This window comes from Podarcis pityusensis (genome assembly GCF_964106645.2).
Source record: "Podarcis pityusensis genome assembly, chromosome: 12".
NCBI lineage: Eukaryota > Metazoa > Chordata > Lepidosauria > Squamata > Lacertidae > Podarcis > Podarcis pityusensis.
In genome coordinates this window covers 4,449,008-5,024,228 of record NC_138037.1, presented here as the reverse complement: position 1 = coordinate 5,024,228, position 575,221 = coordinate 4,449,008, and the positions used below count along the sequence as shown (strand labels likewise).

General features: G+C 47.4%; 5 protein-coding genes and 9 long non-coding RNA genes across 24 annotated transcripts in view; 9 read left to right on the top strand and 5 right to left on the bottom strand.

Annotated features, from left to right (window-relative positions):
- PTH1R (parathyroid hormone 1 receptor) overlaps positions 1–18,303 on the top strand; it is a 128,346-nt gene extending 110,043 nt beyond the window's left edge. Inside the window, exons 8-13 of the mRNA XM_080974258.1 lie at positions 362–422; positions 1,054–1,120; positions 8,236–8,330; positions 12,314–12,455; positions 12,578–12,619; positions 15,352–18,303. Of these exons, the coding sequence (XP_080830384.1) occupies positions 362–422; positions 1,054–1,120; positions 8,236–8,330; positions 12,314–12,455; positions 12,578–12,619; positions 15,352–15,714 (770 nt within the window). The 3' untranslated portion in view covers positions 15,715–18,303. The remainder of the gene's footprint in view (positions 1–361; positions 423–1,053; positions 1,121–8,235; positions 8,331–12,313; positions 12,456–12,577; positions 12,620–15,351) is intronic.
- LOC308459223 overlaps positions 1–24,100 on the top strand; it is a 207,841-nt gene extending 183,741 nt beyond the window's left edge. For both annotated transcript variants that reach the window (XR_013977919.1, XR_013977920.1), the window contains exon 2: positions 20,624–24,100. This is a non-coding gene — a long non-coding RNA (uncharacterized lncRNA). The remainder of the gene's footprint in view (positions 1–20,623) is intronic.
- Positions 24,101–43,827: 19,727 nt separating this feature from the next.
- On the top strand, positions 43,828–45,778 carry LOC308459231. The gene is made up of 2 exons (XR_013977929.1): positions 43,828–44,127; positions 45,486–45,778. It is a non-coding gene; the product is annotated as an uncharacterized lncRNA (long non-coding RNA).
- Positions 45,779–117,005: 71,227 nt separating this feature from the next.
- On the bottom strand, positions 117,006–173,182 carry LOC308459161. The gene is made up of 3 exons (XR_013977823.1): positions 172,880–173,182; positions 169,786–170,682; positions 117,006–117,020 (listed from the first exon to the last, which is right to left on the bottom strand). It is a non-coding gene; the product is annotated as an uncharacterized lncRNA (long non-coding RNA).
- LOC308459229 lies at positions 117,535–175,278 on the top strand. The gene is made up of 2 exons (XR_013977927.1): positions 117,535–117,982; positions 174,732–175,278. It is a non-coding gene; the product is annotated as an uncharacterized lncRNA (long non-coding RNA).
- LOC308459234 lies at positions 141,363–145,049 on the bottom strand. The gene is made up of 2 exons (XR_013977932.1): positions 144,800–145,049; positions 141,363–141,735 (listed from the first exon to the last, which is right to left on the bottom strand). It is a non-coding gene; the product is annotated as an uncharacterized lncRNA (long non-coding RNA).
- On the bottom strand, positions 151,935–154,259 carry LOC308459191. Its single transcript, XR_013977880.1, has 2 exons — positions 154,018–154,259; positions 151,935–152,264 (listed from the first exon to the last, which is right to left on the bottom strand). It is a non-coding gene; the product is annotated as an uncharacterized lncRNA (long non-coding RNA).
- LOC308459179 lies at positions 162,145–167,599 on the top strand. Of its 2 annotated transcripts, none has more exons than XR_013977860.1 (3): positions 162,145–162,346; positions 165,219–165,418; positions 166,920–167,599. It is a non-coding gene; the product is annotated as an uncharacterized lncRNA (long non-coding RNA). The 2 variants fall into 2 exon arrangements; XR_013977861.1 differs by having other exon boundaries at positions 162,145–162,656.
- Positions 175,075–208,865, bottom strand: CCDC12 (coiled-coil domain containing 12). The gene is made up of 7 exons (XM_080974319.1): positions 208,732–208,865; positions 187,232–187,305; positions 181,827–181,906; positions 179,394–179,455; positions 179,228–179,262; positions 178,070–178,146; positions 175,075–176,824 (listed from the first exon to the last, which is right to left on the bottom strand). The coding sequence occupies exons 1-7, from the start codon at positions 208,828–208,830 to the stop codon at positions 176,745–176,747; spliced, it is 507 nt and encodes a 168-aa protein (XP_080830445.1). The 5' UTR covers positions 208,831–208,865; the 3' UTR covers positions 175,075–176,744.
- Positions 208,866–224,810: 15,945 nt separating this feature from the next.
- On the top strand, positions 224,811–444,298 carry NBEAL2 (neurobeachin like 2). Of its 9 annotated transcripts, none has more exons than XM_080973933.1 (55): positions 224,811–225,053; positions 304,990–305,078; positions 314,424–314,588; positions 323,110–323,191; positions 324,107–324,231; positions 328,607–328,689; positions 334,365–334,450; positions 336,554–336,860; positions 342,973–343,079; positions 349,580–349,648; positions 361,011–361,094; positions 363,917–364,015; positions 365,344–365,613; positions 367,059–367,372; positions 370,242–370,374; positions 372,802–372,921; positions 373,601–374,011; positions 374,934–375,026; positions 378,480–378,660; positions 382,130–382,263; positions 384,283–384,442; positions 385,908–386,010; positions 386,822–386,975; positions 388,530–388,688; positions 390,820–390,976; positions 392,200–392,285; positions 393,558–394,301; positions 396,218–396,393; positions 397,330–397,489; positions 399,059–399,196; positions 400,201–400,506; positions 401,732–401,881; positions 403,017–403,174; positions 404,880–405,004; positions 406,410–406,530; positions 408,334–408,491; positions 411,310–411,443; positions 412,400–412,507; positions 413,218–413,313; positions 413,987–414,111; positions 417,038–417,178; positions 419,246–419,376; positions 420,601–420,710; positions 422,072–422,189; positions 424,120–424,217; positions 426,251–426,370; positions 427,331–427,420; positions 427,903–428,012; positions 428,908–429,080; positions 430,424–430,518; positions 430,605–430,721; positions 431,507–431,668; positions 434,165–434,313; positions 435,469–435,604; positions 439,338–444,298. In XM_080973933.1, the coding sequence occupies exons 1-55, from the start codon at positions 225,003–225,005 to the stop codon at positions 439,437–439,439; spliced, it is 8,373 nt and encodes a 2,790-aa protein (XP_080830059.1). In that variant the 5' UTR covers positions 224,811–225,002; the 3' UTR covers positions 439,440–444,298. The 9 variants fall into 9 exon arrangements, with proteins under 9 accessions (XP_080830059.1, XP_080830057.1, XP_080830061.1 ...); XM_080973931.1 differs by having other exon boundaries at positions 396,215–396,393; XM_080973934.1 differs by lacking the exon at positions 224,811–225,053 and adding an exon at positions 278,884–279,016 and having other exon boundaries at positions 396,215–396,393.
- LOC308459212 lies at positions 344,764–352,174 on the bottom strand. Its single transcript, XR_013977905.1, has 3 exons — positions 351,785–352,174; positions 346,537–346,754; positions 344,764–345,245 (listed from the first exon to the last, which is right to left on the bottom strand). It is a non-coding gene; the product is annotated as an uncharacterized lncRNA (long non-coding RNA).
- A 4,122-nt stretch (positions 444,299–448,420) lies between the features above and the next one.
- On the top strand, positions 448,421–483,037 carry LOC308459110 (D-serine dehydratase-like). Its single transcript, XM_080974236.1, has 8 exons — positions 448,421–448,509; positions 453,333–453,481; positions 456,705–456,985; positions 460,368–460,545; positions 473,333–473,454; positions 475,423–475,612; positions 477,766–477,871; positions 480,459–483,037. Exons 2-8 carry the CDS (start codon positions 453,333–453,335, stop codon positions 480,546–480,548), a joined length of 1,116 nt encoding a protein of 371 aa, XP_080830362.1. The 5' UTR covers positions 448,421–448,509; the 3' UTR covers positions 480,549–483,037.
- LOC308459188 lies at positions 471,513–471,949 on the top strand. The gene is made up of 2 exons (XR_013977873.1): positions 471,513–471,653; positions 471,807–471,949. It is a non-coding gene; the product is annotated as an uncharacterized lncRNA (long non-coding RNA).
- Positions 483,038–501,960: 18,923 nt separating the features above from the next.
- Positions 501,961–556,807, top strand: LOC308459095 (tumor necrosis factor receptor superfamily member 16-like). The gene is made up of 6 exons (XM_080974192.1): positions 501,961–502,862; positions 530,244–530,376; positions 531,853–532,236; positions 549,411–549,633; positions 554,720–554,865; positions 556,422–556,807. Exons 1-6 carry the CDS (start codon positions 502,767–502,769, stop codon positions 556,724–556,726), a joined length of 1,287 nt encoding a protein of 428 aa, XP_080830318.1. The 5' UTR covers positions 501,961–502,766; the 3' UTR covers positions 556,727–556,807.
- The last annotated feature ends 18,414 nt before the right edge of the window (positions 556,808–575,221 follow it).

Here is a 575,221-nt window from a genome sequence, read left to right as displayed (position 1 = left end):
GGTGACTGAAGATATGAAATGAAGGCGACAGGCGAACCTCCCTGGGAAGAGCATTCCTCCCAACGGGGAGCCACCACAGAAAAGGCCCTGTTCTCGTGTTGCCGCCCTCTGGGCCACTCGTGGAGGAGGCGCACAAAGGAGGGCCTCAGATGAGGGTCTTAGGGTCTGGGTAGGTTCATACAGGGAGAGGCCATCCTTTTGCTATTGCAGCCCTGAGCCGTTTAGTTCCGCACAAAATGAAAACACGTCAGAGCTAGATGGACCCTATGGTCTGACTCAATATAAGACAGCTTCCTATGTTCCTGCAAAGTGACACTATAATTCCCCATTTTCACCCGCCTCAATTCCTTTTCTCTTCCAGGGCTCCCTGTTGTGTTTGTTACATTCTGGGCGACGTTAAGGGCGACGTTTGCAGACACAGAGTAAGTATATAAGCTACTCTTTCCCTTTCTTAAAGAGCCCGGGGCTCTATCCCAGCTCTTCTGCCCAGACACTGAGTCCAGCGCCAAGGGCCTTCTGGCGGTTCCCTCGCTGCGAAAAGCTAAGCTACAGGGAACCAGGCACAGAGCCTTCTCAGTGGTGGCACCCGCCCTGTGGAACACCCTCCCAGCAGATGTCAAAGACAAAAACAACTACCAGACTTTTAGAAGACATCTGAAGGCAGCCCTGTTTAGGGAAGCTTTTAACGTTTGACATTCTAATGTATTTTTAATCATATATTCAACACACACAAAACAGTGACAATTTGTTGTTGACGAAGGGCAGCTGGACATATATAGGGTCCCATTACCTTCAGTAGCTCAGGGCCTCATCGAATCTAAATCTGACCCTGACTAATTGGGGCCGGCTCACCCAAGAGGCAACTGCCTCGGGCGGCAGAATCCATGGGGCAGCAGAACTCAGTGTAGATTTTTATCCCTCTCTTGTTCCTGAGGTTGATCTTCACTCACTCCTCCTTTCCTGGCAGGGGGTGGGGGGCACTGTTTTGTGGTTCGCCTCAGGGGCCAAAATGCCCTGACTCTCACTTTGACGGCGTCCCTCTTTCCTCCCCAGGTGCTGGGATTTAAGTGCTGGCTACTTCAAATGGGTTATTCAAGTGCCTATCCTCATAGCTGTGATGGTAAGTCGAGAAGACTGGCGTCGAGAGAGGAGGAGAATGGGAGATTCTTAGTCTGGGAGGGGGGCTCGAGAGCAAACAGGGGGTGGGAGCAGGATGCAGCCAGGAACAGTGTGAAAGTTATTATTATTATTATTATTATTATTATTATTACTTATTGAGTTTGCAATGTTCTTCTAAGTGTTCACTGTGGTTTCTGCTTATTAAAATGATGCAACTTTGAGCCAGGTACAGTGGTACCTTGGTTCTCAAACTTGGTCCGTTCCAAAACCAAAGCGTTCGAAAACCAAGGCGCGCTTTCCCATAGAAAGCAATGCAAAACGGATTAATCCGTTCCAGACTTTTAAAAACAACCCCCAAAACAGCAATTTGACATGATTTTTACTCTCTAACGAGACCATCGATTCATAAAATGAAAGCAAGAATCAATGGACTGTACTGTAAAATAAATAAGACAGTATAGTAGATGATAAAAAAAAATTTTTTAAAAAATTCTTACCTGCATTGATGATAATCATTGTTTGGATGGGGGGCTTTTATCCATTTCCACAGTCAAGCAATCAATCAGTCAGTAGCTGAACTGGGTTCCACACAGTCACAAAAACAAATTAACCGAAAAAGCCTCAAAAACAAAAACGCAAATTAAATAGCAAAAACAAAAGCGCCAAACTTAATCCGTTCTGGAAGTCAAACGAAATTTTCAAAAACCAAGGCGCAGCTTCTGATTGGTGCAGGCATCCCGAAAACAGTAGCCAACAGCAGCATCGGATATTCGGCTTCCAACAAGAATTCAAAAGCCGGAACACTTACTTCCGGGTTTTTGGCGTTTGGGAACCAAGGCGTTTGAGTACCAAGGCGTTTGAGAACCAAGATACCACTGTCTTTGACAGATATTCCATCTGCCTCATTAAGAGTCACTTTCACAGAAGTATGCTTTCAATCTATTATTTTTATTATTATTATTACCCTTATGCGTTAATAACGTTAGCCAAGTAAGAGGCGACATGATTGAAGTTTATACAATTTTGCACAGCATGGAAAAATGGGAAGGTTTCCGCCTTCTCTTGTAACATTAGAACATTTGAACATTTTATGAAGCTGAACATTGGAAGATTCGGGACAGAGGGGGGGAATAGAGTAGCAGTTAAACTGTGGAACTCCTTGCCACAAGGGGAAGTGGTGGCCAACACCTTCAATGGCTTTAAAAGAGAATTGGACAAGTTCAGAGGGCAGAGAGCTATCAACGGCTTCCACAGTCAGAGGCAGAAATGCACAGTTCCTGGAAACCACAGGAGGGGAGAGTTGCTCTTGTGTTCAAATCCTGCTTGCCGGTTTCCTATAGGCATATGACTGGACTAGTAATGGGCCGTCGGCCTGTCCCAGCACACTCTTCTTCTGTTCTTAAATCACTCTAAACCAGCGGCTCTCAACCTGTGGGTCCCCAGATGTTGTTGGACTACAACTCCCATCATCCCTGAGCTTGCTAGCTAGGGGTGATGGGAGTTGTAGTCCAACAACATCTGGGGAGCCACAGGTTGAGAAAGGCTGCTCTAGACCATGAGGACTAGAGTAAGATTACCAGATTTTTTTTCAATGAATCCGGGGACACTTTTCAATTTCAATAAATAGATGGATTTTGTCAGGGGGCTGATTTGTAAATCCGGGGACTGTCCCCGGGAAATGGGGACGTTTGGTAACCTTAGACTAGAGCAGGGGTCAGCAAACTTTTTCAGCAGGGGGCCGGTCCACTGTCCCTCAGACCTTGTGGGGGGCGAGACTATATTTTTGGGGGGAATGAACGAATTCCCATGCCCCACAAATACCCCAGAGATGCATTTTAAATAAAAGGACACATTCTACTCATGTAAAAACACGCTGATTCCCAGACCGTCCGCCGGCCAGATTGAGAAGGCCATTGGACCGGATCTGGCCCCCAGGCCTTAGGTTGCTTACCCATGGACTAGAGACTTGCTTTATTTTCAGAATGCCATTCCCAGCTGCCTGTTGCAGCAAAAGGCTTTGCAATATCCCCCTCTCAATTTTTTTTTAAAAAAATAACTTTTTATTCAAAATTAAAACAAAACATATTATCCAGAAACATATCATCCTTTCCCCCCCCATTTTCCCTCCCTCCCCCTCCCTCCCCCCACAGAACCCCCACCCCACCCCCCAACTTCCCTCAGTTCCAGTCTTTGATTTCTCTAAGAATGCTGTTTTCTGCATGTTACACAGTTGTATAGCTCCTCAAACTATTTAGCTGATTATTATCAATAAAAAGTTTGTGAATGTTTATTCAAAACCAGCCAAGGAGTCCAGTTCGCTTTGTTGCGTCTTCAGATACTTTGTAAAGGGTTCCCATTCATCCTTAAAGTCACAGTTATCCTTGTCCCATAGCTTATATGTCAGTTTTGCCAGTTCTGCATAATCCATCAATTTTTCTTGCCATGATTCTTTAGCTGGGGTTTCTTTAGTCTTCCAGCCTTGTGCTATTAAAACTCTCGCAGCCGTTGTCGCATACATGAAGATGTTTTTCAGCTTTTTTGGCAGATCTTTCCCTCAATATCCCCCTCTCTAGTGACCTCCAGCCCTCTCTGCTCTCGTGGGCCTGCTCTGTCTGTCTGTCTGTCTGTCTGTCTCTCGCTCGCTCCAGATCGGACAGAAGCAAAAGGGCATCTAAGAACGTCTGCACCAACAGCAATCCGAACATCTTGCACTCATTTCCATAATGTATTCCGAGTGCAGAACAGCCGATCTCTCTCTCTCTCTCTCTCTCTCTCTCTCTCTCTCTCTCTCTCTCTCTCTTTCTTTCTCACTCTGAGGAAGCCTTTTCGGCTTCGGCACAGAGAAACCTCAGCCGCGGTTTTCTCTGCTCTATTGCAAAAGAATTCTCCCCCTTTCTCTCCCTTCCTCACCCCGGGGCACCCCAAAAACAAAAGGAAACAAAACAAAACTTGACAGGAAAGAGAGGTCACGTCGGGTTTGCAAAATCTCCCCCCAAAATGTTTTTGAACTATTGTTTTTTTAAGGAAATTTGCCAAAAAATCAACACTTCTGGCATGGGTTCTCCTGGACATTTTTACCGAATTTTTCTGAAAATCCACCCGGACGCTGTTTCTGACAGATGAATCCTAGATAAGTCCGGGAAATTCCAGACCTATGGCAGCCCTAAGTCAAGGCTACCAAAGTGACTAAACACTAAGTGGACCACAGCTCAAACACTGAATAGGAACATTTGCAAAAATGGTCCACTGCTCTGGGATTTTCTCTGAAGAACATCAACCCTTCATCTCATCTAAATCATTGTCTTCTCTTCTTTTTTCTTTTCTTTTTTTTTAAAGAAAATCTTTATTATTTTTCACATAGACAAATATACCTGAGTTACATAACATATAAAACGGAAAACGATACAAATCAATAGAAACAATAAATTAAGAAAAGATAAAGGAGCAAACATTAAAAAGTACAATCTATTACACTTACATGACAAATTAAAATATGTAACTTCCAATAGTTCTCATTATACTACTTGTGTTATCTTTGCACAGATTCCTATTATTCTGCCTTATACATGTATATATGATCCACTAATATATTTTATATCATTCTTGGTTAACAGTATCGCTCTATTTCTGCAAGTATCTAATTATTCATACAATACATTTTTAAGTATTCCTTAAGTATTTTCCATTCCTTATATATCTTCTGGTTTAACACTCCTCTAATTTTTCCAGTTAGTTTTGCTAGTTGCAGGTATTCTATCACGAGAGTTTGCCACTCTGTAATCGTTGGTAAGATTTCATTCTTCCAGTTTCTTGCCACTATTATTCTGGCTGCCGTGATTGCGTAAATCATTGTCTCCTCTTCATTGGACCATAAATTGGAAAGGCTTGTGGGCCCTGGCACTTCACCGCACTCATCCTGCCAGATTCCTCCGTTGTCGCCCCGTCTCTTCCACCCTGCCTGGATTTTGAAGCATCCTTGTGTGGTCCGGGCTGTTGGCACCTCCTCACGCCCAGGAAAAACCAGCCCGGCGATTTCCAGCAAGGAAACGGACCGATGAAGAAAGTCAGAACATAAGAAAGGCCTGCAGGATCAGGCAGGCCAGCGGCCCATCTTGTCCAGCACCCTGTTCTCACAGTGGCCAACCACCAGGTGCCTGGGGGGAACGCACAAGCAGGATTTGAACACAAGAGCCCTCTCCTGTGGTTTCTGGAAGCTAGTATTAAGAAGCATTGTGTGGCGAGTTCCCAAACTCCCCCCCCCCAGTGGAAATAATGACACATGACACAATTTTAAGGTCAATGGGCTAAATAAGGCCACAACTTTATTGGTTACAGGCGATGAGCGGTATTGGCTTAGGCATTGGTCCTAACCGACTATATCCAACTTCAGCCCGTCCGCTTGAAGTCCGGGAAGGCTTAACCACCAGTAGGGGGAGTCCTGCTGATGCACATCAACTAGGAACTCCCCCGGGGTCACCACTAGGGGGCGTGCCTTAGGCCCTCACCCCCCAGACTTCGGACAGGGCCACGCCCCCCCGGAATCCTTTATCGGACCACCCTTCTATATGTGGGGCAGGTGATGGCGCTTCCTCCCTTCTTCCATCTACAGAACAATACCAATGCCTAACCGCCAATACCAAGAAAGTTGTGACGATTGCTACGAGGGAGGCGAAAACCAAGTGGCTGGTGCCAATTTGCCAAGTGGGAAAATTCCTACCAGGCCCCTTAACGGCGACCAACCAAGGTCCATAGCAAGGTCAAGGACGACCTATAGGGCGGGAGGGTGGGAAAAGCAGGAACAGCTGGCGGGCGGCAAAGAGGGAGATCCCCGGCCGTGTCCTGCCTTAAATAGAGCAGGCCACGCCCCCAGAGCCAGCCGATTGGCTGGCCAGGAGGTGACGCGGTCAGGAATCCCCCCATCGCGCAGGGTTTGGGGCCATGAAGCCCACAACTCCACCTCCTTCGAATGGCGGAAGTGGCTTTGCTGCTTCCAACTGTGGAGGTATAGTCATCCTGGCTTAGTAACCATCGATAGCTCTCTATTCCATCTAAGTTGGTAGCCGTGACAGTTTCCTGTGGAGATGAGTTCCATAGTTTAACTATGCGGCCGAGTGAAGAAGGACTTTATCTGTCCCGAATCGACCAACATTCAGCTTCCTGAGTTCTAGAGTTATGAAAGAGGAAGATAGAGCTTAGGCTATCCACCTTTTCCAAACCAGTCTCCCAGATTTTCAAGGTGCGTGATGAACACGTGGAATTTTTGTAAAACTCAGGGAAGCTAATGTCACACGTGCAAAGCGCAGCCTGACAAGGCCCAGTTTAGGAAGACCTTAACGCTGGCTGTTAAAGGGGAGAAATGACTCTAAATAAGGTCCAAGGAGGGTTCTGGCAGGTTCAGTGAAAATGGGCTGAGTAAAGTTACCGTATTTTTCCCTCTATTTTTTTTTAAAATGATATTTCACAAAAAAGAGATCACATTAATAAAAAAATTAACAATAAAAAGCAAAAATACAAAATACAAAATACAAAAAAGAAAAAGAAAAAACAGTTAAAAACAATTCCGTCTTTTCATCACTTCTTTTACATTTACTTGTTTCCCGGACCTCCTCATACCTCCCTCTTTTGTATTCCGATTCAGTTTGTTAATCCAGCAATTTCTTTCCCTCCTTTTTAATCCCAATCTTTAATCTTAATATATTATAACATTAAATTTTTACCTATTAAAAAACCAATTTTTCAATTCTTTTAACCATTACTGCTAGAAACCGCTTAACTTCAATCCGTTATCAGTCTAACATTCATTAATTTTACAATATTTCTGTAAGTAGTCTTTAAATTTCTTCCAATCTTCTTCCACCGACTCTTCTCCCTGGTCTCGGATTCTGCCAGACATTTCCGCCAGTTCCATATAGTCCATCCTTTTCATCTGCCATTCCTCCAGTGTGGGTAGATCTTGTGTCTTCCAATACTTTGCAATAAGTATTCTTGCTGCTGTTGTAGCATACATAAAGAAAGTATTTTTCCCTCTATAGGACGCACCAGACCATAGAAGGGGGAGAACGGGGGGGGGGGGGAATTCTCCCCCTCTCTGCTCAGCGCCCCTTCAGCAAAGCGGCAGGAGAAACGGAGCCCCTTCCACTTTTCCTCCCGCTTGGCTGAAGGGGCGCCGCGCAGCTCTCCCTCTCTGCTGAAGCCGGGAGAGTCTTGCTCTCCCGGCTTCAGCAAAAGGAACCCAAAGCCTTCGGAGCGCAGTGCGAGTTCCCGCTGCCCTCCAGAGGCTTCAGGCGGCTATCCCTGAAGCCTGGAGAGTGAGAGGGAGTGCTCCCTCTGCACTTCGGAGGCTTCGCATTGCTATCGCTGAAGCCAAGGAGCCTGCATTCGCTCCATAAGATGCACACACATTTCCCCTTAATTTTTGGAGGGGGAAAAGGTGCGTCCTATAGAGCAAAAAATACGGTACATTTCAAGGACTCTGGCTGGATGAAGAGATGGGACGATGGGATGGCAGATGTTGCTTGGCCCAGAGGCTGGAACAGCCAAGATGTCTTGAAACATGAAATTTATTACGGTCAGAGACCAGCTTGAGAAACACAAATGGAACTACAATCCCAATAGCAAAACAAACATTTGAAACAATATACCACAAGGGATTTTAAGTTTAAAAGTGTGATAGGCATATAAACACAAAAAAACTTTAAAACAGACTACCTCAGAGAAATGACCCAAAGTCACCCGTGGATCCGGGTTTGGGAATTTTCTTAACAAACGAGATTGAATCGGGGGATGGTCTGCACCTACAGATCTGTGCGCAGAATCTGGCAACAGTCTGGGTCGTCTTGTGGTCTTTGCCTAACCAAGATGATTTATTTTTTCCTATAAATAATGCGCAATAACGCAAAGCTTTTTTTGCAAACTCTTTGGACTCTTCTTCTGCAATGCATTACTGAATAAAGTCTGACCAGTTGGGGAATGGGGGTGACCCTCCTTGAACCCACCTCCCAGGGGAATTTCTCCCGCAACAACTGACCCTTTTAGTAGTAGAAGCTGGAGAGTGGTTTCCAGAGGCCTCTCTCCATGGCAATATTTCAAAACGCTTTGTCTCTCTTTCTCCCCCAGGCAAATTTTATCCTTTTCATCAAAATTCTCAGAGTCCTCGCAACCAAACTCCGAGAAACAAACGCAGGGAGGTGCGACACTAGGCAACAGTACAGGTAAGTTCTTCGGGCTGTCCTACTCTGCAGGGAGGTTTCGGAGAAGGAGCATACCAACAACCAATCCATACTCGGTTCCGTTAAGACAAGGATGGGGAACTTAAAAAGGTAAAGGTAAAGGGACCCCTGACCATTAGGTCCAGTCGTGGCCATCTCTGGGGTTGCGGTGCTCATCTAGCTTTATTGGCCGAGGGAGCCGGCGTACAGCTTCCAGGTCATGTGGCCAGCATGACTAAGCTGCTTCTGGTGACCCAGAGCAGCGCACGGAAACGCCGTTTACCTTCCCGCCGGAGCAGTACCTATTTATCTACTTGCACTTTGACGTGCTTTCGAACTGCTAGGTTGGCAGGAGCAGGGACCGAGCAACGGGAGCGGGGATCCCCGTCGCGGGGATTCGAACCGCCGACCTTCTGATCGGCAAGTTCTAGGCTCTGTGGTTTAACCCACAGCACCACCCGCGTCCCTTTACCCCCAAATACTGCTAGACTAAGACATTGGCCATTGGCCATGCTGACTGGGTCTGATTGCAGCTGGAGTCCAACAACCCCTGAAGATGCTCTGTTTCCCAGTCCATGCACTATGAGACAGTATGATGGTGGTGCCGGCAAAGCCTATGGCAGCGATTGGCTGAGCTACCCTGATGTCACAGAAGGCAGAGGTTCCATTGGCTCAACTGCTGAATTCTTGAACCTTTCCCATTCATTTGCCTATTATTATCATTATTATTATTATTATTATTATTATTATTATTATTGGAAACAAGTGGTGCTGTGGGTTAAACCACAGAGCTTAGGACTGTGGGTCAGCAAGGTTTATCTTGCCTGGGCCGGATCGGTCCCGCAGAGATCCCTCTGTGGGCTGGATCGCGCATGTACCCGTGATTTTTGGCACTTTCGCAGACCCAGTTTAGCGGTTTAGCGCAGTGCATGGGTGGCTCAGTTCAGGGGCAGCTCATGGGCCAGTCAAATGACCTCCATGGGCCGCTTCTGGCCCGTGGGCCTTAGGTTGCTGACCCCTGCTCCAGATCAAGGGAACTAATAGTACCTAGGTAAAGGTAAAGGGACCGCTGACCGTTAGGTCCAGACAAGGCCGACTCTGGGGTTGCAGTGCTCATCTTGCTTTATTGGGCGAGGAAGCCGGCGTACAGCTTCCGGGTCATGTGGCCAGCATGACTAAGTCGCTTCTGGTGAACCAGAGCAGTGCACGGAAACGCCGTTTACCTTCCCGCTGGAGTGGTACCTATTTATCTACTTGCACTTTGACGTGCTTTCAAACTGCTAGTTTGGCAGGAGCAGGGACCGAGCAACGGGAACTCACCCCGTCGCGGGGATTCGAACCGCCGACCTTCTGATCAGCAAGTCCTAGGCTCTGTAGTTTAACCCACAGCGCCACCCATGTCCCTAGTACTGCTCTATTCTGCCTTGGTCAGACCACACCTGGAATACTGCGTCCAGTTCTGGGAGCCACAATTTTAAAAGGTTGTTGACAAGCTGGAACTTGTGCAGAGGAAGGTGACTGAGATGGTCTGGAAACTAATCCTGATGAGGAACGGTTGAAGGAGCTGGGTATGTTTAGCCTGGAAAAGAGGAGGCCGAGAGAAAATATGAGAGCCATCTTCAAATACCCCAAGGGTTGTCACATGGAAGATGGAGCAAGCTTGTTTTCTCCCCCTGCTCTGGAGCGTGGGACCCGAACCAATGGATTCACGTTGCAAGAAAAGAGATTCCAACGAAACGTTAGGGAGAACGTTTCTGATGGTGATGTGGACCAGTGGAATGGACTCCTTTGGAAGTCAGTGTGAGAGCCAGTGTGGTGTAGTGGTTAAGAGTGGTAGTCTTGCAATCTGGTGAACCGGGTTCGCTTCCCCACTCCTCCACATGCGGCTGCTGGGTGACCTTGGGCCAGTCACGCTTCTCTGAAGTCTCTCAGCCTCACTCACCTCACAGAGTGTTTGTTGTGGGGGAGGAAGGGAAAGGTGAATGTTAGCCGCTTTGAGAGGCAAAGGTAAAGGTACCCCTGACCGTTAGGTCCAGTCGCGGACGACTCTGGGGTTGCGGCGCCCATCTCGCTCTATAGGCTGAGGGAGCCGGTGTTTGTCTGCAGACAGCTTCCGAGTCATGTGGCCAGCATGATTAAGCCATTTCTGGTGAAACCAGAGCAGCGCACGGAAAAGCCGTTTGCCTTCCCGCCGTAGCGGTACCTGTTTATCTACTTGCACTTGATGTGCTTTCGAACTGCTAGGTGGGCAGGAGCTGGGACTGAACAATGAGAGCTCCCCCCATTGTGGGGATTCGAACCGCCGACCTTCTGATCGGCAAGCCAGTGTGGTGTAGTGGTTAAGAGCGGTAGACTCGTAATCTGGGGAACCGGGTTCACGTCTCCGCTCCTCCACATGCAGCTGCTGAGTGACCTTGGGCTAGTCACACTTCTTTGAAGTCTCTCAGACCCACTCACCTCACAGAGTGTTTGTTGTGGGGGAGGAAGGGAACTTTGAGACTCCTTCGGGTAGTGATAAAGCGGGATATCAAATCCAAACTCTTCTTCTTCTTCTTCTTCTTCTTTGGAAGGTGGTGGACTTCACTGGATGTTTTTCAACACCAGTCGGTTGGCCGTCTGCTGGGGATTCTTCAGCTGTGATTCCTGCACGGCAAGGGGTTAGATTAGATGAGCCTTGGGGGTCCCTTCCAACTCTACAATTCTATGAACTTCCTAGCTCTCTGCCACCTACCAGCCAAGCCGCCATGTTGGTTCTTAAAAGGGTCCTCCTGCAAGCAGATCTCTGCTCAGCCTTAACTGATCACAGCTACATCTCAGTAATATTGGCTAAGCTAGAGGTCCGCATTTGTCAGATTGGCCGAGTTTGTTTAGAAGAAAAAGAAGGGTGGGGAGGGAAGAGGGAACCTTGAGAACTTGGAAGGAAAATGTTTAATTTAAAGCAGGAGGAGGGCGTTTGCACCAGCTGCCATTGGCAATAAAAAAAAAAATGCCAAGCCTGGTTTTCCAGCCTCACCGAGGCCTATCATCTACCTATTGATTTATTACACGCTATTTGAGGCTTGTTACTCATTATGGTTTTGGAGGCTCTCGGCTGTTTTGTTTTGTTTTCAATGATGTTTTCCCCAACCTCCAGCCCCTATTCGCTGCAGAAGAGGCTGGGCCTCTGTGCGGCCGGTGCCCCTTCGTAATTGCCTCCATGCTGCGGCAACCATTGGCAGGGAATTTGCTGCCCCTCCCTCTCCCTCCTCCCTCCGTCAGCATCATTTCCAGTCAGTGTTCCTTCAGGGAGCACCGCTCCTGAATGGTACCAGATGTCCTCAGACGTTCTGAGGCGCTTTCTGCTACCTTTGCTCCCAGTACGTTTCCGAGCACAATTCAAAGTGTTGGTGCTGACCTTTCAAGCCCTAAATGGCCTCGGTCCAGTATACCTGAAGGAGCGTCTCCACCCCCATCGTTCTGCCCGGACACTGAGGTCCAGCGCCGAGGACCTTCTGGTGGTTCCCTCCCTGCAAGAAGCGAGGTTACAGGGAACCAGGCAGAGGGCCTTCTCGGTGGTGGCGCCCGCCCTGTGGAATGCCCTCCCATCAAAAGTCAAGGAAATGAACAACTATCTGACTTTTAGAAGACATCTGAAGCATAGATTTGATCCAAGGTGGGAAGAGTGCACCCAATTATTCTCTCCGCAGTCTTTACAGCCCTGGACAGTATTGTTTTTCCCCTGACCGTGCAGCTCCCAAACCACACACAAAGACCATAAGTTAATACACTCTCCACAGTACAATGGTAGAATGCCATCAACAGGTCCTTTGAGAGATTGTTTTTTCCAGAGGATTCTCAGAAAATATAACCTCTGCTGTGCTCTCTTCATCAGGTCTTTGCTGTTTCCTCCTCACACCTGGATATCGGTATTTCATTATGGTTCGTGGTTTGGAAACGAATTCAGTTCCTCTTAACGTTTTCCCTTTCCTCTCTGCTCTCTTCTGCAGGAAGCTACTGAAATCCACCCTGGTCCTCATGCCTCTTTTCGGAGTTCATTATATTGTTTTTATGGCTATGCCGTACACCGAAGTGTCAGGGATCATCTGGCAAATTCAAATGCACTATGAAATGCTCTTCAACTCTTTCCAGGTACGGGGTTCGCTGTCCACGAGGCAGCTGCCCTCTTCCAAACTCAGAGGATATCTGTGCGTAGGTGAAATAGCCGTGTGCTGAGTCAACATTAACTTGTCGTTTCTTCTTCTCTTTCCTAGGGGTTTTTTGTCGCCATTATCTATTGCTTTTGCAACGGGGAGGTAAGTTTCTCACAGACTGTGTTACATCTTCCAGAGCCCAACGTGGGTGTAGATTGTTTTCCTCCAAGCTTCCGGGAAGAAGCATTGAGTGGGTTGAAAGTTTCAAATGCTCCCTAATACAGTATTTGTTTTTTAAAAATACTATCTCCTGATATTCAGAGAGGTAGATCCGAGGAGGCAAAAATGGGGGTGAAGTGGGGGACAAACCTTTAAGAATCTGTCTCGTTGAGTTGCGGTATAAGAAGTTAAGCAATCTTGCCACTGCTGAAAGGATAACCCTCGAGATTGCCGGAATGAAAGGAAGAGCCAGCAGTACCATTTTGCAGGACTTTAAACACAAGATAAAAACAGTGACCTATGGAACTCCTCACTGTTGTTGTTGTTTAATCGTTTAGCCATGTCCAACGCTTCATGACCCCCTAGACCAGAGCACGCCAGGCACTTCTGTCTTCCACTGCCTCCCGCAGTTTGGTCAAACTCATGTTCGTAGCTTCGAGAACATTGTCCAACCATCTTGTCCTCTGTCGTCCCCTTCTCCTTGTGCCCTCCATCTTTCCCAGCATCAGGGTCTTTTCCAGGGAGTCTTCTCTTCTCATGAGGTGGCCAAAGTATTGGAGCCTCACCTTCAGAATCTGTCCTTCCAGTGAGCACTCAGGGCTGATTTCCTTCAGAATGGAGAGGTTTGTTCTTCTTGCAGTCCATGGGACTCTCAAGAGTCTCCTCCAGCACCAGAATTCAAAAGCATCCATTCTTTGGCAATCAGCCTTCTTTATAGTCCAGCTCTCACTTCCATACATCACTACTGGGAAAACCATAGCTTTAACTATATGGACCTTTGTTGGCAAGGTGATGTCTCTGCTTTTTAAGATGCTGTCTAGGTTTGTCATCGCTTTCCTCCCAAGAAGCAGGCATCTTTCCCGCCCCCCCCCCCAATATTTTTTTATTGTGTTCAACATGTAATTCTTTTTCCAACAATCCTTATTGTCACATTATAATCCCTTTGATTCTGCCAAGTCCTGACTTCCCGACCGCTGGTATATACATCACATACTTTTTATGTATATTATTGTCATAACTCTACTGTTTTACATTGGAGGTGTTATTCCAGTCCTGCTAGTGTCTTAATATTTTTGTTGTTCTCCTTTATATATTCAATAAATTTATTCCAATTTTTATCGTATCTCTGGTCCTCTTGGTCCCGGATCCTTCCTGTCAATTTGGCAAGTTCCACAAAATCTATCATCTTTTAATTTCATGACTAATGTCACCATTTGCAGTGATCATGGAACCCAAGAAAGTAAAATCTCTTACTGCCTCCATTTCTTCCCTTCCTATTTGCCAGGAGGTGATGGGACCAGTGGCCATGATCTTAGTTTTTTTGATGTTGAGCTTCAGACCATATTTTGCGCTATCCTCTTTCACCCTCAGTAAAAGCTTCTTTAATTCCTCCTCACTTTCTGCCATCAAGCTTGTGTCATCTGCAACTCCTTACCTGCACCTAAGAAAGAAATATAGCTCTCCTAAATGATGTGTTCATTTAACATATCTGTGCAAAATTGCACTAACCATTATTGTACAAGCATCTTCTCTCTGGGGCCTGGATAGCTCAGTTGGTTAGAGCGGGGCGTTGGTAACGCCGAGGTTGCAGGTTTGATCCCCGTATGGGACAGCTGCATATTTCTGCATGGCAGGGGGTGGTCTAAAGCAGCAGTTCTCAACCTGTGGGTCCCCAGATGTTGTTGGACTACAACTCCCATCATCCCTGAGCTCTGGCCTTGCTAGCTAGGAGTGATGGGAGTTGTAGTCCAACGACATCTGGGGACCCACAGGTTGAGAGAGGCTGGACTAGAGGATCACGAGGGTCCCTTCCAGCTCTATGGTGATGGTCTGCTTAGGTGAGATAGCCTTGGTCCACATGCTGAATAGTCCCTGGTCCTGAATGGGGTAACTGTGCCCCTGAAGGACCAGGTGCGCAGCCTGGGAGTCATTCTGGACTCACAGCTGTCCATGGAGGCGCAGGTCAATTCTGTGTCCAGGGCGGCTGTTTATCAGCTCTACCTGGTACGCAGGATGAGACCCTATCTGCCTGCGGACTGTCTCGCCAGAGTGGTGCATGCTCTGGTTATCTCCCTCTTGGACTACTGCAATGCGCTCTATGTGGGGCTACCTTTGAAGGTGACCCCGAAACTACAACTACTCCAGAATGCGGCAGCCAGACTGGTGACTGGGAGCAGCCACCGAGACCATATAACACCAGTCTTGAAAAACCTACATTGGTTCCCAGTACATTTCCGAGCACAATTCAAAGTGTTGGTGCTGACCTTTAAAGCCCTAAACAGCCTCAGCCCAGTATACCTGAAGGAGCGTCTCCAGCCCGGACACAGAGGTCCAGCTCCAACGGCCTTCTGGCGGTTCCCTTCCCTGCGAGAAGTTAGGTTACAGGGAACCAGGCACAGGGCCTTCTCAGTGGTGGCACCCGCCCTGTGGAATGCCCTCCCATCAGATGCCAAGAAAATAAACAACTACCTGACTTTTTGAAGACATCTGAAGGCAGCCCTGTTTAGGGAAGTTTTTAAGTTTGGTGTTAAAAACTGGGGAAAGTGGATGGATAAACCCAGCCAGGGGTATAAATATTATTATTATTATTATTATTATTATTATTATTATTATGTCCTTGTGTTGAATTTTTATTTTTAAGTAACAAGGCACCTTCTCTTTCTCCTCCTCGTCAGGTTCAAGCAGAGATCAAGAAGTCATGGAGCAGATGGACGTTAGCGCTTGACTTTAAGCGGAAAGCTCGTAGTGGGAGCACCACCTACAGCTACGGGCCCATGGTGTCCCACACCAGCGTGACCAACGTCACCGCGAGAGGCGGGATTGCCCTGCAGCTCAACTCGAAACTCCTTCCAGGAGCCCTCAACGGACACCGGAACTTGCCGGGATACGTCAAAAATGGCTCCATCTCGGAGAACTCTATGCCTTCCACTGGACCGGAACAGTACAACAAAGACGAGGAGTATCTCAATGGGTCGGGACTCTACAATGGAGACCGGCCAACGGTCCTTGTGGAAGAGGAAAAGGAGACGGTGATGTAAAGGGGTGGGTGGGAGGAATGGTCAGACGTCCAAAGGATAAGTGACCCAGGAAGCACTGGGTGTTCATAGGAAAACCCGGCCAATCACTGAATGCCGAGATTCTTCAGACATTTCCCCCCCGGTTCTTCAGAACGAGGTATCGAGTTCTGCGGGGAAATGCAGGTCCGCGGTCCGATCACACACACACACACACACACACACTTTTGTTCCCTGGCTTGCTCTCTCACTTTCTCACGGTGTTCATGAAGGCAAGGGTTCTCCAGACCCAGGAGAGCTCGTCATTCCCGGTTAAAATGAAGGAGATCCTCCGAGTTTACAAAGACAGGACTCGTGAGCTTTATCTGCCACTGAAAGAGAAACGGAAGAAGATGTCGTGCATCACGTTTTGGCGCCAAGAAAGTGAAGGGTAGAACATCATTGTCCGGTGGTGGTGCAAGTTTGCCCCAAGGCCTTCCTGAAAGTGACCGTTTCCCATGTTTATTGGAAAGAAACAGGGTTTGTCATGTGGTCGATCCATCCGAGAGGGGTTCAGCCTAATGAACCCTCATTCCTGGCTGTCGCTAACTGGGGTCTGCTCCCTGGAAGGGATTTACATAGTTGTTCCTCCTTTGATTAAGGTCCAGCCCTCGAAAGACCTGGTTGCATGTTCCTACAGGAAGCAGGAAACCTTTCATCTGAACAACATGGGGTTTTTACTCCCGGTAATTCACTTTAATAACAGCCAAATGGAAGTCATGGAAGGTCCTTTGTCTGAGCGGAGCTGAAATTTTGAGTGAAAGGAGTTGGTGCAATTGGACGGAAACAGCCGAGAGCTGGCAGCCTCATCCATTCTGTTTTGTGGGTTGCAGAGGGGGAATCTGCGCTGCCGAATTGTATGTGCTTTTTTGTCAGTTTGGCTGTCAATTTCATTGCCGCCCGCCCAGCGCAAAAGAATCATGGAAATTGTAGTCTGGTGGGCACCTCAATCATTCTTGTCCTCTGCCAGAATGATAATTTCCAGGATCCCTGGAAAATTGATAACCAATTTAAATCGGAAATGTAAAGGCACCCTGAGAACCAGCGGGGTCAGGTGGAAGTGAGAAGGGTTTGATAGCAGTGAGGGGTGAGTTACCCTATGAAGAAGCTTCTCGACTGGCCCATTTTGCAGATTCAGGATGAGGGAGACGCCTTTGGCCTTCTGGATACTGCTAGACTACAACTCCCATCATCTGTACATACCACTGGCCATGCAGGGGCTGATGGGAGATGTAGTCCGACAGCTTCTGGAGGCCCACCCCTGTACTAGATTCTGGGAGCCGCATTTTGGACCGTTGCGTTTTCAAGAGATGCTGGATCATATATCTGTACTGCCCAGGTGTTCCATATTCTCCAAGGATGAAGGGAAGTTGGCTAAAAGTCATAGGAAGGGCGGAGGTGATGGTGCGAAGCAGAGGGGGTGGACCCAAAGTCAGGTTTGCCAGAGGTGCTGCTGGTCACCTCTGCCTACCCAAAAAGCCATGCTGAATATCCTACCTCTGCTGTCATAGCACCTAATGGGGACAAATCACAAGACCTTTTTGGACATGGTGGTTCATGGTCGTCCAACAGCAGGGCCGGCCCAAGACAAGATGGCACCAAGGACAAGATAGCGCCCTCCAATTCCACTTGTAGAATCCAGCGGGGCTGGCAGTGAACTCATGCACAGCACCAAAAATGGGACAGCGTATCTCTACCATATCTGGGGGTTCAGTAGGCCATCTTAGGGGGTCCTGAGCATGCTTCCCTGGGGGACTTAGGCGAATGGTGGCAGCTGCTTCCTTGCCCCCAGTATCCTGGCACAGGTCAGAAATTTGTCTATGGCCTTGGCCACTGGCAAAGCACCAACCTCAACTGGCTCACCCAGGTAACCACCACTTGAAAACTGGTTGTGCGAATTGTTTCTTGAGATCTTCAAATTCCAAAGATTAGGGAGCAACTCAACCGCATCCACATTTACGCAGGCGTTAATCCCACTGATTTCAATGGGGACATCGTCTTAGGAACATGGCCCTGTTTGGGGTGGGAATGTCTGCCCTGCAGACGCCTCTTGATTTTATACCACTTTGATGGTCATGGGCTCCCCTAATGAATTCTGGGAGTTGTAGTTCAGCATGGAGGCTGAGAATGCTCTGTTTGGGATGCTGGGGCCCTTTCTGAGAACTACAGTTCCCTGGTCAGAGGGAATAAATCCTAAATCAGATTCTGTATGTAGCACAGATATTCTCTGTGGGCCACAGTCAGCCTCTTCTGTCTTCTCCTTTTGCAACCAAGCCAAACTCCGGAAGTAAAAAATCCCTTTGCTAAACTGTGACTGATGCATAACTTCCAAAAATTTCCAAACATGCTTAATAATAATCGAAATAATCTTGCATAAAACAATTAGGAAATCCAATATTTTAAAAAAGGCCCTATTAAAATGAGTTCCGTTGATATCCTTCCTTCACTCCCCATGGGAGCAAATTCTCCAGCACCTAAGAGCCTAGAGTCTTAGTTATTGTGGGAGAGAGTTAAAAAGACATTTAAAACTGGCTTACACACCTGAAGTGAATTTACCGTATTTTTCACTCTATAAGACGCACTTTTTCCCCTTCAAAAATTAAGAGGAAATGTGTGTGTGCGTCTTATGGAGCGAATGCAGGTTCCTTGGCTTCAGCGATAGCAACGCGAAGCCTCCGAAGCGCAGAGGGAGAGCTTCGCGTTGCTTTCGCTGAAGCCCCCGGAGCGCAGGGAACTCCCGCTGCGCTCCGGAGGCTTCAGGCAGCTATCCGCAAGCCTTCGGAGTACAACAGGAGTTCCCGCTGCGCTCCAAAGGCTTGCGGATAGCTGCTTGAAGCCTGGAGAGCACGAGGAGTAAGTGCACACCAATCCCTCTTGCTCTCCAGGCTTCGCTTCGCTGGAGAGGCGCTGCACAGTTTTCCCTCTCTGCGCAGCGCCCCTTCAGCAAAGCGGGAGGAGAAATGGAAGGGGCTCCGTTTCTCCTGCCGCTTCGCTGAAGGGGCGCTGAGCAGAGAGGGGGAGAATTTTTTTTTCCCTGTTCTCCCCCTCCTATGGTCCGGTGCGTCCTATAGAGCGAAAAATACGGTACCTTAATGAACCCAAGAGCAGATTTGGGGAATAAGGAGTGATGGAGCTGTCAAGTTGTCTGATTTCTCCTCTCTTCAGCCAGAAGACCCACCTATTCTGCAATTTTAAAATATAGATATATTGATCCTGTCCCCAAAAGAGGCTGAATGCTTCAGCCGGTGTCAGTTATCCAGATTTGCACAGTTGAGCTTATTTTGCATAATTTATTCCCTGCGTTTCCTATTTTGCATAATTTATGATGGCACGGCTAGTCATGAGGAAGGGGAGGAGCTAAAATGGGTCTGAAGCCCCGCCCACACACATCACCAGAAAGCTTATTCCTTCTTCATTCTGGCTTCTGAGATTTTGCTCTGATTTGCCTGTGCATTCTCAGACGTTCAGGGCTAGAAACTTGCTCTCTTTTTAAGGAAAGGAAAGGAAACTGAAATCAACAGGTGGTATTACGGTCCTGTGATTAAATCCACACACACACACCACACTTCCACAAAAGCACAACACGCAACTGGAGGTCCTTTGGGGATTTTTTAAGCAGAGGTTCGGTGGCCACCTGTCAGGTATTCTTCCTCTGTGATTCCTGCATTGCGAGGGGTTGGACTAGATGACTCTTAGAGCCCCTTCCAACTTTTAAAGTCTATGATTCTAAGTAAGGTAAAGGTAAAGGGACCCCTGACCATTAGGCCCAGTTGCAGACGACTTTGGGGTTGCGGCGCTCATCTCGCTTTACTGGCCAAGGGAGTCTGCGTACAGCTTCCGGGTCATGTGGCCAGCATGACTAAGCCGCTTCTGCGAACCAGAGCAGCGCACGGAAATGCCGTTTACCTTCCCGCCGGAGTGGTACCTATTTATCTACTTGCAATTTTGACGTGCTTTCAAACTGCTAGGTTGGCAGGAGCAGGGACCGAGCAACGGGAGCTCACCCTGTTGCGGGGATTTGAACCGCTTACCTTCTGATTGGCAAGTCCTAGGCTCTGTGTTTTAACCCACGGCGCCACCCGCATCCCTATGATTCTAAGTAGCTGTGAGTTTATACAAAAGCAGCTGGTGATGGAGTTGGGTAGGATTCTCTGTCATTGAAACCTAGGTCTGCATCTGTATTTCCCTATCACTTGCAAGCAGATCAGGGGGTCCTTGGCCGTTCTCCAACAAAATGCAGGGCCACAGCAACCCAAATTGGAAGATCTCTTTTCTTGAGAGTCCTGCCAGGAAGCCCCTTTTTCCAATCGGAGCTGGGGGCAAGGCATCTGAAAGCTTTCAGTGACACCCTAAAGCTTGCCTTCCATTGATGGTCAACTGTCAGGAATTCTGACAGTGGGAGCTGGGGCCCTTCCATCTCTGCAATTCTATGACTTTTCCATCTGTCTTTGGTTTCAACTGTGGAAGGGGTAGCTTAGATGCTAGCCTGACCGCAAACATGTGCTACCTCTGAGCGTCACTTCTGATGTCCCCCAATATTGCTATTCAGTTTGTTGTTTTCCCCGTTAAATGGAGATGTACCCACAACTTATTCCTGTGGCAAAATGTAGAATGCTGGAGAGACTTGGAATTGGGGCCACTGGCAGACTAGGTGTGCTTTGCTGGTTGCAGGAAAATGGCGGTGTTCATGTCTGCAGATGAAAGCACAGGGTGGGTTTTCCATTGCTCCTGGTTGTAGGAAACCCTCTGCCATGTGCTTAAGAACATCAGAAAAGCTCTGATGGATCAGACCCTAGTCTACCATCCTGTTCTCCAAAGCAGGATCTGACCACAAGAGCCCTCTCCCCTTCTGTGGTTTCTAGCACCTGGTATTCAGAAAGATTACTACTTCCAGGCTGGGATTAGACTTAGTTTTTACGTTGCTCCTCAATCTCCCTACAAAGTTTCTAATGTCAACAAGGCAAGTTCAGATCAGGTCCAAACTCTATTCAACATGCATTTGAAATAGAATCAACCCTATCTTCTCTTCCCAAAACGATGGTGCAGACCGCAAGGCAACTGACCTTTGAAGTTTGCACGTCTCTGAATTTTGCAATCGAGTTCTACAATCGTCGCTACAGCAAACATGTGTATGATTTGGGGGAAGTGTGCTTGAAAAAGCCTGTTTTAGTGGGGAAAAACGGCATCCGAAAAGCATGATGTATGGGGAAATTGCCTTCAAAAACCTGAATCTGTTAGGGGAAGCAAACAGCGAAATGCTTTTGCGAGAACTTTCCTTCTTCAAACAAATGGGCAATTAACTGTGGAAAGGCAATTAACTGAGCTGAGGTCTGCAGAAGAAACGAAACAGAGAAACCACAATGGACAGATTCCACCCAGCCCTAGCGATGAGGGAGAGAGTGTTGGACATAATTGCAAAGTAGCAAGGAAGGGGGGGGGCAGTTATATAATGAGAAACAAAAGCTGGAAAAGAGGAAAAGCGCCCAGGGGAAGCGCTTGCAATGGTGTTTGACTTCACACAGCATACTGAAGGCTAGTCATAGAGGGTAGGGGTGTAACACACAATTTGGTTTTCAAGAAGAGGTCAGGAGTTCTCAAAATTCAGGAGGAGGGAATGAACAACGGTGAAACAATGGTCCACACGGCCATTGCTAGCATCAAATTAAGGGGCATTGCACTGAAGTCAGTTCCTGTTGTGCAATTCAGTATACTTACTTTAGAAGCCCATGCATTGTTGTTGTTGAGTCGTTTAGTCGTGTCCGACTCTTCGTGACCCCATGGACCAGAGCACGCCAGGCACTCCTGTCTTCCACTGCCTCCTGCAGTTTGGTCAAACTCATGCTGGTAGCTTCGAGAACACTGTCCCACCATCTCGTCCTCTGTCGCCCCCTTCTCCTTGTGCCCTCCATCTTTCCCAACATCAGGGTCTTTTCCAGGGAGTCTTCTCTTCTCTTGAGGTGGCCAAAGTCTTGGAGCCTCAGCTTCAGGATCTGTCCTTCCAGTGAGCACTCAGGGCTGATTTCCTTAAGAATGGATTGGTTTGATCTTCTTGCGGTCCATGGGACTCTCAAGAGTCTCCTCCAGCACCATAATTCATGAAGTCACTTCCTGTTGTGCAATTCAGTATACTAACTTTAGAAGCCCAAGCATAGAGGAGCAATAATTAGGTGCAAACGGCCCTGAAGCATCCCTTAGCTTCTTCAGGAATGCATACCTGTAAGGAAGCATCATTACAAAGTCTGCATTGGTTGGTCAACATCTCCCAACATGTCTTCTTCTGCTGCTGCTGCTGCTATGGTCACACAATGGCTGTGGACCAGATCATATCCAGCTCACAGTCTACATTTCTCCCAAGGGGGTTGCTAGCATCTACAGCAATCATGTGAACTAGCTTTCAGGTCAAGGGTGGCCCCCCAGGACCTAAGGACATAGGCAACTGCTTTACACTGAATCAGACTTATCTGGTTGACCTGGTTCAGTATACTCCAGAAGTAGCCAATGTGATGTTCTCAAGATATTGCTGAACTGCAACTCCCATCATCCCTGAGAATCGGCCACTGGGGCTGGTGGGAGTCCAACAATATCCATAGAGAGAGAGACCCTTAAAAATCACTTTCAGAAACATCTGTCACCCAAACAAGCAGCCGACATGGTTCAGTTTCTTTTGAGTGCCAGTAAACAAAGCAAAACAAAACAGGGCTGTTACTGGCTATGAAAAAAAAAAATCAGGAAAAGGGAATTAGATGAAATTGCTGTAAATTGTTATAGTTTGGAGGTTTAATGTGAAATCAAGCTTGTTGGTGTCTCTGGTATCTTCTATCTCTTACATCGTGGATGCTGGCCTATATTACAGATGTATGCTCTGTATTCTTTTATTAATACCATTGCCAGAACAATAAACTTACAAACTGAGCTGAGCATCCATGTTGGCTGCTTCTGGTCTACAATGACCGGAAGTAGCTCTCCGGGGTTTCAGATGGGCTGTTCCAAACCGGGAAGTGTCAGCAGTTGAACCTGGGAACTTCTGGGTTAAAGGAAAATAGGGTTTGACTCTGGTCATGACCCATCTGTGTTGAAGCATGGCGTGAGAATGGCCTCTGTGGTTCTTGTTGTTGTCGTTTAGTCGTGTCCGAACTTCATGACCCCATGGACCAGAGCACGCCAGGCACTCCTGTCTTCCACTGCCTCCCGCAGTTTGGTCAAACTTATGCTGGTAGCTTCGAGAACATTGTCCAACCATCTTGTCCTCTGTCGTCCCCTTCTCCTTGTGCCCTCCATCTTTCCCAGCATCAGGGTCTTTTCCAGGGAGTCTTCTCTTCTCTTGAGGTGGCCAAAGTATTGGAGCCTCAGCTTCAGAATCTGTCCTTCCAGTGAGCACTCAGGGCTGATTTCCTTCAGAATGGAGAGGTTTGATCTTCTTGCAGTCCATGGGACTCTCAAGAGTCTCCTCCAGCACCAGAATTCAAAAGCATTGATTCTTCGGCAATCAGCCTTCTTTATGGTCCAGCTCTCACTTCCATACATCACTACTGGGAAAACCAGAGCTTTAACTATACGGACCTTTGTTGGCAAGGTGATGTCTCTACTTTTTAAGATGCTTTCTAGGTTTGTCATTGCTTTTCTCCCAGGTCTGTGGTTCTAGTAGCACCAAATTAATGATGGGTCCAGGCCACTTGTGAAAGAAAGCAGAAGAAGAGGGTGCTGGATCAGGCCAATGGCCCATCTAGTCCAGCATCCTGCTGTCACAGAGGCCGACCAGATGCCTCTTTTGTGAAACCAGCAAGCAGGATTCGAAAACATGAGCAACTTTCCCCTCTGGAAACTAGTATTCAGAACCATTGCTGTCTCCGACTGTGGAGCAGAGCAGAGCTATCCTGGCTAGTAGCCATTGACTACCCTTCCATGAATTTACGTAACCCTCTTTTAAAGTTCTCTAGGTTGGTCTCCTGTGGCAGGGAGTTCCACATGCACTGTGTGAAGAAGGACTTTATTTTATCTGCCCTTGCTCTTCTAACATTCGGAGATCCGTTTGCTCAGATTTTCCTCAATGGGAGCGAGTCTTCGTCTTTCTAGGTTTTCCACGTTTGTCACAGGAACAAGTTGACGGGTACAAGCAGCACTTAATCGGAAGTCTCCCTCGGCATAAAGGAATTATTCCCCCACCACCACGTCCCGTTGCAAATGCACAGACCTCTCCTCGCCACCCTGGTCCTCCAAAAAAAGGAAAGGAAAAATGATTTCAATGTTTGTTTGTTTGTTTCACGACAGATGATTTATGATGAAGAACATGTGTCTGGAGATGATTGAGCAAAATGCACAAGAATTGTTTACAAACGAAAGACATCCATCCGCAAATAAATGAGAAAAAGAGTCTGGCGTATGGTCTGTTGATTCCGTAATGGGAAATCGCTGTCACTTGAGATTGAAATGCGGGCGGGAGGGAATGTGGACTGGCGGAGGGGAGGGGAAAAGGGACGAGGTTTTCGGTGAGTTTCCAGCAGTTCCGCGCTGGAATCTGCACACGGTTTCTTCAGATGGCACATTCTGCAAGAAGCGCTGAGTCGTGGTCTGTTTCTTAAAACATAAAAACAGAGGGAGCTGCCTTTATACTGCATCCACCCGTTGCCAAAAAAAACTCCAGGTGTATAGAAGAGTTTTCAGAGAAACCCAATCCCCATAGCTGTCAACTTTCAGATTTGAAAATAAGGGATCAGCAGCCTCACCTGTCCCGGGGACAGTCTAAGGGATATCTAACAATCCAGGATAGCAGTGGGAAACGGTACTGGAATAAGGGAATTTCCCACAAAAAAGGGGAAGGTTGACAGCTATGCCAATCCCCCCCCTCTCTCTAGGAACCTGAGGGAATGGTTCAACTCCGAAGAAACTCCACAGATGATGATTATGATGATAAAATTTTATTTATATCCCGCCCTCCCCAGCCGAAGCCGGGCTCAGAGCGGCTAACAACAATAAAAGTAACACAGTTTACGTAAAATCACAATCAATTAATTGAAATACAGTGGTACCTCGGGTTACATACACTTCAGGTTACAGATGCTTCAGGTTACAGATTCTGCTAACCCAGAAATAGTACCTCGGGTTAAGAACTTTGCTTCAGGATGAGAACAGAAATCGTGCTCCGGCGGCGCAACAGCAGCGGGAGGCCCCATTAGCTAAAGAGGTGCTTCAGGTTAAGAACAGTTTCAGGTAAGAACGGACCTCCGGAACGAATTAAGTACTTAACCCGAGGTACCACTGTACATTCTAAAAACAAATCAAAATCAAATTAATGGCAACCATTGGGCTAGAGTTCTATGAGAATTACTGAAGGAGGGGGTCAGGCTGTGCCTTGGCCAAAGGCCTGGTGGAACAGCTCTGTCTTGCAGGCCCTGCGGAAAGATGTCAAGTCCCGAGGGCCCTAGTCTCTTGGGACAGAGCGTTCCACCAGATCGGGGCCAGTACTGAAAAGACCCTGGCCCCAGTTGAGGCCAACCTAACCTCCCTGTGGCCCGGGACCTCCAAGATGTTTTTCTTTGAAGACCGTAAGGTCCTCCGTGGGACATACCAGGAGAGGCGGTCCCGTAGGTACGAGGGTCCTAGACCGTATAGGGCTTTAAAGGTTAAAACCAGCACCTTGAACCTGATCCTGTACTCCACTGGGAGCCAGTGCAGCTGGTATAGCACCGGGTGAATGTGATCCCGCAGCGAAGACCCCGTAAGGAGTCTCGCCGTGGCATTCTGCACCCACGGGAGTTTCTGGGTCAGTCTCAAGGGCAGCCCCACGTAGAGTAAGTTACAATAATCAAGTCTGGAGGTGACCATCGCGTGGATCACAGTGGCTAAGTCAGGGCAAGAGGTAAGGAGCCAACTGCCTAGCTTGGGGGAGATGATGATGATGATGATGATGATTTATTCAACTTATACACTGCCCTATACCTAGAGGTTTCAGGGCAGTTCACAACAAGACCACAACATGTAAAATCAAATCCAAAGCAGTAACCCAATAACACCCCCCCCCAAAAAAACCCACATTCTAAAAGGGTGTTGGGTGTCTATAAGATCAACCAAAGGCCTGGTTAAAAAGGAACATTTTTGCCTGGTTCCTAAAGGTGTATAATGAAGGCGCCAGGCGAATTTCCCTGGGGAGAGCATTCCACAGATGGGGAGCCACTGCAGAGAAGGCCCCGTTCCCGTGTTGCCACCCTCCTGACCTCTCAAGGAGGAGGCACATGAAGAAGGGCCTCAGAAGATGATCTCAGGGTCCGGGTAGGTTCATATGGAAAGAGGTGGTCTTTGTTTTTTTTTTTTTAAATAATATTTATTAAAATTTTCAAAAAAAAAAGAAAATACAGAAAGCAAGAATTTACATACGTTCATAGCCTTATTTTCATATATCCGCTTTCTGGGACTCCCCCCTTCCCCCACCCCTACCATATTCCTTTTTCATATTGTTGGCTCCACAAGCTCTCAGTTCTAATTAAAAACTTAATTTGTTAAACCATTATTCGAATTTAAAATTTCTGCACTCCACATCAATACCCTTAATAAAACACAAAAAATTTCTTTCCCAGGGCCCACCCCATTTTCATTCCACAATTTCCCTTTTTTTAATAATAAAAACTCCCCCCATAATAAAAGTATCAGAAATAAGAAATAAAGGGTATAATAGATAAGACAAAGCTAGTTCAAAAAAAGAAGTTAACAAGCCTTTGGATTTTAGTTCTCCCCCCCTGTCCCCGGTTTAATTTCCCCCTGACCACCAAACCATGTTATCCGCCTGGGATTCTTACAATCCATAAATCACCTATTTCCCCCAACTCCTTGCTGGTTTTTTCTTTTCTTTTTTTTTTTTTCCCCCTTTCATAATCATTTTTAAAACACTTAACTTCAGATCTGTAATAAAACTCCCCCCATTGTTCTTTCCAAATTGTAGTCCAGTTTCCTCTTGTTCCGCTGCTGAAACGTTCTAATTCAGAAGCTTAGTAAGTCTGCAGGGATTATTATTATTCAGGAACAAAAACTTGCTTTCAGTCCCTTCCTTTCTTCAATAGAAAATTCTATTGTCTCCTTTAGCTGAACACCCTGTAGACAAAATATTGTTTCCGTTTCGCAGCTTTCCCAGAAGATAACCAGTCCTGTAAAATTCCAATGGTGTTTTTTTCACTTACGACCATCTTTGTAATGTCCCGAAACTCCTCTAGGGGGATTGTTATAACTTTGTCTTCTCTAGTCCAAAAGTCCGATTGTTATCCATATTTTCGCCATTTTGTATCCAAGTTTTAACAAATTGTAGCAAATTGTAACAAATTTAGCCAGCAAAGTTCTCATAATAAAATCCTCTCTGCTTTCCGACTTTGACAGCTACTTTGACAGCTGTCAAAATCTCCGACTCTTTTCACCAGGCTCTCTCTTCAATCACCCCGGTTCCCAGGGGGGGGGGGGGTTACGTTTCTTCTCCCTCAGTTCATCCTCCAGCACAGTTCTTATAATTCCCCATCGTGAAATTCTTAGTTTTTATCAGCAATACAAATCTTTTTGGACCTTGGTTGCCCCGTCCTTGTCTTGAAAGGTTTACAATAGGGGGGGGGACTGACTTCCTTTTTGGATCCCCCCCCGCTCGTATCCAATTCAAAAAGAAATTCTTTTTTTCCTCCTTTTAAACCCAGTTTCCAAATTGCTCACGGGTTGTTGTCTAAAAGTCCGAATTTTCAATAGAAGAAGTCAGCGCTCTCCGCCGGATGGCATGCGGCTGCGCTCGGCAGGGATAGCAGAGGACTCAAAGCACCACGCTTCTCCCCGGCACCCGATCCTTAGCCTTTAAAAAGGCTCCTTCACGAGTCGGGAGGGCGCTAGCGGTGCCAGCCGAGTCTCCATGTCCACGACCCTCGTGGCCGTGGTTTTTAAGGGTCCCCGCATCGCCGGTGCGGTAGGACCCAGCCCCTGCCGAGCAGACTCCCTCCGGAGCTCGGAGGGAGTCCGCCATTCGGCGATGGCGCCAACCCGGAAGTGGAAAGAGGTGGTCTTTGAAGTATTGGGGTCGTGAGCTGTTTAAGGCTTTATAGGTCAAAACCAGCACTTTGAACTGGGCCCGGAAACTAATTGTGCAGTTGGACCAGAATTGGTGCAATATGCTCAAACCATCTTCCTCCGGTGAGCATCCTGGCTGCCGGATTCTGCACTAGCTGAAGTTTCCGAAATGTCTTCAGAGGTAGCCCTACGTATAACGCATTGCAGTAATCTAACCTAGAGGTTACCAGAGCATAGACAACAGTGTATCTGAAGAAGTGTGCTTGCACACGAAAGCTCATACCAAGAACTAACTTAGTTGGTCTTAAAGGTGCTACTGGAAGGATTTTTTTATTTTGACTATGGCAGACCAACACGGCTACCTATCTGTAAATAGACAACAGTAGTTAGGCTATTTCTGTCCAGATAGGGGCGTAGCTGGGTCTCCAACTGAAGCTGATGCAAGGCATTCCAGGCCACTTTTACTCTTTCCCCCTTGAAAGATAAGAGCAGAAAGCACAATTCTATACATGTCATCCTGTACAGAGATTAGTCTCATATAATTCAATGGGGCTTCCTCCAGCCTTGCATTTAAGCACTAGCCTGGTCGCCTTGGGAGACCACAACCTGCATGCAGGCGAGCAAGTAGACTGGAAAAATGGGGATGAACTGCTGTTCCATCCCAGCTCTGCAACCCAGCATAGAAACAGAGTGGGCTGCAAGGGGAGGCCTGCCCCCCCCCAAAAAAAACCCACAGCAGAAAATAAGTTCTCTGCCAGTCCTCATCAGGCTAGTAAAAATATCTGCAGGCTCATAACTTGTGTAAGCTTATTTACAAGACAGGCTTGCTTCCAAGTGAGCAGTTATGGGACTGCAGTCTTTTACACAGTTGGATTGACAAGATACAGAGCATCGCCGACCTTCCAACCAGCTTGCTGGCATCAGTCTTTTTTTCAAGGCCGGCACTGCCGTTGGGCAAAAGGGGCATTTGTCCAGGGTGAACCCCACAGGGGGGGGGGCTATCCGTAGGCATGACAGTGATTGACTGTCATCAGTGATCCTCCCAGTTCATCGTTGTCTATACTGACTGTCAAGGGGTCTCCAGGGTTCAAGAAACACGGGACTTTCTCAACCTTGCCTGTAGATGCCAGGGGTCCAATTGTGATTTTCTGCGTGCAGAGTATCTGCTACATCACAACGCTTAAGACCCCCCAGGGGCACTGGGGGCAAATTGATGGAACCAAGGGGGCATTGGCCCAACAGGTTTGGGGGGGGCGCAGCTATGGATGGAGAGAAGCTCTTGCATTTGACTGGAAGAAGGAGAACGTTTTCCTACCCAGGATAAAGACGGGTTGCATGCTGAGAAATCGCCTCTCCCCAGAACTTGTTGTCTTCACAAGCCTGCTTCTATTTAAAATAAAAATAAAAAACCCTGTGGTATCTGGCCGGCATCTTGCTGGCCACTGACAGATGGCAGGCCATCTCTGGGCAAGCAGCGCCATGGGCACGATCCAAAATGGCAAGTCCTCTCTTCCCACAATAGATTTCGAGCCAACCTGTGGCCACAAGCACATAGGACCCCCTTTGCGCAAAGCCAAGCCAGTTTTTGGTGGGCATGGCGAGGTGGGGGGAGGCTGAGTTTATACTACGCCCCCCCCCCATGGTTAAACAAACTCAACTCGGTGACAGGGCCTGTTCCTTAAATGCTCCCTTTCTCCTCCATCTCCGTCATTTGGTCAAAGGTAACAGCTATGGATACATTTGAGGCTTTGTGCAGGAAAGATGGATTCAGGTCATGCATCCTAAGTAGCAGGGGGAGGGTTGGGTGGATGAAGAGGATGCACAGATCCTTCTGCACAGATCTTGACTCTGGGACAGTTTTATTGAAGCCACGAAAGAAAGGAAAAGCTCCAGGCATTCAAAACTGGTCTACACTCTGCATATTTGAACGGAGTACAGTCCGTGGAGCAGGCTGTCAGAACTTTGGTCAATATCTTAGTCTCCTCTCAGCCAGCCTACACCTGCCTGCCTCCTTATTCTCAGCTTCCTCATCCTTAAGACTGGTCCTGAAGGACCAGGTGCGCAGCCTGGGAGTCGTTTTGGACTCACAGCTGTCCATGGAGGCGCAGGTCAGTTCTGTGTCCAGGGCAGCTGTTTACCAGCTCCATCTGGTACGCAGGCTGAGGCCCTACCTGCCTGCAGACTGTCTCGCCAGAATGGTGCATGCTCTAGTTATCTCCCACTAGGACTACTGCCATGCGCTCTACGTGGGGCTACCTTTGAAGGTGACTCAGAAACTGCAATTAATCCAGAATGCGGCAGCTAGACTGGTGACTGGGAGCGGCCGCTGGGACCATATAACACTGGTCCTGAGAGATCTGCATTGGCTCCCAGTACGTTTCCGAGCACAATTCATAGGCTTGGTGCTGACCTTTAAAGCCCTAAATGGCCCAGTATACCTGAAGGAGCGTCTCCACCCTCATCATTTGGCCCAGACACTGAGGTCCAGCTCCGAGGGCCTTCTGGCGGTTCCCTCCCTGCGAGAAGTGAAATTACAGGGAACCATACAGAGGGCCTTCTCAGTAGTGGCACCCGCCCTGTGGAACGCCCTCCCACCAGATCAGCGGTTCCCCCAGTTGACGTGCTAGGCCTCCCCAGTCCCCCCTCACCAGTGAGGGTGGCAACAGCAATCTCAGCAGCCTGGAGCCAACCTGGTAGCGCAGTTGGCTCTGGCTGGCATCAGGATCTGCTCGCTGCCGTGGTGCCCGCCATTTTGCCTTACCGGAAGTCCCCATATGATGTGTCTTCTGCCATTGAACCAATCACACAACATTCATTCCCTAGTACTAAATCTACAACACTTAAAATATAAATCCAGGGACATTAAATGAAATCCAGGGACATTCCAGGGACGGATTTTGTCCGGCGACAGATTTGTAAATCCGGGGACTGTCCCCAGGAAACGGGGATGTCTGGTAACCATAAACTAAGGCCCAGGGGCTGGATCCGGCCCAATCACCTTCTAAATCCAGCCCGCGGACTGTCCGGAAATCAGCATGTTTTTATATGAGTAGAATGTGTGCTTTTATTTAAAATGCATCTCTGGGTTATTTGTGGGGCATAGGAATTCATTCGTTTCCCCCCAAAAAATATATAGCCCGTCCCCCACAAGGTCTGAGGGACAGTGGACCGGCCCACTGCTGAAAAAGTTTGCTGGCCCCTGGCTTAAATGAAAGCATTCACACAGGCTATGTGCTGCGCATGAACCTACTCTCCAGTATCCTCAATATCTTGCCATCTGAGGCAGCTGCCCCACTCTGTCTAATGGCTGAGCTGGCCTGGTCTTTCATGGCCCCTATCAGTACCCAGGCGCTTCCAAGCCCAGGGAGGGAATGTGTTTGTGAAAGAGGACTCTTTGTCGTCTCCAGCCAAGAGCTACACAGCACAAAGTTTTCAAGGCTCAATCTCTTCAATTGTTTTTCGGCCGATTCATGCCCTTGAGACTGACCCAGAAACTCCAGCGGGTGCAGAATGCCGCAGCAAGACTCCTTACGGGGTCCTCGCCACGGGATCACATTCACCCGGTGCTATACCAGCTGCACTGGCTCCCGGTGGAGTACAGGATCAGGTTTAAGGTGCTGGTTTTAACCCTTAAAGCCCTATACAGCCTAGGACCCTCATACCTACGGGACCGCCTCTCCTGGTATGTCCCACGGAGGACCTTACGGTCTTCAAATAAAAACATCGTGGAGGTCCCGGGCCACAGGGAGGTTAGGCTGGTCTCAACCAGAGCCAGGGCTTTTTCAGCCGTGGCCCCGATGGTGGAACACTCTGTCCCAAGAGACTAGGGCCCTGCAGGACTTGACATCTTTCTGCAGGGCCTGCAAGACAGAGCTGTTCCACCAGGCCTTTGACACAGTCTGACCCCCTCTCTCCTGTAATCCTCATAGAACTCTGGCCCAATGGTTGCCATTAATTTGATTCTGAATTGATTTTAAAATGTATAGATTTTAGAATGCTGTGTTACTTTTATTGTTATTAGCCACTCTGAACCCGGCTTTGGCTGGGGAGGGCGGGCTATAAATAATTTTTTTATTATTATTGTTGTTGTTGTTATTCTTTTTCTTATTGTTATTGTTATTGTTATTAAAGGCAAGCATTGGCAGCTATCTATATATGTCCTTTTGTACAATTAGCCGGGCTCATCCTGGAAAGGCAAAGCTGCTCACTGAACTCCTGAGATCTGGTAGCAGCTGCAGGTCTCTCGCCTGTCCTCAAAGCCCTACGTAGGCGCTGTGATTTTTCTTGTAGAGGCTGGTATAATTGGCGCTCGGCGGCTCGCTGCTGGTGCCAAACATGTTCTGTTACTTTTCAGAGGCTGTGGGAGATGAAGAAGACATCTCTCGGCTTGCACGATGCCAGAGATCGCAAACATGTGTGGAGCGCAAAGATGTCACCTCGCACATCTGACTGTGCCATCTTAATGCCTGCCTCATTAAAGCCTTCTCCCCTTCGGGGCAGGCTTTTCCTTGCAAGCATACAAAAAGTCTCACCTGCGCCGGCTCGAGATAGTGCAAATTCCTACTGGAGAGTCTCCCGCAGTCTACAGAAAGCCCTGCTGGGGTGAAGATCCAGGAAGAAAGACTCTCTCGCTCGAGCCCACTCCAGCTAATTAAGTTGCTTCTGCTGGGCTAAGTGACAGCCCATCTTCTCAGCCCCACAGGCAGAAAGCTTCCCTCAAAGCAATCTGCACAGCTTTCGACGTTCAGAGGTTCTCCGTCGCTGCGTACATCTTTGCACCTCCTCTGTCACAATATCAGAAATTGGTGGCATTTTTCTCACCTGGAATGCCACAAAGTCAGGACTTAACACCACTGCAAATGAAGTTGTGCCCACGCTCACATCTTCCTGGAAGCTTATCCCACTGGGCTCGGGTCCCTCAGGCCTCACCCAGACCTCCACATCTTGCATGGACCACTTACCTGTAACATCTTCCTGCTCACCGGCCCACATCCTCCAGTTCCCTCCTCTCATATCGCCTGGGCCTGCGTCCCTGTCTCCCAGTCCCCTCATTCTCTCCTTTCCTGGAGAGCCCAGCAACTCTTCACTCTATAATTCACAGCGCCACCTGTCTGTGGCCAAGTGAACTACTGCATGACAACATCCTTATGATTGTATGTATTGTAGAGAAACACAACTGGAAAACGGTACCCAAATCTGAACGTTCATTATTATCTATCTCAGCTGAACCCTGTACCTTGTTTCCTACAACCTGGGCTTTCTGTGGTGGAAGCAATTTGTTAAAATATGATTTCCACCTACAGAGGGAGTGGCAAGTGTTTTCAGTCATATCCAAGGCTGAGGTGCACTCTCATTTAGACAGGTGGTGGTGAAATTGTCCATTGGTACTAAGACCACTTTGCAACTTGACCCTCAGTTGCTAATCGCTCCCACACGGCCAGTTTCCTTAGACCCCCTTGAGGTGATCCATCAGCAAACACTTCCCAGCACTTGGTCAGGCCTGTCCGCCAGAAACATGATACACCAACACCTTTCCTCATCTTCCTCGTTAGTCCTCCTTGCCTGAAGCATTTCCCTTTGCAATTTGTTCTTAGCATTCTTGGGAGTTTCTTTGGCCTCTATGTTGTTGTTGTTTAGTCGTTTAGTCATGTCTGCCTCTTGGTGACCCCCTGGATGAGAGCACGCCAGGCACTCCTGTCCTCCACTGCCTCCCGCAGTTTAGTCAAACTCATGCTGGTAGCTTTGAGAACACTGTCCAGCCATCTCATCCTCTGTCATCCCCTTCTCCTTGTGCCCTCATTCTTTCCCAACATCAGGGTCTTTTCCAGGGAGTCTTCTCTTCTCAGGAGGTGGCCAAAGTCTTGGAGCCTCAGCTTCAGGACCTGTCCTTCCAGTGAGCACTCAGGGCTGGTTTCCTTCAGAATGGAGAGGTTTGATCTTCTTGCAGTCCATGGGACTCTCAAGAGTCTCCTCCAGCACCATAATTCAAAAGCATCCATTCTTTGGCGATCAGCCTTCTTTATGGTCCAGCTTTCTTTATGGTCCTCTATAAATAACTGCAAGTTTCAAAGGGGAGGGGGAAAAGGAGAGGGTCAGCTTTGTTTTTATTCAGTAGGATGCCCAGAGACGCATGGAGCTGTCAAGCCTGGCTAAATCCACTGCTTCGGGGCAATTTCATGCTCGCGCATTGCAGCTGAGTTCCCCCTTCTCTCTTTCGCATGCACTTTTAAGTAACCTGGCTGAGTAAACAAAGGGGATTGATTGTTCTTCTGCGCTGAAATGCTTTTCATTTCTGACTCTGCAAGTGGCACCACCTGGAGAGCCGTCAGTCATGGTTTGTGCACTGTAATGCAAGTTAGACGGAGCGGAGGCCGATATTAGGCCTTGATGAAACGACTGAATCTGATCATTAATCTACCTAGCCAAGTTAGCGGATGGACTTCTGCCCACGGAATGAGGTAGTTGAATCCAGCCCTGAGGCAGGAATGGGAAAAGGAGGCAAATTATGCGACGCCATGCCTTCAAAACTTATTTACTTTTCGACTGCTGTTGCAAGGATGTATCAATCTGCCTTTTCCACTATGACCAGAGGTGTAAGGATGGTCAGACCACACCTGGAGTACTGTGTTCAGTTCTGGGCATCACTTCTAAGAAGGATATTGACAAGCTGGAACATCTTCAGAGGAGGGTGAGCAAGATGATAAATGGCCTGGCAACCAAGCTTTAGGGTTACCATATGTCCTGGAAAACCAGGACATGTCCTCTTTTGGGGGGCCAACATGCCCATCTGGGTGGATTTTTACATTTTAAAGGAAATGTCTGGATTTGGAGGGATTTTGGGGGCTCGGGCAGCTCGGGCTCGGGCTGCTCTGCACGCTATGGCCACTGCCAGCCCAAGCTGGGGAAATAGGTGCAGCAGCAGCCCTATACGACTGCATGCCTCTTCCCCCAGCTCGGACTGGCAGCAGCTCGGGTTGTCCTCTTTTTTTCCCCTTCAATATATGGGAACCCAGAGTCCCATGGACTGCAAGATCAAACCTATCCAATCTTAAGGAAATCAGCCCTGAGTGCTCACTGGAAGGACAGATCCTGAAGCTGAGGCTCCAATACTTTGCCCACCTCATGAGAAGAGACATCCTACCCAATGGTGCAAGAGAAAACAAGCTTGTTCCATCTTCCATGTGACAGCCCTTAAGATATTTGAAGATGGCTATCATATTTCCTCTCAGACTCCTCTTTTCCAGGCTAAGCATACCCAAATCCTTCAGCCATTCCTCATAAGGCTAGGCTTTGTACATGTTCCAGTTTGTCAATATCCTTCTTAGATTGTGGCACCCAGAACTGAACACAGTATTCCAGGTGTGATCTGACCAGGACAGAATAGAGTGTAGGACAGATCGTGAAGCTGAGGCTCCGATACTTTGCCCACCTCATGAGAAGAGAAGACTCCCTGGAAAAGACCCTGATGTTGGGAAAGATGGAGGGCACAAGGAAAGGGGACAACAGAGGATGAGATGGTTGGACAGTGTTCTTGAAGCTACGAACATGAGTTTGACCAAACTGTGGGAGGCAGTAGAAGACAGGAGTGCCTGGCGTGCTCTGGTCCAGGGGGTCACGAAGAGTCGGATATGACTAAACAACAACGAAAACAACAGCAAACCTTACAAGGAAAGGTTGAAGGAACTCTTCCCCAGAGGAAGAGAAGACTGAGACGTGATATGAGAGCCACCTTCAAATATCTGAAGAGCTGTCACGTGGAAGATGGAGAAAGCTTGTTTCCTGCTGCTCCAGAAGGTAGGACCCAAATCGGTGGGTTCAAGTTACAAGAAAGGAGATTCTGACTGAAGCACTAAGAATAATTTTCTGACAGTGAGAGCTGCTCAATGGAGGAACAGACAACAATGGAAGGTGTTGGGCTCTCCTTCATTAGAGGCTTCTTGACAGAGGTAGATGGGAGCGCTTCTTCAGCTCAGAATTCCTGCATTGCAAGAGGTTGGACTAGATGACCCTTGGATCCCTTCCAACTCTGCTTTCTATGAAAGCAGCCTCCAATGTTCCGCGGGACAGGGGGTGGGCAGGTGTGGAGGACTCCCTGGTCCTGAATGGGGCAACTGTGTCCCTGAAGCACCAGGTGCGCAGTCTGGGAGTCATTTTGGACTCACAGCTGTCCATGGAGGCGCAGGTCAATTCTTTGTCCAGGGCAGCTGTTTATCAGCTCCATCTGGCATGCAGGCTGAGACCCTACCTGCCCGCAGACTGTCTCGCCAGAGTGGTGCATGCTCTGGTTATCTCCCGCTTGGACTACTGCAATGTGCTCTACGTGGGGCTACCTTTGAAGATGACCCGGAAACTACAACTAATCCAGAATGCGGCAGCTAGACTGGCAACTGGGAGCAGCCGCCGAGACCACATAACACCGGTCCTGAAAGACCTACATTGGCTCCCAGTACGTTTCCGAGCACAATTCAAAGTGTTGGTGCTGACCTTTAAAGCCCTAAATGGCCTCAAAGGCCCAGTATACCTGAAGGAGCGTCTCCAGCCCCACCATTGAGCCCGGACATGGAGGTCCAGCTCTAAGGGCCTTCTGACGATTCCCTCCCTGCAAGAAGCGAAGCTACAGGGAATCAGGCAGAGGGCCTTCTCAGTAGTGGCGACTGCCTTGTGGAACACCCTCCCACCAGATGTCAAGGAAACAAACAACTATCTGACTTTTAGAAGACATCTGAAGGCTGCCCTGTTTAGGGAAGATTTTAATGTTTGGTATTTTATCGCTGTTTAGTATTAATAATAATATTGTATTGGGAGCTGCCCAGAGTGGCTGGGAAAGCCCAACCAGATGGGCAGGGTATAAATAATAATAAGTCGTTGTTGTTGATGATGGTGATGATGGGCGGGGTATAAATAATAATAAGTTGCTGTTGCTGTTATATCAGGAGCCTTCGACTCTCAGCTTTCATTTTACAAAAACAAGTTTCTGGTCCATAAGATTGTGCATTTAGCAGTCGCAGTGCCTGTGCAGTCCCGGGGGATGGTACTCCGTCCCACCTTGTGTTGTTTTCTCTGCTCTGGCTGGGGACAAATCTCTAGCAGACACATCCTCATCCCTGCTACCAGATGTCATTGCGAATGAGAGATGGTGAGAGCCGATTCAGAGAACTTCCTTTATGCATCCAGACCATGTGTTTTCTCACTCAGCCAGGCAGAGATCAAGGAGCGTGGCATCTGGGCCACAGAATCCCTCCATCTTTCCTCATTAGGAGAGGAAGCCGAGCAAAGGATGCCGAGATTTTCAAGTTTGGGTCATTTTCCTCATTCCTCCTCAGACACAAACACGGCCCTTTGCCGTAAGTGAAACTGAGCTGGCGGAATGCTCTATTTACCGATCAGGTAAACAAAATAGGCTTTTGATCTGCACGGGGGACTTATTTGGAGCTGGCAGCCAGTTCCAGACTGCCCTCCGCTGGGTTTTGATTGGATTAACCTTCGGATCAAAGGCAATTACTGCACGCTCATCTTTCTTTCACAGACAAATCGGATTAAGTCGCATCCTCTGGAATTAGCCATTTCCTCATCAAAAGGCTGCCTTCCTGCTAACCCTCCTGCAACAAACATACGTCCGCGTTACTGTCTTTTCTCTGCTTATCTCAATATCATTCGCTCAGGGCACATAAAAACAAGAGCATTTTCTGATTTCCTACTCTGCCCAAATAAACCCCCTCATGCTTTGCTTGCCTCATTCTCACAACAATGTGCAGGCAGAGATCCACCCAACACAGGGGCGCCTGCCGCATATCAATAGGCAGGGAGTTCCAAAGTCTAGCTGCCGCCGCACTTTTTATATTTAACTGAAAGCCTTGTCTGGTCTTGATTGATTGATTGATTGATTGATTTTGATTGATTGCTGGAAGCCGCCCAGAGCAGCTGTGGAAACCCAGCCAGATGGGCAGGGTGTAAATAATAAAATTAATATTTTTATTAAAAGATCAAATTCTTACAAATTACAGGTATTACAGGTACAGTGGTGCCCCACAAGACGAATGCCTCGCAAGACGAAAAACTCGCTAGACAAAAGGGTTTTGCGTTTTTTTAGTCGTTCCGCAAGACGAATTTCCCTATGGGCTTGCTTCGCAAGACGAAACGTCTTGCGAGTTCTTGCGAGTTTGTTTCCTTTTTCTTAAAGCCGCTAAGCCGCTAAGCCGTTAATAACCGCTAAGCCGCTAAGCCGTTAATAGCCGCTAAGCTGCTAAGCCACTAATAGCCGCTAAGCCGCTAATAGCCGTGCTTCGCAAGATGAAAAAACCGCAAGACGAAGAGACTCGCGGAACGGATTAATTTCATCTTGCGAGGCACCACTGTATTATGGGGTACCTGCAGTAGTGCCTCGTCCGCCGATTGATGGGGTCAAGTGGGAATTTGTGTATACTAATTTGTGTATACTAATTGAAGTGTAGGCAAGACACAGTGATAACAGCAAGAACTTTTACTGAACTACATAGCTGGGAAACAGAGGCAAAGAAACTACTTATACACATTTCTGAAAGCCTGGCCACTCCCACGCCCAACGTTCCTGAGCCAGGTCACAGGCTCACCCTATTCATACACAGACACACCCTTAAGACAGGATTTGTCAAGGAAAAGACAATGGGGAGGCTTTTCCATTTTCCTTCGACCTTGCAGAGAAATATTTTGGAAGGGACAAAATGGTTTCAGGACTTTTTCTGTGGTTTTTCAAACATGTGGTTTATATATGCAGTTATGAACATTTTATATATATATATATATATATATATGACCTTAATTTTTTTATCACATCATGGCTGTGGGGGTGGGATGAGTCATGTGACACATCACGTGATGCGCCCCCCCCTTCCAATATGGAGAGCAAGCCGCGGCAGATTCCTTTTTCTTTTTTTTAAATGATATTTATTAAAGTTTCAAAAAATACAAGAAATACAAAATACAGAAAAAAGAGTAAAGTTTTTTAAAATATAACAAAAAAGTAAAAAATAAAAAAGAAACATACAAAATAAAACAGTTAAAAAGACATTAATTTTCCAAACCTATCTTCCCTAGACTTATTTCCCCGGACCTCCTCATACCTCCCTTTTTTGTATTCCAGTTCAGTTTGTTAGTTCAGCAAATCCTTACCATTAAACTTTTACCCAATTGTAAACCTTTTTTTTTTCATATCTCTTAAAGCATTACAGCTAAAAACCTCTTAGTTTCTATCCGACATCCTTCTAAGATTCATTAATTTTACAATATTTCTGTAAATAGTCTTTAAATTTCTTCCAGTCTTCTTTCACCGACTCTTCTCCCTGGTCTCGGATTCTGCCGGTCATTTCTGCAAGCCGTGGCAGATTCCTTTGTTCGTGCACTTTTTTTTTCTTTTAAAGTAAATGTTTAGGGGTACTCTCATTCTGACTCAAGAAAACCACCATTTTATAGTTCAGATCAGGGGAAATAAATACAGTAAATGGACAAAAGTACAAAGATTCACAAAACGTTTAGGGGTATGCGTACCCCTGCGTCCCCCCAGGAAAAAAAGCACTGTGTTTGTTGGTAAAAGAAAGCTGATCATTCAGAAAGAGGCTTTCAATGACAAGGGGCAAGAAAATTATCACCCACCCTGTGATAACGGCTGAAAACTGCTTCTTTTTTAAAAAAAACCACAAATTTATTTGATGTTTTCATTCTTGTACTCCAATCCACAAAAGTACCTTACAAACACATGACAAATTTGTTGTGCAGGCTGATGGACTAGTCTTTAGCCACATCATTGAAAATAATTACAAAAAGGCCACAAGTAAAAATGTTTTCTTTTTCTTTTTAAAAGTGCAACCTCACAAAAGCCCACTCATAATGTTAGTATTTTCAATTCAGTTCTTATCAAATTCTGCAATGCCATCAAATTCTGCTTAAACAACTGAAGTTTATAGAACGTGTTACTTTGAAAAACTGTTTTGACCATTCGACTTTCCAATGCCAGGATTTTTCCACAGAGGAGGGTTTTTCCCCCTAATTTCCTCCTGATGTGTATTTGCCTAAGAATAATAATAAATAAGTAATTGCTTGCTCTGAGCATGTGGGGAAGTGGGTGTCGAGTGCTCTCCTTAAATGCAGTCCTGATGAGATGCAAATTATCTCGGATTATCTGGCAACCCCTACCAGAGACCTGATGTAATTGCGGGGAAAGACTTAACACTTTTAAGGCCTTGCTGAAAAGTGTGAACATGGTTAATTGTCTGAGCGATGCAAACATTGTTTAATGTCTTCATCAGGAGCTACTTCAAAATCTTCTTTGCGCTAAGCCTGGGCGAAAAGTGAAGTGTCATTATCCTGATTTGCAAATTGCACACTTCTGATGGGTTGAAATCTGATTACGTGGAAGAGAGTGGAAGCTCTCGAGTTGAGTTCCATGGGCATTTCGTGAGGGGAAAGAGTTTGACAAAGCCTTCAGTTTGCCGCTTCTGAATTCTCCACTTTTGGAGGGCAAAACTAACTTCTTTTTTGTTTACTTCAGGGATGGGAAGCATCGTCAGCCCATCAGCATCACATTGTATACAATCATTCCCCATATATTCAATAAACATTTCCCAATCTAAACGTGTGTTCTTCTTGCTCTCTTATTCTATATGTTAAGTCTGCAAGCTGCGCATATTCTGTCAACTTAAGTTGCCATTCTTCTTTGGTTGGGACCTCACTCATTTTCCATTTTGGGGTTAACAAAATACGGGCCGTTATAAAGGTAAAGGGACCCCTGACCATTAACTCCAGTCACGGATGACTCTGGGGTTGCGGTGCTCATCTCGTTTTATTGGCCGAGGGAGCCAGCGTACAGCTTCCGGGTCATGTGGCCAGCATGACTAAGCCGCTTCTGGCGAACCAGAGCAGCGCACGGAAACGCCGTTTACCTTCCCGCTGGAGTGGTACCTATTTATCTACTTGCACTTTGACGTGCTTTCGAACTGCTAGGTTGGCAGGAGCAGGGACCGAGCAACGGGAGCTCACCCCATCGTGGGGATTCGAACCACCGACCTTCTGATCGGCAAGTCCTAGACTCTGTGGTTTAACCCACAGCACCACCCATGTCCCTTTACGGGCCGCTGTAGTAGCATACATAAATAACCTTTTTTGACACCTGGGAATTTCAATCTGAATTATCCCCAACAGAAAGCACATTGGTTTTTTTGTGAGGGGAGTACTTTTAAACATTTTTTTCAACTCATTATGGATCATTTCCCAATACTCTTTTACCCTTTTACAAGTCCACCACATATGAAAGAACGTTCCCTCTACCTCTTTGCACCTGCAGCACTTAACTGATTCAATCTTATACATTTTAGTATGCCTAAGGTAAAACTCTGGTTTTCCCAGTAGTGATGTATGGAAGTGAGAGCTGGACCATAAAGAAGGCTGATCGCCAAAGAATGGATGCTTTTGAATTCTGGTGCTGGAGGAGACTCTTGAGAGTCCCATGGACTGCAAGAAAATCAAACCTATCCATTCTTAAGGAAGTTAGCCTTGAGTGCTCACTGGAAGGACAGATCCTGAAGCTGAGGCTCCAATACTTTGGCCCCCTCATGAGAAGAGAAGACTCCCTGGAAAAGACCCTGATGTTGGGAAAGATGGAGGGCACAAGGAGAAGGGGACGACAGAGGGTGAGATGGTTGGACAGTGTTCTCGAAGCTACCAGCACGAGTTTGACCAAACTGTGGGAGGCAGTGGAAGACAGGAGTGCCTGGCGTGCTCTGGTCCAGGGGGTCACGAAGCGTTGGACACGACTAAACAACAACAACAGCGATTCAGTTTTGCAAATGCAAAGGATAAGTGAGTGTTGTTTCTCTTTTACAAGTGACCTTCTTGGTAGGAAATGTGACTAAACAACAAAGTAGGGCAGTAATTGTTCCTTGATAATTTGTCATCCCCCTCCATGATGGAACCTGGGGCGAATCGCCCCCCCTTTCCTACGCCCCTGTTCCAAACATCGGGTTTCCAAACTTGGCACCTCCACCCCAGTTCACCCACTCTCCTTTTCTCAGCGAACAGAGATGGCGGCTAACAGATTGAGGTTGAATCCTGACAAGACAGAAGTACTCATAGAATCATAGAATCATAGAGTTGGAAGAGACCACAAGGGCCATCGAGTCCAACCCCCTGCCAAGCAGGAAACACCATCAGAGCACTCCTGACATATGGTTGTCAAGCCTCTGCTTAAAGACCTCCAAAGTAGGAGACTCCACCACACTCCTTGGCAGCAAATTCCACTGTCGAACAGCTCTTACTGTCAGGAAGTTCTTCCTAATGTTTAGGTGGAATCTTCTTTCTTGTACTTTGGATCCATTGCTCCGTGTCCGCTTCTCTGGAGCAGCAGAAAACAACCTTTCTCCCTCCTCTATGTGACATCCTTTTATATATTTGAACATGGCTGTCATATCACCCCTTAACCTCCTCTTCTCCAGGCTAAACATGCCCAGCTCCCTTAGCCATTCCTCATAAGGCATCGTTTCCAGGCCTTTGACCGTTTTGGTTGCCCTCCTCTGGACACGTTCCAGTTTGTCAGTGTCCTTCTTGAACTGTGGTGCCCAGAACTGGACACAGTACTCCAGGTGAAGTCTGACCAGAGCAGAATACAGTGGCACTATTACTTCCCTTGATCTAGATGCTATACTCCTATTGATGCAGCCCAGAATTGCATTGGCTTTTTTAGCTGCCGCGTCACACTGTTGGCTCATGTCAAGTTTGTGGTCAACCAAGACTCCTAGATCCTTTTCACATGTACTGCTCTCAAGCCAGGTGTCACCCATCTTGTATTTGTGCCTCTCATTTTTTATTTTTTTTATTTTTGCCCAAGTGCAATACTTTACATTTCTCCCTGTTAAAATTCATCTTGTTTGTTTTTGCCCAGTTCTCTAATCTGTCAAGGCCGTTTTGAAGTGTGATCCTGTCCTCTGGGGTGTTAGCCACCCCTCCCAGTTTGGTGTCATCTGCAAATTTGATCAGGATGCCCTTGAGTCCATCATCCAAGTCGTTGATAAAGATGTTGAATAAGACCGGGCCCAAGACAGAACCCTGTGGCACCCCACTAGTCACTCTTCTCCAGGATGAAGACGAACCACTGATGAGCACCCTTTGGGTTCAGTCAGTGAGCCAGTTACAAATCCACTGAGTGGTAGCATAGTCAAGACCGCATTTTACCAGCTTCTTTACAAGAATATCATGGGGCACCTTGTCGAATGCCTTGCTGAAATCAAGGTAGGCTACATCCACTGCGTTCCCTTCATCTACCAGGCTTGTAATTCTGTCAAAAAACGAGATCAGGTTAGTCTGACATGACTTATTTTTCAGAAATCCATGCTGAATATTGGTGATCACAGCATTCCTTTCTAGGTGCTCACAGACTGTTTGCTTAATGATCTGCTCCAGAATCTTCCCTGGTATTGATGTCAGACTGACTGGGCGATAATTATTTGGGTCCTCTCTTTTCCCCTTTTTGAAAATAGGGACAACATTTGCCCTCCTCCAGTCTGCCGGGAATTCGCCTGTTCTCCAGGAATTCTCAAAGATGACTGCCAGTGGTTCTGAGATCACATCTGCCAGTTCTTTTAATACTCTTGGATGCAGTTCATCTGGCCCTGGAGACTTGAATACATCTAAACTAGCCAAGTATTATTGTACTATTTCCTTAGTTATTCTGCTGAATCATTTGCTCCAAATTCTTCAGGTCGGGCATTGTTTTCTTTATCGGAGAATACTGAGGCAAAGAAGGCATTGAGGAGTTCAGCCCTTTCTGTGTCCCCTTCTGTGTTCTTGGGGGACAGGGGGTGGGCAGGTGTCGGGAATTCCCTGGTCCTGAAGGGGGTAACTGTGTCCCTGAAGGACCAGGTATGCAGCCTGGGAGTCATTTTGGACACACAGCTGTCCATGGAGGCGCAGGTTAATTCTGTGTTCAGAGCAGCTGTTTACCAGCTCCACTTGGTACACAGGCTAAGACCCTACCTGCCCGCGAACTGTCTCACCAGAGTGGTGCATGTTCTAGTTATCTCCCGCTTGGACTACTGCAATGCGCTCTACATGGGGCTACCTTTGAAGGTGACCCGGAAACTGCAATTAATCAAGAATGCGGCAGCTAGACTGGTGACTGGGAGTGGCTGCCGGGACCACATAACACCAGTTCTGAGAGATCTGCATTGGCTCCCAGTACGTTTCCGAGCACAATTCAAAGTGTTGGTGCTGACCTTTAAAGCCCTAAACGGCCTCGGTCCAGTATACCTGAAGGAGCATCTCCACCCCCATCGTTCAGCCTGGACACTGAGGTCCAGCTCTGAGGGCCTTCTGGCGGTTCCCTCATTGCAAGAAGTGAGGTTACAGGTAACCAGACAGAGGGCCTTCTTGGTAGTGGCACCCACCCTGTGGAACACCCTCCCTTCAGATGTGAAGGAAATAAGTAGCTATCCTATCTTTAAAAGACATCTGTAGGCAACCCTGTTTAGGGAAGTTTTTAACATTTAATGCTGTATTGTTTTTAATACTTGATTGGGAGCCGCCCAGAGTGGCTGGGGAAACTCAGCCAGATGGGTGGGGTATAAATAATAAATTATTATTATTATTATTATTATTATTATTATTATCCAGCTTAACTCTGCCCTGGGCACATTATTAGTTTCCTGGGACGAAACACACTCACACCACTCCGAGTCAAATAGCCAGGCTTTTGATTTGCCAACCCCATGTTACTTTGCTCAGCGCAGCTCTCGTTTCCGGCTGAGCAAAGCCACCCCCAGCCCTGCTCTGCAAGCCGCCCACATCCCATCATGCTCCCTGGAGCAGCAAAGAGGCATTAAGCTTCGGGCTCAGCTTTTTACCGCCTCCAGGGTGTCGCTCCCATAAGGACAGCGGCGTGTCGTTACCAGAAGATGCCGTCGGCATGCGGAATGGCTGTTGACACAGGATGTCAAATGCTGCAATATGTCAAACGTTGCAGCGTGTTGGGGCACAAATCACCTTGCCGTGTCAGCAATGATCTCGCCGCACATTAAGCAATGTTCACAAACTGAGCTGCGTCCCCATATGCTTATTTGCCAAAGGCAAGGACGACTTCCCTTTGCACCTGTTCCTGAAAAACGGAGCTCCCTGTTTTGCCTCTGGTGCTGTTAGGAAAGACCAAGAGATATGGGCACAAGATATAGGTCATAATATAAAGTTTGAAGATTGGGAAAGGTTGTGGGAAACTGATTTAAAATTTGCAGACTGCTCTTTGCTGAAAGAAAATTACAGTGGTACCTCAGGTTACATACGCTTCAGGTTACATACACTTCAGGTTACAGACTCCGCTAACCCAGAAACAGTACCTCAGGTTAAGAACTTTGCTTCAGGATGAGAACATAAATCCTGCTCCGGGGCACAGCAGCAGCAGGAGGCCCCATTAGCTAAAGTGGTGCTTCAGGTTAAGAACAGTTTCAGGTTAAGAACAGACCTCCGGAACAAATTAAGTACTTAACCCGAGGTACCACTATACATGAAAATGATGTATAGATGGTATATAACACCAGTGCAGATAGGAAGAATGTATAAAACCGTTCCAAATATATGTTGGAAATGTGATGGAAAAAGAAGGGACTTTTTACCATATGTGGTGGGATTGTAGTAAAATTAAAAAATTCTGGGAAATGATATACAATGAGTTGAAGAAAATGTTCCAATTAACATTTGTAAAAAAAACCCTGAAGCATTCTTGTAGGAAAAGTCCTGCCAAGGAAATTGAAAAACATCTTCAGGTATGCGACAACGGCAGCAAGAGTCTTAATAGCACAAGGATGGAAGAATGAGGAAATCCTGACCAAAGAACTGTGGCAAGAGAAACTGATGGACTATGTGGAATTGGCGAAACCGACACACAAACTACGCGATAAGGACAACTGTGACTTTAAAGAAGAATGGGAACCTTTTGCAAAGTACTTAAAGAAACAACAAAATGAACTGGACTCCTTGGCAGGTTTTGAATAAACATACACAAACTTTTTATTGGTAATATATAGATAGATAAATTAAGGATCTTTACAATTTTATAATATGCAGAGAGCAACATGTGCTGAAAAACCAGAGAGAGGAGCTGAGGGAAGTCTGGGTGGGGGTGGGAGGTTGGGATTTTGGGGGGAGGGGGAGGGAAAGAATGGGGGGAATGAGGATGATGTGTTTTTGATATATTGTTATGTTGAAATTCCTAATAAAAAATATTTTTTAAAAAGGAAAGACCAGGGCCATCTTACCCATAGGCACTAGGGGCACCAAGCCGAGAGTCCGGGGCCTGAGAGTCAAGTCCGGGAGAGAGCCTGCCCATCAGTTGTAGCACCACAGCTGGTTTTTCTGCTGTGGGCAGCTCTGCGCCACAAGTTCGGGGGCGACCGAGCCAGCGAGATGTTGAGGCAGCCAGCCGGCTCTGTCCTCCTGCGTGCCTGGGACTGGGCAACCCGGAGAGGGGCACCGGGCAGATCTTTGCACCGCAGTGCCGCATATGCTTATGACAGCACTGGGAAAGACCTCGCTTTAGGCTACCATCCTATACCTATAGAACGACAGAACTGTAGAGTTGGATGGGACCCAAGGAGAAATCTAGTCCAGCCCTCTGAAAAGCAAGCATTCACTTATCAGACGGTGCAGCGATAAAACCGCTGGCACATTTGCAAGGCTAAGCAGAGTCCGGTATGGTTTCAAATTGGATGGGGGACCGCATATTGAAATTCTTGCATTGCAGCAGATTGGACTAGTTGACGCCTTTCCAACTCTACAATTCTATATTTATTTATAAAAAATATGTGTATACAGCTGTGTCGTTAAAAAATATCAAAGCGTTTTCCAGAAAAAAATAAAACAAGTCTACAATAATACTTGCCTTTTCTCTTACCAAAAAACCCTGAATGCTGCAAACTTTACCCAAAGGGGAGTTGCTCCATTCCTTTGATTGTTTGGGATTCCCTTTTCTAGACTTTTCCAACTCTGCAATATCCCCTTTGAGGCAAAGGGGTCTGAATTTTGCTGCCTCTCCCATGTCGTTGGAGGCTAGATCTTGCCAACTTTCTCATCTCCTAAGATTGCCTGGGGTTGCCATTTTGGAAACGGCTCACAAATAACCTGCGTTAAAAAAAACAACCGGCGTTTACCCATGAGCTCATATTTGGGGGTTTCTTGTTGGCATTGGCCAAGCTACTAATAAGGGGGTTGTGGCTGGAGGCTGACGTGTCCCCCTGCCTGTTGAGAAAGAGAAGACGCCAATCGCTTGGCTAATATTGGTTTAACATTTGAAAGACGCTTACGGAGCAGCGCAGAAGGTGCGCACTAGTGGGCTCTGTGAACTCTGAGGAATGTGAACACGATGAATGGACGTCTTGATAAATGGGAGCTCAGATAATACATCATGACGATGTATTATTTCATGGGCGGGGTTTGTAGTGCGCTGATCTTGTAGGCTGGGGGTTGGGAGCCTTCTTCCTCCGCTGAACTGCTTTCCCTTTCAAGGGGCCAAATTAATTAATCCAGAATGTGGCAGCCAGACTGGTGACTGGGAGCAGCCGCCGAGACCATATAACACCAGTCTTGAAAGACCTAAAATGGCTCCCAGTACATTTCCGAGCACAATTCAAAGGGTTGGTGCTGACTTTTAAAGCCCTAAACGGCCTCGGTCCAGTATATCTGAAGGAGCGTCTCCACCCCCATCGTTCTACCCAGACACTGAGGTCTAGCTCCGAGGGTCTTCTGGCAGTTCCCTCCCTGTGAGAGGTGAGGTTACAGGGAACCAGGCAGGGAGCCATGTTGCAGTGCTCCATGTGTGTTTATATGTAAATACAGTAGATTAGCCCAAATGCTGAGCTTCTGAGATCTGTTACGCAAGCTGTGAAGACTCTGCGGATCCCTAAGTGTGCTAGTGTCAGTTGGCATCGGTTGCTGTGATGTTTGGGCTGAAGAAAGCTTTTGAAGCTCCCAAACGATCGACCAGGAGGGAGAGAACATTCCAGTCAGGCATGTGTCTCTACCAGGGTCCTACTCGAGTGTAGGATGAGCTCCTGACAATTAGAGCTGTATTAATATTATGCTATCATTTATTTGTATTGTTGACATTAAACCTTCTTTCTGTTCAGCTGCATAAAGCATCGGACCTCCCCCCCCCCCTTCAACCCTGATGCAATGGAACAGACCACACTACGAAGTAAGTTTAAAAACCAATTTACTTACTAAATTGAGGTCACGGTCATGCATTTTCCATTAAGCAACAGCAAAAGGATAATGCAGGTAAAATACTTAGTTGAAATACAGCAAAAGCAGACTGCTAAGTTGAGAACTAAGGGATGCCTGCTTCTGTTGCATGGAGAGAGAGAGAGAGAAAGAGAGAGAGAGAGAGAGAGAGAGAGAGAGAGAGAGAGAGAGAGAGAGATGAACAGGAAACAAGCTTTACTCACTGCATTGCAGGGGGTTGAACTAAATGGCCCTTTGTGTCCCTCTCAGCTCCACAATTATATTATACTATAATTCCTCTCAGAAGAAAAGGAGATGTGACTTCATTGAGCCTACTCTAACAAGAAGGACTTTGTGGTCCTTAACCCCTTCATATACTAACTAACATTGTTAGGTTTGGCGGCAAATCTCCCACAATCGAAACTGCCCCCACAAGAAAAACTTATAACGCTGTAACGCGTTTTGGTCCAAAGGTCCCCCATGCGGTGAGCAGCATATTAATACCAAGAAAACAAAATAAAAACACAATAAACTACAGTAATAACTGAACTTTTGTGGCACAGAATTTGGATCCTGGGGGGATCTGGATGTTGAAGGATGTCCCTGTGGAGATTCACTGTGACGCCCTCCTTGCTTCCTTTCAGATGAAAGTCAGAACCACTCTACTTTGAAGTCTCGTAACAATTATGCTGCTCTTGCTTTTAACATTTTTATTTTAAAAACTATATTTTTGATAATAACCCTCTTTTATTTCTTTCATTGCATTGTATATTTTCTCTTCTAAGTGGCTCTGGGTCCTGGATAAATACTAATTTTATTTTTTCTATGTGATGTTCAGACAGCTCCACCCATACTGAGATACCCAGAGGAAAATGCTTAGCGTTTTGACACAATTGTCTGTAAGTACAGTACTTCATATTCTTTCAACAGGAAACAGGTAGCCTTTTAAAGGAAACCTCATTGCTGGAGGCTGTTATTTATTTGTGAATGACATTTCACTAAAAGCGTCCCACTCGCCCCCAGTTTTCTATTTCCATGACAATGTAATGATTCAGAATCCACGGACCCTTTGGTGGATCGCACCTTGCCATTTAAACACTGGAGCAAAGATCCAAGAGGTTATAAGGGTCACTCTCTGTTTCTCCAAGTGCTGTTGAGCAGGTGTTTTGCTCCTCTCAAAAGCTATGTCGAGGTGGAAAATAGATCTGACCCACGTGTGAGTAACTAACAAAAAGAATCAGCTGGGTGCCTAGATTTAAAATGTGAGGCTTTGCACAATCTCCAGTGAGAGAAAGCCCTCAGCAGAGTTAAAAACACTCTCAGAATTACGTAACCAGCAGCATAGCATAGAATGCAGGTTGTTAAATCTCTTTGCATATCCTGTTATATAATCATAGAATTGGAAAGACCCCAAGGGTCATCTAGTCCAACCCTCTGCAATGCAGGAATATACAAGGATCGAACCTACAACCTTGGTGTTATGAACACCACACTCTAACACACTGAGCTACCCAGGTTGACAAAAAACGCTTACCCCTCCAGCAATGAGCAGACCACACATTCTTAAGTTTAAAAGCTTTACTTACTAAATCTAAAGGTCTGGTTCATGCATTGTTCTATGCGGCAGCAAAGAGAACACCGGTACATTGCTCTTGGGTGCAAAATGCACAACAGTATGAACTACCTTTACATTAGGCCAGGGAGTTATACCCTGTCAATTGCAGTTCAGACATGTCGGTCCTGGTGGATTACGCAGTGAGAAGAGAGGAAATAGAAGCAGCTTCACTTCCTCCTTCATGGAAAAGAGTGGGGATTCCATAAAGAGGAAGGGGGCCAACACAGAGAGGGCTCTGTCTTGTTGCCACCCTTCAAACCTTCTTTGGTGGTGTCACATACAGAAGAGCCTCGGGTGATGATCTCAGGCTCTGGATTGGTTCATCTCAGGGAAGGTTGTTGGAAGCTTCCAGACAGGTAAAATAAAGTCCTTCTCCATGTAGCAGACTTTGAGAAAACATCTGAAAAACACCTGTTTAGGGAAGCTTTTAATGTTTAATAGATTATTATATTTTAATATTCTGTTGGAAGCTGCCCAGAGTGGCTGGGGAAACCCAGCCAGATGGGCAGGGTATAAATATATTATTATTATTATTATTATTATTATTATTATTATTATTATTAAATTTTGGAATTCAATCCCACAGGGGGCTGTGATGGCCACCAACTTAGATGACTTTAAAGTAGAAAGGTAAAGGTAAAGGACCCCTGACAGTTAAGTCTAATCATGAATGACTCTGGGGTTGCGGCGCTCATCTCGCTTTACAGGCCAAGGGAGCTGGCGTTTGTCCGCAGACAGTTTTTCCAGGTCATGTGGCCAGCAGGACTAAGCCGCTTCTGGCGAAACCAGAGCAGTGCACAGAAACGCCGTTTACCTTCCCACCGGAGCGGTACCTATTTATCTACTTGCACTTTGACGTGCTTTTGAACTGCTAGGTTGGCAGGAGCTGAGACCAAGCAATGGGAGCTCATCCCGTCGAGGGGATTCGAACCTCCAACCTTCTGATCGGCAAGCCCTATTCATGGAGCAGAAGGCTTTCAATGTCTACTAACTACAATGGTTAGTAATAGTGGCCGCCGAGACCATATAACACGGGTCCTGAAAGACCTACATTGACTCCCAGTACGTTTCCGAGCACAATTCAATGTGTTGGTGCTGACCATTGGCCTGATCCATACGTCTCTTCTCATCTTTTTTTTTTTTTAAGAGTTTATTTATTTATTTCCAATGCAGAATCATAACAAAAATTACAAACATTGAATCCAAAATAATACTATACAAACAAACAAAACGGAACATACAAAAAAAAAAAACAGAAAAGAAAAAGAAAAAAAGCAAAGGAAACAAAACAAAACTAAACAAAAACGAAAAAACACACATCTACAGAAAAAAACCATATCATTACGTACATTTACACATATTGACTTCCTTCCTTTGTTCTAAGACCTCAAAAAATTTACTCTTACTATATTGTTGTGTCTGGTTAGATTACTTCCATCTTTGTACTTTTTTTTTTTTATACACCATTTTTTTTTCTTTAACCCTGTAAAGCATCATTCATTACATACCAATATACTTACTCCAGAACAATGTTTTTTCATATACTCTTTAGCACAACCCCATTCTTTTAATAATTTCTGGTCCGATTGTCCCCTTATGAATGCTGTGAGTCTTGCCAGATTTATGTATTCACAAAATTTAATTTGCCAATCTTTCACTGATGGGATTTTCCTCCCTTTCCAGTTTTTTGCTATAAGCATCCTGGCAGCTGTTGTTGCATAAAGGAATACTTTCCTTTGATTTTCGGGAATATCATTTGTAATTAAACCTAAAAGGAATGCCTCCGGTTTTTTACTGAAAGATATTTTAAACATCTTTTTGAGTTCTTCGTAAATTTCGTTCCAGAATCGTTTAATAGGTCAGCATTCCCACCACATGTGAAACATTGTTCCTATTTCTTATTTACATCTCCAACAGGTATTCGATTTTAATTTGTAAATTTTAGCCAATTTTACCGGAGTTAAGTACCATTGGTACACCAATTTCATAACATTTTCTCTTATTATATAACATGCCATGAACTTAATATCATATTTCCATAATTTCTCCCATTGTTCCAGCCGAATCACATATCCTATATCACGTGCCCATTTAATCATAACTTCTTTTACTTCTTCATCCTTTAATTCCCATTCTAATAATAAATTACACATTTTGGATATATTCTTTTTTGAGTTTTGTAATAATACTTTTTGTAATTTTGATTCCTCTTTTTCAAATCTATTATTTTATCCTGATTAAATATTTGTGCAATTTGGTGATATTGTAACCATGTAGTACAGTATTGGGTCACCTCTTCATATGGTCTTAATTTTAATTGGCCCTGTTCTTCTCTTCTCATCTTCTTGTGTTCTTACATGGTGTCACCCACTCCGCACCCTTGCCACAGATGCTGCAATCTATATCCAGAGTCTGAAGCTGGCAAATGCTGGGAGCCAGGTGGCACCACTTAGGGACCAGGTTTGACCCAAAGGTCCACAGCTACTGGTCCTGAGTGCCATTGGATCAGGGCTTGAAGGAAACTCAGAAAGTATTAACCCTGGATAACTGTTCACCATGTAAACAAGTCGACAGCGACTGTGCTGGTCCTGGGGGCTAACCGAGAGGCGAGGTCCGAGTCCGGTCCAAGGTCGAGGTATGGAGGCTGTTCGTCAAAGCTGTAGCTGGGTCCAAGGCAGGGAGTCGGGTGGAGGCAGAAGAGCAGGACAGGGTGCAGGCAGGAACAGGCCAGCAACAATGTTGCTCCCGCAACTTGGGACTGGGGCTGGCCGGCTTTTATCTGCCCCGAGGCATAGGGCGGCCCCGGTCCACAGGTGACTTGCCTCTCCTGGCCTGGAGGCGAGCACTCCTCCTGCGGGAACTTAGTTCCCTCCGCCTCTCTGCCCTGAGCCCCTGCAGCTCAGGAGAGGCTGGAGGGTTACCAGACCCAGAGGCAACCTCCTCTTCCCCTGACGGGGCTGAGAGTGGAGCACCTGCAGGCAATGGGTCCTCCATCACCTCCGGAGCCAGAGCAGACTCAGCTGATGCCTGCACCTGAGGATCCAGCACAGGTGAGGACCCTTCAGGCTCAAGCCCCAGCCCCGGCTCAGCTGGTTCTGGAGGCGGGGACTCCTGTGCAGGCTGGGATTCCTCAGATTCAGCCTCTGAATCCCAGGCTATCACAGCGACACTCTCGCCCGGCCAATTTTGGAATCAGAACAGGATGCCCTTAAGTTGTTTGCAGGCAGCCATACAATATTTGCTCTGCTCCAGGTGGCCACCGAAGGCTTTAAACTTCTGTTCCTGTTTTCCTTGCATTTTCTGTCAGTCATAATCTCTGGGTTCCTCTCCCCACCACCACCACCACCTTCTGCCATCTCAGCAGCATACCTTCCAAACTGCTGAAAACAACTCAGTGTTTATGGAGCGCTCTGAGGTTCTTTGATGGGAGGACCAAGTTGGCGTCGATGTCCACTCGCCCCCTTTTAGGAAAATGCTGGCTGCATAGTTTGCATTATCGAATCGAGATCAGAGGCCTGGTTTCGCAGGATCCATGCCATGGTCCGCAAGCTGGACACGGTGGAGAGGTCTAGCTTGTTTACCCTGAAGCTCCTGCCCTCTGCATTTCTCTTGTCTTCTCCAGCCTGACCAATCCTTTGGGGAAGGGACGTAGCTCAGGAGAAAGGGCATCTGCTTTGCATGCAGATTTTTTTTTAAAAAAAATTATTCACATTAGCCAACGGCCATGGCAACATAAAACAAGCAATATACCGTATTTTTCGCTCTATAGGACGCACTTTTTCCCCTTCAAAAATGAAGGGGAAATGTGTGTGCATCCTATGGAGCGAAGATGCCATAGCCCCGCGACCCTCTCCCGGCTGGAGAGGTGACGCGCGGCTATGGCAGGAACCTCTACAGCCCCATGTCACCTCTCCAGACGGGAGAGTGCGCGCGCGGGGCTAAAGCAGCCCCCCGCGACCCTCTCCCGGCTGGAGAGGTGACGCGCGGCTATGGCAGGAGCCGCTATAGCCGAGCGTCACCTCCCCAGCCGGGAGAGCGCGCGCGAGGCTAAAGCAGCCCCCCGCGACCCTCTCCCGGCTGTAGAGGTGACGCGCGGCTATAGAGGCTCCTGCCATAGCCGCGCGTCACCTCTCCAGCCGGGAGAGCACTCGCGGGGCTAAAGAAGCACCCCGCGACCCTCTCCCGGCAGGAGCCTCTATAGCCGCGCGTCACCTCCCCAGCCAGGAGAGCGCGCGCGGGGCTAAAGAAGCCATAGCCCTGCGACCCTCTCCCGGCTGGAGAGGTGACGCGCGGCTATGGCAGGAGCCTCTCCGCTGCGCCTTTCCACTGCTCCCTGACCTGCTCTTTGGGGCTGGTGGTGGGCTTCCCCCCGCCAGCCCCAAAGAGCAGGTCGAAAGGAACCTGAAGCCTGGAGAGCGAGAGGGGTCAGTGCACACCGACCCCTCTCGCTCTCCAGGCTTCCAAGGTAGCCGCCTGAACGCACCCTAAACGGCACCTTGTTTTTAGAGCGGGAAAACAAGAGGGGGAAAGTTCTCCCCCTCTCTGTGCAGCGCCTCCTGCTGCTTCACTGAAGGGGCGCTGGGCAGAGAGGGGAAAAAAAATTTTTTCTTGTTCTCCCCCCCTCTAAAACAAAGTGCGTCCTATTGTCCGGTGCATCCTATGGTGCGAAAAATACGGTATGCAAATAAAATATATACAAATTTTAAAAAGACGACAATGGGTAAAAGGGGCAATCAAATGACCAAGATTATCATTCAGATAGGTAAAGGTCCAGTCATGATAGACTCTGGGGTTGCGGTGCTCATCTTGCTTTATTGGCCCCCTGCGGCTCCCAGTAGTACAGGTTGGGTTCACCCTCCCCAGGCTGGATACCTGGAGGTTTCCGCCTACCTCAGCCAATCGCCCAATCCTGCCTGGGGAGGCTGAAATATACTCTGAGTCAAGTGTGGATTTCATGCTCTTTATTCAGCTCATAGTAGTGAGGAGGAATGGAAGTTCCCCCAAAATGTCTGCTTTATATACATTATTTACACAATGGGCCCCACGTGATTGGCTAATTCCGGGATCCTCCTGTAGGCCAATCAGGTTGCGGATTCACTTCCACCTGGAGTTGGATTGGGTGGCTCCTGCGGACCAATCAGACTGCTGCATTGTTCTAGGACCAATCAGACTGCTGCATTCTGAATCCTATTGTTCTAGGACCAATCAGACTGCTGCAATTAGGATCCTATTCAACTCAGTACATAACAGAGGCGTTGCCAGGGGATTGGCCAGGTAGGGGGAGGGACCGCCCTGCCCACACAACGGAATCTTACCTGCAAAGCATCAGTTGGCTCCAGAGCTTCTCCCACCTTCCCCTCCCTCAGTTAAGTCTTCTTTTGCAGGTTAACCTCTTCTCCACAGGTACGCGGGCGCTGCTACGTCAGGGCTACTGTTGAAGGACTGGAAAGGAATTTTCTTGCATTGGCAGGTTTTGCCTTTCCCGTAGCAAAACGTTACAACTTCGGCAGTTTCAGGCCTTGGGCGGAATCCTTTAGTCTATCTTCCTAAATGGGAGGGGTGTAAAACGGTGACTCACGCCCCACTTGGGTGATCCCAGGGCTCCCCGTTAAAGGGGTCTTGAGGGGAGGCATTGGCCATACGCCGAGAGGTTGTCATTGCTCTCCCCTCCAACGGCAGCGAAACGGGGGGTGGGCTCTCTGCTTGAAGATATGTTCTCCAGAGCCAGCCCAATCCCCACACATTCTGAATAACCCTGATGTCTCCCAGATCCCCAGCTGGGGACTGGGAAGGCTAAACACCCAATGCCTGAGCCAAAGTCTCCCTACACCTGAAACTTAATAAAGTTGTGGCCAATTTTAATCCCATAGCATGTTGTCTTGAGTCATTATTCCACTCAGGGGTCGCCTGGGGTTGGGGGGTCTCCACCATAGCTGTCAAGTGTCCCTTATTTGAAGGGACAGTCCCTTATTCCAGCGCCATGTCCTGCTGCTGTCCCTTATTGATGGATGTCCCTTAAATGTCCCTTAAATGATGTCCCTTAAATTTCAAAGGAAGCAGCTCCTCTCCCTCCCTCCCTGCCGGCCAGGGAGGAGAGAGGCTCCAACTGTGTTGCTTGGCTGTGTTGCTCACCCAAAAAGAAGTCTAAGAACGACTGGGGGGTGGAGCTTGCATGCCTTGTGTGTGGCTAGTTAATGCAAGCTGAGGGGTTTTTTGAATGCTAGACGCCATTTTGTTGCACGTGCTGCTGCAAACTTTGCAGTGCAAAACCAGGCCGGGGAGCCATCTTAAGTTGAGGCTGTATAGGCCTTGTGGTGCATGTGATTCAGATTCTATTCAGTTGAACCTCTGGTTACAAAGTTGGTTGGACAGTGTTCTCGAAGCTACCAGCATGAGTTTGACCAGACTGCAGGGGGACAGGAAGACTGGAGTGCCTGGAACAGGTGAGGCTGCAGGTCCCTTATTTTGGCTGCTGGTCCCTTATTTTCAAATCTGTAAGTTGACAGCTATGGTCTTCACCTGTCCACGCAATGAGAATATATCACCGCCGACAAAGCGCCAGCAGGAGCCATGCCACGTCGGACGTGCCAACGTTTAGAAATACTTGATTCAGGCCGAAGAGGAAGACACTGCAGATGTTTCCTTCTCGTGGCTGCCGTCATGTCCCCCCAGGCGTTTGATGTTTGTGTGGATGTGAGAAAAATCAATGTTTGCGAAGGAGGGAGGGAGAGGGCGGGGAAGAGACCCAGACCTGATGAATTTCACAAAGCAGCCAAGCACGATAGAGGCCCCGAGTCCAAAAGAGAGAGAGAGAGAGAGAGAGATGTCTTTGGCTGGGGAAGCCAAGTTTTGAAATGCAGATCCTCATCCAAACCCGGCCAAGATCAAAGGGAAACCTCCTACTTGCTCCAGCAAGAAACGGGGGTGTTTTTGAGCATGGCATGGGACGTAAAGGACAGCTTGACCCCTGTGGCTGCTGGAAGTCAGAGTGCAACCAACCTGAGGCTTCATTTTGGGCCCGAGCAGAGTTCCTGCCACAGATGATGGATCTCTGGCTGGCTTGCTGCAAGCTCGTTTCTGCCGCAGTCCCACTGTTTGCTTAATACTTGAGTTATTTACAGCGATGATTGGCTGGTCTTTCCGAGAGAGAAACCACCCACGGCAAGGAGCAAAATGTAATAAAGGCAGGACACAGGGGTGCTGAACACGGCAGCGAAAGGAAGGCGAGATCATGCAGAATACTGCAGCACGATTGCTGACAGGAGGAGGGTCTTGTGCGCATATTGCGCCTGTGCTCAGAGCAGGGGCGCCAACTTGGGCCCCAGGCTATGGGTGCCACCGGATGTTAGCCTAGCAGCGCTTAGCTCTGCAAATGTGCTAGCAACTTTCAGGCTGCAACAAGTCATGCCATAAAAATTGGGGGTTGCCCTATACACCAAATGTTTAAAATATTTATTTCTTCATTTTGGGCTCAAAAAATAGGAGTCGTCTTATACATGGGAGCGTCTTATAGACAGAAAAATACGGCACCTCTTGATTGGAAAAGCAACAATAACCACCCTCAAAGCAGTTCACAAAATTAAGAATGTGGGAATGTTCAGGGTGATAGGACAGGATATATAGTTTATTAATATCCTTCCTTTTTTAAAAAAAAAAAAATATTTATTAGGGTTTAGAATAGAAATAGATATAATAAACAATATAACATATGTCTTAACATAATTTCACATTATTCTTTGGACTTCCTCACATCTCCCGCTCCCACTTTCATCATTTGTAACTTTTTGCCAGCAATTTATCATCTTATTTGCATTCTTATGTCCCATCTGTATATTTATAATCTTGTAATTCTCAAAAAAGTTTATATTTTCTCAATCTCACTTATTATCTTAGATCATCTAATTTAGTGGTGCTCAATTGTTTATGATCTAGCATCCTGCTTAACATTCACTCAAATTACAGTATTTTTGTAAATAAATCTTGAATTTCTTCCAGTCCTCCTCCATCTTCTCCTCTCCCAGGTCACGGATTCTGCCGGTCATCTCGGCCAGTTCCATATAGTCTATCAGTTGCATCTGCCATTCTTCCAGTGTGGGTAGATCTTGAGCTTTCCAGTGCTTTGCGAGAAGTATTCTTGCTGCTGTTGTTGCGTACATAAAAAATGTCCAGTCCTTCTTTACCACCCCTTTGCCGACAATACCCAAAAGAAAGGCCTCTGGTTTCTTTGTGAAGGTATACTTAAATACCTTTTTCAGTTCATTATAAATCATTTCCCAGAACGCCTTCACTTTAGGGCAGGTCCACCAGAGGTGGAAGAATATTCCTTCACTCTCTTTACATTTCCAACACTTATTATCAGACAGGTGGTATATTTTTGCAAGTTTGACTGGGGTCATATACCATCTATATATCATTTTCATTACATTTTCTTTCAAAGCATTGCATGCAGTAAAATTCAACCCAGTACTCCACAACCTTTCCCAGTCCTCAAACATGATATTATACCCAATGTCCTGCGCCCACCTTATCATAGCCGATTTAACCATTTCATCTTGTGTATTCCATTTTAACAGCAAGTTATACATCCTTGAAAGTACCTTAGACCTTGGTTCTAACAGTTCTGTTTCTAGTTTCGATTTCTCCACCTGGAACCCTAGTTTCTTGTCATTTTTAAAAACTTCTTTAATCTGAGCGTAATGTAACCAGTCTCGCACTTTATCCTTCATTTTCTCCAAACTCTGCAATTTCCAGTTGTCTCCATCTTTTTCTAGTATTTCCCAATATTTTGGCCATTTAGCCTCCATATTGGGTCTTTTTCGGGCCTTAGCTTCCAAAGGTGAAAGCCACCTTGGAGTTTTATTTTCCAACAAGTCTTTATATTTTGTCCAGACATTAAACAGTGATTTTCTGACAATATGGTTCTTAAAGGCCTTATTGACTTTAACCTTGTCGTACCATAAGTATGCATGCCATCCAAAAGTATTGTTAATCCCTTCCAAATCCAACACTTTAGTGTCTTCAAGAAGTAGCCAGTCTTTTAGCCAGCAGAACGCTGCGGCCTCATAGTACAACTTTAGATCTGGCAGGGCAAAGCCCCCTCTTTCTTTCACGTCAGTTAATATCTTAAACTTAATTCTGGGCTTTTTGCCCTGCCAGACAAACTTAGAAATATCTCTCTGCCACTTCTGAAAGCACTCCGTCTTATCCAAAACCTGAAGTGTTTGAAACAAAAACAACATCTTTGGCAATACATTCATCTTGATAGCAGCAATTCGGCCTAACAAAGAAAGTTTCAATTTTGTCCAACTGTCTAAATCTCTCTTAATTTCTGCCCAACACTTTTCATAGTTATCCTTAAATAGGCTTAGATTTTTTGCTGTTATGTTTACCCCTAGGTACTTTACTTTTTTAACCACATTTAGTTCTGTCTCTTTCTGAAACCGTTCTGACTCTGTGTCTGTCAAATTTTTCCCCAAAACCTTAGTTTTCTGTTTATTTAATTTAAATCCCGCCACCCGACCAAAGTCATGAATCAGTTGTAATACTCTTTTCGTACTAGACTCTGGCTCCTGCAGGGTCAAAACCAGGTCATCTGCAAAAGCTTTTAGTTTATATTGTTTCTGTCCGACCTGAATTCCTTCCACCAACCGGTCCCCTCTGATCATATTCAATAGCACTTCCAGAACCGAAATAAATAACAAAGGGGAAATAGGGCAGCCTTGTCGTGTTCCTTTTTCAATTTTAAACTCTTCTGTAACCACATTGTTAACTATCAGTTTAGCTTTCTGCTCTGAATATATCGCCTCAATCCCATTCTCAAAACCCCGTCCCACTCCCATTTCTTTTAGATTTCCCTTCATAAATTTCCAGGAAATGTTGTCAAAGGCCTTCTCCGCGTCTATAAAAATTAAAACTGCTTTTGTGTTTATATCTGTTTGCAAAAGTTCCAGAATGTCAATAATGTTCCTTGTATTAGCAAACAAATGTCTGCCTGGGAGAAAGCCTGCCTGGTCCTTGTGAATTACTTCATTTAAAACTTTTTTAAGTCTACTTGCCAAAATGTCTGCAAATATTTTGTAATCCACATTTAAAAGAGAGATGGGACGATAGTTCTTAAGTTGTGTCTTTTCAGCTTCCGACTTTGGTATCAATGTGATAAACGCTTCCTTCCACGACTCCGGCGCCCTCTTCCCCTCCATAATTTCGTTGCTGACCTCCATCAAAGGTTGTATCAAGTAATCTTTTAGTGTCTTATAGTACTTGGAGGTCAGCCCATCTGGCCCTGGAGATTTGCCCAATTGCATGTTCTGAATGGCCTGTTCGATCTCTTGTCGTGTTATTTTACAGTTCAGGATTGTCCTGTTTTCTTGTGACAATTTTGGTAATCCATTTTTTCCCAAAAATTGTTTAATCTGAGCCTTGTCTTGCGGCCCTTGAGTGTATAATTTCTTAAAATATCTCTGGAAACACTTTCTAATGTCCACAGGATTCTGGATATTTCTTCCTTCAATCTCCAAGTTTGTAACTGTATTTAATCTTTGTCTTTTCTTCAACTGCCAAGCTAGCAGTTTTCCACATTTGTTCGCCGATTCAAACGTTTTTTGTTTCATTAATTTGACCTTCCACTCTATTTCCTGGTTTATCAATTTAGAATATTGTGCTTGATAGAGTTTAATTTCTCTCAAAGTTGGCTGTGACTTAGGGTTTAATCTTAACTTCTTCTCTAATTCTTTTATTTTGTCCAGAATCTTGTCTTTTCTCTCATTTTGTGTCCTTTTCTTTACTGCATTCTGTTGTATCAAGAATCCCCTCATAACGGCTTTGCTTGCGTCCCAGACGATTCTTTTTTCCACCGTGGTGTTCATATTTATCTCAAAATAGTCCTTCAAAGCTTTTTGGGCCTTCTTGGTAATCTCCTGATCTCTAAGCAAGTTGTCATTCATCTTCCATCTAAAAGAGCCGGTTGGTAACAGTGTCATATCCATCTTTACTGCATTGTGGTCGGAGCAGGTCTTTGGGCAGATTTCCACTTTTCTAGCCTTAGGTGCCAGACCTCTAGATATCCATATTTGGTCGATTCTTGTCCAGGTCAGTTGGGCTTCAGAAAAGAATGTTCCTTCTCTTCCCAGGGGGTTCTTTGTCCTCCAGATGTCAATCAAATCCATATTGTCTGTCATTTCAAAAAAAGTTTTAGGTAGTCTGCCGTCTTTTGTAACATTTTGACTTTGTGACTTGTCCATGTTGGTTGATACGACCCCATTCATGTCTCCCATCATAATGATGTTGTTATAGTCCAGATAATCCAGCATAGTCTCATGCAACTTCCTGTAGAATTCCGATTTCCCTTCGTTTGGTGCGTAGATTCCTAGTATCAAAAGCTTCTCTCCTTGGTGTTGTATCTCAATTGCCAAAATTCTTCCATGTTCATCTTTAAATAAGAATTTGGGTGACAGGCTCTCTTTCGCATATATCACCACACCTCTCTTCTTTACTCGGTCCGAAGATATAAATTCCTGCCCCAGTCTTTTGTTTATTAACACTTTTCTGTGGAGCCTTGTCACATGTGTTTCCTGTAAACAAATAATGTCCAATTGTTCTTTTTTTAATATATGAAATATTTTCTTCCTTTTTTCCGGAATGTTACAGCCATTTATATTCCAGCTCAAAAGTTGCAGAGACATCCTGAATAAATCTGGTTATTTTTCTAGGGGTGGTATCTTATTCACAGGATCTTCAAGTTCCACAGGTGCCGGTACTGCCGGTGCTCCAGGCCCAGGGGGTAGTTCAATTCCTTTTTGAAGGTCCTCTCCGTATGTAGACAGGAATTTGTCTCTATCTTCCAGTGTTCTGATTTTAACCTTCTTCCCTCTAAAGGTAAAGGATATTCCTTGGGGGAATTCCCACCTAAAAGCAATTGAGTTGCTCCTTAGTAGTTTGACAAGTTCAAAATAGGCGGATCTGAGGTCCAGCAGTTGTCTAGGAATATCTTTGTAGATTTCAATTCTTCTGTCCAAAATGTCCAGTGACTTTCCGTAGTGTAGGCCCAAAATCTTATCCCTTTCCTCCTTTGATCTCAATGTTATCAAGCAATCTCTGGGCCTCTCCTTCTTTGTAAATCTTCCAAGCCTGAAAGCTGACACAATTTTAAAGTCCTTTTCCTCTAAGTTCCAAAACTTGGAAAATTCTTTAGTTAAGAACTCAGCTAGGTTGCCTCCTTCTGCTTCTTGTACCGACCTAATCCTTAGATTATTCTCACGGTTTCGCAGTTCTATCATAGAAAGATAAATCTGATGTTCACCTACTTGTTTGCAGAGTGGTCTTACCTCTTGTTCTAAATTTTCAAGTTTTTGACTAGTGTCCTCAGCCAATTTCCGATTTTCTGCTGTGGCCTCCGTCAACTGTCCAATTGCCTGTGTGTTCTGTGCAACTTGTCCAGTTAGTTTATTTAAACATTCTGTATTTTGATCAATCTTAGCTGTTTGCTCATCTGCTTTCTTATCCAAAGCTTCCACTTTCTTATCCAAAGATTCCAATTTTTCATAGATTAGAATAGAAGCAGATGATCCTGAGGCCATATCTTCCAATTGTAACTGCTCTGTTTCTCCCTCCCTTGCCTGTGGCAGAACGGCTTCTTCTACTTCTGAAGGCAGAGTAGGTACAGATGATCTACGTATCTGCGAGGCTGAGGTTAGGGTTGTCAAAGTTGTTTGTCTAGTTCTTCCCCTTCTTCTTGTGCCACTCATTCCAACGTTATCTAACAGTCAAGGTCACGCTGAGTTATTCCCTTGGGAAAACAGAGGCCCAGAGAAAACAGGAGGCCGGGAAAGAGAAAGTAAATGTAAAGTCACTGTTGTAAATCTCGAATCCTCTAGAGGGAGCTTAAGATGTCTTTAGGGAAGAATTCTAATGAAATTAGAGTCTAATTTAGTGTCCAAGAACCTTCAAATACAAATATTTAGCAGAGTTGATATTAACAGTCACTTTGTTTCAACCAGTGCTTACTGGTATTTCAAACTGTGTTTCAAAATAGCAAGTCCAAATACCCTCAGGTTGTTGCAAGTTCAGATACACAATAGCCAAAACTACAGAGCTGACAGCTCAGTCTCTCATGCAGCTCAGGCAGCTCCAGACCCTGGGTTTCTCTTTCCAATTGTAATTCCAATAGAAGACAGGTAAAACGATGCCAATAAGAGATGCAAAATCATAAACTTAAAGTCCTTACTTTACTTGAAAGAAAATTCAGTGGGTGCTCAGATCAGTAGGGTTAAAAGTTCTTTTTACGCCTCCACTCCTCCAGCTCCTTGCTTTAAGGTTCAATGACAGCGGAAGACGGACTTCCTGTTTCCACGTCTCTCCGCTTTCAGCCAAGTTCAAATATTTAGTCTCAATTTTTAGTCTCAAGTTTAAAGTATTCAGTCTTTACTCACAAGTTGTTGCCTTCTTCCGAATCGAAAATTTACAGGAAAAGGGATCAGCGCTCACCGGCAGCAGCCGCGCGGCTTCGCTCCGCAGATCGCGAAACGGCTCACAGCGCCGCTACCCCCCTCCACGTTCCAGAGCCCCTTACGGGGTTCCTTTTACGTTTGGGAGGTCGCTTCTGGCGCCCACCGAGCCTCAAGACCACAGGCTCTTGCTGCCTGTGGGTTTCCAGAGTGGGTCTCCGCTTCGCCGTAGCGGACGACCCAGTTTCTGCGGAGCCTCCTCCTCACAAATGGAAGAGGACCGCCATTGCCGTTCGCGCCGCCCCCGGAAGTCCCTATTAATATCCTTCCTAACTTGTGCTAGCAAGTTTCTTTACTTAGCAGAGTTACATTCCCCCTTTTACATGCACAGCAGGGAGCTGGTTGCAGGCTCGTGCAATTATACAATTCAGTCTATCTCAGACTGAACTGTACGTTCCTGGTAAGTTCCCTTGAATCCCTCTTAAAAGAATAAATGTGATGGCCTGGGATTCGGACTCGGAGGCTGAACCTGAGGAATCCTAGCCTGCACATGATTCCCCGCCTCCAGAACCAGCTGAGCCGGGGCTGGGACTTGAGCCTGAAGGGTCCTCACCTGTGCTGGATCCTCAGGTGCAGGCATCAGCTGAGTCTGCTCTGGGTCCTGAGGTGATGGAGGACCCATTGCCTGCAGGTGCTCCACTCTCAGCCCCGTCAGAGGAAGCTGAGGTTGCCTCTGGGTCCAGTAACCCTCCAGCCTCTCCTGAGCTGCAGAGGCTCAGAGCAGAGAGGCGGAGGGAACTAAGTTCCCACAGGAGGAGTGCTTGCCTCCAGGCCAGGAGAGGCGAGGCACCTGTGGACCGGGGCTGCCCTCTGCCTCAGGGCAGATAAAAGCCAGCCAGCCCCAGTCCCAAGTTGCGGAAGCAACATTGTTGGTAGCCAGTTCCTGCCTGCACCCTGCCCTGCCGGAGCTCCTGACCTCACCCAACTCCCTGCCTTGGACCCAGCTTCAGCTTTGACGGACAGCCTCAATACTGCACCCTTGACCTCGGACTGGACTCGGACCTCGCCGCACGGATAACCCACAGGACCAGCACAATAAAGATGCCACAATCTTATTCAAAGTCAATAAAAGAAGTTTACTCACATCAGTTCACAGTTGGATTCCTGAAGGCAGACTTAGTTACAAATATGTACATGTGGATCTACCCCATATGGAGGAATAATCCCAGTGCTTCTGTTAGCTGAGAGCTAGCAGAGCAGTCCTCTCTAGAAGCTGGTCAAATGAAGAAGGAAGTCAAAAAGAAAGGGAGGGTGCTGCGTGGCTCGTCCTTTTGTTACCTGGACAGGTTAGGTCACACCCACCTTCTATCACATGAAAAGGAAGGATGCTCCAGCCAGGAGGAACAGGAAAATTTGACTAGCTGGACCAAACATTCTCTCACATGTCCACTCTAGGAAAACAAGGAATGTTGTACAGTGGTACCTCTAGTTACGTACTTAATTCGTTCCAGAGGTCCGTTCTTAACTTGAAACTGTTCTTAACCTGAAGCACCACTTTAGCTAATGGAGCCTCCCGCTGCTGCTGCGCCGCTACTGTGCGATTTCTGTTCTCATCTTGAAGCAAAGTTCTTAACCCGAGGTATTATTTCTGGGTTAGCGGAGTCTGTAACCTGAAACGAATGTAACCTGAAGCATATGTAACCCGAGGTACCACTGTACTTGACTGCCTCTCATGGGTCACATCCCACAAAGAAAACCGTAACATCTTTAGTCAAAGCAATCAAAACATTTAAAAGGTTAAAACCAGGCACCACCATTTTAGATATCTTGTTAAGGTAAAGGGACCCCTGACCATTAGGTCCAGTCATGGCCGACTCTGGGGTTGTGGCGCTCATCTCGCTTTATTGGCCGAGGAAGCCGGCGTACAGCTTCCAGGTCATGTGGCCAGCATGACTAAGCCGCTTCTGGCGAACCAGAGCAGCGCACGGAAACACCGTTTACCTTCCCGCCAGAGCGGTACCTATTTATCTACTTGCACTTTGACGTGCTTTTGAACTGCTAGGTTGGCAGGAGCAGGGACCAAGCAATGGGAGCTCACCCCGTCGCAGGGATTCAAACCACCGACCTTTTGATCGGCAAGTCCTAGGCTCTGTGGTTTAACCCCCAGCGCCACCTGTGTCCCTTGCAGATATCTGGGTAGATGTGTGTAATGTTTAAAGCAGGAGCCAAAAAGAGTACAAGTGAAGACACCTGCCTGGTGTCTCTACACTAACGGATCAATTTCTTACAAATGTAGAGCAGGTCGTGTGTGTCGCACCTATAAGAGGACCAGTTCTGCAGAAAAATAGTCATATAAACAAACTCTTGTTTCTTTTGATCACGCTTCCTGAAGCTAATTGGTGTCATCATCATGCACCTGTTTTTAAAGAAGGAAGAGGGTCAATACCGTCCAGCAGAAAGCATAAAATCAATATAGCTTCAGACAGGAAGGCTGGCATTGCCCTCACTTTATCAGATATAACCACTGGAAGGAAATGGAGGAGGTGGCTAATTCCGGAGGCTGAGTTCCCAGGAGCTTTGGCTAAAGGTCAGCCTCTGGGTTCCTTTGCCCCTTGATTACTTAATGATATTACTTTTACAGAAATGTATGTCACATTTCCTACCAAGAAGGTCACTTCTAAAAGAGAAACAACACACACTTAGCCTTTGCATCTGCAAGACTGAATTGTTATTGGGTTTTTTTAAATGATATTTATTAAAGTTTCAAAAAAAAAGGTTACATAGATAAGAATAAAAAAAAATAGAGAAAAGAAAAATACAAAATACAAAAAAAAAAATAAAAACAATTCCATCTTTTCATCACTTATCTTTCATTTACTTGTTTCCCGGACCTCCTCATGCCTCCCTTTTTTGTATTCCAGTTCAATTTATTAGTTCAGCAATTCCTTTCCCTCCTTATTTTATCCTGATCTTTAATCTTAATATATTATAGCATTGAGTTTTTACGTATTGAAAATCCAATTTTTCCATATTCTTTTAAGACTGAATTGTTATTGTTTAGTCGTTTAGTTGTGTCCGCCTCTTCATGACCCCCTGGACCAGAGCATGCCAGGCACTCCTGTCTTCCACTGCCTCCCGCAGTTTGGTCAAACTCATGCTGGTAGCTTTGAGAACACTGTCCAACCATCTAATCCTCTGTCGTCCCCTTCTCCTTGTGCCCTCCATCTTTCCCAACATCAGGGTCTTTTCCAGGGGGTCTTCTCTTCTCATGAGCTACATTTCCGAACACAATTCAAAGTGTTGGTGCTGACCTTTAAAGCCCTAAATGGCCTTGGTCCAGTATATCTGAAGGAGCATCTCCACCCCCATCGCTCTACCCAGACACTGAGGTCCAGCGCTGAGGGCCTTCTGGTGGTTCCCTCCCTGTGAGAAGTTACAGGAAACCAGGCAGAGGGCCTTCTCAGTAGTGGCACCCGCCCTGTGGAACACCTTCCCATCAGATGTCAAAGAGAACAACAGCTACCAGACTTTTAGAAGACATCTGAAGGCAGCCCTCTTTAGGGAAGCTTTTAATGTTTGATGCATTACTGTATTTTAATATTTTGTTGGAAGCTGCCCAGATGGGCGGGGTATAAATAACCTGTAACCTCACTTCTTCAGGGAGAGAACCGCCACAATTTTATAAACCTGGGTCCTATTGCGTCACGGACATCATTTTTCTCAGAGCCCCGGTACCCTTAGAATTTAAGAAGAGCTTTGCAGGATCAGGCCAAAGGCCTGTCTAGTCCAGTATCCTGAGCGTACAGTGGACAACAAGATGCCTGTGGGAAGTCTGCGAGGAGACCATGAGCACAACAGCAGCTCTTTCCCCTCTTGTGGTCCCCAGTGATCGACACGGAAAAGATCCCTTCCTCCTTCTGCCTGCCAAGATTCCTTGGGCCCGTTGAAATGGACCTTCCTTGGGGGAGTTGGTTCAGCTCCCCAATCGCCAACTGAAATGTCTTCTGCTCGCCTCCAGCTTTTCTGAGAGGCGGTCCACGCTCTCCATCCTGACTCGACTTCAGTGAAGGGACCAGAGGTGGAGCCACGATGAGACAGACTCCTAACTGTGAGCTCGGCCGGTCTGGCCCGAGAGGCATCAATGCAGGTATTCGAGGAGGTTTTAACGAGACCTTCCTCCTAATTAAAAGGTCCGTGGGGAAGATCTTCCTGGACCTCAGTCCTATAGCAGAAGCCAGTACTGATCCTGGCAAGGGTTCCTCCGGGGGGAGGGGGGCAGGCGGTGAATATGTCAATAGCTCGGTTGGAACTAAGCACTCTGTGTCCAAAGTGAGCATCAATGCATATAATTGATTTGAGTCCAATTGTTCCCAGTGTGATTTTTCAAAAGGCCTATTGGTTTTAAATCCCATTAACAGTGATAAATGAAGAGCCCTTTGCAGAAAATTACAGGCAGAGCAATTTGCAAAATGGGTGCAACTGAAAACCACGGGCAATATTTGCGTAATGTCGCCTCCTTTGTTTCTCTGAATACTGCCGTTAAGGGGTGTGCGCTTTAAACAAAACAAAACAAAAACCTCAAATTATATGGAGATGGTATTGTACAAAAAAAAATATTGATGGTTTAAAACTGAAGCAATGTTGGGAGATGTATATCAATGACGGCAGGCGCGTCTCGTGGGACATTAGTAGAATTAAGTGTTTTGGAAAGCATTGGGAAAGATAAAGAGGCTTTCATAGAATCATAAAATTGTAGAATGGGAAGGAACCCAAAGGATCATCTAGTCAAACCCGCTGCAGATTGTGGGAATGTTGTGGATACTAGGAGAGGATATATTGATTAAATATTATCCTTCCTTCCCCACGCTAGTGAGCTGGTAGCAGAGTACGTTCCCCTGTATATTGCAGGAAGCTAGCTGGCAGATTCGTTTGAATCTCTTTTCAGTGGTACCTTGGTTTAAGAACAGCTTAGTTTATGAGCAACTTGGATTAAGAAGTAGGTGTTTTGGTTTGTGAACTTTGCCTTAGAATAAGAACATGTTTTGCTTCCTGTTGAGCATGTTCCATTTGTAAAAAAAAAATTATTTATTTTTTAGATTGGATAATTTTATTGTTTATTTAACATAATTGTTACAAAATATAAGCAAAATGTTACAAATGCATACATATATATTTCAAATAAGGACATATATATGAAAAAGGAACAAAAGAGAAGAAAAGAAGAAAAAAGAAAAAATAAAGAGAAAAGAAGAAGAAATGTTGGAAGAATTTCTTCCAAGTTTATTCTACAGATATCTCAATATGAAAACAATAATAAAATTTCATTGATTGAAATTTGTAAATTGAGTCCCCTGCTGCTATGGGAAAGCATGCCTTGGTTTAAGAATGCTTTGGTTTAAGAACGGACTTCCGGAACAGATTAAGTTCGTAAACCAAGGTACCACTGTACTTAAGCAATCCAATCTGATTTATGCAGACTGGGTTTGTTCTTGGTAAATCCCCTTTGTTCCCTCTTAAAAAGAATAAAGACACAACAGTCTTCTCTTAAAAGTGATAAGAAGTTTAGGTAAAGGTAAAGGGACCCCTGACCATTAGGTCCAGTCATGGCCGACTCTGGGGTTGCAGTGCTCATCTCGCTTTATTGGCTGAGGGAGCCGGCGTGCAGCTTCCAGGTCATGTGGCCAGCATGACTAAGCCGCTTCTGGCGAACCAGAGCAGCACACGGAAACGGCGTTTACCTTCCCGCCAGAGTGGTACCTATTTATCTACTTGCACTTTGACATGCTTTCGAACTGCTAGGTGGGCAGGAGCAGGGACCGAGCAACAGGAGCTCACCCCGTCGCGGGGATTCGAACCGCCAACCTTTTGATCGGCAAGTCCTAGGCTCTGTGGTTTAACCCACAGTGCCACCCGCGTCCCTCACTGCACCACTAGGAGGACATGAAAAACAGGATCTCAGAATGCTCCTGAGGAACACATTTGTTTTGAAAGAAACAAGAATGGATCAGTTTCCACGCACATACTTTGTGTTTTTTAAATATCTGACAATTTGAAGCACGCAGAGAAAGGCGCGACTTTCCCAACTTTGGCTCCCATTTCCATGAAGACAAAACCTATATTTCCAGCAGATCCAAAACTTGATCAAATGTTCCCTGTTGAACGCGAGTGTTTCCGTTCCAAGCGTCAACATTCATATTTTAATCAGTTTTTAAAGGACGTCTTAAAATAACACAAAACACGCTTTCTCACCATAAGACTGCATGTTAATTCCAAACTCGGCACGAACGCTACAAAACCTGTTCTATCGGATAAATTAGATAAACATAGACATCCCAGATATTTGACACCGAGAAGAATCTTGAAAATTATACGTGGCCTTGCCAAGCCAAATATCCCTGCCTGTCTAGAGTGTCTGAGAAAACAATTAATCAGCAAAAAAAGCTTGCTTTTTCTCTCCTGTGGGGTCAGTAATGAAGGCTTTCAAGGCTGCTGTTTATTAGCCCATCAAACCCAACTGGTTTGGCACCACCAAGGTGGAGAGGAATTTATGGTTCTAGTTTGTTTGGCAGCGTTTGGCTGGGGCTTTGAGCTTTCCGAAACAGAATGAGTGGGCCTGCAAAAAGGAAGGATGATCCAGGATGATGTTATCGCCATGTGATTAACACTTTCGTGGGTCCCCCCCCCCCAGCCTGGGAACTGTCTTTGAGGGCCATGTGCATTTAATTGCGACACTGTGCAGCCAATCAGAATTGTCTATAAATGACAACATCAATGCGCTAGATCAATGGGATAAAAAGGCCAGACAAAACCCGGGACCAGGAGGAAAGGACCCTGGATGAAGATTGGACTGTTTTTATTTCTTTTTTTTATTACTAGGATTGTTTTATAAAATTGATGAATGTTAGAAAAATGTTGGAACGAAATTACCTGGCTCTAGTAAAAATGTTTAAAGAATTATGTAAGAATATTATGGTTATGAGAAGTTGGTAAAAATAAGATTAAAGCTTTAAGTTTTAAGGTTTTCTATAAGATAAGATGAAAATAGATTAAGGTAATGTAATGACAGAATATTATGAAATATGGAAAGGATTTGCTGCGATAATTAATAACCAGGATACAAAAAAAGGGAGGAGGAGGAGGTCAAAGAAAGAAGGTAATGAAAGTCGAGGATTCGAGAATGATGGTTTTGTTTTTGTCTGTTTGTGGTGTATTTTTTGTTTTTTTTTTAATTTGTATTGTTTGATGTGGTATGTTTTTTCTTTGTTTTCTCTTTTTTCTTTTTCTGCTTTGTTCTTTTTTGTAATTCTAAAAAATTTTCAATAAATATCATTAAAAAAAAAAAAAGACAGAGCTATTCAGCCTGGCTTTCCATTTGAAAAATAAATAAATAAATAAATGACAACATCACAAAGCCAAGGGAGAACGAGGGGTGTCACATCCTCAGTGAGCACTGACCTTACTCCGAATTGGCAAATACTTTTGTTAAGTTGTGGGTGAACATTTCAGACGACACAGCGATTCTTCAAACGGCTCTTGTTTATTCACAGGCCAGAACAGAACTGAACTGAAGGGTTCAGCCAGCCTGCTTATATAGAGCTCCACTACAACGCAACAGTAACCACTTTCTGTAACTATCCAATCACTGAACGTCACTTTCAATCCCTTATTTGCATATGTGAACCTGAGTGAAAACTATCTACAGTATCCCCCTGCTGGCCCAGGGTGAGAACTTCAGTACATAACACCTTTCCCTCTGTTATAGGAATTCTAAGGTCTCCTGTATATAAATCATATGTTCATAAATTTACAAGGCAAACACATACATAAGTATATAAACTACATGTCTGAAATAGTACAGGTGAACAATCCTGGAACCATTTTGACTCTCCCAAATTGACCTCAAATGCTTCTCTGCAAGGAGGAAGGAAATGGGAAAGCCTCTCCATTGTCTCTTTGCTCACAAATCCTGTCTTAATGGCGTATCTGTGTATGAATAGGGTGAGCCTGTAACCTGAACTCAGGAACTGAGTATTTACGATCACAAAACAATGGCCGGGATGCCCAGGTAAAAGCAATCAGTGACCATTATCAGGTATCCTGGCAGATAGGTTTTCTGCTGTAGACCGTCCCTTCAGTGATGTATGTACAGTGTTTTGGGGGGTGGTCTTGAGCTAGAGGGGAGGCAATTTTATTTTATTTTATTTTCAAATTTTTTTTATTGATTTTCCAAATTTATAACAAACATCAAAAAAACAAACAAACAAACATAAATCCTAACTATAATAAATCCACTTTTGTTAACATTGTTAGGTGACTTCCCTGTATCCACCTGGCTTAGTTTCTATGTATATCATTGTAACAGTTTTCCAAAACTTATTTTCACATAAAGTTACTAGATCAATTAGCATCTTTCTTTCTTTTCATTTTGACTTTTATCCTCTACAATATTACATATTTAAATCCTAGGCCCATCTGTTACTCACAAGTAATTCTAATTAAGTTATCTTAGCATGTTTAACGAAGTAATCTTTAAACTTCTTCAATTCCTCTTGGTACTCCTCCTCCTTCTGGTCGCGGACTCTTCCGGTCAGGTCGGCCGGCTCTGAAAAGTCCATCATCTTCATCTGCCATTCCTCCACTGTTGGTACATCTTGTGATTCCCAATTTTTGGCCAACAAAATTCTAGCTGCAGTTGTGGCGTACAAAAACAATCTAACATCTTTCTTGGGCAATTCCAAACCTATTATTCCAAGAAGAAAGGCCTCTGGTTTCTTAATAAATGTATATTTCAACATTTTTTTCAATTCACTATAAATCTTTTCCCAGAAGTTTTTCCCAGGGAGTCCCTTCCCAGGGAGGCAATTTTCAAATGTCTATATAAGAGCTTAGAGGGACATGGGTGGCGCTGTGGGTTAAACCACAGAGCCTAGGACTTGCCAATCAGAAGGTCGGCGGTTTGAATCCCCATTGGATAGTGATCTCAAAGCTACGAACATGAGTTTGACCAAACTGTGGGAGGCAGTGGAAGACAGGAGTGCCTGGCGTGCTCTGGTCTAGGGGGTCACGAAGAGTCGGACTCGACTAAACAACTAAACAACAACAATACTGTACATATCAACATACCTACACACCTGCCCCACACGGACACCCACCAAGTGACTTGACTTCCAGCTGTTCTTGTTACGCTACTTTATTTTTCCAGCTAGCTGAAACGCATTTCATTATTTCTTTAATCTCTTCTTCTATCTTGACTTTACTCTCCTTTCACTCTATTTTCTGGATTCACTCAATATCTGTCAGGAATTCTACTTTTTCCACATAAATTTTGATGTATTCCTTAAAGATAGCCCACTTCTTATTCACTTTTTGTACCATATTTCCTCTCATCCTCCCTGGTAGTTCAGCAATATGGAAGTATTCCATCATTTTAGATAATCAGTCTGTTTTAGTTGGGACGCTGCAGCTTTTCCAATTTTTGGCAGTCAATAACCTTGCCGCCCTAGTTGCATACATAAATATTGGTCTGACCGTTCCTTTTATTTCCTCTGACACGATACCTAGGAAAAAGGATTCTGGTTCCCCCCCCCCCCCAAATGAAAATCTAAACATTTTTTTCAGTTCGTTATAGATATTTTCCCAGAATCCCACTATCTCTTTGCACTCCCACCACATATGTAGAAAGGTTCCTGCCCCATTGCTGCATCTCCAGCAGACATCACTACAGTTTTTATACATTTTTGCCAGTCTGACTGGAGTCACTATGCCCCAGTGCAGGTGTGCTGGTCCTGGGGGCTAACCGAGAGGTGAGGTCCGAGTCCAGTCCGAGGTTGATGGTGCAGTAAGGAGGCAGTCCGTCAAAGCTGAAGCTGGGTCCAAGGCAGGGAGTTGGGTGGGGTCAGGAACTCTGGCAGAAGAGCAGGACAGGGTGCAGGCAGGAACAGGCTAGCAACAACATTGCTCCCGCAACCTGGGTGTTATGTACTGAGTTGAATAGGATCCAAACTGTAGCAGTCTGATTGGTCCTAGAACAATAGGATTCAGAATGCAGCAGTCTGATTGGTCCTAGAACAATGCAGCAGTATGATTGGTTGGCAGGAACCACCCAATCCTGCTCCAGATAGAAGTGAATCCACAACCTGATTGGCTTACAGTAGAATTCCAGAATTAGCCAATCATGTGCAGCCCATTGTGTAAATAATGTATATAAAGCAGATACTGTGAGGGGACATTTATTCATTCCTCCTCACCACTATGAGCTGAATAAAGAGCATGAAATCACTTTGCGACTCTGAGTATATTTCACTGGCGACGAAGGTGGGATCCCGCTGAGCTGACTGCCACACACAGCACCGCAGCACCGCCAACTGCCGCACCGCTGCCTCGCACCGTGTATCCAGGCTTCAGCTCCGGGGCACAAGGAACTCAGAATGGCAGCCAACAGCAGCTTCTCGCCATTCAACCCAGCATCTGGAGACTGGGAAGCGTACGCCTCCCGTTTCACCTTCCTCCTAGAAGCCAAAGGGGTCACCGACGAAGAAGACGCCAAGAAGAGGGCGATATTCTTCAGCGTCTGCGGAGAGGAGACGTTTGAAATCGCCCGGGCTCTCCTTGCGCCTGAAGACGTCGCTACTGTTCCATACAAAACAATAATGGAACAGCTGAAGGGGCACTTTTCGCCGCAGCCCTCAGTGGTGGCTCGTCGAAATGCCTTCTACGCAAAGCGGCAAGCCCCTGGGGAAACCATAACTGGGTTTGTGACCTCTCTCCGCCAAGCCGCCCGGTTCTGCAACTTCTCAGAGCTGGAGAACATGCTTCGTGACCGCCTCGTCGGTGGCCTGAAGGATGAGAAGCTGCAACGGCGCCTCTACGCTAAGAAGGACCTAACGTTCCAGGTCGCTCTGGAGGAGGCCCTGGCAACAGAAGCTGCCGAGAGGTCGACCCAAGAGGCACGGCCGAGCCTGCCATCCCAACCGAGGGTCCACCATGAAGACCTCACCGACGACTCAGGATCCGACAGGGAGGAGGTGCACCGAGTACAGCAGCGCACTCAAGCAGCGCACAGACCACAGCTGCCTCGACGAGAAGGAGGGAACTGCGCGAGCTGCGGGGAGAGTCACGAGAGGAGGACCTGCCGTTTCCGCAACGCAGAGTGCAGGCAGTGCAGAAAATCGGGACACATCGCCCGGGTGTGTCGGGCTCGGCCCACCCGACACCAGGCATCAGATGACCAATCCAAGAGCCCCAGGTCCCGGGGCCCAACGCACCAAGGCAACTCGACGGAGCTCACGGACTTCCAGGTATACCAGTTGCCCCACCCCAACGTAGAGAAAATTTATGTAGAGGTACAGATAGAGGGGGCCCCATGCCGCATGGAGCTTGACACGGGTTCAACTCTATCCATAATCTCGGCAAGGACCTTAAGGAAACTGTGTCCCACTGGGGGTCCCAAACTCAGGCCGGCCCCATTCACCCTCCGGGACTTCCAGAAACGTAAGGTCCCCACAATGGGGGTGGGGACCTTCAGGGTGCAATACCGAGGGCGGACGTGGCAACTGGACTTGCTTGTGGTCAAGGGCCCCTACATTAGCTTACTGGGATTGGCATGGTTTGGACCACTGGGGCTAGCTGTCACCGGGGTGAACCACACTAGCTTACAAGTGGACGTGGACGCCATATGCAAGGAATTTCCAGGGGTTTTCGATGGGAAATTGGGACAGTATACGGGCCCCCCCATTGCGCTACAGCTTGACCCCGCAGTACGACCGGTCAGGCTCAAGGCCCGCCGGGTCCCGTTCGCCTTGGAACCCCGTATAGACGAGGAATTGGACCGACTCGTAGAGCAAGGAGTGCTGGAGCCGGTGCCTAATGCTCCCTGGGAAACCCCAATCGTCACACCCGTCAAGCCTAATGGTTCGGTCCGCATCTGCGCAGACTACAAATGTACCATAAACAAGGCCCTCACGGCCCACGCATACCCAGTGCCAGTGGTCAGCCATGTCCTTGCCACCCTGGCTGGGTCGAAAATTTTTGGCAAGCTGGACTTGGCCCAAGCATATCAACAGCTGCCAGTAGATGAGGCCACAGCAGAGGCACAGACGATTGTGACGCACAGAGGAGCGTTCAGGGTAAAGCGGCTGCAATTCGGTGTCAGCGTGGCACCAGGCATATTCCAGAATATAATGGACTCTCTCCTTAAAGGGATTCCTGGCGTCACCCCCTTCTTCGATGATGTGTTGATTGCCGGCCCCACACCAGAGGAGTTTGAGGACCGCCTCCGCACCGTTCTGCACCGTTTCCAGACGGCGGGTCTCAAGGTGAAGCGGAAAAAATGTCTACTAGGAGTGCCTCAGGTGGACTTTCTGGGATTTATGGTGGACGCAGAAGGGGTCCACCCGACTGGGGACAAGGTACGGGCCATTTGTGATGCCCCAGCGCCCAAGAGCAAGACTGAACTTCAGGCCTTCTTGGGACTATTGAACTTTTACCATTCCTTCCTTCCCCACAAGGCGGCGGTAGCGGAGCCCCTACACAGACTCCTGGACAAGCGGGCCCCTTGGGTGTGGGGCCAGCGCCAGGAGGCCGCATTCCAGGCAGTCAAGGACTTGCTTGTCTCAAACTCGGTCTTGGCACACTTCGACGAGAGGCTGCCGGTGGTGCTAGCATGCGACGCCTCACCCTATGGCATTGGAGCTGTCCTGGGGCACCAACTCCCGGATGGAAGAGAGGTACCGGTGGCGTACTTTTCCCAGACACTCAACACAACCGAGCGGAACTACTCGCAAATCGACAAGGAGGGTCTGGCAATCGTAAAGGGAGTAAAAAAATTCCATGATTTCTTGTACGGGCGGCCCTTCACCGTGGTGACTGACCACAAGCCGTTGCTTGGCTTGTTTGCCCCCGAAAAGCAGACCCCCCAAGTGCTGTCTCCTCGCGTCCTCAGGTGGTCAATTTTCCTTGCCAGCTACCAGTATGCACTGATTCACCGACCTGGGAAGGCGATGGGCCATGCGGACGCCCTCAGCAGGCTACCACTACCGGAAACAGGCCCTGACCCAGCACCTGCACAAGAGGTTATGAGCCTGGAGCTGCTTCCCGACCGCCCCATTCAGGCACAAGAAGTTGCACACCATTCCAAGAAAGATAGGGTCATCTCCCGGGTCCTGGACTGGGTGTGGAGGGGATGGCCCAGCAGCAGCCCCGGGCCAGAATTCGCCGGCTACACAACCCGCAAACATGAACTGTCGGCCCACAAGGGGTGCCTGTTATGGGGAAGCAGAGTCGTTGTTCCCCAGCCCCTCTGCAAAAGGGTCCTCACAGCCCTACACGAGACACATCCAGGGGTAGTAAGAATGAAGGCCCTTGCCAGGAGTTATGTGTGGTGGCCGGGGATCGATGGAGAGATAGAGGCCTGGGTCAAACACTGCCAGGCCTGCCAAGAATCCCGCCCAGATCCCCCAAGGGCCCCAGTCCAGTCCTGGGAGTCCGCCCGAGCACCATGGTCACGCCTGCATGTGGATTTCGCTGGCCCCTTTCAGGGGAAAACATTCTTCATAGTGGTGGACTCCTACACCAAATGGCTGGAAGTCGCACTGGTACCGTCCACTTCCACGTCCGCAGCCATCCGGGTACTACGCAGGCTGTTTGCAACCCACGGGCTCCCTGACACTCTCGTCTCAGACAACGGGACTGCATTTACGTCAGGAGAATTCCAAACCTTCACAGCGCAGAACGCCATCCGCCACATCCGTTCGGCGCCGTTCCACCCTGCCACCAATGGCCAAGCAGAACGCATGGTGCGGACCACCAAGGACACCCTTCGCCGCATGACGCAAGGGGACTGGGAGTACCGCCTTGCCACATTCCTTCTAGCACAGCACAGCACCCCCAGCTCAACGACTGGCCGGAGCCCCGCTGAACTACTAATGGGTCGGCGCCTTGCAATCAGATTGGACCGCCTTCACCCCGATAGAGCTCAGGATGAGGTAGTGGTGGGGGAAGGCAGGAACCCCCGGACCTTCGAGGCCCAGGACCCAGTGTACGCAAAGAATTTTGGGGCAGGCCCAGCATGGGTATCCGCCACAATCACCAGGGTCACTGGCCCCGTGTCGTACGAGGTGCTAACGGATGGGGGGCAATGCTGGCGCCGCCACTGCGACCAGATACGGCGACGATTCCCGGGAGAAAACCAGGAGGAGGACAGGTCAGAGGAGTCCCAAGGGAACAGCGGGGCAGTGAGGCCCATAGAGCAGGAGGGGCCAGCAGGAGAGGCAGAATCAGTAAATACAGAGAGGACCCGTGAGGCCGAAAGGACACCGGAACCAGAACCACGACTGAGCGAGCCGGTTGCACCAGACCAAACAGCCGCATCACAGCCAGCATCCTTGGAACACGAGCCAGAACCCGGAGCCCGGACCAGGGAACACCCCAGGCCACAACGCACACGTAGGCCGCCGGCATACCTTGAGGACTATGAATGCGACCTCCCGGGCAGGACTGGAACTTAGAGGGGAGGGGTGTTATGTACTGAGTTGAATAGGATCCAAACTGTAGCAGTCTGATTGGTCCTAGAACAATAGGATCCAAAAGGCAGCAGTCTGATTGGTCCTAGAACAATAGGATTCAGAATGCAGCAGTCTGATTGGTCCTAGAACAATGCAGCAGTATGATTGGTTGGCAGGAACCACCCAATCCTGCTCCAGATAGAAGTGAATCCACAACCTGATTGGCTTACAGTAGAATTCCAGAATTAGCCAATCATGTGCAGCCCATTGTGTAAATAATGTATATAAAGCAGATACTGTGAGGGGACATTTATTCATTCCTCCTCACCACTATGAGCTGAATAAAGAGCATGAAATCACTTTGCGACTCTGAGTATATTTCACTGGGACTGGGGCTGACTGGCTTTTATTTGCCCCGAGGCATAGGGCGGCCCCAGTCCACAGGTTACTCGCTTCTCCTGGCCCGGAGACGAGCACACCTCCTGCAGGAACTTAGTTCCCTCCACCTCTCTGCCCTGAGCCTCTGCAGCTCAGGAGAGGGTGGAGGGTTACCTGACCCAGAGGCAACCTCACCTTCCCCTGACGGGGCTGATAGTGGAGCACCTGCAGACAATGGGTCCTCCCTCACCTCGGGAGCCAGAGCAGACTCAGCTGATGCCTGCACCTGAGGATCCAGCACAGGTGAGGACCCTTCATGCTCAAGCCCCAGCCCCGGCTCAGCTGGTTCTGGCGGTGGGGAATCCTGTGCAGGCTGGGATTCCTCAGGTTCAGCCTCTGAGTCCGAATCCCAGGCCATCACAGCAGAGCTGTCTTAAGCATATGCTGCGCCGGAGTGCAAAGATCCACCCAGCGCCACCCCCTGGTTGCCCAGAGTTGTCAACTCTTTTTTTAGGGTGGGCTGGTGAGGTGCGCATGGCAGAGCTGGCCTGGCTGGCTGCCTCAGCAGCAACAGAGGAGCCCGAGGTGGCGGTGGTGGCAGCAGCAGAGCAAAGCTGGACACCTCTTGTGGGCGGCATGCACTGGGCAGCCCTCTTGATAGCTCACCAATCCCAGGCGCACAGGAGGCCAGAGCTGTGGCGCTCCGATGGGCTCTGCTCCACTCGGCAGCAGCTGTCGGCTCTTCACATCCCCAGACTTCAAATCTCGGCCTCAGACTCTTGGCCTGGTGCCCCTGAGATGCATTCTTGTTTCTTTCAAAACAAATGTGTTCCTCAGGAGCATTCTGAGATCCTGTTTTTCATGTCCTCCTACTGGTGCAGCGAGGGACGCAGGTGGTGCTGTGGGTTAAACCACAGAGCCTAGGACTTGCCGACGGGGTGAGCTCCCGTTGCTCGGTCCCTGCTCCTGCCAACCTAGCAGTTTGAAAGCACGTCAAAGTGCTAGTAGATCAATAGGTACCGCTCCGGCGAGAAGGTAAACGGTGTTTCCGTGCGTTGCTCTGGTTCGCCAGAAGCGGCTTAGTCATGGTGGCCATGTGATCCGGAAGCTCTACGCCGGCTCCCTTGGCCAATAAAGCGAGATGAGCGCCGCAACCCCAGAGTCGGCCACGACTGGACCTAATGGTCAGGGGTCCCTTTACCTTATATAAGAGCTTGCACACCAGTGTTCTGGGTTCCTCTCCTCCCTCCCTGCATGAGGTGAGTGGGGGACCCTGTTGCAACAGTTAATAAAGATCACTCTTACTAGCTGCTTTGTTTCTCAGTATTCTCTGGTTGGCCTCTGTTATTTTCTCCTACCAACAGAGAACCTGTCAACAAAGCAGGTTCCCAGAAAGCCGCAGTGGGAGCCAGGCCAGAGGGGGCGGAGCTGGCAAGGAGTGCTTTTCCGGAAGAAGGAGAAGGAGGCCAGCTGGGAGGAGCCCCGGGCAGTGTTTTTCCACTGGAGTTCGTCGTTGCAGACTCTATAGGACTCTATATGGGCTCTTAGATACCCCATAAGGAAAGGGAGCGGTATTTTTCTTATAACACCTCCCTTTGGGAAGCAGCCCTATGGGGGCAGACGCCCACTTTTCAGGACTGCCAAACACCATTGTGAAAGCTCTCTACCTTTCAGCAAAAACCCTAAACAAAATAACATCGTTCTCCTCTGCGACAGAGAACAATGTTTATATGAGCTCTGCTGATCAGCTCTTGGTGGGGTTTACAAGAAGTTTGTCGGGCAGTTAAAATCGACATGGGTGGTTTTCGGTTGTGGCTGGGGGGAAAACATCAATATTGAGACACCCATTAAATGGCGGTTATTAAATTGTTGTGGTTTGAAACGAGCCTCGTGATGGAAACTAAGAGGGGAAAACATGGCAAGGAGATTGTGCAATATTTAAAGGGAAAACAAGGTTTCTCAAGATCACCACGCCGCAGAGAAGAAAAGGCTGTGTATTGTACATCATGCATTTGAAACACCTGGCTTTCCCCCCAATGAATCCTGGGAACTGTAGCTTACCTCTCGCTGAACTATAACTCCTTGCACCCTTCACAATACTATAATTCCCATTTTTAAGTGCTGTCACACCTCATGGCGACAGCGCCACATTCTTCATGCCTAACACTAGTTGGGAATCATTTTCCCTGGACTGAGGCATTTAGTTAACCCTGACCATTAGGTCCAGTCGTGGACGACTCTGGGGTTGCGGCGCTCATCTTGCTTTACTGGCCGAGGGAGCTGAACCCTGTACCTTGTTTCCTACAACCTGGGCTTTCTGTGGTGGAAGCAATTTGTTAAAATATGATTTCCACCTACAGAGGGAGTGGCAAGTGTTTTCAGTCATATCCAAGGCTGAGATGCACTCTCATTGAGACAGGTGGTGGTGAAATTGTCCATTGGTACTAAGGCCTCACCCAGACCTCCACATCTTGCATGGACCACTTACCTGTAACATCTTCCTGCTCACCGGCCCACATCCTCCAGTTCCCTCCTCTCATATCGCCTGGGCTTGCGTCCCTGTCTCCCAGTCCCCTCATTCTCTCCTTTCCTGGAGAGCCCAGCAACTCTTCACTCTATAATTCACAGCGCCACCTGTCTGTGGCCAAGTGAACTACTGCATGACAACATCCTTACGATTGTATGTATTGTAGAGAAACACAACTGGAAAACGGTACCAAATCTGAACGTTCATTATTATCTATCTCAGCTGAACCCTGTACCTTGTTTCCTACAACCTGGGCTTTCTGTGGTGGAAGCAATTTGTTAAAATATGATTTCCACCTACAGAGGGAGTGGCAAGTGTTTTCAGTCATATCCAAGGCTGAGGTGCACTCTCATTTAGACAGGTGGTGGTGAAATTGTCCATTGGTACTAAGACCACTTTGCAACTTGACCCTCAGTTGCTAATCGCTCCCACACGGCCAGTTTCCTTAGACCCCCTTGAGGTGATCCATCAGCAAACACTTCCCAGCACTTGATCAGGCCTGTCCGCCAGAAACATGATACACCAACACCTTTCCTCATCTTCCTCGTTAGTCCTCCTTGCCCGAAGCATTTCCTTTTGCAATTTGTTCTTAGCATTCTTGGGAGTTTCTTTGGCCTCTATGTTGTTGTTGTTTAGTCGTTTAGTCGTGTCCGCCTCTTGGTGACCCCCTGGACCAGAGCACGCCAGGCACTCCTGTCTTCCACTGCCTCCCACAGTCTGGTCAAACTCATGCTGGTAGCTTTGAGAACACTATCCAACCATCCCGTCCTCTGTCATCCCCTTCTCCTTGTGCCCTCCATCTTTCCCAACATCAGGGTCTTTTCCAGGGAGTCTTCTCTTCTCATGAGGTGGCCAAAGGATTGGAGCCTCAGCTTCAGGATCTGTCCTTCCACTCAGGGCTGATTTCCTTCAGAATGGAGAGGTTTGATCTTCTTGCAGTCCATGGGACTCTCAAGAGTCTCCTCCAGTATAGGTACAGTACAGTATAGGTAGGTATTATACAGTATAGGTACAGTACAGGTAGGTACTATATAGAGTAATGTAGATATGCTTTATGTTATTAAAATAAGGTAGTGTGTTATGTATGTGTACTGTGTAAATGTATATGTATGTGTTTTATATGTTAATAATAATAATAATAATTTTTAAAAAGACAGCCCTGCATTGGGACATAGTGAAAGTAGAACTCAAGACAAATTGGAAGGTCTAGTTTATTTTCCAAAACAATTTCTCCTCTCTCATTCTCCCCCTCTCTTTCTGCTTCCTCGATGGGATCTCGCCCAACAAGATGTCAACGCCCTCCTCCCCGAGGCAGAGAGGTTCTGTGGCATCATTGCATAGGAATCCTCAGTCTCGGGCCCCCCATCAGCGGTCAGCCGACGGAAAGGAGGCGCTGAGCCCTGGTGACTCAGAAAAGACTTTCCACTCTCATTAGAGTTGATGGAGAAGGAAGCCCATCTCGCATATTGCCACAGCAAAATGTATCACGCTCTAAACATGTGGCTCAAAAGAGGGATTGAGAACAATACCAGAGGGAGGTCATAAATCTACAATGTGTGTGGGGTTGCCAGAAACAAAAAACAAGCCCACTTTAGGGGTGGAACCACCTTATTTCTATGTACCAACTGAGTCAAGTGAGGCTCTATTCTGCCTTGGTCAGACCACACCCGGAATACTGTGTCCAGTTCTGGGCAACACAATTTTAAAAGGATGTTGACAAGCTGGAACGTGTGCAGAGAAAGACAAGCCAGGTGGTCAAGGTTCTGGAAGCCACGATAGAACAAGCTTGTTTTTCTTCAGCTCTGGAGGGTAGGACTCGAACCAGTGGCTTCAAGTTGTGCAAGAAAGGAGATTCCGATTGCCTCAGAGCCAAATCAGTTCTATTAAAAATGTTAACGGAGAAATTTGAGGGCTCCCTTGGACAAAAAACAAGGGCACCAGCCAGGAATACCAGAGCAAAACAGCAGCCAGTAGGCTTGGTCTTTAATGAAGACTGTCGCGACAGGACTCCCACCTGCCACCAAGTGAAACAAGATGGAAGCCCCGAACAAAAGAAAGCCCAAACTTTTATTAGCTGCTAATCCCAATGTTACACCCCCCCCCCAAAGTACATCATTAATACATCATGCTTACATCATGAAAGGGGAGGTCTGGTGGCAGTAATCTGAGCATCCTGGACCCTGCCCCAAGGTTCTCCTTGCCCTCCACCAAACACCCATCAAATGTAACAAAAGCGATATTTATATTTCCCTGTTTCCCAGCCAAGTTAATCAAACCCTTTTGTCTTCATGTGGGTTTGTTATTTCTGAAACTGCTACCTGTCTGGCACTCAGGTATCAGGATGCCAGGGATTATCACTCAGGCAGAGGGGCTGCTGAGTAGCTGAGCTCACATGTCTATATGGATTTCTGAAGTTTTCCCAGTGAGCCACCACATAGATACATTTTTCAGTGAATTCTTACATTTGGTATCGTGCAGCAAAGGCCCTTTGAATAGATAGGAAGAAACTGTGATGAAGTGCTTTGTGGGGACAAATCACAAAAGTCACAAAAGTGATTGTGCTGATTTTGGTAGTGGGCTGCATGTGCATGCTTTATGCTGGAGGGGCACCCCCCCCCCAACCTATACATAAATTCCTGCAACAAAAACAAGGCTCTGTTCCCCACTATTGCAGAGAAGATATATATATAAAAGTCTGTGACTGGTTCTCCTTTTCTACAAAAGTGAATGAAATTTGCAGGCTTGGGGGGTCTCTCCTGAGTTGGTTAAGCCCCCAAATTGCAGGCAGATTCTGACAGCTTTGTATAGGGCACTTTAAAATTTCAATTATTATTTTTTAAAGGCCATTGAAAATACTTTCAAACAAATCTGGGAGAACTGGACATGATTGGCAGCCGTGATTGCTCCTCCTGAAGCCTGCTAAATTTCAGAACAACAGCTGCAGCGATTTTCCTGCAAGCTTCCACTTTCCAGGTGCGTTATAGAAGAATCAGTCAACCTCCGCTAGAGCTTTGTGGGCAATTGGTCTCAAAATTGCTGACATGCAAGATGCACACCCCACACAAACACACCTGCTGTTTGTAAGCTACCTGACAAGCAAATAGGTCTATACATAGATTTTTCTGCCTGGAGTCTTTAGAGTTGTTTGGTGGGGAGAACAGAAAAGCACTCATTTTCCTCCCTGCGGGTTTGTTTCTGGGAGACTGAAATGGCCTCCGATTCAATAGGTGTCCCAGGTGAAACTGCAAATCATTTTTGGGCCTGAGTTCAGGCGCTACCTGGTGCAGAGCTGTTTGCCCATAGAAAAGATTCTTGGACAGAGAGAGAAAGCGATTTGCAGCAAGTGGTATTCATAATAATAATAATAACAAAGGTCCGTAGAGTTAAAGCTATGGTTTTCCCAGTAGTGATGTATGGAAGTGAGAGCTGGACCATAAAGAAGGCTGATCGCCGAAGAATGGATGCTTTTGAATTCTGGTGCTGGAGGAGACTCTTGAGAGTCCCATGGACTGCAAGAAGATCAAACCTCTCCATTCTGAAGGAAATCAGCCCTGAGTGCTCACTGGAAGGACAGATCCTGAAGCTGAGGCTCCCAGACTTTGGCCACCTCATGAGAAGAGAAGACTCCCTGGAAAAGACCCTGATGTTGGGAAAGATGGAGGGCACAAGGAGAAGGGGACGACAGAGGACGAGATGGTTGGACAGTGTTCTCGAAGCTACCAGCATGAGTTTGACCAAACTGCGGGAGGCAGTGGAAGACAGGAGTGCCTGGCGTGTTCTGGTCCAGGGGGTCACGAAGAGGCGGACACGACTAAACAACTAAACAACAACAACCTTTATACCCTGCCCAGCCAGCTGGGTTTCCCCAGCCACTCTGGGCGGCTCCCAACAGAATATTAATAAACATAAAAAAGCGACAAAACATCAAACGTTAAAAGTCCGCTCCACTTCACCATGGGGAGGAGTTGCAGTGGACTGCGTGGCCACCTACTCTCCTCTGGGGGCGGGGAACGAAGTCCCACGTCACCTGGGGGATCCCGGCCACGTGTAGCGACCGGCCTGCTAATCCGCTGACTGGGTGTGGCTGGGACCATTTAAGCTGAGGCACGAGCCAGAGGGCTTCCTCCTGGTTCGTGTCTTCAATCTCCCGCCCCCCCCTCCCTTTTTGCAGGTTTTCTTCTTTGGCCTTGCTATGGACCTCGGTTGGTTGCCATTAAGGGGCCTGGTAGGAATTTTTCCACTTGGCAAATTGGCATGGGCCATTTGTTTTTTGCCTACCTCGTAGCAAACGTCACAACTCTGTAAGGTTTTGCGGTTAGGCATTGTCTGACCTTATGAGGGAGGTGTGGCCATCACCTGCCCCTCCAAGCTTAAGGGTATTCTGTTAAAGGAATCTGGGAGTGTGGATCTTGTCCAAAGCCCGGGGCAGTGCTAGGGCCATGACACGACCCTGACGGGAACGTCTGGGAGAACTCGAGTTGGTCTGCATCAACAGGGCTCCCCCTTCTGGTGGTTTACCCTTACTATGCGCAACGGGCAGGAGTCAGATATAGTCGGGTCCATTCAATGCCTAAGCCAATACCGCTCACATTCTGTAATCAATCAATAAAGTTGTGGCCAAATTTTGCTCAATAACATTAACTTAATATCCGTGTCCTTGGTGTTTTATTCTTCAACGAGGGGGTCGTCTCAGGTTCTCGACACGCAAACTTCCCTAAACAGGGCTGCCTTCAGATGTCTTCTAAAAGTCAGGTAGTTGTTTATTTCCTTGACATCTGATGGGAGGGCGTTCCACAGGGCGGGCGCCACCACCGAGAAGGCCCTCTGCCTGGTTCCTTGTAACCTCACTTCTCGCAATGAGGGAACCGCCAGAAGGCCCTCGGAGGTGGACCTCAGTGTCCAGGCAGGACGATGGGGGTGAAGGTTCTCCTTCAGGTACACTGAGCTGTCATTGCCTCTGACCATGAACAGAGAGCATAGCCATCATGGTTAGTAGCTTCTGATAGCCTTATCCCCTGACAGAGTGTGCGTTCTTGAGAGAATGATGTGCTCTTGCTCTGCTTTCAAGTTTTCCGAAAAAGCCACCTGAGAACAGGATGTTTCATTCAGCAGGACTCTTGTGTTATTATTTTCTCACGTTGGTATAAATCCCTTTCTCCATGCTGTTCTTCCTGAACTTCCGCTTTTATCCTGGACTTGAAAGCTTTGCCCTGCCCTTCAGGTCCTTGCATCCAGCTTTCTTTGGTGCCTTGCTGATTCGTATAGCCTTTCCAGAAGTGTTCTCTTTCATCTCGGTTTTTCAGCCACTATCTGCCTTTTGCAGCCTTGCCTATAAGATCCAGCGAAGGTGCCTTCTCTTGCAGCTCAGTCCAGTTCGATGCTTCCGGGGCAGAAGATGAGACCTTAGGAGGAGAAGACACATTTAGACCCAGAGAGGCACGGACTGTAGTGCGAAATCCGCAAGAGAATTTATTTGGTCCCACTGGGGTGTGGAAGAAAAGGAGCCGGTCCACACATGAGATGATTTGAAAGATGGAGATTTCTTTTGGGGGTGTCCTTTTCTCCTTGATGAAGCTTGTCAAACATCTCAGCAGAGCTTTCACACAGCATAAAAAGGAGGCTTCTGTTCTTCAGCTCAGTGGAACAAAAGAATGTAGAAGAAATCAGGTTCAGAAATTAGATTCAGCCGTCCTTTGAAATTGCACAGTGCATTCATATCTTTTTTATTGTTTATTTAACATAATTGTTACAAAATATAAGCAAAATATTGCAAATACATACATACATATTTCAAATAAGCACATTTACATGAAAAAAGGAACAACAGAGGGGGAAAAGAAGAAAAGAAAAAAGAAGAAGAAGAAAATAAAGAGAAAAGAAGAAGAAAAGTTGGAGGAATTTCTCCCAAGTTTATTCTACAAATATCTCAATATGAAAATAATAATAAAATTTCATTGATTGACTTCCACCGCTTAAACTGCACTTCCTATATACATTTTAAGCAAGATTGTATCTGTTATTCTGTATTTTTCCCATACAATCTCACACAAATATTCTAATCAATAAGTTTTCTAAATCTCTCATAAATCTATTCTGAACACAACCAGTACCTTACATTTAATCCTTGTCTACATAAATACTTTTAAGCATTTCCATTGTTTCTGGATTATATTTTTTTGTTTTTGTCTTACCAAATCCATCAACTTTGCTAATTCCAAGTATTTGCATAATTTATTTAACCATTCATATCAAAATGGGAAGTATTTAAAATATATTTGAAAATTAATAATACTGACCGATCTGTAGCGGCATTCCAATACAGGGGTACCTCGGGTTAAGTACTTAATTCGTTCCGGAGGTCCGTACTTAACCTGAAACTGTTCTTAACCTGAAGCACCACTTTAGCTAATGGGGCCTCCTGCTGCTGCTGTGCCGCTGGAGCACAATTTCTGTTCTCATCCTGAAGCAAAGTTCTTAACCTGAAGCACTATTTCTGGGTTAGCGGAGTCTGTAACCTGAAGCGTATGTAACCTGAAGCGTATGTAACCCAAGGTACCACTGTAACTCCGGTAATATCGTTAACTTGTTATACAGTTTAACTTATTTTTAACGTGATTTACACTTTACACTTGTTTATACTGAATTGCATTTGCCACTTTACTACCCACTCGCTGAGGCTGGAGAAGCAAAACTTTGAAAGGTGCCAGTCACGTGACATCATTATGGCACCGAGTGATTGACAGGTGAGTTGTCCCACCCACCCACCCACCATCCACCCACCAACCTACCTACCTGTCAGAGTTGACCAGCAGGGGTGGTTGGCGCCAAAAAGATTTCCCCATCCTTGTTTTAAACCTAATTTTCACTTGGCAGGGGCTGCAGCTGTTTCCCCTTCTCCACCAGACATAATTACCAACAAAAGGAGGAAAGGTTTGCATCCCTTGCCGCTGGCTCCTCCGAAAATTATGTTGGAAGGGCATGGATGCCAAAAGCACTTGGCTCCCCGTGGGCACTACACACTTGCCAAGGACTTTCGTCGCAGCGGGCATGACAGCTGGGGAAAGGGCACGTTCGTTTTCAGATCTGGCAACTCCATCTTGCCATTTCATAATTTTCTGCCTCTTGTTCTGTTTCTCGCCTTCCCCCTCAAAGAACTAAAATTCTTTTATTGATGGATTTTCATGAGAATACGTACACACACACACACAAGAGCGAATCGTTTAATCATAGTTAGAAGGGGACCCGGGGGTCATCTAGTTCAATCTCAACTAAAGCATCCATGACAGATGGCCATTAAACCTCTGCTTAAAAAAAAGGAGAGCCCACAGTGTTAAGTTGTGGGTGAACATATCAGACGACACAGCGATTCTTCAAACAGCTCTTGTTTATTCACAGGCCAGAACAGAACTGAACTGAAGGGTTCAGCCAGCCTGCTTATATAGAGCTCCACTAGAACGCAACAGTAACTATTTTCTGTAATTATCCAATCACTGAACGTCACTTTCAATCCCTTATTTGCATATGTGGACCTCAGTGAAAACTATCTACAGTATCCCCCTGCTGGCCCAGGGTGAGAACTTCAGTACATAACACACAGCTCGAACTCAGGACGCACGGGAGAAACATGCGAAGAGGAAGGCACGATTGGCAAACCCTCACCGGGATCAACTCCCGCCTGGAAACCAATGTCCGCACTGTGGAAGGACGTGTGGATCCAGAATTGGCCTCCACAGTCACTTACGGACTCACTGTTAAGACTGTGTTTATGGAAGACAATCTTACTCGGCTACGAGGGATTGCCAAAGAGAGAGAGAGAGAGAGAGAGAGAGAGAGAGAGAAGAATTCAGTCAGCTTGCTTAAACACATGGACTGCATGAAGTTCTCCTCCACTCTTAACTTCACAATCTCCTCCACAACCAGATGGACTAGTGGGCAGCGAGCACGGCAATAATAATACAGTGGTACCTCGGGATGCGAACGGGATCCGTTCCGGAGCCCCATTCGCATCCAGAAGCAAACGTAACTAGCGACGGCACGTCTGCGCACACGCCGTCGCTTTTTGCCGCTCCTGCACATGCACGTGACGTCATTTTGAGCGTCTGCGCATGCACGAGCGGCGAAACCCGGAAGTAACGCGCTCCGTTACTTCCGGGTTGCCGCGGAGCACAACTCGAACGCGCTCAACATGAAGCATATTCAACCCGAGGTATGACTGTAATAATAATAATAAAATAATAATAATAATAATAATAATAATAATAATAATAATAATAATTTATTTATACCCTGCCCATGTGGCTCAGTTTCCCCAGCCACTCTGGGCGGCTCCCAATCAAGTGTTAAAAACGATACAGCTTAAAATATTAAAAACTTCCCTAAACAGGGCTGCCTTCAGATGTCTTTTAAAGATAGGTTAGTGGCTTATTTCCTTCACATCTGAAGGGAGGGCGTTCCACAGGGCGGGCGCCACTACCGAGAAGGCCCTCTGTCTGGTTCCCTGTAACCTCACTTCTCACAATGAGGGAACCGTCAGAAGGCCCTCTGTTGTGCCCCAGTTCCCAATCCACGTAACGTTTTCAGGCCGTAATATTCGCAGTCCTTGTATTAACGTACGCTTGACACTCCTTGCACCGAGCAATCGTTCTTTTAGCACAGCCAGAGGCTTTGGGCGTTGAGCTTCGCCACACGGACAGTGCTCGCTTCGTCTTCTTCCAACGCGGCGGACAATTACACAGAAGCTTTCCTCCTGGGCTTTGCCTGCGGCTCCTGAAAGCCCCGGGTCCAGTGTCGTTTTGGCAGCGAGGCTGCATTCTGTTCCCCTATCTTCCCAGGCGTTCCAAGGTAAAGTCGGGTCCAGCAGGAAGCATGGTGGTTTGCTGCCAGAAAGTAGGCCAGTCAGCGAGAGGCAAACAGGGCCCTTGTATAGCGAGCGAGCGACATTCCTGGCACCGATCCCTACAAACACTTGATAGTCTCTCACCCTTGGATATCCAGTAAACATTTCTGTGAAATTAGCAAAAAGGTTGCAGCGGGGAAGGAGCATCTTCCAAGACCAAACTGGAACAGGGGTTTTATTGCAGTTCTGGGACAAGGAGGAGTGTCTGTTGATGCAAATCTGGGTCATGCCTCCTGTCGATGTTGCTCACCACCCTTTGGCCAGTGCCGAACATCTCGATCTTCCTTTGCCGTCAATGTGCAGTCATGTCCCCTTTCGTGAGACTCAAGCCACTCGGATCCTTTACTCCTTCATATTTTCCAAGGTTTCGGTCGCCTTTGTTATTTCACAGATTTTTCACACCGCTTGTAAAAACGATGTCAGCCCTCAAAGCGGTTTACAGAGAGGATAAAACTGTAAAATTATCAGTGTGTGCTGGGCCCGGGGGTAACCTGTGCAACGCAGTCCAGGACCAGTCCAGAATCTGAAGGTTCTGCTAGGAGTCAGTCTGACAGGGCCAAGGCAGGACATGAGGCAGGAAACCAGGCAAGGACAGGTACAGGATCTCAGGCAGGATCTAGCACACAGCTGTCTAGACAGCATCTTAAAAAGTAGAGACATCATCTTGCCAACAAAGGTCCATATAGTAAAAGCTATGGTTTTCCCAGTAGTGATGTATGGAAGTGAAAGCTGGACCATAAAAAGGCTGATCCCCGAAGAATGGATGCTTTTGAATTATGGTGCTGGAAGAGACTCTTGAGAGTCCCATGGACTGCAAGAAGATCAAACCTATCCATTCTAAAGGAAATCAGCCCTGAGTGCTCACTGGAAGGACAGATCCTGAAGCTGAGGCTCCCAGACTTTGGCCACCTCATGAGAAGAGAAGACTCCCTGGAAAAGACCCTGATGTTGGGAAAGATGGAGGGCACAAGGAGAAGGGGACGACAGAGGACGAGATGGTTGGACAGTGTTCTCGAAGCTACCAGCATCAGTTTGACCAAACTGCGGGAGGCAGTGGAAGACAGGAGTGCCTGGCATGCTCTAGTCCATGGGGTCATGAAGAGTCGGACGCGACTAAATGAGTAAACAACAACAAAGCACACAGCAATGTTGCTCCCGCAACCTGGGGCGTGGTCCGACAGTCTTTTATCTTTGTCGGGGTAGTGGCCGGTCCTGATCCCCTGGCAACTCACCTCCTTGTTTTGCCTGGAGGCGAGCACTCCTCCTGCAAGTACTCAGGTCTCTCCTTCTCTCAGACCTTAGTCTCTGCAGCTCGGGAGACATCGGTGGGTTACTGGACCCGAGACCGCCTCAGCCTCCCCTGACCCAACCAGTAGTGGAGCAGCTGTAAGTGATGGCCCAGCTGAAGGCAATGAGGTAATCCCCGCATCTGGAGCCAGGGCAGGCTCAAGCCCCTGACTCGGCCCAGCTGGTGCTTGTTGCAGGGGAACCTGTGCAGACTGGGACTCTTCAGGATCAGGCCCCAGACTTGGTTCAGATGATGCCTGAGGCAAAGGATCCAGTGCATACTGAGTCTCCTCTGGTTCCGAGTCCAAACCCGAATCCCAGGCCATCACACGGTGAAAACAACAGTTTTGAACATCCAAAAGTGAAAACCAGCAACAGTTTAAAACACATGTCAACTTTTCCCCTTCCGTGCTTCTTGCACCAGGCCAAATGGCAGACAGGGACAGCATAGCTATCCACGCATGGGGGGCAGGGTGTGTTAGAATTCCTGCTCCGTGATTGCAGTCATGGGATTGTTGTCTATCACATGACGGTGTATGTTTTCATTCCACAGAGTGGGAAGTGACGGAGACAGGATGTTTGTGTTACTGTGTTCTGTGAAGTGGGACTATCGTCCTTGTTCTTTTGCTCTTTGCTGTCTGATGCTAGAGAGAGAGGGGAAGCCATGTTGCAGTGCTCTGTGTGTGTTTATATGTAAATAAAGTAGATTAGCCAAAATGCTTAGTTGCTGAGGTCTGTTACGCAACTGTGAACACTCTGCGGATCCCTAAGTGTGCCAGTGTCGGTTGGCATCGGTCGCTGTGATGTTCGGGCTGAAGAAAGCTTTTGAAGCTCCCGAACGACCGTCCTAGCAGAACTGGAATGATACTTGTGAATAACAAACAAATGAAACGAATACCCTAATGGAATGTATGAAAAAAGGATACAAAATAAAACTGTGCGATAATACTATGACAATAGACAAAATATAATGAGAACAATTGGAAGTTTCCTGAAAAAAATTTATTCGATAAACATGATGTTGTATAAATCTTTGGTTTTCTTTTCATTTCTTATTTATCTTTTTGTTTGTTTGTTTTTTCAAAATTTTCTTGCTTTTAATTAGTGACGATTCTTTCTTTCTGTACTTAACCTTGTTATACTTACCTGTGTTGTATGTTTGTATGTTTGTATTTTAAACTAATAAAGATTTATAAAAAAGAAAAAGAAGAATCTCCTGAATGAAAGACCAGGAGGGAGGAAACATGCCAGTCGGGCATGTGTCTCTGCCAGGGTCCTACTCGAGTGTAGGCTGAACTCAGAGTGTTTTTACATGGGTAGAACGTGTGTTTTTATTTAAAATGCATCTCTGGATTATTTGTGGGGCATAGGAATTGGTTTTCCCCTAAAATAAATATAAACAGTAGATAGATAGATAGATGATAGATGATAGATAGATAGATAGATAGATAGATAGATAGATAGATAGATAGATAGATGATAGATAGATATAGATAGAAAGATAGATAGATGATAGATGATAGATAGATAGATAGATAGATAGATAGATAGATAGATAGATAGATAGATATAGATAGATTAGATAGATAGATGATAGATAGATAGATAGATAGATAGATAGATAGATAGATAGATAGATGATAGATGATGATAGATAGATAGATAGATAGATAGATAGATAGATAGATAGATAGATAGATAGAGATAGATAGATAGATAGATAGATAGATAGATAGATAGATGATGGCCCCCCACAAGGTGTGAGGGACAGTGGACCGGCCCCCTGCTGAAAAAGTTTGCTGACCCCTGAACTAGATGATCTTCAGGGTCGCTTCCAACTCCACGATTCTATGATTTACACGTTTGGTGTGATGTTTGAACCAGCCCCAAATCTCCCCCTTTCTCGGGCAAACTGAATAGACAGACTCAAGCTGCCCCCCCAAAAAAACCCAAACAATGGACGTTTTAATGAAAACTCTCGCACAGGAACTCCTGGGGCACCTCACAAAAGGCTCTGTTAAGACCAGAGCGAATGCACCCTTTCCCTGTATATCGGCAAAAATAAAAAGCTTCCGTGTGGAAAAGTCTGCAAAACAACCTCCCAGCAAGACAAAAGCAAAGCCACTTTTAAAAATACACCTCCATCAAGCAGGAGAACAAGAGTATCAATTGCAATCAATAACAGAGCTCAATAGCTGGCAGGCAGTCCATGAAAGCTGCCAGTAGCTGGACTCCGAAGCTCATGGTCACGGCTTTGCGAAGAGGCGAGAGAAATAAATGGGCTGGAAAAATTATTTCAGAGGTGAGCAACACCTGCCTGCCCGTGTAAAAGCACATTAAAGTTTTCTTTCCCCTTCTAAAGAAAGTCAGATAACACCATTTTCCTCTTGTAAACATATTTCCGCAAAGTGATTTTCTCCCGCTGATATTCCAGCTGTGTCAGCGCTGGTTACACAGGTGTGAGCTCTTCAGAGCAACAGGTAAAAGCCTCCTTGTCCTGTTTTGACTTTTGTTTAGTCTTTATTAAGAGAGGAGCAGATGCACATTCACAAACAGGAGGTGTTCAGTTCCCAAGGCTGATCTGGAGCTGGGAGGCCAGAGTTTGAATCCTCCCGAAGTTGAACGGGCAGCTTCAGGCCAGACACTGTCTCTCTAACAATTTTTTAAAAAATATTAACAATTTCAACATAACAAATTACCAAAACATCATCTTCATTATTTCCCCCCACCTCCCCAACAAACCCTCCTTCCTTCCCCCCTAAGACTTCCCTCAGCTCCTCTCTCTGATCTCTCAACCTATGTTAACCTCTGCATATTGTAAAATTGTATACATCCTTATATTATATTGTTGTTGTTTAGTCATTTAGTCGTGTCCGACTCTTCGTGACCCCATGGACCAGAGCATGCCAGGCACTCCTGTCTTCCACTGCCTCCCGCAGTATGGTTATATATCTACTGTGTTAACCCTCAATAAATTTGTGTAAAGGTAAAGGGACCCCTGACCATTAGGTCCAGTCATGGCCGACTCTGGGGTTGTGGCGTTCCTCTCGCTTTATTGGCCGAGGGAGCCAGCGTACAGCTTCTGGTCATGTGGCCAGCATGACTAAGCCACTTCTGGTGAACCAGAGCAGCGCACGGAAACACCGTTTACCTTCCCGCTGAAGTGGTACCTATTTATCTACTTTGACGTGCTTTTGAACTGCTAGGTTGGCAGGAGCTGGGACCGAGCAACGGGAGCTCACCCCATCGCGGGGATTTGAACCGCCGACCTTCCGATCGGCAAGTCCTAGGCTCTGTGGTTTAACCCACAGCGCCACCCGCGTCCCAGATAAATTTGTGTATGCTTATTCAAAACCTGCCAAGTAGTCCAGTTCATTTTGTTGTCTTTTTAGATAATTTGTAAAGCTCGGGCTTCCCCTGCCCCAGCCCCGTGGCTGGGGGGGAAATAAAAAATTTTTATTCATTTCCCCCCCAAAAAATGAGGTGCGTCCTATGGGCCAGTGCGCCCTATAGGGTGAAAAATACAGTACTTGTAAACACAAAAAATACCTTGTTCACTTCTTCACAATAACATGGAAACAGGGAGGAATTGCAAAGCTACTTTGTGGGTAAATTGGGGGGGGCTGGGAATTAAGCTTAAAACCCCAAAGCAGCCTTAACAAACCTGAAATAGCAGCCTGCAATTTGCGTCTCTCCTGGTGCGTAAAACTCGTACAGGGAAATGTCGCTCTCCTAAACGATGACATTTGAAAGCCATTTGAAGGGGGAACTGGCTTTCTGCTTGCAAAATGCCAAACCATTATCTTCATCAGTCAAAGGCAGCGCAATCGGTTTTACACAATTGCAGGAGAGGCCTGGAGATTTCCGGCTTGAGGTTGGCGATAGCCAGAACTTTTGATCGGGAAGCGACAAAGAGCGAATCCCCTAGAGAGATTTCGGCGTCGGAAGAGCTCTTCAGTCCCCTGGAGGAGAATCCATGTCCCCCACAGGGAACCTGTCAAAGCCAAGCTAATGTCAATCCATCTAGATTTGTATTTCATGCATGTTACCACTTGTAGAAGTGAAGTTACAGGGAACCAGGCAGAGGGCCTTCTCGGTGGTGGCGCCCTCCCACCAGATGTCAAGGAAATAAACAACTACCTGACTTTTAGAAGACATCTGAAGGCAGCCCTGTTTAGGGAAGTTTTGAATGTTTGATTATGTTTTTATATCTGTTGGGGGTCTTCTGCTGGTTCCCTCACTGCGAGGAGTAAAGTTACAGGGAACCAGGCAGAGGGCCTTCTCAGTAGTGGCACCTTCCCTTCAGATGTCAGGGAGATAAAGAACTGCGCAACATTTAGAAGACATCTGAAGGCAGCCCTGTATCGGGAAGTTTTTAAAGTTTGACATTTTATTATTTTGTTGTCTTTTGTTGGAAGTTGCCCAGAGTGGCTGGGGAAACCCAGCCAGATAGGCGGGGTATAAACAATAAAATTATTATTATTATTATTATTATTATTATTATTATTATGCATCTGGCTGGCTCCTGTGAGAACAGGATGCTGGACTAGATGGACCATTGGCCTGATCCATCTGGCTCTTAGATATTCTTGCACTTTGCCATTTATCTCTACTGCTTATGCACCTTCAGTTTCTTCATCCAGGACCCTCGCTTCTCTGCCTTTCCTCTATCTTCATTTCTCCAAGTTTAGCCTGCACAGATCTCCCAAACTCTCTTCACAGTTCTTGGTCTCCAGAGATCCCTTTCGCCCTCCTAGCTGCCATCTCCAGGACTTGCTCCAGTTTGCTAATTTTGCTAAAGATTCAGCCTGGCTCTCAAATGGCCTTTGTTTCCCGGCGTGTGCAAAGCCTGCCAGCTTTTTCTCGGAGACCTGAGCGGCGAAGATTGCAATATTTGCAGCGATGAGGTGCGGCAATCAGAGGGATTGTCTGATGAGAGGAAATTACCCAGCCAAGAGAGGGAAGGATGGAACGAAGCCAAAGTTTGGGCGAAAAGATGACTCTACTATTTCGAGGGAATCTTCCAGCACGAATACGGTCTCCACAAGTTCTCTCTTTATAACCTTTCCGATCAAACAATACAACAATACCCTCTTGAATTAATTAGAATAGGAAAGGTCTCTACACATCAAAGCAATACTTTCTGCGCTAAGAAATGCAAACTGACACTCTCCTCCATTGTTGTTGTTGTTGTTTAGTCCTGTCTTCGTGACCCCCTGGACCAGAGCAGGCCAGGCACTCCTGTCTTCCACTGCCTCCCACAGTTTGGTCAGACTCATGTTTGTAGCTTCAAGAACACTGTCCAACCATCTCGTCCTCTGTCGTCCCCTTCTCCTTGTGCCCTCCATCTTTCCCAAAATCAGGGTCTTTTCCAGGGAGTCTTCTCTTTTCATGAGGTGGCCAAAGTATTGGAGCCTCAGCTTCACGATCTGTCCTTCCAGTGAGAACTCAGCAGTGGCGTAGCGTGGGTTGTCAGCACCCGGGGCAAGGCAAGTAATTTGCGCCCCCTAACCTGTGGATTTGCGCCCCCTAACCCTAACCCCCAGATGTTGCGCCCGGTGCGGCCGGCCCCCCCTGCACCCCCCACGCTACGCCACTGGAACTCAGGGCTAATTTTCTTAAGAATGGATGCGTTTGATCTTCTTGCAGTCCATGGGACTCTCAAGAGTCTCCTCCAGCACCATAATTCAAAAGCATCAATTCTTCGGCGATCAGCCTTCTTTATGGTCCAGCTCTCACTTCCATACATCACTACTGGGAAAAACATAGCTTTAACTATACGGACCTTTGTTGGGAAGGTGATGTCTCTGCTTTTTAAGATGCTGTCTAGGTTTGCCATCGCCTTTCTCCCAAGGAGCAGGCGTCTTTTGATTTCGTGACTGCTGTCGCCATCTGCAGCCATCTGTCGCCATCTCTCCTCCATTAGAGGTTTGCAAATAGAGGCTGGAGGGCCCCCTGTCAGGGATTTTTGAGCTCCGATTCCTGTATTGCAGGGGAGTTGGACTAGATGGCCTTTGGGAATCCCAACTCCATGATTCTATACTTCTGTGACACCTGAGAGGTAATTCCCTGTGGTATCTCCCCCTTGAAGCGACTTTTATGAACCTGCTTTTTGTCTCCCCATTCTGAAACACACCCTCAGGGTGGGTTGAGTCCAGATCGGTTGGTTGGTACTGTCAGGAGCTCATCCTACACTCGAGTAGGCCTCTCCCTCCTGGTCTTTCGTTCGGGAGCTTCAAAAGTTTTCTTCAGCCTGAACATCACAGCGACCAATGCCAACGGACATCGGCACACTTAGGGATCCGCAGAGTTTGCGCATCATCCGTACCAGACCTCAGCAACTCAGCATTTTGGCTAATCTACTTTATTTACGTATAAACACACACGGAGCACTGCAACATGGCTCCCTCTCTCTCTAGCATCAGACAGCAAAGAGAAAAAGAACAAAGGACAATAGTCCCACTTCACGGAACACAGTAACACAAACATCCTGTCTCTCCGTCACTTCCCACTCTGTGGAGTCAAAACGTACACCGTCATGTGATAGACAACAATCCCATGACTGCAATCATGGAAGAGGAATTCTAACAGGTACTGAATACATGAAGGCGGTTCACACGAGCAATGATTAGAAGGATGTTTAAAGTGTTTGTGTATATATATATATAGAATATATATAATACAGTAGTACCCTGGTTCTCAAACGCCTGGGTACACAAACAACTGGGAACCCAAACACTGCAAACCCAGAAGTAAGTGTCCCGGTTGACAAACTTTTTTTGGAAGCTGAACGTGCTCCGTTTTGAGTGTTACGCTTCCGATTTGAGTGTTATGCTGAGGTTTGTCTGTTTTTGCTATTTATTTTGCGTTTTTGCAGCTCTTTTTGTTTGTTTTTGTGACTGTGTGGATCCCAGTTCAGCTACTAATTGATTGATTGATTGATTGATTGATTGATTGTGTAACTGCAGTACAGTGGTACCTCGGGTTAAGAACCTAATTCGTTCTGGAGGTCCATTCTTAACCTGAAACTGTTCTTAACCCGAGGTACCACTTTAGCCAATGGGGCCTCCCGCCGCCGCACGATTTCTGTTCTCATCCTGAAGTAAAGTTCTTAACCTGAGGTGCTGCTTGCGGGTTAGGGGAATCTGTAACCTGAAGCGTTTATAACCCAAAGTGTTTGTAACCCGAAGTATTTGTAACCCGAGGTACCACTGTACGTTGTTTATTGCTTTTATTTTATGGATCAATGATCTCGTTTGATAGAAAAATTCATGTTAAATTGCTGTTTTAGGGGTTGTTTTCAAAAGTCTGGAACAGGTTAATCCATTTTGCATTACTTTCTATGGGAAAGTGTGCCTTGGTTTTGGAATGCTTTAGTTTTGGAATGGACTTCTGGAACATATTAAGTTTGAGATTCTTAAACTTAGGGATGTGGGTTCGAGCACCACATTGGGCAAAATATTCCTGCATTGCAGTGGGTTGGTCTTGATGATCCTCGTGGTCCCTTCTGACTCTACCATTCTATGATTCTCTGCTTCTGCTCCAGGTCCTCCACAGGTTCCTTGGAAGGGAATAATAATAATCATAATCATAATCATAATAATCATAATAATTTTTATTTACACCCCACCCATCTGGCTGGGTTTCCCCAGCCGCTCTGGGCGGCTCCCAACAGAATATTAAGAAGACGATAAAGCATCAAACATTAAAAATGTCCTTGACATCTGATGGGAGGGCGTTCCATAGGGCGGGTGCCACCACCGAGAAGGCCCTCTGCCTGGTTCCCTGTAGCTTTGCTTCTCACAATGAGGGAACCGCCAGAAGGACCTCAGAGCTGGACCTCAGTGTCCGGGCAGAATGATGGGGGTGGAGACACTCCTTCAGGTATTTTAAAAATCAGTATAAACAAGTGGACCGATTAGCAGGACTTGAATAAATTCAGCAATATAAGGGGAAGTAGGAGATAGTTTGTAAGAAGAGCAGAACTTGGTAACAGAATATGCAAAAGAGAGGGAAAATAAAAGATACAAGAGAAGGAGAGGAAGGGAAGTCCTTAGGTGTATTATGTTGTGTCCTTGGTTTATTGTGGTTTTGTTTTCATTTTTCTTTATTTATTCTTTACTTGTTCTTTTTGAACTACAGTCATACCTCGGGTTACAGACGCTTCAGGTTGCGTTTTTTTGGGTTACGGACCCGCCGAAACCCGGAAGTACCGGAACGGGTTACTTCCGGGTTTCGGCAGTCGCGCATGCGCAGAAGCGCCGAATTGCAACCCGCGCATGCGCAGATGCGGCACTGCGGGTTGTGAACTCTGCGGGTTGCTAACGTACCTCCCGCACAGATCATGTTCACAACCTGAGTGTCCACTCTATAGGTAAAAATGCAAATGAAAATAACTTTCTTTTTTTTTAAAAAAAAAGAATTTGCCCAAGCCTTCTTTTAAAATGTTTTTTGATGAAAATATTTCTCATAAGGAACAAAAGTACATTCGGTGTCTCTGTGTTCGAATTGTGGAATTTTTCACACAGGCAAATCGCAGCCCATTTGAGACATTTTGGTTTTAGGATTTGTGGGGTTGAGGGAGAAAGAGGAGAGAAGCCATCGAATTTGATGGTCATCACTGTGCTCCTGCCATTTCTATATCCCCACACACACACACAAAAAGAAACCCCAAAATAAAAGAAACTATAAAATTAAGGAACAGGAGAGCTGAGAAACAATTTAGCAGTTCACTTTCCAAAGGAACGAGACAGCCTTAATCTACCTCCCAAAGGATAATGCACAAGATAAGCGTTTCTGCTTAATGAGAAAATAGAAAATGGATTCACATTGTTATTTGAAAATGAAAATGAGCAATCTAACTCTCCCCTGCTGCTGTTTCTCACTATCTGCCTCTTATCCTAGAGGTATCCTATGGCCATTTTGGCTAGCAGCCATTGATACCTTTGTAGCGTCCATGAATTTGTCTGATCCTCTTTCAGCACTGTCCAAATTGGTGGCCGTCCCAAACGCTTGCAAATTCCACCATTTCCTTGGTGTCCTGTGATGAAGTTCTTCTTTTTCTCTGTCCTGAATCTTCAAACGTTCCCCTTCAGGGGTTCTCGTATTAAAAGAGAGAGAGAGAAAGCAAGTCCTATCCCCTTTCCCCACACTGTGCAAAATTTTATACACCTCTTCTTCTTATTCTTTCTTCTTTGACAATCCCTTGTAGCCGAGTAAGATTGTCTTCCAAAAACACAGTTTTAACAATGAGTCCGTAAGTGACTGTGGAGGCCAATTCTGGATCCACACATCCTTCCACAGTGGAAACATTGGTTTCCAGGCGGGAGTTGATCACGGTGTAGATTTGCCCAGCGTGCCTTCCTCTTAGAGCCAGTGTGGTGTAGTGGTTAAGAGCGGTAGTCTGTAATCTGGGGAACCGGGTTCGCGTCTCCGCTCCTCCACATGCAGCTGCTGGGTGACCTTGGGCCAGTCACACTTCTCTGAAGTCTCTCAGCCCCACTCACCTCACAGAGTGTTTGTTGTGGGGGAGGAAGGGAAAGGAGAATGTTAGCCGCTTTCAGACTCCTTAAAAAAGGGAGTGAAAGGCGGGATATCAAATCCAAACTCTTCTTCTTCTTCTTAGCACGTTTCTCCCTTGCGTCCTGAGTTCGAGTGTCTTCAAAGCCCATGACACCTTTGGTAAAGGCTGTTCTCCAACTGGAGCGCTCGCAGGCCAGTGTTTCCCAGTTGTTGGTCTTTATACTATTTTTAAAGATTTGCCTTGAGAGAGTCTTTAAACCTCTTTTGTTGACCACCAGCATTACGCTTTCCATTTTTAAGTTCGGGATAGAGTAGTTGCTTTGGAAGACGATCATCAGGCATCCGCACAACATGACCAGTCCAACGAAGTATAAACACCACCGCCAGCTCCTCGAAAGATTCCATCAACGGTGTCTCCGAAAAATTGTACACATCACTTGGGAAGACAGGCAAACTAATACCAGTGTACACCTCTTATGTAGCCTCCAACACGCAGAAGCAGAAATCTGGGGTGCCATCATTTTTTATCGCAAGAGTGTGGTGCCCGTTTGGGTTGTGCTGATATTGCATGATTTTGCTCTGTCATTTCCCTGCCATAAAGTAGCTTTTCAGGCCTGGCGCCCAAAAACACACGTTTGGAGGAGCCACGCAAGATTCAGCCCCCCCCCCAAAAAAAGTGCTCTTTGGGAGGGAAATTAAAACCACCATAATGGGTTTAAGAACAGGTGGAGATGAGTCAGCGTATAGAGGGGAGGTCCAAAAAGTATCTACATGGTGCCTAGGGAACAATTTGCGCCTGAATATCAGCAAGACAAAGGAGATGGTGTTGGACTTTCAGAGGAAGAGAGGAGGACTAGCCCCGCTGTACATCGGGGAGGGCTGTGTGGAAAGAGTCTCTTCCTTTAAATTCCTGGGAGTTTATCTCAGTGAAGACCTTACTTGGAAAATAAATACAACCCAGGTGGTTAAGAAAGCCCAACAGAGACTCCATCTCCTCAGAGTATTGCGGAAGAAGGATGTCAATCAACATTTGATGATTTCCTTCTACCGGTCCACAATAGAAAGTGTCCTTTCCTACTGCATCACGGTGTGGGACGCTGGTTTGACATCAACTGATAGGAAGTGCCTACAGAGGGTGGTGAATACAGCACAAGATATTATGGGCTGTCCCGTGAATCTGCTGGATGAAATAGCGGAAGAACGTTGCCTCAGGAGAGTGAGGAAAATTCTCAGGGATGATTCACACCCTGGCCGGCACTTTCTTGATCTCCTGCCCTCGGGCAGAAGATATAGAAGCATGATTAGTCGCACCAACAGGGTAAAGAACAGCTTCTATCCATGGGCTGTTAGGCTGCTGAATGAAAAGATAATAACAGGGCAACTGACTTTCGGGTTTGGTGGGTGTGCGTCAGTAAACGAGGGGAATTAAGACCAAGAGAGCTGAGTGGGGGGTGCTCGTGTAATCTCACTGTATACAAGTTGTACAATAAAGTATTTCAAAATTTCAAAAAATCATGCCACGAAATTGTGCAAGGTCGCAACAACCAAAATGGCCGCCTTTCTCTCGCCACAAAAAACAGGACTTGCAGGGGACGCTCTTCCTCACCTGAACCAGGCTGGCAGGTCGGATTCTTATCTCCCATACTCCCAACCCCACCCCAGGAAAGACGGGAAAAAGTATTTCTTCATGCCACACAGAGTTAAACTCTGGAACTCGCTCCCGAAGTGATGGGCACCAACCTAGATGGTTTTAAAAGAGGGTTAGACAAAATTCACGAAGAAAAAGAGAGCTAGCAATGGCTTTCAGGTTTACCCCCCTTTTTCCCCCTATGAAACCTCAGAAAATTTCAAAACCAATCCCAAGAAAGGCCCATCTCTAATTCACTCACCCCCTTTTTAAATTTCAGTAAAGAATTCCTCAGCCATTTGGACCGACAGAAAGACATTTAGTGACAGAAACTAGCATCGCTTTCACAAAATGCTGGAAAGAGATGGGTTTTCAAAAGTGTGGAGGGGAAAGAAACTCCATAAATTTTACCGATCCGGAGTCCTGGATGCAAAGCAAGCCTGAGCTGAGGAGAGAAAAGAAAATATGGATAATTCCAGACTCAAACGAACCCCAAACCCTTCTGAAAACACTCAAAGCCATGATTAATAGGACGTGAGTTCCCGTTCGGTGAATCAAAACCTGTCTTTAAATTGATGAACGGCGCTACCCGCTAAGTTTAAAAAAATATATATCCATAATGCTCAGTACAGGTTGCTTCATTTTTTACCAAAAAAAGGTTTGAATAAGCAAAATAAACTGAGATAAAACCCACAGTGCCCACTGAGAAGCTTCTTTTTTTCCCCACCTCAGTCTATTTTGGCTGCCTGTCCCCCTCTCCTTGCTGTCCAGGTGTAAATAATTCCACAAAAAGAAATTGCTTTATCCACCAAGGCCTTGTCTGTCCTCATCGAAGGGCCATTTTTCACACTTGCTCTCTCCAAACCAGGGACCGTTGGCTCTTTGGATTATTATTTTTCTTTTCCTTCTGTCGGCTGTTCTCAGTATAGTTCCCTTTGCGGCCTTCGTCTCTTCCGTGACGGAATTTCCTGGTTTTTCCTGTTTTCTCTGCTCAGGGTTCACCTCACTAATTCCTCCCTCCGTTTTGAAAGCAGGACTGTTCAAAGTCAAAGGGCTGCATCTAACAAAGTCCTGCGCCTATTGAAATGAACCCACCAAAGCGAGTCATCATCATCACCATCATCATCATAATTTATTATTTCTACTCCGCCCATCTGGCTGGGTTTCCCCAGTCACTCTGGGCGGCTCCCAACAGAATATTAAGAAGATAATAAAACATCAAACATTAAAAACTTCCCTAAACAGGGCTGCCTTCAGATGTCTTCTAAACGTCAGATAGTTGTTTATTTCCTTGACATCTGATGGGAGGGTGTTCCACAGGGCGGGTGCCACCACCGAGAAGGCCCTCTGCCTGGTTCCCTGTAACCTCACTTCTCGCAATGAAGGAACCGCCAGAAGGCTCTTGGAGCTGGACCTCAGTGTCTGGGCAGAACGATGGGGGTGGAGATGCTCCGTCAGGTATACTAGACCAAGGCCATTTAGGGCTTGAAAGGTCAGCATCAACGCTTTGAATTGGTAGGGACCCCAAGATCTCCTGCAATGCTTTTGCAAAGTTTTTTGCAGATAAAGTCGCTCAGATTCAGAAGCAGGTAGACTCCACCGTGGGAGCAGGGCCAGGGCGGGAGAGTGCTAGAGTTCTGTCTAGTCCTGTTACATGGGATCAATTCCAATCTGTTACCTCCGAGGATGTGGACAGGCTGCTTGGACAAGTGAAACCGACCACCTGTCTCCTTGATCCTTGCCCATCTCTGCGGGGTGGTGAATGCTTCCCTCTGTGAGGGAGCCTTCTCTGACCCGCTGAAAGAAGCGGTCATTAAACCGCTTCTTAAAAAAACATCTTTAGACCCAGCCAATATGGCCAACTATCACCCAGTCTCAAATCTTCCATTCTTGGGCAAAGTGATTGAGCGGGTGGTTGTTTGTGGGGCATAGGAATTCGTTCATTTCCCCCTCAAAAAATATAGTCCGGCCCCCCACAAGTTCTGAGGGACAATGGACTGGCCCCCTGCTGAAAAAGTTTGTGACCCCTGGCCTAGTTCATCTCCACGGAAATTTCCAACGTTAAAACCCTTAGCAATACACATTCAGAGCTATTTTCCATTTCAATGTACAATTAAGCCATTATACTTAACAATAGGGGGAATATTTCTGAAATGCAGGCAACAACATCCCATTTCTGTTTAGAATCAGCACCCTCTGCCTTTTGCCAGATTTGCCTCTTGTGTTTCAAAGCCAGAAGATGAAAAAACATCATCAAGCCACAAGCAATTACTTTGGATGCTATTTATAACAGAAGCTTTGACCATGGTTATTAACATCACAGACATGATAAGCTGTTTGATTGTTTCTGAAGTACCTGAAACGGCTAGGCGCTGAACAAAAACACCAGCCTGACGTGCGGCCTTACAACCAAAAGAGGAATAAGAAGTATATCCTGATTGTGATCTACTAAAAAGGGATGGGACGTTTTCACACACACACACTTGTTGTTGTTGTTTAGTCATTTAGTCATGTCCAACTCTTCATGACCCCCTGGACCAGAGCACGCCAGGCACTCCTGTCTTCCACTGCCTCCCGCAGTTTGGTCAAACTCATGCTGGTAGCTTCGAGAACACTGTCCAACCATCTCGGCCTCCATCGTCCTCTTCTCCTTGTGCCCTCCATCTTTCCCAACATCAGGGTCTTTTCCAGGGAGTCTTCTCTTCTCATGGGGTGGCCAAAGTCTTGGAGCCTCAGCTTCAGGATCTGTCCTTCCAGTGAGCACTCAGGGCTGATTTCCTTCAGAATGGAAAGGTTTGATCTTCTTGCAGTCCATGGGACTCTCAAAAGTCTCCTCCAGCACCATAATTCAAAAGCATCAATTCTTTGGCAATCAGCCTTCTTTATGGCCCAGCTCTCACTTCCATACATTACTACTGGGAAAACCATAGCTTTAACTATATGGACCTTTGTTGGGAAGGTGATGTGTCTGCTTTTTAAGATGCTGTCTAGGTTTGTCATTGCTTTTCTCCCAAGAAGCAGGCGTCTTTTAATTTCGTGGCTGCTGTCACCATCTGCAGTGATCATGGAGCCCAAGAAAGTAAAATCTCTCACTGCCTCCATTTCTTCCCCTTCTATTTGCCAGGAGGTGATGGGACCAGTGGCCATGATCTTCGTTTTTTTTGATGTTGAGCTTCAGACCATATCTTGCGCGCTCCTCTTTCACCCTCATTAACAGGTTCTTTAATTCCTCCTCACTTTCTGCCTTCAATGTTGTGTCATCTGCATATCTGAGGTTGTTGATATCTCTTCCGGCAATCTTAATTCCGGCTCGGGATTCATCCAGCCCAGCCTTTCGCATGATGAATTCTGCATATAAGTTAAATAAGCAGGGAGGCAATATACAGCCTTGCCGTACTCCTTTCCCAATTTTGAACCAATCAGTTGTTCCATATCCAGTTCTAACGGTAGCTTCTTGTCCCACATAGAGATTTCTCAGGAGACAGATGAGGTGATCAGGCACTCCCATTTCTTTAAGAACTTGCCATAGTTTGCTGTGGTCGACACAGTCAAAGGCTTTTGCATAGTCAATGAAGCAGAAGTAGATGTCTTTCTGGAACTCTCTAGCTTTCTCCATAATCCAGCGCATCACACTCACACAAAAAGTTTCTCCATCCTCCCACTCAGTCGTGTGAGCAGGGACTTGCTCACGAGGAGGAAGAATTTCCCTCTCTGCAGCAGCGCTCTTTGCTCAACGGTTCATAGAATCATCGAGTTCAAAGGGACCCCCAAAGGTCATCCATTCCAACCCCCTGCAATGCAGGAGTCTCAACTAAAGTTCAGAGTGAGGCCACTCCTGAGTCTGTTCATCTAGTCCAGAAATATGTCTAGTCCCTACCAAGGTCAAAGTCACGCCATACATTTAAAGCGTTACTGCTTTCAACCTGCTTCACCCAGGGCCAGATTTAGGTTTGATGAGGCCCTCAGCTCCTGAAGGTCATGGGGCCCTTTCTATGTCCAGCTGTCCTTTGTCAACAACAAATTGTCGCTGCTTTTTGTGTTGAAAATACAGTGGTACCTCAGGTTAAGTACTTAATTTGTTCCGGAGGGCCGTACTTAACCTGAAACTGTTCTTAACCTGAAGCACCACTTTAGCTAATGGGGCCTCCTGCTGCTGCCGCGCTGCCGGAGCACGCTTTCTGTTCTCATCCTGAAGCAAAGTTCTTAACCTGAAGCATTATTTCTGGGTTAGCGGAGTCTGTAACCTGAAGCGTATGTAACCCGAGGTACCACTGTATGCTATGTGGTAATTAAGAACAGATTAAGTTTGAGAACCAAGGTACCGCTGTATATAGAAATGAGCAAACCCATGATATTTTAGGGAGCAGGCTAGCAGGCGGGGCCCATGACTTACATCCTAGGAGCCTACACAACACAAAACACTGTTGCTGTATGTCGGTTTTATTTTATTTGTTTTTTATCTTATATTTTGGAAATGTACATCCAGGGTTTTTTTTTTCCCTTTACATTTTTGGGAGGCCCCCAAGAGAGTGGGGCCCTAAGCTATAAGCTTGTTTAGCTTATACGTAAATCCAGCACTGGCTTCGCCCCAAAGAATCCTGTACAAACTATAGCTTGTTCAGGGTGCTGAGATTTCTTAGACAAATTAACAGGAAGGATTCGAAACCTGCGGGACCAGAGATTCTTAGAAGACTGGAGTAAATAGATGAACTACTTGAAAAGCAATTGTAATGAACAGATTACGCTAGTAGGACTGCAAGAAGTTCTGTAAGGAAGACTATTTGAAATATTGCAAGAAAGACTGTGAAGAGAATTATTAGTTCATGATAATTAAGAGTAATAGAGAAATTAAGAAATGCAGAATAAGTGATAATGAATGGAAAATCATGAGAGGTTGTTGACGGAAGTCTAAAATATTGTATAAGATAAGAAGTTATGTTTAATGATCGTTGAAAATGATATGTAAAAAAAACAATAAAAATGTATATTAAAAAAAATTTCTTAGGAGAACTTTTTAGGAGAGATTTCTTAGGAGGCCCCTATTCCCCTTGTTGTTGTTTAGTCGTTTAGTCATGTCCGTCTCTTTGTGACCCCATGGACCAGAGCACGCCAGGCACTCCTGTCTTCCACTACCTCCTGCAGTTTGGGCAAACTCATGCTGGTAGCTTCAAGAACACTGTCCCACCATCTCGTCCTCTGTCGTCCCCTTCTCCTTGTGCCCTCCATCTTTCCCAACATCAGGGTCTTTTCCAGGGAGTCTTCTCTTCTCATGAGGTGGCTAAAGTATTGGCGCCTCAGCTTCAGGATCTGTCCTTCCAGTGAGCACTCAGGGCTGAATTCCTTAAGAATGGAGAGATTTGATCTTCTTGCAGTCCATGGGACTCTCAACAGTCTCCTCCAGCACCAGAATTCAAAAGCATCTATTCCCCTTACAGAGCTACAATTCCCAGAGAGGCTTAGCAATCACTCCTTCTTCCCAGGAAACTCTGGGAAATGAAGGGAACACAAGTCTCCAAACAACTCCCAGAATGCTTTTGGGGGAAGCCATGGCTGTCAAAAGTGATATCATAGTGCTTCAAAACACAAGGGGTTGAATGCAGCCTTCAGATTCTGTGAAGGGAACCCTGGGCTTTCTGTGTTTTCGGCCGCTGAGACCCAAACATCTCTCCAAACATCACACACGGCTCATCCTTCCTGCGACAACCTGCGGTGCCGTCTATTTTGAAAAATTATTTGCGATTGCGCCATTCCGGCAACCGCCAAACGGTTCCATAAACGTCTTTGTGGGGAAAACCGTTCCATGAGGCCAGGCCAATAAATCACATGAAAAGTAAAACAGTCCTTCTTCTAGGTGGAAAGGGAAACGAATTAACCTTATTTGTCCATCAGCGATGCAGCCTGACAGATCAGAGGGGAAAAATAATGCCAGTGACAGCCAAGGTAATAAACAGTTTCCTCCTCGGCAAACATCGTTGGGTTTTCTCGCTCGTTCTCCATCCAAGCCCTTCAGCCCTTCAGTGGGCAATTTGTAATTGCGAATAGTTACATCAACATGTCAGGTGTCGGTGAAATAAATAAGCAAGGATACGTCAAACACATGGGATGAGGGATAGGGGAGGGAGGACCAAGAATTGAAATGCATACCCAAGAAATATCTACCGTATTTTTCGCTCTATAGGACGCACCCAAGCAAAGGACGCACCTAGTTTTTAGAGGAGGAAAACAAGTAAAAAATATTTTGAATCGAATCAGTGTCGGGGCTGAAGGGGGAAGCCCGGAGTTTCCCCATAAAGCCCCGGCATCCCCAAGCTAGAACAGCGAGACGCTGCACAGTGCTCTGTCTCGCTGTTCTGGCTTCGGGGACAGCCTTTCAAGCCTCCGCAGGGCAGCGGGGTGAAGGCACCCTGCTGCCCTGCGGAGGCTTTGCGCAGCTAACCCCGAAGCCTTTGGAGCGCAGCGTGAGATCCCGCTGCACTCCAAAGGCTTCAGGGATAGCCACCTGAAGCCTTTGGAGTGCAGCGGGACCTCGCGCTGCACTCCAAAGGCTTCGGGTTCCTTTCGCTTGCTCTCCCGGCTTCAGCGAAAGGAACCTGAAGCCTTTGGAGCACAGCGCAAGTTCCCACTGCGCTCCAAAGGCTTCAGGCAGCTATCCCTGAATAGCTGTGTGCGTCTTATGGAGCGAATGCAGGCTCCTTGGCTTCAGTGAAAGCAACGTGTAGCCTCCAGAGCACGGAGGGAGCGCTCCCTCTGCGCTTTGGAGGCTTTGCGCTGCTTTCACTGAAGCCAAGGAGCCTGCATTCGCTCCATAAGACGCACACATTTCCCCTTCATTTTTGGAGGGGGAAAAGTGCGTCCTATAGAGCGAAAAATACGGTGTTTGCGTTCCAGATGGACATCTCTGGGCTCCCTCTCTCTTCAGACAAGATCCCAGTGGGTTCGTCCCCTGAAGGTGAATGTTGAAAGATTCAGGACAGGTGAAAGGACACCTGTGGAATTCTCTCCAGCAAGAGGTTGGGACGGGCACCAATTTGGACATTTGAAAAGAGGGACAAAATTTGTGGCGGATAGCAACGCTATCCAACGGGGCTGGATTTAGGTTTGATGAGGCCCTAAGCTACTGAAGGTAATGGGGCCCTTTATATGTCCAGCTGTCCTTTGTCAACAACAAATTGTCGCTGTTTTTTTTGTGTTGAATACGGTGGTACCTCGGGTTACATACGCTTCAGGTTACAGACGCTTCAGGTTACAGACTCCGCTAACCCAGAAATAGTACCTCGGGTTAAGAACTTTGCTTCAGGATGAGAACAGAAATTGTGCTCTGGTGGTGCAGCGGCAGCAGGAGGCCCCATTAGCTAAAGTGGTGCTTCAGGTTAAGAACAGTTTCAGGTTAAGAATGGACCTCCAGAACGAATTAAGTACTTAACCCAAGGTACCACTGTATATGCTATCTGGTAATTTATGGACCTCATAGGTATCTAAAGCTATTTGCATGTAACAAAATATGTATTTTATCAAAATACAGTGGTACCTCGGGTTACATATGCTTCAGGTTACAGACGCTTCAGGTTACAGACTCCGCTAACCCAGAAATAGTACCTTGGGTTAAGAACTTTGCTTCAGGATAAGGACAGAAATCGTGTGGCGGCAGCGGCAGGCCCCATTAGCTAAAGTGGTGCTTCAGGTTAAAACAGTTTCAGGTTAAGAACGGACCTCTGGAACAAATTAAGTACGTAACCAGAGGTACCACTGTAATTGTTGAACTGAAATACTATTAAGAAGAAGAGCCCACACCGCACAAAACACTGTTGCTGCATGTAAGTTTTATTTTATTTGTTTTATATTTTGGAAATGTACATCCAGTTTTTTCCCCCTTTGGATTTTTTGGGGGCCCCCAAGAGAGTGGGGCCCTAAGCTATAGCTTGTTTAGCTTATACGTAAATCCGGCACTGCTACCCATGTCTACTAGCCAAAATAGCCTCTAGGATAAGAGGCGGTTGGTGAGAAACAGTCATGGGTAGCCTTCTCCATCATGATTTTGCCCAGTCCTCTTTTAAAGCCATCTAGCCTGGTCTCCCATCGCTTTTTCCTGTGGCAAGGAGTTCCATAGTTCAACAATGCTCCTAGTGAAGGAGTCCTTTCCCAAATCTTCCAGTGTCCAACTTATTGGATGCCCTCAAGTTCTATAGAGCAGGAGAGAAGCATTTTCCCTGTCTTCTTCCTCCTGGCCACATGTGATTTTACTTGTGTCATGTCGCCATTTTGGTCCATCGTGTCTTGAGACGGGCCCCAGAGAGGCGAGCGGAGGGCAAGGAACCCGATGTTCATTTGCCGAACGAGAGGAACAACTCGAGCCGGCCAGGGGAGGTGTTTGGTGAAACGCCCATCCATCTGTTTCCCCCCCGGCACGCAGCCAGGACAGTGGCCGGTGTACGGATGAGCAAAAAGGACACCTCGAGCCGCAGAGGCCATCCCTGTTGGGTCAACAGGACCTCTGTCGTTCCCCACAATGAAGTCGACGGAGAAGAGGGAGGCCCGCCAAGCGGGGAACGGCGAGGAGGAGACCTGGAGCAGTAGGGTGGCTGAGCAAAACGAAAATAAATATATATTTGGCTCCCATGAATCAAAGCCTGTTGCAATCAAAACAACTCGCCATCGGAGCGAAGGCCTCGGGGCCTCGTTCGTCAAAAATTATACACGCGGCAGAAAGCCACAGGGGACGCATAATTGCAGCATGGCCACAAAGAAAGCCTTTTTCCACCCCCTCCTGGCATCGGAGCTTTGCCCAGTGATGGGGGGGGCAGGTTTGCTCTGTGCCATCGGTAAATGCCTTTCCTATTCACCTTCCCTATTAATAATAATTAGCAGGGGTCGTTATTGACAGGTCAGGGTCGGAGAACCGGGAGGAAAGGGGAATCCGCGCCTTGCAATGATTCGGTCTTCCCTCCTGTGGTTTCCAGCAAAGTTGAGATTCCTGCGTTGCAGGGGGTTGGACTAGATGACCAGCAGAACCCCTTCCAACGCTACAATTCTATGATTCTAGGAAAGGGATGATGCCCCAGACAGCAGAGGTAGAGTGTAGGCCTTTGCGGTGGGTGCCCTGGTCCTCTCCAAAAGCTGTGCAAACTGGCTTCTCCTTGATACTATTTCTTGGCTATTTCTTGGCTTAAGCTTAAGAGACTGATTTGCTAATCAGTCTCTTAAGCTTAAGCCAAGAAATAGTATTCTCTATGAAATTGAATATCAATATACGTATCAAGACTTTGAGATTAGACCACTGAAGACGCCCGGAAAACTACCTTGGGAGTGGGCTACCTGCAAGCCCCAGTAAAAGGGCCCCATTGGGGGCGAACAGCAGCCTCTAGATTACCGTACTTGGACTGCCAGGGCGAAACAGGTGCAAAACGCTGGCCTGTCATCTACAACTTCATTAACATCCATCTACAACTTCACTAGCATCTCTCGGTACTGTGAACAACACCAAACTTACCTTTTGTTGGTATCTTCATGAACTTACGCTCTACGTGGGGCTACCTTTGAAGGTGACCCGGAAACTACAACTAATCCAGAATGCAGCAGCCAGACTGGTGACTGGGAACAGCCGCCGAGACCATATAACACCGGTCTTGAAAGACCTACATTGGCTCCCAGTACGTTTCCGAGCACAATTCAAAGTGTTGGTGCTGACCTTTAAAGCCCTAAACGGCCTCGGTCCAGTATACCTGAAGGAGCGTCTCCACCCCCATCGTTCTGCCCGGACACTGAGGTCCAGCGCCGAGGACCTTCTGGCGGTTCCCTCCCTGTGAGAAGCCAAGCTACAGGGAACCAGGCAGAGGGCCTTCTCGGTAGTGGCACCCGCCCTGTGGAACGCCCTCCCACCAGATGTCAAAGAGAACAACAACTACCAGACTTTTAGAAGACATCTGAAGGCAGCCCTGTTTAGGGAAGCTTTTAATGTTTGATGTATCATAGTATTTTAATATTCTTTTGGAAGCCGCCCAGAGTGGCTGGGGAAACCCAGCCAGATGGGCGGGGTATAAATAATAAATTATTATTATTATTATTATTACTTACTTAAAAAGATAAAGAAAGCAAAAGTCTGAGTTAAGCACTTGAAAAATCCATTGAAATCAGACATTATAAGTTCATCTTAGGTTGGGTAGTTCGCAAGTCTCTGTGGCTTTGCATAAAGTTTTGTATTTTTCTCAGAAGATTGAGAAAGAACGTATAATCATTTTGGTAATTACTGTGTGTATATTAGTCACCAACGTGTTGCATGAGTCATACTACTTCTATCAACAGCACAGGTTGCATTTTTCTAGTCTTATGGGAAACCGGCAAGCAGGATTCGAACACAAGATCCTACTCTCCCCTCCTGTGGCTTCCAGCAAATGGTGTTCCCAAGCATTGCTGCCTCTGACTGTGGAGACAAGGCAGAGCCATCGTGGCTTGTAGCCATCAACAGCCCTCTCTTCCTCCATGAATTTTGTCCAAACTTCTTTTAAGCCCGTTGGTTGCTATACCTGCCTCCTGTGGCAGGGAGTTCCACAGGTTAACTATGCACTCTGTGGAAAAGCACTTCCTTTTATCTGCTTTGAATCTTCCGACAATTAGCTACGTTGGATGCATAGCTGTCAACTTACAGATTTGAAAATAAGGGACCAGCAGCCAAAATAAGGGATTTTAGTCAACCAGCTGAAATACGAAGTTAAAAGGGACCAGATAATTTGGGAGAGCAGCGCCGGTTTTTAGCCCTTCGTTTCCAGAGGTTGCTGCTCAAGACATCAGCTGATGAAACACTGCAATTAAAGAACTACAAGCAGCAACCACTTTTCGCACAAAACGAAGTCCAAGCTACGAAGATGCTGCTGCAGTTTTGTATCTTTTCTCTCGTGCTCCATCTGCAGCTCTCAGTTCCATCAGGCGGGGCGGGAGGAAGGGGGGGGGAATAGCGCCCGAAGTAAACCTGCAGATCAGACCATCTATGCTAGTCTACCACCACAAATCTATGGGAGAAGCGCTTACGGTCCTTCCTCTGCTTTCCCCCGCTATGGTTAGCCCTTGGAACACCTGCCCGCGCCTCCGCCTCCTCCTCCTCTCTCTGAACTGCTTTCTCCATGGTTGCCCTCGCTCTCCTCTCAAGGCTCCTCAGCAATTCATAGGCCATGCCAGGTTGCCCATCTCATCCAGGTCCTTTGGTGGCGCAGCTGCAGTATGGCCTAGTGGGAGCGGCAGCGGCGGGCAGAGGGGAAGCCCCAGGCAGGGACGCCCAGTTCGGCGGCCGCGAGGAGGATGGCGGCGGAAGGGCCCAAGGCTCCCGCCAGTCCCGGTGGGGAGGGGTTCCCGGGGGCCGAGGCTGGTGAGAGGAGGCCGGAGGGGGGCGGGGCGGGCAGCCAAGCAACCCAGTTGGAGCCTCCCTCCTCCCTGGCTGGCAGGGAGGGAGGGAGAGGAGCTGCTTCCTTTGAAACCTGGGAAATTTAAGGGACATCATTAATAAGGGACAACAGCGGGACACGGCGCTGGGATAAGGGAGTTTCCCGCCAAATAAGGGACGGTTGACAGCTATGGTTGGATGTAGGACGCCCCTTCGTTGCCTATCCCCCGGTTAGACAGCCAGGCAAAAGAGCTGAGTCCCCTTATGCCCGATTTCCCTCTCGCTGTAACTTTCCACCAGATCCATCCTTTCAGCAAATGTCCTGGCCAAACAAGGAGGCACATGACATGCCTGCGATGTGTCACATGAAAACAGCTTGGCTTCCTAATGGGGGCCGTCAGTCATTCTGAGCCTGAACACGCACTGAGCAGGCAATTGCTTCTCCTGCTCCAAGAGGCACCACAGCTGGCAGCTGAAATCAGCAAGATAGATTCTTGCTAAGCATGCAAAAAGTGTCGCCCTGTTGCTCTCTTCCCCATTCTTGCTCTGATAGAGGTGTAAAATGCGTCTGGAAGAGGCGCTGTGCTGCCCTCTGTTGGATCCACAGTTGAAAGACATGTAGAATAGGTAAAGGTAAAGGGACCCCTGACCATTAGGTCTAGTAGTGACCGACTCTGGGGTTGCAGCGCTCATCTCGCTTTATTGGCCAAGGGAGCCAGCGTACAGCTTCCGGGTCATGTGGCCAGCATGACGAAGCCGCTTCTGGCAAACCAGAGCAGCGCACGGAAACGCCGTTTACCTTCCAGCCAGAGCGGTACCTATTTATCTACTTGCACTTTGACATGCTTTCAAACTGCTAAGTGGGCAGGAGCTAACTTGTCTTATACATTTTAGCTAATTTCACAGGTGTAATATACCATCTATACATTGTTTTCATCATATTCATATTTTGAAAAATTTAAATACCTTGCAAGCCAGTCCCACAGCTGCCTCCGGACCTGGAGGAGGAACGCACTCTGCACGTGCTCAGGAGCACATCTTGGCACCGCCCACTCACAGTTGCTCCATTGGCCCATACCCGTGGAGCTCCCAGATGGCGTGCACCACGCGCTGCGGCCCGTCGTCTGAGGCCAGGTTGGCTGGCAGGCCGCGCAGGCGGCACGCAGCGCGCCCTCCAGCTGCTCCAGCATGCCCAAGTGCACCACCAGCAGCAGCACCGAGCCGGGCACCAGGCACAGGGCCAAAAGGCACATCAAGCTCCGGCTGAAGCCCCACAACGTGCCCGTCACGATGCCCATGGCGCGGCCCAGACCCGTCGCCCGCCCACCCGACTCTCCGTCCACGGCTGCCCCGAGTTTACCTCAGCCGCGGCTGGTGAGGCTTTGGATTGCCTGCAGGAGCTTCCTGCAGCCAATCCGAAGCTGTGCCAGCGTCGCCGCCCACCCAGAAGCTGTGCCAACGTCACAGACGTCAGTCCCCGCACGGCGAGATGTCGACAGGGTGCGGGGACTGACCAAGCAGGCGGCAGGGTCCGTGGCCTGGATTTATGAGCCTGGGGAGCCACATCCGGGCTCTTAGTTTGCTGACTCCTGGAATGGAGTATCTTGCAAAAGGGTAGGATTGGCTGACACTTCTGTGTGCATTGATTCTGTGCAATAATTCTGAAAAGCATCATTTTCATTTTAGCACAGCATCCAGAAGGACGAAGAATTATAGATTTACTCCTCCTTTCTAAGCCAACGTTTTTTTACCACACGCCTGTTTCCCTGGCAAATTAATGAATTATACCTCATTATATTATAGCCGTAAAAAAAACCCCAGCTGTTGATCTGAAGACCGAGGCCTTATTTACTTTCCCCTGCTGGAATTCCCGGGACTCAGTCCAGAGATCAGGGGGGGGGGGGGTTTGGAGGGGTGAGCCAGTCTCTTGTTTGGCCTGGAAGCAAAGTCAGCTTTTGGCATCATCACTGGGGGGAAATGCACTGATTCCGAAACAAACAAATTCAGCCTCACTGACAGTTAAGCCAGCTCACTGGATAAAAGGATTCAATTTGTGGTCTGGTCCCTTCAGACTGACATCTTGTTTTTTGGGTGGGGGATATTTTGAAAGCTTTCATTGATGCAACAGCACAGCATTAGCGACAAGCGCGGTGTTGCAAGGGTCTGTCCTGGGCACATTGTCATTCAACAACTTTATAACTGACTTGGATGAGGTAATCGAGGGGACACTCACCCAATCTGCAGATGGTAAGGTAAAGGTAAAGGACCCCTGGACGGTTAAGTCCAGTCAAAGGCGACTCTGGGGTTGCGGCGCTCATCTCGCTTTCAGGCCGAGGGAGCCGACGTTTGTCCACAGACAGCTTTCCGGGTCATGTGCCCAGCAGGACTAAACCGCTTCTGGCGCAACGGGACAACGTGATGAAACCAGATTTGTGCTGGAGGTGTGGTAAAACAGAGGGGACACTTATACAGTGGTACCTCGGGTTACATACGCTTCAGGTTACATACACTTCAGGTTACGCACTCCACTAACCCAGAAATAGTGCTTCAGGTTAAGAACTTTGCTTCAGGATAAGAACAGAAATTGTGCTCCGGCGGCGAGGCGGCAGCAGGAGGTCCCATTAGCTAAAGTGGTGCTTCAGGTTAAGAACAGTTTCAGGTTAAGTACGGACCTCTGGAACGAATTAAGTACTTAACCCGAGGTACCACTGTACGTGTTTGGTGGACCAGTGAAAAAATCAAAAGCTACTAGAACATCGTACAGTGGTACCTCGGGTTACAGACGCTTCAGGTTACAGACGCTTCAGGTTACAGACTCCACTAACCCAGAAATAGTACCTCGGGTTAAGAACTTTGCTTCAGGATGAGAACAGAAATCGTGCTCTACACAGTCTACACAGAGTTAAATACCATCTGTAAATCATTTTCAAGTACAGTCATGCCTTGGGTTACAGCCGCTTCAGGTTGCGTTTCTTCGGGTTGCGGACCGCCGAAACCCAGAAGTACCAGAACAGGTTACTTCCGGGTTTCAGCAGTTGCGCATGTGCAGAAGCACTAAATCATGCATTGCTCCTGCACAGAAGTGCCGAATCTCCACCCGCGCTTGCGCAGACGCGGGTTGCAAAGGCTGTGGGTTGCAAACATGCACCCTGCAGGGATCACGTTCACAACCCAAGCATCAACCCAAGAAAAGGATCTAGGAGTCTTGGTTGACCACAAACTTGACATGAGCCAACAGTGTGACGCGGCAGCTAAAAAAGCCAATGCAATTCTGGGCTGCATCAATAGGAGTATAGCATCTAGATCAAGGGAAGTAATAGTGCCACTGTATTCTGCTCTGGTCAGACCTCACCTGGAGTACTGTGTCCAGTTCTGGGCACCACAGTTCAAGAAGGACACTGACAAACTGGAACGTGTCCAGAAGAGGGCAACCAAAATGGTCAAAGGCCTGGAAACGATGCCTTAGGAGGAACGGCTAAGGGAGCTGGGCATGTTTAGCCTGGAGAAGAGGAGGTTAAGGGGTGATATGATAGCCATGTTCAAATATATAAAGGGATGTCACATAGAGGAGGGAGAAAGGTTGTTTTCTGCTGCTCCAGAGAAGCGGACATGGAGCAATGGATCCAAACTACAAGAAAGAAGATTCCACATAAACATTAAGGAAGAACTTCCTGACAGTAAGAGCTGTTCGACAGTGGAATTTGCTGCCAAGGAGTGTGGTGGAGTCTCCTTCTTTGGAGGTCTTTAAGCAGAGGCTTGACAACCATATGTCAGGAGTGCTCTGATGGTGTTTCCTGCTTGGCAGGGGGTTGGACTCGATGGCCCTTGTGGTCTCTTCCAACTCTATGATTCTATGATTCTATGATCCACTGTACAGTAGTTCTCCTTCAAGGAATAACATGCCCCCTTTTTAACAGAATCCTCACTCATTTCCCCGGGTCAAATGACACAGTGTGGTGCAGTGATGAAAGGGTCAAACTAGAATGGCAAGACCCGCCTTCAGTCCCTCGAATGGTTGTGAGGCTCAGTGGGCAAAGCTGGGTTAGGCACTCCCCATCAGATGAGTCCACCTTACAGGGCTGCTGTGAGGATAAAGTAGGGAAACCGTCAAAATATCCCCAAGTCAGGGCAACAGAGTCAAAGCTAAACATTTTTGCCGACCTACCTAAATGAAGCATCTATTTAAAGGGCCTGTTGTTTTGTCCATGAAGTTTTCTTGGCAGGGATACTGGAGTGGCTTGCTGGTTCCTGCTCCAGGTGGATCACGTTTGGTCAAAAACTCTCACCTATGACCTGTCCATCCTGGGTGGCCCTGCACGTCATAGCTCATGGCTTCTCTGAGTTATTCAAGCTCCTTCGCCACGGCAAGGGAATGATCCTAGACAGCATCTTAAAAAGCAGAGACATCACCTTGCCAACAAAGGTCCGTATAGTTAAAGCTCTGGTTTTCCCAGTAGTGATGTATGGAAGTGAGAGCTGGACCATAAAGAAGGCTGATCGCCGAAGAATGGATGCTTTTGAATTCTGGTGCTGGAGGAGACTCTTGAGAGTCCCATGGACTGCAAGAAGATCAAACCTCTCCATTCTGAAGGAAATCAGCCCTGAGTGCTCACTGGAAGGACAGATCCTGAAGCTGAGGCTCCAAGACTTTGGCCACCTCATGAGAAGAGAAGACTCCCTGGAAAAGACCCTGATGTTGGAAAAGATGGAGGGCACAAGGAGAAGGGGACGACAGAGGACGAGATGGTTGGACAGTGTTCTCGAAGCTACAAACATGAGTCTGACCAAACTGCGGGAGGCAGTGGAAGACAGGAGTGCCTGGCGTGCTCTGGTCCAGGGGGTCACGAAGAGGCGGACACGACTAAACGACTAAACAACAACAACAACAACAACAACAATTTAAAGGGCAATTCATTTGTTTACAGCTGCCTGAAAGTCTGTCTGTCGAGAATTGGGGGGGGGGGGGAATCCCCTTAAAGCAGAAAAATATTTAATACGGATTTGGGATTCAGCTTAAGCTAGCCAGTATCATTATGGCTAGAGGAAGGCAGCAATTAGAGAACAAATTAGTTGGGAAATGGATTTTATTTATCACATACGGGAATAATAAGCTACAAGGCACACTTATTATTAGACAGGGACTATCGCTATTCCTTTCAGCGCCTGCTTAAAAAAAAACCCTTTTTATTTTAGCGAGGCTACCTAGGCATGTAATTTTACCATGCAATTTTAATATGTGATTTTAGTATCATGGTTTTTTAATTCCCTAAAGCTGAAAAAGTCTCCTTGATACACACACACACACACACACAATTTGTAGGTCAAAACCACCACTTTGCAGGAATGTGTCTAGAAATGGCCCTACTGTCCTAAAGTAAAATCTGCACGTCTTGCTAGAATGTGAGTCAAGGATGTGTGTATGTTAAATAAAATTATATTGTGGGTGCTTTAATTAACAGTGGGGAAATTTAATTCAGCGACTGGCCTGCAGTTTCCGTGTCAAAGTACTTTTGCCGCCCACTTGTGGTCTGAGAGTTTGGCCTGCGCTCGTCTGGAGGGTCCACTTAGCATCTCAAGAGTTCCAACTACCCAAACCAAACATTAAAAACTAGACTTCAGATACATGGAGCTATTATGGAAATGACAAGGGAGGGGGCACATCTTTAAAGTTGTTACAATGCTACAAATATGATGCCTGAATGTATCCTTTCAACTTGACAGCTCAGGGAAGATAAAGGTAAACGGACCCCTGACCATTAGGTCCAGTCACGGACGACTCTGGGGTTGCGGCACTCATCTCGCTTTACTGGCCGAGGGAACCGGAGTACAGCTTCCAGGTCATGTGGCTAGCATGACAAAGCCGCTTCTGGCAAACCAGAGCAGCACACGGAAACGCCGTTTACCTTCCCGCCAGAGCTGTACCTATTTATCTACTTGCACTTTGACATGCTTTCGAACTGCTAGGTTGGCAGGAGCAGGGACTGAGCAACGGGAGCTCACCCTGTCGGGGGGATTCGAACCGCCGACCTTCCAATCGGCAAGCCCAAGAGGCTCTGTGGTTTAGACCACAGCACCACCCACATCCCATTCAGGGAAGATACCTAGTGTTATGTACTGAGTTGAATAGGATCTGATTGGTCCTAGAACAATAGGATTCAGAATGCAGCAGTCTGATTGGTCCGCAGGAGCCACCCAATCCAACTCCAGGTGGAAGTGAATCCGCAAGCTGATTGGCCTACAGGAGAATCCAAGAATTAGCCAATCACGTGGGGCCCATTGTGTAAATAATGTACATAAAGCAGACATTTCGGGGGAAATTCCATTCCTCACTACTATGAGCTGAATAAAGCGCATGAAATCCACGCTCCGAGTATATTTCACCTAGCTTTATAAATTAGTGCAAAATCCAAACTGTAACCGACTCTCCTCATTCTAGTGCCATTTTAACCCTTAAAGAAAGGTGAATTTGGGCTCCACCTCCCTCCATGAACCAGGAAGCAGGAAGTCACGTAGGCAGCAGGAACAGGGCATCCCGTGGTAATTCCCCAAGCGTGAGAGCACATCCTCAGCCCCCCACCCAGGGAGTGACCAGGGGGGAAATACTAGACATCCTCAGAGGCAGTTGAGCAAGTCAGGTGTTCTGAAAGCCCATCTCCAGACAAGTTCTGAGGGCAAGGAGATGGAAAGAGTTTCCTTGTTCTTTCAGTGACAGGTACTTAAGAGGTTGAAATATCCTCAGAGTCCTGCAGTGATTTCATGCTCTTTATTGCAGCTTGTAAAACAGTGACTGATTTTCCTCCCAAACCTCAGGCTTTTATATACATTACAGTGGTACCTCGGGTTACAGACGCTTCAGGTTACAGACTCTGCTAACCCAGAAATAGTACCTCTGGTTAAGAACTTTGCTTCAGGATGAGAACAGAAATTGCGCAGTGGCAGCGGGAGGCCCCATTAGCTCAAGTAGTGCTTCGGGTTAAGAACGGACCTCCGGAACGAATTAAGTACGTAACCAGAGGTATCACTGTATTTACACAATGAGTCCCATCTGATAGGCTGATTCGACTTCCCTCCTGGAGCCTGATTGGTCTTCTCCTGCAAGCCAATCAGTTGTTGCATTCTAGGATCCTACCTAAGGTCCGTATAGTAAAAGCTATGGTTTTCCCAGTAGTGATGTATGGAAGTGAGAGCTGGACCATCAAGAAGGCTGATCGCCGAAGAATTGATGCTTTTGAATTCTGGTGCTGGAGGAGACTCTTGAGAGTCCCATGGACTGCAAGAAGATCAAACCTCTCCATTCTGAAGGAAATCAGCCCTGAGTGCTCATTGGAAGGACCAATCCTGAAGCTGAGGCTCCAATCCTTTGGCCACCTCATGAGAAGAGAAGACTCCCTGGAAAAGACCCTGATGTTGGAAAAGATGGAGGGCACAAGGAGAAGGGGACGGCAGAGGACGAGATGGTGGGACAGTGTTCTCGAAGCTACCAGCATGAGTTTGACCAAACTGTGGGAGGCAGTGGAAGACAGGAGGGCCTGGCGTGCTCTGGTCCATGGGGTCACGAAGAGTCGGACACGACTAAACGACTAAGCAACAACAAGGATCCTACCTGCCTATTGTTCTAGGATCCAAGCTTAGTACATAACAAAGGTGTTGGGAAAGGTGTTTGATAAAGTGACCTAATGTTGAACTTGTGTAACTCTTGTTTACCTCTCCCCATTTGTGACATGCTAGTGATGTAGTGATGATGTATCAATGATGCCTCTCGGATTGTATTCTGGGGAAAAGAGGAAAGTTTTAAAAGAGGGTGTCACCCCATGCTCGGGGTTCTTACTCTTGTGGGGACCTGTTGCGCAACAAGAAAGATCATGGTCTACTGACGACTGTTTTGCTCCAAATTGCTTGGCTGGAACTTCCTTCTTTTACTGACCCCAGGGACCCACAGGGGACTTACACCCCAATAAGCAAAGCTGTTGAGTAGTCTCTCACCCCGGAATTTTTTCCATAACAGAACGATTCTTATTTTTCCCTTTGATCCTTCGTTCCCTCACCCCCAACCTCGGCTCCTTGCTGTCATCCCTCCTACAGGATGTAAGCCAATCTGAATCTGATATACATGCATGATGTTTAGTGATATTTGCATCAATAGGGGAGAGCTGTGAGGCTCCAAAGTGTTCCAAGAGCAGCTGCAACTATAATCACAGCTGCAAAAAGAGGTGTTTTTGATACCTGGTGGATTACCTATGGTTTTGCCCTGATTAAGAAGCCTCCACATTTTAATTGGATCGTTATACAGTGGGAGCCCAGAGGCAGTGACAGGTTCCAGGAAATGAGGACCGATCTCACATTGAATGAAGAAGTACGGGGAAGCAAGCCTCTGACTTCCTGTGCTAGCTGTCAGAAGCATGTGTCACGGCTAAAAATTGACCGCTGTTTCTTTAATGCTAAAAGAACTAAGTCAGCATGAGTCAACGGCCTACAATGACTCACGCAACCTTTCAGCTAATTGTACCTGTATATATAGAGTGGTCATTGATTGTGTTGGTGTGGGTTGGTTGGTGAAAGCTAGTAGTGGTTGTTTTTTTTCCTTCTAATGATGAGCTTTTTATTTTTATATTAAATTGTGCTCTTCGGGCCACAATGGTTAAAATGTTGTTTTTCAATTTCCCTTTTTCCAGCAGTAGCCCTTTACAAGGAATGATGCATTTCTCACTTGTTTTAAACAACTGTAACCTTTTAAACATAACCATTATTTTATTTTTTAATTAATATTTATTAAAGTTTCAGAAAGAATAAAATCACATTAATAAACAAGAAAGCTAGTAGTGTTAATGTGTGTACAGTTGGTCGGTCGTTTTGCAGATAAAGACTTTTTAGAATAAAAGCAGAAAACACCATATTTTTTGCTCTATAAGACTCACTTTTTCCCTCCTAAAAAGTAAGGGGAAATGTGTGTGCGTCTTATGGAGCGAATGCAGGCTGCGCAGCTATCCCAGAAGCCAGAACAGCAAGAGGGATTGCTGCTTTCACTGCGCAGCGATCCCTCTTGCTGTTCTGGCTTCTGAGATTTAGAATATTTTTTGTCTTGTTTTCCTCCTCCAAAAACTATGGTCTGGTGCGTCTTATAGAGTGAAAAATACGGTACTCTTCTCTTGGACTCCTTTATGCCGACAAGGGTCCGAGGACCAGGCTGAGGAGACCAAGGAAGTCAGGACCTTTGCTTTTCCAACACTGACAGCATGTGCTTCCCAATTCGATGGCCACTACAGGCAGGCAGGGCCAGCCTGGGATGTTTTGCTATTTTCCAGGGACGTCCCTGATTTACAGAAGCTGTCCCGGAATGTCCCACTTTTCCTTAGGATGTCCCTATTTTCACCGGAGAACTGTTGGAGGGTATGGAGCTATCCGACCCCTAAGCCGTCTGATGGCTATCCTGTATAGAGAAGCTTTTTAATGTTCTATTATGTTTTTATATACAGTGGAACCTCATTTGTCAAACACCTCCGTAGTCAAACGTTCTGACTTTCAAACGCTGAAAACCAAGAAGTAACTGCTCTGGTTTTTTAATGATTTTCAGACGGCGAACATGCTACACGGCTTTTGTTTTGAGTTTCCCTGTTGTATTGAGGTTTCTGTATTGAGTTTTCAGGTTTTCGAAGGTTTCAGAAGTCGAACGGTCTTCCGGAGCGGATTACGTTTGAAAACCGAGGTTCCAATGTATGTTGGAAGCTGCCCAAAGTGGCTGGGGCAACCCACTAAGATGTGTGGGGTATAAATCAGGCATAGGCAAACTCGGCCCTCCAGATATTTTGGGACTACAACTCCCATCATCCCTGACCACTGGATCGATGGTCTCATTAGATAGTAAAATTCATGTTAAATTGCTGTTTTAGGGGTTGTTTTTAAAAGTCTGGAACAGATTAATCCGTTTTGCATTACTTTCTATGGGAAAGTACGCCTTGGTTTAGGACCGCTTTGGTTTTGGAATGGACTTCCAGAACGGATTAAGTTTGAGAACCAAGGTACTGCTGTGCAGTCCAATAATAGCCTCATTATAACAATACCAAATTATAATACAATTACTAATACCAATCATTCAAATACCAAACTATGTAATTTGGGTGCCCCCCCCCCATGTGCTAGAATTGATGGTTTGATGATTTTCTTTATTTCTGCATTCCAAAATCTTATTAATTTCAATTACATTCCAGTCAAAATAATAATCCCACATACAAGAACTGCAATATTAATAACTTCACTTCATGTTGACACATTAAATGATTTATGAAGCTGCAAGTGAAGCACTCAAACTATATCCTTGTTCTTCATGTTTGTGGCAATTATTCTGTCCGTAATGTTTCTTCCTGTCCCCGTAAAATATTATGTCTATCTTCCCCTGGTTATTGCTGTTCTCCATCATGCCTTGGGCGGAGCTAATATCCCATTGTCGTTTCAATAAATTTCTCCATTGCTTCACTGTTTTGCAACTTTAACAGCAGCTTCAAAAATCACACTGTCCCAATAAATAACCTGTTTTCACCATTTTTTATTCTTAGCCCGGGAAAGAGAGTGATCTGTCAAACTGTAGATGGCTCAGTTATGAATCTAATCAGTTCCTTGGCAAGTCCACAGATTCCTTTCATCAGGAAATGTCTTAAATAAATGGATACCCAATTTGCACCAATGCCAAAATGCATCAGTTGGTGAGGGCTCTTGATTCTGGCAAATGAAGCTTTACCAAGCTCATTTGCAGAGTTCAGCCCCGTAAGATAAGAAAAGTAGGGCTCATTATACCTTAACAGCTGAAGAATACTTCTCCATTTATCTCATCCATCCCAATCATTACCTCCTTTTTACATCTCCCGGCTAATGGGCGTGCGCTTTTAGCAGAAAGAACTTTGGGTTCCTTATTTTGCAAACCCACGCACTGTTTTATAGTCAGTCCTATCCCAACCACACACAATAAAGTACTTACCGGATCAGCAAAGTGAAAGAGAGAGAGGAAGCGTTTGCCACAGTGAATGACTCATGTTCTTATGTAGCTGCATCGTTTTATACTTTCTGGGTGTCTTGCGATCGCATTATAAAGCAGTTGTCAGCGCAAATGGATTCTCTGTGCAATTACACCTGCAAGGATATTGATACGTTGGAAGGACAAGAATATGGCCTCTGTCGATCAACAGATAGAGGACGTGACAACTCTTGCAACCTACAAACGGATCGCTTTCAAGTGGAGATTAAAGGTAAAGGTAAAGGCACCCCTGACCATTAGGTCCAGTTGTGGTCGACTCTGGGGTTGCAGTGCTCATCTTGCTTTATTGGCCAAGGGAGCCAGCGTACAGCTTCCAGGTCATGTGGCCAGCATGACCAAGCCGCCTCTGGCAAACCAGAGCAGCGCACGGAAACGCCGTTTACCTTCCCGTCGGATCGGTACCTATTGATCTACTTGCACTTTGATGTGCTTTCGAGCTGCTAGGTTGGCAGGAGCAGGGACCGAGCAATGGGAGCTCACCCCGTCGCGGGGATTCGAACCGCCGACCTTCTGATCAACAAGTCCTAAGCTCTGTGGTTTAACCCACAGCGCCACCCACGTCCCACAAGTGGAGATTACGTATGCACAAATTTAATGATATTTGGAACATATTTATTGAAATGATATTGACCCATGATTCAATATACCGTATATGTGAGGGAAACAATAAGTCCGTTCATTTCCATCTATGTTATATGGTTCCGTAACCTTAATGAAATGTTATGGTCTTATTGTTATTGTTTTCCTCTGCCTTTCAGAATGTTTCATATACTATTTTTCTTTCTTTTTCTCTTTTTCTTTTTTACTTTAACTTGTAATATTCTTCATAAAGATTATAAATATACAGTGGCACCTTGGTTCTCAAGCTTAATCCGTTCCGGAAGTCTGTTCCAAAAGCAAAGCGTTCCAAAACCAAGGCGTGCTTTCCCATAGAAAGTAATACAAAAGGGATTAATCAGTTCCAAACTTTTAAAAATAATCATCAAAACAGCAATTTAACATGGATTTCACTATCAAACGAGACCATTGATCCATAAAATGAAAGCAATACTCACTGTACTGTACTATAAAATAAATTAGACTGTATTGTAGATGATAAAAAAAAAAAATCCTTACTTGCACTGATGATAGTCATTGTTTGGATCGGGGGCTTTTATCCATTTCCGCAGTCACACAATCAATCAATCAATCAATCAATCAGTAGCGGAACTGGGTTCTACACAGCCACAAAAACAAATTAACCAAAAAAGCTACATAAACGCAAAATGAATAGCAAAAACAAAAGCACCAGACTTAATCCATTCTGGAAGTTCGTTTGACTTCTGAAATGTCTGAAAACCAAGGTGCAGCTTCTGATTGGTGCAGACACCCCAGAAACAAGAGCCGACAGCCGCATCGGACGTTCGGCTTCTGAAAAACATTCGGAAACTGGAACACTTCCAGGTTTTTGGCATTTTGAAACCAAGGTGCTTGAGAACCAAGGTACCACTGTACAGTGGTACCTCTGGTTAAGAACTTTATTCGTTCTGGAGGTCCGTTCTTAACCTGAAACTGTTCTTAACCTGAAGCACCACTTTAGCTAATGGGGCCTCCCGCTGCCACCCCGCAATTTCTGTTCTCATCCTGAAGCAAAGTTCTTAACCCGAGGTACTATTTCTGGGTTAGTGGAGTCTGTAACCTGAAGTGTCTGTAACCCAAGGTACCACTGTATATACTTGTGTTCTATGTTATGAATCAAACACTGTAAGGAGTTCTTTCTTTTTGTTTTCTAATGTACAATATTTCTTATCAATTAAAAATCTGGGCACCTTCTGAGAGGCACGCTGGCAATGTCAAAGAGACACTCTGAAGTTCCTTGGTAGACCTCATGGAGGAAGAGGCAGAGGCTTTGGGTTCATGGAGGCAGTGGCAAGCCGGCAAAGGTAAGTCAGTTGGTGGCAGGTAAAAGGTAAAGGACCCCTGGACGGTGAAGTCCAGTCAAAGGCGACTATGGGGTTGCAGCGCTCATCTCGCTTTCAGGCCAAGGGAGCCGGCCTTTGTCCACAGACAGATTTCTGGGTCATGTGGCCAGGAGGACTAAACCGCTTCTGGCACAACAGGACACCATGACGAGTGCCAGAGTGCACAGAAACGCCATTTACTTTCCCATCACAGCAGTACCTATTTATCTACTTGCACCGGTGTGCTTTCGAACTGCTAGGTTGGCAGGAGCAGGGACCGAGCAACAGGAGCTCACCCCGTTGCAGGGATTCGAACCGCCGACCTTTTGATCGGCAAGCCCAAGAGGCTCAGTGGTTTAGACCACAGCAGTCAGTAGAGGCAGTGCATGGCAGTGGTGGCAGTGGGCCAAGGCAGCCTGGGCAGGTGAGGGGTGGGGGCAGGGACAGAAAATGTTAGAGGGTATGGGAATCTTGCCCCAAGGGATCTGGGGGATTCCTGTTCCCCCACTAACCCATAAGAATACGCTTCGATCATGTCCCAACTTACTTGACTTTTCTCTAAACCATGGGTAGGCAAACTAAGGCCCAGGGGCTGGATCCAGCCCAATCACCCTCTAAATCTGGCCCACGGATGGTCCCGGAATCAGCGTGTTTTTACATGAGTAGAATGTGTCCTTCTATTTAAAATGCATCTCTGGGTTATTTGTGGGGCATAGGAATTCATTCATTTTTTTTCCCTTCAATCCTTCATTTTTTTCCTAAATCTGGCCCCCCACAAGGTCTGAGGGACAGTGGACCGGCCCCCCGCTGAAAAAGTTTGCTGACCCCTGCTCTAAACTGAAAAGCCCCACGGGTGATATGACCTTTTCTTCCTGAGGGGAATTAAATGCTACAACTTTTCCGTTCCGTGTTTACGATTCAGCCCCAAAGGTTCCCCCTGCAAAGAACTGATCGCATCCACCAGCGAGAACTTAAACCGCCAGAGCAAGAACGTCAAACTGCGGCAAGAGAAAGGAAAAAGGGGGAGAGGCTGTCGCGAATGAGTTGAGAACATTTGTATTTCCATCGCGAGTGCAGAATATTGCCTGCAAGCCAACAAAACCGCTCTTGTTTGAGTTGCCAAAGAAAAATATAATAAAACAAAGAAGAAGTTCACAAGACGAAGAAGTGATTGTCAGATTTTGCGATCAATGAAAAACATTATCTTGGATCGCTTCGCCGGAATAGCTCCGAGCTACAAATGTTCCTGTTTCCTCTCTCTTGTTCTTTCTCTCTGCTCTGCCACTGTGATTTGCCAGTAACTGCGATTGTTCACAAGACCCTTTCCCTGTTCACCGTTAACAATGAGGCCCAGTCGGACAATTTTGGGTTTAGGAGCGATCGCTATGACCCTAGGTTTGAGTATCGATTGCTCAGTTTGTGGGGCACTGCAAAATACAGGGCTTTCTCGGACAAAAGCCATAAAACTATTGCCAAACTGTGGCACTTGTCTGGAGTGAATCGCATCAACGTGGGGTTTTGGGGGTGATAGCTATGACCCTAAGTTTGAGCATCACATACTCAGCTTGAGGGTTGTTGCAAAATGTGGGGGGATTGGCTGCAAAACACTGCAAAACTCTGGCAAGAGCTTGTAGGGGATTCCAAATTTCGGGGCTGCGCTAGCTCCCAGTGGAGTACAGGGTCAGCTTTAAGGTTCTGGTTTTTACCTTCAAAGCCCTACGTGGCCTAGGACCCTCGTACCTACGGGACTGCCTCTCCTGGTATGCCCCGCGGAGGACCTTAAGGTCCACAAATGACAACATTTTGGCGGTCCCTGGTCGCAAGGTGGTTAGGTTGGTCCCAACTAGGGCCAGGGCCTTTCCAGTACTGGCCCCGACTTGGTGGAACGCTCTGTCACAAGAGACAAGGGCCCTGTGGGACTTGACAGTATTTTTCGCTCTATAAGATGCACTTTTCCCCTCCTAAAAAGTAAGGGGAAATGTGTGTGCATCTTACGGAGTGAATGCAGGCTGCGCAGTTATCCCAGAAGCCAGAACAGCGAGAGGGATCGCTGCGCAGCGCTCCCTCTTGCTGTTCTAGCTTCTGGCTTAGCCCCTCTGTCCCTTCCCCCACCTCCCGGAAAAGCCCCCAAGAGCCGCACACACGCTCCACGCGGCTCGTGAAAGGGAGTGCTGAGCAGAGCCTGGGATGCAAACAGGTTCTGCTCAGCGTTCCCTTTAAAGAATATTTATTTTCTTGCATTCCCCCTCTAAAAACTAGGTGCGTCTTATGGAGCGAAAAATACGGTAACACATGTAAAAGTGCAAGAGGGGGAAGTGGGGATTATTTCTCATATTTATGGAGAAATGAGGGGGGTATCAGAGGTGGAGGGCCGTGAGGAATGGGAACAGGACTGCTTTGTCCATCCCTGGCTCAAAATCACCATCAGGGAGACCCAGAAATTAAATTCCAGGCTCCTCACTCAGTTTGCAGAGGACGATCTCAAGTTTGATGGTTGCGTTTTAGTACTCCTGACCTCTCCGAATTGTTGAAGGCCAACCATAATTCTGAAAGGGGAGATGCACTTTGCAAAGACTTTGGAAGAAACAAATGAAAATTGGGAGTTCGGGCTTGGCAGAGCTGCAATCAAGTAGAGAGGCAGAGGCTATTTATAATCCGATCAGCTGCCCTGGCATAATGTCAATACAGAGTGAAATGAGACTCAAGGCCAAAGGGATCAAGGGTCACTCAATAACCTTGCATTTTTATTGCAGACCAGATTTTGGATGGGTTTTTCAAGTGGGGCATTAGGAGGGTTTTCGAAGTAGAGGATTGCATCAGATCAGAAGGCTGGTGGCTCCACCAGGGACCAGCTACTTACCTACCACTGTGTCTGCGTTTCTTCTTAAGAAATCAGCTGGGATAGCTCAGACGGAAGAGCATGAGATGCTTAATTCCAGGGTCCTGGGTTCGAGCCTCACGTTGGACAAAAGATTCCTGCATTGCATGGGGTTGGACTACTGCAATGCGCTCTATGTGGGGCTACCTTTGAAGGTGACCCTGAAACTACAACTAATCCAGAATGCGGCAACTATCTGACTTTTAGAAGACATCTGAAAGCAGCCTTGTTTAGGGACGCTTTGGTTTTGGAACGGACTTCCAGAACAGATTAGGTTTGAGAACCAAGGTGCCACTGTACAGTGGTACCTCGGTTTAAGTACTTAATTCGTTCCGGAGGTCCGTTCTTAACCTGAAACTGTTCTTAACCTGAAGCACCATTTTAGCTAATAGGGCCTCCCGCTGCTGCCGCGCCGCCGGAGCACGATTTCTGTTCTCATCTTGAAGCAAAGTTCTTAACCTGAAGCACTGTTTCTGGGTTAGCGGAGTCTGTAACCTGAAGCGTATGTAAACTGAAGCGTATGTAACCTGAGGTACCACTGTAATTGGAATCTCCTTTCTTGTAACTTGAAGCCATGGGTTCGAGTCCTGCCTTCCAGAGCAGGAAGAAACAAGCTTGTTCCCCTCTTCCGTGGGACAGCCCCTGAGATATTTAAAGATGGCTCTCATATCTCCTCTCAGTCTCCACTTTCCCAGTCTAAACATCCAGCTCCTTCAATAATTCCTCCTAAGGCTTGTAGGCAGGATGCTACCAAGGAGGAAGAAATCCTGCCTCCAAGGGCTGTGCCATAACTGTCATTGTTACCATGGTGGCGGTGGTGGCAGGTGATGCATTCCTTGGAAGCCCCTGTCGATCCTGACACCATAGACAGTCATCTCACCTTGCCTGGCTCTGGCCATTGAGACTGGAAGCTTGCAATAATAATAATAATAATAATTTATTATTTATACCCCGCACATCTGGCTGGGCTTCCCCAGCCACTCTGGGAGGATTCCAACCAAATATTAAAATACAATAACCTATTAAACATTAAAAGCTTCCCTAAATACGGCTGCCTTCAGTTGTCTTCTAAAAGTCTGGTAGTTTTTTTTTCTCTTTGACATCTGGTGGGAGGGCATTCCACAGGGCGGGTGCCACCACCTAGAAGGCCCTCTGCCTGGTTCCCTGTAACCTGGCTTCTCGCAGTGAGGGAACCGCCAGAAGGCCCTCAGAGCTGGACCTCCGTGTCCGGGCAGAACGATGGAGGTGGAGACGCTCCTTCAGGTATCCTGGGCCAAGGCCGTTTAGGGCTTTAAAGGTCAGCACCAACACTTTGAATTGTGCTCGGAAACGTACTGGGAGCCAATGAAGATCTTTCAGGACCAGTGTTATGTGGTTTTGGCGGCCACAACCCTATCTCAGGAAGTTTTGGGATCCGAATGTAGCTCTCCTATCCTAATCCAGAGAAACTGTGATGGCCTGGGATTCGGACTCGGATGCTGAATCTGAGGGATCCCAGCCTGCACAGGAGTCCCCGCCTCCAGAACCAGCTGAGCTGGGGCTGGGGCCTGAGCCTGAAGGGTCCTCAGCTGTGCTGGATCCTCAAGTGCAGGCATCAGCTGAGTCTGCTCTGGCTCCTGAGGGGATGGAGGACCCATTGCCTGCAGGTGCTCCACTCTCAGCCCCGTCAGAGGAAGCTGAGGTTGCCTCTGGGTCCGGTAGCCCTCCAGCCTCTCCTGAGCTGCAGACGCTCAGGGCAGAGAGGCGGAGGGAACGAAGTTCCCGCAGGAGGAGTGCTCGCCTCCAGGCCAGGAGAGGCGAGGCACCTGTGGACTGGGGCTGCCCTCTGCCTCAGGGCAGATAAAAGCCAGCCAGCCCCAGTCCCAAGTTGCGGAAGCAACATTGTTGGTAGCCAGTTCCTGCCTGCACCCTGCCCTGCCGGAGCTCCTGACCTCACCCAACTCCCTGCCTTGGACCCAGCTTCAGCTTTGACGGACAGCCTCAATACTGCCCCCTTGACCTCGGACTGGACTCGGACTTCGCCGCACGGATAACCCACAGGACCAGCACAATAAAGATGCCACAATCTTATTCAAAGTCAATAAAAGAAGTTTACTCACATCAGTTCACAGTTGGATTCCTGAAGGCAGACTTAGTTACAAATATGTACATGTGGATCTACCCCATATGGGGGAATAATCCCAGTGCTTCTGTTAGCTGAGAGCTAGCAGAGCAGTCCTCTCTAGAAGCTGGCCAAATGATGAAGGAAGTCAAAAAGAAAGGGAGGGTGCTGCGTGGCTCGTCCTTTTGTTACCTGGACAGGTTAGGTCACACCCACCTTCTATCACATGAAAAGGAAGGATGCTCCAGCCAGGAGGAACAGGAAAATTTGACTAGCTGGACCAAACATTCTCTCACATGTCCACTCTAGGAAAACAAGGAATGTTGTACAGTGGTACCTCTAGTTACGTACTTAATTCGTTCCAGAGGTCCGTTCTTAACTTGAAACTGTTCTTAACCTGAAGCACCACTTTAGCTAATGGAGCCTCCCGCTGCTGCTGCGCCGCTACTGTGCGATTTCTGTTCTCATCCTGAAGCAAAGTTCTTAACCCGAGGTATTATTTCTGGGTTAGCGGAGTCTGTAACCTGAAACGAATCCAGAGGATCAGGGCCGCCCTATGCCTCGGGGGAGATAAAAGCCAGCCAGCCCCAGTCCCAAGTTGCAGGAGCAACATTGTTGGTTGCTAGGTAAAGGTAAAGGGACCCCTGACCATTAGGTCCAGTCGTGGCTGACTCTGGGGTTGCAGCGCTCATCTCGCTTTATTGGCCGAGGGAGCCAGCGTACAGCTTCCGGGTCATGTGGCCAGCATGACTAAGCCGCTTCTGGCGAAACAGAGCAGAGCACGGAAACGCCGTTTACCTTCCCACCGGAGTGGTACCTATTTATCTACTTGCACTTTGACGTGCTTTCGAACTGCTAGGTGGGCAGGAGCAGGGACCGAGCAACGGGAGCTCACCCCGTCGCAGGGATTCGAACCACGACCTTCTGATCAGCAAGTCCTAGGCTCTGTGGTTTAACCCACAGTGCCACCCACGTCCCTGCTAGTTCCTGCCTGAACCCTCTCCTGATTTCCTCCCTGAGCTCCTGACCCGCCCTGGCTTCCTGCTTGCAAGCCTGTTCCTGACTTCATCCGACTCCCTGCCCTGCACCCATCTTCAGCTACTACGGACTGCCTCCACGTTGCACCTTTGACCACGGACCGGACTTGGACCTTGCCTCTCGGGTAACCCACGGGACCAGCACAGAGACTTTTCATTGAGGAGGCCAGGAACTGGACCTGGGAAATTGACTGAGGAAGGAGATGCGAGGAAGAGAAAGCGGGCATCTGTTTTTGTGCCAGCTCCTCTCAGAGCTTATTGGTACCCCAGCCCCATCCACTATCCTGCAGAAGCTGTAAATAATAATTTAAAAAGCAGCTGAGACGCAGAAGGATTCGAAGAAGCGAGCAGAGGTGCAGATGCAGTTTTATTAAAAGAGATTTGCAGAGGAGCAGAGGCAGATGGCGTTTGCAAAGGAGCAAGCTGAATACAGAAAACATCGCGCACATTCAGGAAGAGAGGAAATCGTGGAAAGAAAGAATCATCTCCGGTGTCAGTCATAAAGCAAGAAGATTGAAAAGGGAAATTGGGTTGTTAGAGAAACAGGTGGACGAATGTGAGTTTTTGGAGTTATTAAATCAGTGCTTCTCATTGTCTTTTTTTGTATCGACTTTCCTTGCAAGTTTATTAAATATAGAAAAAACACGAAGACAGGAGAGGAATGCTGGAAGAACAATTCTGTTCTCTTCAGCGGAAACTCGCCTTTGCAAGTTGTTGCATGTGTGGAATGATTTCTGAAAGTTCAGCGTAACTGCCCCACCCTCTCCTCCACCTGAATCCCTGCACCAATTCTACATCTGCCCCAGAGGATTGTGGGAACCCCCAAAGCAGATGAGGGGGGAGGAAAGGAGAGAGGGGGGAAAGTTCTGTTGTTTTTGCAGAAGGTATTCTGCCCGGACAGTGATGTAATTGGAACCTTTCTTCTTCTACTTTGGCAATCCCTCTTTTAAAAAAAAAAAATTTAATATTTTTTATTGATTTTCCAATAAAAACAGACAATCAACATATCCGAATCATAATCCAATTAAAAATACTAAACTAAAATGTTTTTTTTAAATGACCAATTATACAGTGGTACCTCAGGTTACATATGCTTCAGGTTACATACGCTTCAGGTTACAGACTCCGCTAACCCAGAAATAATGCTTCAGGTTAAGAACTTTGCTTCAGGATGAGAACAGAAATCGTGCTCCGGCGGCCCAGCAGCAGCAGGAGGCCCCATTAGCTAAAGTGGTGCTTGAGGTTAAGAACAGTTTCAGGTTAAGAACAGACCTCCAGAAGGAATTAAGTACTTAGCCCAAGGTACCAGTGTAGTACAAATTGTAATTATTAATTATTCCAGGCTGGACCTCTGAAGCATATCTCCAAATCTTCATTCCTGCCTCTTTTCATTGTTTTCATATTTTCTGCCTTCTGATCTTAACACTTTCAAGTTCTCTGTCCCTGGCTGCGATCCCTCGTAGCCGAGTAAGATTGTCTTCCATAAACATGGTTTTAACAGTGAGTCCGTAAGTGACTGTGGAGGCCAATCCACATGTCCTTCCACAGTGGGAAGTAAATGCCTAGATTTTGCCTGCAGCAAATCCTCCGTCATCAAATACATATAAAAATAATCCAATAACACCATTTATTAATGAGAAACAGCGTGTTTTTGCTCAAGTAATTAACTTCAAATCCCTAAACCGCAGGTAATACCCGGGGCTTTCTGAGCCATAATACCAGCAGCTTCAGGCAGATCCAGAATGAAGGCTGTACAGCCAGCAAAAGTCACAGTCTGTGGTTTTACGCCACTCGTGGTCCCAGGATGCCGTGTTGGCAGAAGAGCCCAATCTGACACCATCGCAATGTAAAATGAATACAGCACAGAGGAAGATCACTGGTTTTGTGTCTGGAAGTTCTAAAGTTCAACCTCTAGCATTTCCAAAAAGGATATTTGTAGCAGAAACATAGAATTGTAGAGCTGGAAGGGACCCAAGGGACATCTAGTCTGACCCCCGCAATGCAGGAATCTCAGCTAAAGCATCCATGACAGATGGCCAGCCAACCTCTGCTTAAAAACCTCCAAGGAAGGAGAGTCCACCACCTTCTGAGGGAGACTGTTCCACTGCTGAACAGCCCTTGCTGTCAGAAAGATGTTGAGTCGGAATCTACTTCCTTGTGACTTGAAGCCATGGGTTCGAGTCCTACCCTCCAAAGTAGGAGAAACTTGTTCCCTCTTCCGTGTGACATCCCTTAAGATATTTGAAGATGCAATGGTATATAGAGAAGGTTTTATTTGTTTACATACGCTTTATGGATAAATGCCGAAACAGAACAACAATATACGAAATGGACAAAGACAATGCGAAAAATTTAAAGGCGATATAAAAAAGCCAGAAGAAGGAAGGAAGGAAGTCAGCTCCTAGGAGCAAGCATAAATGTAAAATGTAATACAATATGTGTACGTGTAGTATGTAATTGCAAAACCAATAAAGATTAAATTTGAAAAAAAGTAAAAAAAGTAAAAAATAAATAAGATATTTGAAAATGAAAATCATATCTCCTCTCAGTCTCCTCTTTTCCAGGCTAAACATCCCCAGCTCCTTCAACCATTCATCATAAGGCTTAGTTTCCAGACCCTTGATCATCTTGGTCTCCCTCCTCTGCCCACCTTCCAGCTTGCCAACATCCTTCTTAAATGGTGGCACCCAGAACTGGACACAGTATTCCAGGTGTGGTCTGACCCAGTGACGTCGCAATGGGGAGCGGGGGGGGGCATTTCGCCCCAGGTGCCATGTCTGCGGGGGTGACAAGAAGTCACCCCGCAGGGGCTCGCGGCGGTGCGAGGAGCCATTGCGCCGCCGCAGCCGCATGTGGAGGATCCTCCATTTGCGGCTGCAGCCATGAGCACAAGACCCCAGCACCAGCGGCAAAACACTATGTACAGCAATGCTTGTGAACCCCAGTTACTCCATCCCCACTGAGCATTTTTGGAACCTTTTTCAACTCTACAATGTCCTTTTTGAGGGGAGGCAACCAGAACTGAAGCACGGTATTCAAAGTGGCCATCGCAGTCATAGAATTATATAATGGCACCGCCCAATTTCTCAGAAAGTTCTTCTTCTTCTTCTTCTTCTTCTTCTTCTTCGGCGATCCCTCGTAGCCGAGTAAGATCGTCTTCCATAAACACGGTTTTAACAGTGAGTCCGTACGTGACTATGGAGGCCAATTCTGGATCCACACGTCCTTCCACAGTGGGGACATTGGTTTCCAGGCGGGAGTTGATCACGGTGTGGATTTGCCAAGCGTGCCTTCCTCTTAGCACGTTTCTCCCTTGCGTCCTGAGTTTGAGTTTCTTCAAAGCCCACGACACCTTTGGAAAAGGCTGTTCTCCAACTGGAGCACTCGCAAGCCAGTGTTCCCCAGTTGTCGGTGTTCATACTACATTTTTTTAGATTTGCCTTGAGACAGTCTTTAAACCTCTTTTGTTGACCACCAGCATTACACTTTCCATTTTTAAGTTCGGAATAGAGTAGTTGCTTTGGAAGAAGATCATCAGGCACCCGCACAACATGACCAGTCCAACGAAGTTGATGTTGAGAAAGTTCACCCTAATGCCCGCTCCCCATTTTCTCATATCCCCTTCCACCCCTGGCTGTCCAATTTCCCTTTTCTTCTCCATCAAGTCTCCCTGTGAAAAAGCAATTTGAGTGTAATGATTCCTTGTTTTACAGCCTCGCATGTTGCGGTGTTGATTTCACTCCTCCAATCTCTTGCTCTCTCTCTCTCTCTCTTGCCTTTGAACCAACACCACCCCCAGTTCCGTGCGAGGGGACACCGTTAAATAATATTTATTATGAGAAAGTTAATGGAGGTTCCGACAACTCGGCTGCGAACAGAGATTTGCACATTTTACAGTGTGCTTTGTTCTGGCCTGTGAGCTGTAAAACTGGACAAGGAGGTGGGGGAAGAGGAAGAGAAGAAATAAGCGGAATTACCATATTTTTTGCTCTATAAGACTCACTTTTTCCCTCCTAAAAAGTAAGAGGAAATGTGTGTGTGTCTTATGGAGTGAATGCAGGCTGCACAGCTATCCCAGAAGCCAGAACAGCAAGAGGGATTGCTGCTTTCACTGGACAGCAATCCCTCTTGCTGTTCTGGCTTCTGAGATTCAGAATATTTTTTTTCTTGTTTTCCTCCTCCAAAAACTAGGTGCGTCTTGTGGTCTGGTGCATCTTATAGAGCGAAAAATACAGTAAGTGCAGGGAATGAGACAGATGAGAGTCAAAGGAAAGAAGGCAGCTCGCAAGGCAAGGAATCATAGAATTGTAGAGATGGAAGGGACTGTGAGGGTCATCTATTCCAACCCCCTGCAATGCAGGAATCTCAACTAAATAATTCCCTCACAAATGGCCATCCATCCTCTGTTTAGGTTAGGCTGAGAGAAGACAGCGATTGCAAGAGTATTGTTGGCCCAGAAATGGAAGCAAGAAGAATTACCGACGAAAGAAGAATGGCAGATGAAAATTAATGGACTATGCAGAATTAGGTAAGATGACAGGAAGGATGCGAAACCTGCAGGACCACTGATTTTGGATAAAATGGGCCACTGATTTTGGATATAATATTGAATTAGATGCATGGCATGAATTATGGAATGTAAATATGAAATTTACAACTTGTACAGCATTGAAGGAGAATCTATGGAAAATGATTTATAGGTGGCATCTTACGCCGGCAAAATTGGCAAAGATGTACAGAATAAAAATAAGAAATGTTGGAAATGTAGAGAGGCGGAGGGAGATCTTTACCACAAGTGGTGGACCTGTGGTAAAGTGGAAAAAAAATGGGAAATAATTTACAATGAACTCAAAAAAATCTTTAAGTACACTTTCTCAAAGCCCAAAGCCTTTCTCCTGGGATTGATGGGGAAGGAAATACAGTGGTACCTCGGGTTAAGTACTTAATTCGTTCTGGAGGTCCGTTCTTAACCTGAAACTGTTCTTAACCTGAAGCACCACTTTAGCTAATGGGGCCTCCCACTGCCGCCGTGTGATTTCTGTTCTCATCCTGAAGCAAAGTTCTTAACCCAAGGTTATTTCTGGGTTAGCGGAGTCTGTAACCTGAAGCGTATGTAACCTGAAGCGTATGTAACCTGAGGTACCACTGTAAAAAAAAAAAAGGATCAAAAACTTTTTCTATATGCCACGGTGGCAGCAAGAATTATGCTGGCCCAGAACTGGAAAACAGATATAATACCCACCACTGCGGAATGGCAGGTTAACATGATGAGTTAGGCAGAACTGGCCAGATTGTCAGGAAAAATACGAGACCAGGATGAACGGAAGTTTCAAGAAAGCTGGAGTAATAAAACTGACTGAGACTGAGAAAGCTGGAGTAAATATATGGTGTATATAACAGATAATTGTAAAACCCTAAAGACACTGGCAGGGCTGGAATAATTCTTACAACTTATGGTAAAAATAAAGTTAACTAAATAGAATATGCGATGTTAGAAATTATACGATACTTGCCAAAGGGGTGGAGGGAAGTCCGAAGCTCAGCAGAGCTAAAGATAATTATGTGACATATTTGTATTATAAGTGTATGTTCGATGAAAACAATAAAAAATTATTGGGGGGGCGGGAACGAAACCTGCGGGACCAGAGATTCTCAGAAGACAGGAATAAATATGTGAACTATTTGAAAAGCAATTGTAATCAACAGGTTACGCTAGTAGGATTACAAGAAGTTTAGTAAGGATGAACATATGAAATATTGCAAGGAAGGTTATGAAGAGAGTTATTAGTTAAGATAATTAAAAGTAATGGTGAAATTAAGAAATGTAAATTAAGTGGAAAAGATTGGAAAATTTTCGGGTGCGATTGATGGAAGTCAAAAAAAATTGTATAAAATATGAAATTGTGTTAAATGATTGTTGAAAAATGATATGTTAAAAATCAATAAACTAAATATTGGTGTATGCAATTTTTATTTCTTAATTATATTTAGTGGTAGTATGGTTGTATTGTTTTTTGTAACATAAAATCATTCAATAAAAATTATTTTTTTAAAAAAAAATCAATAAATATATATATATATAAAGAGAGAAGACAGCGATTGGTTCAATGTTACACCCAGTGAATGTCATGGCCCAGTAGGAATTCGAACCCTTGTCTCCCAGATCCTAGCGTAACGCTCTAACCACTACATCACACTGTCTCTCAGACCACCGACCTGATCCAGCATCTCGTGTTCCGGCGAGTTTTTGCTTGTCCATTGGCAGGCGGAGACAAATCCAGATTGTGCATTAAAACTGAGCATGTTGAGCACCTATATGGGAAAATGCTAATTGGAATTTACTGGCTGTAAAAGGGAAGCTAAACATTTATCAAGGATTTTACTCCCATCTGTCAGTGGCTGTTAAGTGGCCAATGGCCCATCTGCTCCTCTGTTTGCCATGGTTGGGGACAAACCCAGGTGTGCTTGATTCACACACGCCCCAAACCCAGACCATTTCCAAATTTTGCCCTAGAAAGTATTGATTGGATTGTGCCCTAGATTTTTCACAAATGTTTTTCCTTGCTGAGAGAGAGAGAGCTTCCAGATGGGTATTTTATTGTGGGCTGGATGCACCTCGTGCACGAGAGTTTTTCTGCAGCATTAATAATAATAATAATAATAATAATAATAATAATAATAATAATTTATTATTTGTATCCCACCCATCTGGCTGGGCTTCCCCAGCCACTCTGGGCAGCTTCCAAAAAAATGTTAAAATACTGTCATACATCAAACATTAAAAGCTTCCCTAAACAGGGCTGCCTTCAGATGTCTTCTAAAAGCCTGGTAGTTGTTGTTCTCTTTGACATCTGGTGGGAGGGCGTTCCACAGGGCGGGCGCCACTACCGAGAAGGCCCTCTGCCTGGTTCCCTGTAACCTCGCTTCTCGCAGGGAGGGAACCGCCAGAAGGCCCTCAGCGCTGGACCTCAGTGTCCAGGTAGAATGATGGGGATGGAGACGCTCCTTCAGGTCTACTGGACCAAGGCCATTTAGGGCTTTACAGGTCAGCACCAACACTTTGAATTGTGCTCGGAAACGTACTGGGAGCCAATGTAGGTCTTTCAAGACAGGTGTTATATGGTCTTGGCGGCCACTCCCAGTCACCAGTCTGGCTGGCGCGTTCTGGATTTGTTGTAGTTTCCGGGTCACCTTCAAAGGTAGCCCCACGTAGAGCGCATTGCAAATAACCAGAGCATGCGCCACTCTGGCGAGGCAGTCCGCAGGCAGATAGGGTCTCAGCCTGTGTACCAGATGGAGCTGGTAAACAGCTGCCCTGGACATTTGCACAAAATACCATACTTTTCCGTGTATAAGAAGTCCCGACGTATAAGACGCCCTCTATTTTGGGGGGCTCAAATTTAAGAAAATGGGGGGAGATGGCTCAGAGTTGTTGAGCTTTCTGGGGGGAGATTACCCAGGATTTTTTAGCTTTTTCAGGGGGGGTTGCCAGAAATCGCTCACCTGCACGCGTCTCTAAATCTGCCTCTCGTCTGTCCCCTCACCGGCAGAAGCTGTCAATCACCCACCCAATTGCCACCGCATCAGCCAATCAACACCAGCTATTGACGCAGCAACCAATAACACACCCCCTAGCCGCTGACAGTCGCAGCTGCAACCAATCAAACGTCCACCCTATGCACAATCCATGTATAAGACAGCCCCCACTTTTTAGCATAGTTTATAAAAAAAAAACCTAGTCTTATACACAGAAAAGTACAGTAGTTGGCCGCAAAATACATGCACATCTTACTTAATCAGTGCGTGGACAGGGGGCTTTTCCCCAGCCAGTTTTGGCTCCTCTTAAGGTAAAGGGACCCTTGACCATTAGGTCCAGTCGTGACCGACTCTGGGGTTGCGGCGCTCATCTCGCTTTATTGGCCGAGGGAGCCGGTGTACAGCTTCCGGGTCATGTGGCCAGCATGACTAAGCCGCTTCTGGAAAAACCAGAGCAGCGCACGGAAACACCATTTACCTTCCCGCCGGAGCGGTACCTATTTATCTACATGCACTGGCGTGCTTTCGAACTGCTAGGTTGGCAGGAGCAGGGACCGAGCAACGGGAGCTCAGTCCGTCGTGGGGATTTGAACCGCCAACCTTCTGATCGGCAAGTCCTAGGCTCTGTGGTTTAACCCACAGCGCCACCTGCGTTCCTTTTGGCTCCTCTTAGGTGGCACCTATTCTAAGAGAACAAGAGAGGCGTTTAAGATAGAGTTATTTTTCTAGAAAAATAGCACTGGCTCGGGAAATCTGTGCTTAGGGAAGAGTCAGGCCAGACAGATTTAATCACAAGTGCACCTCAGCCTGGTCATTAAACGCAGGATTAAACTTCAGGAAGACATCAGTTAATTTGGTGGAGCTGCAGAGCTGGGAAACGGGTTGGCTGCCTATGTTACAAATTGCCCTTGGGACACCTTGCAAGTAGAACTTACCAAATCACTGCCAGGATCTGCTCCGCATTGTACTAACTACATAATCCTCAGGGTCCCTTCCAACTGTACAATTCTATGACTCTCAGTCGCTCTCAAAGATCAGCCGCAACGTGGTCTCTTAGTGACATCTAGTGGCAAAGTCACAGCATCTTAAACTAGACAGCATCTTAAAAAGCAGAGACATCACCTTGCTGACAAAGGTCCGTATAGTTCAAGCTCTGGTTTTCCCAGTAGTGATGTATGGAAGTGAGAGCTGGACCATAAAGAAGGCTGATCGCCGAAGAATTGATGCTTTTGAATTATGGTGCTGGAGGAGACTCCCATGAGAGTCCCATGGACTGCAAGAAGATCAAACCTATCCATTCTGAAGGAAATCAGCCCTGAGGGCTCACTGGAAGGACAGATCCTGAAGCTGAGGCTCCCAGACTTTGGCCACCTCATGAGAAGAGAAGACTCCCTGGAAAAGACCCTGATGTTGGGAAAGATGGAGGGCACAAGGAGAAGGGGACGACAGAGGACAAGATGGTGGGACAGTGTTCTCGGAGCTACCAGCATGAGTTTGACCAAACTGCGGGAGGCAGTGGAAGACAGGAGTGCCTGGCGTGCTCTGGTCCAGGGGGTCACGAAGAGTCGGACACGACTAAATGACTAAACATCAACAGAAAGCACAGGGGTGGGGGTTAGCCGGTCCAGGACTTGGCCCTCCATCCTCAAGCTCCAACCTGCGTGCAAATAAACAGCCACGAGGCAAGGCGAGCTCACTCTCTACGGGAGATTTATTGATAGAAAACATCTCTCCTCCACCACCACGAGAACTGGGAAAGATTACATTGGCATCTGGAAAATTGGAGAGGCTGAAGAAGGGGGTGTCACCTCCTGGAGCCCCCCATCCATTTCTGCTGGGCCATCTCTGTCCCACAGGCGTGCCGAGTTCCTTGAGGTCACCCTCTCGCCCTCGTGGAGATGTCCAGGATAATGGATTCCTGCCTCTCGACCGGTTCCTCTCTGCTCCAAGAGAACGGCTCCTCAGCCTTTGAACCCCTGGGCCACGTTGGAGCCCAGAATCGCAATGGATCCTGTGTTCCAGCCCTTCCTCTTCTTCCCCTTCCCGGACCTCTGCCCTCTCGCGTCCTGAGATCGAGAGAGGAAATAAAAAGAAGGGGATTTAGAGTGTTATCACTTACTCAGAGAAAGTTCTTTCTCCCTCTCTCGAAACACTAGAATTCTGTTAAGTTGTGGGTGAACATATCAGACGACACAGCGATTCTTCAAACAGCTCTTGTTTATTCACAGGCCAGAACAGAACTGAACTGAAGGGTTCAGCCAGCCTGCTTATATAGAGCTCCACTACAACGCAACAGTAACCATTTTCTGTAACTATCCAATCTCTGAACGTCACTTTCGATCCCTTATTTGCATATGTGGACCTGAGAGAAAACGATCTACAGTATCCCCCTGCTGGCCCAGGGTGAGAACTTCAGTACATAACAAATTCTATTCAGAATAAGGGAATTTCCCTTAAAAAAAAGGGGGAAACATTGACAGCTATGTCTTTGATCGGTCCTGAATATTTCAACATTCAATGGATGTATCTGAGTTAAGAGAGAGGGAAGGAAAATTTTCCCTCTCTACTTTCAACTTGCTAGTATAATTTTATAAACTTCTACCATGTCTAACCTGTCAGAGGCCACATGGTGGAAGTGGACCCTTTCATTTTCTGCCACCCTGTTTTTAAAATGTTTTTTATTAATATTTATATATTACAAACACATGCCAAAAAAACAGAATTTAAATTAAACATGCCATATTGTATGCCCTTCACCCCCTTGTAACATGTCAGTGCTATAGGATAATCAATATTAATACATTTTTACTTCCCTTTGCAGTACAGCAGTACCTCGGAAGTAGAACGGAATTCGTTCCGGAAGTCCGTTCGACTTCCAAAACTTTCAGAAACCAAGGCGCGGCTTCCGATTGGCTGCAGGAAGCTCCTGCAACCAATCAGAAGCCGCAGAAGCCATGTCGGACATTTGGGTTCCAAAGAACATTTGCAAACTGGAACACTCACTTCCAGGTTTCCATAAACCGAACTTTCCATAAACCGAACTTTTTTCAGTCCTCAAAGCCAGATATCACAGGGTCATTTTGGGGCAGAAAGCCCATAAGGAGTTTCCACTCATTAATAAATGTCAACAAGGATTTTTCTCTAAGTAAACACATCAGCTTTGTCATCCCAGCCAAATCCAATAATTTCAATAACCGTTCTTCCATAGTAGGTAATAATAAACCGTTCTATCTTTCGCCACTGTGAATTATTATTACTTAAATTTCTAGACTGCCCTTCATCCGAAGATCACAGGGCGGTTTACAATATAAACAGAATTAGCATCTGAACAAGACTGTAATAGCAATCCAGATAATAAGATATGAGAACATGACCTAGAACAATGGTCTCTTTTGTTGCATCAGGATGTTAATCTTTGATAAACATCCATTATGTTGCCTCTGATTCCTCGTTGTCAGAGTAAAAAAGACGGAAAGGGGTAGTTTGAGTTACATACCTTCCAACATTTCTTTGATCAAAATAGGGACGTCCTATTTAATAATAATAATAATAATAATAATAATAATAATAATAATAATATCCTGGCCATCTGCCTGAGTTGCCCAAGCCACTCTGGGCGGCTTCCAGCATATATAAAAACATAATTTTTTTTTAAATGATATTTATTAAAGTTTCAAAAAAAGATTACATTGATAGGAAAAAGAAAAATAGAGAAAAGAAAAATAGAGAAAAGAAAAATACAAAATACAAAAAAAAAACAATTAAAAACAATTCCATCTTTTCATCACTTATCTTTCATTTACTTGTTTCCCGGACCTCCTCATGCCTCCCTTTTTTGTATTCCGGTTCAATTTATTAGTTCAGCAATTCCTTTCCCTCCTTATTTTATCCTAATCTTTAATCTTAATATATTATAGCATTAAATTTTGACCTATTGAAAATCCAATTTTCCCATATTCTTTTACCATTACAGCTAGAAACCACTTAACTTCAATCCAACATCCTTCTAACATTCATTAATTTTGCAATATTTCTGTAAATAGTCTTTAAATTTCTTCCAATCTTCTTCCACCGACTCTTCTCCCTGGTCTCGGATTCTGCCAGTCATTTCCGCCAATTCCATGTAGTCCATCATTTTCATCTGCCATTCTTCCAGTGTGGGTAGGTCTTGTGTCTTATCTTATATTACAAAATAAAACATTTTGTAATATAAGATAAATAGAAAATTATTGGAAGTAACAAATAGGCTTAGGGGTAGAATAAGAATATGTGGTAGTAAATATTAATGATGAGAAGAATAATAAAGGAGAAGAGGTTAGTTAATTAAAGGAGTTAATATTATTAGAAATACGAAATTGGAGAACTGTTATACAGGTGATACAATGAAATTCAGATAGAGGGGATTTGAGGAAGTCAGTTACCAATGTTAAGAGATTTAGGTATTTGAAGTAATAATTTTTTTATGTGTTTAGTTTATTGTCTTTGTTGTGTGTTTTGTCATGTGTTTTTTTTCCTTTTTTCTGTGTGAAAAATCTGGAAAATCAATTTTAAAAATTTTGGGGGGAAAACATAATAAAACAATGAGCATTAAGAAACGTCCCTTTAAATGTCTTCTAAAGGTTACTTTAGAGGGACGCGGGTGGCGCTGTGGGTTAAACCACAGAGCCTAGGGCTTGCCAATCAGAAGGTTAGCGGTTTGAATCACCGCAACGGGGTGAGCTCCCGTTGCTCAGTCCCTGCTCCTGCCAACCTAGCAGTTCAAAATCACGTCAAAGTGCAAGTAGATAAAGAGGTATCATTCTGGCGGGAAGGTAAACAGCGTTTCCGTGCGCTGCTCTGGTTCGCCAGAAGCGGCTTAGTCATGCTGGCCACATGACCCGGCCAATAACGCGAGATGAGCGCCACAACCCCCGAGTCGGCCACGACGGGACCTAATGGTCAGAGGTCCCTTTACCTTTACCTAAAGGTTACTTATCTCCTTGGCTCCAAGGTCACATGGCCTCCATCATTTCTTCAATGAAAATAGGGACATCCTAAGGAAAAGCTGGACCTTCTGGGATCAAATCAGGAACTTCTGTAAATCCAGGACTGCCCCTAGAAAATAGAGACACCTGGAGGGTCTGGCCTTACCATAGCTAGCAGCTGCCTTGCATCCCCTTGTACCATCCCTCTGTCCTGTCTTTGTACAATGTCCACTCCTTCCTTTGCCATCGTTCTTTGCTGGCTTGGCCTCGCCACGGCGGCTGCAGCCAAGACCCCGAGAATCAGGAGATGGAGGTAAATTCCCTTCATCTCCTACATTCGGAGGAACCAGGATTTTGCAAGGAGCTCTTGAGGGTGTTCACTGTTTCTCTTGCCCGGAAGGCGGAGCTCACCTGAGCAGGTGATCCCACGACAAGGGTTTCCTGGCAGGCCTCACAAAGGGAGGTTTGTGGCCGCTGTCCTATTTCCCAAGACTTGAAGCCCACCCTGCAGCAGAAAGGCCCCTTCCACAGGGCATCGCAGCAGGAGATGTTTCCCAAGAGCCTCCCATCACATCGAAGAAGACAAGGTTGTTGTTGTTTTAAAATAGGGCGGGCAAGGAAGGATTTTCAGGCCGCGAGAGGAGAAAGAGAGCTGCAAAAATGAGACTCTCCGGTTGCATCGGCTTCCATCGCCAGGAAAGTGATACGTGAAGCTCAGATCTGGCAAAAGGCTTTGCGGAATTTGATATCGTCCTGGAAAATATATCGCCTCCATCCTGGCAGAACTTTAGATGTGGATTCGTTTGGGACCGTGAGCTGCGGCAAACAGCCACGGCGGAATGAAAAGAAGAAGAAGAAAACGTTTTGCTTTGTTCGTTTTTATTCTTCTTCTGTGAAAATCAGTAAATGGCATGTTTCTTTAAAAAATAAATGAATGAAGTGGGAAAGTTGACCCGCCGACTTAAATCAGCGAAAGGCAAAGCTAAAATATTTGCTTGCCCTGTAAGGTGCTCTCAGCCCTCTGGAAGCCTAGGAATGCTTAGGCTGCGTTTCATGGGAATGCAAGTAGCCCTGTGAGATGATGGTGAGGATGATGATGATGATGATAATTTATTGATACCCCACTATAGCTATAGCTTAGGGCCACATTCTCTTGGGGGCCCCAAAAATTTAAAGGGAAAAAAACCTGGATGTACATTTCCAAAATATAAAACAAATAAAATAAAACCCACATACAGCAACAGTGTTTTGTGTCGTGTAAGGAATGGTCCCCGCCTGCTAGCCTGATCCTTCAAATATCACTGGTTTGCTCATTTCTATATACAGTGGTACCTCGGGTTAAGAACTTAATTTGTTCTGGAGGTCCGTTCTTAACCTGAAACTGTTCTTAACCTGAGGTACCACTTTAGCTATAGGGGACTCCCGTCGCCGCTGCGCCGCCACCACCCAATTTCTGTTCTTATCCTGAAGCAAAGTTCTTAACCCGAGGTACTATTTCCGGGTTAGCGGAGTCTGCAACCTGAAGCGTCTGTAACCTGAAGCATCTGTAACCTGAGGTACCGCTGTATAGGGTGCCTACATTCTACGTGGACTGGTTGTAACAATTACTTTGCTAAAATACATATTTTTGTTATGTGGAAATGGCTTGAGATACTTATTTGGTCCAAAAATTACTATATAGAATATAAAAGGTAAAGGTAAAGGGACCCCTGACCATTAGGTCCAGTAGTGACCGACTCTGGGGTTGCTGCACTCATCTCGCTTTATTAGCCGAGGGAGCCGGCGTACAGCTTCTGGGTCATGTGGCCAGCATGACTAAGAACCAGAGCAGCGCACAAAAATGCCGTTTACGTCCCGCCGAAGCGGTACCTCTTTATCTACTTGTACTTTGACGTGCTTTTGAACTGCTAGGTTGGCAGGAGCCGGAACCGAGCAATGGGAGCTCACCTAGTCGCGGGGATTTGAACCGCCGACCTTCTGATCAGCAAGTCCTAGGCTCTGTGGTTTAACCCACAGTGCCACCCGCGTCCCATATAGCATATATTCAACACAAAAAACAGCGATCATTTGTTGTTGACAAAGGACAGCTGGACATCTCAAGGGCCCCATCACCTTCAATAGCTGAGGGCCGCATCAAACCTAAATCCGGCCCTGGCCATGAGTGACTGACTTCTTTGGAACCAAGCTTGTAGAAGCTATGAGAGAGGCAAGGAGACACTGTCTTAGGGTTTCATGTTCTGCACAGCCTCCCTTGAAGACTACTGTGTACTATTTCTCTAAGACAGCAGCCCCCCCCAAATAAATAACCTCACATGCACACACAGTTTGCAAGGCTATCGATTGTTTAATTAGCCAAAGGTCTGGGAAAAGAGGGGTGTTTTTGGCTGGCGGCTAAAACAAGCCTTTGTTTCCCCCGAAAGACAACAGCACAGGGACGTTGTAGCGTCGTCGGGTTCTTGCAAAGCTGGTTCCACCTGTTTGTGAATTTCCCAGAAGACCACCGGGCGACAGGGGTGCTTTGATGCTGTTAACGCTTCCTTTTCAGATCGCCTCAAGACTTTTAGCGGCCTCTCAAGGCGCCGAGGCATCCTGGACGAATTGTGACAATCCTCTGGCCGTTCACCCATCTGACGAAAGCGCAGGCAAACCATCTCCATCTAGTGGACCTCCTGACCCTCAAACCCTGTGGAAGGAAAGTCCATGGGAGAATGAACATGGCAGAGTCAGGGGGTAGGAGTTACTACTACCCCTATGTGGGACGCGGGTGGCACTGTGGTCTAAACCACTGAGCCTAGGGCTTGCCGATTGAAAGGTCGGCAGTTCAAATCCCCGCCATGGGGTGAGCTCCCATTGCTCGGTCCCTGCTCCTGCCCAAATAGCAGTTCGAAAGCACGTCAAAGTGCAAGTAGATAAATAGGTACCACTCCGGCGGGAAGGTAAACGGCGTTTCCGTGCGCTGCTCTGGTTCGCCAGAAGCGGCTTAGTCATGCTGTCCACATGACCCAGAAGCTGTCTGCGGACAAACGCCGGCTCCCTCGGCCTATAGAGCGAGATGAGCACGAAACCCCAGAGTCGTCTGCGACTGGACCTTACAGTCAGGGACACCTTTACCTTTACCTTTACTACCCCTCCTATACCCACAACCAAACACACACACAAAAATTCTGAGCATATTCTGAAGGAGCGTCTCCACCCCCATTGTCCAGCCCGGACACTGAGGTCCAGCTCCGAGGGCCTTCTGGTGGTTCCCTCCCTGCGAGAAGCCAAGTTACAGGGAACCAGACAGAGGGCCTTCTCGGTAGTGGCACCCGCCCTGTGGAACGCCCTCCCACCAGATGTCCAAGAGAAAAACAACTACCAGACTTTTAGAAGACATCTGAAGGCAGCCCTGTTTAGGGAAGCTTTTAACGACTGATGTTTTAATGTATTTTTAATCTTTGTTGGAAGCCGCCCAGAGTGGCTGGGGAAACCCAGCCAGATGGGCAGGGTATAAATAAATTATTATTATTATTATTATTATTATTATTATTATTATTATACCGTACTGGTAGTTGTTTATCTCCTTGAAGTCTGAGGGGAGGGCGTTTTACAGGGTGGGCACCACCACCGAGAAAGCCCTCTGCCTGGTTCCCTGGACGCTCCTTCAGGTATACTGGACCGAGGCCATTGAGGGCTTTAAAGGTCAGCACCAACACTTTGAATTGTGCTCGGAAACGTACTGGGAGCCAATGTACCGTATTTTTCGCTCCATAGGACGCACTTTTTTCCCTTCAAAAATGAAGGGAAAATGTGTGTGCATCCTATGGAGCGAAGACGCCATAGCCCCGCGACCCTCTCCCGGCTGGAGAGGTGACGCGCGGCTATGGCAGGAGCCTCAATAGCCGCGCATCACCTCTCCAGCCGGGAGAGCGCGCGCGGGGCTAAAGAAGCACCCCGCGACCCTCTCCCGGCTGGAGAGGTGATGCGCGGCTATTGAGGCTCCTGCCATAGCCGCCCGTCACCTCTCCAGCCGGGAGAGCGCGCACAGGGCTAAAGCAGCCCCCCGCGACCCTCTCCCAGCTGGAGAGGTGACGGGCGGCTATGGCAGGAGCCTCTCCGCTGCGCCTTTCCGCTGCTCCCTGAACTGCTCTTTGGGGCTGGTGGTGGGCTTCCCCCCGCCAGCCCCAAAGAGCAGGTCGAAAGGAACCTGAAGCCTGGAGAGCAAGAGGGGTCAGTGCACACCGACCCCTCTCACTCTCCAGGCTTCCAAGGTAGCTTCCTGAACGCACCTTAAACGGCACCTTGTTTTAGAGCGGGAAAACAAGAGGGGGAAAGTTCTCCCCCTCTCTGCACAGCGCCTCCTGCCACTTCACTGAAGGGGCGCTGGGCAGAGAGGGGGAGAATTTTTTTTTCTTGTTCTCCCCCCTCTAAAACAAAGTGCGTCCTATTGTCCGGTGCGTCCTATGGTGCGAAAAATATGGTAGGTCTTTCAAGATGGGTGTTATATGGTCTCAGTGGTCGCTCTCAGTCCCCAGTCTGGCTGCCACATTCTGGATTAGTTGTAGTTTCTGGGTCACCTTCAAAGGTAGCCCCATGTAGAGTGCATTGCAGTAGTCCAAGCGGGAGATAACCAGAACATGCACCACTCTGGCGAGATGGACTTTGATGCAAGAGGTCCTTTATACAATATCTCAGCACCCACCTGTATTTCCTGGTTGCTTGCATCCTCGGGGCCTCCATCTCCTTCCCTCAAGATGGAGCTTCTTGGAGCCGAGTCTTCCTGTAGGGCAAAACCCCCCCACACCACCAAGCCCACCAGCAGCACCAGCAGCCAGAAGCTGAGCAACTTGTTGGGTCTGGATTTGGGCATGGCGACCTAGAGAGAATGAGAAGAAGGGGAGAAGTTTCAGGGCTGTCATCTATCCTCAAAGTTGGAAGGAAGTCCTGCTCCAGGGCGGAGAGGAACATCATGAAACCACCTCTTCAGCCGTTGGAACCTCAGGGTTTCCCCATGGCATGAACGTTGTGGGCTGACAGTTGGGTTGGGGCCTTGATGGGGGAATAAGGAATAAAAGACACTGCTGGCTTCAGAAGGACATAAGGAACTGCTTTGAATCAAGTCAGACCACTGGTTTATCCATATTTTCTATCTCCGCATGTGTAACAACTCTAACTTTTTACTTTTATATATATATATATACCTATGACTACAGCTTTTTAACAATATTTCCCCACCTCTCTCTCCTCCCCCTACTTCCCACCACTATCCGCCTTATCGCTTAAATATTCCTTCCAGATTTGTTCTGGAAGGAAGCGAGGTGAGGATATTTATAGCAAAGGTAACAAAAAAAAATAATTGTTATTTAGGGGAATTGAATTTAATTCTAAATTATATTCCGGAAACGTGGGAGATTACAAGGGGGGAAAAAAAAAATGAATGTACCGTGCTGTATTAGAAGCAAAAAAATTGTTTTGATGAATTGGAAGAGCTGCAAAAAGATTCCACTGAGCACATGGATTGATGATATGGGCAGATTAGCTACATACGAACGAACTGCATGTTGACACAAAGTAAGAATGGATAAATATGAAGAAATAGCAAATCTATATTTCAGCTAAACTTTGGAACTCCCTGCCACTTGAAATCTGGAAGGGGCCTTCACTATGCACTTCTTGGTGCCTGCTAAAAACATCCCTTAGGCAAGCCTGTCTGGATATTTAGAAAGTTGATGGGCGTTTTAATCTATTATTATTTTTATTGTTGTTCATTACGCCTTTGGATAATTTTATTGCTTTGTATCTTGCAAACTACTTTGACGGTTGTGGGTTGTTGTTCTTTCAACACTCAAGCAGTGTATAAACTTTATGAAATAAGTAAATATTACCTGCACTGACTAGAAGCTGCTCTTCAACATTTAAGAAAAGGGACACCCCCCTAATCCGACCCGAAAAGATCAGAGATCGAATCTGGAACCTTCCACGGACAAAGCAGATCCTCGACCGCTGAGCCAAAGTCCTGCCACAACAAAGGAATCTGCCTCATACATCTAGCTCAATACAGGTGGCACTGGCTGGCAGCATCTCCCCAGGGTTTCAGGCAAGGAGTCTCTCCCAGCCCTGTCTGAACATGTTGGAAATTGAACCTGAGACTTTCTGCACTCCAAGCAGATGTCCTCCCTTCCACTGGCTGTTCTCCATAACATTTATTCAGAATTTTGCAGAATTCAGTCCAAACCAGTAGCTTCTCCCAGAAAAACAGACAAACTTCCCAGTTTTAAATCAACTGTGTGCATGTGAGGTTATATTGGGGGTTACTGCCTTCAAGAAATATGGTTTACTGTACACAGTAGTCCTCAAGGGAAGCTGTGCAGAAAACTATACCCTAAGAGAGTGTGTTCTTGCCCCTCTCATGGCTTCTACAAGCTTGGCCAGTGCAAAAATGGTTCTGCTTATTTCCTCCTCCTTGTTCCCAGAAATCAGCTGTGAAAAGATGGGAGGGTTGGTTCTAGGACTAAGCTGAAACTGTGAAGCTCCTTGGTTATTTTTGCTCATGGATGCTGCGTGTCATTTAAGTTAATAATAATAATAATAATAATAATAATAATAATAATAATAATAAATGTATAACCCATCCATCTGGCTGGCTCCCAACAGAATTAATGATAATAATTAAAAAAAAGAGATAAAACATCAAACATTAAAAACTTCCCTGAAAAGGGCTGCCTTCAGACGTCTTCTAAAAGTCAGAGAGTTGTTTATCTCCTTGATATCTGATGGGAGGGCGTTCCACAGGGCGGGCGCCACCATCGAGAAGGCCCTCTGCCTGGTTCCCTGTAACTCACTTCTCGCAGGGAGGGAACCGCCAGAAGGCCCTCGGAGCTGGACCTCAGTGTCTGGGCAGAATGATGGGGGTGGAGACGCTCCTTCAGGTATACTAAGCTGCGGCCGTTTAGGGCTTTAAAGATTATATTTATAGTATCAAAATGTGGGGGGGGTGTATGTTACTATATTTGCTATTGTTTTGCCATGTTGTTGTGAAATTGTTTTGCAGCGTCTCTTTCAAATGCATACTCTACCAGCTTTGCTGATGAGCTGCTTTGTAATCAGTAAACACACAAGACGTAACCGGCTGTGTTCTTAGATAAATAAGGTATACTATTGATTGTATCAAATCATAGATTTCAACAGAAGTAATTCATAAAGTTCAACAAACGAACAAAGCAGAACTGCTGCTTTCTGCCTTCATCCTTGCAGGCTGTTTTTAAGCCACCCAGTTTACGAGAGTGCTTTTAAATTTCTTTTTGGACAAAACGAGGCCACCGACTTTTGCAAAAGCTTTATTGAGACATAAGAGCTGGAAGAGATGTGTGGAAACTCTCGAAGGGCATACTCTTCGCTCGTTGGGACTTTGCATTGGGATGGAATAGCCTCTGTTGTATCTCCTGGACCAGTCGGTGCTTCTTTGGAGACTGGAGAAGGACAGAGAGAAGAGGTTGGCCGAGGCTACGTTGCTAACAGCGAGATTTCTTGCAGCGACGTTTCCGTCGGTGACGATGAGGGATGATACTTGCTATTGTACTCCCGCATCCAGGCCTCCACCTCAGAACCCATCGACCATTGACGCATACGCACTTGTAGCAGCTCCACCTTGCCTGCAACAGAAAGAGCGGCGAGGATTTTAATAGCAAAACATTGGAAAGGTGATGTAATCCCCACAAAAACTGATTGGCAAAGATGATAGTATATTCAGAACTTCCAAGGATGACTGGGAGAATAAGAGGCAATTCTAACCAGAAATTTAGTAAAGATTGGAGAATGTTCAAAGAATATCTTAAAAAGCACTGTAATGACACAAATCTCCTGACAGATTTGGATTAAATCTTGAAGTTTGAGGAAATTATGAAGTAAAAAATTTTCATGATAATTAACTGAAAAGAATAATAAATATGAAGTGCGTATAGACTAGTAAGGTATAAAAAGCACAATGAGGTGAATCGGAAGTTAAAGGGTATGTAAGGTCAAATGAGGTGTTGTCAGTGTCTATGGTCTGTTTATGCCGTCTTTCTTTCTTTTTACGTTCTGTGTAAATTGTTTTGTAATAAAGAATCTTTTTAAAATAAAATAAAAAGTGAAACTAACGAAATGGATAAATTTGGAAATATAAATAAAAAACGAAAATAAAAGAAGGAAAGAAGAAGGTGGTAGAAAGAAGTGAGAGGCTGATGGGGCTAATCTCACTAGCCCTGCAGTGAGTTCGGAAGCTGCCTCTAGTATAGAAAACAGCAGCTAGGTGGGGTTCATTGAGACTCTGGCAGGACACAGACCCCTTGGACTAATAATAATAATAATAATAATAATAATAATAATTTATTTATACCCCGCCCATCTGGCTGGGTCTCCCCAGCCACCCTGGGTGGCTTCCAACAAAGTATTAAAATACAGTAGTCTGTTAAACATTAAAAGCTTTCCTAAACAGGGCTGCCTTCAGATGTCTTCTAAAAATCTGGTAGTTGTTTATCTCTTTGACATTTGATGGGAGGGCGTTCCACAGGGCGGGTGCCACCACCGATAAGGCCCTCTGCCTGGTTCCCTGTAACTTGGCTTCTCGCAGGGAGGGAACCGCCAGAAGACCCTCAGAGCTGGACCTCAGTGTCCGGGCAGAACGATGGGGGTGGAGACGCTCCTTCAGGTATACTGGGCTGAGGCCGTTTAGGGCTTGAAAGGTCAGCATCAACACTTTGAATTGTGCTTGGAAACGTACTGAGTGCCAACGTAGATCTTTCAAGACCGGTGTTATATGGTCTTGGCAGCCGCACCCAGTCACCAGTCTAGCTGCCGCATTCTGGATTAGTTGTAGTTTCCGAAGGTAGCCCCACATAGAGCACATTGCAGTTGTCCAAGCGGCAGATAACCAGAGCCTAAGGTGAAACAGCTGCCTAGGCTGCCTTTAAGCCCCCAAGCTGTGCCCAAGTTTCTATTGCAAGGGTAAGATAAAGGTAAAGGGACCCCTGACCATTAGGTTCAGTCGTGGCCGACTCTGGGGTTGCGGCGCTCATCTCGCTTTACTGGCCAAGGGAGCCGGCGTACAGCTTCCGGGTCATGTGGCCAGCATGACTAAGCCACTTCTGGCGAACCAGAGCAGCGCACGGAAACGCTGTTTACCTTCCCACCGGAGCGGTAGCTATTTATCTACTTGCATTTTGACATGCTTTCAAACTGCTAGGTTGGCAGGAGCAGGGACCGAACAATGGGAGCTCACCCCGTCACGGGGATTCGAACCACTGACCTTCTGATCGGCAAGTCCTAGGCTCTGTGGTTTAACCCGCAGCACCACCCGCATGGCGGGTTGTAAAGGCTATAAAGGACCAAATCATTCGTGTGCCCCCACCAGCTCTCCATCCTCACCTGTATCTCCTGCTTGGCTGCATCCTCGGGGCCTTCATCGCCTTCCACCAAAATTGCCACTCTTGAATTTGCGTCTTCTGGTGGGGCAGCAGCCCCTCTCAGCACCAAGCCCACCACTAGCCCCAACAGCAGCCAGACGCACCGCATCGCCCTCGAGGCGCTCCGAGGCGACGCACTACTCCTTCCGTCCGGATTTGGGGAGGGGAGAAGCTCCTGTTGATGGCGGAGGAGGTACAGGGAGAGAATGAGCCCCCAGAGGTAGAGATTTGGAGGGGAATGCGTTCCGCAAGCGGGAAGGAAGTTTCCAAAGCGATCGCTTGTTCTGGAAAGGGGAACTGAATTCAAGGACTAAGTTGGGTAAGAATCTAGCAGAAGAGACATGGTACTAGTTTGTTACGGAAATGACAAGGGGGGAATTATCTTTAAAGTTGTTACAATGCTACAAAAGGTCCACAAATAATACAGTGGTACCTCGGGTTAAGTATTTAATTCGTTCCGGAGGTCCGTTCTTAACCTGAAACTGTTCTTAACCTGAAGCACCACTTTAGCTAATGGGGCCTCCTGCTGCCGCCGCGCCGCCGGAGCACGATTTCTGTTCTCATCCTGAAGCAAAGTTCTTAACCCGAGGTACTATTTCTGGGTTAGTGGAGTCTGTAACCTGAAACGTATGTAACCTGAAGCATATGTAACCCAAGGTACCACTGTAATAGCTTACAGGTCCCGGGCCCTAAAGAAACCAGACTATCCTCCACCAGGGCCAGGGCCTTTTCAGTGATGGCTCCGCTCTGGTGGAGTGCTCTGTCCCAGGAGACCAGGGCCCTGCAGGACTTGATCTCCTTCCGCAGGGCCTCTAAGACAGAGCTATTCTGCCTGGCCTTCAATTTGAATTTGCCTGATCCTCTATTCCCTTTCCCCCTTTCCTCTTCTATGAAGAAACCCTTTCTGGGACCCCACATTTAAATTCTTCCCTAGTCTTATCACTGGCTCTAGTAGGACCAACTTGGCCAGATAGCCCTGGTGATTATTTGATGTCTACTGACTGGGTTTGTTTGTTTGCTTGCTTGCTTGCTTCCCCAAATGACCCCTGAATTTTTGAATTTTATTGATATTGATGATGCTGTTTTATGCTGTTTTTAAGTCGCATTTTAATCAGTGTTTTATATTTGCTGTTAGCCGCCCTGAGCCCGGTTTTTAAACCAGGAAGGGCGGGGTATAAATAAAAATTTATTAGTTATTATTATTAAATATTATGCCTGAATGTATCCTTTCGACTTGACAGCTCAGGGAAGATACCTAGCTTTATAAATCCGTGCAAAATCCAAACTTTAACCGAATCTCCTCATTCCAATGCCATTTTAACCCTTAAAGAAAGGTGAATTTGGGCTCAACCTATCTCCGTGAACCAAGAAGCAGGAAGTCACGTAGGCAGCAGGAACAGGGCATCCCGCCATAATTCCCCAAGCGTGAGAATACATACAAGGCCCCCCACCCAGGGAGTGACCAGGGGAGCAACACTAGACATCCGCAGAGGCAGTTGAGCAAGTCAGGTGTTCTGAAAGCCCATCTCCAGACAAGTCCTGAGGGCAAGGAGATGTCAAGAGTTTTATTATTCTTTCAGTGATGGGTCCTTAAGAGGTGTTGGGAAAGGTGTCTGATAAAGTGACCTAATGTTGAACTTGTGTAACCCTTGTATACCCCTCCCCATTTGTGACATGCTAGTGACAAGCCATGCAGGTGGTGCTGTGGTCTAAACCACAAAGCCTAGGACTTGCCGATCAGAAGGTCGGCAGTTCGAATCCCCGCGACGGGGTGAGCTCCCGTTGCTCGGTCCCTGCTCCTGCCCACCTAGCAGTTCAAAAGCACGTCAAAGTTCAAGTAGATAGATAGGTACCGCTCCGGCGGGAAGGTAAACGGCGTTTCCGTGCACTGCTCTGGTTCGCCAGAAGCGGCTTAGTCATGCTGGCCACATGATCCGGAAGCTGTACAATGGCTCCCCCGGCCAATAAAGCGAGATGAGCGCCGAAACCCCAGAGTCGGCCACGACTGGACCTAACGGTCAGGGGTCCTTTACCTTTTTTTAGTGATGTAGTGATGATGTATCAATGATGCTGCTTGAATTGTATTCTGGGGGAAAGAGGGAGGTTTTAAAACAGGGTGTCGCCCAGTGCTCGGGGTTCTTACTCTAAGGTTACCAGATGTCCCCGTTTCCCTGATTTACGAATCAGTCCCCATACAAAATCCATTGAAGTTGAAAAGTGTCCCCAGATTCATTGAAAAAAAATCTGGTAACCTTATCTTACTCCTGTGGGGACCTGTTGCACAACAATAAAGATCATGGTCTACTGACTGCTGTTTTGCTCCAAATTGCTTGCCTGGACCTTCCCCTCGGGAGCACGCCCGCCCTGGGCAGCGCGGGAATATGCTCTGCCACTACTTAATGGCACATGTTAAGTAAAGGTAAAGGGACCCCTGACCATTAGGTCCAGCCTTGACTGACTCTGGGGTTGTGGCGCTCATCTCGCTTTTCTGGCCGAGAGAGCCATTGTACAGCTTCCGGGTCATGTGGCCAGCATGACTAAGCCACTTCTGGCGAACCAGAGCAGCGCACGGAAACGCCGTTTACCTTCCCGCCGGAGTGGTACCTATTTATCTACTTGCACTTTGACGTGCTTTTGAACTGCTAGGTTGGCAGGAGCAGGGACCGAGCAACGGGAGCTCACCCCGTTGCGGGGATTCGAACCGCCGACCTTCTGATCGGCATGTTCTAGGCTCTGTGGTTTAACCCACAGTGCCACCCGCGTCCCTATGGCACATATTAATTTATCTTTAATAGCTATATCCCACACCTCTTTATGCAATTCTTCCAATTTATATTCCGCCTGCCCCTTCCACTTCCCAGCTATAAGAATACGGCTGCTTTCTGCCTTCATCCTTGCGAGCTGTTTTTAAGCTGCCCCGCTTACGAGGGTGTTTTTAAATTTATTTTCAGACAAAACAAGGCCACCGACTTTTGCAAATGCTTTATTGAGACATAAGAGCTGGAAGCACCGTGAGGAACCTCTGCAAGAGCTGACTCTTCGCTCGTTGAGACTTTGCACCGGGGTGGAATATCCTCAGTTGCATCTCCTGGACCAGTCTGTGCTTCTTTGGAGACTGGAGGGGGGCAGAGAGGAGAGGGGCTGCCGGGGTATGTTGCTAACAGGGAGTGTTCTTGCAGCGACCTTTCCATGCCTCATGTTCAGGGATACCTCCTTTCCATGCGTCATGTTCAGGGATACCTCCTGCTATGGCACCGCCGCATCCAGGCCTCCAGGTCAGAACCCATGTGCCATTGACGCATACGCACTCGGAACAGGTGCTCCTTGCCTGCAACAGAAAGAGCCAAGGTTGGCAATGAGAATAATAATAATAATAATAATAATAATAATAATAATAATTTATTATATATACCTCGCCCATCTGGCCCAGAGTTTTCCCAGTCACTCTGGGCGGCTTCCAATCAAGTGTTAAAAACAAAACAGCATTAAATATTAAAAAATTTCCCTGAACAGGGCTGCCTTCACATGTCTTTTAAAGAGAAGATAGGTGCTTATTTCCTTCACATCTGAAGGGAGGGCGTTCCACAGGGCGGGCGCCACTACCGAGAAGGCCCACTGTCTGGTTCCATGTAACCTCACTTATCGCAGTGAGGGAACCACCAGAAAGCCCTTGGAGCTGGACCTCAGTGTCCGGGCTGAACGATGAGGGTGGAGATGCTCCTTCAGGTATACTGAGCTGAGGCCGTTTAGGGCTTTCAAGGTCAGCACCAACACTTTGACTTGTGCTCGGAAACGTACTGGGAGCCAATGCAGATCTCTCAGAACTGGTGTTATGTGGTCCCGGCAGCCACTCCCAGTCACCAGTCTAGCTGCCGCATTCTGGATTAGCTGCAGTTTCCGGGTCACCCTCAAAGGTAGCCCCACGTAGAGCGCGTTGCAGTAGTCCAAGCAGGAGATAACCAGAGCATGCACCACTCTGGAGAGACAGTCTGTGGGCAGGTAGGGTCTCAGCCTGCGTACCAGATGGAGCTGGTAGACAGCTGCCCTGGACACAGAATTGACCTGCGCCTCCATGGACAGCTGTGAGTCCAGAATGACTCCCAGGCTGCTCACTCCCAGGATGGGGTGAAAACAGTGTGACCAGCAACGGGTGTGGGGTCTGAGCCCCCTAAGAAGGGCCAGTGACAGGTTCAATGAAGGATCCATTCAAGTTGGCACGCTCTCCTCCACAGGTGGTTTTTAACCACAGGTTGGGTGGCTATTTTAGCCATCACTTTAGGGGATGAATTTTTGCAAATTTCCTCATTGAGTGGTCTTCAAAATGTGGCTTATTTGGGTATGAGGAATTCAAATTTGCTATTATATTTGTGGCTAGACAACATTTAGCTTGGCATCATCATCAATTCATTTATACCCCACCCATCTGGCTGGGCTTCTAGCAAAATATTAAAATACAACAATTCATCAAATATTAAAAGCTTCCCTAAGCAGGGCTGCCTTCAGATGTCTTCTAAAAGTCAGATACAGTGGTACCTCGGGTTACATACGCTTCAGGTTACAGACGCTTCAGGTTACAGACTCCACTAACCCAGAAATAGTGCTTCAGGTTAAGAACTTTGCTTCAGGATAAGAACAGAAATCGGGCTCTGGCGGCGCGGCGGCAGCAGGAGGCCCCATTAGCTAAAGTGGTGCTTCAGGTTAAGAACAGTTTCAGGTTAAGAATGGACCTCCAGAACGAATTAAGTATCGTATTTTTCGCTCTATAAGACGCACCAGAGCACAAGACGCACCTAGTTTTTGGAGGAGGAAAACAAGACATAAAATATTCTGAAGCTCAGAAGCCAGAACAGCAAGAGGGATCGCTGCGCAGTGAAAGCAGCAAATCCCTCTTGCTGTTCTGGCTTCTGGGATAGCTGCGCAGCCTGCATTCGCTCCATAAGACGCACACACATTTCCCCTTACTTTTTAGGAGGGAAAAAGTGAGTCTTATAGAGCAAAAAATACGGTACTTAACCCAAGGTACCACTGTAGTTGTTTATTTCCTTGACATCTGGTGGGAGGGCGTTCCACAGGGCGGGCGCCACCACTGAGAAGGCCCTCTGCCTGGTTCCCTGTAACCTCGCTTCTTGCAGTGAGGGAACCGCCAGAAGGCCCTGGAGCTGGACCTCAGAGTCTGGGCTGAATGATGGGGGTGGAGACGCTCCTGCCTTCTACATTTGATGCAGAAGCATATTAACTGCTTTCGGAAAACCAAAGAATTTTAATGTTGCCTTCTTGAAATGTCAGGCAGTGCTAAACAATAATAGCGGCAATCAATAATAATAATATAATTGCAAGTATTTGGCAATCACGTTTAGAGATTTCTGTTCAGGTTTACACACATTGTGCTTGCCCAGCAAGACCAAATCATGATCTGGAATCGGCGAGACTAACTGTTTCAAAAGGTCTGGAGGAAATTTATATTCTATATGAAAGAAAATGGTAAACATTTGAAAATGTTTGTAGGTTTGAACTGAAACGCTTTGTAATGTGAAAATAAGCAACTGATTTACGTATAAGGAGGTAATTTTTATAAAAAAAGAAGACGTTTTAAGGTAAAAAAGTGGTTAAAGAAATGCGAAAATTTAGTAAAAGATGTTTGGAAGTTAGAAAGAAGTTGATGCTCTGTTTGAGCAATGCTTTAAGTTATAGATCCGTAAAATGAGATGTAAATAAATATGGAAACTTAATAAAAATTATTTTTTAAAAAAACAATAATAGCGGCAATCAATAATAATAATATGATTGCAAACCCTTGGCAATCACAGTTAGTGATTTCTGTTCCGATTTACACACATTGTGCTTGCCCAGCAAGGCCAAACAACAGGTACAGAAAGAGAACAGTGAAGACACCTTTCTGATTTCAACAGGCAGGGAGTTCCAAAGTGTGGGTGCGGCCAAACATAAAGATTCTTAGAAATGCAGAATGAACATTATGTGGCTCTTGCAACAGTGCCAGGAATCTTGGAGGAAATTCCCAGGTGGATCATCCAGCGATACAACTCCGCAGGAGAATTGCACAACACCCAAGCTGGTTGCAGAGACCAGGAAGGATCGCAGGAGAATCGGAGGCTGCCTTAATATACAGAGTCAGTTGTTGTTGTTTAGTCGTGTCCGACTCTTTGTGACCCCACGGACCAGAGCACGCCAGGCACTCCTGTCTTCCACTGCCTCCCACAGTTTGGTCAAACTCATGCTGGTACCTTCGAGAACACTGTCCCACCATCTCGTCCTCTGTCGTCCCCTTCTCCGTGTGCCCTCCATCTTTCCCAACATCAGGGTCTTTCCCAGGCAGTCTTCTCTTCTCATGAGGTGGCCAGAGTATTGGAGCCTCAGCTTCACGATCTGTCCTTCCAGTGAGCACTCAGGGCTGATTTCCTTCAGAATGGAGAGGTTTGATCTTCTTGCAGTCCATGGGACTCTCAAGAGTCTCCTCCAGCACCAGAATTCAAAAGCATCCATTCTTTGGCGATCAGCCTTCTTTATGGTCCAGCTCTCACTTCCATACATCAATACTGGGAAAACCATAGCTTTAACTGTACGGATCTTTGTTGGCAAGGTGATGTCTCTGCTTTTTAAGATGCTGTCTAGATTTGTCATTGCTTTTCTCCCAAGAAGCAGGTGTCTTTTAATTTCGTGACTGCTGTCACCATCTGCAGTGATCATGGAGCCCAAGAAAGTAAAATCTCTCACTGCCTCCACTGACTCTATAACAGAGTCAGTTATACTAATGTAAAAATCTATATACAAAGCTTAAAAGATATGCATTAAACATTTGCCCCTTTTTTAAAAATTCAAAGACCTTGGTTTGCTGGTTTGTTTGCAGGATTACAAGGAAGCACAAATGAGAAGTCTTTGGGTTCGGTCAACCAACCAGCTACAAATCCACCTAACAGTTACCTTGTCCCTTCCAACTTCACTTGGAAAGTCTGGTCTGGAGTCAGTGCTGGGTTACTCAAAAGGCAAGCTGACATAAGAGGAGCCTGCAGGATCAGGCCCATGGACCTGATCCTGGGCCTTTCTCCGTGTGTGACAGAGCCTTCCGAGTCTGCAATGATTTCCTTTTCACCTGGGGAGTTGTTATCACTCCATGATTCATTCACCTGGGAACTTCCTCCAGGATTCCTGGCACTGCGGAATTCACATTGTCCCAGGTGCCGCGTAATATTCATTCTGCATTTGTAAAGGATCAATATTTACCTTAGGGTGGCCGCACCCAGACATTGGCACTCCTCCCTGCCGATTGACATCAGTCTGGCACCTTCACTAGATTCTTTTCAGCGCCTCTTTAAAACATTTTTTTGTCTGGACAGGCCTACCCCAGATACCTAGAACATTTAGCTTATTGTTTATTTTAATCATTTCCCAAAGATTTTAAGCAGCTGCTTTTCACTGTTCTTATCGGAAATTTTGTAGTTTCATTCTTTTCATAAACCACTTTGGATTTTAATTTTTTTTTTAAGTAATTACAATCAGGTGGCGTGTAATTTTTTTGGACTAAATAAATAAATGACATATTTATTGACGGAATTGCCAGCAGAGTTTGATCTTCGGTGATTCATTCGCACATGGCCAGTCGCCACAAGAGGGACGTTTGCCCAAATCCTTCAGCTTATTCAGCCATCTAATCTTTCCCGTTCTTAATTCAATGTGTTGGTGCTGACCTTTAAAGCCCTAAACGGCCTCGGTCCAGTATACCTGAAGGAGCGTCTCCACCCCCATCGTTCAGCCCGGACACTGAGGTCCAGCTCTGAGGGCCTTCTGGCGGTTCCCTCATTGCGAGAAGCAAAGCTACAGGGAACCAGGCAGAGGGCCTTCTCGGTAGTGGCGCCCGCCCTGTGGAACGCCCTCCCATCAAATGTCAAAGAGATAAACAACTGCCTGACATTCAGAAGACATCTTAAGGCAGCCCTGTTCAGGGAAGTTCTTAATGTGTGACATTTTAGTGTATTTTTGGTCTCTGTGGAAGCCACCCAGAGTGGCTGGGGAAACCCAGCCAGATGGGTGGGGTACAAATAAATTATTATTATTATTATTATTATTATTATTATTCCTTTCAGTTTTGCACCAGAGATGTGGAACTGAATCCATTTTGTGGGCTGGATTATTATCTCCCACCCACCACCCCCACCCAGCTGGGCAGATGGGCGGGGCCACACACCTGCCAATCACCTGACATCACAATGCCGCCAGGTCACCTGCGTCTCCCGGCGCTGCAGATCAGCTGACGTTTGCGTCTGCTGGAGTACCGGGTGAGTCCCATGGGCCTAGCTGTGACCTTTCCTGCCCCACACATGGCATCAGGGGCAGGGCAAGTTAGTGTGGCTTGGCCAAATGGCCTCAGAAGCCCAATGGACCTAATTAAGTCTATGGGGTGGAAGTTCCCCACACAGAAAGGTGTCAGGGCCAAGTTCAGCTTCATGTTGTGACTCCCCTCTCCCAGAACCATAGAATTTTAGAGTTGGAAAGGACCACAAGGGTCAGTTACTCCAACTTCCTGCAATGAAGGAATCCTTTCCTCCTGACTTGTCTTCTTCTTCTTTGGCGATCCCTCGCAGCCGAGTAAGATTGTCTTCCATAAACACGGTTTTAACAGTGAGTCCGTAAGCGACTGTGGAGGCCAATTCTGGACCCACACGTCCTTCCACAGTGGGGACATTGGTTTCCGGGTGGGAGTTGATCCCGATGTGGATTTGCCAAGCGTGCCTTCCTCTTAGCACCTTTCTCCCTTGTGTCCTGAGTTCAAGTGTCTTCAAAGCCCATGACACCTTTGGTGAAGGCTGTTCTCCAACTGGAGCGCCCGCAGGCTAGTGTTTCCCAATTGTCGGTGTTTATACTACATCTTTTAAGATTTGCCTTGAGAGAATCTTTAAACCTCTTCTGTTGACCACCAGCATTACGCTTTCTATTTTTAAGTTCGGAACAGAGTACAGTGGTACCTCGGGTTACGTACCTTATTTTTCACACCATAGGGCGCACCGGACCATAGGCCACACCCAGTTTTTAGGGGGGGAAATCAAGAAAAAAAATATCCCCCCCCTCAGCCCCAAAGAGCAGCGTACAGGCTGCACACAACCTCTCCCTGCCAGATAGATCCCGCTCGCTGTTTTGGCTTCCCCTTTAGCCCCGTGCAGCCTCTACCTCCTGGGAGAGGCTGCGTGAGGCTAAAGAATCCATAGCCCCGTGCAGCCTCTCCTTGCCAGAGGGGTTGCGCGCAGCTATGGAACAAGCCAAGACAGCGAGCGGGATCCATCCCGCTCGCTGTTTTGGCTTCCCTTTTAGCCCCGTGCAGCCTCTCCTTGCCGGAAGGGTTGAGCGCGGCTATGGCACAAGCCTGCATTCGCTCCATAGGACGCACACACATTTCCCCTCAATTTTTGGAGGGGAAAAACTGCGTCCAATAGAGCGAAAAATACGGTACTTAATTCGTTCCGGAGGTCCGTTCTTAACCTGAAACTGTTCTTAACCTGAAGCAGCATTTTAGCTAATGGGGCCTCCCGCTGCTGCCGCACGATTTCTGTTCTCATCCTGAAGCAAAGTTCTTAACCCAAGGTACTATTTCTGGGTTAGCGGAGTCTGTAACCTGAAGCGTCTGTAACCCGAGGTACCACCGTAGTTGCTTTGGGAGACGATAATCAGGCATCAGCACAGCATAGAACCTGTAATGGTCTTTGGAAGGAAACTGACCATTGGAAGATGCTCCCAAGGGTACGGATAATTGGTCCTACTGCTCAGATTAATACAACTGCCAATACTAAATCATCCGTATTACTTTTGTCATACAGTAAGCCCGCAACTTATGCAAAGGTTTGTTTCCCCCAAAAAAACTTGAAGTCAGAAAGACCAAAAACGGAGCCATTTTCTTAAAAAGTAAAAAAAACACCAGCAAATTGTTGCTGTTGTTATTGAATTTATATACCGTATTTTTTGCTCTATTGGGCGCACTGGACCATAGGACGCACCAGACCATAGGAGGGGGAGAATAGGGGGGGAATTTTTTTTCTTGTTCTCCCCCTCAAAAACAAGGTACGTTCAAGGTGCGTTCAAGAGCAGGCCTTGCTGCTGCCCCCCGAGCTTGTGGGGCTGGCGGTGGGGGGAAAGCGCTGCTTTCCCCTACTGCCAGCCTCAAAGATCCCTGAAGCCTTTGGAGCGCAGCTGCCCTCCAAAGGCTTGAGGCTTTGGGGACATCCTTTGTAGCCTCCGCAGGGCGGTGGGGTGCCTTCATCCCGCCGCCCTGCAGAGGCTTTGCGCAGCCCTCCCGAAGCTGGAACAGCGAGACGGAGGTCTGCGCAGCACCCCGTCTCGCTGCTTTGGCTTTGGGGACAGCAGGCTGCTCTCCGCAAGCCTTGGGAGCCCGGCAGGAAGTCCTGCCGGGCTCCGCAGGCTTGCGGATAGCTTCCTGAAGCCTGGAATGCGAGAGGGGTCAGTGCACACCGACCCCTCTCGCTCTCCAGGCTTCAGTGAAAGCCTGCATTCACTCCATAGGACGCACACACTTTCCCCCTTCATTTTTGGAGGGGGAAAGGTGTGTTCTATAGAGCGAAAAATACGGTACCACCCTATACCTGGGGGTCTCAGGGCAGTTCCCAGAGTAAAATCAAGATATAAAACCACAAAAGACCTAACAAGAATAAAAACAACAACCGAATAGCCCCCCTCCCCCCCCAAAAAAAACACATTTTAAAAGGGCATAGGGTGTAAGTTGGGTCAACCAAAGGCCTGGTTAAAAAGGAAGGTTTTTACTTGGTGCCTAAAGATGTATAATGAAGCCACCAGGCAAACTTCCCTGGGGAGAGCATTCCACAGATGGGGAGCCACTGCAGAAAAGGCCCTGTTCTCGTGTTGCCACCTTCCGGATCTCTCAAGGAGGAGGCACACAAAGAAGGGCCTCAGCAGATGATCTCAGGGTCCGGGTAGGTTCATAAGGGGAGAGGTGTTGGGGTCCTGAGCCATTTAAGGCTTTATAGGTTGTGGGCTTTCTGTACTCCTCCCCAGCTTAGTTGCTGCCTTTGTTCCCCTTTCTAGCTCCCCTAGGCAAAGGCGATGTTTCAGGGAACTTCCTTGGTCCTTAAACCCCTGCCCCTGATTTTCATTCTCTCCCTGCAATTCCTCCGCCATCAACAGGAGCTTCTCCCCTCCCAAATCCGGACGTGGAGAGTCGTGTGGCGCCTCGGAGCGCCTCGAGGGCGATGCGGTGCTTCTGGCTGCTGCTGGTGCTAGTGGTGGGCTTGGTGCTCAGAGGGGCTGCCACCCCATCAGAAGAATCAAATTCAAGAGGGGCAGGCGATGGCAGCCCCAAGGATGCAGCCAAGCAGAAGGCACAGGTGAGGGCACAGAGCAGATGAGCAGGCTCTCTGGGGCACCAAGTTGTTTGAAATAGAAACTTGGACCTGACTTTCTAGCTCATAGTCAGCCTGGGTCACTGTTTCACCTAGGTGAGATGTTTGTGTCCTGCCAGGGTCTCACTGAGCACCCATTTAGCTGTTGCACTCTGTACTAGAGGCAGCTTCTGAACCAAGCACGGGGCAGCCCCAAGTACAGCGCATTGCAGTAATCTTGTTGGCATCTGTCTGTCTTGAGGGAGGGAAGGAATCCTGCACTAGTACTCAGCATCCTAAGGCACTTGCCAGGACACCAACACCTGCCTTGGGACCCCTTCATTCCGCCCTCCACCTCTGGCTTGGCATCCTGAGCAGGCAGGTAAGCCATTCTAATGATTTCCCACAATGCCCGTGACTTAGCATCAGTGTGGCGCATTGCCGGAAACCGAAAGCAGGGCTAGGCTCGGCTTCTCGGTTCTGCCGCTGCAACCAGAGAACCACATCCAGGGGCCACGAACAGAAGACAAATGGCCCTCCTCGAACCTGACCCTCATTGGGGGCTTGGAAATCCCACCCCTTGACTGACCACCTGGCCTCTTTCCATTCGCTTTATTTCTATATCATTTTTATTAAATCTCCAAAAATATTCCAAACTCTCTCTCTCTCTCTCTCTCTCTCTCTCTCTCTCTCTCTCTCATGTGTGTGTGTATATGTGTGTATCATTGACTTCCCACCCCTCCTTTCCTAATGTTTGTTTTTTACTCCTTTTTGCTGTTTTACAACACGTTTTAATTTTCTGAACACCGCTGTCATTAACTCTTTCGATAATCACTGCTTATATTTCAATATAAGCGGGCAGAGGGCCTTCTCGGTAGTGGCTCCCGCCCTGAGGAACACCCTCCCATCAGATGTCAAGGAAATAAACTACTATCTGACTTTTAGAAGACATCTGAAGGCAGCTCTGTTTGGGGAAGTTTTTTGTTTGATGTTTTATTGTATTTTTAATATTCTGTTGGGACCCACCCAGAGTGGCTGCGGAAACCCAGCCAGCTGGGTGGGGTATAAATAATAAATTTATTATTATTATTATTATTATTATTATTATTATTATTATTATTATCTCCTGCCAGCGACTTCATGTATGAATGATAATTTGATAGATAATCCATCTGTGGTCTCCATTCTCCCTTAAACACTTTGCCATTACGTCCCCTTCGTTTTTGCAGTCCATCCCACCATTTCAGCATAGCCCATCAGTTTCCTAAGGCATTCCTCCTCAGTTGGTCCTTACCCTTCCGTGCGTATAAAGTTCTAGCTCAGGAATAGGCAAACTCGGCCCTCCAGCTTTTTTTGGGACTACAACTCCCATCATCCCTGTTAGCTAGGGGTGATGGGAGTTGTAGTCCCAAAACAGCTGGAGGGCCGAGTTTGCCTACGCCTGTTCCAGCTGCTGTTGGCGGCCTCTTCGCGTTCTCACCGCCTCCCACGGATCTTTCCGCTGCAGGAAGCGAAGGTGATTCACGGCATGTGCTACGTGGCCAGATGCGTCAAAGGGCACTGGGACGTCAGGTGGAAGTCCGGGTGCAGGACCAGTTTGATCCATCCCCATCGCCTTCATCCGCCAAGAGGCGCTTGCAACCATCATGGCAGCTAGCAAGGCATCCTTTGTAGCCTCTCTTCTCTCCCCCAAACCAGCCTCCTAAGACGCGCACAAACTGGTCCAGGAAATGTGAACGAGAGCTGCCAATCTGGGCGCAAAGGCGCTGCAACACCAGAACGTTGCCTCTCCATCTATTGGAGAGGTTCGCCACGACGCTTCCTTTTAAAACTTGCCACGCACACTTTGCACAGATGCTGCCTCCCACGGAATCAGACCATCGGTCCACGAAGTTCAACGCTTTCTACACGGACGGGCCGTTTCTCAGAGGGCTGGAGGGAGCCCAGCATCAAACCCACCCAGGATTGAGTTAAGCATCTTCCAGCTTCGGCTACGAGGGGACCTGCCCGCCGCATACCCACCAGCTGTTTCCCCCAGCAGCAACAGAAGGACCACAAGCGACGCTATTCCACATTTTTCGTTCATTTTTGCCTAGGTACTTCTGTTCTGTGTCTGCTTAGGTTTCGTTTAGACGTACGTGTGCGTTGTTACTTTTGTGCATTAATAAACCCTCGCCTGTAAGAGTGCTGACTGCCTTTGGATCCTTAAAAGAACTAGGCAAAAGACAACAACAACACCTGGGCAGGGCAACCAGCAAATCCCTGGATTCCCAAAGATGCTAGGTTGGTTCAGCTTTGCTACTGACGTGGGATTTCTGTTGGGGTCATTATCTGGGAGACCAGTGCCACAAGAATGTGGACCGCCACAAAACTGCTGAGAAACAGCTTAGCAGGAACTGAGTAGCTGAAACAACTCCAGGTAAGGTGCAAGGAGGGCTCTTGACATACAGTAAGAAAATAAGATTGAGTAAGGGTTTTCAAGGGATGCGGGTGGCACTGCGGGTTAAACCACAGAGCCTAGGACTTGCCAATCAGAAGGTCGGCGGTTCAAATCCTGTGACGGGGTAAGCTCCTGTTGCTTGGTCCCTGCTCCTGCCAACCTAGCAGTTCAAAAGCCCGTCAAAGTGCAAGTAGATAAATAGGTACCGCTCCGGCAGGAAGGTAAACGGCGTTTTCGTGCGCTGCTCTGGTTCACCAGAAGCGGCTTAGTCATGCTGGGCACATGACCCGGAAGCTTTACGCCGGCTCCCTCAGCCATTAAAGCGAGATGAGCACCGCAACCCCAGTATCGGTCACGACTGGACCTAATGGTCAGGGGTCCCGTTACCTTTATTACAGCATTATGTTACAAGCACAAACAGGCAACCCTGGATATCAGGCAACTCACAACTGTGCATTGTGAGCACCAGACTCAGCAGAGTATACTGTATTTTTCGCTCCGTAAGACACACCTTTTTCTTCCTAAAAAGTAAGGGGAAATGTCTGTGCGTCTTATGGAGCGAATGTGTGGTCCCTGGAGCCGAATTGCCCAGGGGCAAAAAGCAGATCATGCTTTTTTTTAAAGAGGGAAGTGGGTGTTGAAACAAAGCCACTGGTCGTTTGCCGATCGAGAGAGATAAGGGACGCTAGAGGAGGCTGCCTGGGAGGCGGGAGGTAAAGACAGCAAACTTGCAAAGGGGGAAAACAGGAAGAGAAATTAGAAGAAAAGGAGGAACAAAAAACTCCAGCTCCAGCTAAGGAAAAGACACTAAGGGGAAAGACACTAAGAGGGAAGGGAGTGTTGAAAGGAAACAGCTGATTGGTGGGATCAGAAGAGAGATAAGGGACGCTAGCAGAGGCTGCCTGGGGGGGGGAGGTAAAAGCCCATGGATCCTCAGGATTTTTACATTGGGTCACCCCAAATTCACCATCAGATCACAAAGCATGTCCATGGCTACAGCCTGCACCAAAAAAATCACGCACCCACTGTTGCGTGGGGCCGCAATGGTGCAAAAACGTGGTTACAAAGCACGGATCCACATGGAGCCTCAGGATTTTTGCATTGGGCTACCCCAAACTCACCATCAGATCACATGTCTGTGGCTACAGCATGAACCACAAAAATCATACACCCACTGTTTCATTCAGAATATTTTTTTTCTTGTTTTCCTCCTCTAAAAACTAGGTGTGTCTTATGGTCAGGTGTGTCTTATGGAGCGAAAAATACGGTAAATAACGTGGAAGCTAGCTGCGAAGCATAACTCCTTTTATTTCTAATAGCTACTACAAACTAATGAACAACTGGCTTGCATGAGTGTTACATCTCCCACTCAGCCATCTAGTCACTACATATGACTTCAATAAGGAGTGAACACCAGGAACTACAGCAGCCTTTCGGGCAGGCTGGCTTTTTGAAAGCAGCTAAGGAGATAAACAAAGGTCCATATAGTTAAAGCCATGGTTTTCCCAGTAGTGATGTATGGAAGTGAGAGCCGGACCATCAAGAAGGCTGATCGCCAAAGAATTGATGCTTTTGAATTCTGGTGCTGGAGGAGACTCTTGAGAGTCCCATGGACTGCAAGAAGATCAAACCTCTCCATTCTGAAGGAAATCAGCCCTGAGTGCTCACTGGAAGGACAGATCGTGAAGCTGAGGCTCTAAGACTTTGGCCACCTCATGAGAAGAGAAGACTCCCTGGAAAAGACCCTGATGTTGGGAAAGATGGAGGGCACCAGGAGAAGGGGACGACAGAGGACGAGATGGTGGGACAGTGTTCTCGAAGCCACCAGCATGAGTTTGACCAAACTGCGGGAGGCAGTGGAAGACAGGAGTTCCTGGCGTGCTCTGGTCCAGGGGGTCACGAAGAGTCGGACACGACTAAATGACTAAACAACAACAACACACACACACACACCACCTTTCTGCCAGCTCCTGATCCAGATCTAGTCCCGTGCATTGACACAAGGTAACACACAAGTAATGCCTTGCCAGTAATAATGTTTATTGCTATAAAATTAGAAGCTCCATATAACAAGAAAATGAAACACAGAATTGTAGAGTTGGAAAGGGACCCCGAGGGTCATCTAGTCCAACCCGCTTCAATGCAGGAATCTCAGCAAAAGCATCCATGACAGACAGGCATCCAAGAAACCTTAGAAACCCCCAAGGAAGGAGAGTCCGCAATCTCCCGAAGATGGCTATCACTGACTGTGAGAAAGAATGTTCCTTTGCTGCCCTTCTCCGGCGGTGGCTGAAGTCAGGAAAGGGATTTAAGCATCTAAAAAGGCCTGTCTGGTCTAGCAGCCTTTCCCCACTGTGGCCACTCCGGTGCTCATTTTGGGAATTTCTCCAGCAGGATCTGAGCGTGACAGCGACTCTCCTCGTTTGCGATTCTCAGAAACTGATGTTCAGAGGCAATCTGCCTCCGACACGGTGTGTGTGTGTGTGTGTGTGTGTGTGTGTGTGTGTGTGTAACGTAGCCTTAGTCAACATAGCCTTAACTACCAGGAGCAAGTTACAGAAATGCAGGCATGTGGATCCAGTGTGGGCGTGAAAAAGCTTAGGGTGCTACAGAGCTAAGGGTCCACGGGAAACAGTCAGTGGGGGGAGGCGGAGGCGGAGGGGGGGAGGACCGGCTGACTTCCATTCCCAGGTGTTGCGGTTGTATTGCAATGCACGGTGTCTGTCTCATTGCGGAGCGGGCCAAACATCCCAGGTCTTGGGGTCGGGGGCTCTTCCTTCCTACTTTCCCGTATCCACTTTTTCCACCAGGCTTTAGCGACCCGTGCACCCTGATAGACAAAAGATGCCAAGAATTAAGAGGGGAGTAAGAGGCAGAATGGGTTCGCTCCGCCTGGTTCTCCCAGGAAACCCATAGTTGGAATCAGAATTCCATACAGTGAATTTAATAATAATAATAAATAATAATACAGCCATACCTCGGGTTGCGAACGCTGCAGGTTGAGCATTTTTGGGTTACAGACCATGCCAAACCCGGAAGTACCAGAACAGGTTACTTCCGGGTTTCGGCGCTTGCGCATGCGCAGAAACACAAAATGGCATCACGCACGTGCGCAGACGTGGCACTACGGGTCGTGAACGTGCCTCCCGCACAGATCACGTTCGCAACCCTGAGGTATGACTGTAATAAATTTTTATTTATACCCTGCCCTCCCTGGCCAGGGCTGGGCTCAGGGCGGCTAACACCGAATATAAAGTACAATAAAACGTAATAGAAAAAAAGGGAAAAGAAACAGTTAACTAAAATACAGCTTAAAATGTAGCCTCATTTTAGAAGTAGCCCATAAATCAAGACCATAAAGGGAGGAAACCTCAGATATTCACCAGAGCCAGCTATCCATGCTGGTCCTACTTGGGCCAGCAAAAAAGCCAAGGGAAAATTTATATACCAACTCAACTCGCCGTGTTTGGAGGAGGAGGAATGCTGCCTAGGATCCCAAGAACACCATCCCCACCGTCAAACATGGAGGGGACAAAAGACCTCCTGAGATGTGTGCAAACCTGGTGGCCACCTACAAGAAACGTCTGACCTCTGTACAGTGGTGCCTCGCAAGACGAAATTAATTCGTTCCGCGAGTTTTGTCGTCTTGCGATATTTTTCGTCTTGCGAAGCACAGTGTTGGGAAAGTTTTGGAAAAGCTTCAAAAATCACCAAAGTCTTTAAAAACCTCAAAAAAGGCTACCACACCGCGTTCTATGAGTTGCTCCTCGAAGTCAAGTCGCAACTGTATTAACGGTGTTAAGAAAAAGGAAACAAACTTGCAAGACGTTTCCGTCTTGTGAAGCAAGCCCATAGGGAAAATCGTCTTGCGAAGCAGCTCAAAAAACAAAAAACCCTTTCGTCTAGCGAGTTTTTTGTCTTGCGAGGTACCACTGTAATTGCCAACAAGGGTTTTGCCACCAAGTGCTAAGTCATCTTTTGCAAAGGGATCAAATACTTATTTCACTCATTATAATGCACATCAATCTCTGACTTTCGTCTTCTGGGTTTCTGGGGGTTTTCGTGTTATTATTCTATGTCTCTCACAGCTACAATAAACCTACCATTAAAATTACGGGCTGGTCATTTCTTCGCCAGAGGGCAGACGGGCAAATTTAGCAGGGGATCAAATACTTTCCCCCCTCGCTGTACCATGCCCACAACCAAAATGCCACAAATAACAGAACCCTATTCCCGGACCACGATGGCACTTTGGAAACCAACCCACAGATTTTCATCATTGAAAGATGTCCACCATCTGCTCTAATTGTTCTTTTTTCAGCCTTTTGCTGTGTTGAACAGCAAAGCCCGATCGGTAAAAATATTGCTACGTGTCACGCCGAACTCTGAGTGGTCCAAGATGCCGCCATCTCCCTTGGAGAGATCGTAATAATAATAATAATAATTTATTATTTGTACCCCGCCCATCTGGCTGGGTTTCCCCAGCCACTCTGGGCGGCTTCCAACAAAGATTAAAAATACATCAAAATATCACACATTAAAAACTTCCCTAGCAGGGCTGCCTTCAGATGTCTTCTAAATGTCAGGTAGTTGCTTATCTCTTTGACATCTGGTGGGATGGCGTTCCACAGGGCGGGCGCCACCACCGAGAAGGCCCTCTGCCTGGTTCCCTGTAGCTTTGCTTCTCGCAGTGAGGGAACCACCAGAAGGCCCTCTGCGCTGGACCTCAGCGTCTGGGCAGAATGATGGGGGTGGAGGTAAGAAGGTAAGAGGCTGCTGGATCAGGCCAATGGCCCATTTAGTCCAGCATCCTGTTCTCACAGTGGCCACCCAGATGCCTGTGGGAAGCCAAAAACCAGGATCCGAACACAAGATCCCTCAACCCTCCTTCCGTCTCCAGCAACTGGGATTCAGAAACGTTTTGCTTCCGATTGTGGAGGTAGAGCCGAGCCGTCATGGCTAGCTACCACCGATAGCCAAGATCTTAACCCTGAAGTCTCTCCTTCAGATACATCGCCAAGACTTACCTGCTGGCGCTCAAGGTGGGCTTCTTCCTTCTCAGGTGCATCTTCCGAAGTTGGTCCTCCTTCTGTGGCCGGCACTTCAGCCTCAGAGATGGCAGACACCACCAGGGTGACGCCGACAATCAGGAAAAGCAACCACGGACCTCGCATCATTCCTGGGATGTGTGCTTCGGTGGCTGAGCGTCTTGTCTTCTGAGAACAAGGCACGTCCTGAGCGCTTTTTAAGGCACTGCTCTGGACTTCCCGCAGGAAATTCCTTCTTCGGGGAGACGAGCAGGAAACGGGCTTTGCATGCAACCTGTCAAAATCTACATTTCCCGGAGTTTACCCAGCCAGGTTGCCTCACCAGCTAACAGCAGCCACTTCCTGGCCCAGCCCATTTTGCAACCTGTGTTTTGCTCAAGCCTTTGTTCACTCTAGTTGCGGTTACACCCAAACTTTCCCCCAAGAAACTACATGGCTTTCCCTCTGCCAACTTTTTCCTCCCTGCAAAGTAGGCTAAGGTAAAGGTAAAGGACCATTAGGTCCAGTCGTGGCCGACTCTGGGGTTGCGGCGCTCATCTCGCTTTATTGGCCGAGGGAGCTGGCATACAGCTTCCGGGTCATGTGGCCAGCATAACTAAGCCGCTTCTGGCGAACCAGAGCAGTGCACGGAAACGCCGTTTACCTTCCCGCCGGAGTGGTACCTATTTATCTACTTGCACTTCGAGGTGCTTTCGAACTGCTAGGTTGGCAGGAGCAGGGACCGAGCAACGGGAGCTCACCCTGTCGCAGGGATTCGAACCGCTGACCTTCTGATCGGCAGGTCCTAGGCTCTGTGGTTTAACCCACAGCGCCACCCGCGTCCCCTGCAAAGTAGGTTAGGCTGAGAAAAATATTTGGAGGTGCTGTCCCTATGACTCTGGCCAAACAATAAAGCTGTAGAACAAGTTGTTCTTCAGTGCCTGGCCTTATTCTGTCACTACTCCAGAAATATACTGGATGCTGCAATCGGCTTCTTGCCACTTTGCTGCTCAGTAGAAATCCTGTTATAATATACAGTGGAACCTCGGCTCCTGAACGCCTTGGGAGCCGAACGTTCTGGCTCACGAACGGACGAAAACCTGAAGTAATTGTTCTGGTTTTCGAACCTGATTTGGAAGCCGAACCCCTGGCACGGCTTCCGATTGGCTTCAGGAAGCTGCTGCAGCCAATCAGAAGCCACGCCTTGGCTCCCAAACTGTTTCGGGAATCGAACAGACCCCCAGAAAGGATTAAGTTTGGGAACAAAGGTTCCACTGTACAAGGTGGCCAAATTTTGTGCAGCAGCAATCAAAATACGACATGCAACGTTTAGCTCCCAGGATTAGTAGAATATATATCGACCGATGGGAAACTTCTAGGTCAGAAGAGTTTCCTTTCTGGAAAGATAAATGACCCCCTAGAACTGTGAGTTTTTTTATGTATATGCAATGTTATATCATTTTATCTTGTCCTGGGCTTTTAAATTTTGTAATCAGTGAGAGCTGGACCATAAAGCAGACTGATCACTGAAGAATTGATGCTTTTGAATTATGGTGCTGGAGGAGACTCTTGAGAGTCCCATGGACTGCAAGAAGATCAAACCTCTCCATTCTGAAGGAAATCAGCCCTGAGTGCTCACTGGGAGGACAGATCCTGAAGATGAGGCTCCAGTACTTTGGCCACCTCATGAGAAGAGAAGACTCCCTGGAAAAGATGTTGGGAAAGATGGAGGGCACAAGGAGAAGGGGATGGCAGAGGACGAGATGGGTGGACAGTGTTCTCGAAGCTACGAACATGAGTCTGACCAAACTGCGGGAGGCAGTGGAAGACAGGAGTGTCTGGCGTGCTCTAGTCCAGGGGGTCACAAAGAGTCGGACACGACTAAACAACTAAACAACAACAACAATCAGTGCTTTCGTCTTGATACTGGTCATTGACCTTACTTAATAAAATGACTTGATCTGAGAGGCAGATGGGAATCTTGGATCAACCACACCTTCACCTGCCAGACAGAATGTCTGCCTGATATCTAGTGGCTCAATGGACTGACTGGCAGGCCTAATCCAGCTTCCCAAAATTATTCTTCTCTCCAGAAAAATTCCATGCACGAAATACTGTGTCAGATGGTGCATCTCCCAGTTGGGTTTTTAATTTAATCACCCAGGAACATCAAAGAAAATACAAGGCGCTGCGGATTATCTATAGAACATTTTATTATTTTTTTAAAAAAACCTGCACGACTGAAGGCGAATCGATTAAAGAACAGGAAGATGGCCACAAGGAGTGGCATTGACTTTTCAAAGTTGGGAGCAGACGGGCGGATCTGAAAACATGTCGGAATGAAATATTAACATCCCAGGTGGCAATGCAAGAGAGGTTGTTATTTTAGCAACCCACAAGGAAGTGGCCTGGCCACAAAACTGTTCCAGGAGACACCTGCTGCCTTGCCCCGTGTCGGATGTGCTCAGAACTGATTGGTCCGTGGCTCTGCAGACTTATGCTAAAGTGGGACTGCCACTCAGGTGATGTTTTGCAAGCAGATAGCAGCAAGAACAACTTATCTATAGGGATCAGAGATCTGGGGTACAGAAGGACAGGGCCTTTCTAACCACAACCACTTACAGAACTGTGGGTCTTGGCCACGAGAGGCAGCCCAGTGCCTTAAGGCCTGGTTCCCCCTGGAAAAACCCTGACACACTCCCCGATCACAGCCAATAATTCCCGCAAGGGAGGGCTCCTGGGCTGGATTTTCAAAGCAATCTTGCTCTTTTGCCAAGCCTCAAATTCTCCACCCGAAATCTTGTGCCACAAACTGCAAGGGTCTTCGCTTAGACTGCGGCACGCACAGGACTGGAGGAAGGAGGGGGGTCCTGTGTCAGCCAAGAGCACGAGGGTCTCATCTTTCTTTCGCATAGCCGTCAACGTTTCCCTTTTTTTAAGGGAAATCCCATATTCCAAATAGGATTCCTCGCAAGAAAAGGGAAAAGTTGACAGCTATGTTCTTTCGCAAGGTTGAGGCGTGGCATTACTGGTAGGGAACTGCCTTCGAGAGAAGATTATTGGCAAATGCGCCGGGGACTTCCTATGGAAACTTTGCAAAGAGCTTTCTGTTGCATTTCTGGGTGTCTCCTGCAGCGCCACACTTCACAGCTGCTGGGCTGGGGATTTTGAAGCCTTTGAAACACAGGTACACATGGAAAATCTGTGCTAGATCTAACTACAGGCCCCTCAGCAGTTGCCAGAGGCGAGCTTGTTTGCAGAATCCAGGGTCCTTGCCCTGAGACCAACTCCCTTTGATATATGGATAAGCTACATTCAAGTCAGCCTCTTCCCCAACATGACTTTCTGGGACACTTCAAGGAAGTCTGCCAAGCATACTGGAATTGGCCTGCAAGAGACAGAGGACTCTCTAAACACCTGTGTGCTTTTGCATTATGAAAATCAACAAGGGAGAATTTCCTATTTCGTTTAAAATGCAGCATTTCATGTTATGATGTTTTTTTGGGGATGGGTGAGGTTTTCCCTGGGTCCTCTTCAGATATGTCTGTTGTACTGCAGGTATCCACAGGGACACAGTTCTGTAAGCGATTGCGACCCACTTCTGCAGGCTCCTACTTTTGGCCATCTTCCTGGTTCTCCCTTGCATGAGAAAAGTCCTCTGCCCCACTCGTTTGCTTGCCAGCAACGCCCCCAAGCAAAAGCCTGCCTGGAGAAGACGTAAACACCAGGCAAGCCCTTGCATTCTGCCGACTTGTGTCAAGCGTGTTTCGTCCCCTCGTTCCACAGCCCTGCATCCAGCACAGAGTCAGAGAAGCTTCGCTCAAGGGCCACCGAGGGCAAAGGAGAGCCTGCCGGACGGGCCGCCTCAGTCCGAATCGCTTCCCTCCTGCTTTGCTGAGTCAACCGCTGACGCCAGATCTTCCTCCTGGCCTCTTAGCCTCTCTCCTGCGAGGGAAACAGAAACACCACTCAGCAACTGTTGCCTGTCTGAAGCGAGCCCACAGTAAACCACACCACATATTTGTAGTAGTAGTAGTAATAATAATAATAATAATAATAATTTATTATTTGTACCCCGCCCATCTGGCTGGGTTTCGCCAGCCACTCTGGGCGGCTTCCAACAAAGTTTAAAAATACATTAAAATGTCACACATTAAAAACTTCCCTGAACAGGGCTGCTTTCAGATGTCTTCTAAATGTCAGGTAGTTGCTCTTCTCTTTGACATCTGGTGGGAGGGCGTTCCACAGGGCGGGTGCCACTACCGAGAAGGCCCTCTGCCTCGTTCCCTGTAGCTTGGCTTCTCACAGGGAGGGAACCACCAGAAGGCCCATGGAGCTGGACCTCAGCGTCCGGGCAGAACGATGGGGGTGGAGACACTCCTTCAGGGCTACTGGGCCTTTGAAGCCGTTTAGGGCTTTAAAGGTCAACACCAACACTTTGAATTGTGCTCGGAAACGTACTGGGAGCCAATGTAGGTCTTTCAGGACCAGTGACGTTAACTCTTTCTTAGAAATACAGGATCTGCACAGGAGTGCCATGCCTAATGAGCACAGCAGCCTTTCTCAGGAGGTCTTGCCCCTATGAGGCAGTTGCAGAAACTAAAGGTTCCTGCCTTCACACAGCTGCCTAAGTCTCCACCTCTCCAGGGTTTCCCCCAGCAATCTCAGACTATGCCGGTGTGCCTGCCTTTGCTCCTCCCACTTCACGCCTCTCCTGGTCCTGTGACACATGGGGAGCTTGTTGCAGCAGCAGCAGGAGGCATTCTGGCTTCTTTGCCAACCTGACTCATCTCTGCCTCTTGGCCTGTCAAGAATCCACATTTGGAATTCAAGCTGAGCTAGGTTTCCCTGGGGAAGGGATGCAACTCAGAGCATCTGTCCTGTAAGGAGGAGGTCCCAGATTCAACCCCTGCTGGCATCTCCAGGTAGGGCTGGAAGAAACACTTGCCTGAAATCCTGGAGAGCAGCTGCCAGCCAGTGTAGACCAAACTGGGCTAGACGGACTAGCCGTCAGGCTCGGTATAAGGCGGCTTCCTATGGAATGGGGCAGGGACACCAGGATGACAAGGGGAGGCGCAGAGGGCTGAGCGAAAGCCAAAACTAGATGGCGAAGAGACCTGTGGGATGCTCAGCACTGCAATGGACGCCTCCAGCACTGCTTCACACATTTCCCCGCAGACTCTCACTCACTTATTAGCTCGGCTATCGCCCTCTGGGTTCGCTTCTCCAGCTTCTCCAGTTTCTTAGCCACGTCCCGCTTCAAGTCCCTGAGGAGTGAGGGAAATGGAAACAAAATGAGCCCAGGCCCAAGGAGGAGACAGGGAGGCCAAGGCCCTGAAGGGCACCTATCTGGCCTCAGGATTACAAGTTCCTTTGGCAACGCGGCAGCAGTACCTGCGAGGAAATCAGAAGAGGACTAGGGCTCCTCCTGGGCTAGGCTGGGCGGCTGTGAAGAACGGACAACCCCTTCAGTAGAAAGGAGAAGGAAATGGTTGGGCTGAATTGTCAGTCCCTTGAGGAAATATTTTGATTTATATGACACACTTGATTAACCAAAGTGCCCAGGGCAGAGAACTGCACTATAAAATCCGGGTGCAAAATAAATGAACACACAGAGCTATTATGTACAGAAACATGGAAGTCTAGCGTCCACATCAAGGGAAGTAATAGGTTTGACAGCTATTCTTTAATTGTGCTTCCTGGGGGGCTGGACTAGATACCCCTTGGGGTTCCCCTTCCAGCTCTACAATCTCATGCTTCTATTAAAATGGCACAAACCCCCAAAGCACTGTGTGAAGAAGTACTTTCTCTGTCTGTTCTGAATCTTCCAGTGGCACTTGGGGTAGGTTTCTAATCCAACCCCCCTTTAATTATGTTGTGGAGGAGGATATTATTGGTTTGTTTTTACTCTTATTTTTATTATGTATTTGGTGTTTTTAATATTGCATTTTTATGTTGTGAGCCACCCGGAGATCTACAGGTGAAGGGCAGTACGCTAATATTAATACAGTGGTACCTCAGGTTAAGAACTTAATTCGTTCCGGAGGTCCGTTCTTAACCTGAAACTGTTTTTAACCTGAAGACCACTTTAGCTAACGGGGCCTTCTGCTGCTGCCGCGCCGCCAGAGCACAATTTATGTTCTCATCCTGAAGCAAAGTTCTTAACCTGAGGTAATATTTCTGGGTTAGCGGAGTCTGTAACCTGAAGCGTCTGTAACCTGAAGCCTCTGTAGCCCAAGGTACCACTGTACTACTAATAATATAAAAGCTAAGCAACCTTGCAGGCATTTTATCCCCAAATAATTTGTGCAGTCGCCCCGCAAACCCCATTCACAGCTTCATACTCACCAGTCAGGTTTCCTGGGCGCAAGATTTGCCAAGTCCTGGGAAAGTGGAGAGGGGAGGAACACAAAAGAATCCCTCGTTAAGAGCCACCACTAATCAGCTTTGTAACAAAACAGGCAGGGTTTTTAAAAACAGTTTCATTTGAAGCACCAAACATTCCAAGACATACCACTTCTTCGATGATGGGCTCGGGCTTCGCAGCCTCCAGCTGCTCTTTCACCTTGTCTTCCACTAGGGGGCAGAAGGAGACAGAAAGATGTTGCAGCGATATTAGCAAAGGTAGGAAAGATGGGGGGGGGGGTTGCAGGGACAGGTAAGGTCCACTGAAGGTCACAGAGGGAGAGAGGTTCTCTGGGAGTCCCTGGCGGAAGCATGAGATAAACAACATGCATGCTGGAGAGCACAACGATGCCCTCTCCAGATGTTTTGGACATCAGCAGGGCCAATGGGTGGTGCTGTGGGTTAAACCACAGAGCCTAGGACTTGCTGATCAGAAGGTCGGCGGTTCGAATCCCCGCGACGGTCGGTCCCAGCTCCTGCCAACCTAGCAGTTCGAAAGCACGTCAAAGTGCAAGTAGATAAATAGGTACCACTCCGGTGGGAAGGTAAACGGCATTTCCATGTGCTGCTCTCGTTCTCCAGAAGTGGCTTAGTCATGCTGGCCACATGACCCGGAAGCTGTACACCGGCTCCCTCGGCCAATAAAGCGAGATGAGCGCCGCAACCCCAGAGTCGGCCACGACTGGACCTAATGGTCAGGGGTCCTTTTACCTTTAGGGCCAATGGGAGTTGTAGTCCAAAACACCTGGAGATGGCACCAGGTTGGCCAACGCTGGCCTAGTCATTAAGAACCTCAACTGGAATCCCTCCCCGATCAGATGAACCGAGGGCGCAAACTTAAGCTGCCACGGCAAGACTCAAGTAGATCAGTTGGCAGAGAGTAAGCCTCTTAATCTCAGGGTCGCAGGTTAGAACCCCACAATGATGGGTCAGACTAGATGACCCTTGTGGCCCCTTCCAACTCTAAGTCTCTAAGACACTAAGATTTCTGCCAGAGGACCCTAGTTCTCCAGCGGCACTACAATTCCCAAAACGCCTTGGGGGAAAGACACAAAAAGCCAGTTCGCAGGTGAGACACAGGTGTACCCTTAATTCCCGTGTTCAGAAAAGGAAGGACCAATCCTCAAATATGTCTGGCAGGGCCCTCGTGAAGTGCTTTGATCACTTCTGCAAGCTTATCTGTTCTGGTTCATAGTGTCTTCTTCCTCCCCAAGGTCAGGTTAGAAGCAACTCTGCAGAGACGCAGTCCTTGTTTTGGACAGGGTCAGCCAAATTCCTGAATAAGAAGTCTAATCAATGGCAAAGAATGTAAACAGAGCCTTCTGGATGTATGCCAATGGCAAGTGATATTCAGAAGCATCCGTGCCTCTGACAGTGGAGGCAGAGAATCGCCATCAATAGCCCTCTCCTCCGCCATGAATTTGCCCAACGCTCTTTTAAAGTCATCTAGGTTTGTGGTCTTCATTGCCTCCTGCAACAGCAAATTTCATAGCTTAGCTAAACTCGGTCTAAAGGACTTCCTTGGATCTGTCCGGAGAACTACCATATTTTTTGCTCCATAAGACACACTTTTTCCCTCCTAAAAAGTAAGGGGAAATGTGTGTCTTATGGAGCGAATGCAGGGGGGAGGCAGGCAGGAAAAGCCTCCAAGAGCCGCACACAAGCTCCGCGCGGCTCTTGCGGGCTTTTCCCCAGGAGGGAGAAAGGACTGACGTGGCCAGTCAGTCCCTTCTCCCTCCTCGTAGAAAAGCCCGCAGGAGCCGTGCACTCCTTAAAGGGTGCGCGGCTCCTGTGGGCTTTTGCGGGAGGTGGGGGAATTGCCATAGCCACGCGCAGCCCCTCCGGCTGGGAGAGGCTGCGCGCAGCTATGGCAGAAGCCAAGACAGCAAGCGGGATAGATCCTGCTCGCTGTCTTGGCTTCTTTGCTCTTTGGGGCTGGGGGGGGGGGACCCGGGCTTCCCCCGGCAGCCCCAGAAGCTCTGGGAGAAGCGGACAGGCTGCGTGAAGAATGTTTGCTGCTCTTTGGGGCTGGGGGGGTGGGATAAGATTTTTTTTCTTGATTTCCCCCTCTAAAAACTAGGTGCGCCTTATGGTCCAGTGCGCCTTACGGAGCGAAAAATACGGTACGTAGGAGGTTCTTTGCTATGTGCCTTGAGAACCAAACAGGAGTGTCTTTTGCTGCCTGCAAACAACTGGTATTTGAGAGGCAAGGAGAAATTCTTCCTATGTGTGTTCTCTTTTCTTCTTACTTATTGTGTTTATATCCCACCTTTTTCCTCCAAGGAGCTCAACGTAGTGTGCAGGGTTTGCCCCCTCCTCATCTTATCCTCGCAACGACCCTGCGAGGTCGGCTATGAGACTGGGGCTGGCCCAAGGTCAGTAGGGATTTGAACTCTGGTCTCCCGGGTCCTAGCCCAACACTTGACAACTTCTACACTAAACTGACTCTCTTTGTGGGCTTCCCAAGAAGGCACCTGGTTGGCCGATGTTGCAAGAAAGATGCTGTGGTCCGTTTCAGAAGAGGTTCTGGATGCCCACTCACCTGAGGCGGGCTTCGCTTTGGGCACCACCCGCCCCTTGAGTTCTTCGTCTTCCGGAGTGTAATTCCGTAACTTGAGCTCCCTGGAAAGAGGAAAGAAGAAAAGAGGGAAGCTTCAGTCTGATGTCGCACACGGCTACCCATCAGCCTCCAACAAAGGCCACTCGCTTGGTGTCCAGCAAAGAGCGACTTGTTCTGCCTGGCAGGGGTAGTTTTGAGGGTGAGAGAATGGCAATGGGCTCCTAGGAAGGAGAGGCTGTGCCTGGTGCTTGACCCAAGGAGCAGCAGGCTGAAAGAATGGATTGTTTGGGGCCCAAGCAGGTACCGTATTTTTCGCTCTATAGGACGCACCGGACCATAGGAGGGGGAGAACAGGGGAAAAAATCTCCCCTTCTCTGCGCAGCGCTCCTTCAGCGAAGCGGCAGGAGAAACGGAGCCCCTTCCATTTCTCCTCCCGCTTTGCTGAAGGGGCGCTGCGCAGAGAGGGAAAACTGTGCAGCGCCTCTCCAGTGAAGCGAAGCCTGGAGAGCAAGAGGGATCGGTGTGCACCGACCCCTCTTGCTCTCCAGGCTTCAGGCGGCTATCCGCAAGCCTTTGGAGCGCAGCGGGAACTCCTGCTGAGCTCCAAAGGCTTGCGGATAGCTGCCTGAATTGCCCGGAGCACAGTGGGAACTCCCACTGCGCTCCGGGGGCTTCAGGCGGCTTCAGCGAAAGCAACGCGAAGCCTCTGGAGTGCGGGGGAAGCGCTTCCTCTGTGCTTCAGAGGCTTCACGTTGCTATCGCTGAAGCCAAGGAGCCTGCATTCGCTCCGTAAGACGCACACACATTTCCCCTTAATTTTTGAAGGGGGAAATGTGTGTCTTATAGAGCAAAAAATACGGTATTTGCATGGGGTGTCCTGGACTGGCTGGCTGTAGAGGAGTAGAAGAAGGCATCAGCTGGGGAATCCCCAAGGGAAGAAAGCTCAGAAGCAGAGGGTTGGTGGTGGGATGAAGATGGGCAGAAGGAGCGTGACGGCGTGCAGCAACAACAGGGAATGATACAGTATGAGATCTTCACTTGAAGTCTTATAAATTACAGAGCCAGTGTGGTGTAGTGGTTAAGAGCGGTGGACTCGTAATCTGATGAACCAGGTTCGCTTCCCCGCTCCTCCACATGCAGCTGCTGGGTGACCTTGGGCCAGTCACACTTCTCTGAAGTCTCTCAGCCCCACTCACCTCACAGAGTGTTTGTTGTGTGGGAGGGAGGGAAAGGAGATTGTTAGCCGCTTTGAGACTCCTTCGGGTAGTGATAAAGGGGGATATCAAATCCAAACTCTTCTTCTTCTAATGAGGGAGCGGACTGGGAAGAGGAGGTGTCGGAAGCTGAAGGGGCAACAGGGTTAAGTGGGCAGAAAGAAGCTGGGGCAAAGTGTTAAAATTCCTGCTCCGTGGTTGCAGCTATGGGATTGTTGTCTATCACATGACGGTGTATGTTTTGACTCCACAGAGTGGGAAGTGACGGAGACAGGATGTTTGTGTTACTGTGTTCCGTGAAGGGGGACTGTTGTCCTTTGTTCTTTCTCTCTTTGCTGTCTGATGCTAGAGAGAGAGGGAGCCATGTTGCAGTGCTCCGTGTGTGTTTGTATGTAAATAAAGTAGAATAGCCAAAATGCTGAGTTGATGAGTTATTTTACGCAAACTGCAAAGACTCTGTGGGTCCCTAAGTGTGCCGATGCCTGTTGGCAACGGTCGCTGTGATGTTCGGGCTGAAGAAAGCTGAGAGCCATTTTGGTGTAGTGGTTAAGAGCAGTAGACTCGTAATCTGGTGAACCGGGTTTGCGTCTCCACTCCTCCACATGCAGCTGCTGGGTGACCTTGGGCCAGTCACACTTCTTTGAAGTCTCTCAGCCCCACTCACCTCACAGAGTGTTTGTTGTGGGGGAGGAAGAGAAAGGAGAATGTTAGCCGCTTTGAGACTGCTTCGGGTAGTGATAAAGCGGGATACCAAATCCAAACTCTTCTTCTTTGAAGCTCCCAAATGAATGACCAGGCGGGAGAGAACATGCCAGTCGGGCATGTGTCTCTACCAGGGTCCTACTCGAGTGTAGGACGAAGAACAGTCCTGATGCAGAGGTTGGAAAGGAGTGGGGCCAGGAGACAGAGATGAGACTGGATGCAGCAACCCTGGATTTGGAGAGCTGGGAGAGATCTTGCCACTGAGCTTAGCTCTGTCTGTAGCAGGAGCTCAGAGCCTTACGGACAGGCAGTTTTCTGCCTCTGAGTTGGGAGGAGGTGGTGGCATAGAGAAGCAGAAAAGGAGGGAGCCCTGAAACCTGGGAGATCTTGTGCCGATGGACACAGAAACCAGCAAGAGGGGGACTTGAAAGCCAGACTGCGTTGCTGCGCCACAGACCCACATCCAACTATCAAACCCCTTCAGAAAGATGCCAGACAGCAGGAGGAGTGGGCTGCTTGTGCGTTTGGCAGACGTGTGGGGCAAAAATAAAAATTGGCTGGGGACTTGGGAGAGCATCTTTCTCTTCGTTGCTCTCCTTAGTGCAGTTGCTTAATCTTGCAGGGGACAAGCAAGGCGAGGAATGAAATGTTGCTAGGCAGCATCAGCACTTATTTGCTCAGGTTCCGCTCTTTTCTACCGCCTCTTTCAATGCCTGTTTCCTTAGAAGCGAGTCCCACAGAGTTCAACAGGATTTACCCCCTGTGGCCAAAACCTTCTCTCCAAGCAGAAACGATAACCGGTGGATAATTTCCAGGGTATGTGCAGTGAGCCAAACCTCTGGGTCTTTTTGGGCTGGCATTTTTTTATTTATTTACGGATTTATAAACTGCTTTCCAACAAACGTTGTCAAAGCAGTACACTGTGAACACACAAACATACAGACACACACAAACACACACAGAGAGAGAGAGAGAGAATATGTACAGTGGTACCTCGGGTTATGGGACGCGGGTGGCGCTGTGGGTAAAACCTCAGTGCCTAGGACTTGCCGATCGTATGGTCGGCGGTTCGAATCCCCGTGGCGGGGTGAGCTCCCGTCCTTCGGTCCCAGCTCCTGCCCACCTAGCAGTTCGAAAGCACCCCTAAGTGCAAGTAGATAAATAGGTACTGCTTTATAGCGGGAAGGTAAACGGCGTTTCTGTGCACTGCGCTGGTGCTGGCTCGCCAGAGCAGCTTCGTCACGCTGGCCATGTGACCCGGAAGTGTCTGCGGACAGCGCTGGCTCCCGGCCTCTTAAGTGAGATGAGCGCACAACCCTAGAGTCGGACACGACTGGCCCGTACGGGCAGGGGTACCTTTACCTTTTTACCTCGGGTTAAGTACTTAATTTGTTCCAGAGGTCCGTACTTAACCTGAAACTGTTCTTAACCTGAAGCACCACTTTAGCTAATGGGGTCTCTTGCTGCCGCCGTGCCGCCGGAGCACGATTTCTGTTCTCATCCTGAAGCAAAGTTCTTAACTTGAAGCACTATTTCTGGGTTAGTGGAGTCTGTAACCTGAAGCGTATGTAACCTGAAGCGTATGTAACCTGAGGTACCACTGTATATGCTTAACAATTTAAGGCACACTGATGATGGAAGAGAGTTCTACCAGTGACGGTTAGCTAAGAAAATTAAACAGAGCCTCCATCTTCAGAGGCACTCTATATCTGAAAACCAGATTCTTAGCAGAAAGTAACTGAGGAGGGCCGAGGGAGAGAGGGAGGGAGAGAGAGAAAGAAATTAAGAAAGAAAGAAAGAAAGAAAGAAAGAAAGAAAGAAAGAGAGAGAGAGAGAGAGAGAGAAATGGAGGGAGATGCTCACAGTTTATTTAAAAGGAGGAAATAGGAGTAGGAGAGACACAGAGAGCAGAATTAATAGACCTGAACACCCCAGAGAAATATGCAACAATGATTTTTAACCCTCCTATGCAATTGGGGTTATAACTAATCCCGGAGGCATATTGAAATATGCAAAGCATTCCACCTAGCCTGTGCAACGCATTTCCCCCACCAAAGCAGTTGGTGGTTCTGTGTTTCTTTTTAAATTCTTAGAGGGGAGAGGAAGACATTGGGGTCCATTAACATTCTGACTGAAGCAAACAACCAGTTTCATTTTGCATATCCAAGATAGCAGAGGTGAGTTTTAAATCATGGAGATTTATCTTCTTCTTCTTTTTTTAAAAAAAGGCTATTCCGCTGGGGCATGGTCATGTGTGTGCTATGCTCCAGGTGTGAGGTTTCTACCCATGCTACCACACCACCGTGGATCCTATGCTCCTTGTGAGTAACCTACGTGCGGCATCTCAGCAAAGGATCGTCTCTGGGTCTAAATGCAGAGTTAAAAACGGGTTGTGCCGCTGGGCCTTCCGTTCAATTCCACAGAATCAGAGCAATGCCAGGTAGCCAGAAACCAGCCACACGATACTCCATGCCCCCCAGGAAACCGCTGGAGGCTTGTTACATTTCTCTAGCCTGTCCAAACGGACAGGTCTGAATCCCTTTAATTAACCACTAAATGCGAGGCTCTCGCAGACCTGCCACACGCAATTAGCAGCGCTGCCTCTTCCCGGCAAGAGACCTCCCAGGAGAGTCCTTTGGGTGTCCTTTGGGAGTCCTTTGCCCGCAGTGTGGGGAGGAGGAGGGTGTTCAGGAGAGAAGCTCCCAATTCTGCGCTCAGGATCCATCCCTTGCCCCCGTCTCTGAAGACAGGGGGTGGGAGTTGGTACCCGTTCTCCAGAGCTTGGCATCTTATTCCATTTCATGGGGACGTTGTAAACCCCACTTGCATTCACAGTATCACAAGGAGGTATCATCCCCTCTGGGAAGCTATGGAAATCTCCATCCCTGGATGTTGTTGTTGTTGTTTTTAAAAAGAGAGAGAGAGAAGGGTGGAAAATGAAAAGAGATGAGTCAGTCGTCTTGTCAGGATGTTTTCATCCACAGGTCAGCTCAGACAACCCGAGCGTTTCTTCTCAGCTCAACATTTCAATAACCCTGTCTTGTGTTGTGGAACAGAGAAGGCACCGGCCTGCCTCTCTTGAGGTGCCTGCTCTACAGTCCGCTCCAACCGTTAGCCTTAATCAGCAGAAACGGAAAATGCAATATCAAAGTCATTCATTATTCACCACCCTTGGGATCGCGTAACAAGCCGCCTCGCGGCTCGCTTACCTCGTATGCTGTTTTAACAGGAAAAGCAAGTTTCCCTGTTATAAACAAGCTGGTTTTTCCTTTCCGAGGGGGCTGTGTGTGTGTGTGTGTGTGTGTGTGTCTGTGTGTGTGTGTGTGTGTGTGTGTGGAGAACACACAGTCCAAAGCTCAGCTCCTGATTTGCAAGCAGGGAGCAAACACTGACCTCTACGCTAGACCAGAGCCACGATACGGCTCAAATCCCAAACAGAGAGAGAGAGAGAGAGGATAAGCAGCAACTTACTTATGCTTTCCCATATCTTTCTCTTCACTGTCGCCTCGGAAATGCTTGAGCTCCGGTGCGCCATCATCTTTATTCTGTGGAGAGAAGCAGAGAAAGAGAGAGGGGGGAAATTAGGGGGGAGGAGAGCACCCATCAAGCCTGACGTTTCCCCAGTGCGAGACTTCAATGCTAAAAAAACCCCCAGGCCCGGTGCCTGAACTGCATGTAAATGATCCAGCAGGCCCAGGATTCTTCGGTGTCTGGGCTTAATTTCATTTCGCTCCAGGCTGAATTCCCTACTGTGACTTGTGCGCACAAGAGAAATGGAAGGTGCGCAAACACACACAAGGCCAGCGAGGAGGGAAATGAATTAGATGTTTGGCGGGTGCTGGGACGTGCAGAGCAAGTTGTGCGTTTGGGGACTGCTGTGGTCCAAGCTGGATGAGCAAAGCAAGTAGAAAAGCTGGCGCTGGGGGAGGGAGAGTTTGGCAGGGGGTGGCAGAGAACACACACACACACACACACACGAGTCACATGAAAGCTGAACCTGTTTCCTGGAACGTGACGAATGCCAGGATAAACTGTGGCTCCTTCTGTACTCTGGTGCAGCTGCAACAAACACATAAGAGCGAAGGGCAAGGGGATTCATGGCTAGATTGCACGCAGGGCTTTGCTGGGTTTGCGCCTTGCTTAGTGTCAGTACAGCTGAATGGGAATGTAGAATGAGATGGGGTTTTCAACAACAACAACAACAACAACAACAACAACAACTAGCCACCCACACAGCTGCAAAACAGGCACCCCCAAACTCGGCCCTCCAGATTTTTTGGGACTACAATTCCCATCATCCCTGACTGCTGGTCCTCTTAGCTAGGGATGATGGGAGTTGTAGTCCCAAAACAGATGGAGAGCCGAGTAGGGGGGTGCCTGCAGTAAAATACGAAAACATGTAGGAGCTCACAAAGAATAAGCAAACTGGAACAACTGGGTGCTCAATCCAACCATGTTTAAAGATTGACATTGACTGAGTAGCTTAAGCGTCAGGTCTTGTGGGTGGGGAGGGTAAAAAGAACCAAATAGAGTATTGTAGCACCTCGAAGACGTTTTTACGGCAAAACTGCCACAGGCTACAGTCCGCTGGGCAGCTTCCAACAAAGATTAAAAATACATTAAAATGTCACACATTAAAAGCTTCTATGAACAGGGCTGCCTTCAGATGTCTTCTAAATATCAGGTAGTTTTTTTTCTCTTTGACATCTGGTGGGAGGGCGTTCCACAGGGTGGGCGCCACCACCAAGAAGGCCCTCTGCCTGGTTCCCTGTAGCTTTGCTTCTTGCAATGAGGGAACCACCAGAAGGCCCTTGGAGCTGGACCTCGGCGTCTGGGCGGAACAATGGGGGTGGAGACGCTCCTTCAGGTATACTGGACCGAGGCCGTTTAGGGCTTGAAAGGTCAGCAACAAGACTTTGAACTGTGCTCGGAAACCTAAGAAGGCCTGCTGTGATGCCCTTCAAATCCAGGAGGCGGGTGGTCCTTGCTTTCAGGTAGCCAGAAGGAAGACCCCGCACAGGGCACCAACCTGGCAAGGCGATGGAAGGCACAGAATGTAGAATTATCCTGGCACAGCCTGTTATCCCCAGGCAGAAAAATGCCATCTCGCTAGATAGAACAGAGCAAAACACATCATCCCACGTGTCAGTTTTGTGAGCCGTGCTTGGAACTTTGGGCATTCATCGGCGCAGCAGATCTGGCTCTCATTTCAGAAATGTTTCTGCCCAACTTCTGGTGTTTTTCCTCCCCCAATCCTTCCTTGCCCTTTCCAACTGCACTATTGGGTTTCGTCAGCCATCTGGGACCTTTTTATCAGGGTGGGGAATCGGTAAGCTGATTGTTGCGTTCCGTGAGCAAGAAACAGATGGCGGGAGGGTCCCGTTTGGCTGCAGTTACACCAAGCAGGTGGCAGATGGCGACACAAGAGCCAATCAGGAGCTTGGGGGTGGAGCCGCACGCGCTCTCTCCAAGTCTCCGGCTCCTTCGCTCTGCGATTGAGTCAGGCATCCGACAGATTGGACCCCAAAACCCAGGAGATAGCAAACAGCACAACCTGTTTTCTAAAGATCACACACACAAACACACATGCACAGATAACAGGGAAGGGAGACAAGAAGCACACCATGCTTAATACAGGGGATAAACTTTGCAGCCCTTGGTACCGTATTTTTCACTCTATAAGACGCATTTTTCCCCTCCTAAAAAGATAAACTTTGCAGCCCTGGGTAATTGAGGAACGCTGCCTCAACCGCTCACAAAATTAAACCAAAGAATACATAGAGAGAGTCTGCAGGATCAGGCCAATGGCCCATCTAGTCCAGCCTCCTGATCTCATAGTGGCCAATAGTGGGAAACCCACAAGCAGGATTCGAACACAAGAGCCCACTCTCCCTCCCCCATCACTGCCTCCTGTGGGGAGGAGTTCCATAGGTTGTTGTTGTTTAGTCATTTAGTCGAGTCCGACTCTTCGTGGCCCCATGGACCAGAGCACGCCAGGCACTCCTGTCTTCCACTGCCTCCCGCAGTTTGGTCAAACTCATGCTGGTAGCTTCGAGAACACTGTCCAACCATCTCGTCCTCTGTCATCCCCTTCTCCTTGTGCCCTCCATCTTCCACAACATCAGGGTCTTTTCCAGGGAGTCTTCTCTCCTCATGAGGTGGCCAAATATTGGAGCCTCAGCTTCAGGATCTGTCCTTCCAGTGAGCACTCAGGGCTGATTTCCTTCAGAATGGAGAGGTTGAATCTTCTTGCAGCCCATGGGACTCTCAAGAGTCTCCTCCAGCACCATAATTCAAAAGCATCAATTCTTCTGCGATCAGCCTTCTTTATGGTCCAGCTTTCACTTCCATACATCACTACTGGGAAAACCAGAGCTTGAACTATACGGACCTTTGTTGGCAAGGTGATGTCTCTGCTTTTTAAGATGCTGTCTAGGTTTCCATAGGCTTAACCATATGCTAAGTGAAGATGTGGTGCTTTCTTTTATCAGTCCCGAAAGTTCCAAAATACAGCTTCATTGCGTGTTCTAGTGTTGTGAGAGAGGGAGAAAAACGTTCCTCTGCCCATGTTCTCCATGCAAGGCATGGTTTTATAAACTTCTAACACATCAATTCTTCCTCACCTCTTCTCAGAATGGGGGGGGGGGGGGGAATCCCAAACATTGCCACCTTTCTTCCTAGAGGAGTCGCCCCCTCCCCTAAATCATCCTCCAGAGCTTTATCTACAGGACTGCCTCTCCTGGTCTGCCCCGCAAAGGACCTTAAGGTCCATGAATAACCATAGCTTAAAGGTCCCAGGCCCTAAGGAAGTCAGACTATCCTCCACCAGGGCAAGGGCCTTTTCGGTGATGGCTCCGACCTGGTGGAATGCTCTGTCCCACAAGACTAGGGCCCTTTAGGATTTAACCTCCTTCTGTCGGGCCTGTAAGAGAGAGCTATTCTGCCTGGCCTTTAATTTGAATTCAGCCTGATCTTTTGTTTCCCTTCTCTTCCCTTACCCCTCACCTTTTATGAAGATCGCCCGCTCTGAGACCCCATGGCTATTTCTCCCCTGGCCTCCTTGCTGGCCCAAGTGGGACCAATTCAGCCAGCTAGCCCTGGGGATTATCTAATTGATTTTTGGATTTTATTGCTATTCATGTTTTTATACTTTATTTTATGCTGCTTTTACAATTAAGTGTTTTAAATTTGTTGTAAGTCGCCCTGAGCCCAGTTTTTGAACCGGGAAGGGCGGGGTAAAAATAAAACAATATTATTATTAATATTATTATTATTATTATTATTATTATTATTAATGCATCCCATCAGTTCTAAGGTCCTGCAATGGCTATCATTGCCAATGGGCTATCGGAGAGGATTGTCACTTCATGAAGATGTACAGCTTAAGCAATAAGGATGGGCGTTCCACCTGCACAGCTGGTTTAACACACACTCTCCAAATCGGAGCCTTGGCATGAAGAAAGAGACAGAAGACAGGAGTTATGCAGCAAGAAGTCAAGGGAGGCTCTGGCTGGTGTAGTCTAGGCTGCAACCATCCTCTCTTTTGGGGGGCCACCCCATGCCTTGACCCATCTGCCTCCACCGGAATCCCCTGCAATGTACAAGGGACTCTCAGGCGACCGGGGGGGGGGAATTTCAGGCACCCAGAAATCTGCAGTTATGGATCTGATATCTTTCCTATCCAATCTCTGCATAGAAGAAAGAGGCTTGCCAATTGGTCGGGAGTGTCGAAAACCGGTCGGGGATTTGCATTTTGCCCCTGCCCCAGCCCCGAGTGCGAGGCATGCAGGACTGGAAGATCCTTCAGAAATTCCCGTCTACAAGGGGGAAATGTGCTTATCTCCTTGTTGTTGTTGTTTAGTCATTTAGTCGTGTCCGACTCTTTGTGACCCCCTGGACCAGAGCACGCCAGGCACTCCTGTCTTCCACTGCCTCCCGCAGTTTGGTCAAACTCATGCTGGTAGCTTCGAGAACACTATCCAACCATCTCGTCCTCTGTCGTCCCCTTCTCCTTGTGCCCTCCATCTTTCCCAACATCAGGGTCTTTTCCAGGGAGTCTTCTCTTCTCATGAGGTGGCCAAAGTCTTGGAGCCTCAGCTTCACGATCTGTCCTTCCAGTGAGCACTCAGTGCTGATTTCCTTAAGAATGGAGAGGTTTGATCTTCTTGCAGTCCATGGGACTCTCAAGAGTCTCCTCCAGCACCAGAATTCAAAAGCATCAATTCTTCGGCGATCAGCCTTCTTGATGGTCCAGCTCTCACTTCCATACATCACTACTGGGAAAACCATGGCTTTAACTATACGGACCTTTGTTTATCTCCTTAGCTGCTTTCAAAAAGCCAGCCTGCCCGAAAGGCTGCCGTAGTTCCTGGTGTTCACTCCTTATTGAAGTCATAATCCTTGCTCAGTCGCAGCAGGTTGCTATGGAAATGATGGCAACCGCAGCCTGAATATTACGACTTTGCACAGCGGAACGAACAGGTGATGGGGTTGTGGCGGCGGCGGCGGCAGCAGCTGGAAAGGAAAGCAGTCTCCTGCTTCTTTTAGTCTGGGGTGTGTGAGGGGGCTTTTTCAAACTGAGGGACACATTCCCTTATGGGCAAGCACTCAGGGGCCACATGGCAGCAGCAGGCAGGGCCAGAGCCAAAAGTGGGCGGAGGAAGCAATATAATAATAATAACAACAACAACAATAAGCATTAATTAATTAATTAATACCCTGCCCATCTGGTTGGGTTTTCCCAGACATTCTGGGTGGCTTCCAACAAAATATTAAAATACAATAGTCTATTAAACATTAAAAGCTTCCCTAAACAGGGCTGCCTTCAGATGTCTTCTAAAAGTCTGGTACAGTGGTACCTCGGGTTACATATGCTTCAGGTTACAGCCTCTGCTAACCCAGAAATATTACTTCGGGTTAAGAACTTTGCTTCAGGATGAGAACAGAAATCATGCTCCAGCGGCGCGGCAGCAGCCGGAGGCCCCATTAGCTAAAGTGGTGCTTCAGGTTAAGAACAGTTTCAGGTTAAGAACGGACCTCTGGAACGAATTAAGTACTTAATCCGAGGTACTACTGTAGTTGTTGTTCTCTTTGACATATTGTGGGAGGCTGTTCCACAGGGCGGGTGCTACTACTGAGAAGGCCCTCTGCCTGGTTCCCTGTAACTTGGCTTCTTGTAGGGAAGGAACCACCAGAAGGCCCTCAGAGCTGGACCTCAGCGTCCGGGCTGAACGGTGGGGGTGGAGAAGCTCCTTCAGGTCTACTGGACCGAGGCCATTTAGGGCTTTAAAGGTCAGCACCAACACTTTTAATTGTGCTCGGAACCAAGGTAACATTTACCCTTCGTACAGCGTTCAAAATTTCGCAGGCGCATTTTGCACCTAGCTGTCAACCACTGGCTCTGGGCCGTTTTCAGACGCTAATACCCCATCCTGTAGAATTCTATCAGTTAAGGCATATTTTATCTGCACAGTCAGAATGAATTTCAGGAACCAAAATGCTTTTTCTCTGTGCAGCCTGAGCAGGAGCAGTGAACGATGTTATAGCTAATCGCTGTCGCTTGTCTTCACTTACCCCACTGCCTTGCCCACAGTTGTAAAGAATAGCCCTACATTATGGATGGTCTGTGTCACCATTAAGAGGCAGGAATAGGCCAATATGTGCACTGTTCCTGAATCAAGTGACTTTTCATCTTTAAGTTCTCTAAACCTTGCTCAAGGCTGTCCTCTGAACCGGCCAGATTTTTAACTGAGAACCAATCACAGTCAGTCCATCCTTTGAAAAATAAGACTTTAGAGCTGTTTTTCCCCAAAATGGCAACCAGACATTCCATTTTGGCAACTGTAAACTTGGTTTAAGGAGCCATTTGACACCTAGCTTATATACAGTGGTACCTTGGTTGTCGAACGGCTTAGTTTGTCGAACAAATCGGCTCCCGAGCTCTGCAAACCGGTTTGAGTGTTCCGGTTTGCAAACTTTTTTGGAAGCCGAACGTCCGACATGGCTTCCAATTGAGTGCCGGAAGCTCCTGCAGCCAATCGGAAGCCGCGCCTTGCTTTTCGAACTGTTCTGGGAGTTGAACAGACTCCTGGAACGGATTAAGTTCGACAACCAAGGTACCACTGTATCTGAGTTTCTAACACTGCCTTTGTACAGCAGGCTAGTTTCTGCACACACCCCTCTATTCACCGCCCAGGAAAGGAAGAGGCGTTATCAGTGTTCAAGGACACATTCCAGAGAGGCAAAAACATTTGAGGAAGATGCACAACAGGGCTGAGGGAGGTGCAGCTGATGAAAGACTTCAGGCTACAGGGAGAGAGATCAAGTCTAAGGTTTAGACCTGTGAGATCTTATGTGGCTCAGGACTGCAGGACCACCTCTCTGCACATCAACTAAACCAGACCCTTGGGGGGAAGTTCATCTTAATTCATGCTGGGGTTTAGAAACACTTAATAAGTTGCAATAGGTTTCTACTGCTCCAGAGTGTCTCTGAAATGCAATGTGAAAATGCGATATCAACACACACACACACACACACACAGAGAGAGAGAGAGAGAGAGAGAGAGAAAGAAAGAAAGAAAGAAAGAAAGAAAAGGATAGAGTGTCTTCTACATGTGCCCAAAGATTTGCAGGAGGCTACTAATAATGGCTGCCTACCAAGGGATGCGGGTGGCGCTGTGGGTTAAACCACAGAGCCTAGGACTTGCCGATCAGAAGGTTGGCGGTTCAAATCCCCGCGACGGGGTAAGCTCCCGTTGCTCGGTCCCTGCTCCTGCCAACCTAGCAGTTCGAAAGCACGTCAAAGTACAAGTAGATAAATAGGTACCGCTCCGGCGGGAAGATAAACAGCGTTTCCGTGCACTGCTCTGGTTCGCCAGAAGCGGCTTAGTCATGCTGGCCACATGACCCAGAAGCTGTACGCCAGCTCTCTTGGCCAATAAAGTGAGATGAGCACCGCAACCCCAGAGTCGTCCGCGACTGGACCTAATGGTCAGGGGTCCCTTTACCTTTTAGCAAGATCAGCCAAACTCTGTGGTTGCCTACCTGCTTTTTATATGGAGAAAGCTAACATCTCCCTACAAAAGGACCAAAGCAAAAGGTTTGCTGGGTACATTCCTCTGGTTTGCAAGAAACCAGTATGCTTACAAGAGTACATTAAAAGAGAAAGAAAAAAAACTGCCCAAGCAGCCATAATCCAGAACTCAAAACAGAAAACTCAGGCAGACAGCGCTCATTCCATCGCCTCCCTTTATCAGAGGCTGCAAACCTCCGCCCTGCCACTCCAAAGGGTGAAACATTCCCTTGGATTTCCAAGCACTCAAAAGTTGAGGGGGCAGTGTGTGCTGAAATGCAGGCCAAGAACCCGTCAGCAAAGCTAAACAAACTGGGAGAGGTTGGCATTTATATTGTGCAATAAAGGGGGCGTCCGTCCCCCCCCCCCCCCCGTGCAGAATAGGCACTAGAGCCCAGGGTGGGGTGGGAAAAAGAGCTGTTTTTATTTATAATTTTAATCGTGGTGATTTATTGCCACCACACACCCCCAAAGTAAATAGAGACACAGATACTAATGTTATACTTGCACCATTTTTGGATTCATTTATTTCAAACCGCTGGTCCTTCAAGTACCATACGGTGGTAGTTCTTTGGGACTTTGGGCAAAGCCCTTTCTCACCGCCAGCTATCAAATCTTCTGAATGGAGAGGTCCAAAAATTAATCTTGAGACCTTTCCGCATAGGGGAAGATGCTCCAGCATTGAGCTATGACCTCTCGATCTCCGCTCAGCAATGAGAGGCAGGATTTCCCCCCACCGCCCAGTGCTTTATTCTTGCACAGAAAAGTTTCCATTTTCTAAGTTCACCAGCAACAATGAATGGGCGCCAGCTGCAAATACCATCCTATGAAAGCTTGGCAGTTTCAGAGTCTTTAACTTGGTTTATAAAAGGCAAGTGCCGTATTTTTCGCTCTATAAGACGCACCAGACCACAAGACGCACCTACTTTTTGGAGGAGGAGAACAAGAAAAAAAATATTCTGAATCTCAGAAGCCAGAACAGCAAGAGGGATTGCTGCACAGTGAAAGCAGCAAATCCCTCTTGCTGTTCTGGCTTCTGGGATAGCTGCGCAGCCTGCATTCGCTCCATAAGACGCACACACATTTCCCCTTACTTTTTAGGAGGGAAAAAGTGAGTCTTATAGAGCAAAAAATACAGTAAAATAAACATGCCAAAGCAGATCCCTTTCTAGGGCAGCCTTCGCCAACCAAGCGCCCTATCTAGAAGTTCTGGACTACAACAGGCTTCCTCAACCTCGGCCCTCCAGATGTTTTGATACTACAATTCCCATCATCCCTGACCACTGGTCCTGCAAGCTAGGGAACATGGGAGTTGTAGGCCAAAAACATCTGGAGGGCCAAGGTTGAGGAAGCCTGGACTACCACTCCCTCCCATCATCCCTGGCCATGCTGGCTGGGGCTGATGGGATTTGTAGTCCAAAACATCTGGAGGGCAGCCAGTTGGAGAAGGCTGTTCTAAGTCATCAGTTTCCAGCGCAAACTGAACATTTTCTGATGCAGTTTCCCTCCAAAAAAAAAAAAAAACACCCTTCACTGCCCCCACCTTACAAGTATCTGTATCTCTGGCCAACTCACTGGATCTACTCACTAAATCACATGACAAGAGGGTGAATCGCTTAACTGTCAGGGGTCCTTTAGCTTTTATGTGTACCGAGGCCCCAATTCGCTTCCTTATTGTGCAACAACTGACTTTCTGCCATGTGCAAGAAGTCTCTTAACAGTCATTACGACAGTCACTTGCTACCTGTTCATTTAAAACGGGAATTACCAAGGACTGAATCAGGGACCTTCCTGCACGCAAAGTTCTGGAATTTCTCCGGTGTGACACACTGCTGGTTTCCCTTCCCAGAAGGTTAGAAATATATGCAAAAAGGTAGCTTCAGCTGGCTGCCAAATCAGCCAAGTGCAGAAGGAGGAGATATTAACAAAGAGATGTCCCATTACCTCCCCACCCACCCAACACCTGCACTTTTTGACATCACCGAAACAGCTATATGTGGGTGGGCAGGCTATTTAAAAATGTTTTGTTTTTTTAAGACTACTAATCTCTGAGTTTCTTTGCAGGGAAATGAGGAAGGCAATGGCCTTCTCATTTTTATGTACCACATAATAAATATTTGGTCTTGCTACGTTGTTGTTCTTGTTGTTGTTAATGCATCTTCTTCTATATGGCTTTTGGGATTTTTTTGACTGTGCCAAAACCGATTTTGGTAAAAGCTATTACAGTGGTACCTCGGGTTAAGTACTTAATTCGCTCCGGAGGTCTATTCTTAAACTGAAACTGTTCTTAACCTGAAGCACCACTTTAGCTAATGGGGCGTCCTGCTGCCGCTGCGCCGCCGGAGCACGATTTCTGTTCTCATCCTGAAGCAAAGTTCTTAACCTGAAGCACTATTTCTGGGCAAGCGGAGTCTGTAACCTGAAGCGTATGTAACCTGAGGTACCACTGTAAAGGGAAATTTGCAAATATTTAAAAAGAAACCATTTGCCACCAAACATGGGCATCCAAAAACCTCCTCTCAGATTTTGCGTTCAACATGCCACCCCATGAGCCCAGACAGTATGTCTGTGAAAAGCTAAACATTGGCTATGCTAAAAATGGGGAAGCCACTGCAGAATCAAAAACTGTGAGTTCTTCCCCCTTGTACCAGTTAACCGGCCATGAATGTGTCAACTGATTCTTCCTGGCTTGCGCAGAAGAGAGGGTTCAAACCTATCCTGTTATAAGGTCCTCAAGGGCAAAAGCTTGTTCTTGTGCTCTCGCTCTCTCTTCAGCCGTCTGTAAATAGCCATCCGTGTACAGCACTGCTGTGATATTAACAAATATTCAAGACAGAAGCTGCTATTTATATATATGATGTGAACACACATAACAGGTTAATTTCAAACAACACCAGGGAGTCGTTTGCAGATGTAAATCACATGCTTCTCAGATACTAATTAAGCATTCCCACTTGGGTGCAAGACACAGATCTAACTGTGCATTTTTGGAGTTGATCATTAACCTAGTTTCCCCCTAGTCTTCTCTTACCACCCGCCCCCCCCCTCACAATCCCTTTTTAAATCAAACACAAAAGCCCTGTTGGGGAAAGGCGGAGCTGCTTGACGAGGGATACAGTTCAATAATACAGGCCTGGTTAGCCAAGCCAGGGTTGGCATTTTAAAAGCAGAAAAGAGAACATGCTCTTCATGGGCATTTGATTTTGTCCTTTCAAAACCTGAAATTCCTTGAGGAGCCTTGGCTCTTCACAAGGGGAGTCGCTGCTGCTATCTTTGGATTGTAAGCCTGGAAACAAGAGGGGAGGGACGAAACTTTGGCTGGGAAATCTAACATTCATTAAAAGTGACCTTGGCTGAGAGCAACTCCTGCCCAGCTGAACACAACAGAGTTACGGTAACTCTGTGCAGCAAACCACTCAGAAATGTGCAGAAGAATACACCAGACCACTTGGCTACGACCAGGAAAACCAATTCTATGGCATGGATGGTTAGGTGCCGCAAGAGCCACATCGGTGGCCGAAACGTTAATCCTCCAAAACTAAAACCAGCTAGTTCTGAATGTAAGGGTCGCACTGGCTCAGGCTGTTAAGGAGGAGAATATTTGAGAGACAGACACTATACAAAACGGTCAAGGCGTGTTTAGAATTCGCTGCCCAAGATCGCAGCCACTACTGCATGGATCTTCAAAGTGCTTGTTGTTGTTGTTTAGTCATTTAGTCGTGTCCAACTCTTCGTGACCCCATGGACCAGAGCACGCCAGGCACTCCTGTCTTCCACTGCCTCCCACAGTTTGGTCAAACTTTAGTTGGTAGCTTCGAGAACACTGTCCAACCATCTCATCCTCTGTCGTCCCCTTCTCCTTGCGCCCTCCATCTTTCCCAACATCAGGGTCTTTTCCAGGGAGTCTTCTCTTCTCACAACGTGGCCAAAGTATTGGAGTCTCAGCTTCAGGATCTGTCCTCCCAGTGAGCACTCAGGGCTGATTCCCTTCAGAATGGATAGGTTTGATCTTCTTGCAGTCCATGGGACTCTCAAGAGTCTCCTCCAGCACCAGAATTCAAAAGCATCAACTGTGCTAGGTCCCAGGTTACATGGACACCCATTATATTTTGATGCCAGAATGTAAGAAGCTGAAACGTTTTTTGGCCTTGTGCACAAACCCGACATCTTAACCTTTTGGAAGGCTTTCCTGGCCAAGGGGATTAAAAAGCAAGTCGCTAGGTGCTCCGCCGGCAGAACATTAAGACTCTGACTACAACTCCCAGCAGTCTGGGGTGATGGGAGTCCACAACATCTGAAGGGGACCACGCTGGCTATCCCTGGCCTAAATTTCAGTTCTTTTTTTTTTCCTGACCCCTATAAACAATGACTACAAGGTGAATCCAGAAAGAGAGAAATAGCCAAGACTGGAAAAGTTAAGTGGGTGGGTTGGAAAAAAGAATACAGCATGAGTTCTTAGACACGTAAGGCACTTTGCTATAAAATTCCTCACTTTCCATGTACTTGTAAAATGTGTTTAGAAAGTTGTCTCGCAGCCTTGTTCCACATTTGTTATCCACATCTAGCCCTCTTTTGCTTCTTTATTTATACCAGTACACAGACTGGCGCCAACCGAGCTAAAAAACTTGATAGCAAGTTTTCAAAGCTGTCACGTCCTCTGTGCTCAAGGAGAGAGATTTCGCCACCTTTTCTGCCCTCTGTTAGCACAGTTTCTCTTTAACTCTGAGCAACGCTCTGCTGCCAAGACCCAGATTCTGCAGAAGAGAGGGAGGGAGGGAGGGATTGTGAACCATGTGGCTTCGGGGTTGCTCAAGAAATAAGTTACAAGTGGCTGGATTGGAAAGGTCTCCCGTCCCATGCCACAGAGAGGCAGCAATAGTACTAGCAGGGAATATTTCTAGCATGCATACAGCACCACAAACCTGGATAAAATATATAAAGGCTGCAATCTAGGACTGGGAAAACACTCCACAGGGCAGTTCCAAAAGTCCTGTAGCCGCAGATATCAGGGGTGTGGAAACAAGTGAGGCATAAACCTCCCAAAACAAGGGCCCTACAAAATTTGCTTAAGTTGAAAGCATGAACCAAGATTTGAAAAGCCCCTGGGCCAGGGAAGGTCACTGGCATGAAGAAGGACTAACGTTATCTCCATATGTATCCCTTTAGCACTTCTGAACAGCCTTCTGAGAGCCACACGCGAGCAGAGCAATACAGTGGTACCTCGGGTTACATATGCTTCAGGTTAGAGACTCCGCTAACCCAGAAATAGTACCTCGGGTTAAGAACTTTGCTTCAGGATGAGATCAGAAATCGTACAGCAGCGGCAGGAGGCAGCCCCATTAGCTAAAGTGGTGCTTCAGGTTAATAACAATTTCAGGTTAAGAACAGACCTCCAGAACAAATCAAGTTCTTAACCCGAGGTACCACTGTACATGCATTTCTTCCTTTGTGCAGGGACTGTTGTTGTAGCTTCTTTTCTTTATTTTTAATGCGAATTAAAATCCAAATAAGTCAAATACTTGTTTTAAAAAAATGCATTTCCTTCCCTTAAAAACTACCCAGCCTAAGCCTTGATAACGATCATTTGCTAAGACAGCAGAAAGTGTTTCATGAGCCAGCGAAACCAGGCTTTGGTTGTTAAAATGGAAAGCTATCATTTGTATTCTGAAATCAGGCAGCAACACAAGAGCTTCGCTTCCTGCCTTAGCCGGAGCAAACCACAGACCTTATCACACCAACGCAAGCATTCTCTTTCCTATTTTTCTCTGGGGCTCTGCTTAACGTGGCCTGAAGACGCTGTTCCACTTCCTCATGCAGTGTGAAAACAGGAAAGAAAACAGGAAATGCACAGCTGAACAGAGTGTCATCCCTTTAATAAGGCCTGGACAAAAAAAAAACCATCTCTGTGAGGAACGTGACTCACATTAGGCTTTATTTTGTGTCTTTTGGGGCCTATCGGGTCACCAAGATGAATCAGCAACTCCCCCAAAGCAAAACCAGAAGGAGGCTTTAGTCTACGCTGGGTGATCCAACATTCAGCCCTTGGAAGATGGCGGGAAGAGCGGGGTCTGCAGACAGCACTTTCCCACAGCGGCCGAGGGAGCGATCCTGTGCCATGCCGCTTTGGGCTCCCACTGGCAGCGTCAGTGGCATGGCTGTTCCAGAGCCGCCTCCAGCTGCAGCTCATTGTCCACTCGCCTACTCTCACCTGGCGGAGCGAAGGTGAGCCACATCTCCCTTCTTGGCCACCCCAACACACTGCCCTGGGAGTTCTTCGTCCAGCGGCAAAGCCCAGGTGCAGGTGGGCGCCAGAGTTAAAAACCCAGCTGCAGTGATACCTCCGGTTACAAACTTCATTCATTCTGGAGGTCCATTCTTAAACCGAAACCGTTCTTAACACGAGGCACGCTTCCGCTAATAGGGCTTCCCACTGATGCCGCACCACCGGCGCGCGACTTCCGCTCGCATCCCGGGGCAAAGTTCGCAACTAGGGGCTCCTTGGTTAGTGGAGCTTGTTACCAGAAATATTTGTAAGGAGGACGGTACGCAACCCAAGGTTCCACCGTATATAACCAAATGGCGACTTAAACCTAGGTTACAATCGTCAAAATGGACTGTCTAGGCCAGGGGTCTGCAAACTTTTTCAGCAAGGGGCCAGTCCACTGTCCCTCAGACCTTGTGGGGGGCCGGACTATATTTTGGAGAGAAAAAATGAACGAATTCCTATGCCCCACAAATAATCCAGAGATGCATTTTAAATAAAAGGACACATTCTGCTCATATAAAAACACGCTGATTCCTGGACCGTCCGTGGGCCGGATTTAGAAGGCAACTGGGCCGGATCCAGCCCCCAGGCCTTAGTTTGCCTACCCATGGTCTAGGCGCTATTTTTCCTTTATTTTCAAGGAACTTCGTTGTTGTTATTTGCTTGGAAGTAAGAAGCGCTGCATCCAGAGGAGCTTTCTTATCCTCAAAAAAGTGTGCCTAGAATTGCAGCTGGAAAGACAGATCGTGAAGCTGAGGCTCCAATACTTTGGCCACATGGTGAGAAGAGAAGACTCCCTGGAAAAGACCCTGGTGTTGGGAAAGATGGAGGGCACAAGGAGAAGGGGATGACAGAGGATGAGATGGTTGGACAATGTTCTCAAAGCTACCAGCATGAGTTTGACCAAACTGCGGGAGGCAGTGGAAGACAGGAGTGCCTGGCGTGCTCTGGTCCAGGGGGTCACGAAGAGTCGGACACAACTAAATGACTAAACAACAACAACAACAACAACAACAACAACAACAGGATTGCAGCAGTGCCATCCAGCCAGATGGATATGTCAGTTGCCAACCTAGCATCTAGAGATCTCCATATGGTCGCAACTTCGCAACACAGGATTGTATGCCTGGCAGATTTCGAGCACTGGCCCCACAACTCTGTGAACTTTTCTTCTTCTTCACGGGCTGCGTTTATTTACTGGCTTCACCAAAGCCTTGAATCATTTTGACTGGAAGCCGTCTAAAATAATTTATTATGATAATATTTATTTATACCCCATCTTTTTATATCCTGACAGGAACTCAATGTCTGCGTTATTAATTTTGCTAAATAAATAAGTATATTAAATCTATTAATTGTGCATTTAATTACATATATTCTATTAAATATATTGTGTATATTAAATGATATTAGCTATACAGTGGTACCTCGGGTTAAGTACTTAATTCGTTCCGGAGGTCCGTTCTTAACCTGAAGCACCACTTTAGCTAATGGGGCTTTCTGCTGCAGCTGCGCCGCTGGAGCACAATTTCTGTTCTCATCCTGAAGCAAAGTTCTTAACCTGAAGCACTATTTCTGGGTTAATGGAGTCTGTAAACTGAAATGTATGTAACCTGAAGCGTATGTAACCTGAGGTACCACTATACTGTGAACACTTTAACTCACGATATGGAAATTTAATTCAGTGTGTGGCTCGTGGGTTCTGTGTCAAAGTACTGCTGCGGCCCACCTGGTCTGAGAGGCTGAACCGCCTGGCCTGAAGCAATCCATTTTCCCAAGCTGTCAGAAACTTTATTAGTCAGGCTATTAATAAACGATGAGCTGTGGGGGTAGGCGGTTTATCTTGACAGATCACTTTATTCCTAACATGGATAATTCATAGAAGCCGCAACTTCTTGGGGGCACTGGCAGCAAGGAAAGCGCCAGCAAACCTTCAGCTATCGTATTTCTTTTTAATTAAGAAATAAAAGGTTTCCAAGGGACAAAAGCAGCGCTCTTCAATGACGGCATAGATGTGAAGTAGACAACAGCTTGTGAGAGAACAAGCACTACATGGCCTCAGCTGGGGCCAATGGAACCCCCCCTCCTCAATGTAGAATCACCAAGTCAGTTCATGTTATCAAGTTATTTCAGGATATATTGCAGATATTGTCATGGTACACAGGTTATGCATGAAGTACCCAATGCTAAACCTACACAGGTGTGCCCTGAGAAGATCTGGAATAAAGCGTTCAAATCATGAAAACATATGGACTGCCTATTATACTCTAGTCTGGTATTCCAATAGTAGTCAGCTAGATGCTCCCGGCAGTTCACAGCTGAGGAACGATGGAGCTAACAGAGTCCTGTTAGTTCCTAGTATCAGATTATCAAAAGTATTCTGAACAAGGGAGGTTTCCATTTTAGCAAATAGCCTCTGACAGATCTATTCCTTTGTGAATTTGGAAGTTCTTTTTTCAAAGGAACTTCTAGTGATACTCTTCATCAGCAACTGAATCTACTGCCAGTCATTTTCACTGGTGGGTTCAAAGCAGACAAATTCTTTTTGCCTTGCTACACCATTCATAATCGTCAAGCATAACTCCTCAGGATTCACCACCCCCCAAAAAAGAAGTCCCAAATGCTTATGCCTTCCATCATAAGGAAAATCCCCAATAAATATTACTAAATTATTATGGCGTGCTCTGGTCCATGGGGTCACGAAGAGTTGGACACGACTAAACGACTAAACAACAACAAATTATTCTATAGGCAAACTCCCTATTTACGCAGGGTAAAAGTTCTGAGGCATTTAAGTGAAATTGCATATACTGTATTGGGAACAAGATCGAAAAAGCCTGCAAACAGCACAACCGCTCCCTCCAAACCTCATCACTCAAACTCCAAATCTCCACAAGCCTCAAAGGCCGGTGCAAGGGCTCCCAAGATTGTTTTTGTGCTTTTTAAGAGCTGTTTTTGCCACTTTTCGTACCACTTCCAGGTTCGTGGCAATGCACGTATGCCTTGAATGCGTGTAAATGGGGAGTTTCCGTTGAGTGCTTTTAAAGTGTTTAAAGTGGTATGTGTACACTGTGCCAGTAATACAGATAAACGATCAATCTGCAAGTTATTTATCAGTATTATCACCCAGAAATTAAAAGAAAGGGGCGGAGCACACACAAAAACACTCTAGGCTGCCTAACGCGCTCAGAACCAAGCAGAAATTTGAACCCAGGGTTTCTGGTCCAGAGCAGTGTCTCTTTCTCTTGACCATATACTATATGAGGCATGTCCAACAGGTTGATCGTGATCAACTGGTAGGTCACCTCACGTTCGTAGTCGATCGCGGTCTAGCAATGATGCCTCCTCCCGCCCCCTGCGCTAGGGGTATCCATTGGCTCCCCCCCCCCAAAAAAAGCTCTATAACTTTGGCTTCCCCCTGAAAAAAAATGGGTAGATCACTGCCAGTTTTTTTGTATTGGGAGTAGATCACAGTCTCTTGGGAGTTGGACGTGCCTGTACTATATCATCAAAGAGATGCCATACAGAAATCCCTGCCTCCTCAAATCCTTCATATCATGGCACCTTAAGCTGCTCACACGCTCTTGGATTCCAAAACACTACCTCAAAAGGCCTTCAAAAGTTACTGCAATCTCTCCACCGCCCCCCAAAAAACACACACATTAGAGCTCATTTCTGAAGATCACAGAAGATCGAAGTCCCCCATACCCTATGTCAGGCACCCCCAAACTCGGCCCTCCAGATGTTTTGGGACTACAACTCCCATCATCCCTAGCTAACAGGACCAGCGGTCAGGGATGATGGGAATTGTAGTCCCAAAACATCTGGAGGGCCGAGTTTGGGGGTGCCTGCCCTACGTATTCCCATTCACTTCCTGTGCCCCAAATCTCATAACTGAGACTTGAGTTTTGGTATTCTTGTTCAATTTAAGATACAAAACTTTCTAGCTTGAGTAACACAGACCCTTAATGCTGGTAAAAGAGTCTAGTCCAAACCTTTGACAATCCAGGAAATCTACCACTACAACTCTCTTGCTGGGTTGCCATCTCATCTCTGCTTAAAAACCTCCAACGAAGAGACTCCACCACCTTCCAAGGCAGTCTATTCAACTACCCAATGGCTTGTACCACCAGAAAATTCTTCTTAATGTTGAGTCTTAATAATAATATAATAATAATTTATTTATACCCCGCCCATCTGGCTGAGTTTCCCCAGCCACTCTGGGTGGCTCCCAATTGAGTGTTAAAAACAATACAGCATTAAATATTAAAAACATCTCTAAACAGGGCTGCCTTCAGATGTCTTTTAAAGATAAGATAGCTGCTTATTTCCTTCACATCTGAAGGGAGGGCGTTCCACAGGGCGGGCGCCACTACTGAGAAGGCCCTCTGTCTGGTTCCCTGTAACCTCACTTCTCGCAATGAGGGAACCACCAGAAGGCCCTCGGAGCTGGACCTCAGTGTCCGGGCTGAATGATGGGGGTGGAGACGCTCCTTCAGGTATACTGGACCGAGGCCGTTTAGGGCTTTAAAGGTCAGCACCAACACTTTGAATTGTGCTCGGAAACGTACTGGGAGCCAATGCAGATCGCTCAGGACCAGTCAAAATCCCCTAACTTGTGAGTTTTGGTCATTCCCTGTAAAGCAACCGAAAAACCACAAATCTGCTGCACCATCTGTGTGGAATCCCTTTAAATGTACATACATCAGAGTAAGGATCCTTTTAATTCAGTATCATGTGGAAAACCATCTTGGCTGTGAGACCTGAGGGTCTGCTCCTGTCCTGCAGGCCTTTTTCACTTGGCCTGGAAGGGCAGGACTCTGACTGAATCCAGCTACAAAAGCTTAAGCTGAAAAGACTCTTGGGTTGGGGTGTTGAAGTTTGTGGGGTTTTTAAATCTTTATTACAGATACTGTTGTGATTTTTGTGCAAACTGTTCAGTTTAACTGCATATTTTTAATGACTACTTTTGTTACACTGTAGTTATGTTTATTTTCATGTTGCAAGTTGACTTGAGCGTGGTATGAGCTGTGGAAAGGTGGCTTACAAATAAAATTATGTATGTATGATTTGGCAATCATTTTTTTGTGTGTCTTACAAATAAACACACCTGCTTTCCAAAAGGAATCGCAACTTTGTATCCAAATTAGCATTAGCCACTTGCTCTGCTAATACAAGGATTTCTGCAAGTAAAACTTCCCATACTTCCTTCCCCCCACAAACCTCCTAAATCTGTTCTGAGGGTTCCCCCTTCCTTCAGAGCATATTTGGGGAGGCCCTGGGGCACACCCTGGGGGAGGAAAGTGGCCATGTGCCATTACACAAGCATAAATCCTTCCACTAATGCAGACTTGAGAAACTTGGGTCCCCAGATGTTGACGGACTACAACTCCCATCATCCCTAAGCACTGATATAAAAGTTAATTTAGAAAATCATGAGGGAAGGAAGTTGATAGTGTTATAAGAAAGTTCATGTCATATATTTATGTATATATATGTGTGTTAATGGAAAAATCCGAGGGCTCCCTTGGACAAAAACAAAGACACCAACTAGGATAATGTGGAGCAAAACAGCAGCCTGTAGGCTTGGCCTTCATTGAACTGTTGCAACAAGGTGCTCCCCTCACTTGCAGGAGAGAGGAAGGCCACAGGAAAAAATGGTGTGCAAGGTCTTAAAGACTTTTGAAATTCCCATCCTGTAGATCAAGCCCACCCCCAGAAACATCATGCATACATCACAGAAAGGAGGGGTTGAGGGAGGAGTTGTGGTGGTAACCTGAGTGTCCTGTCACCTGGCTGGTTCCCCCTTTCCCCTTCCCCATGAGTACTTTCCAGGTGACAGAGGGGAGTTTGCAGTTTCCTGCCCCCAGAGGGAAGAGCTGATTATTGTCCTTTGTTCCAGTCTGTGCTGAATCCACTCCCATATGCAAGTTCTTTGTGATCCTGGTGGTCTTCTGTCTAGGACCATCAGGGTTGGCATAGCAACTGGGCGGGGCTCCTGTGGATGTGCTGGTATGCTGAAGGGATTATGGGTGCCCTGTATCAAACCTTCCCCATTTTGTAGTCCTTCCTTCATGGAGTAAAATAAAAGTGGAACAGTGCAAATCCGATGTATGGTTGATTTTCTATGAATTTATAACAGAAGTGTAGTGTATGTAGTGTGTGAGTGTGAGTGTGTGTGAAGTTTGTAGAAACTGAATGATGGGGGGGGGGGGGTTTCCTGCTACATATAATGTTCACAAATGTACCAAGCAAATACATATATAAATATATAAAACCACATGCCTGAAACCCACAGGAAAAGTCCTAAAACCATTTTGACTTTTTCAGTCACTTGAAATATTTCTCAGCAAGGTTGAAGGAAATGCAGAAACCTTCCCATTGTCTCTGTCCTCACAAATCCTGCCTTAAGGGCACATTTAAGGTGTGAATAGGGTGAGCCTGTGACCTGGCTCAGGAATTAAGTATTATCATTACAAAAGAATGGCCAGGCTGTCCAGGTAATCGAGTCAAAGTGACCATTAACAGGTAACCTGGCAACAGGTAGGAAGCGGTCTGCCATAGTCAAAACAAACAAACAAACAAACAAACAAACAAATTCCTTCCAGTAGCACCTTAGAGACCAACTAAGTTTGTTATTGGTATGAGCTTTCGTGTGCATGCACACTTCTTCAGACAGTATCTGAATAACAATAACAAACTTAGTTGGTCTCTAAGGGGCTACTGGAAGGAATTTAAAAAAAAATAATTGGTAACATGGCAGACAGGGTAAAAACAACCCACTCAGATTTCTGTTGTAGACCGACTTTTCTGTGATGTAGGTATGATGTACCTGGGGGGTGGAATTGGGCTACACTCCTTCTGTGATGTATGTATGATGTTTCTGCGGGTGGTCTTGGACTCCAGGGTGGGCAATTTAAAATGTCTATATAAGGGCTTGCACACCTTTGTTCTGGGTTCCTCTCCTCCCTCCTGCGTTGGGGGCGGGGGGGGAGGTGAGGACCCTGTTGCAACAGTTCAATAAAGATCAGGCTTCCTAGCTGCTTTGCTTCTCAATATTCTCTGGTTGGCCTCTGTTATTTTCTCCTACCAATAGAGAACCTACAAAAGGACTCTCTTGGGTACCCTATAAAAGGAGCAGTTTTATTACTTAAAACCAGGCTTCCTCAACCTCAGCCCTCCAGATGTTTTGAAACTACAATTCCCATCATCCCTGACCACTGGTCCTGCTAGCTAGGGCTCATGGGAGTTGTAGGCCAAAAAAACATCTGGAGGGCCTAGTTTGAGGAACCCTCCTTAAAACAATAGGCTCCGAAGTGCCAGGGAGGTAAAGTGGAAAACATTGATGTGGTGATATATTATTAAGTAGAAAATTAATAATAAAATAAAATAATAATAATAAATAAAAATTATTTGTAAGGGGGGGGGGACAAAAAGTGACCTGGCAGGGACGGTCATTCGCCCCTCCCCCTCGGGATCCGCAGGGCTGAGGGGAGGCTTCGGGGCCCGATCCACCAGGGCTGCCTTCCTGCTCTCCCACCACGCCAGGCCGGCCTCGGCCCTGCTCCCCTCCCTCCATTCGGACCCGGAGCCGCCGCCCTTAACCCCTCGCCCCGCTCCGCTCCCCCAGCCGACCTGCCTGGCCGCCGCCGCCGCCCCGGTTCTCTCCCTCAGAGCCTTCAGCCGCTCCTTCCTCTTCAGCGCCTCCTCCTGCAGCCCACCGGGCGCCGCCATCTTGGCCCCTAGTGCGCAGGCGCAGAGCGGCGGAGCGCAGGGCCCCGCGCGCGGCGGGAGACCGCCGAGTGGTCGATGGGCGGCGTTGTGAGTGCGGAGGGAGGCGAGGCGAGCGGAGCGCAGAGATCATCGATCGGAGGAAAAGTGGGGGGGGGCGGGGATAAAATGTGATGAGGATTTAATTTTAATTTTATTTTGAGAGGGGTTAGTGTAGGTTGGGACGTAAGAGAGAAGAAGGTGGCCCTTTTGGTTGGAGGAGGGGCCTGTTCAGCCACAGTGCCTCTGACCATGCACAGAGTGCTTTCCTCACTCAGGAGGGACTCTGCGCTGGGGGAGTTTTCCTCAATTTTATTTTACTGTATTTTAATATGCTTTACTAATATTAAACAGAAGTAACAAACTAATCCAGAAGAAAAAAAGAAAATAGTAATATATGTTACATCACATCACAATGCATTCTTCTTGAATTTCTAACGACTTCCCGTCACTACATCATGCATCTATCACTTAGTCAATCATCTAAAGTAAAGGTAAAGGGACCCCTGACCATTAGGTCCAGTCGTGGCCGATTCCGGGGTTGCAGCGCTCATCTCACTTTACTGGCCGAGGGAGCCGGCATACAGCTTCCAGGTCATGTGGCCAGCAGGTCTAAGCCGCTTCTGGCGAACCAGAGCAGCGCACAGAAACGCCGTTTACCTTCCCGCTGGAGCGGTACCTATTTATCTACTAGCACTTTGACGTGCTTTTGAACTGCTAGGTTGGCAGGAGCAGGGACTGAGCAACGGGAGCTCACCCCATCACGGGGATTCGAACCGCCGACCTTCTGATCAGCAAGCCCTAGGCTCTGTGGTTTAACCCACAGCGCCACCCGCGTCCCAGTCAATCATCTAGCGCAGTACTTAATTTCGTTTTCTTAAATTTTGTCCATATTACGGTTTCCCCCCCAAGTTTTCTCATGTCATTTGTATATCACAAAAATAGCATGATAAATGTGGGGAAATATCCACAACATATGTTTCATTGTTTGTGGTCAATGTTAGGGCAGCTTGAGGGTGAGAGAGGCCCACCAGGGAATCATAGAATGGTAGGAAGGGACCTCCGAGGGAAATCTAGTCCAACCCCCCTTGCAATGCAGGAAATTGAAGACGCAGTCTAACCGGCTGATACCATACTGGACCCTGCTTCGCTTGGCAAATGTGCTAGCAGTTTTATTGCTGCGCCACTAACTTGCCATTGAGGGAGGATGTCTAAATTTTACAAAATATATAAATAACACCATAATTGAGGCTAACATCTGCAAAACAACAACAACAACAACCATGGATAAGCTTGTGAACCAATGCACTCTTATTTATTTATTATTTGATTTATTCAGTTTAATAAATAATAATAATAATAAATTTTATTTATATCCCGCCCTCCCCAGCCAAAGCCAGGCTCAGGGCGGCTAACAACAAACAAATAATCAAACAATCAAGTTTGCATTTACCCAGCAATATGCCCCATTGAATTCACCGGGATTTACTTCTGAGTAGGCATGCATATATGCCTGTTGTCTTTGTCCATGGAGTTTTCTTGGCAGGGATACTGGAGTGGTGTGCCGGTTCCTCCTCCAGGTGGATCACGTTTGGTCAAAACTCTCCACTATGACCTGTTCATCTTGGGTGCCCTGCTCGGCATAGTTCATAGCTTCTCTGTGTTATTCAAGCCCCTTCGCCACAGCAAGGCATGAAGGGGATTGCTTTTGAATTCTGGTGCTGGAGGAGACTCTTGAGAGTCCCATGGACTGCAAGAAGATCAAACCTATCCATTCTTAAGGAAATCAGCCCTGACTCCTCACTGGAAGGACAGATCCTGAAGCTGAGGCTCCAGTACTTTGGCCACCTCATGAGAAGAGAAGACTCCCTGGAAAAGACCCTGATGTTGGGGAACATGGAGGGCACAAGGAGAAGGGGAAGACAGAGGACGAGATGGTGGGACAGTGTTCTCGAAGCTACCAGCATGACTTTGACCAAACTGCGGGAGGCAGTGGAAGACAGGAGTGCCTGGTGTGCTCTGGTCCAGGGGGTCACTAAGCGTCGACTAAACAACAACAACAAAAAGGCATGCATATGCTTGCTTGGCTGGCATGCTGAGTAAAGGGAAGGGGGAAGGCCTTCACAAAGCAGCTGGCAATATTAGACGAGCCATTGATAAAAATTCAATGTTGCAAACAATTTTATACTGTAAAACAGGTAATTTCATTTCCATTTAAAAAACATCAACAACAACACCTGCCAACAGTTGTCATGCCAGCGTGCAATCTTGGGCATTCTGAATAGGATTTACTTCCAAGAAAACATGCCTAGGATTGTGCTGGATTTGACAATGGGGATAGGATTGCAGGTGGACATACTGCTTGAGTTTGAAGGCATTTCTATATCACTTTCTACAACAGAGAAAGTTTACTGGAAGGGAAATAGAAGTTGGCAAACCTAATCAGTATATTTCATAATAAAAAAAATCCTTCCAGTAGCACCTTTAAGACCAACTAAGTTAGTTCTTGGTATGAGCTTTCGTGTGCAAGCACACTTCTTCAGATACATGTTTTTGCTTATTGCTTATTACTGATTATTGTTTATTATGGAGAGAATCAATACACCTGGCCATTGGTGATTTATGTAGCACACTATCGTAGCAAACATAGACATGTCTACTCAGAAGTAAGTCCCACAGAATTCAATGGGGCAGACTCCCAGGTAAATATATGCACACTTATTTGGGAGTAAATCACCAAAGTATTGATTCTCTCCATAATAAACCTAACAATAATCAACAGAAAACAAAAGCTCCCTTTCTCTTGATAGAAATCAGGGTATCTTTAGCCATTACTGAATTGAAAACAAACTTTTATTATTATTTCCATTTGTGAGCTTCATTCGATGGAAGTTTTTTGTTTTATTTACAGCCCAGTTTTTTGTTTTATTTACAGTCCACAAATCTTGACATTTGCTTGGCGTGGGACTTTGGCCCACGTTTCTGAGCACGATTCAAAGTGTTGGTTTTGACCTTTAAAGCCCTAAACGGCCTCGGTCCTGTATACCTGAAGGAGCGTCTCCACCCCCATCATTCAGCCCGGACACTGAGATCCAGCGCCAAGGGCCTTCTGGCGATTCCCTCATTGCGAGAAGTGAGGCTACAGGGAACCAGACAGAGGGCCTTCTCGGTGGTGGCGCCCTCCCTGTGGAACACCCTTCCATCAAATGTCAAAGAGATAAACAACTACCTGACATTCAGAAGACATCTGAAGGCAGCCCGGTTCAAGGAAGTTTTTAATATTTAACGCTGTACTGTTTTTAACACTTGATTGGGAGCCGCCCAGAGTGGCTGGGGAAACTCAGCCAGATGGGCGGGGTATAAATGATAAATTATTATTATTAATATTATTATTATTTGGCCTCACTCAAAACGGAACCATTTCAAATGCACCCAGTTTTGCCTCTCTTCCACATTTCCACATCAGCCCTACCAGCGTGAATGTGCAAAGGCCGTCCTGATGTTACTGGCTTATTTCATCCAGATGTTTGCATTTTAAATAATTCAGAAGCCAGTGTACGGAGCAGACATCAAAGCAAAGCGAGAGGAGTTAGCCGTCAAAAAAAAAAACAAAGAAAGAAAAAGGATGAAGGACAGAGATTAATGCTTCTCCCTAGAATAAATTACTCAGCCTTTCAGAGGTTATTTCAGAGAGATTTTGTACGATGAGATACATGAATATGCAATGTTTGCCCTTGCGACTGACTTTTGTTGTGTTGTGATGTAGAGCGTTGATCTACAGACACAGATCACCCAAAAATGGTGCCTGCCTGTGTGTGAAACAGAGGAGGGGAATGAGGGAGGGTCCGGGAATTTAAATACCAGTATGTGATGCTAGACAGCATCTTAAAAAGCAGAGACATCACCTTGCCAACAAAGGTCCGTATAGTTAAAGCTATGGTTTTGCCAGCAGTGATGTATGGAAGTGAGAGCTGGACCATAAAGAAGGCTGATCGCCGAAGAATGGATGCTTTTGAATTCTGGTGCTGGAGGAGACTCTTGAGAGTCCCATGGACTGCCAGAAGATCAAACCTCTCCATTCTGAAGGAAATCAGCCCTGAGTGGAAGGACAGATCCTGAAGCTGAGGCTCCAAGACTTTGGCCACCTCAGGAGAAGAGAAGACTCCCTGGAAAAGACCCTGATGTTGGAGAAGGGGACAACAGAGGACAAGATGGCTGGACAGTGTTCTTGAAGCTACCAGCATGAGTTTGACCAAACTGCGGGAGGCAGTGGAAGACAGGAGTGCCTGGCGTGCTCTGGTCCAGGGGGTCACGAAGAGTCAGACACGACTAAACAACTAAACAACAACAACAATCTGAGAGAGGGTGGAGGAGATAGAGGGTCCGGGGATTTCAATAAGGAATCTGGCAGAAATATTTATCCTAAAACTTTAGGCAGGGACAGCCCATGAGATGCTCTTCAAATGTTCCTGGGCCACAGTTCCCATCATTCCTGGCAGTTGGCCATGTTAGGTGAGGATGAAGTAGTCCACAAACATCTAGAGAGCACTATCCAGGCCATGGATGGGGAACCTGTGCTGTGTGGTCCAAGACGGCTTTCCCTAAGTGCCGGCCTTATACCCGTATACCTGAAGGAGCATCTCCACCCCCATCGTTCAGCCCGGACACTGAGGTCCAGCTCCAAGGGCCTTCTGGTGGTTCCCTCATTGGGAGAAGTAAGGTTACAGAGAACCAGACAGGGGGCCTTCTTGGTAGTGGCGCCTGACCTGTGGAATCCCTCCCATCAGATGTCAAGGAGATAAACAACTATCTTATCTTTAAAGGACATCTGAAGGCAGCCCTGTTTAGGGAAGTTTTTAATACTTAATGCTGTATTGTTTTTAACATTCGATTGGGAGCCACTCAGAGTGGCTGGGTTCTGAGGTGATATTTGGTACTTTTGTTTTTGCAATTTTTTTTTGCGTTTTTGTTTGTGTGGCTTTTACATTTTTGTGACTGTGGCTTGTTTTTTGTTTTATGATTGACTGATTGTGTGACTGTGGAAATGGATAAAAGCCCCCCATCCAAACAATGACTATCATCAGCGCAGGTAAGAAAAAATAATAATTTTTATTTTTATCATCTACAATACTGCCTTATTTATTTTATAGTACAGTACATTGATTATTGCTTTCATTTTATGGATCAATGGTCTCGTTAGATAGTAAAATCCATGTTAAATTCCTGTTTTGGGGTTGTTTTTAAAAGTCTGGAATAGATTAATCCATTTTACATTACTCTCTATGGGAAAGCACGCCTTGGTTTTGGAACGCTTTGGATTTGGAACGGACTTCTGCAACAGATTAAGTTTGAAAATCAAGGTACCACTGTAGGTTTCTACAGCCGCAGCAGGTGCCGCAATCTCCCAACAGTTTGACTTCACCCCCAAAGGCACACCCCTCCGATACGATAATCTTTATTGTCATTGTCCCATACAGAACAACGAAACTGAAAAAATCTACACTAGACATTCAAAAACCAACAAGCCTGCTATCCCAGCTATCCCAGCCTGGTTAACCCCCTAAAAACTCCCATAATACAATATACTCCCATAGAGACTCCTTACACTGCATTAAAAACCAAAATCGCATTTGAATAGAAACTGTTTCTCAAGCGGCTAGTCTTAGTCTTTATAACCCTGGACCTTCTTCCAGAAGGCAGAAGCTGAAAGAGATAATTTCCAGGGTGCGCACTATCCTGCACTATCTCTGCAGCTTTCTTATGGCACCTGGAGACGTAGATTTGATCCAAGGTGGGAAGAGTGCACCCAATTATTCTCTCTGCAGTCTTTACAACCCTGGACAACATTATTTTTCCCCTGACCGTGCAGCTCCCAAACCACACACAGAGACCGTAAATTAAGACACTCTCCACAGTACAATGGTAAAATGCCGTCAACAGGTCCTTTAACAGATTATCTTTCCAGAGGATTCTCAGAAAATATAACCTCTGCTGTGCTCTCTTCATCAGGTCTTTGCTGTTTTCTCTCCACAGATGGATGACAACAACCTGCCCAGACTTTCCATTCATCATCTGATGCTCTTCTTTGTGTTCCCCCTCCGATAGACGTATGGAGGGGGGCAAGACAGGAACAGGCCTTTCGAGTGGTGGCTCCCTAGATGTGAAATGCTCTCCCCAGTCAGATGTGCCTGGCTCCATCAATATCAGCTTCCTGGCCTTCCTGTTAACTCAGGCATTTGGCTCTTAATTGAGGTCACATAACATGAAAATAGGGGACGCGGGTGGCGCTGTGGGTTAAACCACAGAGACTAGGACTTGCCGATCAGAAGGTTGGCGGTTCGAATCCCTGTGACGGAGTGAGCCCCGTGACGGAGTGAGCAGGGACCGAGCAACGGGAGCTCACCCCGTCGCAGGGGTTCGAACCGCCAACCTTCTGATTGGCAAGCCCTAGTCTCTGTGGTTTAACCCACAGCACCACCCGCGTCCCTTAGTTTTAGCTGGCTTCGGCTAAAACGTCACATTCCGTTCCTCGGTTTCCATTACGAAAAGAGGTTCCCATTACAAAGAACGGCTTCAAATGGTACCTCTGCCTCTCTTGCTAGCTGGAGGGTGTCACCTTTGCAAACTGATCGGCATTGCATTCCAAAGGCTGGAGAGAGCCTGGACCGTGAGGTACTATCAGGCTCCTTTGGGCCCCAGAAAGCCATTCTCACTAATCGAGACAGCCTAAGCTCCGCACAATATGATAGACACCTAGTGATGTTATGCACAGTTATTGGTAGAATTTTGCAACCACATGCTCTTATGCAGAAGGGGGATGTGTAGCAATGTCAACACCCACATGGCCTGCAGAGAAGCAGTGCGCTGGGCATCATGCGCTCTGCTAAGTTCCTTCCTGCAGTTTGGAGATTTACGCAAGAGCAGAGTAAGAAGAACCACGAAGGTTCATCGATTCTTCTTGAACTTTCATAGCTGCAGGTATTCCTTCTGTTTTAAAGTCATAAGAACATGAGAGCCAAGAAGAATGGCAGACGAAATTACAGTGGTGCCCCGCAAGACGAATGCCTCGCAAGACGAAAAACTCGCTAGACGAAAGGGTTTTTCGTTTTTTGAGCTGCTTCGCAAGACGATTTTCCCTATGGGCTTGCTTCGCAAGACGAAAACGTCTTGCAAGTTTGTTTCCTTTTTCTTAACACCGTTAATACAGTTGCTACTTGACTTCGAGGAGCAACTCATAGAACGCGGTGTGGTAGCCTTTTTTGAGGCTTTTAAAAACTTTGGTGATTTTTGAAGCTTTTCCAAAACTTTCCCGACACCGTGCTTCGCAAGACGAAAAAGATCGCAAGACAAAAAACTCGCGGAACAAATTAATTTCGTATTGCGAGGCACCACTCTAATGGACTATGCAGAACTGGACAAAATGACAGGAAGGATTCGAAACCTGCGGGACCAGAGATTTACAGAAGATTGGAAGAAGTATATGAATTATTTGAAGTGCGACTGTAATCAACAAATTACGCTAGTAGGAGTTTTGTAAGGAGAACTATACCAAGTGTTACAAAGCCTAAAAAGATAGAGATACTGGTTATGAGTCTGAAATGTAATAGGGGAAACAGGAAATGCATACTGAGAGAATAGATTGGAAAATTTTCAGACAGGACTGATGGAAGTCAAAAAAATTGAGTAAGATGTAAAAGTATGTTTAATTACTGTTGAAAATGATATGTTAAAAAACTAATAAAAATTAAGGTATATTTTAAAAAAATAACATAAGGACAGCCTGCAGGATCAGGCCAATGTCCCGTCTAGTCCAGCATCCTGTCCCCATTGCAGCCAACCAGATGCCAGATCCCACAAACAGGATCCAAGCATAAGAGCCTTCTCCTCGCCTGAAGCCTTCATTATACAGCAGGCTTCCTCAACATCAGCCCTCCGGATGTTTTTTGGCCTACAACTCCCATGATCCCTAGCTAGCAGGACCAGTGGTCAGGGATGATGGGAATTGTAGTCTCAAAACATCTGGAGGGCCGAGGTTGAGGAAGCCCGTTATACACCTCTCCTGTGGTTTCCGGTAGCCACAGGTCCTGTTAGCTAGGGATGATGGGAGTTGTAGTCCCAAAACATCTGGAGGGCCGAGTTTGGGGATGCCTGCTCTAAGCAGTCCCTATGTGGGATGAAGTGAATGGTGGGAAGGCCCAGGGTAGGACCTTTGCAGTGGCGGCTCCATACATGTAGAACTTTGTACTGAAGTGTATCTGTCCTTGTCTCTTTGGCTGACTAGGATGTACCTTTTCCAGAAGCTGTTTGAAGGAGCTATTGTGGTGTAGTGGTTAGAGGGTCGAACCAGGTTTTGAGAGACCAGGGTTCAAATCCCCAATCAGCCACAAATCTCACTGGATGGTCTTGGGCCAGTCCCTACCTCTCCTGCCTTGCAGGGGTGTTGTGGGGACACTGAGGTCCAGCTCTGAGGGCCATCTGGTGGTTCCTTCCCTGAGAGGTTACAGGGAACCAGGCAGAGGGCCTTCTCGGTGGTGGCACCCACCCTGTGGAATGCCCTCCCATCAGATGTCAAGGAAATAAACAACTATCTGACTTTTAGAAGACATCTGAAGGCAAACCTGTGTAGGGAAGTTTTTCATGTGTGATGTTTTATTGTGCTTTTAATATTCTGTTGGGAGCCGGCAAAAATGTTCCTTTTCAACCAGGCTTTTGGTTGATCTGATTGACATCCTATGCCCTTTTAAGATGTGTTGTTGTGTGTGTGTGTTTTTGGGGGGGGGCTATTAAGGAAATCAGCCCTGAGTGCTCACTGGAAGGACAGATCCTGAAGTTGAGGCTCCAATACTTTGGCCACCTCATGAGAAGAGAAGACTCCCTGGAAAAGATCCTGATGTTGGGAAAGATGGAGGGCACAAGGAGAAGAGGACGACGGAGGACGAGATGGTTGGACAGTGTTCTCAAAGCTACCAGCATGAGTTTGACCAAACTGTGGGAGGCAGTGGAAGACAGGAGTGCCTGGCGTGCTCTGGTCCAGGGGGTCACAAAGAGTCGGACACGACTAAACAACAACAACAACATTGGGTTGTTGTTTTCATTTTTATTATGAACTTTATTGGTTAAACCACAGAGCCTAGGGCTTGCCGATCAGAAGGTTGGTGGTTCTAATCCCTGCGATGGGCTGAGCTCCCGTTGCTCGGTCCCTGCTCCTGCCCACCTAGCAATTTGAAAGCACCTCAGAGTGCAAGTAGATAAATAGGTACCACTCTGGCGGGAAGGTAAACGGCGCTTCCGTGCGCTGCTCTGGTTCTCCAGAAGCGGCTTAGTCCTGCTGGCCACATGACCTGGAAGCTGTACGCCGGCTCCCTCGGCCAATAAAGCGAGATGAGCACCACAACCCCTGAGTTGGTCACGACTAGACCTAATGGTCAAGGGTCCCTTTACCTTTACCTATGTACATTATTATGTACTTTTTGATTTTGAATATTGAGACCCCTGGGTATAGGGTAGTATATAAATTCAATAAAACTACAAGAACAACTAGGGGGGCTCAGATGCAAAGGAAGACCCCAAATGTAGGACCAAGCAAAAAGCCCATCAAGCAAAAAGCCTGCAGGATCTTGTCTTCTGCAATTTCCAGCAAGGCCCATTCAGAAACATTGACTGTGGAGCCAAAGCTCTTGCATCTTTAACAGCTGTGCAGAAAATGGGATCTCTGCAGGTGGAACTCACTTACCTTAATTATCATATTATAACTTTCCTCCATTTATATCCTGCCCTTCCTCCTGGAGACCAGGAGCACCTGTGGACAGTCCATCTCCTGAAATCTTAAAGGTGCCCTGCCTCTTTGCATGTGGCCAGCCAAACACCATTTCTCTTGACCCTGGCTGTCATTCCCACACCAAACCACACACACACAACTGGACCCGTGTGTGCGACACAGGCAACATAGCCATTTCATGCACATTCAATACGTTCACAACATAGCTGTCAACCGTCCCTTATTTGGCGGGAAAGTCCCTTATCCCAGCGCCATGTTCCACTGCTGTCCCCTATTGATGATGTCCCTTAAATTTCCCAGGTTTCAAAGGAAGCAGCTCCTCTCCCTCCCTCCCTCCCTGCTGGCCAGGGAGAAGGGAGGCTCCAACTGTGTTGCTTGGCTGCGTTGCTCACCCAATAAGGAGTCTAAGAACGACTGGGGGGTGGAGCTTGCATGCCTTGTGCCTATCAAATCGGCCACCTTGCCTGGGGACTCGCCTTTGCTCAGCGCTTCCCAGCGGAGAGGTGACGGTGGTTTTCCTTGCTGCATCCCCTTTGCCGGGTTGCTGCGCTGTGAGAACCACCGCTTGAGACTTCGCTTGGCTGCTGGCTGGGATTTCTGCCTTTGGCTCGGTGGGGCTCAGAAGTTGAACATACCTGTGCTAGGATAAAACTTATTTTGGCTGCTGATCCCTTATTTCCAAGGCAGCTGGTCCCTTATTTTCAAATCTGTAAGTTGACAGCTATGGTTCACAACCACACGCGTTGCCGCGAACCTGGAAGCAACGGAAAGAGGGGGGAAAGGGCCCTAAGAGAGAGCGCAGAAATGGGAAAATGGGGTGAAAAGTGCCTAGCAATCCCACAAGCCTTTGCAAGTGTTTTCACAAGAGCCCTTGCACAAACCGTCGAGGTCTATGGAGAGCGTGCGTTTGAGCAAGGTAGCTTGGAGGGAGAAATTGTGGTCGCTTGGTTGATTTGCCACCATTCCCACCAGCCGGACAAGCGCTGCTTGTTTTTAAGAGGGTTTTTCCTAGGGTTTTCAGAGGCTTAGAGCAGGGGTCAGCAAACTTTTTCAGCAGGGGGCCGGTCCACCATCCCTCAGACCTTGTTGGGGGCCGGATTGTATTTGGGGGGGGGAAATGAACAAATTCCTATACCCCACAAATAACCCAGAGATGCCTTTTAAATAAAAGCACACATTCTACTCATGTTAAAACACCAGGCAGGCCCCACAAATAACCCAGAGATGCATTTTAAATAAAAGGACACATTCTACTCATGTAAACATGCAGATTCCTGGACCGTCCACGAGCCGGATTCAGAAGGCGATTGGGCCGGATCTGGCCTCCGGGCCTTAGTTTGCCTACCTATGGTTTAGAGCAGTGATGGCCCACCAGCTGTTTTGGGAATACAACCCCCATCATCGCTAGCTAACGGGACCAGTGGTCAGGGGTGATGGGAATTGTAGTCCCAAAACAGGTGGAGGGCCGAGTTTGGCCATCACTGGTTTAGAGGGTGTCTGCAGGCTTTTTCAATGGGCATTCCCAATATACACAGCGGGTGGTGCTGTGGGTTAAACCACAGAGTCTAGGACTCACCGATCAGAAGGTTGGCTGTTCGAATCCCCATGACGGGGTGAGCTCCCGTTGCTCGGTCCCTGCTCCTGCCAACCTAGCAGTTCAAAAGCACATCAAAGTGCAAGTAGATAAATAGGTACCGCTCTGGCGGGAAGGTAAACGGCGTTTCCACGTGCTGCTCTGGTTCGCTAGAAGCGGCTTAGTCATGCTGGCCACATGACCTGGAAGCTGTACGCTGGCTCCCTCGGCCAATAAAGCGAGATGAGCGCCGCAACCCCAGAGTCGGCCACGACTGGACCTAATGGTCAGGGGTCCCTTTACCTTTAAGTTAGCAAAAATGTATGAGTCAAGTCCAAATACCTGCTGGAAATGTAAAGAAAAAGAAGGTACCTTTTATCATATGTGGTGGTCATGTAAAGTTATAAAAGCATTCTGGGAAATGATGTATAATGAAATGAAAAAAATGTTTAAAATATCTTTTATTAAAAAACTAGAAGCTTTTTTATTAGAAATTGTAGGTACCGATATTTCAAAGGATCAGAAAAAACTTTTTTTGTATGCAACAACAGCCGCGCGGATGCTACTAGCCCAGAGATGGAAAGAAGATAGACTTCCGGGGTGGCGGGTGACAGAATATTATGAAATATGGAAAGGATTTGCTGCGACAATTACACTAGGATACAAAAAAGGGAGGAGGAGGAGGTCAAAGAAAGAAGGTAATGACAGTGGAGGACTTGAGAATAATGGATTTGTTTTTAAATGTTTGCGGTGTATTTTTGTTTTTTTTGAATTTGTATTGTTGGATGTGGTTTGTGTTTTTCTTTGTTCTTTCTTTGTTCTTTTTCTACTTTGTTTTCTTTTGTAACTCTAAAAAAAAAAATATTCCAATAAATATCATTTAAAAATAAAATAAAATAAAGTTCCTAGAAATGACAAACCAAACTGTTGGACTATGCCGAAATGGAACCAAGAAGACAAGAACTTTAAGAAAAAATGGGGGGAAATTACAATTTATTTAGGAAACCACTGTAAGTGGATGAAAACATTAGCAGGATTTTACTAACACTTGTAATGTAACAAATACTATGGACAATATGGACAGATTTAAAATATGGATTATGAAATAATATGCATCTGAAAATGTTGACAATAAAGCCCAAGGAGGGGATGGCGGGAAGTCTAGAGATTCAGAGAAATCTCTAAATGTTGATATTTATTTGGTATTGTTATAACTCTATACTTGTAAACTCAAACAAAAAATATTTTTTTAAAAAATAATAAAATCTTGCAAACCACTCCTGGGAATATGATTGGGAACGCAGAATAAAAGCACTGATAAAAATGATTTAGTCTTACAGTCACCATTAATCCAGTTTAGTCCTTGCTTGGTTATAAATGCATCAAAAGGGTAAAAATATTTGCAGATTCCAGCAAGGATTTCTGACAGGGTGTGGAACTGATAAGGGCTTGATCAGTTAAACCAGAAATCAAGAATCTTCCATACAAACTTGCTTTCTTGCCTATTTTTATACTACGTGCGAGTATCTAGCCACTTTGAAAGCTGGGTTACCTGTGAGTAAGCCCCATTAAACACGGACTTACTTTTGAATAACTTTGCACAGATTGCAGTAGATGTTAAGGTGGTCGGTAGTGTTACACAATTAAAAACATTTCCCTTTAACCAATTAATTAACCTATTATTCATTATTTTAGCTTTTTAAGTGTTGAACACTGGCTAATGCTTTGTTTGATTTCTTCTTATAGTTCTTTACTTTTATAAAAGAGAATACCAAAAAACCCCAATTAAAAAAACAACAACTGGTTGATGCCAAACCCTTAGCAAAGGCTGGAATCCTATGCAGAATTACTTGAAAGTCCTGTTGACCTCAATAGGTCTCAATAGGCCAAATTGCTTCCTGGAACTCAGCTGGGGTAACTTCTAAGTGGTGCTGGAGGAAGTTAGAGTTAAGAATACAGTATATAAAGCAGGGGTCAGCAAACTTTTTCAGCAGGGGGCCGGTCCACCATCCCTCAGACCTTGTGGGGGGCCGGACTATATTTTGGGGGGGGAGGGGAAATGAATGAATTCCTATGCCCCACAAATAACCCAGAGATGCATTTTAAATAAAAGGACACATTCTACTCATGTAAAAACATGCTGATTCCCGGACTGTCTGTGGGCCGGATTGAGAAGGCGATTGGGCCGGATCCAGCCCCCGGGCCTTAGTTTGCCTACCCATGGTATAAGGCATCGGTACTTAAGTTAACCCAAACATCACACGCCACAATCCTAAATATACTCAATAGGTTTGGTAGGCTGCCTACAGCATATTAAAGTCAGAAAGGAATTACTTTCATTTGCTTCTACTGTACTATAAAAAGGCAAAGAATTCCACTTCTTGAAAGCTAATAGCTGGATAGAATCTTTGGAAAGACTGTGGGATGAAGGTACAGTGGTACCTCGGGTTAAGTACTTAATTCGTTCCGGAGGTCCATTCTTAACCTGAAACTGTTCTTAACCTGAAGCACCACTTTAGCTAATGGGGCCTCCTGCTCCCGCCGTGTCGCCGGAGCACGATTTCTGTTCTCATCCTGAAGCAAAGTTCTTAACCCGAAGTAATATTTCTGGGTTAGTGGAGTCTGTAACCTGAAGCGTCTGTAACCCGAGGTACCACTGTATTAACTTTAGTGCATGCAATGCACTTAGCAAAAATGTGATGAAAATGTACAGATGGTATTTAACACTATCAAAACTTGCTAAAATGTGTAAGACCAGAGCTAGCAAGTGTTGGAAATGCAAAGAAAAGGAAGGTATATTTTACCATATGCCGTGGACTTATAAAGAGGTAAAGGCATTCTGGGAAACGATATATAATGAGTTAAAGAAAAGGTTCAAAAACCAGAAGCCTTTTTACTGGGAATAGTAGGTGAAGAGATACCAAAAAAAGAAAAAGATAAAAGACTGTTCATGTATTTTACAACAGCAGCAAGAATCCTTTTAGCCCCAAAATGGAAACAGCAAAAAGTACCAACGAAAGAGGAGTGGCAGATGAAAATGATGGATTTTGCAGAACTGGCAAAGCTGACGGGAAAAATCCGAAACCAGCGTCATAAAATATTCCAAAAGGACTGGAGTAAATTTATACAATATTTGAAAGATTACTGCAAGCAATGAGCATCACTAGCAGGGTTGCCCGAAGACTCGTAACGAAAAGCTCTCTCCCTTTTTATTTTAACCTAAATTTTAATGCCTTTTTGTAATGAGTGAATCTAGAATTGGGAAACGTATATAAAATGCAACGATATAAAGGTTGGTTTTGAAAGCCGTGAGGCAGGAGGGAAGGAAGTGGATGGGCTCTAAAGAGTCAGAGGGGTAAAGTGGATAACAGTGATATGATTGTATATTATTAAATGGAAAACTGATAAAAATTACTTTAAAGAAGAAAAAGCTGGTATTTTGGTATATTCCTAGTATTACAAGGGCACACTGGAGTGATTCTGACTACACACACATACGAGTTGTGGTCTGACTTGGCTGTAACTGCAATTGGGCTATTTTCCAACTATACTGCACCCCTAGAGAGGGTCAAGTCATAGTTGGGACCCCCGGGGTCATCTAGTCTAACCCCCTGCAATGCAGAAATCTCAGCTAAAGATTGCCGGACAGTGTTGTTATCACTGCTGTCCTGCAACGCGTTTACTCCTGTTTACGGAAGGATCCGGCCCCGAGTCAGCGCGCGAAGAGGGGTCGCAACTTGCATACTTGCTCAACGGGAGGGAAGAGTCCCATTAAACTTGTGCGCGTAGAGGTTTTGTTTCCAAGTCTAGACTCGCATCGCCACTAAGGTGAGAAACCCCTCCCACAAGAAAGTTACGTGTTTCTTGCGTTTTTCTATTGTAAACCGCCTTGTGACCCTCGAATAAAGGGCGGTGTAGAAATTCAATTCAATAAATAAAAGCCAACATTTTAAAAAAAAGCCAAGACGCACTTACCCGGGAGTAAGTTCCATGGAGCTCAGCGGGCCTTACTCCCGAGTAAGACCTGTCCGGCAGAAGGCAAAGCCTTGAGCGGTTGGAAGGGGGGGGGGAGTGGCAGCCGTTGGGGTCGCGATCCCAGGAGCTCGAGAGGCTAATTTAATTTAATAATAGCAACAATCCTTGAACCTACTCGGGAGTAAAGCCCCTCCTTTGAACTGAAGACCGGGCGGGGGGAAACGGGCATTTCAGCCCTAACTGCAAGCATCGCCGCAGGCCGCGGGGACTCCTCGCGAGTAAAGCGAGGCAGTTCTCCCTGCGTGAAGCTCAGGATCAGGCCCCAAACGGGGAGGCATTTCCCCGCTTCCGCAGCTGGCAGCCACGGGACTACTCTGAAGTAAAGCGCCTCGCCGAATCGGGGCCCCCACCCCAAGGGCGAGGAGTCCGTGCGCCCCCAGGCGAGGCTGCGCGCCGTGGCGCACACCTGGAGGAGCAGCGGCGGCGGCGGCGTTGTCGGCGAGGCGGCGGCGTCTCTCCTCCCTCGGGGCCGGGGCCGGGCCGCGAATCAGGTGCTGGGAGAGGAGGAGGAGCCGGAGCCGGAGCCCGAGGGCTGGCAGCGGCCGTCGCCACCAGCATGGCGGAGGGAGCCGAGCGCGGCGCCCGGGGGAGCTTTGCGCGCCGCTTGGAGTGAAAGGCAGCGCCGCGGCGCCGCGCGTAAAGTTGCCCTTGCGCCCGCCCAGGGGAAAAGGCGCCGCCGCCTCCGCGCCATGGATCTGGCCGCCGCGTGAGCCGGGAACGGAGGGACGGGAGGCGCAGCCGCCCCGCGCCATGGCTTCCAAGGAGCGCCTCTACGAGCTGTGGATGCTCTATTTTGCCAAGGTAGGCGCTTCCCCTTTGCGCGCGCGCTTGCGCCCCTATTTTGGGGGGTGAGGCTGCGCCCCTCTTTTTTTAGGGGGTCTCTTTCCTTCGCCTTTGGAAACACCTGCGCCGACTCCTCGGGAATAAAAAGGACCTCTGGTTTTGGGGGTACCTGACCCCCCACGTCTGTTGCTTGTTACACCTCTCCTAAAACCCTGCCTCTCCTCCGAATTTAATCCTTTTGTTCCTTGTTTTGCGTTTATTTGGGGTGCGTGTGTTGCACCCCTATTGTTTATTTCCTTCCCATCTCTGGGGGGTACCGGTTGCCTTCTTCTTTTGGAAAATACCCGGGGGTGGGGGGGAGGGAGAGGTTACCTGCTTGCTCTTAAGTTGTTTGCTCCCTCGCACCTGTCCGCTCCAAAGGAGAATCCAGGTAAATCGAGAACTCTCTTTCACCCTCGATTTACCTGCTCTTTCCTTTTGTTATCGGTTCTGCGGAGAAGATAATCTTCCGTTCCTTCCACCCCACCCCACCCCACTCCATCAGTTTGCTCCCCACCGACCTCTGCTTCTCCTTCGCACCTTTTGGGGGGGCACCTGCGGCTCCAATTTTTACTTTTGTCTTGGCAAGCTCCCAGCACCATGCCTTCCTTGGAGCGAAGATCTTTCTCTTTCTCTACCCTCCCCCCTTTCAAAACACTGAAGTCAGACCACAACACCTGTTACCTGCGGTTTAAAAAAAATCCCCACCACCATCACCAATCCTCTGGCTGGGAGATGCTCAGAATTTGAACCCGGTACCTCCTGCACCACTTCAAGTCCCGCTCAAAGTCTCCTGCACCCTACTTGGGTTACCTGCAGTCCATAATGTTTCTTACCTTGTTCCACCTGTCACCCCTTTCTTTGTTCCACCTGTCCACCCCCCCCCCAATAAATATTATATGCTCCTTGGAAAGTTCGCTTTGGTGTTGCGGTTCAAGATCCATGACTCCTCTTAAGCCCTACGAAGTTAGTCATCATGTCCCTTTAACTTCAGTAGGCCTACTCTTGAGAAGGTACAAACCTAGGACTTTCTGCCTTAAGTTTATTGGAGGGGACAGTGTCCATTTTCTGACCCCCTGCTGATGCCCCCCCAAAAAACTTCCTGGTGTGGGTGACTTTGGACCCAGCCCCATCCCCCTTTCCACCTGCTAACCCCCCAGTTTCTTTCATTCTCCTGGGAAATCTCCATGCCTGGAAGAGGCGATTTTTTTTCCAATGGGAAACTCGGGGTGGACCTTTAGTTTGCAGATAATATAATCGCACCCATCTCCATGCAGTTTCATGGGGTACTCCCCCAACTCTCCCACAATTACCTGAAATTCCTGCGCTTTCTATTCTTCCTCGCCAATTCTCCCGGCGCAATGTCTTTAAAGCACCAAAGGAATCTTAATTCCTTTGCTTCCCCCTTCTTGGGCGGTGGGTTCCTATTTTGGGGTGGGTATCTGTAGCTGCCAGAAAAAAAAACCCTAAAGGGGAGCATTTGCTGGGGGGGGGGGAGAGAAAACACCAAGCGCGGGCTCTCCTTTGCCTAACCCTCCCCTTCGCTGTCTGATGCAAAATAGAATTGCAAATTTTTGCAACCCCCTGCGGGTGCCAGTCGGTGAGCAGGAAGGTGTGCTTTCTATTGTGACCTGCGTGTCGTGGACTTGGGGAATCGCGGAGCAAGTGTGCGATGCGCGCGCGGGGGGGGGGGTGGATTGGACGGCCGTCAGGTCACCCCCCCCCCCTTTCCTTGCGGACGGAATCTCGGCGATTCACTCTGTGCAAAAACCATTGTTCCTTTTGCAAGGGCAAGGAGAGGCAAGGGATCATTTTGCGAGTTTCTCCCCCCATTTCCCTCCTTCCCAATTAACACCCCCCCAAAAAAAAACCAAACCTGAAGCAGGCCCTTAGGGAATTGTGGCGTAGGAGAGTCGAATAGCTAGTCTACTTCCTGGGTCCCTTTTGCTGTGTGTGTGTGTGTGTGTGGTTTTTGGCTGCTTTTTTTGGACGGGCTTTTGTTCCTGATCTCCTTTTTCTTGTCTCCATTTAAAAAAAGGGGGGGGGGCGCGTCTCACGAATGTTTGCATGTGCTCACTCCAGAGACACGTGTGCGTGCGTGTGTGTGTGTGTGTTGTCCGGATCCTCCGGCTGGGTTTTTTGTTTGTTTCCGCTGTTAAATAAATAAATTAAAGACACAATAGCCTGGAGAAGTTTGCTTGGGAGGCGGCTCGGAGCAAAGGCATAGACTCCCTCGGAAATCCTGCTTCTTGTATGTGTGTCAGTCTGCAAAGCATCTCTCCTCCCGAGGGGGAGGGAGGGGTCCCTTGCACGTTGATGTGTGCAGGTCGCAAATTAAGAAATTATTATTTAATTGGAAAAGCATATCCTGCTCTTGCCAATTCTGCTCAATAATTATTATTAAAATAATAATAACAACTTACTTATACCCCACCCAACTGGCTGGGTTTCCCCAGCCACTCTGGGTGGCTTCCAACACTATTAATAACAATAACAATAATAATTAATAAAATTATTTATACCCTGCCCATCTGACTGGGTTTCCCCAGCCACTCTGAGCAGCTTCCAACAGAACACGAAAATACAATAACCTACTAAACATTAAAAGCTTCCCTAAACAGGGCTGCCTTCAGATGTCTTCTAAAAGTCTGGTAGTTGTTGTTCTCTTTGACATCTGCTGGGAGGGCGTTCCACAGGGCGGGTGCCACCACCGAGAAGGCCCTCTGCCTGGTTCCCTGTAACTTGGCTTCTCGCAGGGAGGGAACCGCCAGAAGGCCCTCAGTACTGGACCTGAGTGTCCGGGCAGAACGATGGGGGTGGAGATGCTCCTTCAGATATACTGGACTGAGGCCGTTTAGGGCTTTCAAGGTCAGCACCAACACTTTGAATTGTGCTCGGAAACATACTGAGAGCCAGTGTAGGTCTTTCAAGATCGGTGTTATATGGTCTCGGCGGCCGCTCCCAGTTACCAATCTGGCTGCCGCATTCTGGATTAGTTGTAGTTTCCGGGTCACCTTCAAAGGTAGCCCCACGTAGAGCGCATTGCAGTAGTCCAAGCAGGAGATAACCAGAGCATGCACCATTCTGGCCAGACAGTCTGTGGGCAGGGAGGGTTTCAGCCTGTGTACCAGGTGGAGCTGATAAACAGCTGCCCTGGACACAGAATTGACCTGCGCCTCCATGGACAGCTGTGAGTCCAGAATGACTCCCAGGCTGCGCACCTGGTCCTTCAGGGGCAGAGTTACCCCATTCAGGACCAGGGAGTCCTCCACACCCGCCCACCCGCCTCCTGTCCCCCAAAAACAGTACTTCTGTCTTGTCAGGATTCAACCTCAATCTGTTAGCCTCAAGCAAACCTCATGAGCAGTTAGCATATTTAACGCACCTTTAAAGCACCCTAAAGATCCTAGAAGCTGTGTGGTTTCCCTGTTGCTGAACCTAGCACCCTTACGAAACTATAATTCCCAGGGTTCTTTGGGGGGGAAGCCTTGTGCTTTAAAGGTATGGCGTGTGCATAGCTGTCACATTCACTGTATGTTTACAGCACATTTAATGCACGTGGCTTCACTCGGAAAACCCCGGAAGCTGTAGTTTACCGCCTGCGGTGCTACAACTCCCGGCACCCTTGACAAACTACATTTCTCAGCATTATTTGCAGGAAGCTGGGTGCTTTTAATATAGGGTGTGTTTGCAGCCTGCACGTTCTCAGTGACCATGGAATGAAGAGGGGGAATCGGCAGGGCTGGGAAACTGGAGAGAGAGCAACGGAATGGAGTGCCTTAGGAAAGGGAGCGGCTGGCGGGGACCAGGAATGTGAAACACTCCACATTCCATCCTTTCCCTGCAGGGGTTGATAATTTACTGCAGGTTTTGCCAAGCTGGTGCCCTGAGATGTTTTGAACCATCAACCCATTTAAGGACCATCGGTGTTTAAGGTCAGTGTTGGTGCTGACCTTTAAAGCCCTAAACGGCCTCAGTCCTGTATACCTGAAGGAGCGTCTCCACCTCCAGACACTGAGGTCCAGCGCTGAGGGCTGTCTGACGGTTCCCTCACTGCGAGAAGCCAAGTTACAGGGAACCAGGCAGAGGGCCTTCTCGGTGGTGGCACCCGCCCTGTGGAACGCCCTCCCAGCAGATGTCAAAGAGAAAAATAACTACCAAACTTTTAGAAGACATCTGAAGGCAGCCCTGTTTAGGGAAGCTTTTAATGTTTAATAGGTTATTGTATTTTAGTGTTTTGTTGGAAGCTGCCCAGAGTGGCTGGGGAAACCTAACCAGATGGGCGGGGTATAAATAATACATCATCATCATCATCATCATTATTATTAACTTTCTCCCCCACCTAGCTACTCCTTATACACCCCTTCCAAAATCTGCTGTGAAGAGCTGGGTGAACCCTAGAATGGATTTAGGGGTACACATGGAGAGGAGAGGAGAGAGAGGGGAATTTCCTTGCGCAAATGGAACTTTTTCGCTGGGTACCACGCAGGGAATTGCATCAAACCAAGCTTTATGTAGGATAGACCCCTTGGAAATGGATGGGCCCAGGTTTTCCCTGTCCATTCACAAAATAAACGAGTTTATTTTGAGTAGGGCGAACATTGAACGCAACCCAGTAATTAGGAAGCTTGACAGTTTCAAAATCATAATTAATGTTTTCACGGGTGATTGTCCCCTCCGAGTGAGTGAATCGGGAGATCGCAGGCAGTGATTTGGGTTGTTGAAATTTATTCCTCAACAGTTTTCAGTACAGTCGATAGAGTCTGAGACTCTGCATCTTAGGGTCATGGGTTCAAATCCTACGTTGGGCAAAAGATTCCTGCATTGCAGGGGGTTGGACTAGATGGCCCTCGGTGTCTCTTCGAACTCAATTTCTATGATTCTTAGAAAAGGAAGGGAAGGACCTGCTGTTATCTTTTAAATGTTTGCAAATCCAGTATTCCAGGCGACACCTCTACATAACAGAACGCTTAAATCGCATTTAAGTGTGCCTTAATTTCCCCCCTTTAGTTATTTCGGGTTAAATACTTGTGGAATGCCCAGTGGAGGCAGCGTAGTGAGTGTCAGACTTGGAAGACCCGAGTTCGAATCTCACTCGGCCCACGGAGCTCACTAGATGTGACCGTGGGCATCACTCACCGCCTCTCAGCCGAACCTACCCATAGCTGTCAACGTTTTCCCTTTTTTTTAAGGGAAATTCCCTTATTCCGAATTGGATTCCTCGCAAGAAAAGGGAAAAGTTGACAGCTATGAACCTACCTCACAGGGCTGTTGCGGAGATTAGATGGGGAAGGGGGAGAACCGTGGGTGTTGAATAAATAAATACCGAGACCAAAAAGCAGCGCAGACTTTTATTTTTAGCCTTGTTTGCTGAAAGAGATCCTTTCTGTTTTCCAACCTTCTCAGGCAACAATGACCTGAATTAGGGCTGGATTTGCCAAGCCCCTCGTTAGACTAGTGGAGCGATGAGCTGGGGAATTTCCAGTCGCAAGTCACAGTTCTAGGGCAGCCGCCTTGTATTGCGTTCAGAAGGTCGCGGGTTCAAATCCGGGGACCCCTCTCTGCCTTCCATCCTGCATTGTGGAGAATAGCGCTGATTGCCTTCCTGGGTAGCTGCAGAGACACAAACCAAACAGTGTTTTCAAACCCTCAAAAAAGTGTTGTGAGGTTTATCTATTTATTTTTAAAATCTTTTTTTATTAGGAATTTCAACAAGACATTTTATCAAAAAATGTATCATCCTTAATTTCCCCCCACCCCCTCCCCATAAAATAACCCCCCCTCCCCCCTCCAGACTTCCCTCAGCTCCTCTCTCTGGTTTCTCAACAAATGTTACTCTCTTCATGTTACAAAATTATATGGATCCTTAATTTACCTAACTGACTATTGTCAATAAAAAAGTTTGCGAGTGTTTATTCAAAACATGCCAAGGAGTCCAGTTCATTTTGTTGCTTCTTTAAGTACAGTGGTACCTCGGGTTACATACCCTTCAGGTTACATACGCTTCAGGTTACAGACTCCTCTAACCAAGAAATAATACCTCGGGTTTAGAACTTTGCTTCAGGATGAGAACAGAAATCGTGCTCCGGTGGCGCGGCAGCAGCGGGAGGCCCCATTAGCTAAAGTGGTGCTTCAGGTTAAGAACAGTTTCAGGTTAAGAACGGACCTCCGGAACGAATTAAGTACTTAACCCAAGGTACCACTGTACTTTGTAAAAGGTTCCCATTCATCTTTAAAGTCACAATTGTCCCGTAGTTTGTGTGTTAATTCTGCCAATTCTGCGTAGTCCATCAGTTTTTCTTGCCATAGGTCTTTAGTCAGCATTTCCTCGTTCTTCCATCCTTATGCAATTAAGACTCTTGCCGCCGTTATCACATACAAAGTGAGGTTTAAAGGATGTTCTCTCACTTACGGTGCACGGTTCTTGCAATGCTGAAGCGGGGATCACGGCGCAGTTCAAAAAATGCACCTGCTGCCTTGAGTCCGGATAGCCATCGGAATCCTAGAATTCTTGGGAACCCCAAGGCTCATCTAGATGAACCCTACTTGCAATGCAGAAATCCCTAGCTGTCAAGTGTCCCTTATTTGGCGGGAAACTCCCTTATCCCAGCGCCGCGCCCCGCTGCTGTCCCTTATTGATGATGTCCCTTAAATTTCCCAGGTTTCAAAGGAAGCAGCTCCTCTCCCTCCCTCTCTGCTGGCCAGGGAGGAGGGAGGCTCCAACTGTGATGCTTGGCTGCGTTGCTCACCCAATAAGGAGTCTAAGAACAACAGGGGGGTGGAGCTTGCATGCCTTGTGCCGATCAAATCGGCCGAGTTGCCTGGGGACTCGCCTTTGCTCAGCACTTCCCAGCGGAGAGGTGACGGTGGTTTTCCTTGCTGCATCCCCTTTGCTGGGTTGCTGCGCTGTGGGAACCACCGCTTGAGGCTTCATTTGGCTGCTGGCTGGGCTCAGAAGTTGAACATACCTGTGTCCGGAAAATCCCTTATTTTGGCTGCTGATCCCTTATTTTTGAGGCTGCTGGTCCCTTATTTTCAAATCCGTAAGTTGACAGCTATGCAAAAATCACAGATATTATTTATTATGCTTGGGCCCCACCTTTCCTTCAAAGAATCTGAGGCGACCATTACAGGTTCTGTTCCTCCCTGTTTTCGCCACACAACGACCCTGTAAAGTAGGCTGGTCTGAGAGGCAGCAGTTTGCTCAAGGCCACACACCCAGCGAGTTTTGTGGCAGAGAGCCGGGGATTCAAACGATGGTTTCTTCTAGGTCCTGACACTCTTAACACAGCCATGGGACCCCGGATACCGTTGGACTACGACTCCCATCGTCCCTAGCTAGCAGGACCAGCGGTCAGGGATGATGGGAATTGTAGTCCCAAAACAGTTATATCTAACAGATATATTAAGAAAAAGTTTAATTATGATAAAAGTGTATATTGGCAATAAGTAATTGGCAGTAAGGAATATGGAATAGACAGGAGGCTGGGTCTTTAGTGTTAAGACCAATTTATGTTTTATTGTTAAGAAAATTATGGGGTTTTTTTGTTTTGTTTTTTTAAAAAATTATTAAAGTTTCCACAATTATAACAAAAACCACAAAGCAAAATAACACACAAAAACAGAAAAAAGGGAAAATTACAACAATATAGAAAAAAGAAAAAGGAACAATAGACAAAGAATAAAAACAGACTTAATTCTTTAAAAATCCCACCTTTTTAAACCTCTTAATTGACTTTCTCTAGTCCTTCCCTTCTGAGTTTCCTTCTATGTTAAGAAAATTATGTGTCTATGGTTATTCCTGTGTGTAATTTGGTATTTGTGTTTTTTCGTTTTTTCTTGCGGTATCAATAATAATAATAATAATAAAAAATAAAAAAAAATAAAAAGCAGTTGGGAGGGCTGCGTCTGCTCTAGCCACTACAGCACACTGTCCAAGGCAAAAAGCTTTCCTCTCTGTCACATTGACAGTTCTGGCTGTTTTGCCCTCCCCAAAATCACTTCCCTCTCCGGAGATCAGAACCGGGAGCAGGGAGGTCAGGGCAGCTGCCGTTGCGAGTTTGAGAGTTGCCACTTCAGGGAAGGAGGTTGTCTGTCTGGGCTCTGAGCTGCTTGTCTGAGGTTACTTGAGGGATCGGGGCTCGGGTCGCTGAATCCAGAAGACAAAATATTTCCCGGCCTTCTCTGCAAACTCTCGTTTCAGGGCCAAACCAACAGAACAGTTTCCCAGATATTTCTTCCCCTCTTCTCTACCTCCCCCCTCTTTTTTTTTTGGCTACCGTCCCTCCGTTAGGCAAATTGTGTCCCCTACAACAAGATCTTTGTTTTCATTCTGCAAAAAGAAGAAGAAAAAAGTGAAAACTGCCCGGGCGAAGGGGAATTCCTCTCTCTGTTGTTGTTGTGTTGAAGAGGAAGCCAATGTAGCTTGCAGAATACTAATAAAGCCAATTGAGAAAAATAAACAAGATCTGATTTGCTTGGAATAAGCATCTGCAATAATAAATATATACATTTAAAAAGAATATTCAGTGTGGTTGTGCTTCCGTTGCGCCGATCAGAAGATAAGAGCAATGGCAGAAGAGGTAAAAAAAAAAAAAAAGGTTTAAATAGAGATAAAGAATTGGGTCGTGCTGGTCTTTTCCTTTCGTTTTCTGCTCTGGGTCATAAATTAACAAATTGACTTTTTATATGAACGAAGGTTAAGATGCACGGTTCGTTTACTGGTCTGTTTTGCTGTGCCTGCTCTCGGTTGAATTTGTCTGGTATCCTTTTAAAGCCACAGGGGTTTGTCTCATCCTTACTTCTAAGCTCGTCCAAGTCATCGGCCATTGCCACATCTTGTGACAGGGAGTTCCTCAAGGTGCACTGGGCGAAGGCATAGCTGTCAACCGTCCCTTATTTGGCGGGAAAGTCCCTTATCCCAGCACCGTTTCCCGCTGCTGTCCCTTATTGATGATGTCCCTTAAATTTCCCGGGTTTCAAAGGAAGCAGCTCCTCTCCCTCCCTCCCTGCCGGCCAGGGAGGGAGGGAGGCTCCAACTGTGTTGCTTGGCTGCGTTGCTCACCCAATAAGGAGTCTAAGAACGACGGGGGGGGGGGTGGAGCTTGCATGCCTTGTCCCGATCAAATCGGCCGCGTTGCCTGGGGACTCGCCTTTGCTCAGCGCTTCCCAGCGGAGAGGTGACGGTGGTTTTCCTTGCTGCATCCCCTTTGCCGGGTTGCTGCGCTGTGGGAACCACCGCTTGAGGCTTCGTTTGGCTGCTGGCTGGGCTTTCTGCCTTTGGCTCAGAGGGGCTCAGAAGTTGAACATACATGTGCTCTGAAAATCCCTTATTTTGGCTGCTGATCCCTTATTTTCAAGGCTGCTGGTCCCTTATTTTCAAATCTGTAAGTTGACAGCTATGGGCGAAGGAGTCCTTCCATGGAGACGTGTGTAGTAGCTCAGAGGTAGAGCATCTTCTTCTCCCACAAAAGGACTCAGACTCTGGCTGGCTTTTTCAGGAAGCGATGGGAAGACCCGCTGCCGGTAATTGCGGGAAAGCAGGTGGCGCTGTGGGTTAAACCACAGAGCCTAGGGCTTGCCGATCAGAAGGTCGGCGGTTCGAATCCCCGCGACGGGGTGAGCTCCCGTTGCTTGGTCCCTGCTCCTGCTCACCTAGCAGATCGAAAGCACGTCAAAGTGCAAGTAGATAAATAGGTACCACTCCGGCGGGAAGGTAAACAGTGTTTCCGTGCGCTGCTCTGGTTCGCCAGGAGCGGCTTAGTCCTGCTGGCCACATGACCCGGAAGCTGTACGCCGGCTCCATTGGCCAATAAAGCAAGATGAGCGCCGCAACCCCAGAGTCGGCCACGACTGGACCTAATGGTCAGGAGTCCCTTTACCTTTACTACCTCTTTTGTACCTGCCTAGATATTTATCCTCTCAGGGACGTTGCTTTTTGAGGGTAGAGTGTAAACCTCCAAAATAAATTTGGGGGAGAAGTAGAAACTTTCAAATACATTTTAAAGAAGACCAATACTTCTGCCCCAGAATAAGCAATAATTATTGGGTTGTAGAGTTGACAGGGCCCCAGACAATGCAGAAAAACAGTATTGAGACCAGCTACATGAGACAATGGTTTCATATTATTTTTATTAGATATATGTCGCTATCTGGAGAGGGATAGCCTGACTTCTTCTTTTATAAATGCTTTATTGGTTTTAAAACTGCATAACAGAAATAATCAATAGGTGTTAACGACAAAATAAAGAGAAACATTGATTCCTTGATTGCTGCTTGTTTTGTTCCCCATTCTATACTTCAGTTTAACACGACCTCTGATCTTCCCATTATGTTCCCGAGTTAGATTTTTTGGATATGCACTTGACTTTATTTTCTCCCTACTCTTTAACTTGTTTTAGATTTTTCCAAAATAGTCCTATTCACACACACAAACTTGATCGATACCTGCCAACGGATTGATATTTTGACAATGTTCTTTTACATAGACTCTATCTATATTCCACTCTCTGGAATTTTTTTCCTCTGTAACATCTTGTAGCCTTGCTGATAGTTTTGCTAATTCTACATATTCTCTTAATTTGTTTTGCCAATCTGATTTGGATGGGATGGTTTCTCCCTTCCAACCTTTTGCAATTAAAATTCTGGCAGCAACTGTAGCGTACATAAAGATTCTCCTAAACTTTTTTTGGAATATCATTAAGGGTGCCCGATTAGCTAAAGTGGTGCTTCAGGTTAAGAACAGTTTCATGTTAAGAACGGACCTCCGGAATGAATTAAGTCCTTAACCCGAGGTACCACTGTATTGTGTGTGTATATTAGTCGCCAACGTGTTGCATAAGTCGTACTACAACTCCTGATCTCTACCTGATTCCTGTCTGCCGGGTTAGATCCCGAGTGTGCAAACTTGACTCTGCTAAAGGGCGTTGCATTTTGCAAGTGACTCTTCGGAGGAAATGGAAAATATTTTTGTAGCACCTTAGTTGTCTGGGAGTCCAGCGGATTTTTCACCTTGACTTGCTGCTGTCAAATGCCTGGTTGCCTGAGCTAAAGTCTGAATTGGAGCTAGCTGCTTCTCTGAACCACACGACGGATGCAGGTTCATTGCTGACAACCGCCCTGACTATAAACTGCTCCGCGTGAAACTCAAAGCGACGGCGAGAGCCGTTTCCAGAAGGCCTGCTGCGGTCCCAGGAAAGCGATGATCGTTACGCTTGCCGGGACCTTTTAAAAACCTTGCTTCCCCTTGGCTGTTAACCTCAATATATTTAATTGGCCCCAGTCCTAGCATGGCAGAGCAATGCGGGCTGCCTGTTCATGTTCAAATTTCGCCAGGCGCATTTTGCACCTGGCTATCAGACAAAGGGACGCGGGTGGCGCAGTGGGTTAAACCACAGAGCCTAGGACTTGCCAATCAGAAGGTTGGCGGTTCGAATCCCCATGACGGGGTGAGCTCCCGTTGCTCGGTCCCTGCTCCTGCCAACCTAGCAGTTCGAAAGCACGTCAAAGTGCAAGTAGATAAGTAGGTACCACTCCAGCAGGAAGGTGAACGGCGTTTCCGTGCGCTGCTCTGGTTCTCCAGAAGCGGCTTAGTCGTGCTGGCCACATGACCTGGAAGCTGTACGCTGGCCCCCTCGGCCAGTAAAGCGAGATGAGCGCCGCAACCCCAGAGTCGGTCACGACTGGACCTAATGGTCAGGGGTCCCTTTACCTTTACCTATCAGACACTTGTGACCAATTGAGGATGCCTGGACATCTGGATGGTGCCTGACGTCTCCACCATCTGGAGCTGCGTTCCTGGAGATCCTTGGATCGGGGCCGTTTTCACACACTAGCAACACAGCCTGTAGAATTCTATTCATTCTATTTTATCTGTGCCATCAGAATGAATTTCAGGAACTAAATTGCTTTTTCCGCACAGCCTGAGCAGGAGCAGTCACCATTAAGAAAAAAGAGGTCAGAATAAGCCAATATATATGTGAACTGTCCCTGCCTCAAGTGACTTTTCTTCTCAAAGCTCTTAACCTAGCTCAAGGTTGTCATCTGAAGTAGCCAGACGATTAACAGAGAATCAAGCACAGTCAGTCCATTACAGTGGTACTTTGGTTCTCAAACGCCTTGGTTCTCAAACGCTGAAAACCCGGAAGTGTTCTGGTTTCCAAACGTTTTTCAGAAGCCTTACATCTGATGAGGCTGTTGGCTAGTGTTTCCGCGGCGCCTGCACCAATCAGAAGCTGTGCCTTGGTTTTCGAACATTTCGGAAGTCACACGGACTTCCAGAACGGATTAAATTTGGCGCCTTTGTTTTTGCCATTTTTTGCGTTTTTGTTTGTGTGACTTTTTCATTTTTCTGACTGTGGCTTGTTTTTCATTTTACGATTGATTGATTGATTGATTGATTGTGTGACTGCAGAAATGGATAAAAAAAAAACCCATCCAAACAATGACTATCATCAGTGCAGGTATTAAAATTAAAGCTAATTTTAATTTTTATCATCTGCAATACTGTCTTATTTATTTTATAGTACAGTACATTGATTATTGCTTTCATTTTATGGTCTTGTTAGATAGTAAAATTCATGTTAAATTGCTGTTTTAGGGGTTGTTTTTAAAAGTCTGGAACGGATTAATCTGTTTTGCATTACTTTCTATGGGAAAGCTTGCCTTGGTTTTGGAATGCTTTGGTTTTGGAACGGACTTCTGGAATGGATTAAGTTTGAGAACCAAGGTACCACTGATTTGGAAAATTAGGCTTTAGTCTTGCCCCAAAATGACAGCTAGACATTCTGTTTTGGTGACTGTAACCGTGGTTTAAGGAGCCATTTGGTACCTAGCTTATCTATCTGAGTTTCTAAAAGCAAGTGTGAGCATCTTCGATTGGGACTTCAAGAAAAGCTGTCAACCAACATAACTGTTTTGAGACTTAGCTGTTCCTGGGCCTAGTGAATCAATGCAGAGCTGACTTACAGTTGTGATGATGTCAAGTATCTTGTTAGTTCTTTGTGTGAGGAAAATTAGTGTGCGCCTACACTAGGCGTCATTGGACATCCATGGGAAGAAGGATAATGGGAGCAAGAGATCTGGAGGAATTTGACAGGTTGGCTGGCCTGAGGGCTGCCTTAGGAGGAACACAGTTCTAGAAGATCAATTTATTCCATTTCTGGACAATCCATCGATCAAAGTCCTCTCGGAAATTGGCGAAAATCAATAAAATACACAAACGGCGTCAATAAAACGATCACTTGTAAATCACAGAGAAACCCCACCGGCCGTCATAAAAATGATATTGGGAGCAGCATAGGAACAGACTGGTGTAAAATTGAATGGTAACCAGGCAAAAGTCCACAAGAGCAATCCCTTCTGTGGTTTCCAGAAATTGAATATCCCTATGTTATGAAAGTAATGACAAACCTAGACAACATCTTAAAAAGCAGAGACATCACCTTGCCAACAAAGGTCCGTATAGTTAAAGCTATGGTTTTCCCAGTAGGGATGTATGGAAGTGAGAGCTGGACCATAAAGAAGGCTGATCGCCGAAGAATGGATGCTTTTGAATTATGGTGCTGGAGGAGACTCTTGAGAGTCCCATGGACTGCAAGAAGATCAAACTTCTCCATTCTGAAGGAAATCAGCCCTGAGTGCTCACTGGAAGGACAGATCCTGAAGCTGAGGCTCCAATACTTTGGCCACCTCATGAGAAGAGAAGACTCCCTGGAAAAGACTCTGATGTTGGGAAAGATGGAGGGCACAAGGAGAAGGGAACGACAGAGGACGAGATGGTTGGACAGTGTTCTCGAAGCTACCAGCATGAGTTTGACCAAACTGCAGGAGGCAGTGGAAGACAGGAGGGCCTGGCGTGCTCTGGTGCATGGGGTCATGAAGAGGCGGACACGACTAAACAACTAAACAACAACAACATGTTATGAATGGTCTGAACTGTCCCTGGATTTAAGTTCTCAAACCTAGCTCAAAGCTTTCCTCTGAACCAGCCAGAAGTTTAATTGACAACCCATCACCGTCAGTCCTTCGTTTGAAAAATAACACTTTACAGCTGTCTTGCCCCAAAATGGCAACCAGACATTTTGGCGACTGGTTTAAGGAGCCATTTGGCACCTAGATTATGTAGAAATGTTCAGGATATTTATTAATATCCTTCCTAACTTGTGCTAGCAAGTTCATTTACTTAGCAGAGTTACATTACTCTTTTTACATGCACAGCGGATAGCTGGTTGCAGGCTTGTGTGAGCCTCTGACTATTATACAATTCAGTCTGTCTCAGATTGCATTGTACGTTACTGGTAAGTTCCCTTGAATCCCTCTTAAAAGAACAAAGGCGCCACAATCTTAATCAAAGTCAATAAAAGAAGTTTACTCACATCAGTTCACGGTTGGATTCCTGAAGGCAGACTTGGTTACAAGTATGTACGTGTGGATATACCCCGTATGGGGGAATAATCCCAGTGCTTCTGCTAGCTGAGAGCTAGCAGAGCAGTCCTAGCTAGAAGCTGGTCAAAGGAAGAAGGAAGTCAAAAAGAAAAGCTGCGTGACTCGTCCTTTTGTTACCTGGACAGGTAAGGTCACACCCTTCTATCACATGCAAAAGGAAGGATGCTCCAGCCAGGAGGAACAGGAAGTTTCAACTGGCTGGGCCAAACATTCCCTTGCATGTCCACTCTAGGAAAACAAGGAATGTTGTACTTGACTGCTCCCAGTGGATTACATCCCATAGTATATATCTGAGTTTCTAACCCTGCAGTTAAGGACCAGACTGGTGCCATATTTATTGCTTCACCCCCGTTCTTAGAAGCTGTGCTCCATTTTGCATCTCCTAGACCCTGGATGCTTGCAATTGCCACCTAAACTGCATGTGCTCATATTTTGGGTGATGAAGGCCCAAAAAGCATGAGCTGCTTTCTCGTTTCCTCATCCTCGCTGAGGATGGGGCCCCCGCAGTAGTCCCGTTCCTTCCTCTCCGGGCAGCAGTCAATCGCCCGTTCCTTTGTAAAGAATGATTAACGATCTTTGATCGTAAACATGCTAGGCTGCCTGTCGGGAAAGATTACCCTTGTAAAGACGTGATCTGCAAGTTGGCTGGTGGTTTGAGGTTTTGGGCCTAGAATCCATTGCTCTGATCAGAGCCGTCTTTCCCATTGGTCTTAGCAGTGCGTTGCGCCAGGGCTCCGGCCTCTCAGGAGCGCCCCAGCAAGTGGGGGAGCTGCGCAGCTTTCCCTGCACGCCCGCCAGCTGCGCCACGCCAAGTATATGGTGGGCGGGCGGGCAGCTTCCTTCCCAGGCCTCTGCAGGAGGAGAGCGTATCCCTGCAGAGGCTTAGGATGGAAGCGGCATGTAGCTTCCCTCCCAAGGGAAGGTAAATGGCGTTTCCGTGCGCTGCTCTGGTTCGCCAGAAGTGGCTTAGTCATGCTGGCCACATGACCCGGAAGCTGTACGCCGGCTCCCTCGGCCAATAAAGCGAGATGAGCGCCGCAACCCCAGAGTCGGTCACGACTGGACCTATTGGTCAGGGGTCCCTTTACCTTTACCTATTCCTCCAAGGACACATGGTTCACCCCTCTCCTTAATTCATCTCTACAACGACCCTGTGAGGTAGTTTAAGGGGCTGTCACTGACTCCATTGTCACCCGGGGAACTTAAGGACTGAGTGGGATTTGAACCCTGATCTCCCAGGTCCTAGTCTGACGCTCTAACCACTACACCTCACTTCCCTCCTAGATTCCTTCTGTGATGGGGCAGCTCTATTCAGTGATCTTCACAGTAGGTGAGCAGCGTTGACTGCAACCCCGTACTTCGGGAAATTTTGAAGATGTGGAAGTCCCCTCGCTTTCCCCCTACAACCCCCGGGGGGGGGGACTGAAATGGGAGGAAGAGGATTGAAATGGTATCCTGTACTTGTTTTCTTGTCAAACCTAAGCTTATGTTACTGGTTTGCCAGTATAAGATGCATCATTTATAACTTGACATATAAAGCTGTGCTATTTAAAATATATGTGCCATTTGCAGAGCAATCCATCGCCTGGTTTTTCAGAAGCACGTTCCACTCTGTTTAGCAGAGTTTGCTCCCAGATAAGTCAACACAGGGCCTCAAAGGTTGCAAACGCCTTTATACCTTCTGTATGGCCAAAATTGCAAATATACCCAATACTGGCAGCAGGAGGAGAAAATTGCAAGCTCCTGCGACTTGTGCACCACAGCTTTTGCCGCCAGAGAAGCAGGAAAATGCAGAAGGCGTTGAAAGTAAAAAAACCCAAAAAACCTGCCAAATCAGGGATGGGAAATTTGTGATTCTTCAGAAGTTGCTGGATAATCCACTAGCCCCTTTGAGCATTGCTGTGCTTTGTTTGTGAGCTGAAAGCAGCAACAGTGGGTTGCATTTGCTGGACTGATACCTGTTCTGGATATGGGATAAATCAGGGAACACTGGAGATTTCTGCTCCTGTTTCCATTCAGATCATAAGAAGAGGTTGCAGGATCAGGCCAGTGGCCCTTCCAGTTGGCCAGATGCTTGGCAAACCCACAAGCAGCAGCCAAGTGCAAGAGTCCTCTGTGAATTTGTCTACTCCTAGGTTAACCAGCATCTTAAAAAGCATCTTAAAAAGCAGAGACATCACCTTGCCAACAAAGGTCCGTATAGTTAAAGCTATGGTTTTCCCAGTAGGGATGTATGGAAGTGAGAGCTGGACCATAAAGAAGGCTGATCACTGAAGAATTGATGCTTTTGAATTCTGGTGCTGGAGGAGACTCTGAAGAGTCCCATGGACTGCAAGAAGATCAAACCTCTCCATTCTGAAGGAAATCAGCCCTGAGTGCTCACTGGAAAGACAGATCCTGAAGCTGAGGCTCCAATACCTCATGAGAAGAGAAGACTCCCTGGAAAAGACCCTGATGTTGGGAAAGATGGAGGGCACAAGGAGAAGGGGACGACAGAGGACGAGATGGCTGGACAGTGTTCTCGAAGGTACCAGCATGAGTTTGGCCAAACTGCGGGAGGCAGTGGAAGACAGGAGCGCCTGGCATGCTCTGGTCCAGGGGGTCATGAGGAGTCGGACACGACCAAACAACAACAGGTTAACCTAGGCTGGTCACCATTGCTGCCTCCTGCACAGGTGAGTTCCACAGTTTATCTGCGTAAAGAAGTGCTTTATTTTGACTGCTCTGAGTCTTCCAGCCTCCGGCTTCCATGGATGTTCACAGGTTCTAGCGTCGTGAGATAATTCTGTGAGAATTCACATGTAGCCAGCCCAAGAACGTTGGAATCTTAAGAGTTGGAAGGGACACCTGAGGGTCATCGAGTCCAACTGCAGGAATCTCAGCTTGGAGAGCTGCTGCCAGCCAGAGCCTAGACCCTCCTTCCTCCATAGCCTAGTTCTTTCCAGATGTTGGACTGCGACTCCCGCCACACCCAACAGTCAGGGATGATTTATTATTATTTATTTGTTAAAGGTATATGCCGCCCTGCAGCTGCAGATCTCTGGTCGGTTAACAGCATAAAAATGCAACATGAAAGCACAAAATACACGATAAAAACAAGAGCAGGAAGCCAAGAACCCCAGCACTGCCTTCCACAAATGCATTTAAAAGGGGTAAAGTTAAAGGACCCCTGACAGTTAAGTCCAGTCGCGGACGACTCGGGGGTTGCAGAGCTCATCTCGCTTTATTGGCCGAGGGAGCCGGCGTACAGCTTCCGGGTCATGTGGCCAGCATGACTAAGCCGCTTCTGGCAAACCAGAGCAGCGCACGGAAACGCCGTTTACCTTCCCGCCGGAGCGGTACCTATTTATCTACTTGCACTTTCGAACTGCTAGCTGGGCAGGGGCAAAGACTGAGCAACGGGAGCTCACCCCGTCGCGGGGATTTGAACCGCCGACCTTCTGATCGGCAAGTCGTAGGCTCTGAGTGTCACCCGCGTCTCTTAAAACCCAAAGTCTTTTACTACTAATAAGCCAAAGGCTTGACTGAAATGATGAAGTGAAATCTAGGCATGGTCAGGCTGGAATAGAGAGTGATGGTTTAGATGGCTAAACGCTTTGATCTGTCCTAAGGCGGTTCTCTGTGTTTCCAGTTCTGGTAAAGGGAGCTGGAAGCGGTACGGCTTTGTTCCTCATCCATTTATCGTTTCAACGCTCCTCTTTGGACCGGCGCCCAGATCAACAGGTGTCTGCGAGCAAAAGCAGAATGCAGGCATATGGTGGTCTCTGTGTTGGGGTGTGTGTGTTTGGCGTGGTGTTGTGATATGATCTGAGGCCAAATTTAATGTTATGTGGGTAAGAGTCTGTTCGCAAGAGGAGTGGGGAATTTCAGAGCTCAAAAATTCATGGACAGAACTACTGATGGCTACCAGTTCCAGTGGCTATGCTCTGCCTGTTACATATAGAGGCAGTGATGCTTATGAATGCTACTTGTTGGAAACCAAATGACACCTTGAATCAAGGTTGCGGTTGACACAATGGAAAGTCTATTTGCCAGGGGGGTGGTGAACATCAACTTCGTTGGACTGGTCATGTGCGGATGCCTGATGATTGTCTTCCAAAGCAACTACTCTATTCCCAACTTAAAAATGGAAAGCGTAATGCTGGTGGTCAACAAAAGTGGTTCAAAGACTGTCTCAAGGCAAATCTTTAAAAATGTATTATAAAAATTGACAACTGGGAAACACTGGCCTGAGAGCGCTCCAGTTGGAGAACAGCCTTTACCAAAGCTGTCATGGGCTTTGAAGACACTCGAACTCAGGACGCAAGGGAGAAATGTGCTAAGAGGAAGGCACGCTTGGCAAATCCACACCGTGATCAACTCCTGCCCGGAAACCTATGTCCCCACTGTGGAAGGATGTGTGGATCCAGAATTGCTTGCTCTTACAACAATTTGCTCATCCCAGGATGCAAGAAGGAGAAATACACATAGTGGAGGCAGAAATGGAATTAGCTATGGACTAAGGCAGAGGTTTTTAAACTGCGGTCAGCAACCTGGTGCCCTGAAATCTCCACGTAGTCGCAGTTGCACCCATGCTAGTAGCGAAACACGCCTGGCGCATGGCTAATTTCTAACCCTGCCGGAAACCACAGGAGTTTCTCTTATGCCTGAATTATTTCTATCCCACCAATCTCTGGGCAGCTTCCAGCACATATGAAAACATGTAAAGCATTAAAAAAAAACTTCCTGAACAGGGCTGCCTTCAGATGTCTTCTAAAAGTCAGATAGTTGTTCATTTCCTTGACATCTGGTGGGAGGGCGTTCCACAGAGCGGGTGCCACCACCGAGAAGGCCCTTTGCCTGGTTCCCTGTAACCTCACTTCTCGCAGGGAGGCAACCACCAGAAGGCCCTCGGAGCTGGATCTCAGGGTCTGGGCTGAACGATGGGGGTGGAGATACTCCTTTGAGTATACAGGACCGAGGCCGTTTAGAGCTTTGAGGCTATTATTATTACTTATTATTAAGATGCACATATGGGGACTGGATTCTTCACATGTGCATTAAGGGAGCATCTGCAGCCCCCCTATGAGAAATGTCATATGCCCAGCCTCTTGGGTTTCTCACATTTTGCAAACCATGAACCCCACACTTCTAAGCGCAACCCTTGCAGCCCTTTGGCTTAGAAATGCAGCTGTGCTTCTCAGGAGGTGGGTTTCATAGAATCATAGAATCATAGAATCATAGAGTTGGAAGAGACCACAAGGGCCATCGAGTCCAACCCCCTGCCAAGCAGGAAACACCATCAGAGCACTCCTGACATATGGTTGTCAAGCCTCTGCTTAAAGACCCCCAAAGAAGGAGACTCCACCACACTCCTTGGCAGCAAATTCCACTGTCGAACAGCTCTTACTGTCAGGAAGTTCTTCCTAATGTTTAGGTGGAATCTTCTTTCTTGTAGTTTGGATCCATTGCTCCGTGTCCGCTTCTCTGGAGCAGCAGAAAACAACCTTTCTCCCTCCTCTATGTGACATCCTTTTATATATTTGAACATGGCTATCATATCACCCCTTAACCTCCTCTTCTCCAGGCTATTTCGGTGCTCGATATGCTGCCGTTCTTACACTTCTACAGATTCATAGCATACACATGGGGTCCTAACTTTGGCCGTTTCTCCAGAAGGCCCTCAGAGCTGGACTTCAGTGTCCGGGCTGGATGATGAGGGTGGAGACGCTCCTTCAGGTATACTGAGCCGAGGCCATTTAGGGCTTTCAAGATCAGCACCAACACTTTGAATTGTGCTCAGAAACGTACTGGGAGCCAATGTAGGTCTTTCAGGACTGGTGTTATGTGGTGTTGGCGGCCGCTCCCAGTCCCCAGTCTAGCTGCCGCATTCTGGATTAGTTGCAGTTTCCGGGTCACCTTCAAAGGTAGCCCCACGTAGAGCGCGTTGCAGTAGTCCAAGCGGGAGATAACTATAGCATGCACCACTCTGGCGAGACAGTGTGCAGGCAGAACAGCACTCTCCTCATTTGTTATTCCCAGTAACGAGTACAGTGGTACCTCGGGTTACAGACGCTTCAGGTTACAGACTCCGCTAACCCAAAAATAGTACCTCGGATTAAGAACTTTACCTGAGGATGAGAACAGAAATCGCGCTGCGGTGGCAGCGGTACCTAACTAAAGTGGTACCTCAGGTTAAGAGCGGACCTCCAGAACGAACAAAGTTCTTAACCAGAGGTACCACTGTATTCAGAGGTTTACTACCTCTGATAGTGAAGGGAAAAATGACCCCCCTATGTTGGGATGTCTGGACTTTTAAAATATGGCAATGGGCTGCGATATGTTTGGGACTGTGGGGGCTCTCAACTTTGGAGGGCCCTCGAAACATGCTTTTAAAAACTACATGGAATGCAGTGATGAATACGGAAAAGGATCTGATCTGACGAGAAGGGTTAAAAGCATTACTAAATTGGAGTTACCATGAGCAAGAGACACTGTCAAGCTGGAGTTATCATGAGGAGATAAGGGAAATTACAGTTATAAGTATGAAGAAGAGCCGCGGAAGGGCCATGGAAGTGACCTGAGGGCCTCGGACATAGGGTCACCGGGTTAGACTGATGGATAAGGACTGACAAATCCCGGAACCAGGAGGAAGGGACTTTGGATAAAGATTGGACTTGTTTATATCTTTCTCTCTCTTTTTTTTCTTTATTATTAGAATGTTTTACAAAGTTGATGAATGATAGAAAAATGTTGGAAGAAATTACCTGGCTTTAGTAAAGATGCATAAAGAATTATGAAAGAATATTATGATCACAAGAAGTTGGTAAGGTTAAGACTTAAGTTTTAAACTTTAAGGTTTATTTTATTATAGAAAGATAGGATTAAATTAGTCGAGGGTAATGTAATGATAGAATTTTATGAAACATGGAAAGGAAAGGATTTGCTGGGATAATTAATAACTAGAATACAAAGGAAGGGAGGAGGAGGAGGTCTAAGAAAGAAGGCAATGACAGTTAAGGATCTGAAAATAAATGAACTTGTTTTGTTTTTTCTTTATTCTTTTCTCTGTAATTTCTATTTTTTTGTATTTTTATTTTTTGTATTTTTACTTTTTGTCTTTGTGTAATTTTTGTATTCTTTGAAATTTTAATAAATATTATTTAAAAAAAAAATAGTGAAGGGAAAACATAGCCATCTTCCTATGAGTTCATTAGGTTACCCCTCCTAGCTCACCTGGCCTACCTTACAAGGTTGTGAGGGTTAAAGTGGAAGACCAGTCTGAGCTCCTTGCAGGATAAAAATGAAATAATAATCACTTCCCCTCCTGGTTGAGAGGCTCAGAGAAACTCGGGGGGGGGGGGGGACGGACTGCATCCTTTTTTTTTTTTTTAAGAGTGGAAAGGAGGGGATTTGCTTGCATAGGTGTGTGGAGGCAAGGTCAGCACGTGTAGTGGTTAGAGCGGGTTAGGGTTTTGGGTTTGGACCAAGGAAACCCAGGATCAAATCTCTGCTGAGCCACGAAGTTTTCTGGGGGGGACGTTGGGCGAGTCGCTCTTCTCTTCGCTCGTCCTTCCTCACAGGTTTGTTGTGAGGAGAAAATGGGAAGAGAAGCATTTCACAAGCATTCCTTGGCTGGGTTGAGGATAAAGATATTCTAAAATGAAAATGAAGAGGGTGGTGTTTTTTTTAAAAAAAATAATAATACCCAGAAATCTGCAGACTTGGTGTTTTCAAGGCTGGTAATGAATCTTAGCACTTTTCAGTTGGCAAGTCAAGGAGAAAGATGAGTTTTTTTAGCGGGGAATGTGTGGATGTGTTTTGCCTTGGAATCGCAGGCTTCTGGTGTCAGAGTGCGGCGTCTTAAATACCAGAAAAAGGTCGTCCTTGGCTGTTTCGTTTTTTGTTTTTTTTAAAAGAGAGAGATGGATGGAAAAGCTCACGTTTATGGAGAAATTGCTGCCTCTGATCCAGGAACCCTCCCCTCAGTTTCCCAAATGTTGCCTGCTGAAAATGACTTCTGTTTTCAGTCAATTAATTCCACTCAGTCTGGGTCATTTGTTCTGTGCCTTTGTGGTTTTTACTATTTTAAGATCTTAAACTTTTGCGATGTTTTTAATACCTTTGCCCATACACTGCCTTGATATTTTGTAGGAACTGGCTGCTTATAAATAGTCATGCAGGCCGAAATCTGTAGCATGGGTCTTTGCGCATGGTCAGAGGCACGCTGTTTTTAATCACTGGGGGCTACATCCTGTTGACCCCCGTCTCTCTCCTTTCTGAGTCACTGTGTGAAGTGAAAAGGAGCCAGCCCAGTTTATTTGGAAGGTTTTTTCAGCAGTCTTACAGGGGGGAAATGCTTTTGACTTACCGTATTTTTTGCTCTATAAGACTCACTTTTTCCCTACTTAAAAGTAAGGGGAAATGTGTGTGCGTCTTATGGAGCGAATGCAGGCTGCACAGCTATCCCAGAAGCCAGAAGAGCAAGAGGGATTGCTGCTTTCACTGCGCAACGATCCCTCTTGCTGTTCTGGCTTCTGAGATTCAGAATATATTTTTTTCTTGTTTTCCTCCTCCAAAAACTAGGTGCATCTTGTGGTCTGGTACATCTTATAGAGCAAAAAATACGGTACTTTGAGGGCTCGGGACCCCCAGTACAGGCAGCCCGTACGGATTGTGCATGTGCAGCATCCCGTACAGAGTGCGCATGTGCGGTGACTGTACGGACTGCATGTGTGGCATCCCATACGGAGTGTGCATCCCGTACAGAGTGCGAATGTGCAGCATCCCGTACGGAGCGCGCATCCTGTACAGAGTGCGCATGTGCGGCATCCCGTACGGAGTGCGCATCCTGTAGAGAGTGTGCATGTGCGGCATCCCGTACAGAGTGCGCATCCTGTACATATGTAGTGCGCACGCGCTGCAGCCCGTACGGTCGCTGTGCGAGAACGGCAGCCCGTATGTACGCCGCGCGCCCTCGGCCGCTCTACAGCTGGGGGGAGTCTGGGGCCACCCTATCACCCCCCCCAGAGTGGCACCCAGGTCAGCCCGCCCCCTCCGCCCCCCACTTCGTACGCCCCTGATTGGGGGTCTTGTTTCTTGGAAGCCGACCGTTGCGAAACCTGCAGGATTTTCCTCTCGTCTGTTTCCGGTTCTCTAATCCATCTTGACTTCGGAATTTGGGCGTAGTTGGTTGTCTCAGGGCGAGGCCCTGAGGAACAAAAGCTTCTGGCAGCCTTCCTTAGCCTGCGGTTCTTGGGTGAGCTCTGAGTTGCCCTACCGGCAGTTTGCCAAATCTCTTGATCCTACCCTGCTCTTTGGAAATGGAGTATTTGCTCGCAAAGTTCAGGGTGTCGGGATGTTTAAGCCTCGGCGCGTCAGGACCGACTAGGAAACTTTTTCCTTATTCATGCATCTAGGTCAGGTTTCCTGGAAGGTGCTTGGCTAAAGTTTCGCAATCTGAGCCCTGCTGACGGCGCTCTGGTCCCGGGGTTATCTGGGGCGCATAACTCCCCAGACTTCCTCGGTCCTCTTGATTGTTGCTTCCAGGTCCCAGAAGAGGGCTAGAGAGGTTTGTTTGTTGCCACAGTGCCCACCCCACCTTTCCTCCGAGGCTGGGTTCGAAATTTGCCAAGTGTGTTTTGCACCCGGCACCCGGCCACTTGGGACTGAGTGAAGATGCCCGGGTGCCAGGATAGCGCCTGATATCTCCACTATCAGGGGGATCCTTGAATCTGGACTGTTTTCACACACCAGCAACACATCCTGCAGAACTCTTATATTTTATCTGCACAATCGGAATGAATTTCAAGAACCAAAATGCTTTTTCTGTGCAGCGTGAACAGGACCGGTAAATAATGTTAATTGTTGTCGCTTGTCTTCGCATAACACACCCCACTGCCCTGCTCTCAGTTGTGAAGAATATTCTTACGTTATGTATTGTCTGTGTCACCCTTAAGAAAATGAGGTCAGAATAGGCATATATATATATATATATATATATATATATATATATATATAATTATATGTGTGTGTGTATATATATATATGTATATATATACGTGTGTGTGTGTATATATATATATATATATATATATAGACTTAACCTGAAACTGTTCTTAACCTGAAGCACCATTTTAGCTAATGGGGGCCTCCTGCCACTGCTGCGCCACCGGAGCATGATTTCTGTTCTCAACCTGAAGCAAAGTTCTTAACCTGAAGCACTATTTCTGGGTTAGCGGAGTATGTAACCTGAAGCGTATGTAACCTGAGGTACCACTGTATATATGTATGTGTGGCAGCAACACCTGTGCATTTAAACAGATTATCGAGTAAGCAGAACGACGCCAGATTCTGCACTCAAATATTTAAGGACCTGTTACTCATCTTGGCAAACAGTCTTCGGATTTGGAGAATAATTCCTCTTTCAACAGATGGGGAGTCAACGGCTGAGAGAGGGAGTGACGTGTACAAAGTCACCTGATATGTTTATGAACACAGATAAGTTGGAATTTGATTTCTGGACTGCTGAGGCCTCCTCCTGCTTGCCTTTCGGACAGGGTTCGAAATTAGCAGGGCGCCAGGCGCCTTTTGCGCCTAAAGATTCTTTGTTTGCGAGCACCTCAAAAAGTCTGGGCACTGTTTTTTGCGTCTGGATGACACCCAAGGATTCGTGAAATGTATGTGCTTTGAAGCCTCAAAGTAAATGTTTTTGAGACGCTTGAAAACCATTCCACTTTATCACCACACTTGCAGTGCAATCTCTGATGCTACGCTGACAAATAAAAGATTTGTAGAACTGGAGAGATGGAAGGCACCCAAAATGGTCATCTAATCCCACGACCTGCAGTGCAGGAAATACCGTATTTTTCGCTCTATAAGACGCACCAGACCACAAGACGCACCTAGTTCTTGGAGGAGGAAAAGAAGAAGAAAAATATTCTGAATCTCAGAAGCCAGAACAGCAAGAGAGATCGTTGCGCAGTGAAAGCAGCAATCCCTCTTGCTGTTCTGGCTTCTGGGATAGCTGCGCAGCCTGCATTTGCTCCATAAGACGCACACACATTTCCCCTTACTTTTTAGGAGGGAAAAAGTGAGTCTTATAGAGCAAAAAATACGGTATTTCAATGTGGGGGCTTAAGCCGCAGTTTATCAGGGGGGTGGACAAATTGCAACAAGCCACTTAGCATGAGCATAGCTGGGGGGGGCAGCTGCCCCCCGTCAAGTAAATAAATAAAAATACTTAACTAAAAGTAGAAATAGGATATTTGAAATTTAAAATGACGGATTTTTTTCCTGAGCCCTTGGCGTCAAAACAAAGTACCGTATTTTTCACTCTATAAGACACACCAGACCACAAGACACACCTAGTTTTTGGAGGAGGAAAACAAGAAAAAAAATATTCTGAATCTCAGAAGCCAGAACAGCAAGAGGGATCGCTGCGCAGTGAAAGCAGCAATCCCTCTTGCTGTTCTGGCTTTTGGGATAGCTGCGCAGACTGCATTCGCTCCATAAGATGCACACACATTTCCCCTTACTTTTTAGGAGGGAAAAAGTGAGTCTTATAGAGCAAAAAATACGGTAATTTAAAACCACTGTTGTCGAGGCATCTCATTCTGAACCTGCTAGACAGAGGTGATGACAGGTGGGGAACCAACTCCTAAGGGCCGAGATAGGCTGACATAGGAACCAACTCCTAAGGGCCGAGGTCCCTTCGCCTCCCCCCATATAAAATATTTGAGGGGCCTCCCCACAGAAAAAGGATGGGTATTGCCATTTAAACGGTGTTTGAGCACTGCATTATGGGATCGATTATGGGGTGTGTGTGTTATTTTATAGAAGTTTGTACCCCTGAATCCTGGCTACACCCATGCTACATAGGGGATTTTTAATATTTTTTTGCACCCTCTCAGAAAAATAAATAAATCTTGAAAACATGTTTTGGGTGCAAAAATGCAGGGCTTGCCAGTAAATCCTTTCCCGAGGGAGTCATTCATGGCGTGAGTGCCTTCAGCTCAAACCACCTCCTTGCCACTTCTGTGACTCAGAAAAACCACACGGAGATCCTCCAGTCTTTCCCAGCTGTGTTTGTTTGACGTTCTATACCGGGGTAGGCAACCTAAGGCCCAGGGGCCGGATCCGGCCCAATCACCTTCTCTCTTTTTTAAAAAAATATTTTAATTGATTTTTGCAAATAATTTCCAAAAATCATATAACACACTTTCTTATCTTATACAGTGGTACCTCTGGTTACATACTTAATTCGTTCTGGAGGTCCGTTCTTAACCTGAAACTGTTCTTAACCTGAAGCACCACTTTAGCTAATGGGGCCTCCCACTGCCTCCGTGCGATTTCAGTTCTCATCCTGAAGAAAAGTTATTAACCCGAGGTACTATTTCTGGGTTAATGGAGTCTGTAACCTGAAGCGTCTGTAACCCGAGGTACCACTGTACAATGTTTTGGACTTCCATCAACCACATCTGAAGGTTTTTCAATCTTCATCACTTAATCTACATTTCTTAATTTCTCTATTACAGTCATACCTCATGTTACGTTTGCTTCACGTTGAGCGTTTTCAGGTTGCGTCCCATGGCGTCCCGGAAGTACCGGAAAGGGTTACTTCTGGGTGGGTTTCGCTGCTCGCGCAGATGAGCAAAAGGACGTCATGCGCAGAAGTGGCAAATTGCAACGCGCACACGCAGGTTGCGTTCTGCTCATGTTGCGAATGGGGCTCCGGAACGGATCCCGTTCGCAACCAGAGGTACCACTGTACTTTTAATCGTCCTGAACTAATAACTCTTTTCATAGTCTTCTCTGCAATATTTCGCATAATCCTCTTTGCAAAACTTATTGCAGTCCTACTAGCATAATCTGTTTATTACAATTGCTTTTCAAATAGTTCACATATTTACTCCAGTCCTCTGAGAATCTCTGGTCCCGCAGGTTTCGGATCCTTCCTGTCATCTTATCTAGTTCTCCATAGTCCATTAATTTCGCCTGCCATTCTTCTTTCGTCGGTAGTTCTTCGACCCAATCACACCTTCTCAGTCTGGCCCACGGACAGTCCGGGAATCAGCGTGTTTTTACATGAGTAGAATGTGTCCTTTTATTTAAAATGCATCTCTGGGTTATTTATTTAGAAGACGTCTGAGGGCAGCCCTGTATAGGGAATTTTTTTCATGCTTATTGTTTTATTATGTTTTTACCTTCGTTGGAAGCTGCTTACAGAGAGGCTGGAGTAGGCACCCCCAAACTCGGCCTTCCAGCTGTTTTGGGGACTACAACTCCCACCATCCATAGCTAACAGGACCAGTGGTCAGGGATGATGGGAACTGTAGTCCCAAAACAGCTGAGGGCTGAGTTTGGGGGTGTCTGGGCTGGAGCAACGCAGTCAGATGCGCGGGGTACAAATATTATTATTAGTTTGAAGCACTTGTGATATATATCACGAAAGGCAGAATTTAGGGCTGCCATACGTCCATAATTTTCCGGACCTAGCCAGGATTCATCCATCGAAAGTGGCATACGAGCATTTCGGAAAGTAGTTTAAATGTTTGCATATGGCAGTCCATATCAGAACTGTTGGAATTTTTTGGGCGGATTTCCGTAAAAATAGTTTTAAAACTTCTCTTTGGGGGGTGGGGGTGGAGATTTTGCAGAAAAAGCTCCACAACTTTTGCTCCCGGATTTTCAGTTCTTGAAATACGATCACCCTACAGAAGCGCACTGCGCTCTGCGGATGGAAGAAGTGAAAAATACCACTTCCTTTTGAGTAGTTTTTCCAGTGTGGGATTTGCTGGGGTTTACTCATCGTGCAATAATAAGTGGCTCAGATAGAAAGTGGGTGACTTCTGCAAAATGTGTGGGGTGCCCTGAGATTCACAGCAATTTGCCTTGACCTTCTCTCAAGATGCATAACAGGAAAACCCTTTGTCACCTTTTAACTGATATGTCCCCAGTCAACCTCTAAATTTGCCATTCCTGATTTGAGTGGCAGATATCTCTCATGCCCTCTTGTTACGTTTATGATGGAAGGCTCTCTCTTCCTGTGAGTTCTTTTCAAAACCGGTGGTGGCATCCCAAGATCAAAACGCTAAAAATAATTATTAAATGCAGGATGATGTCCTCTCTCTGCTAGATTAAGATTATAAAATCACTTAACACCCCGAAGCCCAGGCCATCATGTTAAGAATGTCATGCTAGATACTGTTTTGTTATCTAGTGCACTCCTAACACGCTCCTTCCTTTCTGTTAGGCAGGGTGCTAAATCTTCCCATTTTCCAGCTGAGAAACTTGAGGCCAAGCGTGATTGTCCATGCACTGGCGGGGGCTGATGGGTGGGGTTCATATCCAGTGGTACCTTGGTTCTCAAATTTAATCCGTTCTGGAAGTCAGTTCCAAAACCAAAGCGTTCCAAAACCAAGGCGCGCTTTCCCATAGAAAGTAATGCAAATCTGATTAATCCGTTCCAGACTTTTTAAAAAAACCCTAAAACAGCAATTTGACATGGATTTTACTATCTAACAAGAGCATTGATCCATAAAATGAAAGCAATAATCAATGTACTGTGCTATAAAATGAATAAGATGGTATTGTAGGTGATAAAAATAAAAATCATTATTATTTTCTTAACTGCACTGTTGATGGTCATTGTTTGGATGGGGGGCTTTTATACATTTCCGCAGTTACGCAATCAATCAATCAATCAGTAGCTGAACCGGGTTCCACACAGTCACAAAAACAAATTAATAGAAAAAGCTTCAAAACAAAAAAGCAAAATAAACAACAAAAGTGCCAAACTTAATCAGTTCGGAAGTCCATTTGACTTCCGAAATGTTCAAAAACCAAGGCACAGCTTCTGATTGGCGCAGGCGCCCCGGAAACAATAGCCAACAGCCGCTCGGCTTCCAAAAAACGTTCAAAAACCGGAACACTTACTTCCGGGTTTTTGGAGTTTGAGAACCAAGGCATTTGAGAACCAAAACACCACTGTATTCCAAAACATCCAGAGCATGTCAGGTTGAGGGAAACTGATGTATAGAACAGAAAGGTAAAGGGAACCCTGACCATTAGGTCCAGTCGTGACCGACTCTGGAGTTGCGCGCTCATCTCGCTCTATAGGCCGAGGGAGCCGGCGTACAGCTTCCGGGTCATGTGGCCAGCATGACTAAGCCGCTTCTGGCGAACCAGAGCAGCACACGGAAACGCCATTTACCTTCCCGCCGGAGCGGTACCTCTTTATCTACTTGCACTTTGACGTGCTTTCAAACTGCTAGGTTGGCAGGAGCAGGGACTGAGCAACGGGAGCTCACCCCGTCGCGGGGATTCGAACCGCTGACCTTCTGATCGGCAAGCCCTAGGCTCCGTGGTTTAGACCACAGCGCCACCCGCGTCCCATAGAACAGAAAAAGCAGTATATAAATGATCTTAAGAATAATTCTGGAATTTCAAAGTAATTTACAGACAAGGATGGATAAACTTGTTGCCAGCGTTTTCCTGCAGTTTGCTGTTTTGGATAGGAGTGACCCCAAATTCATTGAAAGAACAAGCATATTTCAGATGGTTTAATGAGGCCTGAGAAGTTCATGTTTAAAGGTTAGCTCAGGTAAGGGAACCCCAGGTAAGAGCATCTCTTGCTCTCCTTCCCTGGGGGAGGGGTTAAATGTTGCTCACACACCAGATGTGTCCAGAGATAATCAACATTGACGGCGCTAGAGCCCGTTCATTTTTATTTGGTCGCTATAAAGCATTTTAGAACCTGCCAGAAAGGTTCCTGGACAGTATGGCCTAAGATGATGATGATGATGATAATGATAATAATTTTTATTTATACCCCGCCCTCCCCAGCCAAGACCGGGCTTAGAACGGCTAACACCAAATATAAAAACAATTGATTGAAATACTGCTTAAAAAACAAGATTAAAATACAGTGGTACCTCGGGTTAAGTACTTAATTCGTTCCGGAGGTCCGTTCTTAACCTGAAACTGTTCTTAACCTGAAGCACCACTTTAGCTAATGGGGCCTCCTGCTGCTGCTGCGTCACCCGAACACGATTTCTGTTCTCATCCTGAAACAAAGTTCTTAACCCGAGGTACTATTTCTGGGTTAGCGGAGTCTGTAACCTGAAGCGTATGTAACCCGAGGTACCACTGCACAACATTAAAACATTAAAATGCAACCTCATTTCAGTGGAAACTCAATCAAAAACTTTTTGGGCAATAAAAACGTTAAGTCTTCACCAAGGCTAACTATCCAGACTGGTCCTACATGGGCCAGAAAAAGCCAGGGAAGTCCCCAAATAGGAGTTCCATCACAGAAGGAGAAAGGAAAAAGGAAAGAGGGGGAAGGAATCAAATTGATTCCAAGCCAAAGGCCAGGCGGAACAAGATCAGCAGGAAAAGAAGCCCCCAACCTACAGGCGTACCATCTAAAACAGGGGTCGGCACAGGAATTCACTTCCGCGGTGCCAAAAATCGCGTCTGCGTAGACGCCAGAAATCGCGGGTGCGCGTGTTCACGATCCGGTCCACAGAGGGATCTCCGCTGGAATGAACCAGCCCAGGCGAGGTAAACCTTGCAGACCCCTGATCTAAAAAGAGATGACACAAAAGGAAAAGCAGGAGGAGGAGGGAAGAGGAAAACGAGCGATTCTTAATTGAATGATGCCATAGGTGGGTTTCACCCATAGAGAACCAGTTGCTGCCCTGCTAACTGGCTGATCAATTAGGGAATTGGATCTTCGGTCTCGTCCAGTTGGTTGGTTCTTGGGTCATTAACTAAGGGGATGCTTGTTTTGTTCTTCCGTTTGCCTCCTCACTGAGATATAACAGCCAAGCTCGTAGCGTTTCGCAGCCAGGCAATGTGCATTATGGAGTAATAATTAAATTGGGACTCTGATGCTGCAATCTCCGTAGTGTTGGTGGACGGGTCCAGCCCCTGTTGCATTTTTTTGGCACGCATCGCAGGTGGCGCTGTGGGTTAATCCACAGAGCCTAGGACTTGCCGATCAGAAGGTCGGCGGTTCGAATCCCCACGACGGGGTGAGCTCCCGTTGCTCAGTCCCTGCTCCTGCCCACCTAGCAGTTCGAAAGCACGTCAAAGTGCAAGTAGATAAATAGGTACCGCTCCGGTGGGAAGGTAAACGGCGTTTCCGTGCGCTGCTCTGGTTCGCCAGAAGTGGCTTAGTCATGCTGGCCACATGACCCGGAAGCTGTACGCCGGCTCCCTCAGCCAGTAAAGCGAGATGAGCTCTGCAACCCCAGAGTCGGCCACGACTGGACCTAATGGTCAGGGGTCCCTTTACCTTTACCTTTTTTTACACTTTGAATAATATAGGCAATGCGGGGCGGCTTTAAAAGAGGATTAGACAAAAATAAATAAAGTGTCCAGATCAAAAGAAGTAATAGTCTGCCTGGGTCAGACAACTGGAGGGCGGGTTGGCTGGTAATGTCATTATACACCTTTAGGCGCAAGGTAAAAATGTTCCTCTTCTGCCAGGCCTTTGGCTGATTGACACCCTTTTAAATGTGTTTTGGGTGGTAGGATTTTTGGTTCGTTTCCCCCCCCTTGCTTTTAATATATATATATATATATATATATTACAGTGGTACCTCAGGTTAAGTACTTAATTCGTTCTGGAGGTCTATTCTTAACCTGAAGCACCACTTTAGCTAATGGGGCCTCCTGCCGCTGCCGCCAGAGCACGATTTCTGTTCTCATCCTGAAGCAAAGTTCTTAACCCAAGGTACTATTTCTGGGTTAGCGGAGTCTGTAACCTGAAGCGTATGTAACCTGAAGTACCACTGTAATTGTAAATTTATGTTGCAAATAGCCCTGAGATCTACAGATGAAGAGATGTATTCTAATTTTAATAATAATAATAATAATAATAATAATAATAAAAAAGAACAACCACAGTAATAATAATCAGCCTTTGTTTGGGTCCAGAAGGGCTTTTCGGACCTAAGGCGCACAGACTGCCTGCCAAAATTACCTTTGGATCCAAAGTCTGTTTCTCTTCCTGAGAAACGCAGTTCATAAACACACGCCTCCTAAATTTAGTCGCCATTCACTCAAGTATGCAGGGCTGAAGACAAACGATAAACAGAAGCTTGACCTTTTAAGGAAAATGACAGTTTTGGAATCGGGCAAACCCCATGTTTCTTTGGCGCCGTGTGATTTGTGAACCGGTCAAGAAGCGTTTTGCTTCCAATTTCAGATTTGGCTCTGTGGCAGGGGTCAGCAGCCTTTTTCAGCCGCGAGCCGATCCACCGTCCCTCAGACCATGTGGGGGGCCGGACTATATTTTTTGGGGGGGAAATATGAGCGAATTCCTATGCCCCACAAATAACCCAGAGATGCATTTTAAATAAAAGGACACATTCTACTCATGTAAAAACACGCTGATTCCCAGACCGTCCGCGGGCCAGATTTAGAAGGCGATTGGGCCGGATCCGGCCCACTGTTATCGAAGATGGATGAAGGAAGTCTGATGTGTGTGTCTCTTTCAGGGGGGAAACTCTGGGTTTTTTGAACTTACGGTACTTTCAAAGGATGGTGTAAAGCACGCTGTTCCCAGGCAAGGCTTCTTCCTTTGCTCTGGTGCCTACATTAGCTCAAGAAAACTAGGTTGTCTGAAGCAAACATTGAGCGTTGAGTGAGAAATGCAAATTGGTCTAGCCGCTTTTAATTTGGAAAGAGTACCGTCCAAATTACAGTGATTCCTTTTCCGGAAGCCGAACGTGCTCCGTTTTGGGTGTTGAACTTTCTGTTTTGAGTGTCATGCTTCCGTTTTCTGTCTTACACTGAGGTTTGTGTGTTTTTTGCTATTTATTTTGCATTTTTGTTTTTGTGCCTCTTTTTGGTTATTTTTGTGCCTGTGTGGAACCCAGTTCAGCTACTGATGGATTGATTGAGTGACTGCAGTACATTGTTTATTGCTTTCATTTCATGGATCAGTGGTTTTGTTAGATAGTAAAATTCATGTTAAATTGCTGTTTTAGGATTTTTGTTTTTAAAAGCCTGGAACGGATTAATCCCTTTTGCATTACTTTCTATGGGAAAGCGCGCCTTGGTTTTGGAACGCTTTGCTTTTGGAACGGACTTCCGGAACGGATTAAGTTTGAGAACCAAGGTACCACTGCATCTGAATTTCTAGTACGGCTTGTACAGTGGACGCTCAGGTTGCGAACATGATCCGTACGGAATGCACATTCACAACCTTCAGCATTCGCAACCTGTGTCTGCACACGCACGGGTTGCGAGTCGGCGCTTCTGCACATGCCACGACCACTGAAACCTAGAAGTAACCTGTTCCAGTTCAGTGGTACCTTGGGTTAAGTACTTAATTCGTTCCGGAGGTCCGTTCTTAACCTGAAACTGTTCTTAACCTGAAGCACCACTTTAGCTAATGGGGCCTCCTGCTGCAGATGCGCCGCTGCTTCACAATTTCTGTACTTATCCTGAAGCAAAGTTATTAACCTGAAGCACTATTTCTGGGTTAGCGGAGTCTGTAACCTGAAGCGTTGGTAACCTGAAGCGTATGTAACCCGAGGTACCACTGTACTTCCAGTTTTCGTCGGTCCGTAACCCAAAAAAAATGCTACCTGAAGTGACTGTAACCCGAGTTATGACTATACACCTCCTTCTGGCAACTCCTGCAGCCAAGCCATTTTGGTTCTGCCGGCGCAGCAAAAGCAACGCGGGAGGCAGCAGTTGTGAGCTCAACCCAATTGGTGTAACGTCCCAGCAACTGGGTTTCAAAACATCCCTCTCCCTATTGGCCTCTGCAGCCCTAGCAGGTCCTGTAACCTTCCAGCAGTTTGGCTTTAGCCCGTCTCCCAAGACAGACGGATGCCATCACAACCCCAGCATGGTCTCCTATCCCTGTGGTGGTGATCCCAGAGCTGCAATTGGTTGACTTGAAGCCTTTGCATCTAGTCCGTAGCTGACCTTTGCTTCCTGCAGACCCACAGCCTACCTTCCCGGGGCAAAAGTCCACCGTCTGCCCCCACAACATCCTAAAACTGAGATAACACCAATGTGTCAGTTTAGCAGGGAAGCGTCTGTAAACATGCTAGGCTTAAGCCGGGGCAGGAGGAAGCGAGGCTTTCCGGATCTGTCCTTCAAGGAGGGCAGGGCGAGTAAAGATAAAGGACCCCTGGATGGTTAAGTCCAGTCAAAGGCGGCTCTGGGGTTGCGGTGCTCATCTCGTTTTCCGGCCGAGGGAGCTGGCGTTTGTCCACAGACAGCTTTCCGGGTCATGTGGCCAGCAGGACTAAACCGCTTCTGGTGCAATGGGACACCGTGACGGAATCCAGAGCGCACGGAAACGCTGTTTACCTTCCCGCTGCAGTGGTACCTACTTATCTACTTGCATTGGCGTGCTTTCGAGCTGCTAGGTTGGCAGGAGCTGGGACCGAGCAACGGGAGCTCACGCCGTCGCGGGGATTTGAACCGCCGACCTTCTGATCGGCAAGCCCAAGAGGTTTAGACCACAGCGCTACCCACGTCTCAGGGTGAGACCCCAAATCATTCCAGTCTTTCCAGTGCTCCAGGTAAGCTGGTGTGTTGCCAGCCTCATTCTTTTACCCCCTTCCTCCTTAACCTCACATTCCATCCCTCAACTCCACCCCAATCCTAATCCCAGTTCCAGCTCCCCCCGCCATGTTGTTCCTAACCCCCAACCCTAAGAAAAGAAAGAGGTTTCTAGTCCCTTCTAATAACTCTTTTAAGCCTGTATGTGGGACTCCTCTCCCTCTCAATCTATATTTCCACCCCATTCCTTTCTGTGCACAACATGCGTGAACATAGATTTATATTTACCTGTGTATCCATGCTTCTTTCTGCTTCTTAACCAGAATTTCACATTACTGGAAACTTAACATTCACCTGTGCACATGGACATTTTTTCCTTTCTTACCTGGATTTTGCAAAACCAGAATCCTGCAATATTCCTGTATCCACCATATAACCCAGGACACGGGTGGCGCTGTGGGTTAAATCACAGAGCCTAGGGCTTGCCGATTAGAAGGTCGGCGGTTTGAATCCCCACGATGGGGTGAGCTCCCGTGGCTCGGTCCCTGCTCCTGCCAACCTAGCAGTTCGAAAGCACACCAGTGCGAGTAGATAAATAGGTCCCGCTCCGGCGGGAAGGTAAACGGCGTTTCTGTGCGCTGCTCTGGTTCTCCAGAAGCGGCTAAGTCATGCTGGCCACATGACCCGGAAGCTGTACGCCGGCTGCCTCGGCCAATAAAGCGAGATGAGCGCCGCAACCCCAGAGTCGGCCACGACTGGACCTAATGGTCAGGGGTCCCTTTACCTTTACCATTCATCCACCCATCCATTCTTTTATATGTACACCACTTTTCCATTAAAAAAAAATCATGCTCAGAGCAGCTTTCCTCAAAGAAAACAGGAATGCATTTCAAACAAACTATACAAAAAAAAATCATAATATAGCATAAAAATAACGCAGTAACAATTTCATAATAACATAGCAAAACAATAGCAAATTAAAACACACACACACACTTCAGTACTGTAAATATAATAACATTGCTTAAGATAGCAAAAATAACAAGGGAACTTCACAGTTTGACCTCAGTCCTAGAAGCTGAATGTTGGAAGATTCAGATACGAGAAAGTCCTTCATGCAGCAAATAGGCTATGAAACTTCCTCCCACTCCTCCTTTTCTATTTATCATTCCTCTCTGCCCCCTCTGCTTTCCATGTGGCCCAAGCCCAAGCTCTCTGTTACACCTGGGAAAAGGCCTCCTCTATTTCCCAAGTTGTTGCTTTCCCCTCTTTTAGTTCGTAATCTGTTTTCAAATATCTCTGGAACGTGCATTCCTCCCTTTTAGTCTCTGAGCAGCTGGCGTGTCCTGCTCTAAGCTTTTTGCCAATTTCTACCCATTTGGATGGCCTGGAAAACTTACAACCTCACCAAAGCAGTCTTTTTGATATGAGTTAGGAGCAGTCCACTTCAAGAGCAGCCTGTCCCTGATGGGAGGGATGTGGGTGGCGCTGTGGTCTAAATCACCGAGCCTCTTGGGATTGCAGATCAGAAGGTCGGTGGTTCGAATCCCCACATCGGGGTGAGCTCCCGTTGCTCAGTCCCTGCTCCTGCCAACCTAGCAGTTTGAAATCACGCCAGTGCAAGTAGATAAATAGGTACCACTGTGGCGGGAAGGTAAACAGTGTTTCCGTGCGCTCTGGTTTCCGTCACTGCACCAGGAGTGGTTTAGTCATGGGGCCACATGACCCGGAAAGCTGTCTGTGGACAAACACTGGCTCCCTCGGCCTGAAAGCGAGATGAGTGCCACACCCCAGAGTCGCCTTTGACTGGACTTAACCGTCCAGGGATCCTTTACCTTTACCTTTTACCTTTACCCTGATGGGGCACCGCTGTGTTGTATTGTTCCGAAATACTCCCTCGCACCGAAACATTCTGGACCCTCGCGCTCCACACAGACAGTAATCGGGGCAGCATAATGTCCGAACCAAAATACCTTCCGGTGCTTAATTTTCCCACGGGAAATGCTTCGTTCTGTAAGTTCGCTGACAACCGTGATTAGATGCCAACTGCAAATACACCGTTAGGCAAAGTTGGCAGTTTCACAGAGTTTATTTCCTTTGCTTACTGAATACAAGTGAAATCAACTTGCTAAACTAGATCACTCTCAAGAGCATTGGAGCATTTTCCACCCAGTGCAAATGGTTCCAGTGCAGATCAGCTGAATGTGCATTGAGAAACTTCCCCCAACCCGTTTTCCAATGTGGGGAGAGGGGAACTTGTGGGCACATGCGGTGGAGCTGCGCCATAGTTCATGAATTTTAGAAACAAGTGATTGCAGAAATCAGCGCACTTAGAGGCGAAAATGTGATCCTGGGCTCTTAACTATGAATTTTGTCTGGTTTTTATTTTTTATTTTATTAAGGCCACATGGATCTTATATGCAAACAGTTAATGGTATTTCTTCTTGTAAATGTTTGATTAGTAATTGCTATGAGCTGGAAAGAAGTTGCACACTGGATAGCCTGTTCAAGAAAGTTTCATTCGTTGTACATATCTTAAAGAAATTGATGTGTAGTATTTGGGCAGCTAATGATGGCGCCAGCCCTTCTGATTTTACCTCTGTTTGGAGGGCCCTTAATTAAATATGGCTAAGGGACGCAGGTGGCACTGTGGGTTAAACCATAGAGCCTAGGACTTGCCGATCAGAAGGTCAGCGGTTCGAATCCCCGCGACGGGGTGAGCTCCCATTGCTCGGTCCCTGCTCCTGCCAACCTAGCAGTCCGAAAGCACCTCAAAGTGCAAGTAGATAAATAGGTACCACTTTGGTGGGAAGGTAAACGGCGTTTCCGTGTGCTGCTCTGGTTCGCCAGAAGCGGCTTAGTCATGTTGGCCACATGACCCGGAAGCTGTATGCTGGCTCCCTTGGCCAGTAAAGCGAGATGAGCGCCGCAACCCCAGAGTCGGCCACGACTGGACCTAATGGTCAGGGGTCCCTTTACCTTTACCTAATTAAATATATGGCAACAAAGTCACAAAGGTGGCAAATCCCTTCGGAATACAGTTTTGTTTGGAAGTGTTTATAAACAGGCGAGAGCTTTTTCTCCCAGTTTCCTTCGTTGCGTGATGTAAGTTGAGTTTTCCTACCTTACTCATAATTTTAGAATTGCATCCATTTCATTCCCTTCTGGGTTTTTTGTTTTGTTTCGACTATATTGTCAAAAGCTCCCTCTGTAGAACTATTTGGGTTGTTCTTAATGCATTCTTTCTCTCTCTCTCAATTCCTCTTTCTCTTTGTGTTGCCTGTTTTTGTTGTTCAACAAAATCAAAAAAATAATACAAATTGGGGGGGGGGGCGGACGCAATTCAAAATGTTCCAGAAAACTGCCGACACCACTGCCTACCTGTCTGGGTAGCCCAGTGGCGGGGGGGGGGGGCTGTCCTTTCTGAGAACGCTACCTTGCAAATCTTGGATTCCTATCTGCACAACATATCCTGTCTGCGGTCATTTTACCTGACAGGCAAGTCACCTTGCGGTCAGCTCCACCCAGTACAAAATCAAATCCTTGGTAAATAGAGGCTTGGGGTTTTTTTGTGTGTGTTTGTGGGATGGTGGTGTTTGGGGATATCAATATCCGGAGATGTCCCGGGTCCTATTGACCCTTGATCTCCCTTTGCCAGTCTCGGGGGTTTCTCGTGAGAAAGCTGCAGGCATTTGTTTTGGGTGAGGGCTTTGGTTTAGCCCAGCACTCTCTGCAAACATACATTCCCAGTGCATGAGTGAGCCGGTGACTCAGAAGGAAAATATAGCTCGCTTTTTGCGCGCACCCCCTGCGACTTGTCAGTTTGATCAATTTGAACTTTACCACCCTAGAATTAGGGAGGCGGAGGAGAGGTAATAAATCAGCCTCTGACTGGCAAACAGAGGCAGAAAAGGAAATATTTTTTGTTGAATGTGTTCCTTAGATAGCGGCCAAGTGGCGAGGTCAGTGGCTTGCGAGGCGGAAAATTTGCAGCCCCGAGAAAGGCTGCTTAGGCTGCAAAGTGGGTGGTTAGATGTATTAGATAAGGACCCTTGGCAGCTGTAGCCGGGTTTTTTGACCCAGGACGCGGGTGGCGCTGTGGGTTAAACTACAGAGCCTAGGACTTGATCAGAAGGTCAGTGGTTCAAATCGCCGCGGCGGGGTGAGCTCCCGTTGCTCGGTCCCTGCTCCTGCCAACCTAGCAGTTTGAAAGCACGTCAAAAGTGCAAGTAGATAAATAGATACCGCTCTGGCAGGAAGGTAAACGGCGTTTCCGTGCGCTGCTCTGGTTCGCCAAAAGCAGCTTAGTCCTGCTGGCCACATGACCTGGAAGCTGTACGCCGGCTCCCTCGGCCAGTAAAGCGAGATGAGCGCCGCAACCCCAGAGTTGGCCACGACCGGACCTAATGGTCAGGGGTCCCTTTACCTTTACCTAAAGCCTCAAGAGCGATGCCATTGAGGCTCCCAGCCCGTGTGTGTACACAAATGTGTGTGGGGTGCGTGTGCCAAAACTGGGTCTTTGAAATAAAGCCTCGTTTCACCCCTGCCCTCTGACTGTCCTGGTACCAGCATCCCGATTGTGCTGGTTATGCAAACATTTTCAGGATTTTATTCGGGGACGCGGATAGGGCTGTGGTCTAAACCACCGAGCCCATTGGGCTTGCTGATCCGAAGGTCGGCTGTTCAAATCCCCACGACAGGGTGAGCTCCTGCTGCTCGGTCCCAGCTCCTGCCAACCTAACAGTTCGAAAGCACGCCAGTGCCAGTAGATAAATAGGTACCGCTCAGGCGGGAAGGTAAACGGTGTTTCCATGTGCTGCTCTGGTTTCTGTCACGGTGTCCAGTTGCGCCAGAAGTAGTTTAGTCCTGCTGACCACAGGACCCAGAAAGCTGTCTGTGGACAAACGCCAGCTCCCTCGGCCTGAAAGCGAAATGAGCACCGCAACCCCATAGTCGCCTTTGACTGGACTTAACCGTCCAGGGGTCCTTTACCTTTTTACCTTGTGCAAACTTTTTCAGGATTTCATTAGCCCAGAAATTTGTCCCCATCCTTTGTGGTCAGGTGTCGTCATGCCAGTTTGGTATCCTGCAGTTTTATTGCTCATCTTTATAGAAGATCAGTTTTGAAACAAAAGGTGGGTGCTTTTCTGTTTCAGAGGTACTTTGCACATGCCCAGTGGAACTCTTTCCCTTAAAATCAGTTAACAGGGATGGAGGCAATGGGCAGAGTCTCAGAGACATTGGGCCAATTTTTAAGGAGAGCAGTAAAAAAACTGCTGTTTGCCTCTGCTCTTAAGCAACACCTTTATTTTCAGAGAAGGTGATCGGCACATGCTCAGAGGAACTCTCCATGTGCTGGCTAGGGCTGATGGGACGTTATTTATTTAAATGTTTCTCTCTTTTTTTGAAACTTTTCAACATCCAATGGTATAAAAATATGTGGCGATTGCCGGGGGGGAAATAAGCCACACATTTCATGCTTTTAAAGGACATTTTTATGCACTTTGGGGGGGCTTTTATACCTTACATTTCATCTACAGTGGTACCTCGGGTTAAGAACTTAATTCGTTCCGGAGGTCCGTTCTTAACCTGAAACTGTTCTTAACCTGAAGCACCACTTTAGCTAATGGGGCCTCCTGCTGCTGCCACCGCACCACAATTTCTGTTCTCATCCTGAAGCAAAGTTCTTAACCCAAGGTACTATTTCTGGGTTAGCGGAGTCTGTAACCTGAAGCGTCTGTAACCCGAGGTACCACTGTACCGGTGTATGAGCAGCATCTGAGAGAGAAATTTGGATGGCCTTATCTGTAAGCAAAGAGGAATTCCTAGAATCACACAGCTGAAAGGGGGGGTCCCAGCAGTCATCTATCCCAACCCCTGTAAAAAGCTTTTTTTTCGTAAAAAGCTTGCATTTTGCCCCTGAGCAGCTAACATTGCAATGTGCGCTTGTGCCAATGGCGTTCTCTTCCTCTCTCTCTCTCTCTCTCTCTCTCTCTCTCTCTCTCATTGCTATGCCTTCCCTGTTGAGTTTGCGTCTAATCAGAGTTGATGTCTTGGAACAATTAGTCACCCAACCTTTTCAAAGCCTGCTTCGTTTCCTCTGTGAATTCATTATTAGTGTTTGTGGCCTGCGGAGAGTGCTGGATTTACGTATAAGCTAAGCAAGCTATAGCTTAGGGTCCCACTCTCTTGACAGCCCCCCAAAAAATTAAAGGAAAAAAACCACTGGGTGTACATTTCCAAAATATATGATAAAAAACAAATAAAATAAAACCTACATACAGCAACAGTGTTTTGTGTTGTGTTGGCTCCTATGGTGTAAGTCATGGGCCCCGCCTGCTAGCCTGATCCCTAAAATATCACTGGTTTGCTCCTTTCCATATATATAGGGTGCCTACATTCTGCATGTACAAATGGCTTTAGATACCTATGAGGTCCATAAATTACCATATACCTGCAGCATATATTCAACACAAAAAACAGCAACAATTTGTTGTTGACAAAGGACAGCTGGCTATATAAAGGGCCCCATTACCTTCAGTAGATAATAATAATAATAATAATAATAATAATAATAATAATGGGTCCCATGACCATTAGGTCCAGTTGTGGCCAACTCTGGGGTTGAGGTGCTCATCTCGCTTTATTGGCTGAGGGAGCCGGCGTACAGCTTCCGGGTCATGTGGCCAGTATGACTAAGCCGCTTCTGGTGAACCAGAGCAGTGCACGGAAATGCCGTTTACCTTCCCGCCGGAGTGGTACCTATGTATCTACTTGCTCTTTGACATGCTTTTGAACTGCTAGGTTGGCAGGAGCAGGGACCGAGCAACAGGAGCTCACCCCGTCGTGGGGATTCGAACCGCCAACCTTCTGATCAGCAAGTCCTAGGCTCTGTGGTTTAACCCACAGCGCCACCCGCGTCCCGGACAGTCAGTACCCATAAGTAAAACCCACCCACCCCCATCTCAGGACCTGATATACTGGTTTAGTTGGCTTCAAAAGGGGATTTGCACAGATCCGTTCAGGGAGAGGTCTATCGAAGCCGATTAGACACTCTGCGTTTAGAGGCAGTCTACCTTAGAATACCCGGCCGGATTCTGGGGATAAAGGTCAAGGAAGGATCACGACCTCTGTACTCCCTGTTTCAGCTTGCGGAGTCGTTTTGGCTGGCGGTTGTTAAGAGACAGACGGCTAGATGACCCCTGCCTTTGAGGAGAGGGCTGGGGCCAGGATGCCTTTATTGTTATTGTCCGTGTTTAATGGTTTTTTCATACCGTTTCAATTCTATTTGTGTTTAATGAGGGTCTCTTCTATATTTTTTGGCTCGTTATTATTTTATCTGTATAAGCTGCCTTGGATCCTGGAATGGGAACGGGGCGGGATATAGATAAATGTAATAATAATAATAATAATAATAATAATAATATTAATACAGTGGATGCTTGGGTTGCGAACGTGATCCGTGCGGGATGGACGTTCGCAACCCACAGCGTCACATCTGCGCACGCGCGGGTTGCAATTTGGCGCTTATGTGCATGCGCAAAGGGCGACTGCCAAAACCTGGAAGTAACCCATTCCGGTACTTCCAGGTTTTGGCGGTCCGTAACCCAAAAAAAACACAACCTGAAGCGTCTGTAACCCAAGGTATAGCTGTAATAATAAACCCAAACCAGAGTACAAGAGAATTAAAGTACACAATTAAAATGGCATAAAACACAATTCCATAGCTACACAGTGACCAGTAAAATATATGACCAGTATCACTAACTTGAAAGCATTTTTTTGGGGTGGAGGGGTGTAGAAAAGGGAAATATGGTCCAGTATTTGTCAAAATGGACAAAGCCAGCCTCTGAAAGTCACACACCTCTCCATCTATTTTACCTTGTTTGGAACAGTCCCCCCCTTGACCAAAGTGTTTTCCTCATACATTTAAAAAAGAAAAAGAGAATGGGGAGGAAAGAAAGAAAGAAAGAAAGAAAGAAAGAAAGAAAGAAAGAAAGAATCCTAGAATCATTTAGCCCAACCTGCTGCAATGCAGGAAAAAAAGAAATGTTTTAATAGCAATGCCAAATCTCTCATCTTTGATCCTTGCAGACAGGGATTTGGCTGAATAACTCCCTAAGCGCCACAAATCAAAACAGGTTTTTGTTTTTTTTTAAAGGGGAGCCACGCAGAGAGCTGTCATCACCGCAGTTTGGAACAGGGTGCAGTCCGGTTGGCACACATTTTGGCAGTCGGTCTTGAGTTATAGACAGGGCACGTTTTAGATTTCGGTTTCGTTTTGCAAGCCGCCACTCCTTCCTCTGCTCAGAGCTGCAGAAACTGGAACCAGCTTCGCCATTTTCCTTCCCCCAACTTGCCAGAAACTGCTCCCTCCCCGGGCAAGAAAACCGTACCCTGCTTGGGTGCCACTCTCAGGTGGTTTGGCCCTAGAAATCAAAGCGGGTTTAAGCCCTGCCCACAAGGAGAGGCGAGTGAAGGGGGCAGTAGCTGCAGTTGTGAGGAGAAGGTGTGTTTGTGGGAGGGGGGGTCATTTTCCCCTAAAGGTAAATGTAAAGGGACCCCTGACCGTTAGGTCTAGTCACGGACGACTCTGGGGTTGCGGCGCTCATCTCACTTTACTGGCCGAGGGAGTCGGCGTACAGCTTCCAGGTCATGTGGCCGGCGTGACTAAGCCGCTTCTGGCGAACCAGAACAGCGCATGGAAATGCCATTTACCTTCCCGCCGGAGTGGTACCTATTTATCTACTTGCACTTTGACGTGCTTTCGAACTGCTAGATTGGCAGGAGCTGGGACCGAGCAATGGGAGCTCACCCTGTCGCGGGGATTTGAACCGCCGACCTTCTGATCGGCAAGTCCTAGGCTCTGTGGTTTAACCCACAGCGCCACCCGAGTCCCATTTTCACCTAGGGGTCCCCAAAACCTAGAGCCAGCACTTCTTCCTTGAAGAGGGTTTTCAGGTGTACCTGCGGCTGTCCAAAAAGGGTGAGGGGGTGCTGGTGCTTATTTTCCTAATAATAATAATAATAATAATAATAATAATAATAATAATAAATGTATTTATACCCTGCCCATCTGGCTGAGTTTCCCCAGTCACTCTGGGCGGCTCCCAACAGAATATTAAAAACACGATAAAATATCCAACATTAAAAACTTCCCTGAACAGGGCTGCCTTCAGATGTCTTCTAAAAGTCAGATAGTTTCTTATTTCCTTGACATCTGGTGGGAGCTACCACCGAGAAGGGTGGGAGCTACCACCGAGAAGGGTGGGTGCTACCACCGAGAAGGCCCTCTGCCTGGTTCCCTGTAACCTCCCTTCTCGCAGGGAGGGAACCGCCAGAAGGCCCTCAGCGCTGGACCTCAGTGTCCGGGCAGAACGATGGGGGTGGAGATGCTCCTTCAGGTATACAGGGCCGAGGCCGTTTAGGGCTTTAAAGGTCAGCACCAACACTTTGAATTGTGCTCGGAAACGTACTGGGAGCCAATGTAGGTCTTTCAAGACCAGTGTTATGTGGTCTCGGCGGACGCTCCCAGTCCAGCTGCCGCATTCTGGATTAGTTGTAGTTTCCGGGCTGGAGGCAACTTTTTTAAAGACTGCAGTACGCCGCACCTGTTGAATATCTGTCTCCCATGCCTTTGGTTTGTCTTCCTTCCAGAAATCAAAAGGGGGAGGCTCATAAGACGTTCTGCTTTTATTTCAGCCTCCCTGCAAAACGTTTCCATCCCATTATGGTTTAAATAAAAATAGATTTCCCCCCACCCCTCTAATCTCCACAGGGTCCCATTTAGGAACCCTGAACCACTAGCTCTTTCATGCACCAGGTGCGAATCAACACAAACACACATATTATCTCTCATCTTCCAGGTACAAATGAGCATTTGGGATGCGGTCCGTGGGCCCCGGTTTCCTTGGCAAGGTGAACAGCTGCCTTGGGAGAAAAACTAACAGGAAGGGGGGGGCATTGCCATGCCTTTGCTGCCCCCCCCTTCCCCTCCACCTTCTGGAGTGGGGAATAGTGAACAGCGCCTTAATCCCAGGGTCAATATTGAACAAGGGCAGGGCTGAGCTCCTTGGGATCGGTTCTGTGCTTTCCTTTATTTCCCCCCATTTTTTCTTTCTGGAACTTTTGCTGTTCCTCTCTGCGGCCTGTGACGTTGTCGTCCGTGGCTCCCAGCAGATTGGAGGGTCTCTCGCCTCGCTGTTGCCTCCGATGAAATTGAATTTTTTAGGACCGATAAAAGGAAGAGCAATCGACTTATGGAACTGCCTGCCACTGGAGGGAGTGATGGCCCCTGCCATCACTTGGGGAATCCTGCCACATCCCATTTCATGGGCGTGACCAGCGCAGATGGCTCTGAGACCTTATTGCATGGGAATGTGGGCTTGGGGGAGCACTTCTTTGCTTGAGATGATACCCAGCTCTACCTCTCTTTCAAATCGGAACCAGTGAAGGCAGTGAAGGTCCTGTGTGAGTGTCTGGAGGCGGTTGGAGGATGGATGGCGGCTAACAGATTGAGGTTGAATCCTGACAAGACAGAAGTACTGTTTTGGGGGAGACAGGGGGGAAGGTGTGGGGGACTCCCTGGTCCTGAATGGGGTAACTGTGCCCCTGAAGGACCAGGTATGCAGCCTGGGAGTCATTCTGGACTCACAGCTGTCCATGGAGGCGCAGGTCAGTTCTGTGTCCAGGGCGGCTGTCTACCAGCTCCATCTGGTAGGCAGGCTGAGACCCTCCCTCCCCGCAGACTGTCTCACCAGAGTGGTGCATGCTCTGGTTATCTCCCGCTTGGACTACTGCAATGCGCTCTATATGGGGCTACCTTTGAAGGTGACCCGGAAACTACAACTAATCCAGAATGCGGCAGCCAGACTGGTGACTGGGAGCGGCCACCGAGACCATATAACACCGGTCTTGAAAGACCTACACTGGCTCCCAGTACGTTTCCGAGCACAATTCAAAGTGTTGGTGCTGACCTTGAAAGCCCTAAATGGCCTCGGTCCAGGATACCTGAAGGAGCGTCTCCACCCCCATCATTCTGCCCGGACGCTGAGGTCCAGTGCCAAGGGCCTTCTGGCGGTTCCCTCACTGTGAGAAGCCAAGTTACAGGGAACCAGGCAGAGGGCCTTCTCGGTAGTGGCACCCACCCTGTGGAACACCCTCCCACCAGATGTCAAAGAGAACAATGGCTACCAAACTTTTAGAAGACATCTGAAGGCAGCCCTCTTTAGGGAAGCTTTTAATGTTTGATGTATTACTGTATTTTAATATTTGGTTGGAAGCCTCCCAGAGTGGCTGGGGAAGCCCAGCCAGATGGGCGGGGTATAAATAATAAATTATTATTATTTTATTTTTATTGAGACTCTGTCCTGCCGTGTGATGCCCGAAATCTTCTGAACACGGTGCATGTGGAAGGCATTGAGGCATTGCTCCTGGCAAATATAAGTTGCCCACAACTCTCTTTCGGATACATTGGTACCATGGTACTCAAACAAATTGGAACCAAACCCCGCAAACCTGGAAGTAAGTGTTCCAGTTTGCGAACTTTTTTTGGAAGCCGAACGTGCTCCGTTTTGAGTGTTACACTGAGGTCTGTCTGTTTTTGCTATTTCTTTTGCATTTTTGTTTTTGCGGCTCTTTTTAGTATTGTTTCTGTGACTGTGTGGAACCCAGTTCAGTTACTGATGGGTTGTTTGTACATGCAGTACATTGTTTATCGCTTTCATTTTATGGATCAGTGGTCTCGTTAGATAGTAAAATCCATGTCAAATTGTTGTTTTAGGGGTTGTTTTTAAAAGTCTGGAGCGGATTAATCCGTTTTGCATTGCTTTCTATGGGAAAGCGCGCCTTGGTTTTGGAACGCTTTGGTTTTGGAACAGGCTTCCGGAACGGATTGAATTTGAGAACCAAGGTACCACTGTAGAAGTATTCTTGGCGCTGAGGCTTGGCAGACCTCCATCCTGGCATTCTCACCTACCTTACAGGGCTGTTGCGAACATCGCCGAAATATTGTACGTGAACTTTCAAAACCGGCAGTATTCTATGTTGACAAGGAGCTATGTTGACCAGCAGCCCATGGCCTGTTCGCAAAGCAACTTTTCCTGGGTCTGCCCATCGGCCAAATTTAGAGAGAGCGTGTGGTAAAAGGATTGCCTCAAAAAGTCAATCCTTTTTGAGCTACCCTTTGCGTCGTCAAGAAAAAAAAGGCCAAATTCATTGGGTTTCCCCTTTCTTTTCCAAAAATGGTTTCTCATTTCCTGCTATATATATTGCCTAAATAAGAATATTTCCTGCATAGGTCGTTCTAGCCAATGGAACCTGTTAGTTTACAGCAAAGTTGATCATTATGTCCAGGAAGGGGGGTATACTTTTTAAGATCTTGGCAAAGAACATACCATATTTTTCACTCTATAAGATGCACCAGACCATAAGACTGGTTTTTGAAGCAGGAAAACAAGAAAAAAAATATTCTGAATCTCAGAAGCCAGAATAACAAGAGGGATCGCTGCGCAGCGAAAGCAGCAATCCCTCTTGCTGTTCTGGCTTCTGGGATAGCTGCGCAGCCTGCATTCGCTCCATAAGGCGCGCACACATTTCCCCTTACTTTTTAGGAGGGAAAAAGTGAGTCTTGTAGAGCTAAAAATACAGTATATCAAGAGGCTCACTTTCTGCTACAGTGCTTCTTTAATGAGTAACTTTGCTTACCGTGTCGGTCCAGGCAAAAGGCTTTGTAGTTGCTGGGCAAAGCAGTTTCAATGCGCAGCAGATATAAAGGAAATGTGATTGTTTATTTATGAAGGGTGTCTATTCCTAATGCAGGCAAATTGCAAGCGGTTGTAGAGCATGGAAGCGGCAGGTAACAGATGAGCAGGTTGTTGCGTTGGCCTAGTGATTCCCAGCGGCATCTTCCAAAGTGCAACTCTCCTTTTAAGAGTCGCGCAGCTCCTGAGAATTTCAGCAAGTTGCAGGCTCTCCGTTGTCAAATTTCAGTCACCGCGCTACAGTGGTACCTCGGGTTAAGTACTTAATTCGTTCCGGAGGTCCGTACTTAACCTGAAACTGTTCTTAACCTGAAGCACCACTTTAGCTAATGGGGCCTCCCGCTGCCGCCGCGCCGCCGGAGCACGATTTCTGTTCTCATCCTGAAGCCAAGTTCTTAACCTGAAGCACTATTTCTGGGTTAGCGGAGCCTGTAACCTGAAGCGTATGTAACCTGAAGCGTATTTAACCTGAGGTACCACTGTATTTCTGTGCCTTTTTCAGTGAGCAGGACCCGTCGTCCTCCACAAACACCACACCTCAGAGCCATAGGCACATTGGGCCCTCAGGCACTGGAGTTACAGCTCTCCCCAAGCTGTTGGGCGCTTTTTGGAAACCCAAGACTGAGCAAAAGCTTTCCGCCACCCGATTATGAAGTACAGTCGTACCTCGGAAGTTCCAGAAGCCCGTCCGACTTCTAAAATGTTCAGAAGCCAAAGCGCGGCTTCAGTTATTTGGAAGCACTGTTGGATGTTCGGCTTCTGAAAATCGTTCGAAAACCTGGAACGCTCACTTCCGGGTTTCGATGGTTCGGGAGCCGATCTGTTCAGGAGCCGGTGTTCGAGATCGTTTGTTGGTACAGTGGTACCTCGGGTTACATATGCTTCAGGTTACATACACTTCAGGTTACAGACTCCGCTAACCCAGAAAGAGTACCTCAGGTTAAGAACTTTGCTTCAGGATGAGAACAGAAATCGCACGGCGATGCCACGGCGGCAGCAGGAGGCCCCATTAGCTAAAGTGGTGCTTCAGGTTAAGAACAGTTTCAGGTTACATACGGACCTCCGGAACGAATTAAATACTTAACCCGAGGTACCACTGTATCTTCATGAACTTACCTAAAAATATAAAGAAAACAAAAGACTGAATTGAGCATTTGAAAAATCCATTGAAACCAGACATTATAAGTTCAGCTTAGGTTGGGTAGTATGCAAGTCTCCGTGGGCTTTGAACAAGGTTTTGTATTTTTCTCAGAAGATTGATAAAGAATGTATAATTATTTTGGTCATTATTGTGTGTATGTAGTCGCCAGCGTGTTGCATGAGTCGTACTACAGTGGTACCTTGGGTTAAGTACTTAATTCGTTCTGGAGGTCCATTCTTAACCTGAAACTGTTCTTAACCTGAAGCACCACTTTAGCTAATGGGGCCTCCTGCTGCCGCCGAGCGATTTCTGTTCTCATCCTGAAGCAAAGTTCTTAACCCAAGGTACAGTGGTGCCTCGCAAGACGAAATTAATTCGTTCTGCGAGTTTTTTCGTCTTGCGAAGCACGGTTTCCCAAAGTCTTCAAAATCACCAAAGTCTTCAAAAACCTCAAAAAAGGCTACCACACCGTGTGCTATGAGTTGCTCCTCGAAGTCACCCTGGGTATTAACGGTTTTAAGAAAAAGAAAACAAACTTGCAAGACGTTTTTGTTTTTTTCGTTTTTCGTCTTGCGAAGCAAGCCCATAGGGAAATTCGTCTTGCGAAGCGACTCAAAAAACGAAAAACTCTTTCGTCTTGCGCGTTTTTCGTCTTGAGAGGCATTTGTCTTGCGAGGTACCACTGTACTATTTCTGGGTTAGCAGAGTCTGTAACCTGAAGCGTATGTAACCTGAAGCATATGTAACTCGAGGTACCACTGTACTTCTATCAGCAGCACACGTTGCATTTTTCTAGTAGTAGTGTCTGATGAAATGCAAAGAGCAGCCCAAGTGCTTACAGGAACGCGTGTGTCTCCTGAACTTGCTGCACCTCCTTGGTGCAAATCGAGGGCAGACGAGCCGGCTGCGAGCTTTTGAATCGGCAACCCTTACTCCCTGTTGCTTCTTGGTCTTCTGAGCATCCTGCTCGTTTGCCTCAGGAGGAAATTGATTTTTGTGGCTGTCGCAAAACGTGCCTTCTCCTTCTTGCCTGCTGTTTCCCAGATTCTTCTACTCAAGAGGGTTCTGGGGGGGGAACTATTTAATCTGCTTCTGAGATGAAAGAGATACCTGCCTTCCCTGCTGAGGAAGGGGCTGGGATGCTGGGCAGAGACAAAGCGCAAGGTTATCTCTCAGCTGGGATTCTTGGACATTGAAGGGATTCATCTCTGGTGCAGAGAAAAACAGATTAAATTGTTCTCCCTACGGGGCTGATGCCAGTGTCACGTCAGTGCCTTTTTAAAAATCTGCCAATTGTACAGCAAAGGTGTTAGTCGATTGCTTCCATCAGTACTTATTAATGTCTTGGATCTGGTACAGACAAAGAGCTTGCTGCCGTTGTTGTTATTATAATTATAATTATAATTATAATTATAATTATTATTATTATTATTATTATTAAAAAGTTGCAAACTGGTAACGGAGAAATCTGAGGGCTCCCTTGGACAAAAAACAAGGACACCAGCCAGGAATACCACCGCAAAACAGCAGCCAGTAGGCTTGGTCTTTATTGAAGACTGTCGCGATAGGATTCCCACCTGCCACAAGGTGGAAGAAGATGGAAACCCCAAACAAAAGAGAACCCAAACTTTTATTAGCTGCTAATCTCCCATGTTCATGGGACGTGGGTGGCGCTGTGGGTTAAACCACAGAGCATAGGACTTGCCGATCAGAAGGTCGGCGGTTTGAATCCCCGCGACAGGGTGAGCTCCCATTGCTCAGTCCCAGCTCCTGCCAACCTAGCAGTTCGAAAGCAGGTCAAAGTAGATAAATAGGTACCGCTCCGGCAGGAAGGTAAACGGCGTTTCCATGCGCTGCTCTGGTTCGCCAGAAGCGACTTAGTCCTGCTGGCCACATGACCCAGAAGCTGTACGCCGGCTCCCTCGGCCAATAAAGCAAGATGAGCGCCGCAACCCCAGAGTCGGCCACGACTGGACCTAATGGTCAGGGGTCCCTTTACCTTTAATGCCCATGTTAATGCCCCCTAACTACATCACGGTTACATCATGAAAGGGGAGGTCTGGTGGCAGTAATCTGAGCATCCTGGACCCTGCCCCATGGTTCTCCTTGCCCTCCACCAAACACCCATCAAGTGTAACAAAAGACGTATTTACATTTCCCTGTTTCCCAGCCAAGTTAATCACTGCAACCCCCCCCACCTATACATAAATTCCTGCAACAATACATTTTCCATCAATATATCCCCTCGTGAGTCCGCTGATGAAACAGTGGTTTTTATGTTCTCGTCAAATGCTAGGATTACCTGGGGGGGGCACGATAAGAAACAAGGGGACCGCATATGCAAATGACTCTTTGACTTCAAAACGATTGGTATCACTGGATCCAGCCCGTCAGCCTTTTTTTAATTAACTGAACTAAAGTGTTATAATTGGATTTTGAATAAAGGTGCAATCGAGAGTCAACTGTTTTGATTTTTATTGTGCTTTTACCTTCCTTAGTGGGTCAATGGCCCACCCCAAAGTTTGGGAAACCCTGGACGTGCAGGCAGCAAGCGTTATAACTCAATGGCTGTCACACAGAAGATGGAGCAATCTTGTTTTCTCCTGCTCTGGAGGGTAGGACCTGAACAAATGTCTTCAGGTTGCATGGAAGGAGATTCCAACAAAACATCAGAGAGAACCTTCTGACAGTAAGAACTGTTTGACAGTGAAACTGTCTCCTTTGGGGGGCTGTAGATTCCCTTTCATAGGGGGGGTTAAGGAGCGGTTGGGTGGTCATCTGTCATGGTTTAATGAGTTTCCGAGCACAATTAAAAGTGTTGGTGCTGACCTTTCAAGCCCTAAATGGCCTCGGTCCAGTATACCTGAAGAAGCGTCTCCACCCCCATCGTTCAGCCCAGACACGGAGGTCCAGCTCCGAGGGCCTTCTGGCGGTTCCCTTGCTGTGAGAAGCCAAGTTACAGGGAACCAGGCAGAGGGCCTTCTCGGTGGTGGCGCCTGCCCTATGGAACACCCTCCCACCAGATGTCAAAGAGAAAAACAACTACCAGACTTTTAGAAGACACCTGAAGGCAGCCCTGTTTAGGGAAGCTTTTAATGTTTAATAGACTATTGCATTTTAATATTCTGTTGGAAGCCGCCCAGAGTGGCTGGAGAAACCCAGCCGGATGGGCAGGGGTATAAATAATAAATTATTATTATTATTACATTGGTACCTCAGGTTACATACGCTTCAGGTTACAGACTCTGCTAACCCAGAAATATTACCTTGGGTTAAGAATTTTGCTTCAGGATAAGAACAGAAATTGTGGCGCAGTGGCAGCAGGAGACCCCATTAGCTAAAGCAGTTCTTCAGCTTAAGAACAGTTTCAGATTAAGAACGGACCTCCGGAACGAAATACGTTCTTAACCCAAGGTACCACTGTATTATTTTTTGAGAGTCTTCCTTTAAAATATAAAGTGGTATAATAATAATAATAATTAATAATAATAATAATAATAGTAATAATATACCTTTAGGTGCCAGGCAAAAACGTTCCTTTTAAACCAGGCCTTTGGTTGACCTGATGAACATCCCATACCCTTTTAAAATGTGGCTCTTTTTGGGGAGGGCTGTTATTGGGTTATTGCTTTTATTTTAATTTTATATACTGTGATCTTTTTATGTGAACCGCCCTGAGACCTCCGGGTATAAGGTGGTATATTAATAATAATAATAATAATAATAATAATAATAATCCCCACCAGTGGCAGGGGGGAAGGGGCCTAGATATTCTGTTGTGCCGAACGCAACCTAGGTTCAAGGTACCATTTGGCGATTAGCTTATACAGTCAGACCTCATGTTGCATCTGCTTCATGTTACATTATAATAATAATAATAATAATTTATTTTTATTCATACCCTGCCCATCTGGCTGAGTTTCCCCAGCCACTGTGGGCGCCTTCCAATCGAGTGTTAAAAACAATACAGCATTAAGTATTAAAAACTCCCCTAAACAGGGCTGCCTTCAGATGTCTTTTAAAGATAGGATGGCTGCTTATTTCCTTCACATCTGAAGAGGGCGGGCGCCACCACCGAGAAGGCCCTCTATCTGGTTCATTCAGGTTACGTCCCGTGGCAACCCGGAAGTACCGGAAAGGGTTACTTCTGGGTTTTGCCGCTCGTGCATGCGCAGACGTGAAAAATGACGTCACGTGCATGTGCAGAAGCGGCAAATCGCAACATGCGCAGACGCGCCACTGCGGGTTGTGGTCTTTTCATGTTGCGAACGGGCCTCCGGAATGGATCCCGTTCGCAACCAGAGGTACCACTGTATATCTGAGTTCCTAACACTGGTTGTATACATGATGTATTCACAAACGCAAACTCTGAACCTAATAGTGGGCACGATAGTGGTACTATTGGGAGGGGGAATCAGAGAGAAGTACGTGGATATATTTGTTAGATTCGGCTGTGGTGTGGTGTCTCCCCATCCCTTAAAAAACCAAAAAACGTGGCCTTTCCTGGAGCCGATCTCATCTCTTTCCCTCTTGCCAGAATATTAAATCAGGTTAATAAATCTCCCTGGCCCAGGAGCAGCCAAACAGGCTTTGCAAGGGAAGGGAGATGGTTATGTCGATCAGCTACTACTGCGAAAGCAGGAAATGCAAGAAGGCATGTGTGTTGCTTGATGACGGGGGGGGGGGCGTTCACCCGCCTGCCCTCCCCATTCCCTGCTAGGACTTGTCAGGACAGGAGGGCTTGCGCCCAGACCTTAGAGGAAAGCATTTCACGCCGGTTTAAATCGCCTTCCCTTTTTTGCTTGCTCCGAGAGCTTAAGGGGGAAGAAAGGGCGTAACGCTGGGGTTCGGGCGCCTCTCCAAAAATCCCACAGGTGTAATTGGGGCCTGGCCATGTGACTGTGCCTGAGCATGCATTTCTGAGGGCTGCGCATGCTCAGCCCGTTCGCGGCCCGGCCCTAAACCACACCCCGTCTCCTGGGAAGGGAGAGAGGAGATGAGCCGGTTAAGGTGGCCTCTTCCGAGCGGCTGTGGCCAGGGATGAGAGGATGGACTCGGGCGGCCTGGATCTGGGGCACGCGGTAAGGAGCAGCCTGTGCTTTCTGGGCCAAATTTCCCCCTGCGTTTCTCGGGTGGGCGGCCAGATGTTTGGTTTGGGCCAGGGTGAGGATGCTCTCAGGCAGATGATCCTAATGAAATTGAGGCTACGTTTTGTGGACTCCTCAGAGAAGAGGCAGCTGTTTGGAGGCTGTGGTCTGTATCTGCGGTGAAATCCTGTGACAGAAGCTGGTAAAAAAGAGGATGGAAGCAGTCCTGTTTTTCCAGAAAAAAGGGGGATGGAGCTCTCCGTGAACTTCTCCGTTGTTCTCTGAGAATGGCAATGGCACCCACCTGAATGGAGGTACAGTGGTACCTCGGGTTACATATGCTTCAGGTTACATACGCTTCAGGTTACAGATTCTGCTAACCCAGAAATAGTGCTTCAGGTTAAGAACTTTGCTTCAGGATGAGAACAGAAATTGTGCTCCGGTGGCGCGGCGGCAGCAGGAGGCCCCATTAGCTAAAGTGGTGCTTCAGGTTAAGAACAGTTTCAGCTTAAGAACGGACCTCTGGAATGAATTAAGTACTTAACCCGAGGTACCACTGTATAGGGTGCCAAACTGTAGAGAGGTGGCACAATTTCTAAGACCGGGGCTGGCGCAGGTGGGGTTCCCGTGGAAGGTTTCATAGAACCGTAGAGATGGCCCTGTGGGTCATCTGGTCCAACCCGCTGCATTGCAGGAAACCTTGGCCCAAAGTGGGACTCGAACCCACAACTGTGAGATTAAGAGTCTCGCGCTCTGCCTACCGAGCTCTCCCAGGGCTTATATACGGTCTCCCAGCCATTCACAGGGTTGGGATGTCCGCATGCCGGTTGGAGCCCTAACAGTCCCTAAGCCAGTGTTTCTCAACCTGCGGGTCCCCAGATGCTGTTGGACTACAACTCCCATCATTCCTAGCCAGCATGGCCAGTGGTCAGGGAAGATGGGAGTTGTAGTCCAACAACATCTGGGGACCCACAGGTTGAGAACCGTTGCCAATCAGGACTTCACCCTTCAAAGGAAGAGTCGAAAAGCTTTTCAAATCCTCTTCAAGGACTCTCTCCGATAATAATATCAGTGGTCGTTTTTTGCGTCTATGTTGTTAACTTTACTACTTCTCTCTGTTTCGTTCCTTTGTTTCCCCTGTATTTTCTGTATTCCTCTCCTGCATTTCCTAGTGGGATGCCTTTATGGCTGTTTTGGTTGTTGTTCTATCTCCTAGATTGAAAGTGTTTGTTGTTGTTGTTGTTTAGTCGTTTAGTCGTGTCTGACTCTTCGTGACCCCCTGGACCAGAGCACGCCAGGCACTCCTGTCTTCCACTGCCTCCCCCAGTTTGGTCAAACTCATGCTGGTAGCTTCGAGAACACTGTCCCACCATCTCGTCCTCTGTCGTCCCCTTCTCCTTGTGCCCTCCATCTTTCCCAACATCAGTGTCTTTCCCAGGGAGTCTTCCCTTCTCATGAGGTGGCCAAAGTCTTGGAGCCTCAGCTTCAGGATCTGTCCTTCCAGTGAGAACTCAGGGCTGGTTTCCTTCAGAATGGAGAGGTTTGATCTTCTTGCAGTCCATGGGACTCTCAAGAGTCTCCTCCAGCACCATAATTCAAAAGCATCCATTCTTTGGCCATCAGCCTTCTTTATGGTCCAGCTCTCACTTCCATACATCACTACTGGGAAAACCATACCTTTAAGTATACTGACCTTTGTTGGCAAGGTGATGTCTCTGCTTTTTAAGATGCTGTCTAGGTTTGTCATTGCTTTTCTCCCAAGAAGCAGGCGTCTTTTAATTTCGTGGCTGCTGTCACCATCTGCAGTGATCATGGAGCCCAAGAAAATAAAATCTCTCACTGCCTCCATTTCTTCCCCTTCTATTTGCCAGGAGGTGATGGGACCAGTTGAAAATGTTTAACATACCCGGTATGTCATTAAAATGTTTAACATATGTCATTAAAAGCAAAGCACTAGAAAATTTTCGCTACCGGGTGTCAATGCCTCCGTCTCATAATGTAGGTTGTGGCGCCCAACTTTTTTTTGGGGGGGGGGGTGCCGGCATGTGTGTGTGACACCATGTAGCAGGCTGAGGCCCAGGAGTGCCTGTCGTGGCCATGGGAAGACCCAAAGTTGCCTGCTGCGGCCACTTTGAGCCCGGCGGACTCTGCCGCAGAATATTGAGGGTGCCTGGCCAACTCCTTGAAAATTTTGGGGGCCTCACTTCCTCGCCCCCCCAGATGTCACCCCTGGACAGCTGTTAAACCAGGAATGGGGGACTTCAGATGCCTTTGGACTGCATCTTCCAGCACCACCTTGGCCGTGCTGGATGGGGCAGATTCAAGAACTGGAGTCCAACCAGTGTTCGAAATTCCCCCGGTGCATTTTGCGACCGGCACAGGTTCGACTGCTTCTACCGTTATGCTACGTAAATTACGTCATTAATGCTGTACACTGGCCCGAGGTCTTTGGATAAAGGAGAGCGTATGAATCGAATGAATGAACCAGAATAGAGCCTCTCAGCTAGGGAAGAATTTGGGATCCCCCGTCCTGATTGTCCGCATGAGGGAGTGCGTTTCTCAGATGCTGCACATTTGCTGCGGGTGTTTTGAATCCAAATGGAAGTTAAGGCAGCTTCTCACAAAGAAACCTGAGGTCCTTCCTTTGTGCAGTTGTGTGAATTGAGTTTCTACTCTCGCAAGGGGAAGGCAGGCCTGTAGATCAGTAGGTTGAGCATCTATTTTGTGTGCAGAAGGTCTCAGGTTTGATTCCTGGCTTCTCCAGATAGGGCAGGGAGGGATGCTTACCTGAATCTATTATTATTATTATTATTATTATTATTATTATTATTATTATTTTGTTGTTGTTGTTGTTGTTGCAGAGGGACCCCTGACCATTAGGTCCAGTCGTGGCCGACTCTGGGGTTGCGGTGCTTTATTGGCTGAGGGAGCCGGCGTACAGCTTCCGGATCATGTAGCCAGCATGACTAAGCTGCTTCTGGCGAACCAGAGCAGCGCTTCTGGCGAACCAGAGCAGCGCACGGAAACGCTGTTTACCTTCCCGCGGGAGTGGTACCTATTTATCTACTTGTACTTGTACTTTGACGTGCTTTCGAACGCTAGGTTGGCAAGAGCAGGGATCGAGCAACGGGAGCTCACCCCGTCGCGGGGATTCGAACCGCCGACCTTCTGATCGGCAAGTCCTAGGCTCTGTGGTTTAACCCACAGCGCCACCCGCATCCCTCGTTGTTGTTATAGTAGTAGTATTTAATTTGTATACTGCCCTTCATCTGAAGATCACAGGGCGTTCACAACATAAAATTGCAAAGTAAGAATACAAAATATGAAACAAAACCATGGGCAGGCAAACTAAGGCCTGGGGGCCATATCCGGCCCAATCGCCTTCTAAATCCAGCCTGCGGATGGTCCAGGAACCAGCGTGTTTTCACATGAGTAGAATGTGTCCTTTTATTTAAAATGCACCTCTGGGTTATTTGTGGGGCATAGGAATTCATTCATTATTTTTTTCCAAAATATAATCCGGCCCCCCACAAGGTTTGAGGGACAGTGGACCGGCCCCCTGAAAAAGTTTGCTGACCCCTGCCTTGGAGAAAAGGGTGCGATATAAACGCAATAAATGAGCTCTTCCGCTGAGCTACTTTGAAAGCTAGAGGGGCCAGCCAGGTGGAGATGTCAGTCAGCAATTGGACCAGTGCCAGTCGCAAAACACGCCTGGCTCCTGGCTAATTTCTAACACTGAGCATCAGGTGGGTGGGATAAGGAGAAGCCCAAGCTAAGAATAGGCGCTTCTTCAGCCTGGGTCCACTTCTTTGTGTGCGGTTTTAGGAGGGGCTCAGAAGTATCTATTCTCAGTTCTCTTTCCTGCGGGTGCCAGGCTGGGATTAGTAACCACAGCCAAAATGTTCGCACACTGCAGCCAAGGCAGACGCTGGCTCCCAGTACGTTTCCGAGCACAATTCAAAGTGTTGGTGCTGACATTTAAAGCCCTAAACGGCCTCAAAGGCCCAGTAGACCTGAAAGAGCGTCTCCACCCCCATCGTTCTGCCCGGACACTGAGGTCCAGCGCCAAGGGCCTTCTGGCAGTTCCCTCCTTCCGAGAAGCCAAGTTACAGGGAAGCAGGCACAGGGCCTTCTCGGTGGTGGCGCCCACCCTGTGGAATGCCCTTCCACCAGATGTCAAAGAGAAAAACAACTACCAGACTTTTAGAAGACATCTGAAGGCAGCCCTGTTTAGGGAAGCTTTTAATGTTTAACAGACTATTGTATTTTAATCTTTTGTTGGAAGCCGCCCAGAGTGGCTGGGGAAACCCAGCCAGATGGGCGGGGTATAAATAATAAATTATTATTTTTACTATTATACAGTGGTACCTCGGGTTAAGTACCGTATTTTTCGCTCTATTGGACGCAGTTCTTCCCTTCCAAAAATTGAGGGGAAATGTGTGTGCATCCTATGGGGCGAATGCAGGCTTGTGCCATAGCCGCGCACAACCCCTCCGGCAGGGAGAGGCTGCACGGGGCCATGGCTTCTTTAGCCCTGCGCAGCGTCTCCTGGCAAGGAGAGGCTGCACGGGGCTAAAGGGGAAGCCAAAACAGCGAGCGGGATCCATCCCGCTCACTGCCTTGCCTTCTTCCATAGCTGCGCGCAACCCCTCCGGCAAGGAGAGATTGTGTGCAGCCTGTACACTGCTCTTTGGGGCTGGGGGGGGGAATATTTTTTTCTTGATTTCCCCCCCTAAAAACTGGGTGCGCCCTATGGTCCGGTGCGCCCTATGGTGCGAAAAATACGGTACTTAATTTGTTCAGGAGGTCCCTTCTTAACCTGAAACTGTTCTTAACCTGAAGCACCACTTTAGCTAATAGGGCCTCCTGCTGCTGCTGTGCCGCCGGAGCACTATTTCTGTTCTCATCCTGAAGCGAAGTTCTTAACCTGAAGCACTATTTCTGGGTTAGCGGAGTCTGTAACCTGAGGTACCACTGTATTATTATTATAATGTATCTTGATGCTATCCTATACTACAATGAAGAAACGTTCGGAAACCAAATCGCGGCTTCTGATTGGCTGCAGGAAGCTCCCACAGGCCAATTGGAAGCTGCGGAAGCCCTGTCGGACGTCCGGGTTCCAAAAGAACGTTCTGGAACAATCACTTCCGGGTTTGCGTCATTCTGGAGCCAAAACGTCCAAGTTCCAGGGCGTTCAACAACCAAGGTACAACTGTAATAGCAATACAGTGGACGCTCGGGTTGCGACGTGATCCGTGTGGGATGCACATTCACAACCCGCAGCGCCACTTCTGCGCATGCACGGGTTGCGATTCGGCGCTTCTGCGCATGCGCAAAGCGTGATTTAGCGCTTCTGCGCATGCGCGGGCGCCGAAACCCGGAAGTAACCCATTCCGGTACTTCCTGGTTTCGGCGGGTCCGTAACCTGAGAAAACACAACCTGAAGCATCTGTAACCTGAGGTATGACTGTAAATGCCATTGCAGAGGGGGGAAACGGCGCCTAGACGTTCTGTTTTACGACCACAACCTAGGTTTAAGGTGCCATTTGACAATGAGCTTATCTTATCTCAGTTTCTAATGCGCATATCTAGGGAATGTGAGTTTTATTCTCTGCTAGAAGTTTGGCTGGAAACCTACTTACACACACACACACACACACACACACGGCCCCTTAGGATCTTGTCCCACCCCCTTCTAGGTGTTCCAATGCTCTCACACACAACACAACACAACACAACACAACACAACACAACACAACACAACACAACACAACAACAACAACAACACAACACAGTTCGAGAACTGCTGGATCAGTTCCTCCGTAAAAAGGAACCACCATGCGGGTGAGGTTTGCAGCGCTCATTTCACCTGCTCCGATTCATGTCCTTCCGCTCTGTATGGCCAGCCCGGCGGTACAAGACATTTGCGTATCATCTGGAGGCAGCCGCCGAGGCGTCTGAGAGCTACCGAAAGCAGGAACCTGCGTCTTTTGTTTTTGGACGGAGGCAGCAGAGGAAGCTGAAAGAATTGAAAGGACCGCTGGTTCTTTCAGATCCTGGTTTGCCAAGCCCAAGGGGGACTTTCTCTTCCTCTTCGGAGGGAGGGCCAGATAAAGTCCCCCGCCTTCCAGTTCCATATCCTTAGCGCAGCTTTTAAAGCTAAACCAGGGTAATAGAATCAGAATTGCGGGGTTGGAAAGGGACCGCGTGGGTCATCTAGTCCAACCCCCCTGCAGTGAAAAACATTATAATTAATTATACTTTGTCTTTGCTTGACTGCCCTGTAAAATATCCCTACGTTATGAACAGTCCGTGTCGCCATTAAGGAAAAGAGGTCGGAATAGCCCAGTAGATACGTGACCTTTCCCTGGATTAAGGGACTTTTCTTCTTTCGGTTCTCAAAGTTCTGAACCGAGCTCAAGTTAGCAATCTGAACTAGTAAATGGTAAATGGACCCCTGACCATTAGGTCTAGTCGTGACCGACTCTGGGGTTGCGGCGCTCATCTCGCTTTACTGGCCGAGGGAGCCGGTGTAGAGCTTCCGGGTCATGTGGCCAGCAGGACTAAGCCGCTTCTGGTGAACCAGAGCAGCGCATGGAAACGCCGTTTACCTTCCCGCCAGAGTGGTACCTATTTATCTACTTGCACTTTGATGGGCTTTCGAACTGCTCCGTTGGCAGGAGCAGGGACCGAGCAACGGGAGCTCACCCCGTCGTGGGGATTCGAACCACCGACCTTCTGATCGGCAAGTCCTAGGCTCTGTGGTTTAACCCACAGCGCCACCCGCATTGTTTGCACGGCGAAAAGGCTGTGTGTCTCTTGTATCAAATCTGAACTAGCCAGATGTTTCACTGATGATCAGTCACAGTCAATCCGCCCTCAGAAAAATAAGACTTGAAAGCTGACTTGCCCCAAAATTTCATTTCACTTTCAGTTTGTATACTGCCTTTCGATATTGCTCTAAGCAAGGCGGTTTACGGCAGCGAAACATACAGCAAAGAACTCTCGCCTTATCATAATCTGATCCGATACAGAAAGTTATAACAAAACATAGTTTTGAAAATGGAACGACTTCTGTCAAATGAAGCGATGTTCAGTAAACTCTCAAAACATCAGATGATAATTAAACGTAAATTCACCCTTCACAATTGCAACAAGTAATTACAAAACTATTGTCAATAAAAGTAACTGCAAGTCACAATGCGTGAAATAACACAGTACATGTGAAACCATGTAAAAGGATCAAATTGGGAAACGAAGAGACACGACTTATGAAATAATTGTTTTTTCAATCCCTGAACTAGACATTCCGTTTAAGCTGTAAGCTAGGTTTAAGGAGCCATTTAAGGAGCTTATATATCTGAGTTTCTAACTGCATCATTCGCATAATTAGCAATTGCTTGTTTTCCTCTTCCCTCCTCCTCCTCCTCCTCCTTTTCCTTTTGTGTCACCTCTTTTCGATTATACGTCTGAGGAGTAAAGGCTTGTTTTTTTTCTGCTGATCTTAGGTAAGACCCTCTGGGAACCTTTCTGGCAGTTTCTAACACTGCCATGAAGGAGATTCTCATGCAATGAGCTTTGTGCAATGGGTGACATCATCATCATCATCAACAACAACAACAACATTATTATTATTATTATTACTATTTATACCCTGCCCACTCTGGGAGGCTTCCAACAAAATATTAAAATACATCAAACATTAAAAGCATCCGTAAACAGGGCTGTCTTCAGATGTCTTCTAAAAGTCTGGTAGTTGTTGTTCTCTTTGACATCTGGTGGGAGGGCGTTCCACAGGGCGGGCGCCACCACCGAGAAGGCCCTCTGCCTGGTTCCCTGTAACCTCGCTTCTCGCAGGGAGGGAACCGCCAGAAGGCCCTCGGTGCTGGACCTCAGTGTCCGGGTAGAACCATAGAATCATAGAGCTGGAAGAGACCACAAGGGCCATCGAGTCCAACCCCCTGCCAAGCAGGAAACACCATCAGAGCACTCCTGACATATGGTTGTCAAGCCTCTGCTTAAAGACTTCCAAAGAAGGAGACTCCACCACACTCCTTGGCAGCAAATTCCACTGTTGAACAGCTCTTACTGTCAGGAAGTTCTTCCTAATGTTTAGGTGGAATCTTCTTTCTTGCAGTTTGGATCCATTGCTCCGTGTCCGCTTCTCTGGAGCAGCAGAAAACAACCTCTCTCCCTCCTCTATGTGACATCCTTTTATATATTTGAACATGGCTATCATATCACCCCTTAACCTCCTCTTCTCCAGGCTAAACATGCCCAGCTCCCTTAGCCGTTCCTCATAAGGCATCGTTTCCAGGCCTTTGACCATTTTGGTTGCCCTCCTCTGGACACGTTCCAGTTTGTCAGTGTCCTTCTTGAACTGTGGTGCCCAGAACTGGACACAGTACTCCAGGTGAGGTCTGACCAGAGCAGAATACAGTGGCACTATTACTTCCCTTGATCTAGATGCTATACTCCTATTGATGCAGCCCAGAATTGCATTGGCTTTTTTAGCTGCCGCGTCACACTGTTGGCTCATGTCAAGTTTGTGGTCAACCAAGACTCCTAGATCCTTTTCACATGTGCTGCTCTCAAGCCAGGTGTCACCCATCTTGTATTTCTGCCTCTCATTTTTTTTGCCCAAGTGCAATACTTTACATTTCTCCCTGTTAAAATTCATCTTGTTTGTTTTGGCCCAGTTCTCTAATCTGTCAAGGTCATTTTGAAGTGTGATCCTGTCCTCTGGGGTGTTAGCCACCCCTCCCAGTTTGGTGTCATCTGCAAATTTGATCAGGATGCCCTTGAGTCCATCATCCAAGTCGTTGATAAAGATGTTGAATAAGACCGGGCCCAAGACAGAACCCTGTGGCACCCCACTAGTCACTCTTCTCCAGGATGAAGAGGAACCATTGATGAGCACCCTTTGGGTTCGGTCAGTCAGCCAGTTACAAATCCACTGAGTGGTAGCATAGTCAAGACCGCATTTTACCAGCTTCTTTACAAGAATATCATGAGGCACCTTGTCAAATGCCTTGCTGAAATCAAGGTAGGCTACATCTACTGCGTTCCCTTCATCTACCAGGCTTGTAATTCTGTCAAAAAACGAGATCAGGTTAGTCTGACATGACTTATTTTTCAGAAATCCATGCTGACTATTGGTGATCACAGCATTCCTTTCTAGGTGCTCACAGAACGATGGGGGTGGAGACGCTCCTTCAGATATACTGAACCGAGGCCGTTTAGGGCTTTAAAGGTTTTGGGGAGGTTGTTTGCACGGCGAAAAGGCTGTGTGTCTCTTGTATCAAATATGTGAGAATGCCAGCGCTGTGCTTTCGTCTTCACCCTCATCCTTCCCACCTGCTTGGAGGATGACATTGTAAAAGGGAAAAAAAGGGTGTGTGTTTATATGTGGATTTCCTTTTGCAAGGAGCAGGCAAGCTGCGACCTGGCTGCTCCCCTCCTTCCCCTTGCGAGCAGCGAGGTTGTTTAATCACTGCTTGCCCAATCTCTTGCCCAATTTCTTGCAAGAGGGCAGGGAATTGAGGGAGAAGGGGAATTGCAAAACTTCCTCAGGGAGGATTTCAGTTATTTCCTTTTGAAGGGCTTTTCGGCCTCTCCTCTGGGGAGGCTCCTATTTTCATTTATTTGCCTTCCTCCCGGAAAACGCCACCAACCCACCAAGTTGTGCTCTTCCAGCTTTCTCAAAGACTCGCCAAAACGACTAACCCTAAAAAGCTCTAATAAATGGCAAGGCAGATTCGCTGAATAGCGGCCTCCCTGGCTCACGAGTCCAAGATGGGTGGCACCACCGCCATTATTTTCAGTTTACAGCGGTACCTCAGGTTACATACGCTTCAGGTTACATACGCTTCAGGTTACAGACTTCGCTAACCTAGAAATAGTGCTTCAGGCTAAGAACTTTGCTTCAGGTTGAGAACAGAAATCGTGATCTGGCAGCACGGCGGCAGCAGGAGGCCCCATTAGCTCAAGTGGTGCTTCAGGTTAAGAACAGTTTCAGGTTAAGAACGGACCTCTGGAACGAATTAAGTACTTAACCTGAGGTACCACTGTATTTAACAACCCCTGTAGGTGCCGTTCAGTAATAATAAATAAAACCTTGTAATCCATTTGCGTCAAATAATGCAGAATATTTTGCTGAAAAGACCCGGTTGTGGACGGTTGGGTTAAGCAGGAAAATGGACGTGTCAAACTACCAAAGGGAAATGGGACTCTGTGCAACCTGACAAGCTTTAATCTCGTACATACGTAGGAATGGACTGAGATGGCTCAGTCGGTAGAACATGTGACTGTTCACCTCAGGGTTGTGGGTTCGAGCCCTGGGTTGGGCATAAGATTCCTGCATTGCAGGGGGTTGGACTGGATGACCCCTGGGGTCCCCACTGACTGCAATTCTGTGATTCCATGCTCCATCCTTTCCTGCGAGTCTGAGGCTTTAGTGGCTCACTGTGAGAGCCCCAAAATAGCCAGGCTTTGGAGGTCCTCGATGTTCCTGGCTGCGTAATGGGGCCATTGGCATGGGTCAAGTGCCGGAGATGATGGTCAAAAGAGCCCGTGGCAGATGACTCCTGCGTCCCCAACACCAGGAAGCTTGTGTTCTTGAAAGCCACAAAGAGCGAGGCAAAAGCTAGGCCATGCTTTCGTAGGGACACTGGAAGTTGCCTTTTAGGGGGTCAAAGCAATGGTCCGTCGAGGTCAGGATGACTGGCAGGGTTTCAGGAGAGTCCTACCTATTCAGAAACCACATGGTTTCTGGACCACCCTCTCCTATCCTTCTCCAGGGCCGTCTTTACTCGGGGGTGCAAGGGGTGAGGGGCACGCAGGTGCCGAATTCTGGGGGATGCCCACTGCTGAAGCCGCCCAGGCCAGGCATAGGAAACTCAGCCCTCCAGATGTTTTGATACTACAATTCCCATCACCCCTGAATAATAAAGTGAGGGTTCAAATCTAGGTAGGAAATATGGTGGGGTATTAAGAGGAATGGGGACGCGGGTGGCGCTGTGGGTTAAACCACAGAGCCTAGGACTTGCCGATCAGAAGGATGGCGGTTCAAATCCCCGCGACGGGGTGAGTTCCCGTTGCTCAGTCCCTGCTCCTGCCAACCTAGCAGTTCGAAAGCGAGTCAAAGTGCAAGGAGATAAATAGGTACCGCTCCGGCGGGAAGGTAAACGGCGTTTCCGTGCGCTGCTCTGGTTCGCCAGAAGCGGCTTAGTCATGCTGGCCACATGACCCGGAAGCTGTATGCTGGCTCATTCGGCCAATAAAGCAAGATGAGTGCCGCAACCCCAGAGTCGGTCATGAATGGACCTAATGGTCAGGGGTCCCTTTACACTTTACCTATTAAGAGGAATAGATCATCCATCTCCAGCCAGTCTAGAGTTTAGGACTTCGGAAGAACTTTACAGAAGTTCACACGCAAAACACACCGCCCGCTTTCAAAACGGCCAACGCTTGGAGTAGCCCCACATAAATTACCTTGGGTCCCTTCGTTTGAATGGGTCTATTCTGAGTATAATCTAGTTCAGTCATAGGTAAACTCAGCCCTCCAGATGTTTTGAGACTACAGTTCCCATCACCCCTGACCACTGGTCCTGTTACCTAGGGATGATGGGAGTTGTAGTCCCAAAACATCTGGAGGGCTGAGTTTGCCTATGCTTGGCCTAGGCTCTTAACTGTCTACCTGTTATGAAATAATAAATCATTTTGACCAAGCCAGAAAAACAAAATACATATATACCTAGGTATTACTGGAATGTATCGACTTTGTGCACTCATTTACCAAAGATATGCCGCGCCAGAGGTGACGCTTGTCATTCACAACGGTGGCGCTTGTCAGACTCAACGATTTGGGGGCGCCGGGCGGATTTTTGCTCCCTGGAGGCGCATATGCTAAAAACTTCCATGTCCTTCTCACTCATCAAATCCCAGAAAAAGTGGGTCCTTTCAACTGCATACAGTGGTACCTCGGGTTAAGTGCTTAATTTGTTCTGGAGGTCCGTTCTTAACCTGAAATTGTTCTTAACCTGAAGCACCACTTTAGCTAATGGGGCCTCCTGCTGCCGCCGCACCGCCGGAGCACGATTTCTGTTCTCATCCTGAAGCAAAGTTCTTAACCTGAAGCACTATTTCTGGGTTAGCGGAGTCTGTAACCTGAAGCGTATGTAACCCGAGGTACCACTGTACATATTATTTCATCCTCCAATTTTTGTATCTCTCCATTTTTATCTATATTATTTTCCATGTTACAAGTGTTACTGCAATCCTGCTCATGTTTTCATCTTCTTACAGTGGTCTCTCAAGTAAATTGTAAATTTCCCCCATTCTTTACTAAAGTTCTGGTCTTCTAGGTTCCTGAGCTTTAGGGTCAGTTTTGCCATTTCGGCACAGTTCAACCAACTTAGTTTGCCATTTAGTAGGGACTTTATCATCTTTCCATCTCTGGGCTAGCAGCATCCGTGCGGCTGTCATCGCGTACATTAAAAAGTCTTTTCTGCTCCTTTGGGATCTCGGTACCTACGATTCCTAAACAGTGCGCTGATCTCTACCTCAGATGTGCAAACACTTCCTCGGTCCCTTTCGATAGACCCAGGGAATTGAATTCTCAAAAGCAGCTTGGTCTCTGCGTGCAACTCACATCCACAATAAAGTAATGTGCGAACGAGCTTGCGAGTGTAAATTTTTGGGAGTGCACTTGTGTGTTTGTGTGTGTATTTAGCTACCAGAAATTGTGTGAGCAAAGGAGACTTTTTCTGTTTGGCACGGTTTCTTTTTCTCAAGAGACAAGGTTGTGGTGTGTGTGTTTCTTTTTGCGGTGGTTCGTTTGCAGCGCGGAAAGGAAGTCTTGTCGGTTATAATGACTTGACGTTTCCTTTTACACAAGAAGTGTTGCTCTGTCAAAGCTGCTTTCTTGTTTTTGTCGCTCTCTCAACCTCCTTCGCTATCTGACCTCTGAGAGCTTACACCGTCCTGAAACCTGCCGCCTGCATGGATTTTCGGCTGCTCCTATTTTCCTAGCTGTCCCTCCTCCCTCCTCCAGCTGGCGATGGAGTCCTCAGCGGGTTTGCCAAACCTCCCGGCCGTGCCCAGCCAGGTAAAAACCTCCGCCAAAGTCCGCTTTTCGGCAGCGGCCGCTGAAGCCACCTGTCTCAGCTGACTGCAGCCTGCCCTCCGCTCTCTCCCAAGTGACCCGGCTGCGTCGGGATGTTGCAAGGAGTCCCAAAGGACCCTTGCCTGGGAAATAACCCCTCTCATGTCTTTGGCATCCGGTTGATTTTTCAGCTTGTGTTTCTGAGCCGTGTTGGGTAGAGCGTGCTGCTGGTAATGCCAAGGTTGCAGGTTTGGTCAGCTACCTATTCCCGCGTTGCAGCGGGTTGGACTAGATGACCTTGGGGGGGCTCCCTTCCAACTTTGATGACGTATATATTGAAGGTATTTATATAAACCGTTTAATCTGCAAAGCCTGGTCAGTGGTGTTGGCTTAGAACCGGTCTGTCTTGTGTGCTTAGCCTGCATTGCGAAACTGCTTGATTGCCTGCGTTAAGAGAGCTATCCGCGCAGAAGGCACTTTGTACATGCTCAGAGATGTGTGTCTAAAATCCACGGTTCGAGTCCTGATTCCTATTAACACCCGGTTTTTCAGTGGACGTTGGATATGATGGGTAATTGGCTGACACTGAGGCTTCCTTCCCCTGAAGGTTCTTTAACTTTCTGTGGATGTTTTTATTCTTGGCTGCTTCTCTTCAGGGACATTCGGCATGCCAAGCGTGTGACCTGCCCCAGAGCTCTGCGTGTTTCTCTAAAACGTTCCTCCTTGTGCTGGGCCTTGTCCAGTTTGCGATGGGCAACCTCTCTCGCATTGCACTTCTGAGTGAGAAGCCACAAAACCTTCCAGCGGCTCTGAGAACAGAACTGCCTGAATGCTTGCAGCCCGGTTTGTGTGAGGAAAGGGGAAATGTTCAGTCTGGCTGGGGTGATCAGTTGATTGTAGGCAATCCTACTGAGGTGTACCGTATTTTTCGCCCTATAGGACGCACTTTTCCCCCTCCAAAAATGAAGGGGAAATATGTGTGCGTCCTATGGAGCGAATGCAGACTTTCGCTGAAGCCTGGAGAGCGAGAGGGGTCGGTGCACACCGACCCCTCTCGCTCTCCAGGCTTCAGGCAGCTATCCGCAAGCCTTCGGAGCACGGCGGGAGTTCCCGCCGGGCTCTGAAGGCTTGTGGATTGCAGCCCGGGGAGCGCACTGCCGTCTCCCTCTGGGCTCCCCGGGCTTCAGGCAGGTATCCGCAAACCTTTGGAGCGCGCCCCCAGCCCCGCAAACTCCTGTTCTGGGGGCTGGGGACCTGTTCTGGGGGCTGGACCTGTTCTGGGGGCTGGGGTCGGGGGAAGCTTGGGCTTCCCCAGCCCCGCGGCTAAAAATGAAGCCAAGACAGCAAGCGGGATCCATCCTGCACACTGTCTTGGCTTCTGCCAAAGCCATGCACAGCCTCTCTCGGCTGGAGAGGATGCATGTGGCTAAAGAGGAAGCCAAGACAGCCAGCGGGATGGATCCTGCTCGCTGTCTTGGCTTCTTGGCTCTTTGGGGCTGGGGGGGGGGAATAAAAAAAAATTATTTATCCCCCCCCCTAAAAACTAGGTGCGCGCTATGGTCCGGTGCGCCCTATGGAGCGAACAATACGTTTGGGAACCGGGAGACTTGGGAGCCTAGACTCAAGGCAGAGAAAGAAGCGGTAAATTGAGAATGAGGAAATTGATGGGGAAGTAGATGCAGATTTTTGAACCAGCCGCCTGCCTCTTCTGCCCTCTGGGAGCTTTTATGGGTGCCAAGGCTGGGAGAGAAGTATCGGGAAACGATTTGGCTGTGGCAAACCCTTGATATACTAGTGTGGCACAGCAGCCAGCCATGAATGGTGGGCACAGGAGCCCGTTCTCATCTGGGCAGATGGTGGCGGTTGTTCTTCCTTCGTTCCTCCTCCACCTGCAGGGGCCGCTATTGAGCTGCTGCCCTTGTGGTCAACCTTCCCTCTGGATCTCAGGCGTGCAGTTAGCAATTGGGGCTTGCCTTCAAGATCTGATAGAACCATAGACTTGGAAGAGGGAGCCGAGGGTCATCTAGTCCAACCCCGTACAATGCGGGAATCTTTTGTCCAATGCGGGACTTGAACCCGCATCCCTGAGATTAAGAGTATCGTGCTCTGCCGACCAAGCTATTCCTTCACCCAGCAAGAGGAGGCTGCCAGTCCAAAGGAGGTCTTTGTGGATAGCGCTGGGTTTCAGCTTAGGAACACTGGGAGCAAGCTGCCATATAACGGACCACTCGTCCACCCAACTCAGTTTTGTCTACACTGGCTGGCAGCAGCTGGTCAGGGAGCTTCCCATTCCCTCCTTGGGGATGTTGGGAAATGAACTCCAGACAGAGCATCTCCCTTTGCCTTCACTGCAGTGCAAGCATACCTCGGGTTACAGACGCTTCAGGTTGCGTTTTCTCGGGTTACGGACCCGCCGAAACCCGGAAGTCATAGCTGTCAACGTTTCCCTTTTTTTAAGGGAAATTCCTTTATTCCGAATAGGATTCCTCGCAAGAAAAGGGAAAAGTTGACAGCCATGCTGGAAGTACCGGAACGGGTTACTTCCAGGTTTCGGGGGTCGCACATGCACAGAAGAGCTAAATCGCGCTTTGCACATGCGCAGAAGCACTGAATCACAACCCATGCGTGTGCAGATGCGCCGCTGCAGGTTGCAAACACTGCGGGTTGCGAACGTGCATCCCGCACGGATCGTGTTCGCAACCCGAGCATCCGCTGTATTGGGTTTTGAAGGGGTCTTTAATTTTTCACACCCTAAAAGGGGCACGGCGACAGCCCTGACCTCTACAGGCGCCTTTTAACTTGGAAGGAGATTCCACCCGCTGGCTTTCAAGGGAACGTGGTTGCCAGGAAGTGGTTTCGCGATGACTTCATTTCTCGCCCCCAAACTCTTCCGAGAGCCTTTCAGCAGCTTCAGAGCTGGGAGGAGGAAGAGGAGGAAGAAGAGGATGTGTTGCTCAGTCAAGATGTCCGTCCTGCGCCTCTTGAGTTGCACAGTGGTACTTGAACCCAGCAACCGGCTGCGGCTTGCGCAACGGTTCGCTGGATGTGGCAAGGGTGCTGCTGTTGTGCGCCCTCTGTTTCAGCCTTCGCCATCCTGGTCTGGCCTCCAGATAGACTGCGCCTCCCATCAGTGTGTGACTTGGCCAAGTTAGTGGCGTGTAGCTGTAAACCAGCGAGTCCCTTGTTTGGGTCCAGGCAGAGACATCACCCTGCCAACAAAGGTCCGTATAGTTCAAGCTCTGGTTTTCCCAGTAGTGATGTATGGAAGTGAGAGCTGGACCATAAAGAAGGCTGATCGCCGAAGAATGGATGCTTTTGAATTCTGGTGCTGGAGGAGACTCTTGAGAGTCCCGTGGACTGCAAGAAGATCAAACCTCTCCATTCTGAAGGAAATCAGCCCTGAGTGCTCACTGGGAGGACAGATCCTGAAGCTGAGGCTCCAATACTTTGGCCACCTCATGAGAAGAGAAGACTCCCTGGAAAAGACCCTGATGTTGAGAAAGATGGAGGGCACAAGGAGAAGGGGACGACAGAGGACGAGATGGCTGGACAGTGTTCTCGAAGCTACCAGCATGAGTTTGACCAAACTGCGGGAGGCAGTGGAAGACAGGAGTGCCTGGCGTGCTCTGGTCCATGGGGTCACGAAGAGTCAGACACGACTAAACAACAACAATTTGACAGCAGCAGCCAAGGTGAAAAATCTGATGATACGAAGGACTCCCAGATACCTAATGCTCTGTAAAAATATTTTCCATTCCCCCCCCCCCCACCGATAGTCACTTGCAAAATTCGGCGCCCTTTCGCAGAGTTGTGCCAGCCCGGCAGACAGGAATCAGGTAGTGATCGGGGGTTGGCAGAGTGGGATCTACTGACAGATCTCCGAGTGATCTGCAATAGATCAGGCAAAGGTTTCCAAATTCCAACTGTCTTAACAGCAACAAAACGACTTGGGCCACTGAATTAGGGCCCCTCCTGATGTTCTTTGCACTGGGCTATCATGATTATTTGTGCTATTGATGGTATTGCAGCAATCACAGAATCTTAGCATTGTAAGGGATCCACAAGGGTCATCTAGTCTGACCCCCGCAACGCAGGAATCTCAGCGAAACATCTACGACAGGTGGCCATCCAACCTCTGTTTAAAAACCTCCAAGGAAGGAGAGAACACCATCTCTGCTGTTATTTGTTTATTTTTGCTTCTTTTAAAGTTGCCCATGGAGGCGCAGGTTAATTCTGTGTCCAGGGCAGCTGTTTACCAGCTCCATCTGGTACGGAGGATGAGACCCTCCCTGGCCGCAGACTGTCTCGCCAGTGTGGTGCATGCTCTGGTTATCTCCTGCTTGGACTACTACAATGCGCTCTACATGGGGCTACCATTGAAGGTGACCCGGAAACTGCAATTAATCCAGAATGTGGCAGCTAGACTGGTGACTGGGAGCGGCCACCAAGACCACATAACACCAGTCCTGAAAGATCTTCATTGGCTCCCAGTACGTTTCCGAGCACAATTCAAATTGTTGGTGCTAACCTTTCAAGCCTCCGTCCTGTATACCTGAAGGAGCGTCTCCACCCCCATCATCCAGCCCCATCATTCTGCCCGGACGCTGAGATCCAGTGCCGAGGGCCTTCTGGCGGTTCCCTCGCTGCAAGAAGTGAGGTTACAGGGAACCAGGCAGAGGGCCTTCTCGGTAGTGGCGCCTGCCCTGTGGAACGCCCTCCCAGCAGATGTCAAGGCAATAAACAACTATTTTACTTTTAAAAGACATCCCTGTTTAGTGAAGTTTTTAATGTCTGATGCTGTATTGTTTTTAATATTCAGCTGGAAGCCGCCCAGAGTGGCTGGGGAAACCCAGCCAGATGGGCGGGGTATAAAAAATTTGTTGTTGTTGTTGGAAGCCCAACAAAACGTGAGTCTGGTGGGACTCGAACCCACAACCTTTGAATGACTTCACCCAGCCTAGAAGTCCAATCCATTGCGCCACAGAGCCTGCTTGCCACCACCTCCGCTGTTGAACAGCTCTTGCCATCAGAAAGTTCTTCCCGATGTTTAGCTGGAATCTCCTAGTCGTTATTATTATTTTTGTATGGAAATGCATCTTACGGATATTTTGAAAACCAAATAAGTTCCTAATTTAAAGCAGATCCCTTTAAAAAGCCGGTGAGTGGCCGGATGCTCTCTAAACCAGAGCGTCCATGTTCATGTTATCCAAGCAGCAGGTTGGTGGGGGGTCTTTGTGGGGGGGCGATGGAGAAAAGGGGAACTAGGCAAAGACAATAATCTCTAGGCTTTATTTTCCTCCTTATCTCTGGTCTGGATTTTTGCTGTAAATAGAGAAGGGGCCTGGCGGTGTTATGGCCCCATCTCGCCGTGTTTGCCAACAAAGATTACCGCGGAATGTTAGCTCTTGTTTTCAGCAAACGGCCGGTCTGGAAACTAGCCTGAAGGTCACTCGGTCCAAGCGCAGACCTGAAGGCCGTTCTGTGCCCTGAATTGGGGGCAAATCGTGCCCACGTCCTAAAACACCCACATAGTGCATAGGCTTCTGAACAGGACACTAAAATGGACTTATACATTGCTTTCCTTGGTTGTGCCCATTTGATTTTTCACATCTTTCCATCTTTCTCTCTCCCATATATGCAATGCCCAGAGAAAATTCTTTAGCGCCTGTTCTTAACTGGTTCTCCGGTCGATTCCCCCCCATGAAGTGACTGTCAAATTCTTAGCTGATAAAGATCCACAAATTACAGACCCGGTAGTCAAATTTGCTCTGGCAGCTGTGAAGCTCCGTTCCGGCTATGCTAATGCTTTCTAATTTTAAAACTTTATCCTGTAAATTTTTTATCCTGTAAACTTTTATAGGTTATGTTGTGTGGTTTCTCTTGCCCTCTGCTGTTCGTTGCAAAGGCCTTTGGCTACACACAATAAAATGATGGATTGTATCTTTCTCTCTCGCTGTAATTTTTTAAAAATACATTTTCCACTTTGCATTTTCCACATCGTGCATCTTTCGTCGTACATTGTTTCTATACCAACTTCCCCGCCTATCACTCCTTGACTTTCTAGGCGACCTTAGTTGGCTGAATATCCGTTAATTTCTCTACCCTGTTTCCTTTCCCTCAGTTCCTTCGTTTTGTTAATTGTTGCTCAAGAGATTATCCCTACTTGCAGATTGGTTTTAATATCCTCTCTTTTTAAGTATTCTCCAAAGTATTCCCATTCGCCCCTTGTTTGCCTCTCACCCCAGTTCCTTAGTTTGGCTGTCATATTTGCTCATTCTGCAAACTCTGTCAATTTATACATCCATTGTTCTTTCATTGGGACAGCTTTTTCTTCCCAATTCTTAGCATGACCTAGTCTTGCTGCTGCTGTTGAAGCCCTGGGTTCAAGTCCTGCTCTCCAGAGCAGGATAGAACAATCTTGCTCCATCTTCAGATATTGGAAGATGGGTATCATATCTCCTCTCAGTCTCCTCTTTTCCAGGCTTCAACCGTTCCTCATAAGGCAGGCTTCCTCAACCTCAGCCCTCCAGATGTTTTTGGCCTACAACTCCCATGATCTCTAGCTAGCAGGACCAGTGGTCAGGGATGATGGGAATTGTAGTCTCAAAACATCTGGAGGGCTGAGGTTGAGGAAGCCTGTCATAAAACATGGTTTCCAGACCCTTGATCATCTTGGTCACCCTCCTCTGCACATTTTCCAGCTTGTCAACATCCTTCTTAAATTGTGGCGCCCAGAACTGGTCACAATATTCCAGGTGTGGTCTGACCAAGGTAGAATAGAGTGGGACTATGACTCAGGGGGATACGGGTGGCGCTGTGGGTTAAACCACAGAGCCTAGGGCTTGCCGATAAGAAGGTCGGTGGTTTGAATCCCTGCGACGGGGTGAGCTCCCGTTGCTTGGTCCCTGCTCCTGCCAACCTAGCAGTTTGAAAGCACATCACAGTGCAAGTAGATAAATAGGTACCGCTCCGGCGGGAAGGTAAATGGCGTTTCTTTGCGCTGCTCTGGTTCGCCAGAAGCGGCTTAGTCATGCTGGCCACATGACCTGGAAGCTGTACGCCGGCTCCCTTGGCCAATAAAGCGAGATGAGCGCCGCAACCCCAGAGTCATCCGCGACTGGACCTAATGGTCAGGGGTCCCTTTACCTTTACCTTTATGACTCAGGGAAATGAGATGATGTTGCTTATTCACTCTGATTTGTTTGCGGGGTGGCTAGACAAGGTTGCATCAAAGCAAGTGTTATCCCACACTTTGTCTGGTTTTCCCATCACTTTCCATATCACAAAAAAATCAGATATTCTGGGGAAGTGGATTTCTTGCGCAATCAACTTCAATTGCGCAACCAGAATTTGCCAGATTGCGATCGAATGTGCTGTGCGAATAGGTCTTTCCTTTTGTCCTTCTGCTTCATTAGATGACCCCCAGACTTTTCCCACTCTGTGCATAATTTTATAAGCCTCGGGTCCCCTTTACGGCACAGTGGTACCTTGGTTCTCAAATGCCTTGGTACTCAAACAACTTGGAACCCAAACACTGCAAACCCGGAAGTAAGCGTTTCGGTTTGCGAACTTTTTTCAGAAGCCGAACGTGCTCCGTTTTGAGTGCCACGCTTCCGATTTGAGTGTTACGCTGAGGTCTGTCTATTTTTGCTATTTATTTTGCGTTTTTGTTTTTACGGCTCTTTTCGTTTTGTTCTTGTGACTGTGGGGAGCCCAGTTCAGCTACTGATGGATTGATTGTGTGACTGCAGTACATTGTTTATTGCTTTCATTTTATGGATCAGTGGTCTCATTAGATAGTAAAATCCATGTTAAATTGCAGTTTTAGGGGTTGTTTTTAAAAGTCTGGAACGGATCGATCCGTTTTGCATTACTTTCTATTGGAAAACGCACCTTGGTTTTGGAACACTTTGGTTTTGGAACGGACTTCCAGAACGGATTAAGTTTGAGAACCGAGGTACCACTGTGCTTGTCTTTTTTCTCTGTGCTAAAAACCTCCAAGCGTTGTAAAATTTCATCCAGGATTTGGTCCAGCCCCTTCGTCATTCAGGTCCCTGCCCCTGTCTTCATGCCCTAAATTAATCTTCTGTTCCTGAGAATAAATATATCATCGCAGACAAGAGCAGGCAGAATGTAGGCTGTGGTTCTTCAGCGGATGAGCCCCACAAATTTCTGGTGAACCGCTTTGACGCTGTTGGGATTCTTGCGGAAGAACGTTGGCTTGGGTGGAGCACAGAGGCAGTTCATGGCAGTCGAAGTTTCCGGACACCTTTTAAAACGCAGTCCCACGTAGAACATGTTGCTGTCGTCTAATCTGGATGCGATTAGGTTGTGACTCACAGCAGCTAGGTCATTTGTAGGCAGGAAAGGGTGAAGCTTGCAAACCAGCCCTGAGCTGATAAAATGCACTTATTGGCTGGGTCACATCAGTGTCTAGGTGCAAGGCAGGGTCCAATAACACCCCCATGCTATGAATAACCGGTGTCCCTAGAGAGAATGCCAACCCCAAACAACACAGTACGGCTGGGTGATATCTGGTTTTCAGCATCATGATACGTCACAGACTAAACATCGCAATATACCAATATATCACAATGTCTGAAATAAGGATGGGACACGGGTGGCACTGTGGGTTAAACCACAGAGCCTAGGACTTGCAAATCAGAAGGTCGGCGGTTCGAATCCTCGCCACAGGGTGAGCTCCCGTTGCTCGGTCCCTGCTCCTGCCAACCTAGCAGTTCGAAAGCACGTCAAAGTGCAAGTAGATAAATAGGTACCGCTCCAGCGGGAAGGTAAACGGCGTTTCCGTGCGCTGCTCTGGTTCACCAGAAGCGGCTTAGTTATGCTGGCCACATGACCCGGAAGCTGTATGCCGGCTCCCTCAGCCAGTAAAGCGAGATGAGCGCCGCAACCCCAGAGTCGGCCACAACTGGACCTAATGGTCAGGGGTCCCCTTTACCTTTACCTTTATGTTGAGGCACTGACTGACTTCATGGTTTTCCCCACATCGTGATTTTTGCCGGCGACTATTCTTGTGTTTTGCTGCTTCCGGCAAGAGGCAGAGGAGCTCTGAACCAGCAGGGAATCGAGAGAAGCTTTGGCTGGCTTCACGGTTTTCCCCACATTGTGAATTTTGCAGAGCGCACAGACGCACGCACACACACATCATGATTTGCATTACAGACGGGTAACAGACGCTTCAGGTTACAGACTCCGCTAACCCAGAAATAGTACCTCAGGTTAAGAACTTTGCTTCAGGATGAGAACAGAAATCATGCTCCGGCGGCGTGGCGGCAGCAGGTGGCCCCATTAGCTAAAGTGGTACCCAGGTTAAGAACAGTTTCAGGTTAAGAATGGACCTCCAGAACGAATTAGGTTCTTAACCCGAGGTACCACTGCATGTGGTACCTTGGTTCTCAAACGCCTTGGTACTCAAACAACTTGGAACCCAAACACTGCAAACCTGGAGGAAAGTGTTCCAATTTGCGAACTTTTTTTGGAAGCCGAACGTGCTCCGATTTGAGTGTTACGTCGAGAAAATAACTTTGCTATTTATTTTGCATTTTTGTTTTTGCGGCTCTTTTTTGTTTTGTTTTTGTGACTGTGACTGTACGGAACCCAGTTCAGCTACTGATGGATTGATTGTGTGACTGCCGTACATTGTTTATTGCTTTCATGTTATGGTTCAGTGGCCTCGTTAGATAGTAAAATTCATGTCAAATTGCTGTTTTAGAGGTTGTTTTTAAAAGTCTGGAACGGATCAATCCATTTTGCATTACTTTCTATGGGAAAGCGCGTCTTGGTTTTGGAACGCCTTGGTTTTGGAACGGACTTCCGGAACGGATTAAGTTTGAGAACCAAGGGCCCACTGTATACAGTAAGGTCAAAAATACTGAAACCAACATCACGATATGGACTTCATAGCAGCTTGGGACGATATATCAATATATCGGCCAGCCCTTCAACACGGGTTTTGTTGGTTTGGAGCACTTGTACTCTGCTGTTCAGCCAAAAGGGCTTCTAGAGCAAGTTACAGAGAATCGGTTAAAACGAGGCAGCTGCCTCCTGCAGGTTTACGAGCTGAAAGACGCAGCACGAAAGGAAAAGGTGAGAGGGAGGGAAGAGGAGAAAAGCGACGTCGGGCACAGAGGTGGTATATCTGTTGTTGGGCTGGGCGTTTTCTCAGCCAGCGGGGTCCTCTTCTGTCCTCTTGGTTTTGACATCCTTGCCCACATCATCAGCTCCAAGCATCTGTTCAGGACTTCTGAAGGTCTTCCTATGAATGAATGATGGGAAGGGGTGATGGAGTCAAGTGCTGTCATTATACTGGTTTTTGTTGTTGTTGTTTAGTCGTTTAGTCGTGTCCACCTCTTCGTGACCCCCTGGACCAGAGCACGCCAGGCACTCCTGTCTTCCACTGCCTCCCACAGTTTGGCCAAACTCATGCTGGTACCTTCGAGAACACTGTCCAGCCATCTTGTCCTCTGTCGTCCCCTTCTCCTTGTGCCCTCCATCTTTCCCAACGTCAGGGTCTTTTCCAGGGAGTCTTCTCTTCTCATGAGGTGGCCAAAGTATTGGAGCCTCAGCTTCAGGATCTGTCCTTCCAGTGAGCACTCAGGGCTGATTTCCTTCAGAATGGAGAGGTTGGATCCTCTTGCAGTCCATGGGACTCTCAAGAGTCTCCTCCAACACCATAATTCAAAAGCATCCATTCTTTGGCGATCAGCCTTCTTGATGGTCCAGCTCTCACTTTCATACATCACTACTGGGAAAACCATAGCTTTAACTCCTCCAGCACCATAATTCAAAAACTATACTGGTTAGGGTTGTTTTTCTGCAGTCGGAACTCACCAGAACTCAGTTCCGGCCCCTCTCAGATGGGCACCATTGCCACTGTGAGTTCTGCCACCTCTTTTTCTAGAAAAAAATAGCACTGACGCTGACTACAGTCATACCTCGGCTTACGAACGCTTCGGGTTGTGCGTTTTCGGGTTGCGGACCACGCCGAACCTAGAAGTACTGGAACAGGTTACAGTCATACCTCGGGTTGCGAATACTGTGGGTTACATCTTTTCAGGTTGCGTCCCGCGGCAACCTGGAAGTACCGGGAAGGGTTACTTCCGGGTTTCTCTGCTCGCGCATGCTCAGACGCGCAAAATAATGTCACGTGCATGCGCAGGTTGCGTTCCGGAACAGATCCCGTTCTCAACTAGAGGTACCACTGTACTTCCAGGTTTTAGCGCTCGCGCATGCACAGAGACACAAACTGACTTCACGCACATGCGCAGACGTGTGTCCCGCGCATGCGCAAGCGCGGCGCTTCAGGCTGCAGGCTGCAGGTTGCAAATGTGCTCCCCGCACGGACATAGCTGTCAACTTTCAGATTTGAAAATAAGGGATCAGCAGCCTCACCTGTCCTGGGGACAGTGTATGGGATATCTAACAATCCGGGATAGCAGCAGGAAGCAGCAGGAAACGGTGCTGGAATAAGGGAATTTCCTGCCATAAAAAGGGATAGTTGACAACTATGCGCACGGATCACGTTTGCAACCCGAGGTAGGACTGTATTCGGAAGCTTCAATTTCCCAATCCAAACTTGCAATTTAGCGGACCCTTTCTAAAAAGAATTGTGCAATTATTCCTTTTATCTCTCGCTTCCCGGGACGTATCATTGCTTTATTGCACTTTTAAAAAAATATACGAGTGTGTAAACGTTTTATTTTGTTACTCTGCATTGTGTTTACGCTTCCTCGGCTCCCTTTGGGAGGAAGGGTGGTGCGAAAATGCAACAATTAAAATTCTCCTTATATATGGTTTGGTGCAATTGTTTGCCCTGTGTGCTGCCTCTGCCACCGCCTCCTCCTTCCTGAATTTAACCGTACGGGCGAGATCCCACTGAGTCAGAGATCACGTAGTAAACTGGGTGATGTCATGGTATAATATTTGACTGATGTTCTGAGACATTAGTAAACTCGTGTGTGTGCTGATCAGTGCAACTAATCAGATTTGGCTCATTGTTGTGATGAATGACTGGGTGGGGAGCACTTTTAAATGAATACGTCTTTTTGTTTTGTTCTTTGTTTTAAATAGCTTTTATTGGTTTTTCAATATATACATCCTTTATGAAATATCTCTCTTAACAATTTTCCGTTTCCCCCCGCTTCCCTCATACTTCCACTTTGTTTTGTTGTTGTTTAGTCGTTTAGTCATGTCCGCCTCTCCGTGACCCCATGGACCAGAGCACGTCAGGCACTCTTGTCTTCCACTGCCTCCCACAGTTTGGTCAAACTCATGCTGGTAGCTTCGAGAACACTGTCCCACCATCTTGTCCTCTGTCGTTCCCTTCTCCTTGTGCCCTCCATCTTTCCCAACATCAGGGTCTTTTCCAGGGAGTCTTCTCTTCTCATAAGGTGGTCAAAGTATTGGAGCCACAGCTTCAGGATCTGTCCTTCCAGTGAGCATTCAGGGCTGATTTCCTTAAAAATGGAGAGGTTTGATCTTCTTGCAGACCATGGGACTCTCAAGAGTCTCCTCCAGCACCATAATTCAAAAGCATCCATTCTTCGGCGATCACCCTTCTTTATGGTCCAGCTCTCACTTCCATACATCGCTACTGGGAAAGCCATAGCTTGAACTATACGGACCTTTGTTGGCAAGGTGATGTCTCTGCTTTTTAAGATGCTGTTGGTTGCCTACCCTGCCCTATAGCTTCGGAACTTGAGCTACGAATAATCAATATCCTCCTAAATGAACGAGCTTTGACATTAGCCCAGCGAGGGCTTGCATCCTGGGATATTTTGGCTCTGTGATAGAAGGGGATTGCACTTTCTAATCGCTTCTTCTCCTTCCTTTCTTCTTCCAGAAGGACTTGGCGTACCTGCAGCAGTGGCTGGAAGCGTTCGTCGCAAATTTTGAAAAGATCATCACCGTGCATTCGATGGAACCGAGGAGGTAAGCAGAATGCATCTCGTGCTTTGCTGGTCCAACAATGGTCCAATTCAGCTATTTGGTGGATAGGACTCCCTTCCGGCCCTTGAGGGGGAGATGGAAGATGGGGGCTGAATGGAAATTAGGCAATGAAACTAGGCATACTTTTCTCGTAATATACCGTATTTTTTGCTCTATAGGACGCACCGGACCATAGGAGGGGGAGAACAGGGGGGGAATTCTCCCCCTCTCTGCTCAGCGCCCCTTCAGCGAAGTGCCAGGAGAAACGGAGCCCCTTCCATTTCTCCTCCTTCTTCGCTGAAGGGGCGCTGCGCAGAAATTGAAAACTGTGCAGCGCAGAAATTGAAAACTGTGCAGCGCCTCTCCAGTGAAGCAAAGCCTGGAGAGCAAGAGGGATTGGTGTACACTGACCGCTCTCCAGGCTTCAGGCGGCCATCCACAAGCCTTCGGAGCACGGTGGGAACTCCTGCTGCGCTCCGGAGGCTTGCGGCTAGCTGCCTGAAGCCCCCGGAGCACAGCGGGCGTTCGCGCTGCGCTCCGGGGGCTTTTTGCTTCAAGCGGCTATCCGCAAGCCTTCGGAGCGCGGCGGGAACTCCTGCTGCACTCCGAAGGCTTGCGGATAGCTGCCTGAAGCCTCCGGAGCGCAGCCTTTGAAGCCTCCACAGAGCAGGGGGGTGCCTTCACCCCGCTGCGCTGCGGAGGCTTTGCACAGCCATCCCCAAGCTAGAACAGGGAGACGGAGCGCTACGCAGCGCTCCATCTCGCTGTTCTGGCTTTGGGCTTAGCCTTGCAGCCTGCATTCGCTCTATAGGGTGCACACACATTTCCCCTTAATTTTTGGAGGGGGAAAAGTGCGTCCTATAGAGCGAAAAATACAGTAATAGCAAGCAGCTCTTGATGCCATTGGTTCAGCTAGTGCTTGGGGAAGTATCCCATTTGCCCAACAGGAGGGCCGTTCCCCTTGGCCTGCTAGCACCACCTCTTTGGCCAGGGCTGCAATACATCCATAATTTCCTGGACATAACCGGGATTTGTCCTCCAAAAATGGCATCCGGGCAGAATTTTCAAAAATCGGTTTTAATGTCTGGGGAAACCCAGGTGTACGGCAGCCCATATCAAACAATTTTCCTTAAAAAAATACCTTAAAAACTTGGATTTTGTTGGAGATTTTGCAAGAAAAGCTCAACAGCTTGGGGCAGGGTAAAGACAAAAAAGGCTTTTGCGTCCGGATTTTCGCTTTCTGAAATGTGGCAACCCTATCTTTGGCAAGCATGATTGCAGTTCCCGCCTTGGCTCATTGGGCCTGCTTAAGGCATGACTTTTCTGCGTGGCGAGCAATGCATCCAGGCGTGTGAAAAAACACCCAAATGCCCTTGGTGGAAATCGCTTGTCTCGAGGCCTCGTCTTAAGCCCTCTCCTTTTCTGTTCCCAGTACCATTTGTGTGTTCCCTCGGCCTGTGATTAGCACATTTCCTGGTTTCCACACTGCTGTAGTGTTGCCACACACACACACAACTGCCTGTTGCGACAGTTGCTGGAGGGGATCCATCTATGGTGTAGTTTCCCGCTCCTTGTGAGTAGGAGATGTGTGTGTGTGTGTGTGAGAGAGAGAGAGAGAGAGAGAGAGAGAGAGAGAAGGTGGGGAGTACATATTATACAGTGGTACCTTCTTTCTCAAACTTAATCCGCTCCAGAAGTCCGTTCCAATACCAAAGCGTTCCAAAACCAAGGTGTGCTTTCCCATAGAAGGTAATGCACAACGGATTAATCCATTCCAGACTTTTAAAAAGAACCCCTAAAACAGCAATTTCACATGGATTTTTCTCTCTAACGAGCCATTGATCCATAAAACGAAAGCAATAAGCAATGCACTGTACTATAAAACAAATAAGACAGTATTGTAGATGATAAAAATTTAAAAAAAAAAAATTCTTACCTGCACTGATGATAGTCCTTGTTTGGATGGGGGTCTTTTATCCATTTCCGCAGTCACACAATCAATCAGTCGGTAGCGGAACTGGGTTCCACACAGTCACAAAAACAAATTAATTGAAAAAGCCTCAAAAACAAAAACACAAAGTAAAGAGCAAAAACAGAAGTGCCAAACTTAATCAGTTCCAGAAGTCCGTTTGACTTCCGAAATGTTCGAAAACCAAGGTGTGGCTTCTGATTGGTGCAGGTGCCTGGGAAACAATGGTCGACAGCCGCGTCGGATGTTCGGCTTCCGAAAAACGTTCGAGAACCAGAACACTTACTTCCGAGTTTTCAGAGTTTAAGAACCAAGGCTCCACTGTATTGACTTATCTGATCTTATTATTTGGCTATATATCCTGCAAGCACCTTTTCCACCTGTGCATCTCATCTTTTCTTTGCAGAAAAATGTGAGCTGTTTTTTTTGGGGGGGGGGTTGCTTCATCTGCAAAGTATTGGTGGACGGCTAGGGGGCTTGGATCGGTGAATTTAAGCTCTTCCTGCTCTGTTTATGTGATGCACAATTTCTGTCCCCAAAACGGTTTATGGTCCCGCTCCTCACGCCCCTGAAAAGCCAAGATCTCGTAGCTTGAGAAACGCTCCCACATTTCCTCAGAGTGTGTCTTCAACAGGGTCTGTGTCACAGATCTGAAATCGGGCAAAACCAGGCACTAAAATAAGCTTTCTAGCTCGACTGGAACTTGAAAACTCAGCCACTTTTGGGACTGCGCTCCAGATCTGAGTAGGATTCGCACCTGAGGCTTTTCTTCTCCCAAAGATATCCTGCAAGGCAGTGGGAGTTTAGGGTCAGAGATTTCCTTCTCCGTTCTCAGGATGAGCCCCATCTGCCCAGGGCCAGATTTAGGTTTGATGAGGCCCTGAGCTACTGAAGGTAATGGGGCCCTTTCTATGTCCAGCTGTCCTTTGTCAACAACAAATTGTCGCTGTTTTTTGGGTAGAATATATGCTATATGGTAATTTATGGACCTCACAGGTATCGAAATCCATTTGGACATGTTGCCATGCAACCAGTCCATGCAGAAGGTAAAGGGACCTCTGACCATTAGGTCCAATCGTGACCGACTCTGGGGTTGCGGCGCTCATCTCGCTTTATTGGCCGAGGGAGCCGGCGTACAGCTTCCGGGTCATGTGGCCAGCATGACTAAGCCGCTTCTGGTGAACCAGAGCAGCGCACGGAAATGCCGTTGACCTTCCCGCCGTAGCGGTACCTATTTATCTACTTGCACTGGCGTGCTTTTGAACTGCTAGGTTGGCAGGAGCAGGAACCGAGCAACGGGAGCTCACCCTGTCGTGCGGATTCGAACTGCTGACCTTCCAATCTGCAAACCCTAGACTCTGTGGTTTAGGGACTTCCGGGTTGGCGCCATCGCCGAATGGCGGACTCCCTCCGAGCTCCGGAGGGAGTCTGCTCGGCAGGGGCTGGGTCCTACCGCACCGGCGATGCGGGGACCCTTAAAAACCACGGCCACGAGGGTCGTGGACATGGAGACTCGGCTGGCACCGCTAGCGCCCTCCCGACTCGTGAAGGAGCCTTTTTAAAGGCTAAGGATCGGGTGCCGGGGAGAAGCGTGGTGCTTTGAGTCCTCTGCTATCCCTGCCGAGCGCAGCCGCATGCCATCCGGCGGAGAGCGCTGACTTCTTCTATTGAAAATTCGGACTTTTAGACAACAACCCGTGAGTAATTTGGAAACTGGGTTTAAAAGGAGGAAAAAAAGAATTTCTTTTTGAATTGGATACGAGCGGGGGGGGGATCCAAAAAGGAAGTCAGTCCCCCCCCCTATTGTAAACCCTTCAAGACAAGGACGGGGCAACCAAGGTCCAAAAAGATTTGTATTGTTGATAAAAACTAAGAATTTCACGATGGGGAATTATAAGAACTGTGCTGGAGGATGAACTGAGGGAGAAGAAACGTAACCCCCCCCCCCCCTGGGAACCGGGGTGATTGAAGAGAGAGCCTGGTGAAAAGAGTCGGAGATTTTGACAGCTGTCAAAGTAGCTGTCAAAGTCGGAAAGCAGAGAGGATTTTATTATGAGAACTTTGCTGGCTAAATTTGTTACAATTTGCTACAATTTGTTAAAACTTGGATACAAAATGGCGAAAATATGGATAACAATCGGACTTTTGGACTAGAGAAGACAAAGTTATAACAATCCCCCTAGAGGAGTTTCGGGACATTACAAAGATGGTCGTAAGTGAAAAAAACACCATTGGAATTTTACAGGACTGGTTATCTTCTGGGAAAGCTGCGAAACGGAAACAATATTTTGTCTACAGGGTGTTCAGCTAAAGGAGACAATAGAATTTTCTATTGAAGAAAGGAAGGGACTGAACGCAAGTTTTTGTTCCTGAATAATAATAATCCCTGCAGACTTACTAAGCTTCTGAATTAGAACGTTTCAGCAGCGGAACAAGAGGAAACTGGACTACAATTTGGAAAGAACAATGGGGGGAGTTTTATTACAGATCTGAAGTTAAGTGTTCTAAAAATGTTTATGAAAGGGGGAAAAAAAAAAAAAAAGAAAAGAAAAAACCAGCAAGGAGTCGGGGGAAATAGGTGATTTATGGATTGTAAGAATCCCAGGCGGATAACATGGTTTGGTGGTCAGGGGGAAATTAAACCGGGGACAGGGGGGGAGAACTATAATCCAAAGGCTTGTTAACTTCTTTTTTTGAACTAGCTTTGTCTTATCTATTATACTCTTTATTTCTTATTTCTGATACTTTTATTATGTGGGGAGTTTTTATTATTAAAAAAAGGGAAATTGTGGAATGAAAATGGGGTGGGCCTTGGGAAAGAAATTTTTTGTGTTTTATTAAGGGTATTGATGTGGAGTGCAGAAATTTTAAATTCGAATAATGGTTTAACAAATTAAGTTTTTAATTAGAACTGAGAGCTTGTGGAGCCAACAATATGAAAAAGGAATATGGTAGGGGTGGGGGAAGGGGGGAGTCCCAGAAAGCGGATATATGAAAATAAGGATATATGAAAATATGTAAATTCTTGCTTTCTGTATTTTCTTTTTTTTGAAAATTTTAATAAATATTATTTAAAAAAAAAAAAAAAAAGACTCTGTGGTTTAGACCACAGCGCCACCTGCGTCCCTATGCAGAATATAGGCACCCTATATATAGAAAGGGGCAAACCAGTGATATACTGAAGGTAATGGGGCCCTTTCTATGTCCAGCTGTCCTTTGTCAACAACAAATTGTCGCTGTTTCTTGTGTTGAATATATGTTGTATGGTAATTTATGGACCTCATAGGTATCTAAAGCTGTTTGCACGTGTTGCAGTGCAACCAGTCCATGCAGAATGTAGGCACCCTATATATAGAAATGAGCAAACCAGTGATATTTTAGGGAGCAGGCTAGCAGGCGGGGCCCATGATTTACATCATAGGATTGCTGTGTGTAAGTTATTTTATTTGTTTTTATCTTATATTTTGGAAATGTACATCCAGGGTTTTTTTCCCCTTTAAATTTTTTTGCCCCCCCCCCCCAAGAGAGTTGGACCCTAAGCTATAGCTTGATTAGCTTATACGTAAATCCGCTTGAGTGTCAGACAGGAACGTGGGAGAGCTGAGTTCGAATACCCGCTTGGCCATGAAGCTTCGGGGGCAAAAATCGCCTTCTTGACCATTAGATCCGTTCTTGATCTCTTCCTCTCAATTCGCCAGAGGCCTGTCTTCTCCCCATGGGGAGTCTGGTGCTGTTTATCTGGCGACCACTCAAAAGACGAGCGCCGCCATGCACTCTCAGCTGCCGGAGATATTTAAAGCATCGCTTGAGCGTTTTCGCAAAAAAATTGTCCCCTTTGGTTCATTATCAGCCTGTGCCGTTGGGGATGTGATTGCCCCAAAATAGGGTTCAGCCTTTATTTTACTGCCTGAGGCGAAGGGAAAAGTTAGACCCTTCCCTTCTTCTGTGTAGGAAAAGCTGACCGGATAGGCTTCCTCAACCTCGGCCCTCCAGATGTTTTGAGACTACAATTCCCATCATCCCTGACCACTGGTCCTGCTAGCTAGGGATCATGGGAGTTGTAGGCCAAAAACATCTGTAGGGCCGAGGGGATAGGCAGTTGAATCTTATTTTGGCACTGGTATCTTCACCGCACTTGTGGTCTTTTGCCTTTTTACCTTCGCCACTCCCCCCCCCCCATTTTTTTTAATTGATTTTCAAAAATTCAAAACAAAACAAACAGACAAACAAACAAACAGACATCCTATTTAAATCTTGGTAACATTATTAAGTGACTTCCTCGAATCCCCTTGGTTGAATTTCATTATATATCATTTTAACAGTTTTCCAAAATCGAATTTCTCAAAAAATTAACTTGATCACTTAACATCTTTCATTCTTTCTAATTTGACTTTCAACATCATAAATCTTATCTTTACATATCTGAATCCTAAGCCTATCTATTATTTGCAAGCTTTTCCAATTTTGTTAACATATTTAGCTAAATAATCTTTAAATTTCATCCATTCTTCCTGGTACTCCTCCTCCTTCTGGTCGCGGACTCTTCCAGTCAGGGCAGCCAGCTCTGAAAAATCCATCATCTTCATCTGCCAATCTTCCACTGTTGGTACTTCCTGTATTTTCCAATTCGTCACTAACAAAATTCTTGCTGCAGTTGTGGCATGCAAAAATAATTTAACATCTTTCTTGGGCAATTCCAAACCTTTTATTCCAAGAAGAAAGGCTTCTGGTTTCTTAGTAAATGTATATTTCAACATTTTTTTCAGTTCATTATAAATCTTCTCCCAGAGGTCTTTCAGTTTGGGGCAGGTCCACCACATATGAAAAAGGTACCTTCTTTTTCTTTACATTTCCTTCGCCACTTTAACAGGCATGTCTTCCCCCCAAAGCACCCTGGGAACTGTAGTTTGTTGAAGGTGCTGGGTGTTTCTGGGAGAGAGCCTTATCTCCCTCACAGAACTACAATTCCCAGAGTTCCCCAGGAAGAGGGGTTGACCGTTAAACCGCTACCTTGAAGCCCCTTTGACTTTTCTGCCGACCGTACGATGGGTACCGTTCTCATCCATCGTTTGACTCACATTTGGTTTAGCGGCTCCTGAAAGGAATGAAGCGGTCTGGATGAAAAAGACTTCCTTGCCGCTGTCCTGTTTATGGGGTGCTCTCCCCAAGGAGGTTCACCTTTAGGCAACAACAACAACAACAACTATTTTTATTTATTTATTTATTTATTTATTTATTTATTTATACCCCACCCTTCCAAACCAGGCTCAGGGCGGCTAACAACAAATTTAAAACATTCCGGGCCTTGGACTGGTTGACTTCCAATGCCCTTTTATTTTTATTTTTGTTTGAAATCATTTTTACAAAGTTGATATTTTAAAAAATTCAAATACATACCCATATGCAGTGGTACCTCGGGTTAAGTACTTAATTCGTTCCGGAGGTCCGTTCTTAACCTGAAACTGTTCTTAACCTGAAGCACCACTTGAGCTAATGGGGCCTCCTGCTGCTGCTGCGCCGCGGGAGCCCGATTTCTGTTCTTATCCTGAAGCAAAGTTCTTAACCTGAGGCAATATTTCTGGGTTAGCGGAGTCTGTAACCTGAAGCGTATGTAACCTGAAGCATATGTAAACCAAGGTACCACTGTACAGAGATTCCTCCGAATCACAGGACTTCCCCCACCCCCACCCCACTCCCTGGAGTCCCATTTTAAACATTTAAAACTGCACCTTCTTCCATACTCTATTATATGAATCCATATTTTCCATGGCAATTTGTAGCACTACAAGCAAAAGCAAAATCCTGCCAGCGTTTCCATCTGCTTACAGTGGTCTCTTAAATAGCCTATAAATTTCCCCCATTCTTTTGTAAAGCTTTTGTCTTCCTCTTGATTTTCCAGTCAGTTTTGCCATTTCAGCATAGTCCATCATAGTTTGCCCTTTTAAAATGTGATGTGGAATTGGGGGTTTTATTTGCTTTGTTTTTGTTCTTGTTTTTGTTATGCATTTTGTGTCTTTTGTGCTGTAAGTTTGTGTTTTAAACTGTCGTGACATCTATGGATGAAGTGTGGTATATTATCATTTTGTTGTTGTTTAGTCGTGTCCGCCTCTTCGTGACCCCCCAGACCAGAGCATGCCAGGCACTCCTGTCTTCCACTGCCTCCCACAGTTTGCTCAAACTCATGTTAGTAGCTTCCTGAACACTGTCCCACCATCTCGTCCTCTGTCGTCCCCTTCTCCTTGTGCCCTCCATCTTTCCCAACATCAGGGTCTTTTCCAGGAAGTCTTCTCTTCTCATGAGGTGGCCAAAGTCTTGGAGCCTCAGCTTCAGGATCTGTCCTCCCAGTGAGCACTCAGGGCTGATTTCCTTCAGAATGGAGAGGTTTGATCTTCTTACAGTCCATGGGACTCTCAAGGCCTGGAAACGATGCCTTATGAGGAACGGCTAAGGGAGCTGGGCATGTTTAGCCTGGAGAAGAGGAGGTTAAGGGGTGATATGATAGCCATGTTCAAATATATAAAAGGATGTCACATAGAGGAGGGAGAAAGGTTGTTTTCTGCTGATCCAGAGAAGCGGACACGGAGCAATGGATCCAAACTACAAGAAAGAAGATTCTACCTCAACATTAGGAAGAACTTCCTGACAGTAAGAGCTGTTCGACAGTGGGATTTGCTGCCAAGGAGTGTGGTGGAGTCTCCTTCTTTGGAGGTCTTTAAGCAGAGGCTTGACAACCATATGTCAGGGGTGCTCTGATGGTGTTTCCTGCTTGGCAGGGGGTTGGACTCGATGGCCCTTGTGGTCTCTTCCAACTCTATGATTCTATGATTCTACAGTCTCCTCCAGCACCATAATTCAAAAGCATCCATTCTTCGGCGATCAGCCTTCTTTATGGTCCAGCTCTCACTTCCATACATCACTACTGGGAAAACCAGAGCTTTTACTATACGGACCTTTGTTGGCAAGGTGGTGTCTCTGCTTTTTAAGATGCTGTCTAGGTTTGTCATTGCTTTTCTCCCTAGAAGCAGACGTCTTTTAATTTTGTGACTGCTGTGTGGTGATGGTGATGATAATGATAATGATAACAGGAACAGGAACAGGAACAGGAATAGGAACATCTCTTTTTCAACTGCCCAGATGCCTTGGAGGAAGACTTGCCTGTTAATCCCATTTCTGTACCTCCTTCTGCCAGGGAGTGTAGCCTTTTCTCCTTATAGCATCACAACATTCCTCTGGAGCAGATTTGGCAGAGAGAGCCCATGGTGTCATGGGCCAAGCCAGTTTTACCCACCAGGGTAACTTCGGAAGGGAGCAATGTTCTCGAGGGCTGATCTCCACAGAGGATAGTTTGCAAACTTATTTTTTATGCCCTTTTCTTGCAGGCCGGAGGACTCTGTCTCTGAGATCCCACTGCTCCCCTGTGACGTCCTGCAGACCCTGACCCAGCAGCTGACGTCTTGTGTGAACCAGATTTCCCGCCAGGAGGTGGCTGAGGCAGGTCTCAACCAAGCCCTCTTGCTGATCAAGTTCTTCATCATCATTTGCAGGTACGGGTTGTTATTCCTCCTCGTTTTTGGACTCTGGTTAGCGCTGCTTCTCATCTTCTGACTTTTATTTTATTTCATTTTTTAAAAATACTTTATTGAATTGCAGAGAGATGCGGCCCTAAGCCCTTAGCTTATAAGCCCTTAGCTTATAGGTAAATACGGCACTGTTGCTTTAACACACAAATTGATGGAACCTCCCATTTAGAGGCAGTCTACCTGCATCCCTAGGGACACAGGTGGTGCTGTGGGTTAAACCACAGAGCCTAGGACTTGCCGATCAGAAGGTCGGCGGTTCGAATCCCCGCGACGGGGTGAGCTCCCGTTGCTCGGTCCCTGCTCCTGCCAACCTAGCAGTTCGAAAGCACGTCAAAGTGCAAGTAGATAAATAGGTACCGCTCCAGCAGGAAGGTAAACGGCGTTTCCGTGCGCTGCTCTGGTTTGCCAGAAGCGGCTTAGTCATGCTGGCCACACGACCCGGAAGCTGTACGCCGGCTCCCTCAGCCAATAAAGCGAGATGAGCGCCACAACCCCAGAGTCGGCCACAACTGCACCTAATGGTCAAGAGTCCCTTTACCTTTACCTTTACCTTTAACAAAACCAAACAATATCACAAGCAAAAAAGGAAAAATAACAAATTACACAAAAGAAAAAATGAAATAAAATAAAAAGGACGCACCAAAAAAACATAGACTACCCTCCACCCATGTTTGACCTCTTTCCCTTAATCTTCTTTTATTCATTGTGTTATTAATATTACACTGTTTTTATTCCACTTCCATCCACTTCCTCAATATTTCTACCCTGCAAACTTTATTCATGGCATATCACTATATTTGTCCCAGAACAATGTTTTTTCATATACTCCTTTACACAATCCCATACTTCAATTAATTTTTGATCTGTTTGTCCTCTTATCGCTGCCGTGAGTCTAGCCGAAACTATATATTCACAAAATCTGACTTGCCACTCTCGAACAGATGGGATTTTTCCCCTTTCCAATTTTTTTTGCTCTAAGTATTCTGGCAGCAGCAGTTGCATATAAGAATACTTTTCTCTTGGTCACAAGAATGTCATTTGTTATCTTCTGACTTTTCATAGACATCCAAAGGCAGACCCATTTCGGGAAGCTAACAGCAATAACAATAACAATAACAACAACAATATATTATTTATACTCCACCCATCTGGCTGGGTTTCCCCAGCCATTCTGGATGGCTCCCAACAGAATATTAAAAGCAAAATGAAACATCAAACATTAAAAACTTCCCAATAGAAGCCTGCCTGCAGATGTCTTCTAAAAGCCAGATAGTTGTTTATCACCTTAACATCGTGATGGTAGGGCGTTCCACAGGGCGGGCGCCACCACCAAGAAGGCCCTCTGCCTGGATCCCTGTAACTTGGCTTCTCACAGGGAGGGAACCGCCAGAAGGCCCTCGGAGCTTGACCTCAGTGTCCGGGCTGAACAATAGAGGTGGAGACGCTCCTTTGAGTATACTGGGCCAAGGCCATTTAGGGCTTTGAAGCTATTATTATTATTTATTATTAAGATGCATGTATGCAGACTGAATTATTCACATGTACATCAAGAAGGGAGCATCTGGGCCCCTGCTATCAGGAATGTCATGTGCCCAGCCTCTTAGGTTTCTCACATTTTGCATACCACGAACCCCACACTTCTAAGCGCAACCCTTGCAGCCCTTTGGCTTAGAAATGCAGCTGTGCTTCTCAGGAGGTGGGTTTCGGTGCTCGATATGCTGCCGTTCTTATGCTTCTACAGATTCATAGCATACACATGGTCCTAACTTTGGCCGTTTCTCCAGAAGGCCCTCAGAGCTGGACCTCAGTGTCTGGGCTGGACGATGGGGTTGGAGGTAGTGGTAGTTCCACCCGCCCTGTGGAACGTCCTCCCACCAGATGTCAAAGAGAAAAACAACTACCAGACTTTTAGAAGACATCTGAAGGCAGCCCTGTTTAGGGAAGCTTTTAATGTTTAACAGACTATTGTATTTTAATCTTTTGTTGGAAGCCGCCCAGAGTGGCTGGGGAAGCCCAGCCATGTGGGCAGGGTATAAATAATAATTATTATAATATTATTATAATTTATCTTGATGCTATTGTATTTTAATATTCTGTTGGAAGCCGCCCAGAGTGGCTAGGGAAACCCAGCCAGATGGGTGGGGTATAAATAATATATTATTATTATTATTATTATTATTATTATTATTATTATTACTACTACTACTCTCTCGTCCAAAGGGCACTGCATTCTGCGCCCTCCTTATGCCTCGGAGGAAGAGACAGCATAAAACTCATTTGTCCAACCAAGCCGTCCTGCCCCGAAACGGCCTTTTCTGGCCCCTCGCCCCCTTTGGTTTCCAGCAGCTCAGAGCTTGGGCTGTCCTTCGCCGTGCCAATAACCAGCTGTCGCTCTGCTATCAAAACTCCCTTTCCTTCCTCCCTCCTGGCCTGAGTCCCAGCCCACCTCCAGCCTCTCTGTTGCTGCCGAAGATCTGCTTCTCTGCTTCCCTAGCTCCCCCCTCTTAAAAACACACACACACAAAAAAAAACCCTGGGCTATTCTGGGTCTGGTGTGATGCAAAGCCATGTTCGTCTTCCTGTGAGGTCTGCGAGCCAGAGATAAGGACCGGCAGATAATTGCTCTTCTCGCAGAGTTACAAAAAACTCCCGGGGGGCTGGCAGAGTCCTGAAATGAAATTCCCCAGGAGAGGGGTCTTGGCTGGAAGTGCCTTTATTAATAGTGGGGCCAAGAATGCCTTTGAAGTAGGCCTGCGGTGGACTTGGAGAAAGGTGGGGGGGTTGTTTGTTTTTTGCACACCTGCCCCTTCTGGACCTTTGCAGCATCCTCACAGAAACGAGCCTCTTTGTTGAGCCGCCCTGGGCGACTGGCACTCTCTGGAATTGTGCCCAGAACAGGCAACTTGGACATGTGTCAGGAGTGGAGATTTGCCTGTGCGGAATAATGGCTAACCGGTTGTGCCCATCCAGACCCCCTACCCAGCCACCGCTTTAGGGGCAAGGCGTAGTCAGCCTGTTTTCTTTGGTGACATTTTTGTGTGTGGACCAGGCCGAGGGAGATGTTTTCTTCTGTGCGCATGAGAAAATATTCTAAACCTGCATCCGCTTATCGAGCCTGCTCTTGTTGTTGTTGTTGTTGTTGTTGTTTAGTCGTGTCTGCCTCTTCGTGACCCCATGGACCAGAGCATGCCAGGCACTCCTGTCTTCCACTGCCTCCCGCAGTTTGGTCAAACTCATGCTGGTGGCTTCGAGAACACTGTCCAACCATCTCTTCCTCTGTCGTCCCCTTCTCCTTCTGCCCTCCATCTTTCCCAACATCAGGGTCTTTTCCAGGGAGTCTTCTCTTCTCATGAGGTGGCCAAAGTCTTGGAGCCTCAGCCTCAGGATCTGTCCTTCCAGTGAGCACCGTGGGCTGATTTCCTTCAGAATGGAGAGGTTTGATCTTCTTGCAGTCCATGGGACTCTCAAGAGTCTCCTCCAGCACCATAATTCAAAAGCATCAATTCTTCGGTGATCAAATACACTAAACTGAGATTTAATCACACTTTTTGGGAAGGTAACGGCCTCAGTCCGAAGGAGTGTCTCCACCCCCATCGCTCATCCCGGACACTGAGGTCCAGCTCCGAGGGCCTTCCGGCGGGTCCCTCACTGCGAGAAGTGAGGTTACAGGGAAGCAGGCAGAGGGCCTTCTCGGTGGTGGCACCCGCCCCGTTGAATGCCCTCCCATCAGATGTCAAGGAAATAAACAACTATCTGACGTTTAGAAGACATCTGAAGGCAGCCCTGTTCAGGGAAGCTTTTAATGTTTAAATAGGTTATTGTATTTTAATTTTCTGTTGGAAGCCGCCCAGAGTGGCTGGGGAAACCCAGTCAGAGGGGTGGGGTATAAATAATAAATTATTATTATTAGTAAGGAGGAAGGAGAAGACAATGGGTGCATGAATCTTGTTCGGTTGCCATAGTTTGTTCTGAAGCCCACGGTGGAGTTATTGCAAAACATGGGTTTTTTTGGGGGGTGATGTGTTGGAGGGGTTGCAAGTGCTAAATTGTGTGAGTGCAAAGGTAAGTGTGGGCTTTTGTACGGATTGGTGTGTGGCATAGAAAATCCAGTATTTTCGGTGGAATGCATGAACAAGATGGGAAGAGAGGCTGCCTCGTTCAGCAGTTAAAGGAATGATTTGGAGAGGGCCCGTGATATGAGGACCGAAAGGATTCCCCCTTCTCCCACAATGCTATTCAAAATAATAGAATCATAAGTTGGGGAAAACCCAAGGATCATCTATTCCAACCCCGTGCAATGCAGGAACAGGGTGGATTTGATTTCGATCAGATTGATTTAAATCATGATTTAAATCACTAGTCAGTAAGACTTGATTTAAATCACTAGTCAGTAAGACTTGATTTACCGGTAAATCTTTTTTTTTTTTTTTTTACAGAAAGACTCATTCTTGCTGGTATAATCTTAATATTTACAACCTGAGGAAGGTTTCATTTTTGGAATAAGAAATTTCCAGAGTAGTTTTTGCAGTTATATCAAAAATTACTGATGTGGTTATACTATTAGAAATACATAGACCGATAATTATGAAATTATGGTGAGGTTTAATAAGCTAACTGTTTATATTCGGACAACTTTTCAGCTGTACTTTATTGGAAGGAGAAAAATAATCATTTCCTTAATAAGAATTTAAACAATTTATTTAACTAAAACAATAACATCATAGCATATGTATCCATGTTTGTTAACTGAAGTGCTTAAACTTTTTTTTAAAAAAAACACCTTAGACTGAGTTTTAGCACACATGAAAAACTTAAAACAAATCCTTATTTCCTTTGGATTATAACGTAAGTTAAACAGAAAACGATCTTTAGAAAGATTTTTTCTCCAAAAGCATTTAATTTTAAAAATCAAATTTAAATTTTTTAAAAATCTGATTTAAATCAAATAAATCCAATTTAAATAAAAAAATCTCATTTTTTAAAATAATTGAATTTTATCCACTCTGTGCAGGAATATGAAGTTGTCCCATGTGGGTATCGAACCTGCAACCACGCTCTACCCAACTGAGCTATGCAGGTTGTGAGCATCAGGCTATAGGATTTTGGGTTGTTCTCTTCCTCAACAGGGCTCTTGTGCCTTGAAAAAGCTTTTCTTCTCTCCCTTGTGGGGGGGGGGGGACTTCACCTACTGAAAAGCGCAGGAGCCTAGCTAGGGAAAAGGTGGCAGCAACAACAACAACAACAACAACAATATTAATTTATTATTTGTACCTCGCCCATCTGGCTGGGTTTCCCCAGCCACTCTGGGCGGCTTCCACAGAGACCAAAAATACACTAAAATGCCACACATTAAAAACTTCCCTGAACAGGGCTGCCTTAAGATGTCTCCTGAATGTCAGGTAGTTGTTGTTCTCTTTGAGATCTGGTGGGAGGGTGTTCCACAGGGCGGGCGCCACTACCGAGAAGGCCCTCTGCCTGGTTCCCTGTAACCTCACTTCTCACAGTGAGGGAACCGCCAGAAGTCTTTCGGCGCTGGATCTCAGTGTCTGGGCTGAACGATGGGGGTGGAGATGCTCCTTCAGGCATACAGGACCGAGGCCGTTTAGGGCTTTAAAGGTCAGCACCAACACTTTGAATTGTGCTCAGAAACATACTGGGAGCCAACGTAGGTCTCTCAGAACCGGTGTTATGTGGTCCCAGCGGCCACTCCCGGTCCCAGCGGCCACTCCCAGTCACCAGTCTGGCTGCCGCATTCTGGATTAGTAGTAGTTTCTGGGTCACCTTCAAAGGTAGCCCCACGTAGAGCGCATTGCAGTTGTCCAAGCGAGAGATAACTAGAGCATGCAAGACAGTCCGTGGGCAGGGAGGGTCTCATCCTGCATACCAGATGGAGCTGGTAGACAGCTGCCCTGGATACAGAATTGACCTGCGCCTCCATGGACAGCTGTGAGTCCAAAATGACTCCCAGGCTGCGCACCTGGTCCTTCAGGGGCACAGTTACCTCATTCAGGACCAGGGACTCCTCCACACCCGCCCGCCCCCTGTCCCCCAAAAACAATACTTCTGTCTTGTCAGGATTCAACCTCAATCTGTTAGCCGCCATCCATCCTCCAACCGCCTCCAGGCACTCACACAGGACCTTCACCGCCTTCACTGGTTCTGATTTGAAAGAGAGGTAGAGTGGCAACCCCAAAGAGGACTGCGCTGCCTATGAGTTTGTGTAAAACTGAACCCAGGCTCCGGGGATTCCCCTGTGTGAAAAACAGCTGTGTGCAAATTGAGTGTGCTTCAACGTTAGGCTTGGGGGAATTTTCGGGCTGGCATTTTGGGGGGTTTCCTTGGGGGATTTTGAGTATTTTCTCAGCATTCAGCTTAAATATATTTAGGGGTTTTGGGCTGGAGGGAGCAGTTGCTTTGCAGCCTTCCCCGACTGTATTGAAGAGAGCGGTTTAAGCGAAAGCAGCTGCAGTAATTTTCTCGCCGGTGGGAACAGAACCAAGAACTGCATCATGTACCCATTTGCCTTTTGTTTGTTGATCTTGATTTATATATATATATATACATTTTTATTGGTTTTTTAACATATCAGCTCCAACAGTCATACAAAATACCTTCTCATCTTATACGATATTTTAGACTTCCGTCAGCACCTCTGATGATTTTCCATTCTTTATCACTTATTCTGCATTTTTAAATTTCTACATTGCATTTAATTGTCCTTAACTAATAATTCTTTTCATAGCCTTTCTTGTAACATTTCAAATAATCCACCTTACAAAACTTCCTGCAAACCTACTAGCATCATCTGTTCATCACAATTACTTTTCAAATAGTTCATATATTTACTCCAGTCCTCTAAGAATCTCTGATCCCGCAGGTTTCGAATCCTTCCTTTTAATTTACCTAATTCTGCATAGTCGTGTGTTGATCTTGATATTAACACGCATGCACAAACATTATTTTCCTTTGAGCAGCAGCATGATCCCATGGAGAAAAATGCTCGCCTGTTTTGCAGCCTTATCATCGTGCAAACGTGCTACGTATTTTCGACTCTGGGTTGTATTGATGGAAGGGGATGTGATGGAACGAGAGCATAGCTGTCAACCGTCCCTTATTTGGCGGGAAACTCCCTTATCCCAGCGCCGTGTCCCACTGCTGTCCCTTATTGATGATGTCCCTTAAATTTCCCGGGTTTCATGCTCGCCTGGCTCGGGAGGGAAGCAGCGGCTCGGGGTCCTCCGCCGCAAGAGAGCGCACACGCATGAGCTGCCGCGTCTCCTTCTCTCCCTTTTCCCCCTCAGGGGCGCGTCATGAGGAGACGGGTGGCGGTGGGCGGGCAGGCAGCCCCTCTCTTGTGAGACTTCCGCTGCGCTGCCAGGGGAAGCCGGAGGCGGCAGCGGCAGCTGAGGAGGCGGCCTGAGGGAGGAGGAAGAGGAGGGGATGGGGAGGGACGCAGAAGGGCAGTGCTTCAGCGGCCGCAGCGCCGCCGCAACCGCCTCACGCCAGGCTCGCGGACGGCGTGGGTCTCTCTCCCTCCCCCCCTCTCTCGGACGGGGAAGGGCCGATGGAACTCCTCGCACCAGGACGACAGCAGCCCCGACATGCTGCTTAGCATCCCCTCCAGCCAGTGCAGCATCTAAATGTAGTGATTTCCCCCTCTGCATCCCTTTCATAACTCTATTTTTATAAATCATTTGTCCATCCATAGTTCAAATTTTTACTACAAGTTTTCTGTCAATCCTACCAATGTATGTAACTCTTTCCAATAGCTTTTCAACTAAATTATAAACTTTCCCCATTCTTTATTAAAGAGGTCCTCCTCCTGGTTTCTAATTCTGCCTGTAAGCTTTGCCATCTCGACGTCGTTCATCAGTTTTGTCTGCCACTCTTCTTTGGTCGGAGTTGTAGACCCTTAGGATCATCTAGTCCAACCCCCTGCAAAACACAGTCAGTGGCAGCCAAAGCAGCCTGGCTCCATCAGTGGCGGATTTCTTCATAAGCTAAGCAAAATCCCTTATTTTGGCTGCTGATCCCTTATATTTGAGGCTGCTGGTCCCTTATTTTCAAATATGTAAGTTGACAGCTATGAACGAGAGACAGGCAGAACCGACTGTCCGGAGTACCGGACGCCGTTTGCAAAAAGAGCACCTCCAATTTTCCTAGATCTTGAGGGCTAGAAAATTGGCTGTCGTAAATTCATGGGCTGTGCACTCACGCTCACGACTTAATTTATATGCAAATTTCTGCATCTGAAATATTAGCAGGACAGCCGCCCCTCCTCCTCTTTGCCAACTTACTCGCTCTCTCATTACCGCCTAGTGTGAGGTGCTTCATACATAATAAATATTACCATTATCTCTCTTTTGCAGCGCATTAGCATGCATGTGGAGAAATTAGCTGGCTTGGGTCTCCGGCGGCTGCAGATGACAAAGGACTTTGTGGTTGTTTGACTGTTTCTCATCCCTCCCCTATTGCTTCTTTGCAGGAATCTCGAAAACGTCCAAACTGACCGGCCCCCGGTGTTTATCCACGAGGTGACCAGTTTGCTGTCTGCTTATTCGAAGAAGGTAAGCTCAAATTCCTCGCCCCTTGTGTTTGCAAGGCTGGATGCTTCAAATTCCTAGGAATCGAGGAGTTAGCAAGTGGTTCAAGTTAGGTGATGAAATTTACATACCTAGCTCAGAGTCCTTAAGGGGAAGAATGATGGATTTGATGATAGTAATAATATAATAATAATTTATTATTTATACCCCGCCCATCTGGCTGAGTTTCCCCAGCCACTCTGGGCGGCTCCCAATCGAGTGTTAAAAACAATACAGCATTAAATATTAAAAATTTCCCTGAACAGGGCTGCCTTCGGATGTCTTTTGAAGATAGGATAGCTGCTTATTTCCTTCACATCTGAAGGGAGGGTGTTCCACAGGGTGGGCGCCACTAGCGAGAAGGCCCTCTGTCTGGTTCCCTGTAACCTCACTTCTCACTTACATTTTTTATTCTAAGCCTATTAACATGTTATTTTTAGAACAATATTTTGACACATCATCATCGAAATACTTCCACTCCATTCTTAACTTTTGATTTGATTGATACCTTATAACTGAAGTTGATTTTGCCAATTCTATATACTCGCTTAATTTACAAATCCCCTTTCGATCATTGTTGCAATGCACAGAACAACGCCCCGAGGTGACCTCTCGGACGGAGGTTTTCCTTTTGGAGCAGGCCTCAAGTCGCACGCTCGTTTTCCTCCGCCCCGCCCGGTCTTTTTTCCTTTCCTCTCGTGGCTCTCATGGCCTTGTTATCAGATGAATTGAACGAATGCCCAGGGCTCTTTTCACATCTTCGAAAGCACGCTTAATGACACGAATGTATTTCGGCTAGCTGTTGGGTTGGAGAAAAAGCTTTCTCGAGAACAAGAAATGAAGGGGGGGGGGGAGACCTCGCAATCTGCAGATTAACGGAGCTGCTTGTGTCCTTGGCAGCTCAAGAACGCCCAGGGGCAGAATTTGCGTTACCGGAGTCAGCTGGAGAACGTAACTCTCTACGTGTTGCACCTCTATGAATGCCTGTTTGATCCCTACCAGACGTGGAGGAGGCAGCTGAGCGGGTGAGTGCATTGGCCAACCAGTGTGGGGATCCACTGGATCATAGAATCGTAAGAGTTTGAAGGGAACCCCAGAGTCATCTAGTCCAACCCACTGCAATGCCGGAATACCCGAATCGAACCTGCAACCTTGGCGTGATTGCAGAGTGGATTTGATTTACATCAAATCGATTTAAATTACAATTTAAATCACTAGTCCGTAAGACTTGATTTAAATCATTTTCTTACAGAAAGACTCATTCTTGCTGGTATCGTAATATTTACAGCTAGATGAAGGTTTCATTTTTGGAATAATAAATTTTCAGAGTAGTTTTTACAGGTACATCAAAAATTACTGATTTGGTTATACTATTAGCAATACACAGACACATAATTATGAAATTATGGTGAGGTTCAGTAAGTTAACTGTTTATATTTGGACAACTTTTCGGCTGTACTTGATTGGAAGGAGAAAGATAATCCTTGCCTTAATAACAATTTAAACAATTTATTTAACTAAAAAAACACACCACATTATAGCATATGTATCCATGTTTGTTAACTGATGTGGTTAAACAATTTAAAAAAAAAAAACTTAGACTGAGTTTTGGCACACATGAAAAACTGAAAACAAATCCATGTTTCCTGATGAATAGCGTTTGGACTAGAATGTAACTTACCGCAAATAGAAAACTATCTTTAGAAAGATTTTCCCCCCAAATGCATTTTGTTTTAAAAATCCAATTTAAATTTAAAAAAAAAACCATTTAAAAAAATAAATCATTGATTTTTATCCACCCTGCGTTACCGGCACCACACTCTAGCCGACTGAGCTATGCAGGCTGATTCTGCTGAACTACAACTCCCATCATCCCTGACCACTAGCCATGCCTGCTAGGGCTGATGGGAGTTGTAGTTCGGCATCACCTGGAGGGCCAACAGTTCCCAGCTCTGGGTTTAGACCTTGCATGTCAGGACGGAGGCTCTGGCCACCGGCAGGCAGGTCCGACATTAAACCAGGATCTGGTGATAGCTGCAACCTTGGGGTTATCACTTGGGAGTCTGGTGCTGCTCAGCTGCCAAACCGAGAGAAGAGAAGTTCCGGGATTTAAAAAAACAACAATTTTTAAAGTACCTTTGTTTCTCTGTTTGAACCTCTTACATGGTTCGCTGTGCGTGTGGTATTTTACGCCTTGTGACTCGCTGCTGTTTTTATTGCTATTAGTTTAGTATTTATTTATCGCAATTGACTTTCTGTTAATGATTGTTTGCTGATATTTAATTTCATTGTGCACCGTTACATTCTGATGGATTATTGAGGGTTACTTTACAGTCATACCTCGGGTTACAGACGCTTCAGGTTGCGTTTTTTCAGGTTGCAGACCGCCAAAACCCGGAAGTACCAGAACGGGTTACTTCCGGGTTTCGGCGGTCGCGCATGCGCAGGGGTGCTAAATTGCGCTTTGCGCATGCGCAGATGCGCCGAATCGCAACCCGCGCATGTGCAGACGCGCTGCTGCGTGTTGCAAACGCATCCTTCACAGATCACATTCGCAACCTGAGCATCCACTGTATTTGAAATAAGTTATTTATTTTAAAGTTATGTTATGACTTTTTTTTGTATTGGATCGGATAGTTATAAGGTTGTGTGATCCTTGTTGTTACGTCGGCTTGTAAACTGCCTCATGTGATATAGAAAGGCAGTGTACAAATTAAAAATTAAATTAAATGCTTCCCAAAGCAGGCTGCCAGGCGGTTGAGCTTCTTGGCTGATAATGCAGTTTGCGTTTCGCTGGAGTCTTGCCACGAAGCCGGAGAAAGGCATTTCAGTGTTTACAATTTGAAGGCGCTCTTGAGATCTGAAAATGCCCGTGTCCCTTGGGGCAAGCAGGGAATGCCAAGCAGGGCTGTTAAAACAAAAGCTTCGGTTTGTTTATACCTTCCATTAATCAAGTGCACTTAATTTTACTGGGAAATCAATGAAGCGCTTGCTTGCGGCCGGCAGCAGGAGAGCGGCTGCCGCGATTCGTGGGCTCAGGTTTTTGGGCCGGCTGCCAAAATCCATTCCTGCGCAGGGTGATTGCAGACGCATGGAATGACGAGAGTCGGGGTTGCAACTGGGGACGGGGCTGGAAGTCCGTGGCAGCTCAGCCATTTTCACGCAGGAGCTCCTGGGTACAGCTGATGGCATTTCCAGTTAGGAAACCAGCCGGTAGGGAACCAAGTGTCAAGGATCTGTCAAGGAGACAGGTCAATCACAGGGTGGGCACAAACAGCAGCGTCCTCTGGTTCGCCTTCACCCAGCTGAGTTGGCAAGAGCACAGCGCCGATAACGCCAAGGTTGCAGGTTCGATCCCCGTGCGGTATAATAATAATAATAATAATAATAATAATAATAATAATAATAAATTTATTATTTATACCCTACCCATCTGGCTGGGTTTTCCTAGCCACTCTGGGCACTCTGGACGCGGGTGGCACTGTGGGTTAAACCACAGAGTCTAGGACTTGCTAATCAGAAGGTCGGCGGTTTGAATCCCCACGACAGGGTGAGCTCCTGTTGCTCGGTCCCTGCTCCTGCCAATCTAGCAGTTCGAAAGCACGTCAACGTGCAAGTAGATAAATAGGTACCACTCCGGCGGGAAGGTCAATGGCGTTTCCATGCACTGCTCTGGTTCGCCAGAAGCGGCTTAGTCCTGCTGGCCACATGACCCGGAAGCTGTACGCCGGCTCCCTCGGCCAATCAAACGAGATGAGCGCTGCAACCCCAGAGTCGGCCACGACTGGACCTAATGGTCAGGGGTCCTTTACCCATCTGGCTGGGTTTTCCTAGCCACTCTGGGCAGCTTCCAACAAAATATTGAAATACAATACAGTGATACCTCTGCTTGCGAACAGGATCCGTTCCAGAGGCCCGTTCGCAACCTGAAAAGTGTGCAACCTGAAGCGCTGTATCTGCGCAGGTGCACTGCGCGACTTAGCGCTTCTGCGCACGTGCAAGCGGCGAAACCCGGAAATAACCCTTTCCGGTACTTTTGGGTCGCCACGGGACGCAACCTGAAAAGACGTAACCTGAAGCGTCCGTAACATGAGGTATGACTGTAGTCAAACATTAGAAGCTTCCCTAAATAGCTCCAACTAACAGCTCCCTCAAAAGCTGCTCCAAAAGGGAGTCAAAAAGAGGGAGAGTGCTGTGTGCCTTGTCCCTTTTGTTACCTGGGCAGGTAAGGTCACGCCCACCTCTAGTCACATGCAAAGGAAGGATGCTCCAGGCCAGGAGGAAACAGGAAGTTTTTGACCGGCTGGACCAAACATTCCCCTGCATGTCCACTCTAGGAAAACAAGGAATGTTATACTTGACTGCTACTTAGGTATCACATCCCACAGCCTTAAAGAGGATATCCCTCCTGGGATAAAGCAGTGGGGACATGGGGAAGTGTCGGTGAACTCTCGAATAGCCCAATCGTCCTGATTCTGGATAAAGCAGTTTCCCGTGTTCCTAACTCCTCCTGCAACCCCTATAATAATAATAATAATTTATTATTTATACCCCGCCCATCTGGCTGGGTCTCCCCAACCACCCTGTGCAGCTTCCAACAAAGTATTAAAATACAGTGGTCTGTTAAACATTAAAAGCTTCCCTAAAGAGAGCTGCCTTCAGATGTCTTCTAAAAGTCTGGTAGTTGTTCTTCTCTTTGACATCTGGTGGGAGGGAGTTCCACAGGGCGGGTGCCACCACCGAGAAGGCCCTCTGCCTGGTTCCCTGTAGCTTCACTTCTCGCAGGGAGGGAACCGCCAGAAGACCCTTGGCGCTGGACCTCAGTGAACAATGAGGCTCCTTCAGATATACTAAGCTGCGGCTGTTTAGGGCTTTAAAGGTCAGCACCAACACTTTGAAGTGCTCGGAAACGTACTGGGAGCCAGTGTAGGTCTTTCAAGACTGGTGTTATGTGGTCCCGGCGGCCACTCCCAGTCACCAGTCTAGCTGCCGTATTCTGGATTAGTTGTAGTTTACGGGTCACCTTCAAAGGTAGCCCCACGTAGAGCGCATTGCAGTAGTCCAAGCGGGAGATAACCAGAGCATGCACCACTCTGGCGAGACAGTCTGCGGGTAGGAAGGGTCTCATCCTGCACACCAGATGGAGCTGGCAGACAGCTGCCCTGAACACAGAATTAACCTGCACCTCCATGGACAGCTGTGAGTCCAAAATGACTCCCAGGCTGCACACCTGGTCCTTCAGGGGCACAGTTGCCCCATTCAGGACCAGGGAGTCCTAACTAGAGGAACGCTTCTCGCCGGCGTTTGTGCTTGTGTCGTGTTGTACCACCCTGTGTGAAAGCTGCCTCCTTCGTCTGCAAAACCTTTCTCACGCCCCTCTGCATTTCTCGCCTCTCCTAGGGAGATCGTCAGCATGAAAGAGAAGAGCAAATACAAGTTTGCACCAGCTGTGTTGCCTCAGGAGTTCAACTCGTTTTTCCAAGGTAAATACTTCAGTTTCGCTCTCTCCCCACTCTCGCAGCCACTCAAGAATGGCAGTACCTTGGTTCTCAAGCTTAATCCGTTCCGGAAGTCCGTTCCAAAACCAAGGCATGCTTTCCCATGGAAAGTAATGCAAAATGGGTTAATCTGTTCCAGACTTTTAAAAACAGCAATTTAACATGAATTTTGCTGTCTAACGAGACCATTGATCCATAAAATGAAAGCAATAATCAATGGACTGTACTATAAAATAAATAAGACAGTATTGTAGATGATCAAAATTAATATATTTTTCTTACCTGCGCAGATGATAGTCATTGGTTGGATGGGAGGCTTTTGTCCATTTCTGCAGTCACACAATCAGTCAGTCGGTAGTGGAACTGGGTTCCACATAGCCACAAAAACAAATTAACGGAAAAAGCCTCAAAAACAAAATCGCAAAGTAGCAGAAACAAAAGCACCAAAGTTAATCGGTTCGGGAACTCCATTTGACTTTCGAAATGTTCAAAAACCAAGGCACAGCTTCTGATTGGTGCAGGTGCCCCAGAAACAATAGCTGACAGCCGCATCGGACGTTCGGCTTCCGAAAAACATTAAAAAACTGGAACACTTACTTTTGGGTTTTCGGAGTTTGAGAACCAAGGTGTTTGAGAACTAAAGCGTTTGAGAACCAAGGTACCACTGTTTCCCTGTTCACCGCCTGTCCCGCTGTCCATGCACAACTCATCTTAACACAACCGATCCAGGTGTTTGCAACACCGAAGTTTTCCTGATCCACTCATTCCGAGTTCTGTCGTGCCAGGGAAGAAACAAAACGGAAGTTGGCTTTTTGCGTTGTGTACAGACCAGGAAACAAACCACAAGTGTTGGTTTTATCAGGACAGCTTCTAAATTGATCTGTTGCACACATACACACAAGCCAGGAAAGCAGAGCCGGGCCCTTTCATGAGATTTTCCGCATTCATTTAAAAACAGCCACTTCTGAGCAAGTTCCTAGTCTTCATGGGCGATGGAAATTCCAGAAGAGAGACTAACTAAGATTTCCAGGGATTGTGCAATGCAGCTTTGGTTGCCCTGTTTACCTCCCCCGCCCTTCCTGTGGTTAACAAAATCAGGGGGGAAATGTGTGAAATAAGAGATCAAAGTTGCTGGTTCATACGAGGAACAAAATTCACAATATTCACTGGTTTGTTTGTTTTTTATAATATTTTATTAAGGATTTTCTTGTTTTACAGAAGTAAGTGTAATGCCTCATTTTTTCCCCCCATGTAACATTTTTACAAATCCGTTTCATTTGTCGAGGCATTAGGGGGAGAAGAAAAAAAGGAAAAAAGAAAGGGGGGTGGGGAGAGGGAAGATGGATGGGGGTGGGGTCGGGTGGCGGTGTTTCTATTATGTTTAATGTATGTAGAGTTTGGTGTCGGCGTTGCTTGTGTTGTTCACTTGTGTTCCTTTGGTGGTGAGAGAGGTTGGGGTTGGCCTAGGGTGTGATTGTTTGCTTGGGATTGGCTGTGGTGATCTTTGTTTTTGTGTGTGAGTGAGGTGGGTGGGTGTTTTGGATCAGGTTAGCCATATTGATTTGTATGCTGTTGGTGGATTATTGTCATTGTCCTGTTGGGCTGTGTATGTGATAAAGGGGAGCCATACCGGGGTGAAGGCGTCTTCTTCTGTTTGTCCCCGTGTCAGTTTCAGTTTATTAGTTAATTTTTCTAGTAGGGCTGTTTCCCATACTATTTGGTACCATTGGTCCATGCTTACTCCTGACAGGTCTCTCCAGTGTCACAATATTCACTGTTCACAAAAGTGTGATGGAGGCTGTGTGTTGTTTGGACAGGTAGCAACTCTTAAGGGGAATTGAGCTTCATGTTCACTTGTGTATAGTCATACCTCGGCTTATAGCTGCTTCAGGTTGCGTTTTTTCAGGTTATGGACTGCCGAAACCTGGAAGTACCAGAACGGGTTAATTCTGGGTTTCGGCGGTCGCGCATGCGCAGGAGTGCTAAATCGTGCTTTGCGCATGTGCAGAAGCCCCGAATTGCAACCCGCGCATGCGTAGATGCGGGTTGTGAACGTGAATCCCGCACGGATCACGTTCACAACCCAAGCGGCCACTATACTGTAATGCCACAAAATAAAATGTAGTGTTTGCCTTGTGTGTCAATGTTCAGGTCATGACGACGAGCTTGTAAGGTAGATCAGTGTTCCCTACAACTTTCCTGCAAGGTAGACGCAGTGTGTGTGTTATGTACTGAAGTTCTCACCCTGGGCCAGCAGGGGGATACTGTAGATAGTTATGCAAATAAGGGATCGAAAGTGACGTTCAGTGATTGGATAGTTTTAGAAAATGGTTACAGTTACGTTGTACTGGAGCTCTAGCAGGCTGACTGAACCCTTCAGTTCAGTTCTGTTCTGGCCTGTGAATAAACAAGAGCTGTTTGGAGAATCGCTGTGTCGTATGATATGTTCACCCACAACTTAACAGTGTGTATGTGGGAGAGAGAGACAAAGAGTGTCTTGCCCAGGTCCCCCCAAGTTAGCTCACGAAAGAGGTGAGACTCACATCTCATAAGACTCAAGACCAGGGGTCAACAAACTTTTTCAGCAGGGGGCCGGTCCACTGCCCCTCAGACCTTGTGGGGGGGCCAGACTATATATTTTTGGGGGGAGGGGATGAACAAATTCCTATGCCCCTCTAGAAGGAGGAGGAGCACCAAGAAGAATGGATGAAATTTAAAGAATATTTAGTTAAATATGCTAAGATAACTTAAATAGAATTATTTGCGAGTACCAAATAGGCCTAGAATTTAAATATATGGATAAAAGTCAATATGAAAAGAAAGAAAGATGTTAATAGGACTATGCAAATTTTATGTGAAATCAGTTTTGGAAAACTGCTACAATGATTTATATGGAAACTCAGCCAGGGGGACTCAAGGAAGTCACTTAACAATGTAACCAAAAATGGAATTTCTACAGTTAGAATATATGTTTGTTTGTTTGCTTGTTTTTTCTATTTTTTGATGTCCCCCCCCCCCCCTTATGTCTGTTGATGTGTTTGTTTTAAACTTGGAAAACCAATAAAAAAAAATTGGGGAAAGAAAATGAACGAATTCCTATGCCCCACAAATAACCCAGAGATGCATTTTAAATAAAAGGACACATTCTACTCATCTAAAAACACGCTGATTCCTGGACCGTCCGCAGGCCGGATTGAGAAGGCGATTGGGCCGGATCCGACCCCCGGGCCTTAGTTTGCCTACCCATGCTCAAGACTGTTTCCAGTCTCTCCTCTGTGCCAGCTGCACACTGCAAAATCCACGAATGAAAACCTTGCAGAAAGTGGGGAAGCCAATGCAGATAAACAGCGATGCGATTTTTTTAAAGACATCTGACGGTGGTTCTGTTAGGGGACATTTTTAGTGCTTTAAACACCCCTTTTGCTTAAAAATAAACAGGTTCCGAGTCAACAGCCCCTTCTGCCCACAAACGACATTCCCAATTGCCTCTCTCCCAGTCAGCCTGTTTTCCAGAGTGCTGAGGGCAACCTTCTTACGCCTGCCAATTTTTTTTAAGCGTGATTAAAGAGCAATTAATCTGCATTAAGTGACTTTCTTCTACCCTGGGAGACCAGATGTCCCCGCCAGTTTGCATGGTCAGCCTTTTCTCCTGCCAAGATATGTATTAGATTCACATGTCAGCTTTAAGGTTTGCATCTATGCAAACTGAAAGAAAAATAAGTTCATTTATGAGTAACTATTTATTTTTATTTTTAAAAAAGCAAGGGAGATGTAATCCCCACCCCCCAATTCCAGGCATTTAAAGTGCCATTATCTCTCCCCTTCCCCGCCGATCTAAATTTAATTTATCTCCTTTGTTGCTTTTTATTTATCCTCTGGGCTGCTGAAGGGATCACAGTCAATAAATACTGGGCTGATCTCCGTGAGAAGGAAGGTCTGTGCTGCTGGTTTGTCAAGAGGCTCTTCTTCAAAAAGCATCAAATTAGTTCAGGGGAATGGATTTGCAGAAACTGTTGGCAGATTTCTGATTTTTTTATTTTTGTATCTATAAAAAACTCCCTAGGAGTTTTCGGGGGGGGGTTTTCCCTTTGCCAGGTGCCTGCAAACTGCAAGGCACTCACATCGACTGGCTTTGGCTGCCAGTGGGGGATTTCTCTGAGCTATTTGGGTCGTTTTGGGTGCAGACGTGTGATTACAGAATCGTAGAGTTGAAAGGGACCGTGAGGGTCATCCAGTCCAACCCCCGGCAATGCAGGAATCTCTTGTCCAACCCGAGACTCAAACCCACAACCCTGAGATTAAGAGTCTCATGCTCTCCCGACTGAGCATGACCAACGCTTAACCCCGCTTGGTCCAAGAAGGTAGCAAGTTGCCTTATACCAGATCAGGCCATGCGTCCATCTTTCTAGCTAAGCCTCCGCTGACTACCAGCAGCTTTCCTGGGCTTCAGGCTAGAGGTCTTTCTCAGCCTATCGGGGATCGATCCTGCATTGCAGGGCGTTGGACTAGATCAGGGGTCAGCAAACTTTTTCAGCAGGGGGCCGGCCCACTGTCCCTCAGACCTTGTGGGGGGCCGGACTATATTTTGTAAAAAATAGTGAACAAATTCCTATGCCCCACAAAGAACCCAGAGGTGCATTTTAAATAAAAGGACACATTCTACTCATGTGAAAACATGCTGATTCCCGGACCATCTGCGGGCCGGATTGAGAAGGTGATTGGACCGGATCTAGCCCCGGGCCTGAGGTTGCCTACCCATGGACTAGATGACCCACGGGATCTCTTCCAGCTCTGCAGTTCTGCGACATTAACATTATTTCTTTAATCTCTTCTTCTATTTTGACTTTACTCTCCTTTCACTCTAATCATTTTCTGGATTCACTCAATATCTTCCAGAAATTCTACTTTTTCCACATAAATTTTGATGCATTCCTTAAAGATAGCCCATTCACTTTTTGTACCATATCTCCTCTTATCCTCCCTGTTAGTTTGGCAATATGGAAGTATTCCATCATTTTAGATAACCAGTCTGTTTTAGTTGGGACGCTGCTGCTTTTCCAATTTTTGGCAATCGATAACCTTGCCGCCGTAGTTGCATACATAAATATTGGTCTGACCGTTCTTTTTATTTCCTCTGACATGATACCTAGGAAAAAGGATTCTGGTTTTTCCCCCCAAATGAAAATCTAAACATCTTTTTCAGTTCGTTATAGATATTATCCCAGAATCCCACTATCTCTTAGCATTCCCACCACATATGTAGAAAGTTTCCTGCCCCATTGTTGCATCTTCAACAGACATCACCACAGTTTTTATACATTTTTGCCAGTCTGACCGGGGTCAGCTACCATCTGTATTGCATTTTCATTACATTCTCTCTTAAATTATAGCATGCCGTAAATTTGATATATCTTTTCCACAGCAGTTCCCATTGGCTCATCATAATATTTCCCCCTAAATCCTGGGCCCACTATACCATCACTGTCTTCCACACATATAGTATCAAAATAACTTTTATTATTATTTGCAGAAGATGGATGGTTATCTTTCCAAAATGAGAGCAAGCACTTGTGTTCTGTGTTACAAACCGAGCACTGCTCGGAGTTGTTCCTTTTTGTTTTCCCATCCAAAATGCCTTTCTCTCTTGCCTCCTTCACTAGAGTGCTTCCAAGAGGGCGAGCAACTTCCTGAGGTCCTTCAAGTGCGGCTGATCCATCTCTTCGGCGCCATCGTCTCCGGAGCCAAGGCAAGCTTTACTCTCTGTGAAATTTCAGGCTCTGCCCAGGAAGTAGAGACTCTCTGCTGGTGGTGCAGTTATGCTAGGGTTACCAGACGTCCCCGGTTCCAGGGTACAGTCCCCGGATTTGCAGATCTGTCCCCGGACAAATTCCGTCCCCGGAATGTCCCCAGATTTGCAAATCTGTCCCCGGCAAACGTGGCAGCGGCAGCCTCAGCAGCCCGGAGCCAGCCTGGTAGCGCAGTTGGCTCTGGCTGGCTTCAGGAGCTGCTCGCTGCCGCCGCCACTGCCGATGGGGAACCGGGGACGTCCGGCGGTACAGATCTCCTGCCCGCTTCTCCCTTTGTTTTGACAGATCAGGGGAGGCTTGGGAGTCACTGGTGGGCGGGTGTTGCCCAGGAGGGGCACAAGGCGCAGGGTAACTCCGCCAGGCAAGGTGCAAAGCCCTTCTTTTGCACCCTGTGAAACATACCGGTAAGTGCACAGAGTTTTTTAAAACAACTGGGCAATAGCCTCCCGCCCGTGACTCCCGAGCCTCCCCTGATCAGTCAAAACAAAGGGGGAAGGGGGCAGGAGATCAGGGGAGACTCAGGAGTCGCGGGCAGGCGGCGCTCTGTTGCCCAGTTTTTAAAAAACTCCCGGTACCTGTAAATAAATATTGCAAATGCAGTGGTACCTCAGAAGTCGAACGGAATCTGTTCCAGAAGTCTGTCCGACTTCCAAAATGTTCGGACACCAAGGCGCCGCTTCCGATTGGCTGCAGGAAGCTCCTGCAGCCAGTAGGAAGACGCATAAGCCACGTCGGACATTCGGATTCCAAGGAACGTTCGCAAACCAGAACACTTACTTCCGGGTTTGTGGCATTCGGGAGCTTTCTGAGGTTTAAACAAATACTACATATTTGGAAAGGAAAATACCACAATAATTGCCGATACATAGAGCGCAGGGTAGAGCCAACAAAAATGTCAATCTTAATTCCCCTGCTTTCTTTCCAAAGAGATACAATAATGATAAAATATGTTGTATCCTCTTGACTGTATTTTCATGTCGCCCATCCTTTAGCACGGAGCTTTCCAAACTGTGTGTCGCGGCACGTTAGTGTGTCGGGCGAATGCTCCCCATGCTCCCCCCTCCCGGGGCTGGAAAGGGGCTAGTTTAACCTATGGTTTGCTTATAAAACGGGACGCGGGTGGCGCTGTGGGTTAAACCACTGAGCCTCTTGGGCTTGCCGATCAGAAGGTCAGCGGTTCGAATCTCTGTGACGGGGTGAGCTCCCGTTGCTCAGTCCCTGCTCCTGCCAACCTAGCAGTTCGAAAGCACGTCAAAGTGCAAGTAGATAAATACAGTATTTTTCGCCCCATAGGGCACACCGGCCCATAAGGCGCACCTAGTTTTTTGGGGGGGAAATAAAGAAAAAAAAATTATTTCCCCCCCAAGGTGCGAGGCTGGGGCAGGGGAAGCCCGAGCTTCCCCCGACCCCAGCCCCCAGAACAGGCTGCTCTCCGCAAGCCGTGGGAGCCCTCCCGCGGCTTGCACAGAGCTAACCGAAGCCCCTGCGCGACTGCTCAGCGCGCCGGGGCGTCGGGATAAGAGGCAGCTCTGCGCAAGCTGGGGAAGCCCTCCCACGGCTTGCGCAGAGGGCAAGAGGCAGCGCCGGGGCTTCGGGATAAGAGGGAGGGCTCCCCCGGCTTGCGCAGCACTGCCTCTTATCCCGAAGCCCCGGCGCGCTCAGGGCATTTCCGTGTGCTGCTCTGGTTCGCCAGAAGCGGCTTAGTCATGCTGGCCGCATGACCCAGAAGCTGTACGCCGGCTCCCTCGGCCAATAAAGCGAGATGAGCGCCACAACCCCAAAGTCGGCCACGACTGGACCTAATGGTCAGGGGTCCCTTTACCTTTACCTTTAGCTTATAAAACTGAATTACCGAAATGACGTGTGTTTAAAAAGTGTGTCGGCACCATGAAGACATGAATACCTATCCAAGATGGCGGCGCGTGCAGATACCGTATCGTAAAAGTTTGGAAAGCTCTGCTTTGGCACAATGCGAAATACTTCAGCGCAACCTTTCTCAAGTTCAGGCTTTGAAAGCTGGTCTTGCTTGCTCTTCTCAACAGCAAAACGCTCTCCTGGTGGTCACCCCGTCCTCAGTCGAGGTCCTCATGCTGGTGCTTCGGAGGTGGTGTTCCCCAGTCAGCGGGCCCCCCAGAGACTCCAAACTGCTGCAGTTGACCCTGAAGGGCTTGGTCGGAATGGTCCACGTTCTCCACGCCAGTAGCCCCGACCAGCGCCAAGTCGAGATCCGAGCCATCTTAGACAGCTACTTCAAGGTTTTGAACTCGGACCAGCCCATGGCGTCGCTGGAAGGCTCTCCCGGCCCTCACTGGGAGGAGAGGCTCATCGCGCTCAGGGTGAACATGTTGGGTAGGTGCTGGATTCTCTTAAATAGGGCTACGTTTAAAACTTGCCATTGAGGTTTCATTGTTGTTGTTGTTGTTTAGTCGTGTCCGACTCTTCGTGACCCCCTGGACCAGAGCATGCCAGGCACTCCTGTCTTCCACTGCCTCCCGCAGTTTGGTCAGACTCATGCTGGTAGCTTCGAGGACACTGTCCAACCATCTCGTCCTCTGTCGTCCCCTTCTCCTTGTGCCCTCCATCTTTCCCAACATCAGGGTCTTTTCCAGGGAGTCTTCTCTTCTCCTGAGGTGGCCCAAGTCTTGGAGCCTCAGCTTCAGGATCTGTCCTTCCACTGAGCACTCAGGGCTGATTTCCTTCAGAATGGAGAGGTTTGATCTTCTTGCAGTCCATGGGACTCTCAAGAGTCTCCTCCAGCACCATAATTCAAAAGCATCAGTTCTTCAGCGATCAGCCTTCTTTATGGTCCAGCTCTCACTTCCATACATCACTACTGGGAAAACCATAGCTTTAACTCTACGGACCTTTGTTGGCAAGGTGATGTCTCTGCTTTTTAAGATGCTGTCTAGGTTTTATCCCTTTCTTTAACATCAGCAGCCGGGAGCGCCTCAGCCCTGTTTTTGAGTTTGCTTGAAACTTCGAACCTCAATTACTTATTACTACTGCTTGGTTCTCTTAAATAGGGCTATGTTTAAAACATTTTGAGTTTCTGCCCTGTTTTTTGAGTTTGCTTGAAACTTTAAAACCTCAACTTCTTATCACTACTGCTGGATTCTCTTAAATAGGCCTTGTTTAAAACTTGTCATTGAGGTTTTCATACCTTCTTTGTAAACTCGAGGAAGCATTTTCAGCCCTGCTCTTGAGCTTGTTTGATATCACTTGAAATCTTATAATTTCTTTATTTCCTTCTGAGGAAACTGATTAGTTCAGTGAAACGAGTTTTGTAGCCGGCTTCTCATTAAGTCTTTGTTTAATTCTAGTTTATTTTTTGATTTTTGTTCTTCTATACAGCGGTACCTCTGGTTACATACTTAATTCGTTCCAGAGGTCTGTTCTTAACCTGAAACTGTTCCTAACCTGAAGCACCACTTTAGCTAATGGGGCCTCCTGCTGCCACCACACCGCCGGAGCACAATTTCTGTTCTCATCCTGAAGCAAAGTTCTTAACCAGAGGTAATATTTCTGGGTTATCGTAGTCTGTAACCTGAAGCGTATGTAACCTGAAGCGTATATAACCCGAGGTACCACTGTAGTCAATTACTTCTCATTTCAGGGATTTTCACGCTAATTTCTTTTGTTCTGTGTAATTTCTTGGTTCCCTGACTGTCTTTTTTCCGCTGGCCTGGATTCAGTTGTCTTTTCCACGCCTCGTTCTTGGCTGCCATCGTATAGGTCTGCATAGGTCTTCAGCCGGTTGGGTCCTCTAGGCTTAGTTCCCCAGGTGTTTGACTACAATCCCCACCATCCCTGGTCCAATTTGGGCCAAGATGGCTTGGGCTGATGGGAGTTGTAGTTCAGGAATATCTGGGGACTCAACCTTGCGAAAGGCCGATCTAGGCCATTGGGTCTTCCAACTTGGTGGGTCATGGACTGGCCTAAGGCGGATTGCACCAGCAGCAATAACACCATACAAGTATATGGCAAAGAAATTAAGAAATGTTTGATATTTTATTCTGTTTTTATACATGCTGGAAGCTGCCCAGAGTGGCTAGGGAAACCCAGCTAGATGAGCGGAGTATTAACAATAATAATAATAATAATAATAATAATAATAATAATAATAATTATTATTATTATTATTAAATAGGTCCCCCAAATGCATGTTTGGGTAAAAAAAATGGGTCCCTTGTCTCAAAACAATGAAGATTGCTGCTTCAGGCAGTATGAACCCATGTTGCATATATATCTTTAAAAAACAAACAAAAAACTCAGCATTAAAGTTGGTAGCACATACTATAATAATAATTATTTATTATTTATTATACCCCGCCCATCTGGCTGGGTTTCCACAGACACTCTGGGTGGCTCCCAACAGAATATTAAAAACACAATAAAACACCAAACATTAAAAACTTCCCTGAACAGGGCTGCCTTCGGATGTCTTCTAAAAGTCAGACAGTTGTTTATTTCCTTGACATCTGATGGGAGGGTGTTCCACAGGGTGAGTGCCACTACCGAGAAGGCCCTCTGCCTGGTTCCCTGCAACCTCACTTCTTGCAGGGAGGGAACCACCAGAAGGCCCTCGAAGCTGGACCTCAGTGTCCGGGCAGAACGATGGTGGTGGAGACGCTCCTTCAGGTATACTGGACCGAGGCCGTTCAGGGCTTGAAAGGTCAGAACCAACACTCTGAATTGTGCTCGGAAACGTATTGCTCTTTCCTCAGTGATGTGGTGAGTCAAGGGGAAATCCCACTGTGGAGAGCTTTAAATTCCAAGTACCTTGCTCTTCTAGAACTAAGTTGGAAGGGCTGCCATGGAAACAGGTTGTACGTTGCTAGGGTGGTGGCGTGGAGGGACGCAGCTCCTTGCTCCCATCTTCCAAAAAGGTATCAGTCCATTAGAAGGTCGGATCCCATTCGAAAAGGCTGAGGTTGATGGTCTCTAGTTTTGAAAGCTCCCTTGACCATCTGCCTTTCTGCCAACTTCTGACATCAGAGACTGATGCATCGCAAGGACTGTAGAGTTGCTAGAATAGGCAAGCTCCCTTTTGGAGCCTTTGCTTTCGACATCTGTGAATTGGGCCTGATCGGTGCAGGAAAGCAAATAGCGCTTGGCACACGTTTCTCAGAGCCTCGCAGTTGTTCAAACTGGCATGCCTTTGTGCAGTGCCCAGTGCCAGATTTACATATAAGCTAAACAAGCTATGGGATGCAGGTGGCGCTGTGGGTTAAACGAGCTCATGACAAAAACTTCCCTCTGCAGCAAGGAACCGTCCACTCTCCACCTTGTAAGTCCTTTCTCAGTTCTATCCATTCTCCCAAAGACGCCTAGCCAAAATTGGCCGGAAAAGCAGGCTTTTATTATTCTTACGGGATGCGGGTGCTGCTGTGGGTTAAACCACAAAGCCTAGGACTTGCCGATCAGAAGGTTGGCGGTTCGAATCCCCGTGATGGGGTGAGCTCCCGTTGCTCAGTCCCTGCTCCTGCCAACCTAGCAGTTCGAAAGCACGTCAAAGTGCAAGTAGATAAATAGGTACCGCTCCGGCGGGAAGGTAAATGGCATTTCCGTGCGCTGCTCTGGTTCGCCAGAAATGGCTCAGTCATGCTGGCCACATGACCTGGAAGCTGTACGCCGGCTCCCTCGGCCAATAAAGCGAGATGAGCGCCACAACCCCAGAGTCAGTCACAACGGGACCTAATGGTCAGGGGTCCCTTTACCTTTACCTTAAACAAGCTATAGCTTAGGGCCCCACTCTCTTGGGAGCCCCAAATTAAAAAAAAAAAAATGGATGTACATTTCCAAAATACAAGATAAAAAACAAATAAAATAAAACCTACATACAGCAACAGTGTTTTGTGTTGTGTAGGCTCCTAGGATGTAAGACATGGGCCCCGCCTGCTAGCCTGCTCCCTAAAATATCACTGGTTTGTTCATTTCTATATATAGGGTGCCTACCTTCTGCATGGACTGGTTGCAGGGCAACATGTGCAAATGGCTTTAGATACCTATGAGGTCCATAAATTACCATATAGCATATATTCAACATAAAAAACAGCGACAATTTGTTGTTGACAAAGGACAGCTGGACATCGAAAGGGCCCCATTACCTACAGTAGCTTAGGGCATCATCAAACCCTAAATCCGGCCCTGGCAGCGCTCGTTACCAGGATTGAGGCATGAGCACCTTAGTAGCAAATCTGAGGCACACGAGATGTTTTGGACGACAACTGCCGCCAGTCCCAGGTATCGGCAGCCCAGAACATCTGGAGGGCCCTAAGCAAAGGTTGGCTTAAGCTTCAGAAGTGGAATCCAAGCACCGCAAGTCTCCCAACCGGGGCTGGTCAGAGGTAGTGTTTTGAAACGAGACCCTCCCCAGCGGAGGAAGGAGTCTGAAGTTCAAGGATTTCAGAAGGCTGCGTGGTAGTTAGGATGGGTTAACCAAGTCCTTTATCCGCTGCAGTCCCCAGGCTGAGTGTGCATGTTTCATTCATCTCAACCTCATCCCATCTCTTCTTTTTTGTTTTGTTTTCTGTCTTTTAATATATACATTCACAGTTTTAATTCTATTAATGCTTAATTCCTCCCCTATTTTTTAAACTTAAAGGTAAAGGTAAAGGGACCCCTGACCGTTAGGTCCAGTCTTGGCCGACTCTGGGGTTGCGGCGCTCATCTCGCTTTATTGGCCGAGGGAGCCGGCGTTTGTCCGCAGACAACTTCCGGGTCATGTGGCCAGCATGACTAAGCCGCTTCTGGCAAACCAGAGCAGCACACGGAAACGCCGTTTACCTTCCCTCCGGAGTGGTACCTATTTATCTACTTGCACTCTGACATGCTTTCAAACTGCTGGGTTGGCAGAAGCAGGGACCGAGCAACGGGAGCTCACCCCGTCGTGGGGATTTGAACCGCCAACCTTCAGATCGGCAAGTCCTAGGCTCTGTGGTTTAACCCACAGTGCCACCCGCGTCCCTTTTTAAACTTAGGTTTTATTAAATTTTCATAACTTTATCCAATTAATTTCAAATTTCTTCTACACCTCTCTGATAATTTGACTTCCCACCTTCCCTTCCATGCTGTTTTTATCCCCATCCCCTTCACTTACTGCATAATATCACATATCCCTCTCATTTATATTCCTCTATTCCATCTACGGAAGGGTGGCGCTGTGGGTTAAACCACAGAGCCTAGGGCTTGGCGATCAGAAGGTTGGCTCCCTTGGCCAATAAAGCGAGATGAGCGCCGCAACCCCAGAGTCGTCCACGACTAGACCTAATGGTCAGGGGTCCCTTTACCTTTATTCCATCTACTGTCACTTTCTTCCTGTTGCTCAAGTTTCAAACCCTCCCCGCGATTTCATTTGGCTATGATATTTTTTTTCAAATGATCCCCAAAGGTCTTCCCCTCTTCCACAAATTGTCCGACATATTGATCTCTTCCTTTGACCATCCCTTTTGGTCCCAAGCCTTGTGTAAACAGGAGTGGAGGGTACAGACTCCTGGAAGGAGAGTTGGAGGAGTGGAAATCTTCAGGAACCAAGTGCAGGGACAAAGCGTCGCGGGGGCAGGAAAGCCTTTCTGCTGCAATCACTGTTCTCGTACGGTGCTCTGTTTAGCAAAAGTGCTGGGGTACCTGAATTTCAGTCCACCTCCATCAATCTAAAGATTTATGCTCTGGCTGGTTGTGTGCTGATGGTTTTTCCATCTCCGCCAAGCTAAGCAGTTGGCTCCTTACCTCTCTCGCCCTGACCTAGCCACTGTTATCCACGCGACGGTCACCTCCAGACTGGATTATTGTAACTCACTGTATGTGGGGCTGCCCTTGAAGCTGACCCAGAAACTCCAGCGGGTGCAGATTGCCGCAGTGAGACTCCTTACGGGGTCTTCGCTGCGAGATTACATTCACCCGGTGCTATACCAGCTGCACTGGCTTCCGGTGGAGTACAGAATCAGGTATAAGGTGCTGGTTTTAACCTTTAAAACCCTATACGGCCTAGGACCCACGTACCTACGGGACCGCCTCTCCTGGTATGTCCCACGGAGGACCTTACGGTCTTCAAACAAAAACATCCTGAAGGTCCCAGGCCACAGAGAGGTTAGGCTGGTCTCAACTAGGGCCAGGGCCTTTTCAGTACTGGCCCCGATCTGGTGGAATGCTCTGTCACAAGTGACTAGGGCCCTGCGGGACTTGACATCTTTCCACAGGGTCTGCAAGACAGCTGTTCCACGAAGCCTTTGGCCAAGGCACAGTCTGACCCCCTCCTTTGGCAATCTTCACAGAACTTTAGCCTAATGGTTGCCATCAAATTGAGTTGAATTAATTTTATAATGAAATGATTTTAGAATGTTGTACTATTTTATTGTTGTTAGCTTCGGCTGGGGAGGGCGGGATATAAATAAAATTTATTATTATTATTATTATTATTATTATTATTAGTGAGATCCTTTGTCTTCTACCTCCGCTGCAGATGCCATTCCGGATATGTTAAACTGCGATGACCGTCCCGTCCTGCAGGCCATCTTCCTGAGCAACAACTGCTTTGAGCACATCATACGCCTGATCCAGAACAGTAAGGTACAGTAATAATATAGTACCATCCTTGGGGGCTTGGCTTTGCATTCACTTGAGTCCTATCAAATGGGCTTTAAAAAATAATTTAAAAAAAAAATCCTGCTTTTGGAAAGGAGTCTGGCTAACGCCGTTGCCCAAGGCAATGCTAGTTTTACAAGAGATGCTCACATCTCTCTTTGAATATCCCCTAGTCGTGGTGCAGTTAAGGCACACACACACCCGCTTGAAAATAATGGCATTTTGTGTGCCTTTTTTGTTCCCCTTGCTACCCTGAGCTCTTGGGAGAAAAAGCAGAATAAAAGTAGAACAGATAACATCGCAGTTGAGGGTCTGAGATGCCTAAAGCTGAGCTTACGAGCTCAGAACCAGGGGCGTTCTGGTTCACAGCAGCCAGGAAAAGTTACCGTATTTTTTGCACCATAACACTCACTTTTTTCCTCCTAGAAAGTAAGGGGAAATGTCTGTGAGTGTTATGGAGGGAATGCCTACGGGTGGCGGGGGGGGCGGAATCTGCTGCAGTCGTGAGCAGAGGATCCATGGTTCCCCTTCCTTCCCTCCTCCGTGGCTCGCTTTGAAACAGCAAAGCAGGAGAAGAGCCGCTGAGTGGGGAGGAGAGAGGGACAGAGAGCCTGCATCTTTAAAGGAGCAAAGCGGGAGAGGAGCTGCTTACAGGAGTGTAAGCGGCTCCTGTCCGGTTGGTTCCTTTAAAGCAAGCAGGCTCTCTGTCCCTCTCTCCTCCCCACCAAGCTCGCTACATAGCAGCAAAGTTTTTCAGCTCGCTAAGCCGGGGATGAGCGGGGAGGAGGGAGAAAAGCAGAGCCTGCTTGCTTTAAAGGAGCAAAGTGGGAGAGGAGAGGAGCCTTCTGCCCTTAAACCCCTCTTCTTCATTATTAGCAGCATCCTTCTCCACACACCCCACACGTGCTCCTTGTCCCTTGAGTGCTTTTCCTTCCCTCCCCACTTAAAACATCGTTACAAAGCACAGATCCACATGGATCCTCAGGATTTTTGCACTGGGTCACCCCAAATTCACCATCAGATCACATAGCATGTCCATGGCTACATCTTGCACCAAAAAAATCACGCACCCACTGTTGCCTGGGGCCGCAGTGGTGCAAAAACGTGGTTACAAAGCATGCATCCACATGGATCCTCAGGATTTTTGCATTGGGCTACTCCAAACTCACTGTCAGATCACATGTCTGTGGCCGCAGCATGAACCACAAAAATCATACATCCATTGTTTCGTTTAGAATATTTTTTTTCTTGTTTTCCTCCTCTAAAAACTACATGCGTGTTATGGTCGGGTGCGTGTTATAGAGCGGAAAATACGGTAATCTGCGGGGTGCAAAATTGAGCCTTTTCAAGCGGCATGAGCCATTGGTCAGGTGGGAGAAGTATGTCTCGTCCCTCTGCATTCCCCAGGTCTTTCCCTATTCTTGTTGTTGTTGTTATTATTATTATTATTACTGCTATTATTATTATTATTATTATTATTATTATACCACCCTTCATCCAAAGTTCACAGGGCGGTTCACAACATACGAAAACAAAAAATACATAATGAAACAAAAGCAAAACAGACCAGTCATGCCCCTTCCCACAATGGTACAATTATTATATTTAAAACAATGATGAATATGAGGGGTAAGGGATGCAAACTACTAGTTGCCAGGTTGCGAAAAAAGATAAAAACAAGGCGTACAATGAAAACCCTGTGAAAAATCGTTTTTTACTCGGATTGCCATTTGTTCCAATCTGTCTTTAAAGAGCGAGTTTTCCCTGGGAAGGCATGATGGGGCAAGGGGGGAGCCGCTTGGACCCGTGTTTTCTAGGCACGGCGCAGGCAGAAGTGTGGGCGAAGCTTTTGCCTTCGTTGGGGATGGGGAGCCTGCGTTTCTGGACCACGAGTCCCAGGACTCCTGATCATTGGCGGTGGTGGCTGAGACTGAAGAGTTGGAGTCCCAGGACATCTGAAGGGCCAAAAGTGTCCCACCTCCGGCCTTTGGGCTTGGAGATTTGCCGGTGAACCTGCAGAAGGAAGCAGTGGCAGAGGTTGGAAGAGGGGGGAGGAACGATAGCAGCCTTCCTGCAGAACAAATCAAGATGCTTCGGTGCTTTGTATCTGACCATCCTCCACGGATCATGCAGAGTCCTTACGTAGGTTCCCTATTGGTAGGAGAAAATAACAGAGGCCAACCAGAGAATATTGAGAAGCAAAGCTGCTAGTAAGCCTGATCTTTATTGATCTGTTGAAAAGGGTCCTCACTCACCACAACGCAGGAGGGAGGAGGAACCCAGAACAATGGCGCGCAAGGCCTTATAAAGACTTTTGAAATTGCCGCCCTGTAGATCAAGACCACCCCCAGAAATATCATACATACATCACAGAAGGGGTGTAACCTAAGACCACCCCTCAGATAAATCATACCTACATCACAGAAAAGGCGGTCTAAAACAGAAATTTGAATGTTGTTTTTCTCCTGTCCTTGTTTATCTCCTGTCTGGCAGGTTACTTGATTGGATTGCCTGGGGAGCCTGGCCATTCTTTGGTAGTGATAAATACTTAGTTCCTGGGCCAGGTCACAGGCTCACACCCTATTCAAACACAGACATACCCTTAAGACAAGATTTGTGAGGAAAGGGACAATGGGAAGGTCTCCCACTTTGACCTTGCAGAGAAAACATTTGCTCAGTTTAGGAATCAAAATGGTTCCAGGTTGGTCTTCCTGTGCTGATCGATGTATGTGCTTGGTTGGTACACTTATGAACATTTAACATATATCTAAGACAAAATTCCTATCACACACACAGTTTCCATAATCTCTTCCAGTCATGGGATCAGGGCCTTTTCTCGCCGCGTAGGCGCAGAATTGGGCAAGAGCAAAATATGAAACGCAGTTTGAATTCCACAGAAAGTATAAACGTGCCATAAAGATACGGATAAAATTACTCAAGCGCACTAATGCACGATCTCATACAACGAGATTCCTAAACACCTGATGTGACGAAACAGGGAATGGATTTATACTGCTCCCTGTTCCTTGTCGCATTGTTTTGCTGCTTTGGCGTCGTTTTGGACTGTCCGAGAACATACATTGTAGTGTCTGAGTGATTTTTATCCCTTTTTTTTTTTTTGTATCTTTATAGTGCTTCGCGTGGTCGGAGTTTATTCTTGCAGGTTTTTGCAGCCGTTCACGCACATCTTTTTGCTGCTGTCCAGTTCTTTGTCTTAGGCCAAAGGTGGAGGTTGAGAATTGCATACCCCTTTTGGGCCTTGAGGGGTACCCCTGAGGGGCGCGGGTGGTGCTGTGGGTTAAACCACAGAGCCTAGAACTTGCCGATCAGAAGGTCGGCGGTTCGAATCCCCACGACGGGGTGAGCTCCCGCTGCTCAGTCCCTGCTCCTGCCAATCTAGCAGTTCAAAAGCACCTCAAAGTACAAGTAGATAAATAGGTACCACTCCGGCGGGAAGGTAAATGGCGTTTCCGTGCGCTGCTCTGGTTTCACCAGAAGCGGCTTAGTCATGCTGGCCATATGACCCGGAAGCTGTACGCCGGCTCCCTCGGCCAATAAAGCGAGATGAGCACCGCAACCCCAGAGTCATCCGCGACTAGACCTAATGGTCAGGGGTCCCTTTACCTTTATCTTTGTGCCTTGCTGATGTAGCGGGAGTACCTGCAAACACCAGAGAGAGAGAGACAGAGAGAGAGAGATGCTAGGCAGGTTCATTCCCACAAAACTTACATCCTGCAAAAGGCTGAACCAGCTTGTTCTGCCTTCCTGCCCCACTGAGCTGACCTCCTGGAGGTGCTAAGCTCCCATTTTAGCCGTAATTGCTTTGAAGCTGTTTGCCTCAATCCTCCTTAGGAATCTTAACCAGGCTTTTCTACGCTTCTACCCTGTGATTTAAGCATCAGTGTAATGCCTGCACCGTGGGGCGTCTCTGGGAAACGGCTTTATAGTCCGTGCTTACTGTTTTCAGCAGCTGACGGGCATTTTTATTCATTGGACGCATACAACCAGGCTCACGTTCAAAGATTCTGGAGCTTTATTTGCGTGCACGCACGCATACGCATGTTGGGACAAGCGCCACGGAATAATAATAACAACAGCAACAATAACAATTTTATTATTTGTACGCCGCCCACCTGACTGAGTTGCCCCAGCCACACTCCCAACAAAAATATTAAAAACACACAAAAAAAGCATCTTATAAAAACTTCCCTGAGCAAGGCTGTCTCCAGATGTCTTCTCAAGGTTTTGTAGATCTTTATCTCCTTGACATCTGATGGGAGGGCGTTCCACAGGGCGGGCGCCATTGCCGAGAAAGCCCTCTGCCTGGTTCCCTGTAACATCACTTTTCACGGGGAGGAAACTGCCAGAAGGCTCTCAACGATGGACCTCAGTGTCCAGGCTGGACGATGGGGGTTAGAGGCTCTCCTTTGGGCATACGGGGCCGAGACCGTTTAGAGCTTTGAGGCTATTATTTTTATTTATTACAGTGGTACCTTGGTTCTCAAACTTAATCCGTTCCAGCAGTCCGTTCCAAAACCAAAGCGTTCCAAAACCAAGGCACGCTTTTCCATAGAAAGCAATGCAAAAGGGATTAATCCGCTCCAGACTTTTAAAAACAACCCCAAAAACAGCAATTTGACATGACTTTTACTATCTGACGAGACCATGGATCCATAAAATGAAAGCAATAAACAATGTGCTGCAGTCACACAATCAATCAATCAGTAGCTGAACTGGGTTCCATACAGTCACAACAACAACAAAAAAAGAACCGCAAATACAAAAACGCAAAATAAACAGCAAACGTATTTGCTCAACGTAACACTCAAAATGGAGCACGTTCAGCTTCCGAAAAACGTTCGCAAACCGGAACACTTACTTCCGGGTTTGCAGTGTTTGGGTTCCAAGTTTTTTGAGTACCAAGGCGTTTGAGAACCAATTTAGCACTGTACAGTGGTACCTCGGGTTACATACGCTTCAGGTTACATACGCTTCAGGTTACAGACTCTGCTAACCCAGAAATAGTACCTTGGGTTAAGAACTTTGCTTCAGGATGAGAGCAGAAATCGCGCTCTGGCGGCGCGGCAGCAGCGGGAGGCCCCATTAGCTAAAGTGGTGCTTCAGGTTCAGAACAGTTTCAGGTTAAGAACGGACCTCTGGAATGAATAAAGTACTTAATCCGTGGTACCACTGTATTAAGATGCACATATGGGGACTGGATTCTTCACATGTGCATCAAGAAGGGAGCATCTGATGGCTATTAGAAATGTCATATGCCTAGGCTATTGGATTTCTCACATTTTGCAAACCATGAACCCCACACTTTTAAGCCCAGCCTTGCCGCCCTTTGGCTTAGAAATGCAGCTGTGCTTCTCAGGAGGTGGGTTTCGGTGCTCGATATGCTGCCGTTCTTACACTTCTACAGATTCATAGCATACACATGGTCCTAACTTTGTCTGTTTCTCATGTTGGTGGAATACTACTACTACTACTACTAATAATAATAATAACAATAATTTATTATTTATACCCCGCCCATCTGGCTGGGTTTCCCCAGCCACTCTGGGCGGCTTCCAATCAAGTGTTAAAAAAGTACAGCATTAAATATTAAAAACTTCCCTAAACAGGGCTGCCTTCAGAGGTCTTTTAAAGAGAAGATAGCTGCTTATTTCCTTCACATCTGAAGGGAGGGCATTCCACAGGGCAGGCGCCACTACCGAGAAGGCCCTCTGCCTGGTTCCCTGTAACCTCACTTCTCGCAATGAGGAACCGCCAGAAGGACCTGAGAGCTGGACCTCAGTGTCCGGGCAGAATGATGGAGGTGGAGACGATCCTTCAGGTATACTGGACCGAGGCCGTTTAGGGATTTCAAGGTCAACACCAACACTTTGAATTGTGCTCGGAAACGTACTGGGAGCCAATGCAGATCTCTCAGGACCGGTGTTATGTGGTCCTGGCGGCCACTCCCAGTCACCAGTCTAGCTGCCGCATTCTGGATTAATTGCGGTTTCTGGGTCACCTTCAAAGGTAGCTCCACGTAGAGCGCATTGCAGTAGTCCAAGCGGGAGATAACTAGAGCATGCACCACTCTGGTGAGACAGACAGTGGGCAGGGAGGGTCTCACCCTGCATACCAGATGGAGCTGGGAGACAGCCGCCCTGGACACAGAATTAACCTGCGCCTCCATGGACAGCTGTGAGTCCAAAGTAACTCCCAGGTGAAACATGGACTTGTCGTATAGCATAGGGGCGAATGCTGAGACGGGCATTCAGATGCCCTCAGACGCCTCAGCCTCGACCAGCCTGTGCATTTGACCTGCCAAGAGCTTTCTACATTTGGCAACAATGCAAGATATAATAAAGCGCTGGCCCTCAACGCGACTATGGCTAGCCCTGGCCTACCCTGCGCCTGTTCCTCCTTCCTCCCTTGCTTCCTTCTCCCTTCTCCATTGAATGACCTTGGTTTTCTGACCCCATTTCCGACAGCTCTACCTGAGTGGGGAGTGCAAAGCGTCCTGGGACGATTCCGCCGCGACCGAGACAGAAACCCGCCAGGTATTGCCTGCAGCTTGTGGTGTGTGAGATTATGGGCTTTGCACGTGGGTTTGCATGCGCTCTCCTTTTTCCTTCACGGGGCACGGGGGGATTTCCCGGGATTTGAAAGGAGGGAATTTAAATAATACGGAAGAGGTAAGAATAATAAAGGTAAAGGGACCCCTGACCATTAGGTCCAGTCGTGACCAACTCTGGGCTTGTGGCGCTCATCTCGCTTTATTGGCCGAGGGAGCAGGCGTACAGCTTCCAGGTCATGTGGCCAGCAGGACTAAGCCGCTTCTGGCGATCCACGGAAACGCCGTTTACCTTCCCGCCGGAGCGGTACCTATTTATCTACTTGCACTTTGACGTGCTTTCGAACTGCTAGGTTGGCAGGAGCAGGGACCGAGCAACGGGAGCTCACCCCGTTGCGGGGATTCGAACCGCCAACCTTCTGATCGGCAAGTCCTAGGCTTTGTGGTTTAACCCACAGCACCACCCGCATCCCGTAAGAATAATAAAAGTCTGCTTTGCCGGCCAATTCTGGCTAGGCGTCTCTGGGAGAATGGATAGAACTGAGAAAGGACTTACAAGGGTGGAGAGTGGATGGTTCCTTGCTGCAGATGGAAGTTTTTGTCATGAGCTCGTCCTACACTCGAGTAGGACCCTGGCAGAGACACATGCCCGACTGGCATGTTCTCTCCCTCCTGGTCGATCGTTCGGGAGCTTCAAGAACTTTCTTCTGCCCGAAAATCACAGCGACCGATGCCCACAGACACCGGCACACTTAGGGATCCGCAGAGTGTTCTCAGTTTGCGTAACAGACCTCAGTAACTCACCATTTTGGATAATTACTTTATTTACATAAGGGATACGAGTGGCGCTGTGGGTTAAACCACAGATCCTAGGGCTTGCCGATCAGAAGGTCGGTGGTTTGAATCCCCGCGATGGGGTGAGCTCCTGTTGCTCGGTCCCTGCTCCTGCCAACCTAGCAGTTCGAAAGCACCTCAAAGTGCAAGTAGATAAATAGGTACCACTCCGGCGGGAAGGTAAATGGCGTTTCCGTGCGCTGCTCTGGTTTGCCAGAAGCGGCTTAGTCATGCTGACCCAGAAGCTGTACGCCGGCTCCCTCAGCCAATAAAGCAAGATGAGGACCACAACCCCAGAGTCGGTCACGACTGGACCCTAATGGTCAGGGGTCCCTTTACCTTTTTACTTTATTTACATATAAACACACACGGAGCACTGCAACATGGCTCCCTCTCTCTCTAGCATCAGACAGCAAAGAGAGAAAGAACAAAGGACAGTAGTCCCACTTCACAGAACACAGTAACACAAACATCCTGTCTCCGTCACTTCCCACTCTGTGGAGTCAAAACATAAACCGTCACGTGATAGACAAAAATCCCATGACTGCAATCACGGAGCAGGAATTCTAACAGTTTTGTCCTTCTTTCTGGGTTCTTGACATGCATTGCCAGCTGTCTCTGGGCAGCTGCAAATTTCCTTCTGAGATGCCTGTGGCAGGTATAATACGAGGGGATCATGGAGGGACCACCACCCTTCTAGGACGCTTGCTGCCAGAATTCTTACCATGGGCGCTGGCAAGACCCGCCGTGATCCTGCCCCCTCCCTTTTCTGCAATTCCTGCATTGCCGCCCTCCCCCAGTAGACCCGAATCTCGCATGCTGTTGTCTTTCGTTTCCACGCCACGAGGTCATCTCAAACGTCTTCATTCTCTCCGCTGAACATTTCTCGCTTTTAATACTCTACTTAAAATCAGATGAGTGCCTACGGAATACTGCAGAACACCGTCAATAAGCTTCGCCTGATACAATCCCATGCTTTATACAGCTTACTTTTTGAAAAATAAGGAAGGAAAGAAATAAAATAAAATAAGTAAATTAAAGCAAGGGAGGCACCCTAGCCAATAAGACTACCAACATGCTAAGTAAGTTCAAATGCAAATTTCAAATAATCATAAATGGCTGTCCACATCAATTTCCCATTTTGCTCATAATATTCATAATGTATTTGAATATTTTGTTGGAAGCCACCCAGAGTGGCTGGGGAAGCCCAGCCAGATGGGCAGGGTATAAATAATAAATTATTATTATTATTATTATTAGGCGTATAAAACCCCTAAATTTCTCTCACCTTATATGCTTCTAAATGCTTTCATCTGTGAGCCTTAAGTTGAGCTGCTAGTTAAAGAACTCTTCGAAAGATTTATTGCTTTACAGTGGTGCCTCGCAAGACGAAATTAATCCGTTCCGCGAGTCTCTTCGTCTAGCGGTTTTTTCGTCTTGCGAAGCAACCCTATTAGCGGTTTAGCGGCTATTAAAGGCTTAGCGGCTTAGCAGCTAAAAGGCTATTAGCGGCTTAGAAAAAGGGAGGGGAGCGAAAAAAATCTCAAGACTCGCAAGACATTTTCGTCTTGCGAAGCAAGCCCATGGGGAAATGCGTCCTGCGAAGCGCATCGAAAAACGGAAAACCCTTTCGTCTAGCGGGTTTTTCGTCTTGCGAGGCATTCGTCTTGCGGGGCACCACTGTATTGTTCGGCGCCTGGGAGCCTCTGTAGATCGTAAAGCAATTAGCAGAGTTACACAGCGGCGTGTGTCGAAAGAGCGGTAAATGAGTCCCAAACGTTTCTTCTGTCCTAATATCCCTTTATTGGCACAAAAGTAGTGTATTTACAAACTCCAACTTCCATCTGATTCAAGCTGCATCTTCTCCCTCTGCTTGCAGCGACGCAACAAACTGCTTTCGATTTTCACTCAGTACACAGCGTTCCAAGCTGCTTTCGTCACGTCCTGGCTTACTTCCCTTGTAAGCCCGTCCCTTCAGTCCCAAGGCATAGAAGGTTAACCCTTCACTACACCCAACAAGAACCAAGCAGCTGGCCTAATAATAATAATAATAATAATTTATTATTTGTACCCCACCCATCTGGCTGGGTTTCCCCAGCCACTCTGGGCGGCTTCCTTAAGATTGCTGGCTTTGAAAACTCATATTATTTGTCTTTCAAACCCACGTATTGTGGAGTTTGACGATTTGGTATCTTAGCCTTATTTATTATTTGACCTATCCCTCGTTCTTTCCCCCTTGGGAGCAACCTGAACATTTTTTTTCTGATCACACCCTCACGCTGGCATTGCATTTATCTCTCGATTTCATTGCTGTGGTGCAGTCTGCATTTAAACGAGACATCTAGTTGACACAGCTGGATATTTTAGAGCACATGGATTCAGTGTTGTATAATGTGCCTTGCTTTCTCGTGGCGTCGCGTAAGAATGTTTGGTGGTTGCTGCATGTTCAGTAGGCTGTCGACTTGTTGTTTGCGAAGCTTTAAAATCCTTTCGTATCTTGATTTCCAAGGGTGTTTCCCAGCCAAAGAAATTCACACGGCAGAGATTTTAACTCTTTATTGTCAAAGAGAGTCGCTTCTACAGCTATGGATTACCTAAAAACACACCAGTCCAGAATTTAGGCATTTATTCCGAAGTCTATTCTTCTTGGTACAGTTGCAGCTACCTTCCCCGGACAGGCTGTGAACACGTACCTTGATAATACCGTGTATAAGACTAGGTTTCCCCCCTAAAAAAAATAATGTCAAAAATTAGGGGGCGTCTTATGCTCTGGGCCATCTCCCCCCATTTTCTTAAATCTGAATCCCCCAAAATAGGGGGCATCTTATGCATGGGGGCGTCTTATAGACAGAAAAATACGGTAATAAGAATGTTAATAATAATAATAATAATAATAATAATAATAATAACTTGAAATATAAATCTCTTAGAGGGGGAACTCATAGACTTGGCAAAAGAGCACAAGTCAAAGCATGTGGCATTGTTGTAACAACAACAACAATTTTATTTATTTATTTATTTATTTATACATACATACATACATACCCCACCCATCTGGCTAGGTTTCCCCAGCCACTCTGGGCGGCTTCCAGCAAAATATTAAAATACAATAAATCATCAAATATTAAAAGCATCTCTAAACAGGGCTGCCTTTAGATGCCTTCTAAAAGTAAGATAGTTGTTTATTTCCTTGACATCTGATGGGAGGGCATTCCACAGGACGGGTGCCACTACTGAGAAGACCCTCTGCCTGGTTCCCTGTAACCTCGCTTCTTGCAGGGAGGGAACCGCCAGAAGGCCCTTGGCGCTGGACCTCAGTGTCCGGGCAGAACGATGGGGGTGGAGACGCTCCTTCAGGTCTACTGGGCCAAGGCCATTTAGGGCTTGAAAGGTCAGCACCAACACTTTGAATTGTGCTCAGAAATGTACTGGGAGCCAATGCAGATCTCTCAGGACCAGTGTTATGTGGTCCCGGCGGCCGCTCCCAGTCACCAGTCTAGCTGCCGCATTCTGGATTAGTTGTAGTTTCTGTAGAGACTATGCCAGCATGGAAGCTGCCTCTGCTCTTCCCCCTTCAGTCCTTTTCTGGTTCTGGGAGACATTGGTGCAGGAGAGGGTGGGGAAGCACCCGGCCCTTCAGTTGCCTGGCCTGCCTCGTCGTCCTCTTCCTCCAGCTCTGAAGCATCCCGTGACTCTGATTCTTGTCTCCTGGCCTGTACAGGTCCCCACAAATCCACGACCTCCTTTCCTATCTGAAAGCTCATACCAATAACAAACTTAGTTGGTCTCTAAGGCGCGGGTGGCGCTGTGGGTTAAACCACAGAGCCTAGGGGTTGCTGATCAGAAGGTCGGCGGTTCGAATCCCCGCAACCTTCCCTTCCATGCTGTTGTTATTTCCATCCCCTTCACTTACTGCATAATATCACATATTTCATCTCATTTATATTCCTCTATTCCATCTACTAAGGGACGCGGGTGGCGCTGTGGGTTAAACCACAGAGCCTAGGGCTTGCCGATCGGAAGGTCAGCGGTTCGAACCTAATGGTCAAGGGTCCCTTTACCTTTAAGGTGCTACTGGAAAGAAACTTTTTATCTCCTTTCCTGAGTCAGACTCCAGCCTCCTGCCTCCCTTATCTGAGTTCACACTACTCAGCTTCCTGACAGTCCCTGACATTCATACAGCACCTTGAATTTTATGTGTTCTTTTGCATTCAGTTTGCCATATCAAGGCAAACTCGCTTAGTTTTCCTTTGTGTGGACCGTACCGCGCTGGGCTGTGTCCACATGAGAGGGCCCAGCCACACAACACTTTCCGCACAAAATTTTCTCACTTTGGGCTCCTTCCTTCTGGCTGCCGCACGTTGCTCGTTGGCATGGAAACGCTGATACAGTGGTACCTCGGTTTTTGGACACCTCCGCTGCCAAATGCTTCGGTTTTTGAACACCGAAAACCCAAAGTAAATGCTTCCGTTTTCGAACGCGCCTCAGAAGTCAAATGGCTTTCGCTGGGCTTTATCTGTTGTTTTTCACAATTTCCTCTGTTGAATTGGCAGACCGCTCTTTGCGCCTCGGTTTTCGAATGTTTCGGAAGTCGAACGGTCTTCCGGGACAGATTACGTTCGAAAACAGAGATACCACTGTATTGGGCAGAAGATTTCCCAGTTCTCTGTTATTCCGTCAAAAACTTTTCTGTTTCGTAAGTTCCTCAAAAGGGCACCAACCGCAAATTCAGTATTATGGAAGCCTGACAGTTTTAGCTTTTGCTTCCTAAATGCAAGGAAAATAAACGTGCTAAATTGGTTCGCTCGCACTCCAGGGCACCAGAATAAATTCCAGGACAAGCTTTCTGAGGCAAAGTCACCCTGATTTGCCTAGGAAATGTTTCCTGTTCCTGGTTTTCTGGAAAACCTGCCCCGTTCCCTGAGAATGGGGAATTTGCAGTTTCTGTGACCTGTCAAGTGATCTGTAGCAAACCCCCGCCGTGTCCACCTTTCAATAACTCACCAGCCAAGCAATGCTTTCGCATGGGTCACTGGACATCAAAGTGTTTTGCTCTCCAAACCAACTTGACAATTGGAAATATTCTGTGTGGGTTAGGTTTCCTCCCTCTTCTCCTTTCGTGAGTAGATTTATCTTCTCTTCTGTAGTTTGCCATAGTTGTAGTTTGCACTTGTGTCCAAATAAGACCTAGCAGTGATTAACATTAACTGGGATTTTTTTCCAAACTGTGATTAAAAAAATATGGTTTGTTGGTTGGTTTTGCATTATCAGGTTGATAAGATTCTACAACCAACGATATAAGAGTGGCTTAAGGCCCTCGTATTTACGGGACCGCCTCTCCTGGTCTGCCCCGCAGAGGACCTTAAGGTCCATGAATAATTATAGTTTAGAGGTCCCGGGCCCTAAGGAAGTCAGATTATCCTCCACCAGGGCCTTCTCAGTGATGGCTCCGACCTGGTGGAATGCTCTGTCCCAGGAGACTAGGGCTCTTCAGGATTTAACTTCCTTCTGCAGGGCCTGTAAGACAGAGCTATTCCACCTGACTTTCAGTTTGAACTTAGGCTGATCTCTTATTCCCCTTCCTCCCTTCCCTTTTTATGAAGATTACCCGCTCTGGGATCCCACATCTAATTCTCCCATGGCCTCCTCGCTGGCCCAGATAGGACTAATTTAGCCAGCTAGCCATCTAATGTTTATTGGATGGATTTAGGGGATTTCCCCCCAAATTGATTTTTGAATTCTGAATTTATTGTTAGTCACCTTTTCCATGGATATCTGGTTGGCCACTGTGAGTACATGATGCTGGACCAGATGGGACATTGGCCTGACCCTGCAGCCTCATCTCAGGTTCTTAGGAGGAAACCGTGGTTGCAGTTGTGTCCTCGCTGTGACCCCCAGCGGCTTCCTTACGAGCCGTAAGCCGATTTCTCCTTCCCCAGAGTGGTTCTGGCCATAGCTGTCAACCGTCCCTTATTTGGTGGGAAAGTACCTTATCCCAGCGCCGTGTCCCGCTGCTGTCCCTTATTGATGATGTCCCTTAAATTTCCCGGGTTTCAAAGGAAGCAGCTCCTCTCCCTCCCTCCCTGCCGGCCAGGGAGGAGGGAGGCTCCAACTGTGTTGCTTGGCTGCGTTGCTCACCCAATAAGGAATCTAAGAACGACTGGGGGGTGGAGCTTGCATGTCTTGTGCCGATCAAATCGGCCGCGTTGCCTGGGGACTCGCTTTTGCTCAGCGCTTCCCAGCGGAGAGGTGACGGTGGTTTTCCTTGCTGCATTCCCTTTGCCGGGTTGCTGCGCTGTGGGAACCACCGCTTGAGGCTTCGTTTGGCTGCTGGTTGACTAAAATCCCTTATTTCGGCTGCTGATCCCTTATTTTTGAGGCTGCTGGTCCCTTATTTTCAAATCTGTAAGTTGACATCTATGGTTTTGGCCCAGTTCTGCGGCAGCATCCCTGACCTGCCAATAGCCATCATCCTCTGTAGCCGTGGAAACGGATAAAGGGTCTTTAGAAGCTGGCATCGTTGGCTCCCAAACCTTTCAGAGAATGCAGCAGTATGTCCCAGAAAAAAAGCCTGTTTAGGAAGGGAAGTCGCAGAGGGTAATCTCTTAAGAAAAGGAAGGTGCCGTCAGGCCTGCAGGTGAGGCAGCCGAAAAGTATTCACAGCTTGGAGTCTATCCGGATGGCTTAATTATAGGAGCTGCCTTTCCAAACCGAGAAGCCGTTTATATCTTTCCCTGCTGGTTTTGGGACTAGAATTTGACTCCGCCGGCTGGCCGAATCAAATTAATGTGTGAACTCCCACCTCCATCTCACCGCTTTCTTGGTTTCCGATTTGCAAGGTTGATTTGAAAGGTGTTAGACTGCTTCAGCATCGCCTGCTACCAGAATCCGGTTTCCTTTTATTTTCACTAACAGATGCGTGTTATGCACACGTCCCCAAAAATATATAAATAGTGCATTTTTGTACGCATTATTTTGTCTGGAGAACTGCACCCCAAGATTCAGAGAGGTGGTGGATTCTGAAGGATAGTTGTTTCAGGAGCTGCAAATTCTGGCGGTTCCTTCACTGCGAGAAGTGAAGCTACAGGGAACCAGGCGGAGGGCCTTCTCGGTGGTGGCGCCCACCCTGTGGAACACCCTCCCGTCGGATGTCAAGGAAATTAACAACTATCTGTCTTTTAGAAGACATCCGAAGGCAGCCCTGTTTAGGGAGGTTTTTAATGACTGATGTTTTGTTGCTTTATTATTATTAAAAATATTCTGTTGGGAGCCGCCCAGAGTGGCTGGGGAAACCCAGCCAGATAGGCAGGGTATAAATAAATTATTATTATTATTATTATTATTATTATTATTACAGTGGTATCTCGGGGTACATATGATTCAGGTTACAGACGCTTCGGGTTACAGACTCCGCTAACCCAGAAATAGTACCTCAGGTTAAGAACTTTGCTTCAGGATGAGAACAGAAATCGCGTGGCGGCAGCGGGAGGCTCCATTAGCTAAAGTGGTACCTCAGGTTAAGAACAGTTTCAAGTTAAGAACGGACCTCCAGAACGAATTAAGTTCTTAACCCAAGGTACCACTGTACTGTTCTATTGTGTTTATGTTGTATTTCCACTATATAATAGGGGCAGCCCTGGCAATTGTTGCTGTGAGACTTGGAGAGGGAGGGAGGGAGTTTGTAAGGAGTCCAGAATTGTGCCCCCATTGCCCATCCGAGAAATGGCAGAGGATTGCATGTGATGGGTCAGGTATTGCCAGCCTGTTTGGGTCCCATTTCATCTTGTTCCATCTGCCCCTCCTGTTCTGCAGTCAGCAAACCCAATTGCGGCCTCCTCCCTTTGCAGACGTTTCAAAGACTTCCCTCCCATTTCATGTGGATTTTCAGATCTCTTCTTCCTAACTTGTGGCATTGCAGGCTTAGTAGTTCGGAAGTAGGTTCTTCTTCTCTCTGTGTGTTTGTGTGTGTTGTAATGACTTTTGAAAATCCACGCTGTCAGTTTACTTAAAATTCTGGATGCATGCCAAAGAGACTGCCGACGTGTAATTGGGATATTACGTGCCCCGCACGGGGGGAGACGGTGACTTGAAGATCAAGAACAGATCGGCCAAAAACGAGGCCTTCGAATAATAATAATAATAATAATAATAATAATAATAATAATATATTTATACCCCACCCATCTGGCTAGGCTTCCCCAGCCACTCTGGGCGCCTTCCAACAGAATATTAAAATACAATAGTCTATTAAAAGCTTCCCTAAACAGGGCTGCCTTCAGATGTCTTCTAAAATTCTGGTACAGTGGTACCTCTAGATGCGAACGGGATCTGTTCTGGAGCCCCGTTCGCATCCTGAAGTGAACGCAACCTGCGTCTGTGAATGCGCGGGTCATGATTTGCCACCTCCGAGCATGCGCACGACGTCAATTTGAGTGTCTGCGCATGCTCGAGGGGCGAAACCCAGAAGTAACACGCTCTGTTACTTCCGGGTAGCTGCGGAGCGCAACCTGAAAATGCTTCACCCGAAGCGACATCAACCCGAGGTATGACTGTAGTTGTTTATTTCCTTGACATCTGATGGGAGGGCGTTCCACAGGGCGGGTGCCACTACCGAGAAGGCCCTCTGCCCGGTTCCCTGTAACTTGGCTTCTCGCAGCGAAGAAGGAGAGAGAGAGAGAGAGAGAGAGAGAGAGTAAACACAAATTGAACTGTACAATAAGTTCAGCTTTCAGCACTGATAAATGATAATCATTACTGATGAAAACAAATCAAAAGGGGAGCACCAAGGCCTTGATACCACTGAGATGGAAAACGCTGTTCCACTTCAGACTATAGGTGGGAGGGTACTCGCATGATGGAATATTGGTTCACACGCCAAACCCCGCACATAGAAAAATAGCTTGCCAAGGAAAAGGGTTCTCACAGTTTTCTATGTGCAGGGTTTTGGGTTTTTAAAAACAACCATATGGGCCTTTTTCAGTTTATATGCGGGTAGAAGGCACTTTGCGGGTGTATGATAGAGTTGCATGGAAGTATGCATGGTATGAAGATAGGGAGGTTTTTCTTCCTTTCATAGAATTGTAGAGTTGGGAGGGACCCCCAGAGGTCATCCAGTCCAACCCCTGCAATGCAGGAATCTCAACTGAAGCGTCCATGACCGATGGCATCATTCTATTATTAAATCAGTAAAATGGTACCAACTCATTGGGAACCAGGTCCTTCATGGCGAAGGATTCAAACAGTGGATCTTCAACTTTTTCTGTACCACAGACTGAGTTACTAGCTTTAAAAAGTGCATCGAGGGCAGAGAATAATAATAATAGTACCCCGCCCATCTGGCTGGGCTTCCCCAGCCACTCTGGGCGGCTTCCAACAAAATATTAAAATACAGTAATGCATCAGACATTAAAAGCTTCCCTAAACAGGGCTGCCTTCAGATATCTTCTAAAAGTCTGGTAGTTGTTGTTCTTTTTGACATCAGGTGGGAGGGTGTTCCACAGGGCGGGCGCCACCACCGAGAAGGCCCTCTGCCTGGTTCCCTGTAGCTTAGCTTCTCGCAGGGAGGGAACCAATACCTAGCGCCGTAGAACAGAAACACTGGTTTTGAGAGTTTAGTTTATTTACCTTATCTTTCTTCCTGAAGGATCCCAGGGCAGCAAGCAGCAATGATAAAACCGTCTCTGCCGTTCTTTTTCAGTGTCTTTCTTGCTCGTGCCTCTGATGTGCCTTGCGACGTTAATTTAATGCGCCTGCTTTTTGTGATACGTGCCGCGGCTTAATGTCGTAGTTGGAAGGTTTGCATCCCCAAACCCTCCTTTCGCTTCATGAGATTTAAGCACCTCGCTTTCCACGCTTGCTTTGAACCCGCTGATGTTCCTGCCTTGAAAGCAGAGAGGATCAAATTCTTGCAGCGTCCTTGTTAGGCTTATCAAAGAGCTAAACAGAAACCAGGAACCCAGGGCAGCAGTCGCCACTGCAGTCTTCTTACGAGACGGTATTTGCTCAAGGGTAAGGGTATGCGTAAGGTAAGGGAAGCCCACGGGTGGCGCTGTGGGTTAAACCACAGAGCCTAGGAGTTGCTGATCAGAAGGTCGGCAGTTTGAATCCCCGTGACGGGGTGAGCTCCCGTTGCTCGGTCCCTGCTCCTGCCAACCTAGCAGTTTGAAAGCACGCCAGTGCAAGTAGATAAATAGGTACCGCTCCGGCGGGAAGGTAAATGGCATTTCCGTGCGCTGCTCTGGTTTGCCAGAAGCGGCTTAGTCATGCTGGCCACATGACCCAGAAGCTGTACGCCGGCTCCCTCCACCAATAAAGCGAAATGAGCACCGCAACCCCAGAGTCGTCCGCGCCTGGACCTAATGGTCAGGGGTCCCTTTACCTTTACCTTTAAAGGAAACCATCTTGGGAGAGCTTCAGAAGTTGGGCGTCCCATCGCAGCCGAGATTTTCCACCCTGCCAGGAAGACAGATGTTGGGTCTTGATTTCTCACCTGCCTCCTTCCTTTTCGCCTTCAGGTTTTCGACAACAACTCTGATGCCATTCCCATCCACGCTATCGGAGTGCTCACATCTATCATGAGCAACTCTCCTTCGGCCAAGGTAAGGGACACGCATTCCTCGCCTCTTGGGAACATAATTTTTTTTGGGTAAAATAAGGAGCACAGGGTGAGCAGCAAGAGAGACAGTGTGGCGCAGTGGTTAGAGCATCAGACTAGGACCTGGGAGACCAGGGTTTGAATTCCCTCTTGGCCAAGCAGCTCACTGGGTGATCGTGGGCTCGTCTCTGCCTCTCAGCCTCACCTACCTCTCAGGGAACTATGTATGCAAACTTGAGCTCCTTGGAGGAAAAGAAAGTGGGATAAGAATGCAATAAATAATAATATATACAGCTAAAGCTGGAGACTTAGGAATAATAATAATAATTTATTATTTGTATCCCGCCCATCTGGCTGGGTTTCCCCAGCCACTCTGGGCAGCTTCCAACAAAGATTAAAAATACATTAAAATGTCAAACATTTAAAACTTATCTGAACAGGGTTGCCTTCAGATGTCTTCTAAAAGTCCGGTAGTTGTTTATCTCTTTGACATCTGGTGGGAGGGCGTTCCACAGGGCAGGCGCCACTACCGAGAAGACCCTCTGCCTGGTTCCCGGTAGCTTTGCTTCTCGCAATGAGGGAACCGCCAGAAGGCCCTCGGAGCTGGACCTCAGTGTCCGGGCAGAATGATGGGGGTGGAGACGCTCCTTCGGGGATACAGAACCAATGCCGTTTAGGGCTTTAAAGGTCAGCACCAACACTTTGAATTGTGCCCAGAAACGTACTGGGAGCCAATGAAGATCTTTCAGGACTGGCTGCTGGTCTTGGCAGCCACTCCCAGTCCCCAGTCTAGCTGCCGCATTCTGGATTAATTGTAGTTTCCGGGTCACCTTCAAAGGTAGCCCCACGTAGAGCGCATTGCAGTAGTCCAAGCGGGAGATAACTAGGAAGACAGGTAGCAGCCTCAGCAACCCTGTTGCCAGAGGAAAAGTATCTAAAAGATTTACTAAACATGCATTTGTAGTCCAAGGAAGAAAAAAAGGTCTGAGTTCTCACAGCTCTCTGCATGTGGTTTGAAAGACACTTCGGTATATTATTGTCAAGACGTGGCTTCATTTGATACCCGCAGAAGGCAAGATCTATTTCCTTGAATCATGAGAGCTAGAAACCTGAAAATGTTGTGTGCGGTACCAAATTCCCCACCAGTTACCTGCCTGTGTATTTCCTTGGGGGAAGTACATTTGCTTGAGATAACACTGCTGGCAGCGAGTGGAGGAATTATCCTCTTTCCTTTAACAAGATTATTTAAACGAAGATGTGATTAGAGTCTCACACCCACCAACATCCCGCAGAGGAAAACTGGGACGCCCGTCTTTCGGGGCCGTGCTTTCACGAGATCCAAAATGGGACATCCAAAAGCTGGGGTGCCTTCTGTAATTCTGGGGTGTCCCGCCCAATTCGGGTCTGGAGTCTCAGATAAATTCTCGTTTAAGATTCTGATATGGGGTTTGTAGAATAGAGTCAGCGTCTAGGAACCTAAAAAGATAGGGTTGTGTTCAACTAGATCAGGCATAGGCAAACTCCAGTCCTCCAGATGTTTTGGGACTACAACTCCTATCATCCCTAGCTAACAGAACCAGTGGTCAGGGATGATGGGAATTGTAGTCTCAAAAACATCTGGAGGGCCGAGTTTGCCTATGCCTGAACTAGAATATACTCAGAATAGACCCATTCAAATGAAGGGACCCAAGTTACCATATTTTTCGCTCTATAAGACGCACCAGACCACAAGACGAACCTAGTTTTTGGAGGAGGAAAACAAGAAAAAAAATATTCTGAATCTCAGAAGCCAGAACAGCAAGAGGGATCACTGTGCAGTGAAAGCAGCGATCCCTCTTGCTGTTCTGGCTTCTGTGATAGCTGCGCAGCCTGCATTCGCGCCATAAGACGCAAACACATTTCCCCTTACTTTTTAAGAGGGAAAAAGTGAGTCTTATAGAGCAAAAAATACGGTAATTTATGTGGGTCTGCTCCAAGCGTTGGCCGTTTTGAAAGTGGGCGGTGTGTTTTGCGTTTGAACTTTTGTAAAGTTCTTCCGAAGTCCTAAACTCTAGGCTGGCTGGAGATGGATGATCTATTTCTCTTAATACCCCACAATATTTCCTACCTAGATCTGAATGCTCACTTTATTATTCATACGTGCCACAAACCAAAACACGAAAAGCAACTAAGATCTCTATTTTGAGTTGGGACTTTCCGACTTTACGCTGATTTTATCCCACTGACTTCTTTAGCTTTAACTGAACTTGACACTCTTTTTGTGTTTTGTTTAATCTTTGAACAGTCTTCATGCTGAAAGCTTGTGGGATTGCCTTACCCCTTTTGCAACCATCTGACCAATTTGATCTGTAGACTTAGCCCTGCTACAGCTGCCGCATAAAGCCCAAACACGTAGATGCTTGCACGTTCAAATCTGTTAATCTGAACGCTCATTTAAATGTTTAGAAGTATTTGTTTTCACTGACAATTTCAACACTTCCTGTAAACCCCTTAGAGGGGTTTGGTTACAATCAAGCCAGGATATAATTTTTGCTGCCTAATAAAGAGCTCAAACACGAAACAAATCGCTGTTCACCCACTTTGCCTTGGCCAGATGAATTCTGCGCTGTTTTCATGTTGTTTCTTAATCACATAAGCTCCCGGCAAATGCGTACGTGGAAGTCAGGGTAACGGAACGAGAAATCCCAAATCGTACTTGAAGCAGAATAGAAAAGTTCAAGCCCCCTCTCTCCAATTCCCCCTCCCCAGTTTGCTTTGGGTGGGAATTCGGGAACTAATGGCGTGATCTGCTCTCGCTAATCCTTAACGGCTGCCTGCATTTTTCAGGAGGTGTTCAAAGAAAGGATTGGCTATTCCCACTTATATGAAGTTCTGAAGAGCCAGAGTCAGCCGACCAAGAAACTGCTGCAGGAACTCCTCAACATGGTGAGATCTTTTTGACAAGAGAGAATTAAAATCTGCCAGCATGTTGGCAGAGCTAAGCAGGATCTGTCCAGAGTTCAGTTGCATGAAAGGCGTAATATCAATCAATCAATCTTTATTACGGTCCAGAGATCCAACAAATCGTTAGAAAGCAATGCACAATTCAGAAAGCAATGCACAATTCAGACAGTCTACCTCCAGGTTGGGACGCGGGTGGCGCTGTGGGCTAAACCACAGAGCCTAGGACTTGCCGATCAGAAGGTTGGTGGTTCGAATCCCCGCGGCGGGGATAATTACAGTAATAATTACAGTGGTACCTCAGGTTACATACGCTTCAGGTTACAGACTCCGCTAACCCAGAAATATTACCTTGGGTTAAGAACTTTGCTTCAGGATGAGAACAGAAATCGTGCTCCGTTGGTCCGGCAGCAGCAGGAGGCCCCATTAGCTAAAGTGGTGCTTCAGGTTCAGAACAGTTTCAGGTTAAGAACAGACCTCCAGAACGAATTAAGTACTTAACCCAAGGTACCACTGTAAATAAGTTTTGATGGGTGCAATAATGGAATGCTGAATGTTTTAGTGTTCGTAAAATATGCAGGGATTTTTGTTATGCAAAATGAACCATGGAAAGAGAGGAAGGGAAGTCATTGGTATTTTAAGGATGTTTAAATGAGTACAGTCGTACCTTGGAAGTCAAACAGCTTAGTTCCTGAACATTTTGGCTCCACAGACACGGAAGTGAGTGTTCTGGTTTTTGACTGTTCTCTTGGAAGCCAAATGTCCGACAGGGCTACAAACAACGATATAAGAGTACACAGATGGAATTATAAAGAGAGAAAATTATCACTTCTTACACAGTATAAAGATGCTCATTAAAGAAAGAAAGGGGAAATGAATTAATGAGCTTTTCTTAAATTGAATTGTCAGTATTTAAATACCTCGCATTATTTCTGCTACATACAGTTGCAAAATAGCTGCTGACATTAGGTTAATGAGAACCAGTATTGACTACTTGGGTGTATTACAGTCGTACCTTGGTTTTCAAACGCCTCGGGAGTCTAATGTTTTGGCTCACGGACAATCGAAAACCGGAAGTGATCGTTCCGGTTTTTGAGCGTTCTTTGGAACCCGGACGTCCGACACGGCTTCTGATTGGCTGCAGGAAGCTGCTATTTGGTTTTTGAACGTTTTGGAAGTTGAACAAACTTCCGGAACGGATTCCGTTTGACTTCCAAGGCACGACTGTATTTTAAATTGTAAAACAGAAAATTTAATAAAAAATATTATTTTTTAAAAAAATGATTACAACATGACTCTTCCCCCCACTTCAGGCCGTCGAAGGCGACCACAGCTCTTGCCCCGCACGCCTGATCCACAACGAGCAGCCCCTTTTGATCCTGATCATGTGGATCCCAGAGCTGAAGTCCCGGGAGCTCCAGATCTTCCTCTCTGAGTGGCTCAAGAAGATTTGCGACGCTTCCCTGCAGAGCCGTACCACCTGCGTCAAGGCAGGGATAGTGAGCTGCCTGCTGGATGCCCTCTGTGCCACGGGGCAGGAACTGGACCCCAAATGCTCCGAGAACCTCCTCTACCTCCTGCAGGTCTTTATTGTTATTGTTCTTATTAAATTTTATTTGACGTAATTATTACAAAATACAAGCAAAATACTGCAAATACATACAGTATTTTTCGCTCCATAGGGTGCACCTAGTTTTCAGAGGGGAAAATCAAGGGAAAAAATATGATTCCCCCCCCCCCCCCAGCTCTGGGAGCAGCGGACAGGCTGCACGCAGCGGACAGGCTGCACGCAGCCTGTGCGCTTCTCCCAGACCTTCTCCCTGCTTTTGCGGGAGGTGGGGGAATTCCCCCATCTCCCATAAAAGCCCACAGGAGCCGCGCACCCTTTAAGGAGCACACGGCTCCTTCGGGCTTTTCTACAAGCAGGGAGAAGGGACTGACGCGGCCAGTCAGTCCCTTTTCCCTCCTCAGGGAAAAGCCCGCAGAAGCCGCGTGCTCTTTAAAGGGGCTGCGCGGCTTCTATTGGCTTTTCTGGGAGGTGGGAAAAGGGACTGATGCGGCCAGTCAGTCCCTTCTCCCTCCTGGGGAAAAGCCCACAAGAGCCGCACGGGGCTTGTGTGGGGCTCTTGGGGGCTTTTCCCTCCTGCCTCCCCCCTGCATTCGCTCCATAAGACGCACACACATTTTCCCTTGCTTTTTAGGAGGGAAAAAGTGCGTCCTATAGAGCGAAAAATACGGTACATGCATGCATACATACATACATACATACATATATATTTCAGATAAGCAAACATATATTAAAAAAGAACAAAAAAGAAAAAAGGAAGAAAAGAAAAAGAAATAATAAGAAGAAAAATTGGAAGAAGAAAAGTTGGAAAATTTCTTCAAAATTTATTCTTCAAATATCTCAATAATAAAATTTCATTGATAGAGTTCCATCGCTTACACTGCACTTCCTATATACACATTTAAGCAAAATTGTATCTCTTATTCCATATTTTTCCCATACAGTCTCATACAAATATTCTAATCAATGAGTTTTCTAAATCTTTCATATATCTATTCTAAACACAACCAACACTTTTCACTTAATCTTTGTCTACATAAGTAATCATTTAAACATTTCCGTTGTTTCTGAATTTTATTTTTGGTTTTTGTCTTATCAAATCAGTCAGCTTTGCTAATTCCAAGTATTCACACAATTTATTCAGCCGTTCTTCTTTGGTTGGGACGTAATTCCCTTTCCAATTATTGGCTATTAACATTCTGGCTGCTGTTGTCGCGTGCAGGTCAAATATTAATTTTGTTATTCGGGACGTCACCATTCAAAATTCCTAATAAGTATGATTCTGCTCTTTTATTATGTGATGTTTTTATTAGCTTTTTAATTTCCTCATGTATCATATTCCAGTATTTCTTAATTTCCGGACATGACCACCACATGTGGTTTAATGTTCCAGTCATGCTATTACACCTCCAACACTTATCACCTGTTTTTTTTCATTTTTGCCAACCTATCTGGCAACAGGTCTTGGGCGGCCTCTCCATCCGGCCGGGGGAACTGAAGCAGCTCCTGAAGCTCCTCCGGACCGAGCAGGGCAAGGGGCCTCACCCCTACACCGTCCAAGTCATCCGGGCCCTCTCTGGGATGGCCAGGAAAGATGGCGCCGAGCGAGCGCTGCAGTATTTCGACCTCACGCCCAGCATGGCGGGGATTATGGTGCCTTCCATCCAGAAGTGGCCCGGGAGCGGCTTCGCCTTCCACGCCTGGGTGTGCCTCATCGAAGAGGCCAAGGACTTTCCTGAGGAAGCGGCCAGGCTGAAGCGGAAACAGCTGTACAGGTCGGTCGAGAAGGGGAAGGGGGCAGCGGAAATCTGGCTGGGTTCGGGTGGGGGCCGAATGAATGAATGAATGAATCTTTATTTGCGTCAGCCATTGGCCATAGCGATAAAGCAACAGTACGATATACAAAGAATAGAAATGAAAAGTTAATTACCGTATTTTTTGCTCTATAAGACTCACTTTTTCCCTCCTAAAAAGTAAGGGGAAATGTGTGTGCATCTTATGGAGTGAATGCAGGCTGCGCAGCTATCCCAGAAGCCAGAACAGCAAGAAGGATCGGTGCGCAGTGATCCCTCTTGCTGTTCTGGCTTCTGAGATTCAGAATATTTTTTTTCTTGTTTTCCTCCTCCAAAAACTAGGTGCATCTTGTGGTCTGGTGCGTCTTATAGAGCGAAAAATACGGTATATAAAATACATTTTAGGAGTTTTGAATCAATAGTCAAATACAGGGATACCTCGGGTTACATACGCTTCAGGTTACATACGCTTCAGGTTACAGATTCCGCTAACCCAGAAATAGTGCTTCAGGTTAAGAACTTTGCTTCAGGATGAGAACAGAAATCACGCAGCGGCAGCAGCAGGAGGCCCCATTAGCTAAAGTGGTGCTTCAGGTTAAGAACAGTTTCAGGTTAAGAACGGACCTCCGGAACGAATTAAGTACTTAACCCGAGGTACCACTGTACTAGCTGCTAGGTTGCGGAAAAATAGAAACAAGGCGTACAATGAAAACACTGTGAAAAATCGTTTTTTACTCGGATTACGCTTCAGGTTCGGGTGGGGGCGGATTGAATGAATGAATTTGCGTCAGCCATCGGCCATAGCAATAAAACAACAGTACAATATACAAAGAATAGAAATGGAAAGTCAATTACAGTGGTACCTCGGGTTACATACGCTTCAGGTTACATACGCTTCAGGTTACAGATTCCGCTAACCCAGAAATAGTGCTTCAGGTTAAGAACTTTGCTTCAGGATGAGAACAGAAATCGCGCGGCGGCAGCAGAAGGAGGCCCCGTTAGCTAAAGTGGTGCTTCAGGTTAAGAACAGTTTCAGGTTAAGAACGGACCTCCGGAACGAATTAAGTACTTAACCCGAGGTACCACTGTACAGTGGTACCTCTGTACAGTGGTACCTCTGGTTGTGAACGGGATCCGTTCTGGAGCCCCATTCGCAACATGAGCAGAATGCAACCCGCGTCTGCGGGTTGTGATTCACTGCTTCTGCGCATGCACGTGACGTCATTTTGAGTCTCTGTGCATGCGCGAGCGGTGAAACCCGGAAGTAACCCTTTCTGGTACTTCTGGGTTGCCACAGGACGCAACCTGAAAACGCTCAACCTGAAGCAAACGCAACACGAGGTATGACTGTATATGACTGTATATAAAATACATCTTAGGAGTTTTGAATCAATAGTCAAATAGTGGCTCTTATTCTGATTGCCCCGGCTAAAAACCTTGCAGCCTTTGCTGTCACCTGCTCATCTTGATCTGCCAAGAGAAAGGACACTGTGGCAGTGGTTGGGCGACCCAGAATGGACAATAAAAGAGGGGTGATAATCTCATTCCTCAAGTCTTTATAAAGAGTGCAAGCCAGAAGGGTGTGTGCCGATTCGGTTCTGTCATCTCCACAGGGACATAAGCGCTTTCCGTGTGGAATCTGTTGGAATCGGCCCTCAAGTACAGCCAGGGGCAATACATTCAATCCTGCAAGAGTCAAAACACGTCTATATTTTAAAATTGCTAGGTTATGCAGATAGGGTATATACACAAAGTATCAAATGTTGTGACAGTAATAATAAAACAACAAAACCACACCACCACAAACTGGCTTATAAGTATAAAACCAAATTTACTAGAATAATAGCTAGAAAAGAGATAGACTTGTAACCATTCAAACAGCAAGCATACTGTGGTGCCATGTGCAAGACAAAGCCTGGAGATACTGTAAACATGGAGTGGATAAATGTACAACTCTATCTTAACAAGTTATATGTGCAGTAAACATAATACAGACTGGATAAATGAACCGTTCAACAAGTAGCGTAAGTCCAATGATGCATACGGCTTTGTGTTTCCAACTCAAGACCCGTTGAAGAACATCTCATCCAGTTCAATCTTTGAAAAACAGCTTTGGGAAACTTTTTTCATATTCTCCTGTGTGCTACCCTTGCTGTTCTGGCAGCACGGGGTTGGCGTTCTGTGGACTTACGCTACTTGTTTTGGATGGCTGGTGCCCTTGATGTGAGGGTCTCAGCAGGGCTGGATTTAGGTTTGATGGTGCCCTAAGCCACTGAAGGTAATGGGGCCCTTTATATGTCCAGCTGTCCTTCGTCAACAACAAATTGTCACTGTTGAATATATGCTGTATGGTAAATTATGGAAATAATTATTATTGTTGCTGTTGTTATTATTTATTTATTTATTTATTTATACATACCCCGCTCATCTTGCTGGGTTTCCCCAGCCACTCCGGGCGACTTCCAACAAAATATTAAAATACAATAGACCGTCAAACATTAAAAGCTTCCCTAAACAGGGAATCTAAAGCCATTTGCACAGAACAAAATATGCATTTTATCCAAGTAATTGCTGAACTGAAATACAATTAAGAAGGAATATATTAATAGTGAAATAATTATTAAGCTCTAACTTAAAATGGTGTAGGTTTCATTTTATTTGTTTTTTATCTCATATTTTGGAAATGTACATCCAGTTGTTGTTTTTTTCCATTTACATTTTTTTGGGCTCTAAGCTATAGCTTGTTTAGCTTATACGTAAATCCGGCACTGGGTCTCAGTGTGGCTCCTGTGAGCAAGGGAGAAATCCATCCGGCCAGCTTGTAAGCTACCCTGTCCTTCAACCCCCCCAGCTTCTTCACCACCAACGGGACGGGCTTTGAGGCCTTCTTCACAGCCGACGGGACGCTGGTGGTGGCTGTCTGCACCAAAAAGGAGTACATGACGGTGGCCCTGCAAGAGTTTCCGTTCAATGATGCAGCCTGGGTGAGTAAGGGGCTGGAGCAGACCTGGCCACAACCCATAATCCTGCCTCTGTGCCCCTATTGGGATTATCGGTGTAAATGTGAGATACGTTCCACTGTAAATGAGAGCCATGAAGAAGCTGAGCTTTGCTGTTTCTTGGTGTTGTCAGAGTAAAGCAGAATGTCTGTAAGTTTTTAGAGGAGGAAAACAAGGGGGAAAATGCCATATTTTTCGCTCCATATGCTCACCAGACCATAGGGCGCACCTAGTTTTTAGAGGGGGAAATCGAAAAAAAAAATCTTATTTCCCCCCCAGCCCCAAAGAGCAGCCTACAGGCTGAGCGCAACCTCTCCCTGCCGAACGGGTTGCGGGCGGCTATGGCACAAGCCAAAACAGCGAGCGGGATGGAGGAGGGGATGGAGGGAGAGCTCACATTTGTGCGTGCCTGTGGCAGGCAGCTGCCTTGCCTCGCCTCTGAGGTGACGCCGGAACCAGAGCAAAAGGATGAGGACGAGACGCCGGGACAGGAGCTGTGTAGGCTTGAATTACAGTCAGCTGGGAAGAGGGGCGGAAGGGGCTGCTGTCCGTCCCTCCTTCTGGCTCATTGTAAAGCCAGCAGAGCAAGAGCCGCTGACACGCTCTCCGCAGCTCTCGCTTTATTTTATTTTTTAAATGATATTTATTAAAGTTTCAGATAAAAAGAAACACATCAATAAAAGAGAATTTAACAGTAAAAAGAAAAATACACAATACAAAATACAAAATTTAAGAATAAAATAAAAAGAGGAAAAAAACAGTTAAAAACAATTCTATCTTTTCATTACTACTTTTGAATTTACTTATTTTCTGGACCTCCTCATACCTCCCTCTTTTGTATTCCAATTTAGTTTATTTGTCCAGCAATTCCTTTCCCTCTTTTTTAATCCCAATCCTTAATCTTAATATAATATAACATTAAATTTTTATCTATTAATAGCCAATTTTCCATTCTTTTAACCTTTTTATTCCTAATCCTTAATCTTAATCTATATATAACTTTAAAGCCTGTATAGCTAGAAACCATTTAATTTCAATCCAACCTCATTCTAACATTCATTAATTTTGCAGTATTTCTGTAAATAGTCTTTGAATTTCTTCCAATCTTCTTCCACCGACTCTTCTCCCTGGTCATCGCAAAGCAAGAAAAGTGAGAGCTGGCTTCACAGCGAGCGACGGATGGGAGCCATGGCTCCGGCTGCGGAGGCATCCCTCAGCTTGCAACTGCAGCGGCAGCCGAGGGATCCCTCTGCCATCCAGTGCATTCGCTCCATAAGATGCACAGACATTTCCCCTTACTTTTTGGGGGGGAGTGTGCCTTTTATGAGAGCCAGTGTGGTGTTGTTGTTGTTGTTTAGTCGTTTAGTTGTGTCCGCCTCTTTGTGACCCCCTGGACCAGAGCACGGCAGGCACTCCTGTCTTCCACTGCCTCCCGCAGTTTGGTCAAACTCATGCTGGTCGCTTCGAGAACACTGTCCAACCATCTCGTCCTCTGTTGTCCCCTTCTCCTTGTGCCCTCCACCTTTCCCAACATCAGGGTCTTTTCCAGGGAGTCTTCTCTTCTCATGAGGTGGCCAAAGTCTTGGAGCCTCAGCTTCAGGATCTGTCCTTCCAGTGAGCACTCAGGGCTGATTTCCTTCAGAATGGATAGGTTTGATCTTCTTGCAGTCCGTGGGACTCTCAAGAGTCTCCTCCAGAACCATAGGCAGCAGAAATACAGACACACACCGAGAGAGAGACACACAGAGACACACAATCTCACTCTGAGTCAAGAGCGAATTATCTGGACCACGCATGTTACTCTGGTTAGCTTTGAAGCCTGTAGGTTATAGACAGGCAATAAAATTGGTTGAGCAACAAAAAATGAACTGTCGTCAATAATTTCAGAACATGGCTATAGGCCTTCCCCTGGCTAAACTGAGGTTTGGGATTTTTTGCATAAGATAGAAGGAAATTCAGATCCATTGCACTGAAAAAAACAAACAAACCCAAAACATAGCTTTGTGACGCTTATTCTCTATGGGAGCCAGCGTGGTGTAGTGGTTAAGAGCGGTGGACTCGTAATCTGGTGAACCGGGTTCGCGTCTCCACTCCTCCACATGCAGCTGCTGGATGACCTTGGGCCAGTCACACTCCTCTGAAGTCTCTCAGCCCCACTCACCTCACAGAGTGTTTGTTGTGGGGGAGGAAGGGAAAGGAGAATGTTAGCCGCTTTGAGACTCCTTTGGGTAGTGATAAAGTGGGATATCAAATCCAAACTCTCCTTCTCTTCTTATGGAGCGAAAAATATGGTAAGTTTGAGAACCAAGATACCAGTGTACTGAACTGCGCAGGTGCTGTTTGAGTGGAATATGCTGCTCGATTGACCCATAAACGTCTCCTTCCACTCTCTCCCCCCCCCAAAAAAAACAGCACTGCGTTGATGTCGTCCACATCACGGGCCGCCGTCCCTTCGGCCAGAACCTCGTGAACATCTATGTGGATGGGGAACTCCGGAAGACGGCTCAACTGCGGTTCCCCTCCCTGGGCGAGGTAGAGGCTCTTTCTGCAACCCCTCCTGCTTTGAGGGAACCGTAATTATGCTGGTGGGGATGGGGGGACAACAACATATTCAGACTGTAACCAATAAACTGAAACTGACACAGGGACAAACAGAAGAGGACGCCTTCACCCCGGTATGGCTCCCCTTTATCACATACACAGCCCAACAAGACAATGACAAAAATCCACCAACGGCATGCAAATCAATATGGCAAACCTGATCCAAAACACCCACCCACCCAACTCAAACATGAAAACAAAGACAATATTAAATGATTTAATTCATAAAGACCAGGGAGGTTTCTTGCCAGGTAGGCAATTGAAGGATAATGTGAGACATATTATTAATATATTGGAATACCTGGAAGTAAGAAATGATAAGCCAGCCATACTGATGTTCATCAATGCTGAAAAAGCATTTGATAATGTATCCTGGTCATTTATGAAGAAGAGTATAGAAAAGATGGGGATCTGTGGCACCTTTTTAAGAGGAATTGAGGAAATTTACTCAGAGCAGAAAGCAAAATTAATTGTGAACAACACCTTAACAGACTCATTTGACATTACAAAGGGTACTGGCTCGTTTGCAACGAGGCTGGAGCAAAAATGATGCTCTACGTGCAAATATACCTATTTATTTATTTTATTTTTTGCAAATCTTCTCTCCTAGTCATTCACCTCCTGCTGCATCGGCTCAGCTGGCCACCGGACCACCACCACCTCCGCCGTCCACCCCTCCCCGTCCCACTCGCCGGACCTGGGCTTCCCATCCCACCCCTCCCTCAACCGCTCCCAATCTTTCCCGGCCTCCCTGGCCCCCCACGCCTGGACGCCCATCCCCCCGCAGCCCCCCCGGGAAGGCGTGGTTTCGGTCACGGTGGCCGGCAGCCAGGACACGGAGTGGGGGGTTCCCACCTCCCTGGAGGGTCACCTGGGCTCCGTCTCCATCTTCTACGAAGTCCTCCAGCCGGCTCAAGTGAAGACACTCTACTCCTCGGGGCCAAATGTGACGTCGCCCTTTAAGCTGGAGGGGGATTTCCTGGAGCTCGGCAGCAAATTGCTGCTGTATTACACGCCACAGGTGAGCGTCAAGGCAGGAGCATCCCTCAGCCCTCTCTAAGAACCGACAGGGGCTGCTGTACAAGCCCTAAGGTGCGCAGCCTGGGAGTCATTTTGGACTCACAGCTGTCCATGGAGGCGCACGTTAATTCTGTGTCCAGGGCAGCTGTCTGCCAGCTCCATCTGGTACGCAGGATGAGACCTTACCTGCCCACAGACTGTCTCGCCAGAGCGGTGCATGCTCTAGTTACCTCTCGCTTGGACTACTGCAATGCGCTCTACGTGGGGCTACTTTTGAAGGTAACCCAGAAACTACAACTAATCCAGAATGCAGAAGCTAGACTGGGAGCGGCCGCTGAGACCATATAACACTGGTCCTGAAACACCAACATTTGCGCCCAGGACGTTTCCAGGCACAATTCAAAGTGTTGGTGCTGACCTTTCAAGCCCTAAACGGCCTCGGCCCAGTATACCTGAAGGAGCGTCTCCACCCCCATCGTTCTGCCTGGACACGGAGGTCCAGCTCCGAGGGCCTTCTGGCGGTTCCCTCACTGCACGAAGCGAGGTTACAGGGGACCAGGCAGAGGGCCTTCTCGGTAGTGGCGCCCACCCTGTGGAACGCGCTTCCCATCAGATGTCAAGGAGATAAACAACTCTCTGACTTTTAGAAGACATCTGAAGGCAGCCCTGTTTAGGGAAGTTTTTAATATTTGATGAATTGTTGTGTTTTCATATTTTGCTGGAAGCCGCCCAGAGTGGCTGGGGAAACCCAGCTAGATGGGCAGAGTATAAATCATATATTATTATTATTATTATTATTATTATTATTATTATTATTATTCCACATGATTGGACGTGTCCTCTTTCACCAAGTCTGTGAATTCCCCCACCAAGAGATTTATACTTAAATTTCCACTTCTCCTTCCTCTCGTGTGACTTTCTAGGCCTGCAAGAACAACATCTGCCTGGACCTTTCCCCAAACCACTTCTTTGACGGGAGGCTGACTGGGCACAAAGTGGTGAACTGGGATGTCAAGGTACGGGCGTCGTGACGCAGCAGCTGTTGGGCGGGTCACCTCTTGACTCCGTTCTAGGTCTATGGGCATGGGGGAAAAGGTGGGCCCTGGGGGACAGAATTTTCGGAGAGCTTAATTTGCAGAGGAGACCAGAGTGCATTGGTTTGCACCAGTTGCTTGTTTCCCTCAGAGTAGTCCCATTGCGATCACTGCATATGCATTCATCGCGCGTTGCTTCCCGTCACTGCAGAGCCCATTGCTTTTTTCAGAAATCCTACTGTAGCCTTATTAGACTTTACCGATTGGTAGGGTGAGCATTGCTCCCAGGACAGGGAGGAAGGAGTCAAATGATACCGAGGTTTGGTTCAGAGAAAGAGTTTATTCTGCTCTCTGGATAGCAGAAGGCTTCGTGAATCGGTTCACAGCAAGCACAAAAGCAAGAGAAATTGCATACAGTATATATATCCTCCAGGCACCCTCTCCCCCCTTCCCCAGGAATCCAGCCACATAAGCTTATACACGTAAGTTGACATCACAGATGTTCCTGCTCCTGTAATCTTAACCATAAAAGGGTGTTCCTGTATTCCTTATTTTGGGGTAAGAAGGTCACCAACTCTAAGAGCACTCCTGGCGCCATTCCCGGGGGGCTGACAAGGTCTGTGCGTCAGTGTGGTCAGGACGTAAGATAAGACCCAGATGTGTCATCCCTGCTCCACTTTGGAACTGACAAGGCCATTCATTAGGCGTCACGGACTGATAAAGGAAAGAGCTTTGTTTATACAGCTGTGTTCTTGTTTGGGGGGTTTTTTGTCCTGCTTTCGTTGTGCCGCAGTGCGGGAGGGCCTCTGCGGATGTCAGCGACGCCCCTGGGAAGCATCGCAGAACTGCTCATAAAGCAGAACAATGTGCGGATGGCCCAGTATAATCCAAGCACCAATGTACTATCATTGCATCAGCAAGGCGTTGCAGAATACTATTCCTGGCATCCGTCTGTCTCAGGAGACAGCGGAGGAATGTGTCATCTAAATTCTACTCAATATTGATCCAGAGTAGATTCCAGTGTACAGTTAGCAGCGTAGAAACCTAAACATGTTGCACGATTCCCAAAAAATAGACCAGAGGCAATTAATACAGGGGCCGCTAGGGGCGCATCAGAAGATGGCTGACAATAACATCTCTCCGACCCACACGAGGTAATTTGGAGGCTGTGATGGGAGTAATAGCCTCCCTACCCCCGCCCCCGGATTGTGGGGGGGGCTGCCCTTGCCTGCTGTGCCCTATACCACCCCCGAATTTGAGGGGATGGGGGCACTAGGCAGAATGCCCTTCTGTGGATATCGGCGCTCCTGGACGCTGCCTCTGATCCGCGCCTCTAGCTGCAAGAACTTCAAAAGAAACGATTAGGATGAAGCGAATGCACATATTTCAAGGAAGGAGGGGGAGTAAAGACTGCTAACAGAAGAGATCTCTGATAAACGAGACGAGTCGGAAGAACAAGAATTAACCAGATGAAGACACACCAAGACTCGGTATGGCAAAAGGACTGTATGGGGGAGGGGGGGAAAACTTTCCTTTCTTTCCTCTATGTGATTAAACAAGAATCCCCCCCTCACAAGTCAGAAATACCGTTTGAAGGACTTAAGCTGTGGATTTATGTCTGTGTGGAGATAAACTTTCTAACCAAAGCATGCTTTAAGAAGAGCGTGGAATGTATAAGGGCTTTGGAATGACGCAGTTAAAAATACTGTCGCCGTATTGGGAAGTTCTGTCGGAGGACTTAAGTCTGGGAGGAGAAATAGAGAAATAGAGCTGTTTTTATACTGTGGGTGAAACTTCTCAGAGGGACTTAAGAATGACAGTTCTGTGATTAATGATGGAAAGAGCGATGTTATTTATGAATGCGATGATATATGGAAACCATCTCGATTTGAGGATTGGATGAACGGAAAATTCACACAGGATTATTATTGGTGTTTATCGGCTTAAGGAGATTATCAGAAGAGATCATTAAGAAAAAAGAGAAAATATACGAACAAGATGAGATGCGGAAACAGCAAGATAAGACTGGATAGAATTATGAACTTTGTTTGGACTGATTCGGACATTAACGCAGTAGCAAGAAGATGATCAGAATCCCCCTTCGGATCTTGAAATATGGGTCCCCTCAACAAAATTTAAAATTCGGCTTTGTAATTTGGAATTTATGTGATGTGATTTGATTTGATTTGATTTGATTGGTCGGTTAATAAAAATTATTTAAAACAAAAACAAAAATAGAGGCAATTAATACTTCATCCAGCAGAGATTTTACTGCTACTGAAGGCAGATGAGGAGAACGGTCACAAATCCAATACATTCAGGATTGGCCCTGTCCATCAGAAATCCAGTTGCAGCAGACTTGACTTAAATTTAAAATAACTTATAATAAGTCTACTATCTTCTGCCAACCTATCAGTTTGAAAGCATGTCAAAGTGCAAGTAGATAAATAGGTACCACTCCGGCGGGAAGGTAAACGGCATTTCCGTGCTCTGCTCTGTTTTGCCAGAAGCAGCTTAGTCATGCTGGCCACATGACCCGGAAGCTGTACGCCGGCTCCCTCGGCCAATAAAGCGAGATGAGCGTCACGGCTGGACCTAATGGTCAGGGGTCACTTTACCTTTTTATCTGAAATATGTATGTATGTACAGAACACCACACCAGAAGGAAGAGAGATTGAAAGGGAAAGTGAAACCTTCTGGCCTTATTATTGTAGTCAGCAAGACCTTGACAGAAGAGATAACATAACCAGTTTCCGCCAGCTGTATTCAGCTTCTCTGAAGGAATAACCCAAACATCAGGAAGCTTCTGCTTGTTTCTTTCACACAGAGAAGCTTCCAGAACCCTCTGGTATTAGTTACAGATAGTATCTGAAGAAGTGTGCTTGCACACGAAAGCTCATACCAAGAACTAACTTAGTTGGTCTTAAAGGTGCTACTGGAAGGATTTTTTTTATTTTGCCTCTGGTATTAAGTAGAATAGGAAAAATCTCTACACATCAGATCAATACTTTCTCTACTGAGAAATGCAAAGTGACAGAATGCTCCTTTGGGGATGAGGCCAAACTGTTGGGTGGTTGCGGCGCCTGCTGTGGCTGTAGAGAGACATGGGAGAGATGTAGAGAGATATGGGAGAGACATGTTTTGTTGCAGCCGGGGCAGGTGAAGGCGTCCGGTTCTGCTGCTGCAGATGCACCAGGTCACTGCTATGGATACACAACCTTTCTTGTCTCCAGGCTCTGTGGTCAGGGTTCCCACAGGGGGTGGTTGGTGTTGCCACCCTTCCTGACACATTTGCTGACATCTTTGCGGCGCAGAGTTGGCCCGCCCAGAGGCCTGGTGCCAGAAGCCAGCTCCCCGTAGATTACGTCCTTGGGGATCCCGCCAGTCTGGGGGAGGGCCCTCTGATGGTCTCACAGGGCTTTGTGGTTCTTGCAGGACGTGGTGAATTGTGTCGGTGGAATGGGGGTGCTGCTCCCCCTCCTGGACCAAGTAGCATCTCAGAGGAAAGAGTCTGAAGACCACCAGGAAACCCACGACTTGGTGGGCCCAGAGCTGACCTCTTCCCGCAACGCCCAGGGCATGGTCATCCCGCTGGGGAAATCTTCCGGTTATCGAGGTACCCAGGCTGAATTTTGTGTTGTTTTTTTGTTTTTTTTAATTAATATTTATTAAAGTTTCAGAAAGAATAAAATCACATTAATAAACAAGAAAATTTTTAACAAAAACAGAGAAAAATACACCATACAAAATACAAAGTACAAAATATAAAAAAGTGAAAAAAGAAAAAAGAAAAAAACAGTTAAAAATAGTTCCGTCTTTTCATAACTTCTTTTACATTTACTTATTTCCCAGACTTCCTCATACCTCCCTCTTTTGTATTCCAATTCAGTTTCCAGTTTCAGTATTCCAGTTTCAGTTTCCAGTATTTCAGTTTCAGTATTCCAGCAATTTCTTTCCCTCCTTTTTAATTCCAATCCTAAATCTTAATATATTATGACATTAAATTTTTACCTATTTAGAACCAATTTTTCCATTTCTCTTAACCTTTTTGATCCTAATCCTTAATCTTGATGTATTTATAGCTTTAAAACCTGTACAGCTAGAAGCCACTTAACTTCAATCCAACATCACTCTAACATTCATTAAGAATTTTGTGTTTATTTATTTGTCAGTCTTTTGGCACCACGACACTTTTCCTCCTGATTTTATGCAGTACAGTCATACCTCGGGTTGAAGTTGCTTCAGGTTGAGCACTTTCGGGTTGCACTCCGCGGCGACCCGGAAGTAACGGAATGCGTTACTTCCGGGTTTCGCCGCATGCGCAGACGCTCAAAATGACGTCATGCGCGGAAGCGGCGAATCGCAACACGCGCAGACGCGGGTTGCATTTGCTTCTGGATGCGAACGGGGCTCCGGAACGGATCCCATTCGTATGCAGAGGTGGTACCTCGGAAGTAGAACGGAATCCGCTCCGGACATCCATTCGACTTCCAAAAAGTTCGGAAACCAAGGCGCGGCTTCAGATTGGCGGCAGGAGTCTCCGTCGGACGTTCGGGTTCCAAAGAATATTCGCAAACCGGAACACTCACTTCTGGGTTTGCAGCGTTCAGGAGCCAAAACGTTCGAGTTGCAAGGTGTTCGGGAGTCAAGGTACAACTGTATTTGAAAAATCATGGTATGCAACTAAATTACAGTGGTACCTCGGGATACAGATGCTTCAGGTTACAGACTCTGCTAACCTAGAAATAGTACCTCGGGTTAAGAACTTAACTTCAGGATGAGGACAGAAATTGCACGGCGGCAGCGGGAGGCCCCATTAGCTAAAGTGGTGCTTCAGGTTAAGAACAGTTTCAGCTTAAGAATGTACCTCCGGAACGAATAAAGTTCTTAACCCGAGGTAGCACTGTACCTTTCAAAAACAAAACTGTCTTTTAAAGCAGCACATTCCTGCCCACCTCTGTTGAACATCGCTGGTCACTTCACCCCATTGCCCTATAAAGGCTTGTTTTAAATTATTGCTTTTAATGAATATTAAAGCTTTGTGGCAGAGATTTTCAGCCTTTTTGAGTCCATGGCTCCCTTGATCTACTACAAAGCTTTATGTTCTCTGTATTCACAAGGTTAGTCTAGACACAACCAAACTTTTTTCCTTTTCTGTGCTTAACTTTGTTGTACTTAACCTTTATTGTAAGATTGTATTTTAAAAAAGGAAAAGAAGAAAAAAGATACAACCAAAAAAAGGTTTTCGTAATTGCAAACGTAACACAAGTAGTCAGAAACAGTAAATAAAACACGCTGAAAAGTACGCAACCAAGCTGAACAATTTCAGCCTATATTTTGTGATACGTACTTTATTATATGTTTATTATATGTTTTCTAAAACTCGGTAAAATCATGAGGCTGTTGGTATGCTTTTTATTATGTGTTTATCCTTGACGTTCTATAATGTGCTTTTAGTGTAGAACACTGCCCTGGGATCTTCTGGTAAAGGGGCTGTGTATAAATTGTATAAATAATAATAATAAATAATAGATACATGTGTGTGTAATAAAGACCCTGCCCTCCTTTGTAGCTCGCTGGTGTGGACAGGATACAGTGGTGCCTTGCAAGACGAAAAGAATCCGTTCCGCGAGTCTCTTCGTCTTGCGGTTTTTTCATCTTGCGAAGCAAGCCTATTAGCGGTTTAGCGGATTAGCGCTATTAGCGGCTTAGCGGGCTTAGCGGATCAGCTGATAAGCGGTTTAGCGCCTTAGCGGATCAGCTGATAAGCGGCTTAGTGGCTTAAGGGATCAGCTGTTAAGTGGCTTAGCGGATCAGCTGATAAGCAGCTTAGCGATCAGCTGTTAAGCGGCTTAGCGGATCAGCTGATAAGCGGCTTAGCGATCAGCTGTTAAGTGGCTTAGCGGATCAGCTGATAAGCGGCTTAGCAGCTTGGGAAAAGGGGGGGGGAGGGAAAAAACCCCCGCAGGAACTCGCAAGACATTTTCGTCTTGCGAAGCAAGCACATAGGAAATCAGTTTTGCGAAGCACCTCCAAAACGGAAAACCCTTTCGTCTAGCGGGTTTTCCGTCTTGCGAGGCATTCGTCTTGCGGGGCACCACTGTATAGCAGAACATATACATTGTGAAAGCATAATATTGCTGATACTCTTTGCAGCTTACAACAGAAGGGCAACGAAAGGAGGCAGGAAGTCCTAGGAGCCAGCCCGGGTTTGTGGGGTTGTAGCCTTATTAGACTTTACCGATTGGTTGGGTGAGCGTTGCTCCTGGAGAGGGAAGAAAGAGTCAAAAGACACCGAGGGTGGTTCAGAGAAAGAGTTCTTTATTTCTGCTCTCCGGAGCAGCAGAAAGGCACTTGCGTGGTCAGTTCACAGCAAGTCCAAAGAAACGAGAAATTTCATGCAGTATATATATCCTCCAGGCACCCTCTCCCCCCTTCCCCAGGAATCCAACCACGTCAGCTCATACACACAAGTTGACATCCATGACCATAAACAGATATTCCTGTTCCGGTAATCTTGACCATAAAAGGTTGTTCCTGTTCCTATACTCTTATCTTGGGGCAGGAGGTCACCAACTCTGAGAACACTCCCGGCACCATTCCCGGGTCTCTTGTCAGACTTGACAAGGTTTGTGCGTCTTTTTGTGGTCAGGATGTAAGATAAGACCCAGACGTGCCATCCCTGCTCCATGGAACTGGCAAGACCATCCATTGCCGTCACGGACTGATAAAGGAGAGGGCTTTGAGCACTTGTTTATACAGCTGGCTTTCTGTTTATATATTGACTCAAAAGCTCAAGTTAATGCATTTTAGAAATGCTCCCTTAGAGGAGGAAAAATGTGGATTTTGGGTCCCGTTTCAGACTGATTGCACAGAAACCCATTCCTTCATTGTGTGTATTAGAGAATTGTGTGCTAAAAATCCCGAGTGATTTGCAATCAGAAGGGTTAGGCGGGGAAAGAGAGAGAAGTCTATAACTGGACTTGACTATTAAAATGAACCCTTCCATCTCTCTAGCTCCTGCCAGCCTCCCTCTCCCACGGGTCACAGCTCCTTTCCTTCAAAACAGTTTTCTTTCTTTCCAGAAGGTAGACTGGAAAGGAACGGGGTAGCCGCCTTCCTGCTGCTGATTAAGAACTTCATCCATTGTCACCCAGTCAACCAGGAGAGCCTGGTCCAATGCCAGGGGCCAGCCATCATCGGAGCGCTTCTTCAGAAGGTAAGCGATTCCATGCTGGCGCCAGACTTGCCCAGATTGATCAGGGTATCTGACGTTTCCAGGTAAAATGTGTTGGCATTGTGCATTTTGGTTAAAGGGGGAAATATGAGCTGTAATAAAAGGGAGAATTCCCTAGATGCCAAGGGCCAGAGTACTCTTTGGTCAGAGAACCCCAGCAGAGATTTCGTATCACAAAAGGTTCAGCAAAGCGTAGCGTCGAAATAGAGGCTGCTAGACCGTCGAATATCCCCTTCTCAGCTGCTTCCAAAGTTCCTCACTTCCTTTTGCGTGGAAAGAGACCACACGTTTGGTGAGTTGAAAGTGGTTTACTTACAAACTCTTTGAAGGTCAGGTTCATGTGCTGTTCCGTACAGCAGCGAGAAAACACAGGCAGTGTAATTTAGGTTCCCAAGTGGTCAATGTATCTAAATTATTTGTATAGAAAGACAAAGATGGCTTGCTTATAAACCACACAGTCTATTTTATTTTATTTTATAATTTTATTGAATGATTTTATGTTACAAAAAACAATACAACCATGCTACCACTAAATATAATTAAGAAATAAAAATTACATACATCAATATTTAATTTGTTATTTGTTATTTACTGTCTTATTTCCTCCCAAACATTCCATACAAAAACACACATATGTACAGACACCCACCCACCCACAAAAAATGATAATAATGAAAGTAAATATTTCCCCCCTTTTATCTTACAAAACCTTTTCTTCAACTTTGACTTCCTGTCAAGTCCCTTTGCATATGTTTTGTCTTACAATTGAATGTACACAAAACAATAAACCTTTCTATATAAATTTTCCAATACATTCTGAAAACATAATAAATCCTTAATTGTTGTCCACCTCCTTTTAGTTCCTTTGTCACTCGAATGCTAGCATGGAGTCAAAACTATTATTGTATTTTTGAACATATCTTCTATTACCATCCCATTTTCCCGCAAATTTTTGCTTTGAGTTTCCTCTGAGTTTGCTAGTCAGTTGAGCCATCTCCACCAATTCCTGTAATTTGATTTGCCAATCTGCTATTTTTGGAGCCTCGTGATCTTTCCATCCCTTGGCCACAAGCATTCGAGCTGCTGCGGTTGCATACAAAAATATCTCTCTCAGATTTTTTGGGATCTCTTTATCTAAAATACGTAATAGAAATGCCTCCGGTTTTTTAGTAATAATTATCCCCATCATCTTTTTTAATTCATCGTATATTTCCCCCCCCCCAAAAAAAATCCTTACGGGGTCTTCGCTGCGAGATCACATTCACCCGGTGCTATACCAGCTGCACTGGCTCCCGGTGGAGTACAGGATCAGGTTGAAGGTTCTGGTTTTAACCTTCAAAGCCCTATACGGCCGAGGACCCTCGTACCTACGGGACCGCCTCTCCTGGTATGCCCCTCAGAGAAACTTGCGGTCTTCAAATAAAAACATCTTGAAGGTCCCAGGCCACAGAGAAGTTAGGCTGGCCTCAACTAGAGCCAGGGCTTTTTCGGCCGTGGCTCCGATCTGGTGGAACGCTCTGTCACAAGAGACTAGGGACCTGCGGGACTTGACATCTTTCCGCAGGGCCTGCAAGACAGAGCCGTTCCACCAGGCCTTTGGCCAGGGCACAGCCTGACTCCCTCCCTCGGCAATCTTCGCGGAGCTCTGGCCCAATGGTTGCCAGTGGCTTGAATTAATTAATTTTATAATGAATGATTTTAGAGTGTCGTTTGTGCTGTACTTTTGCACTGTTTTATTGTTGTTAGCCGCCCTGAGCCCGGCTTCGGCTGGGGAGGGCGGGATATAAATAAAATTTATTATTATTATTATTATTATTATTATTATTATTAATCTTAAACCACACAGTCTAGGCTTGGAGCGTCCAGCTTAGACTTCTATATTGTTGGATTCGCAGGGTGGAATGGAAGAACAAAGGGGGAGGGCTAAGTGAAGACCCAGGTGAGTCCTGGCTGCACCTCTCTTTGACCAGGCAGCAATGATTTATCTTTTCTGCCTTGCAGGTCTCCAGCCAGACGATGGACATGAATGTTCTGATGGCTTCTCAAATCCTCATGGAGCAGGTGGCCGCGGAAGGACACAACTTTCTGCTGCACCTCCTGTACCAGTTCCTGCTCTTTGACTTCCGGATCTGGAGCAACAGCGACTTTGCTGTCCGATTGGGTGAGCTTAGACCATCCCTTGCAGCCCCAGGGACGGACAGGTGGCGTGGTTGAAGCTGTGCATCTGCACTCGAGTGCTCCTGCTGGTTCGGGGCGTTGTCGCCCCAACCCAGGAGAAGGTTGCTTGTGTGGCTGTCTTACGACAGGCTGCAGTCCAGTGGTAGAGCGCTTGATTCTCGGGCAGAAGGTGCCTGGTTCAATGCCTTGCCATGAAATTCTGGTGAACCCCTACCAGCCTGCGTAGAAAATATTGATCTTGATGCACCAATGATCTGACTTGGTATACAGCAGCTTCCTATAGGGAACTGGTTCTCTTCATTGTAGTGTAGGATAGCATCAAGATAAATTATTATAATAATAATTTATTATTTATACCCCGCCCATCTGGCTGGGTTTCCCCAGCCACTCTGGGCGGCTTCCAACAAAATATTAAAATACAATCGTCTGTTAAACATTAAAAGCTTCCCTAAACAGGGCTGCCTTCAGATGTCTTCTAAAAGTCAGATAGTTGTTTATTTCTTTGACATCTGATGGGAGGGCGTTCCACAGGGTGGGTGCCACCACCAAGAAGGCCCTCTGCGTGGTTCCCTGTAACTTGGCTTCTCGCAGGGAGGGAACCGCCAGAAGGCCCTCGGCGCTGGACCTCAGTGTCTGAGCAGAACAATGGGGGTGGAGACGCTCCTTCAGGTATACTGGACTGAGGCCACTTAGGGCTTTAAAGGTCAGCAACTCTACAATTCTATTATTCTATCTGCTTTGGCATGCGGGAGGTCCCCGGTTCAATCCCTGACATTCCCAGGTAGAGCTGAAAGGCGGAGTCCCTGCCTGCAGCCCCAGAGAATCTCAGCTGAAGTTCAGTGTAGACAAGTCTGAGTTAGTTGGACCAGTAATCTGACCTGGCATAGGCAGCTTCCAATGTTCTTGTGGCGTAATTGAAAGTGGCTTGGCACCTGTGATGCCAGGAAACATTTGGACAGGTGTTCCACACGCAAGGCGCTGGAAAACCTGCTAGCTTTGATCCAAGATTAGGCAGCCTGTTTCTCACCTGTGCTGGGCTCTCCTTCCTCAGATGACGCTGTGGTCTAAACCACTAAGTGTTTTGGGCTTGCCGATCAGAAGGTCGGCGGTTCAAATCCCCGCGACGGAGTGAGCTCCTGTTGCTCGGTCCCTGCTCCTGCCAACCTAGCAGTTCGAAAGCACGCCAGTGCAAGTAGATAAATAGGTACCACTGCGACGGAAAAGTAAATGGCGTTTCCGTGCGCTCTGGTTTCCATCACAGTGTCCCATTGCGCCAGAAGCGATTTAGTCCTGCTGGCCACATGTCCTGGACAAACGCCGGCTCCCTTGGCCTGAAAGTGAGATGAGCACCACTACCCCATAGCCGCCTTTGACTGGACTTAACCGTCCAGGGGTCCTTTACCTTTACCTTTCTTTTTACCTTCACTTTCCACCTCCGTGCTTCATAGGTCACATCCAGTACCTGTCGAACGTAATCAAGGACCACAAGCAGAGAATCCGTAGGAAATACGGTGTGCAGTACATCCTAGACTCCATCAGGACGTATTACGGGTGAGTTTGGAGCGTCTTCTTATATTGTGAGGACAGAGGAAGGAAATACTGTTTGGGGAGCATCCTTGCTGCTGTCATTGCGTACATAAACAGTATGTACGCAAGAGTTAACTTCACTCACTTGGTGTGATTTATTGTTGACCTGCTCTTGTCACCCCCTTATATTGCAGAAAACTTTGTGGAATGCAATAAAATGCAAGGCTATGTTGGAGAAAGTTGGCCATGTTGGGTAACTCAGTGGAAATAGCTTTGTTGTTGTTTAGTCATGTCCGACTCTTTGTGACCCCATGGACCAGAGCACGCCAGGCACTCCTGTCTTCCACTGCCTCCTGCAGTTTGGTCAAACTCATGCTGGTAGCTTCAAGAACACTGTCCAACCATCTCGTCCTCTGTTGTCCCCTTCTCCTTGTGCCCTCCATCTTTCCCAACATCAGGGTCTTTTCCAGGGAGTCTTCTTTTCTCAGGAGGTGGCCAAAGTCTTGGAGCCTCAGCTTCAGGATCTGTCCTTCCAGTGAGCCCTCAGGGCTGGTTTCCTTCAGAATGGAGAGGATTGATCTTCTTGCAGTCCATGGGACTCTCAGGAGTCTCCTCCAGCACCATAATTCAAAAGCATCCATTCTTCGGCAATCAGCCTTCTTTATGGTCCAGCTCTCACTTCCATACACAACCTTTAAGTGTCTGCAGAGTCTCCCCTTGCTCTTCTCCAATATTTTTCTGCATTGATACCTATTGCTGGACCATGTGGACCTCCTGGCTTGACCCAGCAAAGCAAGCCCCTCTAGGTGACCCTCCCTTGCTCTCTCTCCCCCAGGACTTACAAGGAGAAGCCCATCGCAACTGATGACATCAAGACGGTGCAGACGTCCCTCTTCAGCCTGATCAAGGAGTTCTTCTGCAGGAACTTCTCCACCGAAGAGATGCAAAGCACCTTGAACTACCTTGCTGCTGTGAATGATGAGCACCAGGTATGGAGGAGGGGCAGGGAAAGCCAGCAATGACCTGTTAAGGAAAGGGAACCTCCCTAGGCTAGAGTATTGGAATAGGATAGGGTTTCTCACACTGTGATCTACAAACCACCAATGGTCCGCAAGGTTCATCCGCGTGGTCTGAGGTGTGTATGGAAAATTCTGAAGAGGGGAGATGGCACATACATTTTATTATTTTCAATCGGCTTTCGGTTGCTTCTTTTATTTCCTATATTGTATTTCATGATTCTCAATTGCATTTCGATTGCTTCTTTTATGTCCTATATTGTTTTTCAATTTGAGTCCTGTGGAACAGGAGCCTGGATAGCCTAGCTGGTTAGAGCATGGCAGTGATAGCGCCACGGTTGCAGGTTTGATCCCTGTATGGGACAGCTGCATTGAAGGGGGTTGGACTAGATGATCCTCAGGGTCCCAACCCAACAATTCTATGATCTCAAATTGTAGTCCAATGTACAAGAAAATGAGGAAGCAATAACAATGCAATTTAAAACCGCGCAGCATCTAGCACAGCACTTTGCGACTGCTGCAGCAGGCAGGGGGTGGAAATCATTTAAGTGGTCAGCCAAGACCCTCAGCAACTGGGGTGGGGGGGAAATTTGGGAACCCCTAGAGTAGAAGATTTCAGGCCTCCAGTGCCAGTAGCATCAGCACCAGATTTCCTGGATCCCTGTCCAGCTGTGCCTTCAATAGTGTGTACTAAAGCAAAGAAGATTATAGGATGATGCAGCCGAAACTTCCTGCGTTTTCACAAATTTTAATTCCCTTTGTCTCGTAATTGGGGGGCACATCTCTGGATCTGCCAAGTTGGCCATTCTGTCTCTTCCGTGTATTGAGTGGGGGGGCTTTCTGTCGGTCCTTAAGACAAGGTTTTGGAGTCTGCGGCCCTCCGGGTGATTCTGGGTTGCGATTCCCATCACCCCATACCATCTAGGGGGGGCGCCCACCTGGGAACGGCTGACTTGGTGAACTGCTATATTAACACGATGGACATGGATGTATCACTGGTCTAAACCACTGAGCCTCTTGGGCTTGCCGATCAGAAGGTCGGCGGTTCGAATCCCCGCGACGGGATGAGCTCCCGTTGCTCTGTCCCAGCTCCTGCCAACCTAGCAGTTTGAAAGCACGCCAGTGCAAGTAGATAAATAGGTACCACTGCGGCGGGAAGGCAGATGGCGTTTCTGTGCGCTCTGGTTTCCGTCACAGTGTCCCGTTGCACCAGACGCGGTTTAGCCTTGCTGGCCACATGACCCGGAAAGCTGTCTGCGGACAAACACCGGTTCCCTCGGCCTGAAAGCGAGATGAGCGCCGCAACCCCATAGTCGCCTTTGACTGGACTTAACCGTCCAGGGGTCCTTTACCTTTTACCTACACGGATATATCTAGAGACTCGGACAACAGAGGGCAGCTCTGACACCCACATCGCTTTCCTCGAGTTCTTGTGATTTCGTGCACAACCCTGCCTTCTCGCTGTTTTCCTCGACGCCTTTCTGTATGTTGTAAGCCTCTTACCATTCTTCTGCTTTTGTCCCACAGGTCTGTGGAGTGCTGGAGGTGATCCACAGCCTTCTGAAAAGCTCCCCATCCCAGGAGCAGATTTACACGTTCCTCTTTGAGCCGGGGAACGTGGAGATCTTCTTCTCGCTGCTCGTCCAGCGGAAGTTCTCGGACGAAGTGCGAGAGAGGATCTTCAAGGTGAGAGAGCTGTTGGGGGGGGGCTTCCTGGGGCTCGCGTGCTCCGGGTCTCTCGCCGGACTCTGATGGGGTTGGGGTTTCAGGTCCAGATGGGCCCAACCCCGCAGACTGTCGTGGGCAGAAATTCCAAGGCCTAGTTCCCAGCGGGAGGCTGTCTGGTGGGGTTTGTGCGTGAGATGCACAAACCCTGAGGGCAAGGGGAACAGCCAGTTCTGGAGACCCGAATCTCTTCCCCGTGCAATTTCACTATGAAATAGCGACAGAGTTTCCCTACTGCCTTCGTTATGTACCTCTAGGCACCAGGCGAAAACAGTCAGATGGGCAGCTAATTATTATTATTATTATTATTATTATTATTATTATTATTAAATGCTTATTGGATGGATTTCCCCCCTAAATTGATTTTTGATTTTATTGTTATTCACGTTTTATACCATATTTATGCTGGTTTTTTGTAGCATCAATTAAGTGTTTTAAATTCTTTGTTAGCCGCCTTGAGCCCGGTTTTCTGAGCCGGGAAGGGCGGGGTATAAATAAAAATTATTATTATTATTATTATTATTATTATTATTATTATTAAAGCCAGGCCTTGGGCTGATTGGTAACCTATAACCTTTTAAATGTGCTTGTAAGGGGTGGTGTTTTTGTGGGAATGTTGTGAATAGTAGGAGAGGATATATTGATTAAATATTATCCTTTCTCACTCAAGCTAGTGAGCTGGTAGCAGAGCACGTTCCCTTGCACATTGCATTGTTGATGGATTCGTTAGAATCGTATAAATTGAGTAATCCGGCTTGTCCAGAATGGATTGTTCCTCTTAAAAACAACAATGACATGACGGTCTTCTTTTGAAAGTAATGATAAAGTTTGCAGTAGACCCTCTATTTACGACCACCTCTACTTGGGCCCGATCCAAGTTGCAACCGCGGCAAACCCGGAAGTAAATACAGTGGTACCTTAGGTTACAGACACTTAAGGTTACATATGCTTCAGGTTACAGACTCCACTAACCCAGAAATATTACCTCATGTTAAGAACTTTGCTTCAGGATGAGAACAGAAATCACGTGGTGGCAGCAGCAGGAGGCCCCATTAGCTAAAGTGGTACCTCAGGTTAAGAACAGTTTCAGGTTAAGAATGGAGCTCCGGAATGAATTAAGTTCTTAACCTGAGGTACCACTGTACCAGGTTTGCCACGATTCATGCACACGCAGAATCGGCTTTTGCCGTTTGCACATGCGCAGAAGCGGCTTCTGCCATCTACACATGCGCAGAAACACACCACCACCGAATGCACCTGCTCACAATGGCACTTCTACTAGCGACCCAAATCGACTTACGGACGGACGGACCTCCGGAACTGATTATGTCCGAAAGTAGAGGTTTCACTGTACTTGCATTCAGTTCACAGTAGTGTCCCGGAGGCAGGCTGTATTTACAGTTGTAGAGAAAATGAAGTCTGAGCTACGTATTCTACCTTGCGGCTTCCATCCTCTTGTAAGGATGAGCCACATGCTGCTGGCTAAGAGCCCAGGGAAGAGTCCAAAAGGAAAAATGGGGAACGGCAATGATAATAATAATAAATAATAATAATAATAATAATAATTTTTTATTTATACCCCTCCCATCTGGCTGGGTTTCCCCAGCCACTCTGGGCAGCTTCCAACAAAACACTAAAATACATTAACCTATTAAACATTAAAAGCTTCCCTAAACAGGGCTGCCTTCAGATGTCTTCTAAAAGTCTGGTAGTTGTTTAGTTCTTTGACATCTGGTGGGAGGGCGTTCCACAGGGTGGGTGCCACCACCGAGACGGCCCTCTGCCTGGTTCCCTGTAACCTCACTTCTCTCAGGGAGGGAACCGCCAGAAGGCCCTCGGCGCTGGACCTCAGTGTCTGGGCAGAACGATGGCGGTGGAAAAGAGGAAGGTGGCTGCGTGGCTAACCCTTTTATCGGGTCAGCTAGGATCCAGCCCATCTACCTGGCCACACACAGGGGGAGTAGGCTCCAGAGCAGGTAAGACAGGAAGTCCTCTCTGTCTGGAGCAACATTCCCCTGTGTGTCCACTCTAGGAAAACAGGAAATGTTGTATTTGACTGCTTCCATAAGGATACACCCCTTGCTCCACACAGATCCTGTACAAAATGCTGAAGTATGAGAAGATGAACGAACGGAGCAAGCAGCGACTGAAGCTGAAGGACGTCGGCTTCCTGGGCTTCATGTCGTATCTGAACGACATCCCGGTTTCCATGCTGATCCGCTACCTTTGGGAGCAAGTGATTGGGCCAGGTAAGTTTCTGAAGACGGTTCAGAAACTTCACCTGGTGTAAAATTCTGCAGCCTGGTTGCTCACCATTTAAGGATATTGCACCAATCCCGGTCTGACTGCACTGGCTGCCAATTAGTTTCCAAGCCGTGCTGGTTTTGACCTATAAAGCCTTAAACAGCTCAGGACCTGACACCTAAAGATATGCAATGAAGGCGCCAGGCAGGACTCCCTGGGGAGAGCAGCCCACAAGCAGGAAGCCACCATAGAAAAGGCCCTGTTCTCAGGTTGCTGCCCTTCGGACCTCTCGTGGAAGAAACACATCGTTTGAGAGCCACTGCCCTAGATAATCCCAGTGTCCGTCCCCCCCAAGGGGGCAGTCCTTCCTACTTCGGGAACTGTTGAGACAGTATTGGACTAGGACCCGGGAGAGACCAGGGTTCGAATCCCCACTCGGCCATGAAGCTCCCTGCGTGATCTAGGGCCCATCGCTCACTTTCAACCTCACCTACCGTATTTTTTGCTCTATAGGACGCACTTTTTCCCCTCCAAAAATTAAGGGGAAATGCTTGTGCGTCCTACGGAGCGAATGCAGGCTCCTTGGCTTCAGCGAAAGCAACGCGAAGCCTCCAAAGCACAGAGGGAGCACTCCGCGCTCCGGAGGCTACGCGTTGCTTTCACTGAAGCCTGGAGAGCGAGAGGCGTCAGTGGCTATTAGCCTTTGGAGCGCAGTGGGAACTTGCGCTGCGCTCCAAAAGCTTTGGGGTTAGCTGCGCAAAGCCTCCGCAGGGCATCGCGGTGCCTTCACCCCGCTGCCCTGCGGAGGCTTCACAGGCTGTCCCAGAAGCCAGAACAGCGAGACGGAGCACTGCGCAGCACTCCCTCTAGCTATTCTGGCTTTTGGATGGCCCCGCAAAGCCTCCGCAGGGCACGGGGATGAAGGCTCCCCGTGCCCTGCGGAGGCTTCGCGCAAAGCTAGATCAGCTATCCCAGCGGCTATCCCAGAAGCCAGAACAGCAAGATGCTATCCCAGAAGCCAGATCCCTCTTGCTGTTCCTGCTTCTGGGATTCAGATTTTTTTTCTTGTTTCCTCCCACCCAAACTAGGTGCATCCTATAGAGCGAAAAAGACGGTACCTCACATGATTGTTGTGAGGATAAAATGAGGGGGGAGAAACCGTTGAGCACCCTGATGTTTCCTTTTGCTCCAACCAAGACTGTGTTCTGCTGCCTTGCTTTCTCCCTAGACACCCCGAACTACAAGGATTTGTTGGCCGTGATCTACCTCTCGCACCGGGCAGAGCTGACCGTCAGGCTGGACATCTGCAGAGAGGTGAGGGGTGGAGCCAGGATCTTACCAGCTCCTGAGATGCTTCATCTGGGCAGGGCGAAGCAGCCCAGTGCACACGAAAAAGCATGCGAAGGAGCCTTGCACAGAGTCAGGCCACTGGGCCTTTGGAGCCAGTGGACTCTGCTCTGACTGGCAGCCGCTGTGCAGGGTCTTAGGCAAAGAACTGCCAGTGGGAGATGCCAACTTGTAGAGTTGGCAGGGACCCCAAAGGGACATCCAGCTCTCTCCCGCCATTTCCAGGTTTGAATTGAATTGTTTATTTATTTCCCGGCACCGCGCATTAGTGCGTAAGTGCGCACCGGGGGGGGGACGACACCTGCGTTCAGAAGCATTGCTGCTTCCAACTAGGCAGAGCACAGCTGCCGTGGCTAATAGAAATCGATAGCCCTCTCCTCCGCAAATCTGTCTGATGCTCTTTAAATCAGGATTGCGACAAGCACAGCTGTAACGCTGTCACCAAACTCCTTCACAGATGCATTCGCACCAGGCAGAAATCTCAATGCACAACTCCCCCCCCCCCCGCCGCTCACACCAGGACTGGCCTGGGATGTTGAGGTCAAATCTGCTGCCCCTTGTGGATCCTGCTGCCTGAGGCGGTCATCTCATGGGTGGACCGGCCCTGCCTCTCCCTCCCTCCCTCTCTCTCTTTTTCTGTCTCTCTCTCTCTCTCTCTCTCTCACACACACACACACACACACACACACACTCAGCAACCCCTTACCGTATTTTTCGCTCCATAAGACGCACCTAGTTTTTAGAGGAGGAAGGGGGTAAAGCCCCATTTTTGGTGGGATCAGCTCACAGTTGTTCAGCTCCTTTTGCAAAAGGGAAAAGCTCCATTTTTTGAGGATAAGCTCAAAGTTGTTGAGCTTACTTTACAAAGGGGAAAAATCCTGTTTTTATGGGGTTCAACTCACAATTCTGCAGCTTCTTTAGGAAAGGAAAGGGAGCAGTTTCTACAGTTTCCAGACAGATAATCTAATCAGCCAGTCCCTTGCCGCTGGGGAAACAAACAGCCTCCGTCTGCAGAACATTCAACTATGGAGGCCTGGGCAAGGGAGCCAGCGACCGACCACACATTCGCTCCATAAGACGCACAGACATTTCCCCTTTTCAGGAGGAAAAAGTGTGTATTATGGAGCGAAAAATACGGTACTTACACCCACCAAGTTGTGCCATCTTTGGTCAAGCGCAACAGCTGCCAGTTCGCTTGTCCTGGCCTGGGTGCCAACGGCTCCTCTTTTTCTCTTCCAGCTCTTCCGCCTGATCTACAAGCCGCAAGACCCGGCCAAGCAGACGGTCAGGCAGCTGGCCAAACTGGCCGGCTGGCAGGACACCCTCACCAAGCTCTACGTCAAGGAGTCCTACGAGTCACGCCAGCACAGCCTGTCGGGCTCAGCCAACGGCGGAGGCAGCCTGGACCTCCCCAAGGCTTCGGACCAGCCGGGCGCAGAGGTCGGGAAGGAGCCCTCCGCTCCCCCTTTGGCCTCCGACCTCCAGGATCTGGACGTCTTCCTCCCGCTGGGCTACGAGGCCTCGGACCCGGAGCTGTCGGAAGGCTTTTCGGACCACTCGGTCTCGCCCACCAGCAGCCAGAGGGGCAAGGCTTTCCCGACGTACGGCTTCAAGTCGTTCGACTCCTCTGACCTGGCCAGCCGCTCCTCCTCTTCCAACACCATCGACGCTCCCGGGGCCACGGAGGCCCCCCAAGCGGGGGACACGCTCCCGGCCGACAGGGTCTACCACCCGCTGTCTCCCTTCTCCATGTCTCCATTCGACCTCGGCCTGGATTTGGGCAGCACCAGCTCGGCCGCCACAGCCGAGAGCGGAGACCAGACGCCCGTGAGCCTGCCGGGGACCCCGTCGCCACTGGATAACTTTAAGCCCTTCCCGGGGACACGGGTAAGGAAGAGCTCCAGCCTCTCTAACGTACTGGACGACACCAGCTACCAGGATACCTTGCCCAGTGACAGCATCTCCAACACCAGCAACCCTCAGGTGAGCCTCTTTCCTCTCCATCTTCCTGTGTGAGGTGTTGAGACAGGTGTGCAAACTCCGAAATCTCCACCTTGTTGGCTATTTGCAGTTTAGTTGCGCTGCAGAAAGCTTGCTGGGGAGACCACGCATTACAAGAAACTCAAAAATACCGCATTTTTCGCTCTGTAAGACTCACCAGACCACAAGACGCACCTAGTTTTTGGAGGAGGAAAACAAGAAAAAAAATATTCTGAATCTCAGAAGCCAGAACAGCAAGAGGGATCGCTGCGCAGTGAAAGCAGCAATCCCTCTTGCTGTTCTGGCTTCTGGGATAGCTGCGCAGCCTGCATTCGCTCCATAAGACGCACACACATTTCCCCTTACATTTTAGGAGGGAAAAGTGAGTCTTATAGAGCAAAAAATACGGTAACTTTAACAAGGTTTTAATAACAATAACAATAACTCCTTTTACACTAAACATATCCACAGGCATGACCCATCCACCAGGATATTGAGAGAGCTAGGTGCTGCTCTTTATATACTACACCCAATTGCTGACACAGCTTAATTAACACAACTTAGCAGCACCTGCTATACTGTTTCACAGCCATAAAACTGGGTCTCGTTATTTGCTCTGGCCCTTAAAGACATACACATCTTGTGGAACAATAATGAACCTTCACATTTAAAGAGACCATTCAACATACCTAAGCATGCTCTCTTTCTAGGACATTGTTATGTGCCAGCGTGAGAGGGTTCTTCTTTTTAGGGGAGGGGGGAGGGGAAAATGGGGGAATGAGGATGGTGTATTTTTGATAAATTGTTATGTTGAAATTCCTAATAAAAAAAAAAATTATTATTTTAAAAAGAGAAGTCTCTGTCACAGAAATACCTGCAAGAAATTAGCAGTTTTGGAAACAACCCAACCTTCCTTTAAATTTGCTTCACACACCCAGAGTGAAATATAGTGGTATTCTTTCTAGGCAGTCTTAAGCTACTTCAATGTTTATGTTGTTTTGGCTTTATTGTAATGCTTCAGTAGCACAAAAGGAAGCAAAAAAGGAAGCAAAATCTGTATCTACAAATACTCAAGCATGAAAATTCTGTTGTTTAACTCACTGCCTGTACCTCTTTTTAAACTGATGAACGGCATACAGGCTGTAAGCTATTTTAATATGTAGAAAATCCTCTTTTCAAAACATGAGTATTAATCAGGGTGGTGCAACTCTTTTTCGTAGTAGTAGTAGTAGTAGTAATAATAATAATAATAATTTATTATTTATACCCCGCCCATCTGGCTGAGTTTCCCCAGCCACTCTGGGCGGCTTCCAACAGAATATTAAAATACAATAGTCTATTAAACATTAAAAGCTTCCCTAAACATACTTAAACATATCGTATGTGTCTTGGATGTCTGATCCTAACTACAATTATCTAAAACTAAGCTAGCATTAGAAAAATCAGAAAGTGTAATTCTGTTTCTGGGAGTCTCTGAATCCCAGGAATCGAAATTTGGGTAGGACCACCGTCAGACAAATGTTAGTGTCGCTTTAGAAGTCAAAATACCAAACGATCTGTTTCTAGCATAATAAAAAACACAATGCTTATTTGTAATACGAAGTGCAGGTGAGTTAAATGAGATTCATCCTTCTCTTGCAAGAATATATTATTTCTCTGGCGCTAGAATTGCTTTACTTTGAATCTTTGTTTTCTTTTCATTGCGCAAAGGTGAGCAGCAAAGACTCATCAGTAGTGTGACAAAATAACTCCTCCCCCCAATAAAAAATAAAAAATAAGTCTCGAACGCGGCAGCTTTTCCTCGTGGGGGAGTCTCTCCACCCCCTTGATCCCATTGGCTGCTCTTTTCTGAACCTTTCCCAAGCCTGCAGGATTGCTTTTGGGGTGAGCTCACCTGTTGCTTCCTTCCTCCACAGCAGACGCCCGAGGAAGAACTGTGCAACCTTCTCACCAACATCGTCTTCTCGGTCACCTGGCGAGGGGTGGAGGGCTGGGACGACGCAGCCTGGAAAGAGCGCGGGCAGGTCTTCTCGGTCCTCACCAAGCTGGGCTCGGCCTGCGAGTTGGTGCGCCAGCCGGACGAGATCAAGCGCAGGTAAGGCATGGCATTTTGAGGTGGGCAGAGTGTCGCCAGTGGAGCCGAGCCAGGGTTAAGACTCTTGCTGACTGCCCTGCACTGAACCCAGAAATTCTCCCTTTTCTGGGTGCCTTTGGAAGAAAGTATGCGTTCTGTTTTCTAAAAGTCTGGTAGTTGTTTATTTCCTTGACATCTGACGGGAGGGCATTCCACAGGGCGGGCGCCACCACCGAGAAGGCCCTCTGCCTGGTTCCCTGTAACCTCACTTCTCACAGGAAGGGAACTGCCAAAAGGCCCTCGGAGCTGGACCTCAGTGTCCAGGCTAAATGATGGGGGTGGAGACGCACCTTCAGGTATACTGGACCATAGCCGTTTAGGGCTTTCAAGGTCGGCACCAACACTTTGAATTGTGCTCGGAAACGTACTGGGAGCCAATGTAGGTCTTTCAGGACTGGGGTTATATGGTCCTGGCGGCCGCTCCCAGTCACCAGTCTAGCTGCCGCATTCTGGATAAGTTGTAGTTTCCGGGTCACCTTCAAAGGTAGCCCCACATATAATAATAATAATAATAATACCCCACCCATCTGGCTGGGTTTCCCCAGCCACTCTGGGCGGCTTCCAGCAAAATAATAAAATACAGTAATTCATCAAATTTTAAAAGCTTCCCGAAACAGGGCTGCCTTCAGATGTCTTCTAAAAGTCAGGTAGTTGTTTATTTCCTTGACATCTGACGGGAGGGCGTTCCACAGGGTGGGCGCCACCACCGAGAAGGCCCTCTGCTTGGTTCCCTGTAACCTCACTTCTCGCAGGGAGGGAACCGCCAGAAGGCCCTTGGCGCTGGACCTCAGTGTCTGGGCAGAACGATGGGGGTGGAGACACTCCGTCAGGTATACTGGGCCGAGGCCATTTAGGGCTTTCAAGGTCAGCACTGCCTCACCTCTCTTTCTCTCCCAGCCTCCTGGAGATGATGATGGAGTCGGCGCTGACGGACATCAAAGAGGCCACCCCCGCCATGCTGCCCAGCCTCACGCAGAACGCTCTCAAGCTGCTTCGGCTCCTCCAGGACTTCCTGTTCTCCGAGGGCCACAGCAACCAGGCCTTGTGGAGCGAGAAGGTTGGTGGAAGCTTTCTAGCTGGATGCAGGGGCCTAAATCATCAGGTCTCCTCCTTCTCTGCAATGGCAACACAGATCTGTGCACCTTCAGCGCTGCTCCAAGTCTCTCATTGCTTGGGGAAAACCTGGAGAGGCAGTGGGGAACTTCAGTCTCTGCAACGGCTTCATAGGGGCAGGACCAACCGGAGATGGTTTGCTGTGCTCGTTAGGCCTGGTAGATCGTGCTTTTGCTAATAAAGAGTTAACTCTGGCTTGCTCAGTGTGATTTCCTGCTGGCTCTTCTGCCTCAGTTTTGCACTGCTCTCTGCCACAGACTCTTCCTGCTCACTAAACCCTTCTCCCTCTTCATCTTCCTACATTCTCCTCTCCCCACTCCTCTCCTCCTTCTGCCTCTGACCCCTCGTCGTCGTCGCACCGCCACTGCCTGGGCTCTGAGCCTTCTGTGGCGATCACACAGGGTCCCCGGACGTTTCACCGTCTATTGATCCCTGTGCCACCACTTTATTTCTTGCAGCTGCCACCCTGGCCCTACCTGGGACAATACTGAGTCCAGTCAGGGTTAAACTGGAACATAAACTTCTGTTTATTTATTGCAGTTTAACAAGCGTGTGGTTTCCTAAACGGTATCGGTCAATTACAATCATGGGGTGCCTATCCAGACCTATAACTTCCGCTACCTGCTCTCGCTCACTAAACCACCTCTCAGATATTTACTCATCTTCCTAGCTCTTAACTGTTCCTGACTCAACTTATTTCGCTACACTAAAGCACGTCAAAGTACAAGTAGATAAATAGGTACCGCTCTGGCGGGAAGGTAAACGGCGTTTCTGTGCGCTGCTCTGGTTCGCCAGAAACAGCTTCGTCATGCTGGCCACATGACCCAGAAGCTGTACGCCGGCTCCCTTGGCCAGTAAAGTGAGATGAGCACTGCAACTCCAGAGTTGGTCACAACTGGACCTAATGGTCAGGGGTCCCTTTACCTTTACCTTTATGTTCATAGATTAGGGATGTGGGTGGCGCTGTGGATTAAACCACAGAGCCTAGGGCTTGCATATCAGAAGGTCGACGGTTCGAATCCCCACGACGGGGTGAGCTCCCGTTGCTCGGTCCCTGCTCCTGCCAACCTAGCAGTTCGAAAGCACATCAAAGTGCAAGTAGATAAATAGGTATCACTCTGGTGGGAAGGTCAACGGCGTTTCCGTGCGCTGCTCTGGTTCGCCAGAAGTGGCTTAGTCATGCTGGCCACATGACCCGGAAGCTGTACGCCGGCTCCCTTGGCCTATAGAGCGAGATGAGCGCCGCAACCCCAGAGTCAGCCACGACTGGACCTAATGGTCAGGGGTCCCTTTACCTTTACTTAACTCAACCTCCCCACAAACTCTATCCCAATTCACTCCCACTCCAACGAACTCCTCCCAGAGCTGGTTTTATAGTCCCTCTGACTCCACCCCCCTGGGTCCTGATTGGGTAACCTGTTTAACTATTTCACCTCCAGCACTCTCATATGTTAACATCACAGTCGGTCGTCCTTGTATCTTCACATTCTGCTTCTCTCCTCCTTGGCTGCAGGTTTATGAGGGGGTCAACAGCCTGCTGGACAAACTGGGGGTCTGGCACCACTTGGCCAACGGCACCTCCGACTTGAAGGAGATGGCGCAGATCGGCTTGCGGGTGCTCATCGGATATATCTCACTGGAGGACCTACAAGTAAGTTGCCCAGCTAACTTGGTGGGGCCCATCCTCCTCCTTCCAGTTCCTGGTGATTCCAGGCTGCTTTTGCAACATGTGCAAAAGATCTCCCCCAGGTTTGCTATGTTTTTTCCTGCACATGGGCAGCCAATTTTTTCTTTTTCTTTTTTTTTCTCTTTGATTTTAAAAAGTATAAACGTGCGATGAATAACCATTCAAGATCCAAATATCGAAATTACTCTGAATCTCCTTACTTACCCCCATCCCTCCCATGGGTCCTAGTGGTAGTATTTACAACTGCATATCAATACATATCCAAATTTTTATACTTCTAAATTATCCGTACTTTCTGCTACTTTACGAGTGTGATTAAAATCCTGCCAGTATTTTGACCTGCTTGTGATGGTCTTGTGGATAAATTATAAACTTTCCCCGTTCTTTTTGAAAGTTATTGTCTTCTTGATTTCTGAGCTTCCCAGTTAATTTTGCCATTTCGGCATCGTCCATCGTCTTGATTTGCCATTCTTCTCTGGCCGGCGTTATCTCTTCCTTCCGTCTCTGGGCTAGTAGCATCCGTGCGGCTGTTGTAGCATACATAAACAATCTTCTCTGGTCCTTTGGTTTTGGGGGCGATCACTGGTTTGTTGTTTTTATTTTGATGTTGTATTTTGTGGTTTTATATTTTGATTTTATTCTGTGAACTGCCCTGAGACCTCCGGGTATGGGGCGGTACAGTGGTACCTCAGGTTACAGACTCCGTTAACCCAGACATAGTACCTCAGGTTAAGAACTTTGCTTCAGGATGAGAACAGAAATCGCACAGCGGTGGCACGGTAGCAGCAGGAGGCCCCATTAGCTAAAGTGGTGCTTCAGGTTAAGAACAGTTTCAGGTTAAGAAGAGACCTCCAGAATGAATTAAGTTCTTAACCCGAGGTACCACTGTATATAAATTCAATGAATTAATGAATGGCTGGTTCTTCTGTTCCTTCCCGCCTTGAACCGCCCCTCTCCTCCCTCTCCAGTTGCAATCCATGGCCTATGTGAAGCTCCACAGCCTTCTGCAAACGGCCTCGGCCCCCAAGAAGGAGGAGGCCTGCTACGTCCTGGGCAAGCTGGAGACCCCCCTGCGCCACTCGCTCCACACCAAGTCAGAGACCTTCTCCTGGCTGGTGCCCATCATCCGCACTTTGATGGACAAGTGCTATGACACCCTGCGGCTGCAGCACTTCCTCCCCTCCCTGCCCCCCACCAACGGCAGCCCCACTTTCTACGAGGACTTCCAGGAGTTTTGCACCACCCCGGAGTGGATCGCCTTCATTGAGAAGCACGTAAGTGATTGACTTCCATCGCTTACGCCGCACTTCCTATATACCGTATTTTCGCTCTATAGGACGCACCCAACCATAGGATGTACCTTGTTTTAGAGGGAGAGAACAAGGGGAAAAAATTCTCCCCCTCTCTGCTCAGCGCCCCGTCAACGAAGCGGCAGGAGAAACGGAGCCCCTTCCATTTCTCCTCCTGCTTGGCTGAAGGGGCGCTGCGCAGCTCTCCCTCTCTGCTGAAGCCAAGAGAGTCTTGCTCTCCCGGCTTCAGCAAAAGGAACCCCAAGCCTTTGGAGCGCAGCGGGAACTCGCGCTGCGCTCCGGAGGCTTCAGGCAGCTATTCCTGAAGCCTGGAGAGCGAGAGGGGTCGGTGCGCACCGACCCCTCTCGCTCTCCAGGCTTCAACAAAAGCAGCTTGAAGCCTCCGGAGCGCAGAGGGAGCGCTCCCTCTGCGCTTCGGAGGCTTCGCGTTGCTATCGCTGAAGCCAAGGAACCTGCATTCGCTCCATAAGACGCACACACATTTCCCCTTAATTTTTGGAGGGGGAAAAGTTCGTCCTATAGAGCGAAAAATACGGTACATTTTAAGCAAGATTGTATCTGTTATTCAGTATTTTCATACTGAAATATTTGTAGAATAAATTTGGAAGAAATTCTTCCAACTTTTCTTCTTCTTTCTCTCCATTTTTTCTTCTTCTTTTTCCTTTTCTTTTTTCCCCCTCTTTTTTCAATTTTTTTTCCAATTTTATTTGTTGTTGTTGTTGTTTAGTCGTTTAGTCGTGTCCGACTCTTTGTGACCCCATGGACCAGAGCACGCCAGGCACTCCTGTCTTCCACTGCCTCCCGCAGTTTGGTCAGACTCACGTTTGTAGCTTCGAAAACACTGTCCAACCATAAATTTTATTAGATGTTACCAAAAAAATGAAAAGGAAAAAAAAAGAAAGAGAAACCATACATAAAAACATTTATCTACACAATTTTCCAGAATGCAGACTAGAAAAGAAGAAAGACAAAAGATAAAAGAAAGAAACAAGAAAAAGAATGAAGAAAAAAAAATACTTTTCCTAATCAATAACTCCAAATTCATACTTCAAACATTACAATATATAAATCCTAGTTAAAACATTATAAAATATTATATTTGGCCTGCTGCCTCTGTCCCATTGGATGCAGAGTTTTTAATAAAACAACGGTTCTTGATGGATCTTCCCCGGTGGGGTCTTCTCCACAGGTGCAGCCCACCATGGCCCAGTTTGAAGTGGACACGTTCGCCAAGAGTCACGACCACATGTCGAACTTCTGGAACTCCTGCTACGATGCTTTGATGAGCAGCTCCCAGACGAGGGAGAAGGAGAAAGCAGAGAGCAGGAGGAGGTTCCAGGTAGGCAGCGACGGGCAGGTACCCTGCGCTACAACTCCCACAGCTGGGTTGAAATTGAAATACTTTATTGTCACTTGTACAGCTTGTATGCAGTGAGATGACACGAGCACCCCCCACTCAGCTCTCTTCGTTTTAATTCCCCTCGTTTACTGACGCACACCCACCAAACCCGAAAGTCAGTTGCCCTGTTGTTATCTTTTCATTCAGCAGCCTAACTATCCATGGATAGAAGCTGTTCTTTACCCTGTTGGTGCGACTAATCGTGCTTCTATATCTTCTGCCTGAGGGCAGGAGATCAAGAAAGTGCCAGCCAGGGTGTGAATAATCAGCTGAGCTGATAAAAAGGTAGTTGAAAAAATATATACAGTGGTACCTCTGGATGCAAACAGGATCCGTTCCGGAGCCCCGTTCGCATCCTGAAGCGAACGTAAGATGCATCTGTGCGTGCGCGGGTTGCGTTTCGTCGCTTCCGCGCATGCGCGTGATGTCATGTTGAGCGTCTGCGCATGCGCGAGCTGTGAAACCCAGAAATAACGCGTTCTGTTACTTCCGGGTCACCGCAGAGCACAACCCGAAAATATTTAAGCTGAAGCGTATTCATCCCGAAGTATGACTGTATTAACAAAGCTGTATTCGGTGGATGAAAGCATATGGTGTTTGACATGAATGAGAATCCCGGACCCAGGGACAAAAAATTACCAATTGTTAATATCGAGAAGAGGGACTAAGATGTGGAGATATGCTCCAGAGATCCAGACCGTGGGGAGCCCCAAGAAATTAATAAACACAATTTGGACTATAATTTGATCTTTTTTTTTTTTTTTAGTTTTCCAAGTGGAGTATTATGATTGGATATTTAATTGGATGTATTTTATTGGAAAACCAATAAAAATGATTTTTAAAAAACAACAAAACTAGCGGTTGCACCCTAGGTGAGCTTGAAAATATCCCCGCATCAGTTGATAGTCTCTCTCTCCCTTTCTGCTTCCATGGATGAACCGCGCCTTTCTCTTGCTCCAACTGCAGCAGGGACCCCCTTTCAGCTGAGGGGACCCCTGCCCCATTCCCCTTCCCTTCATCACCCTCTTGCCCTTTTCTCCCCCTCTCCCTCCCCTTGGTTTCCCCCTTTTGCCAGGAGTTGATCTTGGAGCCGGTGATGAAGAAGGCCAAGCACGAGAACATCCGCCACACCAATATGCTGAAGCAACTCAACAACCACCAGAACACCGTCCTGAAGCAATGGAAGGCCTTGAGGAGACTGCTCACCTCCCAGCGCTCTGCCTGGGCCGATCGGTAGGCATCTTCTCATTCCTCCGCTGGTCTCGGGCCACCTAGACCAGCTGCCGGACAGGGCAGGTGACCTTAGAAAAGCTGTGCTTCTGCGTAAGCTATTGAGGTTGAATCCTGACAAGACAGAAGTACTGTTTTGGGGGGACGGGGCGGGCAGGTGTGGAGGACTCCCTGGTCTTGCATGGGGCAACTGTGCCCCTGAAGGACCAGGTGCGCAGCCTGGGAGTCATTCTGGACTCACAGCTGTCCATTGAGGCGCAGGTCAATTCTGTGTCCAGGGCAGCTGTTTATCAGTTCCATCTGGTACGCAGGCTGAGACCCTCCGTGCCCGCAGACTGTCTTGCCAGAGTGGTGCATGCTCTGGTTGTCTCCTGCTTGGACTACTGCAATGCGCTCTATGTGGGGCTACCTTTGAAGGTGACCCGGAAACTGCAACTAATCCAGGCTTTGGATGCAATTGCTTCCGGCCACAGGATCTCTGCTTTGGAGAACATTTTATTTTATTTTATTTTATTTTTAATGGATTGGACTGCTGGCGATGGGGTAGACCCAGGGAACACCCTTGGCCAACCAGGGGTGGATGGGAATTGTAGTCCAAAGCACCGGGGGTGGGGCGGGGAGCCAAGTTGGTGAAGGCTGCTGGAGAGCCGTTGCTAGGTTAGACTGGCTGTTCTGGTTTACCTAGATAGGCTTCCTCTGACATACAGTAGCTATTTATGACTCTAGATTTGAAGGATTCCCTGTACAGGGAAGCTTTTAGTCGTACCTTTGGTTGTCAAACGCCCTGGAACTCGGGACGTTTTGGCTCCCGAACCGTCGGAACCCGGAAGCGACTGTTCCGGTTTTTGAACATTGTTTTGGAAGCCAAACGTCTGGCGGGGCTTCCGATTGGCTGCTGGAGCTCCCTGCAGCCAATCAGAAGCCGCGCTTTGGAAGTCAAACGGACTTCTGGAACGGATTCTGTTCAACTTCCAAGGTATGACTGCATAATGTTTTATTATGTTTTTATATATGTTGGAAGCCTCCCAGAGTGGCTAGGGCAACCCAGTCAGATGGGCAGGGGATGATGATGATGATGAAGATGATGATGATGAAATGACCTTAGCCTCATCCTTCCTGTTAAATTATTATTATTATTATTATTATTATTATTATTATTATTATTATTTATTACTATTATTACCCCACCCATCTCTGGGCGGCTTCCAACAGAATACAGTGGTGCCCCGCAAGACGAATGCCTCGCAAGACGGAAAACCCGCTAGACGAAAGGGTTTTCCGTTTTGGAGGTGCTTCGCAAAACGAATTTCCTATGTGCTTGCTTCGCAAGATGAAAATGTCTTGCGAGTTCCTGCGGGGTTTTTTTCCTTTCCCCCCCCCCTTTTTCCCAAGCCGCTAAACCGCTTATCAGCTGATCGGCTAAGCCGCTTAACACCTGATCGCTAAGCCGCTTATCAGCTGATCCGCTAAGCCCGCTAAACCGCTAATACTGTAGCGCTAATCCGCTAAACCGCTAATGGGCTTGCTTCGCAAGACGAAAAAACCCGCAAGACGAAGAGACTCGCGGAACGGATTCTTTTCGTCTTGCGAGGCACCACTGTATTAAAATACAATAATCTATTAAACAGTAAAAGCTTCCAGGATGCTGGAAGAGGGGACCTTACTGACCCACCCTCCTTGCTTTCTCTCTCTCTCTCTTTCTCTCCAGAAATCCTCCTGAGATCCACTGGAAGTTGTCATGCGCCGAGACCTACGCACGAATGAGGCTTAAACTGGTACCCAACTACAACTTTGACCGTCACACAGAGGCCAGCGCTCTGCGTGACAATCAGGGTGAGGAGGAGCCTCCCTGGGAGTAAACAGGCAGTTTGGGTGACGGCCCATCGCACGGCCCCATTTCTGTGAGCCAGCATCAGTGTGGCCGACTAGGGACCAGGGTTCAAATCTCCACTCGGTCATGAAGCTCCCTGGCTAACCTTGGGCCAGGCGCCCGTGCTCAGTCTTACCTACCTCGCAGGGGTCTTTGCAGGATAATTTTTTTTTTTTAATAAGATATTTATTGAAATTTTCAAGATATTACAAAATAAAAATAGAAAACAGAAAAATACAAAATAAAAATAGTTAAAAACAACTCAATCTTTCCATTACTTATTTTTCATTAGCTTGTTTCCCGGACCTCCTCACGCCTCCCTTTTTTGTATTCCAGTTCGGTTTGTTGGTTCAGCAAATCCTTCCCCTCTTTATTTATCCTAGTCTTTAATCTTAAAATATTGTAACGTTAGATTTTTACCTGTTAGTAATCCATTTTTCATATTCCCTTATAGTATTACAGCTAGAAACCACTTAATTTCTGTCCAACATCATTCTAACATTCATTAATTTTACAATATTTCTGTAAATAGTCTTTAAATTTCTTCCAATCTTCTTCCAACGACTCTTCTCCCTGGTCTCGGATTCTGCCAGTCATTTCCGCCAGTTCCATATAGTCCATCACCTTCATCTGCCATTCTTCCAGAGTGGGTAGATCTTGTGTCTCTTTGCAGGATAAATATGGGGAGGAGAGCCCCGGACCCCCACCTTGACCTTGGGGGGGGGGGAAGGTGCAATATAAATGCCGCAGTGAAAAATCACCCTCTTCCTGCATTGGACTAGAGGACCTTTCCATCTCTGCAGTTTTTTTATTATATATTTTATTTTTCAGTGCAAATTTACAACAAAAATAACAAACATTGAATCCAAAATAAAACAGTGCAAACAAGGGAGGGAAAAACACAAGAGAAAAAAAACACGAATTAAAAAAAACCACACATCTACAAATAAAACCATATCATCATTCTATTCATTACGTAGATCTACACATATTGACTTCCTTCTTTTGTTTTAAGACCTCGAAATTTTTACTCTTTCTAAATTGTTGTGTCTAATGTAGATTACCTCTATCTTTATACTTTTTGCACCATTTTTCTCTTTCTTTAACCCTGCAAAGCTTTATTCGTTACATATTGATATGCTTACTCCAGAACAATGTTTTTTCATATACTCTGTAGCACATCCCTATGATTTTAATAATCTTAGGTCTGGTAAGACGCACAGCATTCATAAGGGGATAATCGGTCCATCTCTGCAGTTCTGTGACTCTTATCATTTGTTAATTGTCCCTCGGGCATTCAGCCCCCTGTCCCAGTGCGGCCATGAGGCCAGGGTCCTGATCCCAGCATTTGTTTCCTCTACCTTCTAGGGGCCGATTATTTGCACAACCCGGCTGAGCCGATCCCCTTAGCCGTCGCCAAGGAGGCAAAGGTCAGCGAGATGCAGGATGACCAGCTGGCGGAAGAAGACCTCTCCTTCCTGGATAACCTGTAAGTTCTCTTCCGGGCAACCGTGTGATAGATCGAATCCAATGTGGGGTTCACGCAGCGCAGAGTTAAACTCCGGAACTCACTTCTGCGGGGGGCACCAAACTGGGTGCCTTTAAAAGAGAGTTAGAAAAATGCAACGTGTGTGGCCGATAGAAGAAGTACGACTCATGCAACACGTTGGCGACTGTGCTGGTCCTGGGGGGAGGTTACTGTGAGGCGTGGTCAGAGTCCGGTCCTGGGTTGAGGGTCTGGAGACTTTCCACCAAGGGCAAAGTGGGGTCCAAAGCAAGAAGCCAGGCGTAATCAGGAACTCCAGAAAAACAGGTCTGGGTGCTGGCAGAAACAGGTTTCCAACGACGTTGCTCCCGCAACCTGGAACCGGGCTGACTGGCCTTTATCTCCTCTGGGGCCTAGGGCGGCCCCGGTCCACAGGTGACTCGCCTCTCCTGGCCTGGAGGTGAGCACTCCTCCTGCGAGAACTTAGTTCCCTCTGCCTCTCTGCCCTGAGCCTCTGCAGCTCAGGAGAGGCTGGAGGGTTACTGGACCCAGGGGGAGGCTCACCTTCCTCTGACAGGGCTGGGAGGGGAGCACCTGCAGGCAATGGGTCCTCCATCACCTCAGGAGCCAGAGTGGATACTGCTGGTGTCTGCTCCGGAGGATCCGGCACAGGTGAGGGCCCTTCAGATTCAAGGCCCTGCCCCAGCTCAGCCGGCCCTGGAGGCGGGGACTCCTGTGCAGGCTGGGATTCCTCCGGTTCAGCCTCTGAATCAGATTCCCAGGCCATCAAAGCGACTAATATGAAAACAAAAATTACCAAAATAATTATGCGTTCTTTATCAGTCTTCTGAGAAAAATACAAAACCTTGTGCAAAGCCACAGAGACTTGCGAACTACCCAACCTGAGATGAACTTGTAATGTCTGGTTTCAATGGATTTTTCAAATGCTCAACTCCGTCTTTTGTTTTCTTTATCTTTTTGAGTAAGTTCATGAAGATACCAACAAAAGGTAAGGTCGGTGTTGTTCACAATACCGAGAGATGCTAGTGAAGTTGTAGATGGATGTTAGTGAAGTTGTGGACAGGGTGCCGGCGTTTTGCACCTGTTTCGCCCTGGCAGTCCAGGTAAGGCCGCTGTTCGCCCCTGATGGGGCCCTTTTACTGGGGCTTGCAGGTAGCTGCTAGCATCTCTCAGTATTGTGATGAAGGATGGTTAATAAATTTAATAAATAATAATAATACACTGGTAGCTTGGTTCGCAAACTTAATATGTTCCGGAAGTCCATTCCAAAACCAAAGCGTTCCAAAACCAAGGCGCGCTTTTCCATGGAAAGTAATGCAAAATGGATTAATCTGTTCCAGACTTTTAAAAACAACCCCTAAAACAGCAATTGAACATGGATTTTCCTATCTAACGAGACCATGGAATCCATAAAAGGAAAGCAATAAACAATGTACTGCAGTTACACAATCAATCAAGCTGAACTGGGTTCCACACAGTCACAAAAAACAAAAGCAAAAGAGCCGCAAAAACAAAAATGCAAAATGCATAGCAAAAACAGACAGACCTCAGCGTAACACTCAAAACGAAAGTGTGGCACTCAAAATGGAGCACGTTCAGCTTCCGAAAGAAGTTCGCAAACCGGAACTCTTACTTCTGAGTTTACAGTGTTTGGGTTCCAAGTTGTTTGAGTACCAAGGTGTTTGAAAACCAAGGTACCACTGTAATAATCCAGGTGGCCTTCCGACAAGGTATAAAGGAACCTCAAGCGTTACCTACCTATCCTTCGTCCATCCCTCCATCCAGGGTTGAGCCCAAAGAACAAAGTCAGAGGGAGAAGCTGGTGATCTCTGAGGACTGCGAGCTGATCACCATCGTGGCCGTGATCCCGGGGCGGCTAGAAGTCACCACTCAGCACATCTACTTTTATGACAGCAGCTGTGAGAAGGATGAGACTGAGGAAGGTAAGGGCAGGGTGTGTGAGGCGTCTTTACTTCCAGGAAGCACTTCCAGCTACCAAGGTCTAGAGGCCAGAGTTCATGGCCTCTCCAAAATGAAACAGGAATACCTCGGGTTAAGAATTTAATTCGTTCCAGAGGTCCATTCTTAACCTGAAACTGTTCTTAACCTGAAGCACCACTTTAGCTAATGGGGCCTCCCGCTGTTGCGCCGCCGCTGCGCAATTTCTGTTCTCATCCTGAAGCAAAGTTCTTAACCTGAAGCACTATTTCTGGGTTAGCGGAGTCTGTAACCTGAAGCGTCTGTAACCTGAAGCATATGTAACCCGAGGTACCACTGTATCTCCCTTTTGTTTCTGAGCCCTGCCAGCTGCCATTTAACTTGATTTCACTGTCATGGAATTCTACTCAGTATTGATCCAGAGTAGATTCCAACGTATCGTTAGCAGAGAGAAAACTTAAACAGGTTGCAGGATTCTCAAAAGTAGACCAGAGGCAATGAATATTTCATCCAGCAGAGCTTTACTGCTACTGAAGACAGATGAGCAGAATGGTCACAAATCCAATACATTCAGGATTGGCCCTGTCCATCAGAAATCCAGTTGCAGCAGACTTCACTTAAACTTACAATAAAGGGACCCCTGACCCCTGACCATTAGGTCCAGTCGTGGCCGACTCTGGGGTTGTGGCGCTCATCTCACTTTATTGGCCGAGGGAGCTGTACGCTTCCGGGTCATGTGGCCAGCATGACTAAGCCGCTTCTGGCGAACCAGAGCAGCGCACAAAAACGCCGTTTACCTTCCCGCCGGAGTGGTACCTATTTATCTACTTGCACTTTGACGTGCTTTCGAACTGCTAGGTTGGCAGGAGCAGGGACTGAGCAACGGGAGCTCACCCCGTCGCGGGGATTTGAACCGCCGACCTTCTGATTGGCAAGCCCTAGGCTCTGTGGTTTAACCCACAGCGTCACCCGCATCCCCTAAAACTTACAATAACTTATAATGTCTAAAACCTAACATTACGTACAGAACACCACACCAGAAGGAAGAGAGATAAAAAGAGAAAGTGAAAGCAAGGCTCCTTCTGGCCCTACAGTGGTACCTCAGGTTACATACACTTCAGGTTACATACGCTTCAGGTTACAGACTCCGCTAACCCAGAAATAGTACCTCGGGTTAAGAACTTTGCTTCAGGATAAGAACAGAAATCGTGCTTCGGCGGCGCAGCAGCAGCAGGAGGCCCCATTAGCTAAAGTGGTGCTTCAGGTTAAGAACAGTTTCAGGTTAAGAACGGACCTCTGGAACGAATTAAGTACTTAACCCGAGGTACCACTGTACTTTTGTAGTCAGCATGACCTTGTCAGAAGAGGTAAGAGAACCCCATTAAGCCTGGTGGTGTATTCAGCTTCTCTGAAGGAATAACCCAAACATCACGAACCTTCTGCTTGTTTCTTTCACACAGAGAAGCTTTCGGAACCCTCTGGAATTAATTAGAATAGGAAAGATCTCTACGCATCAGATAAATACTTCCTTTACTATGAAATGCAAATTGACAGTCACAAGGGCCCAGAAAAATCAGTGGTGCTTAGTTTCCAAACAGGTTGTTGAGATAGCACCCGTGGGTCTCCCGCCAGAGGGTGCTGCTGTTGTTTTTTGCTTACTGGGTTTTCCCTGCAGAGGGCAAATACAAATTCAGTGGGCTGGGAGAGAGGCTTGCATTTTGGTGTCCACAACCTTGTGTGAGTCGTGCAAAAATGCGGCATATGTGAGGACACTCTCTCTCACACACACACAAACACACACACACAGTGGCGATCACACACAGTGCCCCCGGACGTTCGATGGTCTATTGACCCTGCGCCTCCACTGTGATTGCTTTTTCCGCTGCCACCACCCCGTATCTCATAGGGACATACGGAGTCCAGTAAGTTGTTAACATAAACAAATAATCAAGTTTATTTTTAAATGCAGGAACAACCTTATGGTTTCAGTTAGTTTTTCTTGACAGTTTCTTAATCTTAGTTCCTAACAACTTCAAACTGATTATTCCCAACTATCTATCTGACTCCACCTAACAATTCCTCTCACTCTCTCACAATACAACTCTACCAACCCACACCTAAACCTCCCTCTTCCTTCTTCAGCTCCCAAACCTCAACTCCCAAACCTCAACCGACTTTCAAAACCTCCCACTCTAACTCTTATTCCCCCCTTGCATTCTCACTGGCCAAACACATCACACCCATTTTAACCCTTCCCTTATGACCCATCCTAGGAGGCAAACGCCACACACACACACACACACACACACACACACACACACCAATCCCACAATAAAGGTCCCACTGGAAGCAGCCCAGGTGGGAAGTGGGAAATTCAGGTTCCCATTCCTGAGTAGCCAAAGTTGCAGCTGTCAGGAGCAGGTCAGCAATAAATCACACGGAGTAAGTGAAGTTCACTGTTTCTGTTAGGAGAAACAAGTTGCTCTCTACTGCCAGGCCTAGTGAGCGCAGCAACTCTTCCTGGCAGGTCTTGCCCCTGTGAGACTGAAGGTTGCTGCCTTCCCGCAGCTGCCTAAGTCTCCTACCTTCCAGGGTCCTTGCAAAGCAATCTGAGACTGTGCCAATGCGTCTGCCTCTACTCCTCCCTCTTCATCCCTCTTCTGGTCCTGGGAGACCACAGGAGGCATGACCAGAATCCCTTGTGGGTTCCCCCGCTGGTTCCTCCCACCGTTCTTCTGCATTCCACCAGTCCATGGCAGCAGCTGATCATTGTCTTTGGCTCTCCACACTTGAGAGATTAAGCACTGTGGTCCTCCCACCCAGGAATCGGCTACGACTTCAAGCGCCCCCTGTCTCAACTCCGGGAACTGCACCTCCGACGCTACAACCTCCGCAGGTCCGCCCTGGAGTTCTTCTTCATCGACCAGGCAAACTACTTCCTCAACTTCAAGAAAAAGGTAACAGCAGACGGGTATCTCTTCCTCCTCATCTTTTGATCTCCTAGTGGTAAAGGTAAAGGGACCCCTGACCATTAGGTCCAGTCGTGGCCGACTCTGGGGTTGCGGTGCTCATCTCGCTTTATTGGCCGAGAGAGCCGGTGTACAGATTCCGGGTCATGTGGCCAGCATGACTAAGCCACTTCTGGCGAACCAGAGCAGCGCACGGAAACGCCGTTTACCTTCCCGCCGGAGTGGTACCTATTTATCTACTTCCGCTTTGACGTGCTTTTGAACTGCTAGGTTGGCAGGAGCAGGGACCGAGCAACGGGAGCTCACCCCGTCATGGGGATTCGAACCGCCGACCTTCTGATCGGCAAGCCCTAGGCTCCGTGGTTTAACCCACAGCGCCACCCACGTCCTAGTGGAGCACATATTAATTCATTTGCAAATGCACAGCTTCCGAGCACAATTCAAAGAGTTGGTGTTGACCTTTAAAGCCCTAAACGGCCTCGGTCCTGTATACCTGAAGGAGCGTCTCCACCCCCATCGTTCTGCCCAGACACTGAGGTCCAGCTCCGAGGGCCTTCTGGCAGTTCCCTCATTGCAAGAAGCCAAGCTACAGGGAACCAGGCAGAGGGCCTTCTAAGTAGTGGCGCCTGCCCTGTGGAACGCCCTCCCATCAGATGTCAAAGCGATAAACAACTACCTGACCTTCAGAAGACATCTTAAGGCAGCCCTGTTCAGGGAAGTTTTTAATGTGTGACATTTTAGTGTATTTTTGGTCTCTGTGGAAGCCGCCCAGAGTGGCTGGGGAAACCCAGCCAAATGGGCGGGGTACAAATAATAAATTATTATTATTATTATTATTATTATTATTATTATTCTGCAGACTCAGCGCCCTTCTGGGAAAGTCACTCACTGGGTCGGCAGCTGATAATAACGTCCTGCTGGTTTTTCTGCCCTCTCGCTCCCAGGTCAGGAACAAGGTTTACTCTTCCATCCTGGGCCTCCGACCACCGAATCAGATCTATTTTGCCAGCCGGTCGCCGCAGGACTTGCTGAAAGCCTCGGGCTTGACTCAGGTGCTTAATTTAACATTGTCTTTTAATCACAAACAAATCTGATACACAGAGACTCTCCTGATCCTTGAGAATGAAGGCAGGTGGTTTGCAAAGTGGGCAGCCTTTCCTCCTGTTTGGGGAAGTTTTTAATGTTTGATTTTTTTTTTTCTTTATCTGGAAGGGGGGAGAAGGGAATGGTTGTCAGGAGGAGCGAGCCGGCAGTAAATCACACCGTGCAAGTTTATTAGCAAGATTTTCAGACTTGGAGGCGGGTCGTCATCAGAGAGAGAGAGAGAGAGAGAGAGAGAGAGAGAGAGAGAAAGGGGGAGAGAAAGACCAGAAGAATCAAATCAGGAAGACCAAAATTTTAATAAAGAATGGGGAAATTTAAAATTTATCTTAAAAACCATTGTAAACAGTTAAAATGATTAGCAGGATTGGAATATCCCTTTTAGTAATGGAGAATTTTGGATATAATGGCGATGTAAAGATTTGGATAATTATAAAAAATGCAGGAGGAAATGGTTAACAATAGGACCCACAATAGGGAGGAGGGAAGTCCAGGAGATTCTATGGAATCTTGTTTTTATGATGTATGTTGGATTTGCGATTGTAAAACTTTAATTTGAAAAACCAAACAAATAATAAAAAAAAGAATTTATCATTCTGGCCCGTCCGTTTTTCCAGATCCTTGCCAAATCCACTGTTTTATTCTCACCTTCCTTTTCCAGAAATGGGTTAACAGGGAAATCTCCAACTTCGAATACCTCATGCAGCTCAACACCATCGCAGGCCGCACCTACAACGACCTCTCCCAGTATCCCGTGGTAAGCATCCGAGGGTGAACCTTCGCCCTTGAGCCTCAGGTGCTTCTTAAGACGGTTTCCTCTCCTGCTCCCACCCTCCCTGCAAACGCTGGATCCCGACATAGCTGTCAAGCGTCCCTTATTTGGCGGGACAGTCCCTTATCCCAGCGCCATGTCCCGCTGCTGTCCCTTATTGAGGGTGTCCCTTATATTTCCCGGGTTTCAAAGGAAGCAGCTCCTCTCCCTCCCTCCCTGCCAGCCAGGGAGGAGGGAGGCTCCAACTCTGTTGCTTGGCTGCGTTGCTCACCCAATAAGGAATCTAAGAACGACTGGGGGGTGGAGCTTGCATGCCTTGTGCCAATCAAATCGGCCGCGTTGCCTGGGGACTCGCCTTTGCTCAGCGCTTCCCAGCGGAGAGGTGACGGTGGTTTCCCTTGCTGCATCCCTTTTGCCGGGTTGCTGCGCTGTGGGAACCACCGCTTGAGGCTTCGTTTGGCTGCTGGCTGGGCTTTCTGCCTTTGGCTCGGAGGGGCTCAGAAGTTGAACCTACCTGTGCTCTGAAAATCCCTTATTTTGGCTGCTGATCCCTTATTCTCGAGGCTGCTGGTCCCTTATTTTCAAATCTGTAAGTTGACAGCTATGGATCCCGCAAGCAGGCAAAACCAGAGGCTCTCCTTTCTCTCCTCCCCTCAAGTTCCCGTGGATCCTGCAGGATTACGTCTCGGAGACTCTGGATCTCAACAACCCGGCTGTGTTCCGGGATCTCTCCAAGCCCATCGGAGTGGCCAATGAGAGGCATGCCAAGGATGTCAAAGAGAAGTGAGTACAGAGTTTTCTTGTCGGTGTTGCAGCCTTCCGGGGACGGACGCAGCTGGGAAGGCAGGAAGCATCTCGGTGGGAGGAAATACCGGAGACTTCTTTCCCTTGAGACAACATGGGAGCTGTAGTCCAAAGCCACTTGGAGGGCAAGAGACCGCTCTAGGCTTTTGCTTCTCTGCAATCCGCCTCTCCTCCCGACGGTCTCTTTAGCCTTTCCCTTCCCTAGTAGCGTTACCTTTGCATCAGTTTCTTCCCTCTCCCAGCTCTGCCAACCCTAGCAAATTGCAGGAAGGGCAGAATCACGGCTGGGGGGAAAGAGGGATGGTTTAACTCTTTCCCCCTCGCTATGGTCCATAGAGAAAGAGCTTTCATCTCAACATTTGAGATAATAATAATACAGTGGTACTTTGGTTCTCAAATTTAATCCATTCCAGAAGTCCGTTCCAAAACCAAAGCATTCCAAAACCAAGGCGCGCTTTCCCATAGAAAGCAATGCAAAACGGATTAATCCGTTCCAGACATTTAAAAACAACCCCTAAAACAGCAATTTGACATGAATTTTACTATCTAACAAGACCACTGATCCATAAAATGAAAGCAATAAACAGTGTACTACAGTCACACAGTCAATCCATCAGTAGCTGAACTGGGTTCCACACAGTCACAAAAACAAACAAAAAAGAGCCACAAAAACGCAGAATAAATAGCAAAAACAGACTTCAGCGTAGCGCTCAAAACGGAGCACGGGTGGCACTCAAAACGAAAGCATAAGACTCAAAATGGAGCATGTTCGACTTCTGAAAAAAGTTCGCAAACCAGAACACTTACTTCCGGGTTTGCAGTGTTTGGATTTCAAGTTGTTTGAGTACCAAGGCATTTGAGAACCAAGATACCTCTGTAGTTGTAGTAATAATAATACTACCCCACCCACCTGGCTGGGTTTCCCCAGCCACTCTGGGCAGCTCCCAACAGAACATTAAAAACACGGTAAAAGATCAAACATTAAAAACTTCCCTAAACAGGGCTGCCTTCAGATGTCTTCTAAAAGTCAGGTAGTTTATTTCCTTGACATCTGGTGGGAGGGCATTCCACAGGGCGGGCGCCACCACCTAGAAGGCCCTCTGCCTGGTTCCCTGTAACCTCGCTTCTTGAAGGGAGTGAACCGCCAGAAGGCCCTCGGAGCTGGACCTCAGTGTCCGGGCTGAATGATGGAGACGCTCCTTCAGGTATACTGGACCAGGGCCATTTAGGGCTTGAAAGGTCAGCACCAACACTTTGCATTGTGCTCGGAAACATACTGGGAGCCAGTGTAGGTCTTTCAGGACTGGGGTTATACGGTTTCGGAAAGGGGACTAGGAAAGGGGAGCTGCCCAGTAGAGGGAATTTCTCAAAGCAGAAAAGCAGTGGCCGAGTCGTGCTAAATCGCATGCGCCATTTTGGAACCCCCATTGGCGAAAATGCTTCTTGGTGTGTTTGTGGCAAGGGAGTTACTGCCTTGCTTTCGTTCTGTTTTTCATTTTGTGTTCCCGTGTTGTACCTTTACGATGTGAACCGTCCCATGACCTTTGGATGAAGGGCAGTATACAGTTGCTGTTGCTGGTCCTGAATGGGGTAACTGTGCCTCTGAAGGACCAGGTGCGCAGCCTGGGAGTCATTTTGGACTCACAGCTGTCCATGGAGGCACAGGCCAATTCTGTATGCAGGGCAGCTGTCTACCAGCTCCATCTGGTACGCAGGATGAGACCCTATCTGCCCACAGACTGTCTTGCCAGAGTGGTGCATGCCCTAGTTATCTCCCTCTTGGACTACTGCAATGCGCTCTACGTGGGGCTACCTTTGAAGGTGACCCGGAAACTACAACTAATCCAGAATGTGGCAGCTAAACTGGTGACTGGGGGCGGCCGCCGAGACCACATAACACCGGTCTTGAAAGACCTACACTGGCTCCCAGTATGTTTCCGAGCACAATTCAAAGTGTTGGTGTTGACCTTGAAAGCCCTAAACGGCCTCGGCCCAGTAGACCTGAAGGAGTGTCTCCACCCACATCGTTCTGCCCGGACACTGAAAGCCAGCGCCAAGAGCCTTCTGGCGGTTCCCTCATTGCGAGAAGCAAAGCTACAGGGAACCAGGCAGAGGGCCTTCTCACTGTAGAACGCCCTCCCATCAGATGTCAAAGCGATAAACAACTACCTGACATTCAGAAGACATCTTAAGGCAGCCCTGTTCAGGGAAGTTTCTAATGTGTGACATTTTAGTGTATTTTTGGTCTTTGTGGAAGCCGCACAGAGTGGCTGGGGAAACCCAGCCAGATGGGCGGGGTACAAATAATAAATTGTTTTCATAAAGTTGATGAATGATAGAAAAATGTTGGAAGAAATTACCTGGCTTTAGTAAAGATGCTTAAAGAATTATGAAAGAATATTATGATTATAAGAAGCTGGTAAGGTTAAGACTTAAGTTTTAAACTTTAAGGTTTATTTTATTATAGAAAGATAGGATTAAAATAGTCTAGGGTAATGTAATGATAGAATTTTATGAAACATGGAAAGGAAAGGATTTGCTGGGATAATTAATAACTAGGATACAAAGGAAGGGAGGAGGAGGAGGTCTAAGAAAGAAGGTAATGACAGTTAAGGGTCTGAAAATAATTAATTTGTTTTTAAATTATTTTTTGTTTTTTAAAAAAAAAACCTTGGGATTTTTGTAATTTTGTCACTTTTTTGTTTTTTATTTGGAATTTTCTTTTTTCTTCTTTTTTTTCCTTTTCATTACTTTCTTCTTTTTGTAATATTTTGAAAACTCCAATAAATATCTAAAAATAATAATAATAATAATAATAAATTGTTGTTGTTGTTCTGTCTGCCATCTGGGAGTCACCGCACAGACTTGAGTTCTGCTCTTTCCGGCTTTGCCATTCCGCCCGCAGGTACGAGAGCTTTGAGGATCCCACCGGCATGATTGACAAGTTCCACTACGGCACCCACTACTCCAACGCAGCCGGCGTCATGCACTACCTGATCCGCACGGAGCCTTTCACTACTCTGCATATCCAGTTGCAAAGCGGGAGGTGAGTGAGAGAGAGCAAGCCGGCCGTGGAAAATAAGACTTCTCCCTTTCTGCTCCTCCAGTAAACACACGCAGACATAATGGGCGAGGCCTTCCTTCCCATTTGCTCATTTCCCTTCTTATCATATGGGCACTTAGTGTCATGGAATTCTACTCAATATTGATCCAGAGCAGAACTCCAACGTATGGTGGTGGTTGTTTAGTCGTGTCCGCCTCTTCGTGGCCCCCTGGACCAGAGCACGCCAGGCCCTCCTGTCTTCCACTGCCTCCCGCAGTTTGGTCAGACTCATGCTGGTAGCTTCGAGGACACTGTCCAACCATCTCGTCCTCCGTCGTCCCCTTCTCCTTGTGCCCTCCATCTCTCCCAGCATCAGGGTCTTTTCCAGGGAGTCTTCTCTTCTCATGAGGTGGCCAAAGTCTTGGAGACTCAGCTTCAGGATCTGTCCTTCCAGTGAGCACTCAGGGCTGATTTCCTTCAGAATGGAGAGGTTTGGTCTTCTTGCAGTCCATGGGACTCTCAAGAGTCTCCTCCAGCACCAGAATTCAAAAGCATCCATTCTTCTGCAATCAGCCTTCTTTATGGTCTAGCTCTCACTTCCATACATCACTACTGGGAAAACCATAGCTTTTACTATACCGACCTTTGTTGGCAAGGTGATGTCTCTACTTTTTAAGATGCTGTCTAGGTTTGTCATTGCTTTTCTCCCAAGAAGCAGGCGTCTTTCAATTTTGTGGCTGCTGTCACCATCTGCAGTGATCATGGAGCCCAAGAAAGTAAAATCTCTCACTGCCTCCATTTCTTCCCCTTGACGTATGGTTAGCAGAGTAAAAACTTAAACATGTTGCAGGATCCCCCCAAAATAGACCAGAGGCAATTATATTTCATCCAGCAGAGCTTTACTGCTACTGAAGGCAAATAAGGATAACGGTCGCAAATCCAATACATTCAGGATTGTCCCTGTCCATCAGAAATCCAGTTGCAGCAGACTTGACTTAAACTTACAATAACTTATAATAAGTCTAAACCTTAGTGCTAAGCATACTATGTACAGAACACCACACCAGAAGGAAAAGAGAGAGAAAGTGAAACCTTCTCACCTTACTTTTATAGTCAGCATGACCTTGACTGAAAGATAACAGAAGCAGTTTAAGGCAGCTGTACAGTGGTACCTAGGGACGCGGGTGGCGCTGTTGATTAAACCACAGAGCCTAGGACTTGCCGATCCGAAGGTCAGCGGTTCGAATTCCCGCCATGGGGTGAGCTCCTGTTGCTCGGTCCCTGCTCCTGCCAACCTAGCAGTTCAAAAGCACATCAAAGTACAAGTAGATAAATAGGTACTGCTCCGGCGGGAAGGTAAATGGCATTTCTGTGCGCTGCTCTGGTTCGCCAGAAATGGCTTAGTCATGCTGGCCACATGACCCGGAAGCTGTACGCCGGCTCCCTCGGCCAATAAAGCAAGATGAGTGCCGCAACCCCAGAGTCATCTGCAACTGGACCTAATGGTCAGGGGTCCCTTTACCCTTTACCTTTACAGTGGTACCTTGGGTTACAGAAGCTTCAGGTTACAGACTCCGCTAACCCAGAAATAGTACCTCGGATTAAGAACTTTGCTTCAGGGTAAGAACAGAAATCGCTCAGTGGCGGCGTGGCGGCAGCAGGAGGTCCCATTAGCTAAAATGGTACCTCAGGTTAAGAACAGTTTCAGGTTAAGAACAGACCTCCAGAACGAATTAAGTTCTTAACCCGAGGTACTACTGTACTCAGCTTCTCTGAAGATATAACCCAAACATCACGAACCTTCTGCTTCTTTCTTTCACACAGAGAAGCTTCTAGAGCTCTCTTGAATTAAGTGGAATAGGAAAGATCTCTACACATCAGATCAATAACTTTCTGCACTAGGAAATGCAAACTGACGCATTACTGCATAGGAACCAGGAATGTGCCTCTCTGCCCATTTTGACAAGGCGGTGGTGGCCGCCGACTTGGGACGGCTTTAGCAGAGAGGATCGGACAAATTCCAACCCTGCAACCTTGCCATTCAATCTCCTCTCGCTCTTACGCCGGCAGGTTTGACTGCTCCGACCGCCAGTTTCACTCCGTCCCCGCCGCCTGGCAAGCCCGCATGGAAAACCCCGTGGACGTGAAGGAGCTGATCCCGGAATTCTTCTACTTTACGGACTTCCTGGAGAACCAAAACAGTAAGCGTTCCTTTCCTGGGCTGGTTCAGATTCCTGGGCCATCTGGGCTGCCGGTTCTGCTGGCCGACAGGGACCAGGCAGATTCCGCAGAGGAGTTCACTAGCAGGAAATAAGTCATCATCTTCTTGCGGCCAAGTATTTGGAGAGGGCTTGTATCCAAACATGGAGTCAGAAAATCCCAAATTCAGTCCTTGTAATAGCCAGGCAGGGCCGGGTCAGGCCTCTCTTATCCTCAATTTAACTTTGGTATCTGGCTGGGAAAGCTGCAAAATGGGTCTTTTCAGAGTTTGCCCAAGGGGGGAGAGAAGGATACTCCTTGCCCCAAAGGTGGTGAGGATGCTTCAAAACCTCCCCCCCCCCCCCGCTCTGCAAATCTGGCCTACCGTATTTTTCGCTCCATAAGACGCACCTGACCACCTAGTTTTAGTGGGGGAATGCAAGGAAAAAATATTCTTTAAAGGGAGCGCTGAGCAGAGCCTGTCTGCATCCCAGGTTCTGCTCAGAGCTCCCTTTCACGAGCCGCATGGAGCATGTGTGCGGCGCTTGCAGACTTTTCCCCGAGGAGGGAGAAGGGCAGCGGGCCTCTCCCGGGCAGCGGGAGGAAGGCTCCATCTGCCCAGGGCTAAGCAAGAAGCCAGGACAGCAAGCAGGATCGCAGCGCAGTTGGCTTATGGGATAGCCGTGCGCAGCCTCTCCCTGGCAGCAGGGTGAAGGCTCCTGTTGCCTGGGAGAGGCTGCGCACGGCTAAGGCTCCCCCAAGAGCCGCGCTCCCTTTAAAGAGTGTGTGGAGCGTGGAGAAGGGCAGCCCTTCTCCCTCCTCAGGGAAAAGCCCCCAAGAGCCGCACACACGCTCCAGGCAGCTCTTTAAAGGGAGCGCTGAGCAGAGCCTCCCGCCTGCATTCGCTCCATAAGACGCACACACATTTCCCCTTACTTTTAGGAGGGGAAAAGTGTGTCTTATAGAGCGAAAAATACGGTATGTCTTCTCCCTTAAGTGGGTAAACAGAGATCAAGGGGAGACGTCAGGGACCGCCAGTAAGATGCGTAACTTTGTAGTAACGAGTCCCATAGGTTGATCATGCCGTGTGTGAGTTGCTTGTCCTTGACTCAGGAAATCGGAAGTGTGGTTTGCAAAAGGGGAGCTAAGGTGGGGGTTTTTTGAAGTGGAGGAGAAAGCTGGTTTTGGCTGCCTGCTGCATTCTCCCACATTTTCCCTCCCTTCAGGCTTTGATTTAGGCTCTCTGCAGATGTCGAATGAGAAAGTGGGAGACGTCGTCCTTCCCAGATGGGCCAAATCCCCAGAAGATTTCATCCACAAGCACCGTAAAGCCCTGGTAAGAGGAGGCAGGCAGGGCAATGGAGAGAGGGGAAGATTTTATTCCTATAAATAATAATAAAAAGGTAAAGGGACCCCTGACTATTAGGTCTAGTCGCGGACGACTCTGGGGTTGCGGCGCTCATCTCACTTTACTGGCCGAGGGAGCCAGCGTACAGCTTCCGGGTCATGTGGCCAGCATGACTAAGCCGCTTCTACAAACCAGAGCAGCGCACGGAAACGCCGTTTACCTTCCCGCCGGAGCGGTACCTATTTATCTACTTGCACTTTGACGTGCTTTCGGACTGCTAGGTTGGCAGGAGCAGGGACCGAGCAACGGGAGCTCACCCCGTCGTGGGGATTCAAACCGCCGACCTTCTGATCAGCAAGTCCTAGGCTCTGTGGTTTAACCCACAGCGCCACCCACGTCCATTATTATAAATAATAATAATACCCTCCTTTTCCTTTAGTTTTAACTAAGCCCAAATGCTTTAATTGCTGAGGGCAAGGTGCTAAAAGTCGAGGGCTGTTCTGTATCTTTTTTTCTGAGGCCATTTCATTCTGGCTGTAGTTAGGGAAATAAAGTACGCAACATGCCCTTTTCCACGCGACGCGCTTTTATTAAATTCCTTCTTTTCAGTCTCACACAGAGGACCCCTAGGCATCTTAGCGATATGCAAATCCATTTTAAAATTTAAAAATATGCTGAAACTGATCAGGAGAATGACCTGACTTGGGGAAAACCTGCATTGGGCTTTGCAAAACAAACAAACAAGTGATAATAATAATAATAATAATAATAATAATAATAATAACAATAAAATTTTATTTATATCCCTCCCTCCCCAGCCGAAGCCAGGCTCAGGGCAGCTAACAGCAAATATAAAACATTGATTAAAACGCAACTTAAAAACAGCATAAAATACAACATAAAATGCAGCATCAATATCAATAAAAATCCAAAAATTCAGGTGTCATTTTGGGTGGGAAATGTTTACTTGCCGTGTCTCTGCATTTCAGTTACAATGGTACCTTGGTTTTCAAACAGAATGCGTTCCAGGAGTCCGTTCGACTCCCGGGACCGTTCGAAAACCAAAGCACGGCTTCCGATTGGCTGCAGGAGCGTCCCACAGCAGCCAATCAGAAGCCGTGCTGGATGTTCGGCTTCCAAAAATCATTCGAAAACCGGAACGCTCACTTCCGTGTTTCGATCGTTCGGGAGCCGATTTGTTTGGAAGCCAAAGCATTCGGCTTCCAAGTTCGCCGGTATTTGTCTCTGAGCAGACTGTGCCCCGGGAAAAGCGGTGGTGTTTTTGTTTAATGGTTGGGTGGCCTATGCTGTGCTTCGATCTCATCATCATCGCCTTGTGTCCTTGTCAGGAGTCGGAGTACGTGTCTGCCCACCTCCACGAGTGGATTGACTTGATCTTTGGGTACAAACAGCGAGGCCCAGCCGCTGTGGAAGCGCTGAATGTCTTCTATTACTGCACGTATGAAGGTAAGGTGGGACCTTGTTGCACCTGTTTGATGATCTGCACATTTGATGATCTTCTACCGGTCCACAATAGAAAGTGTCCTTTCCTACTGCGTCACGGTGTGGGACACTGGTTTGACATCAACAGATAGGAAGTGCCTACAGAGGGTGGTGAATACAGCACTAGATATTATGGGCTGTCCCGTGAATCCGCTGGATGACATCGCAGAAGAACGTTGCCTCAGGAGAGTGAGGAAGCTTCTCAGGGATGATTCACACCCTGGCCAGCACTATGTTGATCTCCTGCCCTCGGGCAGAAGATATAGAAGCAGGATTAGTCGCACCAACAGGGTAAAGAACAGCTTCTATCCGTGGGCTGTTAGGCTGCTGAAGGAAAAGATAACAACAGGGCAACTGACTTTCGGGTTTGGTGGGTGTGCGTCAGTAAACGAGGGGAATTAAGACGAAGAGAGCTGAGTGGGGGGGGGTGCTCGTGTCATCTCACTGTATACAAGTGATAATAAAGTATTTCAATTTTATTTCAATCTATTGCGTCAGGTTGGGCTAGAAGACCTCAGGGGTATTTTCTAACTCTGTGATTCTGTGTGTACGTATCGGGGTAGTACCTCAGGTGGGGCACACGTCATGCTCCTTCAAAGGTAGTCTGTCTCACCTGGGGCTCCTAGAAGCTGTCTGCATGCAACAGCAGCCACAATCCCAGGAATTGGCTTTGACTGGCTGGCTAAACCAGGTGAGGGGAGCCGATGGGGCTCAAACCCTCAGTGAGTTGGGAATTTTACCTCAATGCAAAAACAGGCTCTGGCAGATGGAGTTGATGAGACCAAGCGTGGGTCCAATGGTCAATGCGCTCTACGTGGGGCTACCTTTGAAGGTGACTCAGAAACTACAACTAATCCAGAATGCGGCAGCTAGACTGGTGACTGGGGGCGGCCGCCAAGACCACAAAACACCGGTCCTGAAAGACCTACATTGGCTCCCAGTACGTTTCCGAGCACAGTTCAAAGTGTTGGTGCTGACCTTGAAAGCCCTAAACAGCCTCGGCCCAGTAGACCTAAAGGAGCGTCTCCACCTCCATCATTCTGCCCGGACACTGAGGTCCAGCTCCGAGGGCCTTCTGGAGGTTCCCTCACTGAGAGAAGTGAGGGTACAGGGAACCAGGCAGAGGGCCTTCTTGGTAGTGGCACCCGCCCTGTGGAACACCCTTCCACCAGATGTCAAGGAAATAAACAACTATCTGACTTTTAGAAGACATCTGAAGGCAGCCCTGTTTAGGGAAGTTTTTAATGTTTGAAGTTTTGTTTTCTTTTTAGTGTTCTGTTGGAAGCCGCCCAGAGTGGCTGGGGAAACCCAGCCAGGTGGGCAGGGTATAAATAATAAAATTATTATTATTGTTGTTGTTGTTATTGTTATGTACACTGGGACACCCTGGGCCAGCAGGGGGATACTGTAGACAGTTTTCACTCAGGTCCACATATGCAAATAGGGGATTGAAAGTGACGTTCAGTGATTGGCTAAGTACAGAAAGTTGCCACTGTTGCGTTGTAGTGGAGCTCTATATAAGCAGGCTGGCTGAACCCTTCAGTTCAGTTCTGTTCTGGCCTGTGAATAAACAAGAGCTGATATGTTCACCCACAATGTAACAATTATTATTATTTATTCAAGTAGGCATTTTTGCATGGGCTGCAGAGGAATGTGAGGGGCATATGGGACTCGTGTACCTAGGAAGGGAGCCCAACTAGGAGAAGGAAAACTCTGACCCTAAACCTCCACTGCCTTGTGGGATATCTTCGGGAGAAGAAAAAGGCTCAGGAGCGAACCCTACTCCAACGTGGAGTGCAGTCCCTAACTGCTGCATCTTGCGGGCCACAGCTCCCCCAGTCCTGATTTACACCGCACTTCGTATGTCCCTCATGGCACCCAAAATTCATTTCAGGGGCGGTTGACCTGGATGCCATCGCCGACGAGACCCAAAGGAAGGCTCTGGAGGGCATCATCAGTAACTTTGGGCAGACCCCCTGCCAGCTGCTGAAGGTAGGAGGAGCCGTCAAGGTGTCCTGCGGATTTTTGCCCAGAAGGCAACGGGGGGGGGGGGCGACACAGACCTGACCTTTTGCAAGGCCCAGGTGGAAGATGGCAGAAGGCGGGCAACGCCCTGGTTTGCATTTCTCTGCTTCTCTTTCTCATTGAAAATAGGGACTATTTTTAAATTTCACACACCGCTTACAGCTTCTGTTTCAGATTTATTTCATTGCGTGTATATCCCACATTTTTAAGGACCTCAAGGGGGTGTACACAGTTGTCCCCCCCTCCCCATTTTCACCCCACAACAACCCCGCGAAGTAGGTGAGGCTGAGAAGCCGTGACAGGCCCAAGGTCACCCAGTGCGCTTTGTGGCTGAGGGAGGATTCGAACCCAGTTCTCTCCCAGGTCCTAGCCCGACACTGACAGCAGCGCCGTACACAATTTGCAAAACAGCAGAATGGGGAGGGGGAGTGTTGGTGGTTTAATGCGCCATTGACGGCTTTTAATAGTAATATATTTAATGTTGTCAGGGGTTCAGGGACAGAGGCACAGGGTAGGCAGGAGATGGAGAGCGATGGGGATGAATCCCAGGACAGCGAGGAAGAGGATGACAATGACTCAAGAGATTCCATGAGTCTTTCCAGCGAATCAGAGGATTCCCAGAAGGGGGCGCCGGTGGTCAAGGCCAGGGGAGCCCCAGGGGGGACGTGTCAGGAGCAGGGGGCCAGCGGGGGATCCCAAAGTGGCAGCTGGGCGTCAGGACCAGCCTCCCCGCCAGAGTGCAGCGAAGGGGGTGGAGGTTTCAGTGTATCAGGGGAAGCGGCTCCGGCAGTAGAGAAAGGAGGGAGGTCGGAGCAAGCCACCCTCCCGGAAGGGGAGGGGAGTAGTGAAGGGAGTAGTGTAGCTGTTAAAAGGAAGGTTAGAGGTTGGGCGCGCGCGCCAAGTTCAAATGTAGAGGCGCGCGGAAGTACAGGGAGCCCGGAGGAGGGGCCAGGTCCCAAAGCCCGCAGGAGGGGGCAAGAGCAGTCTGATTCCGCGTCAGAGGAATCCAGGAGGGGCGAAACCCCAGCGGGCAGAAAGACCCTGCGGAAAAGGAAAGAGAGAAAGAGGTGGAGCAGCGCAAGCCTCTTAAACTGGTGCAGGGGAGGGACGGATTCAGAGGGGACTTCAGCGGTCTAAGCCTAGCAGACGTAGGGCTGCGCGCCTCGGATGTGAAGCAAACAATGAACTGCAATAAACACTTTTGTATACAAGAAGAGATAGGCGTTGGTCTTTTGTGAGCTGAGACTTGAGGCAGCCTTGACAAATGTATTTTTAATCTTTTGTTAGAAGCCGTCCAGAGTGGCTGGGGAAATTATTATTATTATTATTACTATTATTATTATTATTATCACCCCGCCCACTCTGGACGGCTTCCAACAAAAGATTAAAAATACATTACAATATCATTTTGGCTGCTTGGCTTTTCCCACATGGATATGTCTTGGCATGTCAGCCTACGAAATGATCTCTGGAAAGCCCCCTCCTGCCTTCATCACTGTGTTCCCCATAGTGTTAACCACCTTTTCAACTCATGGGGTGTGTGGATTGTAAAGGTAAAGGTGACCGACTCTGGGGTTGCGGCGCTCATCTCGCTTTATTGGCCAAGGGAGCCGGCATACAGCTTCCGGGTCATGTGGCCAGCATGACTAAGCCGCTTCTGGCGAACCAGAGCAGCGCACGGAAACGCCGTTTACCTTCCCGCTGGAGCGGTACCTATTTATCTACTTGCACTTTGACATGCTTTCAAACTGCTAGGTTGGCAGGAGCAGGGACCGAGCAATGGGAGCTCACCCCCTCGCGGGGATTCGAACCGCCAATCTTCTGATCGGCAAGTCCTAGGCTCTGTGGTTTAACCCACAGCACCACCCGTGTCCTGTGTGGATTGTACAGGACAGCAAATAGGCGGGGTCCATAAGAAACCGAGGTTTGACACATAAAGTTAAATAGGGTGCAACATGCCAATATCCCGTTTGAAATATCCTGCTCCCTCTCTCCTCTAGGAGCCCCATCCAGCCCGGCTCTCTGCCGAAAACGCAGCGTCCAAGAGACTCTCTCGCCTGGACACCATCCCCCCCAACGTCTTTGAGAACCTCAGTGAGCTGAAGTCCTTCTTTGCTGAAGTAAGTCTATTTCCTCCAGGGTGTGATTTTGTGTGTCCGCGTGTAGAATACTGCCATACCTCATGTCACGTCTGCTTCACGTTACATTCTTCCAGGTTACGTCCCGCGGCGACCCGGAAGTACCGGAAAGGGTTACTTCCGGGTTTCTCCGCTCGCGCATGCACAGAAGCGGTGTATCACATCCTGCGCATGCACAAACGCGCCGCTGCGGGTTGCGTTCTTTTCATGTTGCGAATGGGCCTTTGGAATGGATCCCGTTCGCAACCAGAGGTACCACTGGCACACGCAAACACACCACAGTTCAAGAAGGGCATTGACAAGTTGGAACACGCACAAAGGGAGGGCAACCAAGATGGTCAAGGGTCTGGAAACCAAGCCTGATGAGGAACGGTCGAAGGAGCTGGGGATGCTTAGCCCGGGCAAGAAGAAGAGAAGACCGAGAGGTGATATGAGAGCCATCTTTAAATATCTGAAGTGCTGTCCCATGGAAGACGGAAGAAGCCTGTTTCCTCCTGTTCCTGGAGGGTGGGACTCGCACTAGCGACTTCGAGTTACAAGAAAGGAGATTCCATCTCAACATCAGGAAGAATTTTCTGGTGGCAAGAGCTGTTGGGCAGGGGAACAGACCCCCACAAGAAGTGGTGGGCTCTCCTTTCTCAGAGGTTTTTAAGCAGAGGTTGGGTGGCTGTGGATGCTTTAGTTTGAGATTCCTGCGTTGAAAGGGGGTTGGACTAGATGACCGTTGAGTGCCCCTCAATTGTATGATACGTATGAAAGGGCATTGCCACCCGCCTATCTCCTGCGACTCCCTTTCCTTTCCCAGAGCAAGGCTGGAGATGGGTGTGTTCCTCTTCTGTAGCTGGTGGTGGGGAATTATCACAAAGGCGGGAACCGTAACACAGCACAGATTTTGCCGAAACCAAGCGGCAAAAAGCAGTGACTCGTCTTTTCCTTTTTCAGAGCATCAGCGACGGGATCCCCCTGGTCCAGGCCGTGGTCCCCAAAAACCAAGCCCACTCCTTCATGACTCAGGGATATCCCGATATGCTGGTAGGTTCAAACTAATAATAATAATAATAATAATTTATTATTTATACCCTGCCCATCTGGCTGGGTTTCCCCAGCCACTCTGGCCGGCATCCAACCAAATATTAAGAACAATACAGCGTCAGACATTAAAAACTTCCCTAAACAGTTGTCTTTTAAAAGTAAAGTAGTTTTATTGCCTCAACATCTGTTGGGAGGGCGTTCCACAGGGCGGGGGCCACCACCGAGCAGGCCCTCCGATCAGAAAATTGATGCTTTTCTCCCAAGGCCTCCTTGCAGGGGGGTTGAACTAGATGACATTTGGGGGGTCCCCTTCCAATTCTGCAACAATTCTACAGCTCTTTGGGTGGACATCCCCTTGTCCCAGGAAGGATACTGCGATTCCTGTTTGCCCTCTTCCTTCCCCATCTCCCCTGCGTCGCCGTGAGCTGCTTCCCTGCCTTTCTTATTGACTAATTTGCCCCCCCCCCCACAACTTCTTCCAGGTCACTGTCAGTGCCAACGGGCTGCTAGGCACACACGGCTGGCTGCCCTACGACAAAAACATCTCCAACTATTTCAGCTTCACCAAAGACCCCACCGTCTCCAACGCAAAGTGAGTCTGAGCTTCGCTCCCACCTTGTCGCGAATTCTCCGCGGCGCTTTAGCAGAAATGCTCAGAGTTCCAGGTTCTTCAGTGCAGTATATTTATTCTGAGCTATATATACAAATGGGGGGATGCGGGTGGCGCTGTGGGTTAAACCGCTGAGCCTGGGACTTGCCGATCAGAAGGTCGGCGGTTCGAATCCCCGTGACAGGGTGAGCTCCCGTTGCTCGGTCCCTACTCCTGCCAACCTAGCAGTTCAAAAGCATGTCAAGGTGCAAGTAGATTAATAGGTACCACTACTGCGGGAAGGGAAACGGCATTTCCGTGCGCAGCTCTGGTTCTCCAGAAGCGGCTTAGTCATGCTGGCCACATGACCCGGAAGCCGTACGCCGGCTCCCTCGGCCAATAAAGCGAGATGAGCACCGCAACCCCAGAGTCTGTCACAACTGGACCTAATGGTCAGGGGTCCCTTTACCTTTAATGGTATTTCAGTTCAACAATTACTTTGATAAAATACATATTTTGTTATGTTCAGGTGGCTTGAGATACCTATGAGGTCCGTAAAGTACCATATAGCATATATTCAACACACACAAAAAACAGCGACAATTTGTTGTTGACAAAGGACAGCTGGACATATTAAGGGCCCCATTACCTTCAGTAGCTTAGGGCCTCGTCAAACCTAAATCCGGCCCTGGTCAGGGATGATGATGGGAGTTGTAGTCTAGCAACAGCTGGGGAATTTGAAAAACACTGGCCTAGGTAAAGGAGTCTTCAGTGGCGAGGTGTGCGGTTTCAGCAGGTGTTTCGATGGGTCCCTGATCCCTTTTCCTCACCTGCCTAAAATGCAGGCTTCGCTGCTTGGCAGGAACATCTATCTCTCTTCCTCTCTCCCTCCTGCTAGGACCCAGCGCTTCCTGTATGGACCCGTTGCTCCAGGTGTGGAAGTGTCCTCCAAGACGCTGACGGTCTCTCACGACGGGAAGCTCCTCTTCAGCGGAGGCCACTGGGACAACAGCTTGCGGGTGACGTCCCTCAGCCGAGGGAAGGTTGTGGGACACATCAACAGGCACATAGGTAGGAGGCCACGACTCGCAGGAGGAGAGACTCCCTTCTGAAAATCGCGAGGAATCGAAAAACAGAGCATGCTGAACGTCTAAATGCCAGCGTATTATTTTCCACCCTCGAGTGCAGGCTCTGGTACCCTGAGAGTTGCTGCTTCCCTTTCATTCTGTCTTCAATCTTAAAAGGGCATGTTTCTAGCTACGGAGAGAAGAGAATGGAAACAACCGAGTGCTATTTCCTTCCTTTTCTGTGAACCTTCTTTCCCGCAATTTGAAAACCTAAATAATTTTGAAAGCATGCCTGAGGGACTTCAAGCTTAACTAACCACTGAAAAGCTATCATTTATGTACTAATTCTAGCAAATGCATGCTAATAGAGAAGGGAAGGAGGATTTTCAGACGAGCCATTCTCATAATTCCAATAGTATTATTGTTCTGTTACCTCTTCCTAGAGTTTCTTTCCCGTTTTGTTCACTGAAAGTTCGAAGAATATCATCCTAGTGAGCAATGGCTAAACTGGTTGTTCTTCTTTGTTTCCTGTCGTTAAAGTTATCTTACTCTTGTGTCCCTCACACACTCCTTTTCTGCCTGCAGGGAGTTGTCCTCAAATGCTCCTCCATTTGTACATATGTACCGTATTTTCCGGCGTATAAGACAACTGGGTGTATAAGACGACCCCCAACTTTTCCAGTTAAAGTATAGAGTTTGGGATATACTCACCGTATAAGACTACCCCTCTTCCAACGCACACAAAATAAAAATTTTAAAAAACCAGTCTCCAGTCCGGCTCAGAAATCTGCTCCACTTCCTGGAGGGCATGGGGCATAGCCGGGTCTGTTTAAACAGAGGAGCAAACCGGAGGGCTTCGTCTTTGGCTCGCTTCCTCAATCACTAGGACGTCGTTGAACTTTGCTCGGTTATTGCTTTTGTCAGACCTGCTGAAGCATTTGGGGGGATTTTTTACTGTTTTTGTTGAGCCGCTGTCATGGAATTTGCTAGTGGTCTACTACCGGGAGCGGTTAGGGTCCTTCTGTTGCTTGTGATTGGGGGGGGGGGGAGATGCTTCTGGGGCCAATTTTCAAGCGTATTTCTGCTTCATCTAGAGAGCTTGGTGTCCTCTGATTTAATTTGCTGTCGTTTTGTCCTTTGGTGGGGAGTCGCTGCAGGAGCTGCTGCCAGAGCCTGCGTATAAGACGACACCCGACTTTTGAGAAGATTTTCCTGGGTTAAAAAGTAGTCTTATACGCCAGAAAATACAGTATATATGTTTATCCCCTGCAAGTAGATAAGGTAACTAACTGGGGACCGTTATCTGTGTGTTTCTGTTCTGGTGATTCCCCTCTCCTCTCCCTGCAGACGTCGTCACTTGCCTGGCCTTAGATCTGTGCGGAATCTACCTCATATCCGGGTCACGGGATACCACCTGCATGGTTTGGCAGGTCCTGCAGCAGGTAAGAGGAGGGTTGGATTGGATGACCCTTCCATCTCTATGGTTCTGAGAGATTCTGTTGACGGCCTCTTTTCTCCTCTGCCCCAGGGTGGCTTCTCCTGTGGCCTGGCACCCAAGCCTGTCCAGGTTCTCTACGGGCACGACGACGAAGTCACGTGCGTCGCCATCAGCACCGAGTTGGACATGGCCGTCTCAGGGTCCAAGGTGAGCCGCAGCGGGGTCTGTGTTTGTCTTCCGGGCTGGACGTGCATTTTCTGGATCTCCTGTGGGAACACCGCTTAGCAGGGACCTCATTCTTGTCCACGGCCTCCTCCTGGTACACATGCAGTCGAACCCAGAAGATTCTGATGACAAGAGGCAGAAGGGTGTCTAGGAACCTCACAAAGGCTTGGACCAAATCTACGCTTCCAAGTGTCATAAGAAAGCTGCAGGATAGTGCGCACCCCGGAAATGATCTCTTTCAGCTTCTGCCTTCTGGAAGAAGGTCCAGGGTTATAAAGACTAGGATTAGCCGCCTGAGAAACAGTTTCTACCCAAAGGCAATTCTGGCTTTAAACGCAGTATAAGCAGTCTCTATAGGAGTATATTGTATTTTAAAATGGGGTTTCAGAGTTTTTAGGGGTTTTTGAATGTCTTATGTAGATTTTTCATTGTTCTGTAATGGGACAATGACAATAAAGGTATCTTATCGGATAGTTGGCCTTGGTGAAGATTTGACGTTTTCATCCCCCCAAAGTTTTTGATTTCAGTTTCTATTGAAATGAGGCTGTGTTTTAAGGTTGTAATTTAATCTTGTTTTTAAGTTGTATTTTAATCAATTGTTTTTATACCTGGTGTTAGCCGCCCTGAGCCTGGTCTTGGCTGGGGAGTATAAATAAAATTTATTATTATTATTATTGTTATTGTTATTATTATGCGCTCTCTTTCTCTCTCCCCACGTTCCCTTCCTTGGCGTCCTTCTCATCGCAGAAAACTTTCTCTTCTTCCAGGATGGCACTGTCATTGTGCACACTGTCCGCCGAGGCCAGTTCATGCAGTCATTAAGGCCTCCCTGCGAGAGCTCCTTGCCAGTGACAGTCTCCAACCTCACCATGGGGCACGAGGGGCAGGTCGTGGTGCAGACGACTGTGGAAGGGAGAGCCTCTCTGAAGGTGAGCTACGGGAGGCCTTGCTTGGGGTGGGTGAAGCAGGCAGGTCACCTTGGCGGATGACAGAGACGAGTCCCGAGCGATTCTCAAACGGGTCTCTCTCTGCAGCGCAGGGACCTTTGTAGAAACAAACTGGGGGCTTGTAGAATCAGGACGGAAGGAGCCCACGGAGCCAAAATCTCATTCGGTGTCGGTTTTTATTGTAGCGTTCCCAAAGCAAGGAAGGAGTGGACTCTGATTAATAGAATACACCCGAGGCTTGACCAGCAAGACTCTGGGAGGAGTGCGTATAATAATTCCCCCGTCCACCCCTTGGCCCAGGTCGTTTTATTCACAAAAGAACTTTTCGCACAGTGTTCGTAAGAACCAACCAGATTTCCTCTGAGCGTTTCAAAAAGCCCCACGTGGGACAAAGCCAGATCAGAAGAAATCCTGTTAACTACAAAGACTACTTTGAGCATGCATACATATCTGAGAGTAAATAAAACAGGACTAGTGGAATGCATTCAGCAAAACCCCGGAGGTCATAAACAGGCAGGAAAGGAAGGAAGGATGGCAAGGAAAGAGTATTTACAATCTCCTTGTGAACTCTCTTCCTGGCCCTTAAAGGTAAAGGGACCCCTGACCATTAGGTCCAGTCGTGACCGACTCTGGGGTTGCGGCGCTCATCTCACTTTATTGGCTGAGGGAGCCGGCGTACAGCTTCCGGGTCATGTGGCCAGCAGGACTAAGCTGCTTCTAGCGAACCAGAGCAGCGTACGGCAACGCCGTTTACCTTCCCGCCGGAGCGGTACCTATTTATCTACTTGCACTTTGACGTGCTTTCAAACTGCTAGGTTGGCAGGAGCAGGGACCGAGCAACGGGAGCTCACCCCGTCGCGGGGATTCGAACCGCCGACCTTCTGATCGGCAAGTCCTAGGCTCTGTGGTTTAACCCACAGCGCCACCCGCATCCTGGCCCTGAAGATCTTCCTAAAGATTAACTATATCAAAGTTACATACTATCTTTATAACCCAGGATGCCTGATGAACAACTGTCCTGTGTATTTAGAATACTTATACGTGCCTGTCAGGCGTAGAGAAAGCAAATGGCAGAGATGGAGAGGCTTGTGGGATTCGGTCAGAAATTATCGTCAATGAATCAAACCCAGTCAACGCAGTGCTTTCATCGCTGACACAGTGGCTTGCTCCATATTTCATAATTCCTCATAGCATTCCCACCTGACCCCCACACTCTGGATATTTGCACCCCTACATTTATTCATTTCGTATTTATTCAGAGCACTTGTCCAGCCAAGAAAAATCCCAGAGCAGTTTATGTACGGTCAAAACTAGATGGTCCTTAGCCGCAGGCTTACACTCTTAAAAAGCCATGACACACAAGGAAAGAACATCAGGGAGGGAAGAGGAAAAGGATTTTTTTCTGGGGGGCCTTCGCTGCTGCCGGGCATGAGTTTAGGCAAAGGCGAAGTGGAGCCACTGGCAGAAGCGGCGCAGGACTCGTGGGTGCTTGTCGAGAGACCCATTTTGGGAGCCAGGGCCTTGCCCAGGCCTGGCCTCTTGCACAGTGGCCCTTTCTCACTTCCAACTTTGCACACGCGCCAAAGACCTCTGCTGGTGCGCTTTGCGAGGCATTGGCGGGGCCGCTTAAGGTTTCCATTTGAAGGAGCGGCTCTTGCGAGAGCGTCCTTGGCTAAGCATCAAGCAGTTGGTCCCTTACCTTTCCCGCCCCGACCTGGCCACAGTGATCCATGCGACGGTCACCTCCAGGCTTGACTACTGTAATTCGCTCTACCCGGGGCTGCCCTTGAAGCTGACCCAGAAACTCCAGCGGCTGCAGAATGCAGCAGCAAGGCTCCTCACGGGGTCTCTGCCATGGGAGCATATTCACCCAGTGCTTTTCAAACTGCACTGGCTCCTGGTGGAGTACAGAGTCAGATTTAAGGTGCTGGTTTTGACCTTTAAAGCCCTTCACGGCCTAGGACCCTCGTACCTACGGAACCTCCTCTCTCAGTCTGCCCCACGGAGAGCCTCAAGGTCCATAAATAGCAACACCCTAGTGGTCCCGGGCCCTAAGGAAGTTAGATTAGCCTCAACCAGAGCCAGGGCCTTTTCAGCACTGGCCCCGGCCTGGTGGAACGCTCTGCCTCATGAGACCAGGGCCCTGCAGGATCTGATTTCTTTCCGCAGGGCCTGTAAGACAGAGTTGTTCCACCTGGCCTTTGGCTTGGAGCCAATTTGATTCCCTCCCTCCCTCTCTTTTTTTTTTCTTTTCCTTCTCCTCCTGCGATGAGGCTACATTTTAATATTTTAATGTTTCAGTATTTTAATGGTGTATTTTAATTTTGTTTTTAAGTTGTATTCATTCAACTTGTTTTTATTATTGCTTGTTAGCTGGCCTGAGCGCGGCCTTGGCTGGGGAGGGCGGGGTATAAATAAAAATTATTATTATTATTATTATTATTATTATTATTAACCTCCACCTCTCATTTCTTGAAGGACAAGTTTGCCCTACACCTGTACTCAGTCAATGGCAAGCATCTGGTCTCCATCCCTCTGGACGAGCAGGTCACCGCCATGTGCATAACGGAGGAGTTTGTCGTTCTGGGGACCATTCAGTGCTCCTTACAGATCAGGGACCTGCAGAGGTAAAGGCTCACTCCTTGATGCTCGGCTCAGTTCCCCTTGTGTCGGAACAGACAGCATCTCACATGCCTCGCTCGGAACTCTAAGCAGTCCACATTAAGCAGCCTCTGAATCTTCACATCTGACAAGGGATCTGTTGGACTACAACTCCCATCATGCCTGACGGTTGACCGCGCTGGCCGGGGCTCATGGGGGTTGGAGTCCGGCAGCACATCTGGATCAGGCCAGTGGTCCATCCAATCCGGCGTCCTGTTCTGCAATAGCTAACCGGATGCCCATTGCGGAAGCCACAAAGCACGACCTGAGCTCAGCTGTGGCCGTCTCCCCAGCCACTCTGGGCAGCTCCCAACAGAAGATTAAAAGCACAATAAAACATCAAACATTAAAAGCTTCACTGAACAGGGCTGCCTTCAGGTGTCTTCTAAAAGTCCGATAGTTGTTTATTTCCTTGACATTTGGTGGGAGGGCATTCCACAGGGCAGGTGCCACCACCGAGAAGGCCCTCTGCCTGGTTCCCTGTAACCTCACTTCTTGCAGGGAGGGAACCGCCAGAAGGCCCTCGGAGCTGGACCTTGGTGTCCGGGCTGAACGATGGGGGTGGAGATGCTCCTTTGGGTATATGTTGCTCTTATATTTACATGAAAACCAATTAATTTTATTTTTTTTAATTATAACTTACGGTCATACTAAGATTTCCCCACGCTTGTTCCTGCCTTTATTATGCTTGTTATTTTGAGGGACGCGGGTGGCGCTGTGGGTTAAACCACAGGGCCTAGGACTTGCCGATCAGAAGGTCGGCGGTTCGAATCCCCCCGACGGGGTGAGCTCCTGTTGCTCGGTCCCTGCTCCTGACAACCTAGCAGTTCGAAAGCACGTCAAAGTGCAAGTAGATAAATAGGTACCGCTCCGGCGGGAAGATAAACAGCATTTCCGTGCGCTGTTTCTGGTTCGCCAGAAGCGGCTTAGTCATGCTGGCCACATGACCCGGAAGCTGTACACCGGCTGCCTCGGCCAGTAAAGCGAGATGAGCGCCGCAACCCCAGAGGCGGCCACGACTGGACCTATTGGTCAGGGGTCCCTTTACAATTACCTTTACATATTTTAGATTTTAAGTGCCTCGGCACCTAACGCAGTCACCCCCCCTCCTCTCCTTTCAGCCTCCAAGCTGCTGTCGCCCCTTTGGCAATGAAGGTCCCCATCCACAGCGTCTCAGTGACTAAGGAGAAGAGCCACATTCTCGTGGGCTTGGAGGATGGGAAGCTTATTGTGGTCGGAGCAGGGCAGCCTCTGGAGGTAAGTGAGTGACAGCTGTCCTTCAGCTCAACTCTTCCTAGTGTTATATGCTTCTTTTCCCTTATGGGGTATCCAAGAGCCTTTATGGCAGGGGTCAGCAACCTAAGGCCCATGGGCCACAAGCGGCCCATGTTGTTGTTTAGTCATTTAGTCGTGTCCGACTCTTCGTGACCCCCTGGACCAGAGCACGCCAGGCACTCCTGTCTTCCACTGCCTCCCGCACTTTGGTCAGACTCATGTTTGTAGCTTCGAGAACACTGTCCAACCATCTCGTCCTCTGTCGTCCCCTTCTCCTTGTGCCCTCCATCTTTCCCAACATCAGGGTCTTTTCCAGGGAGTCTTCTCTTCTCTTGAGGTGGCCAAAGTCTTGGAGCCTCAGCTTCAGGATCTGTCCTTCCAGTGAGCACTCAGGGCTGGTTTCCTTCAGAATGGATAGGTTTGATCTTCTTGCAGTCCATGGGACTCTCAAGACTCTCCTCCAGCACCAGAATTCAAAAGCATCCATTCTTCGGCGATCAGCCTTCTTTATGGTCCAGCTTTCACTTCCATACATCACTACTGGGAAAACCATAGCTTTAACTATACAGACCTTTGTTGGCAAGGTGATGTCTCTGCTTTTTAAGATGCTGTCTAGGTTTGTCATTGCTTTTCTCCCAAGAAGCAGGCGTCTTTTAATTTCGTGGCTGCTGTCGCCATCTGCAGTGATCATGGAGCAGCCCCATGGGGGTCGTTTAACCAGCCCATGGATCCCCACCGCCTGCTTAGTCGATTCCCACGCACCGCACTAAACCAGCACGGAGCAGAGCGGTGACCGCCTTCCATGACGCTGGCCAGCTTCCCATTGGCTGCAAGAAGCTCCTGCAGCCAATAGGAAGCTGTGCACGCCTCTTCCGTGCCGGAAGGAGTGCTGGAAATAGCGTTTGTGCGTGTGTGTGTGTGCGCGCACACACACACACACTCCGGCCCACCAGAGTTTCTACGGAACCGTGAACCGGCCCAAGCCACACAACTTGGCTGACCCCTGCTGTATGGAGTCCTTAAGTGGGTTCCCTATTGCTGGAGAAAATAACAGAGGCCAACCAGAGTACAGTGGTACCTCGGGTTAAGTACCGTATTTTTCGCTCTATAGGACGCACTTTTTCCCCTTCAAAAATGAAGGGGAAATGTGTGTGCGTCCTATGGAGCGAAGATGCCATAGCCCCGTGACCCTCTCCCGGCTGGAGAGGTGACGCGCGGCTATGGCAGGAGCCTCTCCGCTGCGCCTTTCCGCTGCTCCCTGACCTGCTCTTTGGGGCTGGTGGTGGGCTTCCCCCCGCCAGCCCCAAAGAGCAGGTTGAAAGGAACCTGAAGCCTGGAGAGCGAGAGGGGTCAGTGCACACCGACCCCTCTCGCTCTCCAGGCTTCCAAGGTAGCCGCCTGAACGCACCTTAAACGGCACCTTGTTTTAGAGCGGGAAAACAAGAGGGGGAAAGTTCTCCCCCTCTCTGCGCAGCGCCTCCTGCTGCTTCACTGAAGGGGCGCTGGGCAGAGAGGGGGAAAATTTTTTTTTCTTGTTCTCCCCTCTCTAAAACAAAGTGCGTCCTATTGTCCGGTGCGTCCTATGGTGCGAAAAATACGGTACTTAATTCGTTCTGGAGGTCTGTTCTTAACCTGAGGTACCACTGTAGCTAATGGGCGCGCAATTTCTGTTCTCATCTTGAAGCAGAGTTCTTAACCCGAGGTAATATTTCTGGGTTAGGAGAGTCTGTAACCTGAAGTGTATGTAACTCGAGGTACCACTGTATATTGAGAAGCAAAGCAGCTAGTAAGCCTGATCTTTAGTAAACTGTTGCAACAGGGTCCTTACTCACCACACGCAGGAGGGAGGAGGAACCCAGAACAATGGCGCGCAAGCCCTTATATAGACTTTAGAAATTGCCCACCCTGTAGCCTATGGGCGGGCAAACTAAGGCCCAGGGGCCGGATCTGGCCCAATTGCCTTCTAAATCCACGCACGTTCCGGGAATCAGCATGTTTTTACATGAGTAGAATGTGTCCTTTTATTTAAAATGCATCTCTGGGTTATTTGTGGGACATAGGAATTTGTTCATTCCACCCCCCCAAAAAAAATATATAGTCCGGCCCCCCACAAGGTCTGAGGGATAGTGGACCGGCCCCCTGCTGAAAAAGTTTGCTGTCCCCTGGGACCACCCCCCTGAAACATCATACAGTGGTACCTCGGGTTACAGATGCTTCAGGTTACAGACTCCGCTAACCCAGAAATAGTACCTCGGGTTAAGAACTTTGCTTCAGGATGAGAACAGAAATCATGCAGCGGCAGTGGGAGGCCCCATTCGCTAAAGTGGTACCTCGGGTTAAGAACAGTTTCAGGTTAAGAACAGACCTCCAGAAACGAATTAAGTTCTTAACTCGAGGTACCACTGTACATAATCACAGAAGGAGGTCTACAGCAGAAATCTTGCCTGCCAGGATACCTGATAATGGTCACTGATTGCTTTCACCTGGGCATTCTGGCCATTCTTTTGTGATGGTAAATACTCGGTTCCTGAATCCAGATACAGTGGTGCCTCGCAAGACGAAATTAATTCGTTCCACGAATTTTTTCGTCTAGCGAATTTTTCGTCGTGCAAAGCACGAAATCCCATAGGAATGCATTGAAAATCAATTAATGCGTTCCTATGGTCAAAAAAAGTCCAAACAAAGCCAAATTTGGCACAACAAGAGTTTATTAAGTGTTCTTTAAAGTCACACATACTGTAAAGAGCATTTCAAAATTCAAACCCAGAATTTTTTTAAAAAAACAGCAGAGTTGCCCAATGGTCACAGAAAATCATAAAAATGCAGGGGGGGGGGAAACAAGCTTCCAGATTCTTGCAAACCCCTCCCCAACTGTTCCCCCAGCCACCCAGCACACAGAAATTCAAATCCAGAATTTTTTTTAAAAAACAGCAGAGTGGCCCAATGGTCACAGAAAATCATAAAAATGCAGAAAAAAACACACACACGCTTCCAGATTCTTGCAAACCCCTCCCCAACACCAAGTCCTTGAATTCCAAACACCCCAACCCAAAATCCAAAACCCCCCAAAAAAGTTTTAAAAGCTTAACTTACCAAATGGCTGCAAAAGAAGTTTTGGAAAAGCTTCAAAAATCACCAAAGTCTTTAAAAACCTCAAAAAAGGCTACTATGTACACTGCGTTCTATGAGTTGCTCCTCGAAGTCAAGTCGCAACTGTATTAACGGTGTTAAGAGAAAGGAAACAAACTTGCAAGACGTTTTCGTCTTGCGAAGCAAGCCCGTAGGGAAATTCGTCTTGCAAAGCAGCTCAAAAAACGGAAAACCCTTTCGTCTAGCGAGTTTTCCGTCTTGCGAGGCATTCGTCTTGCGGGGCACCACTGTAACAGGCTCACCCTGTTCATACACAAATATAGACAGGATTTGTAAGCAAAAAAGACTAGGAGGGGGTGCCTTTCCCATTTCCTTCCTCAGCGCAGAAAAATATTTGAGGTCCTTTTGGGAGAGTCAAAATGGCTTCCGGATTGCTCTCCTGTGCTTTTTCAGACTCCTGGTTTATATACCTATGTATGTGTTTGCCTTGTACATTTATGAACGTTTAATTTATATTTGAGACCTTAGAACTCTGATAACACTAATAATAATAATAATAATAATAATAATAATAATAATAATAAACAACTAATTCCCCACTTCCCGGTCTGCCTTCTGCCTGCAGGTGAAGTCGGGGCAGTTCCACAGGCGGCTGTGGCGTTCGACGCGGCGCATCTCCCAGGTGTCGTCCGGGGAGACAGAATACAACCCCGCGGAGTCCAAGTAAGCAGTTCGGGTCGGCTTTCACCTGTAGCCTCGCAGCCACGGCGGGACACGGGATCTGCCCACCCTCACCCGCTTTGGGGGCGTCTTCCGCTGCCCGGAGGCCTCTTTGCATTGTCCCCGGAGCGTCGCGATCCGCAGAGTTCCCCTGTGTGGAAGAAGAAGGAGGAGGAAAACAAACTTCCTCAGGGACTCACCTGCAAGTCGGAGGTCTCTTAACACACCTGGAGCAGCCTTCGGAGGACAGCGCGCACAGAACAACTGCGGGGAAAAGGGCTTCCCAGAGCCCATCTGGCTGCTCCTCGTTTCCCTGACCGAAGCACTCGATTCCTGTGGCGCTTGAATGGGCAATTGTGTGACACGGTTGTCACACCGGGAAAAAGAGACAGAGGACTGGAATTGGGGTGGGTGGGGAGAATACCTTATCCGCCTCCCCCCGGTCCTTGGCAGTTTGGGGGGACAGAAACGCAATAGACGCACCAGCCTCAAGACTGCGGTCTGGTCTTTCTCCGACGGCCTTAAAAGGACCCGTTTTCGTTGCACTACGTCGAGAAACTTGCTTCTCCCTCGCTCAGGCGGGAGTTCTGTCCTCTTGCTCTCAAGAGGGAAAGCTGTAATGGCCGGCAAATAACTCTGGCAGAGCAGCAAACCCGCAAAGCATTAAGCTCGGCACGTCCTACCCCGACCCCCTAAACCAGGCACCCCCAAACTCAGCCCTCCAGCTGTTTTGGGACTACAACTCCCATCATCCCTAGCTAACAGGACCAGCGGTCAGGGATGATGGGATTTGTAGTCCCAAAACAGGTGGAGGGCCGAGTTTGGGGGTGCCTGCCCTAAACCTACCCTCTGGTTTGAAAAAGGGAAGGAGGAGGCGAGGGGGGCCCTCCCCAAAGCCCCACTTGCTCTGGAAACTGGATGGCTTGGTACCGGTGACCCCCAAGTTGAGGGGGTCGTATTGGTGGAATGTGGGTGGGCAAGGAGCAGAGCAACAGGATGTCTGTAATCTTACTGCACACGGCTGGCTTAGGGTCCCGCAAGTGTCTTCACCAGCAATAAAACCCTGCCATTTGGTAAACCTCTGTGTCTTCACCCCAACTTTTTACCCAGTAAGCCTTAGTTTCCGGCGGCCTCTGCTAAGCATAATCAGAAGACATTCCTGCAGTCTTCTGGTCCCACAGAGGTGAGATTCCTGGCCTTCTAGCCCTCCGGCTGACCCACTGCTTGCGACCTCTTGCTCTCCCCCCCTTGGAGCAAGCCCAGCGCTCCTCTCTTACGGGGGCCACGCTCCCTTTACCGTCACCGGTCAAACATTGAAAAGCCTTCGAAGGAGCTGGCTGAGGTCTGCTGGTGACTCTGACCTGCGCCCTAAGGTGCTTTCTCTTATAAGCACCAAACCTGCTCAGTGTTGAAGGTTGGTTTTTACTTTTACAGCTACCTTTGTATCAACCCTCAAGGCGAATCATCCAGGGCTTTTGTTTTTGTACCAGTTTGAAAGGTGTGTGGTTTAGACACCGTTCCCCAACTCTCCCCTTAACCAGTTGCAGCAAATTTTGAGACCTTGGTGCTTTTTATTCTATTCACCAACCCCTAGATATCGGTCTGGGCTTCAGTTCCTTATCTTGGTGGACTGGGGCAGTGGATAGGAGGAGAAAACAGGTTTGGGTTTAACTCTAAAATCGGCGACTTGCCTGGTGTTAGCAGGAAGCCTCCCATCAGCATCACACAAGCATAAAAAGCCAGTCCGGTTGGCACCAGGTATTTTGGCTCGCAGCTCCCATCAGGCCCAGCCAGGCCTGTCAACCCAAAACATTTGGAGGGGGGCACCAGGCTGGTGGAAGCTGATGTCACCAGCAGCAAGTTCCCCTTGGGGTCCAGCTTTTAAAAAACAACAACAGGACTTTGGCCGGGTGAGAACCTTGGGAAAATAACCCGTGTGCTGCAAATTCTGCCTTCCCAGAGGACGCAAGGAGTAGGGTGGGTTCAGGGGAGTCGTTGTGGGCTGGAGAGTTGGAAGGGGGGACCTCAAGGATCATCCAGTCCACCCCCCTGGTGATTCAGCACCAGAAAAAAATAACAACGCTGACCTTTCCCCTTAGTGGGCAGCACTGCCACACTTCTGCGATTGCCCCTGTTTTGAAAAACTAGTTGCCAGTCCTGCAGAAGTCTAGCAAAGGCACTAAGTGGGGAGGGCAGACCTGATGACTTGGCCCCATCTCTTTGGGGTTCTCTGCATTTGCAGAAAGTCGGGAGAGGAAACCTGAGCCCCAAATTTCCCATCTCTGCGCAGCTTCTTGGCACACCGCCGTGCAGATAACGCTCCGCCACGACTCTCCCGCGCACAGTAGATCCTCGGTTCTGTTAGAAGGTTCTCAGTGGGGAAACAAGTCCACCTTTCTCTTTGCCCCCGTGAGCAACTGTGTTGTGCTTTTTGCTGCGGAGAGTCGCATGTTTCCTCCCTTCCCACCGGCCGTTACGACAGGGGCAGGGGAAAACGGCTGCGGTCGGCTGGACTGGCGGCCCCTTCTCCGCAGACTCCATTGTCTGTCGGCTTCCTACCAGCGCCGTGGGGAAAGGAGAAAGATGGCAGAATGCGGGCATCGTTGGGGTTCCTTCCGGCAGGGTGAATATTCCAGGTGAGGAATAGCAGAGTCTTGCAGAATTCTCCGCCTACGACCCGTCAATTTGCCTTGTCCCATCTGAGTTCCAGGTTCAACAGGGGAGCAGTTTGCATTTGTACAACAGGCCACTGGGCGGTTTCAAACGTCTCGGACTACAACTCCCATCAGGACCAGCCAGTGCCGAACCTCATGGGAGTTGTAGTCCGAAACATTTGGAGGGCACCCAGCGGCTGCAATAGGCACTTGCCCCCCTTCATTCGTAAAGGGAAGACCTGCGCTCTAAAAGCAAAAGCCGCCTTCGATTTCTCCCACCCACCTCCCCATCGACCTCTTCCAAAAATAATAATTCCTGGGTGAAGACCAAATTCCACAAAGTGCAATATCCGCGCTCTCTTTTTTGGCAAAAAAGACTCCCCTACCCCCCAAAATCCCACAATTGTTCTGTTTTCTGTGTACATATATATATACACACACAGGTTTTGTATCTTTTATGAATAATGTTGATCCAAACTTTTCTATTTTTTTGTATTTAAAGCGGATTGGGCGGGGGGGGGTTTATCTGTTTTCTTAGATCCTGCTGGCTTGGAGAGCGCAAGACTCAAAACACCTCTGAAGTTTCTCCATGTGGATTTGTCCTTTTGTTTCAATTGAGGATTTAAGGAGCTCTCCTCACCTTCCCAAGGCGTAGCAAACGTTTCACCGGAGAGGTCTTTATTACCTCCTCGCTTTGACCTTGCAATCTCCTGGCTTTAGGGGGGGGATAAATAATAATAACAATAATAAATAATTTATTATTTATACCCCGCCCATCTGGCTGAGTTTCCCCAGCCTCTCTAGGCGGCTCCCAATCGAGTGTCTGTTTTGCATTTTGCACGTGCGTGTCTTTGAAATTCTGTGTTTTCACGCTTCCGAATGGGACAACACCAGGGCTCCCCAGCTGGAACGGGTTCAGAATAGAGGTTGAACGAGGGCGGCTTTGAGGAACCTCTTCCTATGGCTGCTGGATTGCGTCCCTAACCAAGTCACACTCAATGCAGAAGGGAAAAGCAGCAAAATGGGGGGAAACAAACACTGAGCTTTGTTTAAGTGGCTTTGTCTCTTTCCCACCTGGGGATCTGTTTGCATAGCAGGATTTCTGGAAGAAGGACCAGTTTTAGCTTGGGGTCCCTGTCAGAGCGGCTCTTGCCATCAGCCGAGGCAGAAAACGGACCCCATTTTCCAAGGGGCACTCTGTGCATGCCCCAAAGCCTTATCGCCGCCGTCGCCCCTGTTCCCACCTTTCCAGTTGCTGAGGTTTTTCTCGCAACTCGGCCGGAGCGCTTGGCGACAGCCCAAGGAAAGGCTGGTGGTCCCAGCTCTGGAACAGACTGGCGCCATCGTGATGTTACTAGACCGCAGCTCCCGCAGCTGATGCGAGTTGTAGTCCACTCCACCAGCTTGGGGAAAATCTGCCCCAAAACCTCCTGTCCATTTGTGCAACTATACAGGCCTCCACCTGAAGGACTGCGGTGACTGGTAAACACAGCAGTTCCACATCTGGAGCACTTGCAATATGCCTTACTCTTCTTTAATGTCAGTATGCAACCGGCCAGGCTTTTCCCCATCAAGTTTTTCCTTCCGGTGTGCAATTGGAGATGATTTACACAGAGAGGTCGGCGGAGAGCAGATGAGAGACCTGGGAGGGGAAATGGAACTCTTTATTATAACATAATGCAAAGTTTCTAGCCCCTGGTCCAATTCCTAAAGTGCTGTGCCCGTAGCTGCTTTTTCACAACTAATATGAAGGTAAACGTAAAGGTAGATTTGCACCTGTTTTCACTGGCGAAACTTAACGGCACACAGCAAATAGACAGGGATCGGCTCCATCGGTGCTTTTGGGGTCTTCTTCTTGGCGTTCAGTGCTATGGAAGTGCCTAGAGGGACACACGAATTGTCCTTTTACTTTCTAGCATGAGAGCAAAAAAATTAAATGTTTCCATTTGGGGAAGATGGTAGGGACAAGGACAAATCCACATTGGGCTATCTACTCTCAGGAAAACGCAGCAAATCCAAGGATCTGTCCACGGTTCTTCTTTCCGAAAAAGGAAATAAAAGCACAATCTGAACTTCCGATTATTATTATTTTTTAATATAAATATGCCTTAAACCTGAAAATGACTACTTGCCTTGAGCTGTACTGGGCCTGCCCCACAGACTTGATGGTATCCTGTTCACGTGACTTTGAATAAACTTTGAAAAGAAACAAGCGCAGCCTGTGAGTTCTTTTGGTCCGGCTCTCGCTGTTCCTTCCGAGTCCTGAGAGATTAAGGCAGTCATTGCCAACCTGGTGTCCTCTGGATGCTTTGGACTGTAGCCTTATGAGGCTTTGCCCTCGGGTGGCAAGAGCATTGCGCCCAGGACAGGGAAATGGGAGTCAAACAGACACTCAAGGAATAATTTCAGAGAAAGAGCTTTATTTCTACCATCTGGGCTGGTAGAAGGAGCAAGCGTGATAACTCACAAGCTTAGCACAAGTTCACAGAGCATATATTCCCCTCCAGTTCCCTCCCCTTTCTCCTCCTCCTCAGGAGCCCTGCCCCATGATGAGTTTCCTGAGCATGAACAGAAAGCTCCTGTCTTTGGGACTCTTGGCGACCTTCCCAGGAAAGGGGGATGAGAAGCCAAGGGGGTTGAGGAGCCTTGCGGTTCAGCGTGTCCAAGAATGTGTTGCAACCGAATGAGATAACAGTCAGTTCCCAGGCCTGAGTATTCTTGGCACTGACAGAGCCTATTCATAAACCTTTTTGAAGCTCTCTCGTACTGATAAAAGTAACATTTTGCCTATGCAACAGCATCTTGTGAGAAAGCAGAGAAGAGCAGAGAAAAGCTGTTTTAGAAGAAAGGGGAACTTTGGTTTTGAGGCCTGGGGTGACTTCGGGGTGACTTCACAGACAGGATTTGGGTATCCTGTCCCTTCAGGACTACAACTCCCATCAGGTTCAACCAGCACAGCCTGATGGAAGTGGTAGTCCAATTTTTTGGGAAGGTACCAGGTTGACAAAGGCTGTATTTAAGGGCACCCTCTTCCTGGAGGGTTACCTACATAAGTTCCCATCGAAGTGAATCATGCATTTCCACAGTTCCTGATATGTTTCAGGTTTGTGGCCCTGCTTTGGGGCCCATGTCACAATGTCCCATGTAAAGCCACAGTGCTCAGAGGCAGGCAGATTTGGGAAAGAAAGAAGCAATCGCCCGGTTTAATGTCCATATTGTAAAAGCAGAGCCAGAGATTGAAAAGGCAGCTGGGAGCTCCAGCAGCTTAACACTTTTGGAGCAAGGAAATGGTTCCTGCGGCCTGTTTGTGCAGAAACACGTGGCTCTAGGTTCAGACATGCAACAGGCAGCAAGATGTCTCTGGGAATCTCACGTGCAGCTCCGCAAGCTTGGGCTTGGGGTGCGAAAAAGCTCTCCAGGTGAGTACCTGCATCCTCATTCAAGGGTGATTGTCTCACCCCATCTCGCAATTTCTCCTAAATTGCAGACAGGTTAGGAAGCCCACCTCCTTGCGTGCATCTGGAATGCGGGGTGCATGCATGTGGAAAAAATCAGGTTGCAACTTTAGGCATCCAATCTGCCTTTCCAGGTGACTCAGAGGCACGCAGATTTTTGGAAAAATGGAAGTGGAAATGCAAAAATAAAAAATATAAAATTGACAGTTCTGGAAGCCTACAAACAGCAGCTGCATCTAGAGCTATGTCATTGGGTGCCATCTAATTTTGGAAGTTAAGCAGGGTCAGGTCTGTCCTTTGATAAAGACCACCTGGAAATGCCATGTATGTTGGGAATCTTGCTTTTGCTCCCATAAATTGTCACTTCGACTTTCCCATCTCAGAGCTCAGGAACCATCTCTTTTCCCCCCCAAAATCCAAAGACAGTTCTGACACCTTAAAAGGGAGATTTGATGCTGATTTTTTCCCATGCATGAATTTCCCATTCGGTGTAACTGGCTGCAATTTCAGGGGAAATAGTGAGACGGAAGGGAGAGAATTTCTTTGCATCAAATGTGCCTTTCAAGGCAGAAGCCTGTGGACTTTGATAAAAAAAGAGGGGATTCCTCGGTCTGAGTTGCAAAAGGGGAAATTGCAAAAATGCCTACCGCACCCAGTATTCCCAGGCGGTCTCCCATCCAAGTACTAACCAGGCCCGACCCTGCTTAACTTCCGAGATCGGACGGGATCGGGTGCATTCAGGGTGGTGTGGCTGTAGGCAGCAGAAAGGCTTTCAATGGCCCTTTTCTGGTCCTGACTCCGCCTTTGCAAGAGTTTGCATCCCGCCCAGCTCTTCTTTCCTGCTCCTGCTGCTTCCCAGAGCTGCCTGCCCGGGGAGAAATGGATCTCCTTTCCTTTCTCTCCCTCTCTCCTGCCAAATCTTGCAGGCAGGAAAATGCTGGGACTTGCAACGGGGGCTTTGCAGTTGCAGAACGCCTTTCCTCCTCAATTGCAACCGTGCAAGAGCTGCAAAAAACCGCTCACCGTGCATTATTTTATTTTATTCTATTTTATTTTATTTTGCGCTCTGCTCTGCAAAATCCCAGAACTTGCCCCGGCTTGCAGCAGAGGTCAGAGAGGCGGAACGAGCCTGTGCTCTCCTCGCTCCTGCCGGCAGGTGGCGCTGCGCAGTCATCCCTTAGAAAAGAACGGCGCGCGGGAGAGACAGCCACCACAAGAATAAACGCCGGCGGACGGGGCCAGCTCGCGCATGCGCGACCATTAAGGGCTCCCGGTCCGGAGCAGCTCTGCGGCTCTCCTCCCGGGACGAGGCGCAGAAGTTGCGCGGTCGGGCGCAATCGGCTCTTTCTCTCGACAGCCTCGTTCTGCAATCTCAGCTGAAGGCAGAGTTAACCCCATCCTGCCCGGCATGCACTGTGAAGAGCTGGGGATTGCAGAAGCCCTGGGATGAATATATTGGGGCGGGGGGGGGGGGCGAGATCCTGCAATATTTTTTAATTAAGGGGAGCAAACTAGGAGGCTTTGGTGATGCTGGCGAGCAGCAGGATGCTGGAGAAGGGAGGGCAGAGGAGCAGGGGCCGCTGAGAAAGTTGGCAACTTTCTATTTTTATGGAGTATTTTTATTAATTTTCCAAAAATAACAAAAATAAAACAACAATACAAATTCAAAACCAAACCAAAAAACTGACTTCCCCCTAGTCCCTTGGCTCCATTATTTTTCAACATACCACATGTCCACTGTAAATTAAAAAACCATTAAAATTACTTATGGTCCATTCATAACAAAATTACAAGTAGTTCTTTGTTGTTTAGTTGTTTAGTCGTGTCCGTCTCTTCGTGACCCCCTGGACCAGAGCACGCCAGGCGCTCCTGTCTTCCACTGCCTCCCGCAGTTTGGTCAAACTCATGCTGGTAGCTTCGAGAACACCGTCCAACCATCTTGTCCTCTCTTGTCCCCTTCTCATTGTGCCCTCCATCTTTCCCAACATTCTCTTCTCATGAGGTGGCCAAATTCTTGGAGCCTCAGCTTCAGGATCTGTCCTTCCAGTGAGCACTCAGGGCTGATTTCCTTCAGAATGGAGAGGTTTGATCTTCCTGCAGTCCATGGGACTCTCAAGAGTCTCCTCCAGCACCAGAATTCAAAAGCATCCATTCTTCGGCGATCAGCCTTCTTTATTGTCCAGCTCTCACTTCCATACATCACTACTGGGAAAACCAGAGCTTTAACTATATGGACCTTTGTTGGCAAGGTGATGTCTCTGCTTTTTAAGATCCTATCTAAGTAAAGGTAAAGGTTAAAGGTAAAGGGACCCCTGACCATTAGGTCCAGTCGTGGCCGACTCTGGGGTTGCGGCGCTCATCTTGCTTTACTGGCCAAGGGAGCCGGCGTACAGCTTCTGGGTCATGTGGCCAGCATGACTAAGCCGCTTCTGGCGAACCAGAGCAGCGCACGGAAACGCCGTTTACCTTCCCGCCGGAGTGGCACCTATTTATCTACTTGCACTTTGACGTGCTTTCAAACTGCTAGGTTGGCAGGAGCAGGGACTGAGCAATGGGAGCTCACCCCGTCGCAGGGATTCGAACTACACAAAGCTTTCAAAGTATGCATTAAACATTTCCTCATTTAAAAAAACAAAAACAAAGTCCTTTTTCTTTCTTGGGTTTTGCAAAATGTCTTTTGACCCGTGCACAGACATGCAAGTGTTAGAGTTGGTTTTTTGCATGAACTTGTATCGGTTTTTGTGTTTTGTTTTTTGAGTGGCAAGCGGCTAATTCAATAGGAAGCAGAGATGGTTGTTGCACCCCCTTTGGCTAAGCCAATGGGGCTCCCAGCACAGCCAACACAGCCCCCCAATGTCCCGCCCCCATGTCATATGACCTCAGCCACCAGCTGTCTCTATGCTGCAAAAGTGGACTTTACTCCAACTTAAGAGCAGCTGAATCTGAGTGAAAGCAGCCCTGCTAAGAGGTACACTTATTCTTTCCAAATTAAGATTTCATTCCGTTTCCTTAAGTGTCTCGAGACAGGCCGGCAGGCAAAAAGAAAACCTTCCCTTTCTTTTTGCAGAAGGATAAATTTCCCTTCCATCGAGCCTCAAATGCAAAATTGTCTGTTCCCCTGAAGCAGCCAAGAATTCTATTGTGCTGTCCGGCTGTTCTCTTGGCCTCTTTCAAGATCCCTTCCTGCCCTTTGTTTTTGTTTTTTTAAAAATTATTTTTTATTAACAATTTCAGCAAAACAAAAACTTCAAAATATACCATATTCATTATTTTCCCCCATTAAACCCTCCCCATCCAGACTTCCCTCAGCTCCTCTCTCTGATTTCGTAGCACATATTATTCTCTGCATGTTATAAACTTGTACATATCCTTACATTATCTCAGTTACAGATAGGTAGCCGTGTTGGTCTGCCATAGTCAAAATAAAAAAAATCCTTCCAGTAGCACCTTTAAGACCAACTAAGTTAGTTCTTGGTATGAGCTTTCGTGTGCAAGCACACTTCTTCAGATACCTGTATCTGAAGAAGTGTGCTTGCACACGAAAGCTCATACCAAGAACTAACTTAGTTGGTCTTAAAGGTGCTACTGGAAGGATTTTTTTATTCTTACATTATCTATCTATCATGTTATCAACCAATAAATTTGTGTATGTTTATTCAAACCCTGCCAAGGAGTTCCAGTTCATTTTGTTGTCTTTTTAGATAATTTGTAAAAAGCTCCCATTCTTCCTTAAAGTCCCAGTTGTCCTTGTCTCGCAGTTTGTATGTCAATTTAGCCAGTTCTGCATAAGTCATCAATTTTTCTTGCCACTGTTCTTTCGTGCCCTTCTTCTGCTTTGCACTGGGGTTCAGAGAACAAGATCAGCAGGAGAGTTTTCCGATAAGATTTTTGTGTCTTCTCAAAGCTCAGTGACACGAGGTGATACGGATGCTTATCTTGTCTCTCAAGGAGGAGGAGACGAGTTGGTGGGCACCCAACATAATTATAATTATAATTATATTATTTATAGCCTGCCCATCTGGCTGGGTTGCCCAGTGGCTAATAGGCTACGTTGGGCAAAAGATTCCTGCACTGCCTCAGGGTTGCATTGGATCAGGCATCCCCAACCTTCGGCCCTTCAGATGTTTTGGACTACAATTCCCATCATCCCTGACCACTGGTCCTGTTAGCTAGGGATCATGGGAGTTGTAGGGCCAAACATCTGGAGGGGCGCAAGTTGGGAATGCCTGCATTAGATCATGGGTAGGCAAGCTAAACTTTTCCCAGACCCTGCAAATTTTACAGACTTCTACCATGTCAACTTCAGGCCCAATTGCCTTCCGGACAGTCCAGGAATCGCCGCATGGATCGCCAGCATGCGCATTCTTTCCCTCTCCCTCACGCGGCGGCGACACCACCGCCTCCTCCCTCCCTCCTCCTGGCTTCTCCCTGCCCTGCCTAGAGGAGGAATGGGGCTGGGCTTTGTTGGTGCCAGCATCAGCAGCGCTCGAGCGGCCGCCATTTTAAGCAGTCCCTCTCCGGAGCCCTTTCACACGCCACTCATCATCCCGCCACCACTGTCGGCCCCTGCAGCTCGCAAGACACAGGTAAACAGCAACCGGGGCTCGTGGTGCTCTTGCATCATCACCCCCCCCCCCGCCAAATATAGTCTCCCCACAAGGTCTGAGGGACAGTGGACTGGCCCTCTGCTGAAACAGTTTGCTGACCCCTGTATTGGGTGAATCCCTGTGGTCCCTTCCACAAGGCTTATGCCCTGCGGCAAAAAATTATATGTTGCCTGAGTGAATAATAATAATAATTTATTATTTATACCCCACCCATCTGGCCAGGTTTCCCCAGCCACTCTGGACGGCTTCCAACAGAATATTAAAATACTGTAATGCATCAAACATTAAAAGCTTCCCTAAACAGGGCTGCCTTCAGATGTCTTCTAAATGTCAGGTTGTTGTTTTTCTCTTTGACATCTGGTGGGAGGGCGTTCCACAGGGCAGGTGCCACTACCAAGAAGGCCCTCTGCCTGGTTCCCTGTAATTTGGCTTCTTGCAGGGAGGGAACCGGCAGAAGCCCCTCAGAACTGGACCTCCGTGTCCGGGCTGAACGATGGAGGTGGAGACGCTCCTTCAGGTATACTGGACCGAGGCCGTTTAGGGCTTTTAAGATCAGCATCAACACTTTGAATTGTGCTTGGAAACAGACTGGGAGTCAACGTAGGTCTTTCAGGACCGGTGTTATGTGGTCCCGGCGGCCACTCCCAGTCACCAGTCTAGCTGCCGCATTCTGGATTAGTTGTAGTTTCTGGGTCACCTTCAAAGGTAGCCCCACATAGAGCACATTGCAGTAGTCCAAGCAAGAGATAACCAGACCATGCACCACTCTGGCGAGACAGTCTGCAGGCAGTGAGGGTCTCATCCTGCGTACCAGACGGAGCTGGTAGACAACCGCCCTGGACACAGAATTGACCTGCGCCTCCATGGACAGCTGCGAGTCCAAAATGACTCCCAGGCTGCACACCTGGTCCTTCAGGGGCACAGTTACCCCATTCAGGGCCAGGAAGTCCTCCACACCTGCCCACCTCCTGTCCCCCCAAAACAGTACTTCTGTCTTGTCAGGATTCAACCTCAGTCTGTTAGCCACCATCCATTCTCTGACCAAGTGAAGAGTAGCTTCCATACTGAGTATGCAGGATAAAGCTATCAACTGTTGCTAGCCACGAATATTGTGTTCTGTGCCTCCATTTGGAGGCATTATGCTGGCTGTTTAGAGAACAGGCAGGTAAAACTTGACATGGTAGAAATCTGTAAAATTTGCAGGGTCTGGGGCAAGTGGATAGGGAAGGGGTCGGTCCGTCACCCCCCACTCATATCACTAGAACCCAATGAAGCAGAATTTTGAACCTTTGGGAGAGGTTAAACTATGGAACTCCCTGCCACTGGAAGCAGCGATGTCCACCAACTTGGGTGGCTTTAAAAGAGGATCGGGCAAATTTGTGGAGGAGGAAAGGGCTACAGCAGCGGCAACGGAGGGATCCCAGCACCGTCCGTACAGCGCTGGAGCAGCACTTGCGGTAAGCTGCTATACAGCACATGTGCGGCGTCGCTACGTACGATGCATGCATCATATGTAGCAACACCGCACATGCACCCTACGTCGTGAAACCTGCCCCGGGTGTCACGACGCCTTCCTTCGCCTCTGCTCCACAGTCAGAGGCAGCAATGTTCTAAGTATCACTTTCTGGAAATGACAGGAGTAGAGTGTGGCTCTTGTGCTCAGATCCTGCTCAGATGCCGCTTGCTGGTTCACCACTGAGAGAACAAGATGCTGGCCTAGATGGGCCATTTGCCTTTCCCAGCAGGCTCTTCTGATCAGAGAATTGTAGAGTTGGACCAGGGCCTTCTCAGTGATGGCTCCGACCTGGTGGAATGCTCTGTCCCAGGAGACCAGGGCCCTGCAGGATATAACCTCCTTCTGTCGGGCCTGTAAGACAGAGCTATTCCGCCTGGCCTTTAATTTGAATTCAGCCTGATCTTTTATTTCCCTTCTCTTCCCTCCCCCTCCCCTTTTATGAAGATCACCCGCTCTGAGACCCCATGGCTATTTCTCCCCTGGCCTCCTCGCTGGCCCAAGTAGGACCAATTCAGCCAGCTAGCCCTGGGGGATTATCTAATTGATTTTTGAATTTTATTGTTATTCATGTTTTTATACCGTATTTTATGCTGCTTTTAAAGAGTGTTTTAAAGAGTTTTAAATTTGTTGTTAGCCGCCCTGAGCCCGTTTTTCGAAAAATAAAAATAATAAGATATTTATTTATTTATTTATTATTTTTATTATCATCATCATCATCTAGTCCAACCCAGCTCTCCCAAATGGGGATTGAACCTGCAACCTTGTCATTATTGGCACCACACTCTAACCGACTGAGCGATGCAGGCTGATTCTTCTGAACTACAACTCCCATCATCCCTGACCACTGGTCCTGTTAGCTAGGGGTGATGGGAGTTGTAGTCCCAAAACATCTGGGGGGGCGAGTTTGCCTATGCCTGATCTAGCCCAACCCTCTGCAATGCAGGAATATGCAGCTGTCCCAAATGGGATCAAACCGGCAACCTTGTTGTTATCAGCACCACGCTCTAAGCTATGCAGGCTGATTCAGCTGAATGACAGCTCCCATCATCCCTGACCACTAGCCATGCCTGCTAGGGTTGATGGGAGTTGTAGTTCCGCATCACCTGGAGGGCCAGTGGTTCCCTGCTTTGGGTTTAGACCTTGCATGTCAGGAAGGAGGCTGTGGCCACCGGCAGGCAGGTCAGACATTAAACCAGGATCTGGTGATAGCTGCAACCTTGGGGTTATTGCCACCACGCTCTGATAGCACCAGCTGAGCTTTCCATTTGGGTGCTGCGCTGTGGGTTAAAGCACAGAGCCTAGGGCTTGCTGATCAGAAGGTCGGCGGTTCAAATCCCCGCAACGGAGTGAGCTCCCGTTGCTCTGTCCCAGCTCCTGCCAACCTAGCAGTTCGAAAGCACGTCAAAGTGCAAGTAGATAAATAGGTACCACTCCGGCGGGAAGGTAAATGGCATTTCCATGTGCTGCTGTGGTTCGCCAGAAGCGGCTCAGTCATGCTGGCCACATGACCCAGAAGCTGTACGCCAGCTCCCTCGGCCAGTAAAGCAAGATGAGCGCCGCAACCCCAGAGTCGTCCGCAACTGGACCTAATGGTCAGGGGTCCCTTTACCTTTAAGCATCCTTTGTGCCATTCGCGCGGGTCTTCTGCCAAGTTTCTCCTCCTGACAGATGTGGACTGGGAGACCCGTGGGAGAGCTGCCGAGCCCGGCGTTCACTGTGGACCTGGACACGGCGAAGAGGAATGCCGAGAAGATGAGGGACCGCTGCAAGGCCCTGGGTGTGGTCTTGAGGCCCCACATGAAAACCCACAAAACGCTGTGAGTGGCGCCATAGTGGATTGTAATAATAAATTACAGGAGGGGTGGAGAGAGAGATCACATTACCATCTCGCTTGGAATTTGGCAGGTCAAGTACAGTGGTACCTTGGTTCTCTTTTTTTTATATACCGTATTTTTCGCTCTATAACACGCACCCAACCATAACACGCACGTAGTTTTTAGAGGAGGAAAACAAGAAAAAAATATTCTAAACGAAACAGTGGAGGTATGATTTTTGTGGTTCATGCTGTGGCCACAGACATGTGATCTGACGGTGAGTTTGGAGTAGCCCAATGCAAAAATCCTGAGGATCCATGTGGATCCATGCTTTGTAACCACGTTTTTGCACCACTGCGGCTCCAGGCAACAGTGGGTGCATGATTTTTTTGGTGCAAGATGTAGCCATGGACATGCTATGTGATCTGATGGTGAATTTGGGGTGACCCAGTGCAAAAATCCTGAGGATCCATGTGGATCCGTGCTTTGTATCCACGTTTTAAGTGTGGAGGGAAGGAAAAGCACTCAAGGGACAAGGAACACGCGTGGGGTGGGTGGAGAAGGATGCTGCTAGTAATGCAGAAGAGGAGTATAAGAGGAGAAGGCTCCTCACCTCTCCCACTTTGCTCCTTTAAAGCAAGCAGGCTCTGCTTTTCTTCCTCCTCCCCGCTCATCCCCGACTTAGCGAGCTGAAAAACTTTGCTGCTATGTAGCGAGCTGAGTGGGGAGGAGAGAGGGACAGAGAGCCTGCTTGCTTTAAAGGAACCAACCGGAAAGGAGCCGCTTACACTCGTGTAAGCGGCTCCTCTCCTCTCCCGCTTTGCTCCTTTAAAGAAGCAGACTCTCTGTCCCTCTCTCCTCCCCACTCAGCGGCTTCTCTCCCGCTTTGCTGTTTCAAAGCGAGCCACAGAGGAGGGAAGGAAGGGGAACCATGGATCCTCTGCTCACGACTGCAGCAGATCACCCCCGCCACCCGTAGGCATTCCCTCCATAACACGCACAGACATTTCCCCTTACTTTCTAGGAGGAAAAAAGTGAGTGTTATGGTGCAAAAAATACGGTATATATAATTTTTATTAATTTCAACATACCAATTATTATACATTCCACAGAACTTCCCATCTTATACAATCTTTTTGGACTCTGATGATCCACCATTTTTATCATTTCTTCTGCATTTCTTAAATTCTATTGCCTTTAATTATCTTAACACAATATACCTCTTTAACCATTTTTGCAATAATTCAAATAATTTACCTCACAAAACTTCTTGCAAACCTACAAACGTAATCTGGTCATCACAATTACTTTTCAAATAGTACGTAAATTTACACCAGTCTTCTGTGAATCTCTGGTCCCACAGGTTTCGAATTCTGCCGGTTAGTTTATCCAATTCTGCATAGTCCATCAATTTCATCCTCCGTTCTTCTTTTGTCAGTAATTCTTCGTGCTTCCATTTTTGTGGTACCTTGGTTCTCAAACGCCTTGGTACTCAAACAACTTGGAACACAAACACCGCAAACCTGGAAGTATGTGTTCCGGTTTGCGAACTTTTTTTGGAAGCCAAACATGCTCCGTTTTGAGTGTTACGCTTCCGATTTGGGTGTCACGCTTCCATTTTGAGTGTTATGCTGAGGTCTGCCTGTTTTTGCTATGTATTTTGTGTTTTTGTGGCTCCTTTTCGTTTTGTTTTTGTGATTGTGTGGAACTCAGTTCAGCTACTGATTGATTGATTGATTGATTGACTGCAATACATTGTTTATTGCTTTCGTTTTATGGATCAGTGGTCTCGTTAGATTGTAAAATCCATGTTAAATTTCTGTTTTAGGGGTTTTTAAAAATCTGGAACGGATTAATCCGTTTTGCATTACAGCGCGCCTTGGTTTTGGAACGCTTTGGTTTTGGAACGGACTTCCAGAACGAATTAAGCTTGAGAACCAACGTACCACTGTAAATCGAATTCTGAATCCTGAAAAAGGAACCGGATATCGAAATCCCGCACCTACGGCTTGAAATCTGCTCCAAATTTTGCAAAGCTTGCCTCCCAATCTTCGCGTATTACCCTATCATTTGTTTATAATCATCCTTTTATAGCCCAAAGGCTACCGCCACCCTGCCCCTTGCTTTTTTGCAGGAATTTTGTATCTTGACTCGCCAGATCTGTTCCACATTTTGCTAATCTGCTGGGAGACTGAGCAGCCTGTGGATTCCTTGTCTGGGTTTCCCGAAATGACTCGGTAATTGGTCTCTCATGCATAGGAGAAAAGATAGGTTGCGCATTGTGTTGCCGCCTGAGAAGGAAATTCCCAAGGATTTATTGCATTTCTATCCTTTTACCCAGTCTATTAAGTCTCCTTTTTCAATACCTTTTATCAAATTATATTACAAGTGCTAATCCAATCCTACTAACATTTTTAAATGTTTGCAATGCCCCTTCCTATATTCTGTAAGGTTAATCCATTCATTCCTATTTTTTTTTGTCTTCTTGGTGTCTAATCTTCCCAGTCAATTTCGACGAAGAAAAGCCTTTATGGTTTTGCGGATCCAGTTTATGGCAGTGGTGTAACGTGGGTTGCCAGGGCCCGGGGCTGCTACGGAGTGTGTGTGGAGTATGCATGGAAAGAGTAGAAGGGAAGTCACTGATACCTTAAGGATGTAAAAACGAGTACAGTAGTACCTTGGTTCTCAAACGTAATCCGTTTTGGAGGTCCGTTCCAAAACCAAAGCGTTCCAAAAACAAGGCATGGTTTCCCATAGAAAGTAATGCAAAACGGATTAATCCATTCCAGACTTTTAAAAACAACCCCTAAAACAGCAATTTCACATGAATTTTACTCTCTAACAAGACCATTGATCCATAAAATGAAAGCAATAAACAATGTACTGCAGTCACACAATCAATCCATCAGTAGCTGAACTGGGCTCCACACAGTCACAAAACAAAACGAAAAAGAGCCACAAAAACAGAAATGCAAAATAAAGAGGAAAAACAGACAGACCTCAGCGTAACACTCAAATCGGAAGTGTAAGACTCAAAACGGAGCACGTTCGACTTCCGAAAAACGTTCGCAAACCGGAACACCTACTTCCGGGTTTGTAATATTTGGGTTCCATGTTGTTTGAGTACCAAGGCGTTTGAGAACCAAGGTACCACTGTACTTTAAATTGTAAATATTATAGGGGGAAATGAATATATATAATAATTGTAATTGCTTTCTTCCCTCAGGGAGGGTGGAAGTCTCGTGACCGGAGGCACCCTGAGGAAGATTGTGGTGTCCACGTTGGCCGAAGGCCGGTTCTTCGCCGATGGCGGCTTTGACGACATCCTCTACGCCTACCCTCTGCCTTTTGACAAGGTGGAAGAGTGTGCAGCCTTGGCCGAGAGGCTGGATGCTTTCCATGTCCTCGTGGACAGCCACGCGGCACTGTCCCTCCTGAAGAAGAGGCCCTTGAGCCATGGGAAACGCTGGAAAGTGTGGCTGAAAATCGACTGCGAAAACCACCGAGGTACCGGGGGCTCTTGCCGGGGGCAGGCCAGCACCCGCTCTGCCAGGGTGCCTGGCGCAGGGCATCTCATTTTGGGGGGGCGGAACTTAATACTAGGGACGTGGGTGGCGCTGTGGGTTAAACCACAGAGCCTAGGTGTGATGGCCTGGGAATCCGATTCAGAGGCTGAACCGGAGGAATCCCAGCCTGCACAGGAGTCCCCGCCTCCAGGACCGGCTGAGCCGGGGCAGGGCCTTGATTCTGATGCGCCTGCACCTGTGCCGGATCCTCAGGAGCAGGGACCAGGTGAATCCACTCTGGCTCCGGAGGCGATTGAGGACGCATTGCCTACAGGTGCGCCTCTCCCAGCCCTGTCAGGGGAAAGTGAGTCTCCCCCTGGGTCCAGTAACTCACCGGCCTCTCCTGAGCTGCAGAGGCTCAGGGCAGAGAGGCGGAGGGACCTGGTTTCTCCCAGGAGGAGTGCTCGCCTTAAAGCCAGGAGAGGCGGGTCACCTCGGGGCCGGGACCGCCCCTGGCCTCAAAGAACCTAGCAGTTCAAAAGCACAAAGTGCAAGTAGATAAATAGATACCACTCCGGCGGGAAGGTAAACGGCGTTTCCATGCGCTGCTCTGGTTTGCCAGAAGCGGCTTAGTCCTGCTGGCCACATGACCCGGAAGCTGTATGCTGGCTCCCTCGGCCAATAAAGCGAGGACTTAATTACTGTGAAAGCAGTAAGGGTGTGCTTAGTTTTTCCCACATGGTTTTTCCCATTTGGGCTTTATTTCTGTTAAATAAATCATGACACGGAGTAATATGTCATTGTTACGATATAGAAGCAATGCGGCCGCGAGCTGGTAGCTTGAAAGCAAAACATAATGGGAATGTTGGGACTGTTCCGTGGGAAACAGAGGGACAGTCAATTCACAGTGCAGAGGGCACCGGAATTAGCTCAGAGTGTAATATGAGCTGTACAGGAAGTACAGGAGGAGTTTGTCTCTCGACTGCTGAAGCTTGAAGAGAGCAGTCATGATTTCTGTAACGCTGCAAAGACAGAAATAAAGGCATGTAAATACGTTTCTGTCTATCTCTTTCCCCTGCCTGGGGGGGCAGGAAAGAGGGGGTGTGTTCTTCTCACGCTGAGAAGGATCGCCTATCGCGACCTCTGCCTGGATCCTGCTGGGGAATGCAGACAGGGAGGTCAACAGGTCAACAGGAGATCAAGCTGGAGAGTGGCCAGTTTCTCCTGATAAAGGCTTGATTCCCAACAGTCATGTGTCATTGTTCGTCTGAGGTTGCATTTACCTAGTTTTAAGACCTGCTAAGGAACAAGTGGCTGTTAATCATGTTCTGATCTGTACAACCACAGAATTCAAAGAGGGCGCGTTTTCTTTTCCCCACGACCATATTAACGAAACCAAAATATCTTTTGAATTCTCCGGTCGTGTTGCGACTTTTGAGCACCCCTCTCATTTTGGGAAGTCAGAAGTTGAACAATTTAGCACCCCTTTCATGCAGCTACGTAGCTCAGCCCATGGAGAGGCAAACTAAGGCTCGAGGGCCGGATCCGGCCCAATCGCCTTCAAATCCGGCCCGTGGACGGTCCAGGAATCAGCATGTTTTTACATGAGTAGAATGTGTCCTTTTATTTAAAATGCATCTCTGGGTTATTTGTGGGGCATAGGAATTCGTTCATTATTATTTTTGTCAAAATATAGTCCAGTCCCTCACAAGGTCTGAGGGACAGTGGACCGGCCCCCTGCTGGAAAAGTTTGCATGAGTTTCTTAATCTCAGGGTTGTGTGGGTCGAGCCCCATGTTGGGCAAAACATCCTTGCATTGCTGGAGGAAGGGACTATATGATTCTCCCTTCCAGCTCTACGATTCTATGGACTCCCCATGCATGGCGGAGCCTGGGGGTTTGGGGTGGGGCTTGGAGACAAGGGGCGGAGCCACAGCTTCCTCCTCCTCACTGCTGCTTGTGGAACTCAACTGGGAGGAGGATAGAAGCAAACATGGGACAACTCCTGCAATCGTTGGCTCTGTGGCGCCCCCTTGTTGTTGTTGTTGTTTAGTCGTTTAGTCGTGTCTGCCTCTTCGTGACTCCCTGGACCAGAGCACGCCAGGCACTCCTGTCTTCCACTGCCTCCCGCAGTTTGCTCAAACTCATGCTGGTAGCTTCCAGAACACTGTCCAACCATCTTGTCCTCTGTCGTCCCCTTCTCCTTGTGCCCTCCATCTTTCCCAACATCAGGGTCTTTTCCAGGGAGTCTTCTCTTCTCATGAGGTGGCCAAAGTCTTGGAGCCTCAGCTTCAGGATCTGTCCTTCCAGTGAGCACTCAGGGCTGATTTCCTTCAGAATGGAGAGGTTTGATCTTCTTGCAGTCCATGGGACTCTCCAGAGTCTCCTCCAGCACCAGAATTCAAAAGCATGCATTCTTCGGCAATCAGCTTTCTTTATGGTCCAGCTCTCACTTCCATACATCACTACTGGGAAAACCAGAGCTTTAACTATACGGACCTTTGTTGGCAAGGTGATGTCTCTGCTTTTTAAGATGCTGTCTAGGTTTGTCATCGCTTTTCTCCCAAGAAGCAGGCGTCTTTCAATTTCGTGACTGCTGTCACCATCTGCAGTGATCATGGAGCCCAAGAAAGTAAAATCTCTCACTGCCTCCATTTCTTCCCCTTCTATTTGCCAGGAGGTGATGGGCCCAGTGGCCATGATCTTCGTTTTTTTGATGTTGAGCTTTGGACCATATTTTGCGCTCTCCTCTTTCACCCTCATTAAAAGGTTCTTTAATTGCTCCTCACTTTCTGCCTTCAATGTTGTGTCATCTGCATATCGGAGGTTGTTGATATTTCTTCTGGCAATCTTAATTCCGCCTTGGGATTCATCGAGCCCAGCCTTTCGCATGATGAATTCTGCATATAAGTTAAATAAGCAGGGAGACAATATACAGCCTTGCCGTACTCCTTTCCCAGTTTTGAACCAATCAGTTGTTCCATATCCAGTTCTAACTGTAGCTTCTTGTCCCACATAGAGATTTCTCAGGAGACAGATGAGGTGATCAGGCACTCCCATTTCTTTAAGAACTTGCCATAGTTTGCTGTGGTTGACACAGTCAAAGGCTTTTGCATAGTCAATGAAGCAAAAGTAGATGTCTTTCTGGAACTCTCTCGCTTTCTCCATAATCCAGCGCATGTTTGCAATTTGGTCTCTGGTTCCTCTGCCCCTTCGAAATCCAGCTTGCACTTCTGGGAGTTCGCAGTCCACATACTGCTTGAGCCTGCCTTGTAGAATGGATATTGCCATAGTTTGCTTTCCGCCCTATCAAGTCCCAACGGGCACCAGCCAGAAAACTTGTTCCTTACCTCTCCCATCCCTTTTTCTCTGCTTTAATTCCAGCCGGCCTGAGGCATTCGGACCCCGCTGCCCTGGAGCTTGCCAAGGCCATCGCAGAAGGGGCCACCGAACTGGCGGGGATATACGCACACTGCGGCAATTCCTACAGCTGCCACGGAGCGTCCGAAATCCAGTCCGTGGCTCGCACCACCACTGCGCTGACCCTGAAGTTCATGGACCAGTGAGTGCTTTTAAGCCTTAATTCTCTTGCAGGATATATTTATTGATTTGCTGCTTTAAATATCCCACCTTTTCCCCTCTAAGGAGCTCAAGGCGGCGTACACTGTTTATTTAGTCCCCACAACAACCCTGTTAGGTAGGTCAAACTGAGACGCAGCGGCTGCCTAATAATAATAATAATAATAATAATAATAATAATAATACAGTCTTACCTCGGGTTGAATGTGCTTTGGGTTGTGCACATTCGAGTTGCGCTCCGCGGCAACCTGGAAGTAACAGAGCGCATTACTTCCGGGTTTCGCCGCTCGCACATGCGCAGACGCTCAAAATGACGTCACGCGCATGCGCGGAAGCGGCAAAACGTGACCCGCGCAGACGTGCCGTCGCGGCTTATGTTGCGTTCAGGATGTGAACGGGGCTCCGGAACGGATCCCGTTCGCATCCCGAGGTACCACTGTAATAATAATAATTTATTATTTATACCCCGCCCATCTGGCTGGGTCTCCCCAGCCACTCTGGGCGGCTTCCAACAAAGTATTAAAATACAGTGGTCTGTTAAACATTAAAAGCTTCCCTAAACAGGGCTGCCTTCAGATGTCTTCTAAATGTCAGGTAGTTATTCTTCTCTTTGACATCTGGTGGGAGGGCATTCCACAGGGCGGGCGCCACCACCAAGAAGGCCCTCTGCCTGGTTCCCTGCAACCTTGCTTCTTGCAGTGAGGGAACCGCCAGAAGGCCCTTGGCGCTGGACCTCAGCGTCCGGGCAGAACAATGGTGGTGGAGACACTCCTTCAGGTATACTGGACCGAGACTGTTTAGAGTTTCAAGGTCAGCACCAACACTTTGAATTGTGCTCGGAAACGTACTGGGAGCCAATGTAGGTCTTTCAAGACCAGTGTTATGTGGTCTCGGCAGCCGCCTCCAGTCACCAGTCTGGCTGCCGCATTCTGGATTAGTTGCCGTTTCCGGGTCACCTTCAAAGGTAGCCCCACATAGAGCGCATTGCAGTATCTCTCGCTTGGATTACGAAGGTCACCCAGTGAGCTTCAGCACTGAAGGAGGATTCGAACTCAAGTCTGATATACTTCCGCCACTCTGGCTTTGAGCCACTAGGAGCTGCCGTGGCTGAGTTGGGCCCAAACTCCGTCTTGCCCTAGTTTAACAGAGCAAGGGGAGTAGCTGGCCGGATCTGGAGCAGGCAAACAATGGCGCCCAGGATCCGGTCCAATACCGGCTAGCAGGCATGACAAGGCAGCAGGATCCTGTGATCCTATAGAATCATAGAACTGTAGAGTTCGCAATCTCAACCTTAGGATTCCACATGTTAACGCTCTTTGATTGCATTTCTTAACACAAGTGCGACTACAAATAGCTGAGTTGGTAGAGCACGAGGCTCTTAATCTCAGGGTCACGGGTTCGAACCCGTGTTGGGCAAGGAGAGTCCTGCATTGCAGGGGGTTGGACTACATGACCTTCAGGATCCCCGTAGAATTCTGTGTACAGTATTTTTATTTTTTAAAAAAAGAGGTGCATTTTGTGTGCTTCCTCCCCCATGTGGCCACTAGGGGGCAGTGGGCTGTCAGCATCAAAGTCCCTTATGGTCCATAGCAGAAACAACTAAGTCTGTTTTGGCTTTCATTATGTATTTTTTGTTTTTTTATATTGCATTTTATGCTGTCAACCGCGCTGAGACCTGGACGTATAGGTTGGTATACAAATTTAACAAATAGTAATACAGCTTAACAAATATCGTTGTTTCCATACAATATTCACTTAGCATTTTGACTCCCCATTCTTAACTTCCATGATGTTTCTGTTCAAATCCTTTATCTTAAACATAATACTTATTAACATATATCCTACATTACGTTCTTTTATTTTTCTCGTTCCTTTGCCATTTCCTTTGGCTGTAATATTTTCCCAGATAATCCCAAAAGGTTCTCCGCTCTTCCACGAACGTTTTTGTCTTTTGGGTCTCTTATTTTTGCCGTCCATTTTGCCGTCTCCATACAAGTCCTGTAGTTTTAAATTCCACTCCTCTTTCGCCGGAACGTCTTCCAATGTTCTCTCCCTCTCTTTGCGAGGGTATGAGAAAGTTTCCTGTTTTATTGGGGCAAATTCCTCTCAGATGTTTCCGTGGAGGTTCAGATTAGTTGCAGGCAGGAAGTGGAACACAGTTTAGGGGCAGGAGGAGGGATGGCGGAGTGGGGGGGGGAGAGGAGAATAAAGCAAGGGGGGGTGCAGACACAATACTTTCCAGGCCAGGCCTTTAAATCACCCACATGCAAAGCAGACGGGAAAGAGGGGGATTTGACGGAGAGACCACCGTCCTCCAGAACGCACCTCCTTTTCCAGCCGTTGGAAGTTCAGAGCCTTTGATGTGAGCTTTGATGTGATGGGAACTCAGAGCATCAGGTGGGACATCGTACCCTCCAACATTTCTCTGGTGAAAACAGGGACGTCCCGTTCCAAAATGATAATTTTTGCTACTTAGACCCCACACATCTTACTGGGTTGCCCCAGCCGCTCTGGGCAGCTTCCAACATATATATAAAAGACATAATTAAACGTTAAAAAAACCCCAAACTTCCCCATACAGGATTGCCTTCAGACAAGTCAGGGGTCAGATAACTCCATACCCTCCAAAATTTCCCCTGTGAAAATAGGGGCATCCTATCATACCCTCCAACATTTATCTGATGAAAACAGGGACGTCCCGTTCTGTCATGATAATTTTTGCTGTTTATACCCCACACATCTTACTGGGTCGCCCCAGCCACTCTGGGAAGCTTCCAACATATATAAAAAGCTACCCTGGGCAGCTTCCAGTATGTGTAAAAACATAATAAAATGTCAGACATTAAAACCTACCCGATACAGGGCTGCCTTAAAAAAAAAATAAAAGAATTTTTAAAAAATTAAACGTTAAAAAACCCAAAACTTCCCCATACAGGATTGCCTTCAGATGGCTCGGGGGTCAGATAACTCCATACCCTCCAACTTTTCTCCAGTGAAAATAGGGACGTCCTAAGGAAAAGTGCCTGTTGTCTTTGTCCATGGAGTTTTCTTGGCAGGGATACTGGAGTGGCTTGCCGGTTCCTGCTCCAGGTGGATCACGTTTGGTCAAAACTCTCCACTATGACTTGTCCATCTTGAGTGGCCCTGCATGGCATAATTCATAGCTTCTCTGAGTTGTTCAAGCCCCTTCTCCACAGCAAGGCACTGATCCATGAAGGGGATTGATTCAAAATGGGGAAAGGAGTACAACAAGGCTGTATATTGTCTCCCTGCTTATTTAACTTATATGCAGAATTCATCATGCGAAAGGCTGGGCTGGATGAATCCCGAGCCGGAATTAAGATTGCCGGAAGAAATATCAACAACCTCAGATATGCAGATGACACAACCTTGATGGCAGAAAGTGAGGAGGAATTAAAGAACCTCTTAATGAGGGTGAAAGAGGAGAGCGCAAAATATGGTTTGAAACTCAACATCAAAAAAACAAAGATCATGGCCACTGGTCCCATCACCTCCTGGCAAATAGAAGGGAAGAAATGGAGGCAGTGAGAGATTTTACTTTCTTGGGCTCCATGATCACTGCAGATGGTGACAGCAGCCACGAAATTGAAAGACACCTGCTTCTTGGGAGAAAAGCAATGACAAACCTAGACAGCATCTTAAAAAGCAGAGACATCACCTTGCCAACAAAGGTCCGTATAGTTAAATCTGTGGTTTTCCCAGTAGTGATGTATGGAAGTGAGAGCTGGACCATAAAGAAGGCTGATCGCCGAAGAATTGATGCTTTTGGATTATGGTGCTGGAGGAGACTCTTGAGAGTCCCATGGACTGCAAGAAGATCAAACCTCTCCATTCTGAAGGAAATCAGCCCTGAGTGCTCACTGGAAGGACAGATCCTGAGGCTCCAAGACTTTGGCCACCTCCTGAGAAGAGAAGACTCCCTGTAAAAGACCCTGATGTTGGGAAAGATGGAGGGCACAAGGAGAAGGGGACGACAGAGGACGAGATAGTTGGACCGTGTTCTTGAAGCTACCAGCATGAGTTTGACTAAATTGCGGGAGGCAGTGGAAGACAGAAGTGCCTGGCGTGCTCTGGTCCAGGGGGTCACGAAGAGTCGGACATGACTAAACGACTAAACAACAACAACAAGGTATGATGTATCTGGGGGGGGGGGTCTTGAGCTACACCCCTTCTGAGATGTATGTATGATGTTCCTGGGGGTGGTCTTGATCTACAGGGTGGCAATTTCAAAAGTCCTGTGCGCCATTGTTCTGGGTTCCTCCTCCCTCCTCCGTGTGAGGGGAGCACCCTGTTGAAACAGATCAATTAAGATCAGGCTTACTAGCTGCTTTGCTTCTCAATATTCTCTGGTTGGCCTCTGTTATTTTCTCCTACCAATAGGGAACCTATGTTAGGACTCTATATGGGCTCTTGGATACCCTGTAAGGGGAAAAGGACAGATTTTGTTTACAAAATGGCTAGTAGCCATCGCTCGCTGTCTCCCTGTGGTCATCTCTTCGTCTTGTGGCAGCGAGTCCCACGGGTTAATCCTTGCACTGCCCAATGCTTGCCTCCCATCCTGGTGGCATCTCGGTGGCATTTCCCTCCAGTGGCGTAGCGTGGGGGGTGCAGGGGGGGCCGGCCGCACCGGGCGCAACATCTGGGGGTTAGGGTTAGGGGGCACAAATCCACGGGTTAGGGGGCGCAAATCCACGGGTTAGGGGGCGCAAATTACTTGCCTTGCCCCGGGTGCTGACAACCCACGCTACGCCACTGTTTCCCTCTCCCCCCCACGTGCTTATGGGTCAAAGCACTCCTGCACACAAGCCAGCTGCCCTTTACGTCCTCCACCAGTTAAAAAGGCCATAAATGCAGCTCTCTGGCTTGCTTTTACGAGGCACCCGGCTAATATTATGCTGTGTCCCTCCTCCTCCTCCTCCCTTAGTTTCAGGTGAGGGCCTTTGAATTCAGGTGAGGGCCTTTGAAGCTGCCTCTTCAAAGGCCGAGGGAAAGTTGTGGCTGATGTTTGCCAACGCAACTTGCAAACACACCCACACAAAGCCAGATCCCGGTTCACACCCTGGAGGGAATGGCTGGGGAGGTTTAGCGCATGGCTGTGAATGTGGGGAGGGTGGAGTAATTTTTTGCATTGGGGGGAGCGTACCCTCCAACATTACAATGATATACACTGAAATTCAGCCAGGGGGATTTGAGGAAGTCACTGAATAATGTTACTAAGATTGGATTAAGTATAATTAAGATGTATGTATGTATGTATTTATGTATAGATAGGTAGCCGTGTTGGTCTGCCATAGTCAAAATAAAAAAATCCTTCCAGTAGCACCTTTAAGACCAACTAAGTTAGTTCTTGGTATGAGCCTTCGTGTGCAGGCACACTTCTTCAGATACTTCTTCAGATATCTGAAGAAGTGTGCTTGCACACAAAAGCTCATACCAAGAACTAACTTAGTTGGTCTTAAAGGTGCTACTGGAAGGATTTTTGTATTTATGTATGTTTAAATTTTTTGGGAAATCAATTAAAAAAAAGAAAAATTGCTTTCTTTTATCCGTTCTGAATCTTCCAATATCCACCTTCGTTGAGGAAAGGATTCTTGGTTTGCTAAAAAACAGGTATTCTGCGCTGGGTGTCATATATTCAGAAACCATCTTCCTGGGAGTCCAGGAAGACTGGCTCCCTGCCTTACAAGCCTTTTCCCACCTGGCTTGGGCAGGCAGGGCGTGGACTGACTCCAGCTACAAAAGTTGAGACTGTTGAACAGACTCTTGGGCTGCGGTTATATTTGGAGGGTTCTTGCTGTTGGCTTTTTTGTATCTTTGTTCTAGCTCTTGTTGTGATCTGTGTGGAAATGGTTCCGTTTGGTTGTGCAATTTTTTAAAAAAATGTTTTATTTAGCTCAGATGGTGGGGAATGAGACTTTTCATTTTGGGGTTGTGGATTCGAGTCACACCTTGGGCAAAAGATTTCTGCATTGCAGGGGGTTGGACTAGATGACCGGGGGGTCCCTTCCAACTCTGCAATTCCATGACTACTTTTGTGATGCTGTAATTATGCGCTTTTTCCATGTCATAAGCCGCCTTGATCATGGTCTGAACTGCGGAAAGGCCAGGATACAAATAAAAAATTACGTGTGCATGCATGCCTATTGCTCACGATTCTATCCAATTCTGCAGAGTGTTTGAGGACTGGGACATTCGCAGGGAAACCAAAATGCTTGTCAACAAACTATTGTACTACCAACAATTACTGTGTACTTGTGAAACATGGACCACTTATAAACGCCACCTCCAACTCCTTGAAAGATTCCATCAACAGTGTCTCCGAAAAATTTTACACATCACTTGGGAAGACAGGCGAACTAATACCAGTGTATGGGAAGAAGCAAAGATCACCCATGTCAAAGCAATGATTTTTCAACATCAACTTCGTTGGACTGGTCATGTTGTGCGGATGCCGGATGATGGTCTTCCAAAGCAACTATTCTACTTCCATTAAAAATGGAAAGCGTAATGCTGGTGGTCAACAAAAGAGGTTTAAAGACTGTCTGAAGGCAAATCTTAAAAGATGTAGTATAAACACTGACAACTGGGAAACACTGGCCTGCGAGCGCTCCAATTGGAAAACAGCCTTTCCCAAAGGTGCCATGGGCTTTGAAGACACTCGAACTCAGGATGCAAGGGAGAAACGTGCTAAGAGGAAGGCACGCTTGGCAAATCCACACCGTGATCAACTCCCGCCCGGAAACCAATGTCCCCACTGTGGAAGGACGTGTGGATCTAGAATTGGCCTCTGCAGTCACTTACGGACTCATTGTTAAAACCGTGTTTATGGAAGACAATCTTACTGGACTACGAGCTATCCCCTAAACTTGTTAGTTTTTGGAGTGCTCCAAGACCATTAGTTTTTGGAGCTGAGGTATTATTATTAATTATTTTCCCCCTTTATCTTACTCAGGACCTTGATTTCCCATACAATGAACGTGGCACAAAATATTGGTATTCAAAAAGACCTTTATTTAAAAAACATAAATTAGAAAGGCATTTATTTATTCATTTAGAAAACTGAAGGTGGCTGGCTTAAGTCCTGTGGTTGGGCAACTGTCCCTGGAAAATAGGAGCACTTGGAGGGTTTGCTTTCACTGTGGGGTCCTTTTACATTACATTTCCCTCTGAATTCACGCCCCTTATCTCCAGCCAACAATAAGTGGTGGGGTGACAAAAGCAGTTGTGATTTCTTTTGATTTTCTTGGCAGCTACGTAGGCGAGATGAGCCCAAGAGCCCAGAGGGTGCAAATGTTGGCAACTCGTTTCTGTGTCCCCCGATGGCCCTGCCTGCCCCCAAACTCCAGGGGCTGCTCCCCCCCCCCCACCAAAAACTGCCTCTTTCCCCTTATTCGCCATGTCCGTTTGTGACATCACAGGGAGTTGGTAGATGTCTATGACATCACAGGGAGTCCGTTGCCAACGATCACATCTGGGGAAACATCTGCACAGCCCTCGCTGGCCTCACAATGGGAGGGCACCTCAGCAGTCATTTATTAAAAATGAGGTGTGTCCCCCCTCATTGTGAGGTCTGGGAGGGCTGTGCAGATGTTTCCCAGCTGTGGCAATTGGTTACCAACTCCCTGTGATGTCACAAGGGGGTGCAGCCCCCTCTTCCTATGACATCACTACTTAGAAATTTCCCATATAATAAAAACATGGCACAAAACGGGGATTTCTTTTCAGAAAACGTTTATTTTGTAAAAAAATTAGAAAGGCGTTTATTTAGAAAACAGGAGCTGTCTGGCTTAAGTCCTGCGGTTCTCTTCATGACTTTCACGGCTGGTCTCGGGGGAAACCTTGCTGGCTCTGGCCATCCCTGAAAGGCAAAGGCAAACAGATGAGTGGGGTGGCCACCATCCGACAGCGTCAACCCAGACTCCCCTGGCTTCCGCCTGGCAACTTCACCCCTGGCAGGCCTGCGCAATGGGCAGGCTCCCGGAGATGAAGGAAAACCAGTTTTGGTTGACAGATAGCAGCCAGCTTCATCAACCTTGCGGCCTCCGCTGGCGTCTATTTGTGAAGTCCGCTGGCTCCAGTTGAGCACCTCCATGGCTGTGCCGGGCATCTTCCCTCCTCAATTTGGCCATCCGTTTAATGTCAAGAGGCCTAGGCCTTTTGTCATTAAATGGATGGACCAAAGACATGGGTGAATGCCAGCCATGTCCACAAATAGCAGCCAGCTTCATCAGCCTTGCGGCCTCCCTTGGCGTCTATTTGTGAACACTGGCTTCACCTAGACGCCTCCACAAGCTGCCGAATGGGCAACTTTCCCTCCTCACTACCAGCTGGTCCACACCTGCAAATATCAGCCAGCTTCAGCTTAGGGCGTCCACTGACATCATTTAAATGCAAATGCAAATCACAACTGGTTTCCGCCTAGGGGCATTCACCCGCTGCCCTAGCGGCAGCTTCCCTCCTCGGTTTGGCAGCCTGTTAATAAACAAACTAGGCTTCCAAACCACAGTTTGCACCCATTTCGACAGGCGTAGCCTCGCGGCATCCGCTAGCCTGAATGCAAACTCTTCCGGCATCCATCCACCACCAACAGCCTGGCCAGGTCCATCGCCAGACGTAAGCCAGCTTCAGAGCTGAATATCGGCCGCCTTCAGGTAGCGATCCCACTAGCAAGTCAACTGGAACTTGCCTTCTCCTTGCTCCACAGCATCCCAACGCCAGGCGATCGCCTCCTTCCACTTCCTAGCTTGCCACCACCATCTGGTCTTGGGGAAAACCTTGCCGGCATTGGATGTCCCTGAAAGGCAAAGGCAAACACGTTGATGGGATGGCGACTATCACAGCGTCCACCCAGACTCTTCCACAGGCTTTGGTCTGACAACTTCATCCCTGACTGGCCTGCCCCGTCAAGGCAGGTTGCAGAAGTGGAGGGTCACCAGTTTGAAGTGGTAGATCCACATGGGACTACACTGGTTTCCCTGGTTTCCACCTCTAGGGCTGTGCCGGGTAGTTTCCCTCCTCGCTTTGGCCGTCGACGTAAGGTCAAGAGCTCTACGAATGTCAGCAAGCTGACATTCTCAAAAGGTAGGTCTGTTGACCTTAGGTTGAGGGCCAAAGGCAAAGGTGAGTGTCACCAGATAGCGTTCACAAATGGATCGGCCAGCTTCACGGGCCTCTCGGCCTCCACTGACATCCCCAAATGTGAACCTGGCTTCACCTAGGCGCCACCACTAGAAGCCGATGGGCAACTTTCCCTCACCACAGAATTCGCCTAGGGACACTCACCCGCTGCCAAAGGGGCAGCTTCCCTCCTCGGTTTGTCCGCCTGTTAATAAACAAACTAGGCTTCCAAACCCGTTTGCATCCCCTCGGCCAGTCTTGTAGCCTTGCGGCATCAACCAGGCACTGAATGCAAACCTTCCGGCAATCCGTCCACCACCAACAGCCGCGCCAGGTCCATTGCCAGACCTCCCCCTGCTTCAGAGCTGAATTTCATCCACCTTCAAGTGCGATCCCACCAGCAAGTAAACCTCAACTTGCCTTCTCCTTGCTCCACAGCATCCCAACGCCAGGCGATCGCCTCCTTCCACTTGCTAGCTTGCCGCCACCATCTGGTCTTGGGGAAAACCTTGCCGGCATTGGATGTCCCTGAAAGGCAAAGGCAAACACGTTGATGGGATGGCGACTATCACAGCGTCCACCCAGACTCTTCCACAGGCTTTGGTCTGACAACTTCATCCCTGACTGGCCTGCCCCGTCAAGGCAGGTTGCAGAAGTGGAGGGTCACCAGTTTGAAGTGGTAGATCCACATGGGACTACACTGGTTTCCCTGGTTTCCACCTCTAGGGCTGTGCCGGGTAGTTTCCCTCCTCGCTTTGGCCGTCGACGTAAGGTCAAGAGCTCTACGAATGTCAGCAAGCTGACATTCTCAAAAGGTAGGTCTGTTGACCTTAGGTTGAGGGCCAAAGACAAAGGTGAGTGTCACCAGATAGCGTTCACAAATGGATCGGCCAGCTTCACGGGCCTCTCGGCCTCCACTGACATCCCCAAACGTGAACCTGGCTTCACCTAGGCGCCACCACTAGAAGCCGATGGGCAACTTTCCCTCACCACAGAATTCGCCTAGGGACACTCACCCGCCGCCAAAGGGGCAGCTTCCCTCCTCGGTTTGTCCGCCTGTTAATAAACAAACTAGGCTTCCAAACCCGTTTGCATCCCCTCGGCCAGTCTTGTAGCCTTGCGGCATCAACCAGGCACTGAATGCAAACCTTCCGGCAATCCGTCCACCACCAACAGCCGCGCCAGGTCCATTGCCAGACCTCCCCCTGCTTCAGAGCTGAATTTCATCCACCTTCAAGTGCGATCCCACCAGCAAGTAAACCTCAACTTGCCTTCTCCTTGCTCCACAGCATCCCAGCGCCGGGCGATCACCTCTGTCCTCTGGCCAGCTTGCCGCCACGGGGCAGGGGACCACCCGAGCTGAGTGCCTCCACTGAGGCAACTGCCTCGGCCTTTGACTTGTCCAACATTTATACCCTCTCAGCTGCCCAATGTTTTTGTGGCATCACAATGGCAGCATCTGGGGAGGCATCCCCATCACCCCTCAGACCTCACAATGAGGGGCGCAGCTCAGCAGCCATTGGCTGCTTGGCTTTTGACCAAGGAGATATATAACACCCCCCTCCCCAATTTGTGCCAGTATCTGTGAAGGCTACACCGGAAACCCAGTGGGGCAGGAGGGGGCATTTTTCAGCCCAGTGGTTGCATTTCCCTCCACACAATGCTGGTCAAACACACAAACGAACAGAACAATGAAGGTGAGTCTCATCTATGCACAGGAAGCTTTTCAACGAGTGACATGCAGGGAGAAAGTTATCATCTCAGGAAAAAAGCACCATTTCATCAAAAAATCATTTATTGTATTTGACTAAAAGCCATTAAAGATCCAGTTCCAGAAGCAGCCAATCCAATAAAACCTATTAAGAAAGACCCAGAAACAAGCAACTATTTACAATAACTCAAATTAATGAATTCCAATAAGGCTGTTTTATATGTGACAAGCATCTCAGTCAGGTAATAGCCAACCTATTTTCCCTTCTGGGTTCTGTCCCTTTAGCGGTGCCAACATCTTTTCCAAAAATCTCTCTGGGGTTTTGATAGAGCTGACCATGGAGTATGCAATGGGGAAGATATTCTGCTTCACTGACCCCACAAATTGCCTTTCAGGAACGGCCGGAGCCGGCGAAGTTTTCCCCGAGACCAGCCGTGAAAGTCAGGAAGAGAACCGCAGGACTTAAGCCAGACAGCTCCTGTTTTCTAAATAAACGGCTTTCTAATTTTTTATAAAATAAACATTTTCTGAAAAGAAATCCCTGTTTTGTGCCATGTTTTTATTATATGGGAAATTTCTAAGTAGTGATGTCACAGGAAGAGGGGGCTGCACCCCCTTGTGACATCACAGGGAGTTGGTAGCCAATGGCCACAGCTGGGGAAACATCTGCACAGGCCTCACAATGGGGGGGACACACCTCATTTTTAATGAATGACTGCTGAGGTGTACCCCCATTGTGAGGCCAGCGGGGGCTGTGCAGATGTTTCCCCAGCTGTGGCCATTGGCTACGGGCTCCCTGTGATGTCATAGACATCTACCAACTTCCTATGATGTCACAAACAGACATGGCGAATGAGGGGAAAGAGGCAGTTTCAGGGGGGAGCAGCCCTGGGAGTTTGGGGGCAGGCAGGGCCATCGGGGGACACAGAAACCAGTTGCCAACATTTGTGCCCTCTCGGCTCTTGGGCTCATCTCGCCTACGCAGCTGCCAATAAAATAAAATAACAACTGGTTTTGCCTCCATACTACTTAGAAGGGTTTTCAGAGGGTTTAAACATTGCCTGCTTTTAGAAGGAGCCCCTGCCCCGTGCACTGCAGAGGCTTATGTGAGCCACAAAGACCCGAGTTCGAATCTCACATCCATTTGCAAACTTAAGGAGGGGTCAAGGGGAAGGAGAGATGGTTTTTTCTTCAACTCCACCCCACCGCCAGCCTTATAGCTTTGCAACATTATCTTCCCTCACTCTTCTGAGATCCTTCTGCATTGTACATTTAATTTTTTCCCAATTTATTTTATTGATTTTCACAAAATTAAAAACAAACAAAAATCATAACCTTATTAAAAAATATACTTATTAACATTGTTAAGTGACTTCCTCGCTTCCCCTTGTTGAATTTCAATGCATATCCTTTTAACGGTTTTCCAAATCACAGTTCTTATAAAATTTAACTTGAACATTAACATCCTTAAATCTTTTCATCAACGCGGAGCGCAACACGAAAATACTTATCCTGAAGCGTATTTAACCCGAGGTATGACTGTACTTTGCTGGAAGCCGCCCAGGGTGGCTGGGGAGACTCAGCCAGATGGGCAGGGTATAAATAATAAATTATTATTATTATTATTATTATTATTATTATTATATTATATGGTAGCGCAGTTGGCTCTGGCTGGCTTCAGGAGCTGCTCACTGCCGTAGCGCCCGCCATTTTGCCTCACCACCAGAAGTCCCCATATGATGTGTCTTGTGCCGTTGAACCAATCACGCAACTTTCACTCCCTACTAATAAATCAACAACACTAAAAATATAAATCCAGGGACCTTCAATGAAATCCGGGGACGGATTTTGCCTGGGGACAGATTTGTAAATCCAGGGGACGTCTGGTAACCATACTTTAACCTTTTCACATCTCCTCCAGGCTGAAAGAAGCCGGGGTGGCCTGTTCCATCTGCAGTATCGGTTCCACTCCCTCCTGCAGCCACCCGGTGCCTGAGATGGCCCAACTCAGCGAAGTCCACCCTGGGAACTTTCTCTTTTATGGTAAGCTGCGTGGGATACATGGAGTATTAGGGGAGGGGGCAGTAGCTTGGATGGGGGACACATCCTGCTCTTTCCAATACATTTCCGAGCACAATTCAAAGTGTTGGTGCTGACCTTTAAAGCCCTAAACAGCCTCGGTCCAGTATAGCTGAAGGTGCGTCTCCACCCCCATCATTCTGCCCGGACATTGAGGTCCAGCGCCGAGGGCCTTCTGGTGGTTCCCTCCCTGCGAGAAGCCAAGTTACAGGGAAGCAGGCAGAGGGCCTTCTCGGTGGTGGCACCCGCCCTGTGAAACGCCCTCCCACCAGATGTCAAAGAGAACAACAACTACCAGACTTTTAGAAGACATCTGAAGGCAGCCCTGTTTAGGGAAGCTTTTGATGTTTGATGTATTAGGGTACAGTGGTACCTCAGGTTACATACCCTACAGGTTACATATGCTTCAGGTTACAGACTCCACTAACCCAGAAATAGTGCTTCAGGATAAGAACTTTGCTTCAGGATAAGAACAGAAATTGTGCTCCGGCAGCATGGCAGCAGTGGGAGGGCCCATTAGCTAAAGTGGCGCTTCAGGTTAAGTACAGACCTCTGGAACGAATTAAGTACTTAACCTGAGGTACCACTGTATTTTAATATTTTGTTGGAAGCCACCCACAGTGGCTGGGGAAGCCCAGCCAGATGGGCGGGGTATAAATAATAATAATAAAGACATCGAGGAGAGAACCAGTCTCACTTCCCTAGGCAGGGAATTCCAAAGTTGCCTGGGAGGAGCCACCACCGAGAAGGCCCTGCACACCTAGCTTGCCAGGGAGGGGGGCAGCAGGACTGAGAGATGGGCCTCCCCCTGAGGATCTCAAACCTCAGGCAGCTCCGTGCGAGGAATAGAAGCCATTATGGTAGCACCAGCTCCGCAAAGAACAGCAAGCTAGCCAGGCTCTGGCTTGCAGCAGCCTTCCAAGTCCTCTCTGGCTGAGAGGGCTGCTCTGTGGAAGTTCCTGAGATCTGTTTTTCTAACTGGAGACGACTCTGCCACTGTGCTGTGCATGCAGAAAGGCTCCCACTGAAAAAGGCAGATGGAAAAAGTTAACAATGGCATGCAAGCCCCACCTGTTTTGGCTTTTTTTGCTGGAAAGATTCACCAGAAATTCACTCCCTTTCTCTCTCTCTCTCTCTCTCGCCCCCCCCCCCACATAATTTATGTAGATTTACTCCTCCGTTTCCAGTAACACTTTCCATGTGTTTCTCTTCCCCCACAAAGCTCGTTCCAAAGCTATGCTGGCAGAGAGGGGTGGCGAGGGAATCTGTCCCCCCCGCAGGGAAAGAATAAATCAGCCCGCGCGATCCGGGAGGCCCCTTGAGCTGGCGACATTTGGCACAGCGTCAGAAGAGCAGCGCAGTGTCTGAGAGGGGTCCCCAGCGGTCCAGGCAGGGGCGCGGTTGGCGCTGTGGGTTAAACCACAGAGCCTAGGACTTGCCGATCAGAAGGTTGGTGGTTCGAATCCCCGCAACGGGGTGAGCTCCCGTTGCTCAGTCCCTGCTCCTGCCAGCCTAGCAGTTCGAAAGCACGTCATGTGCAAGTAGATAAATAGGTACCACTCCGGCGGGAAGGTCAATGACGTTTCCGTGCGCTGCTCTGGTTAGCCACATGACCTGGTTCTGGCCACATGACCTGGAAGCTGTACGCCGGCTCCCTCGGCCAATAAAGCGAGATGAGCGCCGCAACACCAGAGTCGTCCGCGATTGGACCTAATGGTCAGGAGTCCCTTTACTTTACCTCTTTTCACAGAGATCTCAGTGGTCACTATTACCTACGGCCCCGTCCGCACTGACCTAAATCTTACCCAGGACGGAATGCAGCCCTTAGGCCCTCCGTCTCCCAGCAGCGGGGCCTTTTCTGTGGTGGCCCCTGGAACAATTTCATTTGAATTCATTTATGTGAGAAACTTCCCCTCCCTCTCTGCCTTCCAGATGCCCAGCAGATGATGATCGGCTCCTGCCAGCTGGAGGACATTGCCGTCCGGGTCTTGACCAGGGTGATTGGCCACTACCCACACCGCAACCAGATGCTGGTGGACTGTGGCTGGACCGGCCTGAGTCTCCACAGCCTGGGGCAGCTTCCGACAGGCTACGCCCTGGTGGAAGGCCATCCCAACCTCAAGTAAATGGAGCTCGCTTTGGTGCTGTTGATCCTGGCCTTAGAATAGAATCATAGAATCATAGAGTTGGAAGAGACCACAAGGGCCATCGAGTCCAACCCCCTGCCAAGCAGGAAACACCATCAGAGCACTCCTGACATATGGTTGTCAAGCCTCTGCTTAAAGACCTCCAAAGAAGGAGACTCCACCACACTCCTTGGCAGCAAATTCCACTGTCGAACAGCTCTTACTGTCAGGAAGTTCTTCCTAATGTTGAGGTGGAATCTTCTTTCTTGTAGTTTGGATCCATTGCTCCGTGTCCGCTTCTCTGGAGCAGCAGAAAACAACCTTTCTCCCTCCTCTATGTGACATCCTTTTATATATTTGAACATGGCTATCATATCACCCCTTAACCTCCTCTTCTCCAGGCTAAACATGCCCAGCTCCCTTAGCCGTTCCTCATAAGGCATCGTTTCCAGGCCTTTGACCATTTTGGTTGCCCTCCTCTGGACACGTTCCAGTTTGTCAGTGTCCTTCTTGAACTGTGGTGCCCAGAACTGGACACAGTACTCCTGGTGAGGTCTGACCAGAGCAGAATACAGTGGCACTATTACTTCCCTTGATCTAGATGCTACACTCCTATTGATGCAGCCCAGAATTGCATTGGCTTTTTTAGCTGCCGCGTCACACTGTTGGCTCATGTCAAGTTTGTGCTCAACCAAGACCTTGTCAACATCTTAAAAGGAACAGCCTCCAAAATTTGGCTTTCCTACAAAGGGCCTTGCAGGATCTGACCAAAAGCCCATCTAGACGTGCATCCTGACTTGGGGAAGCCCAGAACGCAGGCAATAGCCTACTGCTGTCATATGTCTCACCAGCATACCATCTCAGGGCTTATGTGACAACATTTTGGAGGTCCAAGTCGCAAGGTGGTTAGATCGGTCTCAACTAGGGCCAGGGCCTTTTCAGCACTGGCCCCGACTTGGTGGAACGCTCTGTCCCAAGAGACCAGGGTCCTGCGGGACTTGACATTTTTCCGCAGGGCCTGCAAGACAGAGCTGTTCCGCCTGGCCTTTGGTTTGGACTCACTCTGACCCTTATGTTGCCCTCCCGTTATGGTTTTGATCTATGGGCTACTTTTAAAATGAGGCTGCATTTTAAACGGCATTTTAACCAGTATTTTAAATTGGTCCCCCCCCCCCCATTATGTTTTTACTGTTATTTTACTGGTGTTAACTGCCCTGAGCCCTGCTCTGGCCGGAGAGGGCGGGGTATAAATAATAATAATAATAATAATAATAATAATAATAATAATAATAATCCTCATGGCATCCCACAATTTTTTCCATTTGTCCCACGATTTCTGGGCACAGTTTGGAAACGCCTTCCTTTTGTCTTGCCTCTTTCCATAGGAAAACCCGCAAATTTGCTCCTGAATCATAACAAGTGTCAAACCGCAGGAAATGTTTGTTCCGATTTGGCAGTAAATCGTAGGTTTTCCAGGGAATATTTTTTTTATACAGCGGTACCTCGGGTTAAGAACTTAATTCGTTCCGGAGGTCCGTTCTTAACCTGAAACTGTTCTTAACCTGAAGCACCACTTTAGCTAATGGGGCCTCCTGCTGCTGCCGCGCCGCCGGAGCCCGATTTCTGTTCTCATCCTGAAGCAAAGTTCTTAACCTGAAGCACTGTTTCTGGGTTAGCTGAATCTGTAACCTGAAGCGTACGTAACCTGAAGCGTCTGTAACCCGAGGTACCACTGTAAATGTCTACCATTTCGCCTTTTACTCGCCTTTTCTCTAAACGAAAGAGTCCGAAACGCTGCACCGGGCGGTCTCTAAAACCCCTCGATCATTTTGGCGGCCATTTCTGAACCTTTTCCCAACTCGACCATTTCCTCTTTGAGGTGAGGCAGCCAGAATTGTACACCGTCCTCCCAAACGCGGTTGGCACCTTACAGGTGCCATGTCTGCCTCACACCCATGAGATGGCTATTTTCGTGTGGCAGCACCTAACCCCCGGAACTCCCTGCCACTTGACTTCAGGCAGGCGTCTTCCGTGTTCTCTTTGCGGCACCGGCCTGATGTCAATAGGCAACCTGAGGCAGGGTAGGGGGGGACCAGAGACTCTGAAGCAAATCCCAACAGGCTTACGGATCCCTCTTCTCCCTCTGCAGGTTGGCAGGGATGTCCCAGGAGCACGGCAGAATCGAACCCGTGGCAGGCAAGCTGGATTTTGCCCAGTTCCCCCTGGGCAGCCTCCTGGCGCTGATCCCTTATCACGTAAGTACGGCTTGCGCACTGGAGAGCATTTGCGCGCTGAGATGCTGGTGTGCCTTCAGCTTCGCTGGAGGGAAGAGCGTCTCTGCCCATGTTCAGAGTGCATTTCCCTCTGTGCCTCTGTGTGTGTGTGTGTGTGTGTGTGTGTGTGCGTGTGTGTGTGGTCTTCCCTCCTGATCCTCTCTTTGTCTTGCGTGCGCGCACACACCCACCCACACACACCTCTTTTTTGGGGGAATAATTTTTATTGAGTTTTACAGATTTTATCACCATCACAAACAACATTATCTCAAAAACAAAATAGGATATAAATCCCCCCCCCCCCACGACTTCCCTCAACTTCCTTTTCTGGTTCTTTGAACGTTTCCTTACCCCTTCTTGTTTTATTTTACCTTAATATGCAGTCTTTAACTTAAATATTATTACATTCTTCACATTTTTATACCCTACTTGTTTTCACATTTCCTCTTGCGCTTTATTATTTTCCCATTTTTAGATCTTAATTTCTAAGTAGTTAATTGTAAGTGTTTACTCAAACCCTGCGGGCGGGTCTACATCTTTATGGTTTTTCTGTAGGTACAACATAAATGGTTCCCAGTCTTTTTTAAAATCTCTATTGTCCTTAGCCAGAGTTCATCAACCTTTTCCAGCCTTGGGCCGGTCCACTGTCCCTCAGACCTTGTGTGGGGCTGGACTATATTTTTGGGGGGGGAAATGAACGAATCTTGATGGAATCTTTCAAGGAGTTGGAGATGGCTCCAGATAACCAGCACCCCCTGGCCAGCGTCAGAGGCGCCATTCACCTGAGGAGCTTGTAGCCAGGAAAGGGGAGGGAAATGGACGAATTCCTATGCCCCACAAATAATCCAGAGATGCATGTTTAATGAAAGCACACATTCTACTCATGTAAAAACACCAGGCAGGCCCCACAAATCACCCAGAGATGCATTTTAAATAAAAGGACACATTCTACTCATGAAAAACACACTGATTCCCGGACCGTCCGCGGGCCGGATTGAGGAGATTGGGCCGGATTCGGCCCCCGGGCCTTAGGTTGCTTACCCCTGTCCTTATCTCTTAAGTTTTGCACTTAGCTTCACCATTTCAGCATATTCCATCCGTTTTTCTTGCCAATCTTCTTTCATTGGAGTCTTGTCATCTTTCCATTTTTGGGCTAGGAAAATCCTAGCTGTTGTTGTCGCACACATAAATAACTTCTGTTCTTTTGGCAAGTCTTGACCTATAATGCCTAACAAAAAGGTTTCTGGCTTTTATCTTTTAAAAAAGGATTTTTTAATTTACAATTTCAACATAACAAAATATCAAAACATGTCATATTCGTTATTTTTTCCCCTTCCCCCCATCAAACTCTCCTCCCCCCCCCAACTTCCCTCAGCTCCTCTCTCTGATTTCTCACCACATATTGTTCTCTGCATACTGTAAAACTGTATAAATCCTTATATTATCTCTCTACTGTGTCAACAGTCCATAAATCTGTGTATGTTTATTCAAAACCTGCCAAGGAGTCCAGTTCATTCTGTTGCCTTTTTAAGTAATTTGTAAAAAGCTCCCATTCTTCTTTGAAGTCAAAGTTGTCCTTATCTCACAGTTTGTATGTCAATTTCCACCAGTTCTGCATAGTTCATCAATTTTTCTTGCCACTGTTCTTTCTTCGGGGTTTCCTCGTACTTCCATCCTTGTGCTATCAAGACTCTTGCCGCTGTTGTAGTGTACATAAATATGGTAGGTTCTTTGCTTTTTCTTGGCATGTCGTGTCCTACAATCCCTAACAGAAATGCTTCTGGTTTTTGTTGTTGTTGTTTAGTCGTTTAGTCGTGTCCGACTCTTTGTGACCCCCTGGACCAGAGCACGCCAGGCACTCCTGTCTTCCACTGCCTCCCGCAGTTTGGTCAAACTCATGCTGGTAGCTTCGAGAACAGTGTCCAACCATCTCGTCCTCTGTCGTCCCCTTCTTCTTGGGCCCTCCATCTTTCCCAACATCAGGGTCTTTTACAGGGAGTCTTCTCTTCTCATGAGGTGGCCAAAGTATTGGAGCCTCAGCTTCAGGATCTGTCCTTCCAGTGAGCCCTCAGGGCTGATTTCCTTCAGAATGGATAGGTTTGATCTTCTTGTAGTCCATGGGACTCTCAAGAGTCTCCTCCAGCACCAGAATTCAAAAGCATCCATTCTTCGGTGATCAACCTTCTTTATGGTCCAGCCCTCACTTCCATACATCACTACTGGGAAAACCATAGCTTTAAATATACAGACTTTTGTTGGCAAGGTGATGTCTCTGCTTTTTAAGATGCTGTCTAGGTTTGTCCCTGCTTTCCTCCCAAGAAGCAGGCGTCTTTTAATTTCGTGGCTGCTGTCACCATCTGCAGTGATCATGGAGCCCAAGAAAGTAAAATCTCTCACTGCCTCCATTTCCTCCCCTTCCATTTGCCAGGAGGTGATGGGAGCAGTGGCCATGATCTTCGTTTTTTTGATGTTGAGCTTCAGACCATGGTTTTTTTTACAAATGTCCTTTTAAACATTTTCTTCAGCTTCTGGCTTTTTAACAAACACACAACCCTTGTGTCCCCGACAGGCCTGTGCCACCGCTGCCATGCATCCTGTCTACTACGTCCACAGCGAGGGACGTGTGATCGCTACCTGGAAACCAGTCAGAGGCTGGTAGGAAGACGAGGAGGTGAGCAAAGACTCCCGAGCCAGAAGAGAGATGGGAACTGCCTTTATGATCCGCAAGGTGTACAAGGCGCCTTTTGAACTCTGGCCTAACAGGACAAGTTCAGTAAAACTACGAAGCTTTTTTTTTTGCATTCCTCAAGGAAAATCTGCAGCGGTTGGAGGTGAGCTTCGTCAACAATTGTTTAGGCAACACGATGACCATACACATACCGTATTTATCGCTCCATAAGACGCACCTGACCATAAGACGCACCTAGTTTTTAGAGTAGGAAAACAAGAAAAAAAATATTCTGAATGAAACAGTGGATGTATGATTTTTGTGGTTCATGCTGTGTCCACAGACATGTGATCTGATGGTGAGTTTGGGGTAGCCCAATGCAAAAATCCTGAGAATCCATGTGGATCCATGCCTTATAACCATGTTTTTGCGCCATTGTGGACCCACGCAACAGTGGATGTGTGATTTTTTTGGTGCAGGCTGTAGCCATGGACATGCTATGTGATCTGATGGTGAATTTGGGGTGACCCAATGTAAAAATCTTGAGGATCCATGGGCTTTTACCTTCCCCCTCCCAGGCAGCCTCCGCTAGCGTCCCCTATCTCTCTTCCGATCCCACTGATCAGCTGTTTCCTTTCAACACTCCCTTCCCTCTTGTTTGCCTTAGTGACTTTTCCTTAGCTGGAGCAGTTTTTTGCTCCTCCTTTTCTTCTAATTTCTCTCCTTATTGCTTTAGTCTTCCTGTTTCCCCTCTTTACAAGTTTGCTGTCTTTACCTCCCCACTCCCAGGCAGCCTCCTTTATCTCTAGCATCCTTTATCTCTCTCCCCGATCAGCAAACGTTCAGCAGTTTTGTTTCAACACCCCCTTCCCTCTTTCAAAAAAAAAAGCACGATCTCCTTTTTGCCCCTGGGCAATTCAGCTCCAGGGACCACGCATTCGCTCCATAAGACGCACAGACATTTCCCCTTACTTTTTAGGAAGAAAAAAGTGTGTCTTATGGAGTGAAAAATACGGTACGTAATAGACAATCTTTATAGAATTCCTTCAAACAATTCCTTCAAACAATAACAAGTTGAAAATGAAATCTTAGACTCAAAGTCTCTGAAAGTCTTTAAATGAAGAGAGGTACCCACCTTTGTATGATGAAAGATAAGCTGTGAAGCTTTGTGTATTCAGCAAATATAATGTCCAACACTGAACAGAGATTCCGGATTTTGACTGCTGTTTCGTAGGTCTTCGTCAGCGTGGTGGGAGAATATAGAATTGTTTCATAAACTGAAAATAAAATTTTACAGACGATGACCTGCATGACATATCACTTTACCAAAATTATAAACTGTGATACAAACAGGAATGAAAAAGAGGACATACCCCATATTTCGAATGAATATATGTGAATGAATGGGGGTGAGTTAGCAGGGTGGGTTTGATTTAAATCGAATCGATTTAAATCACGATTTTAAATCACTAGTCAGTAAGACTTGATTCAAATCTCTCTTTTTTAACAGACAGGCTCATTCTTGCTGGTATCGTCCTAATATTGACAACCAGATGAAGGTTTCACTTTTGGAATAATAAAAGTTTCAGAGTAGTTTTTACAGTTATGTCAAAAATTACTGATTTGGGTATACTATTAGAAATACATAGGCCGATAATTATGAAATTATGATGAGGTTTAACTGTTTATATTTGGACAACTTTGCTGCTGTACTTTATTGGAAGGAGAAAAATAATCATTTCCTTAATAACAATTTAAACAATTTATTTAACTAAAACAATAACATTATAGCATGTGTATCCATGTTTGCTAACTGATGTGGTTAAACAATTTAAAAAAACACACACATAGACTGGGTTTTAGCACACATGAAAAACTTTAAACAAATCCTTATTTCCTGATGCCTTTGGACTATAATGTAACTTCAGCAGAAAACTATCTTGGACTATAATGTAACTTCAGCAGATATTACCTCCAGAAGCATTTTATTTTAAAAATCTGATTCAAATTTTTAAAAAATCCAATTTAAATTTTTAAAAAACTGATTTGGGGTTGTTGTTTTTAAAAGAACAACAACAAAAAACCATTGATTTTTATCCACCCTGTGAGCTGGGCAGCCAGAAACATCTCTTAAGTCTGTGAGCAGCTACACTATGGAACTCCCTGCCTATTGAAACCTTCGAAGCATAGTTTCCACCTGCTTAAAACATTTTTTGTTAGGCAAGCCTGCCCAGACCCGTAGACGGTGACAGGTTTTAATCTCCTTTCAGCCTGCAGTTAACTGTAATGATTTTTTAAAATGTTTTTAATGCCTTGTTTTAAACTTTTTTTAACGGATGATTTTAATGTAGTGAACCGCTTAGAGGTTTGATTACAAATAGGCAAGATTCAGATTTTGTTAAACGAATATATGAGATGAACATAACCGCTCCTGTAAACGGATCAGAACAAATGATCAATAAAGCGCGGCTATAATCTAACATCTGTGTGAGCTTTGTGTGTGCCAGTCAGGATGAGTGCTTGATAAACAGGTTCTTCTGGAATGAGCCCTTGGCCACTCGTAAAAGATAATAGAAAGATTCAGCGCTGGGAACTGAGAGGTTTAAAAAGTTGTAGTCGGTATTAGAGGGCTTTTGTAAAAACCAGAGTGCCACAACTATCGCTTTTGATGCTTATCAGCTCCTAACCTGAGATTAAATATTGTTATTATTACGACTACAATTTATTACGCATCTTTTGCCCCAAGGCAAACCTGAAAGCTCATACCAGTAACAAACTTAGTTGGTCTCTAAGGTGCTACAGAGACATCAACAAAAACAAAAGCAGAGATATCACCTTGCCAACAAAGTTCCGCATAGTAAAAGCTCTGGTTTTCCCAGTAGTGATGTATGGAAGTGAGAGTTGAAGTATAAAGAAGGCTGATCGCTGAAGAATTGATGCTTTTGAATTCTGGTGCTGGAGGAGACTCTTGAGAGTCCCATGGACTGCAAGAAGATCAAACCTTTCTGAAGGAAATCAGCCCTGAGTGCTCACTGGAAGGAAAGATCCTGAAGCTGAGGCTCCAATACTTTGGCCACCTCATGAGAAGAGAAGACTCCCTGGAAAAGACCCTGATGTTGGGAAAGATGGAGGACGCAAGGAGAAGGGGACGACAGAGGACGAGATGGTTGGACACTGTTCTCGAAGCTACAAACATGAGTTTGACCAAACTGCGGGAGGCAGTGGAAGACAGGAGTGCCTGGCGTGCTCTGGTCCAGGGGGTCATGAAGAGTCGGACGAGACTAAATAACAACTAGGTGCTACTGGAAGGAATTTTTTTGTTTTGTTTCGACTATGGCAGACCAGCACGGCTACCTACCTGTAACTCTGTTATCCCTGTTATACCTTCCTCACTGAGCAAATGTGTGGCAGCCAGACGCAGGTGGTGGTTGTTAAGTAGACTGACATCTTGAAATTTCTTTGGCTTTGTGGACGTGGGGGGCTGGGAGCCCTACGCACTCACCCCGTTTCCCCAAAACACACCCACCCCTTCTGAACAGGCAGATTCGGAAAGATTAAGAGCAAGGGAGAGCGCTGGCTGTGCGAGGGTCATAACACAAAGATCCCAGGACTTTAAAGGGATCCAGCCAAGGGATCATAAAATTCTAGGGCCCTCTCCTTCCCAGTGGGGGGGGGGGGGGCTGACCACACAGCTGCCTGCCTCTGATCTTTCTCAATGACCCTCCTTTGAAGTGCCTAAACAATTCCTGCCTATTCTTCCCACCAGCGGAAAAATATATACCATTTGTTAATCCTGCAGGTTAGAATTGGGGGCGGCTGGGCAGGTACCTGGGAAACACTTTGGGGGGGGTCATTGGAAAAGAGGGTCTGCGAGGAAACAAGAAGCCCACCTTGCTTGGTACTACAGTGGTACCTCAGGTTAAGTACTTAATTCGTTCTGGAGGTCCATATTTAACCTGAAACTGTTCTTAACCTGAAGCACCACTTTAGCTAATGGGGCCTCCTGCTGCCACCGCGCGATTTCTGTTCTCATCCTGAAGCAAAGTTCTTAACCTGAAGCACTATTTCTGGGTTAGCGGAGTCTGTAACCTGAAGCGTATGTAACCTGAAGCGTATGTAACCTGAGGTACCACTGTACTTTTTTTTTTGGAATATTTTTTATTAAGAATTTCAACATAACAAAAATACATAATCCTTGTTCATTTCCCCCCTCCCCATTTTTCCCTCCCCCCCCAAAAAAGAAAAACCCCACCCTTCCACACACACACCCCAGACTTCCCTCAGCTCCTCTCTCTGATTTTTCAGCATTTGTTATTCTCTGCATGTCACAGAATTGTTTGTTGTTGTTTAGTCGTTTAGTCGTGTCCGACTCTTTTTGACCCCCTGGACCACAGCACCCCAGGCATTCCTGTCTTCCACTGCCAGTTGTGGTGACCCCGGGAGGCAACTGGTTCTTCAGGCTTTTAAGCAGGTTCCCCATCACCTGGGAACTTTTTGGGGGCTGAAGCCACGTTCAGAGTGCAAACACGCAAATACACACAGCCAGCTGGCGGCCCCTGCAAAATCAGAGCAGGTCTGCAAAACAGGAGTATCAGATATTTTGAGATTGGGGTGGACCAGCAAAGTAACGTGGAAGACATGAGGCACACACCAGGGTCCTTAACGCTGTCATTGCTACACACAGGCTTCCTGGGACTTGAGGTTGAATCCTGATAAGACGGAAGTACTGTTGTTCGGGGACAGGGAGCATGCAGGTGTGGGGGACTCCCTGGTCCCCAATGGGGTGACTGTGCCCCTGAAGGGCCAGGTGCGCAGCCTGGGAGTCATTCTGGACTCACACCTGTCCATGGAGGCGCTGGTCAGTTCTGTGTCCAGGGCGGCTGTCTACCAGCTTACATCCGGTACACAGGATGAGACCCTCCCTGCCCACGGACTGCGTCGCCAGAGTGGTGCATGCTCTGGTTATCTCCTGCTTGGACTACTGCAATGCGCTCTACGTGGGGCTACCTTTGAAGGTGACCCGGAAAATGCAACTAATCCAGAATGCGGCAGCAAGACTGGTGACTGGGAGCGGCCACCAGGACCATATAACACTGGTCTTGAAAAACTTACATTGGCTCCCAGTACGTTTTCAAGCACAATTCAAAGTGTTGGTGTTGACCTTTAAAGCCCTAAACGGCCTCGGCCCAGTATACCTGAAGAAGCGTCTCCACCCCCATTGCTCAGCCCAGACACTGAGATCCAGGCCTGAGGGCCTTCTGGCAGTTCCCTCCCTGCGAGAAGTGAGGTTTATAGGGAACCAGGCAAAGGGCCTTCTCGGTAGTGGCACCCGCCCTGTGGAACGCCCTCCCACTAGATGTCAAAGAAATAAACAACTATCAGACGTTTAGAAGACATCTGCAGGCAGCCCTGTTTAGGGAAGTTTTTAATGACTGATGTTTTAATGTATTTTTAATCTTTTGTTGGAAGCCGCCCAGTGGGCGGGGTATAAATAAAATATATTATTATTATTATTATTGGACAGGAAATCTCATAGAATCAAATAACTGTAGGGTTGGAATCGATTGTCCCAGCTCCTTGGTTTCTCCCCAAAATTAGTTCTCCCCAGTTTATTTTTTTAAGCCCTTGCGAAAATTCATCTAGTGTGGATTTCTCTGCCAGGGTCCTACACAAGAGTAGGACGATCCTAACAATAAACACATTTGTGTGTGACTAAATATACAGCGGTACCTCGGGTTACAGACACTTCAGGTTTACAGACTCCGCTAACCCAGAAATATTACCTCGGGTTAAGAACTTTGCTTCAGGATGATAACAGAAATCGTGCGGTGGCAGCAGGAGGCCCCATTAGCTAAAGTGGTGCTTCAGGTTAAAAACAGTTTCAGGTTAAGAACAAACCTCCAGAACGAATTAGGGTAAGTTCTTAACCCGAGGTACCACTGTACTTCTCTTTTTTTGCAAGAGGTTTTCTGTTTGCATGTCGGATGTTCTTTCTCGCTGTTTCCCCATATTTTTGCGTACTTTTCCCGCAATGGATGTGTTCTGGTCGGACAAGTCCGCCTTGCAAAATTCAGAGGAGCAACCTAGGCGGTCGGAAAGGATTAATAAGCAAGGGGGACGTCCTCACTGAAGAACTGCAAGTTGCCAGGGCATCTCTGCGCTCTCTGAGCAACATTGCCTGGGGGTGGAGGGGGTGAAGGGGGGGCTGTTCTGCCTGTTTCCTGCTCTTTAAAACCCAGCTGGGATACCAGCAAGATCAAAGGCACCAGCCTCTGCTACTGTTCATCTGGCAGGGTTAATAGACCCTCTTAGCCTGGCAGATTCCAAAGAGTGGGAGGAAGAGATCAGAGGGAAAGGCACACATACGCCCTTTCCAAAGGAAGAGGAAGAATGAACAAGCCCCCTTTTATCTAAATGAGTGGTATTTAGATAACAGGCCTGCTCAGCAAACAGCTTGTGGGGTGCCCCAAAATTATACCCCTTGCAAGCCCCGGCTCTCCCAAAACACACTATCCTGGTCTGTTCAACCCCCCCCCCCAAAGCCATCCTTTGTAGGAAGCTGCCTGGGAGCAGGTTTTGGGTTTTCCAACACTCCCAAGACCACCATTCCGACAAGAGTTTACCGTCCCATTTAAACAACAGGAATCATTTAAACCAGGGGTCAGCAAACTTTTTCTGCAGGGGGCCGGTTCACTGTCCCTCAGACCTTGTGGGGGGCCGGACTATATTTTGAAGGGAAAAAACCTGAACGAATTTCTATGCCCCACAAATAACTCAGAGATGCACTTTAAATAAAAGCACACATTCTACTCGTGTGAAAACACCAGGCAGACCCCACAAATAACCCAGAGATGCATTTTAAATAAAAGGACACATTCTACTCATGTAAAAACATGCTGATTCCAGGTCCATCTGCGGACCAGATTTAGAAGGAGAATGGGCTGGATCCAGTCCCCGGGCCTTAGTTTGCCTTCACATGATTTAAACAAACATTATTAAGGGTTTGTTGCTTTTGTATCCAGCCTCCATGGAGCAAAAAGGTGGCTTACCTTTTTTTCCCTCCCCCCCCACCCTCATTTAGGGACATGGGTGGCGCTGTGGGTTAAACCATAGAGCCTAAGACTTGCTGATCAGAAGGTCGGCAGTTCGAATCCCCGCAATGGGGTGAACTCCTGTTGCTCAGTCCCTGCTCCTGCCAACCTAGCAGTTCAAAAGCACGTCAAAGTGCAAGTAGATAAATAGGTACTGCTCCGGCGGGAAGGTAAACAGCATTTCCGTGTGCTGCTCTGGTTTGCCAGAAGCGGCTTAGTCCTGCTGGCCACATGACCCGGAAGCTGTAACGCCGGGGCCCTCGGCCAGTAAAGCGAGATGAGCGCCGCAACCCCATAGTTGGCCACGACTGGACCTAATGGTCACGGGTCCCTTTACCTTACCCTCATTTAATGCCCACAACGACCCTGTGAGGTGGGTTAGGCTGAGAGTGAGTGGCTAGCCCAGGGGCACCCAATGAGCTTCTGTGCTAAGTTGGGATTTGAACCCTGAACTCCCGCCAGATGCTAGTCTGACGCTCTAACCACTACACCACAGCAACTCTCGTGCATTTAAAAGGCTTCCTAATTCATATCATAGCTGCTTTTTCGGTGAAGAAAGCATATATATATATATATATATATACACACAGAGAGAGAGAGAGAGTGGTACCTTGGTTCTCAGACTTAATTTGTTCCAGAAGTCTGTTCCAAAACCAAAGTGCGCTTTCCCATAGAAAGCAATGCAAAACGGATTAATCCGTTCCAGACTTTTAAAAGCAACCCCTAAGACAGCAATTGGATTTACCGAGACCATTGATCCATAAAATGAAAGCGATAATCAATGTACTGTACCATAAAATAAATAAGACAGTATTGTAGATGATAAAAATAAAAATTAATTTCTGCAGTCACACGATCAATCTATCAGTAGCTGAACTGGGTACCACACAGCCACAAAAACAAATACACCAAAAAAGCCTCAAAAACAAAATAAATCGCAAAAAACAAAAGCGCCAAACCTAATCTGTTCCGGAAGTCTGTTTGACTTCCGAAATGTTAGAAAACCAAGGTGCATCTTCTGATTGGTGCAGGCGCCCCAGAAACAATAGCCGACAGCTTCATCAGATGTTCGGCTTCCGAAAAATGTTCGAAAACCGGAACACACACACACACACACACACACAGAGTGCTTTTTTCTGGGGGGTTATACTCCTAAACATCTTGTGGATCTTTGTACCTTTCTCCATTTACCGTATTTATTTTTCCCGATTTGAACTATAAAATGGTGATTTTCTTAAGTCAAAACCCCTAAACATTTTTAAGGAAAAAAAGCACTCTGTGTCTGTCTGTCTGTCTCTGTGTGTGTATTATATATTCATGCAAGTTCTGATCCAAGCCACAGGTAATGGAAGAGGGCCCCCCCCCCACACACACTGGGAGAACGCCTCTTTGAGATGATGCCTTCTGCAAGATAAGGCGTGCGTCTTCCTAACAAAAATTGGCATGATGCATTTTGCCCTGGCATGCAAGAGTGTTGCGGTTTCTTTTAAAAAAAAAAAAGCCTTTTTACCTTATTCTTGATTTCAATTATGTTTGGGGATTTTAATTCCTTTTTTAAAAAAAAAAAACCTCTGCTCTTCTATTGATAAACTTAGTTTTCATTTTTATATTTTATATTTCTGCAAACTGCTTAGTGGTCCTGTTTGCAATCGCGCGGTACAGACATTCTAGTTTAGAAATCGCAAAACAAAACAAAAAACCCCAGTCGGTGGAATTTGCCACCACAAGATGTAGCCATGGTCGCCAGTTTAGAATTGTCGAGTTGGAAGGGGAACCCAAGGATAATCTTTTTTTTTTTTTTAATGATATTTATTAAAGTTTCACATGAAAAGAGACATCTTAATAAAAAAAAGAAATTTAAAAATAAAAAGAAAAATACACCATACAAAATACAAAAAGAAAAAAGAAAAAACAGTTAAAAACAATTCCATCTTTTCATCACAACTTTTACATTTACTTATTTCCCGGACCTCCTCATACCTCCCTCTTTTGTATTCCAATTCAATTTGTTTGTCCAGCAATTCCTTTCCCTCCTTTTTAATCCCAATCCTTAATCTTAATATAATATAACATTAAATTTTAACCTCTTAAAAACCAATTTTCCATTTCTTTTAACTTTTTTAATCCTAATCCTTAATCTTGATCTATATATAACTTTAAAGCCTGTACAGCTAGAAGCCACTTAATTTCAATCCAACATCACTCTAACATTCTTTAATCTTGCAATATTTCTGTAAGTAATCTTTGAATTTCTTCCAATCTTCTTCCACCGACTCTTCTCCCTGGTCACGGATTCTGCCAGTCATTTCCGCCGATTCCATATAGTCCATCAATTTCATCTGCCATTCCTCCAGTGTGGGTAGCTCTTGTGTCTTCCAATACACAAGGGTAATCTTGTGTCTTCCAATACACAAGGATAATCTAGTCCAACCCCCCGCGTTGCAGAAATACGCAGGTGTTCCATTCGGGGAGTAAACCTGAAACCTTGGCGTTATCAACACCACGCTCTAAACAACTTAGCTATCCACTTGGAAGGCTTCCAAAGAAGATGGGAGGCCTCACTGGGAAAGCGCACCTCAGTTTAAGAGCGGATTTCAGGAATGGATTAAGTTCATAAACTGCGATACCACTGTATGATTATGGTATAGGTAAAGGGACCCCGACCATTAGGTCCAGTCGTGGCCGACTCTGGGATTGTGGCACTCATCTCACTTTACTGGCCGAGGGAGCCGGCGTACAGCTTCCGGGTCAGGTGGCCAGCATGACTAAGCCGCTTCTGGCGAACCAGAGCAGCGCACGGAAATGCCGTTTGCCTTCCCGCCGGAGCGGTACCTATTTATCTACTTGCACTTTGACATGCTTTCAAACTGCTAGGTTGGCAGGAGCTGGGACCGAGCAAAGGGAGCTCACCCCGTCACGGGGATTTGAACAGCAAGTCCTAGGCTCTGTGGTTTAACCCACAGTCTGATCAGCAAGTCCTAGGCTCTGTGGTTTAACCCATAGCGCCACCCGCATCCTATGATTATGGTATAGACCGTCCCAATTCCCATTGGAGAAATGTTGCGTTTCGGCAAGCCAGGTTAAAAACAGGCAGGTGAAGGACCTCACCGCAAAGTGGGGGGAACTGATGGCTGAGATCCACAGGGATCTCTCCTTGCCCTTTGCGAAGAATGGGAGGGCAGCAGTGGCTAAGCGCAGCTCCATTCATTTCAATGGCACTTGTGAAAAGCGGCTGGTGCTGACCTTTAAAGCCCTAAACGGCCTCGGTCCAGTATACCTGAAGAAGCGTCTCCACCCCATCGTCCAGCCTGGACACTGAGGTCCAACGCTGAGGGCCTTCTGGCAGTTCCCTCGCTGCAAGAAGCCAAGTTACAGGGAACCAGGCAGAGGGCCTTCTCAGTAGTAGCACCCGCCCTGTGGAACGCCCACCCACCAGATCTCAAAGAGATAAAGAACAATACAACTTTTAGAAGACATCTGAAGGCCACCCTCTTTAGGGAAGCTTTTAATGTTTAACAGACTACTGTATTTTAATACTTTGTTGGAAGCCGCCCAGATTGGCTGAGGAAACCCAGCCAGATGGGCGGGGTATAAATAATAAATTATTATTATTAATATTAAAACTTTCTTCTTCTTGAAAATAGCACAATTTCCTGTATCATAAGGGGATGAACCTTTGCTTAGAAACACTGAAAAAGGGACTGATTCTTCTCAGTTGTGGAAAAAGGTCACCCGGAAATGAAAAATTGGAATCACCGTAAATAATAATAATAATAATAATAATAATAATAATAATAATAATCTGAAGTCCTAAGCATTCTTTTTGGGAGCAAGTCCTGTCATTTCTGCTCTGTATATGTGATTGAAATCGGTCTGTTCAAGTGTACGAGCATCAAGGAATCTTGGGGAAAGAGCCTGCAGTCTTTTCAGCTGCCCAGTATCTTCGGCTCGCCTTCGTCTTGTTGTTGTTTAGTCGTTTAGTTGTGTCCGCCTCTTTGTGACCCCCTGGACCAGAGCACGCCAGGCCCTCCTGTCTTCCACTGCCTCCTTCAGTTTTTTCAAACTCACGCTTCGAGAACACTGTCCCACCATCTCGTCCTCTGTCGTCCCCTTCTCCTTGTGCCCTCCATCTTTCCCAACATCAGGGTCTTTTCCAGGGAGTCTTCTCTTCTCATGAGGTGGCCAAAGTATTGGAGCCTCAGCTTCACGATCTGTCCTTCCAGTGAGCACTCAGGGCTGATTTCCTTCCGAATGGAGAGGTTTGATCTTCTTGCAGTCCATGGGACTCTCAAGAGTCTCCTCCAGGACCATAATTCAAAAGCATCCATTCTTTGGCGATCAGCCTTCTTTATGGTCCAGCTCTCACTTCCATACATCACTACTGGGAAAACCATAGCTTTAACTATACGGACCTTTGTTGGCAAGGTGATGTCTCTGCTTTTTAGGATGCTGTCTAGGTTTGTCATTGCTTTTCTCCCAAGAAGCAGACGGCTTTTAATTTCGTGGCTGTCTTACGTATTGGTTAATTGGTTATAGCAGGCACATCCAACTCACAAGATAATAATCATAATCATAATCATAATTTATTATTCATACCCTGTCCACCTGGCTGGGTTTCCCCAGCCACGCTGGGCAGCCCCCAACAGAATATTAAAAACATCAAACATTAAAAACTTCATTATTATTATTATTATTATTATTATTATTATTATTATTTCCCAGAAAAACCCGATAGCACGCCATATACAATTTTGGCGGACGTCTCCCCCCACCCCAAAAAAACCCCTCTTTTTCTGTTGCCAATGCCATCTTCCCACCCCAAACCCCACCCCCCTTTCAACATTATCTCTGGATTCACAGTCAGCTTGTAAAAATGGTTATTGACTCTGCATCCCGCTGTCTCTTTTGTCAGGAGGGATGTATGTAGACAAGGCCCTTCCTGGACTGGGGGAAGGGGCGGGGGGATTCCAGAGATCAAGGGATGAAAAAGAAAGACCTGCTAGGTCAGCCCCCTGGGGCCAGGGCAAGTTTATGTCCTCCTCTCCCCCTTCTCCTCCATTCCCCTCCTTGCAATAAACCCAAGCAGTGGGGGTGTCCCAATCTCCTTTCTGGTTTTAATTGTTTTAAACTGCGGGCTCTGGGCTTCTCAGCCTCGATCAAAGTTAGCCTCTCCGAAATCAATAACAGCTGGGATAGGGGTGTTAGGCAGAGCGAGAGGTTGGCAATCCTGTCTCCCTTCTTAGGTGAGTGTTTGAGGACCGGGACATTTGCAGGGAAACCAAAATGCTTGTTGACGAAGCTATTGTACTATACCAACCTTCCTGTGTGCTTGTGAAACATGGACCACTTATAAACGCCATCTCCACCTCCTCGATAGATTTCATCAATGGTGTCTCCGAAAATTTTTACACATCACTTGGGAAGATGCGGGTGGCACTGTGGGTTAAACCACAGAGCCTAGGACTTGCAAATCGGAAGGTCGGCGGTTCGAATCCCATGACGGGGTGAGCTCCCGTTGCTCGGTCCCTGCTCCTGCCCACCTAGCAGTTCAAAAGCACGTCAAAGTGCAAGTAGATAAATAGGTATCACTCCGGTGGGAAGGTAAACGGCGTTTCCGTGCGCTGCTCTGGTTTGCCAGAAGCGGCTTAGTCATGCTGGCCACATGACCCGGAAGCTGTACGCCGGCTCCCTCGGCCAATAAAGCGAGATGAGCACTGCAATACCAGAGTCGGTCACGACTGGACCTAATGGGCAGGGGTCCCTTTACCTTTACCTGGGAAGACAGGCAAACTAATACAGTGGACACTCGGGTTGCGAACATGATCCGTGAGGGATGCACGTTCGCAACTCACAGCGTTCGCAAGCCGCAGCGGCACACCTGCACCCGTGCGGGTTGCAATTTGGCGGTTCTGTGCATGCGCAAAGCATGATTTAGTACTTTGCGCATGTGCAACCCCTGGAACCCGGAAGTAACCCGTTTCGGTACTTCTGGATTTCGGCGGGTCCGTAACCTGAAGTGCAACCTGAAGCGTCTGTAACCTGAGGTATGACTGTACCAGTGTACTGGAAGAAGCGAAGATCATCAGTGTCGAAGAAATGATTCTTCAACATCAACTTCGTTAGACTGGTCATGTTGTGCGGATGCCTGATGATCGTGTTCCAAAGCAACTACTCTATTCCGAACTTAAAAATGGAAAGTGTAATGCTGGTGGTCAAAAAAAGAGGTTTAAAGACTGTCTCAAGGCAAATCTTTTTAAAAATGTAGTTTAAACACCGACAACTGGGAAACACTGGCTTGCGAGCGCTCTAATTGGAGAACAGCCTTTACCAAAGGTGTCATGGGCTTTGAAGACACTTGAACTCAGGACACAAGGGAGAAAGGTGCTAAGAGGAAGGCACGCTTGGCAAATCCACATCGGGATCAACTCCCACCCGGAAACCAATGTCCCCACTGTGGAAGGACGTGTGGATCCAGAATTGGCCTCCACAGTCACTTACGGACTCACTGTTAAAACCATGTTTATGGAAGACAATCTTACTTGGCTGTGAGGGATCACCAAAGAAGAAGAAGAAGAAGAAGAAGAAGAAGAAGAAGAAGAAGAAGAAGAGGCAATATTCATGTCGCTGCGTGCCTTAACTACACAGTCCCAGGAAAGATTGGCGATCAATACGCAAGGAGAGCTCTTGCAACAGGATCTGGCCAAAAGGGGATCCATCTTGCCAACATCCTGTTCTTGCAGCAGCCAACTAGATGCCCCTTATGGGAAACCCGAAAGCAGGACCTGAACACAACAGCGTAGAATTATAGAACTGTAAAATTGGAAGGGGTTCCCCAAGGTCATCTAGTCCAACCCGCTGCAATGCAAGAATCTTTTGCCCAACATGGAGCTCGAACCCACAACCCTGGGATTAAGAGTCTCATGGTCTCCCGACTGAGCTATCCACCATGAGCCAAGATTAACGCATTTATTTTTGGAGTTTCCTGGACCTGAGTCCACTCTCCGCACTTGCGATTCTCAGCAGTGTTAGAAACTTGAATATATACAAGTTCATCGCGAAATGGCACCTTAAACCTAGGTGTATACTCTCTATGGGAGTATATTGTATTTAATAATATATTGTATTTAATTATGGGGTATCAGAATTATGGGGTATCAGGAAAAAAGCAAAAAGCAAAAAGCAGAGACATCACCTTGCTGTCAAAGGTCCGTATAGTTAAAGCTATTGTTTTCCCAGTAGTGATGTATGGAAGTGAGAACTGGACCATAGAGAAGGCTGATCACCGAAGAATTGATGCTTTTGAATTCTGGTGCTGGAGGAGACTCTTGAGAGTCCCATGGACTGCAAGATCAAACCTATCCAATCTTAAGGAAATCAGCCCTGAGTGCTCACTGGAAGGACAGATCCTGAAGCTCCAAGACTTTGGCCACCTCATGAGAAGAGAAGACTCCCTGGAAAAGACCCTGATGTTGGGAAAGATGGAGGGCCCAAGGAGAAGGGGACGACAGAGGACGAGATGGTGGGACGGTGTTCTCGAAGCTACAAACATGAGTCTGACCAAACTGCGGGAGGCAGTGGAAGACAGAAGTGCCTGGCGTGCTCTGGTCCAGGGGGTCACGAAGAGTCGGACACGACTAAACAACTAAACAACAACATCAGAGTTTTTAGGCTGATAACAAGGCTGGGATAGCTGGGATAGCAGGCTTGTTGTTTTTTGAATGTCTGATGTAGATTTTTTTCAGCTTCGCTGTTCTGTATGGGACAATGACAATAAAGCTTATCGTATCGTATCGTTACGATCACCGCAACGAGGTGTCTAACGTGCCATTTTCCCCCAGTGAGAGTTGTTGTTGTTGTCAATTTCATTTCTGTACCACTTTATAATTTAAAGGGAGGGACGGGACTAAAAGAGGTTTACAGCACGTTAAAACATCACATAAAACCATCCAGAAACAAATTTCAAGCTTCAAGGAAAATATTTCAGGTGACATTTATTTATTCACATACTTAATTTACAGAGCTGCCCCATCGCAGAAGGACTCTAGGAGGGAAGTGTGGTGTAGTGGTTAGAGTGTCATACTAGGACCCGGGAGATCAGGGTTCAAATCCCCGCTGGGTCCTGAAGCTCCCTGGGTAACCTTGGAGCCACTGACAGCCTCTTAACCTCCCTCGCAGGGTCGTTGTAGAGATTATTATTTATTTTTATTGTTATTCATGTTTTTATACTGTATTTTATGCTGCTTTTACAAATAAGTGTTTAAAATTTGTTGTTAGCCGGCCTGAGCCCAGTTTTTGAACTGGGAAGGGCAGGGTATAAATAAAATTTGTTAAGTTGTGGGTGAACATATCACATGACACAGCGATTCTTCAAACAGCTCTTGTTTATTCACAGGCCAGAACAGAACTGAAGGGTTCAGCCAGCCTGCTTATATAGAGCTCCGGTACAACGTAACTGTAACAATTTTCTAAAACTAACCAATCACTGAACGTCACTTTCGATCCCTTATTTGCATAACTATCTACAGTATCCCCCTGCTGGCCCAGGGTGAGAACTTCAGTACATAACAAAATTACTATTATTATTATTATTAACTGTGGAGGGGGGGTGAACCACATACTCCTTGGACGAAAAGTTAGGAGATAAATTCAGGAATACATGGGCCTCACTCTGAGCTCTTTAGAGGGAACATGGAACAAAAATGCAAGGAATAATATTATAATCACTTCACTTCCCTCCCCCACCCTACTCCCCTTTAAATTTCAAGACATCCATTGAAAACTTTCATTTCTGCCACAGAGCAGTGTCAAGCTTGTGATTTTATTCTGCCCCTAATAAAACCTGCTCTTTGCGTTTTGCTCTCTTGCTGTGGTCTCAAACCCGCCACGGTTTCAGAGATTATTCAGCGCTGCTGCGTTTTAATTTTGCAAGCTGTTTTGTGTGCCTCCAGGGAAGAGGAGCAAGATTATTATTATTATTTTTTTAAAGAGAACGTCTTCGTGGCCAAGCACAGAGCGAGAAAACAAAGCGCCGTCCTCGATTCTCCTTATTGGCTTGCTTAAGTGATGAATCGCTTTCCCACGGAGATGCCTCGAAGCGATTAGCAATTAAAAAAGAAACGCCGAAAATTAAAAACACGCACATCAGCAATAAAAGCAAGCAGCAATTTCAAAGCCAATACAAATACCGGCTGCGATTAAAATCTCCCTGGTTGGGAAAATGGAAGGTGCCCTAGAGGCGCCGAACTGTCTACAACATTCAGAAGTCGGTCTCACTGATTCAGAGGGCCTTACTCCCAAGAAAGCAGGTATATTGGGTTACAAGCTTGAAAGGCCTGCTCTTGAAAAACCCCACTTATCTGGGAGTTAAGTCCCTCTGGATTCAATAGGACTTACTCACTTGTTTCTCCATCACAGGGGGTTGGAATAGATGATCGTGGGGTACCCCTTCCATCCCTACATTTCTATGATTTCATTGCACTGTAAGGCTGCACTCCGATACTGACTTACTTAGGAGCAAGCCCCATTGAACTCAGTCGGATATACTTCATAATAGACCATTATCGGATGACATGGAAAGGCTGCAATCCTATCCTTCTCAAGGGAGCTTGCTTCTGAGTAGGCTTGCCTAGGCCTGTCCTGAGAATCAGGCCCCATAGAGCAGGGGTAGGCAACCTAAGGCCCGGGGGCCAGATCCGGCCCAATCACCGTCTCTTTTTTAAAAAATATTTTTTATTGAATGATTTTATGTTGCAAAAAAAACATTACAACCATACCACCACAAAATATAATTGAGAAATAAAAATTACATACATCAATATTTTGTTTGTTATTTGTTATTTACCGTCTTATTTCCTCCCAAACATTCCATACAAAACACACACATGCACACACACAATAATAATAATAATAATAATAATGATAATAATGTAAATAAATATTTTCCCCCTTTTATCTTATATCCCTTCTAAATCCAGCCCACGGATGGTCCGGGAATAAGCGTGTTTTAACATGAGTAGAATGTGTCCTTTTATTTAAAATGCATCTCTGGGTTATTTGTGGGGCATAGGAATTTGTTCATTTTCTCCCCCAAAATATAGTCTGCCCCCCCAAGGTCTGAGGGACAGTGGACTGGCCCCCTGCTGAAAAAGTTTGCTGACCCCTGCCATAGAACTTGCTGAGGTTTACTTAGGAGTAGGCAGATTATGCTGTGAGTGGAGCACAAACAAACACACACACATACCCTTTGGAACGCAGCCATTGCCCTAATTTGTGTTTTTTTTGTTTTTTTTAAATGATATTTATTGAAATTTTTTTAGAATTACAGAAAAGAACACAGCAGAAAAAGAAAAAAGAGAAAACAAAAAGAAAACAAACCACATCAAACAATGTAGATTCAAAAAAACAAAAATACACCACAAACAGATAAAAACAAATCCATCATTCTCGAATCCTCAACTTTCATTACCTTCTTTCTTTGACCTCCTCCTCCTCCCTTTTTTTGTATCCTAGTTGTTAATTATCGCAGCAAATCCTTTCCATATTTCATAATATTCTGTCATTACATTACCTTAATCTATTTTCATCTTATCTTATAGAAAACCTTAAAACTTAAAACTTAACTCTTATTTTTACCAACTTCTCATAACCATAATATTCTTACCTAATTCTTTAGACATTTTTGCTAGAGCCAAGTAATTTCGTTCCAACATTTTTCTAACATTCATCAATTTTATAAAACAATCCTAGTAATAAAAAGAAAGAAATAAAAACAATCCAATCTTCATCCAGCGTCCCTTCCTCCTGGTCCCGGGTTTTGTCAGTCCTCTTTATCCCATTGATCTAGCGCATTAACCTGGTAACCTTATATCCGAGGCCCTTAAGTCGCTTCCATGTCCCTTCCGCAGCTCTTCTTCATATTCTCCTTTCACTCGTGGGAACTCCAGCTTGGTAATGTTTTTGACCCTTTTCAACAAATCAGCCCCTTTTCCAAAGTCCAAACTAAACTCCATGTGGTATTTAAAAACATGTTTCAGAATCCCTCCAAGATTAAGAGCCCCCACAGCCCCAAACATCTCACGGCCCATTGCCAGACTTGGAAAGTCCAAACATCCCTGCATAGGGGGGTCTATCCAACCCCCCATTTCCAAACCAGTCCAAACCTTATCTTTCCAAATCTGGCTTTTTCCAAGTTCCTTTGTCAAATCCAAAAGCTCATGTTCCTGCAGGGCCACAGCTCCCTCCATCTCTGGCGCCCAAGATTCAGCAGCATCCTCTTCTCTCATCTGTTCTGTCAGGGCACACTCCTGATTTAATTCCTGGGTGGGCTCCATATAGTTTCCCACTGCCTGTTCAAAAATTCTGACCGCATTAGTCATCAAATCCGTATTCTCATTTAACTGTTCCAGTAGGGCATTTGTTTTACAGAGAGCACACAACAGAGCTTCTGAATACATTGTCCTACAAGGTCACAAGTCTATTTCCCACGATTGTAATCTGTAACAGCTGCAAGCTCCCTGGAATTGGTTACAGTTTCACAGTCTCCCTCTAGGGGGAAAACTTCTATTTGTTCTTTCTTTTAAGGACGAATCTAGCAACAAAGTTTCCTTTTTGAGATATTTTGTTGATATTTGTTCCTTTAAAATGCGAAAGGGAACAGTGGAATCACTATGTTTCTCTTCTTTTAGCTATCTGTCAAAAGCGTTTGTCTCTGGTCAATGAGCTTCAAACGTCAGTCCTGACACCCTGCTCCAGGATCAGGACGGTGGAAAGTTACTTTACTTTAAACTCACTTCTGCAGGTTTAAACAGTCCAAAAAAGATCCCCCTTCTTCTCCTGCTTCCGAAGGGGGGTTCAACAATTTTAAATGATGAAAGTTAATCTTTTAGAAGCGATTTTCTGAGCTCTAGTTTACGTTGTCTTTGCTTTATTCTGTCTACAAAGAAACGGAAGGCTGACTTCCTGTTTAGACCTTCCCGTTTCAGTGCCAAATTGAAGTAAATTTTTAAGTCCAATTCCTTTCTGCTCGCAAGTCCTTATTTAAAGTCCAATTGTCCGAAATTTAAGTACTCACGGGTGATTATTTTAGAAGCCAAATTGTCCCAGGAAAAAGGCAGCGCTCTCCGGCAACGGCTATGCGGCTTCGCTCCACGGAAGAAGCAGTTGACTCTCAGCACTGTGCCACTTCCCCCTCTTCGCTTCGGAGCCCGTTAGTGGGTTCCTTTGCGGGTTGAGGGGGGCACTAAGGGTGCCCACTGAGTCCCATGGTCACAGGCTTCATCCGTCTGTGATTTTTAAAAGGGTCCCTGCTTCGCCGTAACGGAAAAGACCCGTTTCGCGCGGAGCTAGTCCCTCCAGATCAGAGGGAGTCCGCCATTGCCGATGGCGCCACCCCGGAAGTCCCGCCCTAATTTGTTAACACCCCTTAATAACTGCGGCATCTTCAAAGAGATTTAAAACACAGAATCCTAAATCAAGCAGAAGAGAGGCAAATTCGGCTCCTGGTGTTTTTGGCTTTCTTTGTTGTTGTTGTTTAGTCGTGTCCGACTCCATTTAGGGCAGGCATGGCCAAACTCGGCCCTCCAGATGTTTTGGGACTATAATTCCCATCATCCCTGACCGCTTGTCCTGTTAGCTAGCGATGATGGGGGTTGTAGTCCCAAAACAGCTAGAGGGCTGAGTTTGGAGAGGCCTGGTTTAGGGGTACTCTCATGTCCTACTCCAATTGAAATACTGTCCCTCAATGAGGCCAAACTTAGATTCACAAAATGTTTTGGGGTATGCGTACCCCCAGAAAAAAGCATTCTGCCAACCTAGCAGTTCGAAAGCAGGTCAAAGTGCAAGTAGATAAATAGGTACCGCTCCGGCGGAAAGGTAAATGGTGTTTCCGTGCGCTGCTCTGGTTCACCAGAAGCAGCTTAGTCATGCTGTCCACATGACCCAGAAGCTGTACGCCGGCTCCCTCGGCCAATAAAGCGAGATGAGCGCCGCAACCCCAGAGTCGGCCACGACTGGACCTAATGGTCAGGGGTCCCTTTACCTTTAAATACGGCACTGCTGCTTTAACACACAAATTGATGGGACCTCCCGTTTAGAGGCAATCTTGGGAGAAAAGCAATGACAAACCTAGACAGCATCTTAAAAAGCAGAGACATCGCCTTGCCAATAAAGGTCCCTATAGTTCAAGATGTGGTTTTCCCAGTACAGTGGTACCTCAGGTTACATACGCTTCAGGTTACAGACTCAGCTAACCCAGAAATAGAACCTCGGGTTAAGAACTTTGCTTCAGGATGAGAACAGAAATTGTGCTCCGGCAGCGCAGCGGCAGCAGGAGGCCCCATTAGCTAAAGTGGTGCTTCAGGTTAAGAACAGTTTCAGGTTAAGAACGGACCTCCGGAACGAATTAAGTACTTAACCCGAGGTACCACTGTAGTGATGTATGGAAGTGAGAGCTGGACCGTAAAGAAGGCTGATCGCAGAAGAATGGATGCTTTTGAATTATGGTGCTGGAGGAGACTCTTGAGAGTCCCACGGACTGCAAGAAGATCAAACCTCTCCATTCTGAAGGAAATCAGACTTGAGTGCTCACTGGAAGGACAGATCCTGAAGCTGAGGCTCCAATACTTTGGCCACCTCATGAGAAGAGAAGACTCCCTGGAAAAGACCCTGATGTTGGGAAAGATGGAGGGCACAAGGAGAAGGGGACGACAGAAGACGAGATGGTTGGACAGTGTTCTCGAAGCTACCAGCATGAATTTGACCAAATTGCGGGAGGCGGTGGAAGACAGGAGTGCCTGGCGTGCTCTGGTCCAGGGGGTCATGAAGAGGCGGACACGACTAAACGACTAAACAACAACAATAATTTATGGACCTAACAGGTCCATACGCAACACAAAACACTCTTGCTGTATGTTTTATTATTATTATTTTTTAATGTTATATTTTGGAAATGTGTATCCAGGTTTTTTTCCCCCCTTTAATTTTTTTGAGGGCCCCCAAGAGAGTGGGGCCCTAAGCTATAGCTTGTTTAGCTTATAGTAAATACGGCACTGCTGCTTTCACACACAAATTGATGGAACCTCCCTTTTAGAGACTGTCTACCTGTATCCCTACGTTCTTGAAGGATGCTGGCCTAGAAGCGCAATTGCCCCGATCCTGAAGTGCTGTCCTTATGTTTCCTGGGGTTTTTAAAAAAATAATAATAATTTAGGGAGGTGGGGGAGAAAAGGGAAGAGAGGCAGGAGGGGGAAGAGAGGCAGGAGAAGGAGGCGAGGCCGGGCGCGCCCACCTCTGGGAGGAGACGGGCGAGTCAGCCGCCAGGGAGCGCGTGTTGGAGAAGAGGCGCGTCCCCGGCCGTTGCAGCAGCTGCTCCTTCGCTGGGCTTGCGAGGAGGAGGCGGAGGAGAAGAAGAGAAAGCAGGAGCCGGGAAGGAAGCAAAAAGGAACCCGCTCGCAGCCTCGCCAACGCCGGGCGAACTTTTCTACGGTGCCAGAGAGATCCGGGGAGGAAAAAAACTGCGCAACGCCCAGCGAGGGATCCAGCGAGCGGCTCTGCGCCCTTTTGGTTCTCCTCCGCACTTTTCTCTCTCCTCGTTTATCTTCTGCAAAACTGCAAACCTTCCTCCTCGGGGAAGAAAGAGGCTCGGCTCCTCCTGCGCGCGCCGACGCCTCTGGAGCAACATCTGGAGCGACTTTCCGGGGCCCCAGATGCCAAACGCCGCTCCCCGCTCGCTCTCCCCAGAGGCCGCTTCGTTTTAGCAGTTGTGTTGCCTTTTTTTTTTTTTTTAATCGGGAGAGAGAGAGAGAAAGAAAGAAGGAAAGAAAGAAGGAGGGACAGGAAGGGACAAATCTGTATTCCTCTTTGGGGAGAAAAGTGCGTCCAGTTTCCCTGCGATTGCAGAGCGCGCGCTCTACCCAAATTTTTGGACCGCGAGAAGCGTTTGGTGGTTGGTAACTTGTTAAGCAGTGGGCGGGAGGGGGCTCTGTATTTATTTATTTATTTAACACCCCCCCAAAAAACCCCACCCCATTAAGAAAAGAGAGGTTGTGCATTCGGATCGAAGCATTCCTAGCTTGCATTAAAAAAGAAAAAGAAAAATCTATATAATTGAGGGGCGTGCAAGATGCATTTCCAAGGAAAAGTCTCTGGTGAAATGGACGTGAAAGTGACCAGAACCTTTACCTGCCTTCTGCTGCTGCTGCAATCCCTCCCTGCTCAGGTGAGTCTTGCCTTTGTCTTCCTATTACCAACGCAGCCGTCTTCCACGCGGTTCCTGCGTTGTTGCAAGCGGGGGTTGGGCTGGATGACCCTTGGGGTTCCCTTGCAGCTTCGCAATTCTAGGATCCTGCTCTCTCCTCCTCCTCCTCCTCCTCCCCCCCACCGGAGCTTATCCCACCCCCCTTTCAATTAATTCCGTTCTGTTTCGACCCTTGGAAACTTGGATATTTGGGCGATATTTGGGTTCGGGTGGGTGAAGATCTTTGCGCGCCCTTCGCTCCTTGGAAAACAACCACCGCTTGGATTTGAAAGTTGCGTGTCGATCTCTCCAAAGGAAATGAAGGGGGACTTGCGCGCTTTCTCGGGAGTAAGCCGCGCTCTTCCAGAGGATCTCGGTCTTCAAGGAAAGGCGTGGCTGGGGTGTGTCCGGACAGGGACTTGACGATGAGTTTGAATTTGGCTGATACAGTTGGTCCGTGATTTTTTTGATATATATATTGTTTGTGTGTGTGCGCGTTTGTTTAAAGTGCACGAGTTTGGAGAAATAGCTTTTAGGAGCAGCAGCGCGCTAGTTTCCCAGCACACGCGCAAACTTGGATTTAAGAGGCTTGCAGCTTCTTTCGGATGGCCTGAAAGAGTGCCTCTGAGCATAAATAAGAGCGCGTTGCTCTCAGCCTGGAGTAGCGTGCACCAAACGCCTCTCCTGACCCTCATAACTGGGGCTGGGTGTTTAAAATGCGAGAGTACTGCTTAATCTCTCTAATCGCACAAAATTTATGTACTGCTTGATTGTTGAAAAAATAATCTCAAAGCTGTTTACAAAAAAAAAAACCCAAAAAAGAAAAAGCAGCAACAGTTATTTAAAGCTAAAGTATAACAATAGACTAAAAACAGAAAAAAACAAATTCTGATCGGTGGCATTCATTTCCCTAGCACTTACTGTGCAGATTTTGTTTTTGCCATCCACAAAGTTATTTTGTATTGTTTTAGTATTATTTATTACAGTGGTACCTTGGGTTACATATGCTTCAGGTTACATACGCTTCAGGTTACAGACTCCGCTAACCCAGAAATAGTGCTTCAGGTTAAGAACTTTGCTTCAGGATGAGAACAGAAATCGTGCTCCGGCGGCACGGCGGCAGCAGGAGGCCCCATTAGCTAAAGTGGTGCTTCAGGTTAAGAACAGTTTCAGGTTAAGAACGGACCTCTGGAACAAATTAAGTACTTAACCTGAGGTACCACTGTAGATATATATACCACCCTTCTTCAAAAGATATCACAAGATAAAAAAACAAAAAAAAGGGCAAAGCACAACAGCTCTGTGAGGCGGGCCAGACTTGCAGCTGGCACCAAAGCTTGGGCAAATAATTTCACTGCCCCACACCCTCTGGAAAAAGGGTGATAAGGTCTCAGTTCTCCAGAACTTCTTGAATTCTTTCGAACTGCTGGCTTCTAAAGGACTTGTCACCAGGTGGAGGAGACTGAGAGAGAGAGGAAACAGGCCCCCTTGCCAGCCTTAGAGTACTAAAAACACATTCACCAGTGGTGAGAGGGTGTTTTCCTGGGAAATCCAGACTCTCTACTTGAGATCTCAAAATATAAAATAGTTGCCCTTTAAATTACCCAGTCAGCTTTGCTTTTGGGGTGATGGAAAGTAAAAGAGGGACCCTTCCTTTTCTCTGTCCCCACTTTTGCATAGATGAGACTGTTTCGCATGCATTCCGTCAGGATCTGTGTTCGAGAAGGTACAGAGATTTACCTCTGGTTAAAACAGGAAGGGCGTTTTCGCTGTGCATTTTGCAGTTTTTATGTTGTGATTTTGCGTCGTGAACCTCCCTGAGATCCGCGGGCAAAGGGTGGCATGCAAATTTAATGCATAATAATATTTTGTATGCAATGTGGTTAATGCATTTCTAGGTATCATTGCTCCTGGTGCTTTTTAGTGACAGCAAACGCAAGGAGCCTAAATTTCGGCCCTTGGCAGAAGGGTCTACAATTGCACAAAACTCTGCAGTTCTATGATTCTGTACTGTTCCACGATTCCCCAGTAAAAAGGGGAAGGGCTAGGGGGAAGCAAGATCAAGAGTTCGAATTCCCAACTTCACCTTGGACTTCCAGCCCACCACTGCAGCTCAGACTTGGTTTGCCTGTTGTGAAATGTGAGCAGCAGTGGCCTAACTCACAGGGTTATTGTGAGACTCGAGGCTGCAATTTTATTTACGTTTAACCTGGCCGTGAAGCCCATTCATGTGGCTTTACTTCCGCAGTGGTATTTAGGGGGTTGTGCTACGGATTAAATAGCATGTTAAAGTCCTAAGCATTCTTTTTGGGAGCAAGTCCTGTCGTTTCTTCTCTGTATATGTGATTGAAATCGGTCTGTACAAGTTTATGAGCATCAAGGAATCTTGGGGAAAGAGCCTGCAGTCTTTTCAGCTGCCCAGTCTCTTCGGCTCGCCTTCGTCTTACTTATTGGTTAATTGGTTATAGCAGGCACATCCAACTCACAAGATTATGATTATTATTTATTATTTGTACCCCACCCATCTGGCTGAGTTTCCCCAGCCACTCTGGGCGGCTTCCAACAAAGATTAAAAATACAATAAAATATCAAACTTTTAAAAACTTCCCTAAACAGGGCTGCCTTCAGATGTATTCTAAAAGCCAGAGAGTTGTTTATTTCCTTGACATCTGATGGGAGGGTGCCACCACTGAGAAGGCCCTCTGCCTGGTTCCCTGTAACCGCACTTCTCGCAGGGAGGGAACCGCCAGAAGGTCCTTGGAGCTGGACCTCAGTGTCCTGGCAAAACGATGGGGAGACTGTGATCTATATAAATCTGTATTTAAAAAATGGCAGTGACCTACCCAGAGTGGTTGAGCTTTTGGGGGGGGGCGAGGGGGGTGGAGGGCGGATACATTCATTCCACATCTTCTTTAATCACGAGATCAAAAAGTATCCTGCGATCGACCGCAATCTCCAGGGAATCTACCTGTCGACCGGTTGGACATCACTGGGAGCCACTGTGGTGTAGTAGTTAAGAGCAGTGGACTCGTAATCTGGTGAACCGGGTTCGATTCCCCGCTCCTCCACATGCAGCTGCTGGGTGACCTTGGGCCAGTCACACTTCTTTCAAGTCTCTCAGCCCCACTCACCTCACAGAGTGTTTGTTGTGGGGGAGGAAGGGAAAGGAGAATGTTAGCCGCTTTGAGACTCCTTAGGGTAGTGATAAAGCGGGATATCAGATCCAAACTCCTCTTCTTCTACTGGGTTATAGTATTTCACGCTGTAATGGCTTTCGACGGCAGTGTTAGAAACTCATATATGTAAGCTAGGTGCCAAATGGCCCTTTAAGCCAAGGTTTGCAGTCGCCAAAATGGAAGGTCCAGTTACCATTTTGAGGCAAAACAGCTCTCAAGTCTGATTTTTCAAAGGATGGACTGACTGTGATTGATTCTCAGTTAAACATCTGGCTCAGTTCAGATTGCTAACTTGAGCTCGGTTAAGAGCTTTGAGAACTTAAAGAAGAAAAATCGCTTGATCCAGGGACAGTCCACATATATAATGGCCTATTCCTACCTCTTTTTCTTAATGGTGACACAGACCATTCATACGTAAGAATATTCTTCACAACTGTGAGCAAGGCAATGGGGTGGGGAGGACAAGCAGCAACGATATGATACGATACGATACGATACGATACGATACGATACGATACGATACAATACAATACAATACAATACAATACAATACAATATCTTTATTGTCATTGCCCCATACAGAACAATGAAATTGAAAAATCTACATAAGACATTCAGAAACTCCTAAAAACTCTGAAACCCCATTTTAAAATACAGTGGTACCTCAGGTTACATACGCTTCAGGTTACAGACTCCGCTAACCCAGAAATAGTACCTTGGGTTAAGAACTTTGCTTCAGAACAGAAATTGTGCGGCGGCAGCGGGAGGCCCCATTAGCTAAAGTGGTGCTTCAGGTTAAGAACAGTTTCAGGTTAAGTACGGACCTCCGGAACAAATTAAGTACTTAACCCAAGGTACCACTGTACTGCGTTTAAAACCAGAATTGCATTTGGGTAGAAACGATTAACTATAACATTGTTCCCTGCTCCTCCTGCTCAGGCTGCACAGAAAAAGGATTTTGGTTCCTGAAATCCATTCCGATTGTGCAGATCAAATACAACCAATAGAATTCTACAGGATGTGGGATTAGGGTGTGAAAACATCCAAGGATCCCCAGATGGTGGAAATGTGAAGCACCATCCTGTCTCCTGGGCATCTTGACTTGGCCGAGAGCCAGGTGCAAAAGGCGCCTGGCGAATTTCGAACCCAGTGCTGGACTAGTTGGGCCGCTGGCCTGATCCGACAGGAAATGAGAAGGGAGATGAGGGAAGAATGATGCAGTTATGACCATTCTTTATCCCATGTGTTTGGTGCCCTAGTTAGGTAAAAGACACACAAGTCCCTTCTTCCTAGGAGCTTACAGTGTAAACGGTAATGGATGAACAGCAGTGACGAAGGAGGGATTTCTCTTGGAAGTACAGTGGTACCTTGGTTCTCAAACGCCCAAAACCAGGTAGTAAATGTTCCAGTTTTCAAACGTTTTTTCGGAAACCGAACATCTGATGCGGCTGTCGGCTATTGTTTCCAGGGCGCCTGCACCAATCAGAGGCTTTTGAACATTTCGGAAGTCAAATGGACTTTCAGAACAGTTTAAGTTTGGCACTTTTGTTTTTGCTATTTATTTTGCCCTTTTGTTTTTGAGGATTTTTCGGTTAATTTGTTTTTCTGATGGTGTGGAACCCAGTTCAGCTACCCACTGATTGATTGATTGATTGATTGATTGATTGTGTGACTGTGGAAATGGATTTTTAAAAACCCCATCCAAACAATGACTATTTTCAGTGCAGGTACGAAAAAATAATATTTTTAATTTTTATCATCTACAATACTGTCTTATTTATTTTATAGTACAGTACATTGATTCTTGCTTTCATTTTGTGGATCAGTGGTCTCGTTAGAGAGTAAAATCCATGTTAAATTGCTGTTTTAGGGGTTGTTTTTAAAAGTCTGGAACGGATTAATCCACTTTGCATTACCTCCTATGGGAAAGCGCGCCTTGGTTTTGGAACGCTTTGGTTTTGGAACGGACTTCCGGAACAGATTAAGCTTGAGAACCAAGGTACCACTGTAGCAAAGTTGGCTCAGGTTATTTTATTAACACCACTTGATCTCTCTGAAGATCTTCCAGCTTTGACAGGGGTGCATTTAGTAGCGCAAGGTTTTTGCATACACATAGAGCTGTTGTTAGGCCGCAGATACAAAACCTTGAATGTGTGGAGCCAAGTCTGCTGGTGTTTCTTTGAGGCTGGCTAGCTGACTCTGCTTTTGCTCAGGGCTACATGCCTCTGTGATGTATAGGACTGTGGACTTTGCCTCAGGGTGTTTTCCCTTAAATGGCTTTGGAAAGATACTTGGAATTTTTGAGGGCGATGTGATCTAAATCTTCCCTCAAGCGCTTATTAAGCAGTACAAAAGACGGGGGAATGTGAATTTTAGCGAAACATGATGGGGGGGGGCCGGAAATACCCACAATTTAAGGGAAACCAAACATTGCCTCCCATTGATGTTAATTTACAGGCAAACACACAACATTTAAAGCATTAAACTGTATTTTGTTTGTGTCTGTACTTTGTGAAGAAGGGTCCCCGAGAAAATAGATTTTAAAAGGTTATTAAACTTCAACTTTGTAGGGCACAATCGAAAGGCGAGTTCCGTTACAAAAGTCCCATTGAAGTGAATGGGGGCTGTGCTAGACGAAAATAATCCTATTCATGTGAATGGGACTTGTGCCCCCAATAGCGTTTGTGACTCTAGGGGGTTAACTCCAGCAAGTACAAATCTGTTTTCCCTAAAATTGTGGGGTTTCTCTTTCTAAGTATTATTCATGTGAAAATCTGTGGTCAATCAAGGCTTGAAGACAGGCGTGTCTGGGCTGTGGGGCTGACTTTTCTCAGAAGTAACACAGAGCAGGTCCCAGATTTTCCTTACTGCTGTTTAGATTGTAAAAACGTGGAGTTTTGAACCTGGAACAGATGTGAAATAATCTAGGATGCCATCTTTATATCCAGCAGTGTTCTCAAACTAGGATAATTTCATGCCTAGATAAACAGAATGTTGTTGTTGTTGTTTAGTCGTTTAGTCATGTCCGACTCTTCGTGACCCCATGGACCAGAGCACGCCAGGCACTCCTGTCTTCCACTGCCTCCCGAAGTTTGGTCAAACTCATGCTGGTAGCTTTGAGGACACTGTCCCACCATCTTGTCCTCCGTCGTCCCCTTCTCCTTGTGCCCTCCATTTTTCCCAACATCAGGGTCTTTTCCAGGGAGTCTTCTCTTCTCCTGAGGTGGCCAAAGTCTTGGAGCCTCAGCTTCAGGATCTGTCCTTCCAGTGAGCACTCAGGGCTGATTTCCTTAAGAATGGAGAGGTTTGATCTTCTTGCAGTCCATGGGACTCTCAAGAGTCTCCTCCAGCACCATAATTCAAAAGCATCAATTCTTCGGCGATCAGCCTTCTTTATGGTCCAGCTTTCACTTCCATACATCACTACCGGGAAAACCATAGCTTTACTATACGGACCTTTGTTGGCAAGGTGATGTCTCTACTTAGGTTGCGTTTATGATTTTCTGAAGTGCCAATATGGTGTGGCAGGCGGCGCAATCCAATCCTCCGTCTACTCAGAAGTAAGCCCCCGTGGGTTCAATGGGGCTTACTCCTAGGTAACTATCCTGTGTAGGACTGCAGCCTGTCTCCCATCTCATGCAATGCTTGGAATAATCTTTTTGCGTACATTCAGGTTGGCCGGAGGAGAAATTGCCTCTGAGCATGAACAGAGAGATATTTCCTTACCAGAACCAACTTCCTATGCCTGTTTTTGATTATTCCATGCACCAGGAATTCTGCGTGCATGAACCTTTGTGGGCAGGAGTCCAGAATCCTGCATAATTCGTTGCCATGGCTACTAAAGGCAGAAATAATTATGCAAAGGACAAAGAAAGAAAAAAACACCACAATGCAGTCACTGCAGATTTTTCCGTTGTTGTCCTTCATTTTTAAAACGTGGAATACACAGAGGCCACAATAGGCAGGTCTTTTGCACACAGAGAATACGAAAGACTCTTGGGCTGGGTACACACCGTACAATTAAAGCAGAAACTTCTCTCCCCCGGGAACTGTAGTTTAAAGGTGCTGGGAATTGAGTTCTAATTTAGGGCACTGCCTGAAGCTGTTGCCTCACTTTGCCTAATGGCAGAGCTGGCCGTATTGCTGAGCAGTAAAGAGAGTTTACTTCTATGTGTCTGATGGTCAGGCATGCTGGAGGTTTCGCCGTCTGCGCTAGGTCAACCTGAGCTGCAATTGCAGGGGGTTGGGCTAGATGACCTTTGGGTCCCTTACAATTACGTATCCCAAGAAGGTATTGAAGAGGCACCAAATGCCTAGTTCTTAGGGTCCGTGTAAGGCTAACAAGTCCTGCATTAGGGGAAATGGGCTGCTGTCCACCATAATGAATTTATTAGCCTTTTGCATGGGACGCTTCTTAATAATAATAATAATAATAATAATAATAATTTATTTATTCCCCAGCCACTCTGGGTGGCTTCCAACAAAATATTAAAATACAGTGGTCTGTTAAACATTAAAAGCTTCACTAAAGAGGGCTGCCTTCAGATGTCTTCTAAAAGTCTGGTAGTTGTTTTTCTCTTTGACATCTGGTGGGAGGGAGTTCCACAGGGCGGGTGCCACCACCGAGAAGGCCCTCTGCCTGGTTCCCTGTAACTTGGTTTCTCGCAGGGATGGAACCACCAGAAGGCCCTCGGCGCTGGACCTCAGTGTCCGGGTAGAACAATGGGGGTGGAGACGCTCCTTCAGGTATACTGAACCGAGGCCGTTTAGGGCTTTAAAGGTCAGCACCAACACTTTGAATTGTGCTCGGAAACATACTGGGAGCCAATGTAGGTCTTTCAGGACCGGTCTTACAGTATATGGTCTCAGTGACCGCTCCCAGTCACAAGTCTAGCTGCCGTATTCTGGATTAATTGCAGTTTCTGAGTCACCTTCAAAGGTAGCCCCACGTAGAGCGCATTGCAGTAGTCCAAGCAGGAGATAACCATAGCATGCACCTCTCTGGCGAGACAGTCTGTGGGCAGGTAGGGTCTCATCCTGCGTACCAGATAGAGCTGGTAGACAGCTGCCCTGGACACAGAATTGACCTGCGCCTCCATGGACAGCTGTGAGTCCAGAATGACTCCCAGGCTGCGCACCTGGTCCTTCAGGGGCACAGTTGCCCCATTCAGGACCAGGGGGTCCCCCACACCTGCCTGTCTCCTGCCCCCTAAAAACAGTACTTCTGTCTTGTCAGGATTCAACCTCAATCTGTTAGCCGCCATCCATCCTCCAACCGCCTCCAGACTCTCACACAGGATACCGGTACTTCTTCAGTTGCAGAAGAAATTTCCACGCATTGTGGGCTAAGCTAAGTGGCAGAAAACCTGCTTTCACACGCAAAGCGTCCCTTTTTCCGGAACCAGTGTTTCCAAGTTTGGGAAAAAAGGATCAGTAAGTGTGTTATGTGCCCGAGACCCTGGGGGGCAGCTGCCAGTCATCGTAGAGTTGGAAGGGACCCCGAGGGACATCTAGTCCAACCCCCTGTAAAGCAGGAATCTTTTGCCCAACGTGGGACTCAAATTCACCACCCTGAGATTAAGGATCTCAAGATCTGATGACTGAGCTATCTCCATTCAGCACAGACAGCGCTGATGGACAAATAGTCTGAACTGGAATAAAACAGCGTATTATGAGACTGGGGTATGTCTTTTGTGGGTTTTACCACTGCTTTGGAATCTGAGGTCTGAACAAGGAAATGAGCCTTTTCCTTAGGAGCCATTTTTCTTATCAAGATGGCCCCACGGGGAACAAGATACCAAGATAAAGAGATCATGGAAGGAGCAATTATGGTGGGGATTTTTAGGCCTAAAGGGCAAGAGATAAGCAGTTCCGGTGATCCAGATTGCAATTCCTGCTGCTGCTTTATGCTTAAAAAACAATTCTTGAATTAAGAGAGAGAGTGTGAGGAGTCCCCACCTACAGTTTGGAATCTGTGGGTGAGGCAGCCTCCCTGAGGACTAGAGCAGGGGTCAGCAAACGTTATCAGCAGGGGGCCGGTCCACTGTCCCTCAGACCTTGTGAGGGGCCGTACTATATTATCATACCTCGGGTTACAGACGTTTCAGGTTGCGCACCGCGCTGAACCCAAAAATACCGGACCAGGTTACTTCCAGGTTTCAGCGCATGCGCAGAAGCGCGAAATCACACTTTGCGCATGCGCAGAAGTGCCAAATCGCAACCCGGGCGTGCGCAGACACGGCACTGCAGGTTGCGAACGTGCTTCCCGCAGGGATCACGTTCGCATCCTGAGCGTCCAGTGTATTTTGAAAAATATAAATATCCTGCAATCGGGTCCTGCAGCTGCCTCCGGACCTGGAGGAGGAACGCACTCTTCACGCGCTCAGGAGCGCATCTCGGCGCCTCCCAGTCACCAGCATTGTTGACTAGCAGCTGCCACTCCATCGGCCCGGCCCTGTGGAGCTCCCAGGTGGCTTGCCAAGCCCCGCGATGCGCCCATCACGATGCCCATGGCGCTGTTGGGATGCCTCCGGGGAGACGGGGGCATTTGGCCGGCCCCCAGCTGGCTCCAGCCACCGGCCGTTCAAGTCCTCAACTCTCCGGAGCAGGAGAAAACAAGCTTGTTCCCTCTCCAGTGCGACAGCCCTTGAGATATTTGAAGATGGCTCTCTCATATATCTCCTTTCACTCTCCTCTTTTGCCATGCTAAACATACCCGGCTCCTTCAACGGTTCCTCATCAGGCTTGCTTTCCCGACCCTCAGTCATCTCAGCCACTTTCTTCTGCACACCTTCCAGCTTGTCAACATCCTTCTTAAATTGTGGTACCCAGTATCGCAGGTGTGTTCTCACCAAGGTAGAATAGAGTGGTACTATGACTTCACTTCCTTGACCTGGAACAGGGGTCAGCAAACTTTTTCAGCAGGGGGCCGGTCCACTGTCCCTCAGACCTTGTGAGGGGCCGGACTATATTTTTTTTGGGGGGGGGGGAAACAAATGAACGAATTCCTATGCCCCACAAATAACCCAGAGATGCATTTTAAATAAAATTACACATTCCACTCATGTAAAAACATGCTGATTCCCGGACCATCCGTGGGCCGGATTTAGAAGGCGATTATAATAATAATTTATTATTTATACCCTGCCCATCTGGCTGGGTTTCCCCAGCCGCTCTGGGTGGCTTCCAACAAAATATTAAAATACAGTGGTCTGTTAAACATTAAAAGCTTCCCTAAAGAGAGCTGCCTTCAGATGTCTTCTAAAAGTCTGGTTGGGCCGGATCTGGCCCCCGGGCCTTAGTTTGCCTACCCATGACCTGGAAGCTAGATTTCTGTTGATGCAGCCTAGAATAGCATCGGCCTTTTTTGCTGCTGCATCACACTGTGGGCTCATGTTCCACTTGCGGCCCACCAAGACCCCTAGATCCTATTCACATATACTGTCGTCTCCTCCATCTTCTTAGATGCAGACTGCTGTAGCGACACATCCCTGCCTCTCAGCCAAGATGCTCTCAAAAGCTTTCGCTCTCCCTAAACTTCTGGTTGACGCGATGAAAGAGATCATAGCGCAAGTCGTGACTCAGTGGCGGCCCATCTTCCCTGGCACCTTCAGGTACGGCTGGGGAAAACCCCCTGCCTGAACCCCCTGCCAGCTGCTGCCAGCCAGTGTAGACAATATTGAGGTCTCTGGGCCAATGGTCTGACTCTGATTTGTGCAGTTCTGAGGCTGAGGCCTGGCTCAAATTAAGCACCAACGATCGTTCTCACGTTAGAAGAGAGGCAACTAAAGCCGTGCGTCCCTCCATTCACAATTTCCAGCAAATTTCACGTCGGGGCTAATGCGAAACACATTTCCCCTGGTCTGGTATTAACATTTTTTCCCAGGCAGCCCCTGTAATTACGCGGTCAGACCATATAAAAGCTGCCTTTATCCCTTGTACTTCCTGGGGAAGCTAATTAATGTTGCACAGCTTAATATTCTCTAGTCTTACTAAGTTGCAACTTTGGGGGGGTGGCGCTCAGGCTGGGGGCGTTATTTAGAATTTTTTTAGATGGGATGGCAAAAAACGTAAAGAATGCAGGAGTGGGGGGAGGGTTGGAGGAAAGCTGATTTGGGTTCTTTGTTTCAACCCCAAATGCTTCAGGGTGAAATTAACTTTGTAGGAGTTTTGGGCTTCCTAGATTGTTTGAAGAGAGTGAGAAGGACATTGTCTTAAATAAAGGTAAAGGTAAAGGGACCCCTGACCATTAGGTCCAGTCGTGGCCGACTCTGGGGTTGCGGCGCTCATCTCGCTTTATTGGCCGAGGGAGCCGGCATACAGCTTCTGGGTCATGTGGACAGCAGGACTAAGCTGCTTCTGGCGAACCAGAGCAGCGCACGGAAACGCCGTTTACCTTCCCGCCGGAGCGGTACCTATTTATCTACTTGCACTTTGAGGTGCTTTTGAACTGCTAGGTTGGCAGGAGCAGGGACCGAGCAACAGGAGCTCACCCCTTTGCGGGGATTCGAACCACTGACCTTCTGATCGGCAATTCCTAGACTCTGTGGTTTAACCCACAGCGCCACCCGCGTCCCTATTGTCTTAAATACCCTTCTGCAATTCATGGGCATTCCTGTGTTCCTATAAACACCCCTGTTCTCACGCCAAATATTGTTTCCCCAACCCAACCCTACCCCCCCAAAAAACCATTATATATCTTTGAAGGCTCTTCCCCATCTATCCTATTCATTTAATTTGCAATAGCCTCTACACAGCTTAAGATTCAAGGGCCTGTTGATAAACTGAACAGCCACAGTGGACAGAGAAAAGGTTTTTTTTTCTCTCTCTCATATTTGTGGGCATCGAAGGAAGAAAAATGTTGGAAGTTACAGGACAGGGAAAAGGAAGTCCTTCTTTACACAGCACGTAGTTAGACTGCGGAACTCCTTGCCACAAGAGGCGGTGATGTCCGTCAACTTGTTGTTGTTTAGTCATTTAGTCGTGTCCGACTCTTCGTGACCCCCTGGACCAGAGCACGCCAGGCACTCCTGTTCTTCCACTGCCTCCCACAGTTTGGTCAAACTCATGCTGGTGGCTTCGAGAACACTGTCCAGCCATCTCGTCCTCTGTCGTCCCCTTCTCCTTGTGCCCTCCATCTTTCCCAACGTCAGGGTCTTTTCCAGGGATTCGTCTCTTCTCATGAGGTGGCCAAAGGATTGGAGCCTCAGCTTCAGGATCTGTCCTTCCAGTGAGCACTCAGGGCTGATTTCCTTCAGAATGGATAGGTTTGATTTTGCAGTCCATGGGACTCTCAAGAGTCTCCTCCAACACCGTAATTCAAAAGCATCCATTCTTCGGCGATCAGCCTTCTTCATGGTCCAGCTCTCCCTTCCATACATCACTACTGGGAAAACCAGAGCTTTAACTATACGGACCTTTGTTGGCAAGGTGATGTCTCTGCTTTTTAAGATGCTGTCTAGGTTTGTCATTGCTTTTCTCCCAAGGAGCAAGCGTCTTTTAATTTCGTGGCGGCTGTCCACCAACCTAAAGGTAAAGGGACCCCTGACCATTAGGTCCAGCCGCGGGCGACTCTGGGGTTGCGACACTCATCTCGCTTTACTGGCCGAGGGAGCCGGCGTACAGCTTCCGGGTCATGTGGCCAGCATGACTAAGCCGCTTCTGGAGAACCAGAGCAGCGCACGGAAACGCCGTTTACCTTCCCGCCGGAGCGGTACCTATTTATCTACTTGCACTTTGACGTGCTTTCGAACTGCTAGGTTGGCAGGAGCAGGGGATTCGAACCGCCGACCTTCTGATCAGCAAGTCCTAGGTGCCACCCGGGTCCATCCACCAACCTAGCTGCCTTTATAAGAAGATTGTACAAATACATGGTGACTACAAATTGACTAGTGCAAATCTTCCTTGCTGCCCATCTGAATCCCTCCCACCTCTTTTCTCTCTTCCCCTTTCTCTGGGCAAGTCCACACAGAGCTGACGGTGTGTTGCAGAAATATTTCTCCCCCCCCTTTTTTTTTCCTGCATTCCAGGTGAGCGTTGTTGCTCCCACTCCATCCCTCCAGGCAGCTGGGGGGCCGGGGCTTCCCTGCCATTCATCCAGCCTCTGAGAGTTCATTCATCTCCCAGACGCCCTACCTTACCCTGAGGGGATAGCAAAGATTGATTTGAGCTCTCTGGAAATCAGGAACCCAGGAGGGAGGAGGAGGAGAACAAGGGAGAAACCTCTGGGTTGAAAATGCAACCCTTTGTTTACTTGTCGAGATTCCGCTTTGCAACAACTGTCCCTTAAATTGCCTTCCTTGCAGAGGTTTTGGGCTCTCAAATCCCCTCAGCCAGATGAAACATCTGTAGTAGATTGTGGCTCACTGGACACTACTGGACCAGAGGTTTTCAACCTTTTTGGGTCCTCAGCTCCCTTGACCAACTAGAGTGGTCCCTTGGTTCACAAACTTAATCCGTTCCGGAAGTCCGTTCCTAAACCAAAGCATTCCAAAACCAAGGTGCACTTTCCCGTAGAAATAATGCAAAATGAATTAATTCGTTCCAGACTTTTAAAAACAACCTCAGAAACAGCAATTTCACATGGATTTTACTCTCTAACAAGACCATTGATCCATAAAATGAAAGCAATAATCAATGTACAGTCATACCTCGGGTTGAAGTACCCTATTTTTCGCTCTATAACACGCACCTGACCATAACACGCACATAGTTTTTAGAGGAGGAAAACAAGAAAAAAATATTCTAAACGAAACAGTGGATGTATGTTTTTTGTGGTTCATGCTGTGGCCACAGACATGTGATCTGACGGTGAGTTTGGGGTGACCCAGTGCAAAAATCCTGAGGATCCATGTGGATCCGTGCTTTGTAACCACGTTTTAAGTGGGGAGGGAAGGAAAAGCACTCAAGGGACAAGGAGCACGCGTGGGGGGTGTGGAGAAGGATGCTGCTAATAATGCAGGAGAGGCTCCTCTCCGGCTTTGCTCCATTAGAACAAGCAGGCTCTGCGTCTCTCCCTCCTCCCCGGCAAGGAAACCACGATAGTAACCACTCTGAGACAAATCAAGAAAAATTGCGACCAACACTCTCCCCCAACAAGCGCAGTGAGGTCAAAACACACACACACACAGAGAGAGAGAGAGAACTGGCCCTAAAGGCGCAGGGTGCTGGAAGTCGTAGGGGCGCTGGGGGAGTGAACGGGAAGCAAGAGAAGGAGAAGGAGCCCTCACACACACAGACACACAGAGTGTCAATTCTAAAGTCGCAGGAGAGCGCAGGGGCGCTGGGAGAGTGAAGGGGAAGCAGGAGGCATTAAGGGAAAATATGTGGAAAATGATATTTAGGTGGTACCTCACACCAGTGAAACTGGCTAAGATCTATAGGTTAAAGAACAAAAGATGTTGGAAATGTGGAGAAGTAGATGGTGACTTCTACCATATGTGGTGGTTATGCAGCAAAGTGAAAGGCTTTTGGGAATCGATTTATAACGAGCTTAAAAAAAATTTTAAATACACGTTTCCCAAAAAACCCGAAGCCTTTCTGCTAGGAATGACAGGTAAAGAAATTAAAAAAGAAGATAAGGTACTATTTTTATATGCCACAACAGCCGCAAGAATCATGTTAGCACAAAATTGGAAAACGGACGCCATACCTAATATAAGTGATTGGCAGATCAAATTAACAAATTATGCCGAGCTCGCTAGAATAACAGGAAGAATAAGAGATCAAGATGAACAGAAATTTCATGACAATTGGATTAAATATTGGATATATATTGGGACCAAACTTTAAACGACACTGGCGGGATTGGAATAACTCTAACAGTAAAAGGTTATTATGTAAAAGAGATAAAATACGTGAATATAAAGTCTATTTGATACTTACCAAAGGAGTGGAAGGAAGTTCAAGGCTTGGCAGAGCCTAAAATAAATGTATTTATGATTTATGGAATGAATATATTATGTGTGATTTAAGTATTGGACTTTGTATAAGTTTATATGTATATATGTATAATACCAATAAAAAATTATCAGCAAAAAAAAAAAAAGAAAAAAAAGAAGGGAAAGCAGGAGGAGGAGAACGATAGCTCAAGCACACACACACACACATCCCCTACAGTGGCTAATCCAAAATCGGACAGCAAAAAACTGCAGGCAGGGACAGAGAGCAGGGGTTGTTTTAAAGCAGCCAACCCCGATCTGCTTCTCTCCCTCCTCCCCGGCTCCGCTAGCTGACAGGAGCCACTTGCACCCGCTTTGCTGTTTCAAAGCGAGCCACGGACTGCTCACGACTGCAGCAGATTCCCCCGCCATCTGTAGGCATTCGCTCCATAACACGCACAGACATCTCCCCTTACTTTCTAGGAGGAAAAAAACTGCGTGTTATGGAGCGAAATTTACGGTAGCTTCAGGTTGAGCATTCACTTCTGGGTTTTGCCGCTCGCGCAGACGCTCAAAATGACGTCACGCGCAGTGCACAGAAGCGGCGAACCGCGACGCGCAGACGCGGGTTGTGTTCGCTTCAGGATGCGAACGGGGCTCCAGAACAGATCCTGTTTGCATCCAGTGGTACCACTGTACTGCACTATAAAACAAGACAGTATTGCAGATGATAAAAATTTAAATATATTTTTTTTTCTTACCTGAACTGATAATAGTCATTGTTTGGATGGGTGGGCTTTTATACATTTCCGCAGTCACCAAACCGATCCATCAGGAGCTGAACTGGGTTCCACACAGTCACAAAAATAAACCGAGAAAGCAACAAAAACCCAAAATAAAGAGCAAAAACAGAAGCGCCAAACTTAATCCGTTCCAGAAGTCCGTTTGACTTCCGAAATGTTCGAAAACCAAGGCGCGGCTTCTGTTCGAAAACCAAGGCGCGGCAGGTGCCCCGGAAGCAATAGCCAACAGCCGCATTGGACGTTCGGCTTCCGAAAAACATTCGAAAACCGGAACACTTACTTCCGGGTTTTTGGCGTTTGGGAACCAAGGCGTTTGCCTACCAAGTTACCACTGTATGTTCTTTCTGTACCACCCCTGGGGGGCTCCGGAGCCTAGTTAGATCAGCCCTTGCCTGCAGAGATAGCAGCCTCTCGCCCTTTTTCGAACACGCTCCCTTGTGGTATCCTCAGCCTCCTCCCTTCTCCCATCTCCTTGGGAGTCCTTTGCCCCTGGTCTCTGAGCTGCCCCTCCTGTTCCAAAGAGGGGTGTCTCGTCACATTGCCCCACAGGGGCCTGGGAAGAGGGTGCCCCCATTCTTAGTGGCCCAACAGAGACTGGGAAAGGTGAAGGTGAGGCTATAGAACCTTACCTTGGCAGGCAGCAGCGGCTGTGTGGCGGTAAGGCTCACCTTCAGCACCAGGCACTCAGCTCCCAGGCAGGCCTTGCACACAGCAAACACAATAATAATAATAATAATAATAATAATAATAATAATAATAATTTATTATTTGTACCCCTCCCATCTGGCTGGGTCTCCCCAGCCATTCTGGGCGGCTTCCAACAAAGATTAAAATACATTAAAATGTCACACATTAAAAACTTCCCTGAACAGGGCTGCCTTCAGATGTCTTCTAAATGTCAGGTAGTTGTTTTTCTCTTTGACATCTGATGGTGTTCCACAGGGCGGGTGCCACCACCAAGAAGGCCCTGTGCCTGGTTCCCTGTAGCTTTGCTTCTCGCAGGGAGGGAACCGCCAGAAGGCCCTCAGAGCTGGACCTCAGTGTCTGGGCTGAACTATGGGGGTGGAGACGCTCCTTCAGGTGTACTAGCACAGTGCCTGCCCGCCCAGCCTCCGGTCTGCCCATTCCCAACAGCAACGGCTGGTGGACTGGCTGGCAGGGCTCCCTCACCCGTTTGCCTGCTTACTCTCAAGCCGCCTCAGCTCCAGGCAACCAGCTTCTTCTTTGGCGATCCATCGTAGCCGAGGAAGATTGTCTTCCATAAAGACGGTTTTAACAGTGAGTCCGTAAGTGACTGTGGAGGCCAATTCTGGATCCACAGTGGGGGCATTGGTTTCCAGGCTGGAGTTGATCACGGTGTGGATTTGCCAAGTGTGCCTTCCTCTTAGCATCTTTCTCCCTTGCGTCCTGAGTTCAAGTGTCTTCAAAGCCCACGACACCTTTGGTAAAGGCTGTTCTCCAACTGGAGCGCTCACAGGCCAGTGTTTCCCAATTGTTGGTGTTTATACTACTGTATAACGCAGGACGTGGGTGGCGCTGTGGGTTAAACCACAGAGTCTAGGACTTGCTGATCAGAAGGTCGGCGGTTCGAATCCCCGCGACGGGGTGAGCTCCTGTTGCTTGGTCCCTGCTCCTGCCAACCTAGCAGTTTGAAAGCACGTCAAAGTGCAAGTAGATAAATAGGTACCGCTCCGGCGGGAAGGTAAACGGCGTTTCCGTGCACTGCTCTGGTTCCCCAGCCACTCTGGGCAGCTTCCAACAAAGATTAAAAACACAATAGACTTCCGGGGTGGCGCCATTGGCAATGGCGGACTCCCTCTGATCTGGAGGGACTAGCTCCACGTGAAACAGGTCTTTTCCACTACGGCGAAGCGGGGACCCTTTCAGAAATCACAGGCGGATGAAGCCTGTGACCATGGGACTCGGCGGGCACCTTTAGTGCCCCCCCAACCCGCAAAAGAACCCACTAACGGGCTCCGGAGCGAAGAGGGGGAAGTGGCGCGGTGCTGAGAGTCAACTGCTTCTTCCGTGGAGCAAAGCCGCACAGCCGTTGCCGGAGAGCGCTGCCTTTTTCCTGGGACAATTTGGCTTCTAAAATAATCACCCGTGAGTACTTAAACTCGGACAATTGGACTTTAAATAAGGACTTGTGAGCAGAAAGGAAAATTGGACTTAAAAGTTTACCTCAATTTGGCACTGAAACGGGAAGGTCTAAACAGGAAGTCAGCCTTCCGTTTCTTTGTAGATAGATTAAAGCAAAGACATGGCAAACTAGAGCTCAGAAAATCGCTTGTAAAAGATTAACTTTCATCATTTAAAATTGTTGAACCCCTTTGGAAGCAGGAGAAGAGGGGTGATTTTTTCGGACTGTTTAAACCTGCAGAAGTGAGTGTAAAGTAAAGTAACTTTCCACCGTCCTGATCCTGGAGCAGGGTGTCAGGACTGACGTTTTTTGAAGCTCATTGACCAGAGACAAACGTTTTTGACAAATAGCTATAAGAAGAGAAACATTGATTCCATTGTTCCCCTTCGCTTTTTAAAGGAACAAATATTGACAAAATATCTGAAAAAGGAAACTTTGTTGTTAGACTTGTCTTTAAAAGAAAGAACAAATAGAAGTTTTCCCCCTAGAGGGAGACTGTGAAACTGTAACCAACTCCGGGGAGCTTGCAGCTGTTACAGATTACAATCGTGGGAATAGACTTCTGACCTTGCAGGACAATGTATTCAGAAGCTCTGTTGTGTGCTTCCTGTAAAACAAATGCCCTACTGGAACAGCTACATGAGAAGACGGATTTGATGACTGATTCGATCAGAAATTTTGAACAGGCAGTGGGAAATTATACGGAGCCCACCCAGGAATTAAATCAGGAGTGTGCCCTGACAGAACAGATGAGGGAAGAGGATGTTGCTGAATCTTGGGCGCCCGAGATGGAGGGAGCTGTGGCCCAGCAGGAACATGAGCTTTTGGATTTGACAAATGAACTTGGAAAAAGCCAGATTTGGAAAGATAAAGTTTGGTTTGGTTTGGAAATGGGGGGCTGGATAGACCCCCCTATGCAGGGATGTTTGGACTTTTCAAGTCTGGCAATGGGCCGTGAGATGTTTGGGGTTGTGGGGGCTCTTAATTTTGGAGGGATTTTGAAACATGTTCTTAAATACCACATGAAGTTTAGTGTGGACTATGGAAAAGGGGCTGATTTGTCGAGAAGGGTCAAAAACATTGTTAAGCTGGAGTTCCCACGAGTGAAAGGAGCAGGAGACAAAGGAAAATACAGTTATAAATATGAAGAAGAGCCGCGGAAGGGACATGGAAGAGACTTAAGGGCCTCGGATACAAGGTTACAAGGTTAATGCGCTAGATCGATGGGATAATAAGGACTGACAAAACCCGGGACCAGGAGGAAGGGACGCTGGATGAAGATTGGATTGTTTTTATTTCTTTTTTTTTACTACCAGGATTGTTTTATAAAATTGATGAATGTTAGAAAAACGTTGGAACGAAATTACTTGGCTTTAGTAAAAATGTTTAAAGAATTATCTAAGAATATTATGGTTATGAGAAGTTGGCAAAAATAAGATTTAAGTTTTAAGTTTTAAGGTTTTTTATAGTAAGATAAGATTAAAATAGATTAAGGTAATGTAATGACAGAATATTATGAAATATGGAAAGGCTTTGCTGCGACAATTAATAACTAGGATACAAAAAAAGGGAGGAGGAGGAGGTCAAAGAAAGAAGGTAATGACAGTTGAGGATTTGAGAATGATGGATTTGTTTTTGAATGTTTGTGGTGTATTTTTTTTTTTTTAATTTGTATTGTTTGATGTGGTTTGTTTTTTCTTTGCTTTTTCTTTCTCTTTTTCTGCTTTGTTCTCTTTTGTAATTCTAAAAATTTTTTTCAATAAATATCATTTAAAAAAAAAGAAAAAAGATTAAAAACACAATAAAACACCAGTCGTTAAAAACGTCATCATTTTCCGAAAGGGAAAAAGTCCTGGTGGTTCCGATCAAATCCATTTGTTGCGCTGTGTGAGAGGACAGTTGACTCCACGTGACTTCTATTCACTTAAATTGCATTTGTTCCTCAAGCTTTCCTCCAAAGAGCTTAAGGCAAACTCTCTTCCCCTTTTCTTCCTCAAACAACAACCTTGTGAGGCAGGTTTAGCTCTATAACCACTGCACCACGCTGCCTTTCTGTTTGTCGGACTAGCACCTGGGAGAGACCAGGGATGGCCCAGTCTCTTCCTTGCCCGCCTCTCAGGGTTGCTGTGAAGAAGACATGAAGAAAGGGAGCCAAATGCACCGCTTTGAGCTCCTTGGAGGAAAAAACGTTGGGATACATAAATGCAATAAATGATAACACTTTGGGGGTGTTTTGTTAGCAACCCCCACTTTTTCCTTGGTCCTCATTCAAAGTCATAAGTAGGAATATCTGCATTCTTCAGGGGTCAGCAAACTTTTTCAGCAGGGGGCCGGTCCACTGTCCCTCAGACCTTGTGGGGGGCCAGACTATATTTTGGGGGAGAAAATGAACGAATTCCTATGCCCCACAAATACCCCCAGAGATGCATTTTAAATAAAAGGACACATTCTACTCGTGTGAAAACACCAGGCAGGGCCCACAAATAACCCAGAGATGTATTTTAAATTAAAAATTTCACATTCTACTCATGTAAAAACACGGTGATTTCTGGACCGTCCGTGGGCTGGATTGAGAAGGTGATTGGGCTGGATCCGGCCCCCGGGCCTTAGTTTGCCCGCCCGTGGAGTTACCCTTTCCTTCACCTTTCTCAATTTAGACTGGAGCCCCCTCGGGGCAGAGACTTGCCCCTTTCTGCTTAGGCGAAGCTGCAAATTGTTGAATAGACTGACAGAACCCAGGCAAATGGGGACAAGAGCAATCTTATCCCAGCCTCTTCTTTCTCCTCAGGGAGCAATGGCCACCCCACAGTGTCTGATTTCTTGCACCCAGATTTATAAGGGTGAGTCACCTGGAAACACTGCCGTCCTACGCAGAAGAGGAGGGTGCAGCCTCTTTGCAAACCATTTTTGCGAGCTGCAAAATGGGCGAGATCCCCTCCGAGTTGTAAAGCCCCACCTCATGTCGTTAATAAAAATGGAGTCTTAAAATAAAAATAAAAATGTGACCGTCTCCCTAGTGTTTTGCAAGGATGAATGACTAAGCAGAGCATCGCCGCTGGCTGAGATTGCTTTGTAAAGTTGGGAGCTGGGAAAGTCGTACTTTGGAAAAGCTTTGAAGGTACTCATTTCGATTGTGGCTCCTCCCCCTTCTTTCCCCCCAAACCAGACTTTTTTAAAAAAAGAAAAATTAATCATTTTTTCGATACAAACAACCGCAAAAGACACTACAACAAAAACCATAGTAACAAGAATAACACAATTTGACAATTCAGATTTATTTTTTATTTTTTATTTTTTAAATATTTTATTAAGGATTTTCTTGTTTTACAGAAGTAAGTGTAATGCCTCGTATTCCCCCCCCCCCATGTAACCTTTTTACAAATCCGTTTCATTTGTCGAGGCATTAGGGGGAGAAGAAAAAAAGGAAAAAAGAAAGGGGGGTGGAGAGAGGGAAGATGGATGGGGTCGGGGTCGGGTGGCGGTGTTTCTATTATGTTTAATGTATGTAGAGTTTGGTGTCGGCGTTGCTTGTGTTGTTCACTTGTGTTCCTTTGGTGGTGAGAGAGGTTGGGGTTGGCCTAGGGTGTGATTGTTTGCTTGTGATCTTTGTTTTCGTGTGTGAGTGAGGTGGGTGGATGTTTTGGATCAGGTTAGCCATACTGATTTGTATGCTGTTGGTGGATTATTGTCATTGTCCTGTTGGGCTGTGTATGTGATAAAGGGGAGCCATACCGGGTTGAAGGCGTCTTCTTCTGTTTGTCCCCGTGTCAGTTTCAGTTTATTAGTTAATTTTTCTAGTAGGGCTGTTTCCCATACTATTTGGTACCATTGGTCCATGCTTACTCCTGACAGGTCTCTCCAGTGTCTGGTTATGGTGTTTCTGGCTGCTGAAAGTAGGTGGGTTATGAGTTCTTTGCGGTGTAAATGGGCATTGTTGTCTTGGAAGATGTTTAGTAGGGCCAATTCTGGGGTGATGTCTAATACTTGCTTAGTTATTTTACATAGTTCTTGTATGGCTGTTGTCCAGAATAGTTGGATTTTGGGACACTCCCACCACATGTGGAGGTATGTGCCTGTGGAGGTGCACCCTCTCCAGCATTTTGGTGAGGTTCCTGGGTGTATTCAGATTTAAATGCACTGATATACCTATGACTGCACCCTTTTAACAATATTTTCCCACCTCTTTCTCTCCTCCCCCCACTTCCCACCAAAATAATAATAATAATAATAATAATAATAATAATAATAATAATAATTTATTATTTATACCAGCCACTCTGGGTGGCTTCCAACAAAATACTAAATACAATAACCTATTAAACACTATTCGCCTTATCCACGGGGGGTGCCACCACCGAGAAGGCCCTTGCCTGGTTCCCTGTAACTTGGTTTCTCGCAGCAAAACTTCCAAAAGAAGAGACAGTCACAGGTGGTTTTGAGAGCCTCTGAGAAGCAGTTGCATCCAGCAATGCAGTTGTCTTTGAGGAACAGCTGGAGGGGGGGATCTCTCCTTCCCTCTCTCCTCCTGCTCGATATCGTATAGGCGCTGCTTAATTAAATTATTTGCTTTACTGAAGCCCAGTGTTAGGAACTGTGGTGGTGATAAACCAGAAAAGTAAAGCTTTCGGTTGACAATTTTAGTCTAAGAGCTCACGTGACAATCTTGCAATACTTGCGATCAAGTGAAGATGCCCGGGGGTCAGGATTGCACCAGACATTTCTGCAATATGAGGATCCTTGGATCTGTACTGTTTTCACACACTAATACCACAGCCTGTAGAATTCTATCAGTTCTATTTAATCTGCACAATCGGAATGAATTTCCGGAACCAAAACGCTTTTTCTGTGCGGCCTGAGCAGGGAGCAATGTTATAGCTAATCGTTGTCTCTTGTCTTCCCTTACCCCACCCCACTGCCCTGCTCACAGTTGTGAAGAATATTCTTACGTTATGAACGGTCCGTGTCACCATTAAGAAAAAGAGGTCGGAACAGGTCAATATATTTGCAGACTGTCCCTGGGTCAGGTGACTTTTCTTCTTAAGTTCTCAAAGTTCTTAACCTTGCCTTGCTCAAGGTTGTCATCTAAAAGGACGCGGGTGGCGCCATGGTCTAAAGCACTGGTCCTCTTGGGCTTGCTGATAGGATGGTTGGCGGTTCGAATCCCTGTGACGGGGTGAGCTCCCGTTGCTCTGTCCCAGCTCCTGCCAACCTAGCAGTTCGAAAGCACGCCAGTGCAAGTAGATAAATAGGTACCATTGTGGTGGGAAGGTAAACGGCGTTTCTGTGCACTCTGGTTTCCATCGCAGTGTCCCATTACGGCAGAAGCGGTTTAGTCCTGCTGGCCACAGGACCCAGAAAGCTGTCTGTGGACAAACGTCAGCTCCCTTGTCCTGAAAGCGAGATGAGCGCCGCAACCCCATAGTCGCCTTTGACTGGACTTAACCATCCAGGGGTCCTTTACCTTTACCTTTTACCTGTCATCTGAACTAGCCTGATGTTTAACTGAATCAATCACAGTCACTCATCCTTTGAAAAAGTAGGTTTTAGTCTTGCCCCAAAATGGCACCATACATTCCGTTTTGGCGACTGTAACCTTGGTTTAAAGGAGCTGTTTGTTGTTGTTGTTTAGTCGTTTAGTCGTGTCTGCCTCTTCGTGACCCCATGGACCAGAGCACGCCAGGCACTTCTGTCTTCCGCTGCCTCCCGCAGTTTGGTCAAACTCATGCTGGTAGCTTCGAGAACACTGTCCAGCCATCTCGTCCTCTGTCGTCCCCTTCTCCTTGTGCCCTCCATCTTTCCCAACATCAGGGTCTTTTCCAGGGAGTCTTCTCTTCTCATGAGGTGGCTAAAGTATTGGCGCCTCAGCTTCAGGATCTGTCCTTCCAGTGAGCACTCAGTGCTGATTTCCTTCAGAATGGAGAGGTTTGATCTTCTTGCAGTCCATGGGACTCTCAAGAGTCTCCTCCAGCACCATAATTCAAAAGCATAAATTCTTCGGCGATCAGCCTTCTTTATGGTCCAGCTCTCACTTCCATACATCACTACTGGGAAAACCATAGCTTTAACTATACGGACCTTTGTTGGCAAGATGTTGTCTCTGCTTTTCAGGATGCTGTCTAGGTTTGTCATTGCTTTTCTCCCAAGAAGCAGGCATCTTTTGATTTTGTGACTAATGTCACCATCTGCAGTGATCATGGAGCCCAAGAAAGTAAAAACTCTCACTGCCTCCATTTCCTCCACTTCTATTTGCCAGGAGGTGATGGGACCAGTGGCCATGATCTTCGTTTTTTTGATGTTAAGCTTCAGACCATATTTTGCGCTCTCTTCTTTCACCCTCGTTAAAAGGTTCTTTAATTCCTCCTCACTTTCTGCCATCAAAGGAGCCGTTTGGCGCCTAGTTTATACAGTGGTACCTTGGTTTATGAACTTAATCCGTTCCGGAAGTCCATTCTTAAACCAAAGCATTCTTAAACCAAGGTGTGCTTTCCCATAGCAGCGGGGGACTCAATTTACAAATAGAACACACTCAACACATTCCGCTTCCAAGGCAGAGTTCATGAACCAAAACACCTACTTCGGCTTTGCAGCGTTCTTAATCCAAGTTGTTCATAAACTAAGCCGCTCTTAAACTAAGGTACCACTGTATATCTGTGTGATATACAATGATCCTATGAAGTGAGTTTCTCTCTTCATAGGATCATTGTAGGGATTAACATGAACCATTCACCCCTTGGAGAAAAAGATGGGAGATTAATGCAATTAACCGGCGAATTTCTAACCCTGATTGCAATGTGGTGTGCTTCGCATTTACAAAGACCTGGACTACAGCATGCAGGGTGGTCTTAAGCTTATATCTCTTTAAGGCTCCCCAGCCAGTTGCTTTATCCCGGGTTAGCTCAAGGTCACCGTCTTGTGCTTCCTCAAACTTTACCAGCCTGCCAAAAGGAAAAAAGAAAGAACCGGGAGCCAGCAAACCAAAGGTTAACCGTCAAACTCTGAACACCTGCTTGCAGAGAGGTGGGAATTGCAGAGACCTGTCTGGGGCTAATCTGCAAACTCCTCCGAAACATGCAAGCTGTTAGGAGAGGGAGTAGACCCCCCAAACCACCTCACAACCACACACACAAAACATGCTGGAGAACAGGATTCTCGTCCCCTGCCTCCTTGCAATTTTCTGCTCTGCCTTTAAGAGAGGGCCTTGCAATAATTAAGTATCTCCAGATGCAAGGCTAGCCAATTAATTTTCTTTGTTCTTGGCTCGGGGGGGGGGGGGCAGAGGGGAGGAGATATTCCAGGAGAGCCTCTTGCTGTTTGAGAGAGAGGAGACTGGGGGGGTCTCTCCACCCACCCACTCCTCCCCCCAACTCTGCGTTGTGCAAAAAAAGTATGGATCTGATGATTCCTTGTAACATGATTCGTCTAACTCCGAAAACAGAGGGGAGTGACAGGGCAGGTTTAGGCTTAATTGGAACAGGGTTATATTTTATTTTTTGGGATTCCAAAGCAGGCGGGGAGTGTCAGGATGGGGGCAGGATGCTTCCGCGGAGCAAAGAACACGGGCGTTTTTGTTCCACTCTCTCTCTCTCTCTTTGGGATGGAAAAAAGTTTGGCGTCTGCCAGCTGTGAGCCTTCGCATTTGCAACCGCCCAGTTCTGGTCTGAGAGAGGTGTGTCGGTGTGTAACATGCCTGCATTCCAAAGTTTATTAATAGAGACCCTCCGGGGGGGGGGGAGGCTAGGAAGAAGAATTGCCCCACAGTCTCCAAAGTTCAGGGGTTGGAGCCTGGCTCTCCCAGCAGGCCAAAGGGTACGCGGCGAGATCGGTTAATCCTCCCAGCAGATCGAGGAATCAGCAAATTCCTGGATCCCAGGAAACCAAGGTCTTGCTAAAAAAAAAAAGTTGGGTTTGGAGGTTATTTTCCTGCAACTTTTTTTGCACACCGGATAGTTAAACTGTGTTATCTGCAAGAGGTGTGCAGTGGGACCTCGGGTTAAGAACTTAATTCGTTCCGGAGGTCCGTTCTTAACCTGAAACTGTTCTTAACCTGAAGCACCACTTTAGCTAATGGGGCCTCCTGCTGCTGCCTTGCAATTTCTGTTCTCTTTTTTTTATATGTATAATTTTTTATTGATTTTAACATATAAATTATAAAATGTACCACAAAACTTATCACTTATACAATCTTTTTAGACTTCCATCAGCACCTCTGATGATCCAACGTTTTAACCACTTCTTATGCATTTCTTAACTTTGTATTGCCTTTAAATCTCTTAACAAATCATCCTTCCCCTTTTCCATTTTTGCGATAATTCCAATAATACTCCTCACAAAACTTCTTGCAAACCTACAAACGTTGTCTGATCTTCACAAATACTTTTCAAATAGTCCGTATATTTACTCCAGTCTTCCGTGAATTTCTGGTCCCGCCAGTTCTGAATCCTTCCTGTTAGTTTATCTAGTTCTGCATAGTCCACGTGTAATTTCTGTTCTCATCCTGAAGCAAAGTTCTTAACCCGAGGTACTATTTCTGGGTTAGCGGAGTCTGTAACCTGAAGCGTCTGTAACCCGAGGTACCGCTGTACTGTGGTCACCAACTGGAAAGGTTTTTTAAAAAAGGGCCATAGAAACACATGGAGAATAATAAACTAGATGACCATGAGACTCTTAATCTCAAAATTGTGGGTTCAAGCCTCAAATTGGGCAAAGAGATTTCTGGGTTGCAGTGGGTTTGACCGATGTGATCGCTTCTAGTTCTACGATTCTACCATTTAGGAGGCAACTAACACAATAGGGACGCGGGTGGCGCTGTGGGTTAAACCACGGAGCCTAGGACTTGCCGATCAGAAAGTTGGTGGTTCGAATCCCCACGACGGGGTGAGGGAAGGGAGTATTGAAAGGAAACAGCTGATCGGTGGGATGGGAAGAGAGATAAGGGATGCTAGTGGAGGCTGCCTGGGAGGGGGGAGGTAAAAGCCCATGGATCCTCAGGATTTTTGCATTGGGTCACCCCAAATTCACTAGCAGATCACATGTCTGTGGCCACAGCATGAACCACAAAAATCATACATCCATTGTTTCGTTCAGAATTTTTTTTTTCTTGTTTTCCTCCTCTAAAAACTAGGTGCATCTTATGGAGCGAAAAATACGGTATTTCCGGTGGAAAATCGCAGTGCAAAATTGCGGCGCCCCAAAATGGCCACCGTTCTCTCGTGAGAAAAAAACAGGGCGTCCCAGTTTTCCTGGGATGATTGCGGGGGCTATGGCTTTGTGCCATGGAGATACTGGCCGCAGGCGTGGGACTCTATCCCGTTCCGTTGGCCCGACTCATCACGTCCGCGCATCTCGCTTTCTACCCTCTCCAGGTTTGGGCCCGTCAGCGCTGCGAAAACGGGCGCTTCACCTCCGCCGGAGATTGCTGCGACCTTTGCCCCCCAGGTTTTGGGGTGGCTGCTCCTTGCGGGAGTGCCAACACCAAGTGTGAGCCATGTCAAGAAAGTAAGTGGCAGAGGAATTATTATTATTATTATTATTTATTATTTATACCCCGCCCATCTGGCTGGGTTTCCCCAGCCGCTCTGGGCGGCTTCCAGCAAAATATTAAAATATTCACCAAATATTAAAAGCTTCCCTAAACAGGGCTGCCTTCAGATGTCTTCTAAAAGTCAGAGAGTTGTTTATTTCCTTGACATCTGATGGGAGGGTGCCACCACCAAGAAGGCCCTGTGCTTGGTTCCCTGTAACCTCACTTCTCGCAAGGAGGGAATTGCCAGAAGACCCTCGGAGCTGGACCTCAGTGTCTGAGAGAGCAAAGCCTTCTGCTATGAGCCAACTAGATAAATTACGTAGGCAAATCAATATGGGGAAAGCAAAATGTCCCTTAGAGAAGGACCTGACTTATTTCACTTGAAGCTTGATTCTGTTTTATCTGATGTTTTAATGTGTTGTAAACAGGGTGGATTTGATTTAAATCAAATTGATTTAAAGCACAATTTAAATCACTAGACAGTAAGACTCGATTTAAATCATTTTTATTTTTTTGCAGAAAGACTCTTTCCTGCTGGTATAATCTTAATATTTTACAAGCAGAGATTACAAACTCATAAAGATATGTATAACACAATAATTAGTTACAAAGATTTTCTCTTTTTCACTCGACAATAGTGTTGATCCTTATAACTTATCAGCTTGCAAATGGAGACTCAGTTTCAATCCTAGAGCAGGAGTCAATTATGGATTAGAAGCCAGGTTTGTAATCTCTGTTAGGATCTGTAATCTTTATTTGAGTTTGTAATCCATGTCAGAATACATACTTTTGAATGGGTTAGTTTTTGTTACGATTGACTATTGATTTGTGAGTAGGGACCACTCCCACTACTGAAACTTACATTGGCCTGATTACTTGGTGTGCTTTCTTCTTGGTACATTTACCATATTTTTGCTCTTAAGACGCACCAAGTTTTTGGAGGAGGAAAACAAGAAAAAAAATATTCTGAATCTCAGAAGCCAGAACAGCAAGAGGGATCGCTGTGCAGTGAAAGCAGCAATCCCTCTTGCTGTTCTAGCTTCTGGGATAGCTGCGCAGCCTGCATTCGCTCCATAAGAGCCAGTGTGGTATAGTGGTTAAGAGCGGTAGACTCGTAATCTGGTGAACCGGGTTCGCGTCTCCGCTCCTCCACATGCAGCTGCTGGGTGACCTTAGGCTAGTCACACTTCTTTGAAGTCTCTCAGCCCCACTCACCTCACAGAGTGTTTGTTGTGGGGGAGGAAGGGAAAGGAGAATGTTAGCCGCTTTGAGACTCCTTAAAGGGAGTGAAAGGCGGGATATCAAATCCAAACTCTTCTTCTTCATAAGACGCACACGCATTTCCCCTTACTTTTTAGGAGGGAAAAAGTGAGTCTTATAGAGCAAAAAATACGGTAATAGCAAGAACTCCTACTTATTTAACGTTAGCCTTCCTCTCTCCGCCACAGGTGTGACGTTCTCCTCCGTCGCCAGCGCCACGGAGCCTTGCCAGCCTTGCTCGGTGTGTCCGAGCCAAGCGCTCTTGCTGGATGCCTGCAGCCCTGCCCACGACACGGTCTGCACCGCCAGCTGCCCCCGGGGGCATTACCTCCCTGCTGGAAACGGGACCCAGGGCATCGGGCAGTGCCTCCCTTGTCAAGTTTGCCCCGAAGGCTACGGAGCCACAAAGCCCTGCGGCCCCAGCAGCGATGCCATGTGCCAGAGGTGCCCGGATGGCTATTATTCGGAGTCGAAGAGCTCGCTGGAAGCCTGCCAGCCCTGCCGGCAAGCGTGCGGCAAAAACGAGGTCATGATCCAGGCCTGCACCCCTCTCTCCGACACGCTGTGCATGGGTAGGTACATAGGCGCGACCATAGCTGTCAAGCGTCCCTTATTTGGCGGGACAGTCCCTTATCCCTGCGCCGTGTCCCTCTGCTGTCCCTTATTGATGATGTACCTTAAATTTCCCGGGTTTCAAAGGAAGCAGCTCCTCTCCCTCCCTCCCTGCCGGCCAGGGAGGAGGGAGGCTCCAACTGCGTTGCTTGGCTGCGTTGCTCACCCAATAAGGAGTCTAAGAACGACTGGGGGTGGAGCTTGCATGCCTTGTGCCAATCAAATCGGTCACGTTGCCTGGGGACTCGCCTTTGCTCAGCGCTTCCCAGCGGAGAGGTGATGGTGGTTTTCCTTGCTGCATCCCCTTTGCCGGGTTGCTGTGCTGTGGGAACCACCGCTTGAGGCTTCGCTTGGCTGCTGGCTGGGCTTTCTGCCTTTGGCTCAGAGGGGCTCAGAAGTCGAACATACCTGTGCTCTGAAAATCCCTTATTTTGGCTGCTGATCCCTTATTTTGAGGCTGCTGGTCCCTTATTTTCAAATCTGTACGTTGACAGCTATGGGCGCGAGGGGAGAAAGGTCAAGCTGGTTTTATTTTATTTAGGGTGCCTCTCTGCCCTCCAGGACACGGGTGGCGCTGTGGTCTAAACCACAGAGCCTAGGGCTTGTCAATCAGAAGGTTGGCGGTTCGAATCCCCGCGACGGGGTGAGCTCCCGTTGCTCGGTCCCTGCTCCTGCCAACCTAGCAGTTCGAAAGCACCTCAAAGTGCAAGTAGATAAATAGGTACCACTCCAGCTCACCCCCATCCCATCTTTTGCACAGTGGCCGTGCAAAAGCCTCTTTTTGGAAGCACTAAAACTGGGGAGCAAGGCAGCTTCTCTCACACACAAAAACTTAGAATGGCATCTGCACATTTTGCCTCACATCTCAGGTCCTACAGATGCTTATAACTTTTAAGAAACAAAAGCTGAGGATCTGGGTATTACCATTATTCCAGCTAGTAGAGCAATCTCCACACACACACACATACACACACCCCGCTGCCCCCGAATGAACATACGTTAAAGATTATTTTATAGAGAAGGTTGCACTTTTATAAGCCAAACTTGCACCCCCAAAATGAGGTTCTTATTCCAAGTATTGCCATTTCTGTATACCTGTTTATTAAATGTCTTTCCTACTTCCTCTCCAAAGGAGCCTAGGGCTGCAGACAGCAAAACCATACAGGTTTGGGGGTTTTTTTAAGGCAAATTGAAACTTTGAAGACATTGTAAAACGTTCAGAGAATGCCTAAATATTTTTTAAATGATCCTGTACACTCGGTTAATGATGTCCAAGGTTTGCCAAGAACATTATCATTCAGCCGGAACAAGAACACAAAAAGCGCCTCCTCCTTCTTTATATATAAATTTATTTAATTTTCAAATTTACAATCACCAAGCAACCCAAAACAAAAAGAAGAATTCCGTGATTTCCCATGAACTTCCCTCTTCCCCTCGTGGATCAGGCTGGTGGTCCAACCTGTTCTCACAGGAGCCAAGCAGGATTCTGAAAAGCAGGATTCGAATACAGGACCCCTTTCCCGTTCTGTGGTTTCCAGCAACTCTCACCCAGAAGCATTGCTGCTTCCAACTGTGGAGGCAGAAAATTGCCATCCTGGCCAGTAGCTTTTGATAGCCCTCTCTTCCACGAATTTCTTATTTAAATCATTGTTTGGGGCTACAACTGCCATCAACCGGCCATTGTCCCAAACACTTGGAGGGCGCTGACTTGGGGAAAGCTCCCCATGGAAGACTTGTACTGTTTTGGGGGGACAGGGGGCAGATGGGTGTGGGGGACTGAATGGGGTAACTGTGCCCCTGAAGGACCAGGTGCGCAGCCTGGGAGTCATTCTGGACTCACAGCTGTCCATGGAGGCACAGGTCAATTCTGTGTCCAGAGCAGCTGTTTACAAGCTCCATCTGGTATGCAGGATGAGACCCTACCTGCCTGCGCACTGTCTTGCCAGAGTGGTGCATGCTCTGGTTATCTCCCGCTTGGACTACTGCAATGATCTCTATGTGGGGCTACCTTTGAAGGTGACCCGGAAACTACAACTAATCCAGAATGCGGGAGCTAGACTGGTGACTGAGAGCTGCCACTGAGACCACATAACACAGGTCCTGAAAGACCTACATTGGCTCCCAGTACGTTTCTGAGCACAAGTCAAAGTGTTGGTGCTGATCTTCAAAGCCCTAAACGGCATCGGTCCTGTATCCCTGAAGGAGCGTCTCCACCCCCATCGTTCTGCCCGGACACTGAGGTCCAGCTCCGAGGGCCTTCTGGCTGTTCCCTCCGTGCGAGAAGCGAGTTTACAGGGAACCAGGCAGAGGGCCTTCTCGGTGGTGGTGCCCACCCTGTGGAACGCCCTCCTGTCAGATGTCAAGGAAATACAGTGGTACCTCGGGTTAAGTACCGTATTTTTTGCTCTATAAGACTCACTTTTTCCCTCCTAAAAAGTAAGGGGAAATGTGTGTACGTCTTATGGAGCGAATGCAGGCTGCGCAGCTATCACAGAAGCCGGAACAGCAAGAGGGATTGCTGCTTTCACTGCGCAGCGATCCCTCTTGCTGTTCTGGCTTCTGAGATTCAGAACATTTTTTTTCTTGTTTTCCTCCTCCAAAAACTAGGTGCATCTTGTGGTCTGGTGCGTCTTATAGAGCTAAAAATACGGTACTTAATTCGTTCCGGAGGTCTGTTCTTAACCTGAAACTGTTCTTAACCTGACGCACCATTTTAGCTAACGGGGCCTCTTGCTGCTGCCGTGCTGCCAGAGCACGATTTCTGTTCTCATCCTGAAGCAAAGTTCTTAACCCGAGGTACTATTTCTGGGTTAGCGGAGTCTGTAACCTGAAGCATCTGTAACCTGAAGCGTCTGTAACCCGAGGTACCACTGTAAACAACTGTCTGACTTTTAGAAGACATCTGAAGGCAGCCTTCTTTAGGGAAGTTTTTAATGTTTGATGTTTTATCGTGTTTTTAATATTGTGTTGGGAGCTGCCCAGAGTGTCTGGGGAAAACCCAGCCAGATGTGTGGTGTAGAAATAATCGGTGATGGTGATGGTGATGGTGACTTTGCTGATTTGGGCATCCATCTTGCTGCTACTGTAGGAAAACTTTCCCCTGAGGGAGGAGCGCTTGTGTCCGCCGCCGCCGTGAACTTCGCTGCTCTCGCTCTCCCGCAAGGCCTTTCAAGCTTTGTTTCGGAGCTACAGTTGCGGTTTTTTGTCTGCGAGAACAGAGTCTCCCTGGGTTGCGGCTAATCCACCTTTTGTCCGCCGCTCCTGCCCCTAATCCTACCCTGGCTGTCTCTCTCTCACATCTTCCTTGCTCAATTCACCCTCCCTGAGCACCCTGCTGCCCTGAGAAGTGTGTGGATGGGAGTGTGTGGATGGGAGAGTTTTGGTGGGGTGGGGGCCTCCGTGGCGAGACCGTAGAGGTTTCCACGGCCGACCTCCCCTCCCTCTGCGTGTTCGTTCAAGCTTTTGCTCCTTAACGTTCGCCGCCTTTTGGAACAGCGTCTCTCGCTCCTAGCCGTGGGGCTGGGGGCGGTTTTCTGTGTGGTTTGGTGGGGAGGAGGGGGGGAGAAACGGGGCTGTGAATGAGTCCCGGAATGAGACAGGACCCTTGTGGGATTTGCGGGGAGGACAGAAAAGAACAGCAGGGGGAACGAGTCTCCTATCAACAATATTGTAGGAATTATCCCTGTCGTTCCCCCGCCCTGAAATATATTCAGTTTTCCAACAGCATGTATACCCATCTCTGCAAACCCCCTCCCCTGATTTTCTGTCCTCTCCAACTCAGCCCTGGTTTTCTCACTCCCCTAAACTTGAAATTTATTAACGGTATTGAAAGAGGCTTTGCAACTAAGCTGGAATCCAGTATTTCGGGGACACAACCCAAATTCCCTGACAGAGCAGCTGCTTTGAATGTAGAAGGCCCCAGGCTAAGCCCCGGGTGTCTCCCTGTTGTTGTTGTTGTTTAGTTGTTTAGTCGTGTCCGACTCTTTGTGGCCCCCTGGACCAGAGCACGCCAGGCCCTCCTGTCTTCCACGGCCTCCTGCAGTTTGGTCAAACTCATGCTGGTAGCTTCGAGAACACTGTCCCACCATCTCGTCCTCTGTCGTCCCCTTCTCCTTGTGCCCTCCATCTTTCCCAACATCAGGGTCTTTCCCAGGGAGTCTTCTCTTCTCATGAGGTGGCCAAAGTCTTGGAGCCTCAGCTTCAGGATCTGTCCTTCCAGTGAGCCCTCAGGGCTGATTTCCTTCAGAATGGAGAGGTTTGATCTTCTTGCAGTCCATGGGACTCTCAAGAGTCTCCTCCAGCACCAGAATTCAAAAGCATCCATTCTTCAGCGATCAGCCTTCTTGATGGTCCAGCTCTCACTTCCATACATCACTACTGGGAAAACAAGAGCTTGAACTATACAGACCTGTGTTGGCAAGGTGAGATCTCTGCTTTTTAAGATGCTGTCTAGGGTGTCTCCCTAACAGCTGGGAAAGCCTCACGGTCTGAAAGCCTGGGCCTTTGGCGCTGGTGCCAGTCACTGCAATACTGGGTTGGATAGCCTAAGGGTTTGAGTTACTTTTAAGCTGCCTTCCTGGGGGCTACTGTGAGGATATTTTTTGAGTTAGATCCTTTATTAGGCATAGCAAACCACACATTATCAAACAGACACCATATACAAATTGTGCAAAATACAAACTCAACATAACAAGGTTTGTCCCAGTCAGATCTTCGACTCCAGAGGAAATAAATTTGCATAAATAATACAATACAGCACTATCGAATCCCCGATCAATTAAGAACCATTAATTCTCTTTATAATGGCTCAGTCTTTCTACATGGACAGCACTCAAAAATCCAGCCACTATTAAAGTAATTTGATCATTCCTGTCCGAAAACAGTTCCTGAACCACTGGTAGCATAGAAATCTGCCTATTAAGTTGTAAGGCCTCTAATAATTTTCTCCTGGCATAAATGCCAAAATCACAAGAAAAGAAAATATGTGCAAAGTGTCAGGTTCCTGTTTACTACATTTGCAGAGACGCTCTGATTCTGGGGGAGCTAAATATCTTCTTCTCGCTGTGAGGATATACGAACCAGGGATGGGCTCTGATACCAGTTGCTTAGTGGAAGGGCAGCTGCCTTGCATGTAGAATGTCCCGGGTTCAAAACTTTGCATCTCTTAGGTAGAAGAATGTCAGCCGGCAGGGCCGGCGAATACTTTTTTGGGGGGTGAGGGTCTTAGATCAGTTGCAGAGCGGCACTTCCTTGCCTGCAGGTAAAGGTAAAGGGACCCCTGACCATTAGGTCCAGTCGTGGCCAACTCTGGGGTCGCGGCGCTCATCTCGCTTTACTGGCCGAGGGAGCCAGCGTTTGTCCTCAGACAGTTTTTCCAGGTCGTGTGGCCAGCATGACTAAGCCGCTTCTGGCGAACCAGAGCAGCACACGGAAACGCCGTTTACCTTCCCGCCGGAGCGGTACCTATTTATCTACTTGCACTTTGATGCGCTTTTGAACTGCTAGGTTGGCAGGAGCTGGGACCGAGCAACGGGAGCTCACCCCGTCGCGGGGATTCGAACCGCTGACCTTCTGATCTGCAAGTCCTAGGCTCTGTGGTTTAACCCACAGCGCCACCCGCGTCCTTGCCTGCAGAACACCCCAAATTCAATCCCTGGCCTCTGCAGGCAAGGCTGGCAATGCCCTCTGCCCCCCAAACATTTCTCAGGGCGTGGGATCTTCCATCAAAAGCGTCTTTGCACTTTCCCGGTGAGTAGACCCCAAGTTGCTTCTGCAAAAGTGCGGCGATTCAGAAGTCCTTCCAGATCCCCAAACCTTGAATTCTGGCGGATGTATCAACCGTAGAATCCTAGAGTTGTACATTTGGAAGGGACCCTCAAGGATCATCTAGTCTAACCCGCCGGCAATGCAGGAATCGTAGCTTAAGGATCCCTGACAAATGGCTGTCTAACCTTTGTTTGGAAAGCTCCGACGAAGGAGAGCCCATCGCCTTTCCAGGTTTCGAGGTTCTTCCCTCAGATGGAAAATCCTCTGTCCTGCTTTTTAAATTACTATGACATTCATACCCCACCTTTCCTCTTAAGTAGCTGAAGGCGGTATACTTTGTCCCCTTCTGCGTTTTATTCTTACAACAACCCTGCGAGGTAGAAAAGATTGATCGGCTCAAGGTCACGCGGTGAGCTTGAGCGGAGATTTGAACCCCGGTCTCCCAGTACCCTAACCACATTGGTGTAACCTCGCCACCGCTTGCTTTAGATGACAAATCTTGCTTATTCTTGCAAAGAAAAAAAATAAACTCGCCTTCTACGTTTTAGCAAGCTGACATCAAGCTCTCGCTCAGAATGAGAATAAAATGTCCGAAAGCTACTATAGAAGAGAGCTTCTTTTATTTTGAGGAAATAGCCTGAGCTTTACAGCAATTCCCCCCCTCCGATCCCCCAAAATGCTTTCATTTTCTCTGTTTCTCTGCAAGAGAGAACAGATTCCCTTTCTTCACTTCGCTTTGGCAGAGACAACCGTCAGATCGTCTCCTTTGGCTGTGAACGTCGCAAGCAAAGTGCGCTAGGGCACAGAGGCAGAAGAAACGAGGCCAAATGGCTTTGGGTAGAGGTCTGGACATGGCCTTCATGAATGCTGGACCTTTCATACTGTGGATTTTGGAATATACGCATAGCTGTCAACCGTCCCTTATTTGGCGGGAAACTCCCTTATCCCTGCGCCGTGTCCCGCTGCTGTCCCTTATTGATGATGTCCCTTAAATTTCCCGGGTTTCAAAGGAAGCAGCTCCTCTCCCTCCCTCCCTCCCTGCCGGCCAGGGAGGAGGGAGGCTCCAACTGTGTTGCTTGGCTGCCTTGCTCACCCAATAAGGAGTCTAAGAACGACTGGGGGGGTGGAACTTGCATGCCTTGTGCCGATCAAATCGGCCGTGTTGCCTGGGGACTCGCCTTTGCTCAGCGCTTCCCAGCAGAGAGGTGACGGTGGTTTTCCTTGCCGCAGCCCCTTTGCCGGCTTGCTGCGCTGTGGGAACCACCACTTGAGGCTTTGTTTGGCTGCTGGCTGGGCTTTCTGCCTTTGGCTCGGACACACCTGTGTTCGGAAAATCCCTTATTTTGGCTGCTGATCCCTTATTTCCGAAGCTGCTGTTCCCTTATTTTCAAATCTGTAAGTTGACAGCTATGGATATACGGAACAACGGCCACACTCAAAGCCGGGCTGAGGAACCTGTGCCCCTTGTCCCAGGCGTCTCTGGACTACAACTTCCATCATCGTCCTGATTTTGGGATAACGGCAGAGCTGGCCCTACCACTAGGCTCCCCGCAAAGCTACTTTTCGACCTTCCTGACAGGTTTAGATCAGGATCGCACAAGAAATCCCTCTTGGACAAAATGCAGAGACATTAGTGCGCTTCCAGGGGTTGAGACAAACCGCTGCGATAGCGGCAGCCAAGCGACCTCCAAGGGGTGCAAGCCTGGGCAGTGAGTCTGGAGGTCCTGGGCTGCCCAGACAACAAGACCCTCCTCTCAGCTTCACTGAGAAAAACAGAGTAAGATGTTGGGCACCTGCTTGGCTGCCAGAAGGAGGCGTACAAGGCGCCATCCAACTGCCTTAGGGACCCCAGTCTGGATTTATGTAGGCTTCACTTCTTAGCCTCTCCTACTCCCAATGATATCCTGCAAGTTAGCAGAGGTTTAGGATCAGATATTTCCTTCTCTTAGACAGGCTCCCTTCCCAAGATGATGACCTCTATCATCATTTGCTCTACGGCACGTGTCATCTATCTCTCTCCAGTCATACCTCGGGTTGAAGTTGCTTCAGGTTGAGAGTTTTCGGGTTGCGGAAGTAACGGAATGTGTTACTTTCGGGTTTCGCCGCTCACGCATGCGCAGACGGTCAAAATGACATCATGTGCGGAAGCGGCGGATTGCGGCACGCACAGACGCGAATTGCATTCGCTTCAGGATGCGAACGGGGCTCTGGAACGGATCCCGTTCATTTCCAGAGGTACCACTGTATCTATCTCTATTTATCTATCTATAATTTTTATTTCCCCCCAATTAATATTTTACATTCACATCATCATTATCCACTATACCTCGGGTTAAGAACTTAATTCGTTCTGGAGGTCTGTTCTTAACCTGAAACTGTTCTTAACCTGAGGTACCACTTTAGCTAATGGGGCCTCCCGCTGCCACCGCTGCCACACGATTTCTGTTCTCATCCTGAAGCAAAGTTCTTAACCTGAGGTACTATTTCTGGGTTAGCGGAGTCTGTAACCTGAAGCGTCTGTAACCCGAGGTACCACTGTACTGCTCTGGCTCTTAGAGCCTGTTGACTTTCAAAATTAACCTTTATATCATTGCCATTTATACGTTTCCCAATTCTAATTACACTCATTACAGAATGACTCAAAATTTAAATAAAGATAGAAAATTTCTCATTGCAAGTCTTCAGACAACCCTGCTAGTGATGTTAATTGCTTACAATGATCTTTCAAACATCGTATAAATTTACCCTAGTCCTTTTGGAATACTTGAATACGTGCTGGTTTCGGATTTTTCCTGCCAGCTTCACCAGTTCTGCAAAGTCCATCATCTTCATCTGCCACTCTTCTTTCGTTGGGACTTCTTGCTGTTTCCATTTTGGATAAAACAACAACAAACAAACCTATGGTCACGTAAAGCATCCTTAGTAAACACACGAGATGTAACTGGCTGTGTTCTTAGATAAATAAGGTATACAGTGGTACCTCGCAAGACGAATGCCTCGCAAGACGGAAAACTCGCAAAACGAAAGGGTTTTTGGTTTTTTGAGTTGCTTCGCAAGACAATTTTCCCTATGGGCTTGCTTCGCAAGACAGAAACGTCTTGCAAGTTTGTTTCCTTTTTCTTAAAACTGTTAATACAGTTGCGACTTGACTTCGAGGAGCAACTCATAGCACGCGGTGTGGTAGCCTTTTTTGAGGTTTTTGAAGACTTTGGTGATTTTTGAAGCTTTTCCAAAACTTTTCTGACACCGTGCTTCGCAAGACGAAAAAAACCGCAAGACGAAAAAACTCACAGAACGAATTAATTTCGTCTTGCGAGGCACCACTGTACTATTCATTGTATACCACAGCGACTACTATGCCATAAGATCTACTGTCTTGTAATATCACACATGTTCTTTAACTTCTGATGAAGCCCAAGACGGCAAAACAAGGCCAATATTCCAGAAATCCTTGTCTTAGACTCTGTGAAAGGATTTTGTGGAACTGTAACAACCTTTCATGTTGACTGTTTGGACTTTATGAACAGACAGGTGGAATAGACACCATTACATAGATGGACCTTATGCATGAACTGACTAGAGAATGATCCGATCCACTGGGTCTTCAGCTTTGTTCGTTTGTTGAACTTTGTAAGTTACTTCTGTTGAAATTTACAATTTGATAGAATGAATAGTATACCTTATTTATCTAAGAACACAGCTGCTTACGTCTCGTGTTTTTATTGAGGATGCTTTACGTGACCATAGGTTGGTTTGTTGCTGTTTCCATTTTGGGAACAGAAACTGGCCTTCTTGACCACTGGACCAACTCTTGTTCTCGTCTGCTCCATCCATCAGAGCCTGTCTTCACATGCAGGCGAAGTTCCTAACTCTTTGAGGGTTTGAGACCCATCAGCCACCATCACCTGGTTTAGCCAGCCAGTCGAAGCCGTTTCCCAGGATTGTGGCCGCGTGTCACAGCTCCTGGAAGGCACAGGTGAGAGCTGAGTGCAGTCTGGAGACCAAAGGACGACAAACTGCCCCAGAAGAGCATGATGTGTCCCCCTTCCAGACTTAAAGGTAGAGGTAAAGGGACCCCTGACCATTAGGTCCAGTCGTGGCCGACTCTGGGGTTGCAGCGCTCATCTCGCTTTATTGGCCGAGGGAGCCGGCGTACAACTTCCGGATCATGTGGCCAGCATGTGGCGAACCAGAGCAGCGCACAGAAACGCCGTTTACCTTCCCGCCGGAGTGGTACCTATTTATCTACTTGCCAAGGGAGCCGGCGTACAGCTTCCGGATCATGTGGCCGGCATGACTAAGCCACTTCTGGCGAACCAGAGCAGCGCACGGTTGGCAGGAGCAGGGACCGAGCAACGGGAGCTCACCCCGTCGTGGGGATTCAAACCGCTGACCTTCCCATCGGCAAGCCTCAGGCTCTGTGGTTTAACCCACAGCGCCACCTGCGTCCCTAGACTACCAGACTTATTGCCCCCCTAACACCCCATGGCTGCCTATACACTGTGCATTGAAAGCACATTCCTTCCTCGAATAATCACAGCATCTGTTGTTTACCCCTCACTGAGCTACAATTCCCAGCGCTACAATTCCCAGTATTCTTGGGGGGGGGGCATGTGCATTTTAATGTGCTTTAAATACATGGGATGTGCTCAGTTGCTTGTGACAAAGGAGCCTCAGAGAGGATATTATAGAATCATCGGCCCATCATTCCTACGGCACCAACAGTTGCAGAGACAGCTAGGAGCCACAGGTGATTGCTGAGTGGACATTAAGAGCATGATGTGTCCCCCACCAGAGGTACTAACCCATCCCTAACTCCCCATACTGTCAGTTTGTCTAATTCTGCATAGTCCATTAATTTCGTCTCCCACTCCTATTTCGTCCGTAATTCTACTTGTTTCCATTTTTGTGCCAATAATATTCTTGCTGCCGTTATTGCATATAAAAACATTTTACAATCCTGTCTATTAATATCCTCCCCTACAACGCCAAGTAAAAATGCTTGTGGTTTTTTTAAATAAATGTATATTTTGACAACAACCTCAGATATGCAGATGACACAACCTTGATGGCAGGAAGTGAGGAGGAATTAAAGAACCTTTTAATGAGGGTGAAAGAGGAGAGCACAAAATATGGTCTGAAGCTCAACATCAAAAAAATGAAGATCAGGGCCACTGGTCCCATCACCTCCTGGCAAATAGAAGGGGAAGAAATGGAGGCAGTGAGAGATTTTACTTTCTTGGGCTCCATGATCACTGCAGATGATGACAGCAGCCACGAAATTAAAAGACGCCTGCTTCTTGGGAGAAAAGCGATGACAAACCTAGACAGCATCCTAAAAAGCAGAGACCTCACCTTGCCAACAAAGGTCCGTATAGTTAAAGCTATGGTTTTCCCAGTAGTGATGTATGGAAGTGAGAGCTGGACCATCAAGAAGGCTGATCGCTGAAGAATGGATGCTTTTGAATTCTGGTGCTGGAGGAGACTCTTGAGAGTCCCATGGACTGCAAGAAGACCAAACCTGTTATGTAGTGTAGTTTCACCCTGGGCCAACAGGGGGATACTGTATATAGTTTTCACTCAGGTCTGTAGATAGTTTTCACTCAGGTCCGCGCCAGTTATTTTAGGCAGGAACTCTGGGCTGTTGTGGTTACAATGTTGACAGCCGGCTGCCTATAAATACAGGCCGGCTGAGCTGTTCGCAGTCAGTTCTATTCCAGCTTACCATAATAAAGAGCTACTTGAAGAAATCGCTGTGCCGGCTGCTATGTCAACCCACGACTCAACACTGGCGACGAGGATGGGATGGATGGACATCAGAGCACAGCCAGATGCGGCCAGCCTCTGAACTGAGCTGAATCACTGAGCTGAATCACAGAGCGAAATCACTGAGCGAAATCACTGGGCAGAACCAATTCAGAGCTGACTGTTCTGGCTAGAGCACTGTGTTCCATCCATCGCCCTTCACGCCGGCATCGGAATCATGGCTTCACTTGTGCCTCTACTGCCGTTTGCGCCAGCCTCTGAATCATGGGACTCCTACCTCGCTCGGTTCGACTGCTACCTCCAAGCCAACGAGCTGACAGCAGTATCACAGGATCGGAAGCGGGGCCTATTCCTCAGCCTCTGTGGGCCTGAGGTGTTTGAGACGGCCCGAGCGTTGGTTGCGCCTGAAGCAGTCCAGGCAACACCATGGGACACGATCCAAGAGAAGCTCCGCAACCACTACGCACCAAAGCCGTCCAAGATTGCTGCCCGCCATGCGTTCTACCACCGGAACCAGGCAGAGGGGGAGTCAATCAACAACTACACCACCGCCCTGCGACAGGCTGCAATGCACTGTGAGTTCCGAGACTTAGACGATGCCTGATGGATCGAATCGTCTGCGGGGTCCGGGACATCCATCTGCAACGGCGCCTCCTAGCCAAGCCAGACCTCACGCTACAGAAAGCCATTGAGGAGGCTGTGGCCTCAGAAGCTGCTGAACGCTCCGCCCAGGAGATCCGCAAGTCCAGCAGCCCGCGTCTTGCTAGGGAGCCAGTTCCGGTGCATCATGAAGAGGCCAGCAGTGAGGAGGCATCCTCCAGTGAAGACGATGACGTGCACCAGACAAAGCGGGAGCGCAGGAAGTTCCAACTGAAGTCCAAGGGCCAACCGGAATGTGCTGGCTGCGGAGGCAACCATTCCCGTGCCCAGTGTCGATTCAGAGACGCCATCTGTAGGAAGTGTTCCAGAAGGGGCCACATCGCTAAGGTCTGCCGATCGGCTCCGTCTGACACCCCCCCTTCATCGACTCGCAAGTCCAAGTCTTCACTCCAGTCTGCCAAGGAAAGTTGTTTCGCTCTCACCAACTGCCGCTGCCCGTCTGGAACCACGATTGGCCAAACCGACTCGCCTACGCGACGCAAGCTGAACGTCACGGTGCTCATTGAAGGAGCTCCATGTGACATGGAGATCGAAACCGGGTCTGCCCTCTCCATCGTGTCATGGAGCACCATCAAAAGACTGGTACCCAGAGTGTCCAAAAGGCAACTCGACTCTCACCGCGTACACCTGAGAGACTACCAGGGAAACGACATTCCCGTGGTAGGCGTTGGCCGGTTCCGGATCGCCTTCAAGGATTTTTCAGGCCTGCTCCGGTTGGTGGTGGTCGAAGGTCAGCGGCCAAGCCTCCTAGGGCTAGACTGGTTTGATGCCCTCGGCCTGGAAGTCACCGGCATCAACTGCATCTCTAATGCAGAGACTGAGGGTCTGGTCAAAGACTTTGCCGAGGTTTTTGACGGCACCTTGGGCCAATATACAGGTACGCCCATCTCCTTTAGCCTTGATCCACAAGTCGGCCCCATCAAGCTAAAGCCACGCCGGGTTCCCTTTGCTCTCAAGGCTAAGGTGGACGAACAACTGGACAAACTGATCGCCCAAGGAGTTTTGGAGCCGGTTGACCACGCAAAGTGGGAAACCCCCATCGTCACGCCTGTCAAGCCAGATGGGTCGGTGAGAATCTGCGCTGACTACAAGTGCACGATCCACAAGGCACTTCAGCAGTACGCTTATCCGGTTCCTGTTGTCCAACACCTGCTGCATTCCCTGGGTGAGGGTAAGGTCTTCGCTAAGCTGGACCTTGCCCAAGCCTATCAACAACTGCCAGTCGATGATGCCACTGCTGAAGCCCAGACGATCGTCACCCACCGGGGGGCATTCTGTTGCCGCCGGTTGCAGTTCGGGGTGAGTGTGGCTCCTGGCATCTTCCAAAGCCTTATGGAGCGTCTCCTGCAAGGGCTTCCAGGCGTGGTACCATATTTTGATGACGTCTTGGTGTCTGCAGACTCACACCAGCAGCTGTTCGAGCGCCTCCGTGCCGTGCTGACCAGGTTCCAGGAGGCCGGGCTCAAGGTAAAGAGGGAGAAGTGCCAGATCGCCGTTCCACAGGTAGAGTTCCTGGGCTATCTTATCAATGCCTCCGGTCTTCATCCAACCACATCCAAGATCCGCGCTATCCAGCAGGCCCCCACTCCAAAGAACAAAACGGAGTTGCAGGCATTCCTGGGGCTGCTGAACTTTTATAACATGTTCCTGCCCCACAAAGCCACAGTGGCTGAGCCTCTTCACCGACTCCTTAGCACTAAGACGCCTTGGGCCTGGGGTCATCGGGAGACGGCGGCCTTCAACGCGGTCAAGGCTCTCCTTTCTTCAGACAGTGTGCTGGTACAGTACAGTGAATCCAGGCCGCTGGTCCTTGCCTGCGATGCCTCACCTTTTGGCATCAGGGCTGTCCTTAGTCACCGTTTTCCAGATGGAAGAGAAGCACCGCTCGCCTACTTTTCCAGGACACTATCTCCGACGGAACGGAATTACAGCCAGCTCGACAAGGAGGCATTGGCACTTGTGGCTGGAGTGAAGAGGTTCCATGAATACCTCTATGGCAGGACTTTTGACCTCATCACTGACCACAAGCCACTCCTGGGCCTCCTCGCCGGTGATCGTCCAACTCCACCGGTCCTCTCACCACGCATGCTGCGATGGACTGTTTTCCTGGCTGCCTACCACTACCGGCTCATCCATCGCCCGGGGAAATCGATGGGCCATGCCGACGCCCTCAGCCGTTGCCCTCTTCCAGCATTTGTGGAAGACCCGGCTCCAGCTTCATCGCTCCTTCTGATTGAGGATCTTCCGGCAGCGCCTGTATCGGCTGCCACTGTGGCCTCCGCATCTGCCCAGGATCGCACCATCAGCCGGGTGCTCAACTGGGTGTGGAGGGGGTGGCCACAAGGGCCTGTTGCATCGGAGTTCCAGCCCTTCGCAACCAGACAACATGAACTCTCAGCTCATCGCGGCTGCCTGCTGTGGGGAGACCGCGTCGTGATTCCCCAGGGACTCCGTCAGCGCGTCCTGGAGGCTCTGCACGTTGGCCACCCGGGAATTGTCAAAATGAAGGCGTTGGCTCGGTGTTACGTCTGGTGGCCTAATATGGACGATGCCATCACTGCCTGGGTGTCCGCCTGTCAAGCGTGCCAGGAGTCGAGGCCTGCACCACCGGCAGCTAAGGGACACACCTGGGAGACGCCAAAGACACCCTGGTCGAGGGTGCACATCGATCTGGCTGGCCCCTTTCACGGCCGGACCTTTATGGTAGTGGTGGACGCCTATTCCAAATGGCTGGAGGTCGCCCTGATGCCCTCCACCACTACCGAAGCTGTCATCCGGGTGCTGCGAGGCCTGTTTGCAACGCATGGGTGTCCTGATGTCCTTGTCTCTGACAACGGACCGCAGTTCACGTCAGGCACGTTTGAGCGATATCTTTTGGGACTGGGCATCCGCCATGCCCTAACGGCACCCTTTCATCCATCCAGCAACGGGCAAGCGGAAAGAATGGTGCGCTCGACAAAAGAGGCACTGGCGCGCCTGGACCGGGGAGACTGGCATGAGCGGGTCGCCGAATACTTGTTCGTGCAACACATCACCCCTCACGCGGCCACAGGGAGGAGTCCTGCTGAACTGCTTATGGGCCGCCGCCTCAGGTCACCGCTCGACCGGCTACACCCAGACTTTGCCGTGGCTGAACCCCCAGGCTGTGCCAACGCACCACGGTCATTTGTCCCAGGAAACCAGGTCTTTGCCCGGAACTATGTGGGGGACATCCCTTGGGTGCCAGCCACAGTAGTGGGAGTCACTGGACCTCGCTCGTACCAGGTGGCACTCGAAGACGGACGCTTGTGGCGACGGCACATAGACCAGCTTAGGCGCAGGGTTGGGGACTTGGACACTACCGAGGTGCCCCCAACTGCGCTGGCGGCTCCAGAAGAGACACGTACAGATGGCGAGGCCCCACCTACACCTCCCTCGCAAACTGCCAGCGTGGAGCCGAACCAAGCCGTTTCAGAACAGACTCAGACCACTCCACTTGCGGAGGCTCCACCCACAGCAGCGGATCCAGGGGAGTTGGTTCCAACGCCACCTAGGGTCGCACCACAGCCTCAGCGAGAACTGTGTGGCCCTCCGGACTTGGCTACCAGCCCCCGGCGGTCTGGCAGAGTTTCCAAGCGCCCAACTCATTTAAAGGACTATGTTGTTGGACAGGTATCACTGTTGGTCTAAGTATGGGAAATGTAACCGATATGCTTTTGTGCCTAATTGAACCATTACGCGTAGTGCTGTATATAAGGAAACCATTACGATTGTAACTAACGCCTTATCTCGGTGGGGAGGGGTGTTATGTAGTGTAGTTTCACCCTGGGCCAACAGGGGGATACTGTATATAGTTTTCACTCAGGTCTGTAGATAGTTTTCACTCAGGTCCGCGCCAGTTATTTTAGGCGGGAACTCTGGGCTGTTGTGGTTACAATGTTGACAGCCGGCTGCCTATAAATACAGGCCGGCTGAGCTGTTCGCAGTCAGTTCTATTCCAGCTTACCATAATAAAGAGCTACTTGAAGAAATCGCTGTGCCGGCTGCTATGTCAACCCACGACTCAACAAAACCGATCCATTCTGAAGGAAATCAGCCCTGAGTGCTCACTGGAAGGACAGATCCTGAAGCTGAGGCTCCAAGACTTTGGCCGCCTCATGAGAAGAGAAGACTCCCTGGAAAAGACCCTGATGTTGGCAAAGGTGGAGGGCACAAGGAGAAGGGGACGACAGAGGACGAGATGGTGGGACAGTGTTCTCGAAGCTACCAACTAAAGTTTGACCAAACTGTGGGAGGCAGTGGAAGACAGGAGTGCCTGGCGTGCTCTGGTCCAGGGGGTCACAAAGAGTCGGACACGACTAAATGACTAAACAACAACCTTTGTTCTTTTTGTAATTGTAGCATATGGGTTGTAATGTGTGAAGTTTATATCGTTTTCATGTACACAGGTCATTGTTTCATATTTGAATTCTTTTGTAGTTGCGCTGAAGAAGATTCCAGCGAAACAGTCAGATTATCCGGGATCACTGTCCTACGTTGTTATTCACTTACTACTTCGGCACCTAAAAAAAGTTTTACCGCTTAGCCCACAGGATAGCATCTATTATTATGTTTCAACCATAGACTTATTATGCTTCTACGGACTTTCAAAGAGTGACAGACATGTGTTCATTTATTTCAAATATATTAGAGAATTTACAAGTGTACACATTGTGTTTTTGTTGTACTAAATCATGTATATCATGCAATAAGAATTGCAGTGCTATCTAGTATACAGTCTTCGTGTTTTTTGTGTTGTTGTCCCCAAAGATTCCTGCAAACCCCCGTTTTTCCAAACGCAACCTTTGTCAACATGATTGGCGCACATGGCACCAGACTGGCAGTGTCGTCAAGCAATGTGGTTCTTATTGATCAACCTAGCCAAGGCCTCCCCACTTAATAACTTTTGCGCTTCTTTTTCCAGATAAAGAGCTTCAGATCCTGAAACGCAGCGAGGGCGAGGCCCGGAAGGAATTCCCCAAAAAGACGCCGCTTCTGGATTCAGAAAGCAGCCTTGCCCCCAGTGCGTCCTCTTCAGAGTTCGTGCCACCGTTGGCCGAGGACAACAGCAAGAACATCATCCCCGTCTACTGCTCCATCCTGGCGGCCGTGGTGGTGGGACTCCTTGCCTACGTGGCTTTCAAATCGTAGGTCTGGGACGCTCAGGGTGGGACGGGCGTGTATAGGGGATTTTGGCAAGCAATGTGCCTTTGCGGCTGCGCAGGCTAGTGGTTGGAGCACACTTGGAGTGCAGAGTAAGCGGGAGTGTTTGCACAGATTATTATTATTATTATTTAGATTTAAGATGGGGCTCTTTGGGCACGGCAGCTCAAAGCAACTTGCAGCATTGGAAACGATGATGATGATGATGATGATAATAATAATTCTGTGGGTTTTTTTAATGATATTTATTAAAATTTCACATAAAAAGAAACACATCGATAAGAAAAAAAATTAAAAATAATAAGAAAAATACACAATACAAAATACAGGGGAAAAAAAGAAAAAGCGGTTAAAAACAATTCCATCTTTTCATCACTACTTTTGAATTTACTTATTTTCTGGACCTCCTCATACCAATTCAGTTTTGTTTGTCCAGCAATTCCTTTCCCTCCTTTTTAATCCCAATCCCTAATCTTAATATAATATAACATTAAATTTTTATCTATTAATAGCCAATTTTCCATTCTTTTAACCTTTTTAATCCTAATCCTTAATCTTGATCTGTATATAACTTTAAAGCCTGTACAGCTAGAAACCACTTAATTTCAATCCATCATCACTCTAACATGCTTTAATTTTGCAATATTTCTCTAGGTAATCTTTAAATTTCTTCCAATCTTCTTCCACCGACTCTTCTCCCTGGTCACGGATAATAATAATAATAATAATAATAATTATTATTATTATTATTATTATTCTGAAGGCTCCCCTTCAGAACTGGGCACTCAGCTCCCAGGCAGGCTTTGCACACAGCAAACACGAAAAAGACAACAAGAACAACAATTTAACAACAAACAACAACAATTTATTATTTATACCCCGCCCATCTGGCTGAGTCTCCCCATCCACTCTGGGCACACATTAAAACTAGCATTTAAAAAATCCTAAAATAATAATAATAATAATATTTTATTTATATCCCGCCCTCCCCAGCCGAAGCCGGGCTCAGAGCGGCTAACCACAGTAAAAAGAACACAGTTTACATAAAATCACCATCAACATTTCCCCCCCATTTTCATCTGTGCCCAGGTGCTCTGTTGAGTCCCGGCGAGGCAGCGACTTGCCCACAATAGGGTTGCAAAAAGACACACACACACAGTGTTATCCGAAAATGTGGGGAGAGGCCGCCCTCCCCGCTGGGCCAGGTCTCGCCGCTGGGGCCTGTCGCCTGAATAGGATTAAGCCCGGTGCTGGGATGCTCTGGCCCAGATTAGGCCACTCTCTTCTCTCGCCAGCCGGGGAGGCTGAGATTAATGGGGTTTGGCTGAAAAGAAGCCCAGTCGCTTGCTGTTCTATTGGGAACGGGCAAAACTCCCCCTTTGTGCCGGCTTTTGGGGCGGATTTATTTCCCTCCGAGCCGCCTCACCCCCTCGCGGGGCTCCCTCTCTTTATACATTCCTCTCACACTGACGGACCCCCAATCCCAGGCCCCTCCTGCTGCTCAGGGCTCTATAGATTTGGCTGCGGCCGACGGCCCCACAACTGCTCTCCCCTGGCTCCCCAAATCCGCCTCCCGCTTCTGATTTCCCCTCGTAAATTTAGTGCGAGGTGACGCCGTCGGCCCCCCTCTCTTTGGGGAGGAGAGGAGCCAATCTTTTCCCACGCAGCGGTCAGTTTCCGAGACGTTTCCTCCGGCCCCATCTGCACCCCGCTTCCTGGCATCGCCCTGTTGGACCACCTCCCAAAAAAGCACACACATACACACACAATGTTGCAGCGCAAACGTTTGCGGTTTTGCAGCAATGTCCGCCAGCTCTCCACATGGCAGGGGGTTCCTCTTGTAAATTTGCTCGGTGGTCTGTTATCAGTTTAAAAAATCTGGGGTGCGTTCGGAACACTGCGGGTCCCACGTTCTGGTCGCCTTGCCTCAAAGCGGAGTTGGAAGAGGTTGGGAAAAAATGAAGGGGATGGAGCAAATCCTGTTATGAGGAAAAGGACCGTTTAGAGAAAAGGGAAGAAAGAGGAGAGACGTGAGATTATGCGTGTCCTGGCCAGAGTTGATTAGAGAAAAGCTTTCTTAAACTTTCTTATGGCAGTAGAACTCGTGGGACGAAGCTGAACGTTGGAAGGTTTGGGGCAGAGAAAAGAAAACCCGTCGTCACCCAGCGTAGAGGTAGCCTGTGGAACTCCCTGCCACAGGCCACCAACCTATCTGACTTTAAAAGAGGATTGGACAAATTGATGGAGGGCTATCGATGGCTAAGCTCAGCCTCCGTAGTCAGAAGCATGGTCGGAAACCGCAGAAGGAGAGAAGGCTCTTATTTTCGAATCCTGCTTACGGGTGCCCCATTCTTTTAGGACTGGTTTAGAAAAGAATTTTTTAAAAGCTTCCGTTCCGTTCTTCCAAGATGGTGTTCTCTGTTCCTCCCTGCTCATCCCTCCCCCCCGCCCCCCGTTTTAAGTAAGATTCCCAGAAGTATTACAGTGGAAACCCAGGTTACATACGCTTCAGGTTACACACTCCGCTAACCCAGAAATAGTGCTTCAGGTTAAGAACTTTGCTTCAGGATAAGAACAGAAATTGTGCTCCGACGGCGCGGCGGTGGCAGGAGGCCCCATTAGCTAAAGTGTGCTTCAGGTTAAGAAGAGTTTCAGGTTAAGAACAGACCTCTGGAATGAATTAAGTACTTAACCTGAGGTACCACTGTACAGAGATGCCAGGAAAGAACAAAGAGGAAGAAACAAAGGATTAAATGAAAAAGTAAAACTGAGAGCAAGAACATGAATGTTTCCCCAACCTTAGTGTGCTTCACTCCCCAATATGTGTGTGTGTGTGTGTGTGTGTGTGTGTGTGTAGAGAGAGAGAGTTTGCTTTTTAATTAAATCCATACGGAATAGCACTATGCAGGCAAGTGATCAGATGTTGTTGTTGTTTAGTCGTTTAGTGGTGTCCCCCTCTTCGTGACCCCCTGGACCAGAGCACGCCAGGCACTCCTGTCTTCCACTGCCTCCCGCAGTTTGGTCAAACTCATGCTGGTAGCTTTGAGAACACTGTCCAGCCATCTCATCCTCTGTCATCCCCTTCTCCTTGGGCCCTCCATCTTCCCCAACATCAGGGTCTTTTCCAGGGAGTCTTCTCTTCTCATGAGGTGGCCAAAGTCTTGGAGCCTCAGCTTCAGGATCTGTCCTTCCAGTGAGCACTCAGGGCTGATTTCCCTAAGAATGGATAGGTTTGATCTTCTTGCAGTCCATGGGATTCTCAAGAGTCTCCTCCAGCACCATCATTCAAAAGCATCCATTCTTTGGCGATCAGCCTTCTTTATGGTCCAGCTCTCACTTCCATACATCACTACAGTGGTACCTCGGGTTAAGTACTTAATTTGTTCCGGAGGTCCGTTCTTCACCTGAAGCACCACTTTAGCTAATGGGGCCTCCTGCTGCTGCCGTGCCGCCGGAGCACAATTTCTGTTCTTATCCTGAAGCAAAGTTCTTAACCTGAAGCACTATTTCTGGGTTAGCGGAGTCTGTAACCTGAAGCGAGGTACCACTGTACTGGGAAAAGGCTTCCCTAACCCAGATTCTGGCATTGAGAGAATAACGCAAGGGTTTCTTACCCCAGATGACTATTTGTATAGAAGGTGGGGATCGCCAAAGAAGACCACGACGACAACAGAGGATGGTCTAAACTGGCGGGGTGGGGGCTGCAAGCTCATCTTCCAGCGGAGCCGGTGTCAGTGGCCGGGGAGGGGGGGCGCGAGAAGCCCTTGCTCTCCTCTCCACAGGCCCTCCAAGTCTGGGATAATAAGCCTGCATCAATTCTCTCCCCTGCTGGCATCTGAAGACAGATGGCCCAGAAAATGCTGGCGGAATTCTGTGGGGGCAGAGTGGAAAACAGCTGGGTCAGGAAGGAGGAGGAGGAGAAGGGGATGGGGGAACTGGCAGGAAAGGAGGAGAGAGGGAGAGGAAACCGGCTGGTGGGTGTGCAGAAGGATGGAAAGGGAGATAAAGGGGAACTTCAGCTCAAGGTAATTTGGGGCGCAGTTGCAACGGTTCATAGAAGGCGGGGAGTGTCCTCTATGTCCATTTCTGGCCATGCACATAATAAGGGGATTCTGCCCCCCCCCCTCCATAATAAGACTTGTGAGGTTTAATAAGTTAACTGTTTGTATTTGGGCAACTTTTCTGCTGTCCTTCATTGGAAGGAGAAAAACAATCATTTCCTTAATAACAATTTAAACCATTTATTTCACTAAAACAATAACAATATAGCATATGTATCCATATTTGTTAATTGATGTGCTTAAACGGTTTTTTAAAAAAACAACAGGCTGAGTTTTATCACACATGAAAAACTGAAATCCTCATTTCCTGGTGAATAGCCTTTGGACTAGAATGTAACTTAAATAGAAAAACTATCTTTAGAAAGAGTTTTCCTCCAAAAGCATTTTATTTTAAAAACCCGATTGAAATAAAATAAAACCAATCAATTCATTTTATTAATTTATTTATTTTTAAAATAATTGATTTTTTTTTTAAAAAAAATATTTTTATTAGTTTTTTAACATATTAATTCCAACATTCATACAGCGTAACTTCTCATCTTATACAATATTTTTGGACTTCCGTCAACATCTCTGACGATTTTCCGTTCTTTACCACTTCTTGTGCATTTCTTAATTTCATATTACCTTTCGTTATCCTTAACCAATAATTCTCCTCCTTATCTTTTTTGCAATACGCCTTACAAAACTTCTTGCAAACCTAACGAGCGTCATTTGTTCGTCACAATTGGTTTTCAAATAGTCCGTAAATTTACTCCAGTCTTGATTTTTACCCGCCCAACCAGGAAAGCAGTGTGGCTTAGTGGGGGAGAATCTGACTTGCAAGTCAGATTCTCCCCCACTAAGCCACACTGCTTTCCTGGTTGGGGTCTTCAGGGCGAGGCAGAAGCGATTGGTAGCTTTCGTGGGGGGGCGGGTTTGGGGGAAAATCTGGGGTTCACCTCTTCCTGCTCTGCGCCCCTCGCTGACATCCGTGTGTCCCCCTCCATCCTTTTCGGCACGATTGCAGCTGGACCACATGCAAGCAGAAGAAGCAGCTGGCCAAGGCCCGAGCGGGCGAACTGGTGACGTCCCCGGAGGGTGAGAAACTTCACAGCGACAGCGGGGTCTTCCTCGACACCCACAGCCTGCAGGATCAGCACCTTCCCAAGAAGGGTAATAATATTAATCATCATCATCATTTATTATTTGTACCCCGCCCATCTGGCTGGGTTTCCCCAGCCACTCTGGGCGGCTTCCACAAAGACAAAAAATACACTAAGATGTCACACATTAAAAACTTCCCTGAACAGGGCTGCCTTAAGATGTCTTCTGAATGTCAGGTAGTTGTTTTTCTCTTTGACATCTGGTGGGAGGGCGTTCCACAGGGCGGGTGCCACCACCGAGAAGGCCCTCTGCCTGGTTCCCTGTAGCTTTGCTTCTCGCAATGAGGAAACCGCCAGAAGGTCCTCATCGCTGGACCTCAGTGGCCAGGCTGAACGATGGGGGTGGAGACGCTCCTTCAGGTATACCGGGCCGAGGCTGTTTAGGGCCTTACAGGTCAACATCAACCCTTTGAATTGTGCTCAGAAACGTACTGGGAGCCAATGTTGGTCTTTCAAGACTGGTGTTATATAGTCTCAGCGGCCGCTCCCAGTCACCAGTCTAGCTGCCACATTCTGGATTAATTGCAGTTTCCGGGTCACCTTCAACAGTAGCCCCTCGTAGAGCGCATTGCAGTAGTCCAAGCGGGAGATAACTAGAGCATGCACCATTCTGGCGAGGCAAGGCTTGTGCCCCCAGGGTTTCCCCAAGCACAAACAGGGCGGCGTGATTTGTGGCTGGCGCACCCTGGCCCAAACTGCCTCAGGCAGTGGCATAGCGAGGTGAGGTGGTACCCGGTGCAGAATTTTTTTTTGTCACACCCTACACATACATCGACGGCTCGGAGTAGGCTTCAGAATCGCGGGTGGCGCGCCGAACGTCACCCCCCAGGCCAGTGCCGGATTTACGTATAAGCTAAACAAGCTTTAGCTTAGGGCCCCACTCTCGTGGGGGCCCCCAAAACAATTTAAAGGAGAAAAAAATGGATGTACGTTTCCAAAATATAAGATGAAAAACAAATAAAACAAAACCTACATACAAAATGAACCTCTTTATACAGCAGCATTTGTCATCAAAGAGATGCACAGCTAAGATGAGACTGGTTATTTTTAGATTAATATTTTTATTTTTTATTTTGTTTCATTTTCCTTTTTTCTTTTAATGTTTGAATTACAAGTCACTTTGAATTTGCATCCTGATTGTTTTTTTAAAGACACAAATAAGTCCAATAAGTTTTGTTTTGTACATGAAATTTTTATACTTCTTGATTGTAACAGACCTCAGAATGAAACAATAATTTTTTGGGGGGTGAAAACAGTTAAAAGCCGCTATTTGAAGCATTCAAAACATAAAATCGGCAAGAAACCGAAAGCAGATCAAAATGCAAATCAGCGTTTCTGAGTATCTGGGTTGGCTTGCTTAAATAAATATGTTTTTAGCCGGTGCAAAAAAGGGTACAGTGAATGTCAATAGGCAGGGAGTTTCAAAGTTTAGTTGCTGCCACAATCTTGGAACAGGTATTACGTGGCGCCTGTAATGGTGCCCGTTCCACAGATCAAAGCGGGCAAGGGGGCGTATATTAGTGATGTCCTCTCTGACCTTCCCCCCTCTTTCTCCACGCAAAACAGGGCACAGGATTGAACCCCGCCTGTACACGAACCTGCCGCCCCACAAGCAGGAAGAGGTGGAGCAGCTTCTGGAAGCCTCCGCCCACGGCAAAGACTGGCGCTGCCTGGCCAACTACCTGGGCTACGAGGAAGAGACCATCGACGCCTTCGGCCGGGGGGAGGCCCCCGCCCACACCCTGCTCTCCGATTGGTCGGCCAAGGAAGGGGCCACGCTGGAGTCCCTCTACACGGCCCTGGCGGCCATTGAGAGGGCGGACGTGGCAGAGAACTTGAGCGCCCCCACCGAGGTCAGCTCCGTGGTGTGATGGGGGAGCGGACCTGCTGGCCCGGCAGGTGGACTGACTTAGGGTTACGTTTGTGGGTTTGGGTTTTTACTAAAATTGGGGGGGGGGAGGGGACGGGAAGAAGAAGGGGCAAGTCAGGGATCGGGACGTTGGTTTTACTGTAAAGGGATTTCTTAAAACACATGGAAACTTGAGCAAACGGCAGTGGACATCATTGGAGCGCATGAACACCGATGGATAATAATAATAATTTTATGATTGGTACCCCACACATCGGACCGGGTTGCCCCAGATGGCCTGCAGGTACAAGGAAGAGGGGAAATGGCTTTGTTCATAGAACAGGTTCCTTGCTTGGGGTCCTCCAGGGTCTACACGGTGTGTTTGTGCTGGGGGAGAGGCAAGCATGTGTGGTTTTCCCTTTCAGCAAAAGATTGGACTCAAAGGGGTTTTCGTACTCTCTGCACCTGCTACGTATTTCTATTTCAGGTGAGCTGGACCCCGTCTCCAGGACCACCTTGCAGGTGTTGCTTTTTTACAGTGCAGGGACGGTCCTCAGAAATTGTGTCCTTTTTAAAATAATAATAATAATCTCCAAACTTTTACTGTTTCGGTTGTTTTGGTTTACTGTGTTGAATAATAAACAATGAAATGTTTTAAATCGTGATGGATGGGGAAGAGTTCCGGGAGGAGGTGGTCTGGAGGAGGGCAGACTCACCGTACCCACTTTTTTAAAATGCTTTTTATTAAGTTTTCATTGCAAATACACCACCACCATCAAAATACACAAATATTTCAAATCCTTTTACATCTGTCTTACTTTACGCTCCGTGGAGCGGTTGACTTCCCTCCTTCCCTTCCGCAGGTTTTCTTATTCCAATCCCTAATCCACAGTTCCTTAATAATAACTAAACCATGGCATAAGATTTATTTCAGTCCTGCTAACGTCTTCAAATTTCTACAGTTCTCACTTATAAAGACCATAAATTTACTCCATTGTATTTGGTACTTTGTTTCCTCCTGACTACGAATCCTATGGGTCAGTTTTGCTAATTCCACATACTCGACCAACTTTGTCTGCCAATCCTTCAAAGTTGGTATCTCATGTGTTTTCCATTTTGGGGCTATCAAAACTCCGGCAGCTGTTGTAGCATACAAATCTTTTGTCCATCTTCTTAAAATCCTCTCCTATCAAACCTAGCAATAGTTCTTCAGGCTTTTTTGGGAATGTATATTTAAGCATCTTTTAAAATTCATTATAGATCCTCACCGTATCCACTTTTAACCTGGCGAGAGTGGTAGCCCAAATCAGCTGGAGGGCAGCAGCTTGGCAAAGGATGCTGCCACCTGTGGGACGTAGACAAGGTGGTTGGCAAGTTGGCACTGAGCAGGCAGCTGAGCGGATTCTGAAGGGACTCAATGGGAGCGGGTTGCAGAATTGAATGGTGCATAACGCAGGAAGGAACATACCACAAATGCACGGGCCAGATCATGGGTCCTTCTAGGTCAATATTGTGTACTCTGACCAAGAGCAGCTCTCCAGGGTTCAAGGCAGGAGACTCGCCCGGTCTTACTAGGAAATGGTGGTGATCTGAATGCAAAGCAGGCCACTGAGTCACAATGCTTGCCGTTTGCTCTCGTTGTTGTTTAGTCGTGTCCGACTCTTCGTGACCCCCTGGACCAGAGCACGCCAGGCCCTCCTGTCTTCCACTGCCTCCCGCAGTTTGGTCAAACTCATGCTGGTAGCTTCGAGAACACTGTCCCACCATCTCGTCCTCCGTCGTCCCCTTCTCCTTGTGCCCTCCATCTTTTCCAGCATCAGGGTCTTTTCCAGGGAGTCTTCTCTTCTCATGAGGTGGCCAAAGTATTGGAGCCTCAGCTTCAGGATCTGTCCTTCCAGTGAGCCCTCAGGGCTGATTTCCTTCAGAGTGGATATGTTTGATCTTCTTGCAGTCCATGGGACTCTCAAGAGTCTCCTCCAGCACCAGAATTCAAAAGCATCCATTCTTTGGCGATCAGCCTTCTTTATGGTCCAGCTCTCACTGCCATACATCACTACTGGGAAAACCAGAGCTTGAACTATACGGACCTTTGTTGGCAAGGTGATGTCTCTGCTTTTTAATATGCTGTCTAGGTTTGTCATTGCTTTTCTCCCGAGAAGCAGGCGTTTTTTAATTTTGTGACTGCTCATAATAGCAGCTTGGACTGAGGTATAATTGGGGGGGGGGGCTGCTTCTCCTTGAAAAATGTCCTTTCCATGGCATCTAAGGGGGGAGGCGACCAGCTCTCAAAAGGCTCCTATGGGACTGTCCTTAGATGGGTGAAAAATGCCCAGTGTGAACCCATCTTTGTGTCTCCAAAGTGGACAGCATTGCAGGAGTGCGCAGTTAAGACTTCAACCTGGAATAACCCCCACTTTCAAGGGGACATCTTGCAACTTCAGCCCCCACCCCAGTTAAGACCCCCATGTCCACATGGTCCTTCTGTGTCCAGAGTCCATTTTTATCCACAGGTGGAGATGCCTTCTTTTTCCTCTTTTTTAAATTTTTATTTTTTTACCAACGACCAAAACACAAAGAGTGAAAACAAAACAGTGAAACCCCCCCAGGCAGCTGATACATTGGGTATACATAATCAATAATAACATATTCAAATCAACCATATGTACAATTCTATACAGTGGTACCTCAGGTTAAGTACTTAAGTTGTTCCAGAGGTCCGTTCTTAAGCTGAAACTGTTCTTAACCTGAAGCACCACTTTAGCTAATGGGGCCTACTGCTGCTGCCGCGCCGCCGGAGCACAATTTCTGTTCTCATCCTGAAGCAAAGTTCTTAACCTGAAGCACTATTTCTGGGTTAGCGGAGTCTGTAACCTGAAACATATGTAACCTGAAGCGTATGTAACCCGAGGTACCTTAACATTCCTCCCTCCCCTCGGTTTATTTAACTTTTAACATTTTAATTGCCCCAATTTGTTCAAACCTGCCCAAATAATTCAATATCTTCTCAAACCAATCCTCCTCCTTCTCACTGACCTTAAACCATTTCATTTTATGTATCTTCCCAGTTAGATATTCTAAGATTATAATATTATTCAGTTTTCCCCTTCATTGGTTCACCCCAACTCTTCTGCATTTTTCCAATTACTCGCTATAACCTGTCTGGCTGCAATTACCATCAGTTTTACCCATTTAAATTCCTCTTTTGTTTCTAACTCTGTGCTACTCAGGCTAATAAGAACCATTAATTTAGATATTTCCACCTTCCTGCCCACAATTCCCGAGATTTCTATGCCAATCTGTTTCCAGAATTCATTAACTAATGGACAATCCCACCACATATGACTGTACGTTCCCATCACTCCACATTTCCTCCAACAATTCTTCCAGATTTTGTAATTACAGGTGTGTAATACCATTTTTGTACCAACAACAACCCGTTTTCCTGGATTATCCTAGAGGTCGCAACAAAGGGTGGTTGCCAAAAGATTCTTTCCCAATCTTCCATCTAAAATCTGTTCCTGAATATCTAGCTTCCAATATTCTTTCAAACTTTCCTTTGCTGATTTCTCTTTGTTTAATAACACCTTATACAATTTTGAAACTATTTCGGCCCAATCTGTCCCATATCCTTTCACTACCTTTTTGAAGGGACTACCTTTGAAGGTGTCCCGGAAACTGCAATTAATCCAGAATGCGGCAGCTAGACTGGTGACTGGGAGCGGCTGCCGAGACCACATAACTCCAGTCCTGAGATATCTGCATTGGCTCCCAGTACGTTTCCGAGCACAGTGCAAAGTGTTGGTGCTGACCTTTAAAGCCCTAAATGGCCTCGGTCCTGTATACCCGAAGGAGCGTCTCCATCCCCATCGTTAAGCCCGGACACTGAGATCCAGCGCCAAGGGCCTTTTGGCAGTTCCCACATTCCGAGAAGTGAGGCTACAGGGAACCAGACAGAGGGCCTTCTCGGTAGTGGCGCCTACCCTGTGGAACACCCTCCCACCAGATGTCAAGGAAATACGCAGCTATCCTATCTTTAAAAGACATCTGAAGGCATCCCTGTTCAGGGAAGTTTTTAATATTTAATGCTGTACTGTTTTTAACACTTGATTGGGAGCCGCCCAGAGTGGCTGGGGAGACTCAGCCAGCTGGGCGGGGTATAAATAATAAATTATTATTATTACTAATTCTTCGAAGGGCGTAATAATTCTTTTTCCACATTTTTTTAAACTTCTTGCCTTCTTGCAATTCTCACTGCCGGAGGATATTGAGAACGTCTGCTTCTGTTCTTCTCTGCGGATTTGGGGTGTGTGTGTGAGCGAGGGTGGCACCGCCCTAAGCCCACAGCTGCCCAACTTGGGGAGATGGCCTTTCCACTGGTGGGCCTTGAGAACACCTCTGGCCATGCGCTTAACCTTGTCTGCCTCGTGGGGTCCAGAGAACATGTGCCTTCTTCACCAGCCTTCCCAGCGCCGAGAGAAATCGGACAATTCCTTTGTGTCGCCTCGGGGTTTGGGCTTCTTTTACAGAACAAATCTAAGGTTGCATTTCCTGCTCTCTGTGGATAAGAAAACTCACCACCAGCTTCCAGATAACCAACACTTAAAGGTAAAGGGACCCCTGACCATTAGGTCCAGTCGTGACCGACTCTGGGGTTGCGGCGCTCATCTCGCTTTACTGGCCGAGGGAGCCGGCGTACAGCTTCCGGGTCATGTGGCCAGCATGATTAAGCCGCTTCTGGCGAACCAGAGCAGCGCACGGAAACGCCGTTTACCTTCCCGCCAGAGCGGTACCTATTGATCTACTTGCACTTTGACGTGCTTTTGAACTGCTGGGTGGGCAGGAGCTGGGACCGAGCAACGGGAGCTCAACCTGTCGCAGGGATTCGAACCGCCAACCTTCTGATCGGCAAGCCCTAGGCTCTGTGGTTTAACCCACAGCGCCACCCGCGTCCCATCCAACGATTAGGAAATGCTAAAAAATATTCTATTTTTGGTCTCGCACTGACACCCCCAAGATTGTCAGGCCATTTCTACATTGCTGACCTGTTTGCAGGACTAAAGATTGGGTTTCTCAGACCTGACACTCGCCAGATTATTTAGATGCAAACCTCGTAGGGACTGATGGGAGTTGTAGTCCGGAGGGCACAACGTTAAGGAAAACTAGTATAGATGTTGGAGAAGGAACAGACGTTTTGTGGGGACTGGGGGCTTGTAACTTCCTCAACCTCTTACAGATACAGAACCACAAACTCTGTTAAAGAGGAGTTGTGAAACGACTTGTCACTGGCTCTGATGTAAAGGGCAGAAATTTGTTCATTTCTAATGTGCCTTGGTTCACACAGCAAGCGTTCAGCAGAGACTCAGCTGGCTTCAGTTTTGAGCTTTCGCTCTCCTAAACAGGCCGACTCGGACATCGCAGGAAAATCAGACTCCATCAAGACTTGTCATGATCCTAGTCTTCAGTGAGGTGGACAACTTGTTCCTGGAATCTGTCAGTTATTAAACTATCGGTGGGAGTGATTTATTGTCAAATCAGTGGAAAAGCAACCCTCCTCTAATGAAACCAGATATGTTTCTAGACTTAACTTTCTGCGTGTGTGGATTTTATTTTGGTACGGAAGAGCGTTCAGTCACATAAGCTCCCCCCGTAGTTGAAAGTGGTAAGAGCCCAAACGCAGGTTGACCAGCTCAATGAAGTTCCATTGCTGCTCATGTTTATAGACGCTGTTAATGCGCTGCAACCTCATTTTCCTCCTGTAAATGTGTAATATACGTTATTTTCTTCCATCCTTTTGTAAGGAATGTGTTTTTCGCTTGGGTCTTTCTCCACCCACGACATTTGTTTGTGTGTAACTAATTTCACCATTTATTTTTTTTACTTCTGGGGTTGGTTGATCTCTATTGCGGTCAAATTCTGCCACGTTTTATTGAACAGAAAGTGTTACTTTCCTCCATACCAAACAGGTGCATTAAACACGATTTTGGTTAAAAGGCATTCTTTGCTTTCATAGGGATGGCGGGTGGAGATTTTTGCAGCCACCTCTCTGACTTCTGCTTGTGCAGACAATTTTCAAGCACATCTTCACAGCCACAAGGTCTGGAAACAGTGTGTTTTTTCCCTTTTAAAAAGAAAGAAACTTGATAATCACAGAATGCTGAATTGTATACAGCGGACCCTCGGGTTGTGAATGTGATCCGTACGGGATGCACGTTCACAACCCGCAGCATTCGCAACCCGCAGCAGCGCGTCTGCGCATGCACGGGTTGCGATTCGGCGCTTCTGTGCATGCGCAAAGCGCGATTTAGTGCTTCTGCGCATGCGCAACCTCCAAAACCCGGAAGTAACCCGTTCTGGTACTTCCGGGTTTCGGAGTGTCCATAACCTGAAAAAACGCAACCTGAAGCGTCTGTAACCCGAGGTATGACACCACATTCTGCACAGAAGGACTAGAAACTTCATTTGGTTAATTTAAAACCATCGCAAAATCATATGGACTAGAAACTCTCTTTAAAAAGAAAATAATGCCGGGATTGAATGCACTCAACTCCACAGAGCGGTTGCTTTTATGCCACTGCCATCTTTGTGCAAAATTGCGGGGGGAATACAAGCCCGGGGAAAATAAATTTCTGCAAGCCCAGGATGGTTTATTGCAGTGCACAAAATTCCTGAGCCGGACAAAGTTCCACCAGGGCCCCTTGCTCTGGCTGGTCACATCAGCCCTTACATTTCCCAGATGTCCAACAGATGTTGCATTTTTTAATTTACTTATTTGAGACGGGAAGAGAGAGAGAGCATTCACATCCAAGCACCACGCTCCAGAGCCGGGTCAGTTTAATCATTTGCAGAAAGTCTGCATTTATTATGCCAGAGATCTATCTCTTGAAAATCCAGAGAGACTTTTGATGCATATATTGAACACACCAGCGAATGAGGAAAAACCCTGGCCGTCAGTGGAAATGCCCGACAGAGTGCCAACTTGGCCCTGCGACCATGGGTCCCCATGGCCTGTGTGCTGGTCCCATGGGTTTCCGTGAGGTGATGTCCGAGTTCAGTCCGAGGTCGAGGGGGCAGTATTGAGGCCGTCCGTCAAAGCTGAAGCTGGGTCCAAGGCAGGGAGTCAGGCGAGGTCAGGACAGGGTTCAGGCAGGAACTGGCTACCAACAATGTTGTTCCCGCAACCTGGGACTGGGGCTGGCTGGCTTTTATCTGCCCCGAGGCATAGGGCGACCCCGATTCAAGGTGACTCGCCTCTCCTGGCCTTAAGGTGAGCACTCCTCCTGCAGGAACTTAGTTCCCTCCGCCTCTCTGCCCTGAGCCTCTGCAGCTCAGGAGAGGCTGGAGGGTTACCGGACCCAGAGGCAACCTCAGCTTCCCCTGACGGGGCTGAGAGTGGAACACCTGCAGGCAATGGGTCCTCCATCACCTCAGGGGCCAGAGCAGACTCAGCTAGTGCCTGCACCTGAGGATCCAGCACAGGTGAGGACCCTTCAGGCTCAAGCCCCAGCCCCGGCTCAGCTGGTTCTGGAGGCGGGGACTCCTGTGCAGGCTGGGATTCCTCAGGTTCAGCCTCTGAGTCCGAATCCCAGGCCATCACACCCTGGATGGCATGCAGCGTGCCTGGCACCGAAATTTTTAGGTGTCCAACCCCTTCATGGGAAATTTTGTGGGTGCTCGGGCACCCAGAGCCCCAGGCAGCTGGCACCTATGGCTGCTGCAACAGAGATCAAGCGAAGGACAGACACAGGTGGGTTCGAGAGCATGGGCGCCACTCCCCTGTGCCGCCCAGTCCTCACCAAGTGGGTGCCTTCTAGATTTGTGGGGCTAGACTCCTATCAGCCCAGCATGGCTGAGCTGGCTGGAGGGATGGGAGCTAGAATCCTAAACATCTGGTGGGCACCAGGTTGGCAAAGGGTAACTTAGTCTTTTACGTTCTTCTCCCCCAAACCACTGGCCCTGATGTAAAATGATCCTACAGGTAGAGTTGCCATATTTCTAGAAGTAAAATTTGGGACACAACAACTGTTGAGCTTTCTTTTTCCAGGCAATCGACCTCAAAATCCCGGGCGCTATTTTTGCCAGTGAAATCCCAGACGTGTGACAACCGTGCGTACAGGTATCCTGCAGATCGTTGTAGCGCCACCTGTTTAGCTCAGCGCCACCCCTTTTAAAAGAAGCATGGGTGAAATCAAATAATCTTGGGATCCCTCGTTCCAGTTTCTTTTTCCTTTCTTTCCTATAATTTTTATTAAGTTTTCTGTTTTACATTTTATAATATTCATTTAAACAACCTTAAAATACCAATTTCCCTTCTTCTCTTTCTATGGTTCATTTTGCATAACATAAATCCCTGCATGTTTTACATAAACTAAACCATTCCGTCTTCCATTATTACATCCATCAAAACTTATTTACACTGTTGAATTTATCTTAATGCTGCCAACGTTTTCAAGTGTACACGATTTCCCACATATATTCAATAAACATTTTCCAATCTTCTTTAAATGTACTTCGTGTTCTCTTATTCTGTTAGGTCCAAAATCTGCACATATTCCATCAATTTAAGTTGCCATTCTTCTTTGGTTGGGACCTTGCTCATTTTCCATTTTTGGGCTAACAAAACACGGGCCACAGCAGTAGCATACAAAAATAACCTTTTTTGACACCTGGGAATTTCCGTCTGAATTATCCCCAACCAAAAGGACTGGGGTTATTTTTGGAAAAGTACTTTTAGACATTTTTTCCAATTCATTATGAATTATTTCACAATACAGTGGAACCTTGGTTGTTGAACATAATCCGTTCTGGAAGACCGTTTGATTTCTGAAATGTTTGACAACTGAGGCACAATTGCTGGTCAGCAATTTCAATGGAGAAAATGAAAAACACACCCCAGAAGCCGTTCAACTTCTGAGGCGTATTCGAAAATGGAAGCATTCACTTCCGGGCTGTCGGTGTTCGAAAACTGAAACTTTTGACTTCTGAAGCATTCGGCAACCGAGGTTCCACTGTCTTTCTTCTTCGGCGATCCCTTGTAGCTGAGTAAGATTGTCTTCCATAAACACGGTCTTAACAGTGAGTCCGTAAGTGACTGTGGAGGCCAATTCTGGATCCACACGTCCTTCCACAGTGGGGACATAGGTTCCTGGGCAGGAGTTGATCACGGTGTGGATGTGCCAAGCGTGCCTTCCTCTTAGCATCTTTCTCCCTTGCGTCCTGAGTTCGAGTGTCTTCAAAGCACATGACACCTTTGGGAAAGGCTGTTCTCCAACTGGAGCACTTGCAGGCCAGTGTTTCCCAGTTATCAGTGTTTATACATTTTTAAAGATTTGCCTTGAGACAGTCTTTGAACCTCTTTTGTTGACCACCAGCATTACACTTTCCCTTTTGAAGTTGGGAATAGAGTAGTTGCTTTGGAAGACGATCATCAGGCATCCGCACAACATGACCAGTCCAACGAAGTTGATGTTGAAGAATCATTGCTTCAACACTGGTGATCTTTGCTTCTTCCAGTACACTGATATTAGTTCACCTGTCTTCCCAAGTGATGTGTAAAAATTTTTGGAGACACCTTTGATGGAATCTTTTGAGGAGTTGGAGATGGCGTTTATAAGTGGTTCATGTTTCACAAGCGTACAGTAAGGTTGGTAGTACAATAGTTTGTCAACAAGCATTTTGGTTTCCCTGCGAATGTCCCAGTCCTCAAACTCTCTGCACTCTGCAGAATCGCATAGAATCGTGAGCAGCAGACATGCATGCACCCATAATTTTTTATTGATGGAATCCCTTTTACAGGTCTACCATATACTGGGAGACCCTCAGTCTCCCAGTGGTGATGCATGGAAGTGAGAGCTGGACCATAAAGAAGGCTGATTGCTGAAGAATGGATGCTTTTGAATGATGGTGCTGGAGGAGACTCTTGAGAGTCCCATGGACTGCAAGAAGATCAAACCTCTCCATTCTTAAGGAAATCAGCCCTGAGTGCTCACTGGAAGGACAGATCCCGAAGCTGAGGCTCCAATACTTTGGCTACCTCATGAGAAGAGAAGACTCCCTGGAAAAGACCCTGATGCTGGGAAAGATGGAGGGCACAAGGAGAAGGGGATGATAGAGGACGAGATGGTTGAACAGTGTTCTCGAAGCTACCAGCATGAGTTTGACCAAACTGTGGGAGGCAGTGGAAGACAGGAGTGCCTGGCGTGCTCTGGTCCAGGGGGTCACAAAGAGACGGACACGACTAAACGACTAAACAACAACAACACCCTCAGTCTCATTGCACCTAGTTCCAGTTTCCACTATGTAGGGCAGTGTTTTCCCCACACGCTGGAACTGGCTGTGCATTGGAAGGGAGCGCATACCGGGCGCCACAGGGCCCCTCGCGGCTGCTCCTCTTGCAAAGCGCACATATGTGCTCTTGGCCTGCTCTTGCCTTTGAAATCTCCAGGGCCCGGGCCTTGAGGATCAAAGGCAGAGAAGGGGGAGCAGCTGGAAGAGGAAGCATCTGTTGCTAATGGGAGCCAGGCATGGAAACCGGATAGCGGGTGGCCATGGCGCGGAGACCAATGCCAGCCGGAGGAGAGGGGGTAGAGAGAGACAAAGCAGGGGTCTCTGCGTACAGACACACATCCCGACACACAGCGCACCAAAATTCTTTGTGGAACAGGCTGGCTGTCGGCATGTCCGCCAGTCGACCCTTCAAACATGTATAATAATAATTTTTTATTATTTATACCCCGCCCTTCCCAGTTTAAAAACCGGGCTCAGGCCGACTAACAGCAAATATGAAACATCTATTAAAATGCGACTTAAAAACAGCCTAAGATACAACATAAATGCAGCATCAATGTCAATAAAAATTCGGGGGTCATTTTGGAGGGGTGGGGAAACCCAGTCAGTAGACCTCAAACGATCACCAGGGCTAACTGGCCAAGCTGGTCCTACTAAGGCCAGCAAGAAGACCATGGAAGAATTTAAATGTGGGTCCCAGAAAGGCTTTCTTCATAGAAGAGGAAAGGGAAAAGAGAATAGAGGATCGGGCTAATTCAAATTAAAGGGCAGGTGGAATAGCTCTGTCTTACAGGCCCTGCGGAAGGAGATCAAGTCCCGCAGGGCCCTGGTCTCGTGGGACAGAGCATTCCACCAGGTCGGAGCCATCACTGAGAAGGCCCTGGCCCTGGTGGAGGATAATCTGACTTCCTTAGGGCCCGGGACCTTTAAGCTATTAAAAGTCTCGGGCCAAATGTCCTTGCCATTCCTTCCAGGATGTGCAGAGAGGTGCCCATTTCTTGACATCTGGTGGGAGGGCGTTCCACAGGGCGGGCGCCACCACCAAGAAGGCCCTCTGCGCGGTTCCCTGTAACCTCACTTCTCGCAGTGAGGGAACCGCCAGAAGGCCCTCGGAGCTGGACCTCCGTGTAGGTTTCCATCACTGCGCTAGGAAAAGCAAAGTTAACTTGGTTGCAAGCTCTGGATGGGCAACTGAAGCGCTGAGATAAGCAGGCAAAGCTTTTTCCTCTTAGATTTTCGGTTCCGTGTGCGACGGGGACACCCGTTTTCGGAGGCTCTGCCCGCAGGACAAAAGCAGAGGAACGGATGCCCTCATCCTTCTTAATGCTTCAGCTGTTGCTCCTCCAGGCAGGCCTCCTCTTCCCGCCCCCACCTAGCCTGTCACGATTTTGACGGCTTACTTTGCTTGAAACAACAGTCGCTGACAACCTGATCCCATCCCTGTCAAACTGGCGGCCTCCTGCCTCTGCCTGTGGCTCCTGACACCTGTTTTGGGCTGTCATGCTCCCCCGTGGGTGATGTCTGGATTATTAAAGTCCTCCTGAAGCCCTCAGAGGGCTGGGAGGGAGCCGGTGGTCTACTCTACTGAGCAAAAGGTCCAGACTTGCCAAATGCAGCCGCCACCCTGGATAGGACCAGTCTGGATAGTTGGCCTTGGTGAAGACTTGATGTTTTTATCCCCAAAAAAGTTTTTGATTGAGTTCCACTGAAATGAGGCTGCATTTTAATGTTTTAATGTTGTATTTTAATGTTGTTTTTTAAGCAGTATTCTAATCAATTGTTTTTATATTTGGTGTTAGCTGCCCCGAGGCCAGTCTTGGCTGGGGAGTGCGGGGTATAAATAATAATAATAATAATAATAATAATAATTATTATTATTATTATTATTATTATTATTATTATTATTAATTTATTTATTAAGCCTCATCTCCCTCCATCCCGATTCTGAAATCTGAGCTCTTAGGTTTTTCTTTTTTCTGTTCTGACAACCTGCCCAAATTTGCTTCCCTTTTTCCCTCGCGGCGAACACAGAACCCTTGCCCACAGGACAGTTCAGTCAGTAGATCACGAGACTCTCAGCCTCATGGTCCTGGGTTCAAGTCCGAAGTTGGGTGAAATTTTTCTGCATTGCTGGGGGTTGGACTAGATGACCCACAGGTTCCCTTCCAACTCTAACATTCTGTGATTCTGTGATTCTATGATACCTTCCTTCCTTCCTTCCTTCCTTCCTTCCTTCCTTCCTTCCTTCCTTCCTTTCTCCTGAACAATAATCGCCAATGTCCAAGGCAAACGTTTTATGAACAGTTTTCACATTAAAGTATAAGACAATCTAATTACATAAAAAGAATAAAAGAACAGAGGAAAGAGAGAAGAGATTGGTAAATACATAATCTTCTCTCAGAGACGCTTTTTAACTTTTGTGAAGCTCTCACCCGAGAGAACCCCCTCCTGTCTCTCGCCCCAAGGTCCTTCAGACTTCATCCGCAAGCAATTCTTACCCAAATACAGTAAGATAAAATAATTACAGAAATGATAATAGAATACCAAGAGAGAGAAAGATAAGAGTAATAGCAAAATAGAGAAAGATAAATAAAACCATCCATCCGTCAGTTGTGCCAGCAAGCGTTCATCATAATAGTCATAGAATCATAGAATCATAGAGTTGGAAGAGACCACAAGGGCCATCGAGTCCAACCCCCTGCCAAGCAGGAAACACCATCAGAGCACTCCTGACATATGGTTGTCAAGCCTCTGCTTAAAGACCTCCAAAGAAGGAGACTCCACCACACTCCTTGGCAGCAAATTCCACTGTCGAACAGCTCTTACTGTCAGGAAGTTCTTCCTAATGTTGAGGTGGAATCTTCTTTCTTGTAGTTTGGATCCATTGATAGTCTATGGTAATATCCATTCTACAAGGCAGGCTCAAGCAGTATGTGGACTGCGAACTCCCAGAAGTGCAAGCTGGATTTCGAAGGGGCAGAGGAACCAGAGAACAAATTGCAAACATGCGCTGGATTATGGAGAAAGCTAGAGAGTTCCAGAAAGACATCTACTTTTGCTTCATTGACTATGCAAAAGCCTTTGACTGTGTCGACCACAGCAAACTATGGCAAGTTCTTAAAGAAATGGGAGTGCCTGATCACCTCATCTGTCTCCTGAGAAATCTCTATGTGGGACAAGAAGCTACAGTTAGAACTGGATATGGAACAACTGATTGGTTCAAAATTGGGAAAGGAGTACGGCAAGGCTGTATATTGTCTCCCTGCTTATTTAACTTATATGCAGAATTCATCATGCGAAAGGCTGGGCTGGATGAATCCCTAGCTGGAATTAAGATCAACAACCTCCGATATGCAGATGACACAACCTTGATGGCAGAAAGTGAGGAGGAATTAAAGAACCTTTTAATGAGGGTGAAAGAGGAGAGCGCAAAATATGGTCTGAAGCTCAACATCAAAAAAACGAAGATCATGGCCACTGGGCCCATCACCTCCTGGCAAATAGAAGGGGAAGAAATGGAGGCAGTGAGAGATTTTACTTTCTTGGGCTCCATGATCACTGCAGATGGTGACAGCAGTCACAAAATTAAAAGACGCCTGCTCCTTGGGAGAAAGGCGATGGCAAACCTAGACAGCATCTTAAAAAGCAGAGACATCACCTTGCCAACAAAGGTCCGTATAGTTAAAGCTATGGTTTTCCCAGTAGTGATGTATGGAAGTGAGAGCTGGACCATAAAGAAGGGTGATCGCCAAAGAATTGATGCTTTTGAAAAGACCCTGATGTTGGGAAAGATGGAGGGCCCAAGGAGAAGGGGACGACAGAGGACGAGATGGTGGGACAGTGTTCTGGAAGCTACCAGCATGAGTTTGACCAAACTGCGGGAGGCAGTGGAAGACAGGAGTGCCTGGCGTGCTCTGGTCCAGGGGGTCATGATGAGTCGGACACGACAAAACGACTAAACAACAACAATATCCATTTATTCCTCTCTTTGCTGATATTTTCCCAATGTTCTGTCCAGACATCACATTTTCATTATTTTTCCTTTCCATCCAAGAGAGACCCCCCCTATTGCCATATTTCCCCGTTCTTATCTTTTAGAAAGATTTAAGTTATTTCTCCCCCATCCCCACCCCTCAGACCTTGTGGGGGGCCGGACTATATTTTGAAAGGGGAAAAAACATGAACGAATTCTTATGCCCCACAAATAACCCAGAGATGCATTTTAAATAAAAGGACACATTCTACTCATGTAAAATCATGCTGATTCCCGGACCGTCCGCAGGCCGGATTTAGAAGGCGATTGGGCCGGATCCGGCCCCCGGGCCTTAGTTTGCCTATTCATGCCTAAGATGGTTGGATGGTGCCTTGTACACCTCCTTCTGGCAACTTCTGCAGCCAAACTAGTGCCAAACGTCTTGCTCTTCTTTCCTTTGGACCCCATCAGTGAGGCTGGGGGGGGGGGTCTTGTCGTCCAGGAGCCCAGAACCTCAAGACACACTTCCCAGGCTTGCACCCTGGGGAGTTCACATCGGTGCTGATAACAAAGCAGTTTGACTTCACCCCTGGAGGCGCACTCCATTGTCTCTCAAGACACAAGAGTGGCAACAATATGCAGTCCTGATAGTCAAAGAGCTGCGCATCAGAGAGGCATTCCACGAGCCTGCGCTCCAGTTCAACAGCCTCTTCTTTTGCGTATAAGGTTACATTTTTCCATCTCCGCCGTATTAAGCAGTTGGTCCCTTACCTTTCTCGCCCTGATCTGGCCACAGTGATCCATGTGACCGTCACCTCCAGGCTTGATTACTGTAACTCGCTCTACGAGGGGCTGCCCTTGAAGCTGACCCAGAAACTCCAGCGGCTGCAGAATGCTGCGGTGAGGCTCCTTACGGGGTCCTTTCCACGGGATCACATTCACCCAGTGCTTTACCAACTGCACTGGCTCCTGGTGGAGTACAGGGTCAGGTTTAAGGTGCTGGTTTTGACCTTTAAAGCCCCATGCAGCCTAGGACCCACGTACCTATGGGACCGCCTCTCCTGGTATGCCCCACAGAGGACCTTAAGGTCCACAAATGACAACACTTGGAGGTCCCAAGCCACAAGGAGGTTAGATTGGTCTCAACTAGGGCCAGGGCCTTTTCAGTACTGGCTCCGATCTGATGGAACACTGTCAGAAGAGACCAGGGCCCTGCGGGACTTGACATCTTTCTGCAGGGCCTGCAAGACAGAGCTGTTCCGCCTGGCCTTTGGTTTGGACTCAGTCTGACCCTTATGTTTCCCTCCCCTTATGGTTTTGATCTATGGGATACTTTTAAAATGAGGCTGCATTTTAAATTGCATTTTAACCTGTATTTTAAATTGGTTTCTATTATGTTTTTACTGTAATCTTACTGGTGTTAGCTGCCCTGAGCCCGGCTCTGGCCAGGAAGGGCGGGGTATAAATAAAATTATTATTATTATTATTAATGCAGTTGCATAGCTGCCACGACAGGCCTGAACGGAACAGAGCAGCCGCAGATTTGCTCATTGGTGCATGCTGCTACAAACATGTCAGGTTGGAGAGGCGCATGCTATGCGCATGGACACATGGTTGCGGGAGCCACACATGCACACTCCAAAATGCAATGGGCACGGGAAGAAATCAGGAGAGTCAACTCTTCTTCCTCCTTCCTTGGAATAAGAATTTCATTCCTGCAGCGCCACCTGCTGCCCATTACAGGCAGCAACAGAGAACGGGACAGAGGTTGATAAAATCATGCAAGAGAAAATGCGAATATGGCCAGAGGGTGGTCTTTGTTTTCGTGTGTGAGTGGGGTGGGTGGGTGTTTTGGATCAGGTTAGCCATATTGATTTGTATGCTGTTGGTGGATTTTTGTCGTTGTCTTGTTGGGCTGTGTATGTGATAAAGGGGAGCCATACCGGGGTGAAGGCGTCTTCTTCTATTTGTCCCCGTGTCAGTTTTAGTTTTAGGGACACGGGTGGCGCTGTGGGTTAAACCACAGAGCCTAGGGCTTGCCGATCAGAAGGTCGGCGGTTCAAATCCCCGCGACGGGGTGAGCTCCCGTTGCTCGGTCCCTGCTCCTGCCCACCTAGCAGTTCGAAAGGACGTCAAAGTGCAAGTAGATAAATAGGTACCGCTCTGGCGGGAAAGGAAACGGCGTTTCTGTGCGCTGCTCTGGTTCGCCAGAAGCGGCTCAGTCATGCTGGCCACATGACCTGGAAGCTGTACGCCGGCTCCCTCGGCCAATAAAGCGAGATGAGCACTGCAACCCCAGAGTCGGCCACGACTGGACCTAATGGTCAGGGGTCCCTTTACCTTTACTTTACCAGTTTCAGTTTATTGGTTAATTTTTCTAGTAAGGCTGTTTCCCAGACTATTTGGTACCATTGGTCCATGCTTACTCCTGACAGGTCTCTACAGTGTCTGATTATGGTGTTTCTGGCTGCTGAAAGTAGGTGGGTTATGAGTTCTTTGTGGTGTAAATGGGCATTATTGCCTTGGAAGATGTTTAGTAGGGCCAATTCTGGGGTGGTTTCTAATACTTGCTTAGTTATTCTACATATTTCTCATATGGCTGTTGCCAATCACAACAAACAACCACACCCTAGGCCAACCCCAACCTCTCTCACCACCAAAGGAACACAAGTGAACAGCAGAGAACCTGCAGAAGCAACGCTGGCACAAAACCCCACATATATTAAGTATAATAGAAGCATCGCCACCCGACCCCACCCCCACCCATCTTCCCCTTCTTCTTCTGAATGTCTAAACAAATGAAGCTGATCTGTAAAAAATGTTACTTGGAGGGAAAAAAGAGAGAAAGAGAGACATTGCACATACTTTTGTAAACTAAGAAAATCTTTAATAAGATAGATAGATAGATAGATAGATAGATAGATAGATAGATAGATAGATAGATAGATGATAGATAGATATGCCTGTTGTCTTTGTCCATGGAGTGTTCTTGGCAGGGATACTGGAGTGGCTTGCTGGTTCCTCCTCCAGGCAGCATCTTAAAAAGCAGAGACATCACCTTGCCAACAAAGGTCTGTATAGTTCAAGCTCTGGTTTTCCCAGTAGTGATGTATGGAAGTGAGAGCTGGACCATAAAGAAGGCTGATCGCTGAAGAATGGATGCTTTTGAATTCTGGTGCTGGAGGAGACTCTTGAGAGTCCCATGGACTGCAAGAAGACCAACCTCTCCATTCTGAAGGAAATCAGCCCTGAGTGCTCACTGGAAGGACAGATCTTGAAGCTGAGGCTTCAAGACTTGGGCCACCTCATGAGAAGAGAAGACTCCCTGGAAAAGACCCTGATGTTGGGAAAGATGGAGGGCACAAGGAGAAGGGGACGACAGAGGACGAGATGGTTGGACAGTGTTCTCGAAGCTACCAGCATGAGTTTGACCAAACTGTGGGAGGCAGTGGAAGACAGGAGTGCCTGGCGTGCTCTGGTCCAGGGGGTCACGAAGAGTCGGACACGACTAAATGACTAAACAACAACAACATATATAAATATATATGGCCAGAGGGAGCATTGCTCCCAAATTCTGGTTGCTGGAAACTGCAGGAAAGTTGCTTTTGTGCTCAGATCATGCTTGTGAATTTCCAATGATCTGTATCTGCTTGGCCCCTGTAAGAACAGAAGGGGAACGATTCAAGCTTGCCAGAGGAGTAGATGCACTGGCGCAACCTGACTCCAACCATGGAGCTACATAAGAAGAGTCTGATGGATGAGGCCATTGCCCCATCTAGTCCAGCATCTTGCCCAGCCAGATGGCCCAACGGGAAACCTGCACGCAGGATTCGAACCCAGCACAAAGGGTTTTCTTTTCTCTGTCCCGAATCTTCCAACATTCAGCACCACTGGACATCCAGGAGTTGTGGTGAGAGGGAGCTCTTATTTTTATGATTATTTAAAAACACATTTATTCAAAATAAAATAATAATAATAATAATAATAATAATAATAATAATAATAATAATTTATTTACAGCCCGCCCATCTGGCTGGGCTTCCCCAGCCAAAAGTTACCTTACAGCTACAATCCTCAATCCCTCATCCCTAACATTGGAAAATGTTGATCGCTTCTCCTACTTGGGCAGTTGTCTTTCCATAAGGGCCGACATTGATGCCGAAATCCAGCATCGCCTGAGCTCTGTGAGTGCGGCTTTCTCCTGATTGAAGTGCAATGTTTGAGGACCGGGACATTTGCAGGGAAACCAAAAGGCTTGTT

Excerpts from the sequence above, each read along its gene's own strand:
- CCDC12 (XM_080974319.1), bottom strand. The coding sequence starts at position 208,830 with ATGGCGGCGCCCGGTGGGCTGCAGGAGGAGGCGCTGAAGAGGAAGGAG. Across the intron at positions 187,306-208,731 it reads CGGCGGCGGCGGCCAGGCAG|AATAAAGATGATGGCGCACC; the intron begins GTCGGCTGGGGG and ends TTCTCTCCACAG. Across the intron at positions 181,907-187,231 it reads AAAGATATGGGAAAGCATAA|GGAGCTCAAGTTACGGAATT; the intron begins GTAAGTTGCTGC and ends TCCTCTTTCCAG.
- NBEAL2 (XM_080973931.1), top strand. The coding sequence starts at position 225,003 with ATGGCTTCCAAGGAGCGCCTCTACGAGCTGTGGATGCTCTATTTTGCC. Across the intron at positions 406,531-408,333 it reads CTCTCCTTCCTGGATAACCT|GGTTGAGCCCAAAGAACAAA; the intron begins GTAAGTTCTCTT and ends CCCTCCATCCAG. Across the intron at positions 417,179-419,245 it reads ATCCAGTTGCAAAGCGGGAG|GTTTGACTGCTCCGACCGCC; the intron begins GTGAGTGAGAGA and ends TTACGCCGGCAG.
- LOC308459110 (XM_080974236.1), top strand. The coding sequence starts at position 453,333 with ATGTGGACTGGGAGACCCGTGGGAGAGCTGCCGAGCCCGGCGTTCACT. Across the intron at positions 475,613-477,765 it reads GAAGGCCATCCCAACCTCAA|GTTGGCAGGGATGTCCCAGG; the intron begins GTAAATGGAGCT and ends CTCCCTCTGCAG. Across the intron at positions 477,872-480,458 it reads TGGCGCTGATCCCTTATCAC|GCCTGTGCCACCGCTGCCAT; the intron begins GTAAGTACGGCT and ends TGTCCCCGACAG.
- LOC308459095 (XM_080974192.1), top strand. The coding sequence starts at position 502,767 with ATGCATTTCCAAGGAAAAGTCTCTGGTGAAATGGACGTGAAAGTGACC. Across the intron at positions 502,863-530,243 it reads TGCAATCCCTCCCTGCTCAG|GTTTGGGCCCGTCAGCGCTG; the intron begins GTGAGTCTTGCC and ends TACCCTCTCCAG. Across the intron at positions 554,866-556,421 it reads TCAGCACCTTCCCAAGAAGG|GGCACAGGATTGAACCCCGC; the intron begins GTAATAATATTA and ends CACGCAAAACAG.